We start from the raw sequence: 576,716 nt of genomic DNA on the forward strand, positions 1-576,716 counted from the left end.
AGGACTAGCGGTGTGCACTTTTGGGGCTTATAATAACTTTAGAGAACAAAATAAACGTGGGAAGCTTAACAACGGTCAGGTCGCAGAGCTGCTCGAATAAGAAGGAACTGAGAAACATCAGCGCGCTTAGCCCGCGGCCAGCCGACGCTTGTCTGCCTTGTGTCTGTGGGTGTGAGCGGACGTCCCCCCCACCCCCTCCAGGACCTACCTGCGCAAGGCGGCGGGGTGACGTCACTGATGAGGAAAACGACAGGAATGCTTGAAGTAAAACTGTACGAGCAACCAGGCGAGTCGATAGTTGTAACGACCCCCAAACTTGTAACACTGTCTATCGCGCGAGTCGTACATGCATGACATATGGAAAAGCGAGGGGGCACGGCGAAGTGGGGATGTATTGGGGGTGGGCTGCCGAAGATCAGTAGGTGGGGCCAAAAATCAGGGGCTTAAGTTACCCCCCAAAACACCTTACTTATTTATTGATTGAGTGACTAATTCTTTTAGGACACGGGCGTCACACTCAGTTCCTGGACAGCGGCTTCGCTCAGTCAGTATCCTTATTAATAACCAATTACTGTTGCTAATGGAGCATACTTAGGAATGGATATCTCAGGCAAAATTTAATACATACATACGTAAATACGAAACAAGTGTAGAAACACAATGAAGTTGGAGCATCAATAAGCAGTTGCATAACCTGTATATATTTTTGTTGCTTATTGCTGTTTGTAATTTCATTTTCTTATCCGTTTAATCGAAACCATCGTAGCGAGGAGGCTGGAGTCGATCCCAGCAAGCACAGGGCGCAAGGCAGGAATAACAGGACACGAGACCACCACAGGGAGAACACACACACACACACACACGGTGGGACGATTTGGACTGTGAGAGGACACCCACGTAGGCACCCGAAAAACTGCAAACTCCATTCAGGGAGACCCCAGACGTGGCTACCACTGCGCCACCTGTAAGAAAAACATTGAATAAAACGTGTAATTATCCATTGCTCACATATGATTGTGTTTTTATTCATTGACACATTTTCCAAAATATTCTCTTTCTCTCTCTTTCTTTCTTTAATTTTATCTGAAATATTCCTCCACACATACTGTGTTCAGATGGGATGGAACAGTGCAGTTTTTTTTTACAGTGGCTGAAGTGCCAATCCTGACACCAAAACTTCACTCGCATTTTATTTATTTATTTGTTTAATTAATCTTTCTTTTAAAAGCTGCCCCACAATAATCAGTTGCAAAGCAAGCTGAGAGAGGCTGAACTGATCCCACTGGCATCTAAGTGGCCATCATAAGACATCCGTGACAATAAAATATTTGAAAAGAAAAAGTGAATGTCAAAAAAAAATAAATAAATAAATAAAATAACAGATGTGGGCAGCACGGTGCCACAGTGGGTAGCGCTGTGCCTCTCAGTTAGGAGACCCTGGTTCACTTCCCAGTTCCTCCCTGTGTGGAGTTTTGCATGCTCTCCCCGTGTCTGCGTGGGTTTCCTCTCACAGTCCAAAGACATGCAGGTTAGATGGATTGGTGATCCTAAATTGTCCTGAGTGTGTGCTTGGTGTGCGTACCTTATGGTGGGCTGGCACCCTGCCTTGCGCCCTGTGTTGGCTTGGATTGGCTCCAGCAGTCCTCTGTGACCCTGTGGTTAGATAGTGGATGGATGGATGGATGACAGATGTGCTTTGGTCCATAAAACATTGTGCTGGAGATCACAGCAAAAAGAAAACCAAAAGATTTTGAAAGTGCCCAATGTGGCAGAGTGAGGCCATTAAATGAAATAATGGGTTTTGTTCTCAGTTCTGCAGGAGTTTCACGGGAGTGACCACAGACTCTTAGAGACCCCTTAGTTAGATGATCATCTGTTGACTTGCTCTGCATCTTTTTATCCTTTGGCTACTGGATGAGGAAGAAATTAAATAAGCAAGTCCATCAGTGCCAGCTGAAGCCCATTTGGAGCCCTGGGCCAGGTGGATGGACGTTGACGTCCATAGTGGGTTGTCAGTATTATTCGACTTCAGCAACCCCTTTGGACTTTAGTGTCTGCACTTTCGTACTTTTACATTCATAAATGGTGCCCAGCAGTATCATCAGAGTTTGACTCTTAACTTTTATAAATGGCTCCCCTCAGAAGATGTCACTCTTGGCAGCTGTCTATGTCACCTTATGGATTGACCAGCTCTAAAGTCAATGTGACTCTGGTAACTTAGCAGCAGTTTACTAATTAGGACAGGGACCATTCAGGACCTGAGTCTGTCACCCAGTGCCTGTCGAAGACCACAAGAGGGGCTAGGCCCCCTCGGTGCCTGGAGTGTGGACGGGTTCATGAAGGTCGGGCGTGTGTGCCACTTGAGTTACACAAACGGTGACCCTTGGTGTTCAATGCGGCCATTTTGTTACTTAGCATTGCCTAATCTTATTTTTAGATTTGTCTTTCTTCGTTCTTCATCTTGTAAAGCACTTTGAGTTGCAGTATTTGTATGAAAGTGTACAGCAGAAATAAACGTTGTTACTGTTATAGTTTGAGGACTGCGGGGTGCTGTCCCCTCGGTGTCTGGAGTACGCGCCCCTAGAGATCCGTAGTGTGGCTTTGTGTGGATTTCAGGGTGCGCACCGCTTGAGTTACATGAACGGTGTGTGGAGTGCGCGCCCCTTACCCCTCAGGTGACAGGCTGGTTCAGCTGATGCCCCTGTTTCAGAGTAACGACATGGGGCTCCATGGTGCAAAATAACGGCAGCGTCCATGAGTTAGCACTTGAAGAGCCGTTTTACTCCAAGGCACTATATTGATGTAAGGCGGTGGTCGACTGCAGAAGTTTGTTCCCTGGGGTGTTTTGGCCTTTAGTTTTGGTTGAGAAGCTGGTTTTTCTGGATTGGTGGGGTGGTTGATTGTGTATGTGGGGGGTGTGGGGGTGAAGGTTGCTTGTCAGTTGTGGAGGCTCGTTTCCAGAATTCAGTTGCAGACGATGGTGTCCTTCAACTTTGTATTCTTCTCATGCTTGTAACCCCCCGGCTCTTCTTCTTGGTATGCATGAAGAGAAAGTTTCAACATTAAGAATTATATTAACACTTAAACTCTTTACCACCAGTTTGGCTGTGTGATGCTAGTAGGGGGGCCCAGATGAGGTCGTAGCCCACGTGACCCCGAGTTGGCCATGCAGGCATAACGGATAACGGAGGAGTAACTTCTCCTGACTTTGCCCCAAATATGTGAAACACACAAATACGAGATGAGATTAAATGGTAGGGGCGGCACGGTGGCGCAGTGGGTAGCAGTACCGCCTCGCAGTTAGGAGACCCGGGGTCACTTCTCGGGTCCTCCCTGTGTGGAGTTTTCATGTTCTCCATGTGTCTGTGTGGGTTTCATCCGGGTACTCCGGTTTCCTCCCACAGTCCAAAAGACATGCAGGTTTGGTGCATTGGAGATTCTTAATTGTCCCTAGTGTGTGCTTGGTGTGTGTGTGTGTGTGTGCCCTGTGGTGAGCTGGCACCCTGCCTGGGTTTTGTTTCCTGCCTTGTGCCCTGTGTTGGCTGGGATTGGCTCCAGCAGACCCCCGTGACCCTGTAGTTAGGATATAGTGGGTTGGGTAATGGATGGGTGAATGGATTAAATGGTAACACCACGTTAGTCATCAGATAATGTGATGATCTTTGGGAACTTCATGGAAAACCAGAGGACGAGAAAGGTGACAATTAGAACCAAAAGGGTTTTTGTTTTTCTCAGAGCATTGCCAAGGGGCACACATTTTGTTTCCCTAGAGAAGCATCCATATGATGGTTCCAGAAAGATCCCTGATTTATTTATTTATTTAGATTCATTCATTAAATAACCAGGAGCAGATGAGGAGTTGACAGATTTGTGAAATGCCAGTGAGTTTCCTGATTTTAGAAGGACTCTTGCCTTTTACAGTCACACAGGCCGAGTTCAGATCACTTGGTATCCTGCCTACTACACGTTAAAGGTTTGGTTTTTCTCCACTTATTAGCAAAACCAAAAGAACTCGTTTCAAACACAAAAAGCACTTCATAGTGTGAACTGCCTCATTGCCAAGCAGTAGCAGCTCCAGGATTTTCATAAAAGGTGGGTCTAATTTGTTATGAGTGGGTTTAACTTTATTTTTATTGGTGTTAAATATGCATTCATTAAAAAAAAAAAAAAAATTAGACGTGCAGTCAAGGGCGGCACAGTGGCACAGTGGGTAGCGCTGCTGCTTCGCAGTAAGGAGACCTGGGTTCGTTTCCCGAGTCTTCCATGCGTAGTTTGCATGTTCTCCCCGTGTCTGCGTGGGTTTCCTTCCACAGTCCATTGACATGCAGGTCAGGTGCATTGGCCATCCTAAATTGTCCCTAGTGTGTGCTTAGTGTGTGTGTGTGTGCCCTGCGGTGGGCTGGCGCCCTGTCCGGGGCTGGGCTTGGCTCCAGCAGACCCCCGTGACCCTGTGGTTGGGATATAGTTGGTTGTATGATGGATGGATGGACAGAAGTCCAGTCATAGCAACATAAACTGCTTCATCTTTTTTGTTTGTTTGCTTCATTTGCATGTCTAGTTTGAACACCAGTTTAAATCCATTTACCTTTTGATGATATGGATGACACACCAGCCCATCACAAGTCACACATGCACTAACAATACCAATTATAACAGATTTTTTCATAAAGATAATATTTCAAAAAAACAAAATTTCAAAACAGAATGTTTACTTGGTGGCACGGTGGTGCAGTGGTAGCGCTGCTGCCTCGCAGTTAGGAGACCCAGGTTCGCTTCCCGGGTCCTCCCTGCGTGGAGTTTGCATGTTCTCCCCGTGTCTGTGTGGGTTTCCTCCGGGTACTCCGGTTTCTTCCCACAGTCCAAAGACATGCAGGTTAGGTGGATTGGCGATTCTAAATTGGCCCTGGTGTGTGGGTGTGTTTGTGTGTGCCCTACGGTGGGTTGGCACCCTGCCCAGGATTGTTTCCTGCCTTGTGCCCTGTGTTGGCTGGGATTGGCTCCAGCAGACCCCCGTGACCCTGTGTTCGGATTCAGCGGTTTAGACAATGGATGGATGGATGAATCTTTACTTACACTAATCTTTTCAAAATAAAACCGCACATTCCACATAACCTGCACCGAACCAACTACAGCAAAGTAACACCTGTTTAAAGGACCAAAGAAATGGACCCTAAATGTGACCCGAATAACCCACCGAGTGTTTATCAGTGAAATTTGCCCCAGAGTTTCCACAGCGGTTAGGTTGTGTTCGCCATTGATCTTGTTCACCGAGTATTTCCCTGGAAACTCCTCATGCGCCTCACGATGCTTTGTGAGACCATCTTCACATCACAGAGCTGTACAGGGTGGTCCAGATCTAATTATGTAATTTTCATTACGCTAAAACTTATTAAGTTTATTACTCTGAGCCTGTATCCAACTGAATGGAGGACCTGTGGGACATTACATGGAAAATTAGTGAATTCATTCAATGTGAGTCCATTTTGTTTACTACAAGATATTTTGAACAATTCTTTTGTCTTGTATTGTTTTCTTGCATTGCATTAAAAGTTGCATAATTAGATCTTGACCACACTATAAATGCCATGCATGCCTACTGTAAGATTATTGCCAACTTGGCCACATCGCTGAGTCACAAGCCCACAAAAAACAAATGCCATGTCAGCTCCTGCGATAGTGGGCCCTCCTCTAGTGAGTGGTGCTATACCAGTGCAGGGTTTAAGTTATTATCATAATGGCATAGCCAAAATTTCTGACCCCTCCGGGTCCGTTACTGGTTTGAGGAACTTGCAGTATTGTGGTCAAGGCAGAGAGCAGATCTGAATGGGATGCCAGTCCATCACAAATGCCCACACTTAACCAGGTAAAGCTGGCATTGAGCGAAGACATGCAGGCAGCGCATGTTGAAAAATTCCACGTGAACATGAGGAGAACATGTAAGCGTCATGCAGAAGGCATCTCAGCCTCAGTCCCTTGGCTCAAGCATTCCGGGGAATGGCGCAGCATGCAGATTCTAATAAAACTGTTCATACGTCCCGTACACGGCCAGGTCTTCTGAGGTCTGTCCCCAACAGCGTCACTGCATCATGGTGGTCTCAGCCGAGGTCAGCTTTAACAAAGACCACAAAATCAGGATATTTAAGAGTTCACATTCCCAAAATGTTGCATGAGCTCAAGTCACTGATTGAGGCCAAAATGAAAGCCAGAATCATCTGGCACTCTGAACTGAATTTTGGGCACTTGGCACCCAACTTTAATACCCATTATCGGCGTTTGAGCAATCAGAGACTTGTCACGCCATTCTACGTGAAGTAAATGTCTTATGAAAAATAAAATGCATGTAAATCTTTATGGTAAATGTGCACACACAGGTCGGTGCAAAGGAGCCATCGGTTTTCTAGCCTGCCTATCTACTTCAGGCTCAGGGGAGCTGGCACCTCTCTCAACAGCATAGGGTGAAGGGCAGGAGCCCACCCTGAAGGGGAATTGAGTTTAACTTTTAGTATCTCAATTATGAAAAAATTTCATTTGTCTCAAAAATAACAGGAGGTTGGCATCATCGGTTATGTGGCTGGGTGTACCCCAGTCTGCTTAGGAAGTTGGAAAGAGTGTCAAGAAGATGGAGGGGACAATTGGGTGGTGAGGACGTGCCCTGTGCTCCCTTAGCTCGGCTTTCATGAGTGCATTCGGCTTTCCAGAAGATCACGCTGGAATTTTGGCAGGAGACCCGCCTGAGTGATTAAACTCCATTCGAGTTAAAATTTAACAGCAGATGACTGACCTGCTGGGTGCCTTTGTGACTTGTTTGGGTCAACGGCGCAGGCACTCGGATTAAAATACGCTGAGCCAGCAGAGCGGCTTTTAGACGGGAAACATGACTGTTCTTTGAAGGCGAGTGTTTTGCACTTTATTTTTCATTTTTCCATACGCAGTGTAGCATAGTGGTCAAAGCTTTGGATTTCAACCCCTGAGGCTGTGAACTGAAATCCCACTACTGACACCACCATGTGACCACCAGCAAGTCACTTCACCTGCCTGTACTCCCACTGGAAAAACAAAAGAAATGGGACCAGCTGTATCTGAAATGTTGAAAGTCATCTCGGATAAAAAAAACATCAGCCAAAAAAAAAAAACAAAGGAAAAAGTATTCAGCCCCCAAAATTGTGTTCCTGTTTTATCAATACAACCTACTAAAGTCAAAACTAGCTGTGCTACCCGTCTGAAGTCTAAGTAGTCAACGTAAACCTGCAGTGTTAGCATTTGCAGTGCACCATCTATCGGAATTAATTTTGCATTTCATGTGTAGTAAAATGCATTGCATTTGTCATTCCAGCAGATGGTGCATCACAAACATTTATAGAAATAAAATGCATTCCTACAACTGTCTTTGATGCACCATCTGTTGGAATGGAAAACAATGATTTGTCTCTGTCATATGCCATTTGGTATGGGATTCGTAAAAGTAGTGTTTAATGTTTGTGGTGCACCATCTGTTGAAAACACCAAGACGATGCATTTTAGTACTAAAAATGATTGTGATGTGCCATATGTTGGAATGCTAGAGAAAAAGCAACTGAACAGACACACAAACACATCCTTATTAATAAGATGGATTGTTGGCTGCACGTCTCTGTTCGGACTCATTCACGTCTTCATCTTATCCCTGTCCTGCTCTATTACCTACATTATTCCCTAATACCCCCCGTGATGCCAGCTGTATGCTTGTTACTGGCTGCCGTTCACTTGCCCGCACGGAGAACAGTTTGAGGCATGTGAGGGCCCCCGTGTTTTATTTACAGTTTCTCAATGGCAGCGCTCATTTTGATCTCCTCAGATGTATGTTTTGTTTTCAACACAGGCTGGCAGCGCCGCTACTTCTTCTCACTCTTAATTGGCACTGTCTGCTCTGCCGACATAACAGTCAAAATATCAAGCTGCATGACGGCACAAGCCGTGTATTTATAACCCGGCCTGGTGGGTCACACTCTCATTCTCATTCAGTGGCTACTCAACACACGAGTGGCACAGAGGTTAGGGTTTCTGCCCTCACACCTCCAGGGACACGGGTTCAAATCCAGGCCTGTGTGCTCTGGTTTTAAATAGCTGTGAGAGGTGCTCTATATAAATGACATCGATATGAAAGGCACTGTGTAATCATTGTAGACAGACGTAAAAAAGTGTACTCAAAAACAGATACGTATTATATTATCATTAAAGAAGCGGTGAAAGGCACTATATACATCACAATAGACAGATGTGAAAACTATAATTGATTAAAGTATGAAAGCATCATATCATTTTTACAAATAAATAGCTGGGACACTATACAATAGACATAGATATGAAAGGCACTACATAATAACCACAGATGAATGTGAAAATATGCTCCATAATGCATACATGTGGAAAGCTTTACATCATTACTATAAATATACAGCTGTGAAAGGTGCCGTAAATAGAAATTGATATGTAAGGTGCTCTAATATCACTATAGATGGATCTGTAAAGTACTCTAGATTTTATAGGTATGAAAAGCTTTATATCACTCTTATGAATAGATAGTTTTGAAAGGTGCTATTTAATAGAAAAATATATAAATGACCACTATAAACAGATGTGAAAATGTACCGTGCAGTAGACAGATATGAAAAGAATTACATAGCTTTATCAACAGACAGCTGTGAAAGACGCTATATAATAGACATAGATATATAATTACTATATATGGGTAGATGTGAAAGGTACTCTGTAATGGGAATGAAAAGGTATGTATAATTATCAATAACATGCGGATAGGAGGGCGGCATGTTGGCGCTGCTGTCTCACAACAAGGAGACCAGGGTTCAAGTCCTGTCTGCTGTCTGCATGATGTTTGCCTGTTCTTCTCGTAAATGCTTGGGTTTCCCACCGCAGTCCAAGCACATGCCTTGTACCCGATGCCTGCTGTCATGGGCTCCATTTTTCCTGCCCTTGATAAGCAAATTTTTAAAATGGATGGATGCATGCATATAGATATGAAAGACACTATGTAGATATATTCTACCTTTCATATCTAGAGATAAACAGATGTGAAAGGCTCTCTATAACAGATATGAAGGGCACTGTATAATGTTGGGTAGATGTAAAATGCCTCATAATGTACATGACTTGGACAATATAATCGAGCAGATCATTCCAAAGTACTGCCCTCCAGGTGTGTGAGAGGCAACACAAACGAGTAATCAGGCAGTGCAGACCTGCTGTCTCATCTGAACTCGTGGACATTTAGAGCCTCTTGTCCTAACCTTTCTAGCACTGAGCTCATGCGGGTCTTTGAAGTTCTGCTCCTAGTATCTACATTAAATACTGAACATCTGTTTCTACTTTGCATTATTCGTTGTTGTTCTTGTTTATGTATTATGATCTATTTCAATGTATTACTGTCTAATCATTTACCTATTATTCATGTTTGTATTTATTTAGAGTATAGCACAGTTCTTCACTTGCCCTGTGTTTATGTGTATGCTACACCGCGTTGGTTTTGTGTTTTCGTGCCAATGGATGCTGTAGTGCGGTGTAAGAATGGCATGATAACAAAGCCACTAGACTTGACTTGACTTGATTTGGCGATTTGGGTTTAATGAAAAAAACAAAATAAAAAAAAATGGCTTCTGCTCATCAAGTTCAAATTCCTGATTCATCTTGGGCTCCATTTATAGTCAAATACTCAAAGACACCCACTGTCGGAGTGCGCTGCCCCTTCGTAACCCCCCATGACATGTCAGCGTTCGTCGTACACGATGGCCGTCAGATGTGCGGCCGGTCCTGATGGCACACCTCACACTAGCTGACTTTGGCCCGTTTGCCCTACAGCGCTGAGCCCTACCTGAAGACTTGGATGTTCTGCCTAAACACGGACTGTCTGTTGACACAAACCGTTTGGACTGATGATAAACCAGTAAGCCTAAAAGGGAAAGTTGCCCGCCGCTCATTCTGGCCTCAGCTCGGTGGCTACGGCGTCTACTGCTGATGCTGAATTTTGTGCCAGTTTTAATTTTCAGATTCACTTTTAGAATGGTAAAGTCAGAGGACCTGACAACAGCAGGGGCTCCATCAATGGGCACTTACAGCGAGTAAGTCTCCTCAGTCCGTTACGGTTCCGTCAAAGAGGATCTGGGCAAGCGAAATGAGCGGCTTGTTCCTTAAGGTGAAGCTGGAGAGGCCACGAAACTCCCGATCGATGAAAAGCAAAAACCTCTGAAAAGGCCACGACATTCTTCCTTTTTATTTCTACCATTATATTAGCAAGTATAACGTAGCTGCATTCTTATGGGGAAATATTTTCGGCAAAATTAAATAAATACAAGTATTGTGAAATGTGAGCATAAATAAACGTGTCATGAGATTATATATATATATATATATATATATATATATGAAGAAATAACCAACAAAAATATATTTGTGTATATATATATGTATATATATATATACACAAATATATATATATATATATATATATATATATATATATATATATATATATATACACACAAATATATTTTTGTTGGTTATTTCTTCATATATTTATTTCTTCATTTACCTATTGCAGTGACATCGCACGCAACAAGAAATACACAACGAAATAAAAACTGTCACTTTCACTCGTCGAAGTCAAAAGGGTGGGCTCTAGCGAGTACCGTCTTTTGATTGGTCAATCGTCTGCAGTATGGACCCTATGGGCTTTGCCTGATTTGGGAATCCTAGACACGAGTGCAAGGCAGAGTTACCAAGAAGGACTGTGAGAAGCGGCGACTTTAATTCGACAAACTACGAAGTCTTCATTAGTGGGGTCTGAATCTGACGTATACACTGTCAACGTGGCTCTTGATGGCCAAAGATTGACCAATCAAAAAAGAGCACTGGCTAGAGCCCCGCCCTCTCAGCTTTAATGAGTGAAAGTGACAGTTTTCATTTCACGGCTTGCTTCATCTTGTGGTAGTGCAGCATATAATGATGGATGAACATGAAATGTCCTGTTATTGCTCGTTTGTCAACCTTTAAGTATTTGCGACCCGAGTTTTCATAACAGTTTTAATTGCACCCCTCAATGTATTTTTAAAGGAGCCCACCAATACCAATTTGTTCTTTTTTAATGACTGATATATCATAGATGCATATTTTATTATACCTACTTAACTTTTATCGACATTTATCTAACTCTATATTTATTGTTCTAGTATCAGAATGTAGTTTAAGTTAATTTGTTTTGGTTTCAATAGATTTATTTTTCATATTTTTGATTCTTTTTTCTTTTTTCACATCTTCGCGCCCCCCTTTTTGTTACTTCGCACCCCCCTAGGGAGGCCCGCCCCACAGTTTGAGAACCACTGCGTTATTGTATTCTAGCTGTACCCCATGGCTTCGCCCACATAGTAATGAAATAGGAGAAACTTTAAAAATCAATAGATGTTGCCACTGTATCTGATCGTGTTCAGCCCACGTGGGGAGAAAAGCACATGGCCGTGATATCTCTGGCAGTCAGCAGCTACCCTTTTAAACACACGTAGCTCTGATCTCTCTCAAAAATGTCAAACGTTACTCCTTAACAGTCTCTAGATGATCATATCTGCTGAACAAACAGGTATCACTAGCTATGCGGAGGCGAGGTGCACTCCAACACATGGCGAGATGTAGACCAACTCGAACTGAGGCTGGTGAGTGAATGAGGAAGGCCCCGCCCCCCCTGCTCTCGGCCCACAGTCCCTCTGTTGGATTTGCATAAATACATCATAACCGCAAGTGAACTGTGGTACTTAGCGCGATGAGAGAAGTTACGAAATCAACCGGAAAGTTCAAGCAAAATATAGAAAACAACCAGATCTAAATCCGTTAAGTAATTCTCTCATGAAAAGCGGACAGACATACTGACAGAACGCGCTTGGACCACAACATTTTAAAAAAACGTTTCTTAGCGAGCATCTATGGGCCAAAGGTAACCTACATTCCAAATTTCCTGTCCCAGGTCCTCATGGGTCGAGAGATTTCGTGATGAGTGAGTCAGTGATATTTGGCTTTTATATAGAGAGATTACATAGACACTGCATAAAATAAATAATTCAAGAGAACTGTGACTGAAGCTTTCCCAGTTCGTGTGAGATTGTCCTTAAAGAGGCACAATGGTAAAGCATTAAACCATCTACTGCCCATTGGAAGCACCACGAGTTGTTAATGTACCTTATTATATAGAAACAAAAATGAGTGCAAAAGGTCTGTTGAACTGCCATCCTGTCCTGGTGTTGTCTCTGCCTGATGATTGCTGACTTGTCCTGATTCAAAAGATGGATGGATGAATGGTTGGTATGTTCAGTGAAACCAAATCATTAATTATGGAAACTACCAATTCTAAATCAGTTAACGTCCAATAAAAAGTGGCATAGAAATAATGTAATACACAAGAAAAAAATGTTGCACTACAAGAACAGTGTGCTCTTTGCTATAGAGATCTCATTGAATTGTTTGCTGCTGTCCTATGTGGAGCTTTTAAACCACCGGCACAAATAACAACTAACATGAAAGAACCTTATCATTTTTGGCATACTGTGACAATATTTTCATGTTGCGTGATTGTCTAACCAGAACAGGGTCACCTGGTTTGAGGTGTTGGGATAAGGGGAGGGTGTGTGTGTGTTAGGGGTGGCGATGTGGTAATAGAGCCTATACCAGCCAGCATAATTTGAAAAGCAGTAACAATCCCTGGACTTGGCAACAGCGCTAATTTTTATGATGTGCCATCTGTTGGAATGAAAAATACAATGCATTTTATTACTTTACTTGTTTATCATGTGCCTCAGTTGGATCGACAAATGCAATGCATTCTATTACTACATGCATTACAAAATATATTCAATCGATGGCGTACTGCGAAAGGTCTACGTTGAGTATTTAGATTTCAACCTTTTTTAGATATGCATACATCATTTTCTCTTGATCTCCGTTATTGAACTCAAACCAAACTAATTCTGAAAGTCCGCTAATTGATTTGTATTGCAGTTGATTGGTTTCCATTGGAGGTCAGCTGGACTTTAATAACGAAGCAGAGCATGATGGCTGATCTGTGGTCAGCGATAAGATAAAAAGTGAGAGGTCACTGTCACGGCATGGTGGGGCTCCTCAGTGCGCCGCCCTTCATTTTCTTTAATCGAGATGTCAGCACGGCAGGAATTTCTCATCTGCTACAGGCCCATCGGCTCTTCCTCACTTATACCCCCGCAGCGATGACCCTCTCCACTTACTGGAACTGTTCGGTTTTTCAAAAAACTTTGGAAATGTAATTTCTGTAAAATGTAGGACTGCGGTGAAATTAAGCTCCGAAATCCCATTGGAAATCCCCTGGATTTTGGACCCCTGCTTTGCCCCCACAAGTTTCGCTTTTACTCTTCGCATGGAGCAGACGGCTAAACTGTCCAAACAAGAAGTGTGAGAACTGAAAATAGGAACTCGACGGGCGGAACATTTGCAAGGCAAAGCAAAGCAAAACTCGAGCGTGTGCATGCAAAGCAGTCAGTCGTGGAGCAGCAGCAGCAGCAGAAAGCAAGCCGTCGCGTTATCATCTCGGCCAGCTGCACCGTGTGTGTGTGTGTGTGTGCGTGTTTGTGTGTGGGGGGTGTTGAGATTTCAGCCCTCTCCACTTTAAAACAGGATTTGAAGCGGAGTAACCAGCCGGCTAGCCATCTCGTGAAAACGAAAGCGGTGTCTGCGCTGAGGGCTTCGCAGCGTTCACATGCCGCTCTTCTGGTGAGTGAAACCGGCAGCGATACCAAACCGGTTATTACTACTCGTTTTCTATTTTTACTTGTTCTAATTGTTTATTTGGACGACTTAAGGCATCTCAGATACAATTGGTGACATTTCTTTCTTTCGTTTTTCCAGTTGGTGTCCAGGCAGGTGAAGTGACTTGTTTAGGGTCACACCGCGTGAATAGCGGGATTTGAAATCACAACCTCAAGGGTTTGCAGTCCAAAGCCGCTACGTCACTCTGCTCGAATGAAGAAATCATTAAAGAAATAAATTAAGAAATAAGTAATAAAAATCTATTTTTTGACGCATTTAATCAGTTATACTCACATTTTATGCACGTTTCACAGTGCTTTATTTTTACTTTTAATTTTATTTAATCATGTAACATATCACGAAATGCATTATTCTGTGCCTTATTTTTTATGCTTTTAATGCAATTACAGCACACGCAAAATTAAATTAGCCTTTAAATTAAATCTGTCACTTTCACCAATCAATACACGAGTGCTTAAGTGATTGGTTGAGGAATTCTGGGAGCCCCGCCCCTACTGGGCGGTGTCGGACGATCGAAAATAACTGGCGAGGCGGCCGTATATCCAAACTTTCCGTGGGTGCCATAATAATGAACGAAGGGGTTAATATGACTTATCATGACCTGAACAGTCAAGGGAGACCTACAGAGCTGTTTGACAGTCATCTGCTCATCGTGTTGGTCCCACACTAAGCGAGAAAATTCCTCCCGCCCCTCCTTCACCGCTTTTGGTCAGAGTGTCTGACCCTCCACGCACCCTGTCCTTTTCTAATCTGTAAATCGGTATTAGCAGTCAGACATCTTCTTCCACCAGCAGAGAGTCTCACATCCTCTGCTGTGACACTGATAGTTATGCGACACTGCACTGACCAAACACTGTCACTTACTGACTAGGAGACTATCAAAGCGCCGATCGAACGGACCACAAGTGCAAACCGGACTTGAAATGTTCTCAATATTTTAATATGAAGTTGAATGATAAACGGAGGCTTTTTACTTTTGCACGACGTCTGGTGGAACTGTTGACCACTGCCATCTGCAGCCGAACTTCTGCGGGGTACATTTCCATCCATCCATTGTCCAACCCGCTATGTCCTAACTACAGGGTCATGGGGGTCTGCTGGAGTCAATCCCAGCCAACACAGGGTGCAAGGCAGGAAACAAACCCTGGGCAGGGTGCCAGCCCACTGCAGGTGGGGTACATTTAGTGTATTAAAGCCTGAATGACTTGGTGGGCAATGTGGTGACAACTGACCAACATTTGTCATATAACTTGTGGTGAAGGTGTAAGTGGTGTAGCATATCAGGGGTGTGGGAGGCTGGAGCACATCCCATCAGCACTGACTGCAAGGCAGAAAACAGTCATAGTGGGGGCGCCAGTCCATCACAGTGTCCACTAAAGCAAACACCCACAAGGACCAGTTTGACATCATCAGCTCTGCTGCCCTGTGCATGACAAAAAAAGACAAAGACACAGAGAGAATGTGCAAACTTCCCATGGAGACAGTGTGGACCTCGGATAGCCACTCTGGATACCTAATCTGTGGTATGCGGGCACCTAAAATGGCTCTTTGTGAAATGCCATAAATGCACGTCAGTATTTTATTTATTTATTTATTTGAATGTCCGGTGGACAACTTTTAAATATGTAGTGAAATTGAAGACCTGACCTTAGTGTAAGCATGTCAGTGGTGTGTGTCCTGGTGCTTTGGTTGGACAGATGAACACCAGCCAGGCACCATAAAAGAGGCTCTGATAAAAGCGAGTGACGCCTGGGGTCCTCACACACACACACACACACACACACACACACACACACACACACACACACACACACAGAGCACAGTGTCATGTTCTCATGCTGTCCATCTGTTGTAAACAACAACTGTGGGGCTGGAAACTACAAACTAGAATATTCTATGAATCCTTCCTTTATGACACTTTGTCATCTTCCTTTCACTTTTGAATATTTTATGCCCTCCTTTGTCCGAGGTGCCGCTTGGGTTTCTTTCTTTTTTTCTTTTTTTTTTGTTTTAATCTTGTTGGGTCCCCCTGGCAAGCAGAGAGTCCTGACTGAGGCGAGGATATACAAAATAAAAAGAGACACATGATGAAGGCGTTCTCTGCCTGGGATGACAGCCATGAGAGACCTGAATAAAGGAAGACCTCACTGGAATTTAAAAGAAGGAGGAAATAAACAAGTAGACTGAAAGAAAGATCAGAGGTGCTTGAAGTCAGCCACACGGCGCTCAGGCATCTGGCTGATGTACGATTGTGACACCCAGAGGAGCTTAGAGAGTGTAAGACACAAGTTACATGCTGGCACAACTGCCATATGTAGTGCCTAACATATCTACGCATTACAGATACCGTCATTCACATCCACTGCTGTTTAAATAATATATGATGCCTATCAAATAGATTATATAGTGCCTTTCATGTCAATACATCATATAAGCTTGTGGCATCACCACTGCAACATTTACAGAGTAGAGTGAAATTCTTACTTGCATTTGCTAATCAACATTCAGTGCCTTTTACATTTGTCTAGTTAAGTAAAGATGCCTAGGATATCCGATTTATACAATGCCGGTCCAAATGTACCTAAATGACTTGTGGCGTCTCTCACATCCAGTCTGTCAGTTACGTACTGTACAATGCCTTTTCACATCTATGATACGTTGTGCCTTTCACTTACTGTATGTTTAGAAGTCTTTTATTTAATATTTCATATCATGCATCATATAAAAAGATACAATTTGTCATATAGTGTCTTTCACATCAATTATGCAGAGTGCCATTCCAAGTCTATCTATATGATATATAGTGCCTTGAATGAGTCTGCCAGTCCTTTATATAATGCTGTAATATACTGTATGATGCCCTTTTCATCTAATATACTGCATATCATATCTTTTATATCTATATATTTTATGTAGTGCCTTTTACATCTGTTTACAACTTTATTACATAATATTACATATTATAAGAATAGACAGATGTGAAAGATATTGTCTGTCATATTGTGTTGTACTGTATTGTTTTTCATATGATTGATAAATAATGTTAAATAAATAAATACAAATGGTGCCTTTGATATCTATCTACCACATTTTTACATAATACTTTATCCTTGTCTTTTATATACTCGCTGTCCTCTCCGGTTCCAATCGCGTTGCAGTGAAACAGGACAAACTTTAAAAATCACTAAAAACAATTAAAAACATTGTATTGAGAATAATTTATATTTATAGCTTTTGTTTCCGAAGAACTCCTGATGTACACATTTTTTGGTTTTGCTATCAGGGTGAGAATGTAGCTGTGATCTCTTTGCCAAAAATGTATAAAGTTGGCAAGGTAATTCTGGCCAAGCTTAAGGTAGGTATGCTCTAACGTCAGACGTTGGCACTGTATCTGATGGCGTTCAGCTCTGACGGGAGAGTGTCACCGGCGTGGGGAGAAAAGCACGCGGATGTGATATCTCTGCCAATAAGTAGCTACCCTCTAAAACACACGGAGCTCTGATCTCTCTCTGAAAAACGTCAAACGTTACTCCTTAACAATCTGTAGATGATAATGTCTGCTGAACAAACAGGTACTTCTAGCTAAGCGGAGGCGAGCTGGCGAGAGGCACAGCGATTCGAAAGGAGGTTGGCGCGTGCGTCAGGAGGGCCCCGCCCCTCTCCCCCACTTCTGAGGTCTCGCCTCCCCCTCCCCTCCGCCCACAGCCTCTCTCTTGGATTCGCACCAATAAATTTGTGCTGCAAGCGAACTCTGATACTTAGCACAATGAGGGAAGTCGCAAAATCAACCGGAATGTTCAAGAAAAAGAGAAAAAACCCGATCTAAATCTGTTAAGTAGTTCTCTTGTGAAAAGCGGACAGACGTTTGATTTATATATATATATATAGAGAGAGAGAGAGAGAATGCCTGTTTATGAATTAAACAGTGCTTTTCACCTATCAATCTGTCATATACTGGGGGTTTTCTCTCTGTTAAATATATAATGCTTTTCATTTCTATTTATTATACAGTATGTAGCGCCTTTCACATCTGGTTACAATGTACATTTTGTCAATTATCTAGACAGCTGGGAACTGAGGATGGGAACAGAGAACACTGGGCTGATCTGCATGGCCAGCTACCACCGTGATCCCCACCATGAGAAGTGGTCTCAGATGAGATGAGATGGGCAGATGTGAAAGATACCATCCATCTGTCTATCTGTCAGATATTGCACCTTTACCATCTGCCTTTTCCAATACCTTTTAACTCTGTCTATCAATTATATAGTGCCTTTCATATCTATCTATCTAGCAATTATATAGTGCCTTTCATATCTATCTATCTGTCTATTACAGTGCCATTCTGTTTTATGTCGACATTGTGCAATACGCTGCAAACCATCTGAGGATGTAGAGAGAACGATGCACAAAGGACAACTGACCATGTTGTGTTTTTTTTTTTTGTCCAGAGTCCTCCATTTTCCAAACTGAGATCGCTTCTTAGCCCAGCTGGGCCAGTCAAGTCTATGGTGCTCTGGGAGATGGCAGTGCAGGCCGCAGAGATGACCGTCATCACGTCTGGGCTCAGCCCTTTACCATCACCATCAAGGCAGAGCCAGTGGGACAAACGCGTGGATGTGGCCGTCAGGGAGCCTCTGCCAAGTCTGCCAGGTGTTGTCTTGAGCTCCGAGTCCAGCCCCACCTCCCAATCCAGCGTGAGCTTTCAGTCCAGTTCCGGAGAGGACACCGACAACGAGGAGACGAGCAGCACAGAGAGCACCCGCAGCAGGGCACCAGTAAGTGGCTGTTTTGTCTGCACTAGAACAGGGTGACACTCGAGGGGCACTTGATTGTATTCTGCCAATTTGTGCTTTACCTAAATATTGATCTGCCATCTATTTTGTCCTGAGGCCATCAGTGTGCCACAACAGGCCCCTCTAACTGACTTACTTTACTCACAGCCCACCAGCAGATCATGCTGCCCGGTGCCCAGCCATTAAATTATCTTCTAATGAGGAGCATGTGATTCTCAGTCCCAAAGGCCAGCTCACCCCAAACAGTTTCAGCTGTTATGACGAGAGCTCACATGGCTGGTGTTATGCCCTGGCGCTGACTGCCAGCCTGTTCACTCCAAGGCTGCTGTTTGTACCAGTGACTCGAGAGTCTGCAAGCTTAAGAATGCTAACCATGCGTGACCCCCATGACATTACCTAAAATATCCAGGCCCCCAGTTGAAGAGAAGACTTGTCTCATATGGCCAGCACTTCCTGTGTCTCAAATCTACAAGTGACCACATTCATTATTTTTCTTCAATTGAAAACACATACAAAGCTGCCAGTCAGCATACGTTGCCCATCACACCTGGCACACTTATAAGTTTCCAGTGATGGTGACTGTCTGCTGTCCCCTTGCAGCCAGAAAAGACGACTGGACACAATCAGCCCAGCAGCCACAAGCTAACTCAGCGTCCCCCGGTGACCACCCTGGCAGCCAAGCTGGAGCGGCACATTGCTGACCTGGAGCAGCAGAGGACCGAGAACAGGATTGAGGTACCCGCCGAATGTGGTCATTGCCCGCCTTGAGAGCAGCCTTTTGGGGGCTTGTTGGTCATGAATGTCTAATAAGGGCTCTGATAAATATGAGCAGGCAATAGCATGGTGTACACTTAAGAAGGGCACTTTATTAAATTGCATTTGAACATGTTTAAGAAGGTGGCACAGCAGTTTGACCTGTTTGACAGCTTGCTGGTCATTAATGGCTAATATGAACTCCTGACCGAGAAGTGTGTCCTAGTGGTCATATGCCATAAGGATGCCAGTTCATCTGAATGCACTGGCCTGTCCAGTCATGCAAAATGCCTGAGCTCCAGTTACAGCTACACACTTTGGTAAAGACTTCATTGTATTTAAATAACTGGGCTTATTTTGTGTGGAGGGCATTTAAATAAGTCCCACATAAGATAACAACAACAACAACAACAACATTTATTTCTATAGCACATTTTCATACAAACAGTAGCTCAAAGTGCTTTACATATTAAAGAATAGAAAAATGAAAGACATAATTATAAAAAAAATAAATCAACATTAACATCGAATAAGAGTAAGGTTCAATGGCCAGGGGACAGAAAAACAAAAACTCCAGACGGCTGGAGAAAAATAAAATCTGTAGGGATTCCAGACCATGAGACCCCCTGACCAGTCCCCTCTGGTCATTCTACCTAACATAAATGAAACAGTCCTCTTTGGATTTAGGGTTCTCACGGAAGGGCTTGATGATGATGATGGTCACGTAGACTTCTTCCTTTTAATCCGTCCATCATTGTTGGAGCATCATGAAGCTTTGAGTAGGTGGAGGTGGCGCAGGCCACCACCACAAAGAAACCGGAAAAAGAAACAGAAAAGAGAGTAGGGGTCAGTACCGATTTTAGAGCCACCATGAATAGTTATTATGATGAATTGAACATACAGAGTATCAGGATTAAGTTAAATTACGATTAAAATGAAGTTATAAAAAGGCCATGTTACAGTAATGTGTTTTCAGCAGTGTTTTAAAGTGCTCTACTGTATCAGCCTGGCGAATTCCTATTGGCAGGCTATTCCAGATTTTAGGTGCATAACAGCAGAAGGCCGCCTCACCACTTCTTTTAAGTTTTGTTCTTGGAATTCTAAGGAGACACTCATTTGAGGATCTGAGGTTACGATTTGGAATATAAGGTGTCAGACATTCCGATATATAAGATGGGGCGAGATTATTTAAGGCTTTATAAACCATAAGCAGAATTTTAAAGTCAATTCTGAATGACACAGGTAACCAGTGTAGTGACATCAAAACTGGAGAAATGTGTTCTGATTTTCTTTTCCTAGTTAGGATTCTAGCAGCTGCATTCTGCACTAGTTGCAAACGATTTATATCTTTTTGGGTAGTCCTGAGAGGAGTGCGTTACAGTAATCTAGTCGACTGAAAACAAACGCGTGAACTAATTTCTCAGCATCTTTCAGTGATAAAGAGGTCTAACTTTACTTATGTTTCTTAAGTGAAAAATGCTGTCCTAATGATCTGATTAATATGTGATTTAAAATTCAGATTACAGTCAACAATCACCCCTAAGCTTTTTACCTCCGTCTTGACTTTTAATCCTAATGTATCCAGTTTATTTCTAATAGCCTCATTGTATCCATTATTGCTGATCACTAAAATTTCAGTTTTCTCTTTATTTAACTTGAGAAAATTACTATTCATCCATTCTGAGATACTAGTCAGACATTGTGTTAGTGAATCAATAGAATCAGGGTCATCAGGTGCTATTGATAAGTACAGCTGTGTGTCATCAGCATAGCTGTGGTAGCTCACGTTGTGCCCTGAGATAATCTGACCTAACGGAAGCATGTAGATTGAGAATAACAGCGGACCCAGGATAGAGCCTTGTGGAACACCATATTGGATATCATGTGTCTTGAGTTGTAATTCCCACAACTAACAAAATATTTTCTCCCTGTCAGGTAGGATTCAAACCAATTTAAGACACTGCCAGAGAGGCCCACCCATTGACTAAGGCGATTTCTAAGAATGTTGTGATCAATGGTGTCAAATGCAGCACTCAGATCTAAGAGGATGAGAACAGATAAATGGCCTCTGTCTGCATTTACCGCAAGTCATTTACTACTTTAACGAGTGCAGTTTCTGTGCTGTGATTTGTTCTAAAACCTGACTGAAATTTATCAAGAATAGCATGTTTATTTAGGTGGTCATTTAACTGCATAATGACTGCCTTCTCTAGAACTTTACTTAAGAAGGGCAAGTTAGAGATGGGTCTAAAATTTTCAAGAGCTGAGGGTCAAGATTATGTTTCTTAAGTAGGGGTTTAACTACAGCAGTCTTAAGACAGTCTGGGAAGACCCCAGTATCTAGTGACAATTTACTATGTCAAGAACATTATCAATTAGCACGCCTGATACTTCTTTGAAAAACCTTGTTGGTATCGGGTCAAGGGCGAGGTGGAGGGTTTTAATTGAGATATTATTTTTGTAAATCAGGTAAATCTATCCTAGTGAAAGAGTTTAATTTGTTTATAACAGGATGTTGGGGTTTAGGGGATCCTTAGTGTTGGGGAGATATACTATGTTATTTCTAATATCATTAATTTTTGATTGAAGAATACAGCGACAGCCTCACAGGTTTCACTGGAAGCACTTAGGAGGCATTCCTTTGAGCTACCTGGGTTTAGTAGGTGATCAATTGTTGAAAATAAGACTCTAGGATTACTAGCATTGTTATTTATAATATTAGAGAAATAGCAGCGTCTCTCAAGACGGACAGTGTTATTGTATTCTGTTATTTTGACTTTTAATATTTCGTGGTGGATAGTAAGTTTACTCTTCCTCCATTGACGCTCAGCTCTACGGCATGTTCTCTTTAAATCAGACACTCTTTGGGTCTTCCATGGTATAACAATGCTAGAAGATTTTTTCACTGTCTTTTCAGGTGCAACTATGTCAACAGCAGCTCTCACTTTAGAATTAAATCTTTCCACCTTACTATTTACATTGTCCTTGATATCTATCTATCTGTCTATTACAGTGCCATTCTGTTTTATGTCGACATTGTGCAATACGCTGCAAACCATCTGAGGATGTAGAGAGAACAATGCACAAAGGACAACTGACCATGTTGTGTTTTTTTTTTTTTGTCCAGAGTCCTCCATTTTCCAAACTGAGATCGCTTCTTAGCCCAGCTGGGCCAGTCAAGTCTATGGTGCTCTGGGAGATGGCAGTGCAGGCCGCAGAGATGACTGTCATCACGTCTGGGCTCAGCCCTTTACCATCACCATCAAGGCAGAGCCAGTGGGACAAACGCGTGGATGTGGCGTCAGGGAGCCTCTGCCAAGTCTGCCAGGTGTTGTCTTGAGCTCCGAGTCCAGCCCCACCTCCCAATCCAGCGTGAGCTTTCAGTCCAGTTCGGAGAGGACACCGACAGCGAGGAGACGAGCAGCACAGAGAGCACCCGCAGCAGGGCACCAGTAAGTGTCTGTTTTGTCTGCACTAGAACAGGGTGACACTCGAGGCGCTATTATAGCTGGCACTATAAACGGACTGATTGCTTAAAATGTTTGTAAGTTTTAAAGCTGCTGCGAATCAAAGAAGCGTTTTTAACAATATGCTTCTCATGAGTGTTTTTTATCATTATTTCTATATTAAAAAGTAGAAGAAAATGGTCTGATAGACCAATATCAATGATCTGTTTTATATCAACTTTCAGTCCTTTAGTAATCACTAAGTCTAATGTATGACCTGCTTTATGTGTAGGCTGATTTATGAGTTGTCTCAAATCAAAAGAATCCAGGAGGTTCATAAATTCTTTTACTTTTAGATCACACTGATTATCTATATGAAAATTAAAGTCGCCAACTATTAGGAGTGTGTCATAGTTAGTAATTAAAATTGACATTAAGTCAGAGAATTCCTCAAAAAACGACGCGTTATATTTAGGAGGTCTATACACGGATAGTATTAGAACTTGAGAATCTCCATGAATAACAACGGCGAGATACTCAAAGGACTTGAACTTACCAAAACTGACATCTTTACATTTTAATCGGCTCGAGTAAATGTTAGCCAATCCGCCCCCCCTTTTTCCCTGGCGGTTTGAATGAGTAAAACTGTAATCCGGAGGCGCAGATTCGATTAAAACTGACGCGCATCTGAATTCAGCCATGTTTCATTTAGTGCAATAAGATCTATTTTTTTATCACTAATAAGATCGTTGATAAAAAACGTTTTGTTAGTTAAAGCTCTGACATTTAATAGTGCCATATTTAATGTTTGGAGGTGCAGAGATGAGTACTATGTGCGTTATTGTTATTTGGAATAGGAACTAAATTATTATTATTAGCGCCGCTCTGTGTATATTTTTTGTTTAATCTGCGATCTGTTTTTATAGTTTTAATACATTGTTCCTCTAAAATAGTGATTTTAATTAGATTATTGGAGTTTATGCCGTATTTCCTAGGTTTTCTACGTGCATTGAGATTGCTTATTACAGTATTAATGGTGTGAACTTTAACGGAAGACTCTATTAAACATTCATCATGTCCTGGCACAGCAGTATTATTTCGGAAGGAGTTAAGAGCAGAGATAGATAGTCAAGAAAAAAAAAAAAAAAGATGGCACCAACTGCCCTTTGTGGTGGTTTCTATGGGCTTGTTGGGCATTAACAGTTAATATGATCTCCTACTGTAGAAGTGTGGGTTAGTGGTTAAGGGGATGGGTTATACAGTATCCCACTTGGATGCCAGTTCAACTGTTGGCACTGGGCTTCCAAGTCACAACATGCTTGGGATCCACTTACATGAAAACCAAGGAAATGCACTTTACCATCACATACATCGTGTTAGGAGGTTTCTGAGAAGATGGCACTGCTGACTCACACAGCTTGGTCTGCTTTTTGCATGGACTGTGTCTGGGGGGCTCATTGGTCATTAACAACATATACAGTATGTACAAAAAGCAAGGCCTAAGGGTTAAGGAGCTGGAATATGTGCCACAAGGATGCCATTTTAACTGTTGACACTGGGCTGTCCAGTCACTTAACATGCTTGAGCTCCAGTTATACGTAAATAGACATCTATCATTGGCATACTATGCCCTGAAGAAAGGCACTATATTTAATCAGTTCATTGTTTTTGAACACTTTTGAAAAGGTGGCACTGCAGACAATGCCCCGCTGACTTCCAACACTTTGACTGCCCTTGGCATGGATTCTATTTGGGGGCTCATTAGTCATCAACAGCAAATATAAACTATCCGAGCAGGGTGGCATGGCAGTGAAGGGGATGAGTTATATGCCACAAGGATGCCAGTTCAATTGTTGGAATTGGGCTTCCCTGGCAATCAACAAGCCTGAGCTTCTGTCAGTTACAGACTTTGGCACTCCTGTCTAGGGAGGGTGGCCTAATGGGTAAGGAGCCCAGTTTTAGAAACAAGGATGCCCGCTGAACTCTTGGCACACATATTTGGGCTCCTGCTCCATGCTGACAGACATTGGCAGGGTATGCACTAAAGAAAGCTGCTCTATTCAATCAGTTGTGTTTGCTTTGTTTTGGGCACATTTGAGAAGGTGGCACAGCAGTTGGCACTGCTACCTCTCTGCCCTTTTGTATGGGGCTGCATGCTTCCCTGTGTTCATGTAGACTTCTAGCACTGTCCCCAGATTGGCGGCGGTCTCTTTTTTTGGGATGGCGTGGCACCTTGTCCAGGGTGGGCTGCTGTTTTCAATGATTCCTCTGTCATTTGATAGGTTGGCGTGGCTGTTTGTGTCTTAGCTGTCATATTGCCAGGAGGATTCGTTAGGAACTGCTGGAGGACACCCGGTGCAGCGTGCTTGGACTTGCTCATCAACGGCCGGGCTCGTTTATTCCGAATGCTCTTACTTAATCACAGCAGCTCAAAAATAAATAAAAAAATATTAGAAAAGAAAAAAAAAGAATTGTGGCGGCTTACAGGAAGATACAAGACGGAAGGAGGCCGACTTTCCCAGTAGCCATTAAATGAAAGGAATGTAAGGTGGGAACTTCTAGAAGGTTCTCAGCTGGGATGCAGCAGTGCAAACCCCTGAGCTGCACCATTTAAAAAAAAAAAAAAATAACAACATTCTCAAACTGGCTTATCCCGGGTAGGGTCATGAAGTGCCAGAGCCCAGCATGGGCACAGGGTGGGAGCCTGCCCTGGTCAGGATAGGATACCAGTCCATCACAGGGCCCAATTTATCTTTGCAGTTGTGGGAGGAAATGACCCTGAAGAGGGTGCCAGTCCGTCAGATGGCTCACACACACAAACCCACACAGTGAATGTGGCACTGCCAGCTAACCCAGGGTGGGTATGTTTGGGATGTGAGATATCAACTGGAGGATGAGAAGGAAAATCCAGACAGCCACCCAGCATCATCAATCGTTTGGGGGTCCTTACCAGTGAATATGAATCTCCTGGCCTATTGGTTAAAGTGCTGGGTCATATACCACAAGGATGCCAGTTTAGCTGTGGGTAACTGTCTGCCCACCCACTGAATACGCTCAACTCTAGTAAAGAGACATTGGCACAGTGTACAATAAAGAAAGGCACTATATTCAATCAAATGTGTTGGAGAAGGTGGCAGAAAAATGGCACTACTCACTCACAGCACTTGGCCTACCTGGAGTCTGTCTAAGGGCATGGCGGTCATTGACCGCTAATACAGGCACCTATCTGAGAAGGGGGTCCTAGTGGTTAAGGCACTGGGTTACATGCATGCCAGGTTCAGTTGCTATCACTGGCCCTCCTAGTCAATCAACATTTCTGGACTCCAGTTACACACCTTGGCATGATGCTCATTCTAGTCAAAAAATTGGTCTTGAGAAGGTGGCATAGAAGATGACACCACAGAGGCGCATCACTTGGATGGGCTTTTGTTTGGGGGTACTGATTGGTCATTGACCACTAATACGGACTCCTGTCTGAGGACTGTGGCCTAGTGGTTAAGGCACAGGGTTACAAGGATGCCAGCTCAGCTGCTGGCACTGGTCTTCCCAGTAAATCAAAATGCCTGGCTCCAGTTACGGTCATTGGCTTGATGTCCATTACATTTAATACATCAGGCTTGTTTTGTTTGGATGTGTTTGAGAAGGTGGCACAGAAGTTGTTACCGCTGACTCTGCACTTGAAGTGCCCTTTTGTAACCCTGAATGTGGTGCCAGTCTCTCGCAGGGTGTGCTCAAGCACACACCCACAAGGTGTACGTGGATCTGCCAGTTAACCAAATGCACACACAACATGAGGAGAGTTAAAAAAATGAACACGGGCAGACAGTGGAGGACCTGACGTTGAAGTTGAAGCCCAGACACCCGCCCTGGTGGGTGCTGTGCCACTTCTAATACTGCACATTGCTCTGTCTCCCATAACTCCCCAGGATATCCCAGTAGTTTGCTTCTGTGACCAGACCAGTGGCTTCTTCGTTACCCTCTAATGGCCTTTGGTTCCTATTTTGGTTTCATTTCCAAGATGTGTTTTTTCCAGACGCTTCTCTCTTCTCCGTATTTCTCCACTTCATTCTTGTCCTACATTTGTTTCTTTCTTTCTTTCTTGGAATGAACTTTCCCAACTGTGGAAAAACGAGCTGCTTAAAAATAGAAGTGAAGGCGATGGAGAGGTCTTGGCTTATCTGCTTATCAGAGCTCTTAGGACTGTTTCCAAATTAAGCAGGCAGTTACCAGAAATGTTCACTGAACAGCAGGCACAACGTGCCAGTGCATCAAAATGTGTGGGATGGGCTCTAAAGTGAAAAGCGGCCAAGCGGGAAATCTGCAATGGACGGCCGTTAAATGGAAAATAACTGGGAATAAAAACAGCTATAGGTAACGTCTAACCAAAGCTATGTGCCAAACTGTTAGCAAAGTCTGACAACGGGAGTTTCGGCAGACAGAGGGGCTCATTTAGAGCCCCCTCAGTGAGTCAAAGGTAGTGCACAGGGAACTTTACATAGTATAGCGCCTTTCCAGAATTAATGAAACCTCAAGGCACTTGAGAATGGTAGACTGCAATGGAATGGAAATGTCACAAATCCAAGTCCTGGCAGATCAAGTGATTCACTCTGGGAGCCTTGGTGATTCATCTTTTTATATCCATAATGAAATAATCAGAGCAGAAGTCTGAAAACATAGAATGTGACGAAATTCCAAATTTCAAAAATCCAAATCCTGGCTGATTAAACAGATTTACTCAGGGCCACTAAGTGACTCAATGGCAGTGTGGGAATTGTACTTTATATAGCGCCTTTCAATAATTAGTGAAACCTCAAAGTGCTTTATGAAAACGGCAGATTACAATGGAATTCAAATTTCAATAATCCAAGTCATGGCAGATTAAGTGATTCGTTTAGAGTTACTTGGGGAGTCAAACAGCAAATCCTGTGACTTTATATAGTGCCTTTCCATAGTCAATAATGGATTCCGACTTTCAGAAATCGCTCAGGGTCACTCAGTGAGTCAAAGCTCGTGAATCAGCAGTGACTCAGGGGTCTTTATGTGGTGCCTTTCCATGAACTGCACACTTGAGTATCTTTAATAAGACCAGTAGAGTACAGAGGATTGCAGATTTCAAAAATTCAAGTCCTGGCAGTTTAAGTGCCTTACTGACTTCTCAGTGGGTTGGTGCTCAAGACTGAACTGGGAAACCTTTGCACTTTATATAGCGCCTTTGTAACGGAATAACTCTTGATAAAAGTTTCCAAATGTTTACAGAGACCTTTTTGTCCCAGTAAGTTACAGGATCAGAGTCTCTCAGTCAGTATGACTAAACTGAACACCTTTTGACTTTATATAGCACCTTTCCCTAATAAATGCACTACAGTGCCTTACAAGTCCTTTATGGTACAACTGATTACACTTTTTTTCTGCAGTGCCATTCCTGGCAGAGTAGCCCACCCATTGTTTGAATTTGAATGAGTAAAGTGAGGAAGAGAAGCATGAAGGCTGTGACCTTATATAGCGCCTTTTCCACAAAGAGGTTTTCTCAGCATGTTACACTCCAGTGGTTTCCTCTCTTCTTGCTCCATTCCATGCAGGATGCTCAGTGCACTCACCTTGTCCTAAGCACACAAACACAAATGCTAATTTTCTTCGACTCTTAAAGATACAGAAAGGTGAAAGCCGAGACAGACTCCAGTTTACTGGACGTTGGTTTTACTGGACTTTTCTGCCTTCTTCCAAGTCTGTTTTTATTTTCTCCTTACTTTTTAAATTTAGTAACATGGTGTTTATTTGTGTGTCGTCTTGAGAGACCACCAGGCAGTGAACTTTAATGCCTGGGAAATGTGTCTATGGGGACTGCAGGGGAAATGTCTGTTTATACTTCAAAATGAATAAATAAATGACGCTTTTAAGTATTTATATGAAAGTAATGGCCCTAGAAACTTACCATGTTTCATACATTTTCATCTTGGCCTCTCATTCCTATTAGGATTCACTGGAGCTTTTGCCCGGTGGCTCAGTGGTCTGGACTGCTGCCTCACAGTTTCAAAGCCCGGGTTTAAATTCTGGTCTCAGGTTGGCATGTTCCCTTTGTGCATTGGTGGGTTTTCTGTCAAATTTGGTCATAAAAGGACAGCCCTTTGGTGGTGACCCCCTGACGGTTCCTGCCTTGTGCCCCTTTAAACAAGTGGATGGCTGTATAGGAATCAGGGTAGAGCAGGGGTAGGTGGCGCAGAACTACGGGCTCAAATTGATTTTTTTTATTTACTTGAGGTCTCCTCACACAACTAAAATGGCATAAGATGTGGTGGATTACATTAAAGATTGTGCCCGAGTGTGCCATTCTAGTTAGTGCCCTAGAATGTTTGGGATTGGCACTGGCTCTTTAGAGAGGCTTCAGTTTTCTCTTATTAATTAAAACATTTCATGCCCAGTTGTAATCTCACTTATGCTGTAAAGCGTCTTGAGATCAAATGGCCAGATGCCACTCCATGTTTTGCCCATTGGTCCATTTACTCCTCACTCTTTATTGTGTTTGTTTTCTTGGTAAATATGCCAGCTGAATTATTGTAAAAAATTCAATCCAAGTAACTGGCTTAACCCTTGGGGGGTAATGGCGTTGACATCAGGCTTGACTTGACCTGACCCTTGGATCTGCACCCCATTCGTGTTCCCACAGATGGAGATGGAACAGGCGCTGCTGGAGGCCGAGCTGCATGCTGAGAAAACCGAGCTCAAGAAGGAGTCGGAGAGACTGGAAATGCTGCAGGAGAAGCTGGCAGACATGGAGGAGCGCTACAGAGCTGAGTGGGAGAAGGTGAGCCCAGGATTGAAATACCTTGTGTGAGGACCGCTCTTGCCTTTTATGAATGACTTGATTACTTAGATGGTCCTTCCTGTGATGATTGAGGTACATGGGGTCTCAAGACTCCTCCATTGTGTCAGGTCCCTTGTCAGTTGAGCAGCTTTCTCCCAGGTCATCCCCTTCACTTCAACATCCTAGATGATGGTGGCTTACCAGCTCATTGCGGGTCAACCATGTCCTTTATTCCCCCAGATGGTACCCAAGAAACAAATTGTAGGGCGATCCTTGCATTTCATTAGTTACTTTTTTCAAAATGTGTTCTACATGTGGAATTTTGTTTCATTCAGGTTTTGCCTTTAATGTTACACATTGACTGCAGTGTGGTGGCACAGTAGTTAGCACTTCTTTCTCTGGCTTTGATAACCAACATGATCACCTTCGGTGTGGAGCCTGTCTGTTTTCCTCATAGCTCTGTGTGAGTGAGAGGGTCTCTGACAGCTTGGCGTTCCATCCAGAATGTTCCTCCTGCCCTACCCCCATTGCTATTGAATTAATGGATGGATGGTAGGACCTCATATCGGCTGAGACATACCAGCCAGGCAGTGCAGCTTTCTGCAGAGTTATGGCATGTGTCCAGTTCAGGATGGCAGGGCTGTGTTAATACAGATCTACAGATTTTGTTATTCATTTAAAGTATGAACTACTATACACTCTCTAAAAATGAAGACACGTAAACATGGAGATGGCAAAGCCCTGCTTTACAGCATAACACACAATTCTTCGCATGCAAATCCAAGGTTGCCTGTGTGGACAAAGTGGCAGTTTTTCACAGTGCTGGATGTCTGAACTCATCAGCTTAGTAAAACGCTTCTCTCAAAGTTACTCACTGTTTTCTGCAAAAAGTAATCCATCATTATTGACTTTAATTTTATGTTAATCTCGAAACCAAAATGTATCAGTTGGAAATAACAAGGTAGATGCTCAAATATCCTTTCAGTATTTTAATAACGGGAGAGAATCCATACAGACACAGACACGGCACAATAAACCGTCAGTATGGCCTTGCTCAGTGCGCTGCTAAAGGCTGATTTCAAAGGTACAAGCAAATCTCAAAATGGTTCAGTGCCAGTCGAAGACCACTTGGAGCCTTGGGGGGAGGACCACCCCTCGCCCGCTCAGTAGTCAGTATTAGACTTCGATGACCCTGTCTGTCCCTCACAGTGTCCAGAGCGCACACCCCTTCACTTACAAAAATGCCACTGCTCTGTATACATACCACAAAATGTATGGAACATGCGCTCCTTAGCCTTTATAAACTGGGACCCTTTGGGGGACAGCACACATACAGTACTACTGGACATTGATGACCTTTGCCCCTCTCCATGTAAAGAATGCTTGCCCATTTTTGTACATAATTGGCACCCCTCTGTGTACATAACACAGACTTTATGGAGCGTAAACCCAATTACTACTTGTATTCAGTTGTATATTTTTCCTAGCAAGTCCTAGTAATGCATCTTCCGGCGTTCTTGGGAGTCCTTCATACAATGCATGCTCTACATGCCCCCCTACTTGCACTCGTACCCGGACTGATGTTTACTCGACTATGCTGACCTCTTTTGTCAGTCGCTTTTGATAAAAGCGTCTGCTAAGTGAATAAATGTAAATGTAATCATAATGTAACGTTCGCGATCCGGGCCTGGAAGAGATCCGCTGCTAGGTGGCCACGAGGGGCGGGGCCAGCTGGGGCACTTGGGTATCTTTTTTTTTTTTATTATTGAACTTTCTCAAAATCCTAAAAGGCGTACATCACGCTCTGTTTTATTTATAGTAACGATAGTGGAATTTCCCCGAGAAATGTAATTGATGAAGTGTAGTAAATTTCAATGAAATTTGTTTCATGGTGGCACACGGACACGCAACTACGACGAGACGTGCTTTGCATTTTAGTTGAACAGAACAGATAAAAACCAAATGACCAAGTCAACGGGATATGGCAGACGAACTCATGCTTAGTTTGCTTTTGTAAATACGTTTAATATTTGATCTGCTGCTTTGTGCGGACCAAGAAGCCTAATCGACACCGACCACGTGCTTCTCCCAAAACGCCGATTGGAAATTTCCTGTGAAAACAACGTAGTGAGAAGGCGAGAAGTGACGAGTGGGATTTCGAAAATCCCATGACACGTCAACACAGCCCGTGTCTCCAGGAATGTAAACCGGGAGGGTGGTCTGTGTGTGAGCAGTTTTTCTCTTAATATAATTTTCAACCTACAGCACAGGCTAACTTACAACAATACATGTAAAAATGACAGTATATATAAAATAAATACATGACAGTTAATCACCAATGTTGGTTTTCTTACCTTGACACGACAAACAGCGCTGCATTTTATGGCAAGGGGCTTTGAGGATGACAGGATTTTAACTGAAGGTGCACCCTTATTGAAACAACCTGCGCTGGATGTGCGCGAAGTTCCCCCTACCTCCGTTTATTATTCTGTACACAAAGGCCGGATCTAGCGGGGGCTGGGCGCAAACTTGTGCCAAGAGGGACCGGGGACCCCAACCCCCACCCCGCTGTTAGCTGCACACTACTGTACAAACCCCTTCACGTTTCCTCGTTCATCAGTAACATTCCATTGTAACATTTATATTTGGTGTGTTTATTTAATATTTTGTTAAATTAGTTATATAGCAATAATCTCCCCTCCGTTTTCAGTGATTACATTTCTGGTACGTATTTTCCGTTATAAAACTGTGAAATTAGACAAAGACGCCAGCAGCAAGACCTTTAAATACAAAGCCATGTTAATGAAGCGAAGCGGCACAGCAATGTGACATAGTTATGGGAAGAGGGAGCCATCTACAGGAGAGAAAATGTAATTACAAGGGCATGGAGTCGTTCGCATTTTGTACCCGTCCATCCATCTTCCACACATTAATTTTCTAACCCCGCTTAATCCTGCGCAAAGACGCAGAGATGCTGGAGTCAGTCTAGAGTCAGAAAGTATAGGGCGCTAGTCATCGACAACCCCTGGACAAGGTGCCAGTCCATCGCAGGGTGAGAATACAGAAACTCCCACACCTACACACGTCTGACTATTTAGCATAGCCTCTTCACGTAACCGGCGCCAGTGGAAGGACACTGGAGCACAAGAAACTCATGTAGACACAGGGAAAACATGTAAACTTCCACGCAGGGTAAAAAAAAAAAAAAACAGTTTTTATGGAAAACTAATATAAAAATTCCTGACATAATTGGCTTCAATTGAGATCAAGGCTGAAAAAATATCAAACGATGACACACTTGAAAAAATCTCATTAAGCTCTTGTTGCATAATCCATATGTCAGATATCCAGCCATATGCTCACAAAGCCACAAATATGTGTCTTTGGACTAAAATATTGTTAAATTATAGGACTTCTGTAAAATCCTCTCATGTCAACTGGGGGTCATACTATAACAAGAATGATGTTTTGATCCCCTCATTAAGAAAATCATTAATGGTCGAGGGTAGCTGTCCCCCCCAACGACAGACGTGGGTCTTGATCACTGTTAAGAAGTTGAGCTTGTTGTGAATATTTGGGAATGGAGTGTAAAATGAACATGGATGGCAGATCACTTCAACTGTTTTTCAAGTGAAGGCTAAGACACCCTCTGTGTGGCATACATTTGTTCTTCCTGTTCCCACTGACCAAAGATAAACAGCAAGATTAACTGGTGACTCTAAATTACCCTAGTAGGTGTACCCTGTCACTGACTGGCACATCACTCTGCCAATTTTGGCATAACAGATGTTTTTTGAAAAAGCATTTAGAGAAAAGGAATGGATGGGTGTTTAGAGATCAGTGGGTGCATTACATAGTATTGGGTGGGAGAAGGAGATGATACGGGTCAGCTAAGTGTTACTGTTATTTTTCGCTACAGGAGAAAGCCCAGCTGGTGGAGGAGCGACAGAGGCTAGAAGGGCTAAAGCAGCAGCTCAAGGAGAGTAGAAAACAGCTGGCAACACTTCCAGAGGCACTGAGGGAGCAGAAACAGAAGAAGCTGCATGAGGTTCTTCTTCCTTCTTTGTTTGATAAACCCTTACGCTTCAGAAACAGGTGATGCATGCCACACAATGGAAGAAGGGAGCTGAATGCTGAACACGTCCTGTACGCTTGTATGGCAGCTAGCTCCTAGTCTCTTAGATTAGATTGGATCTTTATTGTCACATACACTGTGGGACTATAATGAAATTCTTGTGGTGCAGTTGCAGGTGGGGTGTAGGTAAGCATATACCATCAACAAAACAATAAGGTGATTTATAAATAAATAGAGTAGAAGAATGATATAACATACACACTGCCAAACAGGTCTGTACAGATGCAGAAACCACAGATTTTCACAGTAGTGAAGATGGCTGTAGAGATGTAACATACAACAGAATTGGACATGAACTAGCAGGTGGGTACAGCACAGGGCAGGCAGGATTAGGTTACCCAGAGTTTAGTCATCTTATGGCCTGGGAGAAGAAGCTGTCCTTGAAGCAGATGGAGCGTGTGGTGAGGCTCTGGCAACTTTTACCAGAAGGCAAGAGTGGAAATGGGTAATGAGCGACATGGCTGGCATCGGAGATGATGGATTCAGTCCATCTTACACATCGGGCGGTGTAAATGGTATGAAGTTGTGCGAGGTCATCCCCAATGAGTTTACAAACAGTATAGATAGTTCTTTGTAGGAGCTGTGGTCCTAGCATATCCAGTTACCAAACCGCACCGACTCATCCAATCAGGATGCTCTCAATGGTGCAGCTCTGGAAGTTCAGGAGGATTTTGGTTTCCACCACAAAGCTGCAATACATACAGGAGCTTAATGGTTTTGAAGCAAGACAACACTAATTTTTATATCATGGAGGCATTTGGTGTGAAAGATACCAAATACATTTATATATTATTACTTACGTGTATTAAATATTTATTGGAACACAGAGCTACGTACACGAGTGAAGGAAGATGCACACAGGTAGATTATATCCTATGCAGGAAGGTCAGTCTCAAAGAGATTGCAGACTGCAGTGCGGTGGCAGGGGAAAGCAGAGTTAGGCAGCATATATTGGTGGTCTGTTGGATGACGTTTGATATTAAAATGAGGAGGAGAGTGAGGACAGAGCCCAGAATCAAATGGTGGAAGTTGAAAAAGGAAGACTGTACAGTTGAGTTGAGTGAGGAGAAAAGACAGGCACTGGGTGGCAGTGAAGAGTTACCAGACAGCTGGGCAACTACAGCAGATGTAGTAAGGGTGACAGCAAGAATGGGACTTGATGTGACATCTGGACAGAGGAATGAGGACAAGGAAACCTTGGGGTGTAGTGGGGAAGTACAGCAGAATATACAGAGGAAGAGGTTGGTTAAGAAGAAGTGGGATAATTAGAGAGATGCAGAAAGTAGGCAGGATTGCAAGGAGATAAGGCGTATAGTGAAGACAAAGGTGGCGAAGGCATCTGTTGAGTTGTATGAAAGGTTGGATACAATGGAGGGTGAAAAGGACCGGTGGGCTAGACAGAGGGACCGAGCTGGGAAAGATATGAAGTAAGTTAGGGTCATAAAGGGTAAAGATGGAAACATACTCACAAATGAGCAGAGTGTGTTGAGCAGATGGAAAGAGTACTTTGAGAGGCTGATGAATGAAGAGAACGAGAGAGAAAGAAGGTTAGATGATGTGGAGATAGTGATTCAGAAAGTGTAACAAATGGTATGGTTTCATGCTAGGAAAGAGCACCACAGATGTGATGTTTGCTCTGAGGGTGTTGATGGAGACATATATAGAAGGCCAGAAGGAGTTGCATTTGACAGGGTGCCTAGAGAGGAGCTGTGGTAATGTATGAGGAAGTCGGGAGTGGAAGAGAAGTACGTAAGAGTTGTACAGGATATGTACGAGGGAAGTGTGACAGTGGTGAGGTCTGCGGTAGGAGTGACAGAGGTGGGATTACATCAGGGATCGGCTTTGAGCTGTTTCTTATTTGCAGTGATGGTGGACAGGTTGACAGACAAGATTAGACAGGAGTCCCCGTGGACTGTGATGTTTGCTGATGACATTGTGATCTGTAGAGAGAGTTGGGAGCAGGTTGAGGAGACCCTGGAGAGGTGGAGATATGAGAGGAGAGGAGAGGAATGAAGATCAGTAGGAACAAGGAAGAATACATGTGTGTGAATGAGAGGGAGGTCAGTGGAATGGTTAGGATGAGGGAGTAGAGTTGGCGAAGGTGGAGGAGTTTAAATACTTGGGATCAACAGTACAGACTAATGGGGAGTGTGGAAGAGAAGTGAAGAAGAAAGTGCCTGCAGGGTAGAGTGGGTGGCGAAGAGTGTCAGGAGGGAAGATCTACAAGACGATAGTGAGACCAGGTACAGTATAAGGGTAGGAGATGGTGACACTGACCCAACAAGAGGCAGAGCTGGAGGTGGCAGAGTTAAAGATTTGCATTAGGTGTGATGAGGATGGACAGGATGAGAAATGAGTACATTAGAGGATCAGCTCAAGTTCAACGGTTGAGAGACAAAGTCAGAAAGGCGAGATTGCATTGGTTTGGACAAGTGCAGAGGAGAGATGCTGGGTATATTGGGAGAAGGGATGCTAAGGATAGAGCTGCCAGGGAAGAGAAAAAGAGGAAGGCCTTAGAGAAGGTTTACGGATGTGGTCAGAGAGGACATAAAGGTGGTGGGTGTAACAGAGCAGGGTGGAAAGGACAGGAAGATATAGAAGAAGATGAACCGCTATGGTGACCCCTAATGGGAGCAGCCAAAAGAAGAAGAGGAACGCAAAGACTTATGTGTAGTATATACAGTGGTGCTAGAGTGTTTGTAAACTTTTAGAATTTTTCTATTTCTGCATAAATATGGCCAAAAATGTGGTAAGGTTGTCACAAAAGTCCTAAAACTAGATAAAGACCACCCAATTAAATAAATCACACATAACCTTGGACTTCTTCATTTATTTATTAAGGACAATGATTCAGTATTCCATGATCCATCAAATAGTTCTAGGGCAGAGTCTTGAGCAGTGTGAAGATTATGACCCGCAATTACTGAGAGTTCTTAGTTTTGGAGCCCCATAACAAATGAGGTTCAATGGCTTACCCACGCCTCTCAGCACTCATCGATCCATTAAAGGTATAACGGACCCGTTATTTCTCCATCTCAAGGTTTGCTGCTGCACATGGCTGTAGATAGGTGTGGTTAGACTGCAGGTACCACAAAATGGGTTATACTTTTATAAAACTGGATAACCAAATCCAATGGGCACTGAATCCATAGGTAGTGAGAAGATGCTGTATATAAAAGAGGGCAATTTAGCATATTTCTATGCACTAACCTTTATACATACTGCCCATCGTGACTACCGACTGGACGTTTCAGTGAAGTCCTCAGATCAATCAAGCTGTGGTCAATCACGGCTTCTAGTGGAGCACCTAGAAGATGATTGAACTTAACTATCGAGGAGGTAGAAGGTGTCACAGGGTTTTCATAGATAAATCTGTAGAAAGATCACTACCGAGCCTCAAGGAATGAGAGCGGAGGGCTGGTACATCTGCCCAAAAACCACCCCCCACTCCAAGCTGGCATTCCTCTCGAACCTAACCCCATTTTTTCCATATAATCAAAGCTTCAGCATCTACAGCTTTTGTATCCACTGGGGTTTTCAGGAAAGTAGCCCCAGTGGATAACAAGAACTGTCTGTATATTGCTAAAATTTAAACCACTCTGAACTGGATTATAAGGTTTAAGAATGTTATCTGATATCAGAGAGGTAGACTGGTCAGCAGCTTCACTGTCCCACAGTTCTGAATTTACTAAATTAGCTCTGATCTGTAAGCAGATGACTTTTGGTATCAAGTGTCTGTGCTTTACGATGAGGGGCAATTACATACCTCTATGCACTGACGCTTACAACACTGTATGTGACCACACTGATCCATTTCCTAGGAGACTGAAACTCTGGAGGCTGCCATGAAGGCTTATGAAGACCTGGAGTTTCAACAACTGGAGAAGGAGAGCAGCTGGGAGGAGGAAAGAGAGGCTTCTCAAAGACGCATCCTTCTCGAGGTCTCAGAGCAGCAACACCGGCTCAACTCCAGAAAGGTAGGTGTCCTTTTCAGTTTTTGTTAACATTTTACAATTTTTTTAACTTTCATTTTTCATTAATTATTCAAGTTGTTCATTTTTTTGTGCATGTTTTTGATGACCTCATTCCAGCATTTTTTGAGTTCACTCTCCTCTGAAGCTGTCTTTTGTCTAAGGAAACAACGTTTGTTTCCTGTCATGTGAGAGTGGCATATGCCCATTATATAAAAGATGGCAATGCACAGCAGTTGCTTTCCAAGTTTTCGGATTTAAACCAAACAGACTAATTAGATATTTATATAAAGGAATTTTAGCGAGTGAGGAAAGTTTTTGGTCTGATTTTTGTCTTGCACTTGGACTCTGGTGTTTTGTGTTAACTTTTCTGAATGACACCTAATGAGAGGCAAGTGCAGACCCTTAAGTAACCTTGGTGGTGAATAAAGGCAGACTCTGGCTCCTGAAGAAAATGGACTCTTCTACCCATTTGATTTTTAACTTCAGAATAAAAAATTAAAAAAAGCACATACAAAGCATCACAGCGAGTTGAAGTTGATGTCCATGCTTGTTTTAAAGTCGCGTTTTGTTCACAAAATATTCTAAAAGATCCAAGGTTTGGAAAGCTGGCAGTATATTGTTATGATTTCTACATTTTCATACTTTTTTATGCTTTATCCTGAAAGAATACTCATTAATTGCCTGTCCTTTTTGGGGTTTTAAAACTCAGGAAAGATTTCAGGTTTAAGTTATTTTTTTGAGGAAATTATAATTTTTTTTTTTCTCGTGTGATGCTCGAGTCCAAATCCAGGTGGTCCATTGTGTGGTGGATGTGGCACATGCTCCCAACCTCTATTTCTACCTGTGACACCATTTTGTTTTTCCTTCTCCACTGCCATTTTGTAGATTCCATCATCACAATGTGGGTCCTGGTTGCTAAGGACATGACCCGACTGTGTGGTCAATTGGTGAGAGGTTACAAGGTCATCTCAACTACCATTTTGTGTCTGAGTTGGCATGAAACAAACTTGTGTTCTTCTGCAACACTCAAGACTTTTATTTTTAAATAACCGATTCTAGAATTTTTTGCTCTTGTTCCTGACCTTTGATTTTTGTTCTCGTTTTGACTTTATTGATTCTTGGTTTTCACCTCAGCTAGTTTTTTGACTTTGAATATCTTCTATTTTGTTTTTTTTTTCATAAAAATATTCTGCCTGTTCGAGTGAAACACCCGAACCATGAGTATAAGTTTTCTAACATGCGATGGCATTTGTGGACATAATTCGACTATGTGTGTTACAGAAAATGAAGACAGACTAGAGGACAAAAGCTAGTGAAATCTGTCAATGTTAAACTAGCAGGCTTTACACACAAATGTATCTCTAAGTACCCCTGTAAGGCCTAAAAGTACAAATCTGCCTCGTCCCAAACTAAAAAGCAAGTTTCACAGCCTGCGAAATCCAAAATGAACAGGCAGAAAAAAATTTTAGAAAACCCTCAGAATAAAGGGAGACAGGATCTGTTAAAACCCTGGCCCAAAATAAAACAATGTTCTTTAATATAATTTAAAAGTTTGAGTACAAAACTTAAAAAAGGCATAAACAGGAACATTGCCAAACATGGGTAAACTACACTACAATACAATTTATTTTTGTTTAGCCCAAAAAACACACAAGAAGTGCCACAATGGGCTTTAACAGGCCCTGTCTCTTGACAGCCCCCCAGCCTTAACTCTCTAAGAAGACAAGGAAAAACTCCAGAAAATAAAAACCTTAGTAGAGAAGAAATCTTGGGAAAGGAAGTTCAAAGAGAGACCCCTCTTCAGGTAGATTGGGCTTACAGTGGGTGTCAAAGAAATAGGGAGTCAATACAATACAATACACAGAACTTAACACAAGTAATCCTCAATACAATACAACAGTGCAGTAGAAATATTACAAATACAGAGCAGAATTCAACAGTAGATGATATCACATAATAGGATTTGGATTTGTTCAGAGTCCTGGAGACCTCAGCCATCAATCTGCCTCCTCCATTTGGCCATTCCACAGCTGAGACAGCACTGGGCCAGCCAATCCAATGAAAGGACCCCTCTATCCGACAATCCCTGCGATCCTCCATCAGGGATGTCTTTACCTTAGGCAGGCAAAACAACTTGGCGGTTAAAAGAATATCAAAATCAAAAACAATAGCAGAGTTTGGAAACCTGTAAGTAATAAAACTTCTTATATTATCTAAATCAGGGTCAAAATCCAAATGCCCAGAAGACAGAAGGGAGAGCAAAACAAACCTTAATCAGAGTCAGTGCCCCTGCCTGTAGCTTACGGCCTGCTAGTCCCATAATAATGGAAGGGGCAGCCCCTCAGCTGCACAGACAGAAGGCTTGTCAACATGGACAATAGCTACAAGACTTAACATGACTATACTGCCACGGGGAGAGGCAAGGAGGATTTGATTTAAGAATCAGGAAGCAAGATGTAGTCAAAACAAACCAAGGTCAAAACCAGAAAACTAAGTGATCAGACAGTCAAAAATGAAACCGTTAACCAGAATTGTAAACCAAAAAAGTCAGATGCTAAATTTGATATCCCGTGAGACAAGAAAACAGAGTTTTATCAGACATGAACAGAGGTTTATCCATCAAGCTCAGTTACAGCAGCAATCCCTGTGCTGATCTAAATACAGTCACATGAAGGCAACATGCATGTTGTGCTTCCCGGAGAATTCTGAGAAGGATCGCTACAGGCTCTGCCACATTACACAACTTTTCCAGCAATTTTCAGTCATAGCCTTGCTTTACATTATCTTAGCTAGTAAAAAGCAGTCAGTGGTGTGCTTCTGTGAAGCGGACTGTCTGATGTGACATACCCAAGTGACTGAGACCAAATAGTGTGTGACTGGCTAGGATAAAATCAAGCAGGCTTGAATTTCTCTTTGGTTGGAGTGACGGGCACTTTTCCTGCGAGGGCATTCAACAGAAGTACAATGCAGGGAGTTTAGTGACAAGAAATTTTTGTGTTTTACATACCACAACAGAATAGAAAAAATAAAGCTCAGAGATTGGTCCTGAATTCGCTGCAGCTGTTAACCCTTTACATATCACTGGCTCCATCATCCAAAAGGGGAAGTGTGACTGCACTGAAAAATCAGCATTCGTGTTGGTAAATGGAACATGGGCTTCAATTTTCAGTTGTGTAATTTGACATGGTGTAGCGACAAGATCAGTGACTGTGATCAGCAAATCGGACGTAGCCTGTGACAAAATGTGACATCGGCTTAAAGAAACACCTGAGGTACAGCCTCCAAAACAGTGTTCACTGCAGCAAATAAAAAACAAAACGATAAAAGTAATCTAAACTTTTCAACATTGCTCTTTAACTGAAAACTGATGATATTTGCATTCTATGACCCCACTTAGACATATACTTCACTGAATTATGTCTAGGGAAACCTGAAAACATCAACAAAATAACTAAATCGAATAATATAATAATAAAAGTTGATAAATCAAACAAATGCTATTTACTAAGAAACTTCAAAAATAAATGGAATGAAAACATAAGCTTATCATCTCAAGAATATCCATTCATCCATCTATTATCCAACCCACTATATCCTAACTACAGGGTCACGGGGGTCTGCTGGAGCCAATCCCAGCCAACACAGGGCGCAAGGCAGGAAACAAACCCCGGGCAGGGCGCCAGCCCACCGCAGGGTACACATACACACCAAGCACACACTAGGGACAATATAGAATTGCCAGTGCACCTTGCCTGCGTGTCTTTGGACTGTGGGAGGAAACTCACACAGACACGGGGAGAACATGCAAACTCCACGCAGGGAGGACCTGGGAAGCGAACCCGGGTCTCCTAACTGTGAGGCAGCAGTGCTACCCACTGTGCAACCGTGCCGGCCTCTCTCAAGAATATTTTAGAGAATAAAAACAAAACATTTAAAGAAAAGTTAGCTGAGCCAGAAATGAACCCCCAGCTATTGCATCACACATCATTTTTAGGGTCTCCCACATTTTCTCGTCTGTGCCAGGCATTAGTCTCAGTAGATTTTTATGCCCACAGCAAAGCCGATTTGAATTTCCAAAAAAGCACTGCTTATTAAATTCTGTTCCATATTTTGGATTTTCGCAAAGCTCTGTCATCCCTCAGCTGACTTTCTGTTCCATATGACTCTGCAACAACTAGAAAGGCGCAATTCAGTGAGTCAGCCCTCATCACTTCTGTCATACCATCAACAAAGTGGACCATCGGCTGGGAAATCCGATGAACTAAATTCTGTCAAGATGCTTTGGGAGTATGCCAGCGTAGGTGGGACTGTCTGATGGGGGATATCAAGCTTCTTTTCACTTCTGCATTCTTATTTATTTTTAGCTAATCACGAGCTTACAAAAAAAGGAAAAGTTCTGAATCAGCCCTCAGTGTGGCTTTCTTTATAAATGTTCTCTAAGAATCATAGGCATGAAAAACAAAGGCTAGGGGTCAAGACACCTTGAATGGATAAACTTAATTTAAAATAAAATTAATCTTTGACAAATCTGCCATAACTTGTGCTCTGTCCAAGACTCTTTCTAATGACTGTGCCAAATCTACATTACTCCACCATCCTCCTGGTTTGGCATCATCTGCAAGCTTCACCAGTCTGTTCACTATACAGTATTCCTATTAAGGCATCAATCTATGTATATTATAAAGAACAACAGCCCCAGCACTGACCCCATGGGGACGCCACTTTTAACAGCAGCAAGTTCTGAGAAGACTCCACTCACCAACACACTTTGTTTTCTAAGTTTAATCCGTCCATCTCTCCTCTTCTCTGTAAGTTCCCATTTCTTTTAGTTTGACATTTCAAATTGAAGTTGTATGTCCTCACAGTCAGCATTGAACGACACTTTGTAACGATTTTGAGTTGTTTTAATGTCTACACAGTGTACTGAGCAAATAAAAATGGTTTCTTTTTCACTTTCTTTTTTCAATGCTTTATATGTATTTACATTAAAATATCAACTTTTTTTATCTTAACTTTAGAGGTATAAATTCAAAATTTTATAGTAAAATTCAAAGTTTGGATTACCTTATATCACAAATTGCTTTACAAGATAATCCGAGAGACGCGGGTCGCTCATGTTTAATCATGAAACAGTCACATGGGCAGACATTGAAGCAATCGAAGAGGAACGAGCGCGCGCACACACACACACACACACACACACACACAGACAGTCTCACTAATTAAACACGGCGATGCGCACACGCCCCTTAAACTCTGTCTCTCTGATACACACACACACACACACTCACTCACTCCTCTCTTCATCACATACACGCGCGTAAATGCTTACACACCTTTGAACCGTCTCTCTGACACACACACACACACACACACACACACACACACGCACACACTCTTCTACTGCTAGGCTGACACTCTGTCCTGTCCTGCTGCGTGAATGACAACAAACCTTCAGTCCTCTGGAGTGCATGGAGCCCAAGTCACGAGTTTACTAAATGCCTTCTTGTGACAGAATAAAGCCGCGTAGAGACTGAGACGCGTGAAGCCCGCAGCGCAAAACACTAAAGCTCGTTTTGTTTCCAGGAGCGTGTATTAAAACTGGAGGAACTTGTCAACCAAATCAGACAGCAAGCCGAAGCCGAGAGTCAACGACTGAGCCACGACAAGAGAGAGGCGGTGAAAATGCTCAACCTGGTAAGCATGGCTTAGTGCACAGCATGTAAGGCGCCCAACAGTCGTTCTAGTGGCTGTGGAAAGGCACTCTATGCAGTGGGCGACCACTGGTTCTGCTGCTTTAATTAATAATGTACTCTTAGCACATCAACATATTCCAAAAACGTATACGCTTACTTTATTTGCTAAATTTGTGTAAGAGTAATAAACTTTGTTTTATTTTTCTCCCTGTCCTGCATTTAAATTTGAGTGGAAATTACAACGTAGAACTGATGGTGCATTAACTGCTTGAATATAACATTTTTGTTATTAAAGTGAATATTATTAATACTGCATATGGGGCAAACTACAATGTATCCTGTGCTACCTTTTTCCCTCTGTCACATAGTGCATCTTTCATGTCCGTCTGTCTTTGTAGAGACTTTTAGTCTTTTATGTGGTTCCTTTATCTGATTTTTGTCAGGAGGCACAGGGGTCAACACTGCTGTCCCATGGATGCATCACACTGGGATCAAATCTCCAGTCCAGTCACTGCCTGTGTAGGGTTTGCATGTTCTCCTAGTATCTGTGTCAGTTGCCCCCCAGGGCTCCTGCAGTTTTTCTACCACCCCTGTATAAAGATGTGCATGTTGGGTTGTTCAGCAATTTTAAATTGTAGGGGAGACTTTAAATTGGTGACTGGGCTCCTCAGTGAACTAGTGTCCCAGCCAGGGCTGGTTTCTGCTTTGCATCTGATGCTAAATTAGATAAAGCAGGTTTGAGAATGTAATTTTATACCATTATTCCCTGATTCATATTTATCTGTTTATATAGAACTATCTCCATTTATTGTTGAAATGGTTGATTTGCATACGGAGACGCTAACATAGTGCTGCTCGTCATACCTTTTCCAGTTTGTATAGTGACTTTCAAATCTAGGAGTATCTGTGTGTGTGTGTGTGCATATATGTATGTATGTATGTATGTGTATATATATATATATATATATATATATATAATTATTATTTTTATTATTATTAAGCTCTAATTATAGTGCCTTTTACTTGTTTAACCCAACCCATGGTCACAGTGTCTGGAACCCATCCTGACAGCACTGTGCCCAAGACAGTCACCACCCACAGTTCAGGTGCTAGTAAATCTAAAAAGTTCTACGCAGTTTGAAGCTTAAGAGAAATCTAATGAAGTGAGGCACAGCGACAGCAGCTGCAAGTTCAAAATGGAGAAGTGAACAGAATGAGGCTGCGATAAGCACTCAGTGCTGCCATTGCTTTCTTTATCACATGCAAGTTGGTTTTATTTTCTCTTTCCTGTCCACTGTATGCATGAGGAATAATCAGTGACCCGCTCTTCAGACTTCAACCCCAATAACAATGAGACCATTGTCTTATTTTTTTTTAATAATGCATTTAAAAAGAATCACTGCATTAAAGAAAAATAATTATGAAAACAGAACAGGAAAATCAAGTTCCTTTCTGTGCTTTTGGCTGAGCGGAGTGTCACATTTCAAAGTGCCTGCCACCTAAACGTCCCATGCCGGGAGGCACTGTAAATGACAAGAGACTTCTGCTGAAGTTGGGCTCTCCTGTTCTGACACTTTAGTGCTTTGCCTCCTGCATCCCCCGGGGCTCATGGCGGTGTCAAGTGTGAGGCGACTGCCAGCTGGTCCATGTTGTTGATTTCAGTTACTTTCTCGTTGTCAGCATTTACTCAAGGAGAAGACTGAAGTGACCACCAGTCTAACAGGCTCTGCGCCCTGTGTGCTGTCCATCACCAGCCTGTCCGTTCCCAGCTCTTTGAAGGTAGGCGCCTAAGAGCTCTTTGGTGGTGGGGGGTCTCGTCTGGTAAGCTGCTAGAAATGCTGCTTCTTTAGCAGCCATGGAATGAAGTCCCACTCACTTTGGTTCGTTCGAATCTGTCCATTTACTGAACTCAACTGACAGAGCCTGTCCTTTTAAATGCTTAGCAGATGCTTTCATGCAAAACAACTTACATAACTGAGTAAATATCAGTCTGCCTGGGGACTGTTTAGAATGAAGCATTACAGGACAAAGGTGACAAAATTGATCAGCGCAAGTAAGCACCTCAGAACAAATGGGAGTGGGATCTACTTCTGTAGTTACAAGATCCTATCAAAGCCATCATCAGTTAGACACAAATTCACCAAACAAGAAAGTCTTCAAAGGCTTCTTAAACACATTGAGGGAGTCAGCAGTTCAGACGGTGGTTGCAACAGATAATAGTAATCGTCGATAATAATCGATTGCCTTGTTATATTACATCACTTTATAGTCTAAGAGTAATTAACATTAACGAAGCTCTGTGATATGGCGCAGATTGTAAACATGGTGAAGGGTCAAAGACCAAAGAACTCAAAAGTATGGAGTCATTCAGGTTCGCATCAGAAACAACTGCGACTTTTAAGATCTGGCACCGTAACAAAGTCAGAAAGCTCATCGGAGTGATACTGCATGGTCGCGATCTTGCACATATACTTCTGAATAATCCAGCACATTCTTGGTGTCATTTTCTTCTCTTAAATTAAAATCCTTACCTGACAGTGCAGAATCCGAGTTACCAACACTACGTAACACTTTTTGTGTTCGTCGCGTATTTCAAGCTTCATTTTTCTAACGCTATGGCACCGTTCAGTTCACCACTCGGCCTTTGCTGCCATCTCGTGGATTAAATCAAACTCTCGTCTAAGGAAGCGTTTCTTGAACTTTTTGGAGCTGCGACCCACGTTTCCCCATCTAATTTTCCCCTTGGAGATTCAACCGCTACAACTGAATGTGGGGTTCCTTGGTGATTTGAGAACGACCGTCGGAGGGGCGACTTTTAGGGCAGGAGTTCGCCGCGATACACTCATGACCTACCGCGACCCACTTCCTTAAAAAAATATCAATTCGTGACCCACCGGTGGCAAACGGAGACCAATGGATGGGACACTAAGTTCTAGGGCAGTTCTCAGCCTTTTTTTTCTCTCCACGGTCCCCTAATGAACTACAAGAATATGCGAGAGCCCCCTTATATGAGATGTCTCCTTTTGTACTTTTGCTGCAGTCTTAACAGAGACGCTTATTTTTGAACTTACATTTATTAACAAAATCGTATTTGCCGCTAGTGCGATTACAATGCTTGTATTTTTTTAAAGAATAATACAAAATAAGAATCCAAATCAAAAAAGCCTGTTTTTATATATATATATATATATATATATATATATATATATATATATATATATATATATATATATATATAATAAAAGGCATTTTGTACTAGTGTCTGAATTTCTTAATTATAACGTAAAACCATTTGGCATTTTTGAGGTATAAATAATACACAGTAATAACTAAAACACAAACGTTGTCATTGTCGATGTTTTTCATAATAAAAGATGGTCACGTGGCTGAAGCATGACTTTTACAATTATGCATAAATCCTATTCTGGCTGAGATAGGCTCCAGCACTCCAGCGACCCTGCTCAGGGCTAAGCAGGTTTGAAAATGAAATGAACGGCTGTTTATTTCTGAAATGAAAAAGTCCATTTATCATACAGACTTTAGTGGTGTTCATTATATTTGTATTTCTTATATAGTTAATATTTTATTGCTGCACATTGATTTTGTTTCACCAAATACAGGATGCTTTGATTCATTGTTCAATACCTGCTCTGACATTTTATCCTTCATGAGGTTATCTTACCATGAGAAACTACTGGATATACTTTACAAATACTTTAATTAAGAATCCTAATCCAAAGACTGAAGCAAAATTTTCAGAAATGAGAAAAAGAAAATGTCCTGCGCAAGCTAGACAGAAAGACTTTTGTAAAAGACCAGTGGAGAAATGCACAGTTCGTTAACCTGAAAGCAATCCTATCTATCGTCAAAACAATAAGAGCAAAACCGAGAAAGCGAATCATTCAATTATTCACAGTGTGATTCTCCACAGGATCCCCTCTACAGCAGAACCCATGGCAATCACACCTGCTGATTTTTACACCTACACAGGCAATGGCTGACCTGGAAATGCAACTCACATCTCCGCAGTTCTTACATAAAAATTAAAGACAACGTGCTGAAGAGCTGAACTCACCCGCCCTCTGTTGCAACACTTGAGCCCAACCCTACACTCAACTTGCTGCTTCATGTCATTTGACAAGCCAAAGGGAAATTTTTCATCGCCCACTTGATCTGATGATTGCTGAACTTTTTTTTTTCTTTTCACATCATGTTTATTGCTTCAGTGCCATTGTGTGAAAAATCTCAGAACTCAACTGACAAGCGACACTCTTGTTTCTCTCTCTCTCTCTTTTTTTTTTTAATATATAAAGAGTCCTTTGCTTGATATGAATGGCACTTCCAGTTTACAGAGGAGACGCAGTCAGCAGAACAGCAGGCCTTCAGACAGACCGGTGTCACTGCATGGTAAGAATATAACAATCTATTACACAGGGGTCTCAGGTTACAAACACATTCTGTTACCCGATTTTGCATGTAAATTGGAACTTGAACTTAAAAAATGTCCATTAATGGGAAATCGTAAAGAAAATATAATTTTTTACTTATTTTACATCACAACATTTACAAACATGTTTATAAAATAATAGCAAAGCAATACTTTTGCACTTTAGAGTCACTAAACAAAAGTACTTTAAATGAAACTGAAACAAACCTGGGATTAAGACACAGTGCCTCATAATGTTAGACAGGGAGGTGAAGTGGTGGTGTAGCAGGATTTGAAACCAAAAACCTCAGGGTTTGAAGTCCAAATCCTTAACCACAGCATCACACTTTCTTATTCATATCAAAGATATTTACTTTGCTCTGACACCAATGCACACAACTTTTAAAGGCAGTACACCGATTTGTCGTTATTTACAAGTGGATGTGCTACCAAACTAAGTAATCAATGTCAACTTTAGCATTAACATTTGCAGTTCATAATGCATATGTCTCTGTTGTATGCTATTTGGTACGGGTGTCGTGAAAGCAGCATTAATATCTGTAAATGTGCCATCTATTGGATTCACAAATGCAATGCATTTTATTACTACAAAAGTTTTTGATGCACCATCTTTTGCAATGACAGAGACATACATTAGTAACCAGTCTGACGCACAGACTGTTATTAAGGGTAAGTATGGTCCTCCACTCTCCAGACCAGGCACTCCTCTATAGCAGGACCTGAGGTGGAATAAAGTGGATAAGGAAGCAACCTCCATGTCAGGGCACAGAGACTTGTTCTGGGAATTTAATGAGACTGAATGAGCTCTGTGTCCTGAAGACAATATTACCTTGAAGACTTAGGCAAACAGAAGGTTCCTGTGATGTTTCTGGGAATAGACGTGAGGACCGAAAGCCAAAAGAAGGGTTCCAGTAAAGAGAGTGTGCCATCACCATCACCATTTTTTAATACATACCGTGGACGTTAGGGGTCACTGTTGCCCCTTTTAACCCAACAGACAAACTTACAGGACACAGGTTCAAAGCACCAAGAAGTATTTTAATATTTTGTCTTCTTGAATACAGTGCCCAGAGCACCACAGCCACCAAAAATGAGCAAATAAACACACTCCTCCCGACTCCGGCTCGCTTGCTGGATCTTCAGCAGTCCTTTCTATAGTTCTTGACCCGGAAGTGCTTCTACTCTTCTTTCCATGTGACTTGCCAGCACTTCTCGGTCAGACAGGGAATTAGAATACTTTGGGGCTTCCATTGTCATAATTCATTATTACTTCTGGGCTAGGTGAGAATTTGTATGTGAGAATTTGTATCCACAAAGATTGTGGACATTAAACATATCGGAGAAAAAGAGAGATGAATAAATTGCTACTTATCTCTTATATAGTGCCTTTCACATGTCTCTCTATGAGTCCCCAACTCCCTCAGTTACTTACTTATCTTGTTTGTTTAATCAACAAAACAGTCTTTGTCAATTTCTCACCCAGGCTAATCTTCCAGAGTTGCAAATCCCGTTACAAAACACAGCAATAACATACACCACACAAGGTATTCATTTATCCATGTAAAGCTCAACAGATTTTTCATTTTTTGATGCCTACCTTCATTAGCAATCTGTTAACCTTTTAAATACCTTTTTATACCATTGTTTTTTATCATTTACTGTATGTTGATGTTATTTATTCACTTATTCGTTATGTGTGGATACTTGTTCGGCCATGTTCCCCAAGAGACGGGGCCACCTGTTAATCTGTGTTGAGGGTCTGTTTCCAGCCCTTTAAAAAGACTGATGGGAGTTGCAGTCCCTCATGATACACTGCATGTACTTGGTGTTGGTGAGCTCTCCTCTTTACATTTAGTGTTATTCTCTGGATTTTCTGTTTATTATTTTAATTATTAGAATAGATATAACTGCTCTGTCTTTGCTTTATGGTATCTGGATATCATATTGGGACTTGTTAGCAGAGGATTACCTTTTAGGTATCTGTTTTTATTCATTTTTTTGAGCTTTTGTACTTTATGATTTCTCATAATAAATCAGTTACTTTATACAAATTGTTTGTTGCCCTTTTTGTAATCAAGCCGCAGGTTTATGGTGACCCTCCTCATTGTGGGATTTTCACTTGATTTTTGTGTTATTTGTAGCTGTTTTTGCAAGCTCCCCATTTTTGGGTCTGCTCCAGCTGAAGTTAGCAGTTGGTATTTGGGGCCCAGCTGAACTAAGTGAGCCTCTACTGGGAAGCCAGTGAAGATCCTGGCCTGCTTCTTGGCAATCACAACACAACTTTGTCTGTATCTTCTAGGCTCGCTTGTAAATGGCAGTTCTTCGCTCACTGTTTCTCCACCTCGCAACCAAGTGGCCATGGAGCAACAGTATGAGAATCTGCAGAGAAGTCCTCACTCTAAGTCACCTCCCAGTGATTCTCACTGCACTGAAGTGTCAGCCGTCCGTGAGATGTCACACAAGACGGCCCCCTGCAGGACAGCAGTAGTGGAAAGGTACAGCTATTCTAAATGTGGTACTGACCCTAAACTTTATAGCAGTGGCTCTTAAGTTAAATCTTGGAAGCTTTTGTGGCTGCAGGTTTTCCTCACAATCAGTTTCTCCTGCTAATTCAACTTCTGCTTTGATTAAAGCTGCCAGTTTCCAGTTTATATTTTTTAATTTTAGTATCCAGAAATGTAACTGGATATACTAAGAGTATCTGTAGAATGAAACAAAAATGGATGTATTAGATAGTTAAATCATTCTTCTTACTTTAACATTTTTTAATGTTCTGTTTTATAAAGCTGTGATTTACTAATAAACACCCAATCGAGTTAACACTGAAACAGCTGCTCTTAGCATTTTGTTGTTGCACTGGTGTCTCCCTAAATGGTCATTAATTGCCATTAGATGAATACTATTAAGAGTGCTCACTGCACAGAAAAAGTGAATTAAAAAAAGAAAAAGGATCACTACTACACATTCCCAAATGCAAAATAAGTAAAGGAGAAAGGGTAAGTAATTAAACAGGGAGATCAATTAATGATAAAATGACTCACTAGTTGTGAAACTGGTGGGGAAAAAATGCTAGGTGACATCTTCAGGATGTGCTTCTATAGGAGACCCAAATCGAACTTCACCGAGTCCATAGGAAGTCAGACAACTGATTATACTTTAGCCACTTGCAGCTCAGAAGGATCCTTCAATTTCTTAATCAAGCAATTACATATGTAACTAAACAAGTGTGTGATAAAAACATTGACAAAATACATCAATCAAAGCCTTAAATCATTATAGGCTGATGGGCCTTTACAATTGTATTCTCCTTTGTCACTACAATGACAATTTGTCAAAAGTACAGATGAAAGTTTCAAAATGGCAGTGTTGTGGACACACTGAACATCCGTGTGCTGACAGTGTATTTATTACCTTTTAGGAATGGCACTGGCATCCCAAGCATAGCTGAAATGGAGCGTAAACTCCGGGAGGCCAAGGCAGAGAAAGAGCGCCTCCTGAAGGCCAGGGTAAGTTATCAGCAAGTCAATTTTTCTTGAAAGGAGGACCAATTCTATTTAGTTGACAGAAATGTTCTAGCGAAAATACTGTATACAAATCAAGGCAGATGGGCAAGAGGTCTATGGAGCCCAGGTGCTGTTCATGTAATGCTTACATGTTCATTCAGGATTGTCCCTTTCATCCTAAAGGCAAGCCTAACATGGCCAAACTGCTGCCAAAAACCTGGCACGGGTGGGAGTAGACTATGGGCTACTCATAGGAATATAACATCTTGGCCCTCATGAAAAAGATGATGCTACAGTTGGATGGTGTAAGTGTAGTTACCATGCAAAAAATAATACATATGCCCAGCTTTTACCATATAAATGGGGCCAGTCTATAGCTGCCATATAGAGAAATAAGTGTGTATGTTTTAAGTGGCTTGCTTTTTGATTTTGTCTAGTGTATACATTTTTAAAAGTATATGGGTTTGTACATGGCTGATTTTATCAGTGATTAATTTGGTTGGCAGAGGCTCCACTGAAAATGGAACTTTGGGTGTGGCTTTGGGCACAAATCAAAATAAACAGCACCATTTACAACTGTGAAAGGAGGAAGTTAGAAGGAGAAACATTTTCTGATAGCTGATCAACCAAAACAGGTCATTCCTTTGCTTCAGTCGAAGTGTTTAGTGAGATGATGAGTAGAAAGAACTTTAACTCATGTTAAGTAATTCAATCAAGGGTTATTTGCTTCCAGAGGACAAATTTAATCCCACAATTTCAAAAACTATGAGGTCTAAAATGATCCTTGCTCCTGAAGTTATTAAATGCCTAGATTTACACATGGCTCACTTTCCAGAATGATATGGTTAATAAAACACACACACACACACACACACACACACACAAAGACCCTGTACATGAATTCTGGGTCATTATGGTCTCTTGTCTCTTCGTCCTCAGGAGGCAAGGCGTCAAGCTCAAGAAGATTCCAAGAAGGAGGAGCCAATCTTAAGTCCTCCACCAGAAACTTTAAATGGTTTACCTGATCTCAATGCTGAGGTATGGTTTTATGTTTTATACACATACACAGAAAAGGTACTATAAGAACAAAAAATACAAAAGCCACTATAGAATTAACATGAGATAGGAACTAAATGTAAAATAGATGGATACAAAAAGCACAATCCACCTTAATAAATATATAACTGTGTCCATCTTGTTGCTATGTTTCTGTCATTCCAAAAGATGGAGTATCTCAAACATTTTTAGTAATAAAATGCATTACATTTGTCATTCCAACACATAACACATCACAAACATTAACACTGCTTTTACAAATTCCATACCAAATGGCACATAACAGACATGTATTGCATTGTGCACTGCAAATGTTAACAATGAGGTCTACGTTTATTACTTAGATTTCAATCCGTCTTAGATGGGTAGCACAGCTAGTATGATAGATAAATACATATGACAGGCAGACAAACAAAAACATACATAAGTAGAACTTTAATTACTGATGGGGAACTTAGTTTATTTACATGTTCTTGGAAATTTGGACTTGTACTATCCCTATTTCCATCTTGATTTGACTGCACCTCCTAAAATGATCAACAGCACATTGACACAATTCTTTGGGGTGCTGAATGGAGTTGAGGAGGCTGGATATGATCACTGCAGTTTTGCTTCTCTTAACCTTGTCACTTTCTTCTGCCCTCAGGACGACATGGAGCCACCTGCTTCTCTAATCAGCTCTTCCACATTTAATCTGAAGTCCCACCTGGAGTCTATGGGTCACGGAGTAGAAATGTGCACTCACGTCAATGTCTCAGATCGCAAATGCAAAGGTTTTCTCACTAAGATGGGAGGCAAGATCAAAACATGGAGGAAGAGGTGGTTCGTATTTGATGGAGACAAAAAGCGCCTGGCTTACTTTTCTGGTGAGAAGCCATTTATTTATTCATTTATTTATTTTTCAAAAAGCTGATTTAAACCCTTCAAGCTCAACCGTCCCTCATATAGTGTCTGGATTGTATTGCAATTTAAATGCCACATCATCTTCAGCTCACGTGTGAAGTTCTGTTTGGGACATAAATCATTCTTAATTGTGCATACACCCTATGGTGAGAGGTTTACACCATATACTGAAAAGCAAACACTGCACACTGAAACGCTTACACTATGGTAGCAAACAGTGAGAAGGGTACAAACAGTGTGGACCACACAATCATTGTAATCACTTAAAATATGTTTTACATTTAGATACAGCCCTGCACAGCCAGTGGTTGCTAATTCCATTCCTCTCTCCGACTCCCTAGTAGGACCCTAAACACATTGTATTATGTGATATTATTTACTGTTGAATTCTGCTCTATACTTGTAATATTTCTATTGCACTATTATATTGTGTTGAGGATTACTAGTGTTCTGTTCTCTGTATCGTATTGACCCTTTTTTTTGACACCCAGCCTACCTGGAAAGGGGTCTCTCTTTGAACTGCCTTTCCAGAGGTTTCTTCCATTTTTTTCCCCTACAAGGGTTTTTTTTTTGGAGGGGGGTGAACTCTTCTTTGAGAGTTAAGGCTGGGGAGCTGTCAAAAGGTAGGGCCTGTTAAAGCCCATTACAGCACTTCTTGTGTGATTTTGGGCTACACAAAAATAAATTGCATTTAACCTGCCTGTGCTCTAACTCATACATTGAAATTTGGATCTCAGGAGCAGTGCCACCCAGAGACACCTTAGGGCTTTTATTAATTGCTTTTTGAATATTTGTAATTTCCTTTGCAGACAAAGAAGAAAATAAGCTGAAAGGAGTCATCTATTTCCAAGCCATTGAGGAGGTTTACTATGATCACTTACGCAGTGCCGCAAAGGTATCCTTCAGTTTATGAACTTTCCTTTATTATGGTACCCCTACAGTGGAAAACCACACCCTACTATAGTCTAAAGATTTGTTCTCTCAAACAACTGAAAAAAATTCAATCAATAAATGAGTATGTGTGATGGGTAGCATGGCAGTGCAGTGGTCAGTGCTGATATCTCATGGATCTACAGCCTTGCATTTGAACCCTGTGCCTGGTAGTTTTCTGTGTGGTACTCTTCCAGTAACACACTGGTCTTCATGTAGATTTCCTCCTACAAAGACATGCTTGTATTAGATGAATTAGTGACTCTAAATTGGTCCCTAGTGTGTGTATACGTATAGGATTGGGCCATGCTATTGTAGAAATTACAATCTCATAGCTAAATGAGTGACGGAGAGGACTATAATATTAGTGGCTACAAATGCTTAAGGAGAGATGGACAAGGAAGGAAAGGAGGGAGTGTGGCGCTATACATGAAAAACAATATGCAGGCCAACATCTTCAAAATGGAAGAAGCAAACAAATAAGAATCGGTGAGGGTTAAGCTAGTAATGTAAAAAGACAGCGATCTGGTTATTGGAGTTACCTGCAGCCTGCCAGATTCGTGTATGTTAGATAATACATTATTTAAGCAAATAAGAACTTTCCGAACATTGTTGGGAAGCTATTATTGGGGAAAACAAAAGAGGAAATTGAAATGAAATGGTGCAGATGGCAAATGTTTTTTTTAACTCTGTTTGTCTCCAGCCTGTCTAGATTCCATCCCGTCAAGCAGTAAAGACAGAGTAACAAGAACAGACGTTACTGATGCTATAAACAACAGGGATCACAACATGGATAAATTTCAGATAATCTTTGAAAACACACAAATGTACACCAAAACAGAGCCTTTTAACTTGATGAAAGGAGACTTTGTGGGGATGAGGAAGTATATACAAAACTTAAAATGGGAAAGCAAAAACTCGGCTACTATAAATATGTTGGTACAACTTCAGAGATCTTCTGATCCAGGCTCAAAATAAATTTATTCCAAAAAGCAATAAAACAAAAAGACAAAAACATTTGGCCAAAATGCATAAATAGAAGTATTACTAAAAATGTAAACCTGAAAAAAACTTGTACTGTTGACAGCAAACAAGATGACTCCACAGGCACATTATGCTTTTTGCTAAATTTTAAACCCTTAGTATAATGCAAAGGAAGTCAGACATTCAAGTGACCAAACAACTGTTTGCCTCTCCTCATCAGCCACATTCTGATGCTTTGGCGCACACTCTTGCTTTTTGCTAACAGCAGCAGTACCTGACATTATCTTTGGGAGTTGTAGTTGTGTGCCTTTCACACAATTCTCAGTAAACACTTGAAATAGTTGTGTGTGAAAAAAATCAGTGATGAAAGAATCAATGTCACCTTCAAAATCACTAAGCTCACTAGTTTTGCCTGTTCCAACATTCAACTGGACACTAACTGATGGCAGAAATGCTGGTATTCATGATTTATACTGCATAACGCCATTGTGTGAAAACGGTTTAGTGTACCTAGGAAACTGTGTATACTAAAATGGAAATTTCCTGTGCAGGTGTTTTTTGGCACAGTTGGTTTATGTCTTGAACATTGGAGACTTAGCTAACTAAAAACAGAGCTATGAGACTTTCTTCAGTGAAGACAGTGTTGGACAAGAATAAACTGAAAGGAGTTCAAATTCTGTCAGTCTGCACTATTTTAGTGTATGTTATTAATATCTAAAATGTGCAAATGCCATTGAAACATCTTGTACATGAATGACTAAGGCATTGGACTTTAACCCATAGGTTTCTTGTTTAGTTCATACTATTTGGCCCCGAGCAAGTCACTTAATCTACCTGTGCTCCAAAAAAGTCCATAAACTGTTAGATGTCTTTTAGATAACCCTGGACATGCCCAGTGATGTCACCCACCATCTCATTTGAGTCCATTAATCATTCTGGTGATCCAACATTAGTAATGTAATAAAATGAGAGCAGAATAAAATTGTGTAAATAAGGAATATTAACAGTTCTAAAGTGGAAGATCTCAACACTCATCCAGCCAATATGTCAGACCATTAGCTATTTCCCCATGTGTGACTGTCAATGCACTCCAATGAGCCTTGTACTTCCTCTATCTTTTTTTTTTATTGCCAAATCATTTTTCTATTTAATTTTTCTTAAGTTATGGCTTTGATTGTGTATACCTTCTCTTGGAATAAATAATGCAATGGATTTAATTAGTACATTTAAACCATGCCTTTTGGGCTGCAGTGGCACTGTTTTGAATTTATGTTTTTTCATACACTGGGCCAGTGAGTATATAATAAAAATAATATTTTGTCTTTGTATACAGTTTGTTGTTCAGATTATACTAATTAGTTATGCAGTGCATTCTCCTACTGTATATACCATTTACATTTATGATGCCTTCCTCCTGCAGTGCTCTTTATATACTCTGTGTTACTAGTGTTTAATTTTTGTCTCATTTCTCTCCTAGAGCCCCCACCCCAAACTGACCTTTTGCGTAAAGACTTATGACCGACTCTTTTTCATGGTAGCTCCGACACCAGAGGCTATGAGAATTTGGATGGATGTAATTGTTACAGCAACAGATGAGCACAGGCGCTACTGAACCCATAAAGGACAGACTGTTACAGACAACAGTGCTGCTGTGCCTTCTGCAAACAGAAGACAGCCCACCGGGGAGGAATATCGACAAGTGTTGTGACCTCCTGAGCCACCAGACATGGCGTCATGTCTCCTTCCAGGGTTACTTTGGATGCACAAAGAACCTGGAATGTGTGAATTACAGAACAGTGGAACCAGGACCATGCAGTCTGTGTCTGCATATTAAAGGTCCACCATGCCTGAGAAAACAAAACTGGTGACAGCTGGATTATAAATGAGACTGCTAATTTAATTTATTTCAGTGACATCAAAAGGGGATAAGTGGATGTGAAATTATTCCCTCATTTTACATGGAGCAAACAATGTATATTTGTAAAGTGAAAGTACATTTCAGTTCTACAGATGTCAGCAGTAACTATGGATGATGAGGTAAATAAAATACTTAAATGAACACAATAAGAATTCAGTTTAAAGATAAGAATTTTGGATTTCACAGAATTTCTCCTTTCATGGATGTAGGTCTCTTATTAATTTAACACCCATTCCAAATCACATTATACACACTGCTTGGCATGGGTGCCTGTTCTAAAATGTGATTCTCTGACACTCTGAAAACATTCCCTTTTGGTTCATGGATTTGAACCTGCTATCTTACAATTTCATGTTGGGCATCCCGCCACTACAATATCCTGCCTGCCATGTTTAAAATTCAACTCCTACTATGATTACACTAACTTTATATGGTTTAATAGGCTGTAGCATCTTAGACATGGTATGCAAATTAGATCTGCCTTTCTTAACAGCTTCAACTGAGTCACACCCTGACCAATATAATCCTTAATAAAATATGGCAAAAACACACCTACATTGTATATCTTCAAGCCATAAACCAGTTTTTCCAGCATATTTGATGGTATTCACATGATCGCTTTGGCAGGAGTTACAGTGAGCTCATTTAAAAGTAAGCCATGTTTGAGACAGGTGAAAAACTGAGCCCCAAGAGGACAGGCAAAACATCTGTCACTTTAGAATGTACTTCATGAGCAATATCACACAATGCTTTTAAAAAAAATACTAGTATTTTTTTTTTTTGTAAAGGTGCCCCTAGGCAATCTCAAGAGAGACGATTGATTGATCAACAGTATATTGCAGATACGACTATGTATATATTTAATGGATATTTAATTATTTTGTGATCCTCTTATTAGAAAACAGAGTTACAGAGGAATGCAGCATACCTCAGCAGTAGTAACCAAAGTTGGACTATCTAGGATTTGTTCATCACAAGGCATTCTCGCATCAGGCTGAATCAGAGTTGCCTTACCACTTTACCTGCACTCATCTGAGATCCAGGAGGAATCCAGAAAACAGGTACAAAGCCCACATTTACAATGGAAACCCATACACACAGATAATAAACAGCCCCAGAGTTGAGCTCAAGTCCCTGGAGCAGAGAGGTACTATGCTAGCCTGAAAGAATTGCCGAGTATGTATATACATTCTCATATAGTATTTTTTTAGTGTGTCTACATAGTCTTCACAGGAGATCATACTGTCCCCCTTTCTGCTGAACAGCTTTCTTTTTGCACAATGACAAGGGTCATTCATCCTCACCAGATTAAACTGCAGTCCAGCAGTGTGCACATATACAAACAGTCACAATCCTAAGAACATAATTAATTAAAGCAAACACAAGGAGACTGTACAGTCTGTCAAACTTGTTTGGTAACATAATTATTTTCCTCCACCCTAGTAAAGGATCTCCACAACTTTAAAGTTTGTCCCAGATTCCCAGTGATCTTTCATATGTACAGCTTGTGTGTTTGCCTTCTATGCAATTCCCCATAACTTCCACTTAGGTGTACTTGTTGCACTTTTCACCATTTACCTGACAGATCAACTTTATTAATTCATTTGAGAATCGATCCCAGTAATTGAATTAGCCATTAGGTAGATGGCATCTGTATCCATAATTAAAATAACATTCTCATGCCTGCATAAACCAATTTAGGCTCAATAGTTTCAGCTATTTTAAAACACCTGTGTGCAGGCCATTTCAGCTTTTTTCTTCTGTAATAATTTTTCAAACAAGGGACGTTACTTCCCTGAATGAACAAATCACAGTAAACATTTCATGCCACATGGTTGTTCCATATTTATATGAGAATTTACACAAGCCAATAGAAAACCTATCCTTACCATGAGAAAAATATTACCAGGAATACACAATAAATTAGATGATTTTCAGATACATGTTGTTGTCAAACATGTACAGTATGGATTTGTACATCAAAACGTGTTGGCCTCATCTGGAAGATTTTAGACTTTTATTTTCCAGTGATGCCCCATTAGCCTCTATTGTAAAGCGCCAGTGAGGGGAAAAAACTCTTTAAAATGTACAGAAAAGGCTTAACTTTAGAACACAATTTCACTTGGAAAATGCATGCATACCATGTATGCATAGAAATAACTTTGACTTGAAAAATACCAAACGTATTCTTTAACTGGAACATTGAGTGTGTAATCATGCTTAAAATACTAGATGACAAGGATGGATTCTGAGGTCACAATTTGTACCACATTGTTGTGGCGCACGCAGCCATGCCTGGATATAGCAACATCTGGATCCAAAGAAAAGCAGCTTCCCTAGACCTTTTCTATTTTTCATTTTACTTGAAACTGTTACACTATTAATGTTGATATTACTATTCCAATTCATTTGTGGCTTGCATTATTCTTCAAAACAAAGTGAAATAGCAGGTTGTTGGAAAAAGTCTGCCATTTTTTTCAAACAAGCTTATGTGCTCTGATGTGTGTTTGGGCTTATTATCAGTGCCTTTCTAATAAGGAGAGCAAATTGTGTTATGCAGCACAGCACTAAAACTTAATTACAAATTCTAAAAATTATGAAAAACATGTATGGAGGATAACCTTTAACTTTTATTTGGTTGCCTCCAAGCTCCAAGAACCACTGCTCACTTTGTGGCCTGGTCACAACCTCTGTGGAGACTATTCTTACCTTTCTCAGTGCCAGAATGGCCTTGTGTGATGGAGTGTGCCTTGGATTAACCCTGATGCTGCATCTCCCATTGACCAAGTATTCAGAAAATTCTTAGCTCAGTGCTTCCCAAACTCAGTCCTGGGGACCTACTGTGGCTGCAGGTTTTTGTTCCAATCAGATTCTGTTATTAATTAGACTCCTGGACTAATTAAGTGAACTGATGTTGTTCTGTGTTTTGGGAAAAATATAGAAAATAAGAAAACTAAAAAAAAAAAAAATTATATATATCCATTGTTTAGTAATTGATCGACGCTAAAGTGGTTGCAGCCTTTGATTATTCAGTGTTGTTTGGCTGGGTGTCTGCTCTGCTTGTTTTTAATTGTCATTAATAAGACACAAAGATGCGGTGAAACTGCACAGAGAAAGGGCAAAATAGAATGAAATCAACAAAAGAGAGTTAAGCATTTAAATCTATAGCAAAAGCAGAACTTTCTAAATGCCTTATAAATGTAAAAATCATGCTGCTGTGCTTTTCTGAATGTAGAATAAGAGGGAAAAAAAACAGCTAATTAAATGAGATCAGTGATATTGGGTATTGTCACTGATTATGAATCGAATTGGAACAAAAACCTGCAGCCACAGTGGGTCCCCAGGACAGAATTTGGGAAGCACTGGCCTAGACAATCCTTCATCCAGTGACTGAAAAATTAGTTTAACACCTTAAATGGATCTCAGAGGAGATAGATGCTTACAGCACAGTGGAACAGCTTTTTGAGGAACTGTCCCATGTCTCAGCCTTATATCTAGGTGTCGATTTGGACATTCTGTATTCAAAAAAAAAAAAAAAATCACTTGATACTCAGAAATGTGTGAACACAATTAATTCTGTATTAGAAGACTATTTATGTATTAGTTCATTGGCTTATTGTTGATTTTTCTCAATTCTCTTATTGCAATACAGAGTTGAAAACATACTAGCAGCACTGGGGGTAACACAGAAGGACCCTGAAATATAAAAAAGAAACTGTTTTGTGCATTATAAGATTCTACTTCAGTATCTGTAAAATTTTAAAAACCTTGAAGAAATGCAGCTAAAATAATATTATGTAAGTAGATTCAGATCCCCACCTCCATTCTCCTGAGCCATTACAATAAAACACAACAGCAAATTAGCAATGAGAAGACAACACTGGAAAAGAGGCACATGGTGCGCGCACACGCACACACACACACACAAACCTTGCTCTATGGTATTGATTTTGAGTCAAGCAACCTAAACTGTACATGTCTGAGATGTGGGATGCTACTGAGTTACCTACAGAAAATGCAGATGGAGACAGGGAGAACATACAAAAGCCACACAGCCAGAAACCAAGCTGGGACCAGACTGCTTAATCACCCACAGTCTACAATAGAAAATTAGGAGAAAACAAACAGAAAATAAATTCCAGGAGAGCAGCCTCAAAGTGCACTTTCTGCTAAACTAATAGGGGTACCCGGTGTTACCCTGGGTGGGGGCACCAACTAAATCCCAGAATGGTACATTGCCTGTACAAATAGGGAATCTGTGCAGAATTTAGCTGAGCCAGAACTCTACAATGTGGATTTGTGTGCCAGGCAGACACACATTCAGCTTTGTGTGTTACACTTTTTTTCATTTTTTTATTTTTAATAAATCTGAATTTCTCTTTTTACTTTGTGTCATTCAGGGGTATTGAGTGATGTGAATTAAGGAAAAAATAATGTAAGTGATTTTAGTATAAGATTAATGCAACAAAACAAAATGATTAAAAAGTGAAGGGGTCTGAATATTTTCTGAAGGTGCTGTGCTAGATGACAGTTTCACAGTCCTCATAACTCCGTAATGTAAAGAATTGATATCAAACCCACAAATATAAAAAATGAATCCTTTTTGTATTATACAATTCCACCTCTGTAGAATCTGTACAACTTTAAAAACCTTGAATATATGCAGCTAAATAATATTATGTAAGTATATTCAGATCCCCATCTCCATTCTCCTGAGCTGTCACAATAAAATACAACAGCAAATTACCAACTAGAAGACAAAACTGGAAAAGAGGCCAGTCCACCACATGGCACACGCACACACACGCGCACCTTGCTCTATGGTATCAATTTTGAGTCAAGAAACCTAAACTGTACATGTCTGAGATGTGGGATGCTACTGAGTTACCTACAGAAAATGCAGATGGAGACAGGGAGAACCTACAAAAGTCACACAGCAGGAACTGAGCTGGGACCAGAACCCAGGACTCTGACATTGTGACACAGCAGTGCCAGCAGTTGTGAACCTGAAATTGTAGTGTCATGAAAACTGCCTCCAGCTCAATATCAGCAAAACCAAGGAGCTGGTGGTGGACTTCAGCAGGAGACAGCAGCGGGACTATAAGCCCCTCATCATTAACGGGACTCCAGTGGAAAGGGTGAACAGTTTTAAATACCTGGGGGTTCACATCTCTGAGGACCTGACATGGTCTGATCACATCCATGTTCAGACCAAAAGGGCAAAGTGGAGATTCTACCATCTCAGACAGCTTAGGAAGTTTGGGCTTACTTCAGGGATTCTAAAGACTTTCTACTCTGGTGCTGTGGAAAGTATCCTGACACAGAACATTACATCCTGGTTTGGAAACTGCGGTGTTCAGGACCGTTCAGCCCTACAGAGAGTGATCTGTGCAGTGGAACGATGCTGCAGGTCAGCTCTACCATCTCTGCAGGACATTTACACCAGAAGATGCACGACCAGAGCTCTCAGGATTATCAAAGACTCCTCTCATCCCAGCAATAGGCTGTTTCATCTGTTAAAATCAGGCAAAGGGTTTAATAGCATCCTGGCCAAGACAGAGAGACTCAGAAGGAGTTTCAATCCTCAAGCCATAAGGCTGTTAAATCAAAACATGCCATCTCATCCACGACCCTCCACATACTTAGACTGGACTGTAAGTTGCACTATGCCGTCTGCCTTTATCTTGTTTTGGAATTGGCCTTACATTTAACGACCACAACAACATTTATTTCTATAGCACATTTTCATACAAATAATGCAGCTCAAAGTGCTTTACATGATGAAGAAAGATAAAAAAGGACAACGTAAGAATTAAAATACGAGAACACTAATTAACATAGAATAAGAGTAAGGTCCGATGGCCAGGGAGGACAGAAAAAACAAAAAATAACTCCAGACGGCTGGAGAAAAAAGAAAATCTGCGTAATGTAAAGAATTGTTATCAAACCCAACAATAACATAAAAATTAGCCTTTTTTGTATTAGAAAATTCCATCTCATTATTTGGACAATTTTATAAACCTTGAAGAAACGCAGCTACAATAATATTAAAGAAGTACATTTAGGTCCTCATCGCCGTCCTCCTGAATCGTCACAATAAAATACAACTGCAACTGCAAATTAAGAACGAGAAAACAGAAATAAAATAATATTAAACGGCAAACAAATCGTTTGCGACAAATATAAAACAACAAATGACCTGTTAAGGTCGTGCCTCGCGATTTACCTTTTAAAGCGTTCACAAACATAAACAAAAATCTGACCTCTGGAAATCTTGGAAGATTTGATCGCAGTAGGCCTTCTTGTTCGGCTTTAGGCGTCAACGAAAATTTATTTTTGACATCCTTCTGTTAAAAAAAATATGAATAAACAAATAAAAACTAGAGGAATTAAACTGCCTCGAGTTCACGGGCTGGCGGTGCCACCGACCCCCCTCACCTCCTCGCGTCTGCGGTTTGGCTCGCGGCTCGACTTTCGCGCTGTTTTAAAAGCCCGCTTATCGCGAAGCTGTGCTACGGTGGCTGTGGAAGGACAAACGGTACGCTTTAAAAGTCAAATACGAGACTCTAGGATAGGGGAAGAGCAGAAAAAAAACGCATTTAGATCTACAAACGTCTGACTTAAAACTTCGATTTCTGTCTTATTTACTGCCTGGTAACTTCAACATTTATTGTTGAATGTTCACCTCGTTATTTTACTAACACTTTAGACTCTTCTTTTGATCCTTGGTACAACCCCACGATCCTTTTAGTTAGAACATTATTGGAAATGCAAATAAAAAGAGAAAGTTAATTTCCTCTCGCAATAAATAAATAAATAAATAAAGGATAGAGGCATGTTTAAACATATTACATTATTGTTTAAATGTTTACATTTGTGATTATGTGTTGGGCAATTAAGCCTGTAATAAAAGAAGTCAGACACTCCCTGTGACTGCCATGGAAAAAGTTTAATCTGCCCACACGTTAATTATAAATGAATCAAAGCTTTAGCAAACTCCCCTACAGCAGTGAGTAATATTATATAAAAGCAAAAATGATCTTCTAGTAAATCCCTTTGGATACACAATGCCATAACTGAAGCCTAGTAAGGATAACCATAAGTGAAGCGTTCATGTTCTGCGTGCTGGCGAAGTAATCCAATGTAGTCAGTGAGTCGCCTGCTTAATAAGTAGTTTGCATTTTGTTACTACTTCGACTATTCCATTCTATCACAATTTCCAATAATTTATTGAATAAATACATTTCTTTATTACCTTCAATAGGAGCGGACCTTTACACACAAATAGAAATGAGTTTAAGTGTCGGTAATGTCCCCATATGACTAATCAGCCAATAGAGCAGCAGATGGCGCTGTTGTCCCGAAATTAAATAAGTGGCGAATGTGACTCATCTATCTATCTATCTATCTATCTATCTATCTATCTATCTATCTATCTATCTATCTATGTATTATATAGTACCTTTCATATCTATCTATCTATCTATCTATCTATCTATCTATCTATCTATCTATGTATTATATAGTACCTTTCATATCTATCTATCTATCTTATAGTACCTTTCATATCTATCTATCTATCTATCTATCTATCTATCTATCTATCTATCTATCTATCTATCTATTTGGTGTTTGGTACACTGTATTAATCCCTGAAATTGATCAGACATGGTCAGATATTGTACAGCACCTCTGGAAATTAGTCACCATTATCACCATTCCAAGCATCTGAAATATGATTATTTTCTTAGGCAGAAAGTAAATTTGTGTGTGTGTGTGCAGCCTCATTGCAGGTTCCCCTGGTTACCTTAATGTTCTCGCCAATCAGGTAGGCACAGTTGCAGCCTCAGCCATTCCGCTGCACCTTGGACCTTAAATGTTGGGATCTTTTAAGTGATACATGGTTTATTTTTTTGTGATTCAGAAAGTATTCAGACGCTTTCACTTTCTGCACATTTTATGATGTTGAGGATTTATTTTAAATGGAGACATCTGCCATTTTCTCCATCAATCTACACTCAATGACCTATAATGACAAAGTGAGAAACTGCTTTCAGAAAGGTTTGCAAATTTATTAAAAATCCAAAACTGAAATCTCTCTTTCATAAACGTTTTGAGACCCTTAATTTTTTACTTTGTAGAAGCCTCTTTTTAATAGCAATTCCAGCTTTGAGTCTTCTTGGTAAATCTCTACCAGCTTTGCACACCTGGATTTGGGCAGTTTATTCCATTCCTCCTGGCAGATTCTCTTACGCTCCATTAGACTGGAAGGGGATGGGGACTAAACTGCCATCTTCAGGTCTCTCCACACATATTCTTTGAGCAGGCTGACCAGATGTTTCATTGTTCCAAAATGGGACACAACTCAATATTCCAGCGAGTGTGGTAGACGCAGGCGAGATCGAAGAGTGGGAAGTTTTGTGTGTCTTTTACAGAAGTATTTTACATCAAAGGGTGGGAGGCTTGGAGTCTTGGATGATTAAAATCAGGAAAAATGGGACATCTGGTTGTATTCTGGGATGCAATGCATTAAAGCTAGACTGTACCAGAAACAAACAAGAAGGGTCTTGTTCAGAAAGCGGATGCCACTTGAGACGGCCTTCCCCTTGTCCAAATATTACCCTTGAGGTCAATAAAATAGGTCCCTGATGTTAAGTCACTATTTTAGGGATAAAATGATAACAGAAATGTGAAACCTACTTATATACCTAATCTTAATTATTGTGAAACAACTAAGTGGCGTCCGCTTTCTGAACAAGAGCCATCAGGAAGTCTGGTCATCCTATGGATGCCACTCCAGCATTGTCTTGGCTGTATATTAGATGTAGATTTTCTTCATGGACCTTTCTCTATTTGGTTCAGTTCTGACCCGTCTCCCACAGCATGACGCTGCCAACAAAATGCCCCACTACAACGATAGTATTCAGGCAGGTGATAAGTATAGATAATGAAAGACACTATAATACATAGATTGATTTAACTAGGGGGCAATTACTTTTTCACACAATGCCAGTTGGAGATGGGCAGCTTTGTTCATATATGCTAAAAAATGTTATCTTTTGACACTTCATCAAAAATTAGATTTTGGTTGAAGATCTGAAGTGATTAAGTAAGCAAAATTTGTTAAAACAGAAAGGGGAGAACTTCATGCAACAGAATACAGAGCTCTGGATTTGTAAATAAAACTTGAAGTAAACAGGAAAAGCGCACTGTGCTGCATGCATAATCCTTCATAACTCAAGATATTACAACGGAAAAAATTAGCAGATGGAAAAATGTATCCAAGCAACTTCCAATTCAGCAGGGGACAGTGAAACTGAACATCTGCACGTCTGATTACACAAAAGCAGGCAGACACTCAGATGGTTCCTTTAGGCCTGAAATGGGTGGCTTGTTCTTTACAGTCGAACATCAGGTTTCCAATATGCAGCTTAACTTGAAGTTAAGTACTGAACATGCCTCACCAGCACAACTCTCATTAAAAAAGTAAGAATTAAAGTGAAAAGCGGCAAAAACAAAAGGTCCTCAAATGGAAAAATGAGTGATGGCAAGCATGGCATGTTAATTGACTATCTGGCCACAATTGCTTTATATTTGCTCTTTCAGTACTGTAAGCAAAATACATTTTAGTTTTCATTATGAATAAGAGCAAAAGAGTGTTTCTTCTTTTCGCTGTCCCAGGAGCTTGACTGCTTCTATCTGCAGTTTCAAATGGCGTCAGACATCCTGATTTGACTGTTTCTATTTATCTAAGAGTATATTCAGGCCCCCACATTGGCCTCTAGTGCCTTGTTTTCTGATGAGGGTCTCCTGTACTGTTTGTTTTTCTTTTTCAATACCAGACAGAGGTTACAATGTTTTATTAAGTCAAGCAATTGCCAGCATTGACCATTGCCTTCCCATCTTCGATTACTTGGCACGTATTTACTGTGTGTTGGTCACGGTGATAGTCAGCTTTTCAAACAATCAGGTGAAAAACATTTAGATTATATTCAATTTAAATTTGGAGTTCTAAACAAAAACCATCTTCGTCCACACTAGTGTTTCTACATGGTGTGGCGATACAGACAGAGACACAGGCAGAGACACAGGCACGAGTCCCAAAACTCACGCTTATTTCTCTTTTGTTTCTCTACACAGCACCGTGCATGATCACAGACAATCACAGCTCAGTCCTTTTCCCTCTTTTCCTTTGTCTTTCTTCTTCTCTGCCAGCCTCATTCCTCCAATCACAAGCTCTGTCCTCTGCCTCCTGATTCTAGATCCCCGAATAGAGTGAGGCAGCCCCTTTTATGCTGCACCCAGATGCAGGGGCGGACTGGCCATTAGGGCATTTGGGCAATGCCTGGTGGGCCACGGACTCTGGTCTGGTCATGAAATAAATTTTATGCACTGGTTACTGTTTGATATAAAAATTAATTGTCTAAACTACTAAACATTATCTGCCGGGTACTGAGATTTGTCTTCTTCTTCTTTCTGCTGCTCAGGTGAGGGATCACCACAGCAGATAATCTTCTTCCAAATCTTCCTGTCCTCGTCATCTTGTTCTGTCACCCCCATCACCTGCATGTCCTTTCTCACCACATCCATAAACCTTATCTTAGGACTTCCTCTTCTCCTCTTGCCTGGCAATGCTATCCTTAGCACCCTTCTCCCAATATACCCAGCATCTCTCCAAACCAACGCAATCTTACCTCTCTAACTTTGTCTCCAAACCGTCCCACCTGAGCTGACCCTCTAATGTCCTCATTTCTAATCCTGTCCATCCTCATCACACTCAATGCAAATCTTAGCATCTTTAACTGTGCCACCTCCAGCTCTGTCTCCTGTGCCACCGTCTCCAACCCATATAACATAGCTGGTCTCACTACTGTCCCGTAGACCTTCCCTTTCACTCTTGCTAATACCCGTCTGTCACAAATCACTCCTGACACTCTTCTCCACCCACTCCACCCTGCCTGCACTCTCATCTTCACTTCTCTTCCACAATCCCCATTACTCTTTACTGTTGATCCAAGTATTTAAACTGCTCCACCTTCGCCAACTCTACTCCATCATCATCACCATTCCACTGACCTCCCTCTCATTCACACACATGTATTCTGTGTTGGTGGTCCTACTGACCTTCATTCCTCTCCTCTCATATCGCCACCTCTCCAGGGTCTCCTTGACCTGCTCCCTACTCTCTCTACAGATCACAATGTCATCAGCAAACATCACAGTCCACGGGGACTCCTGTCTAATCTCGTCTGTCAACCTGTCCATCACCATTGCAAATAAGAAAGGGCTCAGAGCCGATCCCTGATGTAATCCCACCTCCATCACTCCTACCGCTGACCTCACCACGGTCACACTTCCCTCGTGTATATCCTGTACCACTCTCACATACTTCTCTGCCACTCCCGACTTCCTCATACAATTCAACAACTCCTCTCGTGTCACCCTGTCGTATGCTTTCTCCAGGTCCACAAAGATGCAATGCAACTCCTCCTGGCCTTCTCTATACTTCTCAGTACTGCGATTTCTATAGTCCTATATAATATACCGCATTATTGTACATTATCAATTTGTTTTAGTTTTCAGTACACAATGTTGCAGCGAAAAATTTGGTCAAAACTGCCTTTTGCTGATTTTTCCTTCAATACATTTCGGTGAGCATATACATTATTGCAATTTATTTTATCTCATATCTAGTATTCAAATTCGGTACTAATAATTAGTTTAGATTATGTATTATGCATTTTATTGTTCTCTGGTCATTGGCATGGCATGAGCGATAATTAGTGATTTTCAGCTGCAATGAAATAAAATTATAAAGCACAGGATAGAAATTTTTCATATTAGGACGGAACATTTATGGAAGAGCTGCATAGACATTTGCTCAGATTTGATGATGCCGTCAGTGCTGGACACTAATAAACAGAACTGCAAAGCTTTAGACAGCAGTGGTCAACACCTAAACAATTTGCGTTGAAGAGAATCAAAAGCCACCTGAGAAGCACAATGACGTGAGAACATCTTGAGGTGTTCATGTTGATGTCAATGGAGAAAAGCATCAGAGCCAAACTTGACACTAACAGTATTGTTGATGACATGGCTGCTAAAAGCAGTGAACTGCGTAAGCTCCTTGCCTACTAGGGTACTGGCACTTGGACATGACATTGGCATTCAACATGTACTCTAATAACGTGAACGCCGTGTTACTACATTTGTATTTTCATTAAATTTTATTTCTAAGCATGTCGTCAGATTTTAATTTGTGTCTAAACAACAGTGTACAGATTAAGTTAGGCTCACAACAATGCAAATCTTAACATCTTTAACTCTGCCACCTCCAGCTCTGTCTCCTGCTTTGATGCAATGAGGAGGTAAGCAAAATGACCTCTCTTATTGGCTAACTGAACTGATTACAACATACAAGGGGCAACTCAGGCCCCTTCGTCATCTTGCTTTCTACATCCTGCCTGAAGAAGGGGTCTCAGTTGCCTCCAAAGCTGGCATGTTGTAATCAGTTCAATTAGCCAATAAGAGGGGTCATTTTGATTGACTTCTTATTGCATCCATAATAGCTAACAGGGTACAACACCCTAGCAGTGCAGACATACTGTACAAGGTGCTATATGAATTGACAAGAAATTTACAAAATGCTCCAACATTCAAACCAGCTTAGCGAGACGCCGAGCGCACCTGAATGTTATGCTAAGGCGACATTTCCCTCGCTCTTCTTTATTTTTACAGCTTGTCAGGAGGCTCGTTTTTCAATCTCCTTCAAATAAACTCAGACACAGTGGGTACTGCACAGCACTAAAGCTTGTTACGTTTATTACGTTTCTTAACTGGGTTTTGCCAAAGTAAATAATCCGTCTGAAAACACTTGAGCTGTTTACAAGCTCGACTTTACAAGACTCAGCTGCTCCAGGAAGAAGCCCCAAGGTTTGTGTTTACTCCTGGCACAGCCCCGTCATGTCTTAGTGACCCGACCAAGACTGGCCACAAGTAACCTAAACAGAGGTGAGCGATGTGCACTGAACGGCAGTTGGCCTCTTGTGAGATTCAAGTTGTTTCTGATCTTGTCCTTGTCTTCTAAAAACTTTCCAAAATTCTTGTGAAGTTGTCACAGGAAGCAGTTTGAAACTTTTGTTTATTATCATGTTGTATTTTTTTAACTGTATAAGAATTTTATGTGTCCGTAATCACTCGGTGGCCAGGAGACCAGGGTTCATATCCCGAGTTCTCCCTGCATGTAATTTGCATGTTCTTCTCTAGGTGCTCCAGTTTCCTCAAAAATCAGACAGGTTAGTTGGACTGGTGCTGCTAAACTGGCCCCGGATGTGCGTGTGTGTGTGTGTGGGTGTGTGTGTGTGCCCTGTGATAGACTGGCATCCTGTCCAGGGGCTGTTCCTGCCTTACACTCCATGGTTGCTGGGATAGGCTCCAGATGTCTATCCTAGGATGTGATGTTGTGTGTGTTATGCTATGGTGTGATGTCTGTGATGTGAACGCTGAAGGGAAATTAAAGAGTGTGGAAAGGCACACCGCGGATTTAGTGATTTAACCAGAAATTGCATTTTTGTACATGTCCAACTCTATGGGAACAGCTTAAATCAAAGACACTTACCTATTAGAAAATGATATATATATTTGATATATGAAAAGAAAATTATATACTTTACTTGTTATATATCTATAGCTATTATATTTTATTTATTACAGCTGGATGGAAGGAACTGTAAAGGAAATCTTCTGTACACAGTGTCACGGGCATTAACCTGGAGCCGGAATAGAGCATATACAAGAAACTACCTCTCAAGAGATGCTAGAGGGCAGCCCTCAAGGTGGGGAGGGACAAGCTGTGGCACCAGGGGTTCTCAAGGGGCAGGCTGGGAGCTGGAGTTTGGCACAGCCCAGTTGGGTTCTGTGGGGGCCGCCAGGGTGAGCTGCAGAGCCCAAAATTGGGCTTTCCCCACTCTTGGGGGTGATTCCAGGCCTGATTAACAAGCCACCTGGAACACTCCCAGGGCCAACATAGAAGAAGCAGAGCAGGAGTCACAAGAAGGAGGATTGAAGTTTGACTGTGGAGGAGTGGAGGTAGAAAGGAGAGAAGAAGATGAAGAAGACAGAAGGGACTGTATATTTGATGCTCCGCGTACTGAGCTGATGAGGGGAGAGAGGGAGACGGGCTTCCCCTTCTGTAAATAAATGTAGGCTGTGCTAGAACTCGTGTCTCTGCCTGCCTGTGTCAGGGTTGGGGCATCTGGCTCGCCCCTGGTTTCCACTATAAATATATATATAGTCACACACGTGTGAGTAGGAGGCAGCTAAAGGGCCTGAGTAATTGCAATTCTACAACAGACCAGAAGGCAATGGGGTGCACTGACTGGATCTCTCAGTTCCTTGCAGACCATTCTCGGGAAATCCCGCCAGGTTCTGGCGCCTCTGAAGATGTCACTTCCAGTCCCGGCACCTTTGATGATGTCACTTCCAGTCCCGAAGACACCACTTCTGGGTTTGCCCCTAATGATGATGTCACTTCTTGTACTGGCCTTTAATGTTGCCATCTTGCCTCCATACAGAGAGTTCTGTTTTGGACTCAGATCAGTGAACAATTCTCTTCATATTTAAATCTATTTGTCAGCCGTGGAACAATACCCTGTATACGGGTGGCTGCCCAAACCTTTTCGATGTCTTTGTCTCATAATAGTTATTATATATATATATATATATATATATATATATATATATATATATATATATATATATATATATATACACACACATAAATATATATATCATCTTCTTCTTTCGGGTGCTCCTATTGTGCTCACCTTGCATGTGTATGTCAGCGGTTCTCAACCTGTGGCTGGCCCCCCTAGGGGCGCAAAGTAACAAAAAGGGGGGGTGCAAAGATGTTAAAAAAAGAAAACAAGAATCAAAAATATGAAAAAAAATCTGTTGAAACCAAAACAAATTAACTCAAACTACATTCTGATACTAGAAAAATAAATATAGAGTTAGAAAAATGTCGATAAAAGTTAAGTAGGTATAATAAAATATGCATCTACATTTCAAAAAAATGTTAGGGGGTTGCGATTAAAACTGTTATGAAAACTCGGGTCGTAAATACTTAAGGGTTGAGAAACGCTGTATTAAGTGGCTAAGTGAATGTCTGTTTTTTCCAAGGTTTTGTTTTGCCGATGTGCTCACCTTACTTGTGTATTTGCTTAAGCGAGTTTCTGTTTCTTCAGAGGTGGACCCTTTACCCCGACTCCACCTCTCACTTCCAGGCTGGACAGACACACACGCACACACTTACACATGTAGACATATATATATATATATATATATATATATATATATATATATATATATATATATATATATATATATATATATATATATATGTATAACTGTAAATTGTATACGCATATATCTAGAATCATCTTCTTCTTTTGGCTGCTCTTGTTAGAATCATCTTGTTCCATCTCTTCCTGTCCTTATCATCTTGCTCTATCACAACCATCACCTGCATGTCCTCTCTCACCACATCCATAAAAATGTGCTTAGTCCTTCCTCTTCATTTCTTCCCTGGCAGCTTTATCCTTAGCACCCTTCTTTCATTATACCCAGCATCTCTCCTCTGCACCTGTCCAAACCAATGCCATCTCGCCTCTCTGACTTTGTCTCCCGACCGTCCAAGCTGAACCCCCACGGACATTTTCAAATCAATTGCTTTTGTACGTCATTGGACACCAATGACATGTACTATATCATAAATGTTTTTCATCACCACTCTCCATGAAAATGTGAGATTAAATATTTTTCTTGGCCATGTGTACAAAACACAAGTGATAAGTGATAAGTATCGTCATTGGCTGGAGTTTTCCTTAAAATAAGCCGGCATTCATCTGGGAAAGGGACAGGGAACATCAACCGAGACATGGGGAGAGTGTGCAAGGACAACAACCGGGAATGGAGTTTTAGTTGAAATCACAGGATCTGTGAGTAAAGAACACTAAGCATTTGGCAGTAAGCACCTGGCATCTTGGCCAGGATGAGCATGGGAACTTTACCTGGATGGGAGGACAAGATAAAGGAGCAGTTGGGGAAAGCTCCTGATTTGGTGTGCTTTTATCCCATGTCCACTAGATGGCAGCATCTCAGGACCACAGTAACCGTGTGGAACCCTGCAGGGCATGATGGGAGTTGTAGTGCCGAGAGTCTGCCTAGCATGGTCCCATGGCTGCAGGCAGGGGGAGCTGCAGGGATTCACAATTCCTACTTTTTGGGCAGTGCTTCCTTCAGGCTATGCCCTGGCACTGGAAGTGCTCCAGGGTCCTACATAAAAGGAAGCCATCCAGCCTCCTCTGGAGTGTCAAAGTCGAAAGGAAGGAATACTAACTGGTGGAAGGTGGACGGATTGAGAAGAGACAGAATGAAGAAAGAAAAAGAATATTTTCTCTCTGCACGTTTGTAGAACCTTAGAGAAACCCTTGTGAGATTTTTTTATAATACAAGCCCATGACTGTCTGTCTGTCACTTGTATCGAGGGTTTGGGTCTCAGTGGCACCACCTCTCTGTCACACATTGCTCCACCATTCTCCACCAACATTACAAATGAATAGGCCTATTTTATGTATATTTTTTTTCAGTAGATAAATTTAACTAATGGAATGAATTGTGCAACTCTGAATCAGACAATGAGACAGCCCGCCTTCCGGACCGAAATAAAGCAGAGGAAGTGCGATTTGTGATCAATGAGATCTGCTGAGCTCTGATCTTCTGGCCATTCATGAGCCTCGTTGATGCGGCTGCTCTCTTTATCTGACCCCTAGTGCTGTGCATGACAGATACGTTAAGGTTCAGATTCTGTGCAATAAAAAATGAATGGTGTGGGCTGCAGAAACATGAGCACCCACCCGAAAATCAATGCATGGGTCCACCCGAGTTACTAGGAGTTTATGACCCCACGAGGTTTGGTCTGATTCTGCAATCCTGCTCTTTTCATATCACTATTATACCTTTTCACATCTGTCTGCTGGTATTTGGTGCATTTCCTATCATCTATCATATACAGGGCTATGTGTGGAACAGAATTTTGTTGTACCAAATTTTGTGAAATGTGGCCTTGAGCCGTGGATTGTGTGACATTACCACATGAATGAAATAAAACTCAAAGGCAAATGAAAATCGTCTTCCATCAAAAACAGAGCTTTTAATACATGTTGATTGAACAATTAAAACTAAGACATAACATACCAGCTGCGTGAAACTGTTACTCGCCATCTGTATGATGATGTGGAAGTGCAAGTGTCGGCACACAACGCAGACAACGGACTGGGGACGCACTTTACAAGTCCGGCACACACGTTTACTTTAGTAAGCTGCAACCTCGGACAAGTGTGAAGAATCGCAAGATTGTTTTGTAAAAGCACCACTGCATCCACAGGACTGGTTTTCAAATCAAACACTGGAATGATTCTCAGAATATACTGGGAGCAGCAAGCTGTGGTTACTGGGACTGTCGTGAGCCACAGATGTGAGGACAAGAGCTTGGGACGTCCACGGGTACCGATTCAGAAGTAGGGGCAGATTACAAGAAGGACGAATGATAGGGAAGTGAGTCTTGCATTGCTCAACAGCAGCTCTTTAGCATGGTGCAGACAGAAAGCAGACAGAGTTGCCAGCGCAAATCAGAAGTCTGCCCCTGCTACATCTGCACCCAGTCAGTGTTTTGCTCCTTTGTTCAGTTTGTTTCGTCTTCATTTTGTTTTTTAAATAAAGTTAAAAGAAAACATGGTGGTGTTTCTGCATGAAAGCGGATCAAAAATGATGACTGGGCTGAAATCCCTCCAAGATTTCATCAGACAAGGCTGTACCCCCAAAACAGCAGATACTCAAATACAAAGAGCGACTGTCATACACAGAGACCACCTTCTGAAATATAAAAACATAGACGACAAGAACCGCATTCCCCTTGTTGTCACCTGTAACCTGAAGCAGTTTGAAAAATTATAAAAGAACTTCAGCCAATGCGAAACAAGGATCCAGAACTTCCTCTCCTGGCATACAGACAACCGCCAAACCTGCAGCCACTAATTGCCCGAAGCTCCCTAAGTGAACCAACAGGAAATGGCACATCTCCCTGCCTACAGAAAAGATTTGTCAAACGTGTGCTCGCATTTATAATACAGACCTTGCAGTTAAACTACACTGCCGACTAGAACATCGCCTAAATGGATCATTATCCTGCAGATCATCCCTAATTCTCTGTATGAAACGTCCTGACACTGCACTCTCTGTGGGAGAAACTGGAGAAACACTTCTCCAAAGAATGAATTTCCACAGGGTCCTCCACATCAAGCCTGGCGACACAGACGTTCCTGCAGCAGCCCACTTCAACAGCCATGGATATTGTGAGGGGAACTTTAAAGTCACAGGGCTTATGGGTAACACAGCAAGAGAGATGAGAATGGCAAGTTAAAACTCAGGCTAAAAACTGAACACATTACAACACGGTGTAAATAGAGACAGCAGTCTTAGGGCCAGATATGAGGATTGTTTGCATCTCTTGGACTGACAGAGACCACCTGACTACAGACTCACATTGTATTGCAAAACTCACCGGAAACTTCAAAAGACTTTTTTGGACAGTCATCTTATGCAACGATCTTGACCATACATTGTTCTCCTCTCTTGTTAAATGAATCTTAGCCTGGAGAGGTCTATTCATTTTTACATCTAAGATGCCTCACAATGCTGTATCTGTCCTGGTGTCTATATAAACAGAGGGAACTTCAGTTTCTGTATTACATCTTGTCTGAAGAAGGGCCCTGAGTTGCCTCAAAAACTTGCATATTCTAATCTTTTTAGGGGTCGTTTTGTTTGACTTCTCACTACATCCACTGTGACATAAATGACTGAATTGGACGAAGGGTTTGGTGGCAGTCAGTGCAGCTAAAAGAGGTGGAGCAACAATGACGAGTAGGGGGCAATTACTTTATCACACAATGCCGGTTATTGCTGAAGAACTAATGATTCATTCAATAAATGACATTAAAACACAGACTACCTGTCTGTTATATACAGTAATACTATATTTTGGTCGAAGATCTGAATGTACCCAGGTGCAGGTGGCACTTTTCACGTAACTTTTTTTTTTTAAACATTACAAAATAATAATACAAAAAGTTAGTTATGAACCTTAAGAATTACAGACATACAATGCCTTATTTATCTTCTTTATTTATTTATGGCCTGGGACCCCTGCAGATTTTATTTTTTCTCGAGGCTTCTGGAGTTTTTTTTTTTTTTTTTTCTGTCCTCCCTGGCCATTGGACCTTACTTTTATTCTATGTTAATTAGTGTTCCCTAATTCTAATTCTTATTTATTTTGTCTTTTTCTCTTTCTTCATCATGTAAAGCACTTTGAGCTACATTATTTGTATGAAAATGTGCGACAGAAATAAATGTTGTTGTTATTGTTCTTCTTCTTCTTCTTCTTCTGACTGCTCCCGTTAGTGGTCGCCACAGCGGATCATCTTCTTCCATATCATCCTGTCCTCGTCATCTTGTTCTGTTACACCTATAACCTGCATGTCCTCTCCCACCACATCCATAAATCTTCTCTTAGGCCTTCCTCTTTTCCTCTTGCCTGGCAGCTCTATCCATAGCACCCTTCTCCTAATACAACGCAATCTCGCTTCTCTGACTTTGTCTCCCAACCGTCTCACCTGAACTGACCCTCTAATGTCCTCATTTCTAATCCTGTCCATCCTCATCACCCCCAATGCAAATCTTAGCATCTTTAACTCTGCCACCTCCAGCTCTGCCTCCTGCTTTTTGGTCAGGGCCATATTTATATACTCCTTTAAAAATGGTGAGAGAGATGAGGAGCGGTTAGGAGCAGGCATCTTCTACTTACCACCTCAGGATCCCAGATTAGGACCCGAGGGCAGCCATGTAACGGGTGACACTTCAGCACCATGCCACACTAGTTCAGGTGGAATGGAACAGACGGAGGTTTGTTTTTGGTGGCAGGAGGGCCAATTCTGCCACCAACCCTCAAGTGTTCTCTGCAGGTTGTGGGTCCAACAGGGTAGAGTCACTCTTGGCGTTTACAAACTTTGAACTGGGAACATTCTGACTGCCAGTGCAGAGAATCGCGATATCTGACTTGTCACATTGTTGACGTCGTGTCTGTTTTCCATGCTCGGGCACATTCATTGCTCACACTGTTCCCAAATGCCACTGAACTGTGCTCGGGCACGGTATGGTTAGGCTGGTACGGAGCGATCACACTGGTCAAATAAGGCTTTGTGGGGGTTACCTCCAGACAAATTGCCAAATGGCCAGTATGAGTTCACCCTAAGTGTCTGGGACTCCCAGTTCATAACAGAATCACAACGATCTGAAGCCACACAAGATGCTCCAGGCATCAGAAGTCCATTTTGATTGATTCTTTGTGATGTGAGAGGTGTGTGAACTTACAGTACATGTTTCATTAGCAAAAGCAAAAAGAAGGACAGACATGATCGGGTCTGAAAGTCACGTAAATGTCAGAGTAGTCTGGCAGTGCCCCACTAAACGTCCGATTCCAAACAATGATTCTGAATGGGAGCAAACACTTTTTCACAGCAGAGCAACTGATTGAAGCCGTGCAATATAAAGCAGACAGATATAAATGGCACTGCCTTAAATAGAAAACAGCTTTGCCGTATTCTCGTAAATTATGATGTTGCTCATCATGACCATGGCCTTCAAATCCGCTTCTTATTTTATTAATCTCCATCTGTTTGTGCTGGCTGATGGGAAGTTTTTTTTTCTTTTTCTTCTTTGAGCAAATAATTAGAACGTGTTCGGCGATTCCCCTTTGTACGGAGTAATACTTCTTGGTTTAATCAAATCAAATCTATACAGTAATGGATGTGCCTCTGCACAAATGGCTCCACTTTTCTCGGAGTCATCTAGTTTGTCCGGAATTTTAACAAATAAATAAAGTGCTTGTGAACATCAGGCTTTGTGTGACGTCTCCTTCAGTCTGGTTTATCCCCACAGTCCCCTCGATGCACATTCACACCAGCCATTGCTCCCACAGGTCGTCGTGATTCCACGTGGCCATCCATGATGACAAATGTAAACTCTAGATGACCGTGTTTTCCAAAGTGTTAGCCGGAGAGCTGCTCTCTTTCTTCATAGTCCGTTGAGAATATTCACAGTCGTCCACAAAGACTCGCTTGAAGATGGATGAGAGCTTCCAGCCCAGCTGCTTTTTCTTAAAGTTCACTCCCATAAAGAAGTACAGGATGGGGTTGATGCAGCTGTTCAGGTAGGCCAGGCCCTTGAATAATGGCAGGCCCACCCTGACCACGGGTGACTTCTTCTTGACCATCTTGGCAAGCAGGAAAGCGTGGTAGGGGGCCCAGCAAAAGAAGAAGGCGGCCACTAGGGCGGCGATGAGCTTCAAGGACCTGCTGTACTTCGGGGAGCGCGTTTGCTTCAGCTTGTAAGCTGTGAGGATGTAACAGATGGTGATGATGACGAAAGGAACCATGAAACCGCAGAGGAACCTCAGGGCATAGAGGACAAGCTGGATCCGACGTCCATCCTCACTCCCCGGTATATCCAGAGAACATTTGGTAAGATTCCCATTGGATGGATCCAGAGAGGTCTGACGGAACACAAAGTAAGGCAGGCTGAAGCTCACGGCTAAGACCCAGACGACTAGGCTGATGAGGGAGGCGGAACGCAATGTACGCCACTCCTTGATACTCAGGGGGTACAACACAGAAATGCAGCGGTCCAGGCTGATGACGGCCAGTAAGAAGACACTGCAAAACATGTTGGCATACTTGAAGAACCCGTTGAATTTGCACAGGAACTCCCCGAAGGGCCAGTAGTCATAAAACAGGTTTTTGGCGAGAGAGATGGTGCGGCTGAGGCAGAAGATAAAATCGGCCACGGCCAAGTTGAGGAACCAGACATTGTTGACCACCCTCTTCACCTTGCAGCCAGTGATCCAGATCACCATGCCATTCCCGGTGATGCCCAAGATGATGGTGATGCTGTACAGGACCACCAGCACCATGTCCATGACTTTGTCAATGTCCACCGAGTTGGAGGGTTGGGCTGTGCTGTTTGGCTTCATTCTGAAAAGAAAAAAGCAGAGCAGAGGTTTAGTGGCAGAGCATCCAGCAAGGGATCCACTTGAAAACGTCCTGCCTTGTGAGGCTTCGGATGTGATTAGGAAGAGCTTTGTGTGCCGAGCAAACATGGAAACAAAACGAGCCTTCATCAAACACATTTGTGTCGATCTGGACACCTGTTCAGGCTTTTATTTCACTCTTTGGTAAACACGATAAAAGGCATTTTTAATAGTTCTTCTCCAGAGCAACATATAATGAAGCGAACAAAATGTCTTCTGTTAGACAACCGGGTTCCATGAAGCAGTAAAGGACTTCATATAAACATTTACACCCAAACGAAAAATGGTAATTGTGCTACTGCGCTCTGCTTCCAACTTGTACGTCTTATCATGAGACTCCAAGATGTGGGTGACATTTCAGACCAAACTCGCTTAAGACCAACAACAATTAAAACAGGCAGAAATCTCAGGAATGGAGACCACAGAGAAGCCAATGACATAACAATCACAGAAATAAGGCATCACAGCGGGACGTGACAATCAAAAGGCGCTCATGAGGTGAAGATGTGCTGTCTGCAAGTGCGCCGTGAGCTCAGGTGGATAAAGAGAGGCATTTAGGGAGGCAGCGGTGGGATCTCAGAGATATGATCTGATCTGACAGATAGATAGATAGATAGATAGATAGATAGATAGATAGATAGATAGATAGATAGATAGATAGATAGATAGATAGATAGATAGATAGATAGATAGATAGATAGATAGGTCCCCTTGTAATTGTAGTTGTGATGTAATAATAGTTTGGAAAGGCACTCCATGTTGTTGTTGTGGCGCAGATGTACATCTAATAGCTTTATTTATTTTTGTCTTTTAATATATTCATATTACCACATTTTCTGTCGTGGTAGTTTTTTATAAAGCGGTAGACGGGATGGACAACACAACAGAAGTTGGTGCTTCTTGACTTTCTCTGCCCCTCCCTTTTAAAGCAGTTTCACGAGCCCGCCAGTGCTCAAAATGCAGTGTTCGTCATCACGTCGTCACGTGGTCGGTGGGCACAATAAGGTGGCGTCGGATATTCACGGATAACCTCGTCGGGATTTTTTTTTCTGAAGTCCAGCTCTCTATTTACTGCATTTATGTCAACCTCTTTACATACAGTATGTACTTTTTGTAATTAATAAACATTACAAACATTATGAACATAGATTTTTTATTGTATAATAAAATTAGATAAAAAATCAGATTTTTTTAATGTTTGAGTGTATATTCAAGTAGCCATGAATGATGTAATTTTAACATAATTCTGCTGTAATTATAATTCTGTTGTATGGGAGCAAAGAATAAATGAATCTTTGGTATAGGAGCAATGGATTTATTAGTGTATTAAAAAAAACATAAATTAGTCGAAATTCGTTCAAGTATATAAAAAGAGTAATATTAACTTTGACGAATAAAGACAACATTCTCCGAGGTTGATTGCGATTCTATTAAAAGAAAATAATGTATTAGCTTTCTTTTCAACGTGATTTAATCGTGTTAACGTGCATCTATGAGAATTATATCAATGTGACTATAGAAAAACGCGTAATACCTGTTCACTGAGGTTTTATTTTATTTTATTTCAGTAAAAAATACAAGCCCACTTCACTTTTTAAGAGTGTAAAGAAATGAGGGATTTTAGTTTTGATTTGCAATAAAGTTGCAGATTCTTCTGAAGACATACTCTTTACCATTATGGGTAAAAATTGCAAATACACCTAAATGAAGTCGACAAAACAATGAAGAGTGTAGGAGTCTGTTCAATGCTGCCCACTTATCCAGTCATAACATGTTATAATAATCTATTAAGTGTTTTGTATTTTGTTTCGACAAACTCGTGTGTATGTGTGTGTGTGCGCGTGCGTGTCCTTGAGTGGCAGCCGCTTTGTTTCCTGCCTTGCGCGCTGTGCTGCCGGGATAGACAGTGGCCCTGGATACGGTGGGATTCACAATGTCACGCTATGTGAAAATATCGAAAGTTAAAACACATGAGTAACATAAATCATTAAAGAATCGATAAAAGAAAAAACGGATTGATGCAACGGCTGTGTTTAATTCAGCGTGCTCACCTCAGAGCCCCACTATAGAAGAGAAGAAAGCCGTAAGTTGCCTTGGTTAAAACCGTCAGAAGAAATTTAAATGTTTAATTTGAAAAAATAAAAAAATAGATGATCTATCTATCTATCTATCTCTTATATAGCACCTTTCACATCTATCTATCTATCTATTATATAGCACCTTTCACATCTATCTATCTATCTATCTGTCTAGTCGCCTCCGATGGACTGACGCCCTGTCCTCGTGTTGTTCCTGCCTTGCGTCCCATGACTGGTAAGCTGGGTAGGCTCCAGCCTCCTGTGGCCCTGCCTTAGATAAGCAGGTATGGAAGATGCATCGATATGAATGGAAAATGACATTTGCTTTTACTTTGTTTTTTTTGAATGAATGATATCATATATATGTGTGCATTCATCATCATTCGTTTCCTTTCATTTTTGAATGCTCATGCCACGCACTTTTAATCCGCTTGTAACACAGTAAGTTCGAGTGTGTCGCCTTGCGTGTTTACTCGCACATCACCTTTCCTTGAACGTCTCGTACTAATCATTTACGTTATTGCCAAACCGATCGAGAACAACGCGTTAGATGCTCGTTGTCAAAAAACGGCGAACTTAATGAAGAAGTTGCTACCATTTGAGTAATGACCCTTAATTCCTCTTTCACTAGAACGGAGTGTCCCCTGGGACAGGAACTCCGCTTTGTTTGACCACACGGTGACCGCAAAGCCCTCGCTGCTGCAAGTGGCTCTGTGAGTGCAAATGGAGATGAACTTTCAAATTGGAGCGCAAGGTCGCGCGTAGCTCCTCTGAGCTGTCAAATCGGCACTATTAACGCGGCGTCCGCTCTTTCCTTTTATCCACATCTACACGTTTATTGAGGGGCCTTTCTTGGATTCCATGTTTTTGGTGTCCTAGCCCCCTTGTCCGCGTCTTAACCCTCCTGGCGGTGTGTTTTAAACTGATCATAACGTCATAGCCCCATGGGATTTCGGCACTCTTGATCATAGCTTTGGGGTTGGGTGTGGGAGGCACGGGGTTATGTTCTCCCTCCCCCTTTGGGGAGTATAAATATATAAAAAACTACAAAACAAAAGTCAAGTCAGGAGAATCTGCACAAAATAAACCGCTGAAACAGCGACCCCTCACGACGGTACTACTTATTTTTGAGTTCATTTTGCTGTGGAAGTCCCGAGTTAGATTAACGACCGAGTGCGGAGAATGTTACAACCCTTAAAATGGAGGAACATTTAAATAAGCGAAGTAAACAAATCAAAATATTATGAATTGTGAAAATAAATATAGAATAACATTAAATGTAAGTATGAATAATTAAACGTGTCCCAAAACTGCTGATTTCTGTAAGTATTAATTTAATTATTTCTTCATTTATTTACTTCAGTGACACCGCACGAAACACAAAAATTGACATTTTCACTCAATAGAGATGACAGGGAGGGTTCGAGCGATTATTCTGCATTTTGACTGATGAATTAACAAACCTTCGGCCATCCGTTACCACATTCCGTGAAAACACTTCAGATTCGCCCCCCGATGATGAATTCGGGGTTTCTTGAATTAAAGTCGCCGGTTTACACAGTAAAGATTTTTTCGGTACTTGTGTACTAAACGGACGGCACGGACGGCTCGTACCCTTAGGGACTTATAGACAACTGTGCTCCACCCCCGCTAACTTTAGTTAGTATTTGTAGTTAGGGTAGATCAGTCGCCCCGGATGCTTAGTTTTTGGAGTTCAAATTATTTTGACTGACGAGCCGTCCGTGCCGTCCGTTTTTTCTTGCTCGCCTATCCGACAGGCATAGTCATAACTTTGAGCATGCGCACCGGCCGCAGGATTCCCAAGGCAAGCAGAGCGCATTTGTCCACCGATTCACCAATCAAAACACAAGCAGTACTGATTAGAGCCCGCCCTCTCACATTGACGCTTGCACTTCATTTTATTATTTATTTATTGTCATATTTCGCAGTACTTTTATTTATTTATTGACCCATGTACCCTCATTGGGTCAGGCAAAGTTTAACTGCAATTTAACAAAGGCATCTATCTTTTTTCCAAAACTAGACAAGCCTAATTCCATGTAATCCTTTACAGTATTTACTTATTTATTTCCATGTTTATCCACTCATCTGTCTGTTTTCTAAACCCACTTTATCCTGAGCAGTTTCAGGGAAGTTGGAGCCTATCCTGCAAAGCATAAAGCACTTGGCAGGAACAAACCCTGACCGGATGCCAGTATTTGTGTACTTCTCTTCTTTAACTTTCATCTATCCATGCCAATTAGATATCAAATAAATCCCATTCATTGGATGACAGTGTGCCACCTTTGCCAGTCAATATGACCCATGTAACCATATTCAGTAGGGAACAATTAAACTGTAATTTTAAAAGGGTACCCATCTTGTCACAAACCTATTAAAATTAGGGTGGTCCAGTGCCATTTAACCTTTAACAATGGCAACTGATCATCACTTTGAAACCTCTTCATTGGATATGCCAAGATATGCCAAGGCATCTGTCTTGTCACATAACTATGAAAATAAGGGTGGCAAAATGCTGCAAAACCCTCAGTGCCCGTTAAATATCAAAGTTAATCCCAGTCATTAGACAGAGAATAGGAATGTGCCAACTTTACCAGTCAATCTGAGCCACAGGGTACACTCATTGGTTTGTGCAAACCTCATCTTACTTTTCTCAAAACCGTGACAACTGAGGTGGCTGGATGCCATTTAACCCTTTCAATGCCCATTAAACATCACAGTTAATCTCCTTCATTAGAATGACAGTATGCCAAGTCTACCAGTCAGTCTGACCCACGTAACCACACTGGGCCAATGAAACTCAAGTACAATTTAACAAAGGTGTTTACATTGCTCTGAAAATGAGAGTGGTTCAGTGCCAGTCCAACAACCCAATGAAATCTCTTCATTAGCTATAAGGGAGTGCGAAAGATTTGCCAGTCAGTCTGACCCATGCAGGTACCCACGCTGGTTCAGGCAAAGTTCAACTGCTGTCTTTCCCCAAAACTTGGGGATCCCAATGTCATGTAATCCTCCACAATGCCCACTAAACATCCCAGGTAATCCCTTTCATCAGATGACCAGCTTTGCCAGTCAGTTTGACCCGGGTACCCTAAATTAGGCAAAACTCAATTTTGGCATACACTGTAAAAAATAAATCTTGCATGTGTGAAAAATAATAAAAATGCATGTTCTCCTCACGTCTGCGTGGGTTTCCTCCCACAGTCCAAAGACATGCAGGTTAGGTGGACTGGCGATTCTAAATTGGCCCCAGTGTGTGCTGGGTGTGTGTGTGTGTGTGTGTCCTGCGGTGGGTTGGCACCCTGCCCAAGACGGGTTGGAAAATGGACGGATGGATAGCTAACTATACGCAAAATAATCATTACATTAATTAATAAAAATGGGGTTTACCCTTATTCTTGACTATTTGATTCTAATTCAATAAAAAAATTAAGAATAATGTTAACTTATTATTTTTCTTAAAATGTAAACATTTTTTATAACTTATTCTAAGTAAAAAAACTATACTGTGAATTGAACACATTTAAGTTAAGTTAAATTTAATGACACGTCACTTCCTCTCACATCGATTTCTTGGTCTTTACAACAACACAATCAGCTGTGACGTTTATCCACAATAAGAACTATTTTACTACGAATGTGTAAGTATAAAGCAGATTCATTCCGTAATGAATAATAACTAGTATTTCATCTCATATAGTTACAGACGTAAGCATTTGTTGTTTTCACGAAACCTTTCCCTTCGTGTGGGAAGCATGGCGGGCAAGGCATCGTCTTTCTAACAACGTACCTCGTTGGCTTGCTTTTAAAAGCAAGCACATTTCTCGGATAGTTACGTATGTTCATATGATTTTTTTATCGTTTAAAACTTTTATTTTACACAGAAAAAGAAAATGACACTTTGAGATTAGTTTGAGAACGATATGGCGTTTGTCCTAAACTACAACGTAAAAAGACGTTTGTCTAACCGTCACGGTATTATTTGACCTCTTATTTAATTCGTGTTCTACAGAGGCCATGTATTTTCTGGTTAATTTTTAAGATTGTGATTTATTTAGCGATGTTTGATTTCATATGTCCTATTTTATTTCAGGATTTTCGCTATCGGATAATGAAAAGTAGTGAAAAGACGGCCATTCATTTACATGTAAGAGGATATGTTGGCGAAAATGCAGGACGTGTTTGAAGAGCGGCACCTGCTGCAGGACTTCACTCTTTCACTCTCTACGTTTATTTCCCGTTTCCCACTCATTCTTGGGACATCATTTGATTGAGATATACTGTACTTTTTGAAGAAAGTTTAAAAAAAGAAAAGAAAATGTTCATTGACATTTGAATGTCAGTAATTCAGTAAAAATTATCCTCAGACATTTGATTTAATTTTCCTTTAAAATATAACTCCATTGTTGTGACTATCTGTGTATGTTCAAATAAATAAAGATATATGGATTTTTAGCATTTATTTGTAATACAGTCATTACTGTCCAGCGTTGCATACTCGCTTTTTTTGAGTACTGTAATTCAAATGAAATCGGAGTAAAATGAAACCATTTTTGCCACTACTTAATTTAATCAAACTCATTTATTTTGGGTAAATTTGAGTTAATTAATAAATTAAGTTTACTCAATAGTGCAGTATATTAAATCTAGTCAAAAATATTGCTTGTAATTTGTTGCCTTATTTTTAAAGTAATTTGAACGCATTATTTTTTACAGTGCAACAGCATCTGTCTTGTCACACAGCCATGAAAAGGAAGGCTGCCCAACTCATCATGTAACGCTTTACAGCGTCCATTGAGCATCAGGGTACACTGAAAAAAAATGTGATGATTCAATTCACACCTAATATTTTCAGTCTGAACCAAAATAATTCTTTTTAGCTTATTGATCCCACAATTTTTAAATTGAGGCAAATCATTTAGAGTGATTGGGTGTAATTCACTTGTTTTTTTTAGTGAACTAAATCTATTTTTTAAGTTGTACTTCTTTTTTGGCAGTTGGAAAGCCATCAAACTGGAAAGTTCGACCGAAAGAATATACAAACGGCCCTTTAAACACAGCACATGAACAACCTATATATATATATATATATATATATATATATATATATATATATATATATATATATATATATATATATATATATATATATATATATATATATATATATATATATATATATATATATGTTAAATGAAATAGGATTTTTACGTTTATTCCCTCCACCATGACTTAATTTGGTACAAACATTTTTTTTTTTTACTTTAAATGAGATCTGAAACCAAATATTTCAAGCTGCACCACTGAATGACTAGTCTTAAGTGGCTTGAATGAGAAAATTTACATTGAATGAACAACATCAATGTTATACTTTTTTCAGTGTACATCTTACTTGTTAGATATGACAGGAGTGTGCCAGGTTTGCCACTGAGTGGGGCAAAACTGAACTGCCATTTAACAAAGGCACCTGCCTTGTCGCAAAACGATGAAAATGAACTTGACCCAACTTGATGTACCTCCCTTTTATCTGTTCAGGTCCAAAATGTGAAACATTGATTTTTTTTTTCAAATAATGGATCCGTTTAATTGACGCACATTCATGTCTACGCTCAGAATATTCTGTCTGGCTGTCTACGCCGAATAAGTAACTGCTCTGTGCAAGTTGCGTGATTATGGAACAGGCTGGTGGCTCTCGTGAAATGGACACGTTCTTCCCGTATCTCCGTGGGGTCTACGCCAGACCCCCGAGGACTGGCAAGTGAAGTAAGTCGGGAGACCAATGGCGTACCCCATGAAGGGTCAGCGTGCCAGCATGGCTGATTGCTGACAAACGTTCACTAAACGCTGCAAGGGAAGACTCCGGTCTCACAAACACGCGACAACTGAACCGACCACCAAAGCCTTAGCCCGTGTAGCGCTGACACTTCTAACTTACTAGCTCCTCTAATTTATTTATTTATTTATTTTGTTTAAAGTTTGGCATATATCACTAATTGCTTGATCGTTAACTTCCCAAAATCGAAAGACTGCGATGTGCCTAAACAAAGTTAGCAAAAAAAAAACAAAGCTGTGAAGCAGCACTGGGGTCTCGTGTGTCCTCTTGGACGTGTCGTTCGTTATTCTGGTAAGCGCAGCGCATCTTCATCACCTCTGCCTCCGCGACTTGTCGTATCCTCGATAGCAGATAGCGGGCTCGTCTCATCTGACTCGGTGTTCGCTTCGCTACTCTTAACTCTTTCAACACGCCAGCGATGCCGAATGAAGCCCGCGCCCCCTTACCTCTGACTGAAGTACCAAGGGCTCCGGTTCGTCGGCGTCTGCTCAGGTTCTCACTGTCCACGCTGACTGCCGCTCGGACGCCTCCCGCTTGTCTTCCTTGTAGTCGCAGTGAGTGAAAGGCTTCCTGGCGCGGCGCCACCGAGTAGCAGGACACGCAGTAGCAGCAGCTGCGAAACTTCGGAGTGTGGAGGCTGACGGCTGCGCTCCGCTCTACATGAGCCGCAATGTCTCGAGAGGATTCGGAGGAGTTTCACTTCTGAATAGGAGCTTCGGGGCAGGTTACTGCGGTTTAATGGAAGCCTTGTGAAACTGAGAAAGAGGAGCGAGGAAGAGCCGCTTAAGATGGACGTGAAGGCGTCGATGTTATCAGACAACTTAAATAAAGTTACGAGGGTCTTCGGATAAGTCAGGTGAAAAGGCAAGTTAAACACCGGCATTTGGAAGAAAAAAAATCTCTTCAAGCGTCTGTTGAACTCAAACACCGCGCCGCTTCTGGCAGCCTGACCTCATTTGAAGAGGGACACCCGTGATGTCACCAAACGAACGGTGACACCTTCACATAGAAACTGACGAAACTTATCAAACAACCCCGCATGTACAGTGATATTCATGTGTGTATATCTCCCAATAACCAAGTGTATACAGATAAATGAAGTGCATAATGCATCTAATAAAACGGAATGTGAAATACGTAAAACAAAAGAGTAGACATTTACAAATAAATCGACATACCAACCAAAGTCATCTATCTATCTATCTATCTATCTATCTATCTATCTATCTATCTATCTATCTATCTATCTATCTATCTATCTATCTATCTATCTTTAAGTGTATTTAATTGCTTTGATTTTGTTTTCCTATTCATTCGTTTTTAATTGTTTTGATTTTGTTTTCCTATTCATTCGTTTCACTTTGTCTTTCCTGATGACCAAAGGCTCAGTGTAAATGAAACAGCAATTCTCTCTTTCTCACACGCACAGACTTTCTAAAACCTCAGACTCCCTTCGTTGTTTGACTGAATTCTCTGATTACGTTGATGTTCCTGTAGATCATGTGTTTTAGATTAATAATTTGCTTTTCTAGTGTTTCTCAAAACTGTGATATTTACTAGACATTCCTTTTTGTTGTTGCTGTTGTTGAAAGTGGAGTAACAGATAACAGAAGTCAAAAAGCAGAAGATGATTAGGCAAGAAGAAGAGGCGAGTGCCGGTGGGTCAAGCCAGGGGTGGACGTCTCTTGGCTGTGGAGGTCTGAGCCCCGCTGGGTTGCTGTAATAAGATCGGTGAGTCAGCGTCTCATATTTTTCTTATGTTACGACTCGATGATTAGATAGGAGTTGCTTTAATTTGTTACACAACACTTACACTTCCTGGGTTATGAAGTTTGGGCCTGACATATTTGCTGCTCTAGTCAGGGTGTCTGAGGTGCAGTAGATGTTACGTCATGCGAGTGTTTTTCGAGTGTTGCGTTTAAAATCACCTCAGCTCCGTCACATTATAGCAGCATATAAATAATTTTATTGCACAGCAATCTTTTGCCATTGAATTTGTGCTGATATGAACAAACTGTGAAACGCAGTGCATTCAGAAAGTATGGCGACCTGTCCCTCATTTTACACTCAATAACCCGTAGTGACAAAGTGACAACATGTGACTAGAAAGACTTGTGAATTTATTTACAATCCAAACCTGAAGACTCTTATTAGTAGAAGAAGTCAGACCCTCCTTTCAGTACTTTGCAGAAGCCACTCTGGCACCAGCTTTGAGTCTTCTGGATTTGAGGAAGTTTAAGCTTTATCCCGTTCTTCCTGGCTGATCCTCTGAAGCTGCATTAGACCGGATCACCTGGTGCCATTCCAGCGTTGTCTTGACCGTGTGCTTCGGGTCATTAAACCATCACCCCACTCTGAGGTGGTCTGCATGACTGAGCAGGTGTTCTTCAAGGATCTCTCTGTATTTGGCCAAATTCATCCTTCCCTCATGTCCAACCAGCCTCGATGTCCCTCCATTCCCGTATCATGATGCTGTCACCACCATACTTCACCATCAGTTTCTTATTTGGCTGGTGATCAGCCGTGCTTGGTCTTCTCCAGACCTGCTGCTTGGAGTTCTTTCTGACCAAACAGCTCAGATTTCAGCTCAGTAGACCACAGAATATTTTATCTTTCTGCTCTCAGAGTTCTTTAAGTGTCTTTTGCTTCCATCCATCCATCCACTCTTTATTATAAAGGCCTCTCGGTGGAGGACTTCTGAAGCTCTGTCAGAGTGACCATTTGGTTCTCGGTCATCCCTCTGAGTATTTGCCCAGATACTCAGTTTTGGCAGCTCTAGAGGGAGTCCTGGTGCTTCCAAACTTCTTCCATTTGACGATTCCTGAGGCTGAGGTGCTCCTGTGAACCCTCAAAGCTTTACACCCCCCTCACCACCATTTGGTTACAGAGAGTCTACAGAGAGTTCCTTGGACTTCATGGTTTGGCTTTTTCTGCTGACTTGCAATGTGAATTGTGGGACCTTCCATGTGCACCTTTCAAAATGAGGTCCAGTCAGTTCAGTGGGCCACATCAGGACTCCAGTCAAGTTCTAGAAACATCTCAAGGAGAAATAAAGCCAACAGGGTGCACCTAAGCACAATTTGGGGAGGGCCACAGCAAACAGGTCTGAATACTTCTAGGACGGAGGGATTTCAGTTTTTGATTCTTAACACATTAGCAGACCTTTCTGAACTCACATGCTCAGTACTTTGTCATTATGGGTTACTGAGGAGAGACTGATGGGCAAAAATTTTAAATGTGTCTATTTCAAATGAAATTGTGACAGGTGGCCATGGCTATTACCCAACCGGGATGCCAGCTGGATGGAATGACCGCGTAGAGAGCATCCTTAAGGCACGACATTCCCCAGGACACCAGAGGGCAGCCCTTCTGGACAGAATGTGGCATCTTGGATTCCCACAGTGCATGCTGGGAGTTGGAGTAGGGTTCCATGGGTGCCGCCAGGGGGAGCTGTACAGCCCTACTTTGGGCGGTGACTCCAAGTCCTATTAATAAGCCACCTGGAACACTTCCAGGACCAGCAGAAAAGGAGCCGCCTCACTCCATTCAGGGTGCCAGAGTCGGGTGGGGGAAGATGGATGAAGCTTGCTGGAGGAGGAGTGAAGGTGGAAAGACTGGGAAAAGGAAGAAAGGACTGTGGATTGTGCTGTAGCGCTGTATGTTGGGTTCCAAGGGGGCTCCCAGGAGGTGCTGTAGGACCCTACTTTGGGTTTGCACCCCACCAGTTAACCCTGATGAGCCACCTGGAGCACTCCCAGGTGTGATATACAAGGAGCCGCCTCACTCCATTTAAAGAGGGATGAAGAGGAGGAGGAGTAGAGGCAGAAAGGAGAGAAAGAAAAGAGTCGGCGTATTTGGGGCTCTGTTGTACTGAGCTGCCGTGGGGTGCAAGTGAAAAGCGCTGCCCCACTTGTAGATCAACGTGCGCGGTGCTGGAACTCGTGTCTCTGCCTCTCTGTGTTGGGGTTGGGGCGGCTGGAGCGCCCCCTGGCCTCCACAAAATGTACAACACAGGAAAGTGTGCGGGTCTCGGTACAGTATGAATCCACTGCAGTGTACAGAAATGTTTGAGAAGGCTTTTTGGATGTTGAGGTGATATGGAGCCCTGCTGTGTAGGGTCAATGGAGCCGATGCTGAAGCCTTCTGATGCTTTAGTGGGGTCTCACCTGGAGTGCTGTGTGCAGTTTTGGTCTCCATATTTTATACAAAGTGTGGTGAAGCAGATTGGGGCTCTGTGGCCCACCAGAGCTGATGCAGACAGGTTTAAAAATCACACGGCTCAGACATCGAGAGTGTAGTTGTGTGCAGGAGTGATAAGCGGCTGAGGAACACCTTATGGGAAAATGGACTCATGAAGTATTTACTTGTAGAAGTCAAATCGGCTCAGCGATCCCTCATTGGGGCTCCATGGATCATTTAGTGCAACGATATAAGAGTTCAGAGGAGGAGAAATGGGAGGAATGAAAGAAAAGAGTAAGATGAGGGAGGAAATCGAATCAAAGACATGGAGAGTGCAGAACTGGGATGGAGCTGGAGCAAACCTGAAGGAGGCCAAGCGGTCAGGGTGCCCCGTGGAGGAGCGGCGCTACAGGGGTTGGTTGAGCAGAAACAGGTGGAGAACTCCAAGGGTCACTCTGTACACGATGAGGGATGGTGACAGGACATGGGGCTCTGTGTGTCCCGATGGGAACTGACGAAGGTGACTGGGATGAGAGTCCATCAAGGACTGAATTCGTTGGTGTCTGAGCAGGCCTGAGGGGTGAGCAGGGTGGGACGAGAGAGCAGGAATGGTAGGACCGACTCTGGCTTTGGGTTTATTCCTGATTTTATCTTATCTTTTTATTTTTTTGTACCACACTTTGCTATGAACACTATTGGGATTGCAGACCAACCAGATTTCTGGATTGTCCAGCCCTATCGATGTCCCAAGGAGTCCAAGGCTGCAGGCATCCGGGGAGTCACACAAAGACATGACAGGGCTAGAGAACGTCCAGAGGAGACAAACCAGACTGATGAAGGACTGAAAGGTCTGAGCTATGAGCAGAGATTGACGGGGATGACATTTTAATTTAAGGAACAAGGAGATTAAGAGGTGACATTGTGGTGGTGCAACGTGAATGGGGACGTCTTAAATGTGCTCTGTGCTGAGTCGCGTCTTTTATAACATTGTCTCGTTTATATAGTCTACATCCTGGTTAGGTGAGAATTTATTCTCCCACCATCTCCCCACAGCAACCCCTGGCGGCACCCACAGTACCCAGCAGGGATGTGTTGCCAAACTGCATGTCCCATAGTGCCCTACGGGAATCCGGGGCACTGCTGCCATCAAGCGTCCTGGGTCAGTGTCCTTGAAAAGCTGCCTTCCCCCATCCTTCCTTCTCAGGGGCATTCTGGCCTGGTCAAGCTACTGGACGTTTCTTACAATGTACATTGTTTGCAGTTTGTTTCATTTCTTTTTATAAATATATATTCACTTTATTATTTTACATACTGTTTGCCTTTTTGATCGTCAATTGGGGAAGTGTTTTGGAAGAAGTACGGCTTTATCTAGTCTAACGATCCCTCAGGTTGCCCGGCCACGGGTCTTGGTGGTGTAGTCGGCGGTCCGGACAATTGGGTCGGCCGTTACAACACGACTGAAGTGTTCAAAATTATGAAGGGGATTAGAACAGAGGGTCCCAGCTTTTCAACTTTAAAACATGGCGGCACACATACAGACTTTACTCAGTCAGTCATTTTCTAACCCACCTTGTCCTGAACAGGGTCGTGGGGGTCTGTTGTAGCCCATCCCAGCCAACATAGGGCACAAGGCAGGACATGGGGTGCCTTTATACAGACTTGTCACAGCAAATTTCACACAAATGTTAGAAAGTCCACAGACACGTGGAATAAGTGACCAAGTTTTGTGGTGGATGGAATGGCCTTCGGGACCTCCAGGAGTCGACGTCATGTTATTTTAGACATCGGTCAGCCGGTCAGGCGGAATGCTCCTTTCTCATCACAACTTTTCTAATCGTTTAACATTACATTTGTTCTGTTTTTCCATTATAAATTTATTTTGCTCTTTAGACTTAATGCCCTCCTTCCTCCTCCAAAAGTCACATCCACAGATGAATGTCCCAGTTCCCCAGCTCCCCTCCACTTTTTCCATCATCAGACTCTGTGCAGAGAGGAAAGCGACTTCCCCAAAGAAATGCTCAAAATATCAAAGCCACTTCCCTTTCACCCTCACGCTTGGTGTGCTTCTCATGGTTTCCATCCTTGTCATCGCTTCTCTCAGGCTGTGTGTTCTCGCTCCCCCTTACTTCCCACTATGCCTTCCTTCAGTTATGAGCACAAACAGGTGAGACCTATAAAAAGACCCACCAATTCATCCTTAATATCCCATAATAACAAAGTCACAAGAGAAAGGCCTGAAGGTGTTTTCAAAATTAAAAGTTGAAATCTGTCATTCCTTGACATTTACAGACCCTTACTTCACTACTTTGCAGAAGCTCCTCTGGCAGCAATTCCAGCTTCAGCTCACTTTTGGGGGCATGACACTACAAGCTTGGCACCCCTTAATTTGGGTAGTTTATTCCATTCTTCCTGGCAGATCAGCCTGCCTTTAAAAGCTGGGGATGCCTCCTTAGCAGTGATGCCAGGGTGGTCCTGACCCACAAAATACAAGGAACACCGGAGAACTTGCTAAACTACTGTGGCAAGCGGCTGGGGGTGGTACCCAACCGGGATGCCCAGAATGACCGGAGAAGGGCTTTCGCCTCCTCCAGACCACAAATTGGGGAGACCACCCTGGTGGCTTTGGGGACCACAGGAACGGAGCTTAGAAGCTCAACCCTATAAGGACCCGTGGTCACCGCCAGGGGGCACCCTGATGCCTGTAGAACTCTGGCCCTCAGCACTTCCAGCACATCGCGGAAGTGCTAGGGGAAAGAAGACCAGGCACACCCAAAGTGCTTCCAGGTGCACAGCCGGCACTTCCGCCACACCTGGGAGGGCTGGCAGCAGGTTATCAGGAGGCACCTGAGAAGAGTTAAAGGCATTATGGAGGGGCCTGGACTTTAATGGTGATTGGTACGGGGTACTGGGCTGTGTGCACTGTAAATATTGTAAAATATGATTAAACGTGTGTTGGTTGGTGAACCATCGGTGTCCGCCTGTCTGTGTCCGGGCCAGCTTCCACACTCCATAGATACAGAACATAAACATTACAATTGTTATGAACTTGAGAGTTCCTAATCACAAAGTCCTGAGCAATTACTCAAAAGTCCCAGTAGAGGGAGTTAAACCATCTGTGGATAATGTCTCAACACAGACAGACAGACCACAGAAGTCCCAAAGCACACACGCTTTTTATTTCTTTTCCTTGTCCGGCACACAGCACCCAAATCACCACCAGTCCCTTCTTTCTTCTTCTTTCCTCTCTTCTTCACTCTTCTTTCTCCTCTGCTGCCTTCACCCCTCTCCTCGTAAGCTTCATCTTCCTCGTCCCGACTCTGGCTCCTTGAACGGAATGAGGTGGCCTCTTTTATATTGCATTGTATAGTGCTCCGGGTGCTCTTCCATTAACGGGTGTGGCGGAAGTGCTGCATGGGCACCCGGATCCTCTTCTGGCAGCAAGTCCGAGTGTGGCGGAAGTGCTGCATTCCAGGGCTCTGATACTGTCCAGACGCCCTCTGGTGGTAGGTTTGAGCTTCTAAGTCCCAATGCAGTCCAGAAGGGGGCCTAGCCTCATGTGCTGGGGAAGGTATTGCTTCTCTCCCAGTCCTTCCATAATAAAGGTGTCCTGGCCAGGCAAGGCAAAACCCAGTTAAGTTATATAAGGGCAATGAAGAATTTTTATAAAATGAAAAGATTTATTTTTACAAATGCTCTCTTAACAAAACTAAGCTCCAAGGAGCACAAAGACAAAGATGGCAACAGCTTCAAAAGGCGATCCCAAAAGTGAACAATAGGAGATCCAAGAGGTGGAGTAAAAACAAAACAGAACAAAAGGCCACAAAACATCTGCACAGAATAAACTCACCACACCACAAGCACATTCACAATGAACCGCAGGGGACTGTGGGTTTACTTCAGTCTGTATAGGACTGAGAGCAGTGACTTACGGTGATGGGCGAGTGGGCCTGCTTCTTGGGAGACCACCCACAAAACACATGGGACATAAAAAAAAGTGCAATGACTAATATAAGAACTAAACGGCCTAAGTAAAGGAATCAAAAAGGAACAAAACAGACATAAGAATGGCCAGGGAGGTGAAAATACAAACAAAAATGATATAAACACAAATAGCTTTAAAAAAAACAAAAGATAAAGAACGTAAACCTAAGCTGGAGTGAAACATAGCAGAGCTTTCACTTCAAATTTAACTCATTTAATTAAACTAAACCAGAAAACGTATCCAAAATTCAAAAAAGGAGTAATGAAATTCAAAATGCCTAAAATTAAATATCCAGATTGAAAAAAACAATGAACACAGAAGTAGAAGAGTAAAATGTCGATTGTGTTATAAAAAGCCTTCACAAAACAATATGTTTAGTCCACAGTCCCAATACTAATCTGTAACACAAAGCAAGAGGCCTAGGAGGCCAAAAATCCAAACTTAAAATCCTCTAACCTGACATACATGGACAACGGGAAGAACATTTTTAGGAATGTTGGACGAAAACCAGCATACCTGGAAGAAAGCCTACAGAGGAATAGAGAGAACACGCAAACTACACGAGGACAACGTCTGGGCATGGGACTCAAACCTGGGATAGCAGTGCTCCCCACAATGCCACCGTGCCACCCTCTAAAGGTCCCGATGCTCATAAATGTTATGGACACCTTTAGCTTTTGGCTTTTTTCTTGTTTCAGTATTTAGTTATCGTTAACTTGAACAAGCCAGAGGTCGGCCTCTCATGCTGAGCTGCTGCGTCACCGAGGCTTTTTCTGACTTGCTACACTAATGTGGCTTGGTGTCAACTGTGGTTTTCTACAAATAGGTTATAAATAAGTAAATATATTTAAAAAAACTCTTTGAGGAAATAACCACATCTCTGCGAACATTAAAACCTTACCGCGTCTATTCATGATCAGGCCAGACCCCAGGGTGCCTGACATTGATGCGGCCATCTGAACAAATAGAGAGCAGCAGGGAGGAACCACCTGACTTCAAACACGTCAAGAACAGCAAAGTCACAATATGTGCCAATACACCGTGACTGCAACTGCAATGGCAGAAGGCCCATGTGGCACATACACTGGCACCATTTTCAGTCATGGTGGGCGGTACTGAACACCACACTCCATTAGCACAAATGTAAATCTGGGGAACTGGGGTGCGTCCACCACCCTATTAGGTGACAGAAGGGAGTCATGTTACCTGATATGTGTCTCTGTGTATGATGGACAAGTGTCCATATAGTCGAAGGTCAGGATAAAGAAGGCTGACCAGGTGTTCATTGTTCCCAAATGGGACACAACTTGCTACCTCAGTGATGGTGATAGACTACATTAAATTGAAAAGCAGAGGGGCTTGAAGTTTCAACTAATTAAAAACATGAAAACCAGGACATTATGGTCAATTCCAGAATGCAATGCCTAAAACTGGGACTGTCTGGTCAGTTTAGCATAAAGAGACACTCAAGGTAACAAGAGGGAGCTCTGCAATGAGGACCGCAGGGCAAGAGGGGGGTACGTAAGAGGTAGTTGAGTTGGGTAGTCCCCTAAAAGCACTTCTAGGTCCTCCCTCCAGCTGAAGTGAGAGTCGAGGGGGATGAAGAGCGGAGGAAGAAGATGAACACTTGCCTGGCTCACAAAACACAAAATGAGGCTTTCATTTAGAACTAGACCTCAAGGCTTCATCAGGGCCCTAAAAGGCAAAACTGGCCTGGCCCCAAACTTAAGACACAGACTTCACAGTGTGCACGGGCCAAAATGAAAAGTGTACTAAACTGGTTATTTTGTTTACGTTCTGTAATAAAGTAATTTAAAATTTACTAAAATAAGTTAGGAGTGGCTTGATGCACTGGACTCTTTTGTGGACAGCACGGTGGGGGCAGTAATAGTAAGCAGACCGAGGTTCACATCCCTGGGTCCTCCCTGCATGGAGTTTCCATGTTCTCCCCATGTTGGCGTAGGTTTCCTCCATGTCATGCAAGTTAACTGGATTGGCAAGACTAAACTGGCCCACGGGCATGTGTGTGTGTGTGTGTGAGAGAGTTTATTCACCATGTGATGCTCTGGCACATTTCCTGCCTTGTGTCCTATGCTTGCTGGGTTAGGCTCTAGACCTCTATGATCCTGCTCAGAAAAGACTTGGTGGATGGATGGATGGGTGGAATCTTCTGTCCTGCTTAAAGTGACGCTTAATAAGATGATCACTGCTGCAACACCATGGGGTGGACTACAAAAACAAAAGACAGTGTTGGGGGCCAATGTCGTTACCAAAAAACCAAAAAATGCAACTCCATTGGTTATACAGTAGATATACTATTGTGCAGTATGGTGTCTATCTATCTATCTATCTATTGATAATATAGTGCCTTTGATATGAGTCTATCTATCTATCTATCTATTATATAGTGCCTTTCATATCTATCTATCTATCTATCTATCTATCTATCTATCCTATTCATCTATCTATCTATCTATCTATCTATTATATAGTGCATATCTTCTATCTATCTATCTATCTATCTATCTAATATATAGTGCCTTTCATATCTATTTATCTATCGGTGTCTGGCAGTTGTTCCTCTACTGCTCGGCTGTTGCTTTGCTTTTCGTTTTCTTGTCCACAAGGCGTTGTCACACCTCAGACATATGTTAGTCATCTGGGGGCCTGAATCACCACCTTTACTGCTCGCACCCCCACAGCCTCCAACTCATCAGTGGACGCACCACTCCTATGGCCAGATGTTGTACACATGTTGATGATGTTTGTCATCGTCCTGGAGAGTTCTGACCCATAAGATTATGCAGACTCTCGACCTTCTTTCCTGGCTGCCTGGTCAATGTTCCATTCACACAGAGTATTGTGCTAAAGCTGCTGTCCCACGAGGCAAATCCAGCCTGTCATCTCTACTCTTCTCGCCCACACAGTACTGGCACAAAGCCACATATACAGTCCTGCTGGTCAGAATTCATCCGTTGCAAAGTGACATCATCCCTGGGTGACAACCTTTATGTTTCTAACAGTAGACTGAATGTGGAGGCGTCTTTATTCACGTCTGTCAACACTTCCAACACCAGACAGAATGAAATGAACAAGGCCCTGAGCAGGGGTGTCCAGTGGGGGCCACAGAGGGGGAGTCTGAGGCTGAAGAAACGTCACCCTTTGACAAGAGGGGCAGAGCCGAAGCCCTCACAGTGCTCTGAAGACTCTGAGCTTCCTGTTCATGTCATTGTTTCTGCTTGCAGTGCCCTCAACTGATTTGCAAACCTGAGTCCTCTTTTTATCACACCATGATAGCCACATTGGCCACAAGGCACTTCTGTGTCACCTAACCATCTGGAAGTGACCTGCTTTCAAAAACATCTAAACATTCCTCGTCGAGAGCTGAGTGAACGGAAATTAATAAAATGACAGTGAAGTGAAAATTACACGGCAGACGAGACATGAAGAACCGTCAGACAAAATCAGAGCTCTCATCTGATCAGGAGATCATACAATGAAGTCAGGCTGGAGAAGACACAGCAGGAGGACGGGCTGAACTGGGAGAGAGTCATGGACTACATACACTGGACACGTGTGTGTGTGTGTGTGTGTGTGTGAGGGGCCCTCCAAAGAACAACACTGAGCAATCTGCACAACTTCAAGATGAGTAAATCGAATAAACACATCAGTCACATCGAAAGAGTGCCATTGTAGAGGTGGGTATGAAAGGCACTATATAATAGATAGCTAGCTAGATAGATAGATAGATAGATAGATAGATAGATAGATAGATAGATAGATAGATAGATAGATAGATAGATAGATAGATAGATGTGAAAGGCACTATATAATAGATAGATAGATAGATAGATAGATAGATAGATAGATAGATAGATAGATATCAAACTGCAGAATAGTCAGGTGAATAGTTTTGTATTACTTAGTATCTTTATTCATTTCTGAAATGCTCTATATAGTGTCTATCAAAAAGCCCCTTTAAGTGTGAGATTTCTGCTTTCCTTTAAACATTTCAAAGAGAAGTCGCTGTGAGCCTTTCACAATTTTGCTGACTGCCTAATATGGTGCTCCTCGGTCATGTATGTACTGTGTGTCAATGGCATTGCTTTTTGAAGTTCCTCTTCAGCTCCACTTTCATTTTCATAGCCCCCGACACTGCAGTCTGGTTGGTTTCCCCAAATTCACCGTTTTTTCTACTTCAGATATACAGGAAGTTAGAAAAAGAAACAAAAGAAACAAAACATATATACAAATATAACGGATAGAAAGATAGTTAGATATGAAAGGCACTATATACCTGATAAGAAGGAACTCTATAATAGATAGATAGATAGATAGATAGATAGATAGATAGATAGATAGATAGATAGATAGATAGATAGATAGATGTGAAAGGCACTATATAATGATAGATGGTTAATGCATTCCAAACTGTATTTAAGCCTAAGTATTAGAAGTCGTCAGGTTTGTTTTATTCGTACTTAATATCTTCTGTTTGTCATTATATTTCCATTATTATAATTATATATTTTAGTTTATTTTACTTTGGTTTAGTTTCTGCTTTGTTTCATCTGTACTTATGTCTTTTTTCTTTTCCAGTTCTTCTGTGGTGGCTGTCCTAACTCAACAGGAAAACAGATAACTAATTTTGTGAGTAAACCGGGAGAAGCAGACAAAAGGCAAAATAAAATAAAAATAAACCAAATGAGCCAACCCCAATAACCGTCAAGAAGTTGAAAACCAAGCAATACGAGAAGAGTAGACATACAATAAGTTAAAATGAAATTCAGACTTTTACCCGCAGATTGGTAGTACTAGGGTGTTGTTCCCTGTTAGCCATTATGGATGTGGTGAGAAGTTCAGCCAGATGCCCCTTCTATTGACTAACTAAGGTGATTACAACACACAAGCTTTGGAGGAAACTTTCCTGCCTGAAGAAGGGCCTGAGTTGCCTTGTAAGCTTGCATGTTGCATGTTGTAATCTCTTCAGTTAGCCAATAGAAGAGGTCATTTTGCTTGACTTCTCATTAGATCCGCAGATTGCTGACCTTTCATGCCGATTGCTGATTGGATTAAGTTCACGACCCTAGAGACCCTGTCCATAAAAACGTGGGTCGTGACCCTGACAACGGTACACAATGTGGCTTCTCTTAAAGGAAAAGGCTACAAAACATCAATTTTCCTCCTAAATCGTGACAGTGACATTCTGTGCCACCGCCAGATGATCAAAGTCCTGTGCAGCTGACTGTGATGTCACAATGAAAGCAGCTACCCCAGCTGTCCATGCGGCCCACTGTATCGAATCCGCTAAGATGAAGCCCAAACAACAGTAAGGAGGGCCGTAAGTTCATTTATATGAGGTCTTGAATGTCCAGTGTGGCCAGCCAGGGGGTCTTTTGGTTTTGAACCCTGCAGATTGTGTTTATTTTTTTGTTTGTTTCTTTTGTTCTTTTTTCTGACCATCTGACCTCATCATCATTAGCAGACTAACAAACTGAATTGATATGTAAGTTTCCATTAATTGATGAACCTATTTAAAAAGGTGTGTATTGACTTCATTTGTGTGTTATTGATTCAGTTTTATTCTAACTTAATTCTCTTCTTTGACGCGTTATGAAGCACTTTGAGCCCATCCTGTCAGACAGAAATGTTGTTGATGATGTCGCATTCGAAGTCTCCTCATGGGTACCAAGCAGCCATTTCCGGAAGTCCTTGAATTCTCCAATTGTTGACCATCCTATGTGAATCATGTCTCAATTTTCATTCCCTTGTGCTGCCCGTTTGTGGTTTGAAACCCCCCGCGGCTCATGGGGGTTTGGCTGTTTAAAGATGGGAGCTCAGGCTCTGCTCCTCTGGACTTGTCTGAAGGTCACTCTGCTCTGTCAGTGCAGAAGATCTTCAGTTTTTGGATTTTGCTTTGCTAGTTAATGTGAGAGCAGAGCTTCTGTGGCGCCTTTAAGGTTTCACAACGCAGTATTAACATCCTGCAGCATGAAACAGATAAATACATGAAACCGCACCTGTCTGCTATCTTCTCATCGCTAGATGAAGCCGATCATCTGCATCGAGATCTTTACCTTTCAGAAGGGCTGTGATGAGCGCAGCATCCTTTGCAGTGTTTCAGACAATATCAGCCTTTGTGTGTGCGTTACTGATGAGCCGATTGCCAGCTCTGTTTCTACCAGCGGGAAACGGCATCACTGACACTCCATTGGTGAATTCACTTTTCATGTTTATCTAAGATAAGCTTTTTATAGCACAGCAAGTGGCTGTAATGGAAACTGACGATAAATCTCACTCTTCCGCTTTAATTATACGTTAACGTGTTTAACCAAATGATAGAGATGTGCTGTTGAGCCCATTTCATAACCGCCTTCCTTGAAGGACAATGCAGAAGATTCACCGAGGTCGTGGACTCACTGCGGCGATAACAGAACCTCACTGAACCTGAGGCCCAAATGAACGACGACTCACTGCCGGGACCTTCTTCTGTGAAGTCTCACCAACTTACAAAAATGGAAAACATTTAAAATATAATGAAAGGAGCACTTTATAATGAGAGTAAAGCATCAAGTCCATGACAGTTTTGGGCTGTTGATCTGGTCAGCTCAATAGCAGAGGGGCTTGTTCATCAGTTTCAGCTGCTTTAGTGCACTGGAGGGGCGACAATGAGATGACCCCACAAACAGGAGTGAATGGTTTCACAGGTGCAGGGAGGCCACTGACATTTTCCCCTCCTAATCTGTTTTGTCACTCGTTTTGCATTTGGCTACACTCAGTGTCACTACTGGTAGCATGAGGCCCCTGAACCCTACAGAGGCGGCACAGGAAGTCCAACTTCTCCAGGATGGCAGGCACATCAATACCACATGCCATTGTCAGAAGGTTTGCTGTGTCTCCCAGCACAGTCTCAAGGGCTTGAAGGAGATTCCTGGAGGCAGACGGGCAGTTCCTCGAGGAGAGCTGGACAGGACCCCTCATAGAAGATCCTAAACCCATCAGTAGGACTGGAGGAACAGGATTAGCACTTGCAGAGCCTACAAAATGACCTCCAGCAGGCAGGCCGGCCACTGATGTGAATGTCTCTGACCAAACAATCAGAAGCAGACTTCATGAGGGTGACCTGAGGGCCCGACATCCTCTAGTCGGTACCGTGGAGCTCCAGAACTGGCAGGTCCACCACTGGCATTTTCACAGATGAGAGCAGGTGGGGGGGGTCAGTGATGGTCAGTCTGGGGAGGCATATCCATGGAGGGACAGACGCACAGACCGCTACAGGCTAGACAACGGTGGGCACCTTGACTGCCATTAGGCATCAGGATGAAATCCTTGGACCCATTATCAGACGCTATGCTGGTTCCTCCTGGTGCACGACAATGCCCGGCCTCATGTGGCGAGAGGATGAAGGAACTGACACCATTGACTGCCCCCGCCCCCATTCTCACTCGCCTGACCCCAATCCTATAGATCAACTCTGGTGGGACATTATGTTTCGGTCCATCTGACGCCTCAGACTGTCCAGGAGCTCAGTGATGCCCTGGTCCAGATCTGGAAGGAGATCCTCCAGGACGCCATCCATCGTCTCATTAGATCATTGTCTGGCAAGTGGGGGTTTGGGGGTATGGCATACAAACTACTGAGTACGATTTGGAGTTTCGGCCAAATAGACTCGCCTGCCAGCCTGGCACTGCATCATTTTTTCCCTTTGATTTTCGGGGTGTCTTTGTGTTCAGCCCTCTCTCTGTCGGTTGATTGTTTTCATTGCCATCCTTTCGTTTCTCACACATCACCATCTCAGTCCATAGCAGTAGAGAGAGCCAGCAGGTTTTTTTTCCCATTGAGGTCTCATGTGTTTTCAAAGAGTTCCTTTAATTTTTTTGAGCAGTTTATATTTATAAATAATATATGACTAATAAGGGTGGCACGGTGGTGCTGCTGCCTCGCAGTAAGGAGACCGGGATTCACTTCCCGGGTCCTCCCTGCGTGGAGTTTGCATGTTCTCCCCGTGTCTGCGTGGGTTTCCTCCCACAGTCCAAAGACATGCAGGTTAGGTGAGTTGGCGATCCAAAATTGTGCCGTGTGTGTGCCCTGTGGTGGGCTGGTGCCCTGCCTGGGGTTTGTTTCCTGCCTTGCGCCCTGTGTTGGCTTGGATTGGCTCCAGCAGAACCCCGTGACCCTGTAGTTAGGGTATAGCAGGTTGGATAATGGATGGATGGATGAAGGTGACGACGTAGAAAAGTGAAGTCATTTGTTTTTGAAATTCTTAATAAACGGAGTTAAAAAATGTGCACGAGCTTTTTGAACGTCCCTGGTATTACAACATACTTTTAAATAATATGTACATTTTAGTTATGACATATTATACAATGTATTTCAAAGCATGGAGATATTTCAATATATTTTACAATATATGTGCCTTTTTTGTATACTAAGATCATTGTCTGGGGGTGCGGAGATGACCCCTTGGAGAACTGACACCGATCATCGTCCTTTACCCTCTGAGACTCGTCTTCTGGGGGGTTTGTTTCAGCCATGAAATGTGCAGATCCATCACAAAGGCTTTTTGTAAACCATTCACAGCCCTTTCTCATTTGGTACAATTTGACATCACGCTCACACGATTATGGACGTCACAGTTTAGGAAACACCGCTCTGAGGTAGTGAACCATTGGGTTCATTTGTTTATAGTTTTCATTTTGGTTTGTGATTTGGGCCGTTCTATCGCCACCATCCTGACATCACTTTTATTTATTCCCGTTGTTAGGACCGTCCCAGAGTGGGCGTGTCCTTAGAGGTCATGCCCTGTCAATTATGATGCAATGGGATGAAGCGTCATCCTAGGGTCTGCTTCCCCACCAGACTACACGCATTCCTAAAATGTTCAGAGCTTTTTGGAAATGTTCTTAGTTTTGTTTCTCTGGTTTTTGGACCCGATTTTGATTTTCTCCCATTTTTTCCCAGTTTGGTTACTGATAGTTGTTCTCCTGGTTCTGATCCCTCATTTCAGTTTGTGATTACGTCCTTATCTTCCAGTTGCTTTCTTAAGTCTCATACCTGCTGGCATAACAAGAAGCTGCTAAATTGTTTAGCATCTTATATGCAGTTAAAGATTTTTAAAATCATTCCTGAATGACTCAGGCAGCCAGTGTAGCGATGCTAAGACTGGTGTGATGTGCTCAGATTTTCTTTTAGTTGAGATTCTTGCTGCTGTGCTTTGGACTAATCATAGCTTTTTATGTCTTTTTTTTTTGGTAATCCTGATAGGAGTGCATTATAATATTTAGGACCACTAAAGACCAAAGTATATGTTAACCTTTCAGCCTCTCGCAGTGATGTAAAAGCTCCAACTCATACGATGTTTCTTAAGTGAAAGGATGCAGTCTTAGGACTCTAAAAGGATGCTGAGATTCGTTACTTCTGGCCTTACATGTGACGCCAGATGGCCTCCTTTATTTCTAAGGTCCTCACCTTCCTAAAATGATGTCCAATCAAGTCAATCTGACCCCCCAGGTGGACACCAGTCAAGTTCGAGAAACATCTCAAGGAGGATTCAACGTAATTGAGGGGGACTATAGCAAAGGTTCTGAAGACTTCTAAGAATGAGAGATTTCAGTCTTTGATTTCTAATAAATTTGCAAGCCTTTCTGAAAACTTGTCATTACTTTGTCATTATGAGTTATTGAGTGGAGAAATGTAACCATTTCACAGCTACAGCAAAGTGAAGTGCACAGAAAGCAAAGGGGTCTCCATACTATCTCAATCCACTGTATCACGTCCACAACAGGCTGAAACAGAGTAGAGGTGAGCAGATCAGGAGATTGGAGGGACACTCCAGAGCCAAGAGACGGCATATTCAGAGGCAACTAAGCCAAAACAAAACCAAAGCTCCAAGTCGGAATCCCTTGAGCTGAGAATCCCCTTCCCCAAGTGGGCTTGCGGAATACCATACCATACCATATTTATTTGTTGAGCTTAAAAACACAGCATTACAACTGACCAAAGCGCTGTACAGTTACAACAAGCAGAACTAAAAGCAAAATATTAAAAATAAACATTAAGAGAGAATTAAAACAGAGATACTAAAAACAGGTCAGGGGGACCAAATAAAATAGAGAAAATAGCAAAAAGGCAAGTGGAAAATTAAACAGGTTAAGAATTAAAAGCCAATGTGAAGAAGTGCGTTTTTAGGCGAGATTTAAATGTGGCGACTGAATGTAGAATGAATGTAGAAGAGAAAATGAACATCAGGAGAAAACATTCAAACAAGGAGCCCTGGAGCTGTGGGCAGCAGCACCACCACCAAGGCCACGGTGCCACCTCTTTAAAAAAAAACAAAAAACTGCACACATTTCTAATTAAGTGAAGTGTGATGTTTGAGGGTCTACTTCAGGTGACATGAATGACGAGTGGGTTTTCATCAGGTCTTTGCATTTCAACTCGTACTTCTGTGGCTTTCTAGAAAACCGTTGAGATGATATCATGTTTGACGCCCATGCATCAAAGCTCACGCCAGGCCTTCTTAGTCAGAATCACGTCACCCACCTTACCACAGTCCTGACTGTTTCACAAGATCTTCTCCACTTTCCTATTTTTATCACACATGTTCACTTCAGCACTGTTCTCACGATGATTTTAGCACCCACATTTGTTAAGAAAATAGGAAATTTGTCAAACAAGAGGAGACCACTCAGACCACTAGGCTTGTTTATTCCACTAATAACTAAGCCGTCCCAAAATCTCATCACCCAGATCCTTCTCAAGGGTTGTGAAGGTGCCTTCTTCGACTCCATGTCTTATGGTCGTCTGTTTCAGATTCTTACAACTCTTTGCGCAAAGAACTTCTTCCTGGTGTCAGTCACTTCCCGATAATTTCCACTGATGTCCTCAAGTATGTGATTTACTTTTATGTTGAAAGAGTTCTGCTGGATCTCCTTGATCAGCGCCTTTGAGGACTTTGAAGACCTAAGACCTTCTCAGACTAACCAGGTTTAATTCTCTGAGTCGGTCACAGTAAGTCATGTTCTTCGGTCCCATGATGCTCCTTTTCAATTCTCTAAGTTGGTCCCATGATGCTCCTTTTTAATTCTCTGAGTCGGTCACCTCACATTCTATTTGCCATTTTGATTTCTTCTGCACATTTCATAGACAATGGAAATGTGGTGTCAACATAACCCCCTAAACCCTTTTCAGGGGTCTCTTCCTCATACCTCCGTGTCACCCATCTTGCATTTATAATTGATGCTCCTTCAGCCCTTGTGCAGCTCATTGCACTTTTCTGCATGTTCCAAGTGCTCTCCCAGTTCTTAGGTCTTCTTGAATTGTCTTTGCTGCCTCCTCGGTGTCTGCCATCCCTCCAATTTTAGTGTCATCTGTGAACTTCAGAAATGCGTTAACTACACCAGAATCAATGTCACCAATATAAATCTGAAAAAACAGCATATGGAATTAATGGAGAATTCAGTCAAAAAGGCCCGCTGACATTGTGCGTCTGTTTTTCACGGATTGCTAATTCACAGTTGAAAATGAGGAAGAAGTCGACTCTTGAGCGTGTGAAGCACCACTTCCACTCTTAAGGCCCACAACCGTGACTGTTAAGTGTTAAATTCTGAAGTGGCAGCCACAAACACTGTGAATGACTAAGTGTTAACACACCAGACGCTTGATTATTTTAAGATGCTTTTTATGATCATGGGGATTTTGCAATATTTTATTTTGGGATGTCCCAATCTATTTGAACATATGAATCAACCGCTGCATTTTTTTGGCAAGGATTTGGTGCCAGGGCCATACCTGAATGCTCTTCTTTGTGCTCAGACGTCTCTAAGAGAGCAGATCTTGGGTTCAGCCCTGTGGCAGCATCTCATCATCAAAACCAGGGTCTTCTCTAAATTGGACCCCTATGCTAATTTCTGTTTTATCTATGCAGGTATATTTTTTATTGAATGAAGCAGGACTTTGAAGGCCTGAAAATCCTTATTTTTTCCTTTCAGGATTTTCTTCCTTAGAAGTTTCTGGTAATTTAAGCCATTATTTACTAATAAGCACAGAACTGACTAATGTTAAAACATCTGTCAGCCTTCAGACATAATTAAGTGTGCAAACACCACAGAGAGAAAGAGAAAATAACAGAGTTAAGCTTTGAAAGATCTGGTAACAAAAACAAATACCTCACAGTTTCTTATAAATGTAAATACATTTTTCTGAATTTAAAATAAGAGAAGAAATGAAAAGGACAGTTAATTGAAAAATGAGACAAACAAAAGAGAAAAAGGACACAATTCAGTTCTAAACGACACTGGCAACCAATGTAACGATGCCATGGCTGGTGTGTCTTGCTGCTTCAGTCCAGATATGTGAAGCTCCAGGGGGCCCAGGCCCATCCATTCAGAGGCCACCCCCCCCCTTCCCAATACTTCTATTAGATTTATCCTAATAGTCAATCGTCAATCACTTGTGCTGCTCATCTCCAAGGGGGACCCCCACAAACCTTATTCTGAATGAATCGGGACATGCTCAACTTCAAGGGGGATCCCAGCCTTGAACCTTAGACTGAACGTGAATGAATCGACCTGTGCTGAACTTCAAGGGGAGCCCCAGGCATGAACTCGCCTCTGGTCCACAGAAATATCTAGAAATTTTAAACTTGCCCACCTTTTTATGTCCAGGCCTCTCCACTTTACAGTTTCTAGCTTCGCTGCTGCTTCATTTTGGATTCACTGCCACCGATTAAAGTCGTTCTTAGGTAGACCAGTGAGGAGTTTGTTACGATAATCTAGTGAACACAAACAGAATTCTCAGCATCTTACAATGTTATGAGAGGTCTGACTTTTGCAGTGTTTCCTAAATGGAAAAATACAGCTTTAAATAAATTAAGTCAGAGTCCATAACTATGACAAAGTTCTTTACTTTCCGACTTGACGTTTAATGCTAACAGGTCAAGTTTATTTCTAACATCCTTATTATGTCCATTTTTACAAGATTTCTGCTTTTTCTTTTCTTAATTTAGCTTCAGGAAGTGACTACTCATCCATTCAGAAATACTAGTAAGACATTGGGTCAGGGAGCCCAGTCTGTTGTGATCATCACGTGTCATCTGTGGTAGCTCACCTTGTGCTCTGAGATTATCTGACCTACAGGAAGCGCCGAGATTGAAAGAAATGGCGGGCCCAGAACTGATCCCTGTGGTACACCATATACAATATCATGAACTGCATCAACGCATCTAAAAAAGGAACTTCAACCTGCTAAATAAGACTGAAACCAATTTAAGACGCAGAAGGAGGAGCCCACCCATTGACTAAGCTGATTTATTAAAACACTGAGGTCTGTGGCGTCCAATGCTGCCCTCAGATCTGGGAGAACAAGAACAGACATGTGGCCTCCGTCCTTAAAGCAGAGCAGCTTCTGTACGAGGATTTGTAAACCTCAGTGAAACGTATCAAGAATAGAATATTTATTAAAACAGTCGTTTAACTGATAAGAAGCTGCTTCTGGAATTTTACTTAAAACATGGCAGATTAGAAAAAAACTCCAAAGACAGAGGAGTCGAGATTATTTCTCTTAAGCAGACGTTTAACTACTAAAGTGTTTAGACAATCTGGGATGACCCTGTTAGAATCCGTTTTTATTATTAAATATGATTTTCACTATTTGATTACACTGGTGTACAAAATTTTTTTTTGATTGCTACTGGGAACATCAGAGCAGCTCTCTGTTAAGTTTTTTTACACTGATTTCATATTGTGATGAACGGCCAGCGTTTCAGTCTGGCCGGGACGTCCCTCAACTAGAAGAAAGAGCCTTTTTAAGGGCACTACATCTCCCGGGACACTAGATGGCAGCTCCCCTGGACGGAAATGTTTCCCCAGAATCCTGTTGGGCAGCATGGGACATGGAGTCCAGTTTTTCGGCCCTGTTGGGTGCCATGGGTGCCGCCAGGAGGAGCTCACCAAGAACCAGGGGGATATTATTACGATGTTAACCCGGAAGTACGTAGGAGTCACGAGTACTTCCGGGGCACCTGAAGAAGGCGTTTGACCCGGAGACGGAATACTTCCGGGTCATGGACTATAAAGGATTGTGGGAAACCCCAGCGGAGCCAGCCAGAGTTGGATGGTAGAGGACAGACGTGCTGGAAGTGGAGGATTGTAGTGATTTTTGATTATTATTATTATTATTGTATTGATTTGGAGAATTGTGGAGTGTGCGGTGCTTTGGGCACTTTATTGAAGAAAATAATAAAAGAATCTTCTTGTGCTTTTACACATTGGTCTGGGACGTCTGTCTGGTGGGTTCAACGGGGCAACAGCGACCCCTAGCGTCCACAATATATGAAATTGGAACTAAGCCAGCACATCAGATTTTTGAGATACACGTCAATGCCGTTTTGACACTTTTGAATATCAATGTAATATATCAACACGATATCTAAAGTTTGAACTCTGTCCCACCAAAATCATTTGAATGTGTCTATTCTGAAAACAAACCAGAAGACGATACCAGAGACACATTAAAACACGTTTATGTCAATTTACCTCAATATAAAAGCGAGGTCAGTGTGCTCAAAATTGTCTGAGGCCCTTACTTTTGCGCTTGTACAGCACATCCATCTCTCTTTCCATGAATCAACTATAATCACCCATCATGCTTGGAGTAAATTTTCCCCGATATCGGTTTTCCATCACCTTTGTATCTTGATGACATCTTTCCCCATCCTCATCTCTGACATCGCTTAGATTTGGTGGAAAAAAGTCGAGATGAGAATGTAAAAAATGCGTCTTCGGTGACTTTCTGGCTCCCGTAATCTGATACACTTTCAGCAGGTTCTCCACAAGCTCAGCATAATTCTCTGCTCTGTGACTCCCAAGAAAATTCTGGACAACCTGCACAAATGGTGGTGCTGACTCAGTGGGCTTCAGTTTCCTTTTGAACTCATCATCAAGCATCGGTTCACGGATGTCAGGGCCAACAAGAACACCTTCCTTCATTTTGGCACCACTTTTTTCTCGCCTTTACTGTCCAGTCAACCTTAGTTGTCCAAGACCTGGAACATCTTAACTAAAAAATGGGACGTGCTGCACGAAAACGGTTTTCAGATTTGGAGTCAGCAAGTGAACTTTGTTACAGTGAAAGGTGAAAGAATCCCAGTAGCAAAATGCTTGTTTTGGCGATCCTAAATTGTCCTGGGTGTGTGTGTGTGTGTGTGCACGCCCTGTGGTGGGCTGGCGCCCTTCCCGGGGTTTGTTTCCAGCCTTGTGCCCTGTGTTGGCTGGGATTGGCTCCAGCAGACCCCCGTGACTCTGTAGTTAGGATATAGCAGGTTGGATAATGGATGGATGGATTTGATTATATATTGATTATATTGAATGACTTCTGGTAGAGTTTGCCCTCAGCACTCTTAGAAAGATTTTAATTAAAGCCCCTTGATCGGTGACCCAGCCCCACTGCTACTTTTATACACGATTCATAAGAGAACCAGTACAATATAACATAGCAGTACTCTGACTCCGAGGGTCCATTTATCAGTATCTTGCAAGGATATGAGAAATGGCCACTGATCACGTACTCATGTAATTAACTATGAATTTAAGAAGTAGGATCGACAACTGTAATTCAGTTATCTCCTTCTTGGTATCAGGTGACTCCATCCACATAAACCCCTGGTCTACTACAGGTGTTCTACCTCCACGGGAATGTTTTTCAGGAACCAGGGACTTTTTAGAAATTCAGGAACGTTTGTAGCATTCCCACTACAGGAACTCAGGCCATTTGTAGTTCCTGGGGGTGATAGTTCCTTTTTAGCTGGTATACCAGGTTATGTACTTTTTGTTCAACCAGGAACTGTCATGAGTGGGGCTCGGGTGATGAATCGCGTTGATTGGTTGACCACAAGCACTGGTGCCATCTCACACATCTTTTAGTAGATTGGACTTTGGAGTTATAAGTAAAGATGGAGGCCGCACTTCATACTACATCCCTCTTACAGCCACCTCCCTGATGCACCACAACACATTAGATCAATAATCTCCCCCATAAAGTCATGGACACTTCACAGAAATTGGGTGTGCAGGTCCCAAATGAACTTCCAATCTCAGTGCACTTCGCTCCGCATCACTCTTCATAGCTGCCACTTCTTGCGCGACATGCTGTATACCTCATTGAAGTAATAATCACCCCATGAACTCACAATTGCTATGAAATAAAAACGTATGAGTTTACCCCGTGAACTCCCAATCTTGCTGAACTTTTCATCACATCGGTCTTCACAGTTGCCGTTCCTTATGCGCCATGCCATTCACCTCATCGAAGCGATAAACTCCCGAACATGTCCCACTTCAAACACCCATCACTCTTCTTTGCACATCACACATTTTGCATAAAAGTTACACTTCATGTTGTGCATTTTAGAAAGTTGATTCTGTTCATCTGGAGAGATACGTTTCATCACTCATCCAAGTGACTTCCTCAGTCTCAGTTGACTGCAGGTTTCTTCAACCTTATAAACAGTACCTTAGCCTAATGACCGAACTAGCACCTTTGACTAACAATGGACCGTGTGATCAATGATATGCAAATTGTCCACTGATCAATGGCCATGATACCAAGAGTTGGGGAATGGCTGCAATCACCACATTGTAAGATGATGAAAGATGTACCCTTAGGCCCCTTCCTCGGTTCAGAGATGGTCGTTCCTTTGTCATGTAAATGGCCTCCTTGACTCCCTGTCCAGGATGTGCACATCTTCATCATTGAAAGAGTGACCACAGAGATCCTGTAGATGTAAATAGACTGTGGAGTCCTGGCCTGACGAGGCAGCTCTTCTGTGTTGTGCCATCCGCTACGCCAGTGGTTGTTTGGTTTCCCCGATGTATGATTCATGTTGTGCAGTTTTGTACATGACACACGAAAGTGGTCAGGACCCACAAGTGGCCCAGGGTCTACATCATACAGGAACTCATTGGTTCCTGAATGTGAAGTTTCTGTTGTGGTAAAGCACCTAATGTCTACACAAGCAATCAGCACATCGGCGACATCTTTAAAAAGACCTGTTGGGACTGGTCAAGGACACAAGTGCAGGGATTTGGTTGAGAAATTCGTTTAGTTAAACCTCTCTGAGTGAAAGTATGCATTCGCTAAAAAGAGCATGCTGGAGTTGAACGGGATTCATTTTGGAGGTCTATATATTGGGAGAAGGATGTTAAGGATAGAGCTGCCAGGCAAGAGAAAAAGATATAGGAAGAGGAAGATCTAAGAGAAGGTTTGTGGATGTGGTGAGAGAAGACATGGAGGTGATGGGTGTTAAAGAACAAGATGCAGAGGACAGAAAGGTATGGAAGAAGATGATGTACTGTGGCGACCACTAACGGGACGAGCCAAAAGAAGAAGAAGATATACATTAAAAGATAAGAAGTCTGTCTGTCTGTCTGGCATTTGTACCCTTTTTCAGACATAATGACATTTAACGTCCACAAGAGGGCAGTAATGTCCTTTGAACCAAGACAAGTAAAGAGTAAACACACATAATGGTGCAAGTCTGCCTGGCACGTCGTCCAAAACAGGTCTGGAATGTCTGATGAAGAAAGTCAACGAGAAGCACCAAGAATGAGGAACGTAAGGACTTGAATGTCCGATGAGGGTGAAAAGCAGAGGTGAGGCAGATCCGGCGAGCAGAGGTTCACAGATGCATGACGCCTTTGAAACAGAACAGTTTATAACAGGCTTTTCACTATGCTAGGTACATATCATATTGTTTACTTTGTGCTTAAAAAATCCTGCAAAAGCCTTCCAAGTTTCACGAGATGCTTTCCAGAGGAATTCTGTGATGAATCATTAGCTGGGCTTAGATGACGATCAAGCATTATAAATAAAACTCTTGGATTTCCTGAGTTATCATTTAAAATTTTTAGAAAAATAAGACTGCCTCCCAAGACGAATGGCTTTGTTACACTCTGCCGTATGTGCCTTTAATTTTTCATAGTGAACTGCGAAGTTTCAGTTCCTCCATTTACGCTCACCTCTACCTCTACAGACTTATTTAAAGATATTGTTTAAAATGAAGATCAAACCTTGTATGTCCACATTCTGGGGGTGTCCTTACTTTTTCACAGGACAGTAACGGGTGTCACCTGGTTGCTTTTCCAGACTTTGTGGATTGGGGCCCTTAAAGTGTTGGGGCTTAACTGGATGTTTTGTGCTGGGACTCGGGACATTTGGAGGAGGTGTAATGTGATGGCAATGACAACTGAAACTGGGAGCCCAAAGTACAGAAACAGAATCTTCTCAGTGGATTATTATGGGATAAGAGCAAGATAAAGTCTGTCTAGACGGCTTTGTCGCTTGAGGTGTGGAGGCACGTCTGTGTTATGCAATGACTCACGCGGCGTGTCGGGGGAATTCAGCGGTGAGGGTGAGAAACGAGAGGACGGGGGCCACCTGTTGAAGACGCATAAAGGGAAGTAAATAATAAAAAAAAATAAAAAGGGTAACCAATGTAATAAAATAAAAACTGAAAATGAAAAAAAATAATCCAACTTGTTTACAAGAAGTAAATTCAATGAGCTTATCCACTTACTGGTGGTGACTGGAAAATGAAATGAATAGCAGCCTGCTGAACCTGGGTGGCTTTCTTTCTTTCTTTCTTTCTTTCTTTCTTTCTTTCTTTCTTTCTTTCTTTCTTTCTTTCTTTCTGTAAAATTATATGCATATTCAGTCATGTGAAGAAGTACAAAATATGCACCATTACCATGAAAATCTCCTGTTTGTCTGTAGCACAGTTTCCAGGGGGTGCACTTACTTTTTCACACGACAGTACCTCAGCCAGGCCCCGGGTCTCTCCCTCCATCCAGCTTCACTCTACTTTTTTCCCTTTAACAGATTATTGTTTCTTTATTTAAGACTCAGTTGCTCGTGTGTTCCCCTGGTAGTCATAACCCAGGTATTTGTGCAGAGAGAGCCACCGCAGTATACACAAGAGCACCTGCACAGATGAACTCCTCGGCCCGCATCTCGTCTGACGTCCAGGCTGGCAGCAGGACTGGCCCGGATCTCCAAGACTTTAAAGTAAACTTTAAATAACAAACTGAGAAGTCATGGGAAGTTAAAGTGAAGGCATTCTAGAAGATCCGGATTTGGGAAATGGCTCCCTCTAGGGGTGACAATGTGTCTTGCTGTTGCTGTAAGAGTCTGATGATGATGATGATGATGATGATGATGATGATGATAATGATGGTACTTCATTTGATTGCCAAATACAATTTCTTGCATTAGGAGTTTGCCACAAAGAGGCAGATAGAAGCGTAGCATCATAGCACAGGGTCAGCCATTTTGTACGGGACCCCCGGTTCAAATACAGGTTAAGAGCCTTACTCCAGGGCTATATTAATGTTTGGGGCCTTTGCATCAGAAACATTGTGAGCCCATATGTTTCTGGGGACCCCCAGCCAACTCTTTATGATCCCCTTTGTCTTTTGTTACACTGGGTACTCGGTGCCTTGGAGGTTTCCTTGCCTCCGTCCCTTGACTTGCTTGTTGTGTTCCTTTGTCTTCATCGTGTCGGTGAGCCCACCATACTGGCTCGGCACAAGTCAGAGACAAATAAATAGAAACCCCAGACAGGTGACCTCCATTGTACTGATGATGGGACTTGTAAAGCCAGCTGGATGATTCTGGGGTGTCATATTAAAGGGGGTCAATACTTTTGCCATCAGTTATTTTGTGTTTTATACTCCTCATTAATTTAAAGATCGTTATTTTCCCGACTCTCGCTTTACTTGTGTTTTGTCTCAGTTCACTTCTCCATGTTTCAAGCTTTGCTAGCCATCAGACTTTAACGTCCTGTACTCCACAGGTGGCTCGTCACCTCCCTGTCCCCTTTGTCGTCCTCAGCCTTTTGGTCCACGTCTTCCATCACAAGCGCAATGCTTAAAGACGTTCACAGTGTCCCCTTTGTCTTCATTCTTCAGATCAACAGACGTCCTCTTCCCAAGTCACCCTTACATCTTTTCTCTTGCTATGAAGTTCATGTTTTTTGATTTAAGGCCACAGTTATTTTGTTTTTTATCTTTTATGATGGCCCACCCTGTCCCCATGGGCTCACCTTGTTCTTTTGGTTTCTGCTTAACGTTTCTCCTCAGCCACTCTGATTAAACAGAAATGAATTTCTAACCAAATCTCTTTTCTTGAAAGACATCATCAGTGGCCGCACTGCCCACCACATCCTGTTACTGAGTCTGAGGCCTGCAAACCTGCTGACAAGCCTCATTTGAATCACTCGTGTCCTCCACTTCATCTTGAAGTCACAAACAACGGTGGATGAGTTCAGCTGACCCACCAGGGGACATGTTTGTCCACGGAGCACAAATGACACACTGAACTGCCACCCTAGTCACGAACACGTCCACCCTGAGCAGCTGCAGCCTCCTCACATGCAGAGAACAAACCTCTCTGAGCGGAAGGAGATGCCGACCACAGAGGAGCACTCGCAGGTTCTCGTGCCAGCCAAACCACATCAGTGTGTGGGGCAGAAATCATGGGCTGGACTGGCACATCTGGCTTGGGTGCTGAGTGTTCAGAGACAGGGTGAGAATTCAACAGAAAGAGGAAGAGGAAGAAGAAGAGGAATGGACTGTCAGCTACCAAGAAATGTGAATGAAAAGAAAACACAGGAGCAGGAAACACATCTGTGGAAGATGGCGAGACCACTGTGAATGTAGACATGTGACGTGCGGGTCGGCCCCACACTCCCTGGTTCCACCGGGAGTCTCCCAAACCCCCCGCCACCATTAATGTTGATGAGGATGAGCTGAACAAAAAACAAGGGGAAGGTGAAACAGTGCCCAGGGCTTTCATTACAGCAGTCCAACAAAAATAAAAGGGCTCAAAGAATTCAAGAAATAAATCCATTAAAAATGAAAGAGGAAGAAGAAAAATGAGGTTAAAAACCAGCGGACAGGCAACTGTCCTTTTCGAAAAGCCCCGCATCCGTAAAATGGATGTCTCCTCTGCTCGTCCCATACGGGCCTACACAGCAGAGAAGTCACCCTGCCGACAGACACAGCCAGCCTTCCATGGGTCCGTGTCCCTGTCGCTCCATGGTGACAGTGAGGATCAACTCTCCGGTCTCATCGACCCTCGCTGCCTTCCCGGTCATTCACACGCCTGGTCACTCCCGCTCCTCGTCCACGCTCAGCCATTCCAACCACTGATCCCCAGGGCTCTCTTCCCAGATTCCTGCCATTTCTCTCTTCAGCTCCCTCACTCCTCCATCGGCACTCTGTCTCTGTCTCTCTCTCTGTGTCACTCCCTCATGTCTTCCTGCCGTCCACTCCGATGGCTGCGCTCTTTTCACGATCTCAGCATATAAAAGGGGAGCGGTTTGCAGGTGCAATGACTGCCACCCTAGGCTGATGAGACGATCATCAATCGTTGGGCTGGGAATATTCCCAGGATTTGGCATCCCTGGTGCCAAAAGCGATTGTCATAGTTGCTGGCGAACATGGGAGGGTGATACATACTAACTTTTAACATATGCTATAATGTACAGTATGTCCATTAGTGAGATGATTACAGATAGAGTTCAAATGCTGCAGTCTGTCCTGTTGCCTTTGTGATCGTTTCATTATACTTTGTCATGTCTATGTCTTCTATGCTGCAGTTTGAGGATTATTATTATTATTATCATTGTTGTTATTGTTGTTGTTGTTCGTGTTATTATTGGATTGTCGATTGTCTTATGTCTGCCCCCACAAGTTCTGAACCCACTCCACACCGGCGACCGCCTAGTTTGCCTAAAGGGTTGCGCAGACCCGTAACTCCATTTCCTGAAAAGCCACTCGTATATAAAGCCGATGCGCGTCATCTGCCATCTGCTGGACTATCTGTGCACTGCAGGCAAAAGACGCGTTTAAAAGCGACAGTCGTTTGGCAAAAGTCCCCTTCTCGAACAGAAACAGACGAACCTTTTTATGGAAATCGTGACCCTTTGGAAAATTAACATTGATAGAGTTACTGATACTTCAAGATAAAGTTTAGTGCATTGAAACAGCTTATAATTACGGGTTACTTATACTCGTGTTAATAACGCAGGTGTGTGATTATGTAGTCGTTTAGCCATACATCATTTACTGCACTTCATGACGCAATAAGCCATAAGTTTTACATATTCCACGGTGCTAAATAAAGTTCTGATTATGAAATTACACATTCAATTGTCATTTTAGGATATACAGCACCCCCCATAATCCATCCATCCATCCATTATCCAACCTGCTATATCCTAACTACAGGGTCACGGGGGTCTGCTGGAGCCAATCCCAGCCAACACAGGGCGCAAGGCAGGAAACAAACCTCGGACAGGGCACCAGCCCACCGCAGGGCACACACACACACCAGGGACAATTTAGGATCACCAGTCCACCTAACCTGCAGGTCTTTGTACTGTGGGAGGAGACCCACACAGACACGGAGAGAACATGCAGACTCCATGCAGGAAGGACCCGGGAAGCGAACCCTTAAGGGTCTCCTAACTGCGAGGCAGCAGCGCTACCACTGCGCCCATGATGTTTGGGACAAAGACACATTTTTCCTTGATTTCCCCCTCTGCTCTATAGTTTAAAAGTACAAACCAGACAATTCAGATGAGATTAGAGTGCACACTGCAGGTTTTCATTTAAGGGAATCTGCAGACATTTCGCTCACACAACACTTTTTCTACAAGGTCCCCCCATTTTAGGGCACCATAATGTTTGGGACAATTAGTGTCATGGATGTTTGTGATCAAAGTCAAAAGTACAGCACCAGTGTTCTATGGTCAGGAATTACAAATAAATAGATAAATACATGAAAATAGGAAAATTACAACTTAAAGCTATCTTAGATCCAGGAATGCACCTTTACACCACTAGCTATTGCTGAAGTCAGGAGTAAAATGGGTGTTTCCTATGGGTGTGGCTGTCTGTCAATCATATTGGACTTCATCCAATCAGATAATAGGTTTCTGTTTGTCAATCACATCTTCATCCAATCATGATCAAAATCTTTGCACTGTTAATCACCTTTCCCTCAGTCCTTCCATTACTCGTCCCTGATACCAATTAAAGCTCCGCTCAGCCAGGCTGAATTTCCATTCCAGGGGTCCTTCCATTACATCAGCCCAGCTGGGTAAGGAATTTTCCTCAACCCCCGTAGGGATACCAGACCATGGAATGGATGGAATTCCTTGTGGTTTGAAGTTTCTTTCCAGGTGTTGGTGCTTACTCTTTCTTCAGGACTGACAGTCCATTCAATTTTTTGTTATTTTTCTGTAGATGTCTGCCTCTCAGTTTAACAGGAATTCTATCTTGGACCCCAACCTCTTCCTCTTTTCCTTTCCTTTTTGTTACAATGCATACATCAAATACACACAGTGCTCCTTGTGTTATGCCATACAGTATAAGTCCTATATGGTCCAGTACCGTTAGGACAGAATCCCGTGGGCATCTTAGCCTTACCTTCACTTATGGGAAGGAGAAATCTCAGTTCTTGGTTTACAATAAATCTGTAAACCTTTCTGAAAACCTGCTGTCAATTTGTCATTTTGGGTAATTGATTGTAAACTGATGGGCAAAAATGGTAAATTTCTCATTTACTGCTAATAACAATAAAAATAGGCATACAAAATACTACTGCTATTACTACTACTAATAATAATCATAAAATAATAATGATATAAATACAGGTGCATTGGTGGTCCTAAATTGTCCCTAGTGTGTGTGGGTGTGTGTACCCTGCGGTGGACTGACGCCCTGCCTGCGATTTATTCCTGCCTTGTGCCCTGTGTTGGCTGGGATTGGCTCCAGCAGACCCCCGTGACACTGTGGTTAGGATATAGCAGGTTGGATAATGGATGGATGGATGAATACAAATACTACAAATACTACTATTAATAATACTAGTCATAATAATAGTAATACTATTATTAATAATAATAATGATACTACTACTACTACTACTAATAATAATAATATTAATAATAGTACTACTACTACTACTAATCAAAATAATAATAATAATAATAATAATAATGATACTACTACTAATAAAAATATTAATAATAATAATAATAATAATAATAATAATAATAATGATACTACTACTATTAATAATAATAATAAATAGAAATACAATTACTACTACTACTACAAATAATAATAATGATAATACTACTATTACTACAAATAATAATAATAATAATAATAATAATAATAATAATAATAATAATACTAATAAAAGGTGAAGCTAATAACAAGATACCCTTAAACACATCAACAGTAACGATGCTGCGAGTTCTCCTCCTCCCTCCCCTCCACCGCCTCCCTGAACTCCTCAGCCCTGGCAGCGCGCCGCCCTCCTCCCTCCAGCTATCAGGTCTTCTCAGGGACGTTGTGCCCCTGGCACATGAACTCCCTCTTTTTGTTTTTTTAAACTGGCTCAGCATATTTTGCTTTCAACAGTTCCTTTTATCTTCAGTTCAGTAACATGTACTACATCACTTGGAAAAGAACGTTCTGAAAATGTAACAAACCACACGTTAGCAGCAAAAGGAGTGGAAGTGCAGGAGATGCCAAGTCAGAGCTGAGAGTCACCATTCCATCCTCGGATGTGCTGCACCCAGCGGGTATTAATAATACAGCAGGTGGGTGAGCATGATGCTCAGGGGCACTCTTGTCTCTCAGGGGTAATTAGATTCTGTTTACTGTGACAATGAAAATGCAAGTCTCCCTGTTAATGACACCAAATGAAGAGAAGTTAGGAGCAGGCGCTGGCACAGTGCACTGCTGCATCTACCACATGACACACCACATTAGGATCCGAGATTAGGACCCGAGAGCAGCCATGTGACGGGTGACACTTCAGCGCCTCACTAGTTCAGATAGAATGGGAGGCTTATTATGGTGGCTGGAGTGCCAATCTGCCACCAATCCCCAAGTGTCCCCTGCAGGTTGGAGGGCCAATTGCAGATTAACGTTCATCCCCAGGATAAAGCAATTACAGGCTAAGGGTCTTGCTCAGGGGTCTAATGGAGTAGAGTCGCTGCTGCCGTTTATGGGATTTGAACCAGAACCTTTCCAATTGCAGGTGCAGATCCCTGGCCTCAGAGCCACCATTCCGTCCCTTACTGAATGAAGCCCCAAAGTAAAGTTTAAAGAATTACAAGGTGGCCTTGCGTGTCACTCTATCTGACTAACTACATGTCTACAGGACAAAGCCGTGACTTGTTCCTGTCATATCCGTAAATCCAGAACATGATGCACATCACGCCTGTGGGTCAATCTGTTGGCCGTGTAGTCTCATTCATATTTCTCCGCTACTGTTCTCTTTCTCTCCTCCTATTTAGTTATTTACTAATTTTGAAAGTGATCTTTAGATTATATAGTGCCTTTCATATCAAGTTCAAATGTATTTATCAATTATATTATCTGTTGATCCATCATATAGTGCCTTTCACATCTGTCTGTCTTTTTTATACAAGCCCATCTTTAGATTGTATGGTGCCATTCATATTTCCAGTATTTCACATATGCTGCTCTTTAAATACGGTGCTTTTCAGAACTACATAGTGCCACGTCTTAACATAGCCTTCCTTATCTAAAAGCCATCATTCAGTGTGTGAACTGTAGGGGGCGCCCAAGCCTCAAGCACACCAGCACCACCGCAAGTCCTGGGTTGTAATAATCATTGATTTTAATAAATACCTTCCCACTGGTTATTTTTAAGCACTCACACGGGCACAATTGCCTCTTTTTCCTCTTCCTTCTTTCTTTCCTTCCATTCCTCCTGTTGAACTTCATCCTCCTCCTCCTCCCAGCTCTGACTCCCCAAATGGAAGTGAGGTGACTTCTTTTATACACGACTTGGGAATTCTTCCAGTACTGGGAAGCAGCCCATGGGAAGCCCTTCCAGGTCAGGTGGAAATTCCACAAAATAGGAAGAGGTTTGTTCAGCAGGAACCTCTGGTGGCACCCAGGGACTCCAACAGGGCTGCCTTTTGAGACTACAGGTCCCATGATACCCTACGGAAGTCCAAACTGGGAGCCGACCGGAGGAGCACTGTCATCTGCTATGTTAAACTGTCCCAGTCCAGTCATTTCAACCAAGCTGCCCCAACTGGGATAGGAATCATTAACATCCACTGAATTGGCAGGACATCTCACCACAAAATCTCTAAAACGTGATTGAGAAGCTCAGTGCAGAGAACCTTGATGGCAGGTGTGAGGAGACTCCAAGAGTCTGGCAGTAGGAATGGCAATCCCGCCGTTTCATTGAGTTCAGGTGTAAATGTTGCGTTTGTGAGATGGCGGACGGACACGGACACCGACACAGAATTCGATGGATGTTCATCTGGATGGACTTTCTTATTGGCAGCCCTGCTCTTTCTATCCGACATACCAACTCCCAGATGTCCTGTCCTTCCATTTTCTTTCTCCACATAACTGATCACCACACAATAAACGTCTTCATGCAAAGAAAATTAGCGAGATATAACAACACTGAGGGTTCGAAACGTTTACAGAACATTGAAATATCCTCGTCATAATTATGAAGAGTATAAATTAGTTAAAGGAAGTAAAGGATTTATCTGAAAAATGCATTTTATCATTAAAATGATATAAAATATAAATCTTAGGATTTTGAAAGTTCAGAGCGCCGACATATCATGAAGTTAATAATCTGCTCTGGGTGGCGATTTGCAGCCTGCAGCGCCTGCCAGCATAAGAGGAGCTCCGTTGAAGAAGCCCGTAACAATGAACAAAGGGGGCGGGGGGGGCTTTGAATACTTCAGTTACGAAACGCTAATAAATTAAACGTTAACCTTAACTAACAAATTAAAGTGGAAATTTCGAGATTAAAGTCGGAATTGTATTTATTTTTAATTACAAAATTTAAATGGACATTTGGATACTAAAGTGGAATCACGAAATAAACTGTGGGATTTAAGTGGGAATTTCAAGATTAAAATTGAAATTTTGTCTTTAATCACAAAATAAATGCCAAGATTAAAGTGGAAATTTCGAGATTATGTTAAAAGAAATGATCTTTTAATCTTGTAATATACTATGAGATGAAAGTGGAAATTTCATCTTTAATCGCAAAACAAACTGCAAGATTAAAGTGGAAATTTTGAGATTAAAGTCGAATTTTTATTTTTAATCACAAAATAAAATTTAAGACTAAAGTCGAATCATATAATAGACTATGAAATTTAAGTGGAAATTTCGAGATTAAAATTTTAATCTTTGTCTTTAATCACAGTATACGAGATTTAAGTTGAAATTTTGACTGTAATCACAAAATAGCCCCCAGATCCTAAATCTCGTCCCCGCCCCCCGTCCCCCCTCTGTGTCTCTAAGTTGTTTTTTCTTCTCGTGGCTCTAATACTCTTCAATAATTTGATGTTCTCTTTTATGTCTGTTTGTCTTTTGCGCAGCGTCTGTCTATGTTACAGCGCTTTATCATTTACGATGTCTTTTATGTACAGTATGTATCTCTACTGTATCGAGCCTTTCATACCTACCTGTACGCGATACGCTTTACTGTTCCATCTGCAGGTCTGCTGCGCTTCTTACACGTCAGTTTAAGTTAAACACGTTACTCTGAATGCAGAAATCTAAAGAGCCGCTCAGCTTGTCCACTTGACCTTCAAGGTTCTCCTTTTACTTTTTTTTTGCTATCATAGGCCAAATATAATTAGGGGGGCTTTTTAAAAAATACCTTCAATTAAGGGCCAGGATTTCTGACGAGGCGCTGCGCCTTTCTGCGTACAAGACGATGATATTTGTCTGAAACACACTAATGAACACCGTGAACGTCAGAGCACAAATGACATGATGTTTTTATAGGTGATAAGGTACTAATGGGAGAATGTTTGGCATTTGGGTTAATAACAAGCAAACTCTCATTACCTCACACTCAAGAATTTAAAGTTTTTAATGTACCGTACATGAAGTCCCCGCTAGTCCTCAGCCCATTTAAAGGCAGGTGTAGTGAAAAGGCCAACAGACTCCGGGGAGACACCTGACAGGTTTGGACACTTCGGCATCTTAAACAGAATCTGCATGTGGATTTGAAAAGGACAAACGTGACTTTTCTTTTTGTTGGAAGGAGCAATAATCATAATAATTGTCTATAATAATTTGCAGGTAGAAAAATTATTCCTTTCTATTATTTTGCTTTTTTTTTTCAGATATACTGTGATGAATACTGTGGGGTTTGATAAAGGAAAGTATGACATTGAGCCGTGCTTTGAACTGTAGAAGCGTGTTAAACCTTGGATGGATGAATATGTCTAATAGATAGATAGATAGATAGATAGATAGATAGATAGATAGATAGATAGATAGATAGATAGATACTTCAGTTCTGATTCATTTCCAGCAGAATCAACTATCGATCCATTTATTAAAATCTAATTGGAGGACTGAAGAAGATCCCGGGGTCTTGTGCCCGATCTTATATTTCACTCTTCGTTTTTGGTTAACTTTCTTCTGTTTATGCCAAACACTCAGATTGATTAAATGCATGTTGGAAGCCACATTGTGTAATGATGTCTGATGAATCATCATCATCATCATCATCATCATCAGAGAGTACAGTCCACAATGCCATATTGTTTTGTTTTGTATTCACACTTTTATTTCCAATTTCTTGATTGTATTGCAGGTTCACACGAGACGATATGCCCTCAAAAAGAAACATTTGGTTTTTGACGACTGCAGTTGTCTTTGTAGCTGGTAATTAATATTTAATATGTGCTTTGTTGGCTTATAAAGACCTCACGCCTCTGCAGGAGGACACCTTTTGTAGTTCTACAGACAAAACAAGCCAGTGTCACCAGAATAATGACAGCAGATCAAGGACCAGTTGACATTTCGGATAATTCGGGGCAAAATCAGCAGGGTGAAACGATCTCTCGCAGAGTACAAATGAACAGCCTGATTCTGTACAGACCCATTATTTAGAGTAGAGTTCGCTGTTAAGAGATTAACTAATGCTGACGATGCTACTGGGCTGAAGGTGTTGCTGCTAAATGACTTCGGAACCTGGGCTCACATCGTACTACTGTCGCCATGCCGAGTCTGCATTGCTCACTTTCTGTAGCCGAACAGGTCCCGTTATATAGAGACTCACTGTGCGCGCTCATGCACATACCTGCCTTAAAGTGAGCATGCGTGAAGTGTAGGAGGCGCCGCGATGTCAGCTCCATGCCACACGGTCTCGGAGTTAAGTGGTCTCCGATCCTGCACTCGGTAAAGAGCACTATACAAAAATAAATTAAATTGAAATCGACTGAAATGTGAATGAACGAATGAATACATGAATATGACGACTTGGCTTCAGGTACACGACAAGTAAAAGAGCACAAGATAAAGAAAATCATTCATGAGACGATGCCATTCTTAACTAAATCCTCGGTGCTGAGCCGCGTGCAAAAGATGCAAAAATGGTAATTAGCAGATCTTAGATATTTATTCTGATAAATAATTTCCGATTATGTAATTCATCACCTTTCTCACTCATACCTGCATGTTTGCATTTTCCATTACTACAGCATACTGTACTTACTATTTAATTGTTTAACTTAATAACTCTGTTTATCAACCATCTCGTTATTAAACGTTGTCATTTCTGTAATAAAAACGTTTCAGCTGTTCATAACATTTTCTAAATTAAGACACGCGCTCACACTCGTTTCTAATGTTCGATACGTTACATGTCGGAGTTGACGTATTCATGGATCAAATCAATACTACAATCTTATATATATGAATACAAAAATCCCTGCATATCTGGCATCTAATAAAGAAAGTAAGAAACGAACTCGGCACGTGAGACTCGAGTGCAGCGACGATGACAACAAACACCGCTTGGCCGACATTTGAACCTCCGCGAGTTAAGAGCAGTAGAGAAATCTCGATAAGTTCATTTCCGTCTTACATCTGCGATTTTTTTTGTCACCGATTTTTAGTTTCCCTTTCCTAATTACGTTTTATGTTTGACCGTGTGCATAATGACGTCTTCGGTGTGACGAGACGGTGTTAACAATGCTGTAAAGAGAACACAGTGAAAGAAAGAAAGAAAGAAAGAAAGAAAGAAAGAAAGAAAGAAAGAAAGAAAGAAATTTATTATAAGCATTTCATGTGTTTAGTTTATTTTCCCTACTCTCTCGTATGTACGTCCGTGGTGTATTCGGCAGTTACAGACACTCAGGCTAATTAGAACAAATGAAGCTAATGATTATTTCGTATTTGTACAAGTCTTACCGTGTAACACTTCTTCAAATATAATTCTTTAGAAACAGATATTAAATACATAAAGTCATTCGCTACATCCGGAACTTCGCAAACTGGTCCGATAAAATAAACATCAGAGTGAATTACCGCACCGCACACTGCCCGTCCACTACACCAAAAAGCTTACCTTTGAACACTAACAGTAATAATAATAATAATAATAATAATAATAATAATACATTTTACTTGTATAACGCCTTTTGGTGATGTGACGTGCCGCTACTTCTAAAACCACTACTACTACATTTATTTATATAGCGCCTTCTGGTGGTATGCTGCGTTTTACTAACATCTATAACTACTACTACTACTACTACTACTACTACTACTACTAATAATAATAATAATAATAATAATAATAATAATAATAATAATAATAATAATAAATGTCTTTTTAGCATCTGCACAGCACATGAAAGCTACGTACCTGCAAATGGAGATATGCGCCTTGATGAGCTCCTCTCTGGTCATTAACTGCACCTACGAGTACCCAGACGGCCTCCCCATCGTAGCAGAGAAGTGGACGATGGATTCGGAGCAGGACGGCGGCCAGAAAGACGTGACGGTCTACGACACCGAGGAGAGCAAAGTGAGCCCGGCATTCCAGCACCGCGCCGTCTACATGGGGAGCAACAACAGCGTCTGCTCACTGAGGATCCGCGACGTGACGAGCAGCGACCGGGGGCGCTACCGATTCCGCTTTGAGTCGATCGAGGAGAGAAACAGGTGGACGCAGGTGCCTGATGTGGTGGTAGATGTCGCAGGTAAGGAATTCTCTACTTTGAGCACGGAGACAGGCGTGAGGCACGAGTTTCGTTGAATTCGAGTGGTTCTTCCACGCTTAGTTAGGTTCTTTGCGGGTCCGATGTTTCGTATGGAGGCGGTGCAGGTGGGCCATTGAACTACGCCTCAGAAGCGCATTGGCGTCATTTACGTTTAAACGAGGGTCCATAGCGCCGAGGCCTGATTATTTAATTTTCGGAAGATGTACTGTAGTTTACCACAAACAGCTTACAAGATCAGCAAGATTGGTTCCTACTAAACGTTTGTACATGCGCAGTATTTTTAAAGTTGGCCCAGGCAGGTTCGGTCATACCGTGTAAGCAGATATGCTGATGCCGAAAATGAGCGTTTCAAGTCACATTATACGACTTCTAATCGGAGGGGGGGTGGTCAAACCTGACGATTTAACTTGAGAGATTTCGTCGCATGAGGATGTCAGATTACACAGCGCAGGGATGACAAATTCTAGCGCAGTGCCCCCAATACGTTTTCTTGCTGTCAAGTGTGGAGGCTCGTGAGTTTAGTTGGGCTCTCCTCCGGGAATGCCAGTTGTTCTGACACATATGTTAGGTTAACGGCTTTTTGTTTTGTCGCTTTGTTTCCTAATTGGCTCTTCAAACATTTTTGCTTGTATTTTGTACACACTACAGTTGCGGAATAAATCTGTCCGTAAAAGAATGCATGTAGGATTACGTCAGTGATGTTTTAAAGGTTCTAAAATGTTTTAAAAGCACGTTTTATTAACTGACAAAAAACTGGCAATTTAAACAGTTTTCACAAAGCAACACACGTGCTAATTTCGTGTTTCACAAGTTCGTCGGTTACACTTCATTTAGCAAGTGCATCGAACTCTGAGCATTGTGCGCTCCTTACTTCTGAACATCTGAAGTGGTGATATTGATTAGATTGAGCAAATCTCGCGACAATACAATAAAGAGCCGTCAGGCCAATCGAGCGCACATTCGGGCATTTTGCGCTTCTAACGCTGGGATTCCTAAACTGAGCTCTCAAATGAAGAAGGTGAAGAGTCTGAAGAATTGAGCAGGAAGCGCCAGGACATTTACAGGTGCGAGCATAAACTCGACCGCTAGTGCCATTGTTTCATAGTCACTAACGTATGATTATTTATTTATTTATTTATTTTCCTAGAGTCAATCAAGGCTGATATTGTGACCTCATCAGCCTCCTTAATCAAAGAAGGGGACAGAGTCGCGTTGGTTTGCAGTTCAAGCTGCAGCCTGGACCAAGTGCCACTGGTCTGGTATAAAGATGGAAAAGAAGAGTCGGGAAGAAGAAGCAACGTGCTGTCCTTTGATCAGATCTCTTACACCGACGCTGGAGTTTATTTCTGCGCAGACGTTGACAATCGAGAGGTCCGCTCTCAGGAAGTGTCGCTGGAGGTGCTCTGTAAGTCACGCGTCTGGTTTTAAGGAAGTCATTTTAGTCACCTTACAGAAATCATTTGTACAGGAGGAAATCAGGATTAAATTGACGGAGTGCGGGGATTATTTGGGTTTTAGTTCATATTGAAAAATCTGAGCTGCGCTTTAAGCCCCACAGACCCGATTGGAGGGGAGGCTATTAGAGGGGAAAGGCGGAGATTTAGTCTGAAATTTAAATATGAAACTGATGTACCCTCATGAGCTGTCCCGGGATGAAAGGAGAAAAAAGGAGTTACATGGCTGTATGAGGATATTAGATAGATAAAGGCACTATATGATAGATAGATAGATGCACTTTATAAAAGATAGATCTGCGGTTGGCTGGCGCCCTGCCCAGGGTTTTTTTCCTGCCTTGCGCCCTGGGTTGGCTGGGATTGGCTCCAGCAGATCCTCTCGTTAGGATATAGCGGGTTGGATAATAGATAGATAGATAGATAGATAGATAGATAGATAAAGTCACTATATAATGGATAGATAGATAGAGACACTATATAGTAGATAGATAGAGGCGCTATGTAAGACAGGCAGACGTTTTCCGATTTCTGGACGCGGTTGATTTTTTTTGCGCAGCAGAGTCAAATTCATTCACAGCGCAGCTCAAACGCAGAGCAAATACTGTAGTTTAAACAACCCCCTTATTTATTAAAACATCCATCCATTTTCTACACCCTCTCTATCGTAATCAAGATCAGCGGGGAGCTGGAGCCAACCCCAGTATACTTATAAGTATTACAATAAAAAACTCATTTCTGTTTAATTATGTGCTGTGCTGTTATTCGTCATTTTACTTTGAACGTCATTTCGTTTTAGATGCGCCGAAGGAGACGGTCGCGTCAGTAAATCCAGGACACGTCATCCTGGAGGGGACGCCATTACACCTGAGTTGCAGCTCTAAAGCGAACCCCCCGTGTAACTACAGCTGGTATAAAGAAAACGGGGGCGTCAGCATTGGAAGAGGGTCTGAGCAGAAGCTGAGAATCGAGACAGCGACCTCCAGTGACAGTGGGGTGTATTACTGCCAGGCGACAAACGGACACGGACAGGAGACGTCCAGAGGAGTGACGGTGGACGTGACGTGTAGGTTCAATGTGGACACAGTTTTTTTTACATTTTTTGTTAGCATTAACGTTTTCAGTCTCGATGGATGTCAAGTAGATGTTTATCTGTCTGTATGTATCGGATAACAGATGCATAGACATTTAGGAAAGGCATTATATATGAATATGAGTCTGTAAAAAGGTGCTTTCTGAATAAACACGCATGTCCTCCTGACTCTTGCTCGTCATCCAGTCACAGAATGAGCGTCAACTCAGTAGCGGCTTTGGGATTTTCTTGTGTTTCCTCATTAATTCAATAAACAAACAGCTTGCTTTTAGAATAAGACTGGCGCTTTTAAACTAGAAACGTAAGCCACCTTATGGGCTGCACGTTACGTGCATGTTTGTGATAATCACCTCATCATGTGGTCATTCGCCATACTAACTATAAATTCTGTCTACAATTTCAGATGCGCCGAGGAGGACACAGGTCAACTCGAGTATCACTGGAGTCTTATTAGAAGGGACATCAGTGACATTGACTTGTATGGCCGACGCAAACCCAGATGGCACCTACGCCTGGTTTAAGGTGAACGGAGACTCAGCTGTGGCAAAGGCGACGGGACAGAGCTGGAACTTCACTGCAGTGACCCCTAGTGACGGAGGAGTGTATTACTGTGAGGCACGAAACCGACATGGAGCGGAGAAATCGAAACGTGTGACTCTGGACGTGCAGTGTAAGTGTGCAAATACGGAAAAGAAGAGAAGAGAAACGAGGGAATAAGAGATTAGTAGACAGGGAGAGGTTATGACATAAGACTTGTATTTTAACAGATATGAAAAGCCTTATACTATTAATAGATACAAAAGACACTATATTCTAGGTAGATAAGATACTGTATATGCATTTCTAATTTGATGGAGACTTTGTTTCGTTAAAATGGGCAGAATATAAAAGTACTATATAAATAATTTATATAATAGGCACTGTAATTTAAGAAGATACGTAGATAACTTTGTAATATCGATAGACAGGTAATATGTAAGCAATATGAAATAAATTCAAAGTCAGAATAAGCAAATCTGTCATCCGCTTGATGTTGCTGCGATTACAGGCAGAACGTTAAATCAGTGGTGGGTTTGGTTAAGTTTTAGGAGATTGAAGTAAAGTAATAAATCAAAAGCTTGGTTTAAGAATATATTATAGTGTTACAATTAAAAAGCATATAATAAGTCATACAGTATGTGCAAGTGCACCTTATCTTACGGCCACACGCTGTACTAATTCTGAATTCTGTCTGGGATTTCAGATGCGCCAAAGAACACGATGGTCACCTCAAGTGACTCTGGACTTCTATTAGAAGGGACATCAGTGACATTGACTTGTATGGCCGACGCAAACCCAAATGGCACCTACGCCTGGTTTAAGGTGAACGGAGACTCAGCTGTGGAGAAGGCGACGGGACAGAGCTGGAACTTCACTGCAGTGACCCCTAGTGACGGCGGAGTGTATTACTGTGAGGCACGAAACCGACATGGAGCGGAGAAATCGAAACGCGTGACTCTGGACGTGCAGTGTAAGTGTGCAAATACGGAAAAGATGAGAAGAGACACGAGGGAATGATAGATTAGTAGACAGGGAGAGCTTTAGGATTGTAAAATAGAGATTGCATTAAAACAGTTACATGAAAAGCACTTTACAGTTAATGTATGGATGTAAAAGGCGCTATATTCTAGGTACATAAAATTGACACATTTGTGATATGCAGGGAGACCTTCAGGAATATAATATAGGGATTTAATCAAAACAGTCACAATTTAAAAATGCTACATGCGTATAATTACTAGACATAGCATTCCCTGTAAGGATTATATATATATATATATATATATATATATATATATATATATATATATATATATATATATATAGGCAGATAGAATATAAGCGATATGAAAAACATTCAAAGTCAGAGTAAGCAAACATGTCGACTGTTTTCACCTGATAAAACGATCCTCTGATAACAGAGAGAACTCTAAATCCGTGGTGAGTTTGGACACATTTTCAGCTTCTGAAATAATACAACAAACAGCCGGATTTAAGAATGCATCGGGTGATGTTACACGGGAAACAAATGCGATCTGCAAATTCACATTTGTGTTAATCACATCACCTTACAGCCATGTCCGGTACTAATTATGAATTCTCTCTGGGATTTCAGATGTGCCAAAGAACACAACGGCCACCTCAAGTGTCTCTGAGCTTTTATTAGAAGGGACATCAGTGACATTGACTTGTATGGCCGACTCAAACCCAGATGGCACCTACACCTGGTTTAAGGTGAACGGAGACTCAGCTGTGGAGAAGGCGACGGGACAGAGCTGGAACTTCACTGCAGTGACCCCTAGTGACGGCGGAGTGTATTACTGTGAGGCACGAAACCAACATGGAGCGGAGAAATCGAAACGCGTGACTCTGGACGTGCAGTGTAAGTGTGCAAATACGGAAAAGATGAGAAGAGACACGAAGGAATAAGAGATTAGTAGACAGGGAGAGCTTTAGGATTGTAATGTAGAGATGGCATTAAAACAGTTACATGAAAAGCACTTTAGAGTTAATGTATGGATATAAAAGGCGCTATATTCTAGGTACATAAAATTGATACATTTGTGATATGCAGGGAGACTTTGTTTTATTAAAATGGGCAGAATATAAAAGTGCTTTATAAATTATAGCGATAACAGGCACTATAATCTCAGTACACAGGTAATATGTAAGCAATATGAAAAACATTCAAAGTCAGAGTAAGCAAACTTGTCATCCGCTTGATGTTGCTGCGATCACAGACAGAACATTAAATCAGTGTTGAGTTTGGTTAAGTTTTAAGCGTCTGAAGTAAAGTAATAAATCAAACAGCTTGGTTTATGAGTGTGCGTGGTGTTACAATTAAAAAGCATATAATAAGTCATACAGTATGTGCAAGTGCTCCTTATCTTACGGCCACACGCTGTACTAATTCTGAATTCTGTCTACAATTTCAGATGCGCCAAAGAACACGACGGTCACCTCAAGTGTCTCTGGACTTTTGTTAGAAGGGACATCAGTGACGTTGACTTGTATGTCCGACGCAAACCCAGATGGCACCTTCGCCTGGTTTAAGGTGAACGGAGACTCAGCTGTGGAGAAGGCGACGGGACAGAGCTGGAACTTCACTGCAGTGACCCCTAGTGACGGCGGAGTGTATTACTGTGAGGCACGAAACCAACATGGAGCGGAGAAATCGAAACGTGTGACTCTGGACGTGCAGTGTAAGTGTGCAAATACGGAAAAGATGAGAAAATACATTCGGGAATGAGAGATTATTAATTTTTTAATGAGTTAATTGATTAATAGATTGATTATTAATAGCAGACAGGGAGACTTTCAAGAATCTGTTTATGTATTTATTTCAATAAACACATGCAGGCTGGGAAATAGAGAATAAAACAGGCAGCGGTGTATTGTCACACAAGTACAGAATAAAGTGAAATATTTACTAGCAAGTAAAAGCAACATGTCAAACAGGCGCCATACATGAAGAAAAAGACGCTTTATAGAATTTGAAGACATGAAAGGCACTTTAGAAATATTAATTTAAATATATAGGAATGGCACTGTGTATTAAGTCAATGGTCATGAAAGGCACTATATAACAGTCACGTCAAACAGACACCATATTTGAATGTAACTGGCACTTTATAAACGTTCTAAATATGAAAGGCACTTTTAAAGAATGCGGAATCGCATATTTCAGAATGAAACTATAAAATAAATCAGCAGATATGAAAGGCACTATATAATACAGGCAAACACACTTCAAAGTCACTGCATAAGTGCGGAGAGCGCTTTGAGTAGTGAGAAACACACTATATAAATGTAAAGAATTATTATTATAAGCTAAGTAGATTAAAACTAGAAAATAAATTGAAACAACAGCAATGGTAATGAAGCCGAGTCCTGCAATGCCCTTCGATGTTTTGCTTTTTCTTTATTTATGAAGTTTTAACTTTCTTTTCAGATTCTCCAAAGAAGTCCGTCATGCCCGTCAGCCTCTCTGTCGGCGTGTTAGAAGGAAGTTCGATGATGCTGCTCTGCGGACCCACCACCATCCCTGATCCCAGCGGCTCCTCGTGGTTTCACCTCACCGGCCGTGGTGTGTCCAGGAGGGCAGACGCAACGCCTTGACCCTCACATCAGTGACCCCTGCTGACAGCGGCCTGTATTACTGCACAAGGAGCGGTGGGCACACGGCCGCCAACTCGACAGCTCTGGTTCTGGACGTGCAGTGTACGTGTGCCCAGTGTTCACATTATCAACGGGGTCTCTCAGTCTTTAGTGTTGATTCACTCGCTCACTCATTCACTGGAGGCCATGTCACATTACACGACTTTTCTAACGATTTTCAGTCATAGGCATTATTCATATAACCTTAGCGAGTTGGGTACAGTTGGACGCCCGTCACTTTCAGTTGTGCCGTCCACGAGTCACCTGACAAAATCAAAGCCGTAGGGGCGGAGCCTGTCAACCAATGAGTGCTCAGCTGGAAATAAAGTGTGCAGCAATGAGGGATAAGGAAGGCTCACAAATGGAAGAGAGGCTCGTCTGTCTGATGTCTCAGGTTTTACATCCCACGACATGAAAGAAGACAGGAAATGAAGGGCAGAGACTGTGTCTGTAAACCCTGTAAGTCGCCATGTCTGTAAACCCTTCTCATGGGCACCGACCCTTACTGAGCTCACGATACGTCGCAAATGTAAAACTCTGCTTGAAGTCGTCGGTCAGTCATTCATGTTGACACCCCATGTGACACACCGGCAATGAGATCAGCAAGTGCGGTCACCAGATATGACGTCCCCTCTGACTAGAAGTCGTGTAACGTGACGTCTGCCCTACTCACTCACTCAGAAACCTCATACAATGAAAGAAGAGCATTAAAAACGATTTAAACTCAGAGCAACTAAAGGGCAGTTCATTGATTACCAAAGAGCAACAGATGGCTGACTTTTTGATGGTTTCTTCATTACGGGTGGCACAGTGGTGGTGCTGCCATGCAATAAGCCAAATGGGGTTCATGCCCTGGGGGCTCCCAGTGTAGAGTTTATATGTCCTCCCCTTCTCTGCATGGGTTTCCTCCAAATGCTCCGGTTGCCCCCCACAGACTAGAGACACCCAGTTTAGGTGGATTTGGGGCATCACCTCGGCCCCAGTGTGCGTCTGTTCACCCTGTGATGGACTGGCACCCTTTCTAGGGATTGTGCCAAATGCTTGCTGTGTGAGGCTACAGTCTCCCCACAGGACCCTGTCCTGTAGAAACTGGGTTGAAAATGGATGGCTTCTTTGTATCAAACTGTCTCTTTTTATTGCAGATGCTCCAAAGAACACAGTGATGTCCATGGATCCTGGTGGCAGCATACTAGAAGGGGACACGGTCACTCTGTCCTGCTCATCCATGGCCAATCCATTAAGCAGCTACAATTGGTATCAAGTGAAGGGAGCCGCCATCATAAAGAGAGGATCTGGGCAGAACCTGACCCTTGCCACAGTGACCCCTAGTGATGGTGGGACGTATTACTGTGAAGCTGCTAACCAGCATGGAGGGGAGACGTCGCCAGCCAGGAATGTGACTGTGCTGGGTAAGCGATGGCGTGACATGAAATTCAGTCTGTGGGACAAACTGCAGGTCATCATGTGACACAAACACACACACACAGCTGGCCACTTAAGGTTTAACCCTTTGACTGCCATGCTGGTACCCACTGAGTGGGGATTCTGTCAGGATGCCATTACAGTCCGTCCCCATCTGTGTTGGTCAGTTTGGATCAATACTGACATTCTTGTGATTACTCATTTGACATAATTTCATTGGAGAACATCCTGGGTTTCAAGTTTTTAAAATGTGTTTATTAATGGATTTGTATTTAAATTGTTTTATTATAATCTTTGTATGGCACTTTCGCCAATGGAAGATGTTTTTAAATTTGCTTTAAATATTTTTTGACTTGCTTCTCCTCCACGTTCTCTTGCCTATTCCCATAACAGGTAGATAGATATGTAAAAGACACTATATAATAGAGAAATAGAATTTGGTATAGTAGGCAGGATAGATAGATAGATAGATAGATGTGAAAGGCACTATATAATAGATAGATAGATGTGAAAGGCACTATATAATAGATAGATATGGAAGACACTATATAATAGAGAAATAGAATTTGGTATAGTAGGCAGGATAGATAGATAGTGTAGATGGCAGGTTTAGATAGATAGATTGATAGATAGATAGATGTGAAAGGCACTATATAATAGATAGATGTATGTGAAAGGCACTATATAACAGATAGTTTCATTAATATAGCGCTCTTCTAGACACTCAAAGCACTTTACGTACACAGTGGTGAGCCACCTCAACTGCCACCAATGTGCCCTCCACCTGGATGATGTGATGGCAGCCATACGCCCACCACTCATTAACTAAGAGGTGATGAAGAGCAGAAAGAGACAAACAGGGGATGATTAGGAGTCCAGAATGGATGAGGCCATGGTGGCCAATTTATCCAGCAAATCGTGGTACGCTCTGCTCTTTTTGCCCTCAGTTTTCTGTCTCTTCAGAAGGACAACACCAGTTTGTAGCACAGCGTACCCATCGCTGCACTGGGGCATTGGGGTCCACTCACAGACCACAGGGTAGGCGCCCCATGCTGGCCTCACCAACACCTTTTCTAACAGCACCCCGGTCTTTTCCAAGATGGTCTCCCATTCAAGTAGTGGCCGGGCCTTGAGCAGGCTTGGCTTCGGGTGGGCTGACCTGTTCTGAAGTGAAGGTGCTCATGGCTGACAAGCACAGTCGTAGCGCAGGGTGATCAGTCCTCATATTTCCTGATGCTCTCCACATTGTGTTATGTTGCACATTACAGTGAAGAGACTGAGCAGTAGAACTGAGGTACGCCATTTAGTCAAAGAGATTCAATGGAGTGATGAGCAATGAGAAGATGAATGTGCTCAGTCTGTACGTCGACTTGAAGTCTTCAGCTCTGTTTTTATTCTCCTTAAAGCTCGATCAAGTGTGCACAAAAATCTTGTCCCCAGAGAAGAGACATCTACGGGTGGTCCGCTACTTTCTCGGACACAGTCATCCCTACCCATGTGCAAGATGGCACCGAAAATACCCGACATCGACGAATGGGCCCAGCTAGTCATGGATGTGCACGGTAAGAATCTAAAATGGAGGACGCTCTAGTGGTGCTCATTACAGCGGATTCAGAGACTATTGAGACCCCTTCACTTTCTGTAGATTTAGTTTTAAAACAAGAAATTTGCCCTTTTATTTTGTTTTTGCCTATTTTTGCCATTTCACGTTTTCACTTTGTTATTATGGGTTATCGAGCACAGAAGGATGGCATCTGGCCTTATAAATCACTCGTAGACGGCTTTTGGAAAAGTCTAATTGAAAAAAAAAATAGTGACCCCCCATTCAAATGGGGAAATCTGTGGAAGAATAATAAGAAGAAGAAGACGGTCACATGTAGAATTATAGGCATAAATGGCAATAAAGTGTGCAGCAAGTGAAGGGTCCTGAATGCATTCTGAATCCACCGTACATTCATTTTAAAAGTGCACGTCAAGCGAAGAAATTCTTTTATATGCTTCATTTGTACACCAGCTTCTGTGAAAGAAAAGGAAGGAACAGTAAAAATTAACATAAAGAGGGTCTTCCATTCTGTGCACCTCATAACTCTCTAATCAAAATTGAATGAACACCAGTTTCACTCACCAGTTCATACTGGCTGAGATACGTAACAGAATGAGGTCAAAGGCTTGGCTTATTCTGAGCTCACATGCTGTATCCTGTTTTCCCAGTTCTTTTAAACCTTAAGTGTTATTAAAGTTTCTTTTCTCACATTTCCAGCAGAAGTTGATTAAAACATTCACCTTAAAAAGGATAAGTTGCTATGTCTCTTTCATTCCAACAGATGGCACATCACGGACACTAACACTGCTTTTACAGATCCTGTCTTTGCCCAGGTTTAGGCCTCACCACTGTAGGCCCCAGTGAAGACCTTCTCAATCCCATACCATATGGCATATAACAGAGACATGTGCATTGCTTTCATCACTCCAACAGATGGCACATCACAATCATTTGTAGTACTGCATTTTATGACTAGATATGTTTGTGATGCGTCATCTGTTGAAGTGGCAAATGCAATGCATCTTATTACTACAAGTGTTACAAAATACATTCTAACAGATGGTGCACTGCAAATTTTAACGCCGAGGTCTACGTTGATTATTTGGATTTCAACCTGCCTAGATGGGGAGCACAGCTAGTTATAAAATAATGGGTTTATATAATAAGAAGTTCATATTTTTAATTTTGCACATTACCCGATGTGGGTACCAGGGGAGCTCCAGCTGCCCCAACCCCGGCACGGACAGCCAGAGACACGAGTTCTGCTCAGCACAAGTTTATTTACGAAGCACATCTTCCTCGCTCCCCACAACAGCACCAAATGCAGTGCCTTCCTCTTCTTCTCTCCTTGTCGTCCGCCTCCACTCCTCCTCTTGGCAAGCTTCATCCCTCTTCCACCCGACTCTGGCTCTCTGAATGGAGTGAGGTGGCCCCTTTTGAGCAGACCCTAGGAGTGTTCCTGGTGGCTCATTAATCACCCCCAGGTGTGGTGAAAGCCCCCACAGAACCCAACAGGGCTGTGCCACAGTCCATCTCCCAGCATGCCCTGCGGGAGTCCATGGTGTTAGAGCTGCCCAAGAGGGCTGCCCCCTAACACCCTGGAGGTGGTAGTGCCTTGCAGATGCCCTCTCCCCTGGTCCTTCCATCCAGCTGGCATCCCGGCAGGTTAATGGCACCACGTACTGATGATTTTCTTTACAGGTCCTTCATTAACATGGCACCACAGGGAGATTTCATTTGGCATTTAGATTCTAAGAAGGGAAGCTGTCGACCTGAGGTGCTCGTAGAAGGTCCCATTAAGTAACATGTTTTTTTCAACAGAGCCTCTTTTTCCAGATGTCCCTCACGTCACAGTTGATCCACCGGGCCGCCTCACAGAGGGCTCGTCGGTGACTCTGAGCTGCCAGTCCAAAGACAGCCTGCCCAGCCTTTACTCCTGGTTTCATGTCGACGGAGTCTCCCTCTCCAACAGAGGGTCTGGGCAGAACCTGACCATCAGGCCGGTGGCCATCCGTGACAACGGGGCTTACTTCTGTGAGATGACCAACAAGAACGGAGCTGAGAATTCAACAGCCGTGACCCTGCAAGTACACCGTAAGAATATTGTAATCATTCAGATAAAAATATTTATTTAGTTTAAATGACTAAAACCTTTTAAAACGTTTTAGTAATGCTCAGCTTTGTTTTTCACTGGACTGCAGGAGTCACTCTGATGTCTGCTCCACTCGTTAGTTGTTATTAATAATTAAAAGAGCAAACTCCACAGAAAAAGGTGAATTATTAGAGAAATGTAAGAAGGAGAGTTGTTTGGTTATGTTAAAATGTAAAAAAAAGAAAAGGATCGTTGCCGTCGTCTCCTCACAGCAGTGATTGAAGTGTCTTATGCAGACGTGAGTCCAACCAGGACTGCCTGAGTAACCGGGGCGGAAGAGGCGGGGCTTCCAGATAAGAGGTGGAAGTGATGTCACAGTTCATCCGCTCATTGACCGTTTGATTTGAGGGTAAAAGAGGAGAAGGAGTAAGTGACAGCGCCATCCTGTGGCTCAGAGTGGATTTACAGGTCCTACTCACACGCGTCTGACAAAAGGGATGAACTCGTCTCGATGCCTTAGAAGATCTTTATTTAGTCCTTTCAATTCTTTGATTTAATTTGTTTGACTCTGAATTTTCAACTGTTTTAGGACTTTGACGACAGATCTTCTTGTCTCCTGGTTTAGACCTTTGGCCCATTCTTTGATTTTTCAAGTCAGTATAATTAAAGAGCTACATTCTGTTTTGTGAGGTATAAAGTAAAATGCAACAATAAAAGGTTAAAGGAGAATAACACAAAAATAGTTGTGAATTAGTTATGGTTTACAGAGAATGTTGTCCCTGGCTTAAGTAGTAAGTTTTCTTTTAATGTTGTAATGGACAGCAGGGGTGGACTGACATCCGGGCCAGGAAATCCTCAAACCCTTTTCTGGCAGGTCAGGTGGTCCAGTGGGTGGACAGCCTCCAAAGATTGTATGCTTCTCCAACCAGTATGCCTATCCATGTGTCTGCAGAGCATGCTGGGAGTTGCAGTCCCAGGGGGCAGCCCTGCTGGGCTCTGCGGGTGCCAACAGGGGTGGCTGCAGGGGAGGGCTGTCCCTACATTCTAGAGTGCTTCCTCCTTGATACTGGATGTACTCCCGGGTCCAGCATAAATAGGGTCACCTCTGTTCACTTGGGGATTCGGTAGAGGAGTGGGACAAAGCTCACCTCGGAGGAATGGAGGAAGAGGAGAGAAGTTGTGGACTGTTGAAAGGAAGAGACCTGAGTAAGGTACTTGTAACATAAGACAACGGGACTCCACCAGAACTGTGTTTGTGTAGTAGGGTCACGGGTTTAAGGCCATCGGACACCCCTAATGGCTACAATGTCATATTTTTGAGTCCTTTTGACCATTTTGTTATTCGTTTTTGTCTTTGCTTTCTATTTGTGTCATAGTGTAGTGTTTATTATTATGCTATTCTGTATTATGTTAATCTTTGACCTTTACTTTAGTTATCCGCCCTGCTCCCTTAAAGTGGAGGCCAAGGAGGCAAGTCCACCTGTTGGTGCAGCTGTCATAATTTGACTTTTCGTTCTGTATATATATATATTTTTTTCATTTGTTTTCCTTGACCTCAAAAAATAATTCAAGTTATGTTGTAGAAGTTTTAGACCTCAGGGCATGTGATTACATTTGTTTGTCGAATGCATTTTTAATTAAATCAAGTCTTTCCACAATGCCGTTAGGCTGGATGACTAGGAGTAGATGATACAGGATGTCGTTACTGGGCAGGTAGAAAATGTTAGTGCCGTCCACATCCTGGTCTGTTCAAGTTTGTATGAACTCAACCCAAAAAGTCTCTAGCGTTATTTTTTGTGCATCATTTTGATTCCTGCTTCTAAAACTTTTTTGTTTATCTGTCCACATCAGTTTAGAACATTTGCAAATTTAGATGAGAAATGTACGGCTCATTCTTCTCCTCAATAATTCCTTCCATTAATTTTCCTGCATTGCACGTTAAGCTTAGTGGCCTACAGTTGATTGGATCTGCCCGGTCTCCCTTTTTATATAACAGGCTAATATTTGCCATTTTCCAGTCCTTCGGAATCTCTCCAGTGTGCAGTGACTTCCTAAGAATACGCGTTAAGATCGTATATTTGTACTCGTTAGCCTCCTTAAGACCTCGAGGGTAAATATCATCTGGTCCTGGTGATGTTTGTTTTAATCTGAACAGCTCTTCTCTCTCCACAATTTCCAAATCTCTCGGTACCTCCTTAATAGTCCCCGTTACCTTTAGGAGGTTATCCGCTTCCTCACATCTGAAGGCCACAGAAAAAATTTAAAGCGCTGTTTGTATTTTTGAATTCTCCTTTATTATTCCTGATGAACTTCACCTCCTCCTTGACTGGTCTTACACTCCTAAAATACTGAGAGAATCTCGTTGGCCCGTCCTTTGTCTTATCTTTAATATTCCTCTTTAACTGCATTTGACCTTACATGAATATTCAGGTTTTCAACTCTCTTCCTACACCAATGACTCAATTTTGATTTTGTATGCTGAGGTTGTTTTCTAGATTTTCGATCTCCCAGTAGCTAACCTTGGCTAGTTTATACTTTTCCTTTTCTCTTTTCTTCATTTCCTTTCAAAACTGCTGGGAGGAGGCCTGTGAAGGCCGAAGGCTGCCTGTTGAACTCTCTGCTAGGCCACACTTTGGTGAAGGACACGTCTGGCTTGTGGTTTTTTGATACCTGCACCCATTTTTGTGGCAGGAGCTCCTAACACTCGTATGTCGCTCCCTTTAAAATTTGGCTTCTACAATATAAAGTACAAGTCACAGAAAACACTAATTGGGCAATAAGACAGACACAGACTCCGACCCTCTTCTTTATTTTTGTGCTCTTCTTACAACCGTTTCCAGTGACTCTGTCCTCACACACAATAATGAACTTGTAAGCTTTTAGCAACAGTTCTCCTAAATTTCATTGACATTTTCCTTCGATTTCAGGGCATCAACCCAAAATGATTCTTTACGCACTAATGGGGACCATCGCCGTCCTAAGTATCTGCCTCTTTGGGTTATTTCTTGCATTGAAAATGAGGTAAGTGCCACGCTCTCCATTCATGGCTCTTGATATTTTCTTAATTCACTGATAGCGGCACTTTAATTCTGGCAACTCAGGTAGAGTTTCACTTTTGATGTTTATTTTAGAAAGTGTCAGTCATAGAACTGGGAACATGAAGTTGGCACCCAGTCCAGGGTTGTGTCCAAGTTCAGCTTTCTTGTCACATGCCCGCAGTACAATGAAATCCTGTACTGGTATGTCTTCTTTGAACAGTGACAGTAATGAAGCGCTGGAGTGCCACTCGCCTGTGCCCATTCTTGCCCTTTTCATGGTTCTTTCTGTTTGCTTGCTATATTTTGGAAGATGGCTCGCTGTTGTTGCACTAGATGGAATTCATTTGTGACTTTGGCAGGCTTGCCAATTTAAAAGGAGCCCCTGCAACTGGCACTGAAGCTCCTCATTTGTATGATGGAATGCCAGCTCACCCTGTTGGTGACTTGTCCCCAGGTTCATTGAACTTGCTAGCACCATCACACAGGCCCCTGGCACAGCTGTTGTTGAGTAACCTGAACTGAGGGAGCCTCTTCTGGCCTGGGCATCTGCTTTGTGGTGTTTTTTTTACCCGTTGTTTCAATGTTTAGGACTCCACTTCTTGATAACCCCACAGAGCACTTTCAGATCTTTGTAATGCTTCACAACAACATGGTGGTCCTCGTTTCCACTTCAGTCCTGTGTCTGGCCCTGAGCACTTCATTGTCAGATGCCACAACAGGGATGCTGAGTGCAGCGGTGGTGTTAAATGCTGCACTTCTGTGAGATGATTTCTCCATCATTTGTAGGCAGGTGAACCTCCTTGTGTGGAGTGGCAGATGTTTTTCTTGGTTGTCTTGCTTCACTGAATTGATATTGCAACTGGTGTTCAAGGTGTGGGTCTTGGCTTTGAGGTTCTGTCTCTTCTCCAGTCTTATCACCGCTTCTGTGTCAAAACGACTCACCTGGGGTCATTAGCAACTCACTCTGCCATACTTGTGCCAGCTCCATGAAACCAAAGCTCTCTCCACTTATGCTAATGGAACTTGGCAGTTGGAGAAGCGGTGGTGGAGCCACAGAGCTTGTGGTCCCTCTGCCATCTTCTTTCCTTTACTGATGCTTCAAATGGCACTCCAGACCCTCGATGTTAGTGTTGAGACTCACCAGCAACTTCTTAGAGTGTCGAGGTTCTTCAAGGCACTTGTTACTTTGCTCATCCCACTTCTGACACCAATGCAGTGCTGATGTTGAGTGCCAGTGGGTCCTTGGTGTTTACTTTGCACTAACTAAATGTCCCAAAGTTCCACAGGGGGAAAAAAAAGCAGTTAAGGGGTCCTTAGGGGGAACAAAGCTACATTGGTGACTTATGTTGTTGTAAAAAATTTTTGTTATGATTAAATGCAATGCAGTGGTTTTATATATTTAATGATTTCTTTCTTTCTCTCTCTTTTTGACCCCCCACTCCCTTTAGAAAGTCCAGGTAAGAACAAATATTTGCTCGTTTATCATTGATAATATTTAAAGGAGATATTTAAAGTGGACCTCTTTGATGAAGTTCATGAAGCATTCAAAACACAGAAACCATTTGACAAAAATGAGCGATTATTCAATAAAACAGGAGGTATCAAAATTTCAGGATTTGTATTGGTTATGTCTGGAAAAATGGCAGAGATAGTCACACCTGTCACAGTTATGCAGTGTTGTCACTTCAAAACAGCCCCACTTGTTGTAATGACTTCACTCCTCATATCAAGCTGTAGCGGTCCGGTGCCGCTCAGATTCACACTGTCGACGGGACGGTGGTTCATTTATTTATTTCTTTGGGTGGGGATTCCAGGAACGCACCCAGCTTTGGCCCGACCCGCACTCACTCACTTACGGACAGAGACACGAATCCACTAAATTAAATAAGTGAATGAATAATATATTAAATAGAAATGAAATATAAACAACAAAAAAACTCAGACAATCCTGCTCCCTCCCCTTCGGCGATAACAAATACGACACACAACAATAAACACTTAACGCAAATCACCCACAACAACGTCCACAAATCAGCAGTAACAGAAGAACTGGTGTGGAGTGGAAGATGACGATCCCGGGGTTCAGCTGTCAGTAAGTAACGTAACAAACAGTCCTACCGATAGTCCTGAGGGGTCCGAAGACGCACAACAACTAAACCACCACTATTCACACGACAGGCAGGCACGACACCGTCCATACATCCTTACGCCTGACGATCCAGGGTGTCAACGATATTCCACAGGACTTTAAGTTAGACGGGACAAACGGGCAAACAGAAACACAGACCACCCCGTATTGCTGCTTCGCCGGCTCCTTTTCAAGATTCCCTCCGGACCCTCTTGTCCCCAGCCACCCCTGCACCCGTTCCAGATGTCCAATCAGGGCAATACCCGCAGGGCAGCTGGGAAATGGAGTCCCTCCAGTTGAAGCAGTGCTATGAAGCTCCTTTGTTCAGAAACTCGTCCTCCGGTGTGAATTTGTTTAAAGGGTCTTAATGTGGAAAACTGCCTCCGTTTCATCGACAAAAACCTTTAAAATCCCAGGGGAAATATAATTTTACAGAAAATAATGGAATTTTACTGATGTGTTTGATGCACACAGGACTTGTCTAACTGGGGTGTTTGTTATCGAATGTGCAGTATGTAAAACTTTACTGAAGCGAGTGATTTCGATGGGACAAACATGACTGAGGTCCTTCATCTGTTGTTAATTACTTTACCTCACCTACTGGTGTATAAGACATCAGTCGTCTCTGTCACCTCCATCACAATCGGCTCCTCTGTGGTATCCTCCTTGTCACGCTTCAGGGCTCACAAACTTCCCATGAGTGACAATATCAGCAATGGAGACGTCAAGGTAATCGAGGGAGACTTCCATGTGGAAGGAGAAAGTGGACTTTGAGAATGTTGGTGTGAGCAGACGCAGACTTCAAGTTTTGTCGTGTCGGTCCCCACAGTGGCGTCACCTAACGCAGTCCTTCTCCATCTTCACCACAGCCTTACGCACGTTTGTAACCTTTAAAGCCGGTGGCCTTCACTGCCTGTCCACTCAAAGAAGTCCAGTTGGATTTTTTTTGGCTCCCTTTGGCATTTTGTTTTAACTTCAGGTTTTCTCTGAAACTAATCAGTGGTCTTGTCTGATGAGCTGCGTATGCCTAATAAGAAAGATTTACACACGTGTGGTGTTTCAGAGTGGATGGCAAACGTTTAGGAAATTATATGGAGATGCCAGCTTTTAAAATGAAAGTGGAGTTTTCACATTACTTTGTGTACATAGGTACTAAAGCCTGGTTCATGCTTAACGGCTCCATGCTGGTGCGAAGGCCCACCGGGCAGAAATGACGTCAGACACGGAGACGCGCCCCCTCGTTTATCTGGGCTCTCCTGACTACATGGTGATTCGAATACGCCAGCGCTTATCCAAAATGGCAGAAGTGAGGCAATAACGGACTCCACAATGATTCCCCTTTCTGAGACCACATAGGTGAACAGATGATGACACATTTATGGAGGAAAATTGCAAATAGCAGACAAAACAAAGCTGAATGTAACACCCGCAGTCCCTTCAGCACATTTGGTTAATGGAAGTGAATCCTTAAAGTCAGGAATACCCGACTCAAGTCCTCTTCTTGAGCGCAGACATCTTTACTGAACGGTCGTGTAACGAATTCACTTCCTCTGCTGTGAACCTGCTATGTGTACGACGTTGACCAAACACTGCCACCTACTGGCTAGGAGAAGATCGACACGAGATCAGATGGGCCATCGCGAGTATAAATGAATCCTGGTCACTTTGTGTCGTGGTCTGAGCGCACGTTTAATGTAGTAAGTAGAAATCGGGCATTTAACATGAAGAAAAAGAGAACACACGGCATAAAAAGAGCATTTTAAAATGCCTCATGCAGCCAACAAAATGATTCAAATATTTAGAAAGAGACAAATGGTTCAGTATAAAAGCAATTTTTTGATTGTTATTTTCTCTGTTGCCTCCTAGATTTTACGACCTGGAAATTAAAATGAAGTATTTCAATCACTTCACGCCAGAACGAATCCAAAGGCTTATATGACTTGGCACGGAGGCCACATGGACATGACGTGCAAGAATGGGAGCTCTGCACACGTTTGAAAGGCTTGCCGACCGTCCAAGATGAGGTTACGCGATGTTCGCTTTTATGAACGTAAATTATTTATGTGGAGAGGTAAACACATGGATCTGAAGGACTAAACATCCCCTGCTAATGGCCAGTGTGTCAAACAAACGCCGCCATTTGAAACGCTTTTCTCACCCGCTGTGCCCCCGTGTACCGTTACAGAGTCTCTTAGTTTTTGATTGGATTTGTTTGCTCCTTTATTTGCATTGCATTCTGTTTTTTGTGATTCTGTGGAATCCACCTTAATAAACAGATTAGTGTCTGTATGTCTGTGTATCTGTGTGGTTGCTATGTCTTTGTCATTCCAACCGATGGCACATCACAAACATTTATTGTAATAAAATACATTGTATTTATCGCTTCCAAAAATGGCGTATCACAACCATTAACACTGCTTTTACAAATCCCCACACCCAATGGCATATAACAGAGATATATGCATTGCCTTTGTCATTCCAACTGGTGGAGCATTATAAATATTTGTAGTAATGCATTTTATTACTACAAATGTTTGTGATGCACCATCTGTTGGAATGACAAAGGAAATACATTTTATTACAATATGCTTTCCAATCGAAGTCTGCCCAAAAAGCTCTGTTTAGGTCTCCTCTGACCATAAAATCTCCTCTCTTGGTCTTTCTTATGCTTTGTAGCAAATGCCACATGTGCTTTTATGTGGACCTCCTTAAGGAATGGCTTCTTTCTTGCTGCCCTCCCTTCATTCCCCCTGTTTTATGGAGAGCTCTTCAAATTGTGGACCCCCTGCACCTTCACTCCAGTGTCAGCCAAAGAGCATTGCAGACCCCAGAGTGTGACGGTTGGATTTTTAGTCGACGTCTTGCTCTGATGTTTAGTTTTGAGGGACCGTCTGCTCTTGTGAGAGTCGGGGTGCTGAGATGAACCCATCGCTGCTTCATTGGACCTTCAAACACTTTGATAATATTCGGTAGTCAATCTCTTTCAATGACTTTGTTTCTCATATCAGCTGAATGCTCCTTTGTCTTCATTTTTGCAGTGATTGTCCAACAAACACAATGGTCCGTACAAAGAGGACTTCTTATATCTAGAGATATAGAAGGGACTCACAAGTAGCACCTCCTTATGTATAATTATGACTGTCACTTTTGTGTCATTTGAGATTCATTTGTCATTTGTGTAAATCTGGAGCTTCAAGAGCACAGACTTTTAAATAAACAGGCAGACATGGACAGTGGAGTTGTTCTTCTTCAGTTAAATATCTACAGAAAATGCTCTATTTGAACTTTGGAAATGCATTGTGTCCCTGTGGGAATGAGTCCTGGTGTCTTACATGGCCAGGAGGCCATGAGTAAAAAAGGACAACTGGGGAGTGGAGACATTACTCTGCTGTGCCAGGAGGTGGGCACCAGAAGATGCAGCAGCTTCACCGGGTTTGGTGTCCCAGTAACCTCAGAAGAACATACCGACTGGGCTGGTGGGACAGGGACATCAGAGCAATGGGTGACTGCCACTTAAGGGTAGAGCATTGCCTTGTACACCAGGTGGCAGCATTCTGTCCAGAGATCCCTAGTATGGGCACACATGGGACAGCATGGGAGTTGTGGTTCAGCCATGCAGGGTTCTGTGGGGGCCACCAGGGGGAGCTGTGGCATACTAAAGGCACAAGTACCACTGGGGTCCTGCCTGCCCCAGAAGTGCTTCTCGGTTATGCATTGAGCACCAGAAGTACTCCTGGGTCAGGATTTAAAAACGAGCCCACCGCTCGACTCTGAGGAGTTAAGGAATTAAAGCTCAGTCGGATGGTGATGACGGAGTGGAGCAGAGACTGGCGTACGATTGGCATTGCTGCCACTAAACGTCTTTGACTGCACTTGGACTGTCGAGTGTGTAGCTGTGCCTGAGATTTGGGGTTTTACAATCGGTACAGCACAAGAGTTCACATCCAAATACTGAATGGATGAATACGTGTGCACATTTTTCTCAAGCAGAAGATGAGAGTGACTTTCAATGGTAATCAAGTACTTTTGCACATCACTGCAAACACCGAGGTCTGTCATGTGGTCCAGCAAGGCCCCCCGTGGGTTTTCCGGTGTGGTAAGCCAGTTCCTTGTGGTTTGTGGTTTTCTTTTCAGGTACTGAGCTTTAGACAGTCAGGTTTGTATTACTTTCATTTTTGACTTGTTTTCAGTTCTTTGGCCTCTTCGGTTCTCATCTTTGCCTCTTTATAAGGCCGCACTTTTCTTTCTGTTTCCTTGTCGAGTACCTGAGAGACTCACAGCTGTGTGTCCTTCATGAAGTTTGTAAAGCGAGTCCTTGGCATTTCACCTGTGAAGCTCTGCCAGCACTCTGAGGCTGCACTTCGTCAAGAATGCTCTGAAAACGGAGCTGAGTTGACGCTCTTTAGTCTGAGCACAGACGGCCGTGTGGGGACCTAACTGAGGCATTGACGATTCTGTCCATAAAAACGACTTCAACAGAATTCTGAAAGCCGAGTAACAAATCGCATTAGAAGACGTGTGACGAGAACAGGCCAGTGAACCTCACTGAGGCTCTCCAAAATAACACCAAAGAATCAGAATTGAGTGCAGACATGTATAAGGAAAGCTTTAGTCAGTAAGTGAGGTGCAGACATGAAGACGAACAAACACGGCCGCGCCAGACCAGCCGTAAATACGACTCACTGGAACACCCGGAGCTAAACAGAGTGTTGACATGAATGTAAATATGCTCTCATTTGTGGACTTTCTATAAATATATGTAAATGACTTTTTGGTGGTGACCAAAGGGTGGCAGTCGTGAGCTAAGATTGTTAATAAAGAGAGACTGAACGCTTCCCGTGTGTTTCATTCCTCCAGAATTATATATATATATATTCGGTCTAGTATTATTACTTTACATGCCAGAACTGCTGTGGCATTAGTTTCTGCTAACAGGTTATGGGCCCAGAGGGTTTCTTTTACTGGCCGAAAGAAACATCGCAACGCGCATGTTCGTGAGAGTTTGTGTGATATACTAGAACCATGAGTAGACGGGTCGCTGAGTCAAGTAGTCGATGGTCTCGGCTAATTTTTGATGGAGATGAAAAGAACTATGAGCTGTGGGAGACAAAATGTTTGGGCCATCTTCGGTTGCAAGGTCTTAAAGATACAATTTTAAAAGAGCCCACAGACGACGAAGACGAGGCCGAGGAGAAAAATGCGGAGGCATATACAGAATCAATCCAGTTCCTCGAAGAAAAGAGTTTATCGCTGGTGATGCGAGAAGCAGCGGACGATCGACGAAAAGCGTTAAAGATTCTGAGAGACTATTATACAGGTAAAGGAAAACCACGTGTAGTTAGCCTGTACACAGAACTGACCTCACTCCGAAAGTTAAGTAACGAAAGTGTGACTGAGTGTCATACGTGCGGAGACGGCCATCACGGCATTAAGAAATGCAGGCGAAACATTGAGCGATGGACTATTAGTAGCAATGGTTTTAAAGGGACTGCCAGAATCATTCAAACCGTTCACAATCCATATTACGCAAAGTGAAGTGACAATTCCTTTAAAACTAAATTACGGAGTTATGAAGACACTGAAAAGATGCGCGCCACAACGTCCAACGACAACGTGATGAAAGCGCGAATGCAACCAAGTGTGAAACCTGCTTCGGTGAGTACGAGAGTACGGATATAGTGTGTTTCAGATGTGGTCTAAAAGGACATAAGGCAAAAGCATGTCAACGCAAACAATGGTGCAGCTGGTGTAAAAACTCCACAAACCGAGACGCAAACTGCAGACGGAAACAGCGACACGACAACGCGAGACGAGTCTCAGAGGAGATGAGCGGCAAGGAATATGCATTTCAAATGAGCGACAGAAGCGCGGGGGTCCAACCAAGACACGACATGAATATGACTGGTCTGATGGTCGATACCGGGGCAACCTCACATATCGTCATGGATATAACAAAGTTTAAGACGTTCGACGATAGTTTCCAAGCCGAGACGCACCGTGTAGAGCTGGCCGATGGCACGAGGTGGCATGGAGTCGCGGAGCACAGAGGTGATGCAGAGCTCTGTTTGATGGACAGCGCCACACCACGACGTTGAGACAGGCGTTGTACATCCCCTCCTACCCGCAGGATATCTTTTCTGTGAAAGCAGCTACTTCCAACGGAGCAACTGTTATCTTTAAGCAAGGAAAAGACATCCTCCAACACAGAGATGGTACAAAATTCATATTCATGAGCATAACAGACTATACTATTTACAAACAGCAAATGATAAATGTGATGATCAATGTAAGGGCTGTCATGACATGGCATGATATTTTAGGGCATTGTAATTAGGATGACATTCAGAAATTACAGGGAGTTGTTAATGGTATGACAATCAAAGGTAAAGCAGACAAATCAGTACTGCACTGTGAGGTGTGTATCCAGGGAGAATGTGTCCAGAGACGTAACAGGGAGCAGATGTAAGAGCCAAAACAGCTCTTGAGTTGGTGCACACCGATCTTGCTGGACCAATAGACCCAGAGTCTAAAGATGGGCACAGATTTGCATTGTCGTTCACTGATGATTTTTCCAGTACGATTTTTGTATACTTTTTGAGAAATAAGAGTGACACAACATCTGCAACAGAAAAATTTCTTGCTGATACTGCCCCATATGGGCACATTAAATGCCTTAGATCAGACAACGGCACAGAATTCACAGGGAAGAATTACCAGGCACTACTCAGCAAAAATAGGATTAGACATGAGACCTCAGCTCCATACTCACCCCATCAGAATGGTACTGCTGAGAGAAATTGGCGGACATTGTTTGACATGACAAGGTTTATGCTGATAGAGGGTGAATTACCAAAAGATTTGTGGACAGATGCAGTACAGACGGCAGCTGTAATAAGAAACAGATGTTTCAACAGGCGTACAGAACAAACACCTTACTTTATGCTGACAGGAAGGCGCCCTGACCTCTCTAGGATGCAAACGTTTGGGTCAGTGTGTTATGCCTATAAACAGGACAAGAGAAAGCTTGATTCAAAATGTGAGAGGGGAATCTTTGTTGGGTACGACAAAAATAGTCCGACTTACATGGTTTACTATCCTGAAAATGGGAAGGTGCAGAAGCACAGGTTAGTAAAATTAATGACTAAGACTATTATAGAGCGGGAAACTCAGACTGACATTGATGATTTGGAAATGTCAAACAGAGTTAGCAAGACCAGGCAAAACACTGGTGTGAGTTCTGGGCACGTCCAGGATCAGCTTCCAGTAGATAGTCCTGAGGCAACAGACCAAACACAGGCAGATGATACTGTTAGGGAGTCCAAGCAATACCTCTCCCGAGTAAGAAAGAGACCTGCTTATTTAAATGATTATGTACTGGGAGAAGAGAGTGATGACCAAGTTCTGTCTAACATTGATTTCTGCTACAGAGTGATGTGTAATGTAACCCTCTCATTCAGGGAAGCTGTTCATTCACCAAACTCAAAGGAGTGGTGCAATGCAATGGATGAAGAAATGCAATCCCTAAAAGATAATGACGCATTTACCCTAACCAGCTTACCTGAGGGCAAGAAGGCAGTGAGGGGTAGATGGGTGTATACAGTTAAGAAAGACGTCGATGGGTCTGACAAATAAATTCAAAGCACGATTTGTGGCCAAGGGATATAGTCAAAAAATGGGAATTGACTACGAGGAGACGTTCTCTCCTACTGTCAATATAACCAGCGTCAGAGTGCTAATGCAGAAAGTAGTACAGGAAAACCTAATCTTACATCAGATGGATGTAAAAACTGCTTATTTACATGCACCAATAGATTGTGAGATCGACATTAAACAGCCAGAGGGTTATGAGGTCAAATGTGGCACAAATAAGAAACTAACTGGTGTATAAATTGAAAAAGTCATTGTATGGACTAAAGCAATCGGGCAGAAATTGGAACAAAATGTTACATGAGTGTCCGACTGAGAACGGGTTTGTGCAGAACCCGGCTGATCATTGTGTTTATACAAAGGAAACAGGAATTGAGAAAGTGATCAGGATTGTGCGGGTGGATGACTTGATTATTGCTGCCAGTGATGAAAACGCACTGAATGTAGTAAAGGAAATGCTCACTGAAAAAATTAAAATGAAAGACATGGGTAAGCTAAAACATTTTCTTGGTATTGATTTTGAGCAAGACAATGGATGTGTGAAAATGTCACAAAAGAGGTATGTGGACAAAATCTTGGAAAGATTTGATATGCAACACTGTAAGCCAAGAATGACACCCTGTGAACAAAAGTTGAGTTACACTGGTGATGCAGAAACGATGCAGGACGTCAGGAAATACAGAGAGGCTGTAGGCAGCCTTATCTACCTCACTACATGTACTACTAAGACCTGATCTCAGTTTTATTGGTAGTAAACTGTCTCAGTACTTTACTCAGCCAACAGAGGAACAGTGGTGTACAGTTACACATGTACTGAGATATTTAAAAGGCACATCTGAGAAAGAACTGTGTTACACGAGATGTGACGATGATAAACTGAGACTGTATGCATACAGTGATGCGGACTGGGCGGCTGATGTGGTCGACAGGCGCAGTACAACTGGTTTTTGTGTGAGTCTTAATGAGAATGGTCCTTTGATTTCGTGGAGAAGCAAAAAGCAACCAACTGTTGCACTGTCTACTTGTGAGGCAGAATATATGGCTTTAGCTGCAACCACACAGGAATGCCTGTACCTAATGCAGCTATTAGAAGGCATTGATGAGCACCAGAATGAACCACCTACAATATATGAGGACAACCAGGGTGCGATTGCACTGACAAAGAATCCTGTGAGCAGGCAAAGATGCAAACATGTGGACATAAAATATCATTTTGTTAGGTCTTCATTGAATGACAAAAAAAATATGTTTGGTCTATTGCCCAACAGAACAAATGGTGGCAGATGTAATGACAAAGCCTGCGACAACATTTAAGTTGATTAAATTTGCCTCATTTATGTTTGGAGATTAAAGGTACACAGAAGATTGTACTTGACGTGAACAGAAGTTAATTTTTCTTTCTGATGATGGTAACGATATGAGAGCAAGTGGGGGTGTTGACATGAATGTAGATATGCTCTCATTTGTGGACTTTGTATAAATATATGTAAATGACTTTTTGGTGGTGACCAAAGGGTGGCAGTCGTGAGCTAAGATTGTTAATAAAGTTTTTTATTTTTTTTGTATGCCTGAGACTGAACGCTTCCCGTGTGTTTCATTCCTCCAGAATTATATAAACTGTATATTCGGTCTAGTATTATTACTTATAACTGCTGTGGCATTAGTTTCTGCTAACACAGAGCAAAATATAAAACAACAAGAACAATAAAAGTACAATACAGCCGTACAAAACGAGCGCAGCGACAGAATCACCAAATACAGAATCAAAAAGAGGGCAGTTGTGAGGAACCTTAAACATGGATGATATTTTCTGCAAAAAAAAAGGAAATGAAAATTAAACTTATAAAATGAAAACAAAAACTCTCCTTTGTCATTTATTTTTAAGACTACAGCTGCAAAAATTAAAAATAAAATGAAAGAACATCATCTGCAGTTTCATACTTGGCCTGAACAGCAGTTAAGTAAAATACAAATAAGCGCTGGCGCCACCTGCTGCTCATTGGATTGTCATTTAAAGTTCTCAACATGCAAATCTATTTATTTTAATTAGTGCGGGTCAATGGGCGGGGCTTTGCACCTTGAGTTCCCACAATTCTTTGTCCTTTGTAGCTGTAGCCATTTTGATCGATAGACTGAGTCCCACCATCAATTCACGTGATTTTGATCTTTTCACCTCCATACTGTGAGCTTCACAAAATCTGAAGACTGGTCACAATTGTAGATTTGGAGTAATTAATGTGCTGTTTAATTACACGATTTAACCTGACAACAATTAGCCTTTGTTACATCATCACTTACATTTATTTACAACAACAGCATTTCTTTCCAGAGCACATTTTCATACAAATAATGGAGCTTAAAGTGCTTTACATGATCAATCAATCAATCAATCAACATTTATTTATATAGCACATATTCATACAAAAAAATGTAGCTCAAAGTGCTTTACAAAATGAATAGAAAAATAGAAGACACAATAAAAAATAAACATAAGTCAACATTAATTAACATAGAATAGGAGTAAGGTCCGATGGCCAGGGTGGACAGAAAAAACAAAAACTCCAAAGGCTGGAGAAAAAAATAAAATCTGTAGGGGTTCAGACCAAGAGACCACCCAGTCCCCTCTGGGCAATCTACCTAACATAAGTGACATGATGAAGAAAAAGAGAAAAAAAGACAAAGTAAGAATTTAAATAAGACAACACTAATTAACATCGAATAAGAGTAAGGTACAATGGCCAGGGAGGACAGAAAAAACAAAAGAAACTCCAAAGGCTGGAGAAAAAAATAAAATCTGCAGGGGTACCAGGCCATGAGACCACCCAGCCCCTCTGGGCATTCTACCTGACATCAATGACCTCAATCAGTCCTCATTGTACTCAGGATTCTCATGGAAGGACTTGATGATGATGGTCACGTGGAATTCTGGCCTTTAATCCATCAATGGAGGGACATCACGGTGCTTTGATCAGATGGTGGTGGCGCAGGTCAACACCACAGAAAACCAGAAAAAGAAGAGAAGAGAGAGTAGGGGTTTGTACGGATTTTGAATATGAATACCATGAATAGTAATGATAATTAATTGAATATACAGAGCATACAGAGGATTAAATTGAAATGAAGTTATGAGAAAGCCATGTTACAGTAATGTGTTTTTAGCAGTTTTTTAAAGAGCTCCACTGTATCACCCTGGTGAATTCCTATTGGCAGGCTGTTCCAGATTTGAGGTGCATAACAGCAGAAAGTTGCCTGCCCGCCTCACCACTTCTTTTAAGTTTAGCTCTTGGAATTCTAAGGAGACCCTCATTTGAAGATCTAAGGTTATGACTTGGAATATAAGATGTCAGACATTCCGATATATAAGATGGAGCAGATTATTAAAGGCTTTATAAACCATTAGCAGGATTTTAAAGTCAATCCTGAATGACACAGGTAACCAGTGTAGTGACATCAAAACTGGAGAGATGTGCTCAGATTTTCTTTTCCTAGTTAGGATTCTAGCAGCTGCATTCTGCACTCGTTGTAACTGATTTATGTCTTTTTTGGGTGGTCCTGAGAGGAGTGCGTTACAGTAATCTAGTCGACTGAAAACAAAAGCGTGAACTAATTTCTCAGCATCTTTCAATGATATAAGAGGTCTAACTTTTGCTGTTTCTTAAGTGAAAAAATGCTGTCCTAGTGGTCTGATGAATATGCGATTTAAAGTTCAGGTCACAGTCAACAGTTACCCCTAATTCCTTACCTCCATTACACTGAAGTGGAAACGGGACACTTCATATTTTTGTAGTATTTTATAATAAATGTATCCCTCTACAGTTTTCAGCACCTACTCCTCCATCCCATTCGCCCGAACTCGATTGACGACTCCATCAGACTCTTTAGTGTTATAACTTTTTTTAAAATCAGGTGATACAGTAGTGATTATTTTATTTACTATGAAGACCTTCCATAATCTGTTATTTTTGTTTAATTCATGCTTCATTTTTCTTTACCATTTATAAAAAAATTTTAAAATTCACCTCACTAAGAAATATATGAATAACAAATATGAACGTATTATCTATCAGTTCATTTCATATTTATACAAACCGGAATCGATTTTCAGACCATTCTAGAAAGTATTGAACATATCATTCTAAAAATGTAAATCCAAGATATGCTTTCATAGGTGCAAAAATATCCTTGAATTGCATTATTTTAGTATCGTATTATCTTTATGTTTGCATGTTTATGTGATCAGAGAATTGTTTCTTTTTTAAATTTTTATTAATTTTATTACAATCCATACAAAGCAATCTAGTTTTTTACAAAAAGAAAAATTGAGTTAAGAACAGATCAATCCCCACCCCAGAGAATTGTTTCTGTGAGAGGACCTCCATCGTGACTGGAATCCCCTTTAATGTCCACAGCTCATCAATCTTAATAGTCTTCTTCTTATTATTACGATATTTAGAGCTGCACACAGTATGTGGAATTGAATTTACAGCAGAATTGTTTAAGAGGTGTCACCAGACGTGAAGCCATTTTCTGTGCACAACAGAGAGGGCCCTGGCCTGTTTATGGCTGTTTTGCTGTTATAATTCACACACATGCAGTACAAGAACGACAAAAAGGTGTGTGGCCTCCAAAAGAGAATAAAACAGGAGGCCGGCCAGACTTCATACTAGCCTGTCCAGGTAAGGCTCACTCCCGGAAAGTTCAAGAACCACAAAAGAACCTCAAGATCTCGACATATGGCTCACCAGAGGGAGAAGGGAAAAGCGCTATATAAATAAGGTGTATTATTATTTATTACTAGCTGTGTAAGCCTGTGCTGTGAAAAGCGTGGGTTCCTCTGGCACTTCAATCAATCAGTCGCTCGCATCGGTTGTGCATTAGAACGTTTAGAAAGTTTCTCTTTCCTCAGCGGTTTTGTTTTGCCGATGTGCTCACCTCGCTTGTGTTTTAGCTGCTAAGTGAGTTTCTCTTTCCTCGGTGGTTTTGAATTCTTTGAGCTTCATGCTGTACTGAACTTCTGGGCCGGACAGACACACACACACACACACACACATAGACACTTAAATATAGAATTAAACTCTGACAGGTAATGAGGCAAGTCCCACAAGAAATGTATAAAAGAGGACACATGTAAACAAATGAATATACAAAAAAAGGCCCAAAAGACAATCCTAAGTAACAACGACCCAAAATCACAATCCAAAAGTAGAATCCAAGAACCAGAAAAAGTTCCAACTAGCAGTCAAAATCAAAGGAAATACAAAGCTTATAATAATACGACTGAAGTTCACCTGAGCGGAATTGAATGAACCTCATTAGACGCACTGCTCCGCCTTCTTTTATGGGTTTGGGGGCGGTCCCTAGCAGTGATGGACGGTGTGGTCCCTCCCCTTGGGGCTCCACCTCCAACACACTGGGAACATAATGACATTCAAAATGACAGTAAATAAATAGTCTCAAAAATAATAAGATACGAAACATTTCTTCAAAAGAATAACTGGACAGGCCAATACTAACAGAAACAAATGAACAATACTAAAAAAATAGTGAAAAAGAAAAAAAAAAAGAAACTTTAATACATGCTGCAGAGGAACCCCATTTATAACATAACATTTCCAAGGCCTCTCACCAAGTTTCTGTTTCGTGTGCTGCTCCATTAGAACAAACAAAGGAAGCTCATAAGGTATCCATGATGCCCTGTGCCAGCAGCCCATGGCATTATCCCTTGGCAGGGCATCCAGTAGACTGTTGACCAAGAATGGACCAGTAGCAAGTGAGAACAAAGTATTTCTGATCAGAAAGAATTAAAGTGCCTGCAGTGCTTCATAAAATCAGTGTCTTCTGAAGAACACATAACAGTTCAAATCATTTCATTATAAGCACAACAGGCAAATAAAACAGTAAATCACTTTCAAGAGAGATCCATTAATAAAATCAGTGTGTTAGAAGCAAAAAAATAAGGAAACATCCGGTCCTCCCAGAAGCACGGATACTGAACCTGAGTGTCACACTGAGTTTTCATTCCCCACCTGGGACCTCGCCTCAGACCCCCAGCAACGTGCCCATGGCCACAGCTGTGCCAAACCCAGCAGAGAGAGCAGCAGCTTCTCTCAGCTTCACACACAGCTCCACAGGTAGGCATCTCTCCAGACATCACCTTCAACTTGCCAGCCTCTGCTGCTACTTCACTTGATGCTCAGTAGTTCCAAACTTCTCGTCTGAGCTGGATCACGTCAGGAAACGACAAAATCCATTAACAATAAACTGCAATAATCCAATCCACCACACTTAATGACTGGTCTCCTGCTCCTGAGCCTTCTCAGCTCACTTACATAGCAAGAGGGAGGACTCAGGAGAAGTGATGTCAGGGTGGCTCCGCCTACTGGGGCTCCACCCACAAAGAACAAGTAGCAGCAGAACATTTTACAGGACAGAAAATAATTCTAGAATTATAAATTAAAACAATGGAAATAACATAAGGACATGAAAAACAACAGGTCCTAATTAACAAAAAGAACAATGTAAGTACAATAGAGATACATTCATGCTGATACATAACAGGCTTCAAATAACTTTAGATTTACTGCTGGTTTTTGACCTGACAATTTCAGTTCTTACCACCAGTGGCATCAGGCAACAAGCAAAGAACATCACTGGAAGAGACGTAGTGAACACAAGAGGGCGCACTCTTACTAGGACAGGTCATTCATTCATTTATTTAGCTATTGTCACAAAAATCAGAGACAAGAGTCATTAAAAGGTTTGGGGCAGCCACCCGTATAATAATCCCTGGCTGCAAACGGGTACACTTATAGCACTGATGTGCACAGAGCAGAGTCCACGATCGAACTTATGAGTTAATTGAATATGGCGTCTTTAAAGGCCAGAAAGGGAAATGACATCATCAAGGGCGGAAGTGGAAGGGTCCTCTTCCATGAGCTCGGAACTGGACGTGATGTCATCAAAAGTGCTGGAACTGGAAGGCTCTTCTTCTATGGGATCTATACTGGAAGTGAGGTCATCCAAGGGGCCAGAACCGGAAGTGACATCATCGGAGCCAGGTGGAATTTCCCATAAACGGTCTGCAGGAAAGTGAAAAAGCGAGTCAGCGCACTCCGCCACCTCCTGGTCTGGTGTGGAATTGCTCTCATTTAGACCCTTAAGCTGCCTCCCATGCGCATGTGTGTGTGACACTATTGGTGTTGCAATCCCACCATCTTTTCCAGTTTCTTCTGGTGCTAATCACACAAACACACATCCACATTTGGGCAAAGTCTTTGAAGAAAAGTAAAAGTGCAGGAGAAAACCAACAAAGATATGAGGAGACTGAAGAGCCCAAGATCTGAGGCCACAGCCTGCACCTAACGGCCCTTCATGAACAGAACTGCTGGTTAGCAACCAATTGAAAAGTGTCACCTCTTACTATTTTTGGTGTCATTGAGCGGAAGTCATGAGAAGTACATCTAAAAATGTCACTTGGCCTTCCTCACAGACGCCTTCTTTAAAGAACGTTGGTCACTTGGAAAGCCTTCAGACTTGGACTGCTGTTTGAGAAGATCTGCACACGTCTGGCGTACGGAATTGTAAAACGTGGACCAGAAGGTAATGTGGATTTTTAAATCTCATTTCTTACAGATGAATGTAATGAACTTCAAATTTTAAATGTTAACCTCATGCTGAAAAAATGAAAAGAATTAAAATGTTAAGTTGTGAAGGACTGGTGTCCCATCCAGCTTTGCACTCGGTGCTTGCTGGGCTCCAGCGATCTGGTGACCCTACTCTGGATAAGCAGGATTGTATGATGGACAGACAGATGGAAAAATGTTAACTTAAAATTTCTTTAATAATCAGAAATGGGGAACTTATTTGAGATCTTCATAGAATTTAGAAACATTAAGAGGAGTCATAACTTACAAAGAAGACAAATCTGGGAGTTATGGTGGCACACTGTTTACCGCTGTGACCTCCCAGGTGTTCTCCTCCTGTTTGTCCCTGTGGACAGAGAACCTCATCCTTCATAGCTGTCGAGTATTAACATGGCTGCTTTCTAAACTCATCTGAGGTTCCTCGTTTTCTGTTTTTATCTCAGGGGTCACCACACAACATGCTCCTCTGGCTGTTTTTGGCTGCTGTTCCCCGTGTAGCTGGTAAGATCAGAAGACCTCCTCTTGATTTTAAAACACCGTTTATTCTTAATGCTGAATGTAATGGCAGACTGTCTGTGGTTTCTGCTCCTCTTGTAGTTGTACACTCGTCACTTTCTATTTTTATAACTGTTGTATTTCTCTACTGTTCTTCTCTTTCTGAGCCCCTCTCAGATATTTGACTGACATCAGGATGCCTCCCAGTTGGTGCCCACTTGTCCAGTGGCCTTATTGAACTGTCCACATGTCTCTGGCCACCAGGACTGTTTTGTCTCCTTCTGGTAGTTTTGAAGTTCACAAATGCAGTTGAGGTTTGTGTGCTCCGCTCAGCTCCTCAGACGGTTTAAACGTCTCTCTGACAGTCGTTTGTCTCCACCAGCGAGCTCTTTGAAATGTTCTGACAGTTTTTCAAGGGTTCAGGCTCAGTAAAGTGCAAAAGGACTTTCTCACACCCAGCAACCATTTCAGAAATTAAAAAGGAAAGTGCGGGCAGGAGGCCAGCTGTGTGTGATGCTGAGCTGACTGGTCAGCCATATTTGTGTTACAAGAGACATGAGACCTCTTCATTTATAGAGCTGATGTTCTTCAAGGTTATCAGCTCCTCAGCTCAGGTGTTTGCACCTGAAGAATCTAAGCGATGGGATCCTAAGGGTTACTCTTGTTGGCAGTTGATGTCTTCCTGGGCTTATCAGACTGTGATCTCCAGCACACGATGAAGGTCCATTTCAGAACATGATGTGTTCTTCCCTGCATATAAAATAAAGTTGACAGTTTTCAAATTTCTACTGGTCTTGCAAATGAGAAGATGGGGAGGCAAACTAAGGACACGCTAAAGGGGTTGTATGTCTATAGTGCCATTAGTGTCACCTCTGTAGATGCAGTAAAGTTCTTCCTTGTTTGTGTTAATCAACTTACATTTGTCAGGCCATGGAGTGGGAAGATGTTGCTGGGGCTGAGGAGGCCTGGTCAACCAATCTTAACATGTGCTCACCACTGGCCTTACTAGCATACGTAGAGTGAAATGGATGAAGATGATGAAAATGATTATAATGGAAGGTAAATGCCCACACAGCACAGAGTAATGATGGGGTGCAGCAGACTGCTCTTTCATAGAGGACCTCAGATGTGTTCAATTCAGGAGACGTTATGATATTCTGTATTGATAACACATCGAGTCGAGGGGTAGATAAAAGAACGGATGACACACAAAACATCCTTCTCTTTTAGCTCAATCTCAGGGGTTCAATTTCCCCTTTTAATGTTGTTTAGAGAATTTAAACTTGTTAGTCTAACACCCCTCACTACCTGGAATCAGTGATCTTGTGATGTCAACGTACTCAATTTAAGGAAAAGAGGACAGAAGTTACACTCACTAATGTAACTTCTAAACAAATCCAAACCCTGTTATGTGATATCATCTACTGTTAAATTCTGCTCTGTACTTGTAATATTTTTATTTTTATACTGTATTGTGTTCTGTTCTCTGTGTTGTATTGTGTTCTATTGACCACCTTCTTTTTGACCCCCCACTGCACACCCAGCCTACCTGGTAAGGGCTCTCTCTTTGAACTGCCTTTCAGAAGGTGTCTTCCATTTTTTCCCTACTAGTGTTTTTTCTTGTCTTCTGGGAGAGTCAAGTCTGGGGGGCCGTCAAGAGGCAGGGCCTGTTAAAGCCCACTGCGGCACTTCTTGTGTGATTTTGGACTACACAAAAATAAATTGTATTGTATTGTATTGTAATGGTGCCATCAGAGACCGATGACGAGTGGAATGTCGATTGCCACATGCAAGTCAGAATTTCAGTGGCCTCTTTGATAATAAGGACCCAATAAACCCATAAACATCTTCAGATGTGACATTTAGGAAGTGCACCTAAATACGTTTACAAGATTGATTTGTCTGGATTGATTATGCTGTCATTTATAAGATCTTCAGTGCCTGAGCTTCTTTCTCTCAGAGAGCATTTCTGTGACTTTGAGTCTGTGAGCTTCTATTTGTGAGTTTGTGGTCTTACTGGCAGCTCAGATTTGCAGTGATGTGGTCAGGCCAGCTCCTGCTGTAGTCACCATGGATGATGAGCTCTTCATCTAACATGCTTCATTCTTCCTGTTCAGTTTTACAAACTTCAAAAGTCATAAAGTCTAAATATATGCCCTTCACACATATACAGCATTTCCTGTTGACATGAACACCACTTATTAGATACAAAGTGCTAACACCACACAGACTTCAACTCTGACGAGTGGACACCACCATTGAGCTCAGAGCAGCACATCCAGACCTGTAATGGCACTTTGCCTTTGTCCAGTTGCTGTCATTCCTGTCATGTCAGGGCCAATTATTATTAGAATTAGAATTAGAATTAGAACAATCTAGACGAGAACAGGCCATTCAGCCCAACAAAGCTCGCCAGTCCTATCCACTTGCTTCCTCCAAGAAAACATCAAGTCGAGTTTTGAAAGTCCCTAACGTCTTACTGTCTACCACACTACTTGGTAACTTATTCCAAGTGTCTATCGTTCTTTGTGTAAAGAAAAACTTCCTAATGTTTGTGCGAAATTTACCCTTAACAAGTTTCCAACTGTGTCCCGTGTTCTTGATGAGCTCATTTTAAAATACAAGTCTCGATCCACTGTACTAATTCCCTTCATAATTTTAAACACTTCAATCATGTCACCTCTTAATCTTCTTTTGCTTAAACTGTAAAGGCTCAGCTCTTTTAATCTTTCCTCATAATTCAACCCCTGTAGACCTGGAATCAGCCTAGTCGCTCTTCTCTGGACCTTTTCTAGTGCTGCTATGTCCTTTTGTAGCCTGGAGACCAAAACTGCACACAGTACTCAAGATGAGGCCTCACCAGTGCATTATAAAGGTTGAGCATAACCTCCTTGGACTTGTACTCCACAGATCGTGCTATATAACCTAACATTCTGTTAGCCTTCTTAATGGCTTCTGAACACTGTTTGGAAGTTGATAGCTTGGAGTCCACTATGACTCCTAAATCCTTCTCATAAGGTGTACTCTCGATTTTTCGACCGCCCATTGTGTATTCAAACCTAATATTTTTACTTCCTATGTGTAATACTTTACATTTACTGACATTAAATTTCATCTGCCACAAATCTGCCCAAGCCTGTATGCTATCCAAGTCCTTCTGTAATGATATAACGGATTCCAAATTATCTGCTAATCCACCTATCTTGGTATCATCTGCAAACTTAACCAGCTTGTTACTTATATTCCTATCTAAATCATTTATATATATTAAAAATAGCAGCGGCCCTAGCACTGACCCCTGTGGAACACCACTCTTAACATCAGCCAGTTCTGATGAGGTTCCTCGCACCATCACCCTCTGCTTCCTGTGTCTGAGCCAATTCTGCACCCATCTAAAAACATCACCCTGAATTCCCACTTCTTTTAACTTGATGCCCAACCTCTCATGTGGCACCTTATCAAATGCTTTCTGAAAGTCCAGATAAATAATATCATAAGCTCCACTTTGATCGTATCCTTTTGTTGCCTCCTCATAGAATTCCAACATGTTAGTAAAACACGACCTCCCCTTCTGAACCCATGCTGACTGTTCAGAATAACTCCTGTCCTTGTCATGTGTTGCTCAATCTTATCCTTAATAATTCCTTCCATTAATTTTCCTGTGATGCTTGTTAAGCTTACTGGCCTATAGTTGCTTGGATCTGCCCTGTCACCCTTTTTATATAATGGGATGATATTTGCCATTTTCCAGTCCTTTGGAATCTCTCCAGTGCACAGTGACTTCCTAAAAATATGTGTCAAGGGTTTATATATGTACTCACTAGCCTCCTTAAGAACACGAGGATAAATATTATCTGGGCCTGGTGATTTGTTTGATTTCATCTTATTTAATCTGAGCAGCACTTCTCCCTCTACAATTTCCAAATCCCTCAGTACCTCCTTAGTAGTTGTGTTTACCTCTGGCAGGTTATCCACTTGCTCACTTGTAAACACCTCAGAAAAATGTAAGTTTAGGGCATCTGCTATTTCATTGTCTGTATCTTTTAATTCCCTTTACTATTCCTGATGAACTTGACCTCCTCCTTAACTGTTCTTTTACTACTAAAATACTGAAAGAATCTCTTGGGGTCTTCTTTGCCTTATCTGCTATATTCCTCTCCAACTGTCTTTTAGCCTCTCTGATATCCTTCTTAATGGTTGCCCTCATGTTCTCATACGCTCACGGTTCTCTTTGCAGTCATTAGTCTTATATGCCTTATACAGCAGTTTTTCCTTTGCAACTTCTTTTTAAATCTTTATTAATCCATCGTGGAGATTTTTTAGTTTCCTATTACTTCCAAATTTAGGTATGTATCTGTCCTGCATTACATGTAAAACATTTTAAACCTGTTCCACTGCTCCTCGACTGTCTCCACATTTAAAAGCTTATCCCAGTCTATCCTACTTAGACTTTGTCGCATCTGCTCAAAATTAGCCCTACTAAAGTTCAACTTAACAATTTTAGTCTTTGCATCTGTACTCTTACAAAATACTGAGAATTGTATTACATTATGGTCACTTGACCCTAGTGGTTCAATCACCTCTACACCCTCAATTCTATCCTGATTATTACAGAATACTAAATCCAGATAGGCTTCACCCCTTGTTGGTGCTTTAACATGCTGTGTTAAAAACAGTCGCTGATTACTTCTAAAACTCCTGCTCTTGTGCTCCTCCATCTGTAAGGTTATCCCAGTTAATATTTGGATAATTAAAGTCCCCATGACTATAATATCCCCTGTAAACTTGCCTTTTGATATTACTAAAAGATGTGTGTTGAAATTACTGTCTGAATTGGGTGGTCTATAACACACTCCTAAAATGAGACCTTTTTCCCTAATATTTTCCAGGCGAAGCCACATGTCCTCACTAAGATGGGGCTCATCATCCAACTGAAGATGACTTACATTTAATTCCTGTTTGGCATAAACAGCAACCCCACCTCCTTTTCTGTTCTGTCTATCCTTCCTAAAAATGTGTATCCCTCTATGTTACACTCATCCCCATCTTTGTTATTTAGCCAGGTTTCCGTTATTGCTATAATATCATAATTGTGCTCTGCTACATACAACTCCAACTCACTTACCTTATTTTTGATACTTCTAGCATTAAGGCAAGCTATTTTTAATGTGTTAATCCTTCTATCTTTACGTGTTTGCTTAAAATTTACATTACTATGCATTTTTATTTCTACACCATTGTTTGTTCTTCCATGTATAGATCTAAATCTGGCCTGTCCTAAACTCCCTGCCCCCATTCCCTAGTTTAAACAATCCTCGACTAGCCTACACATACGCCTCCCCAATACATTGGTGCCCCTCCGGTTCAGATGTAACCCGTCCGGGGAACAGGTCCCATCTGTTCCAAAAGGAGTCCCAATGCCCCATAAACCTATACCCTTCTACCCTGCACCAAGATTTGAGCCACGCGCGTTAAGCCTTCTAATCTCCTCAATCTTACCTGGACTGGCGTGGCACAGGCAGAACTTCGGAGAAGACTACCTTGTCAGTTCTGCTCCTCAGCTTGGTACCTAACTCTTTGAATTTGGATCGCAGAACTGACAGACTACCCTTATGTATGTCATTTGTTCCAACGTGGACAATGACAACTGGATCCACCCGCTCTGGCCAAGAGCCTATCCACCCTTCCAGGAGGTCTCCCACCTGTGCTCCCGGAAGGCAACACACCGTCTGAGACTCTCTCTCTCTGGAGCACACCTGCGCTTCAATCCCCCTAATGATTGAGTCCCCAACTATCACTACCTCTCTCTTTTTGGGAACTGGTTTTGAGGTGGCCCGTTGGGGCTCCTCAACCCTGCCTACCACCTCAGAATTATCAGAGTCACCGTCCAGCTCCGCCAGGACATGATAACGTTAGACACTTCTAATTCTGGGGTTGATGCCCCCGGACAGTGTGCACCCTTTACCTTACGCCTTGCGACCGTGATCCCACCTATTCCTACCTGTCTGGTCTGGAATCTCCTCCGCCACCTTAGGGGTGCACACTATCTCTCTAAAGGACACCTGGGCCAAGTCCGCCAATTCTCTATTACAACGCAGGTCAGCCAACTCCTCCTCCAGTTCAGCGACCCTGAGCTCGAGGTGCTGGATCAGCTGGCATCTCTTGCAGATGTAGCCCTCATAGACAACTGGCTCTTCCAAACCATCATCTAAAAGTCCAACATCCAACAGGACTTGCATTGCACTGGCCTCATTATTAAAATTTGATTTGGGATTACTAAGCTGCCTTAACTATATATTTTTTTTTTCTTAAAATTAAATTTCTTCTTCTTTCAGCTGCTCCTTAACTTAAATGGTAACACTAAGATCTGCTACAGATATTTTACACCTTTTCCCCTTAAGCTCCTGTACTGTTCTCCCTCTCAGCTGCCTGCTGTTTGCCTTTCTATGAGGTTAACTTTACTTTTCTCTGTCTCTTCTAGCTTTGCGCTCTTCTTACTTATAAGCTCTTCACTCGCACTGTTTGTATTCCCCCGTATTATGAACCAATACGCTGTCGCCCACTTAACTGTTCTGCCTCTGGACGCTAAGGACTGTTTAATCTAAAATAAACAAATAAATAAAACTTTACTACCTTATTTGCTCCTACTGCTCCTTGTGCCTGATCGGTGTCTTAACGCAGGCCGCTTACCTGCGCACTACTGAGTTTCCACCTTTTACTGCTTTGAAGTCAGCCGCGGCCTTTTTTTCTTTTCCTTTAAACTAAGGAATCGCTGTTACGACGACGCGGTTATTTATTTACAAATGCCGATATCAGTTACTGCTGCTTTCTACCCTGCCGCCTCGATGCTAATTCAAATACAGATAACAAGAAAAGAACAAGTACAAATAACTTTTCCAAGCGCACTTCCAAACACCCAGCTACTTTTGCTCTTGTGCGGCGAAAAAAGCAAAAAACCCTTCTAAAGGGAAAAAAGCTTTAAAATTCCCACACGGTTCCTTAGAGGCAACCAAAACCCAAGTTTTTAAGAGCAAAATGTATTTTTTTAATGTAAATCTCACACCACAGAACAAACCAACACTCTCAACAGACTCTAGCGTTTGCAAAGCACACGTCAGCACAAAGCACACGTGACTCTCAGCTCTGAGCACCCTTGCCAAGGGTTAGCACTCACAGAACTTAACTACAGAACAATAATAATAATAATATTATTAAATATTATTATTATTATATCATATTGAAAAAAGATGATTCGCTGTGGTTACCCCTAACGGGAGCAGCTGAAAGAAGATGAAGATTATTATTATAGCAGAAAGTGTCGTCCTCCACTCTGACTTGTGCTCTTTGTGTGTCCCTCAGTTTTCCTCTTTGATGCTGGAGTGTCCACAGCGTCACCAGACTCCATTTCATTTATAGTTTGTCTTTGTCCTCAGGTCATAACACCACTCAGAGTTCCAGTTATGGGGTCTCTCCTCAGTAACAGGAGGTCATTAGGAGAGCTCAAGCTGTTTGCTTACATTGAGCTTTAATAGAAGGTGCTGCCATTTTCTAATGGACTCCTGCATGCGCCAAGTCTGACTTGTTTAGTAATACAGGTAGACGCTGGCCTGTGCGTCTTACGACCATTCGAATTATGACCGCTACGGCGTCTCACTGGTAAATGACAGTGTTCACCACGCCAGCTCCGTATGCCAAGACTCATTCATCTCGATCTCAGTTTATTACCTGCAGATATTTCAACGACATTCAGTTACATTTCTCAGTTACATTCAACTAAGTTCAGTTACATTTGTCTTACAATTACAGGAAAAGAGTCAATTGAGATCAACACAGAAATGCAGGAGTTCAATGAGTATGAGGGAGGAAAGGAAGTGAATGCCATGGCCTGTGACTTTCAGTTATTCCATTGTAACGGGTGATCACTACACGCGCTGGGCTGCTGTGCTGTGGCTTTGAATCCCGTTAACCTCCACAGCTTCTGAGTTGTGACTCACGATGTGCCGCCATGAAGGGGTCATGAAACCCCACTGAACTCCTTTATCTGTTAATGTGTATTATTAACAGGCTGAAATATTAAAACAGAAAGCATACGAGCGCTCAGACTCTGCCAGCACAAGTCCTCCGCTCACAGTTAACACAATGAACACCACGAGAGGCGCACGCTGATGAAGTAACACAACACGACACAGAAAGGATTTGAGATGTCAAAGGTTAGGCACCCATGTGATCAACAGTAATGACAACACAAACTAATTTACAAAAAACAATGATAGAAAATCTACACCGTGTGCTAAGAATGAGGATTTAAAAGGGACCTAAAACAATCAATATGACTTAAGGGACTTTATTACTCAGGACTGTACATACAAGGTGTGATCAAACAATACAGTGAGTGTTTAAATAAAAAATAACATTATTACAGTAAAAGACACACTGCCAATAATCCCCATGCTTTGTACTCACTTATCTCGTCGTTCTTGTCCCTTTCTGACGCCATTCTGGATGTCCTCTTCTGTGAATGTCAGAAATTACTGCACCAGAAGTAATGTTTGAAACAGAGTCTTGTCACGATGGAGGATGATAGCGTTCACCCATTTCTCACATCATTTCCTAAACACTCCAATAAGCTTTTATAATATTTAGAATTCACCTTAGTGTTCCTGGGTACAAACTCATCTTCTACAATTCCATCAAGGCCATAAAACACCATCATCATCATCACCTTGATGTTGGATCTTGATTGACGTGCAGGACATCCAGGCAGACACGACAGCAGAGCTAAAGACACACATGAAAGAGGACTTAAACAATAAGATAAGCGGGTTCAAAGCGAGGGGGAGTATTTTGAGGAGGATTGATTTCAATGCGTCTTTTACTGTCATTTTTACGTTTTATTTAAACATTCACCATATTGTTTGATCACCCCTCGTACGCTCAGCTTTGAATCCACACACCAGTCCGTCTTATGTCCCGATTGACTTACGTCAGGTCTGTCAGAACCCAACGTGGTCTTAAGTTGACAGCTACCTGTAGTTGATGTCAGGTATGACAATCGCAGTTTGGTGAGCAGATCAACAAGAGGGTCTTGAGGGCCTGTTGGGGTCTAGCAGGATGTCGCTGTCAAGTTTGGATTGAACAGAATGGCAGTCCATTCAGACAGACTTTAATTTGGAGTGTGGCTGTGGTGTCTGACCATTTCAGTTACGAATTGAAGAAGAGGATTGTAAATGAAGTTACTGGCGCCTGACGTTCAGAAAAACCAAATCACCAACCAGAGACACGAGTCAAACCTAAAGGAAGCCAAAAGCTGACACGTTTCCTTAATTCGACTTTTCTTATGGATCGTCTCCTTCAGAGGTCTCACACTTTGGATGGCCTTGAGTTTCTATCAATCATTAGTCGTCTAAAGGCTGGCTTCATGTTTCAAGCGTTATATGCAGAATCTGATTTTATAAGTGTTATGTTTATGGCTGCAGCACATTTTTCATATTTCTAATAACTTCATGTTTGATGGGTCTGTTATTTGTAGTGTGTTTTGAATGCTCTATCACAGTCTGTAAAACCATCTGAAATCGCAAAAATTAAAATTGAATCAAATTGCAGTTACAGTCAAAGTAACGGACAAAAGAAAAATTAACAAACCTTTGAAATTCCTCTAAGCTCACTAAACTTTATTATAAAGTTAAAAAGAGAGAAACCTGCCAGAACTGTCCAGTCTCTCACCTGCACACTGTGGACACCTGCAGAAAAGTGGGGACACCAACCAAGTCCTCCTGTTTAATGACAGCAATGAAAAGAACAATCACACCTCTCGTTCAACACAACAACATTCATCTCTCATAAGGATCATGAGTGGAGCTCCATCTGTTGGATCACTCTTAGTGCAAATGGGCAGGCGGGCCTCTTACACTGCACAGACCAGAAGGGGCGGGGCTAAGTGTCATCACTGGGGGGTTTCTCAGCGCCGCGGCGAGAGAAGGAGACGTGAATGCCAGCGACAGCACCCCCTCTCGCCCCACCAGGTCATCACAAACCTCAGTCGAGCCTATGAGGAGATCCTCCGACATGTACGTGTGACCACACACTCCCTCACACACACTCAGACGCCAGCTCACCTCATGAAACTGATACACTGAGATGAACTTCATGGCCGGTCCTCCTTCATCTTCAACCTGAAAGAACAGAAAACAAAATGGCCAGCAGTAACAGAATTAATAAAACTGTAAATCAAGTGATTATGGAACATGACGGGGTGATGATGTTTGACAAATGGAATAGGAAAACAATTAGAAGTTTGGTGTTCTGGGCTTTGGGCAGAAAAAGTGAAAAGTACAAAAGACCACCATGAGCCCCCATGAAAAGGTGAAAGGAGGAGTGGAGCTGAATATGAGAACAATGAAGGTGAACACAATGGAGGGAGGAAAGAGAAACGTCAGACTGGGGAGACTCAGCAGTAAAGTCAGGGCTGTCAGCCGCCTGTCGTGAGCCATTTTGTATCTTTAGTTTTTATGGTTGTGAATGTTATTAAGGTTGATGAAGAAGAGCAGAGGCGTCTTCATCTCAGTCTTATCATTGTGAACTGAACTCAAAATGGCAGACTTTAATTTTGTACACTTTGTGCTTTACAGATTTGAGTGACTGGGGAGTCGAATACAAACCAAAGATGATCTGCGCATTTGATGGGTCAACTGTGAGGATTAACTGCACATACAAACATCCAGCAGATGTTACTGTTAACAAGAAAATGTGGCTGTTTGGTCCTAAGGAAAATGAGACATCTAACAATCAAGTAATAGCAGAGTATCTTAAAAATGGGCAGGGAGTACCCGACAGTCACAGTCACCGAGTTCAGTTCTTGGGGAACAAAAACACAAAGAAATGTGACATAAAGATCAGCAATGTGAGCCGAGAGGACAGCGAATACTACAAGTTTAGATTTGAGGGAACAAAAATATGGACACAAATACCAGGACTCCACGTGACAGTCACAGGTGAGGAATGTGTGTGTGGATTTCACTTCACAGCTGACAGCCCAAAGACGCTGGCCCAGAATTCAGGCCTGGTGTCCGTGTGGACCTTCTCCATTTTCTGGACCCCTTTGTGTTCTTTTCTCTAATTTTTTGCCCCCAGCCCAGCATGTCAGGTTCATCGTTGACTCTAAACTGGCCTGGCGTGAGTGAGTGTGACCAGTGGCTGAGTGTGTCCTCAGGTGGACGTCTGCCCACTGCAGGCTTGTTACTTGTGTTGCACTTCATTCTTCTTGATAGACTTTGCACTAAACATGTTTAGCAGATTATTTCATTGTTTTACTTCCAGTTGTTTCCATTTGCCGTTGTAATCATATAAATGTCATTAAATTCTTTGTTCAGTGTATCTCCATTAACGAGGACCACTGGTGGCGTTTCTTGACACTTTTGTCCCCTTGCTAGTGATGGACGCTGACTGGACACTCAGTCTATAAATGGCACCCTCATGATGGACGTTGTAGCTGATTTCCCCCAAACCCTTCACGTTGACTGTAGAATTTCATTAATTGTGATGTCATGACGGTCACTTCTACTGGTCTGTCCCACTCATGGGGGGCTCACAGTCCGCGGGCCTCGTGTTGATTAGAATTTCTGTTTTATTTTTCCTTTTCTGTCCACAGACACACACGGCAGAGTCACTGCAGTGAGTTAAGACGTAACCAATGATAAGAAAACGCATGTAAATAAAATGACACCAGGGAGGGGACTGAATGGCTTTTTTGTTTCTTCATTTTCTGAAGGGTCTGATTCTCTTATCTCTTTGAATTCTCTTTTAGTTTCAGATACTTGATAATTAAAATGGCTGACCTGATTTTCAGAATATCAGCGTCTGGCACTCCTGCTTGTCTTTAGTTGTGTCTGTCCTTCCATTTTCTACGACTGCTTTGTCTTTGGTGGAGGCAGGCAGCCCATCACAGCACTGAGGTCTGAACAAGACAGGCGTCCATCGAAGGCCGAGTCCTCCATCGAACATTTAGTGTCGAGGAAAGGAGAACACAACAGGGACATCAAACTGAGGCCTGGCTGCTGTGTGGCAGACCACCGAGTCACCTTCTCTGTAACCCACCTCAGGGGACATGTGACAAAAGCACCAATCCTGACATGTCAAGAACTGGCAGCTCCATTTCTCACTAATCTGTTGCTTTGTCCTTCTTTATTTTAGATGCCCCCATGAATACAGAAATCACAGGACATCCCACCAATTGCATAGTGAAAGGGACATCAGTGACTTTAAACTGCAGAGCCTCTGCAAACCCACCCAGCAGCTACACCTGGGTCAAGGAGAACAGCGGCCATGTTGGATCAGGAGAACAACTAAACATCAGAAATTTCAACGAGAGTCACACCGGGTCTTATCACTGTGAAGCCACCAACATCCTTGGGAAGGCAAAGTCATCAGCTGTCACTCTGACTGTTTATGGTGAGTTTCTCGTTTTTTCTTTCCTGAAGTGAATTCTCATTGCCGACACTGCCGGGCCTTTACTTTCCTCACAAGCGTCCGACTCGTTTTTTGTGATTTTAATTCCGCCATATAATTTGGATTCTAATAAATGATTTTAACAGAAGAGATGCAGGTGCAAATCCCAGAATGCCCTACACAGAGAGACCCCTTCACTGACCGACACATCCACGTCAGGTTTTGTGTATTTTAGGCTAAAAACCTTCCATCGGCCACAGAGCAGCGTTGAGGTGTCATAAGAGGAGTCCTACATGTGAGCAGGGCAGTCAAAGTCGCCTCCTGAAGACGGAGTGGAGCAGCACACGTGATAACAGAAGACGAGATTGAACATTTGACATCACGTTACATCCACCCAGAGGATGGTGGGTTTAGAAATCACACAGGCGTGGTGGTCTGGTGGACAGACAGAGAGGCTCTGGTCGTGACGGCTGGCACTGCAGCAGAATATCAAAGGAAAATTAAAAAAGATAATAATAAGTGGATTGGCTCTTATCTACTGTATTCAAAACGCTAAGGTCTGTGTGTCCAGATTCTCAGAGCAATCTGATTGGTGTGTTTGGGCTTTGATGTGATTGGTCAGTTTGACTTGGTGATGCGATGGATGAGGAAGTGAGACACACGAGGAGGAGTAAAGACGTGTGAGCCACGCAGAGAGAGTCGACTTCAAAGACAGTGAGTAAGAAAACGGACAGGAGGCGCGAAAGGCGAGTCGAAAATAATGAAAGAGTACGAGACGCAGGCCTTATGGGACACACTTGAGAAGAGGAGCGTCGGTGAAGAGACGTTTACAAAGGAAAGGCACTGGAGAGACGCGTAGGGCAACAGAGAGCAAATATTTTAAAATGATTCTGTTATCTGTCTGTAACAGGCACCTGGGCTCATTATACTTGAGTAACTTTTGAGTTTTACTGACGTCAGTTAATGAATTTACAATAAAAAAACAAAACCCTTATGAAAAACAACAGATGAGGTAAACACAATTAAGAGACGAGGAACGAAAGAGAAACATCTGACTGACATTTAGGCGTTAGAACAGCGGAGAATTTGTGTGAATTAAACTGTAAGTTGGACACTGCGTGAGACGTCACAGCGGTGACAGCGTTTTTATGTTTGTGAGTGTTCTTACGTTACTGAAGCTGTCAAGTCATTGGGGATTGTCGTAAAAATCACAGAATTCACATTTTATACACTTTGGTGTTTTACAGATCTGAGTGAATGGGGAGCCACTTATGAGCCGATGACGATCTGCGCACTTGAGGGATCAACTGTGACGATCAGCTGTAAATACAAACATCCAGCATGTGTTACTATTGAAAATGAAATATGGCTGTGTGGCCCAAAACAAAATGAGACAGTTAACGGTGAAGAAATAACTGTGTATCATACAAAAGAGAGCAACGTGAACAGACGTCACAGACAGCGAGTTCAGTTCTTAGGGAACAAAAACACAAAGACGTGTGACATGAAGATCAGCAACCTGAGCAGGGAGGACAGCGGATACTACAAGTTTAGATTTGAGGGGACACAAATATGGACACAAATACCAGGAGTCCACGTGACAGTCACAGGTGAGGAATGTGTGAGAGATTTGTACTTAATGTGCCCTCGTGGTCAAAAGAACCAAAATGCTGAAATGGAGTCTTCATCTACTGGCTTTATGGAGTTTCTGAATGTTTTATGTTTTTATTTTTAGTATCTACAAGTTTTTTAAATCTTGTTATTTGAGATTTGAGAGTGCTGGTGATTGTGAGGTGCGTCCTGTGATGGACCAGTGCTTGATATTGACTGTGTTTCTGATGGAATATGTTTAGTAATTCAGTTGATCTTCCATCATTTATTATCTCTACTGGTTTCCCTTTTGCTGTTGTGATCCTCTTCATTTTCTTGTCTTTATGAGTCCAGTGCAGTCCCGTTAATGATGGCCTCTGGTAGATTTGGTTGATGTTTGTCCCCTTTTCCTACTAATGGTCTCTGACCCACACTCAGTATGTGAAAGGCTCTGGCAGGACAGGTTTCTTCTCAGGTGATTTCTCCTCAGTCCGTCATGTCGACTGTAGAACATTTACATTTACTGAGGTGTCATTCAGTTGCTTTTCTCTCCATGGACACTGAGCACTCATCATTATCATCAGACAGATGACAATGAAATGTCTGCTAATAAGAACACATGAGGACAGACACTGAATGATTTCCTTTTTCTAATTTTCTGAAGGTCTGATAGTTGAAGCAACAATGGAGGAGATCAAAGAAAGAGACCCGGTGACCCTGAGGTGCCGAACGACTTGCAGTCTCGAAAACAGCACCATCTCCTGGTTCAGAAATGGCCAACAGTTAAATGGAACCTCAGAGACGCTTGAAATCCAGAGAGACGACCTGAGTAGTTACTCCTGCCGGACCGGAAACATCAGGTCCCCCGAATTCAACCTGAGCACCCTGAGTGAGTCTGACTTTGTGATTTCTGTTGTTTTTAGTGTCATTGTGGTGTGCGGAGTGAGAGCTCAGTCAGGGCTGAAGTGACACACTGTGAGAATCTCTGACGTCAAGGGATGTGAAGGCCTGAAATAAATGAAGAAAGAGAAATACAAAGCATACAATGTGATGACATTCAGGCCACTTCATGTCACAGGACTGAGTTTTGCACTAAAGATATTAAGTGTTAGAATCTGAATTTTTCACACATCATATCTTGCAGTTGTAATAAGTGGCTGGCTGTCTAGCTGGACTGTTATGGCTCATGGATGGAGCTTAGCGATTAACTGATGAATTATATTTCAATTTTGTTTAAAATGTATAAATCATATCTCTTTGTGCGTAACTTTCAGGTATGAATGCCTTTTTAATTTCAGAAGTAATGTATGTGTTTGTCATAACTTTATTATAGGTTTATTGGAATTCACATCATAAATATATTGGGAAACAACCCGGACACAGACAGGCAGACACCGATGGCTCAGAACCACATACACGTTTATTATACATTTCGCTATTTACAAATGTATTGCACACAACCCAGTGCCCCTGCACCACACACCCTCAGTCCAGGCCTTTTCTGATGCCTCTCCTCCGAGCTCTGTCCTCTTCCACCCGACTCCAGCTGACGAATGGTGAGAGAGGCCTCTTTTATTTCCACCCAGATGTGCTCCATGTGCCTCTCGATGAACATCTGCCGCACTCTGGGTGTCCCTGGAAATCCTTCTGCCAGCACCTTTGGGTATGGCGGAAGTGCTGACGTCCAGGGCCTTTCAGGAATCTGGGTGCCCCCTGGCGGTGACCACGGGCCCCTATTGGGTTGAGCTTCAATGCTTTGTTCCCGTGGTCCTCATACCAACCAGGGCGGCAGCCCCCTCGTGGTCCGGAGAAGGCGCAATCCCTCTTCCAGTCCTTCTATGCGTCCCAGCTGGGTATTACCCCCAGCTGCTCACCACAATATATATACAGTTTAATATACATATAATAGTATAGTAGCAATCAAAGCCGTTTTAATGTTATTACAGTTGAACTGATTTAACAACATAGCCAGTCCACTGCGTGTGAGTGCTGCTTCAGTGACTGATTTTTATTTTCATTTTCTCATCAGACTGTAAAGCCTCATTTTCAGCGGCCATTCCTTCCGTGTTCTCATGCTGGGCTCTCTTAGCTCATCGTTACTCGTCAGTTTAAATGCTACTTGGTTATTAGAGAAACCTTTGTCATTGCATTAGCGCCACTGAAACCTGCCATTGTGTTCAGTAAAGTAACTTCATTGTTTTCATTTGTGATGCCAGCTACTGACAATCCTAAAGTGCAGATCGTAGCTTAAGATATTCAGAAAAGCAAAGCGGCTTTCTCAAGAGATCTGTCTGTCTGTCTGTCTGTTGCTGTTTGAAGAGCAGGTTATTCCACTTGACAGATTGCCAAGGAGTGGAAGATTTCAATAAAGAACCCTGAAGGTTTGCTTTGCCTCAAAGTGAATTGCATGTCGAGCTCCAAGCACAGGCAGGGTCCTTAGAGGATTGTCATCTTGTGCACTTTGCTAATTTTAATCATCAAGGAGTCTGTGGTGCTTCACATTTTACACATGAATGGTGAAGAGCAGATCAAACAGCAGCACAACGTCATTCAGTTGCTTTTTCTTTTCCAGATGGCATGGCCGTCAGTCTGGTGTGGTCCGCTGTGCTGGGTGTTCTTGTCCTCACTGGGCTGGCGGTTGCAGTTTTCATCTTTCTAAGGTAAGGCGGCTTTATCACCTGTTGATTTTATTTGAGGTTCTCTAAGATGTTCTCCTTCAGTGATCTTCAGATAAAACTGACCTCGACTTGCTGGTAATTCACCCCGACCTGAGGTGCCCTTCAGTTTGTGGGGGTCTTCACAGACGTGGGGTGTTGACTGTAAACGCCTTTACTTTGATAGAGGAAGGCGGATGTGTCATTGGAATTATAAAACATTCCCCAAATTTCAATGTCTCTCCCTTCCTGGCTGCTGAAAACAAAGTGAACACATCGGGTGAGCCATTCAATAACCTGTAATGGCTAAAACCATCTGCCCTCACGTCCTTTCTTGTTGTTACTTTGACTTTTTTGATTTGTTTTGTTATCCCGCTGGTTTGACTTTGTGTTGCTCATGGAGTCCCGAATGTGGGACTGTGAGGGAGCGTCAGTTACGGCACTACGGCCATGTGGAGTGATTCCTCGAGGGTGATCAGCTCGCAGGACTGTCATTGTGGGGGATTCGAGTGGCTGGACCAGGCCAAGGGGACGCCCACATAACACCTGACTGTGGCAAATAGAGGGTCATTTCTGGAGAGTCGGACTGGACCACGTGTCTGCCAGGGGGATTGTCAACCGGGATCCCGAGCTGTCTCGTCATGTGATGGGTATGGCAATGCGCTGTACCAGTGCCAGCTCCCCAACGTGACTTGACTTGACTTATCATTGACAATATGGAATGATCAATACATTCTCAAACCCACCGACTGTGAGTTCTGGTGGTCAGAGCAGTGGACGCCTGGCAGGAACTGAACATCAAGTGATGAAACTTTATAATAAATTCAATCAAATGTGAACACTCTACTGACAAAGCTAAAGGTCACCATCAGCGATTAAAATAAATAAAGAGATAGAAATGAAAGACAACACAATCTACAAATTAAATATAAATGATCAAGGAACAATAAGCAGCTGGGACGTCAGTGTGATGTAAGGTCTGGGGGTCAACCTATCAGGATTACATGCTCCCCGATACACTAGAGGGCAGCATCCCTGGGCTAGGATTCCAACATGGACACCCACAGAGCATGCTGGGACCTGTAGTCCTGAGGGAGCTGCTGGGATTAGTAATTCCTACTTTGTGGGGCTTCTGTTTGACCTGCAAGTATTTTCAATGGGTTATGAACTAGCATGGGAAGTGTGCCTGGGTTTGAGATAAAAGAAGCCACTCGACGTCATCCAGTTGGGTGTTAAAGGACAAAGCTCACCTGGTGGAATGGAAGGAGAAAGAAAAAGAGAGAAGAGGAGAACTGTGCTGTGTTTAAACTTAGAAGAAGCCTTTTCTTGTAAGGTATTTGTATAAATAAACCTGCATTTGTGCCTGTGAGGTTGTTTGGGATGCTGTGACGCCCCCTACTGGTCACAGTGATAACTAAGGAGCTTTGTGAATGTTTATTCAATCCACTGCACGCTGCATGAAGATGTGACATGATGGCAACGGGTCACCAAAACAACATGGAAGTCTCCAGGAACCCAAAATAAGAGAGAGTTAAATCACGTTTACTGTTATAGGAAATGTGAACACAAAAAAGAAATAAAATTTGAACAAGCTCTTATTGGTTGAAGAAAACAGTAAATGGCATCAGGCCACATGGTCTGTGTGGTAAAGACTGGCACACTAAAAGTAAACTCATCTATAGAGTTTTATTTTAAATAATGTAAAAAGTCTGAATTATTAATAACAGAAGCAAATGGAATAGAAAATATAAATGGATTGCACCGTCTGGATGTACATAGCCTTAGAAAGCCTGCTGAAAATTACCAGCAATGTCAGTAAAGGATGTTTTCCTGGGCGGCTTTCAGATTCAGGGGTTGGACTGACACAGAGTTGCGCTCTCCACCATCCTGGTGAAATTCTGTCTCTGACATTTAATTCCCCTCCTGGCCTCTCCAACTTACCATTTATTATGTCAAAAATTAACACGGGCTGCTGGACCGCAGGATATTTCACGCAGATGATCCTGGCGATGGATGGCTCTGCCTAAAAGCTTTGATTCTCGTGCTTTTCTGTGCCATCTCTTTGTGTCTCCAGTCTTTTTAATATTAATTTGTAAATTGTCTGATCAATTTGAATTAATAAATGACTTAGATAACAAGAAAGAAAGACTGCACAAGTGTGTTTAGGTCACACGAGAGACAGAATGAGAGGTGGTTAACTAAATTGCCTTCCAGAGTCGTTTACAGTTCATTGCATTTAAGTGATCGATTATAGCTTGTCGTTAATAAAGTGTCCGCAATTCCAAAATGGGGATTTTACCCCCTAGGACAATAAGAAAGACAGCAACTCAATATAAAAAGTGAATTAAAAAGAGAAGAACAACACAAAGTTAAGGATTTAACGTGACGACGATATTTTTGAAATCTCACATATTAAGCAGACTGTAACAATTGCAGGTCTCGCATGTCTGTTATCATCCAGTCAACTCTCTGAACGTTTCTGCTGTGCTCCGTAAAAGCAACTGACAGTTTTATCCTGAAAAATCTGTAGTGTTATTTGTTTGTCGTCTAATGTTTGTTTTTATTAACTAGATCTTCATCTTGCATTATTCTTATTGTAACAATGTTGTAGTGGTAATACAATTAAATCAACCTAATAATAATATTCATTTAATTGACTTTTTTTGTCATCAAAAATTCTGCAATTCTGTAAAAACGTCTTACTACACAAAAATTAATCTGTGAAAAACCTTAGAAAAGGCTTCGCTTTTCCCATCATTTGTACACCACATTGAATGTATTCTGCAATTATATTTTGTTGAATTTGGCTTATCTATTATATTATATGTAAGATAGGTAAGCAATTTTATTTTTTGTCTATGATATTTTATAGGTTCAGCGGCTCTCTTGGTGATTTTTATTTATTCATTAATAAAGGAAACGTCATTTGTTTCGCAACATCGTAGCTAACGTATTGGTGTTACAATTTTCTCGTAAAAAAGTTCTAGGAAGTTTTTTTTAATGCATTCATAATCATAAAAATCTAATTGTAATTAAGTTATCAAAATCAAAGGTAAAGTATTGGTCAAATTTAGCTAACAAGACTTTATGTTAAAAATGTATATCACAACATTATAGGAGCATCAGTTCTAACTGGCTGTTCAAAAGCAGAAGATGTTTTCATTCCCAGAATTCCACAGATTTGCCTTTTGATTTAAACAAATTACAATTTCCAGTTCTGTTGACTTTCGCCATATTGATTAATAAATCTCAAGGACCATCATTGAAAATTGCTGGAGTCAATCTAGAAACGGCCTGCGTCTCACGTGGACAACTTTATGTTCAACGGTGGCAACGCCTAAGAACCTTTAGATATCGGCTAAAGATGGCAAACTAAACACATCGTGTATAACGAGACACTTCAGTGAACAATACAAGACATTAGTGAGTCTTCATTGTTTTTTCATTTATTTTTATTTTTAAAGTTGTGTTTTTGTTAATTATATTTTCACAAACAATTTTATTTTCCTCCCGGACACCGCCGGGTATTTCAGGCAGTTTCTTACAAATGTCAGTCTCACACTACTGCTGTTATCTGAATAAGAGGAGGAACAAATGTCAGCTAATTAAACAGTGAGATCAATTAACGGTAACGCGATGGCTCACTGATTGTCAAATCGGTCGAGATGAAGACCTGCAGCCACAGGGGGTGCCAGGACCGAACCCGACAGCGCTGGCCGCTCTCCTTGTTGTGTCCCGTGTGCTTATTAAACTTTGACTACACGTCTGTTTGTTTGACAGGAGAAGAGCCTCGAAGACAAATCAGCAACATGGAAAACTCAAAGGACGCAGAAAGGTTGGCTCACGTTTCTATTTTTTTACTTTTACTTTCTTGGGAAAAACAAATCTACGCAGACACTGGGAGAACGTGCAGACTCCCCGCATGCCAGGGTGAACCCATTTTGCTGGGGTTGGATGACGGAAGCTAAAATGTGTTCCCATTTCCCAATGGCGAGTGTGTGCGGCTGATTGAGTGATGAATCTGAAATTAGCACATCGGTCTGACAGGCACTTGGGGCTCCAGGCTCCTGACAATCCTGGCTTGACGAGTTGGTGCTTTGTGATGGACTGGCACCCCTTCAGTGTCGCCACTTCTGTCACAATAGGCCCCGGTCCACGTGACCCTAACGTGCACTTCACAGATCAGAGAATGGATGGCTCAGACTTGGATGGTAAAGCAGATCAGACATTATGAGGTGTTTCTTATTTGCCTCACAGGTGTCAAATTTAAAATGACCGTTTCATTCCATCTTCTCAAATTTCCATCCAAAGAAAAGGTTCAGATACTTGGATGGAGTTGAGGCTCCTCGTCACTCAGTCGTCATCGTGGCCTACGAGTGTCACTGACACATTTGAAGTATTCAGTGTTAAAACAGGTAATAACACTCAGTTCAACACACTCAATATTATCGATAAATCCAGAAACGCGTGACGAGCTCATGCCAGTCTCAACTGGCGCTATGAGGAAGAGCTCTGTGCCCCCTCTCTGTCTGTTTGTTAACATTTCACCCTGATTAAAACTACTGTCAATGTATAACAATTATACTTTTATTGAATTCTTGTCACTTGATTGCAAGCTGCGCACCTTAATCTGTTCCTCAATGACGGTCAGTACAAGACAGAACGACGCACATCCATGATGGCAGTTTTCTAAAGGGCTCACTGCTAAAGCACTTAGGTCTGAATAGTGACGTTGACAACAAAGGCAAGTGACGTTTCAAGCAGCCTGGCATCGTTCTGGTCCGGTGCTAAAAGGCTGTAAAGAACGCTTAGGTGTGAATGAGCTGTAAGGGGACACGGCCGACATCGGGTGGGCGGCTGATTCATTTGGATTGTCGAGTCAGTCGGTGAGCGATTGTGGAGGAGGTCAAGTTTATGAGAAGTTATGGACAAAGAGAACATGTGATGTAAATACTGATGGAAAACTGAAATACAAAACAGTCCTCAAGTCTGTAAAATGCATATTTCGAATAATAAATGAAAGATGAATACTCTTTAATTTGTAGGAGGCTTCACCGATTTGCTCTTTTCTCTTTACAGGATGGCAGTCTGGAGAGTAATGAAAATTGCACTTACGCATCTCTGGATCGAGCGACAGTTTCACCAGAATATGAAACAATTGTGCGGAAATAAATGAAAAGAGAATTTGATGAGAACAATTCAGCTGTGAAGATAATAAAAATGAAAGAAAAATAAAAAGCAGTCATTGAATTTTAGTCCCTGTGTTATATAATGTGATTTGGTGACACCTGTGAGTGCCATAATGGGTACGGGGGTGACAGCTTGGTGGCCTGACCTCAAATCATCAACCAATCAGCTCTGGACATTAAAGTGGCAGAAAAGCTTTAGAGGAAAGTGGATGTCTGACCAGGATGGCATCCTTAATGAAAGGGGAACAGCTGAATGTGTCCACCTTTGAGTGAAGGGAGGTGAAAAGAAATCGAAATAAAGATGAGAATAAAACTATAGTGCAAAATAATGAAGCTAATAGATAGATAGATAGTTTTGTTTTCTATTTCTATCTATCTATCTATCTATCTATCTATCTATCTATCTATCTATCTATCTATCTATCTATCTATCTATCTATCTATCTATCTATCTATCTATCTATTTAAGAGAAAACAGAAGAAGTGTCGGAGGAGAATTCCGGTGTCCTCGAGATGAGTTAACATGGCGGTCAGCAGACATCCCAGTGTGAGTTTCGTTGACTGTGTGCTCAGACGTCATGAAGCAGATCTCAAGATGGCCGCCATCAGCAGTACAAGTGAGGACTACGACAGGTCAGCGTAAACATAAACATGACACCGTCAGAAAGCAGAAACATGAAGAACAATACTGACATAATCGATAATGATTGAAGAACCATAAATGATCAGAAACAGCTTAAAAAGGAGTTTATATGTAAGTATCGGAGGAACTCTGACTTAGACATAACAATGGGTAGGATGTGAAGGAGCTTTTAAAGACTCCACATGATCACTCCAGAGTGGATAATCAATGAACAAGCAGACAGAGGGCGCTCTTCACCCTGAACACCTTGACAGTTGAGGTCTCCATGTGAAGGTCCCCTCACTTTATGAACACTCAGCTGACCTCAATAAACACGGAGCTGGGCCTGTGAGTCTGCGTCTGTCACTAGAAATTGGCTTTTCTAAGAGTGAGGTGATGACCTTGGACAACATACTGAGTGCTCCTTCTCCAGGTGTCAAAATGATTAGCTGTAGGTGTTGATGTTCTACTGAGATTCATGATTACAAGCAAATGAGGAGAATTAAAACTGACATTAACAAAAACGAGGCCTTTTCAGTCTCTCTTGATAAACAAATCATCAGACCTTACCTTCTGCTAGGTGTCATTTTTGGTTCCTCCCTTTCTTATTCTAACCACATTAATCACATCAGGAAACTTGCTTTCTCACACCTCCATAACATTTCTCAGGTTCGCTTGTTCCTCTCCTTTTCTGATGCTGAGACACTCTGTGATTTTATGACATCCCGTCTGGACTACTAGAACCCTTTCTGGCAGGGGCTCCTTCTAATCTGCTATGACAGCTCCAGGTGGTTCAAACCTCTGCTCCCAGAGTCCTCAAACAGACCACCAAACAGCCTTCACTGGCTCCCTGTGTCCTACAGGATTGGATATCAAATTTTACTAATAACCTACAAAGCTTTAAATGGCCCCACACCTGGTCACACCTAAGGCTTTAAAAGCAGTTATCAAAAGGCAATCCTAGACAGCAATGTCCTAAAACCAGAATCCAATAACCAGAAAGAAATCAAAACTAGTAGATACAATCAAAGAAAATACAAAACTCATATTAATACGACTGAAGTTCACCAGAGCAGATACAAATGAAGCTCACTGGACGCACTGCCCAGCCATCTTTGAGGAGTTTAGGGGCGGTCCCTAACAGTGATGGACAGGGTGGTCCCAACTCTGGGGCTCCACCCCCAAAATACAGGGAACATAATGATATTAAAATGGACGCTAAATAAATAAATGAAAAATAATAAGACATTAAATGTATCTACAAAAACATAATAGGACAGAACAATATTAACAGAAACAAATGAGCAGTAATGAAAAAAGAGTTAAACAGACAGAAAAGAGAAATTTAAATATATTTTATAGGAGGAACCCTGGCTAAAATATAATGTGACGCAGCAGGACCATCTTAACTGCATCAGAGGCCCCTAAGTATTGAGCTGTGGCCCCTTTTCTGACAGCCAAACAGAATCGTACACAGGTGTCAGAAACATCGGGGGTCCCTGTGCTCCTGGGGTCCCCGGCCAGTGCTATACGTTAAGATGGCCCTGCGTCTCAGGGCTCACACCAAGTTTCTGTTTTGTGTGCTTCTCCATTATAATAAACAAATGAAGCTCATAAGGTATCTGTGATGCTGTTTGCCTTTGGAAAAACAAATAAAAGTTTAAACCATTTCATTAAAAGCATGAGAGCCAAATATAACAGTATGTCAATTTGAAGAGAGATCCATTAAGATGAGTGTGTGAAAAACAACTAAACAAGGAAACATCTAGTCCTCCCATAAGCACAGATACTGACCCTGATGGGTCACACTAACTTTAGGCCCGCTCCCGTAACCTCAGATGAGACCCCTGCCAACCTGCCAGTGGCCACCGTTGTTCCAAACTCTGCAGACAGCAGCAGCTTCTCTCAGCTTAGCACCCAATTCACCGGTTGGCTTCTCTCCAGAACTAATGTGGGCACCAGTCTGCAATAAACTAGCTCCTAATGAGTAAAGAAATGGAATAAAATGATACAAACACTAAAACAGGAAGAGCACACAAAAATGATTAGTGAGCAAATTAAACTGCTAAACCCTTTTATGGCGGTGGGAATGGATGTGGCAGGAACTGGGTGACCTTACTGGGCGGTTTCATGGCACTGTGAGGGGAGAAGAGCACGAAAATAAGGTTAGTGGTGGATCAATCCTCTCATCTTGGCAGGGTATTGAACACTTGAATTGAGCCCGAGGAGTCGTCCTCTGACGTATACATGTATACATGTGTATACTGTATATATATATATATCTATAGATATGAAAAGTTAAAAACTACTTTCAAGGAGCTGTAGAAGCTGGCACTAAGTATAATAATAAGCGTCAACTTGTCTTGACAACACAAAACGTAGAACCCAAATGCAAGTGCAAAGTATGACAGTAAGGCCAGGGACATACTTAACGCTACACAACACACGAGCTTGAGGGCGCTACTACTACGTAAGCAGTTTCTGTCTCTACTAGTGCATCTACTTTATGTAAATCTGGAGGATTCCATCAGGTCCCAGTGTGAGAAATCATCACGGGGAGAAATCAACATCCGGTTCTGCTCTTTTGTGAGTTGAAGGAAGAAAGATGTTAGAAATAAAAAATAATTTTCCTTCTGATACAAAGAAAATGTTAAGACAGTAAGAGAGACCTGTAAATGTGTTGCGCCATTACGATGGGGAATATGCGATGCTTGTATTGCCTCTGTGAGAAATGTGACAAGAAAAGCACCATGAAGACATTTGCATTTCAACATTTAAGTTTGATGATTTGCTTCACTACATCAAACCCTTCATCAAACATCGAAGCACACACATTGATCCTGTTGGAGCTGCAAAGCTGGCCGTCACATGTTGGCAGTTAACTACGATGCTGACGTCACGTAACAAAACTTGCACGCACACACCATCCATATTTTTCTGGAACTGCAAGTCGTGCACACATTGCGTTCATTTCTGAGGACGTGCTCAGAGGACGAGTCAAACGAATACTAGGAATGGCTGGCAGCCATGACATGTGCGCGTACGCGTTCTGAGCGTGAAGTATAAACCGGCCCTGAGTAAGAAAAATAAATGAAAACAAAACACAGAAAACAAAATGGAAATCATGTTTGTCATCCCTGACATCATCCGTGTTTATTATAGTCCAGTACAGTAACAATGTCATTGTCGATGTGTCACTAGTACTGTTAAGATGTGGCATCTTTACCAAGTAATGAAAGGGGCTAAGACCTCCTAAAAGTACACAAAAGGCAGCCCAGCAGAGGACCACCTAAACTCAGACAGCCTACAAAAAGTACCAGCTGGCTTTAGTAGGAGCAGAGCAGGCAAAATAACACAAAATATATCAGAATAAATGAAAATTGCTTCTCGTGTTAATCACACAAACACACATCCACATTTGAGCAAAGTCTTTGAAATAGAAATGGAAAAGCAAAAGTGCAGGAGAAAACCAGCAAAGATATGAGGAGACTGAAGAGCCCAAGATCTGAGGCCACAGCCTGCACCTAACGGCCCTTCATGAACAGAACTGCTGGTTTGCAACCAATTGAAAAGTGTCACCTCTTACTGTTTTTGGTGTCATTGAGCGGAAGTCATGAGAAGTACATCTAAAAATGTCACTTGCCCCGCCTCACAGACGCCTTCTTTAAAGAACGTCAGTCACTTGGAGAGCCTTCAGACTTGGACTGCTGTCTGAGAAGATCTGCACACGTCTGGCGTACGGAATTGTAAAACATGGAGCAGAAGGTAATGTGGATTTTTAAATTTCATTTCTTACAGATGAATGTAATGAACTTCAAATTTTAAATGTTAAATGCATACTGAAAAAATGAAAAGAATTAAAATGTTAAGCTGTGAAGGACTGGTGACCTGTCTAGCTTTGCACGTAATGCTTGCTGGGCTCCAGCGTCCTGGTGACCCTGCTCTGGATAAGCAGGATTGTATGATGGACAGACAGATGGAAAAATATTAAGTTAAAAAATCTTTAATAATCTGAAATGGGGGACAAATGTGAGCTCTTCATAGAATTTAGAAACATTAAGAGGAGTCATAAGTTATAAAGAAGACAAATCTGGGAGTTATGGTGGCACACTGGTTACCACTGTGACCTCCCAGGTGTTCTCCTCCTGTTTGTCCCTGTGGACAGAGAACCTCATCCTTCATAGCTGTCGAGTTTTAACATGGCTGCTCTGTAAACTCATCTGAGGCTCCTCGTTTTCTGTTTTTATCTCAGGGGTCACCACACAACATGCTCCTCTGGCTGTTTTTGGCTGCTCTTCCCTGTGTAGCTGGTAAGATCAGAAGACCTCCACTTGATTTTAAAATGCAGTTTATTCTTATTGCTGATTGTAATGGCAGACTGTCTGTGGTTTCTGCTCTTCTTGTAGTTGTACACTCGTCACTTTCTATTTTTATAACTGTTTTATTTCTGTACTTTTCTCCTTTTTCTGAGCCCACCTCAGCTATTTGATTGACATTAGGATGCCTCCCAGTTGGTGCCCACTTGTCCAGTGGCCTTATTGAACTGTCCACATGTCTCTGGCCACCAGGACTGTTTTGTCTCCTTCTGTCTTTCTGGGAGTTTTGAAGTAACAGATTATTTTATCTTGGTAGAGTACTTTGTAATATTTTGCTCTGCTTTCTCCTTTTGTATTATTAATGTGTAGCCTTTGTCAGAAGGCCTTTAAATCTTACAGATCTTATCACTGTTTATAAGGTATTGTACCATAAAACGTCTCCCCACCTTCCCGCCTACATTTATAACCTCAGGCAATTAGGTATAGAAAAAGATAAGAAGGAGTTAAGTTACAATTTAAACAATCTATTATTGATAATATTCATAAATAAAAACAATATGCAAAGTACATTTGAATATTGGTAACCATACAACCTGATAAATGGTGATGTGTAGTTCAGGCGGCACACAGACTTGTTAGTTACTTAAAATGTCTCTAATTAAGGCATCATTTGTGGTCAGCTTTCTTCAGAACAGGCAGCATGCCTTTCTCAATATGGCTACCGAGCTGTGCTCTTCATTGTGTTTTTTTTTTCAGTTCATGTTGTGTGAGATGCTCCTTCATCATTTGGTAAGAGAGAGAGAGTGAGGTTAAGCAAGCAAATTTATAGATTCTCTGTCCAACCCCTAGAGCCAATAGGACATCATGGTACTTAAAGGCTTTTGAGACAAGTCAGTTCCAAACAGCCATACTTCAGACCAATTTTGGGGTAGAAGACCTTCACACCTGCCCCCAAACCTTATGTGAAGGTAAAGCTTGGCAGTTAGGTAGTCTGGTTTTCCTATGGGGGTTGAAAGACTTTAGCAGAGAATCACTTGCCAAACTGGTTTAAGGCACATCTCACTAATGTATCACTAATATTCCATTGTTTTGCCTAAGTTACAAATAAAGACATACAAAATATTTATCAACTTATATGCAAAATCTCACATCACAACCAAAAATGCGGTTGAGGTTTGTGTGCTCCACTCAGCTCCTCAGACGGTTTGCATGTCTCTCTGACAGTCGTTTTGTCTCCACCAGCGAGCTCTTTGAAATGTTCTGACAGTTTATCAAGGGTTCAGGCTCAGTAATGTGCATAAAGAGCTTTTAACACCCAGCAACCATTTCAGAAATTAAAAAGGGAAGTGTGGGCAGGAGGCCAGCTGTGTGTGACACTGAGCTCAGTCGTCAGCCATTTTGTGTTACAAGAGAGATGAGACCAACTCATTTATAGAGCTGATGTTCTTTAAGGTTTTCAGCTCCTCAGCTCAGGTGTTTGCACCTGAAGAATCTAAGCAATGTGATCCTAAGGGTTACTCTTGGTTGCAGTTGATGTTGTCTTCCTGGTCTTATCAGACTGTGATCTCCAGCACACAATGGAGGTCCATTTCAGAACATGATGTCTTGTTCCCTGCATGTAAAGTAAAGTTGAAAGTTTTCAAATTTCTCCTGGTCTTGCAAATGAGAAGATGGGTAGAGTGAAAGGGATGAAGATGATGATGATGATTATAATGGAAGGTAAATGCCCACACAGCACAGTGTAATGATGGGGGGCAGCAGACTGCTCTTTCAGAGAGAACCTTAGACGAACCCAATTCAGGAGACGTAATGATGTTCTGTATTGATAACACATCGAGTCGAGGGGTAGATAAAAGAAAGGATGACACACAAAACATCCTTCTCTTTTATCTCAATCTCAGGGGTTCAATTTCCGCTTTTAATGTGGTTTAGAGAATTAAAACTTGTTAGTCTAACATTTCTCACTACCTGGAATCAGTGATCTTGTGATGTCAACGTATTCAATTTAAGGAAAAGAGGACAGAAGTTACACTCACTAATGTAACTTCTAAACAAATCCAAATCCTATTCTGTGATATCATTTACTGTTAAATTCTGTTCCATACTTGTAATATTTTTATTTTTATATTGTATTGAGGGTTACTTGTGTTCTGTTCTGTGTATTGTGTTCTATTGACCACCTTTTTTTGACACTCACTGCACACCCACCCTACCTGAACAGGGTCTCTCATTGAACTGCCTTTCAGGAGGTGTCTTCCATTTTTTCCCTACTAGTGTTTTTTCTTGTCTTCTTAAAGAGTGAAGTCTGGGGGGCTGACAAGAGGCAGGGTCTATTAAAGCCCACTGTGGCACTTCTTGTGTGATTCTGGGCTACACAAAAATAAATTGTATTGTATTGTACTGTAATGGTGCCATCAGAGAGCGGTGACGAGTGGCATGTCGATTACCACAAGCAAGTAAAAATTTCAGTGGCCTCTTTGACAATAAGGACCCTATAAACCCATAAACATCTTCGGATGTGGCATTCAGGAAGTGCACCTAAATACGTTTATAAGATTGATTTGTCTGGTAGGGCAGGTGATCTTAATGCTGTCATTTATAAGATCTTCAGTGCCTGAGCTTCTTTGTCTCAGAGAGCATTTCTGTGACTTTGAGTCTGTGAGCTTCTATTTGTGACTTTGTGGTCTTACTGGCAGCTCAGATTTGCAGTGATGTGGTCAGGCCAGCTCCTGCTGTAGCCTCCATGGATGGTGAGCTCTTCATCTCACATGCTTCATTCTTCCTGTTCAGTTTACAAACCTCACAAGTCACAAAGTCTAAATATATGCCCTTCACACATATCCAGCATTTCCTGTTGACATGAACACCACTTATTAGATACAAAGTGCTAACACCACACGGGCATCAACGCTGACGACGAGTGGACACCACCATTGACCTCAGAGCAGCACGTCCAGGTCTGTAATGGCAGTTCGACTTTGTCCAGTGTAGAAGATAGGCCTCAGACACAGACAGACAGACATCATATGTCCAAATGCACACGTTTTATTTCACAACGGTCCTGCACACAACACAGTGCTCTAACACAGTATTCGGTCCTTCTCTCCCTTTCGCCACCTCTAGTCCTCTCTTCCCAAGCTTTGTCCTCCTCCTCTTCACTCTGGCTTCTGAATAGAGTGAGGTGGCCTCGTTTGGTGGAAGCACTGCATAGGAACCCTGCTCCTCTTCCGGCAGAACTTCTGGGTGTGGCAGAAGTGCCGTATGCCCAGACTCTGGAGCTGTCCAGGTGCCCCCTGGTGATGACCACGGACCCCCAGGGGGTTGATCTTCTGAGCTCCAAATCCGTGGTCCCGATGTAAACCCAGGGTGCTGTCCTCTCGTGTCCTGGGGGTGGTACTCGTGGTAGTACACTTATTCCTCTGGTCTTCTCACATAAAGGGCGTCCCATCCGGGCAGGACCACCGGCTGTCCATCACACCAGTTGCTGTCATTCCTGTCATCTCAGGGCCAGTAGGTGACGCTTTGACCTCAGCGGTCCATGCAGCACAGAGGGGCTACACTGGCAAGCATGGAAGGAGATTGGGCTTTGTGTTCTGCTGTTCAGGTCTCCTCCTGATGTCCACCATAATGCAAGGCTCTCTTTTTGCTAGCAAAATAAAAAGTATTATTATTATTATTATTATTATTATTATTATTATTATTATTATTATTATTATTATTATATCATATGGAATACGATGATCTGCTGTGGTTACCCCTAACGGGAGCAGCTAAAAGAAGAAGAAGATTATTATTATAGCAGAAAGTGTCGTCCTCCACTCTGACTTGTGCTCTTTGTGTGTCCCTCAGTTTTCCTCTTTGATGCTGGAGTGTCCACAGCGTCACCAGACTCCATTTCATTTATAGTTTGTCTTTGTCCTCAGGTCATAACACCATTCAGAGTTCCAGTTATGGGGTCTCTCCTCAGTAACAGGAGGTCATTAGGAGAGCTCAAGCTGTTTGCTTACATTGAGCTTTAATAGAAGGTGCTGCCATTTTCTAATGGACTCCTGCATGTGCCAAGTCTGACTTGTTTAGTAATACAGGTAGACGCTGGCCTGTGTGTCTTACGACCATTCGACATATGACTGCTACAGCGTCTCACAGGTAAATGACAGTGCTCAATCTGTATGCCGTGACTCATTCATCTCAATCTCAGTTTATTATATACATGTTTCAGTTACATTTCTCAGTTACATTCAACTACGTTCAGTTACATTTGTCTTACAATTAAAGGAAAAAAGGCAATTGAGATCGACACACAAATGCAGGAGATCAATGAGTATGAGGGAGGAAAGGAAGTGAATGCCATGGCCTGTGACTTTCAGTTATTCCATTGTAACGGGTGATCACTACACGCACTGGGCTGCTGTGCTGTGGCTTTAAATCCCGTTAATCTCCACAGCTTCTGAGTTGTGACTCACGATGTGCCGCCATGAAGGGGTCATGAAACCCCACTGAACTCCTTTATCTGTTAATGTGTATTATTAACAGGCTGAAATATTAAAACAGAAAGCATACGAGCGCTCAGACTCTGCCAGCACAAGTCCTCCGCTCACAGTTAACACAATGAACACCACGAGAGGCGCACGTTGATGAAGTAACACAACACGACAATACAATACAATACAATACAGTTTATTTTTGTATAGCCCAAAATCACACAGGAAGTGCCGCAATGGGCTTTAACAGGCCCTGCCTTTTGACAGCCCCCCAGCCTTGACTCTCTGAGAAGACAAGGAAAAACTCCCAATAAAAACCTTGTAGGGAAAAATGGAAGAAACCTCGGGAAAGGCAGTTCAAAGAGAGACCCCTTAACAGGTAGGTTGGGCGTGCAGTGGGTGTCAAAAGTAGGGGGTCAATACAACACAATACACAGAACAGAACAATTCCTTAAGACAGCATAATAATAAAAATTTTAGAAGTACGCTTTAACAGTAGATGATATGACATAATTAGGTTTGGATACCTAACCTTTCCACAGAAAGGATTTGAGATGTCAAAGGTTAGGCACCCATGTGATCAACAGTAATAACAACACAAACTAATTTACAAAAAACAATGATAGAAAATCTACACTGTGTGCTAAGAATGAGGATTTAAAAGGGACCTAAAACAATCAATATGACTTAAGGGACTTTATTACTCAGGACTGTACATATAAGGTGTGATCAAACAATACAGTGAGTGTTTAAATAAAAAATAACATTATTACAGTAAAAGACACACTGCCATTAATCCCCTCACTTTGTACTCACTTAGCTCGTCGTTCTTGTCCCTTTCTGACGCCGTTCTGCATGTCCTCTTTTGTGAATGTCAGAAATTACTGCACCAGAAGTAATGTCTGAAACGGAGTCTTGTCACGATGGAGGATGATAGCGTTCACCCATTTCTCACATCATTTCCTAAACACTCCAATAAGCTTTTATAATATTTAGAATTCACTGTAGTGTTCCTGGGTACAAACTCATCTTCTACAATTCCATCAAGGCTATAAAACACCATCATCATCATCATCACCTTGATGTTGGATCTTGATTGACGTGCAGGACATCCAGGCAGCCACGACAGCAGAACTAAAGACACTCATGAAAGAGGACTTAAACACTGGGATAAGCGAGTTTTAAGCGAGGGGGAGTATTTTGAGGAGGATTGATGGTAATGCGTCTTTTACTGTCATTTTTATTTTTTATTTACAGTAAACATTCACCGTATTTTTTGATCACCCCTCGTATGCTCAGCTTTGAATCCACACACCAGTCCGTCTTACGTCCCGATTGATTTACGTCAGGTCTGTCAGAACCCAACGTGGTCTTAAGTTGACGACTACCTGTAGTTGATGTCAGGTTTGACAATCGCAATTTGGTGAGCAGATCAACAAGAGGGTCTTGAGGGCCTGTGGGGGTCTAGCAGGATGTCGCTGTCAAGTTTGGATTGAACAGAATGGCAGTTCATTCAGACAGACTTTAATTTGGAGTGTGGCTGAGGTGTCTGACCATTTTAATTACGAATTGAAGAAGAGGATTGTGAAAGTAGTTACTGGCGCCTGATGTTCAGAAAAACATCTCCTCAGAAAAACCAAATCACCAACCAGAGACACGAGTCAAACCTAAAGGAAGCCAAAAGCTGACACGTTTCCTTAATTCGACTTTTCTTATGGATCGTCTCCTTCAGAGGTCTCACACTTTGGATGGCCTTGAGTTTCTATCAATCATTAGTCGTCTAAAGGCTGGCTTCATGTTTCAAGCGTTATATGCAGAATCTGATATTATAAGTGTTATGTTTATGGCTGTAGCACATTTTTCATATTTCTAATAACTTCATGTTTGATGGGTCTGTTATTTGTTGTGTGTTTTGAATGCTCTATCACAGTCTGTAAAACCATCTAAAATCGCAAAAATTAAAATTGAATCAAATTGCAGTTACAGTCAAATAACAGACAAAAGAAAAATTAAGAAACCTTTGAAATTCCTCTAAGCTCACTAAACTTTATTATAAAGTTAGAGAAAAGCCAAGCAAAATGACACCTTTTATTGGCTAACTAAAAAGATTACAGTATGCAAGCTTTCAAGGCAACTCAGGCCCCTTCTTCAGGCAAGATGTAATACAGAAACTGAAGATTCCTGTGTTTTTATCCACACACTAGGACAAGAAACAACATTGGTAAATCTTTAAATGAAAACTCTTAAATGTAAAATTATAAAGTTAAAAAGAGAAAAACCTGTCAGAACTGTCCAGTCACTCACCTGCACACTGTGGCCACCTGCAGAAAAGTGGGGACACCAACCAAGTCCTCCTGTTTAATGACAGCAATGAAAAGAACAATCACACCTCTCGTGCAACACAACAACATTCATCTCTCATAAGGATCATGAGTGGAGCTCCATCTGTTGGATCACTCTTAGTGCAAATGGGCAGGCGGGCCTCTCACACAGACCAGAAGGGGTGGGGCTAAGTGTCATCACTGGGGGGTTTCTCAGTGCCGCGAGGAGAGAAGGAGACGTGAATGCCAGTGACAGCGCCCCCTCTCGCCCCACCAGGTCATCACAAACCTCAGTCGAGCCTATGAGGAGATCCTCCGACATGTACGTGTGACCACACACTCCCTCACACACACTCAGACGCCAGCTCACCTCATGAAACTGATACACTGAGATGAACTTCATGGCCGGTCCTCCTTCATCTTCAACCTGAAAGAACAGAAAACAAAATGGCCAGCAGTAACAGAATTAATAAAACTGTAAATCAAGTGATTATGGAACATGACGGGGTGATGATGTTTGACAAATGGAATAGGAAAACAATTAGAAGTTTGGTGTTCTGGGCTTTGGGCAGAAAAAGTGAAAAGTACAAAAGACCACCATGAGCCCCCATGAAAAGGTGAAAGGAGGAGTGGAGCTGAATATGAGAACAATGGAGGTGAACACAATGGAGGGAGGAAAGAGAAACGTCAGACTGGGGAGACTCAGCAGTAAAGTCAGGGCTGTCAACCGCCTGTCGTGAGCCATTTTGTATCTTTAGTTTTTATGGTTGTGAATGTTATTAAGGTTGATGAAGAGGAGCAGAGGCGTCTTCATCTCAGTCTTATCATTGTGAACTGAACTCAAAATGGCAGACTTTAATTTTGTACACTTTGTGCTTTACAGATTTGAGTGACTGGGGAGTCGAATACAAACCAAAGATGATCTGCGCATTTGAAGGGTCAACTGTGAGGATTTACTGCACATACAAACATCCAGCAGATGTTACTGTTAACAAGAAAATGTGGCTGTTTGGTCCTAAGGAAAATGAGACATCTAACGATCAAGTAATAGCAGAGTATCTTAAAAATGGGCAGGGAGTACCCGACCGTCACCGAGTTCAGTTCTTGGGGAACAAACAGAAGACGACGTGTGACATAAAGATCAGCAACGTGAGCCGAGAGGACAGCGGATACTACAAGTTTAGATTTGAGGGGACAAATCACTGGACACAAATACCAGGAGTCCACGTGACAGTCAGAGGTGAGGAATGTGTGTGAGATTTGTACGTAATGTGCACTCGTGGTCAAAAGAACCAAAATGCCAACATGGAGTCTTCATCTGCTGGCTTTGTGGAGTTTCTGAATGTTTTATGTTTTTATTTTTAGTATCACCAAGTTTTTTAAATCTTGTTATTTGAGATTTGAGAGTGCTGGTGATTGTGAGGTGCGTCCTGTGATGGTCAAGTGCTTGATGTTGACTGTGTTTCTGATGGAATATGTTTAGTAATTCAGTTGATCTTCCATCATTTATTATCTCTACTGGTTTCCCTTTTGCTGTTGGGATCCTCTTCATTTTCTTGTCTTTATGTGTCCAGTGCAGTCCCGTTAAAGATGGCCTCTGGTAGATTTGTCCCCTTTTCCTAGTAATGGTCTTTGACCCACACTCAGTATGTGAAAGGCTCTGGCAGGACAAGTTTCTTCTCAGCTGATTTCTCCTCAATCCGTCATGTCGACTGTAAAACATTTACATTTACTGAGGTGTCATTTTTGTTGCTTTTCTCTCCATGGACACTGAGCACTCATCATTATCATCAGACAGATGGCAATGAAATGTCTGCTAATAAGAACACATGAGGACAGACACTGAATGATTTCCTTTTGCTAATTTTCTGAAGGTCTGATGGTTGAACCAACAGCGAGGGAGATAACAAAGAACGACACGGTGACCCTGAGGTGCCGAGCGACTTGCAGTCTAGAAAACAGCGCCAGCTCCTGGTTCAGAAATGGCCAACAGTTAAATGGAACCTCAGAGACGCTTGAAATCCAGAGAGACGACCTAAGCAATTACTCCTGCCGGACTGGAAACATCACGTCCCCTGAATTCAACCTGAGCACCCTGAGTGAGTCTGACTTTGTGATTTCTGTTGTTTTTAGTGTCATTGTGGTGTGCGGAGTGAGAGCTCAGTCAGGGCTGAAGTGACACGCCGTGAGAATCTCTGACGTCAAGGGATGTGAAGGCCTGAAATAAATGAAGAAAGAGAAATACAAAGCATACAATGTGATGACATTCAGGCCACTTTGTCTCATAGCACCAAGTTTTGCAGTAAAGATATTAAAATGAACATCTCTCTCTATTAAAAAAAAAATCCTGGAGAGAAACACTAGGGATACGAGACGTGATCTTCATGTTAAGACCTGCGAGATGAAAGAGAATGGCCACTGAGCGTCTTGCGGGAACCTTAAACATGAGACATTTTGCCAAGAGATTGACCCAGGACCGTCACGCGATGACGTAGAACATGAGATTCTTGCAAGACACACCCTACTTACAATTAATATCAAATAAGACAACGGGCAGCAGAATATTCAGTTGTGTGTAGGATTTGAGCACACGCAGATCCAGGGTCTCAGCGCATGTAAAGCGTATAAGAGCAATACGTTATAAATGAAACGTCGACTAAGTGAAGAAGAAAGCAGCGCAGAGAAAGACTCAAAAGCGTTGGAGAGAAAAAAGAGCAAATAAGAAAAAATAATCGAATTGCAAATTCAGAAAATAAGGAAAGTAATTATCAGCCTGGAACAAGTGGAATTGAAACAAAGCACATCCAGTCGGGCTCAGAATTAAAAGACAGAGTAGAACTTCATAAAGACGTTCACAAATGGTGGCGCTAAACACAAGCAGAGCAGCTTAGACATTAGGAAAGCAGAGGAATTTGAAAAGCTCAAAAAAAAACGTTGGTGCGATACACGTGTGGAGAAAGTTAAAGAATATGAAAACAGGAAAATGAGAAAGTATAAAAAAAGAAAGTAAAGATCACAGGAGTGCAAACAAACAGAAATTATTACTCAAAAAAGGGAAAGTAATCACCACGGACCAGGTGTCATTGAAACAAAAGCAGGACAAAGTGAGTTCAGAAATAAAAGACAAAGAGAACAAAGTAAAGAAAGTAAAGAAAAAAAGTAAAAAAAAGTAAAAAGTAAAGAAGTAAAGAAAACAAAGTAAAACGTCATAAAGAGGTTTAAAAACAAGGGGGCCAAACACATGCAGAGCAGGTTAGAGAAAATGAAAACTGGAATTTAAAAGACTAAAAAACAACGTAGGAGCGAAACACAAACAGAGCAACAGACAGAATATGAAAGGAGAAAAAAACGACAGTCAAAATAAGAAAGTAAAGATCACATTAGCGCAGAAAAAGAGAAACTATTACTCGGAGAAATAACGAAAAGGTGAATAGAGATCGAATATATGGACACAGGTGATATGTCAGAAGTATATAAATATTGTAAGGCTTTGAAGTTCAAGTCAAGAGAGTTTCAAAAACGGAGTTTACTGCACATGCATTTATTGGTTACTTTGCAAACAAAATGATTAACTGCTGATGATTTCGATCGCTTTGTCTGTGCTGAAATTCCAAACAGAGAAACTTGTCCTGAATTGTGGTACAAAGTCATTAAAGACGTCTCACTGACCTCATTACAAAGACTCAGCACTTTGGGAGTCAAGAGATTCCAAATATTGTTTTTACAGAAGTTCTGAAATAAAAGTGAAACTAATGAAATAGCAACAATTCAAAGAAAAAAAAATCTTAAAAGTGTGTATCTGGAAAACAAACACGAGGGTTGGCGAGTGAAGCGAGCAGAGGGGCAAAGCCCCTGTTTTATCGTGGTAGAGTAACATATATATTTATTTATTGCTGTACTTTCCCTTATTGTATTATTAATATGTAGCCTTAGAATTCCTAATCTCACAGACTTACCACTGTTTATAACTTCTCCTCACTTTCTCTTCTATATCTATAACCTCAGGCAATTAGATGTAGTAAAAGACAAGCAGGAGTTAAGTTACACATAAAATAATGTATGACTGATAATATTCATAAATAATCACAAAATGCAAAGTACATTTGAATATTGGCAACCATACAACCTGATAAAATGGTGATGTGTAATTCAGGTGGCACACAGACTTGTAGTTTCTTATAATGTCTCTAGTTAAGGCATCGCTGGTGCTCAGCTTTCAGCCACATGTCTGTTCAATATGGCCACTGAGCTGTGCTCTTCATTGTGTTGTCTTCATCATCACAGGTTAGCAAGAGAGATGCTTCTTCATCATATGTTGGTTAGAGAGAGAGAATGTGGTTGAGCAAGTACATTTATAGGTTTTCTGTCCAACACCTCCAGCCAATCCAGACAGCCATACCTCAGACCAATGGTGGAATAGATCATCTTATCTCCTGCCCCCCCCAAAACCATATGTTAAACATCGTGGCTTCCTTGCAGGGGGTTCAAAGACTTTAGCAGAGAAATACTCATCAAACTGGTTTAAGTCTCACCCCCCAAATCCTGTCCTAAAATTACAAAGAGACAGTCGTTAAAGGGGAATGGGCAAACACGAACACCTCTAAATGACATTGGTTTGCCTAAATTATAAATAAAGACATACAAAACATTTATCAAGTTATATGTAAAATCTCCCATCACAACACTCCACCCCGATGAATGTTTTGTACAATGTCTTTAAATTGATTAAGAGTCTGATACATAACTTGTGCACTGGTTGGCAGTATTTGCTCTCCAGTGTTCAAAGTTGTCCGTGACTATTTGTCCATTACATCTCTTCTTTATTTCAAAGACAATCTGAAGAACTTGGAAGCGCTCCTGATGACTTGTATCTGCTCCGGCTTATTTCAACTGTTTCTGCAGTCTTCATATGTCATCAGATCTGGTGGTTCAAAATGAGACAAGTCCACACCTTCCACTAAACTATCCATCCATTGTCTAACCCACTGAATCCAAACACAGGGTCACGGGGGTCTGCTGGATCCAATCCCAGCCAACACAGGGCACAAGGCAGGAGCCAACCCACTGCAGGACACACACAAACACCAAGCGGGCAATTTTAGAATCGCCAATCCACCTAACCTGCATGTCTTTGGATTGTGGGAGGAAACCCACGCAGACATGGGGAGAACATGCAAACTCCACGCAGGGAGGACCCGGGAAGCGAACCCGGGTCTCCTAACTGCGAGGCAGCAGCGCTACCACTGCACCACCGCACCGCCCTCCACTAAACTAGCCCACCACAATTTAGTCTATTGTGTGAATTCTTAATCTGTGCTTGTTCTCTGTCTGACTGCTAATTAGACGCCTGTCCCAGACTATCTGCTTAAGCCTAGGCAGCTGTACAATTAACATCAAAATTTGAAAGGTAACGTGCCACAGGTGCCAGTACAACCACTTCTGCCCAAGTGAGAGCACATGTGCCACTGCATTAACTGTTCACAAACCAACATTTGTGGCCCCTCTGCACACATTTGGGGTTGATTTAGTTGCCTCTTGTGCTTTCCTACCCATGATGCAACTCTTGACTGCCATCAGCCTTTACCAGTATAGGTTGGCATCACCACCATATAGATATAGATAGATATCACAGCTATGCAACTCTCATCATTCCCCTGTAGACCACCACTAGAGTTGTTTGCTCACCATATGCGTACTCGTTGTGCTAAACACCTCAGTTCAGAGTTGGCCCACTGGTCCTGTGTTTGTACCACAGCCGACAATCTCAGTTAGTTTTCCGGATTTTCCTAAATTAGACTATAACTAAACATCGGAACTCATATGACTTGCAAATGTATCAGCTGCACCTGCTTTCCTGAAAAGTCCACCAATTTGCTCAGTATACTGCTCTTTAATAATAGTATTAATTATATTAGTTATCCCACTTAATTAATTAATTATTACCCAGAATGTATACTTTATGAGCACAAAATGAATCTCCTTATTTTTGGCATTCCTAACTGGTTTGTTCAGTTTCCACCCCTTGGAATATAAATTTGCTGCAGTATTGAACAAACCTTTCCTTTTAAACTATAGCTATTGTGACTAGTCCTATTATTATTGCATGACTTGTGGACTTGTTACTCACTTAAACCCCAGTAAGTGTCTTTTCTTGCTGTCCCTTCAGTTCTTCTTCATGTCTTTGTCTTTGTCTTTTCCTTTGTCTTTTCTTCATTCTGCTATGTAGGCAGGTCTGCACAATGGAAGGTGACAAAGCAGTTTCTGTCCATCTCATTTTCTTGGCTGTCGACCTGATGCCAACACTCAAAATTTGCTTCTAGGCATTCATTGGAACAGCTTAGCCGCTAGTGCCATGCCACTCCAATGTGCCAATGGTAACCCGATCTCCTGCATGGATTTTACTCTGCTAATTGTCTTCACTATTTATTACCTGCACCAACCCAAAGTCCACAAAACCTTACAATAGAAGTTGATCTTTTGATAAAGGCCAGAAAATTGAAACAGACATAACTGTTTTCCCTTTCCTGTCTTCCTGCACTACCCTTTTATTTATTTTTTTTTTCATTTCCTGTGTGTCCTTTTTTATTATATGGTAACTGCTACCGGAAAGTGTGCGCTGAAACCACTCCAGAATCCAAGTGCTAAATCCAGCATCGCTCCTAAAACTGACCTTTGCTCTTTACTAAAGACCAGCTCACTTTTCTCAGTTTTATTGCATGGAGATTCATAGGCTGTCTTTTTAAACAACTGGTCAGTCAGGTTTTGAATCACTGGACCTAAGTGTGTGTGCTTTTTAATTACTGCTGGCCCCAGCACAACTGTTAGGACCCTCACACTCCTGTGTATTCCTGACTTCCTTCCTGAGCTTCCAGCTGCACAATCACCCATCCTTTGTTCTTTGGCTTGTCCTGTTTCATTCAAACCAACTCCTAAACTGGTGCACTTTCTTTCCAACTCAGCCATTCTTGCACTAGCACATTCAGACCTTTCACACACAAGCACTTGAATTCTCTTATTTTCCATTGTTCTTTGTTTTAATTCCACACTTTCTTTACTCAGTATCCTTAAGCCAATATCCATTTCATGCCCTCTAGTCAACAATTGCCATTCACACTCACCAGCTCCTCTGCCTTCTATCTGATCTCTTTGTCCTAAATCAGATTTCAGCACAGCACTGCTTACCTTTCCTAACAGTGGTGAAGTATCTCTCAGTGTAGCGTGTTCTTTAAATACTGGACAGACCTCAGAATTACCTGGAGATTGGGCTGCAATGGAGAATAATGAAAGGTAACACCCTGTTTGCTGTTTTCCCTTCCTTTCATCTCTCTCCTTTTCCTTACACTCACATTCTCACTCTTTATCTGAGCACTCATCTGTCTCATGTAAGTCACCCACACATGTTTTAGGGTTCCTGTCCGATCTGGTTACTATTGTCCTAACTTTCACCATAGGTGGTTTTCTCTCCTTGTTTCCTCTGCTTCCTATGCTTTTTACTGTAGCAGTGGGTGTTCTACATACTAACACGTCTGATTCTCTTATCTCTTTGAATTCTCTTTTAGTTTCAGATACTTGATAATTAAAATGGCTGACCTGATTTTCAGAATATCAGCGTCTGGCACTCCTGCTTGTCTTTAGTTGTGTCTGTCCTTCCATTTTCTACGACTGCTTTGTCTTTGGTGGAGGCAGGCAGCCCATCACAGCACTGAGGTCTGAACAAGACAGGCGTCCATCGAAGGCCGAGTCTTCCATCGAACATTTAGTGTCGAGGAAAGGAGAACACAACAGGGACATCAAACTGAGGCCTGGCTGCTGTGTGGCAGACCACCGAGTCACCTTCTCTGTAACCCACCTCAGGGGACATTTGACAAAAGCGCCAATCCTGACATGTCAAGAACTGGCAGCTCCATTTCTCACTAATCTGTTGCTTTGTCCTTCTTTATTTTAGATGCCCCCATGAATACAGAAATCACAGGACATCCCACCAATTGCATAGTGAAAGGGACATCAGTGACTTTAAACTGCAGAGCCTCTGCAAACCCACCCAGCAGCTACACCTGGGTCAAGGAGAACAGCAGCCATGTTGGATCAGGAGAACAACTAAACATCAGAAATTTCAACGAGAGTCACACCGGGTCTTATCACTGTGAAGCCACCAACATCCTTGGGAAGGCAAAGTCATCAGCTGTCACTCTGACTGTTTATGGTGAGTTTCTCGTTTTTTCTTTCCTGAAGTGAATTCTCACTGCCGACACTGCCGGGCCTTTACTTTCCTCACAAGCGTCCGACACGTTTTTTGTGATTTTAATTCCGCCATATAATTTGGATTCTAATAAATGATTTTAACAGAAGAGATGCAGGTGCAAATCCCAGAATGCCCTACACAGAGAGACCCCTTCACTGACCGACACATCCACGTCAGGTTTTGTGTATTTTAGGCTAAAAACCTTCCATCGGCCACAGAGCAGCGTTGAGGTGTCATAAGAGGAGTCCTACATGTGAGCAGGGCAGTCAAAGTCGCCTCCTGAAGACGGAGTGGAGCAGCACACGTGATAACAGAAGACGAGATTGAACATTTGACATCACGTTACATCCGCCTGGTGGATGGTGGGTTTAGAAATCACACAGGCGTGGTGGTCTGGTGGACAGACAGAGAGGCTCTGGTCATGACGGCTGGCACTGCAGCAGAATATCAAAGAAAAATTAAAACAGATAATAATAAGTGGATTGGCTCTTATCTACTGTATTCAAAACGCTAAGGTCTGTGTGTCCAGATTCTCAGAGCAATCTGATTGGTGTGTTTGGCTTTGATGTGATTGGTCAGTTTGACTTGGCGATGCGATGGATGAGGAAGTGAGACACACGAGGAGGAGTAAAGACGTGTGAGCCACGCAGAGAGAGTCGACTTCAAAGACAGCGAGTAAGAAAACGGACAGGAGGCGCGAAAGGCGAGTCGAAAATAATGAAAGAGTACGAGACGCAGGCCTTATGGGACACACTTGAGAAGAGGAGCGTCGGTGAAGAGACGTTTACAAAGGAAAGGCACTGGAGAGACGCGTAGGGCAACAGAGAGCAAATATTTTAAAATGATTCTGTTATCTGTCTGTAACAGGCACCTGGGCTCATTATACTTGAGTAACTTTTGAGTTTTACTGACGTCAACTAATAAATTTACAATAAAAAATCAAAACCGTTATGAAAAACGACAGATGAGGTAAACACAATTAAGAGATGAGGAACGAAAGAGAAACAGCTGACTGACATTTAGGCCTGAGAACAGCGGAGAATTTGTGTGAATTAAACTGTAAGTTGGACACTGCGTGAGACGTCACAGCGGTGACAGCGTTTTTATGTTTGTGAGTGTTCTTACGTTACTGAAGCTGTCAAGTCATTGGGGATTGTCGTAAAAATCACAGAATTCACATTTTATACACTTTGGTGTTTTACAGATCTGAGTGAATGGGGAGCCACTTATGAGCCGATGACGATCTGCGCACTTGAGGGATCAACTGTGACGATCAGCTGTAAATACAAACATCCAGCATGTGTTACTATTGAAAATGAAATATGGCTGTGTGGCCCAAAACAAAATGAGACAGTTAACGGTGAAGAAATAACTGTGTATCATACAAAAGAGAGCAACGTGAACAGACGTCACAGACAGCGAGTTCAGATCTTGGGGAACAAACAGAAGACGACGTGTGACGTGATGATCAGCAACCTGAGCAGGGAGGACAGCGGATACTACAAGTTTAGATTGGAGGGATCAGATCACTGGACACACCTGCCAGGAGTCAACGTGACAGTCACAGGTGAGGAATGTGTGTCAGATTTGTACGTAATGAGCCCTCGTGGTCAAAAGAACCAAAATACTGACATGGAGTCTTCATCTGCTGGCTTTGTGGAGTTTCTGAATGTTTTATGTTTTTATTTTTAGTATCTCCAAGTTTTTTAAATCTTGTTATTTGAGATTTGAGAGTGCTGGTGATTGTGAGGTGCGTCCTGTGATGGTCAAGTGCTTGATATTGACTGTGTTTCTGATGGAATATGTTTAGTAATTCAGTTGAAATTCCATCATTTGTTATCTCTACTGGTTTCCCTTTTGCTGTTGTGATCCTCTTCATTTTCTTGTCTTTATGTGTCCAGTGCAGTCCCGTTAAAAATGGCCTCTGGTAGATTTGGTTGATGTTTGTCCCCTTTTCCTAGTAATGGTCTCTGACCCACACTCAGTTTGTGAAAGGCTCTGGCAGGACGGGCTTCTTCTCAGCTGATTTCTCCTCAATCCGTCATGTCGACTGTAGAACATTTACATTTACTGAGGTGTCATTCAGTTGCTTTTCTCTCCATGGACACTGAGCACTCATCATTATCATCAGACAGATGGCAAAGAAATGTCTGCTAATAAGAACACATGAGGACAGACACTGAATGATTTCCTTTTGCTAATTTTCTGAAGGTCTGATGGTTGAAGCAACAGAGGAGGAGATCAAAGAAAGAGACACGATGACCCTGAGGTGCCAAGCGACTTGCAGTCTCGAAAACAGCGCCATCTCCTGGTTCAGAAATGGCCAACAGTTAAATGGAACCTCAGAGACGCTTGAAATCCAGAGAGACGACCTGAGCAGTTACTCCTGCCGGACCGGAAACATCAGGTCCCCCGAATTCAACCTGAGCACCCTGAGTGAGTCTGACTTTGTGATTTCTGTTGTTTTTAGTGTCATTGTGGTGTGCGGAGTGAGAGCTCAGTCAGGGCTGAAGTGACACACTGTGAGAATCTCTGACGTCAAGGGATGTGAAGGCCTGAAATAAATGAAGAAAGAGAAATACAAAGCATACAATGTGATGACATTCAGGCCACTTTGTCTCATAGCACCAAGTTTTGCAGTAAAGATATTAAAATGAACATCTCTCTATTATAAAAAATAAATCCTGGAGAGAAACACTAGGGATACGAGACGTGATCTTCATGTTAAGACCTGCGAGATGAAAGAGAATGGCCACTGAGCGTCTTGCGGGAACCTTAAACATGAGACATTTTGCCAAGAGATTGACCCAGGACCGTCACGCGATGACGTAGAACATGAGATTCTTGCAAGACACACCCTACTTACAATTAATATCAAATAAGACAACGGGCAGCAGAATATTCAGTTGTGTGTAGGATTTGAGCACACGCAGATCCAGGGTCTCAGCGCATGTAAAGCGTATAAGAGCAATACGTTATAAATGAAACGTCGACGACTAAGTGAAGAAGAAAGCAGCGAGGAGAAAGACTCAAAAGCGTTGGAGAGAAAAAAGAGCAAATAAGAAAAAATAATCGAATTGCAAATTCAGAAAATAAGGAAAGTAATTATCAGCCTGGAACAAGTGGAATTGAAACAAAGCACATCCAGTCGGGCTCAGAATTAAAAGACAGAGTAGAACTTCATAAAGACGTTCACAAATGGTGGCGCTAAACACAAGCAGAGCAGCTTAGACATTAGGAAAGCAGAGGAATTTGAAAAGCTCAAAAAAAAAAAACGTTGGTGCGATACACGTGTGGAGAAAGTTAAAGAATATGAAAACAGGAAAATGTGAAAGTATAAAAAAAGAAAGTAAAGATCACAGGAGTGCAAACAAACAGAAATTATTACTCAAAAAAGGGAAAGTAATCACCACGGACCAGGTGTCATTGAAACAAAAGCAGGACAAAGTGAGTTCAGAAATAAAAGACAAAGAGAACAAAGTAAAGAAAGTAAAGAAAAAAAGTAAAAAAAAGTAAAAAGTAAAGAAGTAAAGAAAACAAAGTAAAATGTCATAAAGAGGTTTAAAAACAAGGGGGCCAAACACATGCAGAGCAGGTTAGAGAAAATGAAAACTGGAATTTAAAAGACTAAAAAACAACGTAGGAGCGAAACACAAACAGAGCAACAGACAGAATATGAAAGGAGAAAAAAACGACAGTCAAAATAAGAAAGTAAAGATCACATTAGCGCAGAAAAAGAGAAACTATTACTCGGAGAAATAACGAAAAGGTGAATAGAGATCGAATATATGGACACAGGTGATATGTCAGAAGTATATAAATATTGTAAGGCTTTTAGTCTTGCTTTATATCAAATATAGTAAAAGATGGGGTGGTCAAACATATTAGCCCCATGTTAATGTTTGCTTTCCAAACACACCTCCACTAATTAACCAATCAGCTTCCTAACCACACCTGCAGTCAATTGGCTTCCTAACAACACTCAGTCAGCATCAAAAGACTCCCAAGGAACAGGGCTCTTGAACACATGAGAGGGACTTCTGTTACTGACCATGCCAAAGACAAAGGAAATCAGTCTGGAGCTCAGAAAGAAGATACTAGAGGCTCATGATAAGGGGCAAGGCTACACTGCCATTTCCAAGCGATTCACAGTGTCTAGAACTGCTGTACGTTGCATCTTTGCCAAGTACAAGGAGACAAATTCTGTTAGAAACAAACCTGGCCGTGGCCGTAAGCGCAAGATTTCAAGAACTCTGGAGAGAAAAATAGTCAGAGATGTCAGCAAGGAACCCCGGACATCTGCCAAGATGATTGTTGCTGACCTGGCCTCTTCTGGAGTTGATGTTTCAAGGAACACAGTTGTGAGGGCTCTTCACCGTGGTGGGCTTCACGGCCATCGTCCCAGAAGAACCCCTTTACTCAAAGAGCGGCACATCACAGCCCGACAGAGGTTTACCCGTGAACATTTGAAATGTAAAGATGATTTTTGGAAGTCTGTGCTTTGGTCAGATGAGACTAAACTGGAACTGTTTGGGCACATGGATGTTGCTTATGTTTGGCGAAGAAAGGGACAGGCCTTCAACCCTAGGAACACAGTTAAACATGGTGGTGGGAGCATCATGCTGTGGGGCTGTTTTGCAGCCTCAGGCACAGGGAGCCTTGTTCGGGTGCATGGCATCATGAAAAAAGAAAATACATTTGTAAACAACCAAAGCTTTATATAAATATGTAAAAAGCCCACGTCCTTCTGGGGACCACCTGTTTTTATGGTGTTGGAAGCAGAGGAGCCTTCTCGGGTCATTGTGAGCAGGACTAGGTGTCATCCTGAGATGTCTTTCTGAGTAGAAACAGTTAGTGCCAGCGCCTCCTCTAACCTCCAGATGGCATCCCTTACCTCGTCCAGTTGAGTGTTACCTCCCTTTCTCCCAGCTTTGATGCACCTGGATAAGAGAATGTGGTCTCTCATTTTGCAGATCCAGGAGTACTTCTAGTGCCAGAGCTGCTGCCCGTTGGAAGTACTTTCAGTTCTTATGGAAGTCCAATAAATCAGAGAGGAAATCTCCCAGCATTCTCTTTTCACACCCATGGACCCCAGCAGGGCTGCTCTGTTGGAATACATTTCCCAGCATGCCCTACTGGTTTCCAACTGGGTACTGAAATCCAGGGCCAATGCCATCTAGCGTCCTGGGGGAATAAAGAGTCCCCAGTGACATCATCTACTTCCAATGGACTGTCAGTCCATCCACTCTGGCCATCTCTTCTGGGCCTGGCACCTTTCTCTCCCCTGGCTGGGATGCTTGTCTGCCTACTAGTAGTCTCCCATCCGGGTAAGGAACCATCCCCTCTTGTGGTTGGGATGCCTGTCCAACCCATGTGGCACTTATATATATATATATATACTTTGTATTATATAAATTATTTTCAAGGTGTGCCTTCAATCAAATTTAATTGCAGTGTCTGATCCATACAAGAAGTTTTCACATGCAGGGTCCTTAAAGGACCTTAATTTTTGTTCACTTTCATGATATTAATCATTAATATGCCCTGCTACTCATTTTAAACATGAATTATAAAGTGAAGCACAGTATCATTTGGTTGCTTTTTATTTTCCAGATCACATGAATCCTGTGTGGTTCGCTTTGTCAGGTCTTATTATCCTAGCTGGACTGGCTCTAGCAGTTCTCCTGTTTCTAAGGTAAGGCAGCTTCATCAAGTGTTGATTTTATTTGAAGTTCTCTAAGATTTTCTTCTTCCATATTCTGTACACTAAACTGGCCTCGCCTTGCTGGTACTTCACCCTGATCTGTGGCTTCCTTGTGTTGGTGGACCTCTTTCTGGGTCTGATGTGTCTTGATCGGGAATTCCTGGACTCTCCTTAGTGGAGGACCAAGGTGTCAATGGAATAAAAGGCATTCCTGAATTTCAAAGACACTCCTGGCCTGGCTATTTGAAACAGGTCGCTTGTACTAAATGTCTTATTTTGAGTTCAGTGAGCACAAATAACATTCAACAGTCATAGATAAAGAAAACCGACCACTTGAACAACTCATTAACCTTCGTGTCCTCAAGTCGTACAAATTTGTTTGTCCAAAGACTCTTATAATGGCCAGTGTACTTGACGTGTCATTTCTTTGTTTGACAGGAAAAGGCCCAAGAAGAAAAGTCAGAAAAATGCAGACGCCCAAGAAGGCAAAGAGGTGAGGGTTTCATTTTGTGACTTTCAGTTGTTTTTAAAAACCCATAGCAGTAGATTGTTGTACCGTGTTAGCCATAGATTGATACAGGAGAAAGCAGGGTGAAATAACACCTTTAACTGGCTAACTAAATAGAATACAAACGCAAGCTTTCGAGACAGCTAAGGCCCCTTCATCAGGCAAGGTGTTGTAAACCCAAGCAAACCCAAGGAGAAGGTGCAAACCGCCTACAGGCCAAGACCAGGCTGGGATTTGAACCCCTGGACTGTCAGACAGCTCTTTCCACAATCTAAAATTCATTCCTGACCAAACTAACTGGTGGCCCTAAACCTCTTCTGGTGTGATTGACCCTGATGGGATCATCCATGTGTGTCCTGATGATCCTGCCCTGACACGGCTGACGTAGACACCAGCCCTTAAACACTGAAACAGAGGAATGAAATTAGGAAATCGACAGACTGGTGGGCTTCTCTTCTGTTGAACTGAAGACTTTGGCAGATTGCTGATTGCAGCCGTGTCTGTGCACAATGGCCAGCATCAGTCTTGGGGAGCATTTAGTTAAGAATCTGCTAAGAAAAATTCACTTTTTCATTTCACAGTGCCTGTAATGGTGACAAAGTGTGACAAGAGAAATAAAACTATAAACTAGGCTACAAAATGGCACACAACACAGAGTCACTGACAGTGAGCAGAAGAACAGTTCATAAACCTGACATTTGTTTAGAGACGTGAGAGCCATTTAAAGAACACACAGGGGACCACCAGACATGGAGGGGGTCAGGGCAGCACTGAGCACCACATAACCAAGTGGGCGTCCCCCTTCCATGATCAGATATTGAAGCAGTCTGAGGAGTCATGAAGATGAAGCTCTGATCTCTGTGTGGCTGTGCTTCTACTGACTCAACCAACCTGCGGGTCATTTTCATGAGAACTGCCATGTCGTGTCATCGAGCCTGCTGTATGTCACGTGGTGTACGTGCAGCGCACTGAGAGACATTCATGGATCTCTTTGTTTTTGTAGACTTTCAATAATCCTGTCTATGAAGGTATAACTGTGTCTGGAGGTGAACTTGCAGAGCACGAAGGTGAAGATGAGCCAACCTTGAATTACGTCTCCATGCAGTTTTAGCCTGATGCTAACAGAAGGTAAGCAGCACCTCCGGACATCTCATCACTCGTAAATGTGTGTAACATGAAACACAGCACCTCCTAGTGTTTGTCAGTAAAAACGAGAAGCTTTAATTCACAAGAATAAAGGAAGTAGAACAACAAACTTCACTGATTTACTTGATGCTTTCATTCAAATCGTGTTACACATCACACAGGCCTCTGACATTCATCTCCATGTTATTATATTGAAGGCTCAGATGGATCAGGTGACTGGAAGTCCAGACTGAAGGAGCGCCTGGAACTTTAAGAACTAGATAGACAGGCGTGAAAGGCACTATATAACAGATTTAAGGGGGACACCAACAATGCAAACCACTGAAAGCACATCAGAGTAACAATGAAGACGAGTGACAGACATTTTTTAATTCAATGTTAATTACATGGATTCTCACATTGTGCATTACTGAAGACACACAGAGTGGACGATCTGTGATGTCTGAGTGGGTCTGGGGACCCCCCGGCTATAAAGACTTTCTTCAGTCAGAGGTCAGTCCTGGTTGTTCTCATCCATTCAGCTCAGGCTCACCAGAAACAGCATAATGTCAGTCAGTGTGCCAACCTGGCCATTTGAGAATAAACCTGGGGACAGCCTGGCCTGGCGTCACACGACATGATGACCTCAAACATGACTGGCGATAATCAGATCAGGGTGGCCAATGACTGACCAACCCTTGGCTTTCTTAGATCCTGAGGTTTGTAAAAGTTAGAGAGCACTGGACTTGGGGGTCTTTGTAAAAACAATACAAACAATCCTCATATTATATTGAGCCTTTGTATAATGAATAACGTCACAAGGTGGTACCCTGTGTGTGTCTCATTTATTTTTGCATCATTTTTATTTGTTTAGGGTGAAATCGAAAGGACAAGAAGAGAAGAATGAAGTTTAAAATCGAGATGTCAGCTACAGAGCAGTACTTATGAAGTGATGATGTCAGTCAAACTGACCATGAAGATGACGTCTGGAGAACTTTCTGACCGGTGCTCATCGTAGATATAAATTAAAGAAGTACTCTTCCCAAAAAATGATAGCTCTTGATGTTGTTTGTATCAAAGGCTGAGAATTATTTATAATCTCAAAGCTTTATGGAGATGGCAGGGCCAGAATTGAACAACAGAATGCCAAATCGAAACGTCCAAGTAAAAATGTGAATTTGCTCGTGTAGCACAAACCAGTGGTTCTCAAACTGTGGGGCGGGACCCCCTAGGGGGGCGCGAAGTAACAAAAAGGGAGCGCAAAGATGTGAAAAAAAGAAAACAAGAATCCAAAATATGAAAATCTGTTGAAACCAAAACAAATGAACTTAAACTACATTCTGATACCAGAACAATAAATCTAGAGGTAGATAAATGTCGATAAAAGTTAAGTAGGTATAATAAAATATGCATCTATGATATAACATTCATTACAAAAGAACAAATTGGTATTAGTGGGCTCCTTTCAAAAAAATGTTAGGGGGGTGCAATTAAAATATTTAAAGGTTGAGAAACGCTGGCCTTCAGAAAGTCATCAGACCCCCTCACTGTCTGCACACTTTATTGTGTTGTAGATTTCATGTTGTGGAACGGGCCCAGGACACAGACAGGTAGACATCGCACCACCACACGTTTATTTCCAACTACTACTGTATGTACAACAATAAAGTGCCACACAACCCCAAGACTTCCCCAAAGTCCAGGCCTCTCACACTCTCTGCCCTTCTTCTCCTCAGGCCGCCTCCACTCCTCTCCATCTAGCTCAGTCCTTCTCTTCACTCCCTTTTCTCGCCTTGAATGAAGGGATGCGGCCCCTTTTATCGTCACCAGCATGTGCTCCAGGTGCTTCACGGCCAGTGTGGTGGAAGTGCTGGCTGTGTACCCGGAAGCACTCTGGGTGTCCCTGCTTGTCTTCTCCCTGGCACTTCCGGGTGTGGCAGTAGTGCCGAGGTCCAGGGCTCACAAGGCATCCAGGTGCACCCTGGTGGTGACCACGGGCCCCTAAAAGTTTGAGCTTCAAAGCCCTGTACCCGTGGTCGCCCACCACATGTCCTGAGGGAGGCGTAAGCCCTCCTCCAGTCCTCAAAGGCATCCCTGCTGGGTCGCCCCCCCCAGCCATCTGCGACAATGTGAAATGATAAATTTGCCATTTTGGCCCATTGGCCTTCACTCAGTAACCCATCATGACAAAGTGCTGCACACATGAGTTCAAACATGACTGCAAATTTATTAAGAATCACAACGTGAAATCTCTCATTCCCAGAAGTATTCAGGCTCTCCACATTGTCCTCGGGCGCCTCCTGTTTCCTTTAAATCTCCTTGAGACGCGTCCAGAACTTGAGTGAAGTCCCCCTGTGGCAAACTGGATGGACGTGTCATCATCTAGAAAGACACACAAGTGGACCTGTGGATAGAAGGACCCACAATTCACTCTTCATGTCAGGACAAAAACCAAACCATGAAGTCCAAGGAACTCCCTGTAGACCTCCATTTTGTGGTGAGACAAAGATCAGGGCAGGGGGATCAAGTTGTCTGTAAAGCTTTTAGCGTTTTCAGGAACACAACAGCCTCAAGAAAATGAGATGAGATGAGAGACTTTATTAGAAATTTCAGATTCATACATGCAAGTACAAGCTGGCATCAAACCTCGAGAGTGAGAGGAGGGCTCAGAAGACAAAGTTTACAGCTCACTGGAAATGGACCTGAATAACGGTCACTGAAGATCTACTCGATATAATGGCCGCCAAGCAGGATCACAGCGCTGGCCGTCATCCACTTACAGTTAGGAGGTCATTAACACTTCACTTCTCAGATTAGGGACACCCTGTCTGATGACGGCAGTTCCTTCACTAACGCCAGTGTCCCCACTCAGGGCTCAAACACACACACACACACCTCGTCACTTTGTAAAAACTGAACTGTAGATGACGTCTCCACTGTTGTCTTCTGGGTTCTGTTCTTGTTTTCTCGTTTTCCTTCAAAACAAATAAAAATAAAACATGATATACATGAGGCCCAGGCAGTGTGGCACACTTTACGCTAAGTAGAGCTTTGAAACACTTTGGGAGAGCAGTCACTGAAGACAGGCGCCATATAAAAAGAGATAGCTGGTGTTTAAACAGACCTTCAAGTTCACTTCTGTCTGATCTTTACAAACCTCTGGATTTGTGGGGAGTCACTCAGTTAGTTATTGACCACCCTGATCTGATTAGCAGCAGTCATGATGGAGGTGACCACGTCACCTGATGCCAGGCCAGGCTGCCTCCTCATTCACTGAAAAACACCCAGCGCCAGCAGATCAACGTGGCACACTGGCTGACTGACTGACGTGGTGCTGTTTCTGGTGAGCCTCAGCTGGACAAATGAGTGTTGGTCAATCACGAGAACAGACCAGGACTGACCAGCAAGTGCTGAAGGGTGCTCAGGCCTCCTCAGATATCACAGATCTGCCCACTTTGAGGGGCTCCCTTCATACGCAGAGGCTGAGACTCCGTGTTGTTAACACTTCACTCCGACATGTCTCTCTGTCCTCACCTAGCCATCTGGATTGCTGCTCTGATGTACGCTCAGCGGTTTCTGTGCTGACGTCACCTGAAGGTTGCTTTGCTTTCATTAAACTAACACTAAGGATCTTTACAAGTGCAGAGGCCTACACAGCTCCAGATATTCAGAAGCAATGCATGGCACGTGAGTTTTCTGAGAAGTGCTTATGAAAGGTTCTTCATGCAGTGAAGGTTCATCGGCTGCTGTTTTGCATGCTGCTTGGTTTGCTGTCATTTTATTTTTGTTAATTTCTTGTGGGTGGCACAATGGTTGGTGTTACTGCCTCACATGCCTACAGTCCTCGGTTTCTGCTGTAATGGTGTCCATATAGGACTTCTCCAACCTGTCCATCAACATCCCACACAAAGTGGACACCAGTACCTGTAGGAGGACTGGTGTCCCAAATCCAAGATTCATTCCTGTCTTCCAAGTGATGTTTATGAGACAGATACAAGCCCCCTTAACCCCCCTATTAGAATAAGCATGTTCAGGAAATTAAAAGATAAGTGCACCTATGTCTTTAAACTGTTAGTGCTGCACTTACTAAATAAGACCAGCAGAGGGCGCAGCACTTCTGAATGAGAGCCACAGCTTTACCAGTCACCTCCACAGTATCTTTGTGGTCTGGAGCCTCCATGCTGGAGCTCCAAGTAGGCGGAGTTAACTTACACGACTGGGCGTGGCATTATTTGAGTCACATGAGCCTCCCACCGCCCTAATTGTGCTCACTGTGTAACTGGAGGTGTGCGGCTGGACTCTGTGACACCCCTTGGAGTTAACATCACCCACCTGGAGCTCCAGGGTGACACATCTATACTTGGCTTTTTTCAGATGTGTGACAAAGTGAAACATCGCAATTCACTGTAAGGAAAAGAAAAATGTAGAAATGACCTGACGTCAACCTGCTCATTGCTTCTTAAGCATTGCAGGCTGAGCTTTTATCCCGATTTCTTTAAACCCGCTGCCTTTTCTTGGTTTGGCTCTTCCCGTTGTGGTCACTTATTTAGTTTTCTGCTCTTCACTCCTTTTAAAATCGCTGCCTTTACTGGTCTGTCTTATCATGAAGGGTGCAGAAAAACTCAATGGCCTCCCACACCATCACATTTAATGTGTTTGACTAAAGCTGGGTCATGTGTCCTTACAAACACTAGAGGGTGCTGTGCTCCATTATTAGAACATTTACTGTTTCTATGGCCAAACGTAAGTGGAGACCCTCCAAATGATCGAGCTCAGTATTTCATTGTTAACTGGTGCAGCCAATCAACACATTGCCATGCAATCTCCATGGACAAACATTGTGGACAGTGACATTAAATATGGTTCTGTCGTAGGATGCCAAATTTGCCACAAGTGTGAATGTGAAATGTCTGCTCGAAGAGCAGCTGTTAGTGTCATTATTGTGAAGTAGAAGCGTCAAGGAGCCTCAACAGCTCGGTCATAAAGTGGTAGACCAAGACTGAGTGCTGAAGTGTGAAAATTGGCCTCTCCTCTGCAGCGTCACTCACAACAGATTTCCAAACTACCTCTGGAAGAAACATCAACACAAGGTCTGGGCGTCAGGAGCTTCATGAAATGGGTTTCCATAGCCGAGCCCAAGAACACTTTGTGCAATGCCAAGTGTCGGCTTATGTGGTGTAAATCAAGCCACGTTTGGACCGTGGAGCAGTGGGCTCATGTTCTCTGGACTGATGATTCACACTTCACTATCTAGCAAGAGTTTGGCTTTGGCAGATGCCAGGAGAAAGCTGCCTTCTGGTCTGCATAGTCATGTCAGGTTGTGGAGCAGGCACTGGTACAGCGTGTTGCCACACCACCACATGACGAAACAGCTTGAGATCCTGGTTGGCAACCCACCAGGCAGATACGCAGTCCAGTCCTACTTTCTGGAAATGGTCATCTATCTGCCACCGTCAGGTGCTACATGGGCATCCCATTGGCCTGATCCAGTCATTCGGGTTCTCAAGAATGAGAGTCCTGCAAGCCGGATCACCCTCGGGTAATCGTGCCACATGGCCATAGTGCCATAACTGACGCTCCCTCACAATGCAGGTAATGTGTCTCATTCTGGACTCCATGACCAGCGGTGCCCAAGGATTCTCTGAAGAGACACACATGAAGGAGTCCAGTCCTCGTCTAAGGTCACTGGATAGCGTCCATGTCTCACAAACAGGAAGCACCAGGACTCTAAACACTTGGACGTTCGTCCTTTTGCCACACATCCCTTTCCAGCGACCTCATGACCGACCCCATGCTCTCCCAATCCATCTACTGGCTTCATAAGAAGAGTCACCAGGGACATGAATGGGCTCAGCCCCTCAGTTCCAGTATGGGGTCCTGTTAATGCTACAGAAGACAAAGACATTGGAGACAATTGTGGTCTTTTCTGTTCCAGCATGACTGGGCCCCCCGTGGTCTATAAAGTCATGGAGGACCTCAAGTGGCCTACACAGAGCCCTGACCTCTGCCGACCTGAAGACCTTTGGGTGAAGGTGAACACCAATCGCCAGTCAGGTCTTCTCGTCCAACTTCAGTATCTGACCTCCCCAATGCCCTTTTGGTTGAATTGGCACACACGCCAGGAGAATGCAGGACTGTGGCTTAGGGATGGGATGTCCAACAAGCTCGAGTACATTTGACTGTCAGGAGTCCACAAACGTGTGGCCATGCAGCGTATAAGAGAAAGGTGACGTCTGATTTATAAAGGTGCTGCTTACTTGTTAGGTTTCGCCTTAAACTGCACAGAGGCGTAATTCAAAGTTTGCTCGTCTTCTTCTTTCTCCTTCGCAGGTTCATCTTTGGGCGCAGACACGTCCTGATAAACAGAATCTCTGGTGGGCTTTAAAAATAAATCAATAAATCTGTAAATGTACAAATGTCACCGTATCACATCCAGTACACCCACTGACATGACACACACCGTGTAGCACTTGGTGCAAAGCTGAATGGGGTGCCAGCTCATCACAGGGCCCCTAAAACACACACACATACACACACACTCAGGTAATTCGGGGTCACCAGTTATCACAATACACTCATTTAGAGAACTGGATGATAAGCAGGAGGACTCAGGAACAACACGCAAACCGCATACAGATGGTGGGATTCAATCTGAGAATTCAGGCCTGTGACACAGCGGCACTAACCACTGCGCCACCAGGCTGTAGTGATACTGACATAGTGGAGGGCACAAAGGACAGAGAGTGGTAGCACGGTGGCGCAGTGGGTAGCGCTGCTGCCTTGCAGTAAGGAGACCCACGTTCACTTCCAGGGTCCTCCCTGCGTGGAGTTTGCATGTTCTCCTCGTGTCTGCGTGGGTTTCCTCCCACAGTCCAAAGACATGCAGGTGAGGTGCATTGGCGACTCTAAATTGTCCTGAGTGTCTGCTTGATGTGTGTGTGTGTGTGCCCTGCAGTGGGCTGGCACCCTGCCCAGGGATTTGTTCCTGCCCTGTGCTCCAGCAGACCCCTGTGACCCTTTGTTAGGATATAGCGGGATGGATAATGACTGACTGACTGAGTGACAAAGGACAGGGAGTGGTCGTGACAAGTGACAGCTCCAGTAACATTTCCAAATTGTGTGAGTTGACTAAAATGACTGAATAATGTAGAGTCATAAGTGAGGGAGCGGTGGACATTTTGAAACGCAGAAGGACGTGCTTAGCTCTGCTCACTGACAGATCCAGGGGTCAACTGCCGGGCCGCTCTCTGTCTGCATGGAGTTTGCACCTTCTCTTCATGTCTCATTGGCAAAAATGAAAGCCTCACCTCTTTGCTTCTTTGGATTTCTCCATTTTGTTCATTTGACGTCTTGACCTTCTTCCTGTCAATGAAACGGTAACAACATCAGGCACAGTGGACAATACAAGAGGCATTGGGCCTACACAGGAGTGTGGACTAGGGGGTCAAGGATTAACGGGTACACAACAATGATGCCAGTTTCATGCTGACCAGTGACTGGCCAGTCAGTTTGCTCACCAGCCCGTCCTTCAATCATCATACAGGTAGCACCATTGAGACCTGAGGAGTGCCCATTAGTGACAATGCCGGATCACAGAAGGAAGGACCACCGCTGAACAGCACTGAGGTCTGAAAGATGGCATTGACACCAAAGTCAAACTCTCAGTACGGATCTAATGCTGATGGCGGATTAACGAAGTAGTCAGATTATAGAGAGGTGGATTAGTGAAGGTCTGCCTGTATAACATAATTGACTGGGCGATGGCTGTGCGCCTGTAACGCTCCTCGAGCCGGTGGTCTCTGTCATGAGTAGCCAGTTTACACAACTAGTGGGCAAATGGATTTTATTGGTGAACAAATGCGATGCTCTCAGTCAATCCAAAATTGTATTTTCCATCAAACCCGAATGTTTAACAAAGGACACGTGAGTTGTGTCTTTCTGAGGGGAAAATATAAGTGTGTGCAATTATTATGCACCCAAATTACAAATCCTTTGTTTTTCTGCTCACTTGTTTGTTTCTGTAACATAAAGTAACGTAACGATTCACAAGTGACGTGTTGGCCTTTCAAAAACGCTCAGTGACCAGCACAGCCATGAGCCTCCCATCCACAGAATCTGATGGTTTCTTGCTCCGCTCGTGAAGCAGCAGCCATGATAAAAATGTCGGTCAAAGAGTTGGATTGAATCCCCTCACGTTTGAGAAGGGCCCATAAGATCTCCATTGGATCTGAGTTGAGTGAGGAAGTCATCTTTGAGAAATCAGTAAAGTACTTGGATTCATTACGTGTGTCCTGCATAAACATCGTGGCCTTCTTGAGTGCTGCTGATTTCTTCCTCTTGAGGCCGGCAGTAGGATTGGGAGTTCATTTTTTTCGGTGTCAATTAAAAGTCTCTTTTTTGGCCCATTTTAACTGAGGTATTCAGGCTGCCTCATAATTATACTCACTTTAATTAATACAAGGTGTCAATCACATTAAGCCACGCCCTCCCTCAATGAACAATCACCTTACCACCTGAAAATGATGACGTCCAATCAGCATTCAAGTTTCCATCCAAATGAAACAATTACCATTCAATCAGAATTCAGGTTTCTATGGTTCAGCATTGTAGAATATGCATAGAATTAATAATAATGTCAGAATATGACTTTCCTAATAATTGTGCACGCTGTGTAACAGCAGAGCACAGAACACAAGAGACAGTTTTTAGGCTTGATGCTGTTCACTTTGACTCATCTAGCAGAAGACAAATGTGACTCAAAATGGCTGAAAGTTCAGCATTTCAAGCGTGTGACAGGCAGTTCTGCTGAGTGATATGTGGGGTGGACAAAAGGAGCCTCAGGTGTGACAATGTATGGTGGTCAAGAAAAAATGATCAAATGTGTGGGCTTAACTCGGCGGACTAAACATCAGGATTGGTCACCACAACAGTCTCACACTCCATTGAGTTTTTGTGCTGACATGAGAATTTGACTTGAAATAAAACAAATGTTCAGTGTGCCAGTCTTTACAATGCTGAACAGCTGGCATGCACTCGGCCAATGAGATCCAGGAGGAGGTGTCACCTGTCATTGATTGTCTGACCACTGACCAATTTACTTTTTATTCTTTATGGAGTGTCTCAGTGATTAGTGCTGTCCCCTGCGAGGGACAAACCGGCGTCCCAGTCAGTGTAGACCCCACTCCCTTACCTCGATAACAGAAGGTCATGGAGGGAATGACGATATCAGATGTGGAAGGACGTCACAGCAGCTTCTGAGGGGCAGATACACTGAGAGACTTGGGGACCGAGAAGAAGAGCACAGTGGGTGACTGCATGCTATGGCTGGGCGTCCTCCTGTACACTGGGTGGCAGCATCTTGTCTATCAAGCCCCATTATGGATGGCTTCAGGGCAGCATGGGTGTTGTGGTCTGTCCTGTGTCCCTGTCTTTTTGATTTTTTGTCAGTTTCACCCAAGAACACTGGGACACATGGGGACAACTTGTTAAGGGGAAATTTCACACAAATATTAGGACGTTTGTCTTCACACAGAGAACCACAGACACATAGAATGAGTGACCAAGTAGTGTGGTAGACTTTAGAGGCTTTCAAAACTGGACTTGATGTTATTTTAGATGAAATAAGTGGACAGGACTGGTGAGCTTTGTTTGGTTAAATGGCCTGTTCACGTCCAGGCTGTTCTAATATTTAAAAAGAAATCGCTGGAAAAGTCGTGTAGTGTGACAGGGTCTTAAAGTACACATCACAGAAAGAAGTAAAGCTGACAAACTCCCAATAATAAAGTTATTGCTAGAAAAAGACGCCTTACCTTAGAAATATGAAAAGTGCCAAAGCCAGTCCAGTCGGGACAATAATGGCCAGGAGGGCATACAATGGATAACTCACAGTCCTGATGTCTGAAAAACAAAACAAAATAAAAATCAAATGACACCTCGGCTTCAAGCAGCGTTGATGAATATAAAAACAGAAGTTTTATAACACGACCATTTATTCCACTGCATTTGTTTGATTAGCTAGTCGCCGAGTTGCCTCAAAATCTCATCCAGATACTTCGTGAAAGTCGTCCTGGTCTCTTCTTCATCTCCGTGACTCGACGGTTTGTGTCAGATTCTCACAAGTATTGCCCCTTGGCTTCAGTTTTAAATACGATTCCCTTTAAAGTCCTCGGTGTCCTCGAGCGTAAGGTTCATTATTTAGTGAGATCAGGAGTTCCCAAACTTTTTTCGGCCGCAGACCCCTTAAACTTTTAAAACCGTCGACCCCCTAGTCACATGCAACGGTTTTTCATGTCCGCACTTGCTTTGATACGTTCGATAAGACAATGCACGGACATGTTTGTGCTACATGTATTGTCATGCGTTCTTACGTGTGACTCTTTTAAAGACACATTTTACCTTTTCGTTCGCAAGTTTGGCATGTAATGTGTTTTTATCAAAAAAGTGTTTTTTTAAATTATTTTACTTCTTAATTAGGTACTCATTGGAATCATAGATAATTTGAAGTAACAAACAAATAGCAGTAGCAAGGGGGGCTATTTTTGCTGTCATCGACCCCCAAATTTTTTTATTGAAACTATCGACCCCTAGAAAGTTCAAATCGAGCCCCGGGGAGTCAATATCGACTACTTTGGGAACTCTCGGGTTAGACGAGGCTCCTGCTTGCTCTCCTCTGCACAACTTCAGGTGTTTTTTTTCTGTAGCGTTCTGACCTGGGGCCTCAGTTATAAAGCTGGGTTAACTCAGAAATGTGTGGACACAACTTCCCACACAAAAATCGGGATTTCTAAAAGAGAACTTAACAGGGAAACATGGATGTTTACTCTGAACCATCTGAAACTGAGCAATGACGACCCCCTCGATCAAGTAAGGAAATGCAGGCAATTCATATCACTGAGCCATAATTATAATGTGTATCAGCGTGACAAACTTTCTACACCTCAGAAGTGATGAATATGACGTACTGACTGTATTTTAGCTCCCTTGTTAAGATGGCCAATGCTCCGTATTTGCACTGAAGAACATTTTTGCTTGCTTGTCAGTTTATATCAACTACCCGACAGGTCAGGAGTATCTCAGACGAGACTTCACTCTGATTTCATCTTCGCTGGACACGTCTTTGTCTGGCGAGCGTTCCCAATCTCATCAAACTGCAACAGGAACCTGGTAGGACAAAACTTTACATTTCCTTCAGACGGCTCTTCACAGGGTTTTTCATTCCGCTCTCCTTTGTCACCTTCTTCTGTTTCAGTGGACTGTGCTGGACTTTGTTCTTAGTGCTTATTGCTTACCGTGTAGGGTTTGTAAATAATTATCGCTGTCAGAGACTGGGACGGGCCTTTGCGCACATGTTTTTGTGCAATATTGTTTTTTCTTTTCATTATTTCAATAATATAACCTTTTTCATTCGTTGATTCATTGTGTCTCTGTGTATGAGTGTGTGTGTCGGGTCAAGGCTGAGTGTGTTTCTAGGGTTCTCACAATAAAACAAATTACCGTCAATGTGAATCTTAGGATCCTCGTCACCACTACAACCTAACGAGAATGGAGCTGCTTTTCTTAACATTACATTGCATTAACATGCAGGTCATCCAAGATGTGACTGGCAAGCGTCACCTTGTCTTGATGTCCTTCAACAGCCTGTGACTCATTTATATTCAGCTAATGCAGCAGACGTGGAAGTGCTGGACGTGGTGGCTGGCTTGTTGGTAAGGTACCTGGCTGACTCCTCGATGTTTCATATGGCCTCTACTATTCACTGAAGCAGTGATCCTGTCATTACATGGACCAGGTGATAGTGGCTACCCACTCAGATGCTGGTGCCTCACAGCTTTCATGGACCCCCAGATCACAGAGGTGAGGTGCTATAATACCGCACATGATCTTGCGTAGATTGATAATGTTTTATAATATACATGTGAAAACATTGTTCGGTTTCTACTGCCTTTCACCCCTATAATGTCAGGCTCAGATTCTTGCCTGGTCACAGTTGGTGTGGAGTCTTCATATTTTTCCCCTCATGACTTTGGCCTTTTCCTGACTTTTCTTCCCATTGCTCAAAGACATTCACTTATTGGGTTAGAGCATTTTAGGTATTGTGGGGGGTTGTGTTGGGCATGCGGTGGGTTAATTGGCGCCTGTAAACTGGCCCGCCATGGGTGAATGTAGGTATTTGTGTGAGTGTGAATGGTGAAGGTGCTGGGATTTGCACCTGCGTCTCTTCTACAGACATGGTGGCCGTTTGATGAATCAGTTACTGTCGACACACTCATGAAACAGCAAGAGTTCAAAGCAAATAGGGTCAGTGAGCAGTCACTTGAGGAAAACGGGACTGAATGGGCAAGAAATTAAAAAAAGTGGAGTTCAGTAAAAGGCCAAAATCATCCACCTGATGAAACCAGAGGGGGTGATCAGTGAGGGTCTCCATGGGGTGAGCTTTGCTCTTCCCGTGTCATCTTTACCCTCTAAATTTAAAATGTACCCAGTCTTCCTCATTTCTGTCACCGGTTCTCTAGCCCACAATTTACTGATGACACTCACCAATTACCTTCAGGTACACATCCTCAGACTTTGCCATCCCATAGATGTTTGAGGCTTCACAGTGATAAGAGCCAGTGTGACTCCTGCTAACCTCACTGATGTGTAGACGTTCTCCTGATGCTACATGACTGCTGTTCTCCTTCACCCAGGTGAAGTTGCTGGGCGGGTTTGCCAAGGCGGTGCAGTCTAAAGTTACAGAGGTCCCTTCATTTATACTAGTGTTGGGATATCCTGTTATGACGGCATTCTTGGGGGCATCTAAAATACAGAAGAATAAAATAAAAGGTGACTAAGAAGGAGAGCTGAAGAGTCAACAGAGTTTAGCACTGCAAAACTGAATTTTTGTGATTTTCTTTGTCTTAAATTGTGTTTTTATTATATTTCTGTTCAGACAGGTGACAAAGCAGATGACATTGTGTCATGTCAGGTGATGTTTTACCAGCCGATCCCAATTTGTTATCTGCGTGGTGGGCCTTGTGCATGGACTTTGTGTGTTCTCCCTGACCTACGCAGCACTACAGGTTTGAGTCCTGCCATGTGCTGCCCACTTCCTGGGTAAACTTCAGCTGCTAAAAAAGACAAAGCAGGCAAAGGAAATGGAAGGACAGACTGCAAATAAAGACAAGCAGCTCTGCCATGTGCTGATATTTGATCTCCTAAATATCAAGGTCACCACGTCCACATCTCAGTTAAATTGTTATTGATTTAAAACTGAAGGCACGGGGATAAATGGAGCAAATCAAACCTCACCACGAATCTCAACTAACACACATTTTGCATCAAAAAAGCCAAAGCTTCTCAATTTTCTTGCACTTTATTTTTATATTTGTGCTTTTTCATTTCTTGGACTGTTCTGTTATCATCACTATAAGAACTGACTTTTGGCTTCACCACTGATGAGATCTTCACAACGGACACCCCGTGATGTTAAAAACACTCAAATTACGACTCACACTCCACATTCAGTAGAAATTCTGGGGACCTGAAGTGTCCAACCCAACAGGAGTAACTGGTAATGGGGGCTCCCAGAACTTCAAGCTTCTCCGAGGATTCATTTAATTTTTCTCCATTTCTGTACCAGGAGAAGACCTCGTTGAGGAGACGGCAGTTCATTTCACACCTCAGGGTCACAGTTTGTCGCTGAAATTAAACAGTCAGGTGACAATTCCCATACCAGAAGTCCTACAAATTGCATATATGCAAGTCTTGGATTTATAATGGTAGGTCATCAAGCTGATATTCTGCACCTCGACCTCTGGACTGCTTATCAGTAGCATTGTATTGAAACTGATTCCACTATAGGTCTTAGCCTGCTGAAGTATGTCAGCTACGTATGCTCACGCTGATCAAATGAAAGAGTGAGAAGAGTTGGCAGCTCCAGGTGCCAATGCGATTTCCCAGCTTAGCAGTCTGGATTCCAGGTGATGCCCAGGGATCTAAATTGGCTTCACAGCCCTCTGGTATTCATCCCAGGAGCTTAGTAATGGACTCTTATTTCTCATTTAGCGGAGTAGGTCACAGAAGCGAGAATTTCGCCAGAATACTTGAAGTTCAGATTGCCGGAAGGACTGAATGCGATTGATGATTCATAAGTTCTTCCGGTCTGGATTTTAAGGATGTAGAACCAGGATGTCCAGCTGTGGATGGTGAAAAAGCTTGGAGGTGGAAGAGAATAGATGTTTTGTCTTGTCTTGTATTATTTGTCTGTTATTTTGTGTGTGCTGACTTGATAGACAGGATTAAAGTTACCTTATGCCTTTGGGTCCTGGGCCAGGAGTGTTGTGGGGCATGGAACTACTGCATCCTAGACAATGTAATATGGAACTTGAAAATGATGCTCATTTTAATTACTTAACCATATATTCTGAGTGCATTGAGACAGATTGCTTCCGTCTTGACTATTAGGGATGTGGACTCAAGTCTGTCTGAAAATGAAGACACATCAGGCCCTCGTGTGGAGAGGATACTGTTTATTATTAAAACATATTGTGCATGATATGATGTAAATAGGTATACTTTAAGAATGAAGACTAAATTAACTTCTTGCTTTCTGGATCTGAGCTCGTTTTACGTTAGCATACAGCGTGGGCTATGGGGGTCTGCTATGACAGCTTGAGGAAAGGTGATTTAAGCATGCCTACGGGGTGTTTTTACGATATGGGTACTGATTTTTCAAGCAATTGTTAGTAGGATGTGCAATTTAATGGAAGAAGAATCTGGAGATGCGTTTACGCTAGCTTAAGTTTAGGGAAGAATCAAGCAATGTGCATGCAAAATTAAATGAGTAAAAATTGTCATGTGGAGTTAGTGGAGTGAAGTGGTTTTGCAATGTTTTGTCTTCAATAGATACAGACTCTGCGTCTTCTTCCTGTCTCAGCCCATAAATCCGCTGTTCAATTTGAATTGTCGATGTTGTGTATTAATGTTTGAACTGATCTTGAATTGAGTAATATATCTTTATACTGAGTTTAAGTCTAAGATTACAGGCTTGATTTTAATGTATAATTTTGTTTAATGTGTGATATAATGTGAAACTGCACACTATTGCAAAAGTATACAGTATCTCGAAGAGTCAGCTGAGGGGTAAGTATTTTATTATTATCTCAACATACGCTACCTTCTTCTCCACATCCTTCTCGCACCTGTTTTCTTTTCTCCCATTTAAGTGTCTAGAGAGTTGCTTATCACTTTGATGGGCGTTGACGAGATATTGATATGGTTTTAAATTAATGTTTGAAGCGGCAAAAGATGTACTATTGTAAATAATTCGATGATTTAGAATGTTGAGAGTAACATTGAGGAACGGAATGTCAAAAAATTAGTGTCATATTTTGAAGTAAAGTTACAGGACAATTTTATATCGATGTTTAGTTCAGACCCACTTACCGAATATCCGAGTACGTTATGTGTGTTTACAGTGCCTTCCTCATGAATTTGCATTGAGTTTTTTTTTTTCTAAATAGGCTATCAATGAATTGAAGTGTTAAAGTTTTGCTAGTGCTGAAGATCAGAGAAGCCATCTATAAAAGTTAGTCTGTTCTAGAACTTCAGAACAGAAGTGCACTAAACTTTGTTTAATTTGCACTGGGGTCACAGGGTCACATGAAGCTCAATTAAAGGAATTGGTTTAAAGAGACAGAGCTCTGAGCGTCGGGCTAAATCCAGTGTTTCTGAAGTGTTCCTGGTTGCCAGGTTCACATATAGAGAAACGGTGATAAATGAAATGTGGTTGGCCAGTGTGTTGATTCAGGCTTGCAGTTTAACGCGAGTTTTCTTATCATCATGAACCTTGTTAGACCTTGAGTTTAGACACACAGGTTGTTTAACTGACTTTAAAACCAGGTCAACGAGATTGAATTAAGTATTCTATGATACACATGTTATTGACCTTTTTTTACTTCTGGTTTACTTACTGAATATAAAATAAATGTTGGTCTGCTTATGGTTATTCATGTATTTTGTTTCATCAGTTTAGTGTCTGGAAATGCAATTAAATGGAAATCGAGTTGTTTTGAAGTCCACATGAGTGTGACTTCATGGTGATCACAATAAGCACACTGTGCCCTAGGGTGAGCCCAAGTCATCTAGTTGTTGAGTTTGCATTTAAAACTGACATGTCGTGTTTGTAAATTGAGCTATGAATGCAGTCCATCTTAACGGACGTAATATATAGCTTCATTTAGGAACACATAATGTTTAGGCGCCAACAGTTACACCTGCTTAGGTTCTGTTAAATCAGGCCATTCATAAAATAGCAGAAGGTTCAATTCACCTGTGATTTCACACAGTCTGAATCAGTGAGGTTATTTGCCACCAAATCCTTATTCTTAAAGTGCTTAAGCTGTCCTCTTTTTAAGTTCTATCTCCAGAGCAAGTCCCTTTGTTCCAAAGAATTGACTTTGAATGACAGACACTTTCTTATTTGAATACAGGTGGTTTCCTCTTAGTATGCCTTTTTCATCGGCTATAAACCAATTTCTTGATAGATCGGATGTTACATAAACACCTAATTACACATCTATCGTTTTTAGTTCTTTTATTAAGTATCTCCATCACCAAATCCTTTTCCAAGTCCAAATGTGAAGCTGTAGTCAGATAGCTGTCCTTAAAGACCTGTTCTTGATTAGATCTTCTGAATGAATGATTTGTACTAAACACATTACTTAAGTATCTTGTGACTTTGTATAATTATCAATTTTTCAAGGATTAAAACACTACAAAAATTCAATGTTGAATTTTAAATGATGACATTAACATACTATTACTCTGAAATGCATTCAAGTGATTCTTAATAGTGAATGCGAGACCTCAATCGTGGCAGTTTGCACTCTCGACGCCAGTGCGTCCAGAAATTGAGACTTGAAGCGCCGACACGTTGGTAATTAGAAAATCTGACATTTCGTAATCAAAACAATGAACTGAATAGTATACAATAATTACTCTACAAAAATTAAAGATAAAGACAGTAAAAAGTCGCTTTGACTGCATAATATCTATTCTGTAAATCTCTATTCATAGGATGTCAAGAGCCAGAACGAGTGCATTTAACCTACATTCGGAGTGACCGACTTAATTATGATAAACTATGAGATCCATCACAGCTGAAATCGAGTAGCTACACCTCGGTTTTAACTTGATACGGAATCATTTGTTAGAAAACACATTCTGACCTCCGGGCTTTCTCTTTGGATACATAGAATGTTTAAACTCATTCGCCTTTTAACGACACTTATTGTGTTCTATACATCTGGTAGCATCCAGTATAAGTCATTTGGATTGACACTGTGTTAACTACTGTGCCACCATCAAAGTGAAGCCCTGCAGTTCTACTGGGTTAACTGGTAGTGGAGAACATGTGACTGCAGCTCGTTCTGATACCAGAGAGAGCTAAAATCAATTTCTTATGAAATAAAATCATCTGCTGACTAAAAAAATTAAATAATTAAGACCTTGGTGAGTTACACTGAATTAGGTATGCCAAGCAAATAGTGATTAACGAGGCCTATTTTTTTTAATTAGCCAGGTGAAAGCCCAATTTTAATCAAGGATGGAAGGGAGAATGTAATGAACCTGAGTGGATGGGTGTACACGCCAGTTGAAGCGGTAAGAAACAAGTGTATCAAGATAAATAATAATGGCTGATAAAAAATTGATGTTTCAAGACCATAAGAGTCAGCTGGTGTGAGTTCAATTGAGCCTCGAGTGATTGAAATGACAGCAATTTTATTAATTGCTTGGTAGCCTCACTATCAGTCAATATTGGGTGAGTCGTGTTTGTTTGTATTACATACAGTCAATGGTAGCGCCTTGAATCCTAGAGTTTTAGGAGAAGATACTGGATGCCCAACAGTAAACCTTTGGTTAGTATCAGTTGGATTTTAGTGCCTTCTTTACTGTTTGTAAATTAAGTTTATCTTCTAATCAAATGAGAACTAAGATTAACTAGCAGCTGAGCTTACCTAATTAGGATGAACATAGCAGTTAAATACAGTAAATTAGGAAGTTAGGGGAACCTCTTAGTTTCCCAAATGAATCGTAATATCCCAAAGAGAAGAACTGCTTTGACTTTATTAGTGCCATCTAGAAAGAAATTGATAGTTTCCAAAATTACAATAAATGTGGTTTCATACAGCGCCGAGTCTTGGATGGTCATAGGAATCTCTACTCGTAGGTGGCAAAAGAGGAAGTTGACGTTTATGTGTTAGCACCAGACCATTAAACCCTTCATGTCGAAATTGTTGGTTTAAGCTCATTTCGAATTAACTTAAACAAATAGAGCACCAGTTCACAAAATGTACATGTAAAATTCCCACAAATAGCGACACGGCTGACGTAGATTGTTGTTGCTCATGTCTTGGGAACTGAAGGTGAAACCTAACTTATTTTTAGAGACGTGCCATCTTTAAACTCTCATCTAAGTATGGCATGACGTAGTGTAACTGACATTTGAGGCTTGGCACCAGCCAATCAAAAATACATGCTAAAAAAGCAAAAAGATAATAAGAGAGAGCGAAGGAGAGGGCACGAGACCACAGATACACTGAGCAGAAGAAATAAACTAGGTTGTTAAAATAATGGGTCTGATCTCTAACAGCTACACAGCATCAAGCAGCCAAGAAGGCACGTGCTGATGTGAGAACTGAGATCTTATAGATAGGTGTGTTCAAAGTAGGCATAAAAATATCATAGGGAAATAAGACTTGAAGTAAGACAAGCCAGACCACAATAAGGTCAAGTTGCACAAAAGTTACCATAGGAGTAAAATGACGTCAGAGCACGCATTCCAGCATGAGACTTCAAATCAGTTTGTTTCTAATGATTACATTTATGAGGTTCATTTATTGTGGTGGACTAAATCTCTAGTTAGTACTTTGTCTTTCATTATTGCTCGTTTCTGCAGAATCAACAAGACTATAGATTTAAAATGAATTACTTTCACCAAGTTACTAGGGGTGAGCTCCTTAGTCAGGATCAAGCTAATCTCAGTTGTATTAAAATGATTTTTTTTAATGTCTTAACAGGATCGATACTGTAATTATAGCCATTGACCTGTTTAATTATCAATTTAACGAAAGCATTTAGAATAAGATGTAAGTAACATTTTTCCAGTTAATGGTCACGCCGCTATTGCGCGCCTGAGCTCGAAGTCCAGTTGATTCAGTCCCCAGCTTGCACATTCATAGTCGTTTTTGCCATTTTACTTTCCTCTAACTGTACAAGCTTTTTAAATGACTGTTTGTTTGGAGAGGAGCTGGTTTGACCCTAACTAACATCCAGTTTGGAATTTGATTACAAAATGATGGTGCTGCTGCCAGCTAGAAGTTGTTGAGTCGTGGTGACTGCCTACAGTCTGTTCGTTGCTTTCCTTTTTCTTAAGTTCGCATATCTCAAAGTGAATTGTGAAAGCTAAGAGGATGGGAATGACGAGAACTTTGCAAGGAAACTTTTCAAACAAGGACATGAAATTAACAAACCATTGCCGTAAAGCATTTATGGAAGACAAAGTTTATTCGATTAAACTGCTCAAAAATGAAAGGCACTTGATTAGATATGGAACATCAACCTTGTGGGCTAGTGATTGCAAGGTCTTATTATCAGTTTCAGGCATTGTGACTAGAGGGAAAAGAGCGCCAAACGAAATGAATGTTTAAAGCTGACCATTGACTTTACCATCTATAATTGCAAATTTATCTGGAATAGGCCAAAACTGGACCTACATGGAAGAAGTCCAACTCAGATGGCACATAACTGCAAGGTCATTCCAGAGTTATTCCGAAAGACCAAGGTGGAGGAGATCCAGGAAGAAGATTCTGGAAGCGCAGGTCCCTCAGTAAAGGTCCTAACCATCACAGGACTAGGGACAGATGAACTGGACCTAAAAAGACCAAAGCAGATAGGATGAAGATCTACCAAACAATCAGAACAGAATGCACATTGTAGCCTGAGCCAGCTGAGTTTCACGAAGCTGCGTGCATTGAAGAACAGTGACGGAGACACATAACTCCTGTACTAGAGGCACATGGTAGCATGAAGTAACTAACCATGGAGGAGTATATGTGATACATCTCAAGCAGATAGTCATTCTGGATGGCTGAGGGCGACCAAGTACGAGGGCTATGCTTTCGCTAGAATCACTTGCTGGCCATGGTATCAGGATGAATCCTTGACCCTTATCAGTTTTCGATGGTCATGGCAGGGCTTCCGGCATGAGAACTGCCGCCTAATGTGCAGGATGAGGATATATTGTTGGCCCACACATCCTGAGCCCAATCAATGACACTCTGGTGGACATTGTTGTCATCAGCTTCAGGTTGACCTCAACTTTCCAGGAGCGTGGCGGTCCTAGATCTGGGAGATCTCGGACATTCCTAGATATCAGGATGCAAGAAACTGATACATTGTAGCCCTACACCTTCGCTGACTTAATGAAATTGGGCAAATGGGATACCATGCTGCCCATCATTTTTCCTTGTTTTCGGGGCTTCATGAGCTCCTGTGGTTGAATTTTAGTCCCAACAGAGTTTCCATCCTTGTCCTAACATCATTACCATACAGTCCTATCAGATCGAGTAATTTTATTCCTTGAGATTGAGGTTTTTTAATTTCCTTTATTTTTTAACATTTTGGATTGTGTATTATATCAGCCCTAAGGATCCTATATTTCCAACGAGAGAACCTTGTGGCTCCAGACTCCAGGGTCAATGCCAATAGACAGGGATGTTTCATGAGCAGAGGTGTTGAAAGTGTTTTGAAGTTGTAGGAACAGAATCAATGGTCCATGGACATAAGTATCGCAGTGTCAGCACTTTGATTTATTGAAAACAGTCTATCTGATATTCATTCAACAATAGTTCCACTTACACGGAAAAAAATATGGTTTAGCGTGGTGGTTTTATTCTTTTCCCACCATGTTTCATCTTTAAATTCTCCCTTGAACAAGCTATTAATTTATTTTGAAACGATGTAGAAAACGACGAGAATTGCAGAATTACCATTACTTCAATCAAAACCATTGGCCTCAGTGACAAGGGTGGTGTCAGGAGGTCCTGCTGACCGTTAGAGTCTGGGGATGGTACAGCGATGGAAGAGACCGTAAGTTGATTCTGGGCAGAGTCAGAAGCTGGAGCAGCATGAGTTCTCGAAACTCAGGACACTGGGTGCTGAAGAGATGCAGATTGGGCTGACGAAGAGGCAATGTTCATTCAACAGTTTTAAATCTCCCAAGCTCTATCAAAGATTTGACTGTAAACAGAAGGTGTAATTAATGCAATGTGCAGAAAGGTGAGCAGTCCGATTATCATCTTAGTGATGCTTAATGATGACTTTTTAGCATCGTTTAATAGGAGTTGAAAGTCGCCGATCCGAGAGTGAGAACTTTGTAAAGGATATTAATAAGGTCAATTAGATGCACGTACTAAGGGAAAACTGTGGCCAATCAGAGTTAGAGTAAAGAGTAGATTGGAACAGTTAGATATGGATTGATAGTAGAGGAGGTCTGCCAAGAAGAGCACCACATGTGTGTTCAAGAGAAGGTATCGGAACTTTACTAAGGTGAAGAGTTATGGCTTGGACTGAGAAAGCAATGCAGGGTGACTAAGAGCGGTTATTGTTGAGAGTGGAGTGAGAGTATGAAAGTTCAATGGATTGTCGAGGAGTTGATGGAGTGAGAGGTCTAGGATGATGTTGTGGGCTGATCAGGATGGCCGGTGACTTAGTTTTGGAAGTGATGACAGCTGACAGTAGATTAGACAGAGTTGAGGACTGTAGTGGTGATGCATTGTGATCTAAGAGAGTAGGGAGGTGAGGAGTCTAGGTGGAGTTAGGGGGGATTGAAGGGATGGACACAGAGAGATTGTGTGATGGACGGGAGCATGAATGGTGATATGAGGGGTAGTAGATGGAAAATGGATGAGTTTAAATTGGGATAATAAGAAGGAGAGAATGAAGAGAGGGAAAGAGCGAGTGATGGTGGAGAGAGGTTATTGTGGATGAGGATTGGAGTATTCAATGGTAGAGGTTAAAGGGAGACAGAGTATAATGGGTTCGAGAGAGGTGATGAAGATGAGAGGAGGATGGGGTGGAGGTTAAGATGAGATTTGTAGGTGAAAGATAGGTCAAGGAATAGGACACAGAAGTTGTAGAGGTGGAGGTGTGAGACAAGGAGTAAGAGTGATTGTGGTTTGAAATGTACAAGAAGTGGGAACTGGAGAAGGATGAAGAGACCTCAAGGAGAGGGAAAAGAAGACCTAAAGAGATAAGTGGTAGAGAGGAATGGTAGGTGACAGAGAGATGCAGAACAGAAAGTATGGAGAAGATGTCCAACGGAGAGAGCTAAGGAGCAGCAAAGTAAGAAGTGATGATGAGTGGAGCAGTTATGGTGGTATAGAAATGAAAGGGTCATAAGTTGGAATATGGGCACTGGGAACTTGGATATTCGCGAGAATGTACTGAGTCGGGACTAGATTATGCTACATGAACTGCTATGACTGATACGGGACCTGCAGGAGGTTTTGAGACTGGAGGCTCATCACTGCATTGAATTAGACTAGCTTCAGCAGTTGACATCTACTTGACCGACTACGAAATGGGTAGAAATTTGTCTTGATGTGAATGGTTTCTGATAGCCGTACATAAAGTGAACATCTTAATTACACTTCTAATGATCTCCTATCAGCTTTTTATTGGTGAGTCATGCCTAACTGGTGACCTTCTTATCATGTGCTCACCAGCTTGAGTGTGTTCCCACATTGACTCATTCGTTTCAATTGATAGCTACCATGTGCTTGTTTCTAAGCAGCATGAGCCATTTGTGGAAGGTTTATCTTGTATTGCATATTGAAACAATAGGACATAAAATGGCACTAAACAGCTTACTAGGAGTAAATGAAGGTTCATTTTTTATCCTAAATTCAAACATGACCAAAGTGGAGAAAGCACAGAATTAGCCATCAATGAGTTTCGGTATTCAATTACTTTAGTTCTAAGTAATGTCCAAGGTGGAGTGAGAAAATGTAGTTAAATAAATTGAATAGCAAATTGCTGAGCGTTAGCAAGGCTGGTCAAGAAGATGGATGAAAGTCGTAAATGTATGATATCTATTGTTTTATAAAATTCTCCTTAATTTTTCATAATGTTTGCTATGTGGATGAATGATTCAGAATGACATTATTGGTTATGAATGATTCATATTATCTAAGGAGTCACTTCATGAATGAAAAAGATCAAATGGATGTAAGGTTGAAAAAAGCAGGTCAATCTTAAATTATATTTATCTATTTAAGAAAAGACCTTTTTGGCGAGACTAAGTATTCGATGTCTCCTTCCTTTAATTTATTTTATTTAAGAAAGCTTTCTAACTACACTTGATCATTTCTAAGACCCTTTACGTTTTGCTTCATTTCTGATTTTTCACCCTTTTCAACAAAAGAGCCTACGTGTAGGTTCAATCAGCGGACATTACCTTGATTTTCTTCAAAGGCTAAGAGGCTCGGCAGTTTAACGCCACACTAAGTCTTATTACCTAGTGGCTTTAGGCTGGTTCATATACGGTTCTCCAATCTCATTATTAAGATTTACTTTGTGCCCTTCTATGTTGAATCTTTCTTCTCTATCTAAAGTTCATTTTAGCAAATTAAAGCGAACACAGAATTTTTAAGCTGCTTTGCAATGTCTTAAAGGTGATAAGCAAAAACAGAAATGGTTTCAACGGAAACTCACTGTTCAAATTGCGATGATTTCTAAAAAAAAGTTAGTACAATCTGAAACTTAGTACTTGGCAGAGATTTTATAACAGTTAGCAAGACAAATGAAAATACGAGACTAGAATGCCAGTCAAGTTCTTCAGGCGCAAAATGTAAACTCACCTGTATTCTATTTATATCCGATCAGCAAGAGTAACATTCTGCTTTTCTGCGAGTTTACAATAGAAGAAACCATTAGCTGAGGTTTGATCAATATAATAATGTTCCATTTAACTGAGTTTTTCACACCAAAGTTTTCTTATAGAGTTTCACCACCAAATGTAGTACCCACCTGATGCTCACACTATTGTGTACCATCAGCGCTAGCACACTTATCTGTTAAGTGTGTAGCGCAAGAAAACTATTAGAGACAGGGATGATTAGAGGTGAATAAGCTTGAGAAATGGGCCTGACATCAAGGACTAGCCGGCCTTGAGGGAATTGCATGATTTATAACCGACGGATCAGAACTTTATTAACACGAGCCATCACGCCAGTCGGGCATCTAGGCAATGACACGCTTGCACTGGCAGGTGGAAGCACCTGTGCCGTCAAGCCTTTCGCAGCAACCCAAGCTTTTCTGATGATCCCACAAGTCTTTCTAGGCTACATCTGGACGTCGGGAACTCTCGACAATGGTGAGCTAATCTAGAAATGATGTTTTTATATTAAGTACTTCTTAGAGTTTAATGTTAAGCAGTTGTGTTCATGAATCGGGCCTAACATAGCTGTGTTTAACATTCCTTGTTTTTAAACACTCATGTTTAAATGTAATCATAATGGCTACCTAATTCAAATGCAAATTTAATTAAACATCAATTTTAATTTTAACTTTAATTTTAATATTAAAGATAAGTCTTACGGGAGAGAAGCTCCCAAAGAATCTGCTAATAAACCTTAAAGCATAAGCTTGTCGGAGAACAAACCAGAGTCAAATGACACCATATCATAAGCATCTCTATATTCATATTTCACAATTTAAATTGTATTCATAACTGTAGCCATACCATCCACATAGCTGTAGACATCAGGAATTCATTCTCAGTGCATTAGGGGACTTTCAGGCAGTGGCAGTGCTAAGTCCTCCCTTATCCTATTGCACAATTAAATGTTTTTAATTCAGCCAATCACCAATTCCATTTTTCTTCAGTGCTGACTGATTCACTCTATCAGTTGACCTATATAGATCACAAGTAAAGCTCCTCAGCTTTATAACAGATCTTTATAAAGGACAACAGCAAGGAGCATGTAACTGTATTTGGAACTGTCTGGAGAGTTTACCAACATTTAAAGGCTGCTAAGCAAGTAGTAGATTGAAAATTGACTCTGATTTGAAATCAAGCTCTGCACTTTTGTTTAGATGGCTGATTAGCAGTTGGGCAAAGTTAAGCCAGTGTGTGACAAACCATCTTTTATTGTGCAACAACTGCCAAGAGAGGTTACGGGTGTTTGAACCTGCAAGAACCTGAGAACATTGGGGTTTAGTGAAAGGTCAAAAAGCACCTGAAGAAACCAGAAGGACAATCAGTGGGGGCTACAAGGGCACAGCTTTGTTCTTTATATGTCTCAATTGCAGAGGGTGTTGGTCTGGAATCCTGCAATTTTTTTTTTTTTTTTTGTTTTCTGCCCACCCTGCCATGGACCTTACTCTTTTCATGTTAATTAATGTTAACTTATGTATTTTTTATTTGTCTTCTATTTTTCTATTTCTTCATTTTGTAAAGACTTGTATTTTTTTTTGAAAATGTGCTCATAAATAAATGTTGTTTGTTGTTATTTCATTCTCATTTTTCTGTTTTATAAAATAGTACTATGTAGTTAACTATTTGAATCTACATTACCGTAGTGCACCAACTTGATATGATGTTTGAGCTTCATGATAAAGAACAGTGGCTCTGCTACTCATTTGATGTGCAGATGTTCTCCTGATCCTACATGGGTTCTTCTCCTTCACCCAGGTGAAGTTGCTGGGCGGTTTGCTAAGGCGGTGCAGATAAAGTCACCGATTTCCCTTCTTCTGTACCAGTGGTGGGAAGTCCTGTGATGATGGCATTCTTGGGGGCATCTAAAATACCGAAGAATAAAATAAAAGGTGACTAAGAAGGAGAGCTGAAGAGTCAACAGAGTTTAGCACTGCAAAACTGAATTTTTGTGATTTTCTTTGTCTTAAATTGTGTTTTTATTATATTTCTGTTCAGACAGGTGACAAAGCAGATGACATTGTGTCATGTCAGGTGATGTTTTACCAGCCGATCCCAATTTGTTATCTGCGTGGTTGGCCTTGTGCCTGGACTTTGTGTGTGTCTCCTGACCTACGCAGCACTACAGGTTTGAGTCCCATGCTGCACATCCTAAACTTCAGCTGCTAAAGAAGACAAAGCAGACAAAGGAAATGGAAGGACAGACTGAAAATAAAGACAAGCAGCTCTGCCATGTGCTGGTATTTGATCTTCTAAATATCAAGGTCACCACGTCCACATCTCAGTTAAATTGTTATTGATTTAAAACTGAAGGCACAGGGATAAATGGAGCAAATCAAACTTCACCACGAATCTCAACTAACACACATTTTGCATCAAAAAAGCCAAAGCTTCTCAATTTTCTTGCACTTTATTTTTATATTTGTGCTTTTTCACTTCTTGGACTGATCTGTTATCATCACTATAAGAACTGACTTTTGGCTTCACCACTGATGAGATCTTCACTCTGGACACCCCATGATGTTAAAAACACTCAAATTACGACTCACACTCCACATTCAGTAGAAATTCTGGGGACCTGAAGTGTCCAACCCAACAGGAGTAACTGGTATTGGGGGCTCCCAGAACTTCAAGCTTCTCTGAAGATTCATTTAATTTTTCTCCATTTCTGTACCAGGAGAAGACCTCGAGAGGAGACGGCAGTTCATTTCACACCTCAGGGTCACAGTTTCATTTTCTTTGACCTTCTCTGGTGTTGCTTCAACCTTTAGACCTTCAGAAAACAAAAAGAACAAAAGAGACGTTCAGTGTCTGCTCTCACGTGTTTTCATTTCTATTTGTTTCTTGTACTCCATTACACTTCATTCTCTCCAGTGATTCTGCTTAGTGATCAGTTTAATGGACACAAAGGCTGACCAATAGAACTGACCGTCAGGTCATCACAATAAACGTAATCCTGCAGTCCATGAGACGACGGTGAGTGAAATCAGCTGAGAAGAAGAAGTCCTGCTGGGAGTCCATCACTGGCCAGGGGGCCGACATATCAGTAGTGGTCCAGTGTACTGAGACCGCACTGCAGAAACAATTTACTAAAATCATGAACACAACTCTAAATTGAAGACTCCTGAATAAATTGAATAAATCTATTTATGTATGCAGTTAATATAATATGGGGTCTTTATTCCAGCTGTGTACCCGGGTGCTGTTTGCCATGGCGCTGCCCACAATAAAGTCACACAAACACGTCAAACCTCACCTGTGATTGTCACGTGGACTCCTGGCACTTGTCCCCAGTTATTTGTCCCCTCAAACCTAAACTTGTAGTAGCCGCTGTCCTCTCTTCTCACGCCACTTATCTTCACTGAGCAGGTCTTCTTATTTTTGTCTCCTAAGAACTGAACTCGGTTTGTGTGATTGTTGGACACTTTAGTCTCATTTGTGTGATACACGAGGGTTTCTCCGTCAGGACCTGTCTTGTATTCGTCAGGCCCATATGACCACATTTCTCTTTCCACAGTCATACATTCTGGATATTTGTATGTACAGTTAATCGTCACAGTTGATCCTTCGATTGCGCAGATCCTCATCGTCTCATAAGTGACTCCCCATTCACTGACATCTGCAAAACACAAAATTATATAAAATGTAAAATCTGAGACTTTTAGTGGTAAGACACAGATAAAGATGCTCCTCCTGCTCTTAGTTTTAGTAAATTAATAACATTCATAAGCGTAAAAGGACACACAGTACGTCCGTCATGCTGAGCCCACCGTCCTGTAGTTATGGCTGATTCTCCGCTCTCTCCTTCCTAATCAGTCGCATCTTTTCAGTTTCCTTCTTGTGTCTTCACTCCGTCACCTCCATTGTTGTCATTCAGCTCCTTCTGCTTTTTTTTGTTTTTCATGTCTCCCACGTTTGTTTTTGACTTTTCATTTTTCAATCCCAAAACCAAATCCAAGTCTTCCCCTATTAGTTTTTCATCCTTCAGTTTCTCAGACATCTTCATCCTGATTCACCATTACATTCACAGATAACATAAATATACGACGCTTTACATGGCTGATTAATCTGAGTCCCATTTTGTTGATGTCTTTCATAATTTTTAAAAATTAAACGCATCAACATCTACTATAGCCATTATTGTCCATTGTTACTAAGACATCTTCGGTAAATTTCAGCCATCTTAATGGTGCTGATTGGGCACTACTGCGTTTCCATGTTTCATTTCTACTACAGATTAATATCTTTGATTTTTCCTTGTCAAATTCCAAATATTTGAAAACATATCCACATTATTAGTCTATGGCCATTATTCGTGAAGTTTTCAACAGCATTCACGAGACCGCTCATATAGTACTTCTATGTGTTGAATAAGAATTGTCTATGGTACAGTGCATCTGAAGACCAATACTGATTCTCGGTCAAGTAGTATTTGGGCCCATCCTAATAAATAGCACTCAGTGACCTCTGCCATCCTGAGTCTAACAAACCTTGAATATGCAATATGTGATTTTATAATGGTAGTCATCTAGAGTCCTTTGTGCTCGACCATGCTGGAGACTTTCATTTTAGATTGCTCATAAGTATTCTATAATGTACCTCTTTGGTTTTCTCTTCCTGGATATTTTGTATGCACCCGCTCCAACGCTCGACCAAGATTGGCAGGCGATTCTTTGTCTCTTCACTCCCAGACTCATTGGCGCATTCACTCACTACATTTTTGTATTCCACTGTGGCTCCTTGATTTAGTTGAGTTTCAAGCCCTCAGCAGACACACACCATCCACCAGAGTGCTGTGGGAACATTGGGACTCTTATTTCATCAAGCCGGAGACAAGGTCCACGGAACCCAGATGATTCAGGACTAGACTTTGGTTTCTTATCCCGGAATTCTGACATGGTGATTGACGACAAGTTCTTCGGTCTAACTATTTAAATGACTTGTAAACCCCGATGGTCGTTCAGGGATGGTGACAGCTCTGGGAGGGTGACAAAGACATTGCTTTATTATTAATGTCACTTTATTTTGTCGTTTTGTGGCTGTGGCTTAGGCATGTTTATGATAGAAGTTAAATTAACTCTTTTTTTACTTGGTCCTGAGTCTGCTGTTAGGGGTTAAAGGGCACAACGACTAGCATTAAATGTTAAATCTTACATTGATTTGGGGCGGCACAGCTGTTTTAAAGCTACTTAACAATTCATTTTGTACCATAGATCTCTATTGTTTCCATGGTTCTTAGGGCTATTTAACAAGCTGTCTGAAACAATAAAGAATCACAATCCAGGGAGAAGCCTTCTTGAAAGCCTTAATGTTTTTTAAAATCATAAACTTAGCACATGCATATAATTCAAGTGAGATATGACATATGTGCATCTGAACCGAGTTGCATCTGTCAGCGCTTTGGAACTTACAGACTTTGATACAGGTGCTGGTCTGGTAGGTCTGGCTATGAAGGGCTGTACTGGCTGGTGATTGATAGGCACTCCTGGAGTGGGATTCTGAGCTTTGGGACGAAGTGTTCAGGTTGCCAATGAGAGTCAATGTCAAATTTAACTGGAGGAATGGAATCTAGATGTGGGATTACGCCCTTGTATTTTATCAAGCGAAATTAAAGAGGCAATTGGACCCGAATAATGTTAAAGACTAGCCTGTGTGGCCAGAAGTATTGAGAGGAAGAAATAGTCTTTTAATGTCCTGCTACATAGCGTCTTCCTTTTCTTCATATTCCTTCGTCCTTCCATCCCAATTGCAATCCAGTGTTCAATTTATTGTCTGAAGGTTGGTAAAAAGGTTGAATGAAGCAGATTTGAGTATTTGATTATTATTACTTGTATCGAGTTTAAGTTCTCACATGATAGGCAGGCGATTTTAATGATAATTTACTGGATTTTAAATGGTCAGTTGTGAAGTGTAATGTGGAAATCCACATGTCCAAAGAGTAATGTAAAAAAAGTTCGATGATTGGGACTGGGCCTTTTTTCTAGGTTAAGTCTTCGTTGACACAGGTAATTCGAACTTTCAACACGTTTACTGTTGTGTGTTCTACTCAACCCTGATAATCTAGGAAGAGCATCCCTTATCTGTGGACTTCAATAGAAAATTGAACTGGTTTTAAATTAATTCTTGATTAACCAACAATTGTAACTCACGCTGCACAAAATTGTGCTGGAACTGGAAGTTGGAGTAAGCTTTAGATAAAATAAGAACAATTAGTGTCATATTTTGAGCAGGCGTTAAGTACAGGACTATTTATGTCTATTTGAGTTTTAATCGCTTATAGTCATATATATATATTGTGTAAACAATAGTGGTCTTGATCGATGAAGTTTCATGAGATTTGCTTTATGGGCTAGATTTGGTTGGAAAACTAGGTGACTGAATTAAGCTACTTCAATGCTTGTACGTTGGAATTTCATTGAGAGCGTTTCCTCAGTTTAAGAACTTGAATATGCGGAAGAAAGTGCCACTCAACTATGGTTTTACATTCCAGTCATGTCAAGAGATTAGGAATAAAGGTTTTAAAAATAACAGACCGTTGAGCGTGTGAAGAAGTACGTGCATATAATTTCTGGTTCTAGTTTCATAGCAGTGAAACCTACAACCATTTTAATGTCATTTGTGCCTTCAAGTCGGTATATAGAGGCTTTGCAGTTTAATTGGATTTCCGATTTTTAGTCAAGAATCCTTTGGTTTTGAGTTCTGTATTCAAGTATCACAGGTTTGATTTAAAGTGTGCATTTTAAAACCAGGAGTATGCGGTGTTAATTAAGTCCTCTTACACATGTAACTTGCACCATTATTTCGTATGATATATTACTGATTTAAAATAAAGTTAGGCGTCTGCTCTAGATTTATTTTATTGTTTTTGTTTCAAGATTGTGTTAATGGATACAAGTGCAAAAGAAATGAGTTATTACATCCACAAGAGTGTTTTAGAGTCAGAACAACAGACGTCTGCAACCTAAAATGAGCCCACAGTAGTCGGAGTCTGGGAGATGTAAACTAGAAGTCCACATGTCTGGTCTTCGTATTTGAATTGATTGAGTCATTCTGAAAAGGCGTGAAAACACATGGAGGTCTTTTAAAGGATCACATTAGACCAGGCAGCACAAGAAACCACTTAGCCTTGGCTGTAACATCAGGCCATCTTCATAATCACAGAAGTTTCTTCTACCTGTATATTAACGTTCCTGGCCTCTGGTTCTTCATTTTGTCACCAGTCCCTTAGTTAAATTGTAAAGCCAGTCTATTTCTTGAATTCATTTCACGCAGCAAACTTGTTTGTCTCAAAACAACATTCGTTGAACTGACAGCATTTTCTCATTGTAGCACGGGGTTGAGTCTCCGGATCAAGTTTTTTTTTCAGACTATTAACATTTCTTTGAATAGTGCATCTTCTGGATGAGTTAAACAACTAATGTTGCTCTGTCCTTACATTAGTAGACTGTTTGGTATAATCACTCAGTCACCCAACTGTGACCATAAGTATAGATTTAATTTCGTTTCATCATAATGTATAAAACCTGTTCTTTTAATAAGTTCTGATTTATCAATTTTTTATTTCAATTATACTAAGAAAACTTTTGATACTTTTATTTAATTTAATCAAATCAGATTAAATCACTACAATAAATTAAATGTTAGTTTCAATGAATGACACTATTTTATCGCTGTATTCTCATAAAAGTTCTTCAAGTATTTTACAGTCATGATGTCAGACCAATGAGGGTCGCAGTTACACTCTCACAGGCGACTCTAGAACAGTCGACTTTGGAGGTAACAGTGCCCAGTCGGGAATAGACAAATCGATGACATCCAGTAACAAGAACCACTTATCTAAATAAGCTAGCTATAATTCTCTCTACAGAATCAAAATTAAAAGAGACGTCTAATGTAAAAGAACGTCGTGAACTGCATATATCTTTTATTTGTACCCTAACGTGATTAAATTTAGGTTTTCAAAAGCAGAAAGAATGCACTGTATGTACATTCAGGAGTTAAGTGACTTTGTCATTGATAAATAGCGTATCACAGCAGACATTCGATTGATGCATACTCCCTGTGTTAACTTGATCTGAATCCATTTGGTGTGTAGAAACTCCTGATCCTTCCTGAGCGGCCTTTCCCTCTTGGTACATATATCAACTTAATAAGCTCATCGTAATGACACTTTGATTGGTTTTAATAACATTGCCTGTCAAGATCTCTTGTTATTATTTCGTTAGTAATCTACCTCTGTTTAATCATTGACTCCATCAAATAGTCACATAGATTCTTGTCTTTCAATGTGTCATGCAGTATGACAATTACTGTCATCTCTTCTGGTGTATATCAGTGAGATGAGGTAAACGAAATTTCTTATGAAATAAAAAGTCATGTGTATGTATACATAACAGTAAAATTAAAATTAAACTGTGTGACTTTACGAATTAGGAGCAACAAATAGTTATAGGCACAACCAATTTTTAAGCTCATGGTAACTGCAATTAAGAACCAAAATGAGAATGGAAGATGAGGAGTGGCCAGTGGACTGAGACACGCGTGCCCAGTTGAATAGAGAATTAGGGAAAAGATAAAGATGTGACAGGCAAACAAAACTATTGGGTTCCAGATGGCCAAAAAGACGCTGGAGGAGCTAATATAGCTTTTGAGAGTCAAGTGATGAATGATTTAATAACTGTAAACTTTTGTTTTGAACTCATTCGACCTAATTGGGTGCCTGTTATGTTGATACAGGTAACTCATTCTCTATTGGCGCTTGAATCCTAGCTTTTTCATGTAGGATTTGGTGCATTTGGGCAGCACTAGAGTCGTTTATATCAGTTTTTTTTGCCGTTTTCTACATTGTGTAACTTTAAATTTATCTCTAATTACTTGGGTGCAAGATCACAGGAGCCGCAGAGCCTTCTTATAGGTAGATACATGACGGAAGGTTAAAACATGAATAGCAGTTTTTGTTTAGCCAAATAAAAACATTAAAGCAAATAAACTAATAAAATGTTGTTGGCATATCAATGCAAAATCCCAAAAAACAATTTAATGTTCAGTGAAAGATTTCAGATTCAAACTTAGTCGCATTATCGGCGAGTCCTGGTGGTCAAGACTGTATGCTTAGTGATAGGGGGCCATGAAGTAATGATGACTAAGTAAAAGTGTCAGGCGGAGTCCTGCGAGGTCAACGGTTCTGTTTCTGGAATCCGGGTCGTTAAGCGGTTTGACGTAAGTTTGAGGCGATAAGAAAAGCCAAGATCCTCAACAAAAATACATTTAAATTCCAAATGCTGAAAGCCAGGGAAGAAAGCTTTAGAGTTATCTGACGGTCTGGAACTGAGAGATAAGAAACTCATTCATTCTTTGGCTGGGCCATCTTTAACATTAGTATCCCAATCATGGCACTGCATTCTGCTAGTGTACTGACTATTCTGACAGGCTGGTGCATCTTTACAATCAAACTGGTTTAGAAAAAAGCTAAAGATAAAGTATAATGAGCACAGTTGTCGTTCACACATATACACAACTACAAAAGACAAAAAAAAGAGTTAAAATGTGTTCTGAGATTCAGACACAGCATACAGCACAATAACCAGAAGTAGCATTTGAAATAGATCTGAATCAAAATAACGGCAAGGTCTCAGATGGTTAGTGCATAACTGAAAATTGTTGGTGAAAGTCAATGGACGTCTGAAACAAACAAGGTCGTAGAACAGCATGAAGTGATCCAGTTTAATCAGATTACCGCCAGACATTAAGTTAAGTGCATCCATCTCAAGATACTTCAAATGCGTTTTGTTTTAAAATGCACATTTGGTCTTTTATTGAATGGCTGGATTTAAGTGAGCTGTTATAGTCTTTGACTGGTTTCATGATGTCTTCTTTTTTCTGCATGAATTTAACAATACTATAAGATTTAAAAATCAGATACCTTTTACCCAGTTTAAGGGGTGCCATTTCCTTAGTCAGGGTTCAATCGAAGCTCCGCGATTGACAATGACTTTAATTCCAAGCGCATCTTAAAGACCGACTATTAATGTGCTAATGACTTCCTGTTAGCACAAATGAGCGATTAACCCAATTTTTAGAATAAGATTAAAATTTTTTCATAAAAGTTAAATTATCTCAAATACACGAAGTTGACTACAGCTAAAGTCCTTAGTTCAGCCCAGGTTGCCATATTTCATTGTGTTAGATTTAATCTGATTTTCTTAGCTCAACTACAGAGCTTTTAACAGTAAGGCATGTTGAGCAGAGGCCACTGGATAGACCCTGAAAGACATCCATATGATTCTGACAAGGATAAATGAGCCTGACTCTGAGTGCGATTTTGTTAAGTGCGAGTGGCTAAGGACTGGTCACAGGTTGTCCACTTCAATTTATCTAAGATCACTGCTCTCCATTCATCTGTTGTTTTTGCAATAACTAATGAGATATGTGATTTAGTAAATTTGAAGCATGAGACTTTCAACAAGGCATGAAATTAAATCAAACTTCATTCTGTTACACTTTATGAAACAAAACTTTTTAATTAAACTGCTCAATGAAGGCTTGATATGAGCCTATGAACATCAATGCACTTGGGGCTATCCTAGTCTTATATAGTTAGCTGCTTTGCTCAAAGTAAAGGGCAAATAGGGACCAACTAAATGAATGGTTTACAGCTGGGGGCACGCTTTTACTATATTTTAGTCACATTTCATACGTTAAAGAGCCCTTATGGACCCTACGAGTAGATGCCACTGCCAGGTGGCAGACATCAATCCGTGTATTTTCCAGAATTATTGTTGAGTTTCCAGACGACTAAGGGCATGGAGAGTTGGAGCACAGGGGCAGATCCCAGACCGAGCCAGCTGAATTGGTTTACACAGGCCAAGAACAGATGAAACTGGCAAGCCTAAAAATGGACTAGGAGCGGCAATACTTGGCCTACGGAGGAACTAATCAGAACAGCTCAGATGTAGCTGAGCCCAAACCGTACTGTTAACTTGGAGCTCGATGGCATTTGCCATAGAATAAATTGGAAAGGCACACTGACTCCTGTGATTTGCACAAGAGCACATGTGGGAACTCTAGAAAGACAAAGGAAACATGGGACGTACTGCTGAGCAAACATTGCACATTAGTTTAGGGAGGTCAAGTGATGGTCTGTTGAGCAATCATGAGGGACACAGACCTTACGGCTAGACGGCACCTTGACTGCCATTGGGTCGGATAAATATACCTTATCAGATGGTCTGGTCAGGCTAGGTTCCTCCTGGTGTTGCGTGCCGGCCCATAGGGAAGGATCAGGAATGATAGCTTTTGCCCAGTCGCTCCAAACCAATAGACATCCTGGGGGAATTATTGGAGGCACCAAGGCGGACCTCAACTGCAGGCACTGATGGCTGGTCCAGTTGGGAGGAGACCTCAGGACTCATCTCATTAGTACAGGATGCATAACTCGTATACAAATACTGACTCCATAGGTGTAGAATGAAATGTGCTAAAATGGACACCGCCTGAGCGCATCATTTTCCTATGTTAAGTGGATTTGAATTCGCCTCTACGTAGGTTGTCATTCATTTCCAGCGAGGTTGCACTTTCCATCGGAGATACGCTACCAGTCATATAGATGAGTTTTTTTTTTTTACCCATTAATCTTAGATTTTTCAATGGTGCATAATTTTTTGAAGTTTCTGGATTGTATGAAAATTATAACAGCTACAGGTCACTCATTAGTTCATGTTAGGAGAAACTTAGCTACCAGAGACTCACAGCGTCGAACATTTCCCTGGCAGCCAGCGAGCGGCCGGTTTGAAATGTGAGGTGAGGGCTTGGAAAGGAACACTCACACATGGCATCAGAGTTCATCGTATGCAAGGGTACAATTTATGAACCACTCAGTTGACAACTACTAATGTTGCAAGATATGCCTGGTCAATTCCATGGATAACAAAAAATGAAGTTGTGTTTGGTATGTATTGTTTTTCACCTGTTTCATCCTCTGCAACTTCTCACATACAAGCTAAAGTTTATTCTTCTCATCAGAGTTTGATTTTTTCATTAGATGCTTGACCTTCACCGATACTTCTGTAAATTCATTGGCTACGTAATTGATGATTGGGTGTAAGAATACCTGCCTTGGATCCCAGTAGTTGTGTGTAGCAGCGGTTGCAACCCTAAGCTGAAAGTTGACAGAGACACATGAAGTTGTGATCCACAGAGAGAGACCAGTGGGGGCAGCAGCAGAGTAGGGCTCTGAAGATCAGGCCAAGATTAGGGTGCTGGAGGGAGATCTTGCTCCATTCAACAGTTTAATTCCCGGAATTATTCATGACTTCAATTCCAATTGAAAACACATGAAGTGAATTGTAGAGCATTCATAAAGGGTTGTACCTCGCATCGTTTATTCACCTTAGTGATATTGAGATGACTATTTAATCAGTTTTTTAATGAGATCTTGAAGTGAGAGGATCCAGGATGGAGAAATTCCCGGTGGCCGCTCTTAAATGCATGCACTGACAAGAATGGGGGATAAACTGTGAGCCACAAAGGTTAAAAAGAGTAGTGGAAATCATCCATAGTGTATGATTGACAGCAGGATGTTTCATGCAGAAGCACAAGGAGGATGTTTGTCCGAGGAGGTGATGGAGGTTAGAGAAGGTAGAAGGAGTTGCATGTGCTTTGTGACTGGAAAGCAAAGACTGGTGCACAAGAGTGTGTATAGAAAGTGGAGAGTTGAGATACATAAGAAGTTGTACAGAAGTGAGGAGATTGCCAGAGAGTCTGCGGTGGATGACGAGGGGTTCATAGGATTGGCTCTGAGGCTTTCATTATTTGGAATATATGAAGCTTGACAGATGAATTACAAGGAGTCCCGTGGACTGTGATGTTAGTGATGAATTGTGATTAAGGGAGAGTGTGAGCAGGTTGAGGAATCTGAAAGTGGAGTATGAGAGGAGAGAAGGAGGTGGGACACCAACAGAATATGTGTGAATGAGAGAGTCAGTGGAATGGGGTGAAGATGAGGGAGTTGCCAATGATGAGTTAAATACTTGGAGATAAATAGGAAGGGGATTTGATAGGGTAAGAAGGAGTGGCAGCGATGATGGGTGGAGAAGAGGTGTTGTTGAGGAGGGATGAAGAGTGAAAGGTGATGAGTGATAGTATGGACCAGGATGTTAATGGAGGGCAAGTGGTAGTGAGAAGGGGAAGCGAGGATGGCAGTAAGATTGTAAGATTGTATTGGGTGTGACATGAGGAATGGTAGAAATGGACTTGAGGTGGCTGGTTGGCAGGTTAGGAGCAAGTCATAGGATGAGATGACTGATGTAGATAGGAGGAGATGGGTGACTGAGAGAGAGCTGGATGAGAGGAAGGAAGGGAGAGGGAACTGGAAGATTTAGAATGGGAGAAGAGGACATGCAGGTGAGGGTGTGACAGAAGAGTGAAGAGGAGAGTGAGAAGATGGGTTAACTGGTGGCAAGCGTAATGGAGAGCAAAGAAGAAGAAGGATGACTTGAATGGAGAGAGAACAGAGTTAGGTTATGAATGGGTGATTAATTTATAGGATGAGGTACAGGAATCGTTAGTGCTAAGGTGTATCAGGAGTTCAGCAACTGCTCCATGAATCGTCATGAACTGCAGCCAGGGACCGACAGAGTTTGGAAGATGAGAGCTATCTCCTTAATTTTAAGAATTGAGCTGTTACACGTGTTGACATCTTGATTGACGCTTATGAAAGTTATGGGAGAATCAGTTTGTCTTTGGACTTGAATGATGCTCACTAGACACAAGTGACTTAGACATCAGTGAAAAGACAACAAGACAAAGATTAACCATTGAGCAGCTATTTCAATGGTTAGCAGATATGTAGTAAACATATTTGACATTGTGACTTTTTGCTGGTACCTAACTTCTTCTCATCTTTTAATTATGGGTATCTCAGTATTTTATTTCAAACGCATTGAACCATTTATTGGTGTGAGTTTACTGGTGAGGACCATCAATTAAACCAAATCAGCTAATGGCAGAGTCTCTTTCCTTCTAAGGAAATGGCTGACCTTCATTTACTTGTTTATCTGTAAAGTTTAAAGACCAGATGGTGTGCACAAAATTCAGACATTAATGATCTGGTTAATTCACCTAGGAAGTGGTTGCAGATTCGGTCCTAAGTCAAGATGGATGAATGTATGTAACTGTTATATAAAACTAATAATACATATCCATATAATGCTTCATAAGCTGATCAGGGAAGAATGAGTCAGTCTAAATTGCGATCTTCGTTTTATGATTTTCATCTAATGTTTTAACAGATGTTGTACATTTCTTTGATGATTGTATGACCAATCTATATGATGCTCAAGATGCATGTCTGATATTAGGCTGTCCACACCTTGAAACTTAATTGAAAAAGATCAAAATGCTGTAGTTTGAAAAATAAGGCAAAGTCTATTCTGATTTATTTTATCATTTAAGAAGACTTGTCAACTGATCAGTATCATTCTTCCTAAATCCGAACATTGAGTTTATTAGTGATGAGAAATTTGGCATATATAATAATTATTAGTGAAGACCTTACGTTTTCTGTCCATTTTCCTATTGCTTTGCCTTTTCCTTCAAACAAAATAAGGTAGTATTAATGCAATCAAACGTAGCAGGTAATGAACATGATTGGCTGGGCTCGGATTAATGAGGTCCCACCAAGCCCTTCATTAGCCACTAAGAGTGACCTCAGAGTTTATATCTGTTTCAACTATTATTTTAACATTGTACTGAGCTGTCTGTGTAACTCTTTTAAGTCTATTTAAAAGTTCATTTTAGCACTAAATATAAAGGAGACAAAGTGGTCTTCTATATTTCTTTGTTACTCCACTCTTCTAATGGTGATGACCAAAATTAAAAGTTTCTCAAATCAGAAACATTGTGTTCAAACTGGACAGAATTTTAAATAAAGTTCAGAAGCATCGTTCATAGATCGGGATCAGAGGTAATGCCCAAGCAAGAAATTATCTCAACTAGTAATCATAACTCAAGTTCTTCAGACGACAATACTGTGCCTCCTGTGCCATTTTTTGCGTTTGATATCCATCAGCAGGCTAAATATTTCATCATACCTAAGTGGTCACCAAGTCGTAATGGACCATGTACTCAGCTTTGTTCTAAAATAAATTTTTACATTTACTGCATTTTTCTACACTCAAAGCATTTAGTAGTAGATATTCAAGAACCATAATGTGTTCCACTGGATGCGTGTGAACCATTTTATAGCTGTCGCCACAACCTTATCTGTTAAGTGTAAGTTTGGGATAACTAATGGAGACGGGATGTTATGGGTGAATAGAGCCAGAGGGAAATTATCCTGACAGCGGGTACCTGCTTACAAGGGATCAGGATCTTTTTAACACAGAAGTCAGCATCCTTGGCAATGTGCGCCTTCACACATGTCCCTTTCACTGGTGGGACACTTTAACCACAGGGTAGCACCCTCTGGCCTCACAGTGCCTTTCGCAGCCAAGTTTCTTACTGATTCATCCAATTGTCTGGGCTGACATGCTGGACGTCAGGTGGATGGCCTCTGAGCAATGTGTGCTATCATCAAAATTTTAGGTGAAGTACTTGCAAGCTGTTTAAGTCATAAGGCTCCTCTGAATGCGAGCTAAATATGTTACATGTAGTTTAACTGCCCTTTTTCTGTTTAATTAAGACCAGCTTAAAGTCGCATCAATCATGCATTATTAAAATTCTTATTCCAATTAAACCATTAATTTTAATGTGGGTAAGTGATTAAGGTCACCTCACCAGGGAGATGGACACAAACACTTCTGCAAATAATTAACTGAAGGCCTTTAAGGCAATCAGTTTGACTCCTGGAGAACAAAACCATAGATCAAATGACCGATCGGTATACGCTTTCATTATCACTCATTTGAAATGTGTAATAATAATTCATAAGTGAGCCATGACATCATCATTCTAAGAACATAGCATTCAGATCGAATTATTTATAATTAGCCATTAGGTGAGCTCTGCTGAGTGCCTTAGTCTCCCTTTCCTTTCACAAAGTGTTTTTTTTTTTTTAGATCCAGCCAATCCAATCATTTTTTAGTGCTACTAGATTGCCCCAGTTTCACTGACTACATAAGAGATCTCTAAATGCACTACTCAGTCTTTTAAAAGCATCGATCCAAGGAGGCACACTCCGGGAGGGGGGCAAATTTGAACTGTCAGAGGATTGCTGACATTTAAACTGTCATATGTATCCAGATAGAATAGACTTACTTCTAGTTGCAAATCAGATCCTTCATTTTAATGCTGTGACTTAGCAGAAGGGACTGGGTGGTCTCTTGGTCTGGAATCCCTGCAGATTTTTTTTTTTTGTTTGTTTTTTCTGCCCACCCTGGCCATCGGACCTTACTCTTATTCTATGTTAATTAATGTTAACTTATGTTTATTTTTTATTGTGTCTTCTATTTTTCTATTTCTTCATTTTGTAAAGCACTTTGAGCTACATTTATTTTTGTATGAAAATGTGCTATATAAATAAATGTTGTTGTTGTCTGCTTTACATTTTCTTCTCATTTGTATTTCTGGATTTCAAAATAACAAAACTTAGTGGATGCTAACTGTTATGTATTGTATTAAACTACATGTTGCACGATGTCGACAGTAACCAGTAGGTGGCACCAAGCAATTGATATGTGGTGTACACTAGAGAGTCTTGGTAATGCAATAAAGAAGTGAGTGGTCGGATACTCCGCACCATTATGGAAAAGTCTGTGTCGGTGTGACTTGGCATGTCAGTCAGTCAGTCAGTTATTATCCAACCCGCTATATCCTAACTACAGGGTCACAGGGGTCTGTGTTTGTGAAATGAAGAAGCACACAACATAACACTCACCATTTACCGTCAGGTGCACAGTTGCAGATTTTATTGTCCCATAAATGTTTGAGGCTTCACAGTGATAAGAGCCAGCGTGACTCCTGCTAACCTCACTGATGTGCAGATGTTCTCCTGATCCTACATGGGTTCTGTTCTCCTTCACCCAGGTGAAGTTGCTGGGCGGGTTTGCCAAGGCGGTGCAGTTTAAAGTCACCGATTTCCCTTCTTCTGTACCAGTGGTGGGAAGTCCTGTGATGATGGCATTCTTGGGGGCATCTAAAATACAGAAGAATAAAATAAAAGATGACTAAGAAGGAGAGCTGAAGAGTCAACAGAGTTTAGCACTGCAAAACTAAATTTTTGTGATTTTCTTTGTCTTAAATTGTGTTTTTATTATATTTCTGTTCAGACAGGTGACAAAGCAGATGACATTGTGTCATGTCAGGTGATGTTTTACCAGCCGATCCCAATTTGTTATCTGCGTGGTTGGCCTTGTGCCTGGACTTTGTGTGTTCTCCCTGACCTACGCAGCACTACAGGTTTGAGTCCTGCCATGTGCTGCCCACATCCTGGGTAAACTTCAGCTGCTAAAGAAGACAAAGCAGACAAAGGAAATGGAAGGACAGACTGAAAATAAAGACAAGCAGCTCTGCCATGTGCTGGTATTTGATCTTCTAAATATCAAGGTCACCACGTCCACATCTCAGTTAAATTGTTATTGATTTAAAACTGAAGGCACAGGGATAAATGGAGCAAATCAAACTTCACCACGAATCTCAACTAACACACATTTTGCATCAAAAAAGCCAAAGCTTCTCAGTTTTCTTGCACTTTATTTTTATATTTGTGCTTTTTCACTTCTTGGACTGATCTGTTATCATCACTATAAGAACTGACTTTTGGCTTCACCACTGATGAGATCTTCACTCTGGACACCCCATGATGTTAAAAACACTCAAATTACGACTCACACTCCACATTCAGTAGAAATTCTGGGGACCTGAAGTGTCCAACCCAACAGGAGTAACTGGTATTGGGGGCTCCCAGAACTTCAAGCTTCTCTGAAGATTCATTTAATTTTTCTCCATTTCTGTACCAGGAGAAGACCTCGTTGAGGAGACGGCAGTTCATTTCACACCTCAGGGTCACAGTTTCATTTTCTTTGACCTTCTCTGGTGTTGCTTCAACCTTTAGACCTTCAGAAAACAAAAAGAACAAAAGAGACGTTCAGTGTCTGCTCTTACGTGTTTTCATTTCTATTTGTTTCTTGTACTCCATTACACTTCATTCTCTCCTGTGATTCTGTTTAGTGATCAGTTTAATGGACACAAAGGCTGACCAATAGAACTGACCGTCAGGTCATCACAATAAACGTAATCCTGCAGTCCATGAGACGACGGTGAGAGAAATCAGCTGAGAAGAAGAAGTCCTGCTGGGAGTCCATCACTGGCCAGGGGGCCGACATATCAGTAGTGGTCCAGTGTACTGAGACCGCACTGCAGAAACAATTTACTAAAATCATGAACACAACTCTAAATTGAAGACTCCTGAATAAATTGAATAAATCTATTTATGTATGCAGTTAATATAATATGGGGTCTTTATTCCAGCTGTGTACCCGGGTGCTGTTTGCCATGGCGCTGCCCACAATAAACTCACACAAACACGTCAAACCTCACCTGTGATTGTCACGTGGACTCCTGGCACTTGTCCCCAGTTATTTGTCCCCTCAAACCTAAACTTGTAGTAGCCGCTGTCCTCTCTTCTCACGTCACTTATCTTCACTGAGCAGGTCTTCTTATTTTTGTCTCCTAAGAACTGAACTCGGTTTGTGTGATTGTTGGACACTTTAGTCTCATTTGTGTGATACACGAGGGTTTCTCCGTCAGGACCTGTCTTGTATTCGTCAGGCCCATATGACCACATTTCTCTTTCCACAGTCATACATTCTGGATATTTGTATGTGCAGTTAATCGTCACAGTTGATCCTTCGATTGCGCAGATCCTCATCGTCTCATAAGTGACTCCCCATTCACTGACATCTGCAAAACACAAAATTATATAAAATATAAAATCTGAGGAGACTTTTAGTGGTAAGACACAGATAAAGATGCTCCTCCTGCTCTTAGTTTTAGTAAATTAATAACATTCATAAACGTAAAAAGGACACACAGTACGTCCGTCATAATGCTGAGCCCACCGTCCTGTAGTTATGGCTGATTCTCCGCTGCTCTCCTTCCTAAACGTCAGTCGCACTTTTCAGTTTCCTTTCTTTGTGTCTTCACTGCCGTCACCTCCATTGTTGTCACATTCAGCTCCTCCGCCCTTTTCTTGTTTTCATTGTCTGCTCGTTTTGGTTTTTGTACTTTTCACTTTTTCAATCCCACAAACCAGAACACCACAAGTCTGTCCGCCATTATGTTTGTTTGCAGTCCTTCAGTTTCTCAGACATCTTCATCCATGTCGTGTTCCACAAGCACTCGGCCGCTCACAGTCACCACTCCTCCATTTTTTAGTTCAATTCCACTGTTGGTTTTCTTCTTTTTTTTCTGCCCTTTTCTTTTTGGTTCAAAGTGAAGGACAAGCCACCCACAATTCACTCAATACGTCTTAGTTGTGTCACTTTTACAAATCACCGTCTCTCCCATTTTGTTCTTCACGTCTCTCTAACTCCTGATGTCCACCACTTCACCTTCACCAGCCATTAGACAGTAAAGTGACCGACAGCTTCTGCCCTTCGGCTGATGTGAATCTCAGATCCCTGATTTTGTTGTGTGTTGTTTGTCTTTATGACTGATTTCTTATTTTAATGTTATAACAGCAGCATCAGCACATCTACATGTTAGGGGGGCTTCTTGTATTGGGTACTGAAGATCACTTCAGGTAAATTTCAGCCCAACATCTTGGAAATGGGTGAGCAGGACACGAGGGCAGTGACTGAGGCCATTGGTTTCATTTCATACTACAGATTATTAAATCGTTTTGGAGTGTTCTTGCCATTGATCAATATTAAAACATATATTGAAAATCTGATAATCCATCTATAGAAAGAGGTCTGAAGTGAGCCACTGTAATCGGTGAAGTTTGTCCAACAGCCATTAACAAGCTGGCAGGGAGACGCCTGACACAAATAGCACAGATGTGTGCTGAATGAAGAGATGGCCAGGGTGACCAAGGGGTGCCATCTGTAGAAGCCATGAGTTATTAGGACAGGGGAAGGTGGTATTTGGGCCCAGTCCTGAAATAACATAGACAGCTCAGGTGACAGCTGCCCATACCTGGTAAGGTTCCTAACAAATTCTATGAATATGCAAATATGTGAGTATTTATAATGGTGAGGGTCCATCAGAAGCTGACCAATGCTGCCCCCCACCATGCTGGACTGGACTCATACAGCTGTCAGCATTGCTCATTGAAGAACTGAATGACGACTGTACCTTCTATTGGTTTCTCTCCTGCCTGGATATGTATGTTGTGATGGACTACCGGCTGCTCAACCTGGCTGGCATGGCCAAAGAATAGATGGATGGGGAAGGCAGTTACTTTGGGACACTGCCTCCCCCAGGATGCCAGATGGCGATTTCCCTGCAGCTTAGCAGTGCCCTGGATTCCCGCAGGGCACCCTGGGATCTAGAGTTCGGCTTCACAGCCCTGCTGGGTACCGTCGGTGCCGCCAGGAGATGCTGTAGGAGGACATTGGGACTCTTATTTTCTTCATAGCCCGGAAGTGCTAGAAGGTCACACAAATGGAAACCCAGAAGAATTTCCGGACTGAAGAATACTTGAGTTCTCTATCCGACCCGGAAGTGCTGACAAGTCACGTGATTGGAAGGACAGAAGTTCTTCCGGGTCTGACACTATTTAAAGGACTGCTGAGAACCCAGCAGATGTGCCAGTGTCAGGTGGATGGTGGACAAAGCTTACTGGGAGGTGTGGAGGAGAAAGAGAATTGTGTTTGATTATTATTGTACTTGTATTATTTGTCTGTTATTTGTGGCTGTGGTGCTTAGGGCACTGTTTATAGAAGAAAGAAGATTAAAAATTAAACTCTTATTGCTTTTACTTGGTGTCCTGAGTGTCTGTCTGTTGGGGTTAAAGGGGCAACAACGACCCCTAGCATCTTACAATGTATAAATGATTACACATTGTACTTTGGGGCTGGAAGCTTCATTTTAAAGCTACTTAAACACATATATCTCATTTTGTACCATATTGCTCTCGTCTGATTATTTCCGCCATTGTTACTTAGGGGATGTGTGTGACTCAAGTCTGTCCTGAAACAATGAAGAACACAATCCCAGGGAGCAAGCGCCCTCTGCTGGAGACGCCGTTACATGTATTTATTTAAAAATCATAAAACTGTAGCACTGCCATATCAATTCTAAATGAGTATAATATACATATGTGTCATGTATCGTACACAGTCTGTCTGCTGCGCTGCTCGTCACTCTCTGAGCTTCCACACATTTAGATACAGGTGGGCGTGGGCGGGGATGGGGGTCTGGCTCATGACAGGGCTGTGAGCTGAAAGGCGGTGATTGATGGCATCGCTCCTCGTGGGTGGGATTTTGAAGTGTTTGGGACGAAGTGTTCCAGTCAGTAGCCAATGAGAGGTCAGAATGTCAAATTTAAAAGTGGAGGAAGGAAGGAATCTGTGAGATGATGGCCGATTTACGCCCAGGCTTAAGTTTTTGTTAAGGGAAGAATTAAAGAGGCAGATTCTGTGCACACCGAACTGAAAAATGTATAAAAGACTCGCCTGCTGTGGACGAAGTTAGTGAGGAGGGTGAAGGTGAGATTTTAATGTGTTCTGTCTTCAACATAGCACCGTCTTCCTCTCTTCCTCTCTTCTTCTCTTCCTTCCTTCCTTCCTTCCTTCCTTCCTTCCTCCTTCCTTCCTCCAACCCCCACATACAATCCGCTGTTCAATTTTGGATGTGTCTGAAGTGTTGTGTAGATAAAGTTTGAATTGAACGCTTTTGGAGAGTATTTATGTATATATATATACTGTATATACTCGAGTTTAAGTTCTCCCACAGATAAGCCAGGCTTGATTTTAACGTATAATTTCTGGTATTTTATAATGTCAGTCGTATAAGTCAAATGTGGAAAACTCACACTATTGGTCCAAGAGATTACGATATGCTAACGCCCACCAGAGAGAGTCACCACGGGGCACACGGCCTTTTTTTTCTATGTATTGTGCCTACGTGACCACACGGTAATACCCGAACTATTCCAGAACGACGTTTGCACTGTTTTGTGTTTTTTTGTACCTCACACCCTCATACACCTTCATTGTAAGAGCATCCCTTATCTACGATGGAGCGTTCGATCAGAAGAAAATATGAAGCTGGGTTTTAAATTAAACGTTGTTGAAGCGGCGAAAAAAATTGGTAACTGCACTGCTGCAACAAAATTCGATGTGTCTGAGAAACTGACGAGACATTGGAGGAAACGAGAAGATGTAAAAATAAAACAACTTTAGTGTCATATTTTTGAACGGGCGTATAAGTTACAGGACTGATTTTATGATCGATTTTTCGGGTTTCAAGACCCGACTTATAGGCGAGTATATACGGTACTTATGTGGTGCTAACTAATCAGGTGTGTCTTCTGTCGATGAAGTTTGCATTGAGAGTTTTTGTGTTTATTTCTGTAAATATGGGTGTGATAAACTGACTGAGTGGTGACTGAATTAAACGCTTTTCACTCAGTGCTCTGTGTAAACCAGAAGAAGCCATCTGAGTAAAGCGTTTCCAGTCCTGTTTCCTAAAAACCTTGGAATCATTGCAGTGAAGAAAGTGGCCACTCAAGCCATGGTTTTAACTTGCACTGAGGGTCACCAGGGTCACCACAGGAAGCTCACGGAATAAAGGAATTGTTTTTAAAAAGGACACAGAGCTCTGCTGAGGCCGGTCAGTGACAGAGATGTCACCGCTGCCATACTGAAGTGTTCCTGGTCTGTTCAGGTTCCACATACGGAGTAGAAACCTGACAAGCCATGAAATGTCACAGTTGGTCCCAGGAGTGTGGGTGGGTTTGCCAGGCCTTTGCAGTTTAAACTCGCTGATTTTCCTTCTTCTATTCTATTCATGGACACCCTGGTGCTGAGGGTCTCTAAGTTTCAAGCTCATCAGAGGTTTGATTTAAATGTTGTGCATTTTAAAACCAGGAGAAGACGCGGTGGTTGAGATTAAGTCCATTCTACTGTACACCTCAGTGTTATTGCACCATTTTATTTTAACTTCTCTGTGTTTATTTTATGAAATATAAAAATAAAAATGTTTAGCGTCTGTTCTCGGGATTTATTTTATTGTGTTTTGTTTCATCAGTTTAGTTTTAATGGATACAAAGCAATTAAAAAATGAGAAATCGAGATCATTGTGAAGTCCACACAGAGTGTGACATTCATGAGGTGAGCAAACAAACAGAACGTCACGACGTGACCCCTAAAGGTGACCCCACAGTCAGTCTGGGAGGTCTGGGAGATGTCAGCTAAGAAGAAGTCCACCATGTCTGTGTCTTTTACATATTGAGCTATGAATCGCAGTCCATCTCTGGACAGGAGGAGAAAACGCAGGGGACAGACGTCCATCTTAGGACACACACATTCAGTCACACAGGCCAGCACAACAGCAAACACACTGAGCTCCTGAGGCTGTTAACATCAGCGCCATCTTCAATAAAATCAGCAGAAGGATTTCATATCTCACCTGTGATTGTCACGTTCACTCCTGGCACTCCAGTCGTCTGATGTTGTCCACCAGATCCCTCAGCTCTAAACCTGTAGAAGCCGCTGTCCTCTTTTCTTACATTTCTGATCTCCACGGAGAAAATCTTGATTTTGTTTCCAAACTGAACTCGGCCTTTGTGACTGACAGACACTTTCTCCTCATTTGTATGATACACGGTGGTTTCTCTTTCATCACGTGTCTTCTTTTTTTCATTAGGACTATAAAACCACATTTCTTTTTGAATAGTGACATCTTCTGGATGGTCGTATAAACACCTAATGTACACATCTGATCCTTTCGTTGTGCAGATCTTCTTTGGCTTATAAGCGACTCTCCAGTCACCCAAATCTGTAACCATAAAAGTCAAAAGGAATGTGAAGTCTGTCAGTTCTCAGTGATAAGATGTACATAAAGACGCCTCTGTTCTTTTAGATAAAAGCTTCTGTAAATTAATACAATTTGTTTTACATTTCACACAATATACTGTAAGCAATGAATCTTTGTGTACTTTGTATAATTATAATTTATATCAAATCCAAGATTAAAAACACTACAATAAATATAAATGTTAGATTTCTAAATGAATGCACTGACTATTATACATTACCACTATTACTCTGATAAAGCGTCTTCAAGTGATGTTTACAGTCAGTGATGTCGAGACCCAGACAGACGGTGGCAGTTTGACACTCGCCGACGTCAGTGGAACGACCAGAACCGTCAGATTTGGAGGATTGAGACAGGCGAGGGCCGACACGTGGAGATGAGACAAATCCCGATGACATCCACGTGTGACATCAGAAACACACTTAATGCTAAATAAGCTCATAGCACATAATGTGCTGACTCTACAGAAAAGAAAATGAAAAAGAGAACAGACAAGCTAAAGACAAGAGCGGCTCTGTGGACCTGCAGTAATATCTGTTCTTGTTGTAACCCTCAACTATGCTGATTGAATTTAGGAGTTTGTCATAAAGAAGGCCAGAAAGAGTGACTGTAACCTGTACATTCGGGAGGTTGAATGTGATTTTGTCAATTATGATAAACTAGCTGTGCTACCCATCATAGCTGAAATCGAAGTGGTCGCCGTACACCTCGTGTTTTAACTTGATACGTGGTAATCCATTTGGTGTGGTAGAACAACACGTACCTGATCCCTTCCCCTCGAGGCCGCCTTTCCCTCTTTGGATACAGGTGTCTGTTTTCAACTCTTCATCTCGGCCCCACTCGTCAAACTGACCACTTTTATTGTTTGCTATCACATTGGCCTGGTCTAGCGACTCTAGCGTAGTCGTGTTGCGGATTTGGTATCTCGACCTCGTGTTTACTCATCCATTGACCACCATGCAAAGTGATCAGTCCTTAGCAGTTCTTAGCTTGTTCATGTGGTCAGTGGCAGGAGTACGAAAGTCACTGCCATGCTGCTGTTGCTGGTGTATAACGTCAGACGGCAGAAGAGGCTAAAAAGAACAATTTTCTTATGAAAAATAAAAAGTCATGTGTTCATGTATTAGCATAACTAGATGTAAAACTTATAAGAATTAAACTTAGTGTGAGCTTTAACATGAATTAGGTATGCCAAGCAAATAGTTGAATAAAGGCACAGGCCATATTTCTTTTTTAATTGAGCTCAGGGTGAAACCTCCAATATTTAATAACCCAAAGTGATGGAGAAGGGGGAGAATGATGAATGGAGACCACCTGAGGTCGGAGAAGGGGGAGCGCCTGCCAGTTGAAGGCCGGTTAGGAAATAAGGGAAGCAAGATAAAGATAATGAATGGCAAAACATAAAAATATTGGTGGTTTCCAAGATGGCCCAAAAATGAGCCAGCTGGAGTGAGGAGTCAGATTATGAGCCGTCTTGAGTGAGGTCAAGATGATAAGAGATGATTATATTAACTGTAACTTTTGTCTTGTTTTCGGGCTCAGCTCAGTTCAGCCTAATTGGGTTGAGTCCGTGTTATTGTTTTATTGCAGTAAAGCTCATTACTCTGTTAGGCTGTCCTTCGAATCCTAGAGCCTTCTTTCAACGTGAGATTCTCTGGTGCATTTTGCCCCACTACAGTAGAACCTTACGTTTATTATCAGTTTTGATTTTTGTGCCCCTTCTTCTACATGTTTTGTGTATTTTAAATTTTATCTTCCTAATCCTAACAATTGGATGGACACACAGATACACAGAGATGCACTGAGCCTTATCGCTTTATTAAGGTAGATACATGAGCAGCGTAAATGCGTAAAAAAGCACAGGAAGTGTGGACGAGTCTTTCTTTGTGTTTTTGACCCAAAAAAAAAAAAACCATTAAAATCCCACAAAAAACAAAAAGAAAATGTGTGCATTTGGCACTTTACAACTGCAAAATCACCAGGAAAACAAATTAGAGCGTCAGTTTCACAGAAATGTATGCAGATGTAAACTTCCCAGTTTCGCCCATTACATCCGGCCGAGTCGCTGGACTGGTCAGACTGAATGCTCTCATCTCGTTAGGTGGGCCACTGAAGGGGCTGACGACTGAGCTAAAAGTGTCAGAGAGCGGACGTCCTGCCCAGTTCTTCCCCTTCTTGTTTCTGAAATGTGACGCTGGTGTTAGAAGCTCATTTCGCACTTTAAAGAGTTTGAGACGTGTAAGACAAGCCAAGATCCTCAAGCAAAATACCACTTTAAAAACTTCACACAAATAGCTGAGCAAGAGAGGCGACAGTAAGAGAGACGTGTCAAGTGAGTCTCACGAGTCTGAGGAACTGAGCAGAGCAAGGAAAGCTCAACTTCATTTCTTTGTGACTGTGGCCATCTTGTAAAGACCATACAGTCAATCCACAAGTCATGGCAACTGCACATCTGCTGAGGTAGATAACTGAGCTCATTTGACAGGCTGGGTGGCATCTTCATGCCAATCAAAAACATAGGGTGGCAGAAAAAAAGCTAAAAAGCATAAAGTAACAAGATGAGCAGATGACTGAAGACGTGTGACTTGACCAGCAGAAACCACAGACTGACATCACACTGAGCACAAAGAATAAACTAGAGTTGTTAAAATAAAATGGAGTTCTGATGATCTTACCAGCCACAGAGCAAACAGCAGCCAAGAAGACCAACAGGAGCATGTTGAGTGATGAGATCTGAAATAAAAATAACAGGAAGGGTCTCAGATGAGTTTAGTGCTCAGCCAGGCTGCAGATCAGCACATTTGAATGATGAGATTCCACACACAGTTATTTGGGGGTCTCAGCCATTAGTGCTGCACCCTCACTGCCACTAGCATCAGAGTTTCAATTCAGGCCCATCACATTCTCCCTGAGGCCTTCTCCAGATGCTCACACATCTGTCCACTATTTTAAAAGAATTTGCATTTACTTGTACATTGGTTCAGGAGGACATTGGGTGTGTGTCAGTGTGACCTGAAAAAAAAGGCAACCCATCCAGGACTGGCTCACAAAACAGACGGATAGGCCACAGAGTGACAACCCTGAAATGCTGACTTTCAGTAGAAATTTAGGAATCACAGGCCTGTGAACGATGACAAGCAATGGCTGACTGCTGAAGGAGAACAGAGCAGAGCTGACTGTGGGATGGCATGAAATCAGCAGAATTCATTTGTCTTCAAAGAACATCAGATTGAAAGAGGTGAGGACTTGTCACCTGCTAAAGAAGATCAGGAGGACCCTGTCACAGACTCAATGGAGGACAGCAGAGTAGGGGTAACAAGAGGGTGACAAAAACAATTTAGGTAGAAACCATCAAGGAGAGCAAACCTACGTGACACACCACAGACACGGCCACCTGGGTACAACAAACAGGAGATCTCGTAATTCAAAGGCAGCCGGAAGTGTCGTTAAGTGGGAGAAAGTCTAATGGACGTCTAAGTAACAGACAAGCCAGGAGCCGACACTGAAGGGGATGCCAGTCTGGCACAAGACGAGTTCACCCACAGCAAGACAATTGACAGTCAGAAGTCATCGCCATCTCCACCATCACGACTTCCTCATCTGTTTTGTTTCTAAATAATTGCACATTTTTGTGTCGACTGCTACTAATTACTCATCTTTTGTACTGTTTTACATTTATTGTCTTCTGTTTTTTCTGCATGAATTTAACAAGTAACATATAAGATTTAAAATTCTGAATTACCTTTTCCTCCCAGTTTAGCGGGGCTGCACGTCTTCCTTAGTCAGAGGTTCAAGTCTGAAGTCTCCAGTCGATTGACTCAAATGACTTTAACTTCTCTAAAAGGCGTCTCTTAACAGGAGCCGACTGACTTGTAATGTGTGCCTAATGACTTCCTGTTACTGGCATCCAAAATGACGAGAAGAGCTCAATTTTTAGAATAAGATGCCAGTCAGCATTTTTCTCAAAAAGGTTAAATTCGTCACAGCCAGCTGTCGTGGTCTGCTGCCCCTGAGCTCGAAGTCCTTTGGTTCAGTCCCCAGGCTTGGCCATCATTTCATTGTGTTCGTTTTTTTTGCCATTTTTACTTTCCTCTAACTTTACAGAGCTTTTCTTAAACTGTGACTGTGTGTGTTGCAGCAGAGGCCACTGGGATAGACCCCTGAAAACCAACATCCATGCATTGGAATTTCTGAGCTTACAAAGAAATAAATGAAGAGCTGACCTGGGCCAGTGCGAGTGTGCTGGAGTGCGTGAGTGAGCCGTCTAAAGGACTGGCGTCCCACCCCGGGTTGGCCACTTCCTATTTCTGCTAAGATGGACTGCAGCTCCCCATAACTCTGAAGTGAAAGTGCAGATAACGTAAATGGAGGGATGGATGTGAATGAGGAGAAAATGTTGACAAGCAGGAAAGGAACTTTTCAAACTAAGGACATGAAATTAAATCACAACCAGTTAGGCCTGTAAAGCACTTTATGGAAGCACAAGAACTTTATTCTGATATAAACTGCTCAAAAAATGAAAGGAGCACTTGATAATGAGAGTATAGCAACAAGTCAATGACACTTGTGGGCTGTTGATCTGCTCAGGGCTTATTCATCAGTTTCAGCTGCTTTGGTGCACTAGAGGGGCAACAATAAGACGACCCCCAAACAGAAATGAATGGTTTAACAGCTGGAGGCCACTGACGTTTTTCCCTCATCATTATTTGGCTACGGTCAGTGTCACTACTGGTAGCATGAGGCCATACTTGGACCCTACAGAGGTACAGATAGTCCAACTTCTCCAGGATGGCAGGCACATCAAAACCACGTGTCATTGCCAGAAGGTTTGTTGTGTCTCCCAGAACAGACTCAAGGGCATGGAGGAGATTCCAGGATACAGACAGGCAGTTCCTCTAGGAGAGCTGGATAGGGCCCCTAGTAGAAGGTCCTAAGCCATCAGCAGGACTGGAGGAACAGAATGAGCACTGGCAGAGCCCACAAAATGACCTCCAGCATGCAGGCCACTGGCGTGAATGTTTCTGAGCAAAAAATCAGAAACAGACTTCATGAGGGTGGCGTGATGGCCCAACGTTCTCTATTGGACACCGTGGAGCTTGATTGGCATTTGCCATAGAATACCAGAATTGGCAGGTCCACCATTGGTGCCCTGTGATTTTCACAGATGAGAGCACATGTGGCAGACATGAAAGGGTCTAAAGAAACTGTGGAGAACGTTATGCTGCCTGTAACATTGTTCAGCATGACCGGTTTGGTGGTGGGTCAGTGATGGTCTGGCGAGGCATATCCATTGAGGGACGCACAGACCTTTACAAGCTAGACAATGGCACCTTGACTGCCATTAGGTATCAGCATGAAATCCTTGGACCCACTGTCAGACTCTATGCTGGTGCAGTGGCTCCTGAGTTCCTCCTGGTGCATGACAGTGCCCGGCCTCATGTGGCGAGAAGATGAAGGAATTGATACCATTGATTGGCCCCCACGCTCACTCGCCTGACCTCAATCCAATAGAACACCTCTGGGTGGGACATTATGTTTCACTCCATCCAACGCCGCCAGGTTGCACCTCAACCTGTCCAGGAGCACCGTGATGGCCTGGTCCAGATCTGGGAGGAGATCCTCCAGGACACTATCCATCATCTCATTAAGATATCAGGTATGCATACAAGCACGTAATACAAACTACTGAGTACCATTTGGAGTTGCTGCAATGAAATTTGGGCAAAATGGACGAGCCTGCCTGCCGCATCATTTTTTCCCTTTGATTTTCGGGGTGTCTTTGAATTCAGCCCTCTGTATGTTGATCATTTTCATTTCCCTCAAACGACGAGGTTGCCATCCTTTCGTTCCTAACACATTACCATACCAGTCCATATCAGTATCCAGTGGGATTTTTTTTTCCCATTGAGATCTGAGTTGTTTTCAAAGTGTTCCTTTAATTTTTTTGAACAGTTTAATGGATTGATTAAGTGAAAATTAATAACAGCCACTAACGAGTCACCTCAGTATGTTCACAGTACGAGAGAAACAGTTGTGGCTACCCAGAGACTCACAGGGTCAACATGTCCCATTAGCAGGAGGGCATGAGGAGGACGGTGTGATGAAGAGTAGCTGATGGTGGGCAGGAGACTGGAGGAAGCAGGAAGCCAACTACAGTCCATGGGCATCAGAGTTCATCCGCTACAGAGGGTCAGCTGCTTTGAATTTATTGAAACCACCATCGTTGACGACTACTGATGATATTCACATGAAAATTAATTTACGGTTCTAATTCACAAGGAATAAACTAAATAATGAAGTTGTGTTTGGCAGTCGGTGTATTGTGTTCTTTTCCCACCCATGTTTCATCTCCTCTACAACTTCTCTCACCATGTGAACAAGCACTGATAAGTTTATTTCTTCTCATGCAGAGTGTAGAAAACAGGGGAGCAGACAGACGGCACTGACCTTCACGCATTACTCTGGTGCTAAAATCCATTGGCCTGCGTGACTAGAAGGAGGTGGGTGTCCAGGAGGATCCTGACTTGGATCAGCTAACAGAGTTGGGGTAGGTAAGAGCAGACGGTGCAACCGCTAAGCTGAAATGAGCGGAGCAGAAGACACACGAGAGCTTGTGGAGCCACACAGGAGGAGTCTCGAAAAACTCACGAGGGGGCAGCAGCAGCATTGGAGGGCTGCTGAAGACAGAAACAGAAGATTGAGGGCTGCTGTAAGGAGCAATACTCTCTGCCTTCCATTCCAAACAGTTTTAAATTCCTCCCAGAAACTCTTATTCATGAGCTTTGCAATTCACAATTGAGAAATCACATAGAAGGTGAATTGTAGATGCAATTTCACTAAAGGGCTTGTACAGCTCTGCCGTTTTATTCATCCTTAGTGATGACTTGAAGTGATGACTTTTTTTAACCAGTTTGTTTAATGGAACCTTGGAAAGTGAGAGGATGCCAGAGGAGTGGAGAAGAAGTGTACTGGTGGGCCGATATTTAAGAATAAGGGGATCTGCAGAGCTGCAGTAACTACAGGGGGATAAAACTGATGAGCCACATCATGAAGTTATGAGAAAGAGTAGTGGAAGGTCAGTTAAGAAGTGAGGTGATGATTAGTGAGCAGCAGGATGGTTTCATGCCAAGAAAGAGCACCACAGATGTGATGTTTGCTCTGAGGATGTTGATGGAGAAGTTTAGAGAGAAGGTCAGAAGGAGTTGCATTGTGTCTTTGTGGACCTGGAAAAAGCAAATGACAGGGTGACTGAGAGGAGCTAAGGTATTGTATGAGGAAGTTGGGAGTGTCAGAGAAGTACATAAGAGTTGTACAGGATATGAACGAGGGGGGTTTGACCATGGTGAGGTCTGCGGTAGGAGTGACGGAGGTGGGATTACATCAGGGATTGGCTCTGAGGCCTTTCTTATTTGGAATGGTGATGGACAGCTTGACAGATGAGATTAGACAGGAGTCCCCGTGGACTGTGATGTCTGGTGATGACATTGTGATCTATAGAGAGAGTAGGGAGCAGGTTGAGGAGACCCTGGAGAGGTGGAGATATGAGAGGATAGGATTGAAGGTCAGTAGGATCACCAAGACAGAATACATGTGTGTGAATGAGAGGGAGGTCAGTGGAATGGTGAAGATGAGGGGAGTAGAGCTGGTGAAGGTGGATGAGTTTAAATACTTGGGATCAACAGTACAGAGTAATGGAGATTGTGGAGGAGAGGTGAAGAAGAGTGCAGGCAGGGTGGAATGGGTGGAGAAGAGGTTATTTGTGACAGACGGGTATCAGCAAGAGTGAAAGGTAAGGTCTACAGGGTGATAGTGAGACCAGCGATGTTATATGGGTTGGAGACGGTGGTAGTGACCAGAAAGCAGGAGAGAGAGCTGGAGGTGCAGAGTTAAAGATGCTAAGATTTGTATTGGGTGTGACAAAGATGGACAGGATTAGAAATGAGGACATTAGAAGGTGCGCTCAGGTGGGACGGTTGGGAGACAAAGTCATAGAGGTGAGATTGCGTTGGTTTGGACGTGTACAGAGGAGAGATGCTGGGTATACTGAGAGAAGGATGCTAAGGATAGAGCTGCCAAGGAAGAGGAGAAAAGAAGACCTACGAGAAGATTTATGAATGTGGTGAGAGAGGACATGCAGGTGATGGGTGTAACAGAGCAAGAGGGCAGAAAGTTATGAAAGAAGATGATCCATTGTGGCAACCCCTAACGGGAGCAGCCGAAAGAAGAAGAAGTGATGACTTGAAGTGGACGCAACACATTTAGGTTATAGAAATGAAAGTCGATCAATTTTTATATTTATCAGGCGTCTGCAGGTACTGTGGATATCTCCATCCGTGCTCATTAACGTTATCAGGAGTTCATACTAACTGCTTCCATGACATCTGCTCACTGAACCTGCTCAGCCCAGGGACACCTGACAGAGTCTGTGGAAGACATGGAAGCTCATCCTGCCCTTAATTTTATGAATTGAGCCCTGCTTCACCGTGTTGACACATCTTGATTTGACCTTCACTTCACAAGTATAATGGTTAGTCGGCACTTCAGAAATCAGTTTGTCTTCTACAGACTTGAATGGTTCTGCTCACTAAACACAAGTGACCTTCTTAGTAACATCAGTGAATAACCACAACAAGACAACATGTCGATCTCCACCATTCAGAGCTCAGCTCATTTGATTGATGTGGCAAAGCAGCTGATGTGGTCACCCTCATTTTGGCCAGGCTCACTGTCAGCTTCTTGTGGCTGGTTACCCTCAACTTCTTCTTCTTCTTCTTCATTTGTGTTAATTGATGGCGTATCTCATGTATTGTTTATTTAAAAGCAGCATTGAAAGCCCAGATTTGGTGTGAAGGTTTATGTCTTGTGAGAGTGACCATCAATTAAAACAGCAAATAAAGAGACACAAAATGGCACAGCAGATCTGCTTGTCCTTCTAAGGTAGAAATGGAGCTGACCTTCAATTTACAGCTCCTAAAGCTAAACATGACCAAGAGTGGAGATGTCACACAAAATTCAGGACAATACAAATGAGATTCTGGTTTAATTCACCTGGGTGGCACGGTGGTTAGCAGTGCGGTGGTCCAACGTCCAAGATGAATGGAAAGTAGAAACTGTTATTAATAAATAATTGAATAATGAAACATATCCCATAATGCAATGCTTCATAAGGCTGGTGATGCAGGGATAGAATCAAGTCAGTCTAAGAATGTGACGTTATCTTTTGTTTTATTGATATTTCATTCTAATTTATTCATAACAGATTGTTTGCTCATTTCTTTGTAATGATTGTGTTGTACTCGTATGGCTGAGCGATCCAGAGATGCATACATCTGATCTTCAGGACTGTCCACACCTTCAAACTGTAATGAGAAAAGATCAAAATGGCTGTAAGAGTTGAAAACTTAAGGCTCATGTCATTACTTCTCATATATAATTATTATTATCTAAAGAGAAACCTGTCTTGTGCATTTGACTAATGCTACTTATTTCTTTCCATTCTCTGTCACTCTTTGGTGGTCTTATTAAGTGTTAGTGAGTGAGAACATAAAGACTTCTGCTAGCAGCAAAGCAGGAACTCATCACCTTTAATTTATTAACAACAGCGGCCATCCATTCTTTTGTTATAAACTGCAACACGGAGCAGCATAACATAGAAGACCCCTTACTGTTTTTTTGCTCCATTTTGCTGGTTGGTCTTCTTGGCCCTTTTCCTGTCAAACAAAATGAAGTGCAGTGAAGGTTTAATAAGCACGTTAGACTCTGTAAGAGCTGCAAGACCTGCATAAAAAGTAGTTTGTTTTCGGAGGCTCATGCATTGATGGCCCACCACCATCATGTCAGTTCAGTACTTGTTGATGACCCAATGGGTGACCCTCAGCCAGTTGGTTCTTCTGCCTGTTCTCCAATCTCAATATTTTAACAATTCTGCTTGTATAGCGCCTTCATATGGTGGACACTTTAATAAGCTCCTATCTTAATCAAACTTCATTTCAATACAAAACTAGGGACCTCTACCCCCTCACTTCACTCACCAACCACTGGGGGGTGCCCGCTATCTCACAGCTGAGCTGCTCAAAGGGGCTCCTCCATTAGAGAAGGTGATTGTTTTAAAAGAGGTGGCATATAGAAGAGTATGTGGGGCGCGGGCTGAAGATGGTTTGGTGCTTAGTTATTATAAAAACTAAATTAGTTACTTGAGTATTTCACTACAACTGCCTATTCTAAAAACCAATGAATAATAAAACATAGTAAGAAAGTAAAAGACTAAAAGTTAAAGAAGTTAAAAAGTAAAATGTAATAAAATGTAAAGTAAATAAAAAATTCAATTACATTAACATCTCATCAAAAACCATATTCAAATGTCTCTTTCTAGGGGGGAGAAATAAATCACACAGGCAAGTGGTTGTAGTAGTCCACAACAAAGGCTTTATGGCTCTTCCATCCTAACTGGACAATGCAAACTTAGGAAAAAAAAACGGTTACCAAAAAAAACAGACAACGACCAACAACGACAAAGACCTAAGCCTACCCCTAACCCTGTCCAACTCGTTTTGTATCCCCTCCGTACCTAACAGAACCGCCTTAACAATTTCCCGCCCCCAGCATCCCAGTGGCTGCTTCATTTCAGAGGGGCAGGTTTGGCTCCACTGCCCGCCCCTCTCCACAGCACTCTGAGAAGCCCCATTTGCATGGCTTTTAGGACACACTGCCTCGGTGGTCATTTCTTTTCCAGACTGTTACAATATTAATTATGAATTATTTTATCCTCTAACTTACTTTCTATAAACGATGCTTTTCTGCATTACTGTTTACAAAATGTTTGGGATATTTTTCTCTTTTTCATTTATTGGATGATTCTCTTTGTAACATTTTTATTATATGCAGCTATTTTTCTTTTTTTTTTTGACATTTGTTATCAGCTCTTGCCACTGTTTTTCTATCACAACCTAAAATTTGGAACAGATAATTTGCTTTTCTGCCTTGCCATTAAAACTGACTGCATCAAAGAGTGAGCTTGCAGCACTGAGAGCGTCGCGGGGTGGGATGTAGAGAGGATGTGCGCAGTAGGAGTAATGATTGGGCGAGCGGTGTGCAGGGGGAGTGGTCAAGGCTAAATAACACGGACACGGCTGAAAACATTTCTAATAGAGAGACACACTCAAAGAGAGAAATACAGAAAATGGAATTCTAAGCTTTCTGCTGGTCACTCTCACACATCTAGTAGGCTATGAACAGCAAAAAAAAAAGTTTGCTTCAAACATTTCAGAAATGTCTGCTTTCAAATTTGAAACAAGAGTCTATCAGTAAACCTCAGGAGACATTTTAATAGAGAACACGGAAACAAGAAAAGGTTTGGGGACCACCCCGTATCTTGTTGTTAGTCGATAGCTCTGTATGTAGAGTTATCTCAAAAGACTGAGTCCAGAATGGAACTGATTGGTACAGGCAAGTGGTTGGCTTTATATGCAGTGGCAAGGAAGAGGAGGGTCCAACAAGTTACCGGAGGAAGTGAGGTCAGCATGAGGGCGTGGTCTGGAGAGGGAAGTCAATGTCAATGTCAATGTCAATTTATTTATATAGCACATTTAAAACAACATAGTAATGCTGCGGCCAAAGTGCTTTACAATAATAGAATAAAAGAAAAAAACCCAAAAACAATAAAACATAAATAGTAATAACATATATGAACATAAAATAAGATACATAATACATAAAAATAATGTTTTATAATCACAAAGAGGAATCCATCAGTATTATGCAAGTGAACAGAAATGCGTCTTTAATCTCGTTTTGAACAGTTCAATTGTAGACGACTCCTTTATATGATGAGGTAAAGAGTTCCACAGGCGAGGGGCAGCAGCTGCAAAGGCCCTGTCTGCCCCCTTGGTTTTACATTTGGTATGAGGAACAACAAGAGACAACTGACTAGAAGATCTAAGCACTCTGGATGGCTGGTGTAAAACACATAATTCAGATAAATGGAGCAAATCCATGTAAAGACTTAAAAACTAGCAGCAAGATTTTAAAATCAATTTGAAAACTGACAGGTAGCAGCCAGTGTAAAGAAGCTAAAATAGGAGAAACAGAGTCAGACTTTCTTGCCCCAACCAGAAAGCGAGCGGCAGCATTTTGGACCAACTGTAACCAGTGAATCAGAGATTTGCTAATCCCAGAATACAGGGAGTTGCAGTAATCAAGGCAAGAAAAGATAAAAGCATGAGTAGCTTTCTCAAGATCTTTGGGTTCTGCAGAGGAGCAAAGGAAGACACTAATGCACTTTGTCACCCCTGACCCATTGTTCTACCCTTAGCTAAGCCCAAGTTTGTGACAACATTTTGTTGAATGCGGCCTTTTGGAATCAGGCTATGAAATGAATCTTCTCTCAGCTCACAAGGGGACTTGCAGAGCGGGTTTGGTACGGTGTCTGCAGCTCCTCCCCTTTGTCTTCATTGGTCTAATCAGTCAGTCAGCCAATTCTATTCTTATTTGTTAGTAGCCTGGTGAATCTCCTTCAGTATTTAGTACAGACCTGCCATAAGGAGACCTCTTAGAAACCACATTGCTCACCTCCAGTTTATTATAAAAAGCCTCGGTCAGCAATGTCACTGGTGCCAGAGGAGGATGTGGTAAACATTTTTGAACTGTCATGGTAGGATGTTTTGCCCAGAGGGGACTGGGAGGTCTCTTGGTCTGGAATCCCTACAGATTTTATTTTTTTTCTCCAGCTTTTGGAGTTTTTTTTTTTTTGTTTTTTCTGTCCACCCTGGCCATCGGACCTTACTTATTCTATGTTAATTAATGTTGACTTATGTTTATTTTTTATTGTGTCTTCTATTTTTCTATTCTTCATTTTGTAAAGCACTTTGAGCTACATTTTTTTGTATGAAAATGTGCTCTATAAATTAATGTAGATTGATTGATTGATGTTACCCAATCATTTAGAAGAGCTGTATACCAGTAGCACATTAAGAGGTGGCATTGAGAACTTTGACTCTTTTTATTCTCTGCTCTCAGTTTTAAATCCACAAACTCTCCACACTTTTGTTCAGAAGGCTGATTAACAGTTGGGCAAAGTCATGCAAGTGTGTGACAATCCATCTCTTACTGCGCATGTGTGTCTACTTGTACTGAAAAGAAAATCCGAACACATCTCTCCAGTTTTGATGTCACTACACTGGTTACCCGTGTCATTTAGAATTGACTTTGAAATGCTGGTTTACAAAGCCTTCAGTAATCTCGCTCCATCTTCAATATCAGAATGCCTTTCACCTCACACTCCAAATCGGAACCTCAGATCTTCAAATGAGGGTCTGCTTAGAATTCCAAGAGCTAAACTTAAAAGAAGTGGTGAGGCAGGCGGACGGCCTTCTGCTGTTATGCACCTGAAATCTGGAAGAGCTGACTGATAGAAATTCACCAGGCCGATACGGTAGAAATAAATATTGTTGTTATTGTTGTAAGAAAAACAAGAATTGCCAAGAGAGGGTGACATGTTTTTGATGAGGCCATTAAAATGACTAAGCCGACCAACAAGCAAGGCTGCCTGGCGCTTAACTGCTTACTTGATTTCAGGCACAATGGATTCATAAGATTTGTGGAAATCACAAAACGATGCTCGGCCTCCTCCAACCTATGGTGGCATTCCTGCAATGCCAGTTTTAGGAGACATGAGATATGACTGAGGTAAAAGGAGTCAAAATTGAGAACTTGGTTTGAAAGACGTGACATTTTGTGAGTTCTCTTTCTAATCTTGTTTTAAGCTCTCTCAAGACTCCAACTCTTTAACTTATTATTGGACTGACGCCTTCATCCAAGGTGACTTACAACATTTGAGATGCAATCAGTTCAGTTTCCTTTGTGTTTCTAATTTCAGCCCAGGCAGATGAAGCGACTTTCTTGTGTCTACATGGTGTCAAAAGTGGGATTTGAACACAAAGCTTCAGGGTTTGAAGCCCAAACTTTTAACCTCGGTGTCACACTGCAAGCCTTTTCTTCCAGAATGAGTTTGACTAATTGGAACAACTAATAGTATTGTTCAAAAGCAAGGACTATAGTTTAGTAATCAAAGTGTTATTACCACAAACAACCCTCCATACACTTCACCAGATATTACTGAGCACAAAATGCAAATACTTTCAAATTATCAAAATGAAAGTCAAGACACTACTTGGAAGATCTGAGCCCCTTGTGTGACTTTCTCTGCTGAACCTCAAGAGGAGACCCTTGTGAGACCACCGGGGTATTTTTGAATCAGGAGCAAAATCTGAGAAGCAAAAGACAACTGACCATGTCTCCATTTTATTTCTTTCTGCTCTCACTGTTGTCTAGAAACCAAAAAGATAGCAAGCAGATCTCCTTTTTGATTTTTCATTTCTATGGGCAGTCACTTCATTAAGGCCAACAGCCTGTAGTGTTCAGTTCTTCCAACACGCAGACACAACTTGTCACTTTGTAAATACTGAACTGTAGATGACGTCTCCACTGTTGTCTTCGGACTTTTTCTTCATGCTTTTCTTTTTCATTCTAAATAAATCAAAATAAAGCAAAATGTCAAAGAGGCCAATGCAGCGTCACACACCATACAATAAATAACACCTTGGGCTAGTGGTCCCTACGGAAAGCTGCTTTGTCTTTAAAAAGACCCCCAGGTCCACTCCTGTCTTATCTTTATAAACCTTCAGATTTGTGAGAGCTGCCGGCTCAGTCAGTCAGCTGTTGCCCACCTTGGTTTGATTAGCTTAACCATGTTTGACATCATCATGTCATCTGATGCCAGCCCAGCCTGCCTCTTGGCTCTTTCTCAAGTGCCCAACTCCAGCAGATCAATTCTGCCCACCGACTGACATTGTGCTCTTTCTGGTGACTCTGAACTGGACAAATGAGTGATGGAACATCACAAAAAAATAAGGAAAATCCTTCAGGCCGTGGTTGGTGAGGCCTACTTTACAGTTTCACAGAACTGTGCACTTTGTGAGGCCCCCTTGTGATGCCCCGGTGCGCACAGTCGTGGGCATCCCCTTCAGTCTCAGGACATCAATTGTCATAACCAAGGATGGACCAGAACCAAGGAGTAGACAGGAAAGTCTTACTCTACAAAACTGAAGTAGAACTTCACAACACAGTGCATTTAATAGATAATAAATAAATAAATCTCCTTAAAATTGTACCTTGGGTGCAGCATAATAAATCTAGAATAAGTGAAATCCGTTCTCCCCATGGCAGTACATCCCTCTGGATCTGCCAACACATCCTGCCACATCCTAGATCCCAAGTATTTAAACTCACCAGAGCAGATCTCCACCTCTCCAGGGTCTCCTCAGCCTGCTCCCTACTCTCACTACAGATCACAATGTCATCAGCAAACATCACAGTCCACAGGGACTCCTGTCTAATCTCGTCTATCAACCTGTCCACCACCATTACACTATATAAATACATTTGTAAGCTATCTGTTTATTTGTCTGCTTGTTTGTTTGCCAACTATGCCCAAATGGCTGATCCAATTTTCACAAAATTCTACATGTGGCTTGCTATCGGTCCGACTTAAAACACAGGCCATGTGTCACATCAAGGAGAAGTGTTAAAAATGGGCAACAGGCAAACCAGCCCCAATGTGGAGACTACAATTCCCATCATGCAGCAGGAGTACGCGATGGCTGATGGAGGACATCATCATCTTCAGCATGCACCAAGTTTTCTACTGGCCAAAGCACAATATTCAAGACACATATGGCACCTTCTTCTCAACTAATCTCGATCGCAGTTTTGTCGCCTTGCTGGATTGTAGCTTTTTCTCTAAGAGTACGTCTGTTTCTCCCATTGTAGGCCGTGTTTAGCCATGCTGAATTCCCAAATAAAGTTTTCTCCTGTTTATTTATATTAGTTACTTCAGCTAGTTTACTGTGAGGGAAAATTAAATATCTAAGAATGATCACAAGTCCTTGAGAAGGCAACCTGCGCTTTGCTTCTTATTTGTTTAGAGGTTTAGCTTTTCTCCTCCATTTGTTTAAACCTGCTGCCGTTTACAGCTCCGGCTGTTATATTCAGGTCATCTTCCGACTTACGATAACTTAATTCTCTGCTCTGCACTCTTTTTTATGGCCGCTGCCTTTTCTTGATTTTTGTTATGAAACCTCCAGACCTATTCAGTCATCACCACTCCACCATATTTACTCTGTGTGCCTAAAGCGGTGCCATTTGTACTGACAAACACCAGGGGGTGCTGCACTTCACTCTTACAGCATTTACAGCTCAGATAACCGAGAGCAGAGATTTGATTTAAAAGAGGGGGCTGCTTACTTCTTGTTAGGACGGGCCTTAAACTGCACAGAGGCGTAACTCAAAGTCTGCTCTTCTTCTTCTTCCTCTTCTTTCTCCTGTGAGCGCTATATAAATAAAATGTATTATTATTATTATTATTATTATTATTATTATTATTATTATTATTATTATTATTAACTTTGGGCGCAGAGACGTCAGCATTAACTGAATATTTGACAGCCTTTAAAAATAAATCAACAAGTCCATGAATGTCTGTCACTTTTCATTCATGATATGATATGCAGTATTCTGATAGCAGTGGGTGCAATGAGGGAACCAAATCAGCATGGACCCCAGCTCCTCACAGGCCACACTCACACACAAGTCATTTAGGGTCACTTAATAGCAGAATGCACTCTTTTAGGGGTTGATGGAGGAAAACCAAAAGGGAGCAGGGAGAACATGCAAACTCCACATAGTTGAGAACTAGGGGTCCTTTCATGAACGTTTCAACCGTGGCATGGCCAAATGGGGAGGCAGCTAGATGGATGAGGTCTCCAGGACTCTAAAAATATCCAAACCTAATTATGTCATATCATCTACTGTGATACCGTACTTCTAAAAAAATTTTTATTATTATGCTGTATTAAGGAATTGTTCTGTTCTGTGTATTGTATTGTATTGACCCCCTACTTTTGACACCCACTGCACGCCCAACCTACCTGGAAAGGGGTCTCTCTTTGAACTGCCTTTCCCGAGGTTTCTTCCATTTTTCCCTACAAGGTTTTTATTGGGAGTTTTTCCTTGTCTTCTCAGAGAGTCAAGGCTGGGGGGCTGTCAAAAGGCAGGGCCTGTTAAAGCCCATTGCGGCACTTCCTGTGTGATTTTGGGCTATACAAAAATAAATTGTATTGTATTGTAACTGTAGGGCCGTAAGACCATTGTGCTGACCACTGGGCCTCCAGGCCAGTAATGATATTGAAACAGTGGGGGACATGAAGGACAGTGAGTGCTAGTGATGAGTGACAGTTGTGTGAGCTGGCTTAAATGACAGAAACACGGCAAAAACAGAATATATAATACAAATTAAAAAATCAAAGAGCTAGTCATGGACATATTTGAATTGTGGAAGGAACAGCTTAGCACTTCTTTCTAAGAGATCAAGGATTGTGCGACCAGTCTGCTCACAGTCTGTATGGAGTTTGCAGCTTCTCCTCATATTTCTTTGGATTTGTTTAAAGAAAGTGAAATGTTAAAGAAAGGCCCACCTCTTGGCTTCTTTGGATGTCACCATTTTGCTGATTTGTCTTCTTCCTGTCAAACAAACAGTAACAATGTCAAGGTTTAATAAAGCATACCAGATAGTAGAAGATCTGTAGGGCATTTGCATGGGTGTAGCCTGGGGGGCTGGAATTAATGGGTTACACAACAGTGATGCCAGTTCAGTCCTTACCAGTGACTGACCTTCCAAGTGATTGACCTCCAGTCAGTTAGTTAACCAAACCGTCGTCCAATCATTATGCTGTATATATAAGCAAGTGGACTGTAGCTGTGAACATGAGCTGTGCTCATTGGTTGTCGGGTCTCACGTGCACAGAGTCTGCCGCTACGACTGAAGACAAAATCAAACCTGTTTGAGGGGCGAATGAAGCACTGGTAGGACTGAATCACTGGGGAAGTCACATTACACAACGAATGGTCACAGGAGCACGTCACATCTGTCCCCGACTTGCTAAGATTACGTAAGTTAGGTCTACAGCTGAAAACCAATGGAAAAGTCAGGTGATATGACAGGGCTTTAAACTACAAGAGACATCACAGACAGTTTCAGCTTAGAACCATGAAAGTGTTGTGATGTGAAATTTTGCATGCAAGTTGATAAATATTTTGTATGTCTTTATTTGAAATTTAGGCAAAGCAATTGAATATTAGTGTTACACCACTGAGAAGCATTCATGTCCCCAAACCAAAGGACTAAGTCAGGAAAGTGAATGTTACGACAGAGTTGTGGGGGAGTACCGCAAGCACGTTTGCCGAGTGTTTCTCTGAAGTCTACCAACCCCTAAAGGAAAGCCAGGCTGTCTAACTGCCAAGCTTTACCTTAACATATGGTTTTGTGAGATGGCAGGTGTGAAGGTGTTCTGTTCCCCCATTGGTCTGAAGTATGGCTGTTTGGAATTGGCTTGTCTCAAAAGCTTTTAAGTACTATGACGCCCTATTGGCTGTAGGGGTTGGACAGAAAATCTATAAATGTGCTTGCTTTACCCAGCTCTATCTCTCTCACAAACATCTGATGAAGGAGCATCTTGCACATCATGAACTGACAAAGACAACACAATGAAGAGCACAGCTCGGCAGCCATATTGAGACAGGCATGCGGCTTGTTCTGAAGAAAGCTGACCAGAAATGATGACTTGACTTGAGACAAGTCTGTGCGCCACCTGAAACTACACATCACCATTGATCAGGTTGTATGGTTGCCAAAATTCAAATGTACTTTGCAAATTGTTATTATTTATGACTATTATCAATAATAGATTGTTTAAATTGTAACATACAGTAACTCCTGCTTGTCTTTTACTATACCTAATTGTCTGAGGTTGTAGATGTAGAAGGGAAGGTGGAGAGAAGTTATAAAGTACAATACTTTATAAAGAGGGGTAAGTCTGGGAGATTTGAGGCATTCTGACAAAGGCTACAGATTAATAATACGAAAGGGGAAAGTAGAGTAAAATATTACTCTACAAAGACAAAACAGAAAGAAAAGCTGACAAACATCCAGTTTTAAAGTTATTGTCAATAAAAGAAGCCTTACCTTAAAACTCTGACAATTACCAAAGCAAATCCAGTTAGGATAGTAATGGCCAGAAAGGGATACAATGCGTAATTCCTGTTCCTGCTGCCTGAAAAACAAAACAAAAGAACAAAGTAGATCAGATGACACCATGGCTTCAATACTGGACTGTAGAACGTAAAGACAGAAGTTTCACAGATGAGACCAAATCGGTCCATTCGTCTCTCGTTTGTTAATCTAATTGTTAAGACCAAATTCTCCTGCAGAATCTTCATAAAAGTTGTCAGCGTTCCTGCTTCATCTCCATCTCTCATTGGTTTATTTCAGATTCCCTCAACTCTCCCTGAAGAAGCATCTCTTCGCGGCAGTTTTAAAAGAAGAAGTCCACCTCCCCATAACTTCCACTGATGTCCTCGAGAGTAAGAGTCACTATTTAGTTGAAGTGATGCTCCTGGCTGCTCTCCTCTACCACAGCTTCGAGTGCTGTTATGTCTTTCTTGTAGCTTGGCGATCAGAACTACACACTGCATTGCACATGTGGTCTCACTAGTGTGTGTTATAAAGCCCGAGATAATGCCTGCCGATTTACATTCAGCAGTTTTAACAATATAACATTTTATGTGTCTTTTTGAATCACTTCCCCATATGTCTCAAATTCGAAATCCTTCTCAGAAGTTGCTTCCTGCAGGTCAGTGTCTCCCATCCTGTATTTATAAGTGACGTTCTTTTTCTTCAGTTATCCACATTGAGCTTCCTATACACAAGTGTAAATGAGGACCCAAACTATAGCGTTACTCTCCTTTAAAACACACATGAAAAGCTATCTAAAATATGTGTTTTCCAGCATAAAAATATTGGAAAATTAAAAAACTTTCTAAATATGGAGGACACAGAAATGAATTCACTACTGCAGTGCGTTATTCACGGACTGTTCAAATCATTCTTTACGCAGCCTCAGTTATTTCAAAGCTACTGCAAGATTCATTACACAAACTGGAAAGTCGCATCACACAACTCTGATTCTCGAGTCCCTACAGTGGCTTTCCAGTTAATCTTACAGCTAATTTCCAAATCCTCTCCTTATAAGCCTTAAATGACCAAAGCCCTGCTTATCAATCTGAATTTATCAAAACTTACCTACCAGAGCACAAATGGAGATCACAAGATGCGGGTGTGCTAAAAGGTTCTAATGATTACCAAACTAACAATGGAAGGCTGAGCTTTTAGTTACAGGGACCTGAAGCTGTCGAACAGTCTGCCTGCTAATACAGGGTGGTCCAGATCTAATTATGCAGATCCAGATCATCAGGATGACTTTGATTTATGCGGGGACAATTCCAGTTCACCGTGAAGACGATTCTTCATGTCATCAGTTTGCACACTTCTTGATGGTCTGGGATTTTTTTGGTGATTTTCTATGTAATAAACGTAATAAGTTATAGTGTAATGAAAATTGCATAATTAGGTCTGGACCACCCTATATAATTGATGACCCTTTGGCCTCAGTCTGAAGAATCACGACTTTAGTCTGGCATACCCTGACTAGAGCTGCTGTTTAGATGGGTTTAGTACACCTCTAATCTTTTTTTTGTTCTTTATTAAAAATGTATTAGTTTTCACATACCCCTGGGGGTCAGAGCACAGGGTCAGCCATTGTACAGTGCCCCTGGAGCAATTACAGGTTAAGGGTCTTGCATCAGCAAAGGAGTTTCTCTTTTTTTGGCAGTAACAGGGATTCGAACGGCAACCTTCTGGATATCAGCGCAGATCCTTCACCTCAGAGCCACCACTCTGCTATTTGGTAATCGTTTGTACAATAATATGTGCATTTCAATAATTATAAAGTGTTACTGACCATCCTCTGTTCTGCTGGTCCAGCTGTGATACTTGGTGCCACTGCTCTGCTGCAGAGTTGTTTGATTGTCCTTTCAAAAGACACATGAGATACGGGGAACCTTTGAACCAAAAGATGGAAAGCCGCTGTATTCAGATTAGCCAGCCCAGCACTGATGATACTGGCGAGTGACCAGTTGCCCGTGGACTTCATGACCATCACTCTGTCTGACTTGTCTTTTAACTTTCCATGGACAGCCCAGAGTTTTACTTCCCCCACTGATGCTGCGGACTGACTTTTTGTTTTCCTCGTCTTCACTGTCCACTGGCCATAGCTACACAATAATTCTAATGGACAGACATTGTGAGCTTAATCAGTTTGGAACTGCTTTGTTTTCCAGTTGGTATTAACAAATTTGTGTCTTTTACGTGTATTCCTTATCTCATTAGTAATTTGTAAAGTTAGCTGTGCACTTGTTACAGCACCCTGAACCACTCAATGAAGAGTGTTATACAAAAATAAACTGAACTGAACCCAACTTGAAGAACGCAGAAGTTTCACATGCAAGATCGGAGTACACTGGAGTTCATTGAAAGGCAAAAAGCAACCTGATGAAACAACCTGAGGGCCAGTCGATGCGGGCCTCCATGACAGTGCTTTGTTCTTTCTGTGTCAGCTTTACTTTTAAAATGGAGACATTTTCTTGTTTATATTTCTTCTTCACTAACTTATAAGACTAAGAGGATGCTCACCATTTACTTTCAGGTAGACAGGTGCAGATTTGATTGTCCCGTAGATGTTTGTGGCTTCACAGTAATAAGAGCCGGCGTGACTGGCATTGACTTTGCTGATGTGTAGATGTTCTCCTGATACTACATGGCTGCTGTTCTCCTTCACCCAGGTGTACTTGCTGGGTGGGTTTGCTAAGGCCGTGCAGTATAAAGTCACCGATTTCCCTTCTCCTATAATGGTAATGAAAGAGTTTGTGATGCGAACATTCCTGGGAGCATCTAAAATACAGAAGGACAAAGTAACAGGTTGGTAAGAAGAAAACTACAAAACATCATTTTCAACATTTTTCTGTCGTGCATTTGTTTTTATTTATTACATTAGAACAGTCTAGACATGAACAGGCCATTCAGCCCAACAAAGCTTGCCAGTCCTGTCCACTTACAGTATATACTCGCAAATAAGTAATGTCTTGAAACCCAAAAAATCGATCATAAAATCAGACCCCGACTTATATGCCTGTTTAAAAATATGGCACTTCATTTTTTATTTTTTATTTTTTTTACATCTTCTTGCCTCCTCCAATCTCTCATCAGTTTCTCCAATGCATCAAGTTTTATTACAGTAGCGCAGTTACCAATTTCTTTTGCTACTTCAATGACTTTTAATTTAACACCAGTGTTATGGTGTATAAAATCCATACATTTTGGTTTAATTTTCCTTTCTATTTTGTTCAAGACAAGACAACAGATGAGTTAAATTTAAGATAAAAAAGGCATATCCTCTTCCCTTACACCTCACTTTTATAACAGTTGCTCACAGCTTAGTGCCAATTTGGTATTACAGCCTGGGAAAAATAAGACTGAGTCGACACCTCAAGCTATTGATATGGACATCTGGGACAACAATTTGGTTTACAGCCTGGGAAAGTCGGACATACGGCAATATCAAAGAACTTTATTATCTGGGAAAAGATAGATTAAAGAGTTTGAGCAAAATTCACGAATCATATTGACAGTCAACCAATCAGATGCATTTGTTGTGAAACCACGGCATGACAGTTCATAATAAATATGCCTCATTTTGAAAGCAACGTCAGAAGAAGAAGAAAGTAGGGGAGGAGGAGGAGAAGAAGAAAGAAGGAGGAGGAGGAGGAGGAGGAGCAGACGAAGACGTTATTGGTCATCAGAAAAGCATCATGAACATTGATTGCTAAATCAAACGCCTCCCTGGGACATTCATCCTTGTCGTCCGTAACTTTTTCGTAAGCTTTTTCTAAAGACTATATATATATTCAGACTTTCCTATCAGTACCTATTTACTATTCTTTGTTCCAGTGGTATTATTATTATTCTTGTTATAAATATCGTGCTGCTTTTAACTTTCTATGCTTTGTCTTAATATCTAGAGTGATTGAATTAATAAGTTAGATTTCTTTGAGCACTTGAAGCAGCCAGACTTTTGCCATTATTTCTGTGCTGTGAGGTTTATTTTGGCTGCGAGTGAGGAGCTCGACTCAATAGTAGGGACAGTACGAAAGGAAGGTATTCTTGGCTGATAAATGGCCAAAGTCAAGAGTGCTGAGTCTTTGTATGTTAAAATGTATTCTTGTAGACCAAAAGTAATATTTAGGTCTGAGATATCACTAAAACATTGTATGTTGTTTGTGCCGATAATAAGTAAGTCTCTTGAAGTGCTGAGTGGCAGGCTGTGTTATTCCTAAAGCACTTGTGTGGTTTAAAGTGCTAACGGTTAATCAGCGTGTGTAGGTGTCATTCATGGGGCACTGTTGTGGTTAAGGTCTGTGTGTGCGTATAGCTATGTGTGTGTATGTTCATCTTAAAGTGCAACAGTAGATCAGCCCGATAACAAACTTGACGAGAACACTTACCATTGAGGGCAAACAGGTAAAGGGTAAGTAGAGGGAATTACCTCGATAATACAACCAACTTCATATTTTCTTCTGATCGAATGCTCCATCGTAGATAAAGAAATGCTCTTACGATAAAGGTGTATGTGGGTGAGTGATACAAAAAAGGCAAATCAGCGGAAATGTCGCTTTGGAATAGTTTGGGTATTACCGTGTGGTCATGTGGGCACAACAGAAAGAGAGAGAGAGTGGTGAGGAGCACACGATGATACAGTGCATTGCTGCACCAACGTAGAAAAAAAAAGGTCCATGTGCTCCATGGTTCCTCTCTCAGATGGCCGTTAGCATATCATAATCTCTTGGCCCAACAGTGGGAGTTTTAAGCATTCGACTTATACGAGCGACATTATAAAATACCAGAAATTATACAGTAAAATCAAGTCCCGACTTATCCGCGAGTATATATGGTAATTCTTCTAAAGTAACATCAAGTCGAGTTTTGAAGGTTACTAAAGTCCTACTGTCCCCCATACTATCTGCTCACTAATTCCACATTTCTGTGATTCTCTGTGTGAAGAAAATCTTTACGTTAACCTTAACAAGTTTTCAACGGCGTCCCCGTGTTCTTGATGACCTTATTTTAAAGTCGCCATCTTGATCCACTGGACTAATTCCCTTCATCAAATTGAACACCAAGTCAGGTCACCTCTTAATCTTCTTCTGCTTAAACTGTAAAGGCTCAGCTCTTTTAATCTTTCCTCATAATTCAACCCCTGTAGCCCTGAATCAGCCTCCTTGCTCTTCTCTGGACCTTCTCTTGTGCTGTTATGTCCTTTTTGTAGCCTGGAGACCCAAACTGCACACAGGACTCCAGATGAGGCCTCACCAGTGTGTTATAAAGCCTGAGCAGAACCATCTTGGTTGTGTTCAGACAGGTTTCTCAGACAGTATTTTGTCACAGACAGGTTACACGGCCACAACATCATGTCAAGTACTGTTTTGCCAGGCCCCAAGTTGATATTCATGTGGTTCGACTTGTGCATAGACTTGCTGTGTTCTCCCTGTTTTCATTCAGAAAATCCTAAGTGGCCCGTGCCTCAGTGTACCCTACCAAGCACTGCTCTGTCATTCATACCACCTGCACTTCAGAAGAGGATGTCCACCTGAAGTTAAGCACCTTCAGGCCTGGCCAGTACTTGGAGAGGAGACCATCTTGGAAAACCTGGGGTTGCCGCTGGATAAGATGTTGGTGAGACCAGCAGAGAGTGGTCCTGACTCTCTGTGGTCATTAAAGATCCCTGGGCATCCTTCGTAAAGAGTAGGGTGTATTCCAGTGAACAGGCTAAAGTGCCCACCACAACCTAATCATTCAGCCCCCCAGTCATCCCTTGCCTCCATTTGGCTATCTCTTGGTGCAAAAATGGCTGCTGTCGGATTATCAAAGTAGATGCTACACATTAGTGGAGGTTGAAGTGGCTCCCCACTCACTAAAGAGATTTGAGTAGTGAGATAAAATAGTGCTATATAAAGGTTAAGATTAATAATAATAATAATAATAGTAATAATAGTCAGATTAAACCCATTTGCTGTCTTCTGCCAGGAGAAGCCACAGCTCCCAGGGAAGACGAAGCAAATGGAATAAAAATGGAAGCACAGAGAGGACACAAAGACAAGCAGGTCAGTCATGTGCTGATATTGTAAATTATAAATGTTAAGTTATCCTCATCCATTTCCTTAGTAAAACTTTTCTATTTGTGACTAAAAGCAAGAAGGAAGAATTGAGAGAATGAGACTTCATCGTGTGTCTTGTCTAACACATAGTTTGCCTGATGAAGGAAAAAGCTTCTTGTGTATAATTTTTTATAGTTATACGTTTTTATCTCTTTGACTGTTTTATTTTTGGCCGTGTCAGAGATTCTCATGCTTTTGGCTGCAGCTTTCTTTGAATTTTTTGCTGTTAAGAAAACGACTCACACTCGACGTTCAGTAGAAACTCTAGAGACGTGATGTGTTCGCTCTGGCAGGAGTAACTGCCGTGGTCTTCATAGGAAACCCTCTGAATCTGAAGCTCCTCAGAGGCTTCTTTTAAACGTTGTCCATTTCTAAACCAGGAGAAGATGCTCTTGGTGAGACTGCAGTTTGTTTTACACCTCAGAGTCACCGCATTGTTTTCTTTGACCTTCTCTGCTGTTGCTTCAAGCTTTAGACCTTCAGAAAATAAAAAGAAGAACAGAGAGGCTCAGCGTGTGCTCTCACGTGTTTTCATTTGCATGCATTTTCTGGTACTCAATTTTGCCTTCGTTCTTTCAAGTAATTCTGTTTAGTGTCCAGTTTAAAGGGTTAGGATTAGGGTAGGGTATATGGCCATAATTGGCCATATTTGATTCCGTTTTTATATCCACCCCCCCTTAATTTGGTAGTTGCTAATTTTTAATTTCGGAATAACATTCCCTTAGAAAAAAATAAATAAATAATAAATTGAATCCATAAAACTTAATCTTTTAGTCAATTTTTATTGGACCCATTAATTACATTCATATCTTAAAAATATCGATAAAATTAATAATCCATAAAACCATTATTACCATTAATAATTTACTAAAATCCTACAAAAAAATACATCCCTAACATAACATCCAGGCTCCCCATTTCTGATCGGTTAGGGTTAGGTTTGGGAGACGGGGGCCCATCATCCAATAGCCCTAGGGTTAGGGTCTTAACATCAGGGCCCTTCATTTCTGATTGGTTAGGGTAGAAAAGCCAAAAAAACCAAACAAAAAGTTGTATTCTGGGTGGTTGTGATACTCCATGCACTGTGTGACACCAACATGGCCATCAAACAAGAGATATGAATTATCAGGACATTACGATAAGCCCTCCAGTCAATGTGGGGGGCGTAAAAAGAAATTAGCTAAGAAGGAATGTCCTGTTGGGGGTCTTTTACATGTGATGTGCACAGTCAACATCCATCACTGGCTAGGAAGCAAAAATATCAACAGAGGACATCGGAGGTGGAGATTAAATGGAATAACCATTCTATAAAAATTATTATGAATGACACAGCAAAGTGAAAACACCTGAACCGTTTACTAAATGTTTTCAGTCAGGAGACTATTTAGGAGCACTGGGTGCAGGAATGCGCAAGAAAGAAGTCCGTCTGAGGTCACCCTTAGCCAAAGGCCATGCTTACTTAGACCAGGCCAATTCAGAGGCAGTAATGGAGGTAATGTGACAATGTGAGGATTGAAAACAGAAAATAAAAACTTAGTTACAATACAATATAATACAATTTATTTTTGAATAGCCCACAATCACAGAAGGAGTGCCACAATGGGATTTAACAGGCTCTGCCTCTTGAAAGCCCCCCTGCCTTGACTCTCTAAGAAGACAAGGAAAAACTTTCAAAAAATCCCTAGTAGGGAAAAAAATGGAAGAAACCTCAGGAAAGGCAGTGTAAAGAGAGACCCCTCTCCAGGTAGGCTGGGTGTGCAGTGGGTGTCAAAAAGACAAAGGGGGTCAATACAATACAATACACAAAACAGAACAGAACACAAGTCACCCTCAATACCAAAAAAAAATGAATTGAAAAGAAGTTAATTATCAGCAAAAACGGGTCACTATTTAAGAAAAGGGTTAGAATTAAAACCTGTAGCCACTACATTCCCTCCACGACCGGAGTTGGGGACCCCCGTACTATACAATACAATAGTATAATCGTAATATTACAAGCAGAGAGCAAAATTCAGCAGTAGATATCACATAATATGATTTGGATTTGTTCAGAGTCCTGGAGACCTCGGCCATCAAGTTTCCTCCCCCTATTGGCCATTCCACAGCTGAGTCAGTGCTGAGCCAGCCAATCTGATAAAAGGACCCCTCCACCTGACAATTCCAGTGCTCTTCCATCAGAGATGACATTTCCTTAGGTAGGCAACAGCTGGCAGTAGGGCAGTGGCACCAAATGCCAGATGTGAGTACAGAGAAGAGACACATGGAAAACTTCCACAGTGAGGTGAGAACAGGGCCAAGGTTCCAGCCATGCGCATATCCTGGTGCACTTAACCATCAAAAAAATCCACACAAGAATTTCTTAACTCACCTGTGACAGTCACGTTGACCCCTGGCACTTGTGTCAATCTATTTGTTCCATTAAAATTAAACTTATAGTATCCGCTGTCCTCTCTTCTCACATTTCTGATCTTTACAGAGCAAATCTTATTTTTCTTCCCCAAGAACTGAACTCGGTGTCTGTGACTGCTGTTCACATGACGCTCATCTGTATGATACACTGTGCTTTCTCCATATTTAGTTGCCTCGTCTTTGTCAGGACCATATAACCACATTTCTTCTTCAACGGTCTGACATTCCGGATGTCTGTATGCACAGTTAATCGTCACCGTTGATCCTTCGATTGCACAGATCGTCTTCGACTCATAAGTGACTCCCCATTCACTGACATCTGCAAAACACAAAGGTGGGCAAAATGTCAAGTCTGAGATTTTTAGTTCAGGTCATAATGATACGACACAGATAAAAATGCTCCTGTCATTCTTCACTGAATTTTCAGTAAATTACTAACATTCACAGAACTAAGAATATGGTGAAAACTTACAAAATGATTGATAACACTGAGCTGTGAGGAAAAAAATAATTGGAAATAAATTAAAGAAAGAAATCTTGTCCTCAAACTAGGACCTCTTTGAGTCAGGAACCAGGCAGGAGGAAACTTGTCCATTGTGTCTTTTATTTTCTCTTCAGCAAATACTTGAAAGGGGAGCATCCTGTTACAGCGATCTGCTACGGGACGGTGCCCTGGGCAGAGGTTGTGGGTAAAAGGATCAAAGAATGAGGGCAGACGACCATTTTTACATCACAGTGCTGAATTCGTGCACACACATCACTTGACATTTGCTCTGATTGGCTTACACACTCGTCATCTGACTGTTTCATGAGCTTACATATCTAAATAAAAGTCTCATTCTACTACTTTCTTTTTCTTGTTATTTTTTAAGTTCCACTCTTTTTATTAAATTTCTATGTACGTGATAACCATCAAGTCTTACTGGGTCATCATCTGATGTCTTAATCCTCCTTAAACATCCAGTGTATGACGTCAGCCATCTCCTCATACCTTCTTGTCTTTCTTGCTGAACCACTTCAGCTGTCTCTTCATGCGATTTCTAAGACAAATGCTATGTTTCTTTTAACTCTTTGAGGGCTGAATATTTTTTCCCCAAAGACACTTTCTGAAAAGCAATGGTTTCACACAGAAATCAACATAAAATGTCTGTTGCTGTGTGCTGCCAAGAATGTGCAGCAGGCTTGCTGCCAGGCCGTCACAGTCGCAGTGTCATTGTAATCTGGTTTCTACCTCTCATCATTGTTAACTGGCAGTCCTACCTGGCGAACATTATCAGTACCACAATTAGCTGGGGACCAATCAGCTGAAGCTGGAACCTTAGATTTATTTTCGATCACTTGTATCAAAATCCGACAAGTCATAGTCCAGTTCAGAGATAAGAATATGCGAAACGTCATCCGCAGAGTATTTTGCTTTCCGCATCCGCTTTGATCTCTCGGCAGATGTCAGTGCCATTTTTGCCATTGTTGGCGCCTTGCTATTCACGCGAGTGCAGGAATCTCGGTCAAACCAATGAATCTAACTTTCTTTCTAGCAACGAGAGACCAACTAAACATAACAGTTGGTTTTGTCACCGTTTACAGTCGATTACCATCGTCAACTCCTCCTTTCGACAAAAGTCGACATCAGCCCTGAAAGAGTTAATGTACATTGCATACAAAACAACTTTATCCTCAAAAAAATATACTGACCCTTAAATAGCTATATTAACCATTAATGTTCCCTTATTCTCTCCCAGCTGATAATCCTGTCCCGTATTTACGGCTAAATCTCCGCTGATTTTACTCCTAAATATCAGTCAGATGTTTCACTGCCCAAGCTCATCTCTTCACTTTCATAACCTCCATTGTCACCTTCACCTCCAATATTCCTCTTTTATTTTCATAGTTGGAGTTGGAGGGGCTTCTCATGGTGGTCTTTGTAGTTTTTTTTTTTTATGTCCACAATCAGAACCACAAAGCCTATTTTTTATTACATTTGTTTTCACTCAACGCAGAGTTTCCCTAAAAGATAACAAAGCAGCAAAATGCCATCCACAATCAAAGATTAAGACCTGCCAAACAAAGTAAGGAATAAGAAACCAGAAAAATTCATAAATGTTCTCACAAAGGAAGTCCAACACCTCAGAATGCCGATCTGGAGGACTGTACCCTCTGTTTGGATTATATAGACGGTGGCGTGTCCTTTAGCTACTGTAAATGTCATGATGGGGCCAATCCCTGTAACTCTGTCTTAAGGGGACAGGGCAGAGAACTACACACACACTAACGAAATAAACAGGACAAACATATAAACAACACATAAACCAAACAATAATCAAAAAGATTATTAAAAACAGCCGCCAGGATTGTTGGTTAACACCTGTGGCTGGCACTACAGTACTGATGAGAGATTGTGAGAAGTGCTGGTATGGAGTGCTGAAAGAAGAAGTGAGAATTCACCAAAGACTAAAAAGTAGAAGGGCCGCTGCTGCTTACTGGTGAGTACTGGGTGATCTCAAATGATACCAGTGCATAAGAAAAAAGTCCCAGCACCACAACAGCAAAAGGTAGAAGTGCTGGGCAGAGTAAGTCCCGTCCCACTTCAAGCACTGCTGTGTTCATGCTGTGGAAAGAGCTTGTCTAGTCTGTGTCTATTTTACTCTGAATTTTTAAAATGGAGAATTGTCATTTACATTTCCTTTTTTCTAACCCAGAAGGCACGGAGGCGTACATGGATTTACTGTTAAACTTACTGATGTGTGTCTTATAACAGTAAAATGTTGTACCGTATTTGCCATTGATTGATACAGAAGAAAGTAGGGTGACGTGACACCTTTTATTGGCTAACTAAATAGAATACAAATGTGAGCTTTCGAGGCACCTAAGGCCCCTTCATCAGGCGAGGTGTAACCGGTTCCATGTGAATCCAGTACATTGTGGTGTCTGGTATATCCATAGCAGTAGAGTGTTGTACCGTGTTAGCCATAGCCTGATGAAGGGGCCTTAGGTGCCTCAAAAGCTTGCATTTGTAATCTATTAGTTAGCCAATAAAAGGTGTCACGTCACCCTACTTTCTCCTGATGTGTGCACTGATATTCTACATGGCTGGTGTTCTCCTTTCATTTTAAGCTCCATGATATTCCCTTCTTCTTGTGATGCAGATGTCTGAATTTCAAGCTCATCTGAGGTTTGATTTACATGTCGCTCAATTTAAAGCCAAGAGAAGTTCCTTTGAGACCAAGTCCATTCCACACCTTAGGGTTGCCGCACCCTTTTCTTTTAACTTCTCTGCCTGTTCTCTTGTTTGAATCAGATATTAAAATAACCGTCTTCACTGTCCGCTCTCGTTTTAATGTCTTTGGGTTTTCTTTAATTTAGTTCAGCAATCTTCATCAATGGATAGAAAACCAAAAGAAAACAGACTGAAGTCAGGTCATTGTGAAGTCCGTGTGGCACCAATGAGGGGAGAAAACAAACAGAACCTCATGACGTGACCACTAAAGGAGATCCTACAGTCAGTTTGAAGGTTTGGGAGAAATCGGATAACAAGAAGTCTACCATGTCTGTGTCTTTTACATCCTGAGTGAACAGCCATAGTGTATCACTAGATAGGTGGACCAAATGTCCGTGACAGGACCTCCCTACACAGTTTAGTGATATTTATAGGAGTTGTGGTGGTCAAAATCTGAACATTTTGGTTTCTATTTTCATTCTGTTTTTCTCAACACAAAAACAAGATGAACTTAAACACAGGACACTTGCATGAGCAGTTTAACATCAAGGCATTCTGTTTTCCTGAATTGTACCAATATTAATACCATCTGCTTAAACTGAGCGTGGAATTCAGGAGATGCCTCAAGCTGTATTGACGATTTTATCACCTGTGAAGAGGTGGGCACCAGGACTAAACTGGATTACAGCTTGGCAAAGGAAGACATGTCAATGAAGCTGCACCTAATTACATTACAACCTGAGAACAGGAGGAGATGCCATGGGACCAGAAGTGGCCAAACCAGTTTACAGCTTCGGGCAGGAGATTGTTAAAACATCAAAAACTGTATTGCTTAGGAAAACGGACATACTAAAATAGATTAAAGAGTTTGAGCAAACTCATCCATCATATTGACAGCCAGCCAATCTGAATATCTAACAATCACGTGTTGTGAAACACTTGCGTAGAATTTTATAATAAACTAGTTGTCACCCGCGGCTCTGCCCATGTATTAGTGAAACAGGACAGTGAGGAGGGCACTGCCCGGCTCCTCACTCCTGATGTCACACTTCTTCCTTCCCTCAGCCCACAGCCTCTGTGTCGGATTAACGCAAATATATTGTTCCAGCAAGCGACCTGTGATTCTTAACACAATGATCGAAGTCGCAAAATCAACTGGAATGTTCAAGCAAATTACAGGAAAAAAAAAAATCTAAATCCGTTAAGTAGATCTCTCGGAGGTAAGGAATGCCCTGAGATTGGCACGTGAGTGAGAAGGGCCTCGGCCCACTGCGTGTCTCTCAAATTTGTGCAAGTAAATCAGTACCGCAAGCGAACTATGATTCTTAGTGCGATGATAGAAGTCGCAAAATCAACTGGAATGTTCAAGCAAATTACAGAAAAAAACCTGATCTAAATCCGTTAAGTAGTTCTCTTGTGAAACACCGAGAGAAACGTAGGAGGCCAAGGGGTGTGTACCTTACCTCTGCTTAGCTAGCAAACAGAGAACTGTTTTAACAGATTTAGATCGGGTTTTTATGTATAATTTGCTTGAACATTCCAGTTGATTTTGACTTTTCTCACCGCGCTAAGAATCCTAGTTTGCTTGCAGGAGCGATATACTCGTGCTTATCCGAGAGGAGGGGGAAGTGTGACGTCAGGGGTAGGGAGCTGGGCGGGGCCTCCTCACTGTCCTTTTTCACTAAAAATGTGGGCGGAGCCAAAGGCCACGGCTAGTCCTCAATAAAATCCAAGTCAACATTTCTTATCTCACCTGTGACTGTCACATTGACTCCTGGTAATCCAGTCCAGAGACCTTCTTCACCCGTCCCCCCAAATTTAAACTTGTAGTATCCACTGTCCTCTTTTTTCACGTCGATGATCATCACAGAGCATGTCTTGTTTTTGTTCCCAAAGAACTGAACTCGTTTTGTGTGACTGCTGGACACTTTATTGTTATTTGTATGATACACTGTTTTCTCTTGATTACGAATTGTCATATTAGCTTGAGGACCATAAAACCATGTTTCTTCTTTAATTTTAATATTTGGTGGATGTCTGTATTCACAATTTATCCTCACAGTTGATCCTCCCATTGTGCAGATCTTCTTTGGCTCATAAGTGACTCCCCAGTTACTCAAACCTATAAAACATAAAAGTGAACAACACGTGACGTTTGTGATTTCTGATAAGACACAAATAAAGATGCCCCTGCTCCTCTGAACCTCAGCTTCATTAAATTAATTGTAATTTTTTATATTTACCACCATGTGCATCTTTATGTTCTTTACAAAATTATAATTTACATCAAAGAGTTAAAAATGCAAGATCAATGAACACCAAAATAAAGAAAATGTGTTAGATTGCATAAATAATTGAATTTGCCTTCATAAGGTGCTGCTAAGTTTCACAACGGTCATAAGGACGGTGATGTATTTAATATTTTTGGTGGGGACCCCAGGAACGCACCCAGCCTTGGCCCGACTCACACACACTCACTCACTGAGACACACTGCACATTAAATAATAAAGTGGTACATTAAATGAAATACAAATATAAACAGCAATTAAAGTTAACCCTCCCTGCTCCAATACGGTGATGACAAATAATAACACAACAAAAATCACCTAACAATGAACACTCACGCCAAAGACCAAAACACAGGTGATGATTAGAGAGTGGAAAATCCTGTGAAGAGTTCGCTGAAAGGAATGTAAAGTTTGTCCTACTGGTTTCCTGTAGCAGTGCGGGAAGAGGTGATTGGGTGTACACCCTCAGATGAAAATGTTACCAATCCACAACTGGCACGAACAGGCGGGCATGAGACAGACCGTACATCTTAACACGAACAGTAATCCAAACAGGTGAGAACACCAACAGAATAGACAGACAAACAACAGTCCTCTGCGTCTTGCTGGTTGCTCCATTTAAAGGGCCTGGCTTTTCCCAGCATCCTCCTCTGACGGCCAATAGAGCAACACCCTTGGGGCAGCTGGGATATGCAGTCCTTTATTCCATAGCACTGCTACAAAGTTTCCATACACACGTTGATGAAGCGAGTTCAAGGTTTGTTTAAAAGCAGTCAGTGATGACAAGGCACAGACAGATGAAGGCAGTTTGACACCAGCAGATATCAGGGAACGACCAAACCATCAGATTTAGAAGGTTTGGACAAGCGATGACCAGAATAAATCATCAAGATATCCAGGTGTGATGTCAGTAGCACATTTAATACTAATAAAGTTCACGTGTACTGATTTTAGAGTCATAGACTGCAGAGGTGAGGTGAGGGCAGGAGATGTGGACTTCACTCTGCATGCTGCCCCACAGGTCTCCTATTTGAAAGGCTCTGCCAGCTCCTCTGAGCCACCACTGGCTTTTCTTTTCAGGATTAACCAGATACTTACTGATAAACTACTTTCTGACTAAAACTGTATTTAATATTTTATGAGTTTTCTGCTCATTTCCCTTGCCTGAAAATCGCATAACCTTTCATGAAAACTTCCAATTAAACCAATCACACTACGTCCTCCTGCATAACTACAAATTAAAGGATAAGGCTATTACTTTTCAAATTGAAGTTATTTCTTCACAAACATGATATTTACGGTGTGTATTTGCCAGGCAAAATTGTGTTCCAAAGTTTAGCTCATTTTATAAATAAATAAAAAAATATCTCGCCTGCTCTGGCACTTTATAGTGAAGACTACGGGGGGCACAGAGGAAAAACTTAACAACTTACCAAAATACGGCCATCTTTGAAGCCAAGACAGTTGTTGTGTGTTGATCTGTGCCTTTTGTGTGCTGAGCACATGTTTGTGACAACAAAAGGAATCTGGAAATGATCATTTTATTGCATAGTCCTGGTACTGCAGGTTTTCGATTTACTTGCATGAACTCTCATGTACTCACATACTGAAATAAATCAAAGCAAAACCACAAAAATCTTTCCTGTGGTTTGGTCTTCAAGGAGGAAACTACTGGGGGGGGGTGAAAGGTTATTGCATCAGCTGACTAAGTGCTGAGCTGTCGTGCCTGGCTGGCTTTCTTTTGAATTGGCTGAATCTCATGCTATTGGTGTTTTATTATTTTTGTTCAGAAATGACATGTATTGAACTACTTCATAACGCCTGTGCAATCGCCAGGTCAGGAGACATGACATATATGGTAAGATTTTAAAGTTCTTCCCCTGTGCCACCTAGACTACAATGTAAAGTGCCAGTGTGGGCAAGGTATTTTTTTTAATTTATAGAAAACAAGTAAGTTTAGAATACAATTTTGTGCAGTAAATGCATATGCAGGTCAAATTCTGTTACAACAAAGTGCCAGGCACCTAAAAAATATTTTGTTGTAATGAAACTTTCGTAGTAATGACCTTCTGTTTTTGTCGCTCTAGTGCTTTCTTTAACTTGAGTCCAAGTGTCTGCAATCATTTCAATAGTTTCTTTCACTTTCATTTTCATCTCCTCCTGTCTACAAGGTTTGCTGATGAGAATTATTCTCAGCTTTTCCTTTGTGTTAATACACTTTCAGGGTGCGACTGATGCCCAAATGCAATGGCTGAAGCACTGCCGTGCAAGTGGGTGGGAGGAACCCGACGTGAACATGATCTAGACGTGGAAGCAGGCTGCGGGCGGCACAGATATCAATCAGAAGCAGAATCTTCCTTTTCTTCTTTTTTATATTGTGAACTCTTTTGGGTCCCCCATCCCCAACGAGACGACACAACGAAGTGCGTCCCAAAGTGCGAGTGCCACACTGCGGAAACAAATCTGAGCCGATTACGGGTAAAAGTCACTGTCGTCGATGGTTGATGTAAGGAAATTTATAATGGAGGGGACAGTATGACCCTGCCTGACTGGTGTGTCTGTGTGTTAGTAGAGTGGCAGATCCCACTACAAGAAATAACTGTGCTGTTCCTGTTTCAAGTTGAATAAAGCTGGTTGTGCTAAAGTACTGAGACTCAGCTTCGTGTTTTGGGGTGTAAAATAGGGACTCACATGTCGTCACAATATCCTTGTCAAGTTTTCGCAGCCAGTTTTCCAAAATGTCTCAAGTCATCCAAGTTTGCTGGTTTGCTTTATACTCACAGGGAAGGAATGTAACACACTTAAAACACCGAGGACTGGTCGACTTGCCAATGATGAGAGGAATAACTTTGTCCTGGGTTCGCTTCCTGGGTCCTCCAAGCGTGGAGTTTGCATGTTCTCCCCATGTCTGCGTGGGTTTCCTCCCACAGTCCAAAGACATGCAGGTTAGGTGACTTGGTGACCCTAAATTGTCTCTAGTGTGTGCTTAGTGTGTGGGTGTTTGTGCCCTGCCTGGGATTTGTTCCTGCCTTGCGCCCTTGTGTTGGCTTGGATTGGCTCCAGCGGACCCCCCGTGACCCTGTAGTTAGGATATAGCGGGTTGGATAATTAATGACTGACTGACTGACAGTTGAACTGCAGCAAAGTTGAGCTGTCAACCTTTGTTCACTGAAAACCATGGAAAACAAACACAGCAACAAAAAAAAAAAACAGTACGAGGAAAGTTGTCTGTGAAGATCTTCAGTCATCCAGGTGAAATTATCGACAAGAAAGAAGTCCAGTGGCCATGACTCAACTACCAGATACGAGGAAACTTCAAAGAAAGAGAACAAATGACAATGTTTCTGTTTGGGGATCGTTGTGCACAACTGAGCTGCGAGCGCAGAACTAACTGCTCTGTGAGAAACTCTTGTTTTGCTTGTTAATTAGCTTGAGACGTGTAAGCTAAGCAAAGAGTGACAAAGTTAGTCAAACCATCTGAGCTGATGGCCGATTAGAAGAGAGACGTGCAAAGTGTGTCACACGAGTGTGAGCAGCTGAGCTGAGCACACAAACAGCAACTTCATTACTGCTTTATGACTTTTGCCACCCTAGAAAAGGCCAAAAAGATGAAAGAAGACAAATAAAGTCCTGTCTGGGGGATACAAGTGAAGCGCTTACCCAGTGAAGGAGGATTAGTGAGCTGGGGGGGTCCTGATGTCAATGAAACAGCCAGGTGTGGTATAGCGGCTTCACAGCTCTCAGCAAAGGCCAGTTTGTAAAATAAATAATCACTGCGCTCGTGGCTTGGCAAGGGGGCTTGGTGGTTGTGTGGCTGAAGCAGTTATCAGGGCAATCTGCGGTGTGGGCATTTCTCACCTAAGTGCCACTGCCCACATCCATGATTGTTCCTGGGGCTGCTAATTGCTGCAGCTGCCATGCCCTCTCGATATATAGAAGCGCGAGTTGGCTAGGAAGGGTAGAAAAAAAAAGAAAGGAAAAAGAGAAAGAAAGACGGAGGTTGCTGGAGAGCACGAGACTGGAAGCAGTGTGGCGAGAGAGCCAGTGTGAGCGAGTGAGTGCAGGCTCGCATTGTAGCTGTACGGGAAGCCGACACCCAGGAGTAGTAGTAGTGGTCGCTCCCGCTGAGTGATCATGTAGCAGGAGTGGCCAGTGAAGTAGGACGACTGGCCGTGTAAGGCCGGGAAGGCAGCGGGAGTCAGGAGGCTTGGTGTGAAGTCCTTGTTGTGAGCATCCTGGTCATCAAGGATACCAAGTCTCGGGCCTGCAATGAGTGTGCGACCAAAGCCAAGATCGGGAGGCCTCCAGACCGGTTGAGGGGAGTGAAGGTCAGCTGCAGAGAGAGCGTCTCGCCTGCTGCGGGGCCCAAACGGGAGAAGCAGGAGAGACGCCAGGGTAAAAGCACCGGGCTCTGAATTGCATTTTCAACGACTGCTTCCAGCGTTGTTTTTAACTTCGTTTTTTAAGGATTGTTTCTCTATTGTTTTTTTTAACCTCCACGTGTTTCACTTGAGTTTTGGATTATTTATTTATTGAAGACTGTTTTTAAGACACTGCACTTGATTTAATTTGAACACTGTTTTGTTCTGTTTAAATAAAAGCACTTAGCTTAGCTCATCTCAGTTATAAGTATCGACGGTGATGGGTTTAAGGGCTCCCGAATGGCAGACAGGAGCATGGACTGGAACCCACATCATCACACCAGGGTGCAAGAAAGAAGAAAAAATAACTGAACTAATGAAGAATTAAAAAAGAAAAAGTAAAAATAAGAAATGAACAAGCTACAAGAAACATCAGACATTACAACACGTGCTTTTTGGCTGGTAGAAACGGCAGGCAAGAATAAACCACAGTTCTTAAAATAAAGAACTTACCGGCTACAGAGGAAACAGCAGATAAAAATATCAAGATGAACATGTTGAGTGGTGACATCTGAAATAAAAAAATAAGATGAAGTGTCTCAGATCAGTTTAGGGCTCATCATCTTTGAATTGCATGCAGATTTTGGGGGCTCTGGTGACACTGGAGCCCATCCCCATCATGGTTTCCCTGAGCTTTTCTCCTGGTGCTCCCGTACATTCCTAGTATCTGCGTGTTAATGTATGTTGCCCGCTGGGTAAGGCGACCCATCCAGAGCCGATTCCTGTGTTGTATCCTAATCAATCAACGCAGATGTCAGACCATGGATGGACAACTCCAAGAATTACAAAACTGAGTATCCTTATATTTTGTGCAAAATTTGAAATTCACAGGCCTGTGAGAGAACATGAGAATGAAAGAGAGCTGACTCAAGGGATGTCAAGAATCAGAGGAAGTCATTTATCATTAGTGAAAATCAGAATGGAGATGCTGAGGAGGTGACATCTGCCGAAGAGAACAACAAGGAGGAGGAGTCGACAGAAGTGGGAGGACAAGAAGGTGACAAAAAAGCTTCAAGATGAAGAGACCTATAGGACACACCACAGATACAGACACTGGGGTACAACAAACGGGAGACTGGCTGGTTAAACTGGAATGAAAGTGTGTTATAAGGAGAAATAGTGCTAATGGTCAGGTTTGTAATGGGGACAACATAAGGAAGCAACACTGCATGTGATGTCAGACAAGCACAGGACACGTCCACCCACATCAAGCCACACCACTCAGAAGTCAACGCAGTCTGCACTTGTTTGAGACGCGGGAGAAATCGTGATACGGACAGAGTCTGAGCCCGAGTCTGTGGACCTGTCAGATCACAACACAAACCCCTGTACCGTCATGCCCTCCTAATTTGTTTCGGCCCTAATTAAGTCCACATTTTCATGTCTTTTGATTATTAACAACAGGAATCAGTCAATCATTACTAATTATTAAACCTTCATAAACTGCTCAGGTTTTACTACCTCAGTTTAAAATTTAATATAATTATCTGCCACATCCATCGGCAAGATATAAACTTTCAAAGTCGGAGTTACCTTTCCCTCGAATTTGAGTGATTCCACACACCAGGCCATCATGTCTCTCTGGCTGCTCAATTTCTCACACTTCAAGTCTGAAGTCTCCAGGCGAGTGGCATGGCTGAGTATCAGAGTCATCTGACTTGTTGCAGTGTGTGGCTAAGGACTTCCTGTTTCTGTCACCTAAAATAGCAAGACGTTTCAATTTCAGTGATGACACCTGTAAGTACTTTTAGCAAGAATGTCACTTTCACCAGGAGTGGTTAGGGTGGTCTGCTTCTTTTGTACTTAAAGTGCTACCCATTGCCTCCCTGTGTCTGTCAGGTTTCACCGGGCCTTTACGTTTCTTCCACCTTGCAAAGATTTTGTCTCAGTGTGTTTATGTGTTGGCACAGACCATGAAGGGTGACATTCAAGTGTTGGAATATCTGAGCTTGAAAAGGACATGAATGAAGCAATGCACTGACATTGTGTGACATAGTGTGAGTGTACAGTAGTGCATGAGTGTGCCATGTGGAGGACTGGCATCCTGCCCAGTGTTGATTCCTTCTTGATGCTTCTGGAAAAGGCTCCAGTGCCCCCCCAAGATCTCTGCAATGGAAAAGCAGGTCAAGAAGAAAATGGAGGGATAATTAGATTTAAACCATTAAGTAAACATTGAAAACCAAGTAAGGAGAAGCAAAAAGAAAGTTTTCTAACTAAGCACATTGTGTTATACACTAACCTGTTGTGCTTTCACCAGGGTGTTTTTTCACTTACTTACATTATCTTCCATTTTTGTGTCTTGTTCATTTTTAAGTATGTCTCATGTGTTTATGTCATTTTTATTATTTACTCAGTATCTGTGTACCTTCCATTGTTCTCTTATGCTCCTCATATTTTGTGAGTGAAGCCTCAAGAGGCAGGACCACCATTACATCTCTGATAAGGGACGACACAGCCCATTAATTCAGGCTGGAAAAGGAGCCCTTAAGCAAGTCAGTGATTGTCAGACTTTATTGTGAGTTGTGATTTTCTGAAGTTTTTGAATTCTTTGGTTCAATTTGGACTTTAGATTATTTGAGTTTTGTTTAGGATTTGTTCTCTGTAAACCCTATCTATCTGCCTTCATTTTAACTGTCTTTGCCATATTTGATCTTTTTTGCTCCCTCTTATTAAAAATGTACATTTATAAAGATGCCTCATGCACTTTTTTCTCAGGCCAAATGTTTTATTTTTTTGTTTTGTGTGTTTGATTTTCTTTTTTCCTTCAGAGCCATTTAACTTGAATTTTAAAAGCTCGCTGCCTATTTCTGGGGCCTGGACAGGCCAAAACTCTGCCTGTGGAGTTGGGAGGTCAGGCTGCCTTTGGTGAGGCCTTTTTCTGTGTAGCGTAGGGAGAACTCTGGCTTTTTGTGTGGGTCCTTTTTCATGGCCTCATACCGTTTAAAAACGTTGCTACTTCAGAGTGAATGTTTTTGGTAATTATTTAGGTGCTTGGTCACAGTAGGACCTCAGTACCCATAAACGACATTACAAAACACAAGAGCGTGCCAAGTGTTTTTTTTTTACATTTATTAAACATGTTTTACCTCAGAATGCACATTCATGTGGCAAATGAATACATGAACCCTAGCTGTGCTAACTGTTTAAGATGGGCTGAAATCAAAATAATCAAAGTGGACCGCAACATTAACGTCTGTGGTTTGTAAACGCCATTTGTTGGAATGACAAATGCAGTGCATTTTATTACTAAACATGTTTGTGGTAACAGAGTTGTGTGTGCGATGAGATATCGAATGTGACTTCATGTGGAAAGTATGCAGCATGTTGCATTACTAAAAAAAAAGTACTATGATGTGAACAAAAACAGAATTCATTTTAAGGGTAGGGCGGTGATGACCAGCATTACACAACTGAGCACAAAGACAAGGGTGAAAGAACATGGTAGTGTGGACAAGTCTTTAGGTCCAATACACCAAATATACATATTCATATCTACCCCAATAACCCTTTAAACAAACCCCCAAACACTTTTGTTTTGAATGTTGCATTTGAAATCAGCAGTAAAATGAATTTTAGTGTCTGTTTTATGGATCTGTATGCAAATTGAAATTTCTATTTTTGCTCATCACTGCTAACTAACTAAATGGTCTTCTGCCCAATACTTCCCCTTTTTCTTTCTTTTTCGGGAGTTAAAAGCTCTTTTTACACATTAAAAAGCTTGTGACTCATAAGACGCAAAGAGTTACAATATTTTAAAAAGTTCACAAAACTAGCAGAGCAAGAGAGACAAGTGTAAGAGAGACGTGCAAAGTGGGCAAAAGAAGTGTGAGGAGCTGAGCAGAGCAAGGGAACCTCAACGCCAGTTCTTCTTCATGACAGCGGCCATCCTAGAAAAGGCCTTAAAGATGCAAGAAGACCAATAAAGTCATGGTGGCCAGCCAAAAGAGAAGAGCTTAACAAGCTAAAGAGCATTAGTGAGCTGATTTGACAGAGTCGAAGGCCATCTTCATGTCAATCAGACAGTTTAGAAAAGAGAACATAGTAAAAAGCAAAAAGCTACTAGATGAGCAGATGTCAGAAGAAGGTCCACTCAGACTGTCTGATGTCACTTCTTCTTGTTTCAGATGCTCCCGTTAGGGGTCGCCACAGCAGATCATTTTGTTCCATATCTTCCTATCTTCGTTATCTTGCTCTGTTACACAAATCACTTTCACCACATCCAGAAACCTTCTTGTAGGCCTTCCTCTTTTCCTCTTCCCTGACAGCTCTATCCTTAGCACCCTTCTTCCAATATACTCAGCATCTCTCCTCTGCACATGTCCAAACCAATGCAATCTCACCTCTCTGACTTTGTCTCCCAACCATATAACCTGAGTTGACCCTCTGATGTCCTCATTTCTAGTCTTGTCCATCCTCATCACACCCAATGCAAATCTTAGCATCTTTAACTCTGCCACCTCCAGCTCTGACTCCTGCTTTCTGGTCAGTGCCACCATCTCCAGCCCATATACCATAGTTGGTCTCACTGCCGTCCTGTAGACCTTCCCTTTCACTCTTGCTGATACCCGTCTGTCACCAATCACTCCTGCCACTCTTCTCCACCCACTCCATCTTGCCTGCACTCTCTTCTTCACCTCTCTTCCACAATCCCCATTACTCTGTACTGTTGATCCAAGTATTTAAACTCATCCACCTTCGCCAACTCTACTCCCCTCATCCTCACCATTCCACTGACCTCCCTCTCATTCACACACATGTATTCTGTCTCTGTGGTCCTACTGACCTTCATTCCTCTCCTCTCATATTTCCACTTTTCTAGGGTCTCCTCAACCTGCTCCCTACTCTCACTACAGATCACGTCATCAGCAAACATCACAGACTCCTGTCTAATCTCGTCTGTCAACCTGTCCATCACCATTGCAAATAAGAAAGACAGTGTGATGTCACCTTAAATATAAATTGTAGTTCTTAAAACAAAGTGGAATTGTTCTGATCTTACCAGCTATAGACAGTATAGCAGACAGCAAGATGAAGAGCAGCAAGTTGTGTGGTGGGACCTGAAATAACCAACAAGTTGAAGAGCATGAGAAGAGTTTAGAGCTTAGCTTCCTTGCATCTGAAAGATAAGATTCCAAATACAATTTTGAGGTGTCACAGTTGTAAGCACTAACATCTCACTGATACTGGAACTCCAGTTCAACACCAGGGGCCTCATATATAAACGGTGTGTACACACAAAAATGTTACATGCGAACGTTTCCACGCTCAAATCTCAATGTATAAAACCTAAACTTGTCGTAAAGCCACGCACATTTCCATGGTAGCTCATACCCTGGCGTACGCAAGTTCTCAACTCGGTTTTGTAAACTGGAGGCACCCAGCGTCAAAGTAGTGCTACTGTTCCACTGTGGTACCCTTTCTTTTTGAGTTCCACATCCCTGACGCGGATTTATCATATACACTGAAACTAACTGCATATTGTTTATTAGTTTAAGGCATCTGATTGTAATTAACCTGTAACAATATTAGCCAAACTATTCTAAATACCATAGCTGCTTTAGCATTGTTACTCTCACTGCACCTTTTTCTTCTTCTTTTAGCTGCTCCTATTAGGGGTTGCCACATCCGATGATCTTTTTCCATATTACTCTCACTGCACCACTCAGAGTATTTATATCACTGTATCTGAGTGGGGAATCACAGCTTTACAGCAGCTGATCGGAAAGAGAATTATCGGGATACAGCATCAAGCACATGCTGCCTCAGCCATGCGCAATGTCTATTTGAACTGCTCACACACAGCAAACGCTTCAGAGCCTTTCCTGTACGGACCTCGTGGTTCAGAAGCAATTTCATCCCAAGAACTATCAACGCACTCAATCAGTCCATCAAGTGCTCCTTGTAGAACTGTTTGTACTTATAAGTACAATCACCTCTCTGTAAAGTTGCGATACAGTTATAATATTGCACAAGCTGAGCCACTTTATAAAGCGCGTATTTAAGTTTGATGACAATATCATTTTTAAGATGAAATGCAGCAAAATATGTTTATTATATTATACAGATAAAACTTTAACTTAATTTAAATAATCTATATTGTTAATATATAAACATGTGAGGACAAGCAGCTGGCACTCCGTTCACAGATTGTTCCTGCCTCACGCTGTATTCTTCTAAACATGTACTACAAAGATATTTCAATATTCCTTAAAAGTTTTGAAGAATCGGTATTCTAAGCTTACAGATGGCTTAACATCTATTACAGAGCTGATTGTGTGGCGATTGGGTATTTGGAGAAAGAAAAGGAAGGACAGGAATTGGAGGTTAGTTGTTTGAAAGAGACAGTACTGCTGCAGTAAATAATTTCATCGAAGGTCGCGCACAATTACTGTGCCACCTTATTCCCATGTTTAATAACAGGCTTTAGCTCCTATCATCATGAAAATGACATCACGTATACATCTCAGTATTTTAATTATTCAGAGAGCTGTAATATCACGAATGTAATGGATTCTGTGTCCTGTCGGAGGAAGAGAGCCGGTTTAAGAAGTACATAGAGATTCACACACACAGAGCACATAGAAGATCAAATACAAAACAAAGCATTTAATGTGCTACTTTAGCTACGATGGGATTTGAGAAACTAGTAAATTAAACGATTTTAAGATGAAGTTTAGGATATTCTACTTTAATGACAAAATAAACTACATGATTAAAGTGGAAATTCCGAGATTAAAGTTGACATTTCGTGCTTTTTCTCCACTGTGTGCCTTTTTTTTTCTCTGTACCCTACTAAGCTTTCATATGAGACCCAGACGGTGGACTACGACTCACCATTTCACTTTGATATCTGACAACTTCTTTTGTGCGACTTTGTGACCTTGAGCTTTTGAGTTTCTCTGACACTCTATGTCACTCGATCAACTTCCTTTTGTTGATTATCCCACTGTTTAAACCAACAAATAGTACATTTTTCTTTGCCTCCACTTGGTATTCGCTGAAATTCTTCTATTCCCCCTCCCCCCATGCTTTTGCCATTGCCTTTTCACAGAACGCTGAGCTTAAGGGCTATTCATATTGATTTGCATATTCAAAGAGGCCTAATTTTGGGAGGAGTTGGGGCGGGACAGCAGGGGCGTGCACGTGTGTTACTTTTCACGCTGACCAGGATTTATGTAGTGGAGGAACATGGAAGTTGGCGAATGCCCAGATTTATGCATCTGGATTTTTTTGTGTGTAAGCACATTTCCGCTTTTGTGCTTACGTCATGTTATAGCGTGAGTTCTACACACAGTGTTACGCATGATGCCCCAGTTCAATTCATACATGGCACATTCTCCCTGAGGTTTTCTCCAGATGCTCCCACACTTCTCCAGTATCTGCATGTTAACTGAGTTTGAATTTAATGGTATGCAAAACAAATCTCTACTATTTCTCTCATCATTGCTGAGAAAAGCCAAGCAAAATGACCCTTTTTATTGGCTAACTACAAAGATTACAATATGCAAACGTTCGAGGCAACTCAGGCTCCTTCTTCAGGTGAGATGTAAACATTGGTGATGACCTAAAGTGGGACGTTTGAAGGAAGAATTGTGATCTCCTTCTGTGCTCACCAGCATCTACAGGTGCATCTACAGAGTTCATCTAAAATGGTTCAATGACATTCAGGCGCAACATCTACTCATTCCTAGGATCGTATGGCAACGTCTATGGGTGACATGCAGGTAACCGTATTTGACCGTACCCTGGACACAGGGAAAGAAAGTTGACTTTGAACCTAATCGTACTCACCCGTTTTTCTGAAGCCTACCCACATCACAGGACACACAGTATAGTTTTATACATTTGAGCACAAAAAGGCCTCAGCCTGTAGAGCAATGGCTTGGTGAGAGTCCAAGATGGCCAGGATGTTGTGATGTTAGAGAATGAGAGGTTAGGTTCTTGCCCTTATTTTTTTCACTAATCTTTCAAGGCTTTGTAAATTGCTGCTTCAAAAAACTGCTTCATCCAGTCCACTCTTTTTCATTCTCCATTTATTTCACTCTACTAAACATTATGATTTGTTGGCACTTTGGTAAGCTGTTTGTCCATTTTGGACTTGAAGGGTTTGTGGTCACTCAACACAAGGAACCCACTTAGAAATATTGCTGAAGATCCCTTAACGTTGCCAAGGCAGCATGGAGATCTGAATTGTTCAGAGCACAAATGATATGATGGATGTGCATGAGTAGCTGCTGACATCATCTTAATGTGCAAAATGTTGACCCCCGGGTCTTGTGGTCACTGAAACTCAACTTCTTCTCCTCTGATCAGCTCAGTGATATTTTGTTTTTACTTCTTTTTTTTAACTCACCTGTCACTAAAGCACTCATGCCAACCTGACACCCCTCAGTCATAAGCTGGCAGGTCAGCTCAATGCTCCATAGCTTCGTGCCACTGTGCCCTCAAGCCAGAGAACAAAGGAACACCCATTAAGCATCATGGGTTGCCTGGGGTGTGTTTAGTGGGTGGATATGTGTGAGGTTTATATGGGTGATGGTAAAACAGGAGCCATGAGAGAAGAAGATATGAAGGTGAGGATCTTCAGCAGGTTTATATGTATTTTAGTGGTGATTTTGGGAAATTTTCAACATTTAGGAGCTTAAAAAATACATTTATTATTTCCTCTTTAGCTTTTGCCTTGACGATGCCATGCTCTGCCTTCACATTCAAGGTTACTTCATTGTCGTGCTGTGTGTACCGGAAATCCATTTAAATAGCAGTCAAGATCACCATTTGAATGTTTCCAAGATGGATGCTCTTTATTACAACAAACACCTGAGGGATTCCATCATATGGACAGCTCTGTTTAATATAGAAGTCTGAGTACGACTGGTAAGAGCATTTAGTTTATAAAGTCAGGATAACTAGCAGAAAACAATTAAGAATATATTAGTTTGCACCAATCAACATGCAGATAAATAGTATAATCCATAAAACACCCAACATCTTCATTGATCTAACAGTAACAAAAATAATTAGATAGATTAAAAGTCTTTGGCAAACATTTCATCATTAAACAGGAACTCCTTATGTGTAATGCTACAGTTAAAAAGTTAATGTCATTTTATCGCATCATCTCCATCGTTAATACGCTGTAAAGAAGTAGTACAGAGTGCCTTAGTGACACAGGAGAGGTGCCCTCAGAAACACACTGAAATGTGTCGAGATGTTTGTGTCCATCGATGGTGCATCTGATGTGGTTATTGAAGAGTCAGACTGAAAGGACAGACTTTTTGTGGTGGTTTGTGTCCTATTAGAGTGCCTGTTCATGAAAAAGAGCAAATGAAGAGACACAAACAGCACAGCTGCTCTGTTTGTCCATCGACTCCAGTGTGTGTTAAATATGCGATGAACAGAAATGGAGCTGAGCTTCAATTTACAGCTTTAGGATCTTTCAGTTACACGCAAATATGAGTAGAGATGTCACAATATATCACACAGTCAGAAAATGCTAGGACTTTCAAATCAGAATTTGGTTTAATTTACCTGATGACACTGCGTTTAGCACTGTTGTTCAGCAGATTTATCTTCCAAGCTTTGAAACCCATGCTTGAGTGTTGTCTCTGTGGAGTTTGCACATTCTCCTGTTACTGTTTTTGATTTGCTCTCAGTACTCGAGTTTTGATTCTCCATCTCAAACATGTTCTGGTCACTCTAAGATGGCCTCTTGTGAGTCTGAGTGAGTGAGTGAGTGAGTGAGACCTGTGATGGGCCAACACACCATCCAGGGTTGGCTCCTGGTTGTGCCTGGGGATACTGGGATTGTCTCCTGAAACCCTGGATCCTTGAACACTGAATCTGAGAATAGGATGTTATCTTTTCCTTAATTGATGTTTTATTATATTTCTACCTTCTTAAAACTAAAGTTATTTATAAGACAGTATTTGATCGTTTCTTTGGTATGATTGTGTCATAATCTGATGAGACTGCTGTCAGGTCCAGAGATGCATAAGTTTGATCTTCAAAGCTGTTCACACCTTCAGTCTGTAGTGAGAAAAGAAGCAAACAAGTAAAAGTTGAAAAAATCACAACACATTGCATCATTTCCTTTCCATAATTATAACTGCATTTTTGCCTTCAACATCATTTTGCCCTCCAGCCTGGTGCTAAAGCTCACATTCCTTGGTCTGAGTAAATCCATCTTTGGCTGGGTGTTTAACCTTCCTGACTAATGGACCCCAATCAGTGAGGACTGACAAAAATATCTCCTCTCAACATCAGGGTCTCACAAGGCTGCTGCCTCAGCCCATTGCTGTACAGCCTATTCGCCTAGGACTGTGTAGCAAAAGATGAGGACAACAGCATCATCAAGTTCATGAACAGCATCACTGTGAATGTTCTCATCAATGACAATGAACAAAATGAATGGAGCAAAATATGTTGATTATATTGTATAGATAAAACTTTAACTTCATTTAACTAATCTGTTAATAATTAAACATGTGAGGACACGGTTCCGCAGCGCTAAGTAGTTCACAGATTGATCCTACCTTGTGCTGTATTCTTACTGGGGCTGACGCAACACTGGAAGGATAGACGGATAGAATAATTAAACACGTACTACAAAGATAGTCCAATGTTCCTTAAAAGTTTTCAAGAATCGTCGTTGTAAGCTTACAGATGGCTTAACGTCTATTACTGAGCTGATTGTGTTTGGAGAAAGAAAAGTAAGGACAGGAATTGGAGGTTAGTATGTTTGAAAGAGACAGGACTGCTACAATAATTTCATCGAAGGTTGCGCACAATCACGCACCGTGTTCCCCAGTTTAATAACATGCTTTAACTCCTATTATCATGAAAAAGATATCACATATACATATCAGTATTTTAATTATTCAGAGAGCTGTAATATCGATAGACAGATAGATAGAAATGAGTGTAATGGATTCTGTGTCCTGACAGAGAAAGATAAAGCAGAAGCACGTAGTGATTCACACACATAGAGCACATCGAAGATCAAATACAAAACAAAGCATTTAACGTGCTACTTAATTACGATGTGATTTGAGAAACTGGTTAATTAAACGATTTTAAGATGAAGTTTATGATGTTCTACTTTAATGACAAAATAAACTACGTAATTAAAGTGGAAATTTCGAGATTGAAGTTGACATTTCATGCTTTTTTCCTACTGTGTGCCTTCTTTTTCTCTGTACCCTAATATGCTTTCATATGACACTCAGATGGTGGGCTACGACTCGCCTTTTCACAGCGACTTTGATATGTGACAACGTCTTTTTTATTTCGGGTACTCTGCGAATTTGTGAACTTGAGCTTTCGAGTTTCTCCAACACGTTATGTCAGTCGATCGGCTTCCTTTTGTTGTTTATATCACTGTTTAAACCAACAAATAGTACGTTTTTCTTTGCCTCCACTTGGTATTCGCTGAAATTCTTATATTTTCCCCTTGTCTTCACAGAACGCTGAGCGTAACGGCTATTTATATTGATATGCATATTCAAAGAGGTGTAACTCTGGGAGGAATTGGGGTGAGACAGAAGACGCGTGCACGTGCATTAGTTTTCACGCTGACCGGGATTTATGTCACGGAAGAACGTGGAAGTTGGCGAATGCACAGATTCCTGCATCTGGATTTTTCTGTGCCTAAGCACAATTTCGGCTTTTGTGCTTACGCCATGTTATAGTGTGAATTCTACGCACGGCGTTATACATGAGGCCCCAGATTCAGTTACAAAAAAAAAAACCCTAGAGGTGTGGGAATTTTAATACTCATAACTATTCCCTTTGTAGTGCCAGACGTAATATCTGACCCTGAAGGGCTATATGTCATGGCGATGGGCAATCTGTTTAATACTAATGTGATTTTGATAAATACCTATGCACCTTAAGTGAATGATAGAGATTTCATCCAAAATATATTTGTATCTATTCCTAATGTGAACGCTCATAAAATTATAGTTGCTGGGGATTTTAATTGTATTTTAAATCCAGACCTGGGTAGATATATTAGTTACAGTGGTGGTAACATCTAATACTGCGAAATGCGTTATGGATCATAACTCATCAGACCCATGGAGGTTTTTAAATTCTAACCTTAGAGTTAAGATTTTTCTCACAAGTATGTCATTGCTACTCAAGAATTGATTATTTCCTCATAGACAATATTTTTTTTGCCCTTTATCAAATCTTGCAAGTACAACATTATTGTTATCTCTGACTATGTCCCTCTGATAATGGAGCTTAAATCACTGTGCTCGACACACTCATCTCGTAGCTGGCATCTGAACCCCATCTTTAGCTGATGAGAACTTCACAGAAGTCATATCCAGAAAATTGATTATTTTTAAAAGACAAATACGTTCTCTGTGGTCTCAGCAGGAATACTCTGAAGGCATTTTTAAAGGAACAGATTATTTCATATGTTACACACAAAAATAACCTGTAAACCAAGAAGGTATCTGCGTTATTCAGCAAAATTGCCAGAATAGATCTAGAATACACCAGGGGTCTCATGTATAACTACATGCGTAGAATTTGCACTAAAACATGGCATACGGAGAAAAGTCGAAATGTGCATACGCACAACAAAATTCAGATGAACAAAACTTTTGCTACATAAATCCTGGTCAGGGTGAAATGTAACGCTTGTGCACACGCCTGCTGCCCCTCCCAGACTCCTCCCAGAATTATGCCTCTTTGAATATGCAAATTAATATAAATATTCCCTTAAGTTCAGCATTCTGTGAAAAGACAATGGCAAAAGCAAGGGAAAAAAGAAAAATTTCAGTGAATGCCATGTGGAAGAATGGATAAACATACTATTTGTTGGTTTAAGCAGTTGAAAAAACAACAAAAAGATGTCGATTGAAAGTTCAAGTTCAGAAAGTCGCACAGAGCCTGAAATAAATAAGAAGTGGTCCGATACATAAGTCGTAGCCCACCGTCTGAGTGTCCTATGGAAACGTATTAGGGTACCGAGTAAGAAAAAAAAATAGGGACACAGTGGAAAAAAAAGCTTGAAATGTCAATGTCTGAATAGGTGAAATCGGAACTCTAATGGGAGCACACTTTCTTTTTTCTGCTATATTATAGTTTGGTAAGATAAAATAACATTCTAATTGGGAAGCAGACATGGATATGAAACTTGAAATGAGGGACTAATGTGAGGCAGAGAGAGAAAAACAACCTGAAATATCAGATCTTCTGCCGACCTTCTGCTTTGTGTGTAGACATACTGGACATTTCAGTGAGCGACTTTAGAGGTCTGACGATAAATGTTGTAAAATAATAAGTCCACGCACATATGTGATCCCCCTCTGTGTTTTCAAGCTCACTTGATTTCCTTCTGGTTCATTAAACAGTCAGGAGAATTTAGCATGAGATAGGCACCACCAGAGGATGGGTACCAGTCCATGGACCCTTAAATTGTAAGGAGCCAAATGTTTAAAATGCAGCTTGCATGTCATCCCCATGTTTGTGCAGGTCAAAGGCAATAAATATAAGCCCTTACCATTTTTCCGACTCCATTTTGCTGATTTGTCTTCTGGGCTCTTTTCCTGTCAAACAAAATGAAGGGCAGTGAAGGTTTAGTAAGTTACAGCAGACACTGTAAGAGCTGCTTGATGTGATAAGGAGTGGGGGTCCACCACAATCAAGCCAGCTCATCAATGACCCACTGAATGACCAGCAGCCAGTCAGTCCTTTCTCCTTTCATGAAAGTTTTCAAGCAGACGCTGCTCACTATACTACGTCGTTATGTAAAGCACAGTTAATTTTTCCACAAAATACAGAGAGAAAAGAGATTTGTAAGGCTTTATGAAAGGTCACTTTGACTCCTCTGTGAATCTGAAAGCAAAAATAAAAAATGTGTTTAAAAACTGAAGAAATGTCTGTATTTCACACTTGACACAATAGTTGATAAGTATAAACTTCAGAAGCAATTTGACCAGATTCTCCAATTTTAAACTAACTTAAAGTTACTTGTGGGAGGACAAAGAGGAAACACAAATGTGACAACCTGTGGTGGTCTGCTGGAGACAAGCAAGATGAAAACAGGAAGGTGAGCATATGGTGTATGAGCTTAATGTAGTGGGGCCAAAAGACCAGGGGCCTCATGTATAAGCGGTGCGTATGCACAGAAATGTTGCGTACAAACGTTTCCACGCTCAAATCGCGATGTAAAAAACCTAAACTTGGTGTAAAGCCACACACATTTCCACAGTAGCTCATACCCTGGCGTATGCAAGTTCTCCGCTTGGTTTTGCAAACTGGTGGCACCCAGCGTCAAAGCAGTGCTTTTGTTCCTGCGTGGTTACCCTTTCTTTTTTAGATCAACATCCATGATGTGGCTTTATAAATAAACTGAAATTAACTGCATATTGTTTATTAGTTTAATGCATCTGATTGTAATTACCCTGTAACAATATAATGGTCCAGGTGATAGCCAAAGTATTCCAAATACCATAGCTGTTTTAACGTTGTTACTCTCACTTCTCCTTCTTCTTCTTCTTTCAGCTGCTCCCGTTAGGGTTTGCCACAGCAGATCATCTTTTTCCATGTTACTCTCACTGCATCACTCGGAGTATTTATATCACTGTATCTGAGAGTGGAATCACAGCTCTACAGCAGCTGATCAGAAAGAGAATTATCGGGATACAGCATCAAGCACACGCTGCCTCAGCCATGCTGTTGATTGAACTTCCCACATAAGTCAAACATATCAGAGCCTTTCCTGTACGGACCTCGCGGTTCCCAAACAGTTTCATCCCAAGAACTCTAAACTCACTCAATCAGTCAATCAAGTGCTTCTTGTAGAACTTCCTGGACTTATAAGTACAATCACCTCACTGTAAACTTGCGATACAGTTATAATATGACACAACCTGAGCCACCTTTTAAGGCACGTATTTACGTATGATGATGATATCATTTTTAAGATGAAATGCAGCAAAATATGTTTATTATATTATACAGATAACTTCATTTAAATAATCTATATTGTTAAAGATTAAACATGTGAGGACACGGTGTCGCAGCGCTAGTGAGGAGCTGGTGCTCCGTTCACAGATTGTTCCTGCCTCGCGCTGTATTCTTGTCTGTGCTGGCATGACAAGGAAAGGATAGACGGAGAGAATAATTAAACACGTACTATGAAGATATTTCAATGTTCCTTAAAAGTTTTGAAGAATCGGCGTTCTAAGCTTACAGAGGACTTAACGTCTATTACAGAGCTGATTGTGTGGAGACTGGGTAGTTGGGGATAGAAAAGGAAGGGCAGGAATTGAAAGTTATTACGTTGAGACAGAGAGACAGAATTTCTGTAATAAAGTATTAAGTCGAAGGTCACGCATGGTGCAGCAGGCATCCTGCGTGAGACATGAACAATCACTGTGCCACTGTGTCCCTATGTTTAATAACACGCTTTAACTCCTATCATCATGAATATGATATCACGTATACATCTCAGTATTTTAATTATTCAGAGAGCTGTGATATCACAAATGTAATGGATTCTGTGTCCTGTCAGAGGAAGAGTAAGCCGGTTTAAGAAGCAAGTAGTGATTTACAGACATAGAGCACATAGAAGATCTAATACAAAACAAAGCATTTATTGTGCTACTTTAATTACGATGGGATTTGAGAAACTGGTTAATTAAACAATTTTAAGATGAAGTTTATGATGTTCTACTTTAATGACAAAATAAACTACGTGATTAAAGTGGAAATGTCGAGATTGAAGTTGACATTTCGTGCTTTTTCCTCACTGTGTGCCTATTTTATTTTCTCTGTACCCTATGAAGCTTTCATATGACACTCAGACTCGCCTTTTCATGGCAACTTTGATATCTGACAACTTCTTTTTTATTACGGGCACTGTGCGACTTTGTGAACTTGAGCTTTCGAGTTTCTCCGACACGCTATTTCACTCGACCAACTTCCTTTTGTTGTTTATTCCACTGTTTAAACCAACAAATAGTCATTTTTTTCTTTGCCTCCACTTGGTATTCGCTAAAATTCTTCTTTTTCTCCCCTCCCCCCGCTTTTGCCATTGCCTTTTCACAGAACTCTGAGCTTAAGGGCTATTTATATTGATTTGCATATTCAAAGAGGCGTAATTCTGGGAGGAGTTGGGGTGAGGCAGCAGACGTGTGTACGTCCGTTACTTTTCACGCTGACCGGGATTTATGTAGCGGAAGAACATGGAAGTTGGCGTTCGCACAGATTTATGCATCTGGATTTTTTTGTGCATAGGAACATTTGCGCTTTTGTGCTTCCGTCATGTTATAGTGTGAGTTCTACGCACAGCGTTATACATGAGGCCCCAGGATGTAAGCCCATGGACGGTCAGGACTGAGCATACTGGCCATCAAAGTCAGACTCTGTTCATGAGTTCACCTTTAGTGTGCCAGGCTTTCAGACACTGAACAGCTGGCCTGAGGTTAGGATGAGTTTTATTAAACTGGCGAGATTTAAGAGGAGATGCCACACATCAAGGAGATGTTGAAGTGTCATTATTCAGTACTTTGAGGAATATGCCCAATTATAAGCCATACAAAGTGACATTAAATACTCTTGTATTCCTTATGTCTCAATGATTAGAACATTAGAAGGATTTAGATGACTTAGGCTAAGGATCTGTGCTGGTATCCGTAAGGTTGTCGGTTCGAATCCCCATTACAGCCAAAAGAGATCCTACTCTGCTGGGCCCTTGAGCAAGACCCTTAACCTGCACTTACTCCAGGGGTTCTGTACAATGGCTGACCCTGTGCTCTGACCCCAAGGGGTATGCAAAAACTAAGCAATTCCTAGCACAAGATATTGTTAAAGGCAAAATAAAGAACAACAGAAGGATTTAGACAAGGACAGGCCATTCAACCCAACAAAACTTGCCAGTCCTGTCCACTTCATTTCTCCAAAATAACATCAAGTCCAGTTTTGAACATCCCTAAAGTCCTACTGTCCACTACGCTACTTGGTTCTCTATGTGAAGAAAAGCGTCCTAATATTTGTGCAGAACTTACTGTTTTCTGTGTTCTCGTTACCTTACACTTCAAGGAGCGCTGTTCAAATCCTGGACCAGACTGTGTCAAGGTTCTATGTGTGCCTTCTCTGGTCACTCAGTTATGCCCTCATATACAGAAAAAATGTGTGTGTGGCACAGTGTGAGTGAGTGTGCTTTGCTACGGACTGGCATCAGTTTGTGTCCTGCCCTAGTGCCCACTGCTGCAATGCGACTCACCTCCACCCTGTGAAAAAGTGCATTCAGAGAAGGGATTGGTGGACTCTTTATTATGATTGATCCAGGCCAGTGCTTCCCAAACTCAGTCCTGGGGACCCCCTGTGGATGCAGGTTTTTGTTCCCAGCAGATTCCTAATCAGTGACAACACCCGATAACACTGCTCTCATTTAATTAGCGGGTATTTTTTTCTTTTATTTTACATTCATAAAAGCACAGCAGCATGATTTTTTCATTTATAAGACATTTAGAAATACAGTGTAACCTCGATTCACGAACATCTCGGAATACGTACAAATCGGTTTACGACCAAAAAGTTCACCAAACTCTGTTCACGACCACACACTCGATATACGAACAAGCCAGTTTCCCTTTCGGTTTGTGTGCGCCGATGATTTTCGCACGTGTTCAGTATCTCCCTGTACAACGAGCGAGCGAGAGAGAAAGCGATCAAGAGAAAGCACGACACACACACACACACACATACGCAACACACACGTGTGAGAGAGCGAGAGAGACGGCTGGACGCATAAGGCTTGTTTTTAAAGAGACAGATCTGAGAATTGTTTTAACCTCGTTGTATTTAATGATGACTTTTTTCTATTGGATTTTAACCTCCACTTCACTTCTGTTTACAGCGATCGGTTCATAGTGTGCATTGTTGCAATGTTACTTTTCTTGGTGATTTATTAAATTACGGATTTTTCAAATGTTCATTTTTTTCCCTGTGCTTAAAACTCATTAAAAAAGTGTTTTTAGCGAGTGGTTCGTAGCGCTACAGTGCAAACTCTTGCAGTGTTAGTTTTCTCTGTCTCAGTGTTATTCAGTGTTTTTACATTTAGTTTACTATTAGAGTGTGCATTCTATGGTATAATTAACTATATTTGTGCTTAAAAGTCTTTAAGAAAAATATATTTACATACAGTTCGTACGGTCTGGAACGGATTAATTGTATTTACATACAATCCTGTGGGGGAAATTACTTCGGTTCACGACCAAATCGGTTTACAACCAGAGTTTTGGAACAAATTATGGTCGTGAACCGAGGTTCACTCTATTTCTGCTCTTGCCAGAGATTTAAATGCTTAAATCTCTTTTGTTGATTTCATTCTACAGTATTTTGCCCTTTCTCTGTGCAGTTTCCCCCCTTTGTTGTGTCTTATTAATGACAATTAAACATGAGCAGAGCAGACACCCAGGCAAACAACACAGAATAATTAAAGGCTGAAAAAAGAAACCAAACTGCAAGAGCTGCTTTCATGATGAAGTAAACAAGTGAATAAACGTTACAAACTCTCCAGCTCTGAGTTCAGTCTACTAAGTCCCTGAACGCTCCTTAATGTTATGTCGGTTGTATATTTTCTAACTTTTTTATATTTGCTCCAACTTCTTACTGCCCTCTTGTGTCTATTTAAATAAAGAACACATCTTAAGGTAAGTGTAAATCAATGAAGCTAATTTGACAAGGCAAATCAATTTCCCAGTACACATTTAAATTAGTTATCCATTTTATTTAGTAACTGTTAATAGTAACTGTAAATTTAACCAAAGAACACCTTACCGTAGGAAGATGAAAACTTGCAAAGCACATGCTGATAGAATAACAACACTCAGTGAGCCATATAAGACATAATTCATGAGCATGATCTCTGGAAAAGAAAAAGAGAAATCAAATGACCCTTTGGCTCTTCTATTAGTTACACACGTCACAATTCACATTTAAAATAGGAAATTAAATGATTCAAATTTAAATTGTAACACATCACTAAATGGAGTTTTTCTGTCAATGCATACAGGAACATGCAGGGTAAGGGTGGCTACAATGTATTAAGCTCCTCCCCTTTGCCCTCATTGGCCCAAATGTCCATTTTTCTTGTAGAATGTGTCACACACGTGTGCTTGGGGAGCAGCCTCATGACTCACTGCACTGCAGAAAGGAAGATTGACGCCTCTCCCACTCTGACGTCACTTCCAGGGCCAGACAACCTGGACCCACCTCTTCCTCCCAGAATTCCACATAAGGGGAAATTACACCATCTTAGATAGACCAGTCTGAGAATTGATGAAGCCTCACCATTGCGTTGTACTGCACATTTTCTTTTATATTTTTTGTGTTCTCCAATATATGGGGTTTGCCTTCGTGTGCCCCAGACCCTTTTTCTTGAGCCGTTTGCCTTTTCACATGTGTTAAAGCCCAGCCAATCAGTTCACTTCATCTTTCTATTCATAAGAACTGAAATCACTTCATTTTTTTTTCTTTGTCTGGCACTTCCTGACTCACCAGACCAAGAAAATTCCCACATATGATAAATTTTTGGACTCAACCTGATGTCTAGTAATGCAAAATGTCAACCCTGCATCCATTTTTGGCCTTCTAGACCCAAAAAACTTCTGGGGCCTCATGTATAAACGGTGCGTACGCACAGAAATGTTGCGTAAGAACTTTTCCACTTTCAAATCGCGATGTATAAAACCTACACTTGGCGTAAAGCCACGCACTTTTCCACGGTACCTCATGCCTTGTCGATGCAAGTTCTCCGCTCGGTTTTGCAGACTGGCGGCACCCAGCGTCAAAGCAATGGTACTGTTCTTGTGTGATTACTCATTATTTTCATGACGCGGCTTTATAAATACACAGAAACTAACCGCATATTGTTTATTAGTGTAACACATCTGATTGTAATTAACTTGTAACAATATAATGGTCCAGGGAACAGCCATAGTATTCCAAATACCATAACTGCTCTCACTTCTCCTTCTTCTTCTTCTTCTTCTTCTTTCAGCTCCTCCCGTTAGGAGTTGCCACAGCGGATCATCTTTTTCCATATTACTCTCACTGCACGACTCGGAGTATTTATATCACTGTATCTGAGTGTGAATCACAGCAGCAGCTGATCGGAAAGAGAATTATCGGTATACAGCTTCAAGGACACGCTGTCTCAGCCACTGCAAAACGTTTTAAAGCCTTTCCTGTACGGACCTCGCGGTTCAGAAACAGTTTAATCCCAAGAACTTTAAATGCACTCAATTAATTGCAACTTGTAGAACGGTTTGTACTTATAAGTACAATCACCCCACTGTAAACTTGCACTACAGTTATAATATCTCACAACCTGGGCCACTTTATAAAGCGCGTATTTACATATGATGACGATATCATTTTTAAGGTGAAATGCAGCAAAATATGTTTGTTAAATTATACACATAAAACTTTAACTTCATTTAAATAATCTATATTCTTCACTGGGAGTGTCGTGAAGGATAGAATAATTAAACATGTACTACGAAGATATTTCAATGTTCTTTAAACGTTTTGAAGAATCGGCGCTAAGCTTACAGATGGCTTAACGTCTATTACAGAGCTGATTGTGTGGCGATCGGTTACTTGGGGAAAGAAAAGCAAGGACTGCAGTGACGGCTACGCCAATATATATTGAATATAAAACAGAAAGAGAAAATAACAACACAGCTAAAAGCGCGACAAATTTTGACAAAAGATAAATGCTTGTCATGAGCACGAGGCTCATGAAACACATGTTTAATAACGTGCTTTAGCTCCTATCATCATGAAAATGACATCACGTATACATCTCAGTATTTTAGTTATTCAGAGAACTGTAATATCACGAATGTAATGGACTCTGTGTCTAGTTGGAGGAAGTGAGCCGGTTTAAGAAGCAAGTAGTGATTCACACACACAGAGCACATAGAAGATCAAATACAAAACAAAGCATTTAACGTGCTACTTTAATTACAATGTGATTTGAGAAACTGGTTAATTAAACGATTTTAAGATGAAGTTTATAATGTTCTACTAAATGACAAAATAAACTACGTGATTAAAGTGGAAAATTCGAGATTAAAGTTGACATTTCGTGCTTTTTCCCCACCGTGTGCCTTTTTTCTCTGTACCCTAATAATCTTTCATATGACACTCAGACAGTGGGCTTACAACTCTTCTTTTCACGGCGACTTTGATATGTGACTTCTTTTTTATTTCCGGCACTGTGCGATTTTGTGAATGTGAGCTTTCAAGTTTCTCCAACACGCTATGTCACTCGATCAGCTTCCTTTTGTTGATTATACCACGGTTTATTTGAACAAATTGTATGTTTTTCCTTTGCCTCCACTTGGTATTCGCTGAAATTCTTATATTTTCCCCGTGCTTTTCCCATTGTCTTTTCACAGAAGGCTGCGCTTAAGGGCGATTTATATTGATTTGCATATTCAAATAGGCGTAATTCTGGGAGGATTTGGGGCGTTACATAATGCGCGTGCACGAGCGTTAGTTTTCACGCTGATCGGGATTTATGTAACGGAAGAACGTGGAAGTTGATGCGCACAGATTCCTGCATCTGGATTTTTCTGTGCGTAAGCACATTTCGGCTTTTGTGCTTACGCCATGTTATAGTGCGAGTTCTACACACGGCGTTATACATGAGGCCCCTGATCTTTAGGCCACCTTTGTACCATATTTTGATAAAGAGTAAACAAATAGGTGTCTTCAGCAAAAATGATCAGAAGGACCAGTTAACATGTGCAGGCCAAATCAACTGACCACAAGGGTCCACCCCCTGTTGGTGTATGAAGGCTCAAAGTTTACTTTTTTTGAAAATTCAGAAAAATGGGGATCAGTAATGTGAACACATTGTTTTATGCTATTTTGAGGTCATTTATCGTGAATTTGAACTTTTAACACTAGAATTACCAGAGCCTACGAAAAAACTTGTAGATCTGTCCCACCTTAAATCGCTTCTCACCGCTCCATCAGCGTCTTTTGTCCTTTAAATGTGTCGATAAGCAGCAAGCAGTCTGCTATCACATCCCCCAGCAGCGCACAATTTTCTCAGCTCAAGTCTGTTTACCTGCGTGTCAGTTGCTTGGAGTTGTGTAGAGTGAGAAGTCAAGCAAAATAAACCTTTTATAAATACTATATCGTTATTTGGAACTCATGCATTTCATGTTTGTTCGGTGTCTACAACGATCTATGTAAACACATCGTTAAAACAGAAATGTTTTTCATGTTTTAGTAATAATTGACAAAATATAGACATGAAGTGTATAATGTGTGAAGCCTGAAGTTCAAATATCAAAGAAACACTTTCACAAAAGGTACAAATATAACAGAACAAGTGCGATTTTATTCAAGAATATAACTGCAGAAAAAGAACACGCGTTAGGGTGCGACATTGACACGCTTTTACTACGACTGCTTCGATGGCGCAATGGTATCAACTGTTGACTAGTAATCAAAACTTCATGGGTTTGATCGCCAGCGAGTCCGTTTTGAGAAGTGAACTGCTCGTATTCTTACTATTTTAGAATAAAAACATACATTTGATTTCAGTCTGTAACAGCTGGTGTAAATGTATGATACTTGTAAAGGTTAGCTTTGGTTTTTTATTATTCAGTTTCATTCTCTCAGTCACGTTCACGATCCTACCCTACCCTAATTCCGACACTGCTGTTTTCACATAAAGATGCGCTATACTTGTGACTTTAGTACGAGATTACTAACATCGTGTCAGGTTATGCAACTCAGGCAAGTGATAGGAGAAGGACAAATTTTGAGAAAATATGGAGGTTATGATGAAAATGAGAGGAAGGTCAGTGAAATGGTGGGGATGCAGGGAGTTGAGTTGGCAAAGGTGGATGAGTTTAAGTACTTGGGATCAACAGTACAGAGTAACAGGGATTGTGGAAGCGAAGTGAAAAAGAGAGTGCAGGCAGGGTGGAGTGGGTGGAGAAGAGGGTCAGAAGTGATTTGTGACAGACGGGTGTCAGCAGGAGAGATTGTGTTGGTTCGGACATGTGCAGAGGAGAGAGGCTGAGTATAATGAGAGAAGGGTGCTAAGGATAGAGCTGCCAGGCAAGAGAAGAAGAGGAAGACCTAAGAGGAGGTTTATGGATGTGGTGAGAGAGGACATGCAGGTGATGGGTATGACAGAGCAAGATGACAAGGACAGGGAGATATGGAACAAGATGATCTGCTTTGGTGACCCTAACGAGAGCAGCCGAAAGAAGAAGAAGACTGAAATACCCCATTCATTGTTGGAGCAGATTTGAAATTTCATGGCTGAGAGGGAATGAAGGAATACATGGAGGTTGTGGTTATGGAGAAGGAAACATTAATGATTCAGACCTTCAGAAAAAAGCATTAGATGGGGATCAAGCTATAGCCAAAGCTTTTTACAGGAGCACCTAATTATATACAAAAATCTTGTCATCAAGAGTCCGAGAGATGACTTTATGACGATGGTTGTAACTTTTATGTCTGATTTGTCAAGACACCATGTCTTTCCACGTCAATCTGAAAAGTCAAAGTGCCTGAAGGAATCCTGTGCAAAGTCAGGGACAAGAAGAAGTTAGATTGGTAAATATGGAGGATGCTTACCGTTTATCATCAGGTTGACAGCTGCAGACTTTGACATCCCATAGATGTTGATGGCTTCACAGTGATAAGATCCGGTGTGACTCCTGTTAAACTCATTGATGTGCAGTTGTTCTCCTGATCCGACTTGACTGATGTTCTCCTTGACCCAAGTATAGTTGCTGGATGGGTTTGCCAAGGCTGTGCAGTTTAAAGTCACCGATGTCCCTACTTCTATATAAGAAGAGGGCTGTCCTGTGATGACCACATTTTTGGGGGCATCTAAAACACAGAATGTTATTGAGGGGTAAAGTTGAACAGCAGACAATGTTTAAAACGGTTTTATTTGACTTCTGTTTTTATGACATTTCTTTTCTGACTGGTCATAAAGCAGATGAGACAGCATCATGTCAGGTAGCACATTGACTCACACCAGCCAGGCCCCAATTTAATATCCATGTGGTGGGCCTTGTGCATGGACTGTATCTGTTCCCCCTGTGCTCCTTCCTCAATTTTAACGGAGTAATCCCTCAATGTTCTCTTCTAAGCTCTGATCCATCATTCAGGTTTGATTCCTAACATGTGCTGTCCACTGCCAGGATGAACGTCACCTCCCAAAGAGCACAAAGCAGGAATAGAAAATTGAAGGACAGACCACAGATAAAGACAAGCAGCTCTGCCTTGACCTGGGACTTTAACTTCTAAATATCAAGGTAACCTCATCCATATCTTATTAAATTATCTATTCAAAACTGAAAGCAAGGTGGAATATCTGCATCATGTCTTGTCTAACTCACTCACTTTTTTGTCTTATGAAGGAAAAATTCTAAATGTGCGTGTTTTCTTTTTTTAATCTATACTTCTTCATGTCTTTGCCTGATTCATTTTCAACATCATCAGAGATTTTCAGATTTTGGTTGCATCTTTGATTCCTCTTTCACTTTACACACCTCATGATGTTAAAAACACTCCAAAAACCACTTACACTCCACATTCAGTTGAACTTCTGGGGAAGCAATGTGTCCGACGCGACAGGAGTAACTGCCGTGATCCTCATGGGAGGCCCTCTGAATTTTAAGTTCCTCAGTGGCTTCATCTAAATGTCGTCCATTTCTGAACCAGGCGATGGTGAGACTGCAGTTCATTCTACACCTCAGGGTTACCGTGTCATTTTCTTTTACCGTTTCCGCTGTTGCTTCAACATTTAGACCTTTAGAAAATAAAAAGAACAAAAACAAACTGATGGTACAGGTTAGCTACAGTTGGCACATCCTTCATGAACCCAGGACCATCGATAGTCATAAAATGAAATGTTCTGTAACAATATAATGGTGTAGAGAATGGCTGAACTATTCCAAATATCACAGCTGCCTTTTTCGTTGTTACTCTCAGTGCACCACTCAGAGTATTTTAACTTGTTCATTGTATTTGTGTGTGCCATCACAGCTGCTCAGGCTGTGTCAAGAGCACAGAGGATTATCGGGATACAGCAGAGGCTTCCAACTTCCAGCGACCGGAAGACATTTCCTTAGGAAAGCCACCAGCATCTTCATGGATTCATGGATTCCAGTCAGCCATGCAACAGTCTGTCTGAATTTCTCCCAGTTTTTATGTGAGTTGTGTGCAGTTAGAATACTACAATGTATACTTGATATAATTTTAATGACAAAATGCATTAAAGTATGTATATTACATTTTTTCAGTTAATTTGTTCACTTCTTTTAAATAATGCATACTGTTAATACTTAAACATGTGCAGGTGTGGTGGTGCAGCAGTAGCAATGCCAGCGCCCCATCCAGGGATTGCTCCTGCCTTGCGCTGGATGCTTGCTGGGACTGGTTCAGTCCTTTATGGATAGATGGATGGCATTACGAAACATTTATAACAAATGTATTTTCAATGTTCTTTAAAAGTTTTGAAGAACAGGCATTCTAAGCCAACAGCTGGTTTTTCATTTATTACAGATGCTTATTGTGTGGTGATTGGACACGTGGAGAAATTAAACAGGAGAGGAATTGGCGGTTGATGTGTTTGACAGACACTGTACTGCTGTAATAAATTATTCCATCCAGGGTCGTGTGTGTCACAGGAAACATTGTGGGCCAGGCAGGAGCACCTCATCATTACTGCTCTGCCACTGTGCCCCCATGTTTAACACATGCTTTAATGCATTTCTTCATGAAAATTTTATCAAGTATACATCTTAAAATGTAATATCGTAATACACTTCCGTACGACACTCAGACACTTGCCTTTTCACGTTTTTTTTTTTGACATCTGACCACTTAATTTTTGAAATTCTTTTTTATACATACTTTTGCTATTGTCTTTTAACAAAACCCCAAACAGAAGGGGCTAATTATATTGATTTGCTAATTCAAATAGGTACAGTTCTGGGAGGAGTCAGGGTGGAGCTGTAGCCGCATGCACGTGCGTTAAAATTCACTTTGATTAAGATTTATAAAGGGGAAGTGCGTGGAACTTTGCTTACACACAGTTTTATGCATCTTATTTTGTGCATACGCACATTTCTGTTTTTGTTGTGTTTTAGTATGAATTCCATGCACGCCATTATACATTAGTCCCCACTTGTGGAGACAATCTGAGGATACACAGAGTCACATGTCACACTAATTCATACCAGTCAGCAGTTAATGTAATAAGAGCTCTTTAGGAATAAAACCAGAAAAAAATAAGCATGGAAAACATGGCGACTCCACACAGATGTGCTCTTAACCACAGTGTCACCTTCAGTACAATCCACACATGCATTTCTAAACCCACCTGTGATGGTCACATTGACTCCCGACACTACTGCCCATAAACTTTCTCTTTCAAATTTATACTTGTAGTAGCCGCTCTCCTCTCTTTGCACATCGCTGATCTCTACAGAGCAAGTTTTCTTGTTTCTATTCCCCAAGAACTGAACTCGGTTTCTGTGTGTGCTGGACACATGACTCTTATCTGTATGATATACAAGGGTTTCCCCATCATTTTCTATCTTGTTTTTGTCTGGACCATAAGTCCACATTTCTTTTTCAATCGTCATGCATTCTGGAAGCCATAATGTACAGTTCATCCTCACAGTTGATCGTTCGACTGCACAGATCGTGTTTGGGTCATATTTGGCTTGCCATTCACTCACATCTGCAAAACACAAAAACAGACATAATATAAAGTCTGAGTTCACAATGTTAAGACACAAATCAAGACACTCCTGTTACTCTTCACACAAGTTTCAGTAAATTAGTAGCATTCAGGGGCGGCACGGTGGCGCAGTGGTAGCGCTGCTGCCTCTCAGTTAGGAGACCCGGGTTCGCTTCCCGGGTCCTCCCTGCGTGGAGTTTGCATGTTCTCCCGTGTCTGCGTGGGTTTCCTCCGGGCGCTCCGGTTTCCTCCCACAGTCCAAAGACATGCAGGTTAGGTGGATTGGCGATTCTAAATTGGCCCGTTTGTGTGCGTCCTGCGGTGGGTTGGCACCCTGCCCAGGATTCGTTCCTGCCTTATGCCCTGTGTTGGCTGGGATTGGCTCCAGCAGACCCCCGTGACCCTGTATTCGGATTCAGCGGGTTAGAAAATGGATGGTTGGATAGTAGCATTCACAAATGTAACAAATATGGGAAATAAGATATAAAATGGCTCATTGGCAGTGAGAGTGAGAGAACGGTCATCTAGGTATGGTTAATTGTCCGCCGCTCTAATTACTAAGCGTCACTCTGATGCTTCTTCTTCCTCACTTGTCTCTTCACTGTCATGACCTCCATTCAACTCCAATGTCCATCTGTCATTTTCATAGCTGGATTTCGGTGGGCTGCTTATGGTGATCTTGATTGTTTAAACTTTGCTTTTGCCCACAAATCAGAACACCAAAAGCCCTCCACCGTTATAATTCTGTTCGTTGTTCGTCCATGTGCACAATAAACGTTACAATTACTCAGTTTATTAATTCCATTCTACTATATGTTTTATTTATTTATTTTTTAACCTTTTTCTTTCAGATTCAGAATACAGAAGAACCCATAATTACAAATGGTGCATTTCTTAACCAGGAGAAAACTGCTGTTGGGACAAAATCCATTCTACATCTCATGGTTACTGCATCATTTTTTGCTGTTTTTTTCAATCAGATCTAAAAATCAAGGTGTTATGGGTTAGCCCTCATGTTTTTGTTTGCTCGTGTTTTGTTTCAATCAGCTTAGTGATCACAGTCAATGGTGTCACACACGTGCGAGTAGGAGGAGGCTGAGTGGACCAAGTGAAGGTGATTACCTGCCAGGCCAGGGGGTGGCAGGGTGCACTAAACCTACTTCTGTTATCTCTACAGGTCAGATACGATAAACACCACCTGATTTATCATCAACAACATCACTTCCGGTTCCGGCGCCATGAATGATGTCACTTCTGGTTTTGGTGACACAAAAGACGTCACATCCGGTTCCGGCCACAGATGATGTCACATTTCGGTTTTGGCCTTTAAAGCAGCCATCATAACACTGCTTCATCAGTTGAGTTTTTGAACTCAATGAGAACACATCTCATCTTATTTCTTTACCCTTTCGCAGCCAAGAACAACATACGGGTGGCTGCCCCAAACCTTTACAGTGGATAGAAAAACAAGAATGAGAGAAATAGGATACATTGTCAAGTCCCGTGCACTTTATGGTCACAGTGAGGTGAGCAAACAAACAGACTGTCGTGACATGACAACTAAAACACGTCCTACTGTCAATCTGATGGTTTGGTAAATCTGACAGCAGGACGTTTATCATGTCCATGGCTTTTACATACTGCACAAAGAGTCACAGTGAGTTACTGGATAGGTGGACAAAATCCTCTCCACTGAACAGACAATTTAGTGATACTTATAGGGCTAACGTATTAAAGAGTAATGGCCTGAAACCATACTGATGTGTTTAATCAGGAGACCGTCAGGCATCATCAGTTGTAAGACGAGGGCGACTACTGGGGGTGGAGGACGTCCATCTTAGGACACACACATTCAGTCATACAAGCCAGCAGAACAGCAAACACACTGAGCTCCTAAGGCTGTTAACCTCTGTGCCATCTTTAATAAAATCAGCTCAAGCACTTCTTATCTCACCTGTGACTGTCACGTTGACGCCTGGCACTCCAGTCGCGTGGCCTTGTTCACCAGCTCCCTCCAGTCTAAACTTGTAGTAGCCGCTGTCCTGTTTACTTACATTGCTGATTGCTACAGAGCAAGTCTTTTTGTTTTTGTCCCCAGAGAACTTCACTCTGTCTTTGTGACTGGTGGACACTTCCTTTGCGTCTGTATGATACACGGTTGTTTCTCCATCACGACTTGACTTGTTCTCATCAGGACCATAAAACCACATTTCTTTTTCAATGGTAACACCTTCTGGGTGGCTGTATGAACACTTTATTGTCAAAGTTGATCTTTCCTTTGTGCAGATCTTCTTTGTCTCATAAGAAACTCTCCAGTCACTCAAATCTGTAACACATAAAAGTGAGCAAAATGTCAAGTCTGCGATTTTAGTTGACTTCAGACTTATAAAACACAGAAAAAAATGTCCCTTTTCCTCTACATATATGCTTCAATAATTTAATAATAGGCTTTATTTATATGGCTTATGTTATAAGCAATCAATGTTTATGTGAGCTCTAGTGGGAAGTCAAGTAAAATGGCCCCTGTTATTGGCTAACTAAAAAGATTACAATATGCAAGCATTCGAGGCAACTCAGGTCCCTTCTTCAGGCGAGACGTAATACAGAGGCTGGTGTTCCCTGTGTTTATACACACCAGGACAGATACAGCATTGTGAGACATCTTAAATGTAAAAAATGAACAGGCCACTCCAGGCTAATTCATTAAGCAAGAGAGGAGAACAATGTATGGTTAAGTTCTTTGGATAAGATGACTGTCCAACAAAGTCTTTTGAAGTTTCTGATGAGTCTTTCAATATTCTTAGCCTGAAGAGGTCTATTCATTTTTTACATATACACCTTTTATACAAACCGCCAACAAAAGAAGCGTGCTATGTACTTCCACAATAAAGGAAACTGTAAATACGCAAATATTAAAATAAAATTGGTTGGTATGCAAAGCAAGCAACTGAAGGCACCGTACCATATGTTTCACATTAAAGAAACCAAAGTATGAAATGGAATGGAATTGCATTTGAGCGATCAATCATTCACAATTGAATGAAATTTATCATCGTGGTGTGATGATGGCTGACTACTGACTGACTACAGTATGTGAGCTGCACTCATACCGGAAAATAAAACAGAACTGGGGTTTGATAAGCAGTTGTCACCACAGTTCTGGACAACTTATAACTGCTGTGTGGTCTTTTGGGGAAGGGAACAACAAACAGTAAACTTGAGTAGTTGAAACATGATGAGAGACAATCATGGACCAGCTTCTCAGCACCTTGTATCGACAGAGATAAGTCTGGACGTGACTATGAGATGATAAACAGAAGCCTTGCAGACCAAAGTAATATGGCTTTGAATAGAGAGACACAGGAGATAGTGGGTCAAGCACAGTCCATTGATTGGTGAATCAGGAGAGAACAAGGAAGCAGCTGGCCATTAGCAGCAACTTGTGAAATACCAGACTTTCTTATTTCACTTTTGCTTTGCCTTGATTTAGCTGCATTTAGCTCATCCATAAATTTGGTGTCCAGAGGTAACATAAAATTCATGCTAGTAGACATCTGGATATGGACTTGTGAGTCACCAGTAAAACAGCGAAAAGCTTTAAAATGTTACACAAGGGTGTTAGATAAAGAGTAGAACTACGCCAACGACTGACCATGGAGAACTCAACAAGAAATAAGGAAAGGTTCCTTACTAATATTTTCCCAATGGTGACATGTTCTTTGTGTCTGACCACTCCAGCTCATTTCCAGATTGAAATGTCTCTAAACACATGAACCCACACCTTCTTCCATGCCCATGACATGCCTTCTTTTTTGGTTAAAGCTGCTTTGCCTTTTCTTCTCACTTTTACCACCAGTGTCCTCAACACATCCTACCAGCCAAAAGATGGCTGTTGTTACACCTGTCCTCATAAAACCTGGACTTGTCCCTGAGGATTTTAAAAACTACAGACCAATTTGAAACCTTCCTTTTCTTAGTAAAATCGTGGAATGTGCTGTTGGCGGCCATTTGAGAGACCATCATGCCTCTAATGACCTGTTTGAGGAATTTCAGTCTGGTTTTAGGGCCAATCACAGTACGGAGATGTATCTCGTTAGCTCCCTGGGAATGAGTTCTTTTGTAATTGTGGCGTGTTACATAACCTGAATCTTATTGATACAGCGGTAAGAAGTCGCATAGGAGAAATCACTTAGCTTTCTTTAATGAAGTCTTTCGCTGTATAACAAATGAAGGAAGCCAATGGCAAGAACCCAATTCGGGAGTGGGGGCCTGATGTGTAGAGTCTGCTGTTTTTGCCATGCAGTGGAAGGATTTTCAGGATCAGATGACGTTATCTCCCATCCGTCTGTCGGCTTCAAAGGTGTGCCAGGCAATGTGCCAAGGCTTTATACTCTTTCTTCATGTACAGACCCCCACTTAGGTGAACCATGCCATTCCAAACAAGGCAAAAGAGGAGACAGTTTCATGCTGAATTTGACAGACAAAAATAGCATGCAATGGTCGTCAGTCTGACTGCCCGTTTCACAGCTGTCTCCATCTGTCTTGTTTTATATTGTTTGCCAGCCGTTCTATGTGGTGGACTCCTGTGTGCTAAATCTGGCTCTGTGTGTGCATGTGAGTAGAAAAAGGCAGATTTCTAAGATAGATTTGCACAGAACACAGTGACATATTAAATTTATACTCTTATTACAGGAGACGGCACTCATCAGGGTGACTAATGATCTCCTAATCACAGCAGATTGTGGTCTTTTAACACTAATGATCTTTTTACACCTTATTGCTCCTTTTGATACGGTCCATCGTGAATTTTTTTTTGTTTCAACTTGAGAAGGAGTTAAGTATTGCTGGAAAAGCTCTTGCATGGCTTAAATTACATTTTAAAGACCATCGGTATTTTGTTTCTGTCGGTAGGTTTAGGTCTAACCCGTCTTCCTTGTTCCAGGATGTCCCTCAGAGATCAGTTCTTAGCACTCAGCTTTTTATCATCTATATGCTTCCTCTTGGTGCCATTATTTGATGGTTTAGTCTACGGTTTCACTGTTACGCCGATCAAACACAGATTTATCAACACACACAGGACTTACACAAACATGACCTCCTCCTGTATCATTAGCCTCTTTGGCTGACATCAAACACTATTGTCTGAAATCTTTCTCAGACTAAATAGTGAAAAATGGAGTCTTTCATTTGTGCATCTCCAGGCACTTTAAAGAAAATAGACAATTCCTCACTAAAAAATCCTTAGCTTTATTGCATCCTTGTCTACACTGGTTAAAACACTTGGTGTTATCCTTGATCCTACACTCTCCTGTGATCCTCATATTAATAATAATACCACCTTAAGCAGATTTCAAGGCTGCGTCCATTGCTGTCTGATACTACAACTGAGACGCTTATTCCTACTTTTGTCACCTCGCGACTTGACTATTGCAGCACAGTCCTGTTTGGTATCCCCGCTTCACAAAATATGTGTACAGTCATCCCTCACCTATCGCTGGGGTTACGTTCCAGAACCGCCCGGCGAAAGGTGAAAATCCGCAAAGTAAAAACCATATGTTTCTATGGTTATTTTTAGATATTTTAAGCCCTTATAAACTCTCCCACACTCTTATAAACATTTCCCGCACAGTTATACAGCACAAACCCTTTGTATTCTCTTAGATATTAGGTAAGATTTGTTAAAATTATGTATGTAAACACACTGTTTATATACAGTAAAACCTCAATATTATAGATAAGATATCGAGCGTCTCCGATATCACATATGTTACATGTTATGTTACAGCCATTACGATAGACAGGCCACCAGCAATAAATACATGCAATGCAAGAAAATGCACAAGTTAACTCTTTTAACACGTTGATGCTGAATGAGTGAGACGAGACTTCCTGGTTAATGCAGCAGAATTGAATTTGGCGCTCTGTCTCTGAGCCAATCAGCACACAGGAACTTAACTGCGTGCTCTGATTGGGTAGCTTCTCAGCCATCCGCCAATAGCGTCCCTTGTATGAAATCAGCTGGGCAAACCAACTGAGGAAGCATGTACCAGAAGTAAAAAGACCCATTGTCCAAGCGAAAAATCCGTGTTATATTTTTACATAGGCTTACATATAAAATCCGCAGTAGTGTTAAGCCACGAAAGTCGAAGCGCGATATAGCGAGGGATTACTGTATGTATACAATATGTGAATTCAGCAGCTAGAGTGGTTACCCTCTTAAAACCCTGGGAGCAGATCAATCCTACATGTCTAAAATTATATTGGCTACTTGTGCCCTTCCATATTTGATATAAACCTCTCCTTTTAGTTTTTAAGGCACTCGGTGGTCTAGCTCCACCTTACTTGTCTTCTTTAATCTGTCCATATAATTCACCACATTCACTTCGTTCTTCTATTCGTCCTTGCTATTAACCATTCCATTATGCAGATTGCGCACTATGGGCAGCAGGGCTTTCAGGGTATCAGGGCTACAGCTATGGAAGGCCGTGCCTTCGGAGTTCCCTGCATGTACCTCGTTTTTTGTTTTTAAATCTAGACTTTTTATTATGGCCTTTTGTTGTTCCTAGCTTTGTACATTGGATTGTTTGATTTTATGTGTATTGTTGTACAATGGCCTTGGGTACCTTGAGAGGTGCTTATTATTATTTTTAACACATAACCCCAGTTGGCAGGCACCTTCTGTTCTTCCAAGCAGGCGTTATGTCCTGGTAAGGAAACAACACCCACAACAGCCCCTATGACATTCCATCTTCGTCCTTCCATTGTATCTTCCCATTCCAGTTCTGGATGTCACTCCATCTCTGTCCTCCCGTTATGGCCTCCCTATTGAGCAAGGAGCCATCATCCATCCAGGTCGTGATGCCAATCTATCCAGTACTGTATATTACTCACACCCATAAAACCACCCAAAAGTGAATTTGGGAGAATTTCACAATTCTCTTTTGCAAAATCATAAGAAAAAATTCATTTTAGTATCGGTCAGAACTAAATGCACATGAAAACTTTCCTCTTTACTCATTACTATTAGCCACCTAATCTGATTGGATGGACAGAATACTCTCATCTTGTTTGCTACACAAAGATGGACCATTGAGCAGCCTGACGACTGATCTGAATGTGGTCCAGAGCTGAGCCTCCTGCCCAACATTTCCCCCTTTTTAGTTTCCGAAATGGAAAAACTCCTCGTGCTGTGGACGACCAGCGGGCACACCAGCCAACCGACCCAACTCAGACTGGCAGACACCAATAGTGTCCAGCTCACACATTTTATACCACTGGTGGAGAATTTTTCCTTGCTCCCCACTACACAGCATAGTCCCACAAAGCACAGTCCTTCTTCCTTCTCTCTTTCCTCCCCTCTTCCCCCAGCAAGCTTCATCCACCTCCTCCCGAGTCTGGCTCCTAGAATGGAGTGAGGTGGCCCCTTTTATACGGCACCCAGAAGTGTCCCAGGTGCTCCCAAATCCTCTTCCAGCAGCACTTCCAGGTGTGGCAGAAGTGCTGCAGTACAGGGCTCAGAAACTGTCCAGGAGGGTCCACAGGGACCAGAAGGGTTGAAGCTCCAAACACGCGGCCCCACTGTGAGCCAGGGGGGTTGCCCTATCGTGTTCTGGGGGGAGGTATTGCCCTGAATATGCCCTCTCTCCTGTGCTGCAGACTCGTAAGATAAACAAAGAGCTCCAAGCAAAATGGAATGGATGGGCTGAATGTTGTCGCCTTGTTTGAAACACGAAGATGGACCGTTTAGCAGGCTAAGTGTTACAGAGGGCCCACTTCTGGCCCGTTACTTCCTCATGGAAGTTGAGCTCTTTTTGGAAAGTTTGAACTGTTTTGTTTGCAAAACATCAGTTTGAAGAAAATGAACCAAAAAGTTGAGCAAAAAGCAAAAAGTTGACTGCAAGAGAGACAAGTAACACAAGTGAGCGTCACAAGTGTGAGGAGCTGAGCTGTGCAGAAATATCTCAACTTTACTTCTTCTTTATGGCAACAGCCATTTTAAAAAGGTCAAAAAGACACAAGAGGGCAAAATATAACTAGCTAAAGATTATTAAGAAGGTTATTATGATAGACTGGGGGGGCATCTTCATGTCACACAAATAGCCAGGATGGTACAAAGAAGAAAAAAAGGGGCACATGAAAAATGAAAAAAAAACTTAAAATTGAACAGCCATAAAACTACAAGATGAGCAAACATTAGAAGAATAAACTGGAGGTCTTAAAATGAAGTGGAGTTTGTTGGCTCTTACCAGCTACGGAGGAAACAGCGGCGACAAAGATCAAGAGGAGCATGTTGTGTGGTGACACCTGAAATAAAAAATAACATGAAGGGTCTCAGATGAGTTTCAAGATCATGCAGGGCACAGAAGATGAGAGTTGAAAGATGAGCTTCTTCAAGCAGTTTGTGGGTGTTACGGTGATTAGCGCTAAAACCTCACAGACACAGGAACTCAACTCTAGCTCCATCACACTTTCCCAGAGTTTTCTCCCAGGTTCTCCCACACTTCCCCAGAATTTTCTTCTTAGGACCAGGCCTAGTCCCCATTGTACCTGATTCCGTCATCATAGGCATTTGCTCCTTGTGATCCCGTCAAGGACAAAAGGAGGCTCAGAAAATAAGAGCAGATCCTGAGGACACTTTCTAGTCTAACACTCAGTGTAAAATTAGGGAAAGTAGGCCTGTGGAAAAATGTGAACAAGAACAAGTAATGAATGTGTTGATGGAGAAGAGAGCAGAGCTGACCAGGGAGATGGCCAAGAATCAAGAGAATTCATTTGTCTTCAAAAAAACATCAAAATGGAGGAGACATCTGCTGAAGAGGAGGAAGAAGATCCTGCCACACACTCAACAGAGGGACAGCAGAGGTGGGCAGAAAACTGGGTGACACAAAATTCTGAAAGCAAACATCAAGAATCACAAACCTATGGGACACACCACATGCACAGGCTTCTGGGTGCAACAAACAGGAGACTTATGGGTTCAAAGACAACTGAATAGTTAGATTAAATGAAAGTCTGTTTTAAATGGAAAAGGTGCCAAAAACAAGTCATGTTAGTAACGGGGACAAATCAGGAACCAACACAGGACGGGACGCTGGTCCAGCGCAGGACATGTTCACCCACATCAAGACAACTTACAGTTAGAAATCAACATCATCTGCACTTGACTGAGATGTGGGACACACAGAGAGATGGACACAAGAAGAACACCCAAAGTGGACAATTTGAACCCAAGTCAGTAGATCAGTAAAGTCACAACACAAACTATTGTACTGTCATGACTTCCTAATGGGATTTCTTTACAAATAATAGAAAATGTTTATGTTTTTTCTATTAATAAAATGAATTAGTCTACCATTACTAATTATTAATTTTTTCTAAAGTTCTACATTAATTCTTTTCACTTTATTGCATGCTTTTAAAATGTAAAATTGCATTCTATCATGTGTATAAATCTGAAACTCTAAATTACCTTTTCCTCCACGTTTAGTGATTCTGCATGCCAAGTCAGCTCGTCTTGTAATGAACGTCGTCTTGAAGCAGAGGTTCAAGTCTGAAGGTCCTCCGCGTCAAGAAGCTGTCTTTTAATATTTTAATGTGTGATTAAAGACTTCCCCTTACTGGCACCTAAAATTTCGAGAAGTTTCTATTTAAGTGAGGATGCTCAGTTAGTATTTTTATCAAGAATGTCACATTTCATGGTGCTGGTTAGGGTGGTCCACTTCCTCTACACTTGCAGTGCTGCTGTTCAATTCCCAGCCTGGCCGTTGCCTCCTTGTGTCTCAGCAGTTTTCTTTGGTTTGATTTTGTTTCGGAGTGATTGTGTGTGAGGGTGAGATGCACCAGAGGTCAAAAAAACAGCATTAATGCACTGTAAAGGAAATGAATAAAAAAAATCAGGCAAGACTGCGTGAAGGACTCGCATCCCATCCAGGGTTGGCTCCTGTCTGATGCTGCTGAGATCGGCTCCAGCGCCTCATGACCCTGAAATGGAAAAGCAACCCAGGTAACATGGAGGGGTGGATGAATTCATAGGATATCATCAAGTAATTGCTGAAAAGAAAAAAGACAAACAAGAAAGTAAATTTTTAAACTAAGAACATTAAATTATTCCATAACCAGTTAGGCCTAATAGCACACGTACTTAATGGTCAAGGTCAGGTCAGTTTGGGCAGCATGCACTGGTACACCCACCACACAACAAAACAGCTCAGGATCCTGGTTGGCAACCCCCAGGCATCCCAGTCCCACCCTCTGGAAATGACCCTCTATCTGCCACAGCCAGGTGTTACGTGGTTGTCCCCTTGGCCCAGTCCAGCCACTCGGGTCCTCAACAATGAGGGGCCTGCATTCTGGATCATCTTCTGGGAATTGTGCCACAAAGCTGTAGTTTCGTAACTGATGCTCCTTCACTATGCAGGTCATGTGCCTCATTTTGGACTCCGTGAGCAACACAAGGTCAAACCAGTGGGACCCAAGGATTCTCTGAAGAGGCACACATGAAGGAGTCCAGTCTTCGTCTCTGGTCACTGGATGGCGTCCATGTCTCACAACCATATAGCAAGACAGGAAGCACCAGGATTCTAAAGACTTGGACCTTCATCCTTTTGCAGAGATATCAATGGCACCACACACCCCTTTCCAATGACCGCATGACACCCCATGCTCTCCCAGTCCATCTACTGACTTCATAGGAAGAGTCACACGAATGTCACTGCCAAGGTAAGGAAAACTCTCAACGAGGTCGACACTCTCTCCGCAAACAGACACACTGCTGACGGCTGAGCCTAAGATGTCATTAAAGGCCTTGTTTTTTATCAGGACACTCGCAAACTCAGACAATGGTGCTGTATAATGAAATGGATCGATTAAGTGGAAATCAATACCATCATGAGGAAAATGCTGTTTCATTTTGGAATTATTTCAGTCACCTATAAGTCACCTGACTAGATAACAGTAAGAGACACTCAGTAGTGGCACACTAGAGACTTACTGGAGGTAACATGTCCAGTTAAACGGGGTGGACCAGGAGACAGATGTGACAAAGATTAGCTGATGGTGGGTTAGGAGTCCTGAAGAAGCAGGAAGTTCACCACCTCTTGTCACATACGTGCGCATGGGAGGCAGCCAAAGGGTCTAAATGAGAGTAATTCCACGCCAGACCAGGGGGTGGTGGAGTGCACTGACCTTTTTTCTCACTTTCCTGCAGACTGTTTATGGGGAAATCCTGCCTGGCCCTGATGATGTCACTTCCGGTTTATGGCTCTTCTGATGACATCACTTCTGGTTCCAGGCCTTCTGATGACATCACTTCCGGTCTCGAACCCAAGGACCCAGGACCATTCTGGATCCGGCCCCTGTTGACATCATATCCTGTTTTGCCCTATAAAACCGCCATTGAACAAACAGTTGGATCAGTTCTGTTTTGGACTCTCTCCTGAGCACATCAGTGCTACCGATTGACCCTTTTGCAGCCAGGGAATATTATATGGGTGGCTGCCCCAAACCTTTTTTATGACTCTTGTGTCTGTTTTTTTGTGACACTCTGTAGTCCGTCTATATCAGAGATCAGAGAAGATGTGGTGGAGAAGGGTTGCAGGTTTAAATTTGTTGAAAACACCATCACAAGGGACAAGATTTGCGTGAAAATGAAGTGAATTTGTGAATTTCACAAAAAAAAAATTACAAAATGTGTGTTTCACAAGCAGTTAATTTTTGTGTCATTACCACAGAGTTTTTCCTCTCATGTGGAACCTTTATCTCCATGTAGGGTGTAGAGAGTGATGACCTTCAAGCATTTCTCACCTGCTAAAATCCATTGACCCACAAAAGTGGCCACCATTGAGTATCAAGAAGGATCGTGGTTTGGATCAGCTTACAGAGTCGAGGAGAGTAAGCAAAGATGGCGCTGGCTCTCACCCAAAATGAACGGTGCTAAGCAGGTAGTGTGCGAGGCACATGTCAAAGATCAGGAGACGGCCACAGAGGCATTGGTGAGCACATGAGGAAGGAAACAGATGTTAACCTTAAGGAGCAAACGTCCTTTCTTTCCACTCCAAACAATTTAATAATAATAATAATAATAATAATAATAATAATAATAATAATAATACATTTTATTTATACAAGGACACCGAACAAACAATAAATAAATTATAAACAACTTAAAACATCAGAAAATCTAAAAATTAAAACCAAACAAACCACAATAATCAGGAGGAAGAAGAAAAAGCCATTTTAAATAAATGTGTTTTAAGTTTACATTTGAAAGATGAATATGATTTGATATTTCGGAGATCCGCAGGTAATGAGTTCCAGTGCTTGGGAGCAGAACGGCTGAAAGCTCTGCTCCCCATGGTGGTTAGACGGGCGGGAGGAACGGTCAGGTGGGTGGAGGAAGAGGATCTAAGGTTACGGGATGGAATGGCAACATGTAGAAGGTCAGACAGATATGGAGGTGCGAGATTATGGATGGCCTTAAAAGTTAGTAGCAGAATCTTAAAATCAATACAAAACTTGATGGGGAGCCAATGAAGCTGCTGCAAGACCGGAGTAATATGGTGAAAAGATGGGATTCCAGTGATGATACGTGCTGCAGAATTCTGGACTAACTGAAGCTTGTGAAGAGATTTATTAGGGAGACCAAAGATGAGTGAATTGCAGTAGTCCAGCTGAGAAGTGACAAGACTATGAACAAGAATGGCAGTAGTATGAGGAGTGAGGGAGGGACGAATGCGATTAATATTACATAAGTGGAAGTAAGAAGACCGGGTGATGTTATTAATGTGACATTGGAAAGATAGAGTACTGTCGAGGATGACACCAAGACTCTTGACCTGAGATGATGGGGAAACAACAGAGTTATCAATAATAAAAGAAAGATTATTGGTTTTGGATAATGATGATTTTGAACCAATGAGGAGAACCTCAGTTTTGTCACTGTTTAATTTAAGAAAATTTGAAGAGAACCAGGATTTAATTTCAGAAATGCAGTCAATAAGTGAGGGTGGTGGAAAAGAGGAGGTGGGTTTACCAGCAAGGTAGAGCTGGGTGTCATCAGCATAACAGTGAAAATTAATGTTATATTTGCGAAAAATATTGCCAAGGGGAAGAAGGTAAATAATAAAAAGAAGAGGCCCCAGGACAGAGCCTTGGGGCACACCAGAAGTAACAGCGGTGGGTTGGGATGTGAAGTTTTAAGCTGTATGAACTGAGTGCGGCCTGAGAGGTAAGATCTAAACCAATCAAGTGGAGTGTGAGTAATGCCAATCAAAGATAATCTATTAAGGAGAGTGGTATGACAAATAGTATCAAAGGCCGCACTCAGATCAAGAAGGATGAGAATAGTGATTAGACCAGAATCAGCAGCCATAAGGAGGTCATTAGTAATTTTAACAAGTGCGTTTCTGTACTATGAAGGGGGCGAAAACCAGACTGGAACTTCTCATATAGATTATTGTGAGACAAGTGGGTGTGAAGTTGGATAGCTACTATTTTTTCAAGAATTTTGGAGATAAAGGGCAAGTTAGAAATGGGGCGAAAATTATTGAAATTAGTAGGATCACAACCAGGTGTTTTTAATATTGGGGTTATAGCAGCAGTTTTGAAAGATGAGGGAATAATACCAGTAGTAAGAGAAGAGTGAATGATGGCAGAAATAAGAGGGACTAGAGGGGAGGCAGGCTTTAACCAAAACTGTAGGCAGGGGGTCCAGCTGACAAGTAGATGACTTGGATTTGCAGATGAGATCTGAGATTTCAGAGGAAGTGGGAAGCTGGAAAGAAGAGAAAGAGTGAAGAGGTGAGTGTAGTTCAGAAGAAATACAGAAAGGATCTGGACCAAGGTGCTGATGTATCTTTTGGATTTTCTCATTGAAAAAAGACATAAGAGAATTACAGAAGGCAGTTGAGTGAAGGTGAGATGGTAAAGAGTCTGGAGGTTGTGTAACATTATTAAGTAAAGAAAACAAAGACTTGTTACCTGTATTACTAGTAATTAACTGAGTGTAATAATTAGATTTGGTTTGAGCTATACAATCCTTGTAGTAGAGTAGATGATTTTTATACATCTCTTTGTGGACAAAGAGTCTGGTTTTTTTAAACAACCTTTCAAGTTGCCTGCCTTTAGCTTTCAGAAGCCGAAGTTCAGGCGTAAACCAGGGGGCAGAAAAGGAAAAAGAAACAGATCTGGTTTTTAGTGGAGCCAGAGAATTAAGAATACCATTAAGACAAGTGTCATAATATGAGACCAGTTCTATGGGAGAGGATAAATTATAAAAGTCCATTTGCGAATCAATTCTAGAAGACAGCAAATTCAAGTTGATATTCTTAATGTTACGAAAGGCTATGAGGCGTGGAAGCTTAGGAACAGAAAAGGTAAGTTTAGCGTTGAATGAGAGGAGAAAGTGGTCGGTTATAGTGAGTTCATCTGCTGTAAGATCAAAAGGAACAACACCAGAGCAGCAAATCAGGTCCAAGATATGTCCTTTACAATGGGTAGGAACATCAGAGTGCTGCTGGTATCCAAAACTCTCAGGCAAGATAAAAAGTCTCTAGTGAGAGGGATATTGATATTGTCCAGATGTATATTAAAATCCCCCAGCAGAATTATATTTGGAGTAATTACAGATAGATTGGTAAGGAAGGTAGCAAGATCGTTCATAAAATTGTTGTTAGACTTAGGAGGACGGTAGACAGTTGCAATGATGGTTAGAATTGGCCCAGACAGTTGACACACAGTCGATTCAAAAGAGCTAACAGCAGGAGCAGGCAACGGCAGGATTTTCCACTTCTCGCGGTAAATTATCGCGACACCTCCTCCACGGCCAGATGCACGGGGTTGACAAGTGTAAACCAACCCCGGGGGGGTGCATTCATTAAGTTGTGAAAAGTCTTGAGGTTGCTGCCAAGTCTCAGTTAAACAGAGAAAGTCAAACTTACGGTCAATGAGGAGATCCTGAATGAGATGTCCCTTGCTCGTAAGTGAGCGGATGTTCAAAAGACCAAAGCTGACAATGTTGCTGTCGCATTTGACAGTGGTGTTTGTCGACTGAGCTAAGCTGGCCAACACGTTATGGTCAGCGTTCCTATCTGTGTTATGTGGAGGGGGCCGAAAATCAGACCAAAAAGAGTTAATTCCTTTCGAGGCGTCCGTTCGGAATCTCCGGCGGGACCCACGATGGATGTATCTCCGACGAGGGAGAAGTATGACGTCCAGGTCGAAATATAGCACCGGCAGCAAAGGCACAGATTGGAGAAGACGCAGTCGAAGCAGCTCAGCAGCTGGGTACTGGAGGAGGCCAGTCGCAGGTTGAATAACGAGCGACAGAAGACTCCAAACAAACAACCGAGCAAAAATCCTACCAGTCCACATTGTAGGCGAGGAGGCCACAAGCAGCTCAGACGTGCAGAGAATAAACCGGTAAGTTTCAGACGAAACGGAGATTAGGCTGAAGCTAAATGCAGTATATAGTATATAGCCACGCAGAGATGTCAGCAATATGGCAAAAGAAATACCATCAAAATCACTAGTCTTAGCAAAATCAATATTCTAGTAATTTAAAAAAATAATAACATTTTGAGTAAATTTTGCAATGCAAAATTGAAAAATTGCACACAAAACATAACTCTACTTTATTGCTCATCACCGCTGATCACCTAACGTGGACACAAAACATTTAGGCCAAAGACAAGGAGGACTGCCAACTGTCTGTATTTCCTCTGCCATCTACAGAAGGCCTCCATCAATGGTCACTCACATCTACAGGGACGAAGAGTCCATCCTAACAGTTTAAATGACATCCAGGCACAGCAGCTGCTCAGCCCAGGGCAGTATGGCAGAGTCTGTAGGAGACATTCAAGCTGCTCACAGAGTAGACCCGTGGAAAGAAACTTGACCTTCAGCCTGATCTCATTCATCTCATATTTCTGAAGCTCACCCACATCACAGGACACCCCATATTGTTTCATACATTTGATCATATATTGAAAATGAGCAGCGTCAACATGCTAACTAAAAAAAGATGACTATTTTAGAATATGGACCTGATCGCTACTCACATGAGTCTGGCAAACTAAATGGTCTTCACTTAATTGTCAAACTTTCTGCTGGGTACTATGGATATTGTAATGGAGAGAGTAAAAGATTCTATAATATTTATTCTTTAAAGGTCAATATGATGGAGATGCAGTGCATGTGTCCACAGTGTTAACCAGTCACAATACATGATGTTCAAAATTCACCTATTGTTTTTCAGAAGACATAGGACAATGGCAGATGGTGTTCTGTTTTCTCTTTTCTTTATTAACTATTCATAATGACCATACTCCTGATACATTGGGCTTTTTTATGCAGAAGTACATTTCACAGACCAGAATAAGATACATTTTTTCCACTTCCAATGAGGTGGAGGGGTGGGGCTCTGGGCGGGACCTACATCCATCAAAATGCTCTTGACACAAAAGAGGACCAATCAGGTGGAGGGGGTGGGACTCTGGTTAAATGAGCAGGGGTCAAAAGCAGAAAATCATTGAACAAACAGAAGATGAAAGGACAACGACAGGCTTCTAGACGAAGGTGCGATCCTGAATCTGTTGAGCCTTCCTCATTGTTGGGGGCAGCCAGGAACCCCCAGCTGCATAATTAGGTGGCCCCGCCTCTTCAGGCTCTACATACAGGCAGTAGGGCAGAGAGCAAAATAAAAATAAAATAGTAGATAGAGGAGGTAATGTAAAACATAACAACAAAGATGAAAAAAACAAATCATATTACATAAATATAAAGACAAAACAAAAACAACATAACATGAAAAAAATATTTATAAATAATAACAAAAGAATCAAATAAACCAAGTAATAATCTCGAGCCACATTAACAACCCTGGCTGTATTACAACAGAATGGACATGAATGACAGTCACAGAGTCATCGTAGCTGGCCGCCATGCACTTACAGTACGGAGGACATTAAAGTGTTCTTCGATCTCTTCTCAGATTTTGGATATCCGCTTGTCACTACACTAACGCTGACAGTCCTGTGATTTTTCCTTCAAATCCGGTTGTTCTTTCACCCTCAGAGTTCAAAGACGCAGACACGCAACTTATCACTTTGTACATACTGAGCTGTAGATGACGCCCCCATTGTTGTCTTCAGCCTTCTTGTTTTGTTCATTTGCTTTTATTCTAAACAAATTAAAAACAAATTAGCCAATGGCAGCAAAGCATGACATACAGAGAGTAAGTTAACCAATAGCTAAGTTAAAGTATTTTATGTTTTTTATTTGCTTCATCCATGAGTCAATTATTGCATTTTTGCTTATTAAATATTTTTGTAATAAAGAGTCAAGTTTAAAAGTTACAACAATAACCGAATTCAAGTCCATGTGTCGGTAGACTCCATTAACTATGCACTTTTTAACAGCACTTTACAATGGCGTTAAACACGGAGCACAAAGAGGATTGTGGGGGCTCAATGCTGTTCACAGACGGCAGACTGCAATTCAAGTGAAGTGACAATGGCCTTGAGTGACGTGTGTTAGTGCTATTCTGTGACTAATTATAACATAACATTTTCACAAAATAGAGTCATATCCAAAAAGTACCAATTGAATAAATATCTAATAAAGCCACTACTTGCATATAGCCACTCTGAATATATTAACTTATGAAAGGAGAAAAGGAACTGAAAGAAGTTCCCCATCCATCTATTAATATGAGTTAAAACAGTTCAGCCAGGATGATTAAGAGGAGACTTAACTGAAGTGTTTAAAATTATGAAAGGAATTAGTCCGGTGAATCGAGATGGTGACTTCAAAATGAGTTCATCAAGAACACGGGGACACAGTTAGGAACCTGTGAAGGGGAAATTTCACACAAACATTAAGAAGTTTTTCTTTAGACAAAGAACCACAGACACTTGGAATAAGCAACTAAGTACTGTGGTGGACTGTAGGACTTTAGGGACCTTCAAAACTCAACTTGATGTTTTTTTAGAAGAATTAAGTGGACAGGACTGGTGAGCTGTGATGGGCCGATGGCCTGTCCTCGTCTGACTTTTTCTAAGGTTCCAAAATAAAATGTTAAGAAAAAAAGATCTTTCAGTGTGAAGCTTTTCTAGGATTAATCAGATAACACCATGAAAGAGACAAAGCAGTGCTGGAGAAAGTCCAGAGGAGTTAAATTAAGAGCTGATTATAGTGGGTTGAGCTATGAGGAGAGACTGAAGGAGCTGAACCTTTTTAGTTTAGGATAATAGAGATTTATAAAATTATGAAAGGAATTAGTCCAGTGGATCAGTAAGGTTACTTCAAAATGAGTTCAACCAGAAAGCGAAAACTTGTTATGGATAAACTTCACACGAATGTTAGAAAGTTTTTCTTTACACAGAGAACCACAGCCACGTAGACCAAGTAGTGTGGTAGAGAGTAGGACCTTAATGACCTCCAGAACTCACCTTTAGGTTAGTTTGGACACTTTATTACGATCGATGAGCTCAACCCTAACCCTAATTTACTGCAAGTGAAAAATAAAAACCATAAAATGATCTGAAGTCCTTGAGAAGTCAATCTGCTCATTCTGCGGTGGTTGACGGTTTTAAGTGAGCTGTTGAGATTTGGCTGTTCCCATTCAGGTCATCTTCAGCCTTACACATCTTCACTTTACTGTCCTCCCCTCTAAAAGATGCTGCCTTTAATGGTTTCTTATCATGAACACATTTAATGTGTGTGACTAAAGATGTGCCATTTGTACTGACAAGCACAAGGGGGTGCTGTGCTTCATTATTAGAGCATGTAGAGTTTAAATAACTGATACATTAGAACATTAGGACAGTCTAGAAGAGAACTGGCCCGGTAAACTTGCCTTTTTAATGTTACTAATAGGATTTACATTGAAATTACTGTCTGCATTAGGTGGCCTCTTTCCCTAAAGCCTTCCAGACGATACCAGATGTCCTCACTAAGATGGGGCTCATCGTCCAACTGAAGAGGACTTGCTTTTAAATTCTGTTTGAGGTAAACAGCAACCCCACCTCCTTTTCTGTTCTGTCTCTCCTTCCTGTGTACCCCTCTAAGTTCTACTCATCACCCTCTTGGTTATTTAGGCAGGTTTCTGTTATTGTCCTTGTGCCCTGTGCCTGCTATGGAAGTCTCCAGCTGCCCTGTGATTCATTCCTGGACAAGTGGGTGAGGAAGACAGATGTTTGGATGACAAAAATGAGACGTTGGATTTATAAAGGTGCTGCTTACATTTTGGTAGGGTGAGCCTTAAACTGCACAGTCATGTAATTCAAAGTTTTCTCATCTTCTCCTTCTTCTTCTTTGGGTGCAGACATTTCCTGATAAACAGTATCTTTGACAATCTGTAAAAATAAACCAACAAATCCATGAATGCATGCACACCATGTCATACACCGTATGACCACTGACATGACTCAGGCCCAGCCCCGTAGCTCTGCATGCAATAACACAACAAAAGCTGGATGAGGATGGAAGTTCATCACAAGAGCACACTAACACACACAGCCGATGCACACACATGAAAATGAGGGCCTTTTATCTCCAGAACACAATCATCTAGGGACTGAGTGAGGAAAAGCCAAAGGACACATGGAGAACGTGCAAACTCCACACAGATGGTGGGGTCCAATCTGAGAAGTTCAGGGCTGTGAGACAGCAGCTGTAAGCACAGTGCCACCAGGCTGTAATGATACTGAAATAGTGAAGGGCACCAAGGACAGTGAGTGGTAGTGACAAGTGACAGCTCCAGTAACATTTCCAATTGGCTGAAATGACTGAAACATTAACTCTTTGAAAGCTGAATATTTTTTCCAAAAACTCTGAAAAAGCACACAATGCACTGGTGTCACACATAGACCAACATAAATCGTCTATTGCTGCGTGCTGTGGCTGCTGTTGGCGTTTGTTTGGCATCTCTGGCAGCAGTGGCTGCGCAGGGTCGGCTTGATGGCCAGCAGGAATGCTTGGTGGGCTGGCTACCTCTCCATCTTCGCACAGCAGGTGGGCGACGGTGGCATTTGCAGTGTGACGCAATATGGTTTGTAGCTCTTGTCGTCATAAGCGGTGGTCCTCCTAGGCGAACGCTGCTGTAAGCATATCAGCTACATGAACGTGTTCAGCACCACGATCAGCTGGGGACCGATAGGCTGATGCTGGTACCTCACTTTCGTTTTCGATATCCATCCCCAGATCACTTGCATTAAACTCAGAATCCGATTCAGCAATAATAAGTAAAATGCCCATGGGGTATTTTGCTTTGCACATTTGCGTTAGTCTCGGTGAGATGTCGATTACATTTTAGAGGCTGTTTGCAGACATAGGGAATCACAAGGTCAAATCAACACAGCTACGTAACTCTCCTTCAAGCAAAGAGAGTTGAACTAAAAAGTAAGGGCGGGTTTTGGCGCAGTTTACAGCCGATTACCATCCTCTACCCCTGAATTTCGACAAAAGTCAACATCAGCTCTGAAACAGTTAATGTAATAAAAATGTAGAGTCACCAGTGAGCCAGACATGGACATCGTTGGATTGTGGAAGGAGGTGTTAAGCACTGCCTTCTGACGGATCCTGGCCTACCCCTTGTGTATGTGGAGTTTGCTCTTCCTCTTCATGTTTCCTTAGATTTTCAAAAAGAAAATGAAAAGGCAAAAAAATTAAAGTTGCACCTCTTTGTTTCTTTGGATGTCCCCGTTTTGCTGATGTGTCCTCTTGGTCTTCTTCCTGTCAATCAAAGAGTACCAATGTCAAGTAGTAGTGGACATTACAAGAGCCATCGGACACGCGCATGAGTGTGGACTGGGTTCGGATTATTGGATACACAACACTGAAGCTGATTTAATGCTCACTAAGGACTCCGTAAAGCGACCTTCAGTTGATTAGTTAACCCAACTGTCCGCCAAGAGTATACGAGGGGAAAATTACAAAGTAACCGCAACAGATAAAAGCTGATGCAATACAACACGCTCATGATGGCTTATGGGTAGTTTGAAGACACACGGTGAATTAGTCGAGTTGAAGCCAAGGCCAAATGAACATGGACTCTCCAATTTAGCACCATCATTGAAGAAGACACTGTTGTGAGATTTCTTTAGCCTGAGGGGGTGAAACCTGCTGAAATTCACCAAAGGATGTTGGCTCAGTACTGAAGTGAAAACAACAACTCAACAAAAAAGTTTATGAATGGGCAGAAAGCTTTAAAGCAGGAAGAACAAGCGTCACCGATGAAGCTCGACCTGGCCGGCCATCAACATCACGCAAACAAGCCTGCGTCGACATGGCGAATGCCTTCATCAGAGAAGACTGATGCATTACGCTGCCCACTGTTGCTGCACATTTGACCTGGTGCATAGTGACTTGGGGTCCCTTCATTTTAGTACAAGATGGGCACCCAAACAGCTGAGTGATCTGCACAAGACAACATCCACTGGTGAATGTCAGCAGGTTTCACTCCCTCGGCCCAAAGAAATCGTATAACGGCATGTTGTTCAACGATGGTGTCATCCAACAGCGGAGTGTCAATGTTCATTTGAGCCTGGTTGGACTACACTAATGGCAGAGTGCAGTGTTGTGCGTGTTTAAACTACCCATAAGCCATTACGTGTTGTGTTGCGTGAGCTTCTATCCATTATGGTTACCGTATAATTTTCAAATGAAATTTTCTTTTTATTTACCCTAATATACATATGAACAACTGGAACATAATGCATCTGTGCACTTGAGGCGGTGGTCACTACGGTAACAACATCAACAATACTTATTTCTAGAGCACATTTTGATACAAACGGTGTAGCAGCCCAAAGTGCTTTACAAGAAAGAAACATTTATTAAAACAACGAATTTAAGATTAGGCAATACTAAGTAACAAACAACAAATAAAGTCAGGTCAGATGGTCAGGAGGGCAGAAAAAAACAAACAAACAAGAAACAAAATTCTAGATGGGCTGCAGAAAAAAAAAAAAAACAAAACAAAATCTGCAGGGGCTCCAAGGCCACAAGACCAGCCCGCCACCACTGGGATAAGTTGCAAGTTTAAGAAAACAGCAGGGTGCAAAACAAATAAGAGGGTTTGTACTCTTTAGACTCTACACGTTGACTCGTCTAGTAAAATAAAATAAACGTGATGCAGAAATGCTAAAAGATTTGCATGTCAGACGGGAGACAAAGAGTTCTGATGAGGTTCGGCCATTTCCACTGATCTAAAGTTAGTGACATCTGCTGTGGTGAGGAGGAAGAGGAGCCTCAAGTGTGATATTATGTGGTGATCAGCTGTAGACGGTGAAGAACGAGTAGGAGAGCAAAAAATGACGGGTGGACGTAACTGATTGGACTAAAGATCAGGATTTGTGTTCATAGAGGGTCATAACTGACCAGACCGGCCATCGGTTTCCTTTGTCACTGAGTGATTGTGTTATTTAAAGTCAAACTCTCAGGTTTGAACAAACTTCCAATCTTTAAAATGTTAAACAACTGCCCTGCGGTAAAATTGAATTTTATTGAATGAATGAGATCTAAGAGGAGGTGCCATCTGTCACAGCGAGGCGGACCACCAGTCCAATGTCATCAGTTAACACTTTGAGAAAGGTGCCCAAATGTAAATGTAACATTAAATTTACTTTTAGGAGGATCTCAGTGACTTGTGCTGTCACCTCACGTCTCTAGGGACCTGTGACTTGTCTAACAGGTTCAACAACAAAAACAACAACAACATTTATTTCTATAGCACATTTTCATACAAACAGTAGCTCAAAGTGCTTTACATATTAAAGAATAGAAAAATGAAAGACACAATTATAAAACAAAATAAATCAACATTAACATCGAATAAGAGTAAGGTTCAATGGCCAGGGGGGACAGAAAAAACAAAAAAACTCCAGACGGCTGGAGAAAAAATAAAATCTGTAGGGATTCCAGACCAAGAGACCACCTGACCAGTCCCCTCTGGACATTCTACCTAACATAAATGAAACAGTCCTCTTTGGATTTAGGGTTCTCACGGAAGGGCTTGATGATGATGATGGTCACGTAGAATTCTTCCTTTTAATCCGTCCATCATTGTTGGAGCATCATGAAGCTTTGAGTAGGTGGAGGTGGCGCAGGCCACCACCACAAAGAAACCGGAAAAAGGTTCAAGTAATCTCTTTTAAAAGAAAGTATTCATGGCACATTAAAACAAAATAATCTTCTTCTGTCACCTTCCGTAAGAGTTCAGGATTTTCCAATCACCCATTCTATGCCCATCGAGGAAGCCCATATCAGCAAGTTAAGCTGGCATCGCATTGCATGACTTTTGAGTTGGAGGGGATGCCAAACTTGAAGAGTGCAGTTGCTAATTTCTTTGCCTGCAGATGTCACATGACATGCTGAGTAATCAGAAAGCATGGAAAATGTGACAACTCCGTGATGACTTTCTGTCATGTTTTAATATTTTCAAAGTATCACACGCTCATCTCTTTTTTCCAACATCCAATAACGTGCTGCCTGACTAAGCTGGTGTTGTATGAATGTTTTCCAGGATGAAAAGTTCAGCCATAATCTCTGCTCTTTTATTTATTTATTTATTTATTTATTTATCACGGTCCATAAAATGTGAGACATCAGGTAGACAAGCCTCTCATTTGTTTGTGAGGTCCAACACACTGATGCTCCTCATCGCTGCATGATATACATTGTACTTCAAGCTGAGCACTCATTGGTTGTCACCTGTCACACACACACACAGAGCCCGCCCCCAAGACTTAGGACAAATCAGGTCTGTCCGATTTTGTTGGAGTTTGTTGAGAATTGAGTCACTGCGTATGTCCGACTACGCCACCAGCCTTCGCGGGGAGTGCAGTGCTGCTGCCCCCCGACTCACTAAGGTGATGTTAACGAAGTCTCGAATGAAAATTGTAATGTGACACGACCGTAGGTCACACATCACAGTTTCTGTGAAGAACATAGAAAGAAATGCTGATTGGCTTCCAAATTTTTAAATTACTGCCAGGGACTATTCCTTACCTTAAAAATATGAAAACCGCCAAAGCAAATCCAGCCAGGATAAAAATGGCCAGGAAGGCATACAATGCAGAATTTATGTTACTCTTCTCTGAAAGACAAAACACATAAAACACAAATCAAATGTTCAAGCAAATTATAGAAAAAAACCCCAAACTAAATCTGTGAAGTAGTTCTCTCGTGAAAAGCAGACAGAAAGACAGACAGACATTGGATTTTATAGATATAGAGATGTTCCTTTCGCCCACACTTAGCACTTTCTTACATTAAACTTCATTTTCCAAATGGTCGCCCAGTTCTGAAGCTTGTCCAGGACTGTTTGAATTCTTTTTTCTGCCTCTTCAGTATCTGCTGTCTCTCTGATGTTTGTGTCATCTTCATTAACTACACCAGAATTGATATCATTCATGCAAATCAGAAAAAGTGAGGGTCCAGGGGCAGAGCCCTGAGGGTCTCCACTGATCACCTCATCTCATCTCTGAACTGTTTGTCTCCTGCTGGTTAACCAACTTGAGATCCAGTTTTTTAAGTTACCTCTGATGTCAGCAACCTCCAGCTTTCATAATGAATCTTCTATGTGCTACTCAATCCAAGGCTTTTTGAATGTAAATTATATCATATTGTCGCTAAAATACTTTTTTCAAGAATTTTACTTAAAAATGGGAGGTTGGCAAAAGGACTAAAATTCTGTAAGACGGCACCATCAAGATGTTTTTTTCTTAAATAATGATTTAAGGAATCTGAAAAATACTAGGATCCAATGATGAGCTAACTATGTCAGAGACACGGTCGATTATGTGCTGTCACTTTACACTCTGCACTTTAATGTGGATGTCGAGCGTTGTTCGAGCTTCATAGTCCTGCGTCTTTTGTTTTGTTGCATTGTATTGTTGCACCAGTTTTGGTAATGTTATGGTGTATGCAAGGAACGGAATTTTGGTCAACTATATACGTCATAGCTGTGTAAGCCCACGCTGTAAAAGGCCTGGGCTCCTAGAAACCATGGATTCTGGCACTTCAATCCATCAATCGTATTGGTTGTGTATGAGCGACTAAGTTTTCGTCAGAAAACTTGCTAGCTATCTAAGGCCTGAACTGGAATCTACCATTCGGGAACAGAAGATACTACAGAACTCGTCAACGAAGGAAAAGAACAGCCGAAGATGCCAGAGATACATTTCCTGAGGAAGCTGTTAACACCGTACTCAACAACTTCTACGTGGATGACTGTTTAAGGTCAGTGACAACAGAAGAACAAGCAATAAAGCTGGCAAAGGACCTCCAAGCTCTATGTCTCAAAGGGGGATTCCATTTGACTAAGTGGGTGAGTAACAACAGAGCAGTTTTATTGTCCATACCTGAAGAAGACAGAGCTCATGAACAAAAGGACTTAGATTTGAGCCACAGTCTCCTTCCCACAGAGCGTGCCCTGGGCATCCAGTGGTGCACAGAAACTGACAGTTTCAAATTTCAGATTAAATTGCCAAACAAGCCCGCTACAAGGCGTGGTATCCTGTCTGTTGTTAGCTCAGTTTATGATCCACTTGGTTTCCTAGCACCCGTCTTACTGCCAGCAAAGCTTATTCTAAAAGACTTATGCAAAGAGAAATTTGGGTGGGATGAAGTAGTAGAAGTCAAACACTTTCAGAAATGGAAAAAATGGATGGATGATTTGAAGTTACTTACAGACTATAATGTGAACAGATGCTTCAAACCTATTGGGTTTGGAACCATAAAGACAGCACAAATGCACCATTTTGCAGATGCTAGTGAAGATGGATATGGCACTGTCACTTACCTTGTTTTAACCAACGAAGATGACAAAAGGCATTGTTCATTCCTGATGGGCAAGTCAAGAGTTGCACCATTAAAGCAGGTCACGATTCCAAGAATGGAGCTGACAGCAGCCGTTGTGGCAATAAAAATGGACAAAATGCTTAAAGGTGAGCTTCAAATGCCTTTACAAGAATCTACATTTTGGACTGACAGCACCACGGTGCTAAAATACATTTCAAATGAAAGCACTCGATTCAAGACCTTTGTTGCCAACAGAATCTCCGTGATCAGAGATCATTCACAACCTTCACAGTGGAGGTATGTCACATCTGTCCTTAATCCGGCTGATCAAGCTTCTAGAGGGCTAAATATAGAAAACTTTCTCAAGAGCACCACATGGTCACAAGGTCCAAGTTTCCTATTGAAGTCAGAACGTGAATGGCCAAAAAGACCAGATCAACTGAATGATTCACTTTTTGAAGATGATCCAGAAGTTAAAATTTGTGCAGTTAACATGACAAGAGTAGAAGAGGCGACCGAACCCATCAACAAACTAATCACTTACTTTTCGGATTGGCATCGTTTGAAGAAAGCAGTGGCTTGGTTTCTCAAGTTTAAGTTAAAGTTAAAGTTTAAGTTAAGTTCCTCGGCAGTTTTGTTTGTGCTCACCTCCGCTGTCTATCAGCGGCTAAGCAAGGTTCTCATTCCTCGGAGGTTTCATTTTGCCGACGTGCTCACCTCCGCTGTCTATCAGTGGATAAGTGAGTTTCTTTCTCCTCTGAGGTTTCGTTTTGCTGATGTGCTCACCTCACATGTGTATTAGCAGTTAAAGTTTCTCTTTTCTCAACGGTTTCAATTTGGTGACAGAATCGCTTTCTTTGAGCTTCATACTGTAGCCTCACACTTCCAGGCCGGACAGACAGACACACACACTTCCATGTGTAGACGTTTATATATAAGATATGTGGATGAATGTCAATAAAAAAAGGATGAGTTGAGTTGATTAGCAAGTCAGAGACTTCTTGATAAATGGACAAGATGGTTCAAGCATCCATTCCACCAATTGAGTCAAGTCCAAGAGGTGGTCAGCAGTTGAAAAGAACATTTTCAGATTTAGTGCTCCATCATTTACTGTATAACTTTGAAGAAGTAGGTCCATCTCACAGATCAGATAAAAACACCACACATGGTAAAACGTGCCATACGTAGGTCATGGTGGATTTTCCTCACTAGGGGCTCCTTCTGTGTCACTGAGACCAGGAGGTCAGATTGAAAGTGTGTCATTCCCAGACACGAGAAGTGCATTCACTGTCTATCATGTTCGTGTATTACAGGTTGAAGATGATTGCCAAAACCTCACCAATTTAGAATATCAGCTCCATTTCTCTGGATATGCAGTACGTCTCTAGTCGAGGTTTGTATTCTGCTCTGTTAGCTTTAAATCCTATCCCTAGCAAGATATACTTTGTTGTTTAATCATACGTCATGAAGAGTTGGTTCCATGTGCATTAAACAGTTTCATGCCACTTGATTTTCTTGTCAGTTTTAATCACATTTGTACCTTTGCAGGCCCACATTAAGTGTATCGTACCCAAAACACAGGCGGCCATCGGTGTTAGATGAGGATGGTGTGATGTATGACCTGTTTTCGTTAATGGAGTATCTTGGAGTTTAAAGACAGGCTGTTAATAATAAGACACTTCGTGATCTAAGCTGATAATATGCTTGCTAACTAAGGGTCACCAAAAGGTGACCCAGTCTGGGATGGACTCAGATGTCTGGGATTGAGTTATGACGTAGCTAAGAGAAGGTTGGCTGATTATTAAAGCTATACAGAGGGTGCGCAGTGTCCATTGGGCATTCAGGATGTTAATATTAAAGTTCTGGATCAGCATGAAGGCTAATGAAGACCTCCTTGTATTAAATTAAACTATTGTGGCTTATTGTTCTTCCATAGAATGAACAAACTTGGATGTGACAGTTGCTGAAGGTGCTGCTCTGTTACTGGATGCCCTGGCATTTGCGCCCGCATCTCTTCAACAAATGTGCCAGCCTTTTTGACAGACATATCAAAAGAGCTATCTCTGTCCACTTTACCACCTAACAGCTAATGTGTGGTGAGAGTACTGGCAAAAATATGGCTGCCATTGCATCGTCCAAGTGGATGCTACACATTGAAGGTGGTTGATGTGACTCCTCACTCATTGAAGCACTTTGAGTAGCAAAAAAGTGCTATATAAATGTAAAGAATTATTATTATTATTATTATTATTAGTGTTATGTATTGTATTAAACTACATGTTTTGCAATGCCGATAGTAACCAGTAGGTGGCACCAAACAAGATATAGTATAGGTGGTGCACCCTGGAGTTGTTGTTGGTGAATGCAATAAAGAAATGAGTGTCTGGATACTCCGCACCATTACAGAAAAAGTTTGTGTGTATTTATGAAATGAAGTATCACGCAACATAACAATTATTATTATTATTATTATTATTATCTCTCTATTATAAAAAAAAAAGTGGAAGGAGATGAGATGTGACTTTCTCAGAGAAACACTTTCATGTCCTGCGAGACGAGACTTTGTGCCAAGAGATGTAACCACGGAAATAAAAGACAAAGAGTAGATGACAAAGTAGAATGTCGTAAAGAATTCAAAAACGTTGGCGCGATACACATGCAGAGCAGGTTAGAGATAATGGAAGTACGGCAATTTGAAGTCTCAAAAAAAGTTAGTAAAAATCACATGAGCGCAAACAAATGGAAATTATTACTCTGTGAAATAACAAGCGGAAAGAGATCAAATATATTGTTCGTATTTAAACTTTAAGTCGGAGACGTGTAGATCGTCTAATTTGTGTTGCCATCAAGGCAAAAAAAAGTAGTGTTTCTTCCCAATGAAGAGGCCTATCATCGAGAATTAAAAGTTTTGTTTGGTGAAAGTGAAATCCCGTGAGAGAAAATGTTAAGCCCCGCGAGACAAGAATTTATGCAAAGAGACTTGGAAAAGTTCTGAGTACATCTAAAACATTTACAACCACGCACACGGTTCAATCATCTCTCATTTGTGTGAATGCTATCGTCAGACACAGTTCGTGTAGAGAGAAAGAAACGATATTCACTCACGGGCAGTAATACGTTGTGTTGTCACGATCTAATTCCAAACACGGAATCAAAAGTCAGTGCGATATTAATGAACAGGCAAAAGCGAAAAGAGATCGAATATATGAACTGAGGTGATATGTGTGGAAGATGAATGTTCTCTTCGTTCTTTTGTACTAATTCATGTCTGAGAAGTAAGCTTTACGAAACCATACATTATGTAAAAGCATGCTTTGCTGAGCAAAACAGGAAAATATTTGTGCCAAGGACTCAAGGTCTAACATTCCACACATGAGTCTGCCTTATCACGTTGTCCCTTAGTTTACATCTGAACGCCATAACAAAGGGGCCAAGAAATCAAGTTGCACAAGGGGTGTTGAAGGGGCTCAAGGATTGTGTATAATAAACGTGTCGACTGTTACATTTCATAATGATATTAAATCACGCATTCTAGGGGTATGAAAACTTTGCCCCACCCAACAGACGGGGTTCAGAAGAGCCCTGACGCTGTCATGTATATTGATTGTCTGCTTTTCTGAACGTCTTCTCACTGTGACGCTGCAAAATAAAGTTACTATATAACCTCACCTGCTGTCTGGTCTGAAGTCTTCATCCACATATGACAGAACTATGAAGATATTGTTTGGCTTTAAACATTAAGTTGGAGACTTGTAGATCATCTAATTTGTGTTGCCATCAGGGAAAAGTCGCGTTTCAACCCAATGAAGAGACGTATCCGTGAGAATTAAAAGATTTGTTGTTTGGTGAAAGTGAATTCCACATACGCGAGCAGCAGAGACGCAAAGTTGTTGGCACGTAGCGCAGGCCTCACCACACATTAGCTGTTAGGTGGTGAAGCCCCCTAGTTATTATTATGAAAATGTCAAAAGAGTTCATCAGAGGTGCTCTTAATTTGTAATGCACTGTAAAGATATTTTATTAATAGTGGCCACCTTAATTAAAGGATATGTGTCTGTGTGTCCATCTGGTTGCTATGTCTCTGGTATGCAATGGATGGCGCATCACACACATTAGTGCTGCTTTTTCAAATCCCATTCCAAATGGCATGTAACAGGGAGATAGCAACCAGACGGTCACCCTGCATGGCAAATATTAACGCTGAATACATCCAAGAAAGAGTAACTGCCGGACAGACAGAAGTTGGTTTATTAAATACAATAAAAGACAAGTGTCTGTGTATCTGTACATCTTTCCGGTGGCTGTGTCACTGTCATTCCAACAGATGTCGCATCACAAATATTTATAGGAAGGTATTTTATCACTACAAATGTTCATGATGTCCCACTTGTTGGAATGACAACTACAATACAAATGCTTGTGATGCACCATCTGTTGGAATGACAAATCAAAAGCATTTTATCACTACATGCATTTTACAAAATACGTTCCAATTGATGGTGTGCTGAAAACGTTAACACTGAGGTCTACACTGATTATTTAAATGAGAGGCACAGGTAGTTATGAATAAAAAACATAAAACTGAAAACACCTGAATGAATTAATAAGATGAACAAACTGGTTTACTGAATGGGTTTATAGCGACCTCACTAATATGGTTTGCCTGCCAGATGTTTTGTGTGTATTCCCGTCAGGTTTTCAATACATACAGTACGCCTTGATGAATTTGGCTATCTGTGACCTCTCGGGAATTACTGCACATTATTTGGAAAGGTCCTGAGTGGGCCGATTGATGAAAGAAACTAATAACAACAGGGACGTGGATGGTGGCGACAGGGAAACAAAGTAAGGAAATCGGCGAGGAGCTGGCTGATAAACAAGTCTGACCTAAAGAATCAAAGTGGCCTGAAGAAATGTAAGAGCGTAAAAAAATGGTGAGGACAGTGGAAGAGGAGGACTTGTTATCTCTCTTTTACATAACGGACCTCTTGTACAGAAGCCTGTGCCAGGTCATTGATGAGAAGGACTGCGGTTTTCATCTTCTGCTTATTGTTATTTCTGTTTTTCATGTGTTGGTCTATAAAGTAACTGTTAGGGTGAGGGTTTGCATTATTTGGTGGTCTTGCATCATACTGAGATGATGTCCTTTAATACATTATTGTTCATTGTAAGACATTGTGCTGAACGTGTTATCTTTCTTGTGTCTGGTGTATGGAGTAATTTAGGACTCAATATCCCAAATCATTGAAAAAAATCGATATTAATTGTCCTTTATATGAATCAGAGACACTTTTCAGGGCTTTACATCTTTAATCAGGGGACTATCTAGGAGTACTGGGCACAAGACAAGGACCAAGTGTGGAGAGAACAGCCGCCGATCTGAGAACACACTGAGCAACACGTCATATTAACTCATGCCAGGATATTTCTGATTCAGCCATTAATGTGATGTAAGGAGCTGAGGATTAAAAACAGGCAAAAATGCATGAAAACGTGCAAACTTATCACAGTCACAAACAGGGCTGGGATTCCTGGTGCTCTTCACCATGGCGAGACCCTCAATAAAACCCACACAAACATCTCTTATCTCACCTGTGATTGTCACGTTGACTCCTGGCACTTGTGTCCATTTATCTTTCCCCTCAAATCTAAACTTGTAGTAGCCGCTGTCCTCTCTGATCACGTTGCTTATCTTCACTGAGCAGGTCTTCTTGTTTTTGTCCCCCAAGAACTGAACTCGTTTTGAGTGACTGCTGGACACTTTAGTCTCATTTGTGCGATACACGAGGGTTTCTCCATCAGGATCTCTCTTGTTTGCGTCAGGCCCATATGACCACATTTCTTTTTTCACAGTATGATATTCTGGATATTTGTATTCACAGTTAATCGTCACAGTTGATCCCTCGAGTGCGCAGATCGTCATCGTCTCATAAACGACCCACCGTTTATTGTTATCTGCAAAATACAAATGTGTATAAAATGTAAAGTCTGTCATTTTAGTTCTGTTCCCAAAGGTTAAGTACAGATAAGGATGGTCCTCAGATTTCAATCCAGGTGGTTTGCTGTGTGGTGGGTGCAGCAATGAACCCTCCAACCTGTTCTACTTCATCTAAATTTCAGCAACTTTAATAACATTCACAACTGTAAAAATATAATAAAAAGGACACAAAAAAAACAATATTTATTTCCACATACACTACATATCACTCAATTCAACTAATACTTCATTTTCAGTTTGTTCTAAAACTGGCATTATAGTCTCTCATTTACATGCCATTGTGTGTTTTAGTTTAAGGCTCCGCCCCATTCATGCATATTGATGAGTTACCTGAGCGCATAAAAATATGAGTTTTTTGCAGCATGATGTTCTTTTATCCACTAGATGGCAGCAGAATACGGTCCTGAGTGTTATTCAGCACTGCACATCCGATCATAGCAGTTTAACCTAAAAGAGACACTCGGGGTTAACCATTTTAACATGGAATTCCAAGGCCTTATCTCTTCTGATCCTTTGTTCTGTTCAGTTTTTCTTTTTATTTAAACCAAACTCTTTTTTTTTAATGTTGTGGCTCAGGCTCCATGTGTGCAGGATTGTGTGGTCTTGAGATGTTTAATGAGGAGATGGGCACTGATCACACTTGCATGTGAGTGTGCGGATGGTGTCCAGTTTTCTGTTTGACTCTTCGCGAGCGTAAAGGAAAGCCTGAGCAGGAAACAAAAAGAAAGGGAAAGTAAAGACAAGACTGGAGATAAAAATGGTAGAAGAAGCAAAGGCAGAGTGATGGAGGAGTCAGTGTAGTCTAAAAGACAAAGAGGTTTAGTTTTTCTTAAGATGTCACTAACACAACATGCTGTACTCATTTTTTAAATTTGAAAAAGTCCCATTGGTAAAGGATTGTCAAGTTTCAGCAATGTGTGTGTAATAAGCATACATTTAATATGTCACTGTGTTCTGTGCAAATCTATCTTATAAATAAATCTGCCTTTTTCCACTCACATACACTGTTGACACAGAGCCAGATTTAGCACAGGGGATCACCACATAGAACTGCTCGGCAAGTAGAGTGACATAGGACAGGACAGATAGAGACGACTGCGAAACGGGCAGTCAGACTGAGGACCTTTGGATACTATTTATTATCTGTCAAAGTCAGCATGAAAGAGTATAAAGCCTTGGCACATTGCCCGGCACACCTTTGAAGCCAAAGGACGGATGAGAGATAACGTCATCTGATCCGGAAAATCCTTCCACTGCAACAGCGAAAATGGCAGACTCTACACATCAGACCCCTACTCCCGAACTTGGTTCTTGCCATCGGCTTCCTTCGTCCGTTATGCAGCGTAAGCTGGCATTAAACACAGTAAGTTATTTCTCCTATGTGATTTCTTACTAAGGGACTTATTAATATCATATCTATATAGTGTCAGGTTATGTAACACACCACAATTACAAAATAACTCATTCCCAGGAAGCGAACGCCCCCTGCTGGATATATTGTGTTTTTAAATCAGAGAAACATTCTGTCTGACCTCAGTCACTGGTTTTATTCTGGATAATCGGCACTTTTTTTTTTTTTCACTTTTACACGTCCAGCGGCCTCTTCTGATCTGTAAAACATACAAGTTAGCGAAACACCAGATAAGGTGCGCTCGGCTAGGAACTCGTTTGTGTGAACCTCTGCAACATCAACTGACCTCTGCTGCTGCTCTGTCTGAAGTCATATCAGATAAGTTAAAAAGTTAGTTGACTTATCTGTAAATAAAAGGGATTCCCTCACTTGTGACTCTATAAGCCTCTGTGCATGTGTACATTAAATAATTGAGTCCTGTATTTAGATATTTGGCTGACACTTCTCTCCAAGGTGACTTCCAAGCCTTTGAGATACGTTTCATTTCCTTTGCGTTTCCAGTCTGAGCAGATGCAGGAGTGAAGTGGCTTGCTGCTGGTCACACAGTATCAGTAAGACAGAATTTGAATCCAAAGTTTGAAGTCCAAACTCCAAATCCTTAAGCACTGCACCACACTGCCTGTGTCTTCAGCATTGACATTACAAGGAGGCCTCATTTCTGCACTATTTGCAGATTTTAACAATTTCATATTTCATAACTAAAATCTGTCTGTCTGTCTGTCCGCTTTTCACGAGAGAACTACTTAACGGATTGAGATCGAGTTTTTTCTTTAATTTGCTTGAATATTCTGGTTGATTTTGTGACTTCTCTCATCTCGTTAAGTATCATAGTTCACTTGTGGCAGAAAACTATTTGTGCGAATCTGAGGGACAAGCAGCAGGTCATGGGGAGCGGGACAGGGCCCTCCTCACTCACACGCCAGCCTTGGGCGTTCCTTACCTCTTCTTAGTTCAGGCATGTCAAACACATGGCAGATGACGGATCCTAGTTAGCACTAAACTTGTACAAAATGATTACTATCGTTTGTGACTGAATCATTCTGCATCTTCGGTGTTACTTATTGACTTTACTTACTTCTGCCTTCTGACTTAAGCGCGTTTTCCCATGGCATTACAGTACTGGAAACATCTTCTGCTAGTATAGTTGCAGCTGCGGCATCAGCTCCTTGATACCCTAGGCATGAGACTGCCCTGTGGTATAGCGGGTCCACAAATCCTGTCAAAGGCCGGTTTTAAAATAAATAATCAATGCGCTCGCAGTTTGGTGAGGAGGCGTGGTGGTTGTGTGGCTGAAGTGGGTTTCAGGGCGATTCACGATGTGGCCATTTCTCACCTAAGTGCACTGGTGAGAGACTCTCCACATCCGTGATTGTTCCTGTGGCTGCTGATTTGCCACAGCTGCCATGCCCTCTAGTTAAATAGAAGCGCAAGTCGGCTAAAGGGGAGAAAGAAAAGAAAGAATGGATGGGAGGTTGCAGGAGAAAAAGCAGGAAGCAGTGGATAGATAGAGAGAGCGAGAGTGCAGGATCACGCGGCACCTAAACAGTGAGCTTGGGTGTTGGACCGACACCCGGGGAATAGTAGTAGTCACTAGTCACTCCCGCTGAGTGATCATGGAGTGGGATTGACTGGAAGGAGTAAGGCCGCGGAAGGCAGTGGGAGTCGGGACTTGGGGAGTGTATTCCCCAGCGTGGGCGCCCTGGTCGCTGTGGATCCCAAGTCGCTGTCAGGAGGAGCCTACCGGAGCCAGGGATCGGAGAGGCGAACTGAACAGCTGAAGTAGAAGCAGGGGAGCCGCAAGTAAAAAGATGACATCAGGCTTTGTGTTGTGTTTCGGTTTGCTGTATTTTAACCTTGTTGTTTATAAGAAGACTTTTTCTATGGATTTTAACCTCCATGTTTCACAATTGATTTCATGGATTATTTATTTATTGGAACTTTGGACACTGCACTATTTATTTGAACATTGTTTTTGTTGTTGTTTTAATGAAAGCACGTTGCACTTTTTCACCATCCCCTTGCTATGTCGTTGCCTCACTGCTTAGCTCATCGGTAAACGGGTTCATGGGCTCCTAGACAGAAGATGGGCGCATGGAGCGAACCCGCATCGTCAGATTAACAGGCTGACGACTAAGTTTAGTGTTAGAGACAGCAGGCCTCCTGCTCAGCATTTCTATTTTGTGAAAGGGCACCAGGGCATGAGAAACTGCTTTTCCACTTCAACGAACTTGAGACACGTAACAAAGCCTTCTGTGACAGCAGAACATCACTTTAAAAATTCACACAATTCATCAAGCTGAGCAAGAAAGACGATTGCAAGCGAGACGTGAAACACAAGCGTGAGGAGCTGAGCAGAGCACACCAACCTCAGCTTACTTTCATCTTTATATCTGCGACATTCCTAAAAAGCTCATAAAGACACCAGGAGACAAACAAAGTCATGGCGGCCAGAGACACTTGAGGAGTTCAGCTGGACCAGTGAGGGGATTTCATCAACTGGGGGGCATCTTCATGTCAATCAGCTACCGAGGGTTGCAGAAAGAAGATGAAGTGGACAAATGAAAAAGTAAAAAAAGGAACAACACAAAGCTACAAGATGAACACATTTCAGAATAAAGAGCCACTCAGCCAGCAGAACCCACAGAGCATTTGACATCATAGTGAGCAAAAAGAATAAACTGGAGGTCTTAAAATGAAATCGACTTCTAAAATTAAGTTAATCTCTTCCAGTCTTACCATTTGCAGAGGAAACAGCAGCCAAAACCATCCAGAGGAGCATGTTGTGTGGTGAGACCTGAAATGAACAAAACAACACGAGGAGTCTCAGAAGGCTTTAGGGCTCCACCATAATGCAACTCACTACAAGTGAAGGACGAGGTCCGACATACAGTTTTGGGCTGTCACTGTTAGTTACTCCTGTAGCATCACACACACTGGACCCCGCGTTCAAATCCAGGCCTCTCATACTCTCCTCATTCTCGCTGAGCTTCTCTCCTGATTCTCCCAGACTCCCCTGTGTCTGTCAGTCTCACGTGGTTCCTGAGTTGGCTCCTGCCTTGCATCTAATTTAATTAGCATAGACCTCTACTCCCTGACACCCTGTGAAGCACAAAGGGGATTCGGAAAATGGATGAACGAGAACATTCAGTACAAAATCAGGCGACCACAGGCCTCAGGGAATGGCAACCATGAGACATAATGAGTGACTGCTGATGGAGAACAGAACAGAGCTGAGCAGACGGGTTGTCAAGAATCAGAAGAATTGATTTGTCCAAAATGTCTAGCAGGGCAACATCCAACCTGCAGAAGTGGCAATCGAGCTCCAGCCTCACTGGGCCACATGCTTTGGGTGGGCACCAAATTAACATCATTCTGGATCAAAATCTTTAAATGCCAGCCTTGGTTTCCCAATCCCTCCTAATCCACTAACAGCTGCCATGGCCTCCACTTCGCTATTGGCACACAGACTTGTGTCGCTCCACTAGACGAATCCTAATGCACTTCTGTTAAGTCAGCAGGTCACTGATGTTATTTATTATTTGAAATTGGAGAGAATTGAATTCTCACTTAGTGGATCTGTGCTAAACATTTTTAAAACCTGGCAGGATCTCATCGGTAACATTTTAGAAGAAGCATTTAAATGGAGGAAGTGGTTTCTCTTCCTTTATTTATTTTTATTTATTTACTTACTATTAAAGTCTTACTCTGTTGGTTTAGCTCTCTTTCTCTTGGGTTGGGGTGGATGTGATTCAAACCTAGCTTTGTAAAATTTGACTTGCTTGTATGGAATGTTATTTGATTTTAATAAATTCAATAAAATGCTTAAAAAAGAAAAGAAGAAGAGTTCATTTGTCTGCAAAGAACTTTAAAATGGAGGTGCTGGTGATGTAACATCATAACGTCCTGCCACTGACTCAAAACTGGGACAGCAAAGGTGAGCAGACAAGCTTGAAAGTAAACGATAAGAAGAACAGACCTGTGGGACAAACCACAGACGCGGGCATCGACGGATTTATTAACTTTTCAGTTTTATTCTTTTGAAAGCTTGCTGAATAAGTTCTAACATTTACAACTGCAATCTGTCACACGTGCACCTTGAGAAATAAGATTAGAAATTCTGAATTACCTTTTCCTAAAGGCGTCAAGTCAAGGCTTTGCAGGCTGGACCGTCAAGTCTGAAGACCTCCAGGCGAGTTGACTTTTCAAGGAGGCGTCTTTTAACAGGAGACCACAGATTTGGTGAAATGTGTGACTCAAGACTTCCTCTTACTGGCATCAAAAATACTAAGACGTGTCAGTTTTACTGACAATGCCAGTCTTAGACCTTTTAACAAGAATGTTGCAGTACATCAGGGGGCATGTAGGGTGGTCTGCTGCTTCAGAACCTGAAGTGCTGCAGTTCAGCGCCCAGCCATGCCTTTGCCTCCCTCTGTCAGTGTCAGTTTTCTCGGGCTTCTTTATTTTTGCGACAGTGCGCCAGACCTCGCTCGTTTATCAATACATTACATACAAATGACATTTTTATTAAACATTTTTGCTTGTCTTGCTAAACACGTGCAGACCAAGTTTCTCACAATCCAAGGTTTTACTGTACGTTTTCCTAGCAAAGAACTGGACTTCCTAGGGACATTGTAAACATGGAGACTCTGATGGCATGTGGACCGGGGCTCTGTGCGCCCTGTGCTTACTGGGATACGCTCAGGATTAAACTGGCGTAGAAAACGACACAGTCTGGTATGGTGTAGCTTTATACATACCAAGGAGGTTGTGTTTAAAAGTATTTAAATATAATGTACAATTCTTAACTTACCACAATGACTTCTTAGTTTTTTATCGGTGTTGCAATTTTGTGGCTTAGTTCCTACTAACAGCCCCTGACAGTCATGACTGCTCTTGTCTTTTCATTGACAATATTAACCTTCGTAGTGTTATATTTTTTTCTCAACAAAACCTGTAAAAAGAGTTGCATTTCTTGACTTGTAAAATTATTTTTATTAAATCTCATCTTCCTTCTGTAAAATGTACAAAACACTAAAAGTACAAAGTCAGAAGTGTAGAAAGTATAATAATGAATCAAATAATAATAATACTAATAATAATATGAATGGCACATGTGAGAGTGAAGCGAGTGTCCTTTTAGGGTTCATCAGACTCACTTTCGGTTTCACTGACTGAAGACAAACTCACTGCTGATGAGAGGCTCCTCGACATCTCTGCTCATATGACTGTCAAGGGCATGCAACACCTGGGCTGCTGAAAAACGTTTCTTACGAGACGCCATTATGAGGCTAGGAGAAGACCAGGAAACGTTCAGCACTAACACTGTTGGCACTTTTACAGCCCGAGAAATCCTTGGATGTAACGTGAGATGGATCCATACAATTACCCGAGTGACAATTGGGACTAACACTTTCGCACTGTTTTCACAGCTTTATCGAGTCTAATGCTAAGGAGGTTAAAGATAATCAAGTTAATGCAATGTTGTCCAGCTTTGTGGCTTAAGATTAAGACTTGTTCTCATTCTCAAGTTTGTTCTCCACTAAACTTTATTAGCCTGATTATTCCCTTTCGATTCTTCATTGTGGCTATACTGCTATTCACTTTGTGGTGCTTTCTCTCCTTTCTGTACCTGCATAACAGGTGCAAACTGTAACATTTGTGAGGAGTAACTTACAGGCGATGGACATTTGTAGTAAATGAGGTCATAGCTGAGGTGGATGTTATTAGCAATAGCATTACGACCAATGAGGGAGAATGAGAGCGATCACGCTATAAGACAGTGAAGGCCTGGAAGACGCCTAATAATAATAATAATAATAATAATAATAATAATAATAATAATCATAATAATAATAATAATAATAATAATAATAATAATCATAATAATAATATTAATAATAATAATACATTTTATTTCTATAGCGCCTTTCCCATGCTCAAGGCACTTGACAGAGTTTAACAGAGAACAGCAGGGTATACAGTGTATAGCATTGTACTAAACCAGATAAATAAATCAAAAAGAGTAAGATAGTAAATTCAGAGAAAAAGCCTAACAGACAACGTAATTGATGCTCTCGCACACACACACAGGGAGAGATGGGTAATAAACTGAGAGAAGGGTAATAAAGTCAGGTAGAGCTAAAAGCCTTCCTGAACAGATGAGTTTGGAGTTGTTTTTTTTAAAGAATTCATGGAGTCAGCTGACCTGATTCATTTCGGGAGGTCATTCCAGAGTCTGGGCACTCGCTATACAGCTGAAGGCCCTGCTGTCACCCATGGAGTGTAGATTAGTGTGGGGCACAACAAGATGGCCTGAATCAGAGTGATGGAGAAGGTCGCTGATGTAGTTTGGTGCCGGTCGTTTAAGGCATTGTAGGTTATTAGTAGGATTTTATATTTGATTCTGTAAGACACAGAGAGCCAGCGAAGATGGAGTAGGATGAGTGTGATGTGCTCGCTGCTGCTGGTTTGAGTCAGGACTCTTGCAGCCGAGTTTTGAATAAGCTGGAGCTGTGATATAAGATTAGAAGGGACACCTGCCAGTAGGGAGTTACAATAATCGATGCAGGATCTGATAAAAGCAGGGACAAGTGAAAAGGAGAGGAAGGAGCAAACACGGGATATGTTACAGAGGTGAAAGTAAGTAAGCAAGTTTCTTAATGTGATTTATGTGGGTGGAATAAGAAAGAGAGGAATCAAAAATGACACCTGTCATGACACACGTCCTGATTTGGAGTCAAGACCATAGTGTGAAGGGCGTAAAGTCTTCAGATAAGCCTCCGGAACAGGACTGCATCTCCACCAGTTAGTCCAAAAGAGTCTCACCTTGACCCAGCCAGGTCCACCAAGACTACCTGAGGCTGTGGCCTAAACAGGCCCAAAAAAGGGGAAAACCGGCTTTTAAAGTTTCAGAATATCTTATGTGCCACTCTAGGGGAATGGAAAACGGTAACACACCTGTGACTAGAAGAGACAGTCCACATAATGAATCTCTTTAAATGAGGATATTTATTAAAATATAAGAACAATATGACAAAATACTCAAAGTGCAAAAAAAAGTGCTGTAAAAGGTAATCTTAGGTGAAATAATCCGAAAATGTAATCCAAAACCAAAATCCAAAAAATAAAGAAAAAAACAAGAACAAAAACCAGAAATTCAAAAGGAAACAAACAATATTTACAATCGACGCCAGCAGAAGTCAGTGCAGCATCCTGAGATCCTGGTGTCTGGTCCTTAAAGAGGCAGGGGAGGTCTCAGAAGTGGTGATGTCAGGGTGGCCCCGCCTCCTAGGGCACCACCCACAGGACACAAGGGATAGACTGACACACCAAACCAACAGAAATTACCAAGAAATATGGAAAATAATAATTTAAAGTTGACAAAAACATCACAAATACAGAAAATAAATACGAACTCGGAATAAACCCAGTGACATAACAATCTAAAGTCACATAAATCAGCCACCGCTGACTTTACATTTGGAGATAGCAAACACAAAACATCATAAAGCCTGCTGATCTAAGCTGAACTAAATGAAGATGGACTGTCTGAACTTTATTTCAAAAGGAAGATTTTTTTGGTAAATTTATCTTTCTTGCCTTGTGAATGCTGGGATTGGCTCCTGCAACCCTAAATTGAAATAAGTGAATCTGTGAATTTGATTTAATGTTCTTTCTTGTTATTTCATTATATTTACATTTTCTAAACAGCATATTTATTCATTACACAGACATTTTCTTCATTGCTTTTTCAGGATTTTTTCATAATCTGAAGGAATCTCAATCCGATCCAGAGTTGCATAGGTGTGATCGTCGCAACTGTCTATGCCTTCAGTCTGTAATGAGAGAAGAGCAAATTGGTAAAAACGTTGAAAAGCAAAAGCACAGCTCATTATTTCTTGTCTATAATTAATAAAATAATAAAGAGAAATTCCACATTGTATCAGACAGGCCGACCAGACTGTCACTTCTTTACATTCTTCAACACTCTTTACTGGTCTTATTGAGCATTGGGGACTGACAGCATGAAGACGTCTGCAAGCAGGACAGCAGGAAATCATCAAAGGGAATGTAATGGGAATAATAATAGAATAATCAAGAACTCCAGCCACCTATTTATTATTCTCTTTTAAGAAGCAGCATAACATAAGAGAAAAAAGATTGACGAGTCAACCTTCTTTCAGAACTGCTTATCCAAGTCAGAGTTGTAGATGAACAGGCCACCAGCATACACTCATGAACTGCATTAAGATAATTCTTAATGGATGGAAGTATAATATAATATAATATAATATAATATAATATAATATAATATAATATAATATAATATAATATAATATAATATAATATATAAACATCTACGCATGGAAGTGTGTGTGTCTCTCTGTCCGGCCTGGAAGTGCGAAGCTACAGCATGAAGCTGAAAGAAATCGAATATGTCGCCAAAGTGAAACCACCGAGAAAAGAGAAACTCGCTTAGCTGCTAACACACAAGAGAGGCGAGCACATCGGCAAAACGAAACCTCCAAAGAGAGAGAAACTCGCTTAGTTGGTGATAGACAACAGAGGGCAAGCACATCGCCCTAAGCGAAACTGCAGAGTTAAGAGAAACTCACATAGCCGGTAATGCACAAGCGAGGCAAGCACATCGGCAAAACAAAACCTTTGAGGAATGAGAACTTCGCTTAGCCGCTAATGCACAAATGATGTGATTAATTGATTGAAGTGCCAGAATCCAAGGTTTCTAGGAGCCCGGGCTTTTTACAGTACAGGTTTACACAGTTAGTATAATATAATATAATAGCAAAATACCCGCGCTTCGCAGCGGAGAAGTAGTGTGTTGAAGAAGCAATGAAAAAGAAAAGGAAACATTTTGAAAATAACGTAACATGATTGTCAATGTAATTGTTTTGTCACTGTTGTGAGTGATGAGTGTTGCTGTCATATATATATATATATATATATATATATATATATATATATATATAAATATATATATATATATATAAATATATATATATATATATATTTACACACACACACATAAACATATATATATACATATATATACATATACACATATATACACATACACATATATACATACATATATATATATCTACATATATACACATACATATACATACACACATACATACATACATACACACACATATACACACACACATATATAAACATATATATACATATACATACATATCTACATATATACACACACAGCTATTTCGTATCAGTGCAATACGCTGCTTGTTAAAACGGATAACTCCCGCTCTTACGTGCAAGTCTGCGTGGATATTATGAACTATCGTATTTGTTCAAGTTCTATTTAAATTTTAAATAGAAGGAATTTTTATTTAGTCGACAGAAATATCTTTGGTAGGAATGGTAAAACAGACAGGAATATTATTCGTGAATAAATCAACTCAAACCTTAAATAACTTAAAAGAACAAACATTCAAATTTCTTTACTCTTATGTAAATTTATATAAAAAATAAACTTAGATTTTAAATATCCCAAAAGATTTTGCTCTCCATAAAAATATATCCTTTCAAAATTATACAAATTCAAATATGAACATGCTGCATAACAAAACCTGGAAATATAAATCAAATGTGTTCCTTTCAGCAATAACAAATCAAATCATTCAGTTGTCTTTGCTCAGATGTCATTTTAGAGCTGGACGCCTGGCATCTTTTTTTGGCCACAGGTTCGTTTCTGTTTGCTGTGAGGTTCTGTGTTGTGGAGATTCTCAGGATGGATTGCAGGTGCTCATCAGTGAGGCGACTCCTGTGTGCTGTTTTGTTAGTCTTTATCACTGAGAAGAGCTTCTCACACAGATATGTGCTACCAAACATGCACAAGGTTCGAGCCGCATGTAGACGGACTTTTTTTGTTCTTCAAAGTCACCGAAGCACTGTGCAAACTCAGTGCGCTCAGTTTATCAGCAAAGTGCGTATTTGGGAACACCGTAGTGACGACTTGGTTTAACATTACTTGGCAACAGGGAAATTTGTACTGGTGCATTTGTGTCTCCCATAAAAGCAGCTTCACTTGAAATCACTTTGTGATTGTGCACGGTAAAAACGTCCGCTGAAGTGTCAGATTCTTATTTAATTCTTCTGCTTTCTGTATCTTCTGCATTGCATTCAGGTCTTTCAGCCTCACTGATGAGCACCTGCAATCCATCCTGAGAATCTCCACAACACAGAACTCCCTGATGTTTTGTCTCATAGTGCCGTCTTAGATTAAATTCTGTAATTACAGCCACATTAGCTCCACAAATGAGACACACGGGTTCAGTAAACATATACTCAGCCTCCCATCGGTTTTTAAAGGCTCTATTTTCAAAATCAACTTTTCTCTTCAGCATCGTGTGAGCTAGCTTCGCAATAACTTGCAGCATCATAAGGTAGACTTGATTAACGCGGTAAGTGTTGGCAAGGCAGCTGAAGCGCTGCATTATGGGATCTGTAGTTTATTGTGTTACCAGCACTTCATATACCCGGGCTTTAATAACAATAATACAGTATATAAAATGATCTCGCGGGCCGGATATAATTACACGCCGGCCGGATGTGGCCCGCCCCTTGAGTTTGACACATATGGACTAAATAGAACTTGAAAAGATATATTTTTCAAATGTGATCGCAATTCAGATAGAGTTGACGCGACTACAGCCTGCATGCCTCAATAAGTCATCCTCCCTCGCTGTTACTTTTTTACCGTTCATCTAATGAATACACTGAGTATGGCTTTACCAAAACAATCATTGATGGCGAATAAAGTATCTATTATTCGAGTATGTAGATCGGGATATATATATACATATATATATACCCGCGTATCGCAGCGGAGAAGTAGTGTGTTAAAAAAGCTAGAAAAAGAAAAGGGAACATTTTAAAAATAACGTAACATGACTGTCAATATACAGTATTTGTTTTGTGAGTGTTACTGAGTGTTGCTGTCATCAAGGATTTGATTCTCATTATTTCTTTCAATCAGGTTCGTATTTGTAGGATGTGTTGTGTTCAAGTTACATTCCGTGTTTGTCAATCGTTGTAAAGATGACAGGTTTCATTCATCGATTCGTTTCTTACTGCATCAATAAACAGCTCGTCTTCCTCTTTATCTGAGACCTGACACACTGCATGCACGGGTTTTTTTTACACTGTCTTCCTTTAGCGGGACATTGACTTTTTCCAACGTGTGTTTTGTTTCCACAGTAGCTGCATTTATGAATATGCTTGTATGTATCAGACGCTTCATATTTTTTGCTGCCTTTTCAATTGTGTAATTCGGTTTTGTTCAGCTCTTTGGAACTGTTGCCTTTTATCTGTGCACTGCGTCAGTTCACGTGAGCCACTCGGTGTACATGCATCGAAGTTTCCCAGCTGTGCTGGTGCCATCTCGTGCTATGTCCATGGCTGTATTTAATGTTAGCTAAGACCTGGCACTTAAAAGTTTCTCTCGCAGTTTCGCTGAGTTTGTGCCAAACACCACGCTGACCATCTCATCTTCCTCTCCATAAGCACAGTCCTTCACCCGTGAATATTTACCCGTGGCAGTTTGCTATTGGATTGCCCTGACGGACGGCCTTATATGGGCAGGCACTAAATTACAAACGCCAGCGGCAGCCTGTCTATGAACTTAATTTAAAGTGTAGGTTTACATCGTGCTTTGTTTCCGAAAGTAGCAGAACTCATGAATATGGTTGTATATGTCACTCGCTCGCTTCTTATTGTTTCGCTGCCTTCTCAATTATATAATGCATGTTTTCTTCAGCGCTTTTTGGAGGTCTTCCTGATTTTCTATGTACTGCGTGATTACGTGGGAGGCGTGATGATGTCACACGAAACTCCGCCCCCACGGCGTTCAAGCTCATCTCCATTACAGTAAATGAAGAAAAACAGCTTCCAGTTATGACCATTACGCGTAGAATTTCGATATAAAACCTGCCCAACTTTTGTAAGGAAGCTGTAAGGAATGAACCTGCCAAATTTCAGCCTTCCACCCACACGGGAAGTTGGAGAATTAGTGATGAGTCAGTGAGTGAGTGAGTGAGGGCTTTGCCTTTTATTAGTATAGATATAATATAATATAATATAATATAATATAATATAATATAATATATAATATAATACAGTGCTGCAGGATGGCACACAGGTTGATATGGCTGACTCTCAGAGCCACCATCTTTGATTTAGTTCTTGTAGTCAGAACTGAAAGACACACAAAGTCAGAGACTTCTAGTTTTGTAAAACCTTCTCTACAGTCTTAGTTTGCTCTCTTGGACCCATCAGCTTGCACTTTGCGTCATCATCTTGGAGATTTCTATGTGGACCTGCCGGTCCTCTTTTTGATGGACTGTGCTTTTCATTCTATGGTTCAGTTCACTTGGGTCTTCCTGCCAACTGCTGATGGCATCCCTTGAGGATAGCTCTCTGACACCATACTGGATTTTACTAATGCCAGTCTTCTGCTATGACCCATCGGCTTGTTCAACTATGCCTGACGAATGCCCACATGTCACAATTTAAACACCTGATTCATGACAAATGGGCCTGCCTGATTACTGCAAACAAAGGAACTGAGGAGTTAGAGCTGAGCTCTCTACCTATCTACTGATAAATGGAGGGTCATGAAGTAACAAGTCCATGCACTTCTGCACCATCCACCTTTGTGGTTTCAAATGCACTTTCTTCATTTTGGGCACATGGTGCTATTCCAGGAGTGTCGGACTCAAGCTAGGAAGTGGCACTGGATCATCACAGTCCACCTCAAGGCAGCAAACACACTTTGTAAACTTTCGATGTGTGAGGGATCAGAAGGCCAAGATAAATGAAGGACAGCTTTTGATATTCTCATGCATTGCCAGGGCATGGGCACAGGAGGATGCTGCGGCAGCAACTACACTGAGGTTTTTATCCCAGCAACCTTGGAAGGACAATATGATTGTGCAGAAGTTATTGTTTGCCTGAAGGGGCCTGAGTGGCCTCAAAAGGTTGCATATTGTAATCTTTTAGTTAGCCAATAAAAGGGGTCATTTGCTTGACTTCTCACTACATTCATGATGGCTAACAGGGTACAACACCCGAGTACTAATCGAATACACTGTCATTGAATTGGGGCTGCTGTGGTTGTGACTTTGTCTGGTTTTTTGGGGTGCTGATGCGCCCCCTTGTGGCATCACAGGGTGGTAAGGAGCCTCGTGTTTGAAGTGCAGTTTGCATTTTCTCTCCATGTTTGTGTGAATCAAAGTCAAATAATATAAACGCATACCATTTTGCTTGCTGTGTTTTGCTGATTTGTCTTCTTGGCTCTTTTTCTGTCAAACAAAAAGAAATGCAGAGAAGGTTTAATAAGCACACCAGCCATTATTATATTAGAGCTGCTTGATCCAAGGATGAGTGTGACTTAGGGGCTCAACTATTAACGGACCCACCAACGTGACCCAGTGAGTGACCCTCAGCCGGTCGGTCCATCTGCTCTTCTCCACTCTAAACATTTAAACAATTGTATTTGTTTAGGGCCTTCAGATGGAGGACAATATTAGAATCAATCAATCAATCAACATTTATTTATATAGCACATATTCATACAAAAAATGTAGCTCAAAGTGCTTTACAAAATTAATAGAAAAATAGAAGACACAATAAAAAATAAACATAAGTCAACATTAATTAACATAGAATAAGTAAAGTCCGATGGCCAGGGTGGACAGAAAAAACAAACAAAAAAAAAAATAGAAGATGTCATGTGGACCTAAGTTTATTGTTTGCACAAAATTTAAGAACAAAAATATGGAAATATTTTTTAAACTTTCTGTGGGTTAACTTGATTCATCCAGTGCTCTGTGAATCTAAAAGACAAAACTGCAAAAATATCCGCGTTGCAAACGTGACACAAAACTCTACAAGTAAAACCTCAGGAGTCATTTTGCTGAACTCTGACATTTTGTGACCGAGTGGAAATTAGTGTGGCGACTTGTGGAGAACGAAGAGGCAAACAAATGTGAGGTCCTGTGTTGGTCTGCTGGAGACGAGCCACAAAAAAAAAAAAAATACAATGGGGGAAAGAAGTGTTTGACCCCTTCCTGAATTTGTAAGTTTGCTCATTTTGATGGTAGTTTCATTTTAAAGAAGAGAGACAGAATATCATCCAAAAATCCAGAAAAAACAAATTACATGAAAGTTATAAATTGATTGGCAGGCCATTGAAAGAAATAGGATTGGAACCCCTACAAACCCAGAATTCTGGCTCACAGATTGGCAGTGTGCCCAGGTGGCACACAGTTTACAATCAATCAATCAATCAATTCCAGATACTCCTGATCTCAACTCACGATGTGTATAAAGCCCACCTGTCCACAGAATCAATGTCTTCCATTCCAACCTTTCTACCCCCATGTAGAAGACCAAAGAGCTGTTGAAGAACATCAAGGGACAAACCTGGAATGGGCTACAAGACCGGCAACAAGAAGCTTGGTGAGAAGGTGAAGGCGAACTGTTGGTGTGATTATTTGAAAATAGAGGAAATATAAAATGACCATCGATAGCCCTTGGTCTGGACCTCCATGCACAATCTTGCCCTATAGGGTGAGAATGATCAAGAGAAAGGTGAGGGATCAGCCCAAAACTACACGGGTGGAGCTTGTTAATGATCTGAGGGCAGTTGAGACCACCACAGTCACCAAGAACACCATTGGTAACATGCTACGCCATAATGAATTGCCATCTTGCAGCGCCCGCAAGATCCCCCTGCTCCAGAGGCCTAGATGTTCACTAGAAAATGAAGACCTTGACCCTGACGTCCTTTGACAGCTCTTTGGTGTTGCCCACGGTGGTGGAGAGGTTGGAAGGGAAGACATTGATTCTGTGGACAGGTGTGCTTTACTCACATCACGAGCTGAGATCAGGAGTATCTGTGATTGATTGTAATCTGTGGGCCACATGGGCACACTGCCAATCTGTAGGAGCCAGGATTCTGGGTTGTCGGAGATCAAATCCTATTTCTCTCAATGGCCTGCCAATCAATTTATAACTTTTATGTCATGTGTTTTTTTCCAGATTTTTGGTTGATATTCTGTCTCTCTAAATTGAAATTACCATCAAAATGAAAGACAGTTCCTTTCTTTGTAAGTGAGCAAACGTACAAATTCAGCAGGGGATCACATAGTTATCTCCCCCCACGGCGTGTGAATGGCGTCCTGCTCAGCGCCCAGTGCTGTGTAGAAACTCACCTTACGTTTCAGAAAGAAGACCTAAAGACCCCTCACAGCCAACAGCAGCACATCAGCCGATGACATCTTGACGTCACTTGAGGTGGGCTCTGCTGCCTACAAAAGCCTCTGAGTCACCACAAGTCCTGCGTTCTTCGTAATTTTGTACAGTGCTATAAAAACGCGTGCATTATGTCCTCTGGTAACGCAGTAGTACCTGGATTTTCATTGTAATGTTGGACTGTGACTCGTTGTTACAAAAACATTTTAAAAAATCAAACTGTGAGAGTCGCCTTCTTGATGAAGTAAATAAACAAACACTGCAGCTTTAAAATCCATTGACTGCTCATCAACTTTATGTCATATATTTTATCTGTTTTTTTTTTTTGCTAGAAATACTCCCACCTTAAGCGCATTTCATTTTCAGTGAAGTCATCTCTTCTGCGTTGTGGGCTTCAATGATCTTATGTGCAGTTTAAACACTGCCCTCTTGTGTTTGCTTAAATGAATGACACGTCTGAGAATGAGTGGAGATCAGTGGAGTCAACGCAGCCAGGCAACCGCGTTTCCAGTGCAAATCTGAATTAGTCGTCCGTTTTATTTTTTAATACCTAATGTAATTTAACCAAGGAGCACCTTACCTTGAGAAGATGAAAAGTGCCAAAGCGAATCCTGCTAGAACAATAATGATCAGTGAGGCATATAAGACGTAATGCAGGGACATGTCTGGAAAAGAGAAAAGAGAAATCCAATGAGACCAGTCATGAAATGGAGTCACAGATGTGACAAAATGGGGGACGAGGCCTCCAAATGAAGCTACACAAGCAGGCCTGGTCCTTCATTGATGAGGTTCATCCTGGTTCACCTCGCACGAGAGAGACAAACCGAACTGAACTCCAGTTTGTGGGCGAAATTCAGCAATGATTCTCTTTGAAATGAAGGAACATTTATTTAAACAAAAAAGGAACAACAAAAGGCACTCAAAAGGGCAAAATGTGAGCAAAATTATATAAATAAATAAATGCACAAATAACTCAAGTGTGGCAATAATAGCAACACAAATGTGAGTATAAATAATAAAATGTGGCATGAAATATTTATTTTTGTTTCTGATTTATTTATGCATTAATTTAATTATTATGATGGTGACACGGCAAGAAAACACAAAGCAAGGCCAGCAATGAAAGCTGTCACTTTCGCTCATCAAAGTTGGGAGGGCGGGCTCTAACGAGTACTGTGGTGTCATTGGTGAATCCTCGCTACAGCAGATGTAAGCCATGAAGGACCACATTTATAGCAGATGCAAACACGTAATGAGGAATTTGGAGTTAATTAAATTCATCGCTTTGCTCAGCGATTCTGGGGAACCTTTTCTTGCACTCGTATCTGACACGCATCGCCAGAACTCTGAGAACGAGCCCCAAGATTCGGAAATAAAGCAGAGTGCACTCGTCCGCGGTTCACCAATAAACACATTGATACAAAGCAACACTATGGCATCAGTGCTGTGCTTCTCCTTGTTATGAAATTCACAATTCGTGTTTAAAATGACTAATAAATAAATTTAAAAAATAAAAGCGCAGCACCAAGATCACGCCCACTAAGCCCCACCCCTTCTGGTTCACATGATATAAGAAGCCCGGCTGCTCATAAGGAGACCCCTTTGGCGAACTGAGTGAACCGCCGGAAGGTGACCCTCATTCCCACAGCAAAGAGACAAGTTACTTGTGTTGTTTATTTGCCCCCATGGGCTGCTTATTGAAGCCAAGGGGCATAATTTGGTTGGACTTTCCCTTATTAAACGGGACGACCCGAATTTCTGTTTTGTGACTGCTTATTTCTGTACCCCGCCACAGTGTGTATCAAAATTTTGACTGCAGAATGACATCCTTATGTAAAAGTCCATTCAATGTCGATATTGCATGTCTGTTTCCGATCTAAAATCTTTATCTAAAACTCACGCCATCTAAATGACCAGACCTGGACGTGACCGATGGTGAAGGTGCTGCTCTGTGAGGAACCCGCTGGGATGTGCCACCGCATCTCTCCTACAGACATGAGGGACTTTTGACAGATCATGAAGGCGTAAGAGTAAAGCACAGATTGTGGGGGTCAGTGGGAATTCAGTTGAGAAAAGAAGAAGTTCATATGCAAGAAATCGAATCAGTTGGATCCTCCCGAAGAAACCAGAGGGGCCCTCCATGGACAGAACTTTGATCTTTCTCTGTCGGCTTTCTGCTGCAAATGCAGACATTTTTCTCTCAATTATATTTCTGGTTCTCTTACCCTCTAGATGCTTAACGTTTACTGTCAGGTTGACCGCTGCAGACCTGGTCATCCCGTGGATGTTGGTGGCTTCACAGTAATAAGACCCAGCATGACTTGTGTTAACACTGCTGATGTGCAGCTGTTCTCCTGATCCTACATGGCTGCTGTTCTCCTTGAGCCAGCTGTAGCTGCTGGGTGGGTTTGCCAAGGCTGTGCAGTTTAAAGTCAATGATGTCCCTTCTTCTATACTCATATTGGCCTGTCCTGCGATGACCACATTCCTGGGGGTGTCTGAAATACAGAAGGACGAGATAACAGGTGAGTGAGAAGGAGAGCTGAAGACTCAGTCTTTTCTACTTTTAATTTGTCATGAATTGTACTTTTATTACATTCCCTTTCATAATGGTTACACAATGGCTGGCACAGTGTCATGACAGCTAGTGATCTGCTAGGCCCCAGCTTGATATCTATATGTCGTGTCTTGTGTGTGGACCTGGTGTGTTCTCCCTGTGCTCCTTCCTCAATCTCAGATGACCCAGGCCTCAGCTGTGACCTTCTAAGCTCTGCACTGTCACTCAGGTTTCATGCCAACTGCCAGGGAAAGCTAAAGCTGCCGAAGAAGACACAAATGGAAGAGCCGACTGCAAATAAAGACAAGTGACTCTGTCTTGAGCTGACATCTTGAGACAATAATATCAGGGTAACTAATTCAGTTGATTCGGTAAAATCGTTAGGAAAGTAGTAGGGAACACTGAACAAATCAATCAAGCTGCATCCCAATTAACACACTTTTTGTATTATGAAGGAAAAAGCCGCTCAGTTTTCCAGCATTTTCTTTTTTCATTTCTACTTCCCCATTTCTCTTTGACTGATCCGTTTTCAACAGCGTCAGAGATTCTCGTAGCCTTTGGCTGCACACCTCACTATGTTAAAAACGCTCGAAATACGACTCACACTCGACATTCAGGAGAAATTCTGGGGAGGCCAAGTCATTGACCCGACACCAGTAACTGGCATCGGAGGCTCTTTCAATTTTCAGCCTCCCTGAGGTTTCTTGTAATTGTTGTCCATTTCTGTACCAAGACATTGGGACACCCGGGAGACTGCAGTTTATTTTACAAGTCAGAGTCACCGACTCATTTTCTTTCACCTTCTCTGCCGTTGCTTCAACTGTTACACCTTTAGGAAAGAAAAAGAACAAAAAAGCCATTCAGTGTCTGCTCTCATGTGGATTTATTTCCATTTATTTGTTAAACATCACACCTTAACTCTCTTTAATGATAGTCTTTAGCGTCCAGTTTCAATGGATAGAAAAGCTAAAAGAAAAACTGAAATCCAAGTGGTGGTAAAATCCATCCACTGTGTGGCACCAAAATGGTCAGCAGACCAACAGAAGTGACCACCATAACATAATAACCTCATCCTGTGGTCGGGGGGATGGCGTTGAGAAGAATCAGCTAAGAAGAAGACCACCATGTCGGGGTCCTTTTACACACTAAAAGTGCAAACCATCCATAGCAGAAGTCCTCTTTGGTGGAACAGACATTTTATTATTATTACTATGAAACAAACAAAATATCATAATTGAATAAAAGTTTTAGGTTTGAATGCACAATAGGAGGTCTGAAAATCAAAAGTCGACCTTATGAGAAGGATTTAGGAGTCGTAGTGGACTCTGTCAACTAACCAACAGTGTTCAGAAGATGTTAAGAAGGCATTAACAGAATGTCAGGTTATATAGCGCCTTGATGTGTGGAGTACAAGTCACAGGAGGCTCTGCTCAAGCTTTATAACACACTGGTGAGGCCTCATCTGGAGTACGGTGGACAGTTTTAGGCCCAGCAGACGTAGCAGCACTAGAAAAAGTCCAGAGAAGAGCAACTAAGCTGACTGAGGGCTACAGGGGATGAGTTATGAGGAAAGATTAAAAGAGCTGAGCCTTTACAGTGATGAAGAGGGGACCTGAGTGAAGAGTTTAAAATTATGGAATTAATTAGTCCAGTAGACCGGGACAGTGACTTTAAAATGAGTTCATCAAGAACATGGGGACACGGTGGGAAACGGGTAAATTTCACACAAACATCAGGAATTTTTTCTTCACACAGAGAACCACAGACACTTGGAATAAGCGACCAAGTGGTGTGGTGGACAGGAGGACACTGGTGATCTTCAAAACTCAACTTGATGTTATTTTGGAAAAATTATGTAGATAGGACTGGTGAGCTTTGTTAGGCTGAACTGCCTGTTCATGTCCAGATTGTTCAAATGTTCTAATGAATAAATAAATCTGTTGAATGAGCCCATTTAATTTGGAGTCTTTGTAGGAACATTGGTGGTAAGGCACGAAGCAAGAGAACAGCAGTCCATCTTAAGACAGACGTCTTGCCAACTTATGCCAGGCTAACTCTGAGTCAGCAGTTAATGTCATGAAGGTTCTTTAGGATTAAAAACATCGTGAGGGGTCTCCCCTAGAATGTCTCGTACACTCAGATATGGGGATGGATATTTGAGGAGTAAAAACTGCAAGACATGGAGTATATTTTTATATTATGTACATTAAAGAACCATCAAAAACAAATCAAATCAAATTAATAATATATCCATCCATCCATTTTCTAACCCGCTGAATCCGAATACAGGGTCACGGGGGTCTGCTGGAGCCAATCCCAGCCAACACAGGGCACAAGGCAGGAACCAATACCGGGCAGGGTGCCAACCCACCACAGGACACACACAAACACACCCACACACCAAGCACACACTAGGGCCAATTTAGAATCGCCAATCCACCTAACCTGCATGTCTTTGGATTGTGGGAGGAAACCGGAGCGCCCGGAGGAAACTCACGCAGACACGGGGAGAACATGCAAACTCCACGCAGGGAGGACCCAGGAAGCGAACCCGAGTCTCCTAACTGCGAAGCAGCAGTGCTACCTCTGCGCCACCGTGCCACCCAATTAATAATATATTGAAAAATTATTATATAAATAAAGTTGAATACATCAGACTCTGCAGCTGCATGAATAAAAAGGTAAAGTACCACTCCTGGTTAACGGAAATAGCCAAAAAGTTGGTAGAAATCTACGTTTTGTAACTAATACTTGTATGCAAAAGTTGGTTGACCTAAGTGAAAGTGTACTCAGGTTATCAAGTTTATATACACACACACACACACCAACACACACTCAGACATAATTCCAAAAATTATATTTTTGGACTCACGGAAGTCTAAAACGTTGAGATTCATCAAGATCTCGAAATGGAATTTTTGGAGGATTCCAATATTTTCCCTGTACTTTGTATACAAGAAAGTCAGGGAGGTTGAAAATGTCGAGATTCATCAAAATCTCGACATCGAATCTTTGGCCGATTACAATACTTCCGCTATACTTTGTATACGAGAAAGTAAAAAACAAACTCCCCACTGGCATTGACTGGGTTGAGGTTCCAGCCATTCATCCTGGTGCTGCTTACCACAACGCCAACCTCAATAAACTCCACACAAGTATTTCCTATCTCACCTGTGACTATCAAGTGGACTCCTGGCACTCCAGTCCAGCTACTTGTTCCCTCAATTCTAAACTTGTAGTAGCCGCTGTCCTCTTGGCTTACATTGCTGATCTTCACAGAGCAAGCAGTGTTTTTGTTCCCCAAGAACTCAACTCGGTTTCTGTATGTGACGGACACGTTCTTATTTTGTGTATGATATACAAGGGTTTCTTCTTTATGATCACTCTGGTCTTTGTCAGGACCATAAAACCACATTTCATTGTGAATAATAACATCTGGTAAAGTTGTGTATGAACAACCAATCTCCACAGTTGATCCCTCCAGGATGCACATCCACTTTGCCTTATAATTGACTCTCCAGCCACTCAAACCTATAAAACACAAACATGTATAAAATGAAAATTATGAAATTTATGGTTCAGTTCACAAGGATAAAACACAAACGAAGACCCTCCTGTTGCTCTTCCCTTCAGTTAATAACACTCACAACAGTAAAAAATTGCAAAAAGGACACTAAATACTCCAAAACGCTCAGCCGACAATCCTGCAGTTGTGACTAATTCTCGCCAGCTCTCATTCCTAAATGTCAGTCATACTGTGTGCTTCACTTCCCTTCTCCATCTCTTCACATTCTTAGCTTTCTTTGTTCTTTGCCATCACATTCTGCCCCACTGACCCCGTCTGAAGTTGGAGGGGCTCTTTATTGGATATCTTTGTACTTTACATCTTTTCTACTCACAAACCAGAACCCCTAAAAATATGGGCCACCACTCCAGTCTGCCAGACATGAGACCCTGACTATACCTTCTACGCCACATTGAAGTGGCACATTAGTTGAAATACCCGATAACATCCAGCATGTTTATCATTCCTGGTCAGATCTTCTCTGCCTCCATGCCTTTGACGCTACAGATGTATTTAATCAGTGCAACAACTGCAGTCTCTGAGGACGGCTCAGTCCCATCCAAAACCTCTGGCACTTTTTTTCTAGTAAGGACATGTCCATTGGGGTTAACAGCAATGCCAGTTAGGTCACAGACAGCAATAGGATGGATCCAGGCCTACTAGACCTGTCACTTTCATGTCAATTTTACATGTCATCATTTATCATTTTCTTCTTATAATTATTATTAAATACTACGCCCCCTGCTCAATTCGCTCGCCAACCCCCATGTTTGGTTTTCCTTTATATACAAATTTAGTTTTACAATATTTTTTTTTTCTTTGAATTGTTTCTGTTTAATTAGTTTCCTTTTATTTTAGAACTTCAGTAAAAACAATATTTGGTATTATTTTTTCTTCAAGATCGCATTGAATTTTGATTCCGTTTTTGGACTTACATCGTGACAAAGCAACATATACAGGTAACTGTCCATGAGTGAATATTGTTTCTTTGTCTCTTATAAATAAACCAACTTTTTTGAATGTTTGTCCCTGTGATTTGTTAATTGTCATAGCAAATGCTATTCTAACTGGGAATTGTAAATGTTTTAATACGAATGGCATATCAAGGTGAAGCCTTCTACTGACCCCATGAACACCATGGCAGACATTGGTCAGGAAATTTATTTGGCTGTTAACTTGATTTCTTGCCATTAAACTCCACTTGACCCACACTACAGCACACTCTTTTAGGCTCTTGGATGATCAGACTTCTTCTCTGACCTCCTCACACCTTCAGACATACAACTGACTGCCGTTCACCTCAATGACCTTTGTCACCAACAGAAGTTGGTTAAATGTAAGCAGCAGGCTCCAAACATTATCTTCCTCCAGGTATGTAGACTTTCTCATTTATGATGGCCTCCCATAATTAAAACCCTTCCAATAGACTTTCCACTAATCAAATTAATGTTCACATACAACACCACTACCTGGCAGGTCCAGTGGCTCACTCGGGGTCAAACATTGAACCTGTCATTTTATGCTTTGTAGTTCCCTCTGGTCCACACTGCTTACCTCAAGAGGAAAAGATCTCTGAAGAGAAGAAAACAAGCAGATGAGACTCAGGCATGGGGACACACACAGAAAACAAGAAGAGGCAGAAACAAGATGGTGACATGAAGGATGAATGATCTGGAGAAGACAACAAAGATCTCCTGTACAGCACTTAGTCTCCAGTAGGTGAAAGTCCTGGGACTTTAGAGCAGGTCAGCCGAAGAAAGGGATGGAAATCAAATAAATGTGAGATGACATATTGAAGATATGTCTTTGTAAAGGTTTTCATCCTGGTGTGTGTCTAGAGTTCTTAAAGGCATCGATAAAGATGACCGAGCAGAATTCACTGATTTAAATGGAATGAATACTTGAGGGGCTGCACGGTGGCGCAGTGGGTAGCGCTGCTGTCTCACAGTTACAAGACCCGGGTTCACTTCCCAGTTCCTCCCTGCGTGGCGTTTGCATGTTCTCCCTGTGTCTGCATGGGTTTCCTCCCACAGTCCAAAGACATGCAGGTTAGGTGCATTGGTGATCCTAAATTGTCCCTAGTGTGTGCTTTGTGTGTGTGTGGGTGGGTGTGCCCTGTGGTGGGCTGGCGCCCTGCCTGGGTTTTTGTTCCTGCCTTGCGCCCTGTGTTGGCTGGGATTGGCTCCAGCAGACCCCCGTGACCCTGTAGTTAGGATATAGCGGGTTGGAAGATGACCGACTGACTGACTGACAGAATACTTGAGGACATCTAGTGGAGAGTAAGAGAAAGTGCATTCAAGATGAAAACTAACAAGCACATCTTTACACAAAGCAGTCTGACTAGAAGGGTTAGGGTTAGGGTTAGGGAAACTAGAAACTATAAGGTTGAAGTGGAGGCTCAAATGACCATTAAAATATGGGATTTTAGTCAACTAGATAGCCTGGAGGACTGAATGGCCTCCCCTCATTTGTAGCACAGAGATGCCCTGTTTGTTTGGGCGGACAACCGAATTCAGTGTTGCAGAGAGCTGAGCCTCCTGCCCAGCACTTCCCTTTCTTGTTTCTAAAATGGCACTGGGGTGTTAGGAGCTGCTTTTGCACTTAATGATCTTGAGACATGTTAGATAAGCAAAGAGCCTCAACAACCTTCCTTTTTAGCAAAACAACACTTTAAAAAGTTAACACAACTGGCTATGCAGGAAGGACGACTGTAAGAGAGGCATGCAGAAGCACTGCTTCATTATGACGGTGGCACACCCAAAAAGGCCATAAAGACACAAGGAAACAAACAAAGTCTTGGATGATTAGACTTCTGTACTGAACTTCCCAAATCTTCAGAGATAAGACCATCATTCATTCAGTTCAATGATGTTTGTCCCCACCAGGAAATGGCAAGTGTAGCCAGAACCCAGCAGGCTCTAAAACATCATCTGTCTCCAGGCAGATAGACTTTTTACATATGGAGACTTCCCATAATTAAAACCCTTCTAATGGACTTTCCACATGTCAGTTTAATATTAACATACATCGACACTAACTGGTAAGTGTAGTGGCTCACACCTGATCACACACGGTTGGATATCGAACCTGTGCTTTTGTACCTTAAAGTTCACATCTTAACCAGTGGGCCACACTACCTACCAAAAAGGAACAGACATTTGAAGATGAGAGAACAAGAAGACAGGAATCCAGCATGGGGATTGTGGAGAAAACAAGATGGAGATATGAAGAGTGAGGAACAATATGGCCTGAAGAAGGACAACTGTACTGTACAGTACTTAATCTCCAGCAGGTGAAGTCACAGAAAATGAAATCAAATAAGTGTGACATCGTAGACTGACGATTTGATTAACAGTAACAGAAGAGCATTATATCGAGAAGATTCATCCTAATGTTCAAAATCGTCACATTCATCGATAAAGCAGACCAAGCAGAATTCTCTGACTTAAATAGAGAATGGTGTACTTGAGGACACCTAGTGGAGACTAAGGGCGAGTGCATTAAAGGTAAAAGACTAAGCAGCACATCATTACACAAAGGGATCTGAGAATCTTGAGCACACTAAAAGGTTGGAGTGGAGAATCCAATGGCCACTAAAATGTTGCTAATTAGCCACCTACATGGGCCGGGTGGACTTCCTTGTCTGTAACGCAATGATGGACTGTTCTGTATGTTGATGACCGAGCTCGGTGTCGCAGAGAGATGGCCCCCTGACCTGCACTTCACCCTTCATGTTTCTGAAATGGTCCTGGGGGTACGAGAAGCTCCTTTGGCACATTAATGAGCTTGAGGCGTGGAACTCACACCAAGACCTAAAACGTCCTGCTTTTGTCAGCATAGCAACACTTTGAAAAAATTAACACAACTGGCTGAACACAGAAGATGGCAGTAAGAGGGCAGGGCAAGTGCGCACCACAAGTGTGAGGAGCTAAACAGAGCATAGAGTTCTCAACTTCACTTCATTACGACTGTGGCCATCTTGAAATGGCCAAAAAGACAAAAGAAGATGAAATTGTGTTGGCCGGAGTGCCACATAGTGGCAGAAATGAGCTGGCAGGATTAAGGAGCTGATTGGACCAACTTAGGGCATCTTCAGGTCAAGCAATTTAACAGAGTCATGCATAAGCAGAGACATACGAAAAAGATTTAAAAAGTGGAAAGTGTGCAGCAACAACATGAGCAGCAGTTAGAAGAAGCTCGACTGAGCCAGGAGAACCTTCAGCAAAAAGCACAAGGCTGGAGTTCTTAAAATAAACTGAAATTATGCTGATCTTACCAACTGTACAGGAAGAGGCAACCAAAAACATCAAGAGGAACATGTTCAGTTGTGGTTCCTGGAATCATAAAATAACACAAGAGTTCTTAGATTCAGTTTAGAGTTTACTCATTCTGTAGCTCAGCAGATTTGAGCGATGAAGTTCTACACGGAGTCTGTGCGTGTCACAGAGGTTAGTTAGTGTGGTGGCCTCACAGACACTGAAACCCACGTTCGAGTAGTTGCTCCATCCTCCCTGTGGTTTTCCCTCAGGTTCTCCCACATTTTTTTCTCAATGCCTCTGTCAGTTTAATGTGCCCACTAATTCTAACCCAGCATTGCTCAAAGTGCTTTAAAATGAGGACCAGTTTGCCAAAGTCAAATATATGGGTGACCATTTATGGCAAACAGTAAATTCTGCATTCAAGTGATCACATTCTCTTTTCTCTACACGCACTTGTAAAATCTTAAAACTGTTAGAACCCGAGTTACAATGAAGACTGAGTTAGTAGGTTGCCTATTTGGAAGCATTATAGAGGAGTATATTCATAAAGTTGATGATTTACATATTGTGGAATACCGGGGGCGTACGGCACCCCAAACCCAGACACAGACAGGCACAGGGACACAAGTCCAAGGCCACATACGTTTTTATTTAAGTGGCGCTTTTCACTCGCTCCCACTACAAAGCACAGTACATCGAGCACACAAGCCATATCGCTCAGTTCCTTCTTTCTTCTCTCTTTCTCTCATTCTCTGCCACCTCCACTCATCTCCCAACAAGTTTTGTTCTCCACCTCCTCCCGACTCCGGCTCTCCAAATGGCGTGAGATGGCTCCTTTAATTCATCACCTGGGAGTTCACCAGGTGGTTCATCAGGTTTGGTGGAAATCCATTTAACGGCTCTGCAGCACCCCCTGGTGGCCCCCGACAGAACCCAAAAGGGCAGTATCAAACACCAAGTCCCGGCATGTTCTGCGGGCATCCGTGGTGCCACAGGTGCCCAGGAGGGCTGCCCTCTAGCGTCCCTGGGGAGGTAGTGCCTCGCAAATGCATCTCTCCCCTGGTCCATTCATCCAGGTGGTGGCTTTGCCGGGTAATGGCCGAGGTCGCCCGTCACAATTTATTCAAAGAGAATCATAAGCATGTATGAAAGTAAACAGAATATCCTAATGCACGTTAGTATAATAAAGGTTAAGTCACCAAAAGGCTTGTGTCTGTGTATTCTTTATTTTTCTTAGCTAGCTGGAAACCACCAATATTTCATGACTCAGGGTCAGGTGGGTAGAGAGAGGGGCTAACAAGCAGGTCCCCCTCTTCTCCAGGTGGTGACCGAGGACTGAGGCCTAGAGATAATGGTGGCAGGAACGAGACGGGACCAAAGAGGGGAGAAGGTCTGCCAGGTTGCCTTGAAGGATAAGATAGGGTGCTGTGTTCATTAGGAAGGGAAATACTGGTGGGACAGCTAGAGGAAAGACCGAGGCCACGGGAATCTGGAGTCAGATAGGAGTGATGAATGAACTGAGTGAGGTAAAAGGTTTGATAAGAATTGTAACGAATGCAAGCTCACTGAACGTGCTAATTGCTCGAATCATCTGGACTGAGACCACGCGTACATCACGTAATGAAGTTTGATTCTGCTGGCACTTCCTGAGGTCTCCGAGTGCCTTCTTTGAGCAGCGTGTTTCTGCCACAACTGCACCTGCCTAACTGACGCTCCCAAATGGCTCCTGCCGTGATGCTCTTGGAAGGTGCAGTAAGAAAGATGACCAAAGCCCAACACAAACAGAACTCGGCTAAACTCATTCTGCTCCACGGTCTCCCCAGTCTTGTTCTCCATTTCAAGCAACCTTTCATACTACTAACTCAAAGGGCTACCATGCTGGCTCCATTTGTTGTTCACCTGGCAGCTTTTCTCTGGAGTGGACAGCCTGCCCTGTCCGAGTTTTGATCTTTTGCTTACCGGGTGCTCGACCCTATCCACCTGGACGGAGAGTCTGCATTACAAGGCTAACATTCGATTCTGGTGGGTTTTATGTTTCAAAGTCCAAGGTTTTAGCCAATTTGCCATAATGAAGACTGAAGAAGGTGTCACGCAAACAAAGACAACTTAATGCATCAGAAGCAGCGTTTGTCAGTCTCCACGCGAATTTAAGGGTTCTGGCTCTTCAGGTGAACATCAAGACAGATTTAAAAAAACAGTCCTGCGTATGAAGAAGAGATGGTAGACAGGAGAGAGCTGGCAAGCTTGAAGGATTGTTAAAAGAGAGAGAAAAGAGAGCCAGCAATCACTACAACCACACAGGACTGAAAGCACAAAGGAGTGGTGCCGATGTTATCATCTGCTAAAACGGTCTTAGAGGTGTTTCACGTGGCCTTATCAGCAAGAAAGATGACCTGGCCAGCCCACAGTCACCAGACCACCTGGCACAGAGAACCTCTGGTCTACCCTGAACAAGAAAGGCATCTAATTGATCTGATCAGGATTGGCTTCTGCTCCCTGTGATCCTGTCATGGATGAAGGGGGTTCAGAGAACACTCAGAATAAATTCAGATATCCCAGGCATATGGAAGAACATGGGCCATGCCAAGTAATGGCCGACTCCTGGAAGAACACCGAGCAGAGCTGACTAGAGGGACAGCAAGAATTAGGAAATGTCACTTGTCAATAGACAAGATCAAAATAGAGGAGCTGATGATGTGACAGCTGCTGAAGAAGAAGATGAAGACAAGGATCCTGACAAGGAATCACCAGAAGGAAAGCAGAGGTGGCAAATAAAGTCTGAAAGCAGAAATCAAGAAGAACAGACCTACAAGACCCACCAGAGACACGGACGTCTGGGCACAACAAACAGGAAACTCTTAGACTGGAATGAGGTCTGTTTTAATGAAAACGAGTGCCAGCAATTATGGATCCACCAGCAATTATGGGATGTCAGTGCAGCTCAAGACAGGCTGACTAACATCAAGTCAATTTACAGTCAATAGAACTATTTAAGACGTGGGAGAAAAGTCAAGAGGGACACAAGGAGGACACCACAGTGCACAATGTCAGCCCAAGTCTGTGGACCTGTGAGTTCGCAACACTAATCACTGTGCCACCATACCCCCAATTTGTAATGTTTTGTATGACTGTTAATAACAGGAATTCATGCAATTATGTCCAATTTGCAGACAGTCTAAAGTTTCATTTTTAGTTCAAGAAATAGAATTTGAAAGTCTGAATTACCTTTTCCTCCAAGTTTAAAGGTTCCGTACGCCAAGTCAGGGCGTCTCTGGGCCACACGTCTCCAGGCGAGTGACACAAATGAGTTAACTTTTCAGAAGGGTGTCTTTTATCGGAGCCAGTTGATTTGTTTTATTGCGCTGCTATTGACTTCCTCTTTCTGACATCGAAAATAAAGAGAAGTTCCACTTTCAGTTATGATATTTACTCAGCAGTTTTACCAGGAATGTCACATTCATCAGAGTGGCCTGCTGCCGCCGAACTTGAAGGACTTGGCTTCAGGCTCCTCTTCTCTGTGTCAGTTTTCAGTGTCATCTTTGTATTCCTCTCACATTGCCTTCTGTTAGTTGAACCTGAGGCCACTGGGATAGACACGGAAAGCTGCAGGAACTGGAAATTCAGAGATGAACTGGGCCAGCATGAGTGTACTGGAGTGCATGGGTGAGCCTTGTGAGGGTCGTTGCTGGCTCCTTCTTCAGTAGGCACCTGCTCCCCGTAGCCCTCAAGTGGAAACGCAGGCCAAGGAAATGGAGGGATGGCTGGAATTTAGCTATCAATTAAACACCAAAAAGGCAGTAAGGACGAGCAGGAAAGTCATTTCTTAAACTCTGAACATTAAACGACTGAATATCATAATCCTGCTAGCCCAGTAGAGCACTTTATGGTCGAGTATGTAATTAAGACGATATGTCTGTACATTTAAAATCCAGCGTCTGTCTGTCACGAGAGAACTACTTAATGGATTTAGAGCAGATAGTTTTTTCTATAAGTTGCTTGACCAGTTGGTTTTTTTCTCTCATCACGCTAAGTATCAAAGTTCGCTTGCGGTATCAATTTATTCGTGTGAATCTAATTAAGAGGCTGCGAGCCGAGGGGAAGCGGGACCTCAGGAGTGGGGAGCCAGTTCTCTGTTCGAGTCGCTCTACCTTATGACACGTGTTGGAGCGAATGTTGCCTCCGCTTAGCTGCCAGCAATGTGTGTTTTAGAGCAGGGGTCGCAAACTCCAGTCCTGGAGGACCACCGTGGTTGCAGGTTTTCATTCGGACCCTTTTTTTAATGAGTGCCCTGTTTCTCTTGCTAATTAACTTCTTGTGAATTCATTTTAATTGACTTGTTCCCCCTGAATTTCTTCATCGTTCCTTTGATTTGCTTCATTTATTTCCTTAAATAGCACCAAAAGAGAAATGAAATGTGAGGTGAGTGAGCCAACAGAAGACCACCTAAGTCAGGGCCTCAAACTCCAACCAATTTCACTCCAACCAGTTGCTTAATGAGGCGCTGATTCTTGTTGCTAATTAAACCCGCTCTTTAATTCTGTGGCTTGTTGCTGCACTCGTGGTGCTTTAGCAGACGTTAAAAAAACTGTTGATTTTCACTTTTCTAAAACCTGAGCAGACCAACATTCCTGAGACCTTCACCTTTCTTTATTTTCAGATATTGTATGATGAACGCCAGTTGTTTTGGCTCATTTTGTATCTCATTATTGTTTGGCTGCTAATTAAGGAAAAAGAAACAATTAAGGGGTCTGAGTCTACAAGAGCAAGTCAAATAAAATGAATAGAAAAGGGGTTAATTAGCAGGAAAAACACGTCACTAATTAAGAAAAGGGTTCAAATGAAAATATGTTGAGTGAGCCTCTACAGCAGGGATCTCAAACTCCAGTCCTCCAGTGGCTGCAGGCATACATTCTCACCCTTTTCTTAATTGGTCACCAGCTTTAGCTGCTAATCTACGTGTTTTGAATTCATTTTAATGGACTTACTTTTTAAGATTTGTTCCTCTGAATTGATTCAATTCTTTCCTAATATGGCACCCAAACAGAAATGAAATGTGAAAAGTGAGTGAGCCGACAGGAGACCACCTAAGTCAGGGCCTCAAACTCCAACCAATTTCACTCCAACCAGCTGCTTAATGAGGCACCAAGTCTTGTCGTTAATTAATCTCATTCTTTAATTCCGTGGCTTGTTGCTGCTCTCATGGTGCCATAGCAGGGGGGTATTTTTCGTACAACAACAACAACAACATTTATTTCTATAGCACATTTTCATACAAACAGTAGCTCAAAGTGCTTTACATATTAAAGAATAGAACAAAACAACAATAGAAGAAAATAAATCAACATGAATTAACATCGATTAAGAGTAAGGTTCAATGGCCAGGGGGGACAGAAAAAACAAAAAAAACTCCAGACGGCTGGAGAAAAAATAAAATCTGTAGGGATTCCAGACCATGAGACCGCCTGACCAGTCCCCTCTGGGCATTCTACCTCACATAAATGAAACAGTCCTGTTTGTATTTAGGGTTCTCACGGAAGGGCTTGATGATGATGATGGTCACGTAGACTTCTTCCTTTTAATCCATCCATCATTGTTGGAGCATCATGAAGCTTTGAGTAGGTGGAGGTGGCGCAGGCCACCACCACAAAGAAACCGGAAAAAGAAACAGAAAAGAGAGTAGGGGTCAGTACGGATTTTAGAGCCACCATGAATAGTTATTTTGAGGAAATTGAACATATAGAGTATCAGGATTAAGTTAAATTAAATTAAATTGAAGTTATAGAAAGGCTGCGTGGATTACTCGTTTAGCCGCATGTAATTGTAAATGATTTGCCATGATCCTGGATGAGCGACCAATTGATATCAGTGAACAAATTATAAGAAGAGAATTTCATATAGAGAGGGTTTTGCATGGTCGGCAATATCCTGTATTGCTCCTGGAGGAAATTCTTTTCGAAAGATACCACTTTAGCCGGTGGGTGAATATTGTACCTCAAAGATTTATTAGCACCTTATATTCGAAGTCAAACTAGATGAAGTCGGGCTCTCACAACCACACAGACAGTATGCACTGCTTTGAGGTGTTTTGCAGGCGGCACTTTTTTTATATACTGTAGGTGATGCGGAAAATCTGTCTAAAAGTGCAGTTTGCCAGGCAATTCGTAAAGTCTGTTTGACTCTGAAATATCTCCTTGGGTTTTCATAGTGTTTCTTGGACAAGCTGTGTGTGCAGACTATAAAAGAGGCGTTTCATGCTATTGCAGGTGGGTAATGAATTTATCAATTTGTGAATTTCCCCTTGGGATTAATAAAGTATCTATCTATCTATCTATCTATCTATCTATCTATCTATCTATCTATTATATAGTGCCTTTCATATCTATCTATCTATCTATCTATCTATCTATCTATCTATCTATCTATCTATCTATCTATCTATCTATCTATCTATCTATCTATCTATCTTGTCTTGCTGTTTCTCTGTGTGTCGATTGCTTTGGTCTGGAGTGGAAGAGGCCTTTGTGCTAGCAGGAGAGTGAGTTGAGTTTAGCTTTTTCTTTTTTCCATTTTTTTTCTTTTATTTCTTTTTTCTAGTCATTTCTCTTAATTCTTTGCTGTGTTATTTATATATAGTCATTATTTCAAGTTTATTTAGTGGTTTTTTTAAAAAGAAGTGGCTAGGATGGCTGTGTCCCGAGGGATACAGCCAGGCCTTTTGCCACATGGCTTTGAAAAACTTAGCAGAAGAAATGGCATCAAGCTGATTGTTGATCCAGTAGTTTCAGTAGAGAAGTGTGTTACTGAAATTGGAAAAATAATTGGATGTAAAAACATTATCTCTGCTTCAAGAATGAATAAGGCTGTCGTGATATTTCTAAATGAAGAGGCCTTAGTTCACCAACTGGTTCAGGAAGGCCTAGTCATTAATGGAACCCTCATTTCTGTTTTGCCGCTTTCAACTCCTGCAAAGAGGATTATAATCTCTAATATTCCTCCTTTCTTGAAGAATGAACTGCTACGTAATGAATTGCGCAGGTATGGCGAGATTATTTCTGACATTACTATGATTCCTTTGGGGTGTAAACAGCCAGAATTAAAACATGTGGTCTCATTTAGGAGACAGGTTTTTATGCTCCTCAACAGAGGTTACAGTGAGTTAGATGTTGCTCTGAAGTTCAAAGTAGATGGATGTGACTATATTGTGTTTATATCTTCTGATTCAATGAAATGTTTTAAATGTGGCGTGCAGGGCACAAAGCAGTTGACTGTAAAAGAGCTGATGTTAGTCATGCTATGGGAGGAAACATAAATGCAGTGAGTGAGTCAGATGTAGAGGATGAGTCTGAGGACTCCGACTCCGATGCTGAAGATCAGCAGATTGTTATCTGTGAGGTATCCACAGGTACTCTTAGCTCAACTGTAGGAAGTTCTGATAATCAGATACCCAGTTGTAGCTCCACAGTTGAAAGGAGTGAAATAAAGAAAGCTGAGATAAAAATGCCTGAAGTGGATGGATCGGCCGAGGCCGAGTTGAAGTCCTCTACTGTGAATATAAATCAGGATGAAGAAAAGGGCCAAGCTAAGACCGAGGTTATGCAGCCTGTCATTGAAACGACACCAACTGAGGTGGATGACATTGAAGGTCTGAATGCTGCCGCTGCTACCTGTGAGCCATCTAAGGTGGATGAGCAGACCGAGGCCAGTCCTGAGTCCACAGTCCACAGTGAAACTGCTTGCCCTCTCTTAAATGTCAAAGCTGTGGCAGAAACTGAACCAGGCACTAATTCAGGCAGTGCAGTTAGGGAAGAAAAAGCTGGAATTGTTGAGGAAATGAATGTTGAAGAAGAATGGACGACACTCCCCAGAAAGAGGAAAGAAACCTCAGATGGTGGAGTAGGAGCCAAGAGAAGTAACAAAATGAACCTGACAGAGGGGGCTGACGTGTCTTTGAAGAATCGTTTCTAAGTACCAGAGAGGTGACAATTAGCCCAGAGTGTGAGGGGAGTCAGCGGGTGGTGAGGACAGTGACTCTTGTATGTCAAGTGACAATTTAACTGGCACTCTTGGAAAAACGAATACAGCACTGAAAGCATTCTGAGCTTTCTGGATTTTCTTGAAGGCAAAGGAAGGTGAATGTTGTAGAACATTTTCCTGACCTGGAACTTTTTTTGGTTTCAGCCAAGCGAGTTATGCGCAATGCTGTTCCTTTGGGAATGGAAAGAAAAGAATTTAATCGTTTAAAGAATGTTATCAGCAAAGTTAGAAAGTCTCTCACCTCCAGCACATAATGGCTCCACACCAGCTCCTCTCTTTTTCATTAGTTAAAGTTCTTCTTGTCATTGCTGCTCCGTTTCTTTTCTTTCTAATGCCTGTTTTCTCTTTGGGCTCTTTGAACGTTAACGGCTGCAGAGACTCCTTAAAGAGAGCCGTACTTTTCAATATTTGGAACAGAAAAAACTAGATGTTACTTTTCTTCAAGAAACTCATACTGACCCAATGAATGAGTCGGAGTGGCAGAGGGACTGGAGTGGGACATCGATTCTGAGCCACGGCTCCAGTGCCAGCGCAGGGGTGGCAGTGCTCTTCAGTAAGGCGTTTCTCCCGGAGTCCATTGACTGTTTTGAGCAAATTAAAGGTCGTCTCATGAAGGTCGTTGTACGTATTTAGGGAAAAACATTATTTTCTTAAATGTCTACGCTCCAAATGAAGGCAAAGAGAGAGTTTCTTTTTCTTTTGTTAAAAGATGTGCTAGCTGAGTGCAGTTCAGAGGACGTGTGTTCTTAGCTGGCGATTTTAATTGCACTGAAAATGCAGAGATGGACAGGAATGGCGCTGAGCCTCACCCGGGTCAGTCAAGGTGTTGCAGTCGGTCCTTCATCAGCAAGAACTTGTGGATGTGTGGAGAGAGTCGAACCCGACAGCGAGACAGTACACATGGCTCAAGGCCTCCAGTGGCATGTTATCCATGGCAAGGCTGGACAGGATTTATACGTTACGGCACAATCTGAACCTCATTTTGGGCTCTTGTCTTCTGCCCACAGGGTTTTCAGACCATAGTTTAGCTCTCACTCGTTTCTCTTTGGGGTCTGAGCGTAATTTTAAATCTTTCTGGCACTTTAATACTAAACTTCTTAAAGACTCTCTATTTCTTCAACACTTTCGTCTCTTTTGGGACAAATGGAGACTCAGCAAAAATGAATTCTCATCTCTGAAGCAATGGTGGGACGTCTCCAAGGTCCAAATTAAACTCTTTTGCCAGTTTTATTCTGAACATTCTTCTAGAAAGGTCACCATGGCCATTAAAGAACTGGAAGAGGACATTGGGATAATTCAAACCAAACTGGAAACCGGTTTTAATGCCAATTTGCTTGAGTCTCTAAAAAAAAAAGATTCTCTGAGGTCCCTGCTGGATGAACAGGTGAAGGGCGCCATTGTCAGGGGAGATTCAGAATATTTCCCAAATAGACGCCCCTACGCAGTTTTTCTTTTCATTGGAGAAGAAGGTTGCTCAGGCAAAAATCATTCACTGTCTGAAAACTGCAGATGGGACTGAAATGACGGAGACCGAGGAGATCCGGAATTTGCCTTCAAATTTTACAAAGACTTATTCTCTGCAGAAACAGTGGACTTGTCTTCAAACACAGAAATTTTCTTTAATGACCTACCACAGCTGACTCCATCCACCAAGGAAGAACTCGACCTGCCACTATCGCTGGAGGAGCTCACTAGTGCTCTTGGGAGTTTAAATCAGAACAAAGCCCCTGGGATCGATGGACTTCCGTCGAATTCTACAAGTCCTTTTGGGATATCATGGGTAAGGACTTCCTGACTGTGTTTGTGGAGAGCATCAGGGATAAAGAACTTCCGTGAGTTGTCGGAGAGCAGTTTGACTCTTTTACCAAAAAGGGGATCTCTGCAACATTAAAACTGGCGACGGTCAGCCTGCTGTGCTCAGACTATAAAATCTTTTCTAAAGCGCTGGCTCTTCGTCTGAGGACTGTCATGAACTGCTTAGTGGTCTTTGATCAGTCATACTGTGTCCCTGAACGATGTATTTTTGATAACATTTTCTTTGTGCGGGATTTGGTATCTGCTTCTGACATTTTTGGGTTTAAGGCGGGTCTCATCTCACTGGATCAAGAGAAGGCCTTTGACCGGGTAGACCACCAGTATTTATTTAAAGTTCTAGAAAGGTTTGGTTTTGGTGAGACCTTTCTAGGATATATTAAATTAATGTACACGAATGTGTTTAGTGTTTTAAAATTAATGGAGGGTTGGGAGCCCCATTTTCTGTTACAAGGGCATTCGTCAGGGTGTGCACTCTCCGGTATGCTATACTCGCTGTCCATAGAGCCCCTGCTCCACAGACTTCGCCAATTACTTCACGGCCTGTCATTGCCTGTGTGTCCCACTGCATCTTTTAAGGTGGTGGCATATGCTGACGATGTCACAGTTGTCATCACTGAACCTGACGATGTTGTCCTGCTGCAGGACTGTTTACAGGTGTTTCAAACGGTGTCATCTGCCAGGGTCAACTGGTCCAAATGTAATGCCTTTCTGATGGGCAACTGGGACTGTCCTCCCCCAAACCTCCCAAGTGGTTTAACATGGAACTCTAAGGTATTTAAACATCTGGGAATTTACATTGGGAAGTCTGGAGCCACAGCTGATAACTGGGAAGGTTTAATTGACCAAATTCAGGGGAGACTGAACAAATGGAAATGGGTGGTCGCCAAGCTCTCTTTTCGGGGTAGGGTGCTTATTATTAATAATTTAATTGCTTCAATGCTTTGGCATAAATTTAGGTGTGCAGATCCTCCAGTTTGGCTGTTAAAAGAAATTCAGGGGATATTACTGGATTTTTTTTGGGACAAACTTCATTGGGTGAAACGCAGTGTGATACATCTGCCTGTGGATGAAGGTGGTCAGGGCTTGGTGGACATTCTGAGTAGAATTGAAGCTTTTAGGCTGACAGATTTACAGCGTCTCTTGTATGCCCCTCAGCCTTTACTGTGGAGGAGTTTAGCATTTTTTCACAGGGTCGGAAATCTTAATTTTGATTGGCAACTCTTTTTAATTGATGTCAAGCGATTGGCTATCTGTGCTGCCCACCTTTTACGCAACATGTTATTGATTTTGCACACCAAAACAAACAGAGTGGGAATTAATGTGGAGTCAGTCTTCTGGTTACTTGAAGAACCGGTAATATGGAATCCAGTCTTGGAGTTTGACTCGGTTAGTTTAAACTCACTGCTAATGAACAAAGGCTTTACCAAAGTAGCCAACTTTATTGATCCAGTCAGCAACCAGTGGAAGTCTGGGGAAGCTGTGGCACGTGAGCTCGGGATTAGGTCTGTCCGTCTTGGGGGGTCGATAATCAACAAACTTAAAGGCTCTTTAGTGCAATTGGGTGCAGGTCCTCTGTGTGAGGATTATATCTCTGGAGATCTCATAAAGAGGCAGAACCTCCTGAATGTGAAATTACAATTAAACCAAATGTAAAAGATTTTATCAGTTCTAATAACTCAATTTTAACAATTAATCACATAAATGGAATTTCTTTCCAAAATTTGTCAAAAAAAGAATTGTATGACTGGTGTCTTAAAGTGTCCCATTTTATTCATTTGAAAGACATGACTGATACCCTGTGGAGGAACACTCTGTGTCTGCATGACACGACATCTCCAGCATGGAGGACTTTATATAAACCGCCAATTGAGAAAAGAGTTGGTGACCTGCAGTGGAGGATTCTACATGTGGCAGTAGCCACCAATTCATTTTTAAAAACTATTGGTGCCAGCACAACAGATCAGTGTCCATTCTGCCTTCAAAAAGAAACAGTTTATCATTTATTTCTGTATTGTACCAGATTACAACCACTGCTGCATTTTCTTGATTTATTGTTGATGGATTTGGGAATTATATTTAATAACCTCATTTATATTTTTGGAATGCCGGTGTCAAGAGTTTGTAAAAGACAATGTTTACTTGGCAATTTTTTGTTAGGCCAGGCCAAGATGGCAACGTTAAAAACGAGAAGAAATAGAGATAAAGATCAGAAAACTACTGATGCTCTGTTAATGTTTAAGGTCCTCCTTCAAAGGAGATTGAGAATTGAATTTGAATATTTTAAATTAATTAATCAATTAGATGTATTTAGAGAGATCTGGGCTGTAAATGATGTTTTATGCTCCTTGGAAGATGAATGTCTAGTCTTAAAGTATGAGTAGGAAAACTGTGTTATTAAATGTTGATTAATTTTGACTGTTAATTTGACTGCAATTATGTTATAATTGTTAATAAAGGTCTGTTTAAAATTAAAAATTATCTATCTATCTATCTATCTATCTATCTATCTATCTATCTATCTATCATATAGTGCCTTTCACTTTATCTATCTATCTATCTATCTATCTATCTATCTATCTATCTATCTATCTATCTATCTATCTATCTATCTATCTATCTATCTAATACACATCAGGCAAAAACACCCACAGTTCTATAAAGAATCTCACAATCAGCCTAACATTCTCATTACCCAGGATCTTCAAATGTGATTGGGGCACATGGGACTGAGTTTGTTCAAATATTATTTGGAAAATGTACCTCTTCTCTTGATGAATAATCAGACACAGTGTCTTCATCAAATATTTGACCTTCCTCAATATCTCGTTGGTCAGTTCTAGGGATATGACATTCCCTGCAACTGACCCAACAAATAAAAGAGGGCTATATGGAACATACCTATGGCACACATTGAGGACAAATATATGCAGTGACCATCCTTTACCTGAAATGAAGTGACCACTGCATCCTGCCACTGGTTCTGAGGAGGAGCTTCCTCCTAGAATGCCTTCAGAAACAGGGTGATGGGCATTTTGCTGAAGAGCAAAACTCTTCTGTTAGGTCTGGACCATGTGGACCACCACCTGTTTTTAGCTTGTCTGCCTTTTTATTAGCTTTAAAATTAATGTTTTTCATATTATATATGATTCTTTGTGAACAACTCTTTAAATAGTTATATAACAATATTTACCAGTTTGAAGTATATTCTTGTACGTCACTTTAACCTGTTCCCATGTTCTCCTTCTAATCTGGAATTATGACATATTAAATAAGAATTCATCTGACATATAGGAAATGAAACGCTGCATTCAGTAAGTACAATGCACACTACTTAGCATTTAATTTGTCAGCCACTTTTTGCCAGCTGTCTTTTCTGGTTTGGGCTGCTTTTGCAGTGTTACTCCTTGTGCATATTAAATCTTGAAATTCTTCATATCCTTCAAATAAAAGGTCCTGCTCTGCTTGTATGAAAAAATGCGCCCGTTCTTTCGCCATTTTGTTACAGCCTATCAAAGACTTGCTGATAATGTTTCCTAGACTCGATATCTATGGGCTTTTCAGTCAGCGCGGGTGAGCGCAATCATCTCGGATGATGAGATCCAGCTAGACTGATCTACTAGACGGCTGCGTTTGAAAAAATGACTTATCCGGGATGAGTTTCGCCGGCATTAACTCATCCAAGATGAGGCATCTGATCTCGGATGATTTAAGCGATGTATGGAAAATAATACCCCCCCGATCATTTCTGACATTGCTGATTTTCTCTTTTCTAAGAGCACTGGGGACCTGAGCAGACCGACATTCCTGAGACCTTCACCTTTCTTTATTTTCAGATATTGTATGATGGACACCAGTTATTTTGGCACATTTTGTATCTCATTATTGTTTGGCTGCTAATTAAGGAATAAAGAAACAATTAAGGGGTCTGAGTCTTCAAGAGCAAGTCAATTAATTATAATTAGTTCAAAAGAAGTTAATTAGCAGGTCACTCATTAAGAAAAGGGTTAGAATGAAAACCTGCAGCCACTGCGGCCCTCCAGCTGCTAATTAGCAGAGATATCACAGCAAAGCCAAAAATATTGTATATCAGGAAGCCCTCGGATGGGAAAGCTATCAATGTTAATTCTTCTCAATGCAAATATATTCATTTTTAAAGGTTGTCCTGTTTCACTACTACGCAAGCAGAGCCACAGGGGACAGCTAGTATAAGATAAAATGGATTGATTCGGTAGAAATAAATACCATCGGAGGGTTAATAAGAAGTTTCATTTTCATCTTCTGTGCAGCTTCTTCTAAATGATTTCAACCACTAACATGTCACCTCGCTATGACATTATGAGATGCTCCACTGTGGCACACCAGAGGCTTCCTGGGGTAAAATGTCCTATTAAATGCTGGGGACAAGGAATAAGAAGAGCTGATTGATGGTGGACAGGGGATTTGAGGAAGCAGGCAACCGACTAGAGTCCATCTGCAATATCAGAGATCAGAGGAAATGCCAGCTTTTAATTTGATGAAGCCGTCATCACTGATGACTACTGACAAGTGAAGAGATTCACATGAAATTAAATTTCCAGCAAAACTTAGAGCTACAATAAATGTTTTGTAATCAACCATGTGTGCACTATTACCACATACTGTATTTTGTCATTTCAACTGCACTCTTCCTCTCCATTTGCAGAAGTATGGGAGACTTCATTCTGCTGCAGGACATGGAAATGGAGGATCAGACAGGGAGCACTTGCTGTTGTTAAAAGCCATCGGCCTGGATGCACATCTGCCGGTGAGGGATTAGCTAATAGAGTTGGGCTAACAGAGCGAGCGAAACGGTGCAAATGTCTGAGCCAAAGTGAGCAGAACAAAGCAAGCAGATGAGAGTTTGTGGAGCTGCTTGGAAGGAGTCATGGGAGATCTGTTGGCAGCAGCAGCAGCATTTCAGGGTGGCCAAAGAAGGAAACCGAGGTTTCAGTCATAAAATAACCTTTAGGGAGCCGTCCACCCCAAACAGCTGTAGAACTCCCACTCATTTTAGTGATTTTCACTTTTATAATTTGCACACAAAACAATTTCACATTGCACTGCTCCTCAAGACCCTTTTATTTCTAACCAGTAACGGCGCACTGCTGTAACGATAACACGCAGTGAATGCACTTGACTTGGGCATTCCTAGTTTTCATCGTCTTCTCTGTACGTTTACCATTCGTTTGCTCAGAGGTTGATGTGCTTGCTGTTTCCTGAGCAGCTCTTCTTTTCTCCACCCTAGCGGCCCGCTTCTTCTTTTCTTTTGTTGGCATCTTTTCTCGTTAAAACTGATTAACTCGGAGTTTGTGTTGCAATCACTTAGTATGTTTTCCTTAATTTTTCACTTAAGCTGACAATTAAGTCTTCAAACTGCCTCAAGAATGATTTAAGATATGACGAGGTAGGGAAAATGATGGCAAAGGTGGTAGGCATGAGAATGACGCCCATACACATGTGCCAAACTGCTGCCCTGCTGGCCACTGCCGAGAGTTGATTCTACAATAGAATAAAATAAAAATAAAAAGAGGAATAACCTTGGAGGTCAATCATCATGTAGTAGACGTCACGTAGTATATGTGGACCAAATGTCAGGTCAATAGGTCAAACGATTTGTGAGCTGCAGGTGATTTAAAATCCCTGACGGACAAGCAGACAGCCACGGTAGCGTATTATATAGAAAGATATGGGCGGCCAAAAATAGAAAATAATAAATGAACCGCAGTGCGAGTGACCAACACTACTTTACCAACTAACTGCACAACGCAAGTACAGAACACGTCAACAGAGATGAATGTAAGCAAGGAAATGAAGGAGTTCTTGTAAAAACATAAAGAGAATTAAAGACATAAGAAAACTCGATCTGATATTTACACAGCCCGTCGCTGGAGCTCACCCTCTTCGCCCTTTACAAAAACCCTCAAGAAATAAACCACTAATACACAATTAACAATTCTATCAAAATGTTAACATACCATGTTCAAAAAGTCCTTGAAATGTCCATAAGTGTGATTGCTATTATCTTAAAATTCGTGCTTCGCCAAGCCAGTCCCAAATAACACCCACAGTCCCTTTTCACAGGTCCACCAGGTCCTCTCCAGACTTCACCGTTGATCCTCCACCCAATCTTAACCCTTTATTCCCTTCAGTATCGATGAACCCGGGTTCATCTAATGGCTTCCTCGATTGCCGGCACGTTCTCCTCTGTCCCTCTGGCTCTGTCCTCTCTTATTTATGGCTCTCATTGGGCCTCTGAGTCAGGTGCTCCTTGTAAAGCAGTCCATCGGTTTGACTAAACCCTTGAGAATGAATTATGTATTATAATTAAAAAATAATAATAATGAAGGGTAGAAACAGACACTGAGAGCCGTTACAAGATAGCGGGTATGCAAAACTAAAGTCTGCTCTTCTACTCATGGCTACTGATGGACCTAAAGTGGACACAACCCATTTAGAGTATAGAGATGAAGGCTCCATCTGTGAGCACCATCATCTTCTTCAGGTGCACAGAGTCCAACTTAACTGATTCTGTGACTTCCAGTCGCAGCACATATAGAATGTCCTGAATGTCCATTTTGGACTTGAAGGTTTTGTGGCCACTCAACTCAAGTAATCTACTTAGAAATATTAATGGAGGCCCATTTTCCTCAAGAAGACACCATGTAGATCTCCATTGTGAAGATCACAGCTTACGTGTTAGATCTGCCACACGAGGTGTGTTTAATGACTGTATTTGTGTGAGGTTTATGGGAGACGGCATAAACAGAAGCCATAACAAGAGACGATGCGGAGGTCAGAATCTTCAGAGGGTTAAATGTATTTTGCTGATGATTTGGGAAATTCTATTTTCATGATTTAAAAATGAATTCACTACTTCAGCCTTTTGCCATCACCTTGGTGACATCATGCTGTGTCTTCACATTCACTGCCTTGTTGGGTTGTGTCAAGCGATGGCGTATCTGATGTTCTTATTTAAGCATTTCGGTGACAGCACGGTTTTCGTGAGGAGTGAGAGCACCTGACCATGAAAAAAGAGTGAATGACGAGACACGAAATATCACAGCAGATCAGTGTGTTCTTCTGTGGCAATGTGTGCTAAATATACGATGAACAGAAATGGAGCTGAACTTCAGTTTATAGCAAGGTGACGGACTTACTGCAGTAATCTTCCATTAAGTGCTGAGGAGCAGGAGGTACTGTAGCTGTGAGGAAAACCGGCTGATGGGAGACAGTGAACATGATGAAGACTAAACACACTCCTGTCTATGATGGAGTCATCATCCCCTCTGACAATGTGAAGTCGGCACAACACTTTTCATCTGTCATCATCAGGACTCAGCAATGTCTTCACTTCATCAGTCATCTGAGGAAAGCCCACCTGTGTTGTCATCGTCCTGTGCAGGTACACAGCGAGGCCTGTCTTCACTGGCGACATCATATCTGCTATGGCACCTGCTCAGTCCAGGGACCACGGCACTGCAGAAGCTGGTGAATTATTAGAGCACAAAATGACTCTTACTGAAAGTAAGGTGAAGTTCACCATGTGGTGTATTTGTAAAGAACTTATTTACACAATTTGAATGCATTAGGTAAACTCTTAGCTCGGATCAGATAGCAGATTAACCACAGCATCGGTTGCCTGCAGCGTGTCCACAGTGTAGAGGAAATGATATCTGCTCAGAGTGAATAGGTGACAGTGTCTGGGACAAATGAGAAGACCTCACTGTAATTTTTTGTGGAGAGAATTCAAAAACCTGATTGCACTTATTGTTCGAAAATGGAAAATCCTTGACCATTCTTCACTTTAAGGTAGTTTATTAAGTGCGGATGCTCGTGGTTGAGGGCCAATCACAGATCTGATATTCCTGAAGAATTCAGTCATAGTTCAATAAACAGTCGACTCTGACTGAGATACGGATTAGATTTCCATGTCTTTATTCTCAAAAACACTTCATTACAAAGTTTAAGTGCATGAATGCAAGTGCAAGGTGGCATCAAACCTTGAGGATGAGTGAAGCGATGAGAAGACAAAGTTCATCTGATCTTTTCTGAAAAGAATTATATTAGCAATGGACATAAATAGCGACCATTAACTCTGCCCAGTAAGAGCAGAGTTAGTTTTCCATTTACAGTTAGGAGGTCATTAAGGTGTTCACATTATGGACATCCTCTTGTCCACAGACGGCCATTTCACTAAAGCCAACAATTCATTGGCTTCTCCCAGTAATCCAGCTGCATTCAGCCAGTCTTCACACTCATGGTTCAAACACACACACCTCCTCACTTTGTAAATACTGAACTGTAGATGACGTCTCCATTAATCTCTTCGGCCTTCTTTTTTTGTTCTTTCACTTGTATTCTAAAAAGATAATCAAAAGAAAGCAAAATTTTAAAGAGGTCCATGAAATATAACACGCTACACGATAATACACATTAAAACACTTTATGATGACATTCTCTAAAGAATGACACTAAATAAAAAAGAAAAAAGGAACCCCAAGTCCAATCCTGTTGTGTACAAACGTCAAGATTTGTGAGAGCTGCAGGATCAATCTGCCATCACCCACCTAGACCTCGTGTCATGTGATGCCAGGCCAGGTTGATGCCATCACTCACTGGCAAACACCCAGCACTAGTTGACCAATCTGGCACAATGGCTGACTGATGTTGTGTTGTTTCTGGTGAGCGTCAGGGCATCATGAGAACAGCCAGCACTGACCACTGAATAAAGAAGCTAAGGATCTGCACTGGCATCCCGAAGGTTGCTGGACCCTTGAGCAAGGCCCTTAACCTTCAATTGCTCCAGGGGTGCCGTATAATGGCTGACCCTGTGCTCTGACCCCAAGGGGTATGCAAAAAGATGCATTTCACTACATGTTGTCCTGTATAACTATGTATGTGACATATATAAGTAAAGAATTATTATTATTATTAAGAAAGTCCTTTTAGCCAGGGGCTCGTCAGGTCTAATCAGATCCATCCATTTTCGTGAGACATACACAGTCTTTATCTCTATGTACGGCTCAAGGAGGACGCATTTCATTGTGTATAGCATACAGCTATGCAAAATGTGGAAATGATTGCAATGAATGAATGGATAGCAGTAAGAAAACTCCAATTTCGACAACCCACATAAAGAATACCAATTTTAAGGCCGACACAGACGCACGTGTTCTTTACCGTATCACTGCCTTCATTTTCATTTTCCGTGAGAATCCTAAATCCAAAGTGGACTGTTTCATTTATATTAGGTAGAATGCCCAGAGGGGACTGGGCCGGTGGTCTCATGGTCTGGAATCCCTACAGATTTTATTTTTTTCTCCAGCCGTCTGGAGTTTTTTTTTTGCTTTTTCTGTCCCCCCTGGCCATTGAACCTTACTCTTATTCGATGTTAATGTTGATTTATTTTGTTTTATAATTGTGTCTTTCATTTTTCTATTCTCTAATATGTAAAGCACTTTGAGCTACTGTTTGTATGAAAATGTGCTATAGAAATAAATGTTGTTGTTGTTGTTCATACCACATTTCAGCCTATGTGTGTCTTTTCCTCCATCTCCATTGTCATCTCTGTTACTCTGCAGACTTTTTACAAATGGCTATGGATATGTCACTTGGCCTGGAGCAAGTTAAAGGAAAACTGCTTGATATGGATAAGTAATAAAAAGCAGTTCTCAATGCGGACAGAGCTTTTGCAAAATATTGTGAATATAGAAGTATTTTCTGCTTCAATGTAATTCAATAAGGAGTCATGTAAGCCTGTAACAAACATTTAAACCCAGACTTTACGTGAATACACAGAAGCATGCAAGCATTCAAGTTATTTATCCATTTTCTTATCTTTCTTGTGTGGTTACAGCCGTAAGTGCCGTGTAGGTGTCCATTATTAAGGCCTCCACTTCACAAACGGTAGGACTTGAAGAAACGGCTAGTGCCAGAATTTGAGCCTTCATGTTGTTAACATCTGATTCCAAAATGTCTCTCCATCTGACCTCTTCATGCTGCTCTGATGTGCTCTCCGTCACCTTACACGTTTTTGCAGGTTGTCAGGGGTCTTGCCCAGTTGAGACGCCCTTCTGAGGAGAGGGCACAAGAGGGCAGCCCCCCTGGTTTGCAGCGGGGCCACGGACTTGGAGTTTAGAAGCTTAATGCTGCTGGGGCCTTTGGCCACCAACAGGGGGCACTTGGACGGCTCCGGAGCCTTGGACTTCAGCACTTCTGCCACACCCGGAAGATGATTGGGGAGCACCTGGAGCACTTCTGAGGGTGGCATGAAAGAGTCCACCTCACTCCGTTCAGGGAGCCGGAGCTGGAGAGGAGAGGAGTGGAGGCGGCAGAAAAATCAAGAAAAGAGAAGGAAAGCCGGGACTGAGCCTAGCTGGGGTGATCTGTGCCCTGTATTGTGTGTGCTAAAGAAAAGAAATTCAAAGTGTGTGTTTGTGGACTTGTGTTTTATGGTATGTGTCTGTAGTCGGGCTGACCTTCTAAAATGTACTAAACGAGCACTGCGGCTCTTTAGCTGTGTAATGACTCTAACACATTTTATGTCTATAGAGATTCTGGCAAGAGAGGTCAGAGACAAACGCCACAACGGCAGCCATCAAACGTGGATCTCACGCTGGGACTTGTTTAAAAATCACGAGAAGCTCACAGAAAGTGTTACTATGGTAACATGTGCCATCAGGCGCAGATGAGTAGGAAAACTCAGTGATGGGGACAGTAGAGACGATGAAGGAAAAGGCTAAGCCCACTCCTGTCTACAACGAGCTTTAGCTCACATCACATTTAATGTGTGACTAAAGCTGTGACAGCTCTTTGTAATTTGGGGAAGCACAGTGGCCAAGTGGCACACGCCTAGGACTGTAAATGATAAGATGGCCACTGCGCTCTCCAGCCTGATGCCTAGTGAGTCACCTGACCTGCTGAAGAAAAGGCGTATGACACAGCGTGAGATTGTGCCCACAGCGTAAAGGTGCCACTGTAAGCTTGATAGATTAAGCACCATATGTTTGAAGTGCAGGGCAGTGTGGGCCGTGTGATGTGTTTATCTCAACTTTCAGAAAGCTTTTGGTTAGGCGGCACATAAGAAGGGTGGGCATCAAACTACAAGATGTGAGAGTTCAGGATGTGGTGTGTAGACGGGTGCAGAATCGCCTCAGACACAGAGGGGTGATGGTGTGAGGAACCTTAAAAGAACAGGCTGACATTAACAGTGGTGTCCAGCAGGGGTCAGTGCCGGGGCTGCTGCTGTATTTAATAAATATTAAAGATTTGGATAGGAATATAAATAACAAGCTGGTTACGTTTGCAGATGATACCAAGATTGGCAGATTGGCAGATTATCGAGACTCCATTGATTCATCACAGAGGGACTTGGACAGCAGACAGGCTTGGGCAGCTTTATGGCAGATGAAATTGAATGTCAGTAAATGTAAAGAATTACACATAGGAAGTAAAAACGTGAAGTTTGAATACACAATGGGGGGTCTGAATATTGAAAGTCTACCTTATGAGAAGGATTTAGGAGTCATAGTGGGCTTGATGCTATCAACTGCCAGACAGCGTTCAGAAGCCATTAACAGAATGTCAGGTTATATAGCGCCTTGACATGTGGAGTACAAGTCACAGGAGGTTCTGCTCAAGCTCAATCACATACTGGTGAGGCCTCATCTGGAGTCCTGTGTCCAGATTTGGTCTCCAGGCTACAAGAAAGGACATAGCATCACAAGAGAAGGTCCAGAGAAGAGCGACTAGGCTGATTCAGGGCTACAGGGGATGAGTTATGAAGAAAGATTAAAAGAGCTGAGCCTTTACAGTTTAAATAAAAGAAGATTAAGAAGACATGACTGACATGCTTACGATTTTGAAGGGAATCAGTCCAGTGGACCGTGACGGTGGCTTTAAAATGAGTTCCTCATGAACGCGGGGACATGGATGGAAACTTGTGAAGTGTAAATTTCGCACAGACATTAAGAAGTTTTTCTTCACACAGAGAACCACAGACACTTGGAATAAGGGACCACATAGTGTGGTGCACAGTAGGACATTAGGGGCCTTCAAAACTCCACGTGATGTTTTGTTAGAAGAATTAAGTGGATAGGACTGGTGAGCTGTGCTGGACTGAATTGCCTGTCCTCGTCTCGATTATTCTAATGCTCTAATGTTTAATTTAAGAACATTCAAAGTGTGGAAAATAAAAATGAGTGGCTTGAATCATAAAAGCGCTGCTTACTTTTTGTCAGGGTTACCCTTGAACTGCACAGTCATGTAGTTCAAAGTCTCCTCTTCTCTTTGTCCTTCTTCCGGCTGCACAGGTTTATCTTTTTGTGCCGACACTTCTTCATACACGTTATCTCTTACATTCTTTAAAAGTAAAGAACATAAATCCACAAATGTTCATTAGTATTCTGCATATACACCCTATGATATACAATACGTTCACGGACATGACACAGAGCACACCACACTTGGTACAGAGTGGGGACCAAACCTGGACACACACACACACACACACACCCTCAATTTAGGGTTGCCAGTTAGCAGAGCACACACTTGTTGAGCGTGACGGAGGCTGGACAAGTAAATGGACACAAGAAGACCATGCAGACTCCACACAAATGAAACACACACCTCTTTGCTTCCTTGGGTTTCTCTTTTTTGCTGTTTTGTCTTCTGAGTCCTTTTCCTGTACAACAGAAGCAAACATAAGTAAGACTTCATAGAGCAGACTCGACATTATGAGAAGAATTAGACATTATGGACGCTGAGGGTCAGGAATGACAGGAGACCTGTAGATTGAAAGAAGCTTTTTATTCTTGGTGAGTAGGAAGAGGCAGCAGCTCGTGCAATCAGCTTCACATTACAGGGAATTTCTTTCTTTTATACTTGATCTGTTTACATGTTTGAAGCAGAACTTATCATCGTGTCATCGCTTTAGTGATCAATTCCTTATCTTGCTTAGGTATGCAACAGTCGGGAGGAATTAACTACATACCCAAATCTTTAACAATATGCTCAAAATCGTTTAAGCAGGGGCTCAGAAACCGGTCCCAGCTGATCTCGTAATATCACAGGGTGCTCTGTTATTATCAGGAGGTCAGCAGTTTATAAATGATGCGAGTGAGTCCGTCAATTCTGTGCACAAAGCTTAATTCTTTTTCTGCATAAATGAGGAACAAATCATATAGCTCTCTGCAGCATGATTAATACAAAATACAGTCCTTGGTATTGTGAGTTAAATAATAATGTTTTCTCTTCCTCAACATACAAGTAAGTGTGGCCTTTGAATGTTACATCGCAGGCAGAGAGTGAGATGATACCACAAACCTGCCGTCAGCTCTCTTCCTCTACAAATGAGAGGATCTCAGCTTTGGAGAATTCTGTGAATCAATCAAGATCTGAGCTGCCAGGAAATCCACCACTTGTGGCCCCTAAATGTCAAACAAGATGGGAGAGCAGCAAGTCATGGAGGTGTAGCCGAGCCACCGGCGTTGTTCTTTTAGTAAAACTTGTGACGGTCACCGTGTGCAGATGGCATTAAATGTGCCACTCAGAGTTCAAACCTCAGCCCGTTCTACATGGGTGTTTCTTTTTTTAAGGATATACAGTATAAGTAAAGGTCAAAGTTTTAGCACACACCCATTTCTCCTATTTTTGTTGAAATGTAAGCAGTTTAAGACCAGAAAAATGGGACAAAGGTTAGGGACAAACTGTCAGACAACTATAAAAGAAAAGTTCTGGTTATCAACAATAATAATAAGTTATGCAAAAGGCCTTTTCAGAGAATAAGCAAATGGTTAACAGCTTACAGCTTTTGTGCAGCAATAGAAAGTGAATGAAGCCTTCAAAGTTGAGGCAAACAATTCCTGCAGGTGTCCCGACGTGTGTGGATTACTTACAAACCGTCTGTCTGTGTAAAAGCAGGGCTGGGACAAACTGTGAAGCTCCACTCTTTGAAACATTAGCTGGACCGTATTACACTGCATGTGCTGCTATCATAACAGGGGAGAAAAGGCCACTGACAACGACAGAGAGACTGACCATCACAACCCTGTGACAAGTGGAGGTCTTTACTTTAGAGAAATCGCAGAGAGAGCCAAGGTGTAACTGAGGACCGTCTCCTACACCATCAAGAGGAACTCTGACGGGACCAGGGGCCTCATTTATAGAACTTGTGTATGCACAATCAACCACCGCACACACCATGGAGTGGACCACAAATACAAGGAAGGTGCATTACAGGGTGAAGTCACCTAAGGCATGGCCATTTGTTTTGAGAACCTTGAAAGACTGTTGTCATGGAAGACAAAGGTTGGCGAGTATCCCGGCTGGAATGGATGGTTCCCTACCTAGCTGGGACGTCTTGATAATTGTAGGGTGGAAGGAGACCACCACTCGGAGTCATGTGCTCCCCCAGTCCGACGGGTGGCAACAGCTCTCTGGTGGGTCTCCTGTATGCACACCTGCAGTGCTTCATAGGAAAGGAGTTTCAATGGACAGCCCTTGAGCATGGGAAAGGCGCTATATAAATAAAATATATTATTATTATTATTGCTGTTGTCGTTGTTGGGTCTCAAGGGAGCCACCAGAGGGCGCTGTGGGGAGCAGGTTTCCTCTTTTAATGGGAGGCTTTGCCTGACCCAGAAGCTGTTCCTGGATACAATGTGGTGGCAGCAGAAGTACTCTCAGGTCCAGAATAAAGGAAACCATTTCTCCTCACTCAGTGAGTCAGAGTCGGGTGGATGAGGATGAAGCCCACTGAGGAGAAGTGGAGGAGAGGGAAGAGACTGAGAAGAAGACCCAAGCTTATAAATGTTCTTGTGCAACCTTTGAAGGAGCCTATGAAAGACATTTGTGGATAATAAATCACTTGCTTGAACCCAGGACTTGTGTGGTTGTGTTTGGGGTGCTGCAAGGCCCCCTACTGGTCACACTGTATAAGAAAACAACTCCTTACCTTAGAAAGTTAAAAATCCCAAAAGAGACTCCTGATAGGATAATAAGGCTAAGTACAGCAGTTAAGGCATAACTTGTGTTCCTGTTCTCTAGAAAACAAAATGACAGATAAAACGACACAGTGGATTTAGCACAGAGCTTCTATTTGATACATTTTGCATAATTCACATTTTAAATGCATAGCACACAAATTGTAATAAAATATTATCAATCTGCACAGTGTTGCCATCCTATAATGACCCTGCATGTCACAATATCTACTTTAGAATCAGGCACACTGAATGATGGAGTCTTTTACAGAGGAAGGACAATGAAATTCCATCTAGAAGTCATCCTAATGCAGGAGTCAACTGGGATCAAAGCCCTACAGTAAAACATCACATCCATCCAACCATCCATTCATCCATCCATCCAATCCATCCATTCCCTGTATTTTATGCTCCCTCCGTGAACTTTAGTTTTCCTCACAGATGACAAAGATTTGTGTGTTTGATTATCTGATGTCTCCAGGCTGGCTCCATGTGACTGGGACAGGGAGTGTTTAAGTCTGGACGGTGGTGAACTGGAGTCCTGCCTGGGACTGGGGTCTGCCTACAACCTGATGTTGCTAGGGTAGGCAGCAGATTCCAGTGGCTCTAAACTGAATGGGCAAGTCTGAAAATGGATGAAAAGATGAAACAACGTGACATTCAAGGTCACAAAGCATTTAGTGCTCTACAATGTCACATTCGCACCGTTAGGACGACATCTGCATATTTCCACTTTGTCTCCTGGGCATTTTTCTTAAGTTTTGACCACAAATCCATGGTCCTGTACGAGGTGTGACAAATTAATTCCCGGAATGCACCTTTAAAAAATATTCATATGGAACTGAACACTAGTGGCTACTGTCACCTTCAAAGAACTCCCCTTGTGCATCTCTACACTGACTTAACACCAGAATTTAAGGTGACGCAGGATTATGAGTTTTTTCGTAGGTTTCAGGGATTCTGGTGTTAAATGACGTTCCCATTTCTGGAAACAGACCTGGAACTCATTTTCCAGAATACTGTTGAGCAGCTGTCTCACTTTCTGTTGGATATCACTTATATTAGAAAGTCTTCGTACTTTCAGAGCAGCTTTTAATTTTGGAAATATCCAGAAATCACAGGGAACTAAGTCAGGTGAATAGGCAGGCTGATCTAATTGGGTAATCGATTCCTTGGCCAGAAAGTCTCTCTCAGTGAGCCCAGTGTGACTTGGCGCATTGCCATGATGACTGATCCACTTCTCAGGCCACAATTCAGGTCTTTTTCTTCAAACAGAATCTCATAATCTCTTCAGTGTCTCTAAATAGCATTGCTGGTTGATTGTTTGTCTCTGTTCAATAAATTCCTGGTGGATTATTCAATTGTAATCAAAGAAACACACCAGCATCGTCTTAAACCGTGAGTGCGACGTGTGTGCTTTTTAAGGGGGCAGTGAACCCTGGGATTTCCATTGCATGCTCCATCACATCTTCTCGTCCATCTTTGAACCTCTTATGCCACTCAAACACACTTGACCTTTTCATACCATCTTCACCATATGCCACCTGCAACAGCTGTAACGTTTCACTAGCGTATTTGCTGATTTTCCTCAAAATGGAATATTAATATGTTGCTCTAAATTTTGATCACCCATTTTTATGCCAAAGTTTCACGCAGATATCTATTACCTTCCCAATAGCTAACTAACAACTGGCTCTATCAGCTTACAATTTAAGCATGTATTAGTTCAAACATCACTTTCAAACACAAATACTTATGTGATTTCGATACACGCATGTCACGGGTGACACTATGCAGCGTATGTGTGTGTGTCTTTGGTTATTTGACATCATTAAACTGGACTGTAGGTTTAATAATGGAATGGTGAACAATATAATATACTAGCGGTGTAAGCCCAGGTTACTAGAAACCATGGATTCTGGCACTTCAATCACTCAATCACATCAGATGTGCATTAGCGGCTAAGTGAGGAAGTAAGCTTCTCTTTTCTCGGTAGTTTCACTTTGGTGACAGAGTTGCTTTCTTCAAGTGTCATGCTGTAGCCTCCTAATAATAATAATAATTCTTTGTATTCATATAGCGCTTTTCTCAATACTACTTTTGGACTGGATAGACACACACACACTTCCATATGCAGATGTTTATATAATATAATATAATATAATATAATATAATATAATATAATATAATATAATATAATATAATATAATATAATATATACTAATAAAAGGCAAAGCCCTCACTCACTCACTCACTCACTGTCTCACTCATCACTCATTCTCCAACTTCCCGTGTAGGTAGAAGGCTGAAAATTTGGCAGGCTCATTCCTTACAGCTTATTTACAAAAGTTGGGCAGGTTTCATTTCGAAATTCTACACATAACAGTCGATAACGGTCGACAACGTCCGCCATGTTAAACTTTTTTATTTATGGCCCCATCTTCACAAAATTTGGTACGCGGCTTCCCTGTACGTACTTATTTCGGTGGTATCCTAACTAGGAAAAGAAAATCCAAACACATCTCTCCAGTTTTGATGTCACTACACTGGTTGCCTGTGTCATTCAGGATTGACTTTAAAATACTGCTTATGGTTTATAAAGCCTTAAATAATCTGCTCCATCTTATATATCAGAATGCCTGACACGTTATACAGTGGTGTGAAAAACTATTTGCCCCCTTCCTGATTTCTTATTCTTTTGCATGTTTGTCACACAAAATGTTTCTGATCATCAAACACATTTAACCATTAGTCAAATATAACACAAGTAAACACAAAATGCAGTTTTTAAATGATGGTTTTATTATTTAGGGAGAAAAAAATCCAAACCTACATGGCCCTGTGTGAAAAAGTAATTGCCCCCTTGTTCAAAAATCACCTAACTGTGGTGTATCACACCTGAGTTCAATTTCCTGATTACTGCCACACTTGTTTCAATCAAGAAATCACTTCAATAGGAGCTGCCTGACACAGAGAAGTAGACCAAAAGCACCTCAAAAGCTAGACATCATGCCAAGATCCAAAGAAATTCAGGAACAAATGAGAACAGAAGTCATTGAGATCTATCAGTCTGGTAAAGGTTATAAAGCCATTTCTAAAGCTTTGGGACTCCAGCGAACCACAGTGAGAGCCATTATCCACAAATGGCAAAAACATGGAACAGTGGTGAACCTTCCCAGGAGTGGCCGGCCGACCAAAATTACCCCAAGAGCGCAGAGACGACTCATCCGAGAGGTCACAAAAGACCCCAGGACAACGTCTAAAGAACTGCAGGCCTCACTTGCCTCAATTAAGGTCAGTGTTCACGACTCCACCATAAGAAAGAGACTGGGCAAAAACGGCCTGCATGGCAGATTTTCAAGACGCAAACCACTGTTAAGCAAAAAGAACATTAGGGCTCGTCTCAATTTTGCTAAGAAACATCTCAATGATTGCCAAGACTTTTGGGAAAATACCTTGTGGACTGATGAGACAAAAGTTGAACTTTTTGGAAGGCAAATGTCCCGTTACATCTGGCATAAAAGGAACACAGCATTTCAGAAAAAGAACATCATAGCAACAGTAAAATATGGTGGTGGTAGTGTGATGGTCTGGGGTTGTTTTTCTGCTTCAGGACCTGGAAGGCTTGCTGTGATAGATGGAACCATGAATTCTACTGTCTACCAAAAAATCCTGAAAGAGAATGTCCGGCCATCTGTTCTTCAACTCAAGCTGAAACCATCTTGGGTGCTGCAACAGGACAATGACCCAAAACACACCAGCAAATCCACCTCTGAATGGCTGAAGAAAAACAAAATGAAGACTTTGGAGTGGCCTAGTCAAAGTCCTGACCTGAATCCAATTGAGATGCTATGGCATGACCTTAAAAAGGCGCTTCATGCTAGAAACCCTCAAATAAAGCTGAATTACAACAATTCTGCAAAGATGAGTGGGCCAAAATTCCTCCAGAGCGCTGGAAAAGACTCATTGCAAGTTATCGCAAACGCTTGATTGCAGTTATTGCTGCTAAGGGTGGCCCAACCAGTTATTAGGTTCAGGGGGCAATTACTTTTTCACACAGGGCCATGTAGGTTTGGATTTTTTTTTCTCCCTGAATAATAAAAACCATCATTTAAAAACTGCATTTTGTGTTTACTTGTGTTATATTTGACTAATGGTTAAATGTGTTTGATGATCAGAAACATTTTGTGTGACAAACATGCAAAAGAAGAAGAAATCAAGAAGGGGGCAAATAGTTTTTCACACAACTGTATTCCAAATCGTAACCTTAGATCCTCAAATGAGTGTCTCCTTAGAATTCCAAAAGCTAAACTTAAAAGAAGTGGTGAGGCGGGCAGGCGGCCTTCTGCTGTTATGCACCTAAAATCTAAAATAGCCTGCCAATAGGAATTCACCAGGCTGATACGGTAGAGCACTTTAAAACACTGCTGAAAACACATTACTTTAACATGGCCTTTTTATAACTTCACTTTATCTTAATCCTGATACTCTGTATGTTCAATTCATCATAATAACTATTCATAGTGGCTCTAAAATCCGTACTGACCCCTACTCTCTCTTCTGTTTCTTTGTGGTGGTGACCTGCGCCACCTCCACCTACTCAAAGCTTCATGATGCTCCAACATTGATGGACTGAAAGCCAGAAGTCTACGTGACCATCATCATCAGGTCTTTCCATGAAAACCCTAAATACAAAGAGGACTGTTTGATTTATGTTAGGTAGATTGTCCAGAGGGGACTGGGTGGTCTCTTGGTCTGAACCCCTACAGATTTTATTTTTTTCTCCAGCCTTTGGAGTTTTTTTGTTGTTTTTTCTGTCCACCATGGCCATTGGACCTTACTCTTATTATTACTATTACTATAAACCACATTTTACTTCAAGAACTACCTTCACAACTGAAAACATATCAGTCTGTGGATTCAGTTGTAGAAGTGGAAGACGCGGTGCACCATCTGGTAGAGTTTCTCCACACTCCGAATCCTCCAGGCACTCCTGAGCATAATCTAATTTTGAAGGTTGGGGCACCAATAATGTTACTGAGAAACTTACAGCCACTGAGACTTTGTAATGGCATGAGACTTCAGGTCACGTGTCTGCAAAAGAATCTAATTGAGGCAACTGTTTTTACTGGCAGTGGCTCAGGGGAGAGAGTTTTTATTCCTTGCATCCCCTTTACACCCTCTGATCTCCCATTTTAATTCAAACGCCTCCAATTTCCAGTAAGGCTCTGCTCCGCGATGACAATTAATAAGTCTCAGGGACAGACACTACAAAAGGTTGGCCTTGATTTGAAACAAGATTACTGTTCAAATGGCCAACTGTACGTTACATGCTCAAGAGTAAGCTCAGCGCACAGCTCGGTCAGATTACAACCAGAGGGCCGAACTCATAATGTGGTATACAAAGAGATCCTTAACAAATAATTATTGGGATATTTCCCTCAGTTTAAAAAGGTTTACTTTTCTTCTTAATAAAAACTTTAAGGCAGTACTTCACCGCTGCAAAGCACAGGTATTTTGCTAGTAATATAATATAATATAATATAATGTCTTCTTATATAATACGCTACCGTGGCTGTTCGTTTGTCTGTCCAGGATTATAAATCACCTGTAGCTCACAAACCGTTTGAACTACAGACCTGAAATTTGGTACACATATAGTCGTGATGTCTACTATCTCTTTTGGGTGATGCTTTTGATTACTCTTTTTATTTTTATTTTATTTTATTGTAGAATCAACTCTCTGCAGAACGCAGCACAGCGGCCGTGCGGTGCATGTGTACGGGCGCCATTCTCATTCCCTACCACCTTCGCGGTCACTTCCCCTACCTTTTCATATCTTTAATCATTCTGGATCCAGTCTGAAGACTTATGTGCCAGCTTAAGTGAAAAATTAAGAAAAACGTATTAAGTAACTGCAACACAAACACTGACTTAATCAGTTTTAACGCGAAAAGATGCCGACGAAAGAAGAGAAGCAGCGGGCCGCTCGGGTGGAGAAAAGAAGAGCTGATCAGAAAGCAGCAAGTGCATCAACTTCTGAGCAAATGAATGATAAACGTACAGAGAAAGAAAGAGGAGGAGAACTAGGAATGCTCAAGTCAAGTGGATTCACTGCACGTTATCGTGCAGTCCACCGTTACTGGTATAATATAATATAATATAATATAATATAATATAATATAATATAATATAATATAATATAATATAACTAGCTCTTCTTACTAGTCAAAGAGAGACAACAGAATAAACTTAAAAGTATTTGATATCTTTTGCCCTGTGTGTACCTTCAGCGTTCCTCCTACTCCCTTCCTCAGTGTCCTCGTGTCACTGAACCTCACTGCCTCCTCTCCTGATCACATTTCTGTAAGGCCTGTTTGTCAGAGTCGGCCATTTCAGGGCGCCCTCCTCACCTCCTGTCTACTTTCTGACTAACTCTAGTGGTAGATGAGCTCCATTACCTACTGTATAAACCATCATTCGTATTCTTGGCAATACTTCCCGTTCTTGACGGTGACTCGAGTTGCACCTCATTAGTATTTAGCCACCGAATGTCGCTTGCTGTGATATTCACTTTATTTTCATTGAAATGATTCATTTTGTTTTGTAAAATTAACAACTTGTTGTAATCAGGAATTGAATTTTGCTCCCCTAAAGTTTCTTCTTGTCATCCCTACCACTGATCCACCACAGTCAAACTGACCAATCAGATTGCGCGGAGTGACCGGACACTCTATACATTTACTTCTTTGACTTTTTTCTCATTTATATTTCTGCTCCTCTAACCTATAACCCTTACTCACCGTTTACCGTCAGGTTGACAGCTGTAGAGTTTGTCGTCCCGTAGTCGTTTGTGGCTTCACAGTGATAAGACCCCGCGTGACTCGCATTAAACTTGCTGATGTGGAGTTGATCCCCTGATCCTACTTGGCCGCTGTTCTCCTTGACCCAGGTGTAGCGGCCTGGTGGGTTGGCCAAGGCTGTACAGTTTAAAGTCACCGATGTCCCTTCTTCTATACCAGTGGTGGGATGTCCTGTGATGACAACATTCCTGGGGGCATCTAAAATAAAAAAAATGGTTAAGGGTATATTTTATAGGATTTCTTTTTCATGTCTCTGTCTGCAGCCCTGACTGAACTCTCACTCTGCACAACTCACACATTTAAAACTCTCAAAATACGACTCACAGAAAACATTCAGAAGAAAACTTGGGGACCTGACGTGTCCAGTCTGACACCAGTAACTGCCGTGGTCCTCATAGGAGGCTCTCTGAAGCTCAAGTTTCTGTGAGGTTTCTTTTAAATGTTGTCCTTTTCTGAACCAGAAGACGCGGTCGGTGAGACTGCAATTCATTTGGCACTCCAGGGTCACTGCTTCGTTTTCTTTTAACGTCATTGGTGTTGCTTTAATCTTTAGACCTTCAAAAGAATTAGAAAACAACAATAATAATAACAATAATAATAATAATAATAATAATAATAATAATAATAATAACAATAATAATAATAATAATAATAATAATAATAATAATAATAATAATAATAATAATAATAATATCTGTTCAGTGTCTGCTCTCAAGTGTTTTCAGTTTCACGTGTTTTACTGTTAAGGTGAGCAAACCAGCAGATCTGACCACCTCGACATCACCACATAGAATAATCAGTCAGTCTGAGAGGAATCAGCCAAGAAGACGTCCATCCTGTGGACACTTAACATATCGAGTGGCCATCACTGCCCTGGTGACAAAGATATCAAAAGCATTTATCATATATCCTGTAAAATGGAAGGACACTGGATATGGAGTTTAGTAATGTATGGGATCAGCTGAGCACCAAGTAGAAAAACCTTGAAATAATTTAATTAAATAAACACATCATTTAATTTATTTTATACTGTAGTTGTGTCACATTTCTCCAATTCCAGGTGTAACCCAAGTTCATCATCAGGTGCAATCACTCATAAATCTTATAGGCAGGCAGGATTGATAATAATCATCCTCATCCTCATCCTCATCATCATCATTATATGGTGTGTGTATCCAGAGGTCCTGCCAACTCAACTCAAACTGTGCCATCAGCTTCACCTCCACCATAAATGAAGTTCACAAATCATTTCTTTATTACCTGTGATTGTGACCTTCACTCCAGGTAATTGTGTCCATTTATAATCAGTCCATTTACTATCAATCCACCATCCCTCCTCGTATCTAAACTTGTAGTAGCCGCTCTCCTCTCTGCTCACGTTGCTGATCTTTATGCCACAAGTCGTGTGTTTGTTCCCTAAGAACTCAACTCGCTGTCTGTGACTGTTTGCTATTAACTTCTTATCTGTGTGATACACAATGGTTTCTCCTTCAGGATGTGTCTTGTATTCAACAGAACCATAAAACCACAGTTCTGTTACACCAGTAGTTCCTCTTTGATCTTTGTATGTGCAGTTAATCCTCACAGTTGATCCTTCTGGTGCACATAATGCCTTTGGCTCATAAATGGCTCTCTCATCTGTAAAACACAAAAAGAGAAATGAAGTCAGTGACTTTTGGTTCAGACACAGATGAAGACCTCGCTATTCTTTTCATATAAGCTTCAGTAAATGATTAACACTAAAAACATAAAAACAACGTCATTGTGAAAGGGACAGCAGGGTCCTAGCACTGAGGTGACAGTCCTGTAGTTGTGCTCATTCTCCGCTGCTCTCACTCCTAAATGTCAGTCAGACGTTTCTCTTTCCTTTCTCATCTCTTGACTGTCCACCTCCATTCAACTCCTCTACTCATCTCTTATTTTAATGACTGCTATTGGAGGGGCTGCCTAAGGTGGTCTTTACAGTTTTCTCTTTTCTGTCTACAAATCAGGACTCCTAAAGCTGACCTCTCATTATATTTCATTTTACTTTCCATTCATCAAACATCATCATCCATGTCGTCAGTTCATTAATTCAATTGCACTGCTGGTCTTCTCCTTTAACTTCTTTTTCTCTGAGACTGAAGATGAAGGACAACAAACAGTTAAGGACCCCACAGTTACACCAGTTTCACAAATTATCTTCATAGCTTTTTAATTCTTTACATCTCTCTTAGTCGTCCTGCACATCATCACATCAGCACAGGGCCACTGGAGAGTAAGGTGACACCTGATGGCTCTGTGGTCACTCAGCTTACACCCGATGGCTGACAGCCCTTTGTATTTCTTTGACTTTTCCTTCCACTTTTCACCAAAGTTAAATGGAAGAACTCGGGTTCAGCATGTCAAGTAAATTTAATGTCACCATGACAGAAACACGTGACAACTTCTGTCTAAACATGAGAGACGAGTCAGAACTTTTCTTTCTTTTAAATTTCCATTCCAGTGTGTGTTCAAACCAAAGTCTGTGTAGGTGTGTATTTATTTTTATTTATTTATTTACTTACTTATCTACTATTTATGTATTTATTTATTTAAAGAGCTTCTGTAAAAATCCAAATTTCCACTTGGGGACAATTAAAAGTTCTATCTATTGTCACAAACATGCGAATAGGAGGGAGCTGTATGGAGCAAGTGAAGGTAATTCCACGCCAGGCCAGGGGGTGGCAGGGGGCACTAAACCTTCTTCTGTTGTCTGTGCAGACCAAAAATGGGCAAACCTGCCTGAATCAACCCTGGAGACGTCACATCCGGTACAGGAGCCCAGAAACCCTTCACTTCTAATTCCCCTCATTAACTTCCTGTCTGGACATTTAAACCGCCATCTTCTTCAGCCATCCTCAGTTCTTGTTTGGACTCCAGCAGAGACACTTCAGTCTCAATTACAAAACCCATTGCAGCCATAAATAATATATGGGTGGCTACCACAAACCTTTTATAGTGTGTCGAATCTGATCTTTACACACTATCTATCTATCTATCTATCTATCTATCTATCTATCTATCTATCTATCTATCTATCTATCTATCTATCTATCTATCTATCTATCTATCTATCTATCTATCTATTATATAGTGCCTTTTACATATCTATCTATCTATCTATCTATCTATCTATCTATCTATCTATCTATCTATCTATCTATCTATCTATCTATCTATCTATCTATCTATTATCATGATTCCATTACAAACAACACAAGAATGTCATAAAGTATAACAGATGTTGTAAGCTGGGCAGTGAAATGTGACTAAGGCCTCCATAAGTAACCATAAGTGTTTCAGGACCTAAACTGGCCAGTGCAGAAGAGAGCAAAAATGTCGAAAAAAGATTTGCTTAAAAATGTAATCACAGCAAAGAAGTCCAAATACATAATCCAGCAACAATAATCCAAAAACAGAGAGAGAAAAATGTTTAAAAAGCCAGTGAATCCAACAAGACCAACAGCAATACTTCCAAACACAGCAAACCAACTCAAACTCTCACAGCGAGCCACCGGCTCATCTGCTGCTCAGGCCTCCAGATAAAGGCAGGGGGAGGAGCCAGCAGTAGTGACATCAGCGTGGCCCCGCCCAGTTTAGTAAAAGAGCTCACCATGACGACTCATCTTAATGTTCCCAATTTTCAAACTGATTGATGATCCTGATTGAGGGAATTAATTAAAAAGTTTGCTAAGGACCTGAGGACTCCTAGTGGTGACTGAGGGTAAGTGCATTCAAAATAGAAACACAAAGGGTGACAGGAATTTGGAACAAACGTCAGAGTCCAGGCAGTAAAGTGGAGACTCTGGTGGCCTTTAGAAATGCCAGGCTATTAGCCAACTAAATGACCTGGAGGACTGGGTAGTCGTGCCTTGCCTTCAATCCAGAGACGGCTGACGACTGAGCTCAGTGGCCTCCTGCCTCCTCTTTGTGCTTCTGAAATGGTGCTGGGGTGTGAGAAGATCTTTTTTTATACTTTACTGAGTTCAAATTGTGTGGAAATGACAAAATACTTTGTAATTATAACATCAGTGTGTGACACAAGAGTGAGGAGCTGAGCAGAGCACACAGGCCTCAACTTCATTTCCTGCCTGTTCAAGACTGTGGCCATCTTGTAAAGGCCATAAAGAAGACAAACAAAGTCGTGCAGAGAGTTCAATGAGCAGACAGGAGAAGTCAATCAAATAACAAGGAGGTCATGAACAGGAGAAAGAAAGTGAAGAAATGCAAAATAAAAAAAAATGAACAGCAAAAAGCTGCAAGATGAGCAGCAGTCAGAAGAAACGACACTCGGCCTGCAGAAACCACAAACAGCCTGACATCACATGGAGCTTAAAGAAAAAACGGCAGTTCATAAAATAAACAGAAGTTAATGAATTAAACAGAAGATACTAAAATAAAGTCAATGTTTTCTGATCTTACCAACTGCAGAGGAAACAGCAGCCAAAAAGATGAAGAGCAGCATGTTGAGCTGTGGGACCTGCAATACAAAACGACATGGAGAGCCTCAGAGGAGTTGACCGCTCGCTCGCTGTTGTCCATTTCACGACTTTCACAGCTGACCGGATCTGAAGCCCCTTCATTGCTCTCACTTTCTTTCTCCCAGTGGTTTTCTCAGGTCTGCCCATTCAACACTTTCATGTTACTTTCATTTTGTGACTGTGTGCTGTCACTGTGACCTGCTCAGCAAAGGCCACCAAGCCACGCTGACTCCTGCCTTTCCCCTCATTCTACCCAGAATGGCTGCGACTCCCTGTGATCCTGTCATGAGTTAATCTGCTTTATGAAATGTGAGATTCGTCCAGTTTTAATAAAACTGAACTCACAATTTACTCATAACTTTTACTTGAGCACCCTGATCACAGAGGTGACGGCGTTGAACTTCAAGCCCTGAGGTCCGTCACCGACACTGTGAGACCCTGAGCGAGTCACGTCACCTGCCTGTGCTTTAATAGCAAAACATGAAATGGAACCAGTGGCGTCTTGAATGTGTAAGTCACCTTGGATAAAAGCCTCAGCCAAATTAGCACATTTAAATGGTATTTATTCTTTAATTGTATTTATTCATTTTTTTTCTTGTTTATTTTCTAGATTTTCTATTATTTGTAACGTTTATTCTCTGTTTGTAGTTTAGTTTCCACACTCTGGCCTCTCCATGCATGGCGGAGCTGAGCAAAGTGCTGCACATCACAGACATGCAGAGTAGATTTCAAGATTCAAAGACAAGCTACTGGTTTAAACTGGAGTGCAAACAGTCGGTGTGCACAAATAAGGAACCAACCCTGGCAGGGGTGCCAGTCCATCCAGGGCACATTTACCCTCATTTCTCACTCACGACTGGCTGTGGACCCCCTGCAGGTTTAGCCTCTCCATTGATGCTGCTGGCTGAGTTGCTGTTTTCTTCTTCTCTGTAGTTCAACAGTTCATCCATCCATCCATTATCTAACCCGCTATATCCTAACTACAGGGTCACGGGGGTCTGCCGGAGCCAATCCCAGCCAACAGAGGGCACAAGGCAGTAAACAAACCCTGGGCAGGGCACCAGTCCACTGCAGGGCACACACCCACACACCAAGCACACACTTGGGACAATTTAGGATCACCAATGCACCCAACCTGCATGTCTTTGGATAGTTAGAGGAAACCCACGCAGACATGGGGAGAACACGAAAACTGCATATAGGGATTACCCGGAAAGTGAACCCTTAAGGGTCTTCTAACTGCGAGGCAGCATCACTACCCACTGCACCACCGTGCCACCCACGATTCATTTAATGACAAATTTAATAATCAGTTTCAAATGACTTTGTGTCTCTGTGTGCTCTTTATATCACTTGTAAAGTCTGTATTGAGAGAACTTGCCACAGCTCTCTGTGCCAGCACTCAGTGAAAGGCGCTATATGAATATAAACTGAGCTGAACTCACAGACACCAGTCAACTCCACACGGACACGGCCAAAGTGGACAATTTGAACCCAAGTGCTGACCTGAGACCCTACAGCACTTAGCACTTTGCCACCTCACCTCACCTTTCCATTCTTTGGATGTTTTAACGGCTATGATTGTCAGGACTTAGTCCACCATTGCAGTTCATGACGTGCATCATTTACAAATGAAACTTGAAAGTCCAACTTACCTTCTGCTCCAGTCTGGTCTTCTCAAGACAGCAGTTCAAGTCCGACGGCTCTGCAGGCGGCTGACAGAAATGAGTTGATTTGACTAGGAGGGTCTCTTTACATATCAGGCCACTGACTTTTTAAATCTACTTTGCTGATAACTTCCTTGTCCTGATGCTAAAAATGGTGAGAGTCTCCAGTGTTAGCGCTGACGCTGCTTGTTATGTTGAAACAAGAATGTCACAATCGTCACTGGTGGTTAGCCGAGGCCACAAAGCTTGAAGGCCTTGGATTTAATCCTCAGCCTGACTGCTCTCTCCATTTGTCTCTTTAGTTTCCTCCAATACTGCCAACAGTGTGTCCAGTGTGACCGGAAGATGTTGGGTGAAACTTCAAGTCATCCTGTTCTTTGGAATAAATAAATGAGTTTGGAAAAGAAAAGAATGAACAGATGAACTCGCTCAGCATGTTTATGTAAGAGTGCGTGAGTGTGCCACACGACAGACTGGCATCCCCTCCAGTGGAGGTCCTCAGCTTGTGCCTGATGCTGATGAGACGACCACCAGCTCCCCAAAATGTGTAAAGGAAAAGTGGGTCCTGCAAATAAAAGGACGAGTGGGATAAAATGTGTTATTATAATGATTGTGGTGAATATTATTAGTATTATTACTAGGAGTCTTTGCCCCCTGTTTGCTTTGCTCTAAACCCCCCCACCACCAGTGCTACGAGCGATTGTGAAGAGGGGGCCTGAACGCACCCCAAGGAGACGCAGTCATTCCTCCGAAACCCCTCTTAAGCGGTGATACAGTGGGAAACAAATGCAGTTGGTTTTTTACCTCCTCTTTGCTCAATCAGCTGCTGGCTTGCTGCTGCCGTGCCGTGTGATCTTCATCTCGTGAGACACTTCAAACAATCAAACAAGTCTGTACAGCAGCCGTCCTTTTGTCTCACTTCTCAACAAGACATCCTGAGCTGAGAGCACCGGATTTGTGTCTGTCAAAAGCATGCCAACAACTGAGAAGTTAGATGACCGGGGTCTTGTTTAAAATGGTTGTGTGTAGGGTGTGACTTGCTAAAGTCACCGTCTCACAGGACTTGCTTCCAAAGGTGGTAAGTATGACGTGACTTGACTTTGTCATGGGATGTGAAAGTCTCTCTCTGCCTCATGTATCTTCGCAGTGTGGACGAAGGTTCAAACAAATAGCAGGCAGACACCAATTCTAATAAGCAGAATCTTTTATTTCTGACTTCTTGGTGAGCAGAGCGGCTTTTCCTTACAGAGAGAAAATGCAAGGAAGGCCCCCGACAAGAGGAGTTCAACTGCATTTATCACAAAATCTTCAAAGAGAATGGTTAGAAAAAAATAGAGCAGTTTCACTCCAAGGCCACAGAACATTCTTTACAAAATGTGTTGATTACAACGGAAAACATAAATTCTAGTCTTATATTTGGTATGAAGCTTATCAGAAAACTTGTCATATGTTTGGCATCTTACTTGGACGATAACCAGACACTGCTTGAGACAAGCCGGGGAGTGGCTGAGAGCTGCAGTCCACAGCAGGAAGCACACTTCTGGTAATAATAATACCTAGCCACACAGAGAACATGCAGATTTTCATACAGAAGCTAGCAATAGATTTTAAATTCCATTCCACACTCCCCCCTTTTTAAACTTAGAAGTTTAAATAATTAAAGAGAGTTTCAGCTAAACAGTCCAGGTCAAAAGAAGACTGGGAAGAGAATTGGGCCTGGGAAAGAAGATGCATGCGTTCTGTGTGGAGAAAATAAGCTTTAGTTATTGAGGCAGTGAAAAACTTCTGGATAAAATAACGGAATAAGGCAACAGCAGATCAAAAGAATAACAGTTAAAGCAACTAAAAGGGAAACAAAAAATGGATTTGAACCATTGGCCCCAAGAGCCAAAAGTAGATATAAACCATTCATAGACAACCTTTGTTTTTAAATTATGTTCCTGGGCTTCCCACAGATTATACCCCCAGTCCTGGTCGCCAGTGTTTGCAAACACATCACTCCAGCTTGAACATTCAGATAGACTGGAGGAGGAATTCAAATCAGTTTTGTACCTGGGTCGGGTCACACAAACATATTTTTCAGACAATCTCCATTTGTCTTGTCCACTGGACCCACAGGGAGCAATGGAACAAAAGTTAATCTGGAACGAGACAGTTTTCCCTATTTGGAAAGTTAACGTGGGAAAGTCCCCATGTTTTTGCTTCAATTGGTGAGCCCGATGGTCACCACCTGTATGTCCTTGTCCTAAAGTCAGATGGATAAAAAAAAAAGATTAGGACTAGCAAAGCTATGAATGCCATTTTTTGCAATGTGACACGTGAATCCAGGTGGGAAGTCCTTCGACTTTAACGGCGTGAGGTGTGGATAGCAGCACTTGGAATGGTCCCCTCCAGCGAGGTTGATGCCAGTTCTTCCTTCGGGTGTCTCTGACCAGTATCCAGGTTCCCAAGGGAATCTGTGACTCTGTTGGTGGAGGACTAGTTCGCCAAGCCTGGTTAACCTGCTCGTGGACCTCCTTCAGGGATGCTCGGAGACCTGTAAGACTGGAAAGAAGATCATTGTCCACAGTATGCAGATTGACATTGCCAATGACCATGCCAACAGGCAGGGGTTGTCCGGTCAGAATTTCAAAAGGCGACAGTCCCAACTGCCGGAGTGTCCTCCTTCTCAATCCCATTAAGGCATCACATGGAGCCTTCTCAGCCTGCTCATTCCACTGTATGCGGCCAGAAAGAGGAAGGTCAGCAGTGTTAGCTAGACTTTGCAAAGGCTGTGCTCTTTCAGAAAAATTTTAAATCCATTGTCGACAGTAACCTAAAATGCCCAATACAGACATAACCTGCTGTTTTGTGACCGGTCTGGGCAGGTTTTCAATGGTGGTTATGCGGTCTTTTGACAGAGCTCTGGTACCACACGTGATGTCATGCCCCAAATATTTGACAGTGGTTTGAACTAGCTGCAGCTTGGCCTTGGAGACCTTGTGCCCATTTTCTGCAAGATACTTGAGCAATAATTCTGTATCTTGTGTGCATGCCTTCTCTGTTTCGCTACAGAGTAATAAATCGTCGACGTACTGTATCAATGCACTTCCCCTGTCAGGCCAGAAGCCTTCCAGGTTTTGAGCAAGCACTTGGCCGTATACACAAGGAGCCTCTGTATAACCTTGTGGCATAACGGTCCATGTCCAACGGCGGTTTTGAAAAGTAAAAGCAAACCAAAACTGAGAATCAGAATGTACAGGAATAGAAAAGAAAGCATTTGCTAAGTCAATAACTGAGAAATAACGTGCAGATGGAGGGATTGTAGACAGAATAGTGGAAGGATTAGGCACGATCGGTGCTCTAGGAAATAGCAGAATTGACTTGTCTGAGGTCTTGGACAAAGCGCCAAGAGCCATCAGCTTTCTTTACTGGCAAGATAGGAGAGTTTACAGGAGAATGTTTAATAGGAATTATAGCCCCCCTTTTAACGAGCTCTTTATGTACAGCAGCAATTCCGAGTTCAGCCTCGGGAGAAAGAGGATATTGCGCACGGCGAGGACGGAAGGAGGATTTTGGAAAGATTACTAGAGGTTCACAATTTGCTATTCTGCCAAAATCATTTTTCTCTTGAGACCACAGTGTATCAGGAATCGAAGAGAGCCATGGAATACTATCAGTTTGCAATGAACATAAAGAGGGAGACGGGTGACACAGGGAACGAACGACTGGCAGATCAATCTGAATTAATACTTTAGTAACTAGATGGTCTGAGGTGTCAAAAATACCTGGCGCAGCGTACAGCCAATCAGTTCTATTTAAACATTTTTTAACCCAGTCCCCAATTTCAACCCAGTGAACGGTGTCAGATTTAGATAGAGAGACATGGGGCACTGAACCACCTAGATAGAAAATACTTTGTGAACATGTGAGGTGAACTGAAGCAGCAGCTTTAGTAGATGAAACAAAAATACATGGAATGTGCAAAGTTTCAGGGCATGTGCTGGAGGAAAGAAAAGATTCTAACCAAGGAGTGTCTACTTCAGCGGGGACATATTGGGCAGTACAATGAAGGGTGTCCGGGACTTGTAAGTGGGGAATGCTCCCAGTCCTGTCCCACTCCCGGGTTAGTACTCAAGTGGTTTGGTGTCCATTGTTTAGTAGAATCGTACAACAATATTCAGCGTGGAATACAAGATGTGCTTAACACCAATTCCTTCGTCAGACGCCTCCTATGTGCCAAACTGCTAGTGCATGTCTCCACCACAGAGCAATCCGTAGAAGCAGGATTATGACCAGACGTTAGGAAAAGAAAACTCGTCCACCCGCTCAGTGTTATTCCCAGACACTCAATTCATATACTATGCTTTTCTTACTCCCATTCCCCTATTTAATAAGAGTGTGCCACTCACCCCTTTCTGTTCTGCTTCCCAGGGAGTAACTTATTAACGTACTTGTAGTATCTTACACTGTCACCCCGAGGGACCCAAGTATTATTCCCTATTTTCCAGTTACCATCCACTACGTTAGTGATACAGTATTTATTTTCCTTAACTTCCCATAAACCAGTCAAATCCCTGAGCTACTTCATTCACTCAATCGGACTCCCTTGGTCTACTCACCAAGAAATCTGTGACCTGCTAGGGAAATCCCAGTTGGTTCGACCTTCGTATTCGGTCAGAGGAGGCCAGGGACCTCTCACGCAGGATACGCCCGAGGCAGGCCAGTCCTAACTTTTGCCAGAGCTGGTCTTTCCGACCCGGCCGGAGTCGGCCCTTTTACTGGTCCTCTGGACGATCCCGCTCGAGGAGTCACCTGTCCGTCTCCGCCCCACGTTCGGGCGCCAGAAAACTGTGGACGAAGGTTCAAACAAATAGCAGGCAGACACCAATTCTAATAAGCAGAATCTTTTATTTCTGACTTCTTGGTGAGCAGAGCGGCTCTTCCTTACAGAGAGAAAATGCAAGGAAGGCCCCCGACAAGAGGGGTTCAGCTGCATTTATAACAAAATCTTCAAAGAGAATGGTTAGAAAAGGCCACAGAACATTCTTTACAAAATGTGTTGATTACAACGGCAAGCATAAATTCTAGTCTTATATTTGGAATGAAGCTTATTAGAAAACTTGTCATATGTTTGGCATCTTACTTGGACATAACCAGACACTGCTTGAGACAAGCCGGGGAGTGGCTGAGAGCTGCAGTCCACAGCTGGAAGCACACTTCTGTTAATAATAATAATACCTAGCCACACAGAGAACATGCAGATTTTCATACAGAAGCTAGCAATAGATTTTAAATTCCATTCCACAGCAGAAAAAAAAGTCATCTCGTTCCAAGATTTTTTTTTATAATGGAGAGATTATTAATATTTAACAATTAGAGATACCAAAAATGTATTTGTAAAGAAAGGACATTAAATTATAGGAGCATATCTGGTTAATGGAGCTATATAAAATAACATGGATTACACTGAGGTTCAGAACCCATGTTAGAAGAAAGAGAAATAATCCTGCTTAAAGATGACATCATAAAGAGGACAGGACAATTGTCAGGTGCTATTCACTTATTTCTGAATGACGTCAGTCACTTCCAAGTCACCTCACCATATACCAGTTGTCACAGCTCGTCTCTGCTGTCCCTAAGAAGGATCACCATAAATGTCTGCAGAAGACCTGAATGTCTCCACCTGCTCTCCAGTTTCAACAGATGCACAATGGCTGCAGTACATCCTTCCTCTGGCACCTGCTCAGCCCAGGGTCAAAGGGCCCTAACAAGAGAAGTGAAGATGGCACAGCATATCAGTGGCACACAGCTGTACAGAATATTTACGAAATAGATAAAGGGATGTTGTCACTTAGGGTTTGACAAACGATTATCAAAGTCACACTTTTGATCTTGGATTGGTTAGCACCTTCACCACTTTGCCTTATGTCTCGAATGTCTCAATTCTTTGTTAGTTGTGGTAATCACATCTCAAAGACACATGATATCCGATATGGTGTTCCACAAAGCTCTATCTTGGGTCCGCTGCTCTTTTCAATCTACATGCTTCTGTTAGGTCAGATTATCTCAGGGCACAACGTGAGCTACCACAGCTATGTGATGACACGCAGCTGTACTTATCAATAGCACCTGATGACCCCGACTTTCTCGATTCACTAACAAAATGTCTGACTTGTATCTCAGAATGGATAAATAGTAACATTCTCAAGTTAAATAAAGAGAAAACTGAAATCTTAGTGATTGGCGATAATGGATACAATGAGGCTATTAGAAATAAACTGGATACATTAGGACTAAAAGTCAAGACGGAGGTAAAAAGCTTAGGGGTGATTGTTGACTGTAATCTGAATTTTAAATCACATATTAATCAGATCACTAGGACAGCATTTTTTCACTTAAGAAATATAAGTAAAGTTAGACCTCTTATATCACTGAAAGATGCTGAGAAATTAGTTCACGCGTTTGTTTTCAGTCGACTAGATTACTGTAACGCACTCCTCTCAGGACCACCCAAAAAAAGACATAAGTCACTTGCAACGAGTGCAGAATGCAGCTGCTAGAATCCTAACTAGGAAAAGAAAATCCGAACACATCTCTCCAGTTTTGATGTCACTACACTGGTTGCCTGTGTCATTCAGAATTGACTTTAAAATTCTGCTTATGGTTTATAAAGCCTTAAATAATCTGCTCCATCTTGTATATCGGAATGTCTGACACCTTATATTCCAAATCATAACCTCAGATCCTCAAATGAGTGTCTCGTTAGAATTCCAAAAGCTAAACTTAAAAGAAGTGGTGAGGCGGACAGGCGGCCTTCTGCTGCTATGCACCTAAAATCTGGAATAGCCTGCCAATAGGAATTCACCAGGCTGATACAGTAGAGCACTTTAAAACACGGCTGAAAACACATTACTGTAACATGGCCTTCTCATAACTTCACTGTAATTAAAATCCTGATACTCTGTATATAGAACTCATCATAATAACTACTCATGGTGGCTCTAACATCTGTACTAACCCCTACTCTCTCTTCTGTTTCCTTTTCCGGTGTCCATCTACTTAAAGCACCGTGATGTTCCAACAATGATGGATGGATTAAAAGCCAGAAGTCTGTATGACCATCAACATCAAGTGACTCCATGAGAACCCTAAGTACAAAGAGGACTGTTTCATTTATGTGAGGTAGAATGCCCAGAAGGGACTGGGTGGTCTCGTGCCCTCGGTACCCCTGCAGATTTAATTTTTTTCTCCAGCCATCTGTAGTTTTTTTTTGTCTTTGATTTATCTTTTCTTCATTATGTAAAGCACTTTGAGCTACTTTTTGTATGAAAATGTGCTATAGAAATAAATGTTGTTGCTGTTGACGCATGCTCAATAATCCAGGTAAGGAAAGTTTAGAAAGTTGTACCAAAACTATCCCTTGTCTGTTCCCGCCGTATTTTACCATATTTTGAATCTCGCACCAATGTCTTGTGGGAATTAAATGTTGTTGTTTCTTTGCCATTGTATAAGTGCAGAATAAGTTCATAATGACAGTAAAAATAATATAAGTAAAAGAAGGAAGGAAAGAAGGAATTCTTAATTTGTAATGGATGGCTTTATTAATTAAATATTATTACATTTATTTATTGTAAAACCCCAGACATCTTGACATTCTGTTCTCCTGCACTTTTCATTTATTAAAATTAATTTCTATTTTCTCCACACTAAACTTATCATAATCCACTTTTTGCTCATTTTTTTTGCATAATTGTGTCGTACTCTGATGACACTGCTGAGCGATCCAAAGACATGTAAGTGCGATCTTCAGAGTCTTCCACACCTCTAATCTGTAATGAGAAAAGCAGAAATCAGAGCCAAACTTACGCAATCATCGTTTGCCATTGTCACACATGCGGACCACCTTGCTGACTCTAAACAGGTATGCAGTGCCACCACGAGGCGAGAGGGGGTGCTGTAAGACTGACTGACCACGCCCACATCCCTCCCTAAAGTCCCACCCCTTCTATTCTGAAGCACATAACAGTTGACCCCAGAAGGAGGCGTTTCACTTGTGACCTGAACCTCTGACAGAATGGAGCTCCCGCTCAGACCTACTGACGGAAATGGGACACAAGAGGGGTGCCAGTCCATCACAGGGCACAAAACCCATGTTTTAAGCTACGGGATTGTCAGATGCCATAGGCTTCATGCCACGTGTGCAGTGCTCTTGTTCTCGCCGTCTCGTTTCATAAACGTCAGAGGTAAATCATGTAAAACATACCTTTTTGTTTGGTTCGTCTTTCCGATTTGTCTTCTTGGGCCGTTTTCTGTCAAAAAATATAATGGAAGTTTTGTAAATCCCATTAGACCTCATGAGAGCTCTGCCATGTTACAATGAGTGTGGCCTGGGTGGCACGGGCATTACTCTGCCCACCGCAGTGATACCAATTCAATGCTGGCCAGAGAGAGACTCAGTTACCTTCAGCCACTAAGGTCACCAGTCCATTCTCTTATAATAAAAATACTGGAATTTTAAAAGAACAGTACACGTCACACACCTTGACATGGCGCTTATTGCAGTACAAGTCGTTATATTAAACAAAGTTGGCTATTTGCACAAAATATGATTAGGAAAAAAACAGAAGGAAGATTTTTAGGCCTCATGCTGGTCACTTTTAGTAGGCTGGGCATTTAAAAATGAAATAAGCTGTGTGCTTCAAAATTAATGAAGATCCTGCATTTCAAACCTGACGTGAGATTCAATCATTTCTATTTAAAAATGACTTTGCTGACGGCTTGTCTACTGTTAGTGAGATGTGATGGTGAGCTGTGGAAGGACAAAGAAATGGAGAGGATCCTCAAGTGTGGCGGCCAACTGCAGAGGTCAAGACAAAGCACGAGAGCCATGACACGTGGTGTGAACTTGATGTGGTGGACTGAAGACCTGGCTTTGTGTCCAAGAAGTGTCACAAATGACCACAACGGCCATCACTCTCGCACCGGTTAGTGACTTTTCTTTATTCAGATTCAAAGTCTGTTCTTCACTTCATCTTTAGTGTGCCAGTCCTGAAAATACCAAACAGCTTGCCATTGAGCTGCCATTTTTAGCCTCATGTAAAGAGAGTGAAATGCCACAAGGTGAGCAATGGCAGAACGGACAGGTGACATCCTGAGGTGGCCAACTGCAGATGGTCAAGAAAAAGTATAAGAGCAATGACACAGGCTATGGACTTAATGTGGTGGACTGAAGTCCTGGATTTGAGTGCAGGAAGCATCACAAGTGACCACAATGGTCATTGTCTTTTGTTTATTTAGAGTCAAACTCTGCTCTTGAGTTCACTTTTACAATTCAATAAAACGCTGAGCAGCTCCACTGTGTCCATGTCAAGTTTTATCAACCCACAGATCTGTCATGAACAGCCTGGCCACCAGTCACACAGTGAATTGTCATCGGCTAACGCCATAGTACAGGCTGTATAACAGATAGATAGATAGATGGATAGATAGATAGATAGATAGATAGATAGATAGATAGATAGATAGATAGATAGATAGATAGATTCAAAGGCACTATATGATAGATAGATAGATAGATAGATAGATAGATAGATAGATAGATAGATAGATAGATAGATAGATAGAGTGAAAGGCACTATATAATAGATAGATAGATAGATAGATAGATAGATAGATAGATAGATAGATAGATAGATAGATAGATAGATAGATTGAAAGGCACTATATAATAGATAGATAGATAGATAGATAGATAGATAGATAGATAGATAGATAGATAGATACTTTATTAACCCCAAGGGGAAATGCAACCTGAAATGTAACTTGTGTTCATTATCGACTGTCTCATCAGTTAGGTTACGTTCGTTAGACTTTGCTATTCTGGAGGGAAATTTGCTTACAGCTGGAAAGTACAAAATCATAAAACATTAAAATAAGCAAAGACACAACAACTGACCACCACAGTTATCACAAGTACACACACTCAGGATTAGCATGAAGATAAATAAATAGCTTTAACAGTACGCAGTAACAGTAATCATTCAAAATGCTGCAGCACTCGACAGGTAACAGAATTCAAAATGTGTAAAACTCTGAGAATAGAAGAGTTCTGACATCTGCGGCTCAACACCCTCAGGAACCCAAACCTGCAGCTTGATGACATCTGCTGGAATTGAGGAGGCAGGAGAAGATGGCGTCTGTCTGACAGAATCAAGTCGGCCTTCATGCTAACCTGTTTGTGGTAAGGCGCCGTGTCAGAGGGCGGCTGCAATCCAATCATTTTACTGCTGATTTCATAATATTGTTAAGGTGGTTTATATTTTTAAAGCACATAAAAGGCAATTTAACAACGGATTCAGAAAAAGGTTTATGTAAAAGTGCCAATGTCGTTTGGTTCACTTTAAAACAACAGTTTCCTAAGAAAGAAAAGCCATCTCTGCTTCTTCTTACAATGGTCTTCAGTGTTAAGATCAAAGTTTAGCCTGTGTCACACACATGTGCCTTGGGGACATCTTAAAGGCTCCGGTGGTGGTAATTCCTCACTAGTCCACAGGGTGGCTCTGTATTGTACTGCCTCTTCTCTTTCTCCTCTGACAACTAACCACCTCTGATGTCATTTCCAGTGTCCGTCGACCTGGACCCGCCACTTCCTGCCTGGCCGGCATTTTACACGAAGTGTCACCATCTTGGATAGTCTGATCGGAGACTTGCATCCTTAGTGACATTCTTTTTTGTTGAAAAGCTGAATTTCTTTTGCCTTTGCGATATACGGGGTCACAGTGTCGCCCTACATCTTTATCTTTATTTTGTCCCCTCTTACTCCAGTATTAATGATTGTCCCCTGATATTTGTAGTGCTCCACCATCTTCACTGTCCAACCTTTAATTAAGAAGGAGGAGAGCAGTTAAGATGTACAGTCATAACTTTTGTCTTAGAAATATTTAGCTGTAAAAAGGAACGGTCAGGCCATTGAACAAACTCGTCCACAACAGGTCCATGGCTGAACTCCTTGTCTTGTGAAGGACTCACGATGATCAAGTCATCTGCTGATTTCCAGATATGTAAGTTGTGTGAGCTCCACCAGTCAAACAGAAGACGAGACAGACATGATCAGACAAGAGGTGGTCCAGTGTGTCAGTTAAGACTATCAGAGTAATGGCCATTAACACCCCCTCTTTGTTGCACGGCTGACCTCGGGTCATAAATTGGGATCCTGTGGGGGTTCATCATGTGGTTGGTGTGACTACGCTCTGTATCAGTGTATGCTCCCAACCTCCTCCTCCTCCTCCTCTTTTGCATTCTGTTATTAAAAAGTCCAGAATCCACCCCACCAAAGAGAATTGGACTATCGGTTTGTTGACTACAATGTGGGGTTGGATTGTATTATGAAAAGCCGGTGATAAATCCATAAGCAGCAGTCTTACATGGTATGTTTGATCCTTCCAAGATCTCATACAGTAAATTCAGAAGTGTCACTGTGGTGTCTTCCGCACGCCTCACTGCTCTGACGGTTCACCAGTGTGGGTCCATACGGGCGTCAGTCTTGGTAAGTAGTCGTCTCTTAATTAATTACTCAAAGGCTGTCATGAAATGAGGAGTTAAGGCCACTGATGTGAAGCCACTTAATACTTTAGGGATTGTCGTTTTTGCTAACAGAATGAGGTTTGCCTGTTTCCATAGGCTGGGCACCTGCCGTAATTCCAGAGACATCTCAGATATGGAGCAGGATACAGAAGAGAGCTGCTCTGGACAGGAGTGAAGCAGGACGCCACTTATTCTTCACCTGAGCTCTTTTTGATTTTGTTTGGTTTAAACACCTTTCTGAAATCATCCTAGTTAAAGAACGGCTGACTCCTGCCCCAGTCCTGCATCTGCTCTTTTCCTGCCTAATTTCCGAAGAGAAATCTCAAACAGGAACACAATTGATGGACTATTTGAGCCATCTTATAGTCAGTTGTAACTCCTGCTAACTCCACAGATTTATTGCATTTGCTGTGATTGCCAGCCATCTTCTTCACGCCACTCCATAATGAGCCGATGCTATCGTGGGTCTGCAGTCGATTCTCAGCTCTGTCCTTAGTCTTCATCTTTGCCCACTTTAGTTGATGTTTCACCTCCTTCTGTCGCTCTTTCTCTTCTGTTCATATTCCATAATGAAATGCCCCATTGTCCTTTTGGATCTTTTAAACATTTGGTAATCCATGGCTTGTTGTTGGGATAAAATTGGACTGAATTTATGGGGACTATGGCATCCTCACAGAATTTTACAGAATTGCTTACATTGTCTGTCAGTCTATCAATGTCAGTGCAGGATTTTTTAAACACGGACCAGTTAGTACATAACAAACAGCCACTCTGGCGCTCCAAAGAATCTTCATTCCAGATTTTTATTTGTTTCATTTCCAGCTTTTCTCATTTAAAGTTTATAGATTGGAAAAAGTTGGACACAATTATGGTCAGATGAACCCAGTGGTGGTCTGGATCTCAATTCACAAGCAAACTTAATGTCCCCATAGCACTGATCAAGCACTCTGTCGTGACGAGTTGGGCAAGTGACACACTGCGTAAATAATACAGTCTTTGGTTCAGTGATTAAAATTGTCCGAAATAAAATTTGGAGAGTCATGGAGACAATGAGTGAAGTCTCTGTATCCCTCTGGAGATGATGTTAGCGGCTTTGGTCGCTGCTGCCCTCGGGTGAATTTAGACATTCATGATTTAAAACTCTCTGACCAAACAAATGGGGCGCTGCAAGACTTAAGTGTCACACTAATTCTCTAACCCATCACCGAGTGTTTTTATATATAATGGCAGAGGCCAGAAAGAAATAAAAGGGAGACGTGCTATTTTGTCTCGTGCTTCTCAGATTTTTCTTCTAATTCAAAATATCCTGGTGGTCTCACAAGGGTCTCCTGTTGAGTTTCAGCAGAGACGTCAGTGAAGTCAAACAAGGGGCTCACATCTTCCAAGTAGTCAATTGACTTTTTTTTTTTGGCAATTTGAAAGGTTTTGCATTGTGTGCTCACTTATTGTTATATACATGTACAGTATATTATTATATATTATTATACTTATTATTAGTTATTATTAGACTTATTCTGGTAGGAAAGGCAGGCAGTGTGGAGCCGTGGTTAAAACTTTGGGCCCTTAGATCTTAAGTTCAAATCCCACTGCTGACACCTGCGTGACCACAAGAAAGTCACTTCATCTGCCTGTCCTTCGACTGGAGAAAGAAATGAAGCCAATTGTGCTTTAAATGTTTTAAGTCACCTTGGATAAAGACATCAGTCCAATAATAAATAAGGTTTGAAAAAGATTAAATCAAGACTAGTAAAGAGGCCTCACACAATATGCCATGCTTTTCAAAACAGACTCCTTTTACCTCAGTTGTGTCTCATGTCTCCATTTTATCTAAGACTATTTCTCCAAAGGAGTTTTAGGTGAAACATAAATGAGAATCTCTTTTAAGTCTCACGAGTCATCAAAGACCAACCTTTTAGCAGTGAAATATTCCTATGGGGCTGCTTGGCATGTTTATCATCCCAGGATCACAGCCCAGTCTGTGTGCAGTTTCCATGTCCACTTGAGTTTTGTGTGTGCCCTGTAGCAGACTGGCATCTCACCCTGTCTAATGTACAGGAGATGCTGTGGCTGATGGAAGAAGTGACTTTTAGAACATGGAGGAATGGATGGATGGATTAATGGAGGGATAGATGGGTGGATTCTTTATTATCATTGAATTTGAATGAAATTCAGACCTTACCTTTGAAATAGGAGAATTCCCACAGCTAATCCTGATAGAGTGATGATGCCCAGTACGGAATACAAGACAACATTGATGTTCTTATTCACTAGAAAACAAAATGAGAAACAAAACGACATCTGATTGTGGCACTCAGATTCTGTTTGCTACGTCCTTCATAATTAATATTTCAAATGATTTCCACACAAATTGTAACGACATATTATCTGCCTGCACGATGTTTTCACGCTATATGGAGACAGCTTGTCAAAACATCTCCCATAGAATTGGCTTAAATGAGTGTTCACTCAGTACATATTCTGACAATAATTCATGTTTTAATAGATTAGGTCCTGTAGAGACACAGACGTCCATTTTTCATGACTGTCTTTTCTACCACAGGAGACAGAATCTCTCTCAGAGGCCAGAAGCACAAGGCAGGACCTGATCCTGGATGGGACGACATTCAAACACGGGACACACACAAAGTCAAGTAGACCACTGAAGAGTCACCCATCAACTTGAAGTCTTGACTTTTAAGGCACGAGGACAGAAAGGGGCATTTAGCAAATGTTAGTAAAACATTGAAACTCCACCTAGAAGTCATCTGAACCAGGCGTAAACTGAGATCCAGGCAGTGTGTACTAATATCACGTCCTATCTTCTTAACTCAGATCAGATGTTTCTAGACTTACTTCATTATCGCTCCCACCTCATACAGACACAAGTGTTTGGTCTCTAAAATGACACTGGGTGTGTGGTGGAGTCTGCTCTGGGAGGGACTGGAACACCACTGGGGGTTTTACTGCCAGGATAGGCAGTTGCTGTCAGAGACCCTGAGCTGAAATCTGAAAATGGATGGATGGCTGATACAATTTACAAAATCACAAAGTGCTCAGTGCTGCTGACCACCAGCTCCAGAATGTCAGGGTCACAGTGTGTCTCACTTCTCCACATTTCCATTTCCTCTCCCAGGTCTGTTTCTCCAGTTTTCTTCCTACAGTACAAAGACATCTGAGTCTGTGTGTGTGTGTGTGTGTGTGTGTGTGTGTGTGTGTGTGTGTGTTAGATAAGCTAACAGAAATAAAACAACAATTTGGGGTCTCATAAGTAGCCAGTAGTTTTCATTTATTTCATTTTTTGTCTCTCTCTCTCTATATATATATATATATATATTGTGAGTGCCATGGAGGTCAGACGGGCACCCCAGCTGGAAAATGGCACCTCTTGCCAAGTTGGAAGGTGCCAGAGGATGGACAAACAGAAGCTGGAGGCCATGAGAAGTTCCATCCCCCAAACATTAGATGGTAGTGGTCTACTGGAGGTGTCCCAGCTTGGAGACCCACAGGGGTTCATGGGAAGTGGAGTCCGGAAGTGCAACACTTTTGGGATTCCTCAAGTAGGTGCTGTTGGACTGCCCTGGTCACCAGATTACCCAGAAGTGCTACCAACAAGTCATGCTGGTCTGGGTCCAGTATAAAAGCTTGACGAGTCAGAGTAGGGATGTAGCAGGCAGCACTCAACTGGATGTGGAAGGAAAGGAAAGAGTCATTGTTCTGTGGGATTATTGGTGGTGGCATACTGTAAAAAGTGCTTCAGGTCAAGTCAGGTTGGGGAGAAGCCACTGGTAGAGCATGTTGCTGCACCCACCACACAACGAGACAGCTCGGGATCCTGGTTGGCAACCCCCAAGGCAGACACACAGTCCAGTCTCACCCTCCGGAATTGACCCTCTATTTGTCGCATCCAGGTGTTACGTGGGCATCACCATTGGCCTGGTCCTGCCGCTCAGGTCCAAAATAATGAGCTGGATCACCCTCAGGGTATCGTGCCACATGGCATAGTGCTTAGGCTCCCTCACAATGCAGGTAATGTGCCTCATTTGGGACTCAGCACAAAGTCAAACCAGCAAGACCCAAGGATTCTCCAAAGAGACACATGAAGCAGTCCAGTCTTCTTGTCAGATCACTGGATAGTGTCCACGTCTCACAACCATATAGCAAGACAGGAAGATTTGGACCTTCGTCCTTTTGCTAAGATATCAGCAGCGCCACACACCCCTTTCCAGCGAGCTCATGACCCCCGCCCATGCTCTCCCAATCCGTCTACTGACTTCATAGGAAGAGTCGTCAGAGACATGAATGTCACTGCTAAGGTAAATAAACCTCTCAACGACAAGGTCGACACTCTCTGTGCAGACAGACACACTGCTGATGGCCGTGCCCAAGAGGTCATTAAAGGCCGGTCTCTTTGGTTTTTATCAGGACCCTCACAAGCCCAGACACTCAGACTCCTCACTTAGTCTCTCGGCTCTAAAAAGTGCTTGGAGTGTTAAAAATCCACTATTTGAACCTGTGACTGCGTTGGGCATTTTTGGGTCTGGGGTTCAGGGATCAATGGCACCCCCGTACTGGTTACTCTCTCTCTCTCTCTCTCTCTCTATATATATATATATATATATATATATATATATATATATATATACAGTGGTGTGAAAAACTATTTGCCCCCTTCCTGATTTCTTATTCTTTTGCATGTTTGTCACACAAAATGTTTCTGATCATCAAACACATTTAACCATTAGTCAAATAAAACACAAGTAAACACAAAATGCAGTTTTAAATGATGGTATTTATTATTTAGGGAGAAAAAATCCAAACCTACATGGCTCTGTGTGAAAAAGTAAATGCCCCCTGAACCTAATAACTGGTTGGGCCACCCTTAGCAGCAATAACTGCAATCAAGCTGTTGCGATAACTTAGCAATGAGTCTTTTACGGCGCTCTGGAGGAATTTTGGCCCACTCATCTTTGCAGAATTGTTGTAATTCAGCTTTATTTGAGGGTTTTCTAGCATGAAGCGCCTTTTTAAGGTCATGCCATAGCATCTCAATTGGATTCAGGTCAGGACTTTGACTAGGCCACTCCAAAGTCTTCATTTTGTTTTTCTTCAGCCATTCAGAGGTGGATTTGCTGCTGTGTTTTGGGTCATTGTCCTGTTGCAGCACCCAAGATGGCTTCAGCTTGAGTTGACGAACAGATGGCGGACATTCTCCTTCAGGATTTTTTGGTAGACAGTAGAATTCATGGTTCCATCTATCACAGCAAGCCTTCCAGGTCCTGAAGCAGCAAAACAAGCCCAGACCATCACACTACCACCACCATATTTTACTGTTGGTATGATGTTCTTTTTCTCAAATGCTGTGTTCCTTTTACGCCAGATGTAACGGGACATTTGCCTTCCAAAAACTTCAACTTTTGTCTCATCAGTCCACAAGATATTTTCCCAAAAGTCTTCGCAATCATTGAGATGTTTCTTAGCAAAATTGAGACGAGTTCTTTTTGCTTAACAGTGGTTTGCGTCTTGGAAATCTGCCATGCAGGTCGTTTTTGCCCAGTCTCTTTCTTATGGTGGAGTCGTGAACACTGACCTTAATTGAGGCAAGTGAGGCCTGCAGTTCTTTAGATGTTGTCCTGGGGTCTTTGTGACCTCTCAGATGAGTCGCTCTGCGCTCTTGGGGTAATTTTGGTCGGCCGGCCACTCCTGGGAAGGTTCACCACTGTTCCATGTTTTTCCCATTTGTGGATAATGGCTCTCACTGTGGTTCACTGGAGTCCCAAAGCTTTAGAAATGGCTTTATAACCTTTACCAGACTGATAGATCTCAATTACTTCTCTTCCTGAATTTCTTTGGATCTTGGCATGATGTCTAGCTTTTGAGGTGCTTTTGGTCTACTTCTCTGTGTCAGGCAGCTCCTATTGAAGTGATTTCTTGACTGAAACAAGTGTGGCAGTAATCAGGCCTGGGGGTGGCTACGGAAATTGAACTCAGGTGTGATACACCACAGTTAGGTGATTTTTGAACAAGGGGGCAATTACTTTTTCACACAGGGCCATGTAGGTTTGGATTTTTTTTTCTCCCTAAATAATAAAAACCATCATTTAAAAACTGCATTTTGTGTTTACTTGTGTTATATTTGACTAATGGTTAAATGTGTTTGATGATCAGAAACATTTTGTGTGACAAACATGCAAATGAATAAGAAATCAGGAAGGGGGCAAATAGTTTTTCACACCACTGTACATATATATATATATGTATGATGAATTTGCTTTTATATTATGTTGCAGCACCAGCAGTATAATCAGACTGGAGTCAATCTGTCAGTCCTCCAGTCTCTGCCCATATTTTCTGAGCCCACTTCATGGCAGTACTGAAAGGTACCACTGGCGTGCCACTAGATTGGCTCTAACCTGTCACATGTTCAGGTTCTTCTTCTTGTGCTGTCAGCTCAGTTCTGTCTTCAGTTTCTCTCTAAACCCACCCCCCATGGCTCCTTGATTCATTTCATGTCCGGTGCTCCTCCTTCAGCACTCATTCCACGGATTCAGTTTGAGTGTTTCATGAATTTTAACAATGGAAAGCATTTCAGGTCAGGAGTTTCATAAGTCAAAGTGCTTTCACTGTCTAATTCTGTACTGATCTCATTTCTTTTTGCCTTAAACATCCAACATTTAAAGCTAACAATCGTGGAGGTGACTGGTGGTGAATGTGCTGCTCTGTGGGACCCACTGAGATGGCATCAACATGTCTTCTGTGACCAAGATGACCCTTTGATAAATTATTTAGTGTTAGCAAACACATGAAGGAGTCACAATCCAAACATCTGAAGTGGGTCTGACGTTTGTGGAGAAAGTAAAGCGGCAGCAGTGTGGTGAGTGCAAAGTCAATTGAGGAAACAAGAAATTAGAAAATGAGACGTCAGATGAATGGGGGCTTTAGAAGAAAGGCTTAGACCTGCAGGTTAGAATGTGTGGACCTCCGTGGAGAGACAAGTGTCCAGCTGTCCAACACATCAGTGTCTGTCTCTGCCTCACTCTACACATTTACTACTTTAACTTTGGCCTGTTTGTCAGACTCGGTCATTTCAGGGCACCCTGCTTACCTCCTGCCTGCTTTGTGACTAACTGCAGTGCTAGACGAGCTCCATTACATTGAAAAAAGTATTGTAAGAGCCATTTTCCTAGTTCTATAAGATTCATGAATATTTTACTAGATGATAATGCATAAAATATGGGAGGTTTCTATAACCCCCATAAATAGAATTGTGTTGTTATATTCCTGCCATTTCTAACAGCTTTGACTAAAACAATAATCTTCAGTTATGACAGCCTTGCCTTGAGTAAAGTATGGAAGGCATAAGGTTTAAAACCGTGCCTGGGCACATGCCTATGTGCCAATCAGCCTACGGGTCTTTTGAGTGTGTTTAGTAAATATGTAAGAAAACAGCACTTAATGTATGTGCTGTGCCGTACGTCTAAAGCATACAGAAGAAGAAGCTAAGAATCTTTAAGTAGAGAAGAAGAAAATAAAGAATGTTTAAGTACAGAAATAAGTAAAATTTCTCAAGAAAAACTTAGTTTAAAGTTTAAAGAAGATAATTTTATTTCCTTTTTTTTGTGTTTTATTCTATGTGTGTAACTATTTTTTCTTTTATTCTTGTGTGGATTATTTGCTTTTAACTTTCACTAAATATTTTAAAAACAAACTTTTGGACTTTGGGATTTCTTTCGGCACGCGTTTACTCGTGCTTGACCATCCCTTATTTCGGCAGCTACAAGTCTAACATTGATGTTGTTCATTCAACGTAAATTTTCTCTTTCAAGTAGCTTAAGATTAGTCATTTAGTGTTGTAGCTTTAAATATTTGGTTTCAGATCTCAATTAAAGTGTTGGTGGATAGAATAAACATAAAAATCTGTTTCAGTTACCTAATATGTTAGGTTGTTCGTGTGTTGTGTTGGAGGGCCCTTTGTATTTTCTTCCTATCAAACTTCCCGGCGTGTTGGCTTTCCAGCTGCCAAAAATGAAGAAGACTTTCCTGAGTGGAGTGGACGTGTCTGTCCAGGTCTGGTCATCTTCAGCAGCAGACGTTTATAGCGGAGGATTTCTGGAAAGTAACCCCGTTTCTCAACTGTTCATTTTAAGTGTAAGAACTCATAATAAAACATATTTTAAAGAAAGCTGTAGAAATGTTTAATAATTTGTTGTTGTATATTTAAGATTTACACTACAAAATGCTTGTGTATTTGTTCTACATTTTTAAATAAATATAAAAAGTGCAGCATTGGAATGTTTTATACTCATAATATTTCTAACAGCATAAAAACAGGTTACGACCAATAAATCATTTTAAATTGTAAAAATAGATTTACTTCAGTATAAAACAAGTGAATTACGCCCAGTCACTCGAAATGATTTGCCTCAACATACAAATTGTGGGTTCAATAAGATAAAAACAATTCTATTGGTTCAGATTGAAAATATTAAGTAAGAATCATTACCTGAATTATTTTAAGTTGAATGGAGGTTATACTTTTTTCAGTGTACCTGCTGTATAAACCATCATTCGTATTCTTGGCAATACTTCCCCTTCTTGACGGTGACTCGAGTTGCACCTCATTAGTATTTAGCCACCGAATGTCGCTTGCTGTGATATTCATTTTATTTTCATTGAAATGATTCATTTTGTTTTGTAAAATTAACAACTTATCGTAATCAGGAATTGAATTTTGCTCCCCTAAAGTTTCTTCTTGTCATCCCTACCACTGATCCACCACAGCCAAACTGACCAATCAGATTGCGCGGAGTGACCGGACACTCTATACATTTACTTCTTTGACTTTTTTCTCATTTATATTTCTGCTCCTCTAACCTATAACCCTTACTCACCGTTTACCGTCAGGTTGACAGCTGTAGAGTTTGTCGTCCCGTAGTCGTTTGTGGCTTCACAGTGATAAGACCCCACGTAACTCGCATTAAACTTGCTGATGTGGAGTTGATCCCCTGATCCTACTTGGCCGCTGTTCTCCTTGACCCAGGTGTAGCGGCCTGGTGGGTTGGCCAAGGCTCTACAGTTTAAAGTCACCGATGTCCCTTCTTCTATACCAGTGGTGGGATGTCCTGTGATGACAACATTCCTGGGGGCATCTAAAATAAAGAAAAATGGTTAAAGGTTACTGAGAAAGTGAGAAGTGTCATGAATTGTGTTTCTGTCACATTTCCTTTCAGGTGTGTAACTAAGAAGATGGCACAGCGTCATGTCATCTGGTGTTCTGCCTCACAGTGACCAGGCCACAGGTCAATAACTGTATGGTGGGCCTTCTCCTGGTCATGCTGTCTTCTCCTTGTTTTCCTCCCACAATCCTCTATGTCAAAGTCTCAGTGTGGCCACAGATGACCCAATGTCTCACTTGAATTTGATGACAGCCATTCACTGCCTGCTCTTACAATAAAGTGATGGACCCATTGAGACACAGCGGACAAAGAAAATGAAAGGTCAGACTACAAAGAAAGACCAGGCTGACTGTCATGTGCTGCCATTTTGACTTCTGCATATCAAGGTAACCACGTCCATTGGTGGAAAAATTACCATCAGAATGAACAGCAGAGAGGAAAAACTGAGAACATCAAACCTCATGAGGTGTCTTGTGTCCATCCATATTGTGTTATGAAGGAAGCGTCTCTCGACTCAGTGGTGTTATTTTATATTTTATAGGATTTCTTTTTCATGTCTCTGTCTGCAGCCCTGACTGAACTCTCACTCTGCACAACTCACACATTTAAAACTCTCAAAATACGACTCACAGAAAACATTCAGAAGAAAACTTGGGGACCTGACGTGTCCAGTCTGACACCAGTAACTGCCGTGGTCCTCATAGGAGGCTCTCTGAAGCTCAAGTTTCTGTGAGGTTTCTTTTAAATGTTGTCCTTTTCTGAACCAGAAGACGCGGTCGGTGAGACTGCAATTCATCTGGCACTCCAGGGTCACTGCTTCGTTTTCTTTTAACGTCATTGGTGTTGCTTCAATCTTTAGACCTTCAAAAGAATTAGAAAACAACAACAATAACAACAACAACAATAATAATAACAACAACAACAATAACAAAATAATAATAATAATAATAATAATAATATCTGTTCAGTGTCTGCTCTCAAGTGTTTTCAGTTTCACGTGTTTTACTGTTAAGGTGAGCAAACCAGCAGATCTGACCACCTCGACATCACCACACATAATAATCAGTCAGTCTGAGAGGAATCAACCAAGAAGACGTCCATCCTGTGGACACATTTTATAATTTGAGAGAATAATCAGTGGCCATCACTGCCCAGGCTGCAATAATATCAAAAGCATCCATGAGAGGTCCTCTTAAAGTTAAACCCTTTGAATGTGCAGCTTAGGAATGTTTGGGATCAGCTGAGCACCAAATAGAAACACCTTGAAATAATTTAATTAAATAAACACATCATTTAATTTATTTTATAGTTGTGTCACATTTCTCCAGTTCCAGGTGTAACACAAGTCCATCATCAGGTGCAATCAGCCATTAATCTTATAGGCAGGCAGGATTGATAATAATCATCCTCATCCTCATCCTCATCATCATCATTATACGGTGTGTGTGTCCAGAGGTCCTGCCAACTCAACACAAACTGTGCCATCAGCTTCACCTCCAATATAAATGAAGTCCACAAAATCATTTCTTTATTACCTGTGATTGTGACCTTCACTCCTGGTATTTGTGTCCATTTACTATCAATCCACCATCCCTCCTCGTATCTAAACTTGTAGTAGCCGCTCTCCTCTCTGCTCACGTTGCTGATCTTTATGCCACAAGTTATGTGTTTGTTCCGTAAGAACTCAACTCGCTGTCTGTGACTGTTTGCTATAAACGTCTTATTTGTGTGATACACAATGGTTTCTCCTTCAGGGCGTGTCTTCTTTTCATCAGGACCATAAAACCACAGTTCCATTACTTCAGTACTTTCTATTGGATCTTTGTATGTGCAGTTAATCCTCACAGTTGATCCTTCTGGTGCACATAATGCCTTTGGCTCATAAATGGCTCTCTCATCTGTAAAACACAAAAAGAGAAATGAAGTCAGTGACTTTTGGTTCAGACACAGATGAAGACCTCGCTATTCTTTTCATATAAGCTTCAGTAAATGATTAACACTAAAAACATAAAAACAACGTCATTGTGAAAGGGACAGCAGGGTCCTAGCACTGAGGTGACAGTCCTGTAGTTGTGCTAATTCTCCGCTGCTCTCACTCCTAAATGTCAGTCAGACGTTTCTCTTTCCTTTCTCATCTCTTGACTGTCCACCTCCATTCAGCTCCTCTACTCATCTCTTATTTTAATGACTGCTATTGGAGGGGCTGCCTATGGTGGTCTTTGTGGTTTTCTCTTTTCTGTCTACAAATCAGGACTCCTAAAGCTGACCCCTCATTATATTTCATTTTACTTTCCATTCATCAAACATCATCATCCATGTCGTCAGTTCATTAATTCAATTGCACTGCTGGTCTTCTCCTTTAACTTCTTTTTCTCTGAGACTGAAGATGAAGGACAACAAACAGTTAAAGACCCCACCGTTACACCAGTTTCACAAATTATCTTCATAGCTTTTTAATTCTTTACATCTCTCTTAGTGGTCCTGCACATCATCACATCAGCACAGGGCCACTGGAGAGAAAGGTGACACCTGATGGCTCTGTGGTCACTCAGCTTACACCCGATGGCTGACAGCCCTTTGTATTTCTTTGACTTTTCCTTCCACTTTTCACCAAAGTTAAATGGAAGAACTCGGGTTCAGCAGGTCAGGTAAATTTAATGTCACCATGACAGAAACACGTGACAACTTCTGTCTAAACATGAGAGATGAGTCAGAACTTTCCTTTCTTTTAAATTTCCATTCCAGTGTGTGTTCAAACCAAAGTCTGTGTAGGTGTGTATTTAGTTTTATTTATTTATTTTTTTACTTATCTACATATTTATGTATTTATTTATTTAAAGAGCTTCTGTAAAACTTGGGGACAATTAAAAGTTCTATCTATTGTCACAAACATGCGAATAGGAGGGAGCTGTATGGAGCAAGCATATCAGGGTGAGTGCATTTGAGTCACTAAGTAAACACCACCAGGTGACAGAGGTAACCAAAAAAGTCATTTTTAAAAGAAAGGACAACAAATGACACCACAACTTTGTTAGCCTTGTGAAGTGCCTTATGGTGTCACATGTGGTCAATGGCGTCATATGAAATAAAAAGGATTGTGTTGAGATTCAAGGTCAATGTTAGAAGAAACAGAAATAAAGCTTCTTAAAATTAAGAACATAAAGGGGACAGTGCAGTTCAGTTCTTATGCGTCATCACCCACTTCTGGAATATCTCAGTCCCTTCCAAGTCACCTCACCCTCTGTGGTGACACACCAGAGGCTTACTGGGGTCACATGTCCTGGTGAATGTTGGAGAGGAGTCCTTCAATCAAAGACGGTAGAGTCATGGAATCAGAAGACAAAGTACAGAGCTGACCACACAGGAGGGGAGTCTCTGGAGATGGTCAAGATATTCTCTTACATGGCAGCTCCTTATGCCCTGACTTTACTTTATAATGGTGCAGGTTCTTGAATTTCCCATTAAATTCATCTGGACTTTTATTTATTCCATGGAGCTTAGTTTAAATGTTAAACCTTTAGTTAATGGGTATTATGTTTAGTGTCACCAGAACCACAGCACATCAGCACACAAGACACGCATTAGCAGGGCAGAGTTAATTCAATTAAAAGTTCTATCTATTGTCACAAACATGCGAATAGGAGGGAGCTGTATGGAGCAAGTGAAGGTAATTCTAGGCCAGGCCAGGGGATGGCAGGGGGTGTCAGGAGGCACAAAACCTTCTTCTGTTGTCTGTGCAGACCAAAAATGGGCAAACCTGCCTGAATCAACCCTGGAGACGTCAGTTCCGGTACAGGAGCTCAGAAAGCCTTCACTTCTGATTCCCCTCATTTACTTCCTGTCTGGACATTTAAACCGCCATCTTCTTCAGCCATCCTCAGTTCTCATTTGGACTCCAGCAGAGACACTTCAGTCTCAATTACAAAACCCATTGCAGCCATAAATAATATATGGGTGGCTACCACAAACCATTTATAGTGTGTCGAATCTGATCTTTACATACTATCTATCTATCTATCTATCTATCTATCTATCTATCTATCTATCTATCTATCTATCTATCTATCTATCTATCTATCTATTATCATGATTCCATTACAAACAACACAAGAATGTCATAAAGTATAAATGATGTTGTTTGCTGGACAGTGAAATGTGACTGCGGCCTCCATAAGTAACCATAAGTGTTTCAGGACCTAAACTGGCCAGTGCAGAAGAGAGCAAAAAAGGCAAAAAAACATTTGCTTAAAAATATAATCACAGCAAAGAAGTCCAAATACATAATCCAGTAACAACAATCAAAAAATAGAGGCAGTAAAAAGTGTAAAAAGCCAGTCAATCCAACAAGACCAACAGCAAACCAACTCAAACTCTCACAACGAGCCACCGGCTCATCTGCTGCTCAGGCCTCCAGATAAAGGCAGGGGAGGAGCCAGCAGCAGTGACATCAGCGTCGCCCCGCCCAGTTTAGTTAAAGAGCTCACCATGACGACTCATCTTAATGTTCCCAATTTTCAAACTAATTGATGATCCTGATTGTGAGAATTAACTATAAAGTTTTGCTAAGGACCTGAGGACTCCTAGTGGTGACTGAGGGTAAGTGCATTCAAAATAGAAACACAAAGGGTGACAGGAGTTTGGAACAAACAGAGTCCAGGCAGTAAAGTGGAGACTCTGGCAGCCTTTAGAAATGTCAGGCTATTAGCCAACTAAATGGCCTGGATGGACTGGGTGGTCTTGCCTTGCTATTAATGCAGAAACGGCTGACGACTGAGCTCAGTGGCCTCCTGCCCAGAAATGGTGCTGGGGTGTGAGAAGCTCTTTTTTTATACTTTACTGAGTTTAAACTGTGTGGGAATGACAAAATACTTTGTAATTATAACATCAGTGTGTGACACAAGCGTGAGGAGCTGAGCAGAACAAACAGGCCTCAACTTCATTTCCTGTTCAAGACTGTGGCCATCTTGTAAAGGCCATAAAGATGACAAACAAAGTTGTGCAGAGAGTTCAATGAGCAGACAGGAGAAGTCAATCAAATAATAAGGAGGTCATGAACAGGAGAAAGAAAGTGAAGAAATGCAAAATAAAAAAAAATGAACAGCAAAAAGCTGCAAGATGAGCAGCAGTCAGAAGAAACGACACTCGGCCTGCAGAAACCACAAACAGCCTGACATCACATTGAGCTTAAAGGAAAAACTGCAGCTCATTAAATAAACAGAAGTTAATGAAATAAACAGAAGATACTAAAATAAAGTCAATGTTTTCTGATCTTACCAACTGCAGAGGAAACAGCAGCCAAAAAGATGAAGAGCAGCATGTTGAGCTGTGGGACCTGCAATACAAAACGACATGGAGAGCCTCAGAGGAGTTGACCGCTCGCTCACTGTTGTCCATTTCACGACTTTCACAGCTGACCAGATCTGAAGCCCCTTCATTCCTGGCACTTTCCTTCTCCCAGTGGTTTTCCCAGGTGCTCCCATTCTGCCCCTTCAACACTTTGATGTTACATTCATTTTCAAATGTCTATTTTACTTATTCACTTCTCTCCTTAATTTTTTTCATGATTCTGTTTCATTTGTAACTTGTTCTTCTGTGTTTGTAATTTGATTTCTGCACACTGACCTCTCCATGCATGACATTTCACTACGTTGTGTTGCTCCCTCCATGTTTCTAGTTTTGGGTTTGAATTCTGGCCCAGCTTTCAGTGACTCAGTTCATCACATGCATCTCTTACAAGTAAAAATGTGAAAGTCTGTCTTACCTTCTGCTCCAAGTTTTTGCAGTTTTATACACCAAACTGGTCTTCCTGAGTCAGCAGTTCAAGTCTGAGGGCTCTGCAGGCGACTCAAGGAAATGAGCAAATTTGAGAAAAGGGTTGTTGCAGACGAGACCACTGACTTTTTAAACTACTTTGCTAAGGACTTCCTCATAGCAACGCTAAAAAAGGCGAGACGTTCCAACTTTAGTGTTGACGCTGCTCAGTATTTTGAAACAGCAGCATTACACCCAACATGGCTGGTTAGCTGAGGCCTCAGAGCTTGAAGGCCTTGGGTTCGGTCCTCAGCCGGACACCCTCTCCATTTATCTGTCTGTTTTTTTTCTCATGATCCTTTACTTTCCTCCCTTATTTCAAATTCTGGCCCCTGTTTGACTCTGTGTGTGTGTTTTATGTGTGTGTGTTTGTGTGTTTGTAGTTATAGGTGGGTGAGTTGCAGCAGAGACTGATGGGATAGGCAGATGAAGCCTACTTACATCCACTTGAGTACCTGAATTAGAAAAAGGAATGAAGAAGTGAACTGGCCCAGTGTGTTTGTGTCAGAGCACGTGAGTGTGCCATGTGATAGACTGGCATCCCTTGCTGTGGAGGTCTTTTGCTTGTCCCTGATGCTGATGGGATGACCTCCTGCTCCTCATAATCCTGTAGAGAGTCCAGTCAGCATATCAGGGTGAGTGCATTTGAGTCACTAAGTAAACACCACCAGGTGACAGAGATAACCAAAAATGTAATTTTTAAAAGAAAGGACAACAAATGACACCACAACTTTGTTAGCCTTGTGAAGTGCCTTATGGTGTCACATGTGGTCAATGGCGTCATATGAAATAAAAAGGATTGTGTTGAGATTCAAGGTCAATGTTAGAAGAAACAGAAATAAAGCTTCTTAAAATTAAGAACAATAAAGGGGACAGTGCAGTTCAGTTCTCAGGCGTCATCACCCACTTCCCTTCCAAGTCACCTCACCCTCTGTGGTGACACACTAGAGGCTTACTGGGGTCACATGTCCTGGTGAATGTTGGAGAGGAGTCCTTCAATCAAAGACGGTAGAGTCATGGAATCAGAAGACAAAGTACAGCGCTGACCACACAGGAGGGGAGTCTCTGGAGATGGTCAAGATATTCTCTTACATGGCAGCTCCTTATGCCCTGACTTTACTTTATAATGGTGCAGGTTCTTGAATTTCCCATTAAATTCATCTGGACTTTTATTTATTCCCTTGAGCTTAGTTTAAATGTTAAACCTTTAGTTAATGGGTATTATGTTTAGTGTCACCAGAACCACAGCACATCAGCACACAAGACATGCATTAGCAGGGCAGAGCTGGCGGGCCACACACTTCTACGGCTTTTTGGTGTTGATGTCATGTATTTCAGATTTGAATATTTTGCGTATTGCATTATGTTTCTAGGAATTTATGTATTTCAAGCCTCCCATTGTGCAAACAGAATTTATACGTTTATGTAGAATAAGATTTGTGGAGACTCAAAGGAACACATCCTGTACTGTTAGTGTTACTACATATATATTATAATATTAAAGACACTATAGTAATATACAGTATTGTCATGTTTGTTGGGAAGGGTAAAGTGCCTAATTATAGAGCATTTCCATTTGTGGGTGGTTGTTGTGTTCAGGTATGCATGCTCTGTAATGTTTGTCCTTCCTGAGCCGCCTTAGTGGGGGGCGTTCTCTATGTGGGTAATGTATCTGCCACGGACACATAGAGTGAAGTTCATCCTGACTGTTTAGTCCTATGGTAGCATAGCCGGTACGTTTATATTTGTAAATGTTACCGTTCTGTACTGCTACATGTAGTTTAAATCTGTTGTCAAAATGTTTGTGTTGAATATTATATTTTTTTTACTTGCAGTTTCACACCTGCTCTTTATTAATAAAACTGGAGATTTGTACACCTCGTGTCAAGTCAGTCTCCGGGTCGTCTTATTGATCAAGGGAGGAGTTTAGCTGCCTGAATATCTATTACCACGTAATAGTGAGATCAGAACAAGTATGTTATGTGATAGTACAAAATAATAACTGTAGAGCTGCAAAAAAAGATGCAATTTAATAAGTGAACAGCCCAAATATACAGCATATATCAGCGTTTCATATTATACGTGTGTAAGAGCCATTTGCTAGTTATTTAGGTCATGTTAAATCGACAGAAGTATTTCATTAATTATATTAAATATTTCCCTATATATTACTGCATAGTCCATGGGAGGCTCTTATAACCCCCACAAGTTGAACTGAATTGTTATATTCTCACTCTTTCATGCCCATCAGACCACAGATTAGTCCCAGTTATTGACCTGCCTTGCCGTAAGTAAAGCATGGAGGGCACACGGTTTTAAACCGTACCTTAACCTGCTGAGTTGTACGTGCAGAGCCGTATGTTTAGAACGCACTGAATGTGAAGTAAAGCACACAGAAATACTGTAACTCATCCTTGAGAATAGAAACACTTGACGTTTAACAAGAAGAAATGTCTTTCCTTTTTTCTTTTTACCTTTTATTCCACGTGTTTAACAACTCTTCTCTATTCTTGTGTGGACTGTTTGCTTTGAATTTTCACTAAACCTTTTTAAAAAGAACCTTTTTGGATTGAGAGGTTTCTTTTGATACGTGTCTGACCCACGCTTCAGCATACCAGAAGCTACAATGTGTGTACAGTATGTATATCTTGTCTTATTTATCAACATATATTATACTGTAAATACTTGTATATACAATAAATAAATAAAAATTATTCCTGAAGAAAGGTCAGAGACAAACATCACAACTGTTTTCCTTTGAGCATTGTTCTCCCTGAGAATGTGCAGAGTGAACTCAGAACCTGTGTATAAATAACCCTTGAGTAGCCATTGCAGAGAAATAAATACAAAAGAAACATGGTACAAAAGGATGTATGTATTTATATATATATCACTATTATAAAAGAAAATCTTGAGATGAGACAATTTCCAAGAAATTTTTTCAAGTCCCGCCCTGCTCTCAACCATTTTTCAACCACACCTGCAGTCTTCTCACCTCCCATTGGTGTCAATGCTTTTGACAGACACAGCTCCTGCTCTCTCGGCTCTTATAAATTTTTATGTTTTCCTCACTTTAAGTTCCCAATTAAAGAAGACGTATTATGTCCAAATCTTATTGAAGAATTTCATCTCAAAGGGTTATCAACAGATGAAATGAGTACACGGGCAGTCCTAGCACAGAGAAACGATCAAGTGAAACAAATTAACACGAAAATTGCTGATTGGTTTCACTGCAAATTGGTTAAATGTGCATCGATAGACCAACAGTTGGTGGTGATGGTGCAGAAGATGAAAACATCAACTTACAATATCATGAAGAATTTCTACAACCGTTAACACCATCTGGTCTTCCACCGGCCGAATTACTGTTGAAAGAAGGACATATCGTAATATTATTGCATAATTTATGTTTGTGATGGGCTTTACAATGGGACAAGATTAGTTTTAATTCAAAACTAGCAAAATACCCGCACTTCACAGCGGAGAAGTAATGTGTTAAAGAAGTTATGAAAAAAGAAAAGGAAACTTGGATTGGATGTGAGGAATAAATGTACTGAGGTAATAAATGAACTGAGCCAGTTCCAGTGAAGACAGTTGCCTCAATGAGGTTCTTGTGCAGAGATCTGATCTGAAGCTTGGTGCCATTACAAAGTTTTGGTGGTTGTAAGTTTCGTAGTAACATAATTGGTGCACTGACCTTCAAAAGTAGAGTATGCGGAGGCATTCCCGGAGGATTAAGAGTGTGAAGAAACTAAATGAAAATGCAGGAGTCACCAGCAGGAAGATGTGAAGCAAGGCGAATGATAACCGTCAGTCAGGATTGCGCAGGCAATGTGATCAACAAGAAACTGTAGAACATGTCCCACTGCAATGTGAAACGTACACCGAAGAAAGGGAATAATTACAGGAGTCAATTCGGTTACTGGGGTTTAATGGTTTAAAACTTTGAAAAATTTGATTGGATATGGAAATAACTTTCATATTATCATATTATCCTATCATAGGATCATTTCTTAGGTATTTCCGATCTATAGGGCTTTTTGGAGCCATTTTGGTTTAAGTGTAAAAATAAAGTCGTCATTTTTTTCCCTTCATAATCTGCAGCACACTCTAGTCCACTTGTAAAGTAAGGAAGCAGAGCACCATAAGTGGATCAGACAACTGCCATAAAAAGGCAGATGAAGAAGAAGAAGAAGAAGAGGATCCTCCCGTGCTTCATCGATGCTCTTTACAGTGCGTTTATGTGTAATTGAATTTTTTGGTTTAATGGGATCTTTGCTTCTGTTCTTGTTGTTTGATATATCGATTGTGTATTGGGACTTGTTCACTTAGGATCACCTCTTAGGCACTCCTTTTTGCCTTTTTTTCCCACTTTTAGATCTTTTTGAGAATTTCTAAATAAATATTCTCATTTGCAATAATTCTGCTCTAGAACTTGTCCATCCTCATCGAAGGTTTTACGGTCCCTTTCCCTAAAAGTGCATTTTTGTGTATTTTATAGATTTTTGGAATTTATAAGAGTTTGTGTGAGACTTGTGGGAGTCAGCTCCACATTTTGGGCCTAGTAGGCCGAATATTCTTGTGAAGTCAAGAGGAGTGACTGCTTGGGCTTAAGCCAGTTCTAGACAGACTGGGAAGGGCTGGTGTGGTTTGTGGAGACTTTAGGAGGCCCTCTCCCTGTAGAAGGACATTCACATCACCTCACTATGTGACCGAATGAGATGCTTAGTTGTGGCACCCCAGAGGCTTACTGGGTTACCGTGTCACCCGTGGAGGGGATAAGGCTGTTGATGTGATGAAGATTAACAGATGGTGGATGGGAGACTTGAGGAAGCAGGAAGATGACTGCAGTCCTTTTAATTTGCTATAACCACCACTGTAACAAACAATTTTAGAAAGTTAATGTTTGATGTTAGATTCATATGCTTGCGTGATTTCTATAGAATATCACTTTCTTATAAGCTACCTAGAATGGTATAGCCTTTTACTCCCTGTAAGTGAATATAAGGTAGAACTTTCTTAATTATATCTGTAAAACAAAGTGTTAATTAAGTCAGAGAGAAAATTGTCTTGCTGTTAGCATGGGCTATTAGATATGTTGCAAATATTAGATGGCATACCATTTTCTAACCATGTTTATTGTGTCCAATGTGCTTAGTGTGGTTAACTTACCTCAAGTATGACTGTATGACCAAACTTAAGGAATGAAATAAGACATAAAAACCGTAAACAGATCTTTTCCTTTCTTTAATAACAATTTTTTCCTCCAGGTTTTTGTAAAGTGTTTTGTTTTTGAAGTTTTACTAAAGCTTTTAAAATGAAGATATTTCTGTGGAATTATTTGAACACGCGTCACACTGCTGCTTAAATCATCCCAGGGAGTAAACTAAAAGCTGCAGAACTTTGGTCATTTTGGATAAACGCAGCTACAACCATCATTGATGACTAGTAATAAGTCAAATGGTTTATACGATGAAGCTGAATTTGCGGTGAATCTTGAGTTTATGTGCCGCAAACACATTTCTGAAACAGTTTGTGTTTTACTATCAATGAAATTTGTGCTCTTATTATGTATATTTTCATCTCATGTGCAACCCATGTCTCCATGTGCAGAAGTCTTGGGAAATTCATTCTGGTGCAGAGCATAAAAAAAGGGGTGCAGATCGAGAGCATTGACCTGCAAACATTTCTCAAATATAAAATCCATTGGGAGAGAAGTCACGGGTGGGCATGCAGAAGGATCCTGGCTTGGATCAGCTTACACACTTGGGAAAACTGAGGACAGATGACGTTACCTCTCACCCAAAATAAATAGTGCAAATAAATCAAGCTGCGTGTGAGGAGTTGTGGAAGACCAGAGGGCCGCAGCAGCACTGGAGGGCTGGCAGAGAAGGAAACAGAGGTTTTGGCAGAAGAATAATGCTTATTGAGAAATATCCCTTGCTTTCCAGTTCAGACAATGATAACCGCCCATTTCTGTGAAACAGTACCCAAAATTGAACTTTGTGGTTCTGTGCATCACTAGTGAGACCTTAAAGTAGCCACTGCTCACAGCCTATAGACAAGAAGGTTCACCAATGTCTGTATTTCCCCAGGTATCTGCAGGAAGAATGAATGTCTCCTGCTGTGCCCACCAATGTTTACGGACACACTGGATCAATGACATCTGGTCACACTATATGCTCAGCCCAGAGCCACATGGCACATTCTGTGGAAGACATGAACGCTCGTCTTACTCTTAATATTCACCACTGATTACCTGCGCCCTTTATAAATTGACCCCTTCTTCATTCACTTCACTGTTCTTGATTTGCCCTTTGTTTCCCTCTACAAAGTGTTATGTTTAGTGGCTTTGTGGAATTGTGATCATGAAACACAAGAGACCCACTTGATATTATAATATTTAAAAAGACACCTTAACCACTTACAAGGCAGCATGTGGATCTCCATCATTCAGAGCACAGCTTATCTTACTGATGTGGACAAGTACGTAGCTTTATGGGCACCATGGTGGCCTTCACCTCTTAGCTTTCACACTCGATTTTCTCTCCCCTAATAATTTCCTTAATCTTTTCGTGTTATTTCATTATCCTGTTTACTCCATATGAACTCACTTGCCACCAGCTCAGTAGTATGCAGACTGGTTAGCTTAACTCTACCATTGCTGTCTGCCACTGAGCACAGAGACTGTCCATTAAAAAGAGCAAATGATGAGACATAAAATGACACAGTACATTCATGGATCCACCATCTTAGATTTGAAACCCATGTCTTTGTGTTTTCTCTGTAGAGTTTGCATGTTCTCCTCTTACTGTTTTTCTTTTCCTCTCAGTACTTGGATTTTTATTTCCTATCCTAGAGTCATGCTGGCAGCTTAAGATGGTGCCTTTTGAATTCATAAGTGGGTCCAATGATGGAGCAGCGCCCCTCCCAGGTTTGGCTTCTTCCTGGTGCCAGGTCATGCTGGGATTGGCTCCCGTAACCTCTCAATTGAATTAAGTGAGTCTGAGAAAGGGATATCATGGTTTATTTTACTGACATTTATTGGATTTATAACTTCATTACACCAAATATATACACAACATAAGTTTTCTTCATTTCTTTTGCATGATTGTGTCATATTCTGATGAAACCCCTGACCGATCCAGAGATGCATAAGTGCGATCTTCAGAACTGTCCACACCTTTGATCTGAGATAATAAAAGAGCAAAATATGTGTAAAAGTTAAACATGTCAAGTAGATGTCATTTCCTATACAGACTTATTAATATTCTAAACAGGAAGCCTGTCTTGTGCAGTACTGATCACTGCTACTTGTTTCCATTTAATAACGATTTTCTCCCATCTGTTTATTGAGTAACATGCAGGGCAACAGGGAGCGTTATAAAGGGTTAGGGTAAGAACATCAACAAGTCAACCAGCTTTCAAAACTTCTAATCCAGTTCAGGATGGCAGATGTACTGACCACCACCTTAAAACAATGAACTGCATTTAGTTTATTCTTTAAAAAAATGAGTGGATGGAAACATAATATAATCTGCTATATGATAAATCGTTAAGGTCCGTGTGGGGGTTCGGCCCCTCTGAGCATTCTGATTAGTCAGGCTGGCTGTGATATGATTGGTCGGTTTTCTTTCGGTGATGGGATCAAAAGAGGAAGTGCGAGTGTGAGACACACGAGGAGGAGTAAAGCCGTAGAAAAGTTGGGAATTCTTAAAGGTGAGCAAGCTGCTTTGCAGTAAGGAGACTGTGGAAGATTGTGGGTTTGCTCCCCGGTTCCTCCCTGTGTGGATAGCGCTTTGAGTACTGAGAAAAGCGCTACATAAATGTAATGAATTATTATTATTACTATTATTATTATTAAGGCGGCTCAAAATGATAGCGTCTGAGAAGCAGGTTTTATAGGAACAGAGGGAGCACCGGTCAAGAGAGGTTCAGGCACACGAGGAAACAGTTGTCAGCAGAGTGGCACGGCGGTGAATTCTGCTGCAGCATCTTCAGTTTAATCATGTAGTGGGAACAGACAGACACATAAAGTCTGAAACTTCAGTTTTTCTGAAAGGGTCTTTATAATCTTAGGTTCCTGTCCTGAACGCCATTAGCTTGTCCCTTGCTTCATCATCTGGAAGCCTGGATTTGGCTGGTGCTGTTCTTGATTTGCAGTGATTTTCTTACTTTGGACCATCTATTTAGGTTCTGGTAGCAGCTGACAGACCCTGGGGAAAGCTCTTTGACACCACACTGGGCTTTACAGATACCAGCTGCTTGTCGTCTGCCAATGAACTAATTGTCAGATCAACAAGGCCTGTTAAATGCTCACATGTCACAATTTCATCACCTAGTGGCTACATAACTGTGGACAAGGAATCTGAGGATTCAAAGCTGTGAACGAAGGACCAGTTAGTTAAACCAAGTTATTTCAGAGCTCCCTCTAGTGCTGGAGTTTTATTTAAGGATGACATTGAGACGCGTCCTTCTGTATTCCAAATTTGTCAGTAAACCTAAAATGGCAAACAAAAGATGGAATATGGAAAGCAATAACAGTGACACTGCGGTGGGCTGGCACCCTGCCCGGGGTTTGTTTCCTGCCTTGTGCCCTGTGTTGGCTGGGGTTTGTTTCCTGCCTTGCAGCCTGTGTTGGCTGGGATTGGCTCCAGCAGACCCCCATGAACCTGTAGTTAGGATATAGCGGGTTGGATAACGGACGGATGGATAACAGTGACAGACTAGAAGGAAATGGAAAGAGACAGTTGCTGGGAATTCATTTTATTTTTAATTGAGCCCAGCATTGTGATGAGCATCCTTTCAGTTGTCAGATTCCATTATCTTCTTTTTTTGTTCTAAGGAAAAGACTTTTCTTTCTGTTCTTAATTGTAGCTTTAATGTTTTGGATTTTTGTTTTAGTGTATCTTTATTTAGTTGTGGGGTTTCTAGTTCACAGAACACAAAACATGTTAGCAAGATTAAGAGGTATTTAATGGGGCAAACAAACTGGCCATTTATTAGTCAGGACAGGAGAAGATTTAAAATGAAGGCGAGTTTGATTTATTACAGATGTACTCTGGTGAAAATGAGAATCTTTCTTGATTAAACATTTTTACAAAAATTACTTTTATTAAGGGTGGCACGGTGGTGCAGTGGGTGGTGCTGCTGCCTTGCAGTTAAGAGATCTGGGTTCACTTCCCGGGTCCTCCCTGCGTGGAGTTGGCATGTTCTCCCTCTGTCTGCGTGGGCTTCCTCCCACAGTCCAAAGACATGCAGGTTAGGCGCATTGGCGATTCTAAATTGTCCCAGGTGTGTGGGTGTGTGTGCCCTGTGGTGGGCTGGTGCCCTGCCAGGGTTTTGATTCCTGCCTTGCGCCCTGTGTTGGCTGGGTTTGGCTCCAGCAGACCCTCGTGACCCTGTAGTTAGGATGTAGCGGGTTGGATAAGGAATGGATGGACTTTTATTAGTCAGTGGTGTACAAATAAAGCAGTCTGTGCAATCATCAATGAGCCATTCATGTATTGCTCATAATCTAATTAGCTTTATTTATTACACGGTTGTCTTTGCTAATAATACATTTTATTTATATATAAAGTGACTTCTTCATGCTCAAGGCGCTGACAAAGTAAGCATTTTCTTTCTTTCTTTCTTTCTTTGCAGTCAATTGTGTGTTTGATATCATATTAAAATCCCATTTTCTGTGTAAAGTGATTCCATACACCAGCACTCAGAAAGTGATCAGCACACAGGGCTAGCAATGCCATTGTGTTGGTTGAATGTCACTTTGGTTTCCCTTTCCATTCTGCTTCTCTTCAGTCAGCCTGACTGTTCACCATTTCTGTATTTGTAGAAATGCGATGGTAACGACAGTAAAGTGCAGATGTGTGAGGTAAACTAAAGTGCCTGTACCAGTGCTGAAGAAACTCACAAAAAAAACATACAGACTGTGTATGAGTTCGGTGAGAGTGAGAAAGTGCGGCACCCGCTTTCAAATGGAGAATTCAGGTTAAGAAAATCGTCTCTGGTATTAATGAGGGACATTCAAGGCCATCAACAATCCAAACAGAATCTACTAGGTCATGTCTGAGGTCAAAATGTCTCACCCGGCATCTTTAAATCATCCCAAGGTTAGAACTTAACCACTCAGACAAATGGAAATGTCGTGAGTTTATGACTTGAACGCGTTTGCGAAAAGCGGCGTCTACTATCCCACATAATTACTATAAAAAGTCGAGCAGCCGGCGCGCGCGCCCGTATAGCTGTGCCGACTTCGGAGACGCCAACTGCCCTTCTGCCATTAATGTTAAAGTAAGCACTTTCTCCATTTTTTTTCTCCTTTCCCTGAGCTACAGCTCAGACAACTACGAATACGGGATCCCTTTACTAGACCGCGGTAAACTAATACTACAACGCTTTGCACTTTCTTTTACTCCTTTAGAGTTAATGAGGTCGCGGGAAACGCGTGCAGGAGTGGAGTACCGACAATGCCATCCCGGCCGGTCAATGGCAAGGCTGTCTCTCCAGTCTACATGAGACCCGCTGTGACACTCCCGAAAAGACGCTAATATCGTCAGCGAAGACGTCTGACTGCACTATATAATTGAAAAAAAGAGGCAAGTTTCCTTTCTTTATACCTTTTTTTCCTCATACAAAAGCCTCCCTCTTTACCCAGCAGAGGACGCTTAATTAATTTTATTTACTTACTGGTAATGCCAGTAGGGCATATTACCACATGACTCTGAGCCCTTTCTTTATTACAATGGTGATGGACAGGTTGACAGATGAGATTAGACAGGAGTTCCTGTGAACTACTGTGATCTGTAGAGATAGTAGGGAGCAGGTTTAGGAGAGCCGGGAGAGGTGGAGATTTGACAGGAGAGGAATGAAGGTTAGTGGGAACATGACGGAATACATGTGTGTGAATGAGAGGGAGGTCAGTGGAATTGTGAGGATGCAGGGAGTAGAGTTTAAATAGTTCAACTGTGTCTCTTTAGAGAATCCATGGGAACCACTGGCTTGACATTGTGTCAGTTGGTCATGGAGTCCTGAATAAGGCACATTACCTGCATTAGAGGGAGTGTCAGTTATGGCCCTGCGGCCATCTGCCGTGATTACCCGAGGATTGTTGAGGACCCGAGTGGTTGGACCAGGCCAAGGAGACGCTCATGGAACACCTGGCTGCAGCAGATAGATGACAATTTCCAGAGGGTGAGACTGGATTATGTGTCTGCCTGGGGTTGCCAACCAGGATCCTGTGCTGTTCGTAGTGTGGTGGGTGTGGTGACATGCTGTACTAGTGCCTACTCCCCAACCTGACCTGACCTGCCTTACCTGACCTTCAACACAAATTTGAACTCTTCATCAGGTATGTCCTTCAGAAATGTGTGTTTTTATTTATGGTTATATTATGTTTAAGAAATGTGAACTCCAATTAGTCAGAGAACCTTAAGAACCAACAACCTACAGTAGCATATCAGTCCGTGCCATTTTGACATCACTGTAAGCGTATTTAGCTGTGAATGAATGCTATTGAGCCACCGCAAGCTGATTTGGATTCTCTTTTAAACTACACGACATTGTAAAGTGCCGTTAAGAAGGGAATATTAAAGGTAGTCTACTAACACAGAGAACTCCATTCTATTGTTAATTTATTTTTGAGTTTGGCTCTCTGTTAAAAATATTTAATAAGCAAAACTGCATGTAAGTGACTCTTTGGTGTAACTACGCTCTAACTATGAAATCACGTATCTAAGCCTGAATGTTAACACTCCTCTACATGCGTTTGAATTCTCCTTTTCAGGGTTGTCACCAATCTCAGGTCACAGAGCAAGGACTCAACACTGCAGTCCACCAGGGGACACCCTGACACACACACTCGATGTCACTCACATCCAAGACTGACATTCACTTGTTAGCATGTGTTGGACATTTAGATCTGCTGTTTGACAGAACCAAGTAAACTGGGTTCAAATCCTGGTCTCGGCGTTTTCCACATCGAATTTTCATGTTCTCTACTCAGCAAATTAAAGTGAAAGATAAAAAAAAAAATGAAACCTCATTTCTTCCTTGGACTTCTCCATTTTGCTGCTTTGTCTTCTTGGTCCTTTTTCTGTCAATCAAACAGAAATACAGTGAAGGCTTTATAAAGCAAATTGAATATTGTGATAATGAGTGTAGCCTGGGTGCTCGGGCATTAATGGGCACACCACCATGATGGCAGTTTTATGCTTGCCAAAGAATGACAAGAGTGACCCCCAGCTGGTCAGTTTACTATCCCATTCTTTAATCATAAAAAGGTCTGTATAAAGTATTGGCTTCCAGTAAACCTCACTGGGTGCACCAAGAAGCCTGTTGTATCTTTAACTACGGCTCTCTGTTTGTGTGCTCCACTAACACACAAAATGAAATCTTTTTGTTCAGATGTCTCTACCAACAGCACAAGGTCTCAGATTTTACTGTATGTATATGTTGAAGACAGGTAATAGAATCATTTAAAAGATTTTCCCTACTTGTACCTTCAGACCCTTTACCTGTATTTCTCTGTGTGAACGTCTCTTCACTGGCACATTCCCCTAAAGCCTGCATCTCAGGCTCTGTCGTTATTTTCAAGACAACTTTCTCATCTCCTGCATGATTTTATACTTTCTGTCTTTGAAGGCGACTCTCTCAATGTGCACCTTTACTTCTCTTTGTGCGTTTCACACCTCCTCTTTTGTTGTGTCACCAAAACCAACTGAACACATTCCTTAGGGACTGGACCCACATACCTTAGTGTTTTATTGAATAGTAAATATATATACATACATATAAATATGCAGTATGTACTGGAATGCATGTGTGTCTGTGGATCACCTACCAGGCTCATCTGAGGCAGGTAATACCACCCTGGGGCAGGAGGGGGCGCTCATGCTGACCTTCTCCTCCTAAATTCCCACCACAGTACACAGAAGACACCCACTGAAGGGGAACTGACTCCGCCCTTTCTTGTCCCCTGCCTTTAAAGCTCACAGCTGCCAGAAGGAGGCATTCAGTTTGAAACAGACTGCACCGTAGGACAGAGCTCCTTCCACCAGGAGCAGAGCGATAACGAACTCATCCTGATGGAATTCCTAATCTGGTTTTCTTTTCAGCATAGTGCTGGCACAAATAGTGGCCCCTTATTGCTTTGATTTTTGGACTGAATTAAATGGGGACAACTGGGTTAGTGCCCTAATATCTATCTGTGGAGCTTGCAGTACTTCGTTCCAGCACAGTTTATATATATATATATATATATATATATCGTATGTACTCCAATAACGCCGGGCTTCAGAGGGGACGCGGCCAAATAGTAGCCGTTCTCTAACAGTAGCCGAGTCTTTGATATTTGCCTACTAGCGTACATTGTAAGCGTCTGTATCTTTATAGACATGTGTAATACATGTACAACTCAGCACATTGCATATATAAGAAATACGGATATACCGGTTTCTAAAACTGCTTAATTTTCGTGCCGGGTTGACCACGAGGCAGAAATTTGTGCGCACCTTCACAACGTCTGATGGTGATATGGAACATGTCTGCATGAAATGAAATCTCAAATGAAATGATTCGGGAATCTTTAAAAAATTGTGGCATCACCAATTCTACTGATGGCAGTGAGGATTCATTAATTCATTGCCTCAAAGAAAATCAGCCATGTTTTGAAGGAAGATAGAAATTGTCAGCGGCAAGAATTCAAAGCGTTGTGACAAACCTGAAACAAAAGGAAGATGATAGTGAACTGGACAACAACGAAGCCGTCATTGTGGATTCGGATGACGAATAGCAGCGAAAGGTACAGAAAGACATTGCCATTTATCTTTAACAGTCTTATGCAGCATGTGAAATTAAAATAAAGTAGCTGTTTGTAATATTAGTCGATATTTCTCTGTACCTACCTTTGCCGACATGCGCTAAAAAATTTTGCTTTCTGAAGGTTTTTGTTAATAATGGCCGGTCTCTATTAAGCGTCAGGAGCCAAGGCTAGTTTTGCAAATAAACTCCGGGGGCCTCTATTGGAGCATATACGGTATATGCAAACCATATCACAGATCTTTGCTTCCGTATGTATATACATATATTGTGATGGATGGCTGGGATGGCAGACGGGTGGAAGGGCCGAGGGAGAGAGAGCATGGTTTGAGACCTTATCTCCTCCTGGGATGCTGGAGGGTTGGGTTGCTGCCATACTATGGATTCCAGCAGGGCATGCTGGGATTTTGAGTTTAGAGCAGCCCTTTTGGGTTCTGTAGGCACTACAAAGGGTTGCTGCAGAGACAATGGAGCACTTTGAAGCTGTGTTTCCACCACACCTGGAAGTACTGCCGGAAGAAGGTCAGGGAACACCTGGAGCACTTCCAGGTGCGCTATAAAAGAAGCCTCCTCACTTCAGGTGAAGAGCCAGAGAGGAGGTAGACAAATCTTTCTGGAGGAGGAGTGGAGACAAAGAAAGAGAGGAAGAGACAAGGAAGAAGAAAGGACTTGTGTTTATTTGAGCATTTGGTGCTTGTGCTGTGCTGTGTAGTAGGGAGCAAAAGAAAAGCACTGCCCCACTTAAAATAAAGGCACGCTGTGTGGCAAGACTGTCAGAGGTTTGGGGAGCTCTATGCCCCCTGGTGGTCAACAATATATATTTAAACAAGCAATATAGGACCTGTCAAATAATACAAAGACTACACGACACGTGTTTCACCCTAATTGGGACTCATCAGGTGTTCGCACCTTTGCTTCCCCTTGCGGTGATCGAACCTCGGATGTCAGCGCCTGAGGCTGAGCCCAGGACTTGAAGACATGTCTTACTGTGACAGACTCAGAATTAAACCTGCTTAGTCTCGAGCAGAAGAGACAGCATGGGGACCTAATCCAGGTCTTTAAAATCCCACAAGACATTCATAAAGGTAATCCAGCAACATTCCTTTGGTTTAGGGGTGAATCTCGTACTTAATGACATCAGTGGAAATCAAGAGGACGTGCCATTTAAACTGAAGCTGAAGCTGAAGCCAGGAAGCTGTTCTTTACACAAAGAGTTGTGAAAGTCTCGAACAAACTACTGAGACATGGAGTTGAAGCAGAAACCTCGACAAACTTTATAAAGGGATGTTAGGACAGCTTAGCTGTTAGCTGTACAAATAAACTTGATGGGGTGAATGGTCTCGTCTCGTTTGTTAAATGTCACATGTTCTTATGTATGTATTTATGTATGCCTTTTACCCAATGCTGCCATTGTAGACTCTGGCCTCCTAGAACTCTGTGTTGGATTAAGCAGTTTATGATTGCCAATTAACAAGAATGAATAAAATACTTAAAAATAATAACAGAGACCCCTTTACCTTAGAAATACAAAAATTGCCAATGCCAGTCCTGCTAGGATGACAACACCCAATAAAGAATACAGAGGGTAATTCTTGTTCTCTGAACCATTCATACTTTCTGGAAAACAAAAAAGACAAATCGAGTGATGCAACGGCTTTAGCACAGTTCTATGTTTTGATGCATACTTTATAATTCATGTTTAAAATATTTAGCACACAAAACAATATTATTACCTATAATGATACAGAGTGTCAAATAATCTTCTATGGATTGACTTGAACTTACCGTTCTGTCGATATGTACCATTAAAAATTAATTTAGGTCCTTTAGAGAGCCATTACAGTTTAAGCATTTAGTCATCCATCCATTCATTCGGACTGTTTGCATCTTTCTTGACAACTTTTCCAGTTTTGTTTGCACAGAACAAAGAAGTGTGTGACTCTGTGTGAAGTGATTTGGCTTTTCTAAACTGGCTTCATACAAGTGATAGTGTGGCTGTAGGCTTGAATCTGTTCTGTGACGGACTGTAGTTTAATTCAGGGTTTGTTCCTGCCTCGCATTTGGTGCTGCTGAGATGGGCACCACGTGGGTCAGGACATAAGAGTAAAGGATTATTGGGGTTTTAACTGCCATGTATACAGAGTGCAGTAAAATTCTTTTTTTTATGTGTCAGTCTCAAGAGTCGTGATTATAAACAGTAAGTACGACCCCAAGGCTCTGACCGTTTATGGTTGAAGGCTAAGAGACTTAGTCATATGGATAACGCCATATAATGTGCAAACCAGTATATTTCTTAGTGCTACACCTTTCTACCTGCAGGTACAAACACTCGCCTGGTTACCATTTTTCTGGAGTCTGCACATCTTTCCTTATCTCCCAAGCTCCTTCTCCAGTTTCCCTCTAACAGCACAAAAGATACACAGTGTCCTCCATCATGTTTGAGACAATGACCCATTTTTCCTTGATTTGTTCCAAAGTTTAAAATTACAAATCAAACAATTCAGACGTGATTAAGGGGCACATTGCAGACTTTGAATTTGTAAACATTGTGGTCACACACTTTTTCTACATGGTACCCCCATTTCAGTGCACCATAATGCTTGGGATAATTGGCGTCACCATTGTTTTCCATTTCTTAGCCATAAGATGCCCAGGCTTGCTTTTGCCTAAAGACCACCTTTGGAGCCTCTAGTTGCGAGGGTCTTTGTCCCAACATTTACAGAGGGCTCTCTATAGATAGATAGATAGATAGATAGATAGATAGATAGATAGATAGATAGATAGATAGATAGATAGATAGATAGATAGATAGATAGATAGATAGATAGATAGATAGATAGATAGATACTTTATTATGTGTACAGTATGTTAGTTTGGTTTGGATCTGTAAAGTGTGTAAGTGTGACCTGCTACCTCCAGCTCTGTCTCCTGTGCCACCGTCTCCAGCCCATATAACATAGTTGGTCTCACTACCCTCCTGTAGACCTTCCCTTTCACTCTTGCTGATACCCGTCTGTCACCAATCACTCCTGACACTCTTCTCCACCCACTCCACCCTGCCTGCACTCTCTTCTTCACTTCTCTTCCATAATCCAAATTACTTTATACTGTTGATCCTAAGTATTTAAGTTATTTATTTTAATTAAAGACCTTCCCCTCATTCACATACATTTATCCTGTCTTGGTGGTCCTAATGACCTTCATTCCTCTCCTCTCCTCTCATATCCCTACCTCTCTAGGGTCTCCTCAACCTGCTCCCTACTATCGCTACAGATCACAATGTCATCAGTAAACATCACAGTCCACGGGGACTCCTGCCTAATCTCATCTGTCAATCTGTCTATCACCATTGCAAATAAGAAACGGTTCAGAGTCAATCCCTGATATAATCCCACCTCCATCACTCCTACCGTAGACCTCATCACTGTCACACTCCCCTCGTTCATATCCTGTACAACTCTTACGTACTTCTCTGCCACTCCCGACCCTCATACAATACCACAGCTCCTCTCTCCTCACCCTGTCATTTTCTTTCTCCAGGTCTACAAAGACACAATTCAACTCCTTCTGGCCTTCTCTCTACTTCTCCATCAATATCCTCAAAGCAAATGTCACATCTGTGGTGCCCTTTCTTGGCATGAAACCATTCTGCTGCTCACTAATCATCACCTCACTTCTTAACTGAGCTTCCATTACTCTTTCCCATAACTTCATGCTGTGTCTCATCAATTTTATCCCCCTGTAGTTACTGCAGTCCTGCACATCCCTTTATTCTTAAATATCGGCCCACCAGTACACTTCTTCTCCACTCTTCAGGTATCATCTCACTTTCCAAGATTCCATTAAACAATCTGGTTAAAAACTCCACTGCCATCTCTCCTAAACACCTCCATGCTTCCAAAGGTATGTCATCTGGAACTACGGCTTTTCCAATCTTCATCCTCTTCATCGCTGTCCTTACTTACTCCTTGCTAATCCATTGCACTTCCTGATTCACTATCTCCACATCATCCAACCTCTTCTCACTCTCGTTCTCTTCATTCATTAGCCTCTCAAAGTACTCTTTCCATCTTCTCAACACACTCTCCTCGCTTGTGAGTACATTTCCATCTTCATCCTTTATCACCATAACCTGCTGCTCATCTTTCTCAGCTCGGTCCCTCTCTGTTTAGCCCACCAGTCCTTTTCTCCTTCCTTAGTGTCCAACCTCTCATACAACTCATCATACGCCTTTTCTTTACCCTTCGCCACCTCTCTCTTCACCTTACGCCTTATCTCCTTGTACTCTTGTCTACTTTCTGCATCTCTCTGATTATCCCACTTCTTCTTTGCCATCCTCTTCCTCTGTATACTCTCCTGTATTTTCTCATTCCACCACCAAGTTTCCTTTTCCTCCTTCCTCTGTCCAGATGTCATGCCAAGCACCCTTCTTGCTGTCACCCTTATTACATCTGCTGTAGTTTCCCAGCTGTCTTTACTGCCACCCAGTGCCTGTCTCACCGCTTCCCTAACCCCAACCTCGCAGTTTTCCTTGTTCAACTTCCACTATTTGATCCTTTGCTCTGCCCTCACTCTCTTCTTTTTCTTGATCTTAAACGTCATCCTACAGACCACCGTCCTATGTTGCCTAACTACACTTTCCCCTGCCACCACTTTGCAGTCTTCAGTCTCCTTCAGATTGACTCTTCTGCATAGGATATCATCTACCTGTGTGCGTCTTCCTCCGCTCTTGTACAAAACCTTATGTTCCTCCCTCTTCTTAAAATACGTATTCACCACAGCCATGTCCATCCTTTTGGCAAAATCCACTATCCTCTGACCTACTTCATTCCTCTCCTTGACACCATACCTACCCATCACCTCCTCATCTCTTCTGTTTCCTTCACTAACATATCCATTGAAATCCGCTCCAATTACCACTTTCTGTCCCTTGGGTACACTGGCCATCACTTCATCTAACTCACTCCAAAAATCATCTTTCTCAACCATCGAACACCCAACTTGTGGGGCATATGCACTAACAACTTTCATCATCACACCTCCAGTTTCCAGCTTCATGATCTTCACTCTGCCTGACACTCTTTTCACCTCCAGAACACTCTTGACGTGCTGTTCCTTCAGAATAACTCCTACTCCATTTCTCTTCCGATCCACACCATGATAGAACAATTTGAATCCACCTCTGATCCACCTGGCCTTACTCCCCTTCCATTTAGTCTCTTCACACACAATATATCAACCTTCCTTCTCTCCATCATATCTGCTAACCCTCTCCCCTTACCAGTCATACTGCCAACATTCAAAGTTCCTACCCTCAGGTCCCCTCTCTTTATCTTCCTCCTCTTCTCTTTCCTCTGGACTCATCTCCCCCTATTCTTATCCTTTTTTGGCCAACAGTATCACAATTTCCTCCAGCACCCTGTTGACTAACAGTCAGAATCAGAATCACATCATTTCTAGCATGTGAAACATTCCTTGAATTGACTTTGGTTAGGTTTAAAAGTTGAGCAAGTATGAAGTATTTACAATAGACAAACAGCCCAGTTACCAGTTATATGTAGTAAAAAACAGTTAGGAGTAACCATATATAAATTTATTTAGAATCTGAATACTTTGAGGAAAAAAAGCTGTGGAGAGGGCGTGAAGTTTGGGTCGCGATAGGCTGGTACCTCCTTTGTAAAGGCAGTTCAATGAGCAGATGGCTGCTGCGGTGGATGAGGTCCACTGCAATCTTTCCTGCTCCCTTTTTCGTGGTGGCAATAAACAGATCTTTTAATATTGGGAGACAACAGCCAAGGATTTTCTCAACTGAACAAATCACCTGCTGTAACCGACTCTTAGAAAGAGAGGAGGCAGAAGGAAACCAAACGGTGATAGAGGAGGTCACAATACTCTCAGTGATGATGACATTTCTGATTCTCTAACCCACAATACTCACCATTTATTGTCAGTTGGACTGCAGCAGACTTTGTCATCCCATAGTTGTTTGTGGCTTCACAGTAATAAGAACCCTGGTGACTTTTGTTAAACTCACTGATGTGGAGTTGCTCCCCTGTTCCTACATGGCTGGTGTTCTCCTTGACCCAGGTGTAGGTGCCATGTGGGTTTGCCAAAGCTTTACAATGTAACGTCACTGATTCCCCTTCTTCTATATGAGTAGAGTGCTTAACTGTGATAAATGCATTCTTGGGAGCATCTACAATAAAGAAGGACACACACGGACAGGTTAGTGGGAAACACAGATGTCATTTCAATGTTCTTCATGATTTGTGTTTTATTGCTTGTCCTCTCAGAGGTTTACAAAGAGGATGGCACAGTGTCATGCCAGGGAGAGGGCGATGTGTGAGTTTGATGGCTGTCTCAGTTGAGCTTCACTACTGTTGTGTGCCACCAGCTGCCAGAATGAATCAAAGCCTCCAAGAATGGTACAGCAATCATAGAAAATGGAAGGACAAGCGGCCACCACAACCAACAACAAGGGAGCCTCACATGTGCGCTATAATGGTTTGTAAAATCAAAGGGAACTTCTAAATTATTAAACATACAGTATGTATCTGTGATAAAATGTATTTGGAGAAAATCAAACTTCATCAAACATCTTGGCTTACATGCACATGGGATTATGAAGGAAAGAGCTTCACGATTTTCCATTTTTTTATGTTATTGTATTCACTGACTTACATCCCTCAGAGTCAGCGATTCAAGTTTTACTCATCACATCAAACACTCTTAGAAATATCGAAAACACAACTCACACTCGACGTTTAGTAGAAGCTCTGGGGATGAGACATTGCCAATCTGACAAGAGAAACCCGCGTGGTCCTCATAGGAGACTCTGCTGATGCGATAGTCCCTTAATTTGGGATTTAAACGTCGTCCATTTCTGAACCAGGAGATGCTGTCATAAACACTGCAGTTGGTTGTGCACCTCAGGGTTACTGAGTCGTTTTCTGTTACCTTCTTTGCCGTTGTTTCAACCTTTAGACCTTCAGAAAGTCAAGATAAAAAAATAACCTTTAATGGTCTGCTTAGGTGTGATTGTATTAGTGAACACTTTGTTTGAATCAGTCAAGTCTTAACTCTCACTAGTGATGATCCTGTTCAGGGTCCATGGAGAAAAACCAAAACCAAACAGAATTTCCACTTAGTGTTAAGTTATTCATTGTGTGGCACCATTGAGGTGAGCAAACCAGCAGAACTGACCCTCAGGACATCACAGTAGACAGAATCCTACTATTAATGGGGTGGGTTTGAGAGAAATCCATAAATCACTAAGATGATGGCAGCCCTGTGGGAGGCTTTTACATTTCGAGATTCTATGACAAGTTATCATTAAATGAACTGCACTGGATATACAGTCCTCCCACAATCCAAAGACATGCAGGTTAGGTGGATTGGCGATTCTAAATTGGCCCGTGGGTGTGTTTGTGTGTGCCCTACGGTGGGTTGGCACCCTGCCCGGGATTGGTTCCTGCCTTGTGCCCTGTGTTGGCTGGGATTGGCTCCAGCAGACCCCCGTGACCCTGTATTCGGATTCAGCGGGTTAGAAAATGGATGGATGGATGGATATACAGTTTAGGAATATTAATATACTTACAACACTAAAGGGAAACCGCCTGAGGAAAAATGAATAAATTAATAAATCAACCAAGAAGGATGATTACCCAGTAGTGTTGGGTTTAATGTGAGAATTCAAGACAGGGGTGGGCGCCAGGCTATGTCAAGGCAGTCAGCAATTCATCTAATATGAAGACTTTAGGAATTAAATAAACAAGTTAAATGAAAGGAGAAAATGAAAACATGAAAACTCCACATGGAAAGTGAACTCTGATGTCTGGTGCTGTTAACTATGGCGTCACCCTAAGAAAAGCTCAAATAAGGCAGCCATGCACAGAATTCACTCGAGCTCCATATGCACAAAGCATTTGATTATTCAACTTAAAATCATCTGTCAAGCACATCTCTCTCATTTAAAATTGTCCAAAATGTTTCCAGGATAAAATCTAACTTGCAAACATTGCAATCGAGCTCCAGCCTCACTGGGCCACATGTTCTGGGTGAGCACCACATTAACATCATTCTGGACCAAAACCTTGAAATGCCAGTCAGACAGCCTTGGTGTGCCAATCCCTCCTAATCCACTAACAGCTGTGTCTGGTGGGCTCACAGAGGGGCTTAAGGTGGAGAAGGACAAACAAACTGTAACTGCCTTCACTTCACTATTGGCACGTAGACTTATCTCGCTCAACTAGAAGAATCCTAACTCAGCTCTTTTAAGTCAGTGGGTAACTAACGTTATAAACTATTTGAAACTGGAAAAAAAAATCAACTTCTCACTCAGAGGGTCTGCTCAAAATGTTTTACAACCTGGCAGGATCTCATCAAGGACATCTTAGATTAAGCATTTATATCAGGGAGAAAGACTCTTGTTGGCCTTCCTCTCTTTCTTGTGGGTGAGGGTTGAATTGAATTTAGTTTTGTTAAGTTTGATTTGATTGTATGGAATGTTACTAGCTTTAAATAAATGTAATAAAAGTTAAAAAACAAAACACAAAGAAGCATGTCTTTGATCACCTGTGATGGTCAAGCTGACTCCCGGCACTTCGGTCCAGTATTGATTAAAACTCGACCCCTCAAATCTAAACTTGTAGTAGCCGCTGTCCTCTCTGCTCACGTTCCTGATATTTATGGAGCAGATTTTGGTTTTGTTCCCCAAGAACTGAACTCGGTTCATGTGACTGATGGACACTTCCTGCTCATCTGTGTGATACACTGTGGTTTCTCCTTCGACCGTTTTCTGGTAGTCCCAAGGACCATAAAACCACATTTCTCTTTGAACAGAAACATATGAAGGATGTCTGTACGCACAGTTAATCCTCACAGTTGATCCTTCAAACACGCAGATCTGCTGTGGTGTATAAGTGGCTCCCCACTCACTCAAATCTGTAAAACACAAAAGAGAATACAATGTAAGGCCTGTGATTTTTCATTTATCTTCCATTGATAAGACTCCAGCACAAACACAGCTGTTTTAATTCACTTTAAAATGAGCCTCATGTTATTCTCGCTCACACAGTGTAATGGATGAGATGAATGTGATTTAATTTATTAAGACATATATTTTGAAGAAAAAGAAAAAAAAACTTAATAAGTGTAACAGTGTGTGCGTGTGTGTGTGTGAATAGCAGTGAAACAACATGGTGGTCATTGAAGATCTTCAGCAGCTCAGTCACTCAGGCCTCTTGTGTGTCCAGCAGACCAGGAAGCCAACAGAATTCTGAAATATTTAACTGAAAAGAAGTCAGGAAGATATGGAAACAGATGATGCGCTGTGGTGACCTCTGTCACACACGAGCGCTTAGGGAGCAGCTTAAAGACCTAAAGAGCAGCGCGAAATCGCACGGCGGTGGACGACGGTGGTGTGCTAAACTTTCTTTCTTTATTTCAACACGAAAGATGAAAAACGCAGCCATGAATCCACCCGAATAGCTTAGCCAGCAGAACAAGTCACTTCTGGGTTCCTTCCTTCCTTGCCTCTGGTCCCCCTATGATGACGTCACCACATCCCATCTACCTCAGTGGTTCCTTTGCCAGCATTCCCGTTCCATTCCCGTCCCCACAGAATTTAATGTCCGCCATTGTAATCTGAAACTGTCTGCAGTGTGTTTTCATGCTTGACCAAACGTCTGTAACAAACCAGGTATTATAATATACGGCGACGGACTCCCCAACTCTTTCGACTTGTTTGTTGTGCTTCTTTTACACCCCTAACGGGAGCGCCCAAAATAAGAAGATTCTGTTGTCAGCATCTTAGGTTTATATATTCCATTAAAATCAAACTAAACCTGTGAAAGTTATTGTCGTTAGAAAAAGAAACATTGACTTAGTGTCAGGGATTTTTCTAGCGTTAGATTTTGGTCAATAAAAATGTCAACTGTGGTGCAGTGGGTACTGAAGAACGTGTAAAGAGCAGCAGCTTCATGCTTTGATACCAGAACACCACATTAGAAATTTAAACAGCTAGCTGGTGCAAAGCAGACATTAACTGAGACCAGAAAATACTGTAAATGTTAATGAAATTCACAACCCAAACCGGCCTGCTGTTTTAAGAGCCGCCATCTGACCGCAGCCCTCAGGTACAGTGGGAGTAAAAGCCAGACGTGACTCGTAACATCAGCCAAACCTCCCAAACGCTCTGTGACAATGGAGAACACAGCCGTCCTTTGTCATTACGCCCTTATGGTGGTTTCACGTGGATTTGACCCGCTTTTTGATCATTTCCCTGCAGGTACCCTTTGGCGCTTGACTTGATGCAGGACTGTAAGGGCGGGTGGGTCAGGGCGCTGGCTGTGTGTCGTCCCTTTCAGTCTTTTACAATTCCCCTAATAGTTTTGTCACCGTTTTCATGCCTCAAACATTTGTTTACAAAAATAAATCGATGGCAATGAGAAGAAGTTTCACTTGGCCTGCAGAAACCACAGACACTCTGCCATCGCACTGACCAAAGCAAAGAGACAGGAGTTCTGCTTATCTTACCGACCACAGAGGGAGCAGCGGCGGCCAGAAACATCAAGAGCAGCATGTTGTCTCAAGAGGCCTGAAATAAAAAAGGAACATGAAGTGAGCTTAGAGCTGATTGACTCTCCTCCTGTGCCACAGCCCAAAAGACGTCAATGGTGAGGTTCTCCTTTCACGTTTTGGTCGCCACAGAAGTTAGTGTTACAGTTCCTGGGGCCGAGTTCAAGTCCAGGCCCATCAGATCTCCCAGCGGTTCTCTTGGACCCTCAGACACACGTTAGTTAGAGTCCATTGCCTGGCAGATGTCAGTCAGGTGACCTGCACAAGAGCGGAGCGCCATCCTGGACTGAATTCAGACAGTACTGTGGGTGGATGTGCTCAGTTTAATAAAACGAATGTCACAGCCTGCACGTCAGTTCTGACTAAGCACTTGATCTTTATTTGTGCTTTTAACTCTTTTAGGGCTCATTATTATTTTTTTTTTTCTTTTCTTTTCTCCCAGGGCTGAATATTTTTTCAATAAACTCACTTTTCTAAAAAGCACACAAAGCAACACTTCCACACATAAATCAACATAAGAAATTTATTTATAACAAATGTCACTGTGTTTTATGTTCCACGAGCCTCTACTGTTAGTACAGTAAATTCACACGTACTTATGACATGCATATTACGTACCTGTTTGTCTTATCACTCATAAGCTGACAGGCACTTTCTGGGAAAAAAAAATCAGCTACTTGTTTTAATTTTCATTTTCCAGATCGCTTGCGTCAAAATCGGAGTTTGATAAGTCAGAGTCCATCCATCCATTATCCAACCTGTTATATCCTAACTACCGGGTCACGGGGGTCTGCTGGCGCCAACACAGGGCGCAAGGCAGGAAACAAACCCCGGGCAGGACGCCAGCCCACCACAGAGTCAGATGTAACAATAATATGCAAAAAACAAAAAAGAAATAAATAACGTACAGAGTATTTTGCTTTGCACACTCGCTTCACTCTCTCGCTCCGCGTCGATGCCAACCCAGACGTCGTTTACTCTACGCTACTCACGCACACGCAGGGATTCAACGTCAAGTCACATCAAGTCACGTCAAGTCTAACAGTCCTCCTAGCAAAGACGGTCTACCTATAATGCTTTGTCAGCGTTTACAGCTGATTATCGCACTCTGCCCCTGACATCTGCCCTCAACCCCTGCTGTCGACAAAAGTCAAAAATCGCCCTAAAAGAGTTCATTGTATTTATTTATGTATCCATTTTCTTAACCCTGTAATGGATGGCCGGGGACTTTGCCCCACCAGGAGGCCTGGAAAAGCAGATGACCAGGAGAGGGGCAATTCCTTCTCCAGGACATAAGAGGGCAGCCATCCTGGATTGTGTGGGAGCCACGGAACTGGAAGGCTCAACCCTGTGGGGATCCGTGGCCACTGCTAGGGGGCGTCTGAAGGACTATGGAGCCTTGGACCGCAGCACTTCCGCCACACCAGGAAGTTTTGCAGGGAGATCATCAGGAAGCACCTGGAGCACATTTGGGGAATCATTAAAGGGGCCGCCTCACTCCATTCAGGGAGCTGGAGTCAGGTGGAAGAGGATGGAGCTTGAAGGAGAGGAGTGGAGTGGAGGCAGTGAAGAAAAGACAGAAAGAAAAGATAAGGACTGAGTTTATTGTGCTGGTTTGTGTACTGTGTGTGCAGAAACATTAAATAAACCGTTCATGTTGTGGACATCTGGTGTCGTGTCTGTTTGTGTCCAGTCCATCTTTCACAACCCACTTCATCAAGTAAAAAAACCAAAAGCACATGATGTCAGCACATGAGGTTTATCAGACGTTTATTAATAAAATGGGTGGAAGAACCAAAGTTTGAAGAAACAGAAGTAAGTCTACATAATCTACATAAACGTAGGACTGTCAAGAGGAGACTGCACTTCTGAATTACTTCTGTCACTAACAAGTCGCCCAGCCTATCTGACAGGATGAGGTGTTCAATGGTGGCACACAACAGACGACCTTCTGGGGTAGCAGGTCCTATTAACATTCTGACGATAGTTCAAAAGACACAAAACGGGCCCAGGAGATGAAACATAGAAGAGTAAAAGGCCCAAAGTTCATTACCGGGAATCCACCATAGTCAGATTGACAATGGCCAGGAACACCAAACCACAATCAAATAAGTAAATAAATAGAACACTACAAGTTTTGGTTGAATCAGAAAGTGCACGTTGACGTTTATAGCGCTGCAATGGTGATGTCACATGGCACAAACTCCCGCTCATCATGCACAGCAATGTGGTAGAACTGCAAACAAAATGACACACAAACTGCTGGTGCCCACATTAAATGAGATGATCATGTCATTAGAGATCGTAAAATAATTTTGCCGAGTTCAATCCATTGAGTGCTTCGGTAAAAACTGGTCAGTTTGTTCCTGAGGGTGTTATTTTAAAATATTAATTAAATGCATTTTGTTTTTGATCAAAACTCACCAAATCTACTTGAATTGCTTCATAGTTGGTGTTTGGAACAGAAGATTTGTTGTGCTCACCCGCTACTTGAGAACACAGCTGAGTGTGACAAGGTCATCTTACACAACTTGTTTGCAATTGATTGTCACAGTCTCCAGTTGGACTTTGTAGATGTTCAGATAGTTGAGTGGAGCTTCATATGCATGGAAACTTTCGACTGGGGCAGCCAATCAGCCTTTACTTACAAGGAGCAACACATCGTGTGCTGGAGATCACAGTCTGATAAGCCCAGGAAGACATCAACTGCCACCAAGAGTAACCCTTAGGATCCCATCTCTTAGATTCTTCAGGTACAAACGCCTGAGCTGAGGAGCTGATAACCTTGAAGAACTTCAGCTCTATAAATGAGTTGGTCTCATCTCTCTTGTAACACAAATATGGCTGACCACTGAGCTCAGTGTCACACACAGCTTGCCTCCTGCATACACTTTCCCTTTTTAATTTCTGAAATGGTTGCTTGGTGTAAGAAACTCCTTTTGCACTTTACTGAGTCTGAACCCTTGATAAACTTTCAGAACATTTTAAAGAGCTCACTGATGGAGACAAACGACTGTCAGAGAGACGTGCAAACTGTCTGAGGAGTTGAGCGGAGCACAAAAAACTCAACTTCATTTGTGAACTTCAAAACTCCCAGAAAGACAGAAGGAGACAAAACAGTCCTGGTGGCCAAAGACATGTGGACAGTTCAATAAGGCCACTGGACAAGTGGGCACCAACTGGGAGGCATCCTAATGTCAATCAAATAGCTGAGGTGGGCTCAGAAAAAGGAGAAAAGTACAGAAATAAAACAGTTATAAAAATAGAAAGTGACGAGTGTACAACTACAAGAAGAGCAGAAACCACAGACAGTCTGCCATTACATTCAGCAATAAGAATAAACTGCATTTTAAAATCAAGTGGAGGTCTTCTGATCTTACCAGCTACATGGGGAACAGCAGCCAAAAACAGCCAGAGGAGCATGTTGTGTGGTGACCCCTGAGATAAAAACAGAAAACGAGGAACCTCAGATGAGTTTAGAAGAGCAGCCATGTTAAAACTCGACAGCTATGAAGGATGAGGTTCTCTGTCCACAGGGACAAACAGGAGGAGAACACCTGGGAGGTCACAGCGGTAACCAGTGTGCCACCATAACTCACAGATTTGTCTTCCTTATAAGTTATGACTCCTCTTAATGTTTCTAAATTCAATGAAGATGTCAAATTTGTCCCCCATTTCAGATTATTAAAGATTTTTTAACTTAATATTTTTCCATCTGTCTGTCCATCATACAATCCTGCTTATCCAGAGCAGGGTCACCTGGACGCTGGAGCCCAGCAAGCTTCGAGTGCAAAGCTGGACGGGGGGCACCAGTCCTTCACAGGTTAACATTTTAATTCTTTTCATTTTTTCAGCATGAGTTAACATTTAAAATTTGAAGTTCATTACATTCATCTGTAAGAAATGAGATTTAAAAATCCACATTACCTTCTGCTCCACGTTTTACGATTCCGTACGCCAGACGTGTGCAGATCTTTTCAGACAGCAGTCCAAGTCTGAAGGCTCTCCAAGTGACTGACGTTCTTTAAAGAAGGCGTCTGTGAGGCGGGGAAGTGACAATTTTAGATGTACTTCTCATGACTTCCGCTCAATGACACCAAAAACAGTAAGAGGTGACACTTTTCAATTGGTTGTAAACCAGCAGTTCTGTTCATGAAGGGCCGTTAGGTGCAGGCTGTGGCCTCAGCTCTTTGGGCTCTTCAGTCTCCTCATATCTTTGTTGGTTTTCTCCTGCACTTTTACTTTTCCATTTCCATTTCAAAGACTTTGCCCAAATGTGGATGTGTGTTTGTGTGATTAGCACCAGAAGAAATTGAAAAAGATGGTGGGATTGCAATACGAATAGATGAATAAATCAATGAATGAGCGGTCCCAGTAAGAGTGCGCCCTCTTGTGTCCACTACGTCCCTTCCAGTGATGTTCTTTGCTTGTTGTCTGATGCCACTGGTGGGAAGAACTGAAATTGTCATGTCAAAAACCAGCAGTAAATCTAAAGATTTTTGGTTCCTGTTATGTGTCAGCTTGAATTTATGTGAATTTTAATTTCATTGTTGTTTGTGTTAATGATGAGCTGCTGTGTTTCATATCTTTATGTTATTTCCATTATTTTCAATTGTAATTCTAAAATAATGTTCTGTCTTGTTAAATGTTCTGCTGTGCCTCCTTCTTTGTGGGTGGAGCCCCAGTAGGCGGGGCCACCGTGACATCATCACTCCCGAGCCCTCACTCTTGCTCTGTAAGTGTGCTGAGAAGGCTCAGGAGCAGGAGATCAGTCATTAACTATGGAGGATCAGATTATTGTGGTTTATTGTTAATGGAGTTTGTCATTTCCTGCTGATCTTCTCACGGTCTCAAGGATTCTGATATTTGAATATCGTTTATGAACGTGTTTGCTTAGGATTGTGCCTCTGTTTGCTCTTTTGTTAATCAAATGCTTGATGTATAAAGATTCTTGTTTGCACTTTTGATGCACATGTCAGAGTTTTGCAGTTATCCTCATCTTTGTGTGATTTTCATTTATTCTGATATATTTTGTGTTATTTTGCCAGCTCTGCTCCTACTAAAGCCAGCTGGTACTCTTTGGAGGCTGTCTGAGTTTAGGTGGTCCTCTGCTGGGCTGCCTTTTGTGTACTTTTAGGAGGTCTTAGCCCCTTTCTGTCCTTGGTAAAGATGCCACATCAATAACAGTACTAGTGACACATCGACAATGACATTGTTACTGTACTGGACTATAATAAACACGGATGATGTCAGGGATGACAAACATGATTTCCATTTTGTTTTCTGTGTTTTGTTTTCATTTATTTTTCTTCCTCAGGGCCGGTTTATACTTCACGCTCAGAATGCGTATGCGTACATGTCATGGCTGTCAGCCGTTCCCAGGTTTCTTTTGACACGTTCTCTGAGCACGTCCTCAGAAATTAACGCAACGTGTGCACGACTTGCAGTACCAGAAAAATATGGGTGGCGTGTGCGTTGTGGAAGAGTAATTTTAGGGTAGCATAATTTTAATCTTAAAGAAATAACATAAAGGGTTAATAAATGTCAGAAACCTTTTCAGGCACATCAGGAAACCAGATAATGGTCAAGTGAACAACAAAATGTACTGAAAGATGACTAAGCAATGACCAGGAAATCAGCTGATGTCCTGTAAAACACCAGAATGGACAGTTGTTATATGCTCAGAAATTTCAAGGGTGGAGGCTCAACTCAAACATATAAGAACCAGAATAAAATATAAGAGACTTATAAGCCATTTGGATATCCAACCTGAGTGAATGTTTGCATTGAGTTACACATATTTTATAAAATGATCCTCAATTCTTTGTTTCTCAGACCATTCTGACCAGGCTGTAACAGACTGCTTTTGATGAATGTTCCCTCCAAAGCATTTTGCAGAGGATTAATTAGACGATACAATGACCAGCTTTTCTCCTCCCTGATTACTAATTTGTCCTGTTAGGGGATGTTTCTTTCTTTAATAAGATGTTAAATTTCTACCACGCTGGTCACAGTACCTGCTCAGCCCAGGGCCACATGGCACATTCTGTCGAAGACATGCACGCTCGTCTTACTCTTAATATTCACCTCTGATTATCTGAACCCTGTATGAATTGACTCCTTCTTCATCCAGTTCACTGTTCTTGATTGGCCCTTTGTTTCCCTCTAGTGTAGTGATGTTTAGTGGCTTTGTGGAATTGTGATCACAAAACACAAGCAACCTACTTGGTAATATTCAAAAAAGACACCTTAACCCCTTACAAGGCAGCATGTGGATCTCCATCATTCAGAGCACAGCTTCTCATACTGATGTGGACAAGTAGCTTTATGGGCACCATGTTGGCCCTCGCCTCTTAGCTTTTACACTCGACTTCTTCCCCCTTAATAATCTCCTTCATCTTTTCTGGTTATTTCATTATCCTGTTTACGTCATATGAACTCACTTGTCACCTCCTCAGTAGTGTGCAGACTGGTTAGCTTCACTCTGCCATTGCTGCTTTAGAGTCTGCTGTAACAAAAAGACGCCCATTAAGCATTGCGGACTGCCTGAGGCATGTTTAGTGGGTGGGTTTTTGTGAGGCATGCCCGGTGTGGACGATACCCGGGCACAGACAGGCAGACATGTTGTAAATTCACCACCACACGTTTATTAACAAGTTTCAAGTGCACACACAAAACCCCAAAAGTCCCCAAAGTCCTGGCCAATAGCACACAATGCCTTCACTCTTCGGGCCGCCTCCACTCTCGTCTCCTGCTTCGTCCTACTTCCACCCGACTCCAGCCTCGAATGAAGGGAGGCGGCCCCTTTTATCCACACCCAGATGTGCTCCAGGTGTTCCCCGGCAATCACCCGCCGACACGCCCCAGTGTGGCGGAAATGCCGGTTGTACTCCCAGAAGCTCTCCGGGTGTCCCTTCTTCTCTTCCCCCCAGCACTTCCTGGTGTGGCAGAAATGTTGAGGTCCAGGGTTTCCAAGGCATCATGGTGCCCCCTGGTGGTGACCACGGGCCCCTACAGGGTTGTGCTTCCAAGACCTCTACCCGTGGCCCCCAAAGCAACCAGGGTGGTGGCCCCCACGTGATCCAGGGCGGGCGTAGACCCTCTTCCGGTCCTTCAAGGCATCCCGGCCAGGTCGTCGCCCCTGGCATCCCTGACACTGGCTGGGATGCTCCTTTGACGTATGTTCCAGGGGAGCAACCATGGGCTGCTCAATGCCTTCCCCAGGACGCTTGGTGGCAGCTTCCCTGGCTGACGGTGCTGCCTCAGCTTCCCGCAGGGCTCCTTGGGAGATGGAGTTCTCCACCGCCCTGTTGGGATCTGGGGTGGCCGCCAAGGTTCGCTGCATGGGTCCCTGAGCCTGGCTGGATGAATCTTCAGCCCCACCCAGAGATGCCACCAGAAACAGGTGATCAAGCACCTGCAGCACTTCTGGGGAGGACATAAAAAAGGAGCCAGCAACCACCACTCAGCAGCCAGAGTCGGGAGGAGGAGGGCAAAGCTTGGAGGAGTGGTGGTGGAAGAGAGAAAGAGGATTGTGCTTTACATTGTGTGTCTTGTGCTTGGGACTGTGTTGTGCCTGTGGGGATTACGGGGAAGACGTGCCCCACAGGTCAAGAGAAATAAGTCATTTTATTTTATATGTGCCTCCTGTGTCTATCTGTGTCGGGTCGGGTGCTAATATAGCGCCTTATTGCAATAGTTAACAAAAACTAAAATCAGATCTGAAACTATTATTAAAACAAATATTTTTGTAAACTGAAATAAAATAATTTACAAAAGCAAAATGAAAAACTATAACTAAACAAAAGTATTAAAGTAGCTGGAAAGATTAACTGAAAAAAATATACATTTAGTTGTGTCTCTATGTGCTCTTTATGTCGTTTGTAAAGTTTGTATTGAGAGAACTTGCCACAGCTCTCTGTGCCAGCACTCAGTGAAAGGCGCTATATGAATATAAACTGAGCTGAACTCACAGACACCAGTCAACCCCACACGGACACGGCCAAAGTGGACAATTTGAACCCAAGTGCCTGACCTGTGACCCTACAGCACTTAGCACTGTGCCACCTCACCTCACCTTTCCATTCTTTCTTTTATAATTAATTGCACATTTGAATGTTTTAACGGCTATGATGATCAGGACTTAGTCCATCATTGCAGTTCATCACGTGCATCACTTACAAATGAAACTTGAAAGTCCAACTTACCTTCTGCTCCAGTCTGGTCTTCTCGAGACAGCACTTCAAGTCCGACGGCTCTGCAGGCGACTGACAGAAATGAGTTGATTTGACTAGGAGGGTCTTTACATATCAGGCCACTGACTTTTTAAATCTACTTTACTGATAACTTCCTCATACTGACACTAAAAATAGTGAGAATTTCCAGTGTTAGCGCTGACGCTGCTTGTTATTTTAAAACAAGAATGTCACAATCGTCACTGGTGGTTTAGTTGAGGTTTCAAAGTTTTAAGGCCTTGGATTTTATCCTCACCCTGACCGCTCTCTCCATTTGTCTCTCTGAAACTCTTTAGTTTCCTTCAATACTGACAAGAGTTTGTCCAATGTAACCAGAAGATGGTGGGTGAAGCTTCAATAAATCCTGGTGATTGGAATAAATGAATGAGTTTGGAAACAAAAAGAATGAACAGACGAACTCACCCAGCAAGTTTATGTAAGAGTGCATGAGTGTGCCACACGACAGACTGGCATCTCCTCCAGTGGAGGTCCTCTGCTTGTGCCTGATGCGGGTGAGATGACCTCCAGCTCCCCAAAACGTGTAAAGGAAAAGTGGGTCCTGCAAATAAAAGGATGAGTGGAATAAAATGTGTTATTATAATGATTGTGGCAATTATTACTATTATTATTATTAGTAGGGGGCTTTGCCTCATGCTCTCTTTGCTCGCCAACCCCCCGCCTACAGTATGTCCAAGCAACTTCACGTCTCGCAAATAACAAAACTTTTATTTCTCGCAGATGCGCCTCTTCATTGGGAGGAACCATTACTTTTCCCTGATGGGAACACAAATTAGACGAGCTACTGGTCTCCGACTTAAAGTTTAAAGCCAAACAATATCTACATACTGTTGAATAATTTGTAATAAACCACATATCATTGTAAGTGGAGGCATCAGCAGAGTTTGTGTTCTTTTTTTTGTGAGTGTCGGGACTCTCTTAAAGATCGTAAAAGACAGATCTTAAAGAAACTCGACAAAACACTAGACAAAAAAACGATAAACTCACGAAACAGTCCAGTGTCAAAAATGCAGGTGACGGTGAAAACTAAAAGGAGATCAACAAGAACAACATTTACTTTGTGGAGACTGGCCCAGACACAGACAGGCAGACACGTTCATGTCACCCATAAAATATTTATATAGGGGTCCCCGTCTTGTACCAGATGGATCGCCCCACGTTGGGCGCCATTGTGGACCCGGCTTGGACACAGACAGGCGGACATGTTGTTTTCCACCACCACACGTTTATTTTACACAATATTTACAATTCAAGTGCCACACAAACCCCTAAATGTCCCCAAAGTCCTGGCCAACACACAATGCCTTTCTTCGGGCCGCCTCCACTCTGCTCCTGCCTTGTCCTGCTTCCACCCGACTCCAGCCTTGAATGAAGGGAGACGGCCCCTTTTATCTGGTCCCGGATGAGCTCCAGCTGCTTCCCAGCATTCCCCCCTGGACACGCCCCAGTGTGGCGTAAATGCCGGCTATTCTCCCGGAAGCTCTCCGGGTGTAGCTCTTCTTCTTCCCCCCAGCACTTCCGCCACACCAGGAAGTCCAGGATCCCCAAGGCATTGGGGCGCCCCCTGGTGGTGACCACGGGTCCCTACAGGGTTGGGCTTCCACGCTCTCTACCCATGGCCCCCAAAACAACCAGGATGGCGGCCCCCACGTGATCCCAGTTGGGCGCACGCCCACTTTCGGTCCCTGAAGGTGTCCTGGCCGGGTCGTTGCCCCTGGCATCCTCGACAACTTATTTCTATAGCATGTTTTCATAAAATGATGTAGCTTAAAGTGTTTTACAAGATGAAGAAAGAAAAGTTTATCAAAAAAATAAAAATAAAATTAGGCAATACTAAGTAACAAAGAATAAAGTAATATTCCATGGTCAGGAGGACAGAAAAAAACAAAACAAAAAATAAAAATCTGCAGGGGTCCCGAGGCCACAAGACCACCCATTCAGCCCCCACTCGGCATTCTACCTGACATCAATGACCTCAATCAGTCCTCATTGTATTCAGGGTTCACATGGAAGAACTTGATGATGACAGTCACATGGACTTCTGGTCTTTAATCCATCAATGTAGGGACATCATGGTGCTTTGATCAGGTGGTGGTGGCACAGGTCGCCACCACAGAAAACCGGAAAAAGAACAGCAGAGAAAGAAGAAGTTAGTATGGATTATGGACCCATGGAAAAAAATGATATTATGCTTACCATGAGGATGGCAGAGTGTTATGTCAGCTAGTGTCTTGCCAGGTGTAACTTTTTGTGAGTAAACTCCTCAGAGGCCTCCAGTCGTCTGGAGTTGTTTTTATGTTTTTTCTGTCCTCCCTGGCCATCAGACTTTACTTTATTCTGTGTTAATTAGTATTGCCTAATTTTATTGTTAACTTATTTCTTTCTTCATCTTGTAGAACACACTTTGAGCGACATCATTTGTATGAAAACGTGCTCTAGAAATATTGTTGTTGAAGGTAAATGTAATCGAGCTGCAATTCGTAACGGATGAAGAACTGACAACTCTCCTTCTCCATAATTTGTGGATGTGAAGGGGCTTGCTTGTGCGATTTGCACCTACATCTGCTCTAAAGAGGCCTTTTGGGATATCATGTCTGATTAGAGAACTAATGAAGGAGTCACATTTCTGATGTCTTGACAGTTTGGAAACTTGTGGAGGAAGCAATGCATGTGCTTTGGGCTCAATGGGAGTTCACTATAAGAAAAGAGAAATCAAGTGAGAACTCAAAATAACAAGAGTTCAGTTAAAGGCAATCATCCACCTGATTAAAACTGTGGATCTCCATGGTCAGAGTTGTGCCAGCTGTCCTGAGCATCCGTGTCTATGTCCATTGTACCTTCTAATTGTTTTGTTGTTAATATTTCTGGCTCTCTAACCCACAAGACACTGGGATTGCTCACCGTTAACCTTCAGGTTGACAGCAGTAGACCTCGCAGTCCTGTGGTGGTTTGGGGCTTCACGGTGACAACACCCAGCATGGCTCCCTACAGACTCTCTGTCCAGTGGTTCTCTTTGATCTACATGTAGTTACTGGGACGGTTTTCCAAGGTTTTGCTGAAGGTTTTCTTTCCTTCTTCTGCACCAGTGGTAGGAGATCTTGTGGCGACTGCATTTCTGTTGGTGTCTTAAATAAATATGGACATGGTAAAAAGTAAATGAGGAGGAGAGCTGTCACTTCTTTATCCTGTAGGAAGTGTGTTTCGATCACGTTCGATTTCAGACACTTACAACACAGGATGGCACAGTGCCATGGTAAATAATGTTCTTCCTACAGCAGCCAGACCCCAGTTTGATATCTCTGTACTGTCGGTCTGTCATATGTTCATATCTTGAATTCTTCACTTGTCTTATTATTTTATTTTTGGTAAAATCATTACCTTAGGCTAAAAACAAATTACAAATTAGGAAAACCAAATGTTATCACGTATCTTGGCTGACACACACTTTCAATTATGAAGGAAAAAGCCCCTTGATTTTCGTGGGTTTCATTTTTCATACTTTTTGTCTTTTCTTTCACTGGTTCAGTATCTTCAGAGTCAGAGATTGTGAAAACTTTTGTCTGCAGCACTGATTGAACTTTCACTCTTAAAAAACTCCAAATACGACTCGCACTCTAAACAGGGCCGTCTTAACAGCATTATAGCAGTGCACTGGGTGCCCCTACCTACACAACCACTCACAGGTATAAAAATGGAAATGGTGGATACAATTAAACATATACTGCATTCATTGTATTGGTACTTCAAACAAAACCCGTGTTTAGACATTAAAAAACAGGCTGTACTGTACAGCAAAGATGAATCAACACAAACGTTTGAACAATTGAAGATAAGTCTTGAAAAACACAGAAATCTCAACAGATAAATGATACTCAAATGGTAAACCGCACAGACGGAGATGGCGTAGTATGAAATGACTATGAATTATTTTTTATTAACTAGCAAAATACCAATGTGTTAAAGAAGTTATGAAAAAGAAAAGGAAACATTTTAAAAATAACGTAACATGATTGTTAATGTAGTTGTTTTGTGACTGTTATGAGTGTTGCTGTCATCAAGGATTTGATTCTCATAATTTCTTTCAATCAGGTTCGTATTTGGAGGACGTGTTGTGTTCAAGTTACATTCCGTGTTTGTCAACCGTTGTAAAGATAACAGGTTTCATTCATCAAAGTGTTCACTACCTAAATCGCTACTCGTGAATCTAAGATGTTTAACAGGCATTCCCGGTATTAACTTTGGATTTTCCTGCGAATATTTAGCGGCAGCGTGTCTATGAAGTTGGTGGATTTGCCTGCGAGTATTTAGCAGCTTTGGCGGCAGAGTCACGAAGTTGTTTCCATCTAGCTGCATCAGAAAATGTATCACGACGTCTGACACGCCTCCTTTTTACTGTTTGCTCGCAGCTTGGATTGGTGCTGTCATAATCGGCTTGAGTTTCATGGTTTGTTTCAATGACGACAGTATTTGTAGGACTTGTGTTGAAGTGACATTCAGCATCTGTCAAGTGTTGTAAGTATATCGATAACTTCACATCCAGCTTTTGAGAGTTTAAACATTCAAAATCATCAAAGCGTTCACTACTGAAATCGTCACCTGTTAATCTAAGATGTTTTAGAGGCACTGGCGTTTTGTCGAAAGGTGTAAAATATTTGGCCATTTCAGTACACTTGAAAGCGACAACCGAACAATTCAGCGGCAGCCATCAACTCACATGCAGATCCATAGGTGAAGGGCTTAAGCATTTCACTCTTCTAGTGCTCCTGTGTAGTCTAATTATCTCCTGTACCGTCATCAGTCCACACCTTGAACCTGTCCAGTCATTCAATACATAAGACACAATGGATATCAAGAGTGAGCCTGATATGGCCGTGCAATATGTAACACAGAGAATGGAAAAGGTAGGTGCCATCTCTGGGCATGGAAACCACTCAGTAAGTGACAGTTCTTTGATCGATGGTGATCACCTAGATAGACATGTTAATGGGGGTACGGTTGGAACGATAAAGGAAATTGGTACCTGAACAATATAAAGTAAGTCTAAAATACCTACACAATATCTATAATCATAATAAATGAACAATAAAACAGCGGAGAAGACGTGGATTAAATTAAAAGGCTGTTGTTATTAGCAGGAGACGTGAATCCCGTGGCGAAGCAAGGAAGGGAATGTAGAGACTGGAGCGACGGACGGCCTTATATAGGCAGGCAGCCAACAACGTGGGAGGCGTTGGGATGGGGGACCCAACGCCGCCTCACATGGTGACCGAGCTGCAGGCTATGGACTTATATATGTACGTAAGTAGGATTTAGTTATGACCGTTACACTTAGAATTTCGAAATGAAACTTAACTTTTGTAAGTAACCTGTAAGGAATGAACCTGCCAAATTTCAGCATTCTACCTACACGGGAAGCTGGAGAATTAGTGATGAGTCAGTCAGTGAGTGAGTGAGGGAGTCAGTGAGGGCTTTGCCTTTTATTTGTATAGATCAAGTGTTCAACACAAACATTTGTGAAGTTTCTTTGCAGAGAATGGAGTTGAAGTGACGTTAACATATACGCTTTTAGGTTATGTAGCGTGTGAGATCCATACACACACAGGCACGTGAGGCTGCAGAGGTGACCGTGATACTAAATCAGAGGCGAATGCCAATGTCCGCAGTGTCAACATGATTGCCAAAGCTGGCATCCTATCACCAGAACACCCAATCTCACAGCTCAACTAAACTTCTTTTTGTTTTTTCACTAGAGATCTTTATTTAAGTACTGCATCATAGGTATCCGTGTGTAGAATGAATGCAGGAAAACTCTTCCAGACCAGAACTGAACACCTTTATGCCTATCCTAATTGTACAAATTCTGACTTTTGCTTCAAATTCAATTTGTGAGAATCGTTTCACTCATCATTAGCAATTAGGTTGACTACTCTGAATTACTATTTACACACAGCAGAGTGCTGCAGTTACCTCCTACTAGTATTATTCTCACATTAGGCAGTTTAACCTTTTTTTTTTTGTTCTTTATTTCGCCTTGTATTAGGAATTTGTTAGTTTTCGCATACTCTTTAGGGTCAGAGAGCAGGGTCAGCCAATGTACAGCGTCCCTGAAGCAATTACAGGTTAAGGGCCTTGCTCAAGAGCCCAGCAGAGTGGGATCTCTTTTGACAGTGACGGGGATTTGAACCGACAACCTTCGGGATATCAACACAGATCCTTAGCCTCAGAGCCACCACAGGTCACAGTTCTAATGATTTGGTTCCAAGACCTTCCGCTGGCCCAATGTTTGCAGTTCACACTTTCTCCCTACAGGCAGATTCAGAAAGTTCTGCTCCAAGTACCTGGAACACTAAAGTAAGTACGTAGATTTTGAGAATATTATTGTTCACAGCCTTTAATAAACTATAATGTGCACTTTGGGTGTAAAATTTAACCCTGTTGACTCCTGGGAAAAGTGTGAAAATGTTGAATTGACACTAATCAATGTGCCATGCCTATCCCAAAGATGCACTGTTTCACTTCATTGTTCCCTAGAGCTTGACTGCTTGTCACCGTGTGTGTGTGTGTGTGTGTGTGTGTGAGACCCTGGCTCCTCCTTACAACCTGGAATTGAATTAATCAGGTCTGAGATTGTCATATTATTCTATACTTTCACTTTATTTCAATTTTCATAACATCACATTTATTCTTAACACTTAACACTTTGTTCATTTATTTGGTACAATGGCATTTTACTCTGTTTAAAAGTCTTTTTGACCCAGATTTACATAAACACGATCTTCATAATTGGCCAAATCTCCAATCTGCAACAAGAAAGAGACAAATCAATGCAAAGGCCTACAGATTTATGCACATTCCTAAACTTACCACAATTAATGCAGTTCTGAAGTGAAAACCCACATTGTGCCAAGCTGACCATCATGACTTATTTCCAGTCTCCATCAGTATTTTGTGACCTTTTTGAATGTTTTTGTGCTTGACAACACAAACAGTTGCCATTTCTTTTGTTATTTTTCCACCATTTCAGCCAGCAGTAAACTTGATTTACCGAGGAGGTACACAGCTCTTCATCTATCTCAACCATCTCCCAAGACCCCTGAATTGTATTAATCTGGTTCTTTAAAAGGATACATGGAAAATATAATAATATAATATAATATAATATAATATAATATAATATACAAGGAGATTTACTGAAAAGAGGCCCTGAATATTCTGTAATAACTCTAACTAAGAATGACGAAATCTGAACGAAACAACGTGCAACATGCTCCTCAGTATATGGAGCTTTGAACGCCTGTGTTGGAGCAATGAGGTAGGCACCAGACAAGCGTCACAACGTTTAACCTTCGTTTGCAACTTCTGGGTGCCTACCGCTTGTACCCCCTCACTCAGTCACTCAACTTCTCATCAGGATGGTGGTGTACAGTATTGAGCAGCGTGTCTTCATGGTGGTCACCAATTCATTAAAGCAAAGTCAGAATCAACTGGATGATCGTGAGTTAACGGAAGTTTACTTCCAGCACAATGGAGCAACGTGTCACACATTGACAAGGCATGGCAGAAATTCTTTGGCAACAGGATGAATTTTAAATGGGCTTTGGCCACCCTGGTTGCCAGATCTGACACCACCAGACTTCTTCCGTTGGGGTCTGCTCAAAGTAAAAGTCTATCGGAACAAGCCTCGCACTGTGGAAGAGTTGAAACAAAACATCCAACGTGAAATTGCTGCTATTACCCCTGCCCCCCGAAACATTTGCCGATAAGTTCAGGAACATGGAGCGCCGTGTCGAAATGTGTCTGGCAGAAAATGGAAACCACTTCCAGCATCACATGGAATGCAATCAGTTGATTACACATACGTCAAGGTAGAGAGCAGATTTTTTTTTGGTTCAGATTGCTTCATCCTAACGGATGAGTGAATCTCTCTGTATAATATAATATAATATAATATAATATAATATAATATAATATAATATAATATAATATAATATAATATGTGTATTCTAGGTAGCACAGAGAATACTGCTGCTCCTTTACCGCTGTGTATTTGTATTTCTCTCTTTATTAATCTCTACTTTTCTCTGCTGTCTTTTCCAGTCCTTCTGTGGTGGTGTTTTGCATCAACATCACTTGATCAAAGTCCTGTGATGCCTCCTGTGATGCTTGAATGAAGGCAAGAATATATATGTTAGGTAGAATGCCCATTGTGGGCAGGGTGGTCTTATGTCCCTTAATCCCTTGCTGGTTGTTTTTTTTTTCTTCCATAGTTTTTGTGTGTTGTTTTTTTCGATCCTCCTGGTCATCTGACAGTAACATGGGACTCATCAGTAGAGGATTACAACATGATGTTGTATATATGGATGGTACCCTTCTACTATATATATATATATATATATATATATATATATATATATATATATATATATATATATATATATATATATATATATATATATGTGTAATATACAGTATATATAGAATTATATATTATATATGGGTTGGAGACGGTGGCACTGACCAGAAAGAAGCAGACAATGCTGGAGGTGGCAGAGTTAAAGATGCTAAGATTTGCATTGGGTGTGACGAGGATGGTCAGGATTAGAAATGAGGACATTAGAGGGTCGGCTCAGGTGGGACGGTTGGGAGACAAAGCTAGTGAGGTGAGATGTGCAGAGGAGAGATGCTGGGTATACTGGGAGAAGGATGCTAAGGACAGAGCTGACAGGTAGGAGGAGAAGAGGAAAGCCTAAGAGAAGGTTTATGGATGTAGTGAGAGAGGACATGCAGGTGAGGGGGTAACGAGGACAGGAAGATATGGAAGAAGATGGTCCGCTGTGGCGACCACTGACGGGAGCAGCCGAAAGAAGATGAAGAAGACCCTTCTACTATTCATATACCATATCAATGTTTTATAAGATTACTGTTTATACATTTATATGTTTTTTATACTTTGTTACTTATTCTTCAATATTCTAACCTAATCTTATTTGTTTTTTCTTTGACATTTTGTAAAGCACTCTTAGGGCACTGAGTTTAAAAAGAATGCTAGTTGGACAGATGAAGATTGTCTTTTATTCTTTTCATTTTTTTCACAAAAAATCTTTTTTCCCCATTTACTTTTTGGAATTGTAATACAGTAGCTATCAACCTCAAAAAGATCCCATCACTCAGGAGGATTACAGTTCTTTCCTGGACGTTTATTAAATTGCTCCAACTGTTTTCAGGCTTTGGGTCCCCATCACACCAAGCGAGCTCCTTCCACTAGAGATGCACGTCGGACATTCACGTTATGGTAGGACAAAGTTTTCAGTTTTCCAGCAGGCGGCTCACTTGGGCGTTTGTTTTTGTGCCCCTGTCACGTTATCTGGTAAAGTGAACTGTGCCTTTGTGTGCCTTAACTGTTTATCACTCTCTGTTATGGTGGGTTACAAGGAGGGATTTCGGTCTACATAAGCGTGCTGTGTTTGTAAAAAGCTTCTTTAATATTCATTTGCTGGATTTTTACCTCAATGTGGTGTCTTTGGAGGGCTGTGTGTCATGCCAGGCTGTCCTGGCTTCCCATTCCAAAGAAATGATTGTGTCTAATACAAATCGAGGCAGGGAAAAAGAGGAATAAACTACAACGAGAGATCTGCTGCTGGCCTTCTGGTTTCTTTGCAGACATGTTACTGTGTCAGGTGTCTACTGATAAATGACAAGCCATGAAATAATAAGGGCCTTCATTTCTGAGCCATCCATCCATTTAGCTGTCCATATTCAGACCTGTTTATATGTTCACATTCAGGCCACAGGGGGTGGTGGAGCCTGTCCAAGCAGCATTGGTAGGAGCCAACGCTCATCCCGTCCATCACAGGCTGGCAAACTCGTTTGTAGAATCGGGAATTGCTTGGTGTGCAGTTTTTATGTTCTCTCTGTGGTTTGTGAATGAAAATCAAAGGCAAAACACGTAAGCCATACATACCTCTTTGCTTCCTTGATTTTGCTGATTTGACTTCTTGGTCGTCTTCTTCCTGACAAACAAAAAGAAATTCAGTGAAGAATTTAATAAGAACATCAAGGCAGCTTTATGATACAAGAATAATGGTCGCCCCAGGGTTCAAGAATTACACCACAATGGTGTCAGTTCAGCTCCTGCCAATGACAGGCTAACTAAGTAATCTTTGGCCATTCAGTTCACCTTCTCATTCTCCATTTATACACAAATATGTAAATATCTAAACAGCTGAAATATTGGAATTAAGGGTTCACTTTAATAATCTGCTAAGTAAGAGAAGGTGTATCTGTTTAATCAAACAAATCGCCAGGAGCCGATCATATTGACCCTCGAGTTCTTAAGGAGACCAGCAAGTTCAGGAGTTCAGATAGAAACCCTTGACTTATACTTTTTGGAAGTCACTGTGGACTGGGGAGATTCTGAAGGACTAGAAAATGGCAAATATCATCCTGTTATATAAAAAGGGTGACAGGGCAGATCAGAGCAACTATAGGCCAGTAAGCTTAATGAGCATCACAGGAAAATTAATGGAAGGAATTATTAAGGATAAGATTGAGCAACACATGACAAGGACAGGACAGTCAGCGTGGGTTCAGAAGGAGGAGGTCATGTTTTACTAACAGGCTGGGATTCTATGAGGAGGCAACAAAAGGATACGACCGAAGTGGTGGAGAAGATGAGATTATTGATGTGGACTTTCAGAAAGCATCTGATAAGGTGCCACATGACAGGGTGGGCATCAAACTAAAAGAAGTGGCAGTTCAGGGTGTGGAGTGTAGAATTGGCTCAGACACAGGAAGCAGAGGGTGATGGTGTGAGGAACCTCATCATAATTGGCCGATGTTAAGAGTGGTGACCAGCAGGGGGCAGTGCAGGGGCTGCTGCTATTTTTAATATATATAAATGATTTAGATTGGAATATAAGGAACAAGCTGGTGAAGTCTGCAGATGATACCAAGATAGGTGGATTAGCAGATAATTTGGAATCCATCATATCATCACAGAAGAACTTGGACAGCATACAGGCTTGGGCAGATTTGTGGACGATGAAATTTAATGTCAGTAAATGTAAAGAATTACACACAGGAAGTAAAAATGTGAGATCTGAATACACAATGGGCGGTCAGAAAATTGAGAGTCCACCTTATGAGAAGGATTTAGGAGTCATAGTGGACTCTAAGCTATCGACTTCCCGACAGTGTTCAGAAGCCATTAAGAAGGCTAACAGAATGTCAGGTTATATAGCGCCTTGATGTGGGGAGTACAAGACTCACAGGAGGTTCTGCTCAACCTTTATAACACACTGGTGAGGCCTCATCTACAGTCCTGTGTCTTTTGGTCTCCACAAGGACATAGCAGCACTAGAAAAAGTCCCGAGAAGCAACTAGGCTGATTCCAGGGCTACAGGGGATGAGTTATGAGATAAGATTAAAAGAGCTGAGCCTTTACAGTTTAAGGAAAAGAAGATTAAGAGGTGAAATGACTGAAGTGTTTAAAATTATGAAGGGAATTAGTACAGCGGATCAAGACAGTGACTTTAAAATGAGATCATCAAGAACACGGAGACAAAGTTGGAAACTTGTTAAGTGGAAATTTTGCACTAACATTAGCAAGTTTTTCTTTATACAAAGAACGATAGACACTTGGAATAAGCGACCAAGTAGTGAGGTGGACAGTAAGATTTTAGCGACTTTCAAAACACGACTTGATGTTTTCTTGGAGGAAACAAGTGGAGAGGACTGGCGAGCTTTGTGGGGCTGAATGGCCTGTTCTCGTCTCGAGTGTTCTAACGTTCTAATTTGTACCACAGACCTCTTTATCTTGTCTGCGAATTTGAAAAAAAGTGCTTGAATATCACAGAAAAATCTTTCTTGTAAACTTTGAAGAGTGCGTTAAGAAAACTTCAAAAGCAAGTGTGCCAAATGCAGCCATTTTCTGACTGATCTAACGCTAGTGTGGTGAGGTGTTGGAGGACAAAGAGGGACAACTTTTTTTTTTTTTTCTATCATTTTCTTGAACATTCCGGTTGATTTTTCGACTTCTCTCATCAGGCTAAGAATCTTAGTTCGCTTACAGGAGTAATATATTCACACTAATCCGAGACAGAGGATGCCAGCCGAGGGGAGGAAGAAGTGTGACGTCAGGTGTGGGGAGCCGGGCAGGGCCCTCCGCACTCACACGCCAGCCTGCGTTCCAGTCGCTCAACTTCTGTATTTTTCAGTGTACTTTGCCTCCGCTTAGCTAGCGATACCTGTATGTTTATTGATCTTTAAAGTTTGTCCTGTTTCACTACTATGTGGGCAGAGCCGCAGGGAAATGGCTAGTTAAGAATAAATGACATACTTAAAAATAGCACAATCTACTTAAGAAAATAACAAAAAAGTGATTTAAATGAGAAGAGAATACTTCAAATAAATTCTGTTTAGCCTAACATACCAGCAGTGGCTTATTTGAGGGCTTCTCTAATAGGACAGATGATACAGCAGAACTAGAGAACTTGCTTTACTCTAAAGACACGCCACTCTCCACCATAACATTTCAGGAATTTCCAACCTCCATCCACGCACATCCCCTCTAGTGGCTCAGAAATACAAGGACGCCTCCATTCAAGGTGACTTTCTGACAAAATTGTGGCCATTATATGTAAAGTGCATTGAAGGCCAACCTGAAAGACTTTAAATAATACAATCATTGTGAGAAGACTGCGGTGGGTTGGCACCCTTCCCAGGATTGGATTTTGTGCCCTGTGTTGGCTGGGATTGGCTCCAGCAGACCCCCGTGACCCTGTGTTCAGATTCAGTGGGTTGGAAAATGGATGGATGGATTGTGAGAAGAAGACATCGTACCTCAGCAATATAAAAACTCCCAAAGCCATTCCAGCTAGGATATTAATGCTCAGCAAGGCATAAAAGGCGTAAGTCATTGCCATCTTTTCTGACATCACGGCTTCAGTACAGTGCTTATACCTGCTACATACTTGATAGCTCATGTTCAAGTTTCCTGGAAAACAGAAAGGGATACCAGATGACACCATAGCTTCAGAAAAGAGCTTCTACTTGATATGCAGTGGATTCAGAAAGTATTCGTTCTCTCCAAACTTTATTGTATTGTAGATTTTATCTGAAATGGATCAATTTGACATTTTTGCTCATCAATCTACACCCAATAACCAATAAAGACAAGGTGAGAATATGATTTCAGAAAGGTTTGTACATTTGTGCATAAGTCAAAAACTGAAATCTCTCCTTCCCAGAAGTATTCAGACCCTTTACTGTGTGCGCAGCAGCACCCAGTTTGGTTTAAACCTCCTTGGGATGTGTCAAGAACTTGAGTGGAGTCCACCGGTGGCAAACTAAATTGACTGGACATCATTTAGAAAGGCACACATGCCCCTGTCTATAGAAGGTCCCACAATTCACACTGCATGTCAGGACAAAAACCAAGTTGTGAAGTCCAAGGAACTCTCTGTAGACTCCAATTGTGGTGAGGCAAAGATCAAGGCAAGGGGATCAAACCATTTCTAAAGGTTTTAGTTCCCATAAGCACCGTGGCCTTAAGAATTGTGAAATGGAAAACTTCCCAGAATTGGCCATCCAGCCAAACTGAATAACCAGGCTAGAAGGGCCTTGGTTAGGACGATGACCAAGAAACCCGTTCAAGTCAAGTCAAGTTGGGGAGCATGCACTGGTACGCTGTGTTGCTGCACCCACTACATGATGAAACAACTCAGGATCCCATTTGGCAACCCGCCAGACGGTCACACGGTCCCACCCTCCGGAAATGACCCATCTATCTGCCACAGTCAGGTGTTACGTGGGTGAACCCCTGGCCTGGACCAGCCACTTGGGTCCCCAACAATGAGGATCTTACGAGCTGGGTCACCCTTCAGGAAACGCGCCACCTGGCCATAAAGTTGTAATTGACGCTCCCTCACAATGCAGGTAATGTGCTTCATTTGGGACTCCATGAACATCTGCTCATTAGAGACAAAGTCAAACCAACGGTACCAAAGGATTTTCCGGAGAGACACAATACCAAAGGAATCCAGAACCCACTGGTCACTCAAAAAGAGCTTCAGAAGTCTTCTGCTGAGATGGTGGAATCTGTCAGTCGTACGACCATCTCCACAACACTCCATCAATCAGACATTTATAGTATTAACTTGACAGAAGTCAACCTTGAGTAAAAAGCATATGACATTTTCTCTGACTTTTTGAGAACATGAGGAAAAAAGATGCTCTGATTGGAGTCCGACATTGATCTCTTTGGGCATAACTCCAGGCAGTATGTCCTGGGAAGACCCGGCATTGCTCATCAGCTGCCTAATACCATCCCTACCGTGAAGCAAAAAGGTGGTGGCTACATCATGCTGTGGTGACAGTTAGACTGGTCAGAATTAAAAGAAGAATGAATGCATCCTAACAAAGGGAGGTTCTTGAAGAAAATCTACTCCAGAGTGCATGCCATCAAAGACTGGGGTGACAATGTTGGAATGGCTTCAGGTCCTCAGGCTTTCTGGTCCAGCCAAAGCTCAGGCCTAAACCTTACAGAACGTGTGTGAAGAGAACTGAAGATGGCAGTTTACAGACGCTTGACATCCAATAGAGTGGAGACTGAAGAGGGTAAACTGATCAAATCCAAGTGTGCAAAGCTTGTGGGGACTTACCCAAGAACACTCAAAGCTGCAACGCTACCAAAGGGGCTTCTACAAAATATGGATTTAAGGGTCTGAATGCTTCAATGAATGAGAGCTTTCTGGTTTTGGTGTTTAATTAAATGGCAAACCTTTTTGTAGACAGATGTAGATTGGTGGGCAAAAATGTCAGATGTACCAATTTAAAAATTAAATCTACAGCACAATAAAGTGAGCACAACATAAAGGGCTCTGAAGACTTTCTGAATATACTGTATATTCACAGTTTGTGTAAAATATGAGATACATGCAAAATGTTATCATCATAATATAATGACACTGCATGTTACAACACTTTTGATGGAATCAGACAGCGGTCCTAACTCTCTGCCAATGCATACCTTGAAAATAATTCATATTTCAATTTCTTAGCTCATTCGGGGCCTCAACATACTACTCGGTGGAGTGCCCATGTAGAAGGTCAGTATGGAGGAAGTGATGCTGACACTCCATGCATGCTGAGATATGATGGTTAGGAAGACCGCATTTCCACTGTTAGGGGGCGCTGCTTAATCCTAAATTGAGGAGTTTGGTGGCAGCTTTGCCGGTAGTTGTGGTAAAAAGTCCTGTGACACAGCAGTCTGTGTTATCCAGATGTGCCAGGTTAGCTAGCTAGGTTAGATATATTGATATGGCATTCTCTGTGGAGCAGCGGTGTACACTGCTGGTAATCAGGAGTGTTTTCAAAAATTCTATTTAATGTGCCAGCACCAGTCGCTCAAAGCTTCTGTGGAGAGCGCAAAGCACAAGCTGCTAGAATTCAGTTTAATAGGAGACTTCAGTAAAGGCAGACATCGGCCTCTTTGAACTTTCTGGGTTCTTTCAATGAGGACCTCCATGGACAGAGCTGTGTCCAGCTGTCCTGCACATCCCTCTTTCTGTCTATGTTTTCCTCTAAATGTAAAACAAAGAGATTTTTTGTTATTTATACTTCCAGCTGTCTAACCCACAATACACTGAGGATGTTCACCTTGAAATGCCAGGATGACGACTGCAGACTTTGCTGTACCATATCTGTTTGTGGCTTCACAGTGATAAGACCCTGCATGGCCCCTGTTTACACTGCAGATGTGCAGTTGCTCCCCTGATCCCACTTGGCTCCTGTTCTCCTTGACCCAGGTGTAGTTGCTGGTTGGGTTTGCTAAGGCTTTGCAGTATAAAGTTACTGATCCTCCTTCTTCCAGACTGGAGTTGCTCTGTCCAGTGATGACTGCATACCTGGGGGGATCTAAAATAAAGTAAGAGGTAAGTGATGAACTTATTCTGTGTTTCTACGCAGTATTATCTCATGTAGCATTTGTTAGGAGCTTGCTAATTTATGGGCTAATTGGTATTTGTGTAATATGTGTTGTGATCAAAGTCATTTAGAATTGTTATCATTATTATTTCTGTAACATCAACTGTGGTTGTGTAGTTGCCTCCATTTTGTATGTCTGGCCACTATGATGCTATGTGGTTTGTACATGACCATGGCGACCGTGATATATAAGATGGCCACTTACACACTTTTATAATGCTCTATCTGTATCATTCTGTGCAGAGTCCATGGGCAGAAAGACCCCCAATCCTGAAAATGTGCTGCCATTAGACCTGTCACCTGAGGCCACCACATTGAAGATCTTCTTCAGCTCCTGTCTGGTTTCTGGGCCACTGAAAATTTCCCATTTCACTTTCTTTGTGTTTGTCTTGATTTAGACCAACGAAAAGAAAATGTGTTCATATTTCTTTTGGTTTCTCTTTGAAGAAAACTATTGTGATCGCAGCATCATTCTGAGGGTCTGGGTATTGCCATGAACTGCTGGTGGCCACAATGTTTGGATTGCAAAGGCCATAAGAAGCAGTTTCTTTATCAGCCTGAGTTAATAGAGGACTCCTGTCCTCTGAACACTGTGAGCAATCAGCTAAGTTCTCTCCCTCTCACTCAGGTCCCACCGTCCTGTGCTGTTCAACCGCCTCCTAACTTCAGCCCTCCAGAGTACAAATCCTGCCGACTACGCCAAGTGTATTGGTGTCGACTACCACCATGCGGCATGAGTGTCAGGACTGCAAAACCCTCAGCCTTAGCTAAATGAATGATTTCCAGTCTTAGCCGAGCAGGTACTTCTTCTGAACACTGACGTCACCTGAACTCTGTCTGTCATTCAAACACCACCATCCTTGTGCAGTGCCACCACCTCTACACTCCTCTTTTCCTTTTTGAGTAAGTCTCTGTTAGCATAAATAAAGTAAAGCGATAGCCATCTTATGTTTAAATGTTTTTAGTAATGCTGCTTGGAACACTTACCTCACAAGGTTTCACTTTGAGAATTGTGTCAGTGGACTTTTTAGAGTTCAACATACTTTAATGTAATTAAGTGAAGCTTTGGAGTTTCAGGAGGAAATATACAATTTGCTAAAAAAAAATATTTTCTTGGTTTTGGCCTTTTCTTTGCTTTAAAAACTAGTTGGCTTTGCATATTTGTTTTCAATTACTTTCAGGCTACATGCTGCTAAATAAATACATTTCATAACCATTAAAGAAATGTAAGCATTGTGGAACAGTTTGGAGGGGCTAGAAGTTCTTCTCCATTCCCCTTACATTCGATTCATAGCATTGGTAAAACACTTTCACTTTATTTGGAAACATATTGAGATAAACTCAAGCTTCATCCCAGCCTAACACACCTTTTGAATTATGAAGGAAAACTCTTCTAAGTATGCCCGTGTTTTATTTCTTTAAATGATTTCCTCTCATCAGAGTCAGCGATTCTCATGATATTTGACTGCAGCTCTCGCTCTCCATACTTCACGCTGTTAAAACCGCTAAAAAAAATACGACTCACACTGCACATTCAGAAGAAATTGTGAGGACATGATGCCTCCAGTCTGACACGAGTACTTGGCATGGTCCTGATAGGAAACTCTTTGAATTTCAAGCGTCTCTGAGGTTTCCTTTAACTGATGTCCGTCTCTGTACCAGGAGAAGACCCTGCTGGGGTGTCTGCAGGTCGTTTTACAACTCAGGGTCACCGCGTCATTTTCTTGTACATTCTCTGCTGTTGCTTCAATCTTCAGATCTTTAGTAAATTAAAGAAACAACAGTTGTTGAATTTCTGCTGTCATATTTCTAATGTTATGCACTTTATTCTAATTATTTAGGCTTTAATTCTTGGTAATGGCACAGTTTAGTGTGCAACGTCAATAGATAATAAAATAAATAACAAAATAGATAATAAATAAAATACAAGAGTCCTGGAGTGGAAAATCTTTCCGTATCGAACTGCAGACTGATTATATATAAGATGTTTAAATTATTTTGCTGAAAATAACCAGGATGAACTGAATGTACAGGACTTTAATTACTGGCATTACAAGCCTCCTTTCTTGTAAATTCTTCCCATACAGTACTAGTAAATTATAACTTCAGTTACAACCATCTATGTAAATTAGTTTACAGTTTAATGGTGGAGAGAAAAGGAGGTAAGTATACACCTCTGAACTGCAGAATCTGTTTTAAATAATTTTGTAATCTGGGACCAGATGGATTGTTCAGGACTAGAAATTACAAAATTAACGTATAGCTTGAGAAAGGAAGAACTTAAAAGATCAAACATTGTGATCAGAGTCATTCTCAATCAGGACAAGATAGCCAATCAAATACGTGCAATGTCACGGGTCCCAGAACTCCACGTGTGAATTTGAAAAGAAAGGCAGGAACAGAGAAAGTGACATCAGAGATCGAGACACGTGTGACCGTTTCACCTGGACACTGGAGAGCGTGATCTTCAAATAACAGCAACTGCTAAATCATAAGCCGCCCGCCCAGGACAACATCCACCACTGACAGTTGAGGTTTTCAGTCATCTTTTCTAAGACTGTTTATATCCAAACTTTACCATCCATTTTATTTTCTACTATCTATATCTTCTCCTGTTTGGTATTGTATTATGTTAATAAGTACCACGTTACCTTTATATTTCTTATCCTTTGTCTTTTATTTAGAGTGATTAAAATAATAAAATGGCACACAGTGTGGGTTAGATTGCTACTTTCCTATTCACAAGGTTTATCAAGGCTGTTGAGGGCGCTCCTCAATAATTAGAACAACTGCGGTTACAGTAAGACACAGTTTGGTTATTAAGTGGCAGATAAACAAAAGGGTTGTGCTTTTATATGTGTTGTGGCGACACCCGCAGATTTGTTAGCGCTGATGATACTGAATATGGCGAAGTGACTGGCAGTCGGCACCACTTGAGGCTTTGTCTGGCTAGAATCTCGGTGTGTGTGTGTGTAGTTGTGTCAAGAGTCCTGGTAAATGTTCCTAGTGAGGTCTTATGGATTTCATGATAATATACAGCAATGCCCACCTCAATATGATATCCAATCATGTGGCACCAAAGAAGGTGGCATTCCAACAGACCTGACTGTCATGGCAGCACAAAAAAAAGCAAATCTTACAGTAAGTTTGGTGGATTTAGAAGATGTCTGTTTTGTGGACAACTTTTACATATTCAATGAAAAGTCAGTGCCCTTAAGTGCCCAGGAGAGTCAGTGCCCCCTAATGTTTGAAGGGGCAAAACTATCAACGCACTTTATCACTGGTCTTCTTCAACAGAGCGACACTGGACAAAGAGTTTGGTAGCATTTAAATGAAATCAACATCGAAACAACCTGAAATGGACAAACACATAAATCCATTTCACTACGAAACATAAAGTACCTGAAATCCACACTCGAGTAAAAGTACAAGAATCTTACCAGAAAATGTGAAAGTTTCCTATGAGTATACTACTTGAGTAAAAGCCTTAAAGTATCTCATCTTTTCTGTACTTAAGTATACAAAGTATTTTTATGATATTAAATAGACTTAAGTATTGAAAGTAAAAGTAAATTGGGCGGCACGGTGGTGCAGTGGTAGCCCTGCTGCCTCGCAGTTAGGAGACCCTTAAGGGTTCGCTTCCCTGGTCCTCCCCGTGTGGAGTTTGCATGTTCTCCCCGTGTCTGCATGGGTTTCCTCCCACAGTCCAAAGACATGCAGGTGAGGTGCACTGGCGATCCTAAATTGTCCTGAGTGTGTGCTTGGTGTGTGTGGGTGTCCTGCGGTGGGCTGGTGCCCTGCCCGGGATTGGTTCCTGCCTTGAGCCCTGTGTTTTCCTGGGATTGGCTCCAGCAGACCCCCGTGACCCTGTGTTTGGATTCAATGGGTTGGAAAATGGATGGATGGAAGTAAAAGTAAGTGTTAATTAAAAGGGTAGGCAAATTTTGAAGGATTAAGTTTATTCTTTGAAGCAGGCGTACCACCCTTCAAACGGAGTTTATTTTACAGCTGCAGGAAAACAAGGTCTTTACAACTTCCTTCCTTCCTTCCATTCATTAATCCACCCCTCCTTTCTTCCCTTCCTCCCTTAATCTACAGTTACAGGACTTAAAAGCTACTCAATAACACACAGCTATGTGTTACTTTTACCAAATCTGCGGCTCTAATCAGTTAATTGTGTGCATCATCCAGCCCTAATTTGTGCCACTGACAGTTATAATCATCCAGCCATCCATTATCCTACCTGCTATATTGTAACTACAGCGTCACGGGGGTCTGCTGGAGCCAATCCCAGCCAAACCAGGGCACAAGGCAGGAAACAAACCCCGGGCACAGTGCCAGCCAGCCCACTGCAGGGCTATCTTACAGTATATTTATAGATATCTCAAGTTGTATTTATTTACATTTTAAGATATCTTTAAAAAGACACGTAATTATTTCAAGGTATCTCAAAAACATTTTCAGATATCTACAATACAATTTAAGATATCTGAAATACGAGGTGCGATCCAGAAGTTCTCAGAATGTATTTATTCTGCAGCCAGAAGGGTTTGGTTATATCAGTCACTGCTAGATAGCAGTTCAAGTTGTCCTTGAGAGCTGTTATCACGCATTATAACGTCAGCGCAGTTGTTTTTCAAGTCGCAGTTCTCGTTTAAACTTCGGTTGTGTCTGAGATGAGGTGAGTGATTTGAAAGACCCAAAAATAGCTCGACAAGTTCACAGCAACACCAAGGCAATGCTCATTTACTTCTTTGATGTTAAGGGTGTCATCCACAAAGACAGACGGTGAATGGAGCATTGGACAGGGATGTTCTAAGGCGTTTGTGAAATCGAAATCGACAGACATGTCCTCAGATGTGGGCTGACAAGTCATTTCTTTTGCATCACGACAATGCACCAGCTCACACATTTCTGATTGTGTGTGAATTTTTGGCTTCTACAAAGTTTACTGCCATTCCCCACCCCCCGTACTACCCTGATTTAGCGCCGTATGATTTTTTTTTTATTTCCTAAGATGAAGATGAGACTCAAGGGACGCAGATTTGAAATGGTGGAGGAGATCCAAGTGGTAACAACCGACATCTTGAACACACTGACAAAAAACGACTTCCAGAGGTGCTTTGAAAAGTTGAAATCTCACTGGGATTGGCGTATCAACTCAGCGGGTGACTATTCTGAAGGAACTGTTCACCATTAATTGTTATTTGGTGTGTATGCTTTTAAACAAATGCATTCCGGGAACTTTTGTATCGCACCTTGTACATTTCTAGATATCTCAAAACAGCTTCCTGTTCATTTTCAGCTATCTCAAATACATTTTAAGACATCTTATAATAAACAGGAAGTCCCATTGAAAGAATTAGCATTTTTAAAGGAAATGATTTTGAGCTATCTTGAAATGCATGATAGGTCCATTTAAGATATCTGAAAATTCATTTGAAGACATCTTGAAAGGCAGGCACAGTTTTTTTGAGATGTTTGAAAATGTATCTGAGATGTCTTGAAATTGATTTGAAATATCTCAAAATGTATTGCAGATACCTTAAAATGTAAAGAAAGCTATTTTAAGATATCTCAAAGTGAGTTTCCTATAAAAAAAGTAAATGACATTTTAAGATATCCGAAATTCATTTTGAGATATCTCTCAATGTTAATTCAGCTTGCCATAGGGCCCACAGTTTAGGAATATTCTGAATACAAAAAGACAGGGAAATGGTGTTAAATCAGAATATGGAGCAGCATCAGATAGAAGACAAGAGCCAGTTTAGAGTCAGACGTTAACATAATATGCCAGACTTCTGGGGGAGAAAAACAGGCAAAAAAACAACATTTTGGTGTGCGGAAAGCCGGTAAAGTGCACATAGGTATCAGATCATGATATCAACCATATCTCTTGGTGTTGTTAACCATGGAACCAACTCAATTAAAATCCAAAGAGAGATTTTTCATTTTACCTGTGATTGTCATGTGGACTCCTGGCATCTGAGTCCAGTGTTTTCCACTATCACGTCCCTCGTATCTAAACTTGTAGTAGCCGAAGTCCTCTCTGCTCACCTTGCTGATCTCTAGAGAGCACGTTTTGTTTTTGTTCCCCAAGAACTGAACTCGGTGTCTGTGACTGCCGGACACTTCGCTCTCATTTGTATGATACACTGTAGTTGCTTCATCTCTTTTTATCTCACTTTTTTCAATTCCATAAAACCACATTTCTTTTTCAACAGTGACCTCTCCTGGATGACTGTATGTGCAGTTAATCCTCACCGTTGATCCTTCCACTGCACAGATCTTCATTGGCTCATATGTGACTCCCCACTCACTCGAATCTATAAAACACAAAAATTGAGAAAAGGTGAAGCCTGGGATTTTTAAGTGTAGAAGGAAAATTTTTTATTAGCATAAGAGAATAGCAAATTAGCATATAAAGTCATAAAAAGTAATTAAAAGCTTCTAAAACATTAGATTAAGCATAAATTAGAATGTTAAGCAAATAGTTAACTAAAAATCAGTTATATTGCATTATTTTATAGGCTTACATTAAAATTTCCAAAGTAAAGAAAAGAACAGCTAGTTGATACACCGAGACCAGCTTTGGACAGGATAAGAGTTTGAGAACACCTGTGATTCAAGGCTAGGAAGAGATAACATAGAGAAGAGGCCTCTGGAACCAGCTGGGTTGCTGAATCATATAAGCAGGGTCACGCTGACCTAATGCATGAAGAGAAAATCTTAGTAAATGCAGGCATTAGCAAAAATATTATAAGAATATATTAGCAATTAACTTTAGTGTAGAAATTAAGACAAATCAAGCATGCCAAGCAATGATTAAATGAAAGCACATACTATACTTCTTTTTAAAGCTTAAGCTTCAGGTCACTATTGTAAAAGTTTGGAAGGCTTAAGAGAGGAAAACCCATATATGGAATTGGAACCTTGGCCAGTTAGAGAAAATGGGAACAGAAAAGAAAGATAACATATTCCTTAAGGGGGCCAGTAGCAGGAAAGTAAAAAGATAATAAGGGTTCCCATGGTCTGGTTAAAAGGGAGTAAAAGGGAGTCAGAGGAGGTAAGCAAACAAGCTCATTAGAGCAAGGTTAGAAAAGATAGGAAATTACATAGTAAAGCCCAAAAATGGTGAAGAGGAAGCCTTCCACCCAGTCTTAGACCAATCAGAATAAGCCGAGCTGACACCAAAAGGAATAATGGACAGTAAAACCAGGTGCAGAATGAGCTAATTAAATGAGCTAAATTGATAAGAAATTGTTATAAAAACTTCAGTGGCTGTAATGATTGTTGCTCAGTCTAATTTGGCCGAATTGGGTTGAGTCCGTGTGGTTGATTTATTGCAATAAAGCCTTAAAACTCTGTCTGTCTACCTCGAGTCCTAATAGCCTTTATTTTTAGGTAAAAAGCCTTCAGATGATGAATTTTTCGCCATGACATAAGACAGTTTACAACAATAAGACACAAATAAAGATGACCGTGTATTTTTCAACATAGCCTTCAGGTTATAAATACCATTGACGAACATAAAATCAAAGGCATATAAATGCAATGTAAATAGTAAGGTGGAAAAATTTTATACTAAAATGAGAGCTGCTGCTGACATAGTCGCACGTGAAAAGACAGTTAAAAAATCTTCTAGCATTATTATACCATGGAAGACCCAAAGAGTGTCTGATTTAAAGACAACATGCCGGAGAGCTGAGCGGAAATGGAGGAAGACTAAACAAACTATCCACTATGAAATATTAAAAGTTAAAATAACAAATTACAATAACACTGTCCATCTTGAGAGGCGCTGCTATTTCTCTAATATTATAAATAACAATGCTAGTAATCCCAGAGTCTTATTTTCTACGATTGATCGCCTACTAAACCAGGTAGCACAAAGGAATGCCTCCTAAATACTTCCAGTGAAACCTGTGAGGCTATTGCTGTATTTTTTAATCAAAAAATTTATGATATTAGAAGTAACATAGTATATCTCCCTAACACTGCGGATCCTCCTGCGCCCCAGTACTCCATTATAAACAAATTAAACTCTTTCTCTAGGATAGATTTATCTGATTTACAAAAAATAATATCTCAAATAAAACCCTCCACCGGTTTCCTTGACCCAATACAAACAAATTATTTCAAAGAAGTATCGGGTGTGCTAATTGATAATGTTCTTGACATAGTAAATTCGTCATTAGATACGGGGGTCTTCCCAGACTGTCTTAAGACTGCTGTAGTCAAACCCCTACTCAAGAAAAATAATCTCGACTCCTCTGCTTTTGACAAGTTTAGCCCCATCTCTAACCTGCCTTTCTTAATTAAAGTTCTTGAGAAGGCAGTCATTATGCAGCTAAATGACCACCTAAATAAACATGCTATTCAAGATAAATTTCAGTCAGGTTTTAGAACAAATCACAGCACAGAAACTGCACTCGTTAAAGTAGTAAATGACTTGCGGGTCAATGCAGACAGAGGCCATTTATCTGTTCTCATGCTCTTAGATCTGAGTGCCGCATTTGACACCATTGATCACAACATTCTTAGAAATCGCCTTAGTCAATGGGTGGGCCTCTCTGGTAGGGTCTTAAATTGGCTTGAATCCCACCTGGCAGGAAGAAAATTCTTTGTTAGTTGTGGGAATTACAACTCGAAGACACATGATATCCGATATGGTGTTCCACAAGGCTCTATCCTGGTCCGCTGCTCTTTTCAATCTACATGCTTCCGTTAGGTCAGATTATCTCAGGGCACAACGTGAGCTACCACAGCTATGCTGATGACACACAACTATACTTATCAATAGCTCCTGATGACCCCGACTCTCTTGATTCACTAACACAAATGCTAAATAAAGAGAAAACGGACATTTTAGTGATTGGCAATATGGATACAATGAGGTTATTAGAAATAAACTTGATGCATTAGGATTAAAAGTCAAGATGGAGGTAAAGAACTTAGGGGTAACTGTTGACTGTAACCTGAATTTTAAATTGCATATTCATCAGACCACTAGGACAGCATTTTTTCACTTAAGAAACATAGCTAAAGTTATATCTCTTATATCATTGAAAGATGCTGAGAAAAAATACTGTAACGCACTCCTCTCAGGACTACTCAAAAAAGACATAAATCATTTGCAACGAGTGCAGAATGCAGCTGCTAGAATCCTAACTAGATAAAGAAAATCCGAACACATTTCTCCAGTTTTAATGTCACTACACTGGTTACCTGTGTCATTCAGGATTGACTTTAAAATACTGCTTATGGTTTATAAAGCCTTAAATAATATTGGAATGTCTGACACGTTATATTCCAAGTCATAACTTTTGATCCTCAAATGAGTGTCTGCTTAGAATTCCAAGAGTTAAACTTAAAAGAAGTGGTGAGGCGGGCAGGCGGCCTTCTGCTGTTATGCACCTCAAATCTGGAATAGCCTGCCAATAGGAATTCACCAGGCTGATACGGTGGAGCTCTTTAAGACACTGCTGACAACACATTACTTTAACATGGCCTTCTCATAACATCACTTTAACTTAATCCTGATACTCTGTGTGTTCAATTCATCATAATAACTATTCATGGTGGCTCTAAAGTCCGTACTGACCCCTACTCTCTCTTCTGTTTCTTTTCCCGGTTTTCTGTGGTGGCGACCTGCGCCACCACCACCTGATCAAAGCACCGTGATGTTCCTACATTGATGGATTAAAAGCCAGAAGTCTATATGACCGTCATCATCAAGTTTTTCCATGAGAACCCTGAATACAAAGAGGACAGTTTCATTTATGTGAGGTAGAATGCCCAGAGGGGGCTGGGTGGTCTCGTGGCCCCCTGTAGATTTTCTTTTTTTCTCTCCAGCCGTCTGGAGTTTTTTTTTTGTTTTGTTTTTTCTGTCCTCCCTGGTCCTCGGACCTTACTCTTATTCTATGTTAATTAGTGTTATTTTAATTATCACTTTGTCTTTTCTTATCATATAAAGCACTTTGAGCTACATTATTTGTATGAAAATGTGCAATATAAATAAATGTTGTTGTAGTTGGAATTACTAAAAAAATACAAAATGACAAGAGCCCTGAAATTACACAGTTGCTTCTCTGGTGTCATTAATAATAGCAAAGTTGGACAATCTCTCATCTCTCCCTCTTCTCTTAATTGTCTGCATCTCCATTTTTGTCACATTCATCTCCAATGTCCCTTTCTTCTTGTAATGGCTAAACGTGAAAGGGTAACTTATGGTGGTTTGCGTACCTTTCAAATGTTTTTGCCTACAAACCAGAAACACCTAAAGCCTGTCCACAATCGTAATCCTTCCTTTTATCAGACATCATAATTCCTGTTGTGTTTCACATGCATGTGACCAGTAGAGGTCCCCAGTCTTTAGTTTACTCATTCTGGTGGACTGCTGCTCTCTTTTTCTTTCACATTCAAGATGAAGGACAGCAAATCGTTCAAATTCTCCCTTCGCTCCTGGCAGCCTCTGCCCATCCCTACAGCAGCACCAGTCCTTTGACCGTGAAGTGACCCAACAGCTTTGAGGTCAGCCAGAGTATCCCTCTACTTACACTCCATCGGCCTTTCTTGACACTTTTTCCCCCAAAGTGACAGAAGACCAGCAGTTCAAAACATTTCAGCCCAGTATGTGAGCAAGATAAGAGAGCATGTGACAGTGCTTATTGAACTTCTTTTCAATTCATTTGTTACATTATGTAATATTTTTTAAATGTTTTACAGTTTTCACTGATTAATATGAAAATCTGCAATATAAAAAGTGAAATTGCAGGATCCTCCGTCACCAGTTCAAGTCTGTCACTATGGTTGCAGTAAAGAGCTGCTTCTGTGGAAAACGTCCTGCATTGTTCCTGTTCCAGAGAAGACAGACGCCTTTCCACTTAATGACTGCAGACCAGTGGCACTCACGTCTCACACCATGAAAACCAGTGAGAGGCTGGTCCTGGAGTCCACTAGTGAAAGACCACCTGGACCAAGTGCAGTTTGCCAGTCAGACAAAGACTGGAATGGAAGATGCGATTCTCTGTCTGCTCCATGAGGCTGGACAAAGCTGGCCGCACTGTGAAGATTCTGTTTTTTGATTTCGCCAGCATGTTCAGTACCTGTTAAGGGGGTAAACTTAAAAAGATATGCTGGAGGATGAGCCTGTGGTGTCCTGATGATGGACTCTCTGTCAGGCAGATGGCAGTATGAGAGACTCAAGGACTGTATGAGCACCACAGGGAACTGGCCTGTCTGTTTCTCTCCTCATCCTGTGCACCTCTCACTAGAATTATAGCAGCAGGTCAGGTCACTGTCTGAAATATTGAGATGATTCTGCACTTATGGGATGTATTGATAAAGATGTTGAGACAAAGGAGAGGAGTCAGGTGGAGAACTTAACATCAGTAAAAAACCAAGGAACTGCTTACTGACATTTGATGATTGATGGTAGACGTTCTTTGGTGATTGCCGTACCAAAGACCCTACTGCGTTTGGTCAAATAAATACCCCCGGAAAAAGAAAATAGTCCAGAAACAGGAAAGGCTTTCACACAGGGCCAGTTCTCGCCCTCATTCAGTGGTCCAGAGTCCTGTTTTCAACTGAAAGGTATGAAGTGACCTGTTTGTGGACTATTTTCATTTTGTTGAGCTTCTTATTTAACGATATTTGATCAAAAATGCATTTCTCAGCCATCACTGCAAACAACATGAGGTAAGTAAGAGCAGAAGGGAGGTGGGCAAAGGAGGCAGTAGGCATCAGAGAAAAACAATAATCTATAGCAAAGGAAACTTAATAAGCGCCTTGGAAGAACTGAAATCCAACACACAGAAGAAGGAGATCTGCACCAGGACAGACTGAGAGAAGTGAGGGCAATGTCCTCTGAAGAAAACATAAAACGGTCAGCACAGCACAGATGGTTTGGAGAGTTAGAGAAAAAGAAAGCAGCATTTTTCTGCTCAGGCTTTGATAGTTTCTCTGTGGAGATGTTGAGACTCGCTGAACTGATCAGAACGACAGGCTCAACGGAAAGTGTCGGCTAAAGGTCTCTGTGGTTTATTGTTACATCCTTCAGTTTTGTTTTCTATTTCATACGTTTTGCGTTGTGTGCTTTTAGGCGTTTCCTGCTCTCAGACTTCCTTTTTTCACGTTGTGATCTTCACTCCTCAAACTCCTCAACCACTTTCATTCTCATCTTCTTCTCCCTCATTCCCTCCATCTCTGTGAATCCACTTATTTACTCTTTCATTCTCCCTCCTTTTAACACCTCCTTTTTCACAGTTTTGTGTTTGTCTTCCTCATCTGATGAATTTCATCTCTGTCCTTTCTGTCATGAATTTCATGTCATGCCTTAGTCTACCACGTATCAGTCTTATTCACTGTGCAGCTCTTCACATACGTTGTATAAACACAGGATCCGTTAAAAGGCAGGACAGTTCCATGAACTTCTTCTGTTCCACCTCACCTTACAGACCAATTTGGTGGCACCTTGGTAGCACTGCCACATAAGGAGTGTATTGAAATGTTTTACTTGTGTGTGTTGTATTGTATCTTTTCTGCCTTTTTTTGTGCCTCTCGTCACTGCCAGCGGCTTCCTCTCAGATTCAGGTGGAGGAGCCTTAAGCAGTTCAGAATTGGGAGTTGCGAGGCAGTGATTGACGGATCTGGAAGGCCAGACAAAAACGCTGTTCCGGTTGGACGGCCAATGAAGGGTTGGAGTTGCCGAAATTAATGTCGGTGAGAAGGAATTGATCGAGAGAAAGAATGGTTGCTTTGCGTTGCAAGGGATACAGGATGAACACTATCAACTCCGAGGAGAAAAAGTAGAAACATCTCGCCCTGAACACTGGGACAAGGTTAGTAAAGTGGTCACCTGCACATCTTTTTTTTTCTTTCTTCCTTAAAACTGTCCCTAGGCTTTGGATTGCCGATTTCGGAGGCTGAGACCTTGTGACCTTTTCTTTTTTATTTTGGGGATAGCGCTATCATCTATCTTCCCTCGGTCCATCTCAGCTTGATTGCCCTCGTCGCATGGTTCTCCTTTCTTTTTGGACAATAACCCTTGGGACTGGACTTGTGTAAATATATATACAGTAATACCTTGGTATACGTTTGCTTTGGAATAAGTCCAACTTGGTATACGTCCTGTTTGGACATGAAAAATTTTGCTTGGTATATGACCTTTGTTTGGAATACGACTCCCGTGCTACCCTTGTTTACCTCTCTCTCGAGACAAAGCCACGACTGCCCACGAGCGTCAGTATGGCAGTGGCTAGCATTCAGTGAACAACCCGTGTGCTACCTGTTGTATATGATTGTTCAATGATGCTTTTGTCCATTGCTTTATGTTTGGGTGTTGATTGCTGTGGTCTGCGCCTTTTGGGACGTATGACTGCTGGAAGGATGGGTTTGGTTTAGAAGGCACTCTGTATAGAGAGTTGGCTAAACAGGGTTCAAAATAAACATCATGCGAAAAGTTATTCTGAGTGTGTCGCTACTTCAATCTAGGGAACACTACACTACCCTTGTTTACCTCTCTCGAGACAAAGCCACGACTGCCCACGAGCGTCAGTACGGCAGTGGCTAGCATCCAGTGAACAACCCGCGCTATAACTCTGTGAGTTTTCACGCGATTTTGTGTTTTTTCACATAAATTTGAATTGATTGTTGAAAAGTATGAAGGTGGCATGCGTACCCGGGACATGGCTGCTGCATACCGTATGCCGAGAACGATGGTATCTACGATTGTGAAAAACAAAGACATTATTTAAATAGTAAAGTGAGGTTAAATTTTCATTTATTTCATCCAATTGCTTTTGTATTTATGTATTTTAGTATTAAGCAGTGTTTAAATTATTTTATACAACCCCATCAATGTATAATATGCCAATAATAGGATTTCTTTTCGTGGGAACGGATTAATCATTTTCCCTTTATTTCTTATGGAAAAAATGAATTTGGTATACGTCCTGTTTGGTACAAGTCGAAGGGTCTGGAACGGATTAAGGACGTATACCGAGGTACTACTGTATGCAGTATATATATATCTCTGTCTCAAGTGTTTTGTTTATAAATGTGTCTCTCCTGAACAGGGATGTTGTTTTGTTTTTTCAAGTCACATTGAAAGTTTTTGTATATATATATATATATATATATATATATATATATATAATACCAGTACGATTACGTGCAGTGAATACACTTGACTTGATATTCCTAGTTTTCATTTTCTTTCTCTGTGCTTTTATCATTCATTTGCTCAGAGGTTGATGCGCTTGCTGTTTCCTCAGCAGCTCTTCTTTTCTCCACCCTAGTGGCTCTGTTTCTTCTCTTCTTTCGTCGGCATCTTGTCATGTTAAAACTAATTAAGTCAGTGTTTTGTGTTGCAATTACTTTGTACATTTTTGTATTTATCACTTAAGCTGGCACTTAAGTCTTCAATCTGCCTGAAGAATGACTTAAGATATGAAGAGGTAGGGGAAGTGACCATGAAGGTGGTAGGGATGAGAACGGCGCCCATACACATGTACCACGCCATCGCCCTGCTGGCTGCAGCAGAGAGTGGATTCTACAATAAAATAAAATAAAAAGAGAAATAACCTTGGAGGTCAATCGTCACCCCGAAAGCGGATAGTAGACGTCACCTAGTATATGTGGACCAAATTTCAGGTCAGTCGGTCAAACGATTTGCGAGCTACAGGTGATTTAAAATCCTGGACAGACAAATAGACAGCCACGGTAGCGTATTATATAGAAAGATATATATAATTTTGAGCAAACACAGCTACAATTACTGTTTTCAGAACTGAAACATTTTCTGGGTTTTTTCTTGGTACTGATTTTTAAATTTGCATACACATGATATTTGCATAAGGAAACGCCCCCTATTGCCATATTGTTTCTGGTGACCTGCACACCTTTGCACAGTGGATAGGAAAAAAAATGAATTATTCCCTAATTTGTGAGGTATTTTGAGGTTACCAAAGTTGATTTACAATATGGTGGATTGTTGTTTTGTCAAACGTGTAGGACGTCATATACCACAAAAGCATACTTTACTTCTCCAGCAGACAATGTGCCATCACTTCATTAAACACTGAATTCTTTTCTTTTGTATAAAGGTAAATGGCAGAACATGTGTACTATTGATTGTTGGTATTGTACCAATGCAGACTGTATACCGGTCTGTGCTTCTGACAGATGGTTTAATGATTGGCATATTTATTATAGTTCATGCACTTTGGCTTATGGTTGAATCTTCATTTTTATTGTATTGTGCTATAAAGAAAAATGTGATTTACTGTATAAAATAAAGCTTTAAAGTGTTATACCATAGACCTAAAAATATTGTCCCCTTTTTTTTAAAGGTGAAATTCTGAGAACTGCAGCTGCTAGTTTTTTCATCGTAAATGTAACATTTTGGTTTTCACACTGCAGGCTTTGAGACAGCAGAAGCTCAACAAAGACTAAGTGGCATTACTGCCTTGTAGCTGTCCTTGTAAGGCCAATACTTGTTAACATCAGACAACCTCAGGGTAGAAGGTGGTGAGTTTTTAGAAATGTGCTAAGTGGTGGTAATTTATTCAGGAAATATTGACATACCTACTTCACAACTACGGCCTTAGCTGGGTAAGGTGCTGAGGTGCTAAAGTGACCACAAACACAAACACAGAAAGCCTGTCAGAACAGTTAGCTCAAGAACTTTCATAGCAAGGGAAATTCCACCCGTCTTATCAGATACCCGCTGTATTCAATCCTCAGGTCCAGAACAACAGCAAAGGGAATCGAGGAGCTGAAGTTGAGTCTCAGAAGGCCCTTAACAACTGCCAGACTATCACTCAGCTAAAAGACTTGGACAGACCGAATGGCCTCACCTCACTTGTAATGCAAAGTCGGCCTGTTCAACAGGCTGATGACCGGGCTCAGCGTTAAAGAGATCTGGTCTCCTGCTCATCACTTCCTCGTTCGTCTTTCTGAATTTGTGTTCAAGTGTGAAGATGGCTTCAAATACATCGATTGGTATGACAAATGTGAGATGAGGGAAGGGCCAATACATCCTGCCATGTTGCAAAAACATCACTTTAAAAATTTAAGATGACTAGCTAAGCAAGAAAGACAACCGTCAGGGAGACATATAAAGAGGGTCTCGCAAGTGTGAGGAGCTGAGCTGAGCAGCGCAGAGTGGAGTTGAGTGGAACACAATGGCCATACCTTCATGTGGCCACCCTATAAAGGCCAAAAAGACACAAGGAGATGAATAAAGTCATGTTAGCCAGAGACACGTTAAGAGTTCAGTGGAGGCAACAGAATTAGTGAGACAATGTGACCTACTTGGGGGCATCGTCATGTCAAACAAATAACAGAAGAAAACAAGTGGACAACTGAAAAAAATGAAAAAGAATAACAAGTAACAGAGCAAAGTGACAAGAAGGACGGCAGAGCTCCACTCTGCCAGCTGAAACTACAGACAGTCTGACATCACTGTGAGAAATAAGAATAAAGACGAGTTCTTAATATAAAGTGGACTTGTGCTGATCTTACCGGCTGTACAGGGAGCGGCAGCCAAAATGGTCAAAAGGAAGAGGCAGCATGGAGAGGCCTGAAATAAAACATAACACAAAGAGTCTGTTAAGAGTTTAGAGTTCAGCAACTTTATGGTGTACTGTACTTGAATAATAAGAGAAAATACCACAAACAGTCGTTAGGCTTACAGAGTGAATGATATGAAAGGCACTACATGATAGACAGATAGATAGATAGATAGATAGATAGATAGATAGATAGATAGATAGATAGATAGATAGATAGATAGATAGATAGATAGATAGATAGATAGATAGTACATTTTTTAATCCTAAAGGTAAATGTATTTTTTAAATTATATACACAATATAGAAATATTATAACAATAACAACACCCTCACATAAGAATTGTAAAAAAGAAGAAAAGACCTTTTGACTTGTCTAAAGACAGGAGAGCAGCCTCACTGAGTCACTGTAAAGGCGTACTGCCATAGATTTGAAACAGCCCCGGTTGTGTTTCTTGACACACTTTTGATGAATAGTTTGTTGTCTGAAAGTTCTCAAGGTTAGTGTGTGAGAGGGTGGATGTGAAGAATTGCGTCAGATGGCCATCACTTTTGACTTGATTCTCCACTACCTCTAGCAGGTTCAGGGAGTTTCCCATAGGTTCAAAAAAGGGAATTCCAGACCAGGCCAGGGGGTGGCAGAGTGCAATAATCCTTTCTCTTCTATCGCTATAGATCAAACAGGAAAATTCTGACTGGGTCTGATGACATCACTTCCGGTTCCGATGATATCACTTCCTCTAGCCAAACTTAAAACCCCGCCAACTACCTTCTGTTAGCCAGTTCTGCTTTGGACTCAATCTGTTCACAACTGTGCAACCTATTTTTGCTCTTTTGCAGCCAAATTTCAAGTATATGGGTGGCTGCCCCAAACCTTTTTTGTGCGTTTCAAGGCTCATTATTTCACTATATATATATATATATATATATATATATATATATATATATATATATATATATATATATATATATATATATATATATATATATATATACATATACTAATAAAAGGCAAAGCCCTCACTGACTGACTCACTGACTCATCACTAATTCTCCAACTTCCCGTGTAGGTAGAAGGATGAAATTTAGCAGGCTCATTCCTTACAGCTTACTTACAAAAGTTAGGGAGGTTTCATTTCAAAATTCTACGCGTAATGGTCATAACTGGAAGCTATTTTTTTCTCCATATAATGTAATGGAGTTGAGCTCGAAAGCTGTGGGGGGGCGGAGTTTTGTGTGACATCATCACGCCTCCCACGTAATCACGTGAATTGACTATCAACGCAGTATGTAGAAAACCAGGAAGAGCTCCAAAAAGCGCTGAAGAAAACATGCATTATATAATATAGAAGGCAGCGAAACAATAAGAAGCGAGCGAGTGACATATACAACCATATTCATGAGTGCTACTACTTCGGAAACAAAGCACGATGTAAACCTAAAGTTTAAATTAAGTTTATAGACAGGCTGCCGCTGGCGTTTGTAATTTAGTGCCTGCCCATATAAGGCTGTCCGTCAGCAGCAATCCAATAGAAACACTGCCGCTAAATATTCACGGGTGAAGGACTGTGCTTATGCAGACGAAGATGAGATGGTCAGGGTGGTGTTTGGCACAAACTCAGCGAAACTGCGAGAGAAACTTTTAAGTGCCAGGTCTTAGCTAACATTAAATACAGCCGTGGACATCACACGAGATGGCACCAGTACAGCTGGGAAACTTCGATGCATGAACACCAATCGGCTCACGTGAACTGACGCAGTGCGCAAACAAAAAGCAACAGTTCCAAAGAGTGCTGAACAAAAACTGAATTACACAATTGAGAAGGCAGCAAAAAAATATGAAGCGTCTGATACATACAAGCATATTCATAAGTGCAGCTACTGCGGAAACAAAGCACACGGTGGAAAAAGTCAACGTCTCGCTAAAGTAAGACAGTGTAAAAAAAATCCTGTGCATGCAGTGTGTCAGGTCTCAGATAAAGAGGAAGACGAGCTGTTTATTGATGCAGTAAGAAACAAATCGATGAATGAAACCTGTCATCTTTACAACGATTGACAAACACGGAATGCAACATGAACACAACATATCCTACAAATACGAACCTGATTGAAAGAAATAATGATAATCAAATCCTTGATGACAGCAACACTCCTAACACTCACAAAACAATTACTGTATATTGACAATCATGTTACGTTATTTTTAAAATGTTCCCTTTTCTTTTTCATACCTTCTTTAACAAACTACTTCTCCACTGCGATACGCGGGTATATATATATATGTATATATATACCCCGATCTACATACTCTCAAATAGACAAGCTACACGCTGTGGCGCAATTGTAGAGGCTTCACCTTTAGCGCCGACATCTGAGGTTCGATTCCTGAGAGGGGATGCACTGACTATGTACGCGCGCTTCACGATTCATTTTAGCCTCGCATCCCCTTGGTTTGAGACGTATGAAAAAATGTGCGGTTAACGCAGAATCATGTTACGTTATTTTTAAAATGTTTCCTTTTCTTAGCACAAGCACAGCTGAGAAGCTTCGATGCATGTACTCCATGACACGTTAAAAAAAATAACACATTTAATCACACTTTCAATTCCAAGCAAAGGGGAACTTTTGTCAATGCATGATTTCCTGGTACATCGATTACACTGATGCACACATCAGAGCTACAGAAATGTTAGAGTCGGAATAAAGCGCGTTGCTACGACTCATCGGAGGAAAATTTCATTTCAAAAGACTACCCGACGGAAGCCTTGATAAAAGCATGGTTTTGTGCACACTGAAAAGCAAGCAAAATTAGATGAGTTACAGAAAGCGGACTTTATGGCTCTTACTGGGGATCATTGGACTTCCGTGACCGTTAGTAATTCTAATTACATCTAATTACAAAATGTTCAATGAACACACTGTTTTAGCCTAATGTACAAAATAATGTTGGCTAAGGTTACTCGGAGTTTAAAGATTAAGTTGGTCAAATTACCTTTTATGTTTCTGACTTATTTTTTTAAGAAGAAAAACTGCACTTTATGTTGAAATTTTGGTTATTATTATTTAAAGACAATACTATTCTGAAAATGTACTTAAAGTACTTAAACTACCACTTTATTTTTAAATCTGCCCAATTTTAGCCAGGGATGATATTTTTGTTTCTGTTTTGAATTCAAATGCACTTTAAAAGCATTTTTTTTCAGAAATTAAAAGAGCTTGAGTTTACAATATTCATGTCCATGTCTATTATTTGATTCTGTCGCCCACTAAAACCCTTTTAAATGAAAAAAAAAATTTGTGATTTTGGGCAAATTTTCATGTGTGATTACATACGATTAATCAAGATTAATTCTTACACAGCCTCTAATTAATTAGATTAATTTTTTTAATCGAGTCCCACCCCTAATATATATATGTAGATTTGTATATATATGTGTATATACAGTATATATGTAGATATGTAGATATGTATATGTATATATGTGTGTGAGTGTATATATATGTGTATATATATGTATATATATATATAAATGTGTATATATATGTTTATATATGTTTGTGTGTGTGTCTGTGTGTGTATATATATATATATATATATATATATATATATATATATTGTCATGCACGCGTGAGTCGGAGACCGCGGAAGGATTTTAACACACCTGGGAAAACATTCACCGGTAGGGAATGGCGGGGTACTAACTTTCTTCCTGTGCTTCCTTTCAGAAAAAAAGACACTCCGCCACCATAAGACTGAGTTTTGCCCGCACTACGTCTACTTCCGCCCTTCCTCCACCATCTTTCCTGACGTCATCGATCCCATCATCCCTCACGGCTCCTTCCCAGCATCCCTCTACTTCCGGCTCCTCCTCTTTAAAATGGCCGCGACGCCTGGGAATGGCGTCACATATATGAACTGTATTGTTTATATTTTTTGACCGTTTATTTTTGAGTATATTGTGGAGTGCCGACAATATACGGGGCTGGAAAACCCCAAACCTTATTGCTGTCTCCTCCTATCTCTGTTACAATATACATATAAATATATATATATATATATATATATATATATATATATATATATATATATATATGCCAGCAACACTCATAACAATGACAAAACAATTACATTAACAATCATGTTATGTTATGTTTAAAATGTTTCCTTTTCTTTTTCATAACTTCTTTAACACACTACTTCTCCGCTGCGAAGCGCTGGTATTCTGCTAGTCTACTTAAATACTGTAAACTTTGTTAATCCCAAATTATCATTCCCCATGAGCTTTATGGGAGTCAGAGTGCAGAGTCAGCTGTTGTACAATTTTCAGGTTAAGTGTTTTAGATTGCAAATAGAGAGTTGGCAGAATGAAGTGGAGTAAAGTCTCTTGCGGTTTAGAGCCCAGAGGTGTTCTTCTAAACAAAAGAAGTGCACATTTCTGAGTCTTCAGCTGGGTACCATGATGGTCCAATGGTTAATTGTTCACCAGGAGGCAGGGCTTGAATCCTGAAATGGCTATTGACTGTGTGAAGTTTGGCAGTTCTTTCTGTGTTTATGTAGGTCGTTGTTGATTTGGCCAAATACGGGTGTATACAGCAATGGACTGGCATCCTGTCTGGGTTGCTGTCTGAATCGGCCATTGCTCCCTGTGACCCTGAACTAAATTAGGTGGATTGAAAATGGATTGATGTTTGTGAGAAAACTGCTTATCTAAGAAAGAGCCTTCCCTTTGGCCTTATTAATGGTGAATGCCAGCTTCTGCCCTTTTACGTGTGTGTTGTCTGTGGGTTCAAATCCTGTCTTTTGTTCACATTCTTTATGCAGTTTATGACTTCTCAGCATGTCACTGTGGTGTTTCTTTGTGTATTCTTTGTTGTCTCCCTCATACTAAGTGATGCAGGCTACTTTGAAGCACCTCTCTAAACTGGCCAAGTGTTGGGTGTGTGTCAGTATTAATGGTGGACATCCAGAATTGGCTCTTTCATTGTGCTTGGCACTGCCAGGTTAACATAAAGGTTACATTTTTAACATTGCCATCTTCAGCTGTTCTTCACCGCTACAGAGGATCTAATTTTAAATTTCACTGATCTGACAAAAAAACGAAATCTGAAACGATTAGCAAAAAAAAGGCCACCTTAACTTTGAAAATAAATGTCAAAAAAAAACAGACCTACAAGACACACCACAGACATGGGCATCTGGGTCACCAACATGAACAGCAAACAGGAGACTTTATGACTGGCCAGACTGGAAAGAACATTTGTTGGGTATAAAAAGTGCTGAAAGTCTTTGGGCGTAAACAAGGAACCACTCCTGTGTGGACTGATCGCCATCGCATCGAGCGAGTTTACTGTCACCAGTCAAGCCAACAAACACACATTTCTTTGAGATGTGGAAAAAAAAGTCACATAGAGTCTGGAAGAAGAGCCATCCTGCACAATTTGAACCCAAGTCCATAGAAGTGTGAGTTCAGAGAGCTTAGCAATGTCCCACCATACCCTCTCAATTGGTTTCCTTTACATTTAATTTTCTAAGTAACAGCCTAACATAGCTATATTAACGTTTCTTATAAATTACATTTTTATTCTTGTGCATTTCTCCGGAATGGCTTTACCATTTAAAACTGCAATAAAAAAGATGCAACAGCAGGAGATAAAATCTGAAAACCCGATTTACCTTGTGCTCCCAGTTTTTCGGCGCCATACTCCACACACGTGTGTCTCCAGCTGCAGATCTTCCCCAAACAGCAGTAAAAGTCTGAAGGCTCTCTGAATGAGTGTTGTTGACTTATCAGGAAAGTGTCTAAAGGAGGAAGAACGTGACCCTTTAAATAACTCATTAGTGACTTCCTCATTCACACTGAGAAGTTCTATTTTTGCTTTTGTGGGCAGTCAGCCTTTTTAATGTGACTGATACGTTAATGAAAGGCCTCAGAACTTCAATGGCAAGGGTTCAGGGCACTTCATCCCAGGGTCTTTGCAGATGTTCTCTCCTTTCAAAATTTTCTTTCCATCTCTTCAAAGTTTAGGCTTCTATGTGTGTGTGAGATGCACCAAATCTGACCAGGATAGGAGTTAGTGGGTGAACAACATGCAAAAATAAGCAAATGAACTGGCCCAGTGTGAGTGTGCCAAGGGATGGGCTGGCATCCTATGTGCCTAGTACTGCCCGGGTAAGCTCCGTCTCACCCATAACACTCCACAACTCACCCACAGCTTCCCATAACTCCCACCCAGTTTGTTTCAAGTCCAACACGTGGTGACATCAGTCTGGATCTCCTCTTTTTAAACACAGAGTAATAAAAACAGAACTCTTTGATATTTCAAGTAACAGTGATCCCAGTGTGGTGAAATTCGACATTATCTTTGAAAAATCACAAATGTTTACCAAAATGAAGACTTATAATATGGAGATCGGGGGTCAGTTGCAGACCTACATTTTTGGGACCCTGAAGCTTGAATTGCAATATGAGGACCCCTTCACAACCAGCAATGAGGTCTGGGAATCCATTACTTGATGTTATTAATATTTAATGTACAATGTTCTTGGGTACTTTTAATTAAAATGTATTACTATTGGGCGGCACGGTGGCGCAGTGGGTAGCGCTGCTGCCTCGCAGTTAGGAGACCCGGGTTCGCTTCCTGGGTCCTCCCTTCATGGAGTTTGCATGTTCTCCCCGTGTCTGCATGGGTTTCCTCCCACAGCCCAAAGACATGCAGGTGAGGTGCATTGGCGATCCTAAATTGTCCTTGGTGGGTGTGTGTGTGTGCCCTTTCGGTGGGCTGGCGCCCTGCCCAGGGTTTGTTTCCTGCCTTGCTCCCTGTGTTAGTTGGGATTGGCTCCAGCAGACCCCTTGACCCTGCGGTTAGGATATAATGGGTGGATGTATTACTATTATTATTATTATCACTGTTCATAAAAACAATAAGCTTTGGCACATCTAACACTATTTCATTTTCATTACTTACTTTACTTCTCTAAATATAACATTTATTTTTGAGTGGGGGTAACAGGCAATCACTGTGATTCACGTTAACGTTGAAATTTCCTTTTCAACGACTCTGCTTTTTTTGTTACAACACATCACTGACTATTTGCATCTACCAAAGAAAATACAGTAGACCCCCGTGAAGTCGCGGTTCAGAGTTCGCAGCCTCAGTCGTTTACGGATTTTTCCTTAGAACCTAACTAATAATTGTTAGCAGAAACCGTGGCAATACTGTACTGTAGAGAGAACACCAAGCAACCGTAAAGGAAAAGGCATCTTGGGATGGTGAAAGTAGCCAATCCGAGAGCGTTATTCATTTCTCCTTGCTGCTGATTGGCTGCTGCCATGTGACGCATCTCTGGCAGATGCAACCCAGCATTCCGGCATCATAACAGTTTACCGCGTGTCGCTCATTCTACATTCTAGCACTGAAGGAGACATAGCAGTACAGTAGTGTACAGTATACGGGTTTACCTTTACATTGTTGTTTTTTAGGGTAATGTGAGTTTAAAGTTAAATTAAAGTGTTTTGGTGGTATATTTAGGGTTTAAACTATAAAAATGGCATTTTTTTGACCACATCCAAAATTTGTGGTTTTTCACAATTCACAGGTGCTCTAGGAACATAACCCCGGTGAATTTCAGGAGTCATCTGTATTTTTATTACCTCTTAATTTTTACTGTATTTTATTTGCACATAGATAGAATTGTTATTATTTATTGTAATAGTGTTATTTGTTTAGCATATTTTAAAGTTTTATAGATTATTCATGGAAGTAAAAAGTTATTGAAATGTAGTTGTTTTTTACAATGACAACAAACAATGAAATATGCTTTAATTTATTTGATTACCACTGGTCTAAGACAAATCATTTCAATGAAAAAAATAATTTCTGTCATAAATAATAGTAGCATTTTACATTATTTGAAATATTTTATATTAAATATATTTAGAATGAAACATATTTAATTTGAAAGTTTTTTCGTTTTTGGCTAGCCTACATGATACTTTAAAAATGTTTTAATTTGTATGACTTTGTATTGAATTACACTGTATTATTAATATTATTTTTTAAAACCTCTTCTCATACAGTAGACATCCAAAATGTTAGCAATGTGGACTAAAGTCGCCTCTTGGGCCCCTCTGGGATTAGGGATTCTGAAATGAACACTTCATTAATTTCATAGCAGATCTGCTCCTTGGAGTCTAGAAAAACGGAATGGGAAAAATCAAAACTCAGCAGCTTGAAACGATAAGTGGTGTCACTACAGAGACCTTCTGACCAGGCTCAAAAGAAGTTTATTTCTAAAGCCAACAAAACAAAAAAAAACTTAAAAATCTAACAAAATGGATAAATAAGAGCAAAAAATAAAACTGAAATTATCATTGTCCAGGAAAATTAAAAAAACAGCGGAATAAATCTGACTCTGAACAATACTGGACACCACAACAAGAGATCCAAAACATTAAAGCTTTCAAAAGGTCAAAAGAGAAACCGACAAAAGACAAAAAGCCAAAACCAACAGCAAGCAAGATAATAAAAGAGAATTTAAGAACCCACTGGGACATAAAACAAGATACCATGAATGATGAGAAGGAAGTAGCAAATGAACTGAACACATTCTTCACTCAAGGAATTTTAAAGGAAGAAACAAATGAAAAACTAACAGACTCTGAGCTTATTGATTTTAAATTAGAAGACTCTGATGTGCTTGATGCCCTCGATACGCTGAAGGCTAATCAAAGCCCGGATCTGAAAGTCATCATCTATAAACCTTTACTAGGCAAATTGAATCAGTCACCTGAGAAGGGAGAAGTACCTGAGAACTAGAAAGTTACAAATGTGACTCCAGTCTTTAATGATGAAGGCAAAATGGATTCTGCTAATTACAGGCCAATAAGTCTTACTTCCCATGTCATGCAAAATTGTGGAAATTATAATAAGAAACAAATTAGGTAACACTTTATAATAACTGCAAACTATGAGGCATTATTAAGCATGACTAAATACTTTGTTCATCATTTAGAAAGCATCACTTCCACATTAATTGTTATAAAGTGTTACCGCATTTATAAAGTGGTTGCTAATGCCAATTAATGTGGAATCAATGCTTTCTAAATGATGAACAAAGTACTTAGTCATGCTTAATAATGCCTCATAGTTTGCAGTTATTATAAAGTGTTACCATAAATTAGAAATGAAGCTTTATGAAAATAATGTACTAAATAACAGGCAGCATGGGTTTATAAGAGGAAGACCTTGCCAAACTAATCTTTTAGATTTATTTATTTATTTGAACATGTAACTGGAATAGAAGACAAAGCAAAGCATACGACAGGATTTACATGGACATTCAAAAACCCTTTGACTCAGTCGTCCCAAACAGAAGATTAATTCTGAAACTAGAAGCTGTGGACTTCAGAGTAACCAGCAAAACTGGATCTCAAGTCAGTTAACTAACAGGAGACAAAGAGAACAGATCAGAAGATAATGGAGTGAAGCCAACAGTGGAGTCCCTCAGCGGTCCGTCCTTGGACCCTCAGTTACTCTTTTTGATTTACATTAACCACGTTCATTATGGTGTAGTTGGCAAACTCGTGAAATTTGTCAGATGACACTAAAATTGGAAGGATGGCAGACACTGAGGAGGAAGCAAAAACAGTTCAAGAAGAAATGCACAAGCTTCCGAACTGGGCAAACACGTAGATAATGTAGTTTAATGTAGAAAAAAGCACAGTGCTACATGTGGGCAAAAGGAACATCAACTCTAATTACCAGATGGGAGACACTGACCTACTGAAAGTAAACTGTGAAAAGGATTTAGGGGTTTATGTTGACACAATGTTTTCATCGTCTAAGCCAGGGGTGTCAGACTCCAGTCCTGGTGGGCCGCAGTGGCTGCAGGTTTTCATTCTAACCTTTTCCTAATCAGTGACCAGTTTTCACTGCTAATTAACTCATTTTCGCTACATTTTACTAGCTCTGTTTTTAAGGATTCAGTCCTCTGAGTTGATTCCTTTATTCATTAAATGACAGCCAAACAGAAATGAGATGTGAAACGAGCCGACAGATGACCAGCTAAACTGGGCCTTCAAACTCCAACCAATCCAAACCAATGTAAGGCTGACTCTTGCTGTTAATTAAGCCCGTTATTTAATTCCATGGCTTGTTCCTGCTCTCATTCTGCCACAGCAGACATTTCCAAAACTGTTCACTTTCTGTTTTTTCTAAGAACATTGTCAAAATGTTTGGGTGACCTCAGAGATCAACCTTACTGAGACCTTCACCTTTCTTTATTTCCACATATTGTGTGATGGGCACAGGTGAGCTGGTCATGTGGCAGCTTGTGTTGTGTCTCATTATTGTTTGGCTGCTAATTAAGGAAGAAGTGGCAACTAAGGGGCCTGAGTCAAGTTAATTAAAACTAAGGCAAAAGAAGTTAATTAGCAGCAAAAATGGCTCAATAATAAAGAAGATGGTTAGAATGAATACCTGCAGCCCTCCAGGACTGGAGTTTGACACCTGTGGTCTAAGCAATGTGATGAAGCAGAAGAAAAAAAGGAAAATAAAATGTTAGGCTGTATCATAAAAAGCGTTGAATATAAATCACAGGATATTATGCTATGCTATAAAACTATACAAATGATACAATGCAGTAGCGAGACCACAACTGGAGAATTGTCCATAATTCTGGTCCCCACATGACAAACAATGACGTCGCAGGACTTGAAGCTCTGCAGAGGAGAACAACCAGGAGCATCTCATGACTTCAGGACACGTCCTACTGTGACAGACTCAGAGAATTCAACCTGTTTAGTCTCAAGCTGAAGAGACTGCATGGAGACCTCACCCTGGTCTTCAAAGTCCTCAGATATTGATAAAGAGATCCAACAGAATTATTTCAATCTAATAGTAAATCTCATACTGGAGGACAACAATAACAGTTTGTTTATTTTTTTATAGCCCAAAATTCTGCAATAGGCTTTAACGGGTCCTGTTTTATGAAAGCCCCCTGCCCCCAGCCTTGACTCCCTAAGAAGACTATAAAAAACTACCCAAAAACTCCACTTGTAGGGAAGAAAAAAAGTCTTGAGTTTTCCACCAGTAGAAAAAGTGGAAGTGTATTTAGGATGGAAGTCTTAAGTGCAGTTCTTTACGTAAAGAGTTGTGGGAATCTGGAGCAAACTACTGAGACATGAAGTTGAAGTCGAAACCTTGACAGCATTTAAGAATGAGACACTGGGGCAGCTGAGCTATTAGCTAAACAAATATACGACAAATGGACTGAATGGCCTCCTCTCGCTTGTCACATTTCTTCCGTTCTAACCCTGTAATGGAAAAGCAGACCAGCAAATGGAGCTGCCGGTGGGGTTTTAGTAATCAAATAAATACTGAGAAGTCACAGGGGCAGCCAATAAAGTGTCACACACAAGCGCTTAGGAAGCAGCCAACAAGTCCTAAGATGAGTGATATTTCATGAGATAAGGCGTTGGTTACGTGCACTGATGTCTCTCTCTCATTGTCTGCAGCAATAAAGAAGATAAACCATCATACACCTACTTTACTTCCAATCTCTCAAAATGGCCACCATCCCATACAATGAAACATCCGTGACATCACTTCCAGTTCCCGCACGATGACGCCACATCTAGTCATGTCCGATGACATCACTTCCAGCCATTCCTGATGACGTCACTGCCGGCCATTTCCTGATGACATCACCTCCAGCCATTCCCGATGACGTCTCTTCCGCATTATCACTTCCTTCCACCATGTGTTTTCATTTTGCTCTATAAACTCCATTTTCCTGACTATATGTGTTGAATGTGAACAGGTTTTGATTTATTTTAACCTTGTTTCTCATATTTGTCCGTCAGACAATATACGGGGACATTCCCCAACTCTTTTTGAGTATTACTTTGTGACTTATTTCTCCACAAACGTAAACTTTTAAAGCTAAGAACATTGTAGGACTGTTAGCCTTCTAAAGAGCCCTATGGCGTGGTTAGTGGTTCACAGTAATTCAGTGTTTCCATTTCTGGATTTGCTGTCTGATCAGAGTGAATGAGTGACAGTATCTGGACAAATGAAGAGACTCCGTATTAACCTTTCAAGGAAAAAAAAAACGTTATTTTATAGAGGAAAGTTTAAAAAATAGGTTCGCATTTATTTGGTAGAAAACCTGCAATCTGTCTGTCTTTGTAGAATGTCTGACTAAACCCTGATGTTCACAGCTGATGGACAATCTCAGATCTCAGATTCGTGATGGCTTCTGGTCTGTTGTTAAAGAAAAAGGACAACTCAGTTAGGTTTGCACATCTTTATTTTCAAAGACACTTTCATGCAAATTATAGATGTAAATATAAATGTGACATCCAAAGATATTTTAGGCTATTAAGCAATACAGAGGAAAATGTCACCAGATGTTCAAAGGTTATTAATAAATGTGGTCTTAGCAAATGACATTCACTGCGCTAAAATAGTCAGGTGACATAAAAAAAATCCCGTTGTGTTCTCAGTGAAGGCTCAAATACGCACAACACTCCTCACCATTCTGCAGACACGGAAGTGAATTCTTCAGTTTCTGCTTCTTCTTCTTCTTTCTTCTTTTCTTGTTCTTTAGCTTGCATTCTTACCAATGAAAAATAAAGTAAAACATCAGAGAGGCACATGCGGTGTAACACGGTGGCAAATTCAAGGTTTGCTTTTTGGAACTTTTTTTATTTTTGAATTATTTTGATCTGATGAGGAACCCATGAATACGAGGTGCAGATTGTATTAATTAAATATGGGGGGCCCTGTCACTAACATTGTCGTCTCCTCCTCTTTCCATGGTGTAGAGAAAACGCCCACAGAGGGCACCTGACTCCGCCCCTTCCGGGTCACTCTCCACAAAAGCCCGAGCTTCCTGGAAGGCTCCATTATTTTTGGTAAAGCCTACCTGCCGGACAGAGCTCCGCTGCAGCGTGACATGATTGCCAACTGCTTCACTTTCTCATAATTTTAGACATTAAAAACAGGATAACCAAGTTTTATTTTCAAGACACAATATATGTACTATTATATTATAAATATTTATTAAATACTAGCTGTTTAAGATCATACAGTAAAAAACCCGGGCTGCTAGAAACCATGGATTCTGGCACTTCAACCAGTCAATCACATCGGTTGTGCATTAGCGGCTAAGCGAGGTTCTCCCTCCTCGGACGTTTCGTTTTGCCGATGTGCTCGCCTCGATGTGTGTTAGCGGCTACGTGAGTTTCTCTTTTCTTGGCAGTTTCACTTTGGCAACAGAATTGCTTTCTTTGAGCTTCATGTTGTAGCCTCTCACTTCCGGGCCGGATAGACAGACACACACACTTCCATGTGTAGACATTTATATATAAGAAATTATGTTATATATATGATATATATTATATATTTTAATATTTATAAAGTGTGGTTGGTGAAGGAATGACAGGTCTCAAAAATAAAATTTGGGACACCATCCTGTTTAATTTAACTGAAAAGCTTGGCATCTGAGCTTCTCGCCCTCAGGTTTTTAAATAAATAAAATGTTTGGCTGTAGCTGCAGGTTAAAAGTCTGTTTGTTCAGGAGCTCCACCGGTGGGTTGCTATGGCCGGAAAAGATGCGTCCTTCCAGGCAGGCAGGGCTTTTATACCTGTGAAACTTGAAGGGGTCAGTCTCTTGGTGTTGTGGGGAGAGAAGGAGAAGAGAATGTTAGCGACAGTACCCACCACCACCACCATCACCATCCTGGCAGGTCATTAGATACCTTGACTGAGCCCATGAGGAGATCCTCCAATGCACATGTGTGACTATATGTATTTTCTTGTACTGTTACTATTCCATTTTAATAAATACCACTTTACTTTTAAAATGTTAAACATTCTTCTATGTAGAATGGCTGAAATAATAAAGTAAACACAGGGCACCAAGTATGTGGAGATTGTCCGTGCCTTTCTCACAGTGTTTAGCAGGCTGAGAGGACACCCCAACAGAGTGAGCCTCACGGTAATTATTTGCTAACTGGGTTTAAAAAATAGTTTCTATGTCATTCTTGAGGATCAAGCTGTGCCACCCTTTCTGTCTAGGATATATACGAGGGGGCACCAAAGGTGTGTCAGCATTTATATGTCTAGGATATTCTCAGGGACTGAGGTAGCCATATGTCTAGGTTAGAAAGCTCAAGTGTTGTTCATGCTGGAGCTAGCGAGTCCTTATGTGGAGTACTGAGCAGTGACAGGCTGTGCAAGCATCACTCCTAATCACTCCTTGAGTAGACAGCTTGTGTGTACATGCCTGTGTGTGTACGTATGTGTGTGTGTGCGTTAAAGTTGCAAGAGTCAACCAATCCAATAACGAACTTGGTGATCTCCTCTCCTCCCATGATAATCCACCACATGTCCCTCTAATGACCAAGACGTGCTGACTGATGTCTTACAAGACTCCAAGTGAGTCACTTCAGCTGACAGCCCTTAACATTATGGAAGCCATTGTGTTACAGCTCTACGGCAGCAGCGTGAAAAGCACTAAATCAAATAATTTTTTATGCAAATACTGCAGCCTAATGGTTATAACACAAGTTCTGGTTCGACCTCAACTGCTGCTGCTGTTCTTGTTGACCTCTTTGTGCTCACAAAGTAGAACTATGGAGAGAAATGTTGCAGATGATTGCTATCTGTAATTTGTGTTGGAGGAAAGTGCCTAGTAAATCAAGCTAATTTTACATTTTTGTGTTTTGTAAATTAAATTTATAGCTGTACCTTTTCTACTAACAAACACCAGGGGGTGCTGTGCTTCCTTATAGGTTTATATTTACTGTACAGTGTGGATAACAGAAACAGGTGGCTTGATTTAAGAAGCTGCTACTTACCTTTTTTTACGGCTAGCTTTTGGCTCCACGGTGGCATAATAAGGAGTTTGCACATCATCATGCTCTTCTTCTTTTTCTTCATCTTTCTGCTGTGCAGGTTTAGCGTCAGACCCAACTATGTCTTCATAAACTGTATCTACGACTGTCTTTAAAAATGAAGATATAAATCCATGAATGTTGAATAGCCTGCTCCGTGTGCTCCACATTACAGAGTGAACTCACAGACATGCCACAGAGCCTCAAGTACTGGGAGCAGGACGGTGACTAAAGCAGGATATGTCACCAGTCTGTCTTAGCGCACACACACACACACACACACACACAGAGCTGTTCACAATTTAAAGTGGTCAATTAGCAGAACACACATTTGTTTGGCAACAAGGAAGGAAAGCTAGAAGGACACGTGGAGAACATGCAGACTTAGGTGATGAGCAGTCCTCTTCACATGTGACTACTTTAGTTAGACAAGGTGGCACTGTAAAATGACATCTATTACTCATTTACTCTTATGTAACAAGACCCCGACAAAGGATTTAATTACATTTATAAAGCATCAATAACATGGTTAGCCATTTCTCTGCAGGGTAGCATATTAACAGCCTTTGATGCACTGGTAAATTATTAAAATGAGGATGGAGGAATCGCAGATCTTATAACTGAACGATGCAATATCAAAAAAATGGGTCTTATATACTGTAAGTCACTTCTGAGTATTCCATAGTGACGTCATTTTAGTAGACCACATTGCACTGATGGATAACCGTTTGATTGATGCTTTGTAAGTGTTGTTGAGACATTGTGAGAGCCGAATCCTTTATAATAATGTCAACGGTAAATTTACTTTAGTTTGTTTAGTTTTGAACATTAATATAATGTAGCCTTAACATAGGTAATGGTAGTTTCTGTTTATCCATGCCTTCCATCCATTATCCAACTCGCTATATCCTATCTACAGGATCACAGGGGTCTGCTGGAGCCAATCCCAGCCAACACCAGGCACAAGGCAGGAAACAAACCCCGGGCAGGGTGCCAGCCCACCGCAGAATTTCTATTTAGTGCCCTACAAGTTCCTAATGTTATCTCAGTGTGACTAGAGTATAACAGATTAGACTAAAGTTAGACAGCCAGAGAGAAACACAAACGGTTGGTCAGATAGACATGAAGGACACAGAGGTTATTGACCATTATGTGCGTTATGAACGAAGGTGCTAGTGGAAGTGATAGCAGATAGAAATCTTAAGAAATGTAAGTTAGATACTTATTATTTAAGTGGAGTACCATAGACAAGACGTTTCCCTTTTACCATTTTTTGCATGCATTATCAACCTCTGCTCTTATTCTTTTTGAGAACTGTTTGCTTTGAATTTCACTAAAACCTTTAAAATGAAGACACTCGGAATGTGGAGGTTTTTGTATGGCCAGTCATACTAGTGTTTCTGGTAGCTTCATGTGAATGATATTGAGTTACTTGTAAACCCTCAGCAAACACAGTGACAGTCCAATAAACCTTTGTTAACCCTTATAGCCATACCTTGGGCCTCTAGTGACCTGTGACATCAGGTGTACAGCCCTCACCGGTCTATGAGGGGATGGTTTCCCAGATATGCCACCTTCATTCCATCTGTAACAATTTACTTCCAAAAATATGGCAAAATAGTTTCAAACTATTTTGTCATGATCCTGTATTTGACTAAAACATATTGGGTCATTAATGACCCTCGATGTGGTAAAGTGTCATTTTTTTAAAGTGCTGTGTCTGTAAACAGTGCTTGAACAAAACATTCATTTTTTCAGGATTTCTTTGTATCTCTGTATGATCATTACAGCTGTTTCTTATTTCTCATTGCTTTTTATGTGGGTGTTTTCGAGTTTAGAGAGGTAAGAAATAAGAAATGAAATGTCTCGGGCTAATCAATACAGCAAAGCCCTTGAAGAGCTCCTGTCATTGAAAGTAGACAGTGAGAGACGCAGTGCCAACTAGTGATTGTTCTGATGCCATCAGATCATGAATGTAAAGGGGCAAGCAGCCGCAGAGGCTGTGTAGAGAAACAACACGAATCACGTCACCTGAAACAATTTCACACAGAAGGAAAAGTATCGTTACAGTTTTGTTTCTACCTCATTGCTCATCATTTAGGCATTTTTGAGTGTAGAGGGATAGGACATGAGAAAAGAAGTTCAGCTTACGCTCATCAGCATAGGAAGTACTTGAAAGAGTCCCACCATTGAAGGCAGGTGATGAGTCAGAGGGAGACTGAGGAGCAGGAATCAGAGAGACAAACGATGAACAACAGAGTAAGAAAGTGGAGTTTGACACTTGAAAATACTTTGCAGGGAATTGTAGAAAAGCAGAGTTCAGACGAGGAGAGGGTGAAAGTGCAGGGTGCAGGCAGATGTACAGTTGCAGCTGCACAGAGTGAAACAACATAAGCCTCGTCACCTTAAACAGCTTCTTACTGAAGCAAACTTGGACGAAAAGCACAGAAGGAGTCACATATGTTCAGTAGCACTGGACTGCAAAATAGATAATTGCTGCAGAATGTGCCTGGAGCCCCACTGTAGTGTTGACAAAAATTAATTGTTATGTCGAGTAGCAGATTATGATTGTGTAATTATATATAAATATTAAACATTAAAAGTAATTAAGAATTAAAGATTAGTTTAAAAAGAAATAAAGTGTTCAGAGAACAGGTCTCAGTAAATGTTTGTACAGGTACGGTTATTTGTGGTTTGTTTCAAATATAAATATATGTGGGGTCTGTAAAGACCCTAGGCATGTGTTAGTGTTTGTTGAAAGCCCCAGATGTGCAGGGTTAAGGTCTTGTTACGTAGGAGTAAATCTGTAATGGATGCATTTTTGCAGTTCCTCCACTGAAATTTTATCCAAATCCAGGCCTTTGAATCTGTGAGACAGCAGTGCTATCACTGAGCCACCAGGCTGTAATGCTATTCAGACAGTGACAGTGAAGGCTAATGATCAGACACAACTCTGGTGTCATGTTCAGTGGTGTGGAATGGCTTCAATGGCTGAAACGCTGAAACAAACAATTCAAATTTAGAGTTACTACTTAGGTAGACACTGATATCTTTGGAATCACTGCTTAACGTTACTCCTTAACAGATCCAGGGTTGAAATCTGAGCATCGGCAATGTGTCTGTCCAGTCTGACACTTTTTCCCATGTTGGCTTGCATTTTTTTCAAAGAAATAATCCTGAAACACACACCTCTCTGCCACCTTGTTGATTTGTCTTCTTGGTCCTTTTCCTGTTAAACAGTAAAATAAACAAATTATTATAAAGCGCACTGGTCCTAATAGTGTCCCTGACCATTAAAGTGAGTGACGTAGGGGATCAAGCATTAATGGATACCCCACAACAAGCGGGTAGAGAGGTGACCAAGGACCCAATGGTCACACTGGATGACCTCCAGAGAATCTGAGTGGAAATGGGAGAAACTTCCAGAAAGACTTCACCAATATGAGGTTTGAGTCTAACTGACCAGACAGAAGCATGTCCTCAATATAAAATACATGAAAGCCGACTTGAGATTTGCAAAAAGACTCCCAAAGAACTTTAATGCTGCGTCCCATTTGAAGGGGAAACTTAGAGTTTCTTATATACATGAATTTCTCATCAATCCCTTCCCATGCCTCATGAAGTGGATCACAAACACAAGGATGGCACACTCCAAGCTGAATTACAAAGACGTCACAGTCTAAAGTGCATTGAAGGAGAGAACCTGATAGACAAAATAGAGGAAACTCGTATTGAGAAAAAGACGCCTTACCATAGACATACGAAGAGTAACAAAGCTAATCCTAATAGGATAATGATGTTCAGTGAGCCATAAAAGACATAATTCATGAAGATGCTCTGTAGAAAACCAATGTTTTCTAGAAAAAAGAAAAAAAAAAACAGAAACCAGATGATTGACTTGATCCTTTATAAGTAGTTTTTAACATCTGTAATACACAAATCACATGAGAAAATCGCCCTCTTGGTCGTCAAACCATCCTCGACAGACTCAGGTTACGGAATGAATTGTACAGAACTGCATATGCAGAGCTGCAGGTTCCAGGTGGCTAAAGTGACTCAAGCCCCACCCCTTTGCTCCCATTGGCCCAAGTGTTGTCCGCCTCAGTATTTCATCGGCCCTTCAGCTAACAGAACTTTAGATGTCTGACATTACAAAGGAAGTGAAGCACAAGTTGTAGGGTCAGTGAGAATTCCCTTGAGGAAAAGAGGAAAAGTCGTAAGAGGAAAGAGAAAGTATTAAGAGAGAAGTTAAATGAACAAAAAAGTTTAGTAAATGGCTGAAGTCCACCTTCTTAGAATGGCTGGGGGCATTCAGTGTGGACTTCCATGGACAGAGCGGTGTCCAGCTCTTCTGCACGACTATCCACTTTACACTCTATATGTAAAATAAGGATGTTTTTGTCATTTATATTTGTTTCTATAACCAATCATTTTTACAGGAGAAGCTCACCATTTACTGTCAGGTGGGCAGCTGCAGACTTTGCCGTCCCGTGGATGTTGGTGGCTTCACAGTAGTAATACCCGTTGTGACTCATGTTGAACTTGCTGATGTGCAGTTGTTCTCCTGAACCTACATGGCCACCGTTCTCCTTGACCCAGGTGTAGTTGCTGGGAGGGTTTGCCAAGGCTTTGCAGTGTAAAGCCACTGATGTCTCTTCTTCTATACAAGCAATGGGCTGTCCTGTGATGACTACATTCCTGGGGGCATCTAAAATACAGAAGGACACAGTAACTGGTAACTGAGAATGGGAGTTGTCTAGACTTTTCCTTTGATGAGCTCTGCTTTTATTGCATTTCCTTTGAAACAATGTGGCTGGCATCTCATCGGGTAGCGTTCTGCCTGCCACAGGCCAAGCCCCAGTTTCATATCTGTCTGTGTGTGTGTGTTCCTTGTGCCTGGACTTGGATGCCCTCTTCATCTTCCTCCATGAATCCTAAATGGTCCATACAATCCATACTGCTGTCTCACCCTGGTTTAATTCCTCTCATGCCCTCCTTGAGACTACGATAAGCTGCAGCTCAAAATAAAGACAAAGCAGACAAAGAAACTGGATGGGCAGACCACAAAAACAAGACGAGCAGGTTATGTCGTGTGCCACTCTTTTACCTTCAAACTCTAACCTGAAGCTGAAAGTAAGGTGAATAAACCGATGAACTCAAACATCCTCATACTGTACCCCTTGTCTCACACACGTTTTACATTATGATGTTTCATTGTTCATACTTCGACCTCTTCATATTTTACACTGATACACATTCCCTTGTGTTAAATTCTCAAGAACTTCAACACTGATTTCAATCTCGCTCTGGCCACCTCACACCATTAAGAAAAACACTCAAAATACGACTCACACTCCACATTTAGTAGAAATGCTGGGGAGATATTAATATTTCCAGTCTGGCACCAGTAATTGCCGTGGTCCTCAATGGAGACTCTCTGAATTTGCAGCTCCTTGGAGGTTTCATTTAAATGTTGTCCATTTCTGAACCAGGAGAAGATGCTGTTGACGAGACTGCAATTTGTTGTACAGCTCAGGTTTACTGCGTCGTTTTCTTTGACCTGCTCAGGTGTCATCTCGACCTTTAAACCTTCAGAAAATGAAGAGAAACAAACTGCCGTTCAGAGTCATCACTTATTTCTCGATGTGTTTTATTGTAATCTGTGTCATGCACGTGTGCTTAGGGGACATCTTCAGGGCTCTCTGAAAGCAAATGATGCCACCCTGCTGTCACTGATTGCCTCTCCTTTGTCACCCACATTTCCAAAGCTCATTCACCAGAGGACCTGCCCAGAACCTCTGCCCTTTCTGGACCACCGACATACAATCCAACTCACCAAGAAGTAGAGGGTCAGTCTAGAACCATTTGTTGAGGAGGACAAAGCTCTCTCAACCCACTAAATACTGAAGGCCGTTTAAACACCTTTCCATGCTAATTTCTTTTTCTGTTTTCTGTTAAATCAGGGTACTCCCACCCTTGTTCAGGTTTAATGTTTCTTCTTTTTGCACTATGCATTAGATATTCCTAAGTTTTAATTCAAATATCCATCATACCGTGTCCAAATGAGTAGTCCAACTGACATGCCACTCCACCTGACTTGACAGCCACTGTTAGCCAAGGTCACAACTTTCCTGACACTCAAACACAATTCAGTGCAGCATGGCTTCTGTAGCACCAAGTAACTGAAGGTCTCTGCAACTGAAAGATGCCGTGATAACTTAAGGCGAAGATTAACAAGACAGTCATTATTACCAGTTGCCCTGAACAGTATGGAGTGTTGGCCGAACAAGCACTCCACACTTGACCACATGATAAATGTAAAGTGGATCACCAGAGGAGCACCCATTACCTAGAAGATGTACGAATGTCAGAAGCTTGAACATCCCACTGTAAACCCACTAACTCTCTAGCGCATTTATAATAAACTGCGAGGAAGCATAGAAGCCCTTCCTAATTTACAAGGTGGAGGGCAGTTCTTGGCAGTGATTGGCAGGTGGTCCCGCCTCCTGGAGGACTACCCACAAAACACACATATCATAACAATGGCATACAGAACAAAGCAGACAATAAACAAAAGTAACCCTAACATACCTCAACGACTCAGACAGAAAACAAGAAAACAAGACCTTGAACCCCAGGAGACACCTAACATGTGGGGCCAGCGAGGGAAACCATCAGCCCTGACCTTCATGACATCACAATAAATGTAATCCAATACTCTTCTTAGAGACAAATCGGCTAAGGAGACAGCCATCCTGTGGGGTACTTTAACAAACCAAATGTAACTTTGTCTTTTCTAACTGACCATTGGATACCCCTAGAGGTTTATTTTCCTAATTTCTGTTCTGACCAGGAAACAACAATAATCTAAATGGACATATATTGGTAGGTTTCATTAATTGGAACTGATTTGTGATATGGTGTATTTACAATAATCCATATCTTTATGTGCTTAAATTATGTAATTAGTAACTAGCAAAAATTGTAATTGAGGCTTACTAGCAAAATTGAGCCTGCATTCAGTGAAGGGTGCTAAATAAAAATCAACTGTTATTAAAACATTTATCTCTCTATTATATACCACCTTTTCTATCTATCTATCTATCTATCTATCTATCTATCTATCTATCTATCTATCTATCTATCTATCTATCTATCTATCTATCTATCATTCTCTTATATAGTGCCTTTTATATCTCAATAATTGAACATCTCTGGCCATGCTGTTTAGTAATGTTTGTGGGGTTACAGCATTAAACAGAGGTCAATAAGGGTATTTTTTGTTGCCCACCATTTTAAACCAGGACACTGTCAAGTAACATCAGATGTGCAGCTAATCTACACATGGAATGGGCAGCAGTCCATCTCAGGACACACTCACTTATACCAGGGAAGTTAGGCGTCTGCAGTTTATATAACATAAAGATGACTGATATAAAAAGGGAAAAAAGAATGAAGAATGTGCAAAGTACCCACAAAAGGAGATGCCCAACACAAATGCTGGTGCTGTTAACCACCAATGCCATCCTTAGTTTCTGATATCCTACCTGTGACCCTCACGTGGACTCCAGGCACTTGTGTCCAATTATCAGGTCCCTCAAATATAAACTTGTAGTATCCGCTGTCCTCTCGTCTCACATCGCTGATCTTCACATCACACGTCTTCTCGTTTTTCTTCCCCAAGAACTGGACTCGCTGCCTGTGACTGCAGGACACTCCGTGCTCACTTGTATGATACACTGTGGTTTCTCCAACTTCAAGCTGCTTGTTTTCTTCAGAATCATGAAACCACATTTCCTTTTTAATGGCAATATTTGGTGGATGTCTGTATGTGCAGTTAATCCTCACAGTTGATCCTTCCAGTGCGCAGATCCTCTTGGGCTTATAAGCGGCTCCCCATTCACTCAAATCTGTCAAAGACAAAAGGGGACAAAACGTCAACTCTGTGATTGTTAGTTCACTTCATAATAATACGAAACAGATCGTAACATCCCAAATTCTTTACCTACATGGCTAAGAAAACTAACAAAATTTATAAACATTTAAACACTGCCATTGCTAACAAGAATGTTAAATGGGTCATAACTTGTGATGAGCAAAAAGATTTGCAAAAATGTTTTTTTTCAATCTGTAAATAAATCCACAAAACTAAAGGTGTTTCATTTCTAGCAAAATCCATGCCGTTGACACAAGAAGAAAGGCATTTTGTTCCCATCTGGAAGAGTTTCCAGTTGCTGGTTATTTAGTGTTTAAGTAAAGGCCAGTAGTGAAGGATTAAAACAAATTAAAAATCACAGAATCACATGATCATCAAAGGTCACGTTTGTAGTCATGTGACTAAACACAGTCTACGCGAGTCTGTCCTCAGAACAGTCCGCAATAATCCAGTAAATAGTAATAAAATAGAAGACAATGCTAACAAAAATGACAAAACAAGTTAAAAAAGCATAAAAACCAAGCAATGTACTGCATGTATACGATTATGTACAGGACATCCAAAATACATTTGCAATATGTACAGTATATGTACTAGGAGCTCCGCCCCCTGCTGGCTTCGCTCACCCACCCCGGGTTTCGTTTACCGGATGTACAATTTAAAGAGATTGTTATTTTCATGGGAATTGTTACATATGCATTATATTCATTTTTACTTTAAAACTTTTGTAAAAACAATACTTGTCCTTTATTTCCGGCCTCAGGCGTGGTTACAGCTGCTTGTGCTGTGAAGGGGGAGCGTTTGAACGCACACTAAGGAGAAATGGTCAGATCATCTGCTGGCTTGTTGCTGCTGCTGCTGGCGAGCTGCGTGTTCTGATTGTCGCGCTGCGTGTCGATCATTTTAAAGCCTGTACAGCAGCTGTCCTTTTGACACTTTGCGTCTCTGCCACTCGTGTTGTAAAGGGAGTCAGTGGGGGAGCTGAACGCACGCTAAGGTAGAAACGTTCTGATCATCTGCCGGCGAGCTGCATATTCTGCTTGTCATTGTTTTAAGGGGTGGGAGCACATGAAGCGTGTCTGCCAAAAGCATTCCAACAACTGCTAGGTTAGACATTCGTGAACTTGTTTAAATGTTGTCTCACTGCCTTGTCTCACGTGACATTAAAGTGTCTGTCGCTGGACGTCAAATTGTCTTCTGAGAAGATCACGTCTCGTCTCCCTAGTCTCTCTCCCAAGATTTTTTTTAAAATAGAGAGATATATTGTTGAAGACACAGACATGGAGAGACTCTCACATGAGCTTTTCTCAGAGTAACACAGCGTTGTTACAAGGAGTTGGAGCGTTCATTCTCAAAATCTCCATTTCCCTGCCTGGAGTGGAAGAACAGCAGCTGGAAGACGTTTGACGTCACGTCCTCATCACGATGGTATATGACTAGAATTGCTCGAGTGGCATAGTGGCCGTGTGGCGTAGTAGTTAAGGCTAACCCTGAGGTTGCTGGTTCAAATCCTGCTACTGACACTGTGTGTCCTGCCTCTGCTCCAGCCTTGTAAAAACAAAAGAAATGAAAGCTATCGTGTGTCAAATGTTGGATAAAAGGATCAGCTAAATAAGTGTATGCATGTGTGCCATCGTTGTGCTGATTTGAGAACTCCCCTCACAATCCTAAGTGGTCCATGTATGTGTGTGTGCGCCCGTCAAAGTACCGCCGACCCACTCCAGTTTGGTTCCTGCCATGTGCTCCGTGCTGTCCGAACAAACTGCTAAAAGTGGATAAAGCAGGAAGAGAAAATGGATGGACAGGCAGCAAGGAAAGACAAGAATGTGTTAACTTGTAAATAACCAGGTGTGCACTTCCATTTTTGGTAAATGTACTGTCTGTATGAAGATAAAGAGGAAAAACTGAGAGGATCAACACGCTTTGTGTGTTGAGAAGAGGAAAGTCCTCACAATGTGCCTCTGTGTGTTTCCTTCTTTGACTTTCGTCTGACTGAACGCTCGCCCTGCACACCTCGCACAGTGAAGAGCTCCTCAAATCAAACTCACACTCCACATTCAGTAGGAATTCCGGGGATGAGATGTTTCCAGTCTGACAGACATAACTGCTGTGGTCCTCATCAGACGCCTTTGGAATTTCAAGCTTCTCAGAGGCTTCGCTCAAACGTTGTCCATTTCTGAGCCAGGAGAAGACGCTGCCGTTGAGACTGTAATTTGTTCTGCACGTCAGGGCCACCGCTTCATTTTCTTTCACCTTCTTGGGTTCTGCTTCAACCATTAAACCTACAGAAAACGTAGAAAATAAAATTGAAAAACAAACATTCAGCGCCTGTCTTCGAGTATTATTTTTTTTTGCATTTTGTAATCAGTTGTGGTTCTTAACAGAGCAAGATGGAGAGGACAGGAAGAGATGGAAAATGATGATCTGCTGTGGCGACCCCTAACCGGGGCAGCTGAAAGAAGAAGGAGAATCAGTTGTGCTTTAGTCCTCTGTAGTGATGCTGTTTTGGGTCAACTCTCCTAAAAAACACAAATTACACTCATTATGAAGTCTGTCGACTGTGGTGGGCAAAAACAAATCTGACCACCATGATATTATAATGAACTTCACCCAGTAGTCAATATGAGGGGTTTGACAGAATTCAACTAAGAAAATGAAAAAGGCGGCCAACCTGTGCCCGCCCTTTAAGCACGGACTGAAGACGTGGTGGCCATCACTGGGTGGTATTCTGCAGACAGAGGCGTAGAAGGTTCAAGAACTGAATGTAATTAGACAAACTGCAACCATGAGGACAAACACACTGACGTCAGACCAAGGGGTCCACAGCAAAATACAAATCATAACCAGACAGAAAAGAAGAATCTCCTAGAAGAGCCTCCATCTTATCCAGGTACTTGGACAGTGAATGTGCCCAAAAGACCTGCTGTGGAACCGCTGCGCCGATGACGAGTTCTGGCGTGACTTCTGGGGACACGGCCGTAGCAACTCCAAGGAAGCAAATCACAAAATGGCGACAGCCTTGAAGAAACATAGCGCCACATTAAATAATCCAATCAGTGAACCCCAGGCAGACCTTTCCCTACCGTATTTATGTTGATGTTGTGGTATTTTTTTGTTACATGTAGCAACATTTATTATGGGGGTAACCACAACACTGAGGAAGTTAACAGAACATGGAAGACTCTGGGATGACAGGAAAAAAAATAGAAATGAAAAATTTTGGATTCATAGAAAAAAGTGAAAGGTTCACACGGAGACGGAATTCCGGCTCATTAACTTGGTGCGACTAACTGTGGTGCCGCCCTGAATAAAACCCAAAGGAACTCCTTTGTTTGTTACCTGTGATTGTCATGTTGACTCCTGGCACTTGCGTCCATTTATCATTTCCCTCGACTCTGAACTTGTAGAAGCCGCTCTCCTTCCTGCTCACGTCGCTGATCTTCACATCGCACGTCTTCTCGTGTTTGTTCCCTAAGAACTGAACTCGCTGTCTGGGACTCCTGGCCACTTTCTGCTCATCTGAATGACACACGGTGTGTTCTGCATCTCTAACGGTGTTATTCTCATCAGGGTCATAAAACAACATTTCATGTTCAACAGTAGCACCTGCTGGATGCCAGTAGGAACAGTTAATCCTCACAGTTGATCCTTCAAGAGCGCAGATTCTCATTGGTGTTTAAGTGGCTCCCCATTCACTCACATCTGCAAAGCACACAGGTTTATAAAATGTAAAGTCTGAGATCTTTAGCACAGTTCACAGTGGTCAGACACAGGTAGACACACACCTGCTCCTCTTATATTAGCTTCCATCCATCGTCCCACCTGCTATATACTAACTACAGGGTCACGGGGGTCTGCTGGAGCCAATCCCACCAAACACAAGGCAGGAAACAAACTCCAGGCAGGGCACCAGCCCACCACAGGGCACACACACACACCTAGCACTACTAAGGACAATTCAGAATCGCCAGTGCAACTAACCTGCATGTCTTAGGACTGTGGGAGGAATCCCACGCAGACATGGGGAGAGCATGTAAACTCCACACAGGGAGGACCCGGGAAACGAACCCGGGTCTCCTAACTGTGAGGCAGCAGCGCTACCCACTGCGCCACCATGCCACCCATAAGCTTCCATAATTTAGTAAAATATTTACAACCATAAAAACAAAAAGCTAGCAGTGAGCCAAGAGCCCAGACATTATGCCTGATTCTCCTCTGCTCTCATTTCTAAATGTAAGTTGGATGTTTCTCTTTCTTTCTTTGTCTTTTCACTGTTTTCACCTTGTAATGGATGGCATCCCGGCCAGGACTGATCAGGCACTCTTACCCAGCCGGGAAGCCAGTGCAATGGAAGGACAGCTTAAGATGAACAGTACTGAATATTTTCCATCCCCATACGCTAGATGGCAGCCTCCCTGGGTTAGGATTCTCACACAGTCATCCGCAGGGAATGCTGGGACGTGTAGTTCTATGAGGCAGCACTGTTGGGTTCCACAGGGGCAGCTTCTAGGATTCCATATCCCTACTATCAGTGATTTTCGTTCAGTGCGGAAGTGCTTCCAGCGGGTCATACGCTAGCACCGGTCATAGTTTGTTTCACCAAGGGAGTAGTTTGCAGTTGCTACTAGTGGGTCATCAATGAATTTTAAAAGACAAAGCCAGGGTGCAGGACCATAAAGGCTGAGAAACACTGGTGTAAGGAAGGTGGTGCGGGACAAAAACATAAGAATTAGTCACGTGGAGCAACGCTGATCATAGCAAACCTTAAAAGTGCTCTGCAAGAGTCAGAAAACATGTGATGTCAACCAAACTACAAGAGGAAACAAGTGGACACAATTTAAAATAAAATAATTTGAAAATAAATCATGCTAGTATGAAGATTAGCAGCAGTTTGAAGAAGCTCCGCTCAGGCTGCAGAAACCACAAAACAGCCTGCCATCCTGAGTCAGAAGAATAAAGTGGAGCTGTTAAAATAAACGAATGACCTTACCAGCTACAGAAATGACAGCGGCCAAAAACATCAGGAGGAGCATAGTGTGATGTGAGACCTGGAAGAAAAAAAATAACATGAAATACTGCCGGGTGAGTTTATCAAATATGAACAACTAACCGTCCCCCGTGAAGTAAGGAGGGTCCTGCCCGGCTACCCACTCCTGACATCACGCTTCCCTCTCCCCTCAGCCTGCAGCCTCTCTCTCAGATTAGCACGAATATATCATTCCTGCAAGCGAACTATCATTCTTAGCGCGATGTCGCAAAATCAACCGGAATGTTCTAGAAATTCAAGAAAAAAACCCAATCTCAATCCATTAAGTAGTTCTCTTATTCGCTAGCTAAGCACAAGTAAGGTACACCCGAGGCACCCCTCGGCCCGCTGCGTGTCTCTCGGATTCATGCAAATAAATCGGAACCGCAAGTAAACTATGATGCTCGCAGCGCAATGAGAGAAAAGGCGAAAAATCAACCGGAATGTTCAAGCAAATTCTAGAAAAACAAAAGATCTAAATCCGTTAAGTAGTTCCCTCGTGAAAAGCGGACAGACAGACATACAGACAGACAGACTGCCGTTTGATTTTAAATATATACAGATAAGGTTATCCATCCACCCGTCCATCCATTCGTCCATTTTCAGACTTCTTGAGTAGGGTTAAAGGTCACAGGTTCACCATTTAGTAATTCATGTTGTAACCTCCCAGCTCCAGATCCTAAGTTTGATTGTTTTTTTCTGCCAGAAAGACATCCCGTCCAGAGCTGGGGTCTCCCTAGCACTTGATTTCATTATGGTAGGTCCTGCAGTCCTATAATGGGATGTAAAAGATGATGTGGACAGATGGGCATCCTGGCCCGGTATGTTAGTGGTACCTTTATATAGCTGAAGGGCATTGAATGACTGACTCCTGGGGCCACGTGGTCCCCTCTGGGTGTCAGCATCCCTCTGGAATGGCTCCTGTTTGGAGACCCGCAGAGCTGCATGGGAGTTTTAGTTCTGGTGGGCAGCCCAGGTCCAAGTTAAAAAGGAGCCCATTACCTTATCCTAATGAGTTTGAGTCGAGACCGAAAGAGGACAAAACTCACCTTTGAGAAGTGAAAGAGAAAGAAAGAAAGAAAGAAAGAAAGAAAGAAAGAAAGAAAGAAAGAAAGAAAGAAAGAAAGAAAGAAAGAAAAGGAATTAATTTTAATTTAAAGAAAAGCTAAAGCTGTGTTAAGGTGTTTCCTTAAATAAAGAGAAGTCTTTTTTTAACCCCAGGGGCTTCTGTACTCCTCGGGGTACTGAGGAGTTGTGTCTGAGGTTTGGGGTCTCAGACAAGAGGATGTCAAGAATTGGGGGAAATCAATTAGCTCCAGTGGGCATGAATATGGAGATGCAGAGGATGTGACGTCTGCTGAAGATGAGGAGGAGGTTCACAGAACAGCTTTAAGAGTGGGACTGAAGAGGTGGGCAGAGCTGCCCCTCCCCCACAGGGGATCTCAGTTGGTATTGGGGGTCATCATATCTGAGGATTTCGGAGGTGACAGCTATGGCAGTGACTAACAAGATGGTGGGAGGACAAGGGAGGAATTCCAGTGCCACCTTTAATCACTGAACCTTTTCCTTCTTCCATTTATGGTATTTTACTATTTTAAACTCCCTGGTAAAATTTCATTCTTTTTTTTTGGAAGTGAATTTTTCAAGACTTTGACTAACTTTTATTTTATATAACTGATAATAATTAGAACATTATAAACATTTTCATGAGAATAGTTCATTTAGCCCAACAAAGCTGGCCAATCTTACCCACCTAAACCTTTATTCTTGTTTCCCCATTGCCACCATTTTGACTTCTCATCATGAGGGCAGCCTCTCGTGTAATTAGGTGGGCTTGGCCTCAGAGGTCCTGACCTTCGATTAATAACATTACGAGTTAACAGTTCCTATTTAGAAGCACTGCCTTATCCAATTTTACGGATCCTAAAACAAAGCTTTTTATGCCTTTAAATCCTATTTCTTTTGCTTCTCTTGTTTTTGACTTTCCATGGTAACGATGCGGCTGACTACTCAGATTTTGATGATTTTTTTTTCCATTTTGACTTTGTGCTTTTTCTCCCGGTTACTACTCAGATACTCTTGTTAGCTTGCCTGGCATAATACACAGCGTTAGCAATCGCCATCACACTCTACCTCCTCGCTGAAATGAGGCTCCAAACAGACCAGCACTGACTCCAGTGTGGGTTTCCAACCAATGCATTTATTTTCCAAAAAAGTCTCCACCCTCTTCCTCAAATTCTGGTAATTTAAGGGCTACTGACTGCTGCCACTCAAACATTTAGCCCCACCCAGGGTGCTTGTTGAGCTCCGCCCACTCTTTGAAGCTTTGTGCACTCAATAACAGCAACTTATAATGTCATGCAGTGTGACACGCCAGATTGTCACTATTTTGCTTGGCCCAAAAGTATTTATTTCTGTTTTCAAAAATTAATATAATTTGTGGAGGTTTGATAAAGGAGCCCGCTAGGTCTGAAGGCCCCTCCAACTCACAGGCAGTTGCCAGTGTGTGTGTGTGTGTGTGTGTGTGTGTTTTTTATGATGTCCTCACTTCCTTTCACAGTGTTGCTTCCTAAAATAAATTAAGCTGGGTTTGTAGATGACAGAAATAGTAAGCTGTTATATTCTTTTTTTATTTTATTTTCATTAGTTGTTTTTATAAGAAGTGGCCTTTAATGCAGATATTCTCTTTGGCAGTTTTTAGCAGAGGCGCCTGCGTCTGCTGTATTTCTTTTGCGTTGTCTGTGGGTGACACACTGGGTTCAAGTCCTATTGGTCACTTTGTGTTTGTCTCTTCCCCGTGTCTTTGTCGTATTTTTCTGACTGTTTTAGTTTCCTTGCACATCCCAAATATAAAGTAGAATGTAAAAACTGGCTGAGAGTATCATGGGCTGGACATCCATGGTTGGTTCTTTCATGGTGCCCCGTGGTGCCACAACATTTGTGAAGAGGCCAGTGAAACCAGTTTAATACCTAATTTTAATTTCCATGACCTTCCCATGTATCAAACATTTTACAGTGCCGAACATGAGCAGAAAAACACACAATGTGAATAGTAGGAAGAAGAAGAAAAAAAGACTGGTAGGACACAAAACAGACTTGGGCAGTGCAGAACGTCAATACGCCGAACAGATCAAGGAACCAATCCCAGGTGGCATGCCAGTCCATCACTTGGCACCTTCACCTACATCGAATCAGTTTGGCGTCGCCAGTCAATCCAGCCAGGTGCATTCGTTTGCAATGTGGGGAAACACCCGGGCACAAGGAGCAGACCAGTCCTAAGACTGCAGCAGATGACCACTTTAACATGTCCCTTTATAATTCATTACAACTTTTTAAATATTTTAATAACTGTTACTAAGAAGAAGAATGAGTCTATCATTGCTGACCATTAATGATTTTGTAACTTCTAACTGTTGTTCTTTTGAATGTCTACAGCATGACTTTACTATTTAACACTGCAGTTCTTCAGATGCATCACCCAGAAATCAGATCTGAAAGCCCACATTACCTTTCACTCCAGCTCTGTGCCCCAATGTGTTTCTGCGACTGCAGCTGCAGGTCTTCTCAAGAGAAGTGTGAAGGCTCTCCAGGCAACTGGCGTGAGTGAGGTACAGGCGTCAAGGCGGCGTCTTTTAATGTATGGCAATGACTTCACCATACAGACGCTAAAAATAATGAGACGTGCCGGTGTCAGTGATGATGCCACTCCGTATTTTTAACAAGAATGTGACATTCATCAGGGATGGTTAATAGAGGCCTGCTTGCTTCAATCATCTATCCTGACCTTGTCCTCTTGTTCTGTAGAACTTTTACTATCCCTCAAAAAGACAAAGACTTTCTTCCAATTTCACTGTGAGTTGCACCAGAGGCTGCTGTGTAACCCTGCAATGTCTGCAGTCAAATGCATGGATTTGGAATGAATGAATGAACTGGCATGAGTGTGCCATACAACAGACTGGCATCCCATTGAGTGCCACGTCCTTTCTTGTGCTCTTCTTTCTCCAGACACCCAAATCCAATCAAATTTTATTTGTCACATATAAATAGAGTTGATACAATATTTAGTGAAAAGCTTAGCTGCTAAATTCCAAGACTGCATTAGAAATAATATAGAAAACAAACAATAAATGCACAACTCCATAAATATTAATAAATGTCAACATCCAGATGTAGACAAACGTGTTGGTCCCCTTAAAGCTCATTGCAAAAGTGATGAATGCATTCTGAAAAGTGATCACATGAAAAGCAATGGCCCCCTGGGCACCAGCGTGCCTTTGACATGTCTTGCTTATTAATGCTGAGATCTTCTAACTTGGCCTGGACACATCGGCCCTAGAAAACACCCTCAATAACTGGATTGGAGTCGTTTTTCAAACTCGTTGTTTTCTTGAATTCGTATCACACATGTGTCTCCAATTGCGTAATCAGACAATTTAAATGGAGAGAGTCGTGACTCTGCTGTTTGGTGTCCTGGTGTGTCCCACACTGAACATGGAGCAGAGAAAGCAAAGGAGAGAGCGTTCTGAGGAGATCAGAAAGAAAATGATAGACAAGCATGTGAAAGGCAAAGGCTAGAAGACCACCATCTCCAAGCAGTTTGATGTTCCTCTGAGAGAAGTTTCAAATATTATGAAGGGGCCCATAGGACTGTAGTCAACCTCTCAAGAAGAAAGTTGACCCCAAAATGAGCAAAAGAATAGTGAGAATGGTATTCAAAAAGCAAACTTCACAACTTCCAAGCTGAACTCCAAGGTCGAGGTCCATCAGTCTCTGACCACACCATGCATTACTTTTTAAATGAGCGTGGGCTCAAGGGGAGAAGACCCAGAAGGACTCCACCTAAAAAAGCCAGCCGGGAACTTGCTAAAATGCAAATTAACAAGCCACAATGCTTCTGGGAGAAAGTCCTCTGGACAAATGAGACAAATTTGATACTTTTTGGAATGTCACATCAGTTCGATGTCCACCGATGAAAAAACAAAGCTTTCAAAGAGTAGCACACCAGACCTACTGTAAAACCTGGAGGACGCTCACTTGTGTTTTGGGGCTGCTTTGTTGCATCTGGCACAGGGTGTCTTTGAGGATGTGCAGTAAAAAATGAAATCTCAAGAGTATCAAGACATTCTGGCATTAGAAAGCTCCGTCTCAGTCGCAGGTCATGGACCCTCCAACAGGATAAGGAGCCAAAACACACAGAGAAAAGCACACAAGAATTGCGAAGAACATAACACTGGACTAGTCTGAAGGAGACTTCTAGGAGTCCTGATTTGAGTCCCATCAAACATCTATGGGAAGAACTGAAATATGCAGTCTGGAGAAGACCCTCTTCAAACGTGACAATGCTGGCACCGTTTGCTCAAGTTTAGTGGGCCAAACCACCTGTGGACAGGTGCAGAAGTCTCACAGAGAGCTCCAGGAATTGTTAGATCTTTAGACTTTCTCTTTTTGTGAATTCCCCCTTGTGATTAATAAAGTGTCTATCTATCTATCTATCTATCTATCTATCTATCTATCTATCTATCTATCTATCTATCTATCTATCTATCTATCTATCTATCTATCTAGTGTGCAGTGACTACAAACTCTAAAGGTTGTGCAACCAAATATTGAGTTAAGGGCCCCATCATTTTTCTCCAAGCCATTTCCATTTGTGTTATTACTTGAAATATTCTGTTCAGTCACAACTCCTGCAGCTACTCACGTCTGTCCCTGACGCTCTACCAGTCCTGACAGGAAGTGCCCTACAGTCCTGATGAGGGTTGTGGTTGCTTTTGTCTTGGTGATGTTCACAGCTCGGTTGTGGTTTTTGACACCTCAGCTGACTCATTGTCATCAGTGCTACTGGACTGGACTCTGCACTCACCGGTGAGGTCAGCTCTTTAAGCCTTTTATGTTATTTTTATTATTTCCCTGCCATCACATCTTCCTTACAGCTACTCATTGTTTCCTGTTTGCTGTCTTGGCATCCTCACTCCCAATGTGCTTCAGACAGTTCACATGGCATCTTTGTACAACTGGTCAGGCCTGGCAGCTTGCTGAAGCTTTTTGTGCTGTATATTGTGTAATTTATTTCTTTTATAATCGATATTATTTATATTGAAGTGGGGGCAAATGACAATGCAAGACAAAGTCAAATGCTTGTGGTGCCAATCAGAAAATTAATGGCAATATAAAAACGCAGAAAATAAAGAGAAAATTATGCACCTGAGTGTGCCATCTTAATGACCATCATTGTCCTCTCTGGAACGTCAAATGTGTGTTTCTGGCTTAGTTCAGTACAGAAGCTGGGTCAAGAACAAAATGAGATGCCACCTTCCGGAAGCCTTCTCCTGGACCAGAAGAGGCGGGGCTTCCTTTGCTTCAGTGCCCTCAAGGAGTGGCTGTGAGAGAAAAAGGAGACAAGAATGCTCGCGTCAGCACCCCCTATTGTCCTGAGGTGACATGGAAGGTGTCCCACTGGCATGCAAGTGTGACAATATCATACCTGGTCACAGTATTATGATTCTCCATTCATTTTTTATTATCTCTCTTTATTTGTGGATTATATTTTATTACATGAATTATTATTTTGTTTTTTGTCCCTTGCTGAATTTCTATGACTGCTGCAGTTTTGTTGGATTGTTGCTTACAGCTGAGAAGGACCTTGGCATGCACATGACCCGTCTCAATACACTACGTGATCACATGACACCACACATGTTTAATATGGTGGTGCTGTTCAGTCTACATTCAAGTATTTGGATAAATTCCAAACCCATAACCCTGTGAATCTTTTGGCATGGAAATGAGAAGTCATTTTTAATGAGATGAACCATGTTGGTAGATAGCATTGTTCAGAAATCAGAACTTCAGACCAAATTTCATCAAGCCCAAAACAAAACCCAAACTCAGTCAAAAGTCAGAAACTCCAGTTCTTCAATCCAGATCCAGGTCTTCAACATTCTCAAAGGCAGAGATAAAGCCAACACTTGGTGGGAAGTACATTTAGGACTGAAGCCAGGAAGTACTTCTTTAAACAAAGAGTTATGGGAACCTACGACAAACTACCGAGATGTGGAGATGAAGTTGATGTCTTGAGAACCCGCAAGAAGGATCTTAATGAGATACTGGGACAGCTCGGCCTTAATAAGAAAACAGGCTTGACGGATTTAGTGGCTTCGCGTTTGTCACATTCCTTATGTTCTAAATGAATAGTCCATTTCCAAAAAGAACCAAGTCAGGAAAGCACAAACAAAGTTTTTTTAAGAATTTATCAGCAGTCTCAGATACAGGCTGACCTTTTATCCCATCACTTAGCTGACATCACATGCTGCACGTCTCCAGTATGTCACCCTGTTAATGTTACAACAAAAGCTCCAAAATGGTGATGTCAATGAGAAACAAAGATGTTGTCAGAGACAACCATTTAATGATGGTATATACTTTTCAAAAACAAACACTGTTGCAAAATTAATTTTTTGCATAATTCAAAACCCCCACTGAGAGAGAAAATGTACAGAAAAACATATTCAAGAAAAGAAAAATTAAAAACAAAAAGGTTCATTACAGTTTTTTGACTATTCTGTATGACAAAATATCTTTATATAAACTGCTCAAAAAAATTAAAGGAACACTTTGAAAACACATCAGATCTCAATCCTCCTGGATATCTATACTGATATAGACTGGGTAATGTGTTAGGAACGAAAGGATGCCACATCGTTTGATGGAAATGAAAATGATCAACCTACAGAACCCTGAATTCAAAGACGCCCCAAAAATCAGAGTGAAAAATGATGTGGCAGGCGAGTCCATTTTGCCCAAATTGAATTGCAGCAACTCCAAATTGTACGCAGCACTTTGTATGGCCCCTGTGTTCTTGTATACATGCCTGACAACATCGGTGCATGCTTCAAATGAGATGACAGATGGTGTTGTGGGGGATCTCCTCCCAGATCTGGACCAGGGCATCACTGAGCTCCTGGACAGTCTGAGGTGCAACCTGGTGGCATTGGATGGACCAAAACATAATGTCCCAGAGGTGTTCTATTGGATTTAGGTCAGGAAAGTGTGGTGGCCAGTCAATGGTATCAATTCCTTCATCCTCCAGGAACTGCCTGCATACTCTCACCACATGAGGCCAGGAATTGTCGTGCACCAGGAGCCACTGTACCAGCATAGGGTCTGACAATGGGTCCAAGGATTTCATCCTGATACCTAATGGCAGCCAAGGTGCCTTTGTCAAGCCTGTAGCGGTCTGTGTGACCCTCCATGGATATGCCTCCCCAGACAATCATTAACCCACCACCAAACTGCTCATGCTGAATGATGTTACAGGCAGCATAATGTTCTCCATGGCTTCTCCAGACCCTTTCACTTCTGTCACGTGCTCAGGGTGAACCTGCTCTCATCTGTAAAAGCACAGGGCACCAGTGGTGCATCTGCCAATTCTGGTATTCTATGGCGAATGCCAATCGAGCTGCATGCTGCTGGGCAGTGAGCTCAGGGCCCATTAGAGGACATGGGGCCCTTGGGTCACCCTCATGAAGTCTTTCTGGTTGTTTGGTCAGAGACATTCACACCAGTGGCCTGCTGGAGGTCATTTTGTAGGGCTCTGGCAGTGCTCATCCTGTTCCTCCTTGCCCAAAGGAGCAGATACTGGTCCTGCTGATGGGTTATGGACCTTCTATGGCCCTCTCCAGCTCTCCTAGAGTAACTGCTTGTCTCCTAGAATCTCCTCCATGCCCTTGAGACTGTGCAGGGAGACACAGCAAACCTTCTGGCAATGACACGTATTGATGTGCCATCCTGGAGAAGTTGGACTACCTGTGCAACCTCTGTAGGGTCCAGGTATCGCCTCATGCTACCAGTAGTGACACTGACTGTAGCCAAATGCAAAACTAGTGAAGAAACAGTCAGAAAAGATGAGGAGGGAAAAATGTCAGTGGCCTCCACCTGTTAAACCATTCCTGTTTTGGGGTCATCTCATTGTTGCCCCTCTAGTGCATCTGTTGTTAATTTCATTAACACCACAGCAGCTGAAACTGATTAACAACCCCCTCTGCTACTTAACTGACCAGATTAATATCCCATCAGTTTCATTGACTTTATGCTATACTCTGATTAAAAAGTGTTCCTTTAATTCTTTTGAGCAGTATATATATCATATAATATATTTAACTCCTGGTCTGCTTTGTTAATCCTCCTTTTAAGGGCAGTCTGCCTAATTCTCCCACCTCTATGCAAAGTAACAGGGACATGTATGACTACACAATCCAGTGGATGTAACCATACGAGTCAGTGGGACATTGTGGAGGCAGTTTTCCTAACATGTCACCATTCAGGAGGAGGACCTGGAAGTGGTGCAGAGCTACAAGTGCCTGGAGGGGTCACATGAACAACAAACTGTACTGGTCTGACCACACAGAACTGAACAGGAAAGGTCTGAGCAGACTGGACTTGCTAAGGACACTCTGGGTTTTTGACGTGTGCAGGAAGCTGCTGGAAATGTTCTATCAGATCAGAGTAGCCCAGTGTGTCGTTCTCATGGGGTGGCAAGCTGAGCTCAAAAGAAGCACAATGGCTAAACAAACTTATCAGGAAAGCCTGCACCATCACAGGGCCAACCCTGGACACACTGGAAACTGCTATGGAAAAGAGGATGGTGGAAAAATTGGATGCCATCATGAAAAATCCCCTCCATCCCCTACAGGAGGCGCTCTCTCTCGGAGCACTTTTAGCCACAGGCTCATTCCGCCATGGTGTGCTAAGAAACGGCTACGGGGGCCTTTTCTGCCCACTGCTATACAGTAATTCAATGTTTTCACTCGATGTTTTCTTTAAGTTTACTAGGGGACTTCGCGAGTACACAAACTCCCCTCCCCACCCCGGGTCGCACAACGGGCCAGCCACTTCGCATCTCTGTTGCTCGCGTTCTGAAGGGGCTGGCTGAACGCAAGCTAAGGAGATGCGGATGGATCAACTGCTGTCTTTCTGTCGCTGAGCTGCGTGTTCTGCTTGTCGTGCTGCACGTCAATCATTTAAAAGCCTGCACAGCAGCTGTCCTGTGGTCTCACTGCTTTGTCTTGCAGGACGTTAAAGTGTCTCTCGCGGGACATCCGGGCTGATTATTAGTTTCCTTATTTTCTGAATTTGTACATAGATTATTATTGTTCTCTTCTGCATCCTTTTTTGCCTTCTTTTCTCTCCAACGCTTTTGTGTCTCTTTTCGATGTGCTGCTCTTTCCTCTTCTCTTAGTCATTCACGTGCCATCTACAACATATAACATTTTTAAGAGCTGGGAGCACATGAAGTGTGTCTGCCAAAAACAGTCCAACAACTGTGAGGTTAGATGTCTGTGAACTTGTTTTAAATTGTTTGTAAGTAGGGCGTGACGTGCAAAAGTCACCGTCTCACGGGTCTTGCTTCCTAAGGTTGTAATGTCTAGTCTCACGTGTCGTCAAAGTGTCTCTCCGAGATGATCATGTCTTGACCCAAGATTTTTTTATATAATCGATAGATAGATTTATGTATGTATGTATGTATGTATTTATTTATTGACTCTGTGTATTATTTGTCCTGTGAGTCTGTATTCTTGTTTTCATGTTTCTGCTGTTGTGTGGATTTGAATTTTCCGATAAAGTTTTATCTAAGCTACTGTCATTACAAAAGTTATTGTGGGTCCACCTTTTCTAATTGATTGTTTTTCTCTTAATTTTGACTGCTTTTTAGGAATGTTTGTTACCGTGATTTGTGATTTTGTTTAATATATTTTGTGATTTCTTTCTTTTTTTTCTTTTGCTTCCATACATACATGTTGTGGTTGAGTGACATATGACACAAGTGAACAAAATGTTGGGGTATCAACCAAGTTGCCCCTTTTAATTAACGATAAAAAATAACCTGCCGCATGATGATGCTAAACACCAGCAAAAATGGAAGGGTGCAATGCCATCAGAGTAGCCGATTAGCTCTGTTGAGCGGTCAGTCTTTTTGTGGATGGAGTTCTGTCCTGCGGTTGGCCCAATTCCAAAATGAGACACCACTGTCTAGGAGTGCCTTGGTTTTATAGTTTCCCGGTCAGAAAGGGCGGAGCCAGTTGCCCTTATTGGATGGCATCACCGAGCTGCAGATGGAGAAAGACCCCCTCATGTCTCGGAGTAGGATCTCTTATCTTGGATGAGCCCAGAATTAGACCCTCTGACATGCATGCGCGACGATACTTTTGTATTCTAGTAGGGTTTAGTTAAAGTAGGTAGGCACTCGTGGTGATCGTAAAGAGTCCATTTACGTAAAGTGAGTCCTTATGTCCTTTGTGATTGTGAATATTTTGGTTCAGGCTAATGACAGGACTTTAACTCCATGAGACGTATTCACTTTGGGTCCCTTTGTTGCCGTTACAACACTCAGCTACTCAGTGGCGTATTTTTTGCATATTGTACATTTATATATTTAAATCAAATTAAAACAAAAAGAAGAAGAGGACAAATCAGGATTTTTTTCAAAATAGAAATAGAACTTGGTAAAAAAGATTTCAAACTTCTCAGTGGTGCTCTCAGTCCAACCCACTTGACCGTACCTACCTAGCCTTGTACAATGACCACCCTCGAGGCGTTTTTTCCATCTCGTACATATAAATGGGTTGTTTGATTACAGTTTGTGTTTTCAAAACTGTTTGGTTTCACCCGTCCACACTGCAATGGCGAGCTGCCGTTTCCAGTTTTCAGATGTATGCGTATCTGGGAAGAGCTTCAAACATCTCTGCTTTCGGGTGTTAAACATGCTGGCGTAGTTTGGACAAAAGAGAAAAATGGAGGCTAATTTCTGTGTTTTTAAATCAAATAGTGGTAGTGTGGACGTCGGTGTCCCTGATTATTTAAGAGACTTTGTAGAAACATTAACATTATTCAAGGTTGTTGTCCGTTTTTACCTGCATTTTATTACTCTTTAATTTAATATTTTTTTTGTTTGTTTTTTGTATCAGTATGCTGCTGCTGCTGGATTATGTGAATTTCCCCTTGGGATTAATAAAGTATCTATCTATCTATCTATCTATCTATCTATCTATCTATCTATCTATCTATCTATCTATCTATCTATCTATCTATCTATCTATCTATCTATCTATCTATCTATCTATCTATCTATCTATCTATCTATCTATCTATCTATCTATCTATCTATCTATCTAGAAGACCCCAGTAACTGGTGAGCTACAAGCAGAAGAGCAATAGCATCATGGGAAAATGTACAATGGCTGAAGAAGGGCCCAGATTCTCAACTGAGAACAACAGCTTTGTGGCCAAAGGTGAAGAACATAAATACGTAACTTGTTTGTGTGTCCCTCTTAACCGTGAGCCTGGTTACTTTTAACGAATCTGTGTTCTTAGCCTCCTTACATAATTCATTTTAATCAATATAAATTACAAGTTACGAAGAAACAAGAGGCAGAAGGACAACTACTGAGAAAAGGAGATAATAACAGCTTCAGCGTTAGCTTAGCAAAATGGAGGAGTTTCAGGTTACAAAATACAAGTAATGGAGGAATGTTAGGCTAGCAGTGTCGGGCAGCAGAAAATGTTTTATTAAAGGTTGATGTGAAGTTAGGGAAGTGCATTTTTATTTGATCAGTTTGTACAGAATTTCACTTTGGGTCAGCTATAGGGTCAGACTGGAGTTGCCATGTTTGCCAAACCAAAATGAAGACACAAAGTGTAAAAAATGTCTGTGTTACCCCATTGGAGGTTCTCTCCGTGTTTCTCTTCCACAACATGCGCAGCACAGCTTGAGAACCGCTGATGCTGTTACAAATTCATTTGATTTTTGTTGAGAAATTTTAAGTGGGCAAAAAAAAGACATGAATTTTAAAAAAAAAGTAAACCTGGTTGGGAACGACGGGCCACTGTGTGACAAGCTGACAGCTTTGTCAAAAACACCAGACAGACGCCTGCAAAGAGGACAGTCACTTCACTTGTTCATCCTGTGACTGTCGCCATATTGTAAATCTAGCGATGTTCAGTCCAGTATTCACACTCTCGATTGAAGCTCATAACAACTGCTCACTTCTTAACCACTGAGGCATAGACGACGTCTCCCTTGCTGCCTTCAGCCTTCTTCTCTTGTTCTTTGTCTTGCATTCTAAACAAATAAAAAAGCAAAGCAAAATATAAATGAGACACATGCAGTGAACCGTTAAATAACGAATATGGCTCTAAGCCCCCTTGTGACAACATTCACAACAGAAAGTCACTATAAAATATTGGGCTTGTTTGTGTTCTCTTTTTAAAACACCAAGGTGCACTTCTGTCTTACACATACAAAGCTTAGGGTCAATCAGCCAGCCATTGACCATCTTGATCTTATTACCAGCATTCGTGTTTGACGCCATTCTAGGGGGCCTTATAATTTATTGACAAATGCCCAGCACTGGCAGTTCAGTTTGGCACACGGACTGACCTCTCAGAAAAACAGCAGATGACTGAATGAGTTCAGAATGCATCAGCAGGAATCAGGAATCAGAAAAAGAAGCTCTGAGCACCTCACACCAGTCTTAGCGTTGTTACACTGGTTACCAATATCTTTTAGAATTGACTTTAGAGAAGAGCCAAGCAAAATGACCCCTTTTATAAAAGGAAAGAAAGATTACAATATGAAAGCTTTCAAGGCAACTCAAGCCCCTTCTTCATTCGAGATGCAATCCCTAGTACTGCAGAATTGACTTTAAAATACTACTCATTGTATATAAAGCTTTAAATCATTTTGCTCCTCCCTATATTTTGGAGTGTCTGTCCCTTTATACTCCACATTGTAACTTTAGATCTTCTAATGGTGGTCTGTTAATAATTCTAAGAGCTAAGTTGAAAAGAAGTGTGGAGTCGACCTTTTGTTGTTATGCATCAAAAACCTGGAATGCAGTACTCTACCGATAGAGGAACACCAGACTAATACTGTGGGCCAAATATTGGGGATAATCCCAAAAAAGCTCAACATCTTGCATAACGAGACATCAAGACGAGTTGAACGGTATATCATATGTGCTGGTTTTCTCGTACCGGTGAACAAGGAGGTGCTGGAGGAAAAAAAAAAAATGGACGTGATTTCAAAGCATTCAGAAGGAATTCTTATAAACACAATATGGAAGCCATTGTTCTGTAACTGTAATGTGCTGCTATAAAAGGCACTATTATCACGTAAAATTTAGACAGTAGCAGTGACCTTATGGTTAAATAACAAGTCACCAGTTCAATCTGACTTCCGGTATGACCCCCTAACCTCTCTGGTCTTACATGGTAGAAACACGGAGACAAACGTCATGGGTCTGTTGTTCATCTCAAAGTTGATTTCGTTCAGTGGTTCCCAACCTTTTCTATACCCCATGTGCCTAGAAAATGTGTGATTTATGGTCGCACCCCCTGTAAAAGTAATATCGCATTTAAAGATGAAGTAATCAACGTTTTAATTTTCTAACCACAAATTGAACCACATGTAGTACTGCAGGTGAACAAATTGAACTTTAAAAAAAAAAGCATACAATTTTAAAAAAAAATTGAGCAATTCACCTTTATAAATCTCAATAATCTTGTAAATGTGTCCTCCGTGAAGCTTAAGACGCTCGATTGACGATCCGATGGGCTGGGGTGTCCTGCAAAGCATCGAGTGGCGAAAAGGAAATGACGCACAATAAACGATTAACGGGTTTGGGGGATGAAGCAATGGGTGCCGGCGCGTCGCTAAGCCGTGAAACGCAGCTTTGTCCCCCCAAATGACACCAGCACTGCTGTTCAAAAACAGCTGTGACGCACAGTTAGAATTGCTGCGCTACGGCCAGGACCGCCAGCAGGGGAGATGGGCTGAGTGTAAGCAGCAGGTGTTGCATTCAGTTCAGTCCGCCCCTGGCAAAAATGTCAATTGAGCCTCGAAATCAGTGACGTTGCACAGAAATCAATACCAGACCTCGGCCTTCTCTACAGATCATTGCAAGGCCAAAATTCCAAATTATTCACCTTTACAAATGCACTGCTTGTAGCAAGGAACCAGCAGGAGCGTTCATTTCTGCCGCTCATTCACAGGGAAGGTGCACTGACTAATAAATGACCTACAAGTGGTGCACCGCGATAAAGTCGGACAATGCACCTCACTCAATTTTGCTGAATCACGATGCAACTGTACTCTTTGTCGCACCCCCAAAAATGCCATCTCACACCACAGACATATAATTCAAAGCTTGCTCATCTTCTCCTTTTTCTTCTTCCTTTTCTTTCACTTTTTCACCTTCCTCTTTCTGTTGCACAGACTCAGTTTTGATTGTACACTTGTCTTCATAAACACTATTTGTGAAATTCTTTAAAAATAAAAAAAATGAACCCATAAATGTCCATTAGTGTGCAGCATATACACCATATCATACATGGTAAGCTAACTGGCTTGAGCTGAAGCCTGTAGCATGGGGTGCCCATTTGTTACATGGCACATTAATGGGCACACACAGAATTAGGAAATACCAGTTAGCTCAAAAGCACACTCTGGTTGGAAATGAGGGATGTCAAGGAAGATGACACAGGGAGAACATACAAACTCAGGCTAGCACTTCAAACTGAGGACGTTGGAGCAGTGAGATGGTACTGCCAAGCACAGCGCCAACAGGTAGTAATTCAATTCATTGACTTCATTATTGTATCGCACTCTTCACTGAGCGCACACACAGAGAGCTTACATCTGATGACACTCAAATAGTGACGGGCACCTGTGACTCCAGTGGCAACCAAAACACTGGAAAGAAACTCAAATTGAAAATTTGGAGTCATTAGTTAGCTATTCATGGACTTCTCTGGATTATCAATAGAGTTGATGTAGTTTTCAGATCCTGGCCTGGACGTTGACTACTTCTCCACATGTCTGCTTGAATTGCTTACAAGAAGCTACAGTGGACAAAAAAAAAAGAAACCCACACCTCTTTGCTTAAGCGGATGTCCTCTTTTTGCTGATTTGTGTTCTTGGTCTTCTTCCTGCCAAACAAAAATAGTCAAAATGGTATAAAGCACATCGGACATTAGAATGTGAGTTCTCTGGGGGCTCGAGCACTAATCAGTACATCAGACTGGTGCCAGTTCAAGGCTTTTTAATGACCAGCTTAGTGACCCTTGACTGGTCAGTTCACCTGCAAGTCCTCCATTCATTGTTATGTATATACACAGCACATAATAATAATAATAATAATAATAATAATAATAATAATAATAATAATAATACAATTTTATTTATTTTTTTCATTGCCACATGCAATGGTGTGTTAAGGACCTTAACTCAGTGTTTCTCAACCTTTTTCAATATGTGCCCCATTTTTTCATATTAATTTTTGTGGTGCTCCGCCAAAAAAGTTTTTAATGCACATTTTCAGATTTTTGATTATATTGAGATCCACCCAACAACACTAAATTTTAATTTGGAAATGCACTATTGGCTGAAATGCTCCAGTCTGGATCAGAATGGGGCATCGCTAATATTTTTCTATCATTAAAATATACAGTCACACATGTGACACATTTCAGATGAAAATCCATGTGATAAAATATAAGTAAAATTCAAACATTTCTTCATTTTCATTAAATTTCATGAAATTTTTTTAGTAATTTTTATAATTCCACATTTTAAGTTATTCCATTCTATTATAATATAAATTAAATGACTGTATATACTTGCATATAAGTCGCATCTTGAAACCTGAAAAATCGATCATAAAATCAGACCCCAAATTATACGCCCATTCAAAAATGCAACAATTACATTTTTTTTTTATTTTACATCTTCTTGTTTCCCCCAATCTCTCATCAGTTTCTCAGACACATTGAATTTTGTTGCTGCAGCGTAGTTGCCAATTTCTTTCGCCACTTCAGCGACTTTTAATTTAAAACCTGCTTCGTATTTTCTTCTGATCGAACGCTCCATCGTAGATAAGGGATGCTCTTACGATAAAGGTGTATGAGGGTGTGTGATACAGAAAACATAAAACAGAGCAAACGTCGCTTCAGAATAGTTTGGGTATTACCGTGTGGTCACGTAGGCACAATACATAGAAAACAAAAGGCCGTGTGCTCCGTGGTTACTCTCTCAGGTGGGCAAGTGTTAGCATATCGTAATCTCTTGGACCAATAGCATGAGTTTTCCATATTTGACTTTTATTAACAACATTATAAAATACCAAAAATTATACGGTAAAATCAAGCCCCGACTCATCCGCAGGAGAATTTAAACGTTAAGTATATATAGTACAAATATTATAAATACTCATAAGAATATTATCACTTCTTATTTCTAAAAACATTAACTGACATATTAGCAATTACAGACGTTACGTATAACGGTAAGAGAGGGGGATGAGTTGTAACTTGAATTCTGATGTTTGCTTACGGGCGGACAGGCCTATCTATACGCGATGACTCTGACAATGACAATAATTGTAGCAGCCCTTGATTTAATTGAATTGACACGCAGAGAGTTGCAGACTGGTGCCTTTATCTTTATTCACGTCTCAAACATTACATTCTTTATTAACATTGTTATATCGTCACGAGCGATAACTACAAACTATAAACAAAAATATAAACATACATTTTTAGCATTTTACAGAGAAACAGAATAAGATATGGAAGAAGATGATCCGCTGTGTCAACCCCTAACGGGAGCACCCGAAAGAAGAAGACGGAGAAACAGAATAAATGAATAAGTGAAACTACATATAATCTATTGCGTACCTCCATTTACCAAGGGTGCAACCATTGTTAAAGATTACCATTTTAGAGATTTTATTAATATTAATAGTTTAATAATAACCAAAGCTAAGCAGCTTTCTCAAGAAATACGTCAGACTTTTGTCTGTTCTTTGCAGAATGAAGATTATTCCGTCTGACAGATTGCCATACAAAGGCATCTATGAGGGTCTTGAGAGGAGAGGCCAGACTGGATCTGACCAGAACAGAAAAACAAAGGGAAGACCCAGACGGGCAACTGCAGAAGAACAGAAGAGCGTCAGAGTGTGTGGCGTGAGACACAAGCAGCAGAAGCAGTTGTCTTCTTCCTTAATTACACACCAACTACCAGTGTCATCTGCAACAGTGAAAAGACGACTACAGGAAAAACGCGTATCTGAAGCAGGCAAATAAAAGGAAAGACATTCTACAGCCGATGATTTGAATAGGACATTTTCTTTAGCATCCATTGCAGATGACACCGGGATCAGAGGCGTATTTAAGGAGGAAGCTAACTGAGGACCTGTAAGGTGATTGTTTCTCACACCACACACTCTGATATCCTTATCTTCCATCTTAAGTGGACTACAAACACCAGGAAGCTGCACACTAAACTGAAATACCAGCAAGTCGAGGACATTTTCACTGAAGACCATTGAAGGAAGTAAAACATTTTAAGAAAAAGACGCCTTACCTTCGAAATATGACAAGTAACAAAGCTAATACTGACAGGAAGATAACGTTCAGGGAGCCATAAAAAATGTAATCCATGTATTTGCTTTTTTGAAAATTCTTGTTTGCTGGAAAACAAAAAGAGAAACCAAATGGCATCAGATTTGTATTTACATGGACCTAAAAAGAGATTAGGCAGGTAAAGGGAGCGCCACACCATAAAGCCCATCATCTTAGGCCACATTCGCTGTATGTCTCAGTAACAGAGAGGCAAGGATTACGTTGGTAGATTTTAGACGACTAAAGCCTTCATGACTGTCCACACTGAGGGTATCCTGTTGACAAAACATACAGACTTTATGAGTTGAACTTCCATGATGGTTTTTCAGTATCCACATCAGGGGTGTTTAGTTCTGTTTAATTCTGCTTAATTTCAATTGAGAACCTAATATGTGATCAAAAATGCTGAAGTAACGATGTTTAAACTTTACAGATTATCCTGAAGATGGGTGTAGTGAACTACATGATTGACAGCGACCTGTCACCGGCACAAGGGGGGGCATAATCCAGAAATACCAGAAATTTCAGCCCACGAAGGTTCAAGAAGGCAGATGGAGACTCTTAGAACAGAAAATGAATAGATGACCTTCCAGAAGATAAGGGGTCTTCAGTGGACTGCAGAGAGAGGTAGAGATAATCAGGAAAACTGGACCATGATGAAGGAATGCTGCAAGAGTAAAGTGGCCAGTTTTCAGTTGGTGTTTGGTATTTAATGAGGCATTTCTTATGGTCACAGAATGCAGACGGAGACACTGAGAACACTTAAAAAATAGACGGCCTTGCAGAAGATACGGAGTCTTCTTGGATTGCGGAAAGAAACAGCGTATAACAGTGGAAGACAACAGGAAAAACCGGATGTGTTAACATGATAAAGGAGCGCAAGAATGACGATGTCTAGTTTCCAGTCAGCTTCTTGTTATTTTACGAAGAATATCCTGTGGCCACATCAGCCGGAAGGTGCGACTTCTTCAAGTATGGTGTGTCACACATGCGACTGGGAGGCAGCTAAAGGGCCTGAATAGTAATAGTTCCACGCCAGCGCAGGGGGTGGAGAGGTGCACTGACTTTCTCTCTCAATCCTCTGCAGATCATCCATGGGAAATCGCGTACGTTTCCGGCACCAATGATGACGTCACTTCTGGTTTCAGCTCCCATCATGACGTCACTTTCTGTTTCTGCTGCATATGGTGATGGCCACGCCTGGTTCCAGTGCACATGATGATGTCAGTTCCAGTCCAGATGACATCAATTCCAGTTCTGGTGCTGATGACGTCACTTCCTGTCATGGCCTTTAGGTGCCATCTTTAACAGCCTAAGATCAGTTCTATTTTGGACTCTGACCTGTGAACGTCTATCAAAAAATGACCCATTTGCAGCCAGGGCGTAATATACGGGTGGCTGCCCCAAACCTCTTTGATGTCTTTGGATTGTTCTTATGACAGGTGGTATAATCTTTCATTGTTGGGTTTAACTGTAATTCTGTGTGTGTCACTGTCCTTCTATCTTGCTGTTTGTATCAGCATGTTTCACCAATTCCCCCATCATTTTTGTTCTCTGGCTTTACTTGGCATCTTTCTTCACATGTTCTGCTACTGTCCTCCTGTCTTTCAGTTTCAGAGAAGCCCATTTTCACTAATTGTTCACTGTAAATATCTTCAAAACTCTTCTTCTGTTGGACCTTCCACCACTTGCACGCACCTCTCACCAATGTGAACCGCTCTGTCTTGGAGCTCCAGCACCAACATTACTTCTTCTCTATTGACGGAAGTCTCAAGAGCTCACATAGAACTGTCCACATGTCAAATGAAATCCATTATGAACTCGTCTCGTTATCTGCTTATTTTTGACTCATTGACATTACAGCTACAGCCCACTAAGGTTTATTTAGCATTACATAATGATAAGCGAAAGAGAAGAGGTTTATTTTACATAAAGTTTTTCAAATTTCCCTGAAAATTAATTTTGCATGTGATTTATCAATTGCAAAATGTGAAACTCATTAAAATGAGGATCCTAAGGCAGAAAGTACTGTCTTCCGAAACTGTTTAACCGTCCCTCAGCTACCCTCCAGTGCTTCCTTGAAGTTCCATGATGCCCCACATACTCTTCTCCGACTTGTGCACTGCACATTCAAGGTGTCGGTTACGTCTTCCACCAATTAGGGGTCAGAGGTAATGCCATCTGCACTCACTTTCTCCAACTCCACAAAATGATCCAAGCCTCGGTCCTTCCAAAGACCCCCGACTGGCCGCACACCTAAGCCAAAGATTTTACAGCAGCACCTACAAGTTGCTTAGAGGTCATTGCTCTCTAGCCACACTCATCTTTTCACTATAACAAACTGTGCCAAGCTTGTGCACGAGGTGAAAATCTTACAGATGACATTAAAATTGAAAGTGCCCTCCATAAAGTTTGGGACAAAGAGAAATTTGTTCTTGATTTCCCCCTCTGCTCCACATTTAAAATTCTAAGTCAAACAATTCAGACGTCATGATTATGTCATGTAAGGGGATTTGCATACATTTTGGTCACGTGACACTTTTCCTACACAGTCCCCCCATTTCAGAAGTGGCACCATTATGTTTGGACAGAGCAATGGCAGGTCTGTTAAAGTCGCTGTCATATTTACTCCTTTGTCACGTATCCCTCACGTGCAATGACTCTTTGAAGTTTGCCATTCACAGACATCAGCAGGTGCTGAAGGTCTTCCCTGGTGATGCTCTGCCAAGCCTTTCATGCAGCCATCTTCAGCTCCTGCTTGTTTTGGGGTGGCTTGGTCCTTTAAGTTTTCTCTGCAGCATATGGAAGGCCTGCTCAATTGGACTGAAATCAGGTGAATAGCTTGGCCATTCAAGAATGTTCCATTTTTTTTAGCTTTGACAAACTGCGTTGTCTCACCAGTGGGTTTGTGTCATTGTCTTGTTATTGGATGAAGTTTGGAGACATCTACTTCAGCTTGAGCAGATCAGATGTCTCTACACACCACAAAGTTCATTGTGCCATCAGCAGCCATACACGCCCAAGCCATAACACCCCTGGCACCGGCATGTTTAACAGGTGAGGTGGTCTGCTTTGGATCTCAGGCAGTTCCTTGTCATCTCCACTATTTGCTCTCGCCATCATTCCAATGGAGATTCATCTTTGTCTCGTCTGTCCACAAGACTTTTTCCCAGAAGGCTCTTTGAAGTCCTTTTTCACAAATTGTTATCTGGCCGTCCTGTTTATGTGGTTTGCATCTTGCAGTGTGGCCTCTGTGTTTCTGTTCATGAAGACTTCTGAAGGTGTTAACCTCTGACATGTCCACATTGGCCCCCTGAAGACTGTCTCTGATGTTTTGGACAGGCGTTTGGGGCTTTGTCTTGACCATAGTGTTGATTCTTCTGTCATCGGCGGTGGAGGTCTTCCTTGGCCTACCAGTCCCTTTGCAATTCCTGAGCCCACCAGTGTGTTCTTCCTTCTTTATGGTATTCTAGACAGTTGATTGAGGTCATCCTAAGGTTTTACTGATGTCTCTGATGGTTTGATTTTTGTTCTTCGGCCTCATGATGGGTTCTTTGACTTTCATTGGCACAACTCTTGTCCTCATGTTGAACAATGGCAGCTACAGACTCCAAAGGGTAGAAGCAAGCTGAGATATCTTATGATGCAGTGAAACACTCTTGAGGAAACACAAACATGTGTGACTCTAATTGTCCCAAACATTATGGTGTGCTGAAATGGTGGGACTGTGTAGAAAAAATGTGGTGTGCCCGAAATGTCTGCAAAGACCCTTAAATGAAAGTCTGCAATGTGCACTTTAATCAGTTTATCTGATTTAACTGGTGGATTTGTCATTTTAAACTGTGAAGCAGGGAAGAAATCAAGGAAAAGTTTGTCTTTGTCCCAAACGTCATGGAGGGAACGTATTTTGCTTGAATGAAATGCATTTTTTCTGGGGTGAAACAAAACTTGCTGTGGACTCAGTTTCGCCCAAATTGTTTTGCTCATCGTTACCGGTGTTCATGATATTTTTTGCTTGTTTAATTAATCTCCTTCTCTTTATCTAAGGACCTTGTGGGTTTGACTTGCCCCAATCATTGTTCTCAGAGACCTATTTGATGGAGGATGTGCATCCTCATCTTTTTTTCATAAGGAATTGTATTTTGAGATATCGTTTGAAAAGGCGTCACAATTTGCTGATACTAAGTGTGTCTGACATTGGAAAAGAAAGCAAAGAAGAAGCAGTGGGGTCAGCAAGAATTCATATTTGGACAAACAAATTATTACGGAGAAGCTGAATTATTAAATGTGTACAGTAAGACAGTAAAGAAGCTCACCTTTTACCATCAAGTTGACAGCTTCAGACTTTTCTGTCCCATGGATGTTTGTGGCCTGACAGTGATAAGCCCCAGCGTGACTCGTGTTCACCTTAGAGATGTGCAGTTGTTCTCCATATTCTACATGGCTGCTGTTCTCCTTGACCCAGGTGAAGTTGCTGGGTGGGTTTGATAAGGCGGTGCAGAACAAAGTCACTGATTCCCCTTCTTCTATGCTAATGTTGGGATGTCCTGTGATGACCGCATTCCTGGGGGCGTCTAAAACAAAGACAAGGTAAGAGGTTAGTAAGGAGGAGAGCTGTCTGTACCCCATATTTCATGAATCTTGATTTTATTACATTTACTTTCAAAGGAATTGGCGCCGTGTCATATCAGGTATGTTAGATCTCATAGAGGCCTGGGCACAGCTTCTTATCTGTGGGTGGACTGGTGTGTTCTTCTTTTATTCCTTCTACATTTCTAAACTGTTCACATGGCTGATTGTGCCCTTCAATATACTGCTGTATCACTTGATTTTGATTCCTGCCATGTCCACCTGGCTGCCAGGATCAACTCCACCTTCCTAAAAAACAAAGCTGGCAAACCAAACAGAAGGACGAACTACAAAGAAAGACAAGAAGGTCTGTCACGTGGTGCCATTTTCAACCTATAAATATTGTGGTGGGCGGTCTGGAAGGAGAGGTCAACATGAATAGGGCATTACATCTCACAGACCGCTAGATGGCATCAACCCTTGGTCGCTACAGCAACGCAAATTCCCACAGGGCTCCATGGGAGTTGGAGTTCAGTACAGCCCTGGTGGGTTCTGTGGGTGCTACAAGGGGGGGCTGCAGAGCCCTACCCCGTTGGGCTTCCACCTCACCAGCAAGTGCTTCCAGCTAATGGACTACCGGAAGTGCTCCTGGGTGCAGGATAAAAGGAGTCGGCTGCCACTGCTCCAGGGGCCAGAGTAGGGAGGGAGAAGACAACGCTTGATGGAAGAGGAGTGGAGGTGGAGAGTGAAAGAGAGAGAAATTGAAAAAGGGCATCGCTGTGTGCTTTGAACTGTGAACTGTGCTCTGGTGGTGGGCAATGCTTGGGGAAGAGTTTCCCACAACAGAATACAAAGCCCTTTGCAGGGACTTGTGCCTGTGTCTGTCTGTGTGGGGTTTGGGGAGCTGGTGCGCCCCCTGCAGGCCGTATTATCTGCAACCATTTCTGTTTGATTTCTGGCAAAATCTTTTTCTATGTGAAGCTGAAAGCAAGAAAGAAAAAACTGTCTTATCTAACACACATTTTATATTACGACATTTTATTTCTGGTGCTTCTACCTCTTTATGTGTTTTCATTGATTGTCCCCCTTCGATATTAAAGATTATGACATCTTTCACCTACAGCCCTGACTGAATTCTCACTCTGCACACCTCATCCCGTTAAAAACACAGAAGATGCGACTCACACTCGACATTTAGTGGAAGTTCTGGAGACTTGATGTTTCCATTCTGACACCAGAAATTGCTGTGGTCCTCATAGGAGGCTCTCGGAATGTGCAGCTTTTTGGAGGTTTCACTTAAACGTTGTCCGTTTCTATACCAGACGTAGACCTTGTCGGTAAGACTGCAAATGGTTGAACACCTCAGGGTCACATTGTCATTTTCTTTTAACTTTTGTACCGATGCTTTAACTAACAGACCTTTAGAAAATTAAAGAAAAAAGCGATTTAGTGTCAACTCTCAAGTGCTTTTATTTATTTTATGTATTTATGTATTTTATTGAAATCAGCTCTCCCATAACTTTCACAAGGTGTATCGTATAATGTCCAGTGAGCACAGTTACAAAATCCTCATAAAAAAGAAAAACAAGTTCATGATGTCCACGTGGTGTGTGGTACCAGTAAGATGGACGGACCAACAGGACTGACCACCATGACATCACAGATAACCCAATCCTGCAGTCAGCGTGACGAGAAATCAGTGAAGAAAAGAGAAGGCCGTCCTGTGGTGTGCCTTTAACAAACGGCATGACGAGCTGCCATCCTTAGTGGACTGACTGAGAAATATCAACAAAGGTGAAACTGATGTCCTCTTTAATGGAACTGCACTGGACACCCACTTTAGTAATGTCTGTATGATTACAACATATATATAATGTAAATTAAAAATTCCATTTGTTATGTTCCATCAAGACTCTATAAAGCAATATGGAGTGTAAGGCAAAAAACACACCTGAAGTGGGCAACTGTCTATTTCAGGACAAATACGCTTACGCCAGCTAGGAGTCAGCAACATAACATAACATAAAAACCTTTGAGATGAAATAAAAAAAGCTGAGTTACAGCTAAAACTCCACTGCTCTCATTCCTAAAGGGAAGTTGGATATTTCTTTTTCCCTTCACATCTTTTCACTTTGTTCACCTTCATTGTCTTCACATTCATCTGGAAGGGAGTAATGGTGGTCTTTGTGCTTTTCATTTTGTTGCCCATAAACTACAGGGTGGCCCACGAAAATGTAGCCCGCCTTCCTGCCAGAGTGGCGCGCCGATTGACTACCCTCATCACAAAAGCTGTGTAGACGTAGTGCAAACGTGTGAGTACGAGCTGAGCGACATGTATTCCATTCCACAAAGAATCGCAATAGTCGAGGCGTTTGCATTTTACACGACCGACGGATGAAACCGTACAAAGTGTCATGTGTGCAAGAACTGAAGCAACCCAACAAGGAAAAACGTGTGCATTACTGCACATGGCTATTTGAAACAATTGTGAGTGGGTTGATGGATCCGCTGCTGTATTTCATGAGTGACGAAGCCTGGTTCCATCTGTCAGGATATGTGAACTCGCAGAATAGCAGATATTGGTCAGTAGTCAATCCGCATGCGATTCATGAGCAACCTCTTCACGATCAGAAAGTCGGAGTCTGGTGTGCTGTGTCTGCAACTCGGATTGTGGGTCCCATATTTTTTGAGACAACAGTGAACACGAACATTTATATGGGAATTTTTGAGGAATTTTACGGACAGTTGACGCTGGAAGAACAAGAGTACATCTTCTTCCAACAGGATGGTGCGACTTGTCACACGTCACACGTGTCACTGTCACAAATTCGGGAGACATTTATAGAAGACAGGATTGTCACCAAAGGATTGTGGCCGCCGAGATCTTGTGACTTTTGTCTGTGGAGCAATTTGAAGGGAAAAGTGTACGCTAATAACCCGAGAACTTTACACCAGTTGAAAGACAATATTCGTAATGCAATTCGGAGCATTGGCGCCCCAGAGTTGCATCGCGTATATGACAACACGTTAAGGCGCGCCCAAAAATGCATTGACGCACAAGGAGATCATTTTCAGCACTTTCTGTAAAGAGTGAGTAAAGATTTTTGTATTTCAAGTTCTTTCCTTATTTATGGAGGGGCGCCTTTTTGTGCCAGGGAGGCGGGCTACTTTTTCGTGGGCCACCCTGTAGAACTTCCAAATCCAAACCACAATTATAATTGTTTTTATTCTGCCCATTTGTCAAACATCATCATCCACATGCACATGGCCAGTACACGTCATCCATCCTCCCTTTACCTGTCATCTTCTTCTTTCCTCTGTAGTCCTTTGTATTTCATGTTCAATGTGAAGGACAGGCCATCTCTACATGAACAGCGGTAATGTTAGTTTAACCGATTATCTTCACGTTTTCTCAGGTCCTCCCTGCATGGAGTGTGCAGCTTCTCCCCGTGTCTTCATGGTTTTCCTCCCACTGTCTAAAATACGCAGGTTAGATGAATTGGCAACATTAAACTGGCAATATTCTGGTTTGGCGCGTGTGTGGCACCCTGTCCAAGGTTTGTGCCAGCCTTGCACTCTACGCCATCTGAGAATCTATGATCCTGGTCTGGATTAAGTGGGTTGTTAAATGACATGCCATGACACCAAGACACTTGCTTTTATTCTTCAGGTCTCTCCTGCCATCGTTGCAGCAGCATCAGTCCACTGGACACTGAAAGCTTTGAGGGCTGCCAGCAGTTCTCGTCAATTTCAGCCCAACTTTACAGAAACGTGTGAGCAGGACAAGAGAGCCCTGACCAAGGGAGACTTTATAGGAGACTGTAGGACTTTGTCTCATTTTTTGGTGTTACATTATATAATCCTATTAAATTTATTTGAAACTTTTGGGCACTGATCAATATAAAAACTTTTAAACCAAAGAGTAAATAACAATCTACTGGTGCGAGTACGACGAGTTATTTATCAAGAGAAACAAAATGACCAAATACAAAATATTCATCCTGCCTTCTTCTGTCAATGTCAATGTAATGGGATTAAAACAGAAAGGGCCGTCAGTGATGAACAGAGACCCTCAGAGTTACCAACCCACTCAGTCATCAGAGCTAATGGAGATCTCCCTTTGGCTTGACTGCCCACACTCTGTGTAAGTGTCCCGAGTGAAGACGACATGTAAAATGGGGCCTGCTGGAGTGAAGAGAAGCTGGTAACCTCAATTCTGAAACACGTTTGGAGAGAAAATCAGTTGTTTTAATGAGATCTCTCAGAATGTCGCACCTCTGTAGCCCAGTGTGTGACTGTATGTGTGTGTCTTCACCCTGCAATGGTGCCTTTACCCTGGGGATTGCTGGGATAGATTCCAGCTCAGGATAAGTGGGTTTGAAAGTGAATGGATGGGTCGATAGTTTTTCCCCAGTCTATATATAATAAAAAAAAGTGTCCCATCACTTCAAACCCTCAGAGTTGTCCTAAATGAACTCCACACACTTCATCCTAATAAAACTCTGAAAATATGACTCACACTCCACATCCAGTTGGAATTCTGGAGACGAGATGTTTCCAGTCCAGCACGAGTAATTGCCATGGTCCTCAAAGGAGGTGTTCTTGATCTCCAGCTTCTGAGAAGTTTCGTGTAATTTTTGTCCATTTTTGAACCAAGAGAAGATGTTGTTGGTGAGACTGCAACTCGTTTCGCGGTTCAGAGTTACTTTCTTATTTTCTTTTACCTTCTTTGGCTTTGATGTAACCTTTAAACCTTCAGAAAATGAAGAAAAAAATCATGAACAATTCAAAAGTCTGGTCTGTCCTGTATACTTAACATCCATATTTTACAATCAGTTAGGCCTTAATTCTCTGTAGTGATGCTGTTTAGTGCCAATAAGTGAAACAACAAAAATCAATAAATACGTGACGTTCAGTCGATGTGGCGGGTTTGAGGGACAATAGCTAAGTCAGCAAATGTCTCTGGCCAGGCCATGAAAATATCAACAGAATATTATATTTTAATAGATACCCAGTTTAGTGATGTTTTTCTGGTGACACCCAACAAAATAAACCCCACCTGAAACAGCCAAACGAATCGATGCGTTTATTCACTAAGCATGTTGAGTCAGTGGACTGTCCAATAGCAAGAACAAAGCTTGGAGTGGGCAGAAGTCCATCTGAGGACACAACACACTCACAGACACGTCACACTAATTCATGTAAGGACTATATGGTCTGAAATTCAATATGGGGGGACACTGAAAGAAAAAAAAAAAAAAAATTTCTTAAAGTTGTAGCAGGGCTACGTAATTGTAGATATTTAATGTGTGTTTTGTGCTGAGTTGTGTCTTTTTTACATCGTCCCGTTCACTCCGTTGTGTGTTTATGTAAATGTTGTCCCCAGGAAACAAACGGGAAGGGATGATGCAGGAAGGTAGCGACTCCTATACTGACATTTCCTGTTACAACAACAACTGCATCCGGGACATTTTTATTTAAACGAGGGGAGGGAAGTATCAAAAGAGGAGCCAGAGAGGAGATCGAGAGGAGAAAGGAGCCATTTTCTCATTCATTTTATAAATCATCATTTACGTTCATATGCACAACTTTATCGATTGCCTTTTTTCACAGTCCAGAACATCATTACGTTAGCCAGTGTGGAAAGACCCTGGAGTTTGGACTTAGTTCAGCCATTGCGAGGACTCACACAATGGGATCATTTTTGAATTATTTCGGTAAAGAGCAAAACTGTCATATCAACCAGTATTTCATTTAATTCAGGATTTTAATAACTTTGAACTCAGTTTATTTCATCCATTTCAATTGCAGTTTCTTTTTGATCTGTGTTTATTCATTTATTGTTTAGTGGCAAGGGAGGATGTTATTGCTACTCTTAGGATCCAGCTTAGGTCCAGATGGTTACCACCAACTAGGAAACTGAGCCAGGACTTGACCAGACTCTAAGACCAGGCTGTTTCTAATGAGTTTGCACGCAGTTTGTGTGAGGAACTTTCAGATTTGGGTGTGACTGTTGATCCTAATGTGATGTGGGAGACCCTGAAGTTTGCTGAGGGTTGTGTTGGTGTTACCGGTGTTGTTTCATCTCACAGGGCAACCTGGATATCATCGAGAGGAATCGCAGTGCACGGCTTAATAGCAACTCAGGTCTGTACCGTCAACTGAGAAGGACGGCTGTGAGGGATCTGAGGGCAGATAAGGAGGCGTTTGTTAGAGGAATCTGTGAGCAGGTGACACACCATCTGTGGTCTAGCGACCCACGTCCTGCTTACAGAGGACTCAAAGCATTACGCACATCTGAATCTGTCCCTCAGAGAGTTACAGTCAGGGCAGCTGATGGAACGGTCCTTACGGATGACACTGCAGTTGTGACCCGCTGGGCTGGCTACTTTGAGCATATCAGCTATCAGTCTGGTAAAGGTTATAAAGCCATTTCTAAAGCTTTGGGACTCCAGTGAACCACAGTGAGAGCCATTATCCACAAATGGCAAAAACATGGAACAGTGGTGAACCTTCCCAGGAGTGGCCGGCCGACCAAAATTACCCCAAGAGCGCAGAGACGACTCATCCGAGAGGTCACAAAAGACCCCAGGACAACGTCTAAAGAACTGCAGGCCTCACTTGCCTCAATTAAGGTCAGTGTTCACAACTCCACCATAAGAAAGAGACTGGGCAAAAACGGCCTGCATGGCAGATTTCCAAGACGCAAACCACTGTTAAGCAAAAAGAACATTAGGGCTCGTCTCAATTTTGCTAAGAAACATCTCAATGATTGCCAAGACTTTTGGGAAAATACCTTGTGGACTGATGAGACAAAAGTTGAACTTTTGGAAGGCAAATATCCGTTACATCTGGCGTGAAAGGAACACAGCATTTCAGAAAAAGAACATCATACCAACAGTAAAATATGGTGGTGGTAGTGTGATGGTCTGGGGTTGTTTTGCTGCTTCAGGACCTGGAAGGCTTGCTGTGATAGATGGAACCATGAATTCTACTGTCTACCAAAAAATCCTGAAGGAGAATGTCCGGCCATCTGTTCGTCAACTCAAGCTGAAGCCATCTTGGGTGCTGCAACAGGACAATGACCCAAAACACACCAGCAAATCCACCTCTGAATGGCTGAAGAAAAACAAAATGAAGACTTTGGAGTGGCCTAGTCAAAGTCCTGACCTGAATCCAATTGAGATGCTATGGCATGACCTTAAAAAGGCGCTTCATGCTAGAAAACCCTCAAATAAAGCTGAATTACAACAATTCTGCAAAGATGAGTGGGACAAAATTCCTCCAGAGCGCAGTGAAAGACTCATTGCAAGTTATCACAAACGCTTGATTGCAGTTATTGCTGCTAAGGATGGCCCAACCAGTTATTAGGTTCAGGGGGCAATTACTTTTTCACACAGGGCCATGTAGGTTTGGATTTTTTCTCCCTAAATAATAAAACCATCATTTAAAAACTGCATTTTGTGTTTACTTGTGTTATATTTGACTAATGGTTAAATGTGTTTGATGATCAGAAACATTGTGTGTGACAAACATGCAAAAGAATAAGAAATCAGGAAGGGGGCAAATAGTTTTTCACACCACTGTATATATCAGTTTTTACATTTCAATATATCTGCACTTAATTTAACATACTGACTTGCATTGCTTGTTTATTTGTCTATTGAGGTAAAAGACTGCTTTTAAGGGGTACGACTTGGTTCCTCAGTTTAGCCAGGCCACAGGTCTTGGTTGTGTAGCTGCCGGTTTGAGTAAGGGGTCGGCCATTACAAGATGGTTGCTCTTCCCTTACCCATTTCGGAGACAGGAATAATGGAAGGACAGAGGGTGACTGCCTTTGGGCACCATGTGTTCCCTAACTATGCTTGGTGGCAGCACCCTTTGGCCTAGCCCACCTACAGGGATGCATGGGAAATGTAGTTCTGAAGAGCAGCCCTGTTGGGGTCCTTGTGGTCTGCTGCAGGGAGCTGCTGACAGGAGGGTCCACAGTCATTTGGAGGTTCTGCCTCACCTGGAAATGCTTTCTAGATGTAACATTGTTGTACCGGAAGTACTGAATGGCAGAAAAGCTGCACAACGACACTCTGGAAGTCAGAAAGTCAGGAGAGCAGGATGAGCAGAAGGAAGACAAAACTCGCTTGTGGAGGAGTGGAAAAGAAAGAAAAAGAATATCATTACACCTGCCAAGAAGCCTGTGATATGGTATTTTATTCAATAAAAATAAGTCTCTTGAACACAAGTCTCTTTATCTAGTAATTGAGGCCCCCCCCGATTATAACTGGCACAGTCAGCTGGCTTTTCTGGCCTTCATCTAGATATGGATTACATAATAATATATATATTTATATGTGTATGTTTTCCTTTTTTGATGTAATAAAATTCAAAGAAACATTTCTTATCTCGCCTGTGATTGTCCCTGGCCTAATTTAAACAGAAGTGTGGCCATCTTGGAGCAGTCAGTCTGAGACGTGTCTGTGAAGACGTTTTCTTTTTTTTCCACTGAGTTTATACACCACATTTATTTTCAGTTATACGTGGTTTACCTGTGGATGCCCCAACTCTTTATTCTTGTCAGTGTTTTTGGTTACAATGTGTATCGTGACATGCGTGATATGTGCATAAAAGTAAAAAGGAAGGCAAACAGGCACAAGTCACAGATTGGTTGAGTTTTTCAGTAACACCGCTAACTACCGCGCCACCCTCAATAAAGCCTAAAAATTTCTTATCTTACCTGTGATTGTCACGTTGACTCCTGGCACTCGTGTCCAGCCATCTTTCCCCTCAAACCTAAACTTGTAGAAGCCGCTCTCCTCTCTGCTCACATTGCTGATCTTCACAGAGCAGGTCTTGTTTTTGTTCCCCATGAACTGAACTCGATTCATTTGACTGTTGGGTTCCTTCTGCTTATCTGAACGATACACTACCTTTTCTTGATTATAATCTGTTTTGCTTTCAGAAGAATCAAAAAACCACATTTCATTTTGAATATTGACATCTGCTGGATGGTCATATGTACAGTTAATCGTCACAGTTGATCCTTCCAGTGCGCAGATCTTCATTGGCTCATATCTGGCTGCCCATTGACTCAAATCTATAACACACAAAATTTTTTAAAATGTTAATTCTGTAATTTCTAGTCCACTTCACACTGATGAGACACAAATAAAGATGCCTGTGTTTCTCTTCATATATACTTCAGAAAATTAATAAAATTCACAAACATAAAAACAATGTCATTGCTTAAAATAATATAAAATGTGTTGTAACTATAGTACTCAGATCTCAATCTTAATTGTAAGTTGGACGTTTCATCTGCCTTCTTGGTCTCCTTCTACCTTAGTTGTAGGTGGAGATGGATGGTCTCCATGCGGTGGTCAATCTGCTTTTAGATTTTTTTTAAACATAACCCAGGACACTAAAATCCCATCAATTATGATCATTGCTTACATCCCTTGAAATTGTTCAGCCTCCTCATCCTTATTATGTTCCATGTGCATTTGACCAGTAAAAGTAATTTGTTCCAGTTTATTACTTCTACTAAGCGCCTAGTTTCTTATTTTCTCTGCTGGTCTTGTTTTCAGGTTCAACATGAAGAACATCCCACCATTAGATACACTGCACTTATGTCAATTTAACAAATTATCGTCACACTTTTCAGATTTGCTCCTTTTGTCCATCGCTGAGCAGCACCAGTTCATTGGACAGTAAAGTCACCTGATAGTCATGAGATCAGCTGGCTTCCACCCTCAGTTCATAACATCAAAACGACCTCCCCAGTTTTCACCAAATGAAAGGAGGGGATGTTGCTAGCAGTTTGGGTGAACTTTCTGTCTGATTAGGACCACTGAGAGGTTCTTAATCCTTTCAGGGCTGATGTCGACTTCTGTCAAAATTCAGGGGTAGAGGAGAGTAATCAGCCGTAAACAGGGGAACAAATGGGAAAAATGGACGACTACCTTTTTCTTGTTTTGAAGGTGTCCCTGCAACCCAGACGAGGAGCAATGTTAATAAAAGTAATTCTTTACATGGGAGGCATGGTGGCACTGTGGGTAGCGCTGCTGCCTCACAGTTAGGAGTCACTTCCCGGGTCCTCCCTGCATGGAGTTTGCATGTTCTTACCGTGTCTCCGTGGGTTTCGTCCCACAGTCTAAAGACGCGCCGGTTAGGTGCATTAGCAATTCTAAATTGTCCTTAGTGTGTGCTTGTTGTGTGGGTGGGTGTGTGTGCCCTGTGGTGGGCTGCCGCTCTGCCCGGGGTTTGTTTCCTGCCTTGCGCCCTGTGTTGGCTGGGATTGGCTCCAGCAGACCCCCTTGACCCTGTAGTTAAGATATAGCAGGTTGGATAATAGATGGATGGATGGAATTCTTTGCATTGTCACAAACATGTGATTAGGAGGGAGCTAAGTGGACCGAGTAGAAGTAATTACCTGCCAGTCCAGGAGGTGGCGGGGTGCACTAAACCCACCTCTGTTATCTCTGTAGACCAAATATGGGAAAAACTGCCTGATGCACCTTCAATGACATATCATCCCAGTTCTGGTGCCCAGACTGATGTCACTTCAAGTTCTGACCTAGATGACATCACTTCCGGTTTCAGCTTATAAAGCCTTTTCAAATGCCAGTCAGTTCTGTTTTGGAACTCAACAAGAGCACATCACTGCTTATCTCTTTGCCCTGTGGCAGCCATGGACAATATCCGGGTGGCGGCCCCAAACCTTTTATCGTGTGTTCAGACTGCTTCTTTCACAACATGTATACAGTGCTTTTCTCACTACTCAGAATGCTCTGCAAACCCCATGCAGGGAGGACACAGGCTGTGAACCCATAATCTCCTGTCTGTGAAGCAGCAGTGTTACCACTGAGCCACAGGGCACCATTTGTAGGGTGGCATACCGAATAAAAAGCCAGTTGGCATTCTGAAGATTCTTTAGGAGAAGCAGCTCCTGTGTGTCTTATTTGACAGGTTGGCCCGGTATCATAGACTACTACCGCCACTCCTAGAAACACAACACCACGTTGCATTGTGGGTCGAATGTTGCTAGGCTAGGTGGAGTATTGCCCTCATGGTCTGTACTGCTGTGTGAATTTTTGTTTTTCTCAGTTTTTCTCTGCGTTTCTGGCTGAGCCACTCGGAGGTTGCTTTTGGGCCGCCATTTGAACAGGCCGGATTTAGAAGGTGGTGAAAACTTTCTTGTGTGGCACAGAGAAGATGTAAGGGTGGATCAAGATAAAAACAAGGAAGGTAAAAATCAAATAAACTTAAGATCTGGAAATAGTTTGGGAAAAGAGCTCACCATGAAGACACATCCTGGTGCTCAGAAATTCTTCAAGGCGTTGATAAAGCTGATTAAGTCACTGAATTAAACTGACAATCGTGAACTTGTGTTGAGACTAAGGAAGGTGAAGTCATGATAGAAGCCAAGAATCACCGCTTTACGCAAAGCACTCTGGGAATCTGAAACAGGCTACAGAGACCAGGAGTTAAAGTGGAGACTGTGATGTCCATTAAAAATGTTAGCTAGCAGTCGACTGTCAGGCTGGGATGGACTGAATGGCCTCATCTCAATTATTATTAAATGATGGGCTGATGTTTGAACTTGGCGTTACAGAGAGCTGACCTCCTCCTCCTCATCATCACTTCCTCCCTTGTGTTTCTGAAGCGGCCCAGGGTGCAAGTAGCTCTTTTTGCAGATTTGACTTCTGCAGAAGAAGCAAAAAGCAACACCTTCTCGCCTTGCTACCAACACATCTGTTTGAAACTTCTACAAAAGGCAGCAGATGATCGATAGAGAGACGGCCACAGTGGGTGGCACAAGTGTGAGGAGCTAAGAGGAGCGAGAAAACCTCAACTGCACTTCTTCTTTATGCCTGTGGCCCCCTGAAAAGGCCATAAAAACACAAGAAGATACAAAAAAATGTCATGGCAGCCAGAGACGTGTGGACAGCTAAGAGGATTACTGAGATGATTTAACAGACTGGGGGGGCATCTTGATGTCAATGAAATATCCAAGGGGGTTCACAGACAACATATAAGTAGACAGATAAAAATTTTAAAAATTAGACCTGCCATTCCACTGAGCAAGAAGAATATAAAATAACTGGAGGTCATCTTACCAACTGCAGAGAAAAGCGAAACCAAAAAGGCGAAGAGGAGCATGTTGTGTGGCGAGGCCTGTAGAAATAAATAACATGAAGTGTAAAAGGTGAGTTCAGAGTTCAGCCATTTTACGACTCCCCAGATCTGGACGATGAGGCTCTCAGTTCACGTGCTCAGGGGTCAGCGCTGTAACCTCACAGATCCTGGGGGTCCCATTCCTTCTTTTCACCTTCTCCTTGTGGTTTCCTCGTGTTAGCCTCATTGCTTTGCTGACTGTGCTTCAGTGTGACCTGAACAGGACGGCAACCCACCCACTCCTGTTCTACCCACCCTGTGGATGGACAAAGTGAGTTCTGAAAATGGCGGGACACGTCCAATAAGTGTGGTGCCACTGGACACTCTTACACGTTTACTTGTTCGTCTGATCTTTATTTGTGCTTCGGTTCTTTTTTTTTCATTTGTTGTGCTTTCTTGTTTCTTTGTAATTGTGTATCCTAAGACCAAAAACCATTTCATAGGCTGATCTTCAGGTTAAAGATTCAAACTGCAAGTCTGTGGGAGAACAAAGACCATGGCAAGCAATGCATGGTTGATGGAGGAGCACTGAGCAGAACTGCCCAGAGGGACATTGGGAAATTTGAATATATTTGTGTATGGCAAGCATTAACTCTTTTAGGGCGGATGTCAACACAAGGGCTTAGGGTGGATGTCGACTAAAGTCAACATTGAGGGGCAGAGGGTGAAAAAAAGTTGTAAATGTCGATAAAACTAGGAGACCCATTAGACTCGTTGACTTGACGTTGAATCCCTGCGTATGTGTGGTTGGTGTCGAGTAAATAACGTCTAGAATGGCATCGACATTGGGTAGAGAATGGGTGAAGCGAATGCCCAAGGCAAATTACTCCATGAGTATTATTTATCTATTTATTTATTATTTGCACATTATTGCTGAATCAGACTCCGCCAATCTGGAAATCGAAATAGAAAGTCAGGTACCTGCATCAGCTGATTGGTCCTCAGCTAATCATAGTGCTGAACACACCATTGTAGCTGGCACACCTTATGGCAACGTTCACCCAGAGAGGACTACACAGACGTGGGAGGCGAGCTGGCAACTGGACTTCATCAAAGGACACTGCGGATTACCAGCCACTCGACGACTTCAGGCTGTTTTTATTTATTTTTTCTAGAAAGTGCCTTTTAGCTTATGAGTGATGAGACAAACAGCTATGTAATAAGAATAAGGAATTGACATACTGTAGGGCAAGGGTGCCCAATGTGTCGATCGCGAATGACCGGTAGATCGCAAAGGTAGTGCAGGTAGATCGTGTTGCATTTAAAAAAAAAATTTTTAATGTTAGTCTATCATATATCTCCCGTTTGGCATCTGCCACTTGATTGACATGCAGGGCGGCCGGTCTGAGATCTCTTCTCTTCTAACACACTGGTCATCCCGCACTCACCATCAAACCTGTGAGCTACTGCAAAACTCCAGCTGTGATCTAGTTAGCCTTCCAATTTAAATCGACTAAAGAAGGGATTTTAACAAAAAACTGTTTGGGGAGGGTATGGGCTGGATGTGGAACTGGAAGAGGAATTCTCACAATATCACAATCAAAGTGCGTTTGTCTGATCTGTCAATCTATCATTGCTATTCCAAAGAAGGAAAATGTGGAAAGACACTTTCGAGCTGTTCATAAAAACTACGAAACTGACTTCCTTCCAAAAAGTGATCTGAGAAAGAGAAAGGAGAGGGAACTAAAATCGCAGTTAATCGGACAGCCGTCATTTTTCACTCGGCTGAATTCAAAAGCTCCTTGACTGCATTATTCGGCTCTACTTATTTATGCGAGTCGGCCTTTTCCCACATGACGATTATTAAATCTAAATACTGTAGTGACCATAAATGTATTGAATTGTTATTGTGCCATAAAGGTTATTCAGTTATGCGAGGTACAACAACATACATTTTATGTATAAAGTATACTCAGTGTGTGTGTGTGTGTGTGTGTGTGTATATATATATAGCGTTTTTAATGTAGGCAAATCATTTCGACCTGGTAATTTTAAAAGCATCTCACAAGCCGAAAAACTGTCGGCACCCCTGCTGCAACATAAAACAGAGTGACATTTGCCATAAATAAGTATTTTATATTGATTTATGTGTGAAACCATTGCTTTGTTGCTGAGTTTTTTGGAAAAATGTTCAGCCCTGGGACAAAAGGGAACAAAAAATAATTAGCCCTGAAAGAGTTAAAAAGGAGGAGCCGAGGAAGTGCAGGCGGAGCCTGACCCAACTTCAAATGATTGACAGCAGAGGTGGGCAGACATTGAGTGTCACTGGGCCCCTCGGTGCACTGAGGAGGTTACACATGATGGTGGACTCTCATCTCGTCTTATCAGGTCACTGGGTTATGGTGTTGGCACTGGAAACCATCACATCTGAGTGGTGTGGAGATAAAATATTGGCAACTATGGCAGCAAGAGACAAGAATAAGGGCAGTGGGGTGAAGAGGTCACATGCCAGCTTTAAATACAGAGCCCTCTACTTCTTCTTTTTTAAAGCCGTGTCTATCTGCTCTTTGTTACTTTTGTTTTTAAACTGACTGTTTTTTAAGTCGTTTTCTGTCCAGTCTGTCACACTGTTGGTGACACTCACTCTATCAGTTTCATTTATAAAGCGCCTTTCTTGAATAGTCATGTCAGTCAGTCCGTCACTTTCATGTATTTTTTCTATCGATTTGTGTCCAAGCACTGTATGTAACTCACTGTCAGACACACCATGGACAGACACAGAACTTGATGTGTCACCCTTGTGGTTGACAGTCCAGTGCCTTGGCCGGTAGGCCACACTGCCCAGTCCTGGTCTGGTTAATGAGGGTCTAGATTTGTGTGTGTTTAGACTTTGGGGTTCAAGCCGGGAACTTTGAAGTGGTGATGTTAAGTGAGTAAAGGACCTTGTGTTTTAGATCTGTGGTTTGCCCAAAGTGTACCCTGGCTCATGGAGGGTACAAAGAATTTAACATTTCGTAATCTCCGACAGATGGTGCTGTGGTTAGCACGACTCCTTCACAGTTCCTCTAGACAGGGTTTGAACATCACTCTGTCTTTGTGGAATTTCATGATCATCCCAAGTTCTTGTGGGATTTCTCCAGGTAGTCTGGTCTTTATTCCTAAGATTTGTTTGACATGTCAGTCATTACATTTGCCAAATGTGATTGAGTCCTGCGATCAACTGGCATGACGTCTTTGGCTGCATGACTGAGTCTCCCTGTCACCATCATCTAAATTAAGATGGGTTTAAAAATCCATAGATGTTTATGACCAAACAGAATGTTGTCTGGTGTGCTCACTGGAGTACTGAGTCTACAACATCTCCTGGCCACCTTCTGGGTGCAGTTTATGACTTTCCTTCATATCTACAGTATATCATGTTTGTTCTTCTGGCTATTTTCGTCTCCTTGCACATCCCAAACAGCCAGAGGTTCATTAGTTGTGAGCACACATTGGGATAGACATCCACAGATTGTTCTTTCATTGTGTGGAAATTGGACGAGTGTCTCTACAACAATCCCAGCTCCTATCCTGTCCTAACCCTCTACATCTGAGAAAGGTGACCTGTCAAGCCAACTTTACGTCTAATTTTAAATTTCATTAAACTGTCAGTGCATCAAACAATAAATATCTGTTGTGCTAAAATGGCCAAAATGACAAAGTTTCAAAGTGAACATCAAGACAAACAGACAAAGGGGGCACAGGCACAGACACGGGCATCTGGGCACGATAACATGAAGAACAAATGAGGAACATCAAGGTTCAAATTCCACTGACAAATCTGCTTTCCGGCACTAATGCTCATGTCAGTGGTCAGGGAACGACGCCTGGTGGGGTGCCAGACCATCACAGGGCGCATTCACTCCCATGGAGCCAACTTACAGTCAGCAGTCCACGTAATCTGCACTGAGGTACGGTGAGAACGTACAAACTGTACAGTCTGAATACAAGTCCCTGGGCTGTGCAGTCCCGAACACTAATGTGCCAATGCTAAAGTACTTCTCTTATGTTCTTGGTTCATGCTTACTGACATATTCTAATTACTTTATCTTTCTGGTTATGGCCGTTTTTTAACTTCTCCTTTTTATAGCCTGAATTTAGAATATGAATTTGAAAATTGCAATCCATCAAATGTATCTCCAAGAAATAAGTGCATCTTACCTTTTGTTGTAAATTTTCAGTTGCGTACACCAAACTTGTGCGTCTCCAGGTTCAGATCTTCTTGAGACAGCGGCTCACTTCTGAAGGCTCTCCGGTCGATTGACAAGAAAGAGTTCAGCTCTAAACATGGAGCCTTTGAAGAGGTGACAAGTGACTTCTTAACATGCGTCACTAAGGACTTCCTCTAACTGATATAATTAAT

The 576,716-nt window shown here is 41.7% G+C and overlaps 17 protein-coding genes and 2 long non-coding RNA genes across 25 annotated transcripts; 5 read left to right on the plus strand and 14 right to left on the minus strand.

Annotated features, from left to right (window-relative positions):
- Positions 1–13,476: 13,476 nt before the first annotated feature.
- On the plus strand, positions 13,477–57,325 carry LOC120540108 (pleckstrin homology-like domain family B member 3). The gene is made up of 15 exons (XM_039770599.1): positions 13,477–13,776; positions 18,285–18,611; positions 19,230–19,364; positions 29,493–29,630; positions 33,550–33,678; positions 37,587–37,742; positions 43,326–43,436; positions 45,116–45,214; positions 47,749–47,842; positions 50,182–50,377; positions 51,301–51,388; positions 52,325–52,423; positions 53,088–53,307; positions 54,154–54,239; positions 56,736–57,325. Exons 2-15 carry the CDS (start codon positions 18,342–18,344, stop codon positions 56,868–56,870), a joined length of 1,956 nt encoding a protein of 651 aa, XP_039626533.1. The 5' UTR covers positions 13,477–13,776; positions 18,285–18,341; the 3' UTR covers positions 56,871–57,325.
- Positions 57,326–63,104: 5,779 nt separating this feature from the next.
- LOC120541579 lies at positions 63,105–63,861 on the minus strand. Of its 2 annotated transcripts, none has more exons than XR_005636037.1 (3): positions 63,615–63,861; positions 63,440–63,523; positions 63,105–63,289 (listed from the first exon to the last, which is right to left on the minus strand). It is a non-coding gene; the product is annotated as an uncharacterized LOC120541579 (long non-coding RNA). The 2 variants fall into 2 exon arrangements; XR_005636036.1 differs by having other exon boundaries at positions 63,403–63,523.
- A 13,073-nt stretch (positions 63,862–76,934) lies between these two features.
- Positions 76,935–88,342, minus strand: si:ch211-171h4.6 (chemokine-like receptor 1). The gene is made up of 2 exons (XM_039770606.1): positions 87,756–88,342; positions 76,935–79,321 (listed from the first exon to the last, which is right to left on the minus strand). The coding sequence occupies exon 2, from the start codon at positions 79,318–79,320 to the stop codon at positions 78,316–78,318; it is 1,005 nt and encodes a 334-aa protein (XP_039626540.1). The 5' UTR covers position 79,321; positions 87,756–88,342; the 3' UTR covers positions 76,935–78,315.
- Positions 88,343–124,180: 35,838 nt separating this feature from the next.
- LOC120540115 (B-cell receptor CD22-like) lies at positions 124,181–133,310 on the plus strand. 4 transcript variants are annotated; one of them, XM_039770607.1, is made up of 9 exons: positions 124,181–124,236; positions 126,195–126,560; positions 127,729–127,986; positions 128,832–129,098; positions 129,529–129,795; positions 130,369–130,635; positions 131,281–131,547; positions 132,101–132,367; positions 133,117–133,310. In XM_039770607.1, the coding sequence occupies exons 1-9, from the start codon at positions 124,182–124,184 to the stop codon at positions 133,281–133,283; spliced, it is 2,181 nt and encodes a 726-aa protein (XP_039626541.1). In that variant the 5' UTR covers position 124,181; the 3' UTR covers positions 133,284–133,310. The 4 variants fall into 4 exon arrangements, with proteins under 4 accessions (XP_039626541.1, XP_039626544.1, XP_039626542.1 ...); XM_039770608.1 differs by lacking the exon at positions 124,181–124,236 and adding an exon at positions 124,724–124,949; XM_039770609.1 differs by lacking the exon at positions 124,181–124,236 and adding an exon at positions 124,724–124,843.
- Positions 133,305–145,711, plus strand: LOC120540116 (sialoadhesin-like). Its single transcript, XM_039770611.1, has 7 exons — positions 133,305–133,385; positions 134,465–134,731; positions 136,151–136,306; positions 138,124–138,381; positions 141,307–141,400; positions 142,866–142,874; positions 145,412–145,711. Exons 2-7 carry the CDS (start codon positions 134,485–134,487, stop codon positions 145,482–145,484), a joined length of 837 nt encoding a protein of 278 aa, XP_039626545.1. The 5' UTR covers positions 133,305–133,385; positions 134,465–134,484; the 3' UTR covers positions 145,485–145,711.
- Positions 145,712–149,436: 3,725 nt separating this feature from the next.
- LOC120540550 (B-cell receptor CD22-like) lies at positions 149,437–181,215 on the plus strand. The gene is made up of 9 exons (XM_039771388.1): positions 149,437–149,593; positions 167,137–167,238; positions 169,959–170,321; positions 171,520–171,777; positions 173,022–173,384; positions 174,029–174,253; positions 175,937–176,024; positions 179,799–179,853; positions 181,098–181,215. Exons 1-9 carry the CDS (start codon positions 149,437–149,439, stop codon positions 181,188–181,190), a joined length of 1,704 nt encoding a protein of 567 aa, XP_039627322.1. The 3' UTR covers positions 181,191–181,215.
- A 4,323-nt stretch (positions 181,216–185,538) lies between these two features.
- On the plus strand, positions 185,539–209,528 carry LOC120540118 (sialoadhesin-like). Of its 2 annotated transcripts, XM_039770612.1 has the most exons (11): positions 185,539–185,594; positions 186,082–186,139; positions 193,831–194,187; positions 194,822–195,046; positions 200,893–201,150; positions 202,394–202,756; positions 203,401–203,625; positions 206,803–206,884; positions 207,332–207,386; positions 208,405–208,529; positions 209,401–209,528. In XM_039770612.1, the coding sequence occupies exons 1-10, from the start codon at positions 185,583–185,585 to the stop codon at positions 208,510–208,512; spliced, it is 1,743 nt and encodes a 580-aa protein (XP_039626546.1). In that variant the 5' UTR covers positions 185,539–185,582; the 3' UTR covers positions 208,513–208,529; positions 209,401–209,528. The 2 variants fall into 2 exon arrangements, with proteins under 2 accessions (XP_039626546.1, XP_039626547.1); XM_039770613.1 differs by lacking the exon at positions 194,822–195,046.
- Positions 189,221–193,819, minus strand: LOC120540119. Its single transcript, XR_005635753.1, has 3 exons — positions 193,318–193,819; positions 192,931–192,980; positions 189,221–189,791 (listed from the first exon to the last, which is right to left on the minus strand). It is a non-coding gene; the product is annotated as an uncharacterized LOC120540119 (long non-coding RNA).
- A 1,594-nt stretch (positions 209,529–211,122) lies between the features above and the next one.
- On the minus strand, positions 211,123–236,079 carry LOC120541041. The gene is made up of 7 exons (XM_039772304.1): positions 235,760–236,079; positions 235,219–235,276; positions 222,017–222,183; positions 218,336–218,423; positions 215,834–215,888; positions 214,784–214,905; positions 211,123–211,501 (listed from the first exon to the last, which is right to left on the minus strand). Exons 1-7 carry the CDS (start codon positions 236,022–236,024, stop codon positions 211,426–211,428), a joined length of 831 nt encoding a protein of 276 aa, XP_039628238.1. The 5' UTR covers positions 236,025–236,079; the 3' UTR covers positions 211,123–211,425.
- A 5,691-nt stretch (positions 236,080–241,770) lies between these two features.
- LOC120540551 (B-cell receptor CD22-like) lies at positions 241,771–256,433 on the minus strand. Its single transcript, XM_039771389.1, has 5 exons — positions 256,075–256,433; positions 251,038–251,400; positions 250,330–250,554; positions 249,377–249,634; positions 241,771–241,784 (listed from the first exon to the last, which is right to left on the minus strand). The coding sequence occupies exons 1-5, from the start codon at positions 256,325–256,327 to the stop codon at positions 241,771–241,773; spliced, it is 1,113 nt and encodes a 370-aa protein (XP_039627323.1). The 5' UTR covers positions 256,328–256,433.
- A 14,302-nt stretch (positions 256,434–270,735) lies between these two features.
- On the minus strand, positions 270,736–295,686 carry LOC120540552 (B-cell receptor CD22-like). Its single transcript, XM_039771391.1, has 10 exons — positions 295,567–295,686; positions 294,487–294,544; positions 289,077–289,445; positions 284,069–284,428; positions 281,944–282,177; positions 278,123–278,380; positions 275,558–275,645; positions 274,011–274,056; positions 272,782–272,867; positions 270,736–271,005 (listed from the first exon to the last, which is right to left on the minus strand). The coding sequence occupies exons 1-10, from the start codon at positions 295,684–295,686 to the stop codon at positions 270,927–270,929; spliced, it is 1,698 nt and encodes a 565-aa protein (XP_039627325.1). The 3' UTR covers positions 270,736–270,926.
- Positions 295,687–303,050: 7,364 nt separating this feature from the next.
- On the minus strand, positions 303,051–330,325 carry LOC120541042 (B-cell receptor CD22-like). The gene is made up of 9 exons (XM_039772305.1): positions 330,261–330,325; positions 329,038–329,095; positions 322,746–323,117; positions 320,429–320,791; positions 318,629–318,853; positions 317,668–317,925; positions 312,835–312,922; positions 307,547–307,592; positions 303,051–304,059 (listed from the first exon to the last, which is right to left on the minus strand). The coding sequence occupies exons 2-9, from the start codon at positions 329,078–329,080 to the stop codon at positions 303,946–303,948; spliced, it is 1,509 nt and encodes a 502-aa protein (XP_039628239.1). The 5' UTR covers positions 329,081–329,095; positions 330,261–330,325; the 3' UTR covers positions 303,051–303,945.
- Positions 330,326–337,644: 7,319 nt separating this feature from the next.
- On the minus strand, positions 337,645–358,194 carry LOC120541043 (B-cell receptor CD22-like). 2 transcript variants are annotated; one of them, XM_039772306.1, is made up of 7 exons: positions 358,127–358,194; positions 356,737–356,794; positions 352,184–352,546; positions 344,798–344,885; positions 341,467–341,521; positions 340,031–340,143; positions 337,645–337,967 (listed from the first exon to the last, which is right to left on the minus strand). In XM_039772306.1, the coding sequence occupies exons 2-7, from the start codon at positions 356,777–356,779 to the stop codon at positions 337,889–337,891; spliced, it is 741 nt and encodes a 246-aa protein (XP_039628240.1). In that variant the 5' UTR covers positions 356,780–356,794; positions 358,127–358,194; the 3' UTR covers positions 337,645–337,888. The 2 variants fall into 2 exon arrangements, with proteins under 2 accessions (XP_039628240.1, XP_039628241.1); XM_039772307.1 differs by lacking the exons at positions 356,737–356,794; positions 358,127–358,194 and adding an exon at positions 352,920–353,003.
- A 2,889-nt stretch (positions 358,195–361,083) lies between these two features.
- On the minus strand, positions 361,084–383,019 carry LOC120540120 (B-cell receptor CD22-like). Its single transcript, XM_039770614.1, has 8 exons — positions 382,907–383,019; positions 379,699–379,756; positions 375,029–375,388; positions 372,462–372,686; positions 371,526–371,798; positions 369,881–369,965; positions 367,301–367,346; positions 361,084–361,835 (listed from the first exon to the last, which is right to left on the minus strand). The coding sequence occupies exons 2-8, from the start codon at positions 379,739–379,741 to the stop codon at positions 361,740–361,742; spliced, it is 1,128 nt and encodes a 375-aa protein (XP_039626548.1). The 5' UTR covers positions 379,742–379,756; positions 382,907–383,019; the 3' UTR covers positions 361,084–361,739.
- Positions 383,020–397,460: 14,441 nt separating this feature from the next.
- LOC120540121 (B-cell receptor CD22-like) lies at positions 397,461–417,697 on the minus strand. The gene is made up of 9 exons (XM_039770615.1): positions 417,550–417,697; positions 415,836–415,893; positions 412,653–413,030; positions 411,717–411,947; positions 411,333–411,590; positions 404,502–404,589; positions 402,176–402,230; positions 401,778–401,908; positions 397,461–397,907 (listed from the first exon to the last, which is right to left on the minus strand). The coding sequence occupies exons 2-9, from the start codon at positions 415,876–415,878 to the stop codon at positions 397,829–397,831; spliced, it is 1,263 nt and encodes a 420-aa protein (XP_039626549.1). The 5' UTR covers positions 415,879–415,893; positions 417,550–417,697; the 3' UTR covers positions 397,461–397,828.
- A 7,451-nt stretch (positions 417,698–425,148) lies between these two features.
- On the minus strand, positions 425,149–476,781 carry LOC120540123 (B-cell receptor CD22-like). The gene is made up of 8 exons (XM_039770617.1): positions 476,714–476,781; positions 443,574–443,631; positions 439,835–440,197; positions 438,930–439,160; positions 438,015–438,272; positions 431,306–431,393; positions 425,807–425,852; positions 425,149–425,372 (listed from the first exon to the last, which is right to left on the minus strand). The coding sequence occupies exons 2-8, from the start codon at positions 443,614–443,616 to the stop codon at positions 425,277–425,279; spliced, it is 1,125 nt and encodes a 374-aa protein (XP_039626551.1). The 5' UTR covers positions 443,617–443,631; positions 476,714–476,781; the 3' UTR covers positions 425,149–425,276.
- Positions 451,130–471,946, minus strand: LOC120540122 (sialoadhesin-like). Its single transcript, XM_039770616.1, has 8 exons — positions 471,887–471,946; positions 468,465–468,525; positions 466,503–466,871; positions 464,684–464,914; positions 463,867–464,124; positions 459,446–459,545; positions 456,150–456,204; positions 451,130–451,300 (listed from the first exon to the last, which is right to left on the minus strand). The coding sequence occupies exons 2-8, from the start codon at positions 468,508–468,510 to the stop codon at positions 451,205–451,207; spliced, it is 1,155 nt and encodes a 384-aa protein (XP_039626550.1). The 5' UTR covers positions 468,511–468,525; positions 471,887–471,946; the 3' UTR covers positions 451,130–451,204.
- Positions 476,782–483,495: 6,714 nt separating the features above from the next.
- Positions 483,496–515,092, minus strand: LOC120540553 (B-cell receptor CD22-like). The gene is made up of 8 exons (XM_039771392.1): positions 514,991–515,092; positions 509,270–509,327; positions 498,700–499,068; positions 494,268–494,501; positions 492,416–492,673; positions 489,599–489,752; positions 486,720–486,768; positions 483,496–483,558 (listed from the first exon to the last, which is right to left on the minus strand). The coding sequence occupies exons 1-8, from the start codon at positions 515,015–515,017 to the stop codon at positions 483,496–483,498; spliced, it is 1,212 nt and encodes a 403-aa protein (XP_039627326.1). The 5' UTR covers positions 515,018–515,092.
- Positions 515,093–521,760: 6,668 nt separating this feature from the next.
- LOC120540554 (sialoadhesin-like) lies at positions 521,761–535,822 on the minus strand. Its single transcript, XM_039771393.1, has 9 exons — positions 535,492–535,822; positions 534,201–534,434; positions 531,764–532,126; positions 529,569–529,805; positions 528,667–528,924; positions 527,968–528,073; positions 527,406–527,445; positions 524,181–524,326; positions 521,761–521,934 (listed from the first exon to the last, which is right to left on the minus strand). Exons 1-9 carry the CDS (start codon positions 535,820–535,822, stop codon positions 521,850–521,852), a joined length of 1,800 nt encoding a protein of 599 aa, XP_039627327.1. The 3' UTR covers positions 521,761–521,849.
- Between the last annotated feature and the right edge of the window lie 40,894 nt (positions 535,823–576,716).

Source organism: Polypterus senegalus, chromosome 12 (genome assembly GCF_016835505.1).
Source record: "Polypterus senegalus isolate Bchr_013 chromosome 12, ASM1683550v1, whole genome shotgun sequence".
NCBI classification, from domain to species: domain Eukaryota; kingdom Metazoa; phylum Chordata; class Cladistia; order Polypteriformes; family Polypteridae; genus Polypterus; species Polypterus senegalus.

Coding starts and splice junctions, on each gene's coding strand:
- LOC120540122 (XM_039770616.1), bottom strand. CDS start 468,510: ATGCTGCTCTTGATGTTTCTGGCCGCCGCTGCTCCCTCTGTGGTCG. Junction 466,872..468,464: donor CGCTGCTCCCTCTGTGGTCG/GTAAGATAAGCA, acceptor TGTGTTTTACAG/ATTTGAGTGAGTGGGGAGCC. Junction 464,125..464,683: donor GCTTCTACTAAACGTCGAGT/GTGAGTTGTGTT, acceptor TCTTTATTGTAG/ATGCTCCCAAGAATGCATTT.
- LOC120540550 (XM_039771388.1), top strand. CDS start 149,437: ATGAATATGACTGGTCTGATGGTCGATACCGGGGCAACCTCACATATC. Junction 170,322..171,519: donor ACTCCACGTGACAGTCACAG/GTGAGGAATGTG, acceptor TCTTTATTTTAG/ATGCCCCCATGAATACAGAA. Junction 176,025..179,798: donor GCAGTTTTCATCTTTCTAAG/GTAAGGCGGCTT, acceptor TTTGTTTGACAG/GAGAAGAGCCTCGAAGACAA.
- si:ch211-171h4.6 (XM_039770606.1), bottom strand. CDS start 79,320: ATGAAGCCAAACAGCACAGCCCAACCCTCCAACTCGGTGGACATTGAC.
- LOC120540123 (XM_039770617.1), bottom strand. CDS start 443,616: ATGCTGCTCTTCATCTTTTTGGCTGCTGTTTCCTCTGCAGTTG. Junction 431,394..438,014: donor TGTCAACCTGACGGTAAACG/GTGAGTAAGGGT, acceptor TTTGTTTTCTAG/TGAATAAGAACATCAATGTT. Junction 425,853..431,305: donor GGAATTCTCCTATTTCAAAG/GTAAGGTCTGAA, acceptor ATTTTTTGACAG/AAAACGGCCCAAGAAGACAA.
- LOC120540553 (XM_039771392.1), bottom strand. CDS start 515,017: ATGGCGCCGAAAAACTGGGAGCACAAG. Junction 494,502..498,699: donor AGTCCACATGACAATCACAG/GTAAAATGAAAA, acceptor AATTTACTAAAG/ATCTGAAGATTGAAGCAACA. Junction 483,559..486,719: donor AAAATCAAGGAAGCAAAGAG/GTATGTATGGCT, acceptor TTCTTGTTGCAG/ATTGGAGATTTGGCCAATTA.
- LOC120540120 (XM_039770614.1), bottom strand. CDS start 379,741: ATGTTCCTCTTGATGTTTTTGGTTGCCTCTTCCTGTACAGTTG. Junction 372,687..375,028: donor AGTCCACTTGATAGTCACAG/GTGAGATAGGAA, acceptor TCTTTCCTAAAG/GTGTAACAGTTGAAGCAACG. Junction 371,799..372,461: donor ATTTCTCCTGAATGTCGAGT/GTGAGTCGTATT, acceptor TCTGTATTTCAG/ACACCCCCAGGAATGTGGTC.
- LOC120540552 (XM_039771391.1), bottom strand. CDS start 295,686: ATGACTCTGATACTCAGCCATGCCACTCGCCTGGAGACTTCAGACTTG. Junction 294,545..295,566: donor CACTCAAATTCGAGGGAAAG/GTAACTCCGACT, acceptor TTTTTATTTCAG/ATGTCACCACTCAACATGTT. Junction 272,868..274,010: donor ACATCCAAAGAAGCCAAGAG/GTGGGCCTTTCT, acceptor TTATTTATATAG/CGCTCACAGGAGAAAGAAGA.
- LOC120540118 (XM_039770612.1), top strand. Junction 195,047..200,892: donor ATTCAACCTGAGCACCCTGA/GTGAGTCTGACT, acceptor TCTTTATTTTAG/ATGCCCCCATGAATACAGAA. Junction 203,626..206,802: donor ATTCAACCTGAGCACCCTGA/GTGAGTCTGACT, acceptor TTTATTTTCCAG/ATCACATGAATCCTGTGTGG.
- LOC120541043 (XM_039772306.1), bottom strand. CDS start 356,779: ATGCTCCTCTGGATGGTTTTGGCTGCTGTTTCCTCTGCAAATG. Junction 344,886..352,183: donor AGTCAACGTGACAATCACAG/GTGAGATAAGAG, acceptor TTTGTCTTTCAG/AGAAGAGTAACATAAATTCT. Junction 341,522..344,797: donor GCGGTTTTCATATTTTTAAG/GTAAGGAATAGT, acceptor TTTGATTGACAG/GAAGAAGACCAAGAGGACAC.
- LOC120540115 (XM_039770607.1), top strand. CDS start 124,182: ATGCCCTCAAAAAGAAACATTTGGTTTTTGACGACTGCAGTTGTCTTT. Junction 124,237..126,194: donor TGCAGTTGTCTTTGTAGCTG/GTAATTAATATT, acceptor ATGTCTTTTTAG/CATCTGCACAGCACATGAAA. Junction 130,636..131,280: donor CGTGACTCTGGACGTGCAGT/GTAAGTGTGCAA, acceptor CTGGGATTTCAG/ATGTGCCAAAGAACACAACG.
- LOC120541042 (XM_039772305.1), bottom strand. CDS start 329,080: ATGCTCCTCTTGATCTTTGTCGCCGCTGTTTCCTCCGTAGCTG. Junction 323,118..329,037: donor CGCTGTTTCCTCCGTAGCTG/GTAAGAGCCAAC, acceptor TATGTGTTACAG/ATTTGAGTGACTGGAGAGTT. Junction 307,593..312,834: donor CAAGTTTTCATCTTCCTACG/GTAAGGTGTTCT, acceptor TTTGTTTGACAG/GAAAAGAGCCCAGAAGACAA.
- LOC120540551 (XM_039771389.1), bottom strand. CDS start 256,327: ATGTGGTTTTATAGTCCTAATGAAAAAAAGAAGACACGTGATGAAAGA. Junction 251,401..256,074: donor AGTGAACGTGACAATCACAG/GTGAGATATGAA, acceptor TGTGTTTTGCAG/ATGTCAGTGAATGGGGAGTC. Junction 250,555..251,037: donor AGTCCACGTGACAATCACAG/GTGAGGTTTGAC, acceptor TGTTTTCTGAAG/GTCTAAAGGTTGAAGCAACA.
- LOC120541041 (XM_039772304.1), bottom strand. CDS start 236,024: ATGACTGTGGAAAGAGAAATGTGGTCATATGGGCCTGACGAATACAAG. Junction 218,424..222,016: donor ATTTCTACTGAATGTGGAGT/GTGAGTCGTAAT, acceptor TTTGTTTTTCAG/ACATCAGGACTGTGAGTTAT. Junction 211,502..214,783: donor TTTAAGGCGAAACCTAACAA/GTAAGCAGCACC, acceptor TTTGTTTTGAAG/GAAAACGAGAAAACAAGAAC.
- LOC120540108 (XM_039770599.1), top strand. CDS start 18,342: ATGGTGCTCTGGGAGATGGCAGTGCAGGCCGCAGAGATGACCGTCATC. Junction 29,631..33,549: donor ACAGAGCTGAGTGGGAGAAG/GTGAGCCCAGGA, acceptor TTTTCGCTACAG/GAGAAAGCCCAGCTGGTGGA. Junction 33,679..37,586: donor AACAGAAGAAGCTGCATGAG/GTTCTTCTTCCT, acceptor TCCATTTCCTAG/GAGACTGAAACTCTGGAGGC.
- LOC120540116 (XM_039770611.1), top strand. CDS start 134,485: ATGTCCATGGATCCTGGTGGCAGCATACTAGAAGGGGACACGGTCACT. Junction 136,307..138,123: donor GCTAGTCATGGATGTGCACG/GTAAGAATCTAA, acceptor CTCTTTTTCCAG/ATGTCCCTCACGTCACAGTT. Junction 138,382..141,306: donor CGTGACCCTGCAAGTACACC/GTAAGAATATTG, acceptor CTTCGATTTCAG/GGCATCAACCCAAAATGATT.
- LOC120540121 (XM_039770615.1), bottom strand. CDS start 415,878: ATGCTGCTCTTCATCTTTTTGGCTGCTGTTTCCTCTGCAGTTG. Junction 411,591..411,716: donor TTTTCTTCTGAATGTTTTCT/GTGAGTCGTATT, acceptor TTTTTATTTTAG/ATGCCCCCAGGAATGTTGTC. Junction 404,590..411,332: donor TGTCAACCTGACGGTAAACG/GTGAGTAAGGGT, acceptor TTTGTTTTCTAG/AGAACAGGAACACAAGTTAT.
- LOC120540554 (XM_039771393.1), bottom strand. CDS start 535,822: ATGAGAATCTGCGCTCTTGAAGGATCAACTGTGAGGATTAACTGTTCC. Junction 534,435..535,491: donor AGTCAACATGACAATCACAG/GTAACAAACAAA, acceptor CGTTTTCTGTAG/GTTTAATGGTTGAAGCAGAA. Junction 528,074..528,666: donor TGCCCACCTGACAGTAAATG/GTGAGCTTCTCC, acceptor TCTTTTTTCTAG/AAAACATTGGTTTTCTACAG.